General features: G+C 47.8%; 16 protein-coding genes, 1 long non-coding RNA gene, 2 other non-coding genes and 4 pseudogenes across 49 annotated transcripts; 5 read left to right on the plus strand and 18 right to left on the minus strand.

Moving 5' to 3' along the window:
* Positions 1–11,765: 11,765 nt before the first annotated feature.
* Positions 11,766–53,037, plus strand: ZBTB17 (zinc finger and BTB domain containing 17). Of its 10 annotated transcripts, none has more exons than XM_055262499.2 (16): positions 11,766–11,915; positions 14,771–14,857; positions 46,338–46,544; positions 47,710–47,898; positions 48,544–48,684; positions 48,998–49,123; positions 49,685–49,962; positions 50,060–50,202; positions 50,299–50,599; positions 51,002–51,089; positions 51,182–51,298; positions 51,378–51,498; positions 51,704–51,834; positions 52,168–52,377; positions 52,465–52,575; positions 52,654–53,037. In XM_055262499.2, the coding sequence occupies exons 3-16, from the start codon at positions 46,340–46,342 to the stop codon at positions 52,935–52,937; spliced, it is 2,445 nt and encodes an 814-aa protein (XP_055118474.1). In that variant the 5' UTR covers positions 11,766–11,915; positions 14,771–14,857; positions 46,338–46,339; the 3' UTR covers positions 52,938–53,037. The 10 variants fall into 10 exon arrangements, with proteins under 10 accessions (XP_055118474.1, XP_055118477.1, XP_063487883.1 ...); XM_055262502.2 differs by having other exon boundaries at positions 52,486–52,575; XM_063631815.1 differs by having other exon boundaries at positions 11,775–11,915; positions 52,219–52,377; positions 52,486–52,575.
* Positions 18,920–20,462, minus strand: LOC129472120 (uncharacterized protein C16orf52 homolog A-like; annotated as a pseudogene).
* A 1,013-nt stretch (positions 53,038–54,050) lies between the features above and the next one.
* On the minus strand, positions 54,051–146,904 carry SPEN (spen family transcriptional repressor). Of its 3 annotated transcripts, none has more exons than XM_055262496.2 (15): positions 146,419–146,904; positions 123,183–123,503; positions 119,633–120,109; positions 85,909–86,069; positions 84,098–84,298; positions 79,061–79,212; positions 75,696–75,821; positions 75,233–75,346; positions 73,766–73,879; positions 72,368–72,468; positions 58,228–66,403; positions 56,860–57,369; positions 56,501–56,695; positions 55,633–55,791; positions 54,051–55,204 (listed from the first exon to the last, which is right to left on the minus strand). In XM_055262496.2, the coding sequence occupies exons 1-15, from the start codon at positions 146,499–146,501 to the stop codon at positions 55,073–55,075; spliced, it is 11,022 nt and encodes a 3,673-aa protein (XP_055118471.1). In that variant the 5' UTR covers positions 146,502–146,904; the 3' UTR covers positions 54,051–55,072. The 3 variants fall into 3 exon arrangements, with proteins under 3 accessions (XP_055118471.1, XP_063487857.1, XP_055118472.1); XM_063631787.1 differs by having other exon boundaries at positions 85,909–86,066; positions 146,419–146,762; XM_055262497.2 differs by lacking the exon at positions 146,419–146,904 and having other exon boundaries at positions 121,919–123,334.
* Positions 84,402–84,502, minus strand: LOC129472783 (small nucleolar RNA U13). Its single transcript, XR_008654061.1, has one exon. It is a non-coding gene; the product is annotated as a small nucleolar RNA U13 (small nucleolar RNA).
* A 13,096-nt stretch (positions 146,905–160,000) lies between the features above and the next one.
* LOC129472121 (small ribosomal subunit protein uS9-like) lies at positions 160,001–200,494 on the minus strand. Its single transcript, XM_055261549.1, has 4 exons — positions 200,418–200,494; positions 166,625–166,739; positions 166,256–166,573; positions 160,001–160,189 (listed from the first exon to the last, which is right to left on the minus strand). Exons 1-4 carry the CDS (start codon positions 200,492–200,494, stop codon positions 160,001–160,003), a joined length of 699 nt encoding a protein of 232 aa, XP_055117524.1.
* A 499-nt stretch (positions 200,495–200,993) lies between these two features.
* Positions 200,994–201,578, minus strand: LOC129472122 (large ribosomal subunit protein uL11-like; annotated as a pseudogene).
* A 6,803-nt stretch (positions 201,579–208,381) lies between these two features.
* On the minus strand, positions 208,382–235,849 carry FBLIM1 (filamin binding LIM protein 1). Of its 5 annotated transcripts, XM_063631839.1 has the most exons (9): positions 235,415–235,481; positions 229,661–229,715; positions 228,974–229,243; positions 224,807–225,000; positions 223,766–223,868; positions 221,505–221,674; positions 216,972–217,150; positions 214,195–214,312; positions 208,382–209,187 (listed from the first exon to the last, which is right to left on the minus strand). In XM_063631839.1, exons 1-9 carry the CDS (start codon positions 235,415–235,417, stop codon positions 209,074–209,076), a joined length of 1,206 nt encoding a protein of 401 aa, XP_063487909.1. In that variant the 5' UTR covers positions 235,418–235,481; the 3' UTR covers positions 208,382–209,073. The 5 variants fall into 5 exon arrangements, with proteins under 5 accessions (XP_063487909.1, XP_055118180.1, XP_055118178.1 ...); XM_055262205.2 differs by lacking the exons at positions 208,382–209,187; positions 214,195–214,312; positions 235,415–235,481 and adding an exon at positions 235,748–235,849 and having other exon boundaries at positions 216,696–217,150; XM_055262203.2 differs by lacking the exons at positions 208,382–209,187; positions 214,195–214,312; positions 235,415–235,481 and adding an exon at positions 235,774–235,834 and having other exon boundaries at positions 216,696–217,150.
* A 60-nt stretch (positions 235,850–235,909) lies between these two features.
* Positions 235,910–242,593, minus strand: LOC134735644 (uncharacterized). Its single transcript, XR_010118961.1, has 3 exons — positions 242,396–242,593; positions 237,389–237,507; positions 235,910–235,929 (listed from the first exon to the last, which is right to left on the minus strand). It is a non-coding gene; the product is annotated as an uncharacterized lncRNA (long non-coding RNA).
* A 3,969-nt stretch (positions 242,594–246,562) lies between these two features.
* Positions 246,563–252,385, minus strand: TMEM82 (transmembrane protein 82). Of its 2 annotated transcripts, XM_063631853.1 has the most exons (7): positions 251,814–252,385; positions 251,230–251,679; positions 250,967–251,039; positions 250,680–250,854; positions 249,267–249,687; positions 247,486–247,673; positions 246,563–246,998 (listed from the first exon to the last, which is right to left on the minus strand). In XM_063631853.1, exons 2-7 carry the CDS (start codon positions 251,315–251,317, stop codon positions 246,912–246,914), a joined length of 1,032 nt encoding a protein of 343 aa, XP_063487923.1. In that variant the 5' UTR covers positions 251,318–251,679; positions 251,814–252,385; the 3' UTR covers positions 246,563–246,911. The 2 variants fall into 2 exon arrangements, with proteins under 2 accessions (XP_063487923.1, XP_055118184.1); XM_055262209.2 differs by having other exon boundaries at positions 251,230–252,385.
* An 89-nt stretch (positions 252,386–252,474) lies between these two features.
* SLC25A34 (solute carrier family 25 member 34) lies at positions 252,475–259,201 on the minus strand. Of its 6 annotated transcripts, none has more exons than XM_063631855.1 (7): positions 258,840–259,201; positions 256,994–257,043; positions 255,860–255,925; positions 255,609–255,761; positions 255,125–255,259; positions 254,828–254,951; positions 254,516–254,630 (listed from the first exon to the last, which is right to left on the minus strand). In XM_063631855.1, the coding sequence occupies exons 1-7, from the start codon at positions 259,199–259,201 to the stop codon at positions 254,594–254,596; spliced, it is 927 nt and encodes a 308-aa protein (XP_063487925.1). In that variant the 3' UTR covers positions 254,516–254,593. The 6 variants fall into 6 exon arrangements, 5 of the variants coding, with proteins under 5 accessions (XP_063487924.1, XP_063487926.1, XP_063487925.1 ...); XR_010118954.1 differs by having other exon boundaries at positions 254,614–254,630; positions 254,740–254,951; XM_063631854.1 differs by lacking the exon at positions 254,828–254,951 and having other exon boundaries at positions 252,475–254,630.
* On the minus strand, positions 259,189–310,717 carry PLEKHM2 (pleckstrin homology and RUN domain containing M2). Of its 2 annotated transcripts, XM_055262189.1 has the most exons (20): positions 310,431–310,717; positions 277,580–277,686; positions 277,107–277,216; positions 275,926–276,025; positions 275,293–275,380; positions 274,008–274,194; positions 272,557–272,616; positions 268,404–268,632; positions 266,118–266,936; positions 265,804–265,873; positions 265,595–265,685; positions 265,219–265,283; positions 264,762–264,850; positions 264,031–264,163; positions 263,251–263,441; positions 262,716–262,781; positions 261,927–262,086; positions 261,466–261,645; positions 261,267–261,383; positions 259,189–260,158 (listed from the first exon to the last, which is right to left on the minus strand). In XM_055262189.1, exons 1-20 carry the CDS (start codon positions 310,488–310,490, stop codon positions 260,021–260,023), a joined length of 3,060 nt encoding a protein of 1,019 aa, XP_055118164.1. In that variant the 5' UTR covers positions 310,491–310,717; the 3' UTR covers positions 259,189–260,020. The 2 variants fall into 2 exon arrangements, with proteins under 2 accessions (XP_055118164.1, XP_055118165.1); XM_055262190.1 differs by lacking the exon at positions 272,557–272,616.
* Positions 310,718–327,698: 16,981 nt separating this feature from the next.
* Positions 327,699–337,144, minus strand: RSC1A1 (regulator of solute carriers 1). Its single transcript, XM_055262195.2, has one exon. It carries the CDS (start codon positions 337,142–337,144, stop codon positions 335,291–335,293), a length of 1,854 nt encoding a protein of 617 aa, XP_055118170.1. The 3' UTR covers positions 327,699–335,290.
* DDI2 (DNA damage inducible 1 homolog 2) lies at positions 334,980–378,939 on the minus strand. 2 transcript variants are annotated; one of them, XM_055262197.2, is made up of 10 exons: positions 378,518–378,939; positions 369,914–370,043; positions 366,172–366,408; positions 363,215–363,341; positions 358,241–358,368; positions 353,093–353,221; positions 347,049–347,152; positions 345,249–345,438; positions 340,328–340,390; positions 334,980–337,176 (listed from the first exon to the last, which is right to left on the minus strand). In XM_055262197.2, the coding sequence occupies exons 1-9, from the start codon at positions 378,653–378,655 to the stop codon at positions 340,374–340,376; spliced, it is 1,200 nt and encodes a 399-aa protein (XP_055118172.1). In that variant the 5' UTR covers positions 378,656–378,939; the 3' UTR covers positions 334,980–337,176; positions 340,328–340,373. The 2 variants fall into 2 exon arrangements, with proteins under 2 accessions (XP_055118172.1, XP_063487907.1); XM_063631837.1 differs by lacking the exons at positions 334,980–337,176; positions 340,328–340,390 and having other exon boundaries at positions 345,043–345,438.
* A 9,234-nt stretch (positions 378,940–388,173) lies between these two features.
* LOC129472755 (uncharacterized) lies at positions 388,174–388,241 on the plus strand (annotated as a pseudogene).
* Positions 388,242–388,501: 260 nt separating this feature from the next.
* On the plus strand, positions 388,502–388,545 carry LOC129472753 (uncharacterized; annotated as a pseudogene).
* A 2,254-nt stretch (positions 388,546–390,799) lies between these two features.
* On the minus strand, positions 390,800–392,566 carry LOC129472517 (coiled-coil-helix-coiled-coil-helix domain-containing protein 2-like). The gene has a single exon (XM_055262212.2). The coding sequence runs from the start codon at positions 391,725–391,727 to the stop codon at positions 391,347–391,349; it is 381 nt and encodes a 126-aa protein (XP_055118187.1). The 5' UTR covers positions 391,728–392,566; the 3' UTR covers positions 390,800–391,346.
* An 18,508-nt stretch (positions 392,567–411,074) lies between these two features.
* AGMAT (agmatinase (putative)) lies at positions 411,075–424,786 on the plus strand. Its single transcript, XM_055262206.2, has 7 exons — positions 411,075–411,717; positions 413,021–413,223; positions 416,308–416,356; positions 417,396–417,591; positions 418,594–418,773; positions 421,558–421,642; positions 422,682–424,786. Exons 1-7 carry the CDS (start codon positions 411,446–411,448, stop codon positions 422,753–422,755), a joined length of 1,059 nt encoding a protein of 352 aa, XP_055118181.1. The 5' UTR covers positions 411,075–411,445; the 3' UTR covers positions 422,756–424,786.
* Positions 424,655–471,152, minus strand: DNAJC16 (DnaJ heat shock protein family (Hsp40) member C16). Of its 3 annotated transcripts, none has more exons than XM_055262191.2 (15): positions 470,948–471,152; positions 468,658–468,842; positions 463,657–463,723; positions 461,181–461,520; positions 453,419–453,603; positions 451,079–451,183; positions 449,515–449,673; positions 436,363–436,493; positions 433,718–433,901; positions 431,972–432,154; positions 431,724–431,800; positions 430,388–430,468; positions 430,207–430,305; positions 429,124–429,294; positions 424,655–428,619 (listed from the first exon to the last, which is right to left on the minus strand). In XM_055262191.2, the coding sequence occupies exons 2-15, from the start codon at positions 468,822–468,824 to the stop codon at positions 428,220–428,222; spliced, it is 2,349 nt and encodes a 782-aa protein (XP_055118166.1). In that variant the 5' UTR covers positions 468,825–468,842; positions 470,948–471,152; the 3' UTR covers positions 424,655–428,219. The 3 variants fall into 3 exon arrangements, with proteins under 3 accessions (XP_055118166.1, XP_055118167.1, XP_055118168.1); XM_055262192.2 differs by having other exon boundaries at positions 470,879–471,152; XM_055262193.2 differs by lacking the exon at positions 468,658–468,842 and having other exon boundaries at positions 470,948–471,060.
* On the minus strand, positions 455,684–455,823 carry LOC129472774 (small Cajal body-specific RNA 21). Its single transcript, XR_008654056.1, has one exon. It is a non-coding gene; the product is annotated as a small Cajal body-specific RNA 21 (non-coding RNA).
* A 2,377-nt stretch (positions 471,153–473,529) lies between the features above and the next one.
* On the plus strand, positions 473,530–505,745 carry CASP9 (caspase 9). 6 transcript variants are annotated; one of them, XM_063631833.1, is made up of 9 exons: positions 473,530–473,930; positions 479,573–479,873; positions 490,058–490,092; positions 490,891–491,067; positions 491,889–491,978; positions 493,210–493,357; positions 502,590–502,769; positions 504,024–504,133; positions 504,368–505,745. In XM_063631833.1, exons 1-9 carry the CDS (start codon positions 473,799–473,801, stop codon positions 504,482–504,484), a joined length of 1,290 nt encoding a protein of 429 aa, XP_063487903.1. In that variant the 5' UTR covers positions 473,530–473,798; the 3' UTR covers positions 504,485–505,745. The 6 variants fall into 6 exon arrangements, with proteins under 6 accessions (XP_063487903.1, XP_063487905.1, XP_063487906.1 ...); XM_055262198.2 differs by having other exon boundaries at positions 473,559–473,930; positions 504,993–505,745; XM_063631835.1 differs by lacking the exon at positions 502,590–502,769 and having other exon boundaries at positions 473,548–473,930; positions 504,368–504,894.
* An 883-nt stretch (positions 505,746–506,628) lies between these two features.
* On the minus strand, positions 506,629–523,616 carry CELA2B (chymotrypsin like elastase 2B). Its single transcript, XM_055262208.2, has 8 exons — positions 522,757–523,616; positions 522,378–522,466; positions 517,422–517,519; positions 516,225–516,353; positions 515,227–515,363; positions 512,610–512,755; positions 511,215–511,367; positions 506,629–506,729 (listed from the first exon to the last, which is right to left on the minus strand). The coding sequence occupies exons 1-8, from the start codon at positions 523,022–523,024 to the stop codon at positions 506,712–506,714; spliced, it is 1,038 nt and encodes a 345-aa protein (XP_055118183.1). The 5' UTR covers positions 523,025–523,616; the 3' UTR covers positions 506,629–506,711.
* Positions 523,617–527,954: 4,338 nt separating this feature from the next.
* On the minus strand, positions 527,955–546,843 carry CELA2A (chymotrypsin like elastase 2A). Its single transcript, XM_055262210.2, has 8 exons — positions 546,144–546,843; positions 545,777–545,865; positions 538,472–538,569; positions 537,283–537,411; positions 536,624–536,760; positions 534,025–534,170; positions 532,634–532,786; positions 527,955–528,128 (listed from the first exon to the last, which is right to left on the minus strand). The coding sequence occupies exons 1-8, from the start codon at positions 546,337–546,339 to the stop codon at positions 528,111–528,113; spliced, it is 966 nt and encodes a 321-aa protein (XP_055118185.1). The 5' UTR covers positions 546,340–546,843; the 3' UTR covers positions 527,955–528,110.
* A 6,761-nt stretch (positions 546,844–553,604) lies between these two features.
* Positions 553,605–564,616, minus strand: CTRC (chymotrypsin C). The gene is made up of 8 exons (XM_055261629.2): positions 564,442–564,616; positions 562,532–562,623; positions 562,332–562,429; positions 560,358–560,483; positions 559,377–559,513; positions 558,191–558,336; positions 557,195–557,347; positions 553,605–556,314 (listed from the first exon to the last, which is right to left on the minus strand). The coding sequence occupies exons 1-8, from the start codon at positions 564,479–564,481 to the stop codon at positions 556,300–556,302; spliced, it is 807 nt and encodes a 268-aa protein (XP_055117604.1). The 5' UTR covers positions 564,482–564,616; the 3' UTR covers positions 553,605–556,299.
* Positions 564,617–568,037: the final 3,421 nt, after the last annotated feature.

A 568,037-nucleotide genomic window follows, 5' to 3' on the forward strand; every position in this document is an offset into this window, starting at 1 on the left:
CTGTATATATTAATGCTTATTGCATTATTTTTAATAGCAAAAAAAGAAAACAACTGAAGTGTTTATCAGTAGGGAATTTATTAAATTGTGATAGTCATAAGCTAATATTCTATTCAGCTATTAAAAGGAATGATGTAGATTTCTATTTGCTAATATGGAAAGATTTCTTGATACTTTATGAACTACAAAAAGCAGGGTGCACATCAGAATGTATAGTATGATTTATCTGGCAAAGTGAAAGAAATAATAGATAAACTTTATTTGTAAAAACGGATCTCTTGGCTGGGCGCGGTGGTTCACGCCTGTAATCCTAGCACTTTGGGAGGCCGAGGTGGGCAGATCACCTGAGGTCAGGAGTTCCAGACCAGCCTGACCAACATGGAGAAACCCTGACTCCACTAAAAATACAAAACGTTAGCTGGGCTGTGGCAGTGCATGCCTGTGGTCTCAGCTACTCAGGAGGCTGAGGCACAAGAATTGCTTGAACCCAGGGGGCAGAGGTGGCAGTGAGCCGAGATCACGCCACTGCACTCCAGCCTGGGTGGCAGAGTGAGACCCTGTTTCAAAAACGAAACAAAATCAAAACCTTTATATGAATGTTCATTGGAGCGTTATTAATAACAGCAAAAGTGAAAAGAACTCAAATGTTCATCAGCTGAAAAATCAACTGTGGTGTATTCATACATTGGAATATATTTGACAATAAAAAAATGCTGAAGTACTGACACATGCCACAGCGTGAATGAACCTTGAAAATCAAGTGGCTGGGTGCGGTGCCTCACACCTGCAATCCCAGCACTTTGGGAGGCCGAGGCTGATGGATCACTTAAGGTTAGGAGTTCGAGACCAGCCCGGCCGATATGGTGAAATCCATCTCTACTAAAAATAGCCGGGCGTGATGGCATGCACCTGTAATCCCAGCTACTCGGGAGGCTGAGGTAGGAGAATTGCTTGAACCCAGGATGGGGAGGTTGCAGTGAGCTGAGATCGTGCCAGTAGCACTCCTGCCTGGGTGACAGAGCGAGACCCTGTCTCAAAAGAGAAGGGAAGGGAAGAGAGGGGAGGGGAGGGGAGGGGAAGGGAAGGGAGGGGAGGGGAGTCAAGTCACAAAAGACCACATGTTGTATGATTCCATTTATATGAAGTGCCTAGAATAGGCAAATTCATAGAGATAAAGCAGATTAGTGGTTGTCAGGAGCTGAGAGGGGAGGAAGGAATGGGAAATGCCTGTTAATGGGCATGGAGATTCTTCTGGGGATAATGAAACTGTTCTGAAATTAGTGGTGATGGTTGCACAACTCTGAATATACCAAAAACCACTGATCTGTACACTCTACAAGGATGAATTGTACGTATGTGAATTATATCTCAATAAAGTTGTTGTATTTTAAGAAAAGAAATAAGCTCTATCCTGCCTTTCCTCAATGAACTATATTTTCAGGTAACCACGTAACCCTGATTGATGTGGGGAAATTCCTGTTTACAGAAGAATTCCAGCTCATGGATGTGGAAAGAATGATAGAAATGCATTATTTTACAACCCCTAATGAAATCAATGACCAGAGATCTTCAGAAGAAAAACCCATTGCGTGGAAGGTTGATGGGGAAATTCTCAAAGGGAAAGTCAGATTGCTGCCTCGCAGACCCACCAAGGGGGCCCACGATGTGACTTCCTGGAAGCGCTCAGCAAAACCTGTGAAATGCTCCTACCAAAAAAAGTTGGATCTGGGCTGGGCCTGGTGGCTCATGCCTGGAATCCCAGCACTTTGGGAGGACAAAGTTCAAGGACTGCTTGAGCCCAGGAGTTCATGCTCAGCCTGGGCAACATAGCAAGACACTGTCTCTATAAAAAAATTATTAAAAAATTAGCCAGGCACGGTGGTGCATACCTGTAGTTCCAACTACTTGGGAGGCTGAGGCAGGAGGATTGCTTGAGCCCAGGAGTTTGAGGTTGCAGTGAGCCATGATCACACCACCACACTCCAGCCTGGGTGACAGAATGGGATCCTGCCTCTAAAAAATAATAATAACAGTAATAAATTTTAAAAAATTAGACCCAGGCCTGGGTGTGGTGGTTCATGTGCATAATCCCAGCACTTTGGGAGGCCAAGGCAGGTGGATCACTTGAAGTCAGAAGTTCAAGATTAGCCTGGCCAACATGGTGAAGCCCCACCTCTACTAAAAATACAAAAATTAGTCGGACGTGGTGGTGCATGCCTGTAATCCAGCTAGCTACTCAGGAGGCTGGGGCATGAGAATCGCTTGCACTTGGGAGGCGCAGGTTGCAGTGAGAGAAGATTGCACCACTGCACTCCAGCCTGGGTGACAGAGTGAGACTCTGTCTCAAATAAATAATAAAAAGTTAGACCTGAATGTACTCAGGCCTTGAGGACTTATTTACAGAAAAGAGGGAGACAGAGAAGCTAGTTAAATGACAGTATAAGGAAGCAAACAGAGAATTCCAGAATGTGGGAATTCTGTGGGACAACAGTACCTATTTCTGCATCAAGGCAACAAGAGGGAACAAATAAAAAACAAGGAAAGGAATGACTTTGGAATAAAAGTGACTCAAAAGACAATTTTAAAAACACCACCACACAATTGTGACTGTGGTGGGAGGACTTTGTATGGATCCTGATTTGAACAAAGCAATCATAAAAAGACACTTGGAGACAATTAGTAAAATCTGATTATGGCTGAATATTAAATTATTCCAAAGAATAATTCTTCAAGTTGTTAGGCATTGTGGAATTTTTTTACAGTTGCACACTGAAGTATCATTATCATGCACGGTGGAATGACATGATCTGGGATTTGCTTTAAAATACTTCTTCAGGCTGGGCGCAGTGGCTCACGCCTATAATCCCAGCACTTTGGAAGGCCAAAGCGGGTGGATCACCTGAGGTCAAGAGTTTGAGACCAGCCTGGCCAACATGGCAAAACACCATCTCTACTAAAAATACAAAAATTAGCTGGGCTTGGTGGCACATGCCTGTGGTCCCAGGTACTCGGGAGGCTGAGGCAGGCGAATCACTCGAACCTGGGAGGTGGAAATTGTAGTGAGCCGAGACCACGCCACCGCACTCCAGCCTGGGCAACAGAGTGAGACTCCATCTCAAAAAAAAAGAAGAAAGAAAGGAAGAGTATATTAAGAATATGCAGCAAAACTTAACTATTGAATCTGGATGATGGAAATAGAGAAAATGTCTTATTACTTTCACTTTTGTGTAATTTATAACATTTTCAAAATGGACGGGAACTAAAAGGTATATGCCAAGGATTTCTGGGAAGAATTAAGAAAACCATTTCATGACAAGTAAACAGAGGAAGAAAAGCAATATTTATGAATTAATATGCTGCTGTGTTATATAATTTGTGACTTTTAAGATTTGTGCAATCAAGTTGGTAAATTAAATTGTATAAACAGCCATTCGTCTATCAACAGCTCTTCAAGTTAATGTCTACAAGGTTTAACTACACTTTTTCAAGTTTATGTCTACAGGGTGGCCAACTGCTTAAAAAGTTATCCTTATAGGGAAAATGCAGTGTTGCCCACACGTGAATAGTAACTGAGCTTTGGGGGAGCGTTAGAGTAGAAAGTGGATGAGGTTTAGGCTGGAGACTCTGGAGATGGTGAGGGGTGCTGTCTGTCACTTTGGCGTCTGACTGAGGGTGGGGTGGGGCGGGGCAAGAATAGTGGAGGGGAGAAGCTTGGGGCTGAGGGACCTGGTTAGTCATATAACTGAATCAATGGCACCTAATGAGAAACCAGGCAAGTTGTAATCATTCACTCACTCAATCAACACATGTATACTTAACTCCTGTCCTGTCTCAGCCATCAAGTGCAAATTCTTGGATTCCTCTTCTGTATATTCTAAGCAGTTTCTGGCATCTCCACTCAACTTCATTTTATAAAGGATGCTGTTGATCCAGATGTTAATCAACCAGTTGACCTGTTAGAACCATTTCCAGCTGGAACTTTAAAACCCCAAATCTCTGTAATATATTACATTGATAAATTCAGCCAAACGTTATGTTCTTTCCTCTCTGCGCTAGCACCCATATTCCCTAGGCTAAGGGAATATGGGTACTATAGTATGTACTTAGCTAAGGCTTGTTTGTTTGTTCGATTGTTTTATTTTGTTGTAGAAGCCATATCCTCCTTGGTCAGACTCTGTGCCTGTCTCCTGGAGCATCCTGGAATCTGACTTTCATTATAGATCTGGAAACAAACAATGGGCAGTGGAGTGTTCATGAGAATTAGATTCCTCTTGCAAAATAACTTCCCCGGGTGAGGTCATTACACACTCCCCAGAGAAAGCAGAATCAGCCTGGTCAGATGGAAGGAGGGGCTGCTTCTATCAGCAAAGGAATCTCACTGGACTTTGGATATCGGTAGTCAGGGAACACAAAATCATCTGCATCCACACAAACATCCCTATTTCAGTTCCTGAGAGCCACTTTTTCCTGTTCTATGCACCTGGTCAGGCTGTGAATACAGCATACATAACAATTACATTGCAAATCAGCAACCCATGGGATGAACTGTCTTCAATTTTTGGCTACACAAGCCCTGTGGCTATAAGAGATGATACATCTATTGCAGTAGTCAGGAATGACCCCAGGTTATCTGACCCTGCCTTGAGCCAAGAATTTAAACCCCAAATCTTTTCTTATTTGAAGCTCTATGGTGCAATTATAAACAGCCATGACCTTGCTTGCCAGCAGATATCAGCCAAAAGCAGCAGGACTATGGCTACAGCCTCACTTCCTTCTTCCAAATCCCACTAACTGGCAGAATCCATCCATATCTGGGATTCTAATTGCAGCTGAGTCTGGGAAATGCATTTTTTTTTTTTTTTTTGAGACGGGGTTTCATGCTTGTTACCCAGGCTGGAGTGCAATGGCACAATCTTGGCTCACTGCAACCTCCACCTCCTGGGTTCAAGCAATTCTCCTGCCTCAGTCTCCCGAGTAGCTAGGATTACAGGCATGCGCCACCATGCTCAGCTAATTTTTTATTTTTAGTAGAGACAGTGTTTCTCCATGTTAGTCAGGCTGGTCTCAAACTCCCGACCTCAGGTGATCCACCCACCTCGGCCTCCCAAAGTGCTGGGATTACAGGCGTGAGCCACCACGCCCGGTGGAAATACATTTTTTTAGCTTTTTAGATTCTGGAAAGAATGGGTGCTGAGTCCTGACTGATCACATCTAACACAGATAGACCTGGGGATAGATTTGTATGCTTAATATTGGGAAGACAAGAAGGTTCCTAACAGATCTGCTATTATTCTCCCTGTAAAAGAAGAGGTGAAATACAAGTGTTGGTAAGGATGTGGAAAAATTGGAACCTTTGGGTACTGTTGGTGGGAATGCAAAATAGTGCAGCCACTATGAAGAATGGTATATGCAGATTCCTCAAAAAATTAAAAATAGAGCCACCGTAGGATCCAGAAACCCCGCTTCTGGGTCTTTATCTAAAAGAATTGAAATCAGGACCTTGAAGAGATATTCGTGCTCCACTGTTCATTGTAGCATTTATTCACAACAGCCAAAATGTGGAAACAACCCAACCAAGGGTCCATCAACAGACGAATGGTTAAACAAAATACGGTATATACATAAGATAGAATATTATTCAGCCTTTAAAAAAGAAATTCTGCAAAATTTGACCACAGTGATAAACCTTAAGGACATTGTGCTATGTGAAATAAGCCAGTCACAGGAGGACAAATCCAGCATGATTCCACTGTAAGCTAAAAATAAAATCCCAAGTCCCCCACTGACTGAACGGACCTCCTTTTGGCTAAGGGGACCCCAGAAAAACCTTAGAGACTGAGTTCCCAGCTACAACAGGGTGGGAGGTTAGACACGTGATACGGTTTGGCTGTGTCCCCACCCAAATCTCATCTTGAATGGTAGTTTCCATAAACCCCACGTGTTGTGGGAGGGACCCGGTGGGAGGTAATTGAATCATGGGGGTGATGACCCCCATGCTGCTGTTCTCAGGATAGTGAGTGAGAGTAAGTTCTCAGGACATCTGATGTTTTGTTTTGTTTTTGTTTTTGTTTTAGATGGAGACTCACTATTTTTAGTAGAGATGGAGTTTCAGCATGTTGGCCTGGAACTCCTGAGCTCAAGTGATCCACCTGCTTTGGCCTCCCAAATTTCTGGGATTACAGGCATGAGCCACCACGCCCGGCCTTTCTGATGGTTTGATAAGGGGCTTTTCCTCCTTTTGCTCATTCTCCTTCTTGCTGCTGCCATGTGAAGAAGGATGTGTTCGCTTCCCCTTCCACCATGACTGGAAGTTGCCTGAGGCCTCCCCAGTCATGCTGAATTGTGAGTCAACTAAACCTCTTTCCTTTACAGGTTACCCAGTCTTGGGTATGTCTTTATTAGCAGCGTAATAATGGACTAAAACAACACACCTTGATATTAGTGGTTTTTACTTATTTATTTATTTTTTGAGACAGCGTCTCACTCTGTCACCCAGGCTGAAGTGCAGTGCCGCAGTCTTGGCTCACTGCAACCTCTGCCTCCCGGGTTCAAGAGATTCTCCTGCCTCAGCCTCCCGAGTTGCTGGGATTACAGGTGCACGCCACCATGCCCAGCTAATTTTTGTATTTTTAGTAGAGACAGGGTTTCACCATGTTGGCCAGGCTGGTCTCGAACTCCTGACCTCAAGCGATCCATCCGCCTCAACCTCCCAAAGTGCTGGGATTACATGTGTGAGCCACCACGCCCGGCCCTATTTGTGTTTTAGACATAACAACTGATGAGCGTTAAAGTTAAAATAGAGACAATAAGACTGACAGAACAGACTGTGGCAACAAAATCCCAAATTATAGACAGGACCTAAGGCTGTGCCAGGCAAGGGTTAAGCCATGCACTCTTACCTTAAAGAATAAACTATGTTCAATTGCCACAAGGTTTTTCTTTTTCTCTAGCAGCTAAACGAGTACTTGCCTCGAGATAAACAGTATTAAAACAATTATGACTCATTCAGCTCACAGAGGCTGACTGGAACTCCTGTTCCACCAGCCATAACTACAGCTTTGGACAAAGAAGGTGGTTTCGATAACTTTCTCCAGCTAAGAAGACCACCAACCAGGGACCGGTCCTGGCCAGTTTACAGAGGCTGTGCACTTGCATGCTTTTGTGCCCTGAAAAGACCTTTTGACATATAGGGCCTAATTGTAATACATTTATTTAAAATTTTTTTTAGAGACAGGGTCTTGGTTTGTCACCCAGGCTGGAATGCATTGGCACAATCATAGCTCACTGCAGCCTCGAACTCCTGGGCTGAAGTGATCCTCCTTCCTCAGCCTCCCAAGTAGCTGGGATTACAAGTATGCATTACTATGCCTGGCTAAGCTTTTATTTTTAGTAGAGATGAGGGGGAGTCTCACTATGTTGCCCAGGCTTGTCTCCAATTCCCAGTCTCAAGCGATCCTCCTGCCTTGGCCTCCCAAAATGCTGGGATTACAGGCATGAGCCACCACACCTGGCCAGAATACATTTAAATGTTAAGTCCAAGCATTAGTTCAACCTAAAGTAAACATGGGTCATATATTACCACCTATGTAACAAACCTGCACATCCTGCACATGTACTCTTGAACTTAAAATAAAAGTTGAAGAGAAAGAACAAATTCTTTTTTTTTCTTTTTTTTATTATTTAGGTTTTAGGGTACATGTGCACAATGTGCAGGTTTGTTACATATGTATCCATGTGCCATGTTGTTTTGCTGCACCCATTAACTCGTCATTTAGCATTAGGTATATCTCCTAATGCCGTTCCTCCCCCCTCCCCCCACCCCACAACAGTCCCCGGAGTGTGATGTTCCCCTTCCTGTGTCCATGAGTGAGAAAGAACAAATTCTTAAGAGGACAGCTCTCATGTTAAGTTTTCTTACTATGATTTAAAAAAAAAAATTTTTAAGAAATGGGGACGTATGGAAACAAAAAGGGGCCTGCATATCCAAAGCAAAACTAAGCAAAAACAACAAATCTGGAAGCATCACATTACCCAACTTCAAACTATACTACAAGGCTATAGTCACCAAAACAGCATGGTACTGGAATAAAATAGGTACATAGACCAAACGAACAGAATAGAGCACCCAGAAATAAAGCCAAATACTTATATCCAATGGATCTTCAACAAAGCAAACAAAAATATAAAGGGGGGAAAGGACACCCTATTCAGTAAATGGTACTGGGATAATTGGCAAGCCACACGCAGAAGAATGAAACTGGATCCTCATCTCTCACCTTATACAAATATCAACTCAAGATAGATCAAAGACTGAAATCTAAGACCTGAAACCATAAAAATTCTAGAAGACAACATTGGAAAAACTCTTCTGGACATTGGCTTAGGCAGACTTTATGACTAAGAACCCAAAAGCAAATACAACAAAAATGAAAATAAACCAGTTAAACTAAAAAGTTTCTGCACAGCAAAATAAATAATCAGCAAACAGACAACCCACAGAGTGGGAGAAAATTTTCACAAACTATGCATCCAGCAAAGAACTAATACCCAGAATCTACAAGGAACTCAAACAAATCAGCATGACAAAAGCAAATAATCCTATTAAAAAGTCACGTGCTAAGGACATGAATAGACAATTCTTTTTTTTTTTTTTTTTTTTTGAGACAGAGTCTCGCACTGTCACCCAGGCTGGAGTGCAGTGGCACAATCTCAGCTCACTGCAGCCTCAGGCTCAAGCAATTCTCCCTGCCTCAGCCTCTTGAGTAGTTGGGACTACAGGTGCCCGCCACGACGCTGGCTATTTTTTTTTTTTTTTTGTATTTTTTAGTAGAGATGGGGTTTCACCATATTGACCAGGCTGGTCTTGAACTCCTGACCTCAGGCTATCTGCCCACTTCGGCCTCCCAAAGTGCTGGGATTACAGGCGTGAGCCACCGTGCCCGGCCCAACAGTTCTTAAAAGAAGATACACAAATGGCCAACAAATGTGAAAAAATGCTCAATATCACTAATTATCGGGGAAATGCAAATCAAAACCATAAGATACCTACTCCTGCATGAATGGCTACAATCAAAAATAAAAAAATGATAGATGTTGACATGGTTGTGGTGAAAGGGAACACTTTTACACTGCTGGTGGGAATGTAAACTAGCACAACCACTATGGAAAACAGTATGGATGTTCCTTAAAGAACTAAAAGTAAATCTGCCATTAGATCCAGCAATCCCACTAGCGGGTATCTACCCAGAGGAAAATAAGTCATTATCTGAAAAAGACACTTCCACACGCATGTTTGTAGCAGCACAGTTCACAATTGCAAACATATAGAACCATCTCAAATGCCCATCAGTGCACGAGTGGATAAAGAAAATGTGGTATACATATAACATGGAATACTACTCAGCCATAAAAAAGAATGAAATAATGGCATTTGCAGCAACATGGATGGAGCTAGCGACCATTATTCTTTTTTTTTTTTTTTTTTTTTTTTTGAGACGGAGTCTTGCTCTGTCGCCCAGGCTGGAGTGCAGTGGCACAATCTCTGCTCACTGCAAGCTCCGCCTTCCGGGTTCACGCCATTCTCCTGCCTCAGCCTCTCCGAGTAGCTGGGACTACAGGCGCCCGCCACCACGCCCGGCTAATTTTTTTGTATTTTTAGTAGAGACGGGGTTTCACCGTGGTCTCGATCTCCTGACCTCGTGATCCGCCCGCCTCGGCCTCCCAAAGTGCTGGGATTACAAGCGTGAGCCACCGCGCCCGGCCTGCTAGCCACCATTATTCTAAATGAAGTAACTCAGGAATGAAAAACCAAATATCATATGTTCTCACTTTTAAGTGGGAGCTAAGCTATGAGGACGCAAAGGCGTAAGAATGATACAATGGACTTTGGGAACTCAGGGGGAAGAGTGGGAGGGGTGAGGGATAAAAGACTACACCTTGGGTTGGCTGGGCACGGTGGCTCACGCCTGTAATCCCAGCACTTTGGGAGGCCGAGGTGGGCAGATCACGAGGTCAGGAGATCAAGACCATCCTGGCTAACACGGTGAAACCCTGTCTCTACTAAAAATACAAAAAATTAGCCGGGCATGGTGGCGGGCGCCTGTAGTCCCAGCTACTCGTGAGGTTGAGTCAGCAGAATGGTGTGAACCTGGAAGGTGGAACTTGCAGTGAGCCCAGATCGTGCCACTGCACTCCAGCCTGGGCAACAGAGTGAGACTCCATCTCAAAAAAAAAAAAAAAAAAAAAGACTACACCTTGGGTAGAATGTACACTGTTCGGGTGATGGGTCCCCCAAAGTCACAGGAATCATCACTAAAGAACTTATCCATGTAACCAAACACCATGTGTTCCCCATAAACTACTGAAATAAAAATTAAAAATATAGTTAAAAAGAACAGGTGAAGTTAGCCAGTTGTGGGTGCACATGCCCGTAGTCTCAGCTACTGGGGAGGCTGAAATGGGATGCTTAAGCCTAGGGGTTTCAGTCCAGCCAGGCAACATAGCGAGACCCCATCTAAAAAAAAAAAAAAAAAAGAAAGAAAAGGAAGACGGCCAGGCACGGTGGCTCATGCCTGTAATCCCAGCACTTTGGGAGGCCGAGGAGGGTGGATCACGAGGTCAGAAGATCAAGACCATCCTGGCTAACATGGTGAAACCCTGTCTCTACTAAAAATACAAAAAATTAGCCAGGTGTTGTGGCGGGCGCCTGTAGTCCCAGCTACTCTGGAGGCTGAGACAGGAGAATGGTGTGAACCCGGGAGGCGGAGCTTGCAGTGAACCGAGACAGCGCCACTGCGCTCCAGCCTGGGCGACAGAGCGAGACTCTGTCTCCAAAAACAAACAAACAAACAAAAAACAACAACAAAACAAACAAACAAAAGACAAGAGGGGTGAAGTCAACTGCTGGGCTTTTTTGTTTCTCTAGCCATTGTGAAGACAGGAGTGAGTTGCCAGATTGGCATATGTTGCAGTCCCACTGAAGGCTAGTGGACATGAATCTCTAGGGAACAGTCTCGCCACTGCATAATTTCTTCAGCTGTGCTTGGCTGTTTGGGAGCTAACAAAGAGAAAAGGTGCATTTGGATTCACAAAGCGTTGGTATTCTTACCAAATCCATGTGACAAAAAGACAAGGGAGCAAAAGAGCTTAGAGTAGTGGCAAGAGTATTGTTAAAATTATAGATTATGGAAAATAAGCAGGCCTAGAAGTAAACAAAGGAGAAAGCCCTCAGACTGTGAGAAAGTGGAGAAGTGAGTGGCTTAGAGCTACCAAAATGGTAGAAGAGGGACCACAGAGGGGCCGTGCAAGTCTGCAGACACTTTTGTTTTCAGACACCTTTATTCATGTCCAAGATAATCGGGAAAGGGGATAATGTTCGGTTTAGAAGGTAGAAAAACACAATTGGGATCTGCAGCTTTGAAGCCACAAGTAGATTCATATCTCCGGTCCACCACTTACAAGATACGTGACCATGGACATTCATTTACACTTTTTGAGTCTGTTTTCCCTTTTTTAAAATTAGGAGAATAATACTATCTTATAATTGGTGTGAGGATTTGAAGAGATAATGCATGTAAAGCGCTTAACACAGCGCCTGGCACACAGTAAGAGCTGAACACATGATGTTACTGTTACATTTGGAAGAGAAACCAAGGCAGGGGTACAATTAGGACAACTCTCAGCGCAGAAGTACTGCAAGGTGGAACTTTTGGATAGCTAGGCGCATGCGTCTGTCTGTGGGCGCTCGCCTAGAGAGGACGCTGCGCATGCGCCGGAAGTTGCAGCCGGGAAGCCTGCGAGGTCGGTTCCGCCCGACTCTAACATGGCGGCGCCCTTTGTCTGCTCTGGAGTGCTGTTCCCGGTCTTCTCGCGGCCGTGATGCACCTCCCTCTGCGGTGGGGTCCGGGACATGGCAGGTGAGGGTCAACAATCGCCCGGGGCCAGGGAAGTCCTGGGAGCCGGGGCGGAGGCGGCGGAGGATGGGGCGCGGTGGGACGCTGGTGACGGTTGTGTGGGGGAGGGGAGGGAAGTGGAATGGGACGCCTACCGGGGCTGAGGGGACACCGCCGGGCGTGAGATTGTGGGGTGGCGAGGCGGGGGGCGTCGCCGGGCGTGCTGGCGGGGAGTGGGCGGCCAGAGCGACCGCCCGGGCGAGGGGGCGCGTGTCACCTCCCGGGCTGGATGACACCCCAGCTGGTAGCATCTCCGCCCCCGCCGCCCGGCTGTCACCGCCCCTTGACCCTGCGCGCTGTCGAGGGTGGGCGTTCTGCGGCCGCGAGGGAGCGCAGTGCCGGGGCAGCTCCCGTCGGCCGGCCGGGGCGGGAGGGAGCGGGGCTGCCCGGGCCTAGGAGGAGCTGACAGAGAGGAGGCCGACGCTGTCCCTGTATAAAATCATTTCATTCATTCATTCGTCCTACGGACGGTAGTTCAGCACCTGATAGATGCTGAAGCTAGAGCGAGTGATGAGGGCGGACTCGATCCCGGAGTAGCGGTTAGGAGTGTGAACCGTGGAGCCCAGCAGCGGGGTTTGAATCCCCATTCCCTGCTGTGACCTTAGGTACTTTTGGCTCTTTCTCTCTGCCTGGGTTTATTCACCCTTTAAGCAGAGATGATAATAAAATCTGCCTCCTAAGATTGTAATAAAGGGGAAATGAGGTTCCTTGAACACTTATGGGTACAAAGTAAATGCTGTGTGTTTGTTGCTGTTGTTAATTGTATCAGCATCGTCACCCAGAGCTCAGAGACCCATGTGGGAGACATACAGGTAAATCAGCAATTCTGATACTGCTGCGAGGGCAGAAAGCCCTCCTTCCTCCGAAGCACGGAGTAGAGACACATCACTCAGCCTAGGGGGAATCCCGCGAGGCTTCTGTCCCCCAGAAAGCTAAGATCTAAGGGAAGCTCAGCGGAGTGAGGCAGGAAAACGGGTATTCTTAGTTAAAGGTGTAGTTTGTGAGAAAACTCATCTTCGTAGAGAGAGAGAGGAGAGAGAGATCAGGCTAAATAAAGCAGACTGGGCCGGGCGCGGTGGCTCACGCTTGTAATCTCAGCACTTTGGGAGGCCCAGGCGGGCAGATCACTTCAGGTCAGGAGTTCGAGACCAGCCTGGCCAATACGGTGAAACCCCCGTCTCTACTAAAAATACAAAAATTAGCAGGTCGTGCTTGCGCACGCCTGTAGTCCCAGCTGCTCGGGAGGCTGAGGTATGAGAATCGCTTGAACTCCGGAGGCGGAGGTTGCAGTGAGCCGAAATGGCGCCATTGCACTCCAGCCTGGGCCACAGAGTGAGATTCCGTCTCAAAAAGAAAGAAAGAAAGAAAAAAAAGCAGCAGCAAGCTGTGGTCTGGTCTGGTCTGGTCTTAGGGGACGTTGTAAACCTAGTTAAGGACTTTAAACTTTAGGTTAATGGGAAGCCATTTAAGAATCAGATCTGTGGCCAGGTGCGGCGGCTTACTCTGTAATTCTAGCACTTTGGGAGGCCAACGTGGGATGATCATTTGAGCCCAGGAGTTTGAGACAAGCCTGGGCAACATGGCAAGACCCCATCTTTATAAAAAAAGAAAAGAAAGGAAAAAAATAGCTGGGCATGGTGGAGCACACCTCTGGTGGTCCCAGCTTCTTGGAAGGCTGAGGTAGGAGGATTCTTTTATTTCCAGCCTGAAATAAAAGAATCAGGTTTTTTTTTTTTTTTTTTTTTTTTTGAGACTGCGTCTTGCTCTGTCACCCAGGCTGGAGTGCAGTGGCAGCATAATCATAGTTCACTGCAGCCTCGACCTGAACTCAAGTGATCCTTCTGCCTCAGCCTCCCAACTAGCTGGGACTACAGGCATGCACCACAACACCTGGCTAATTTTTTAAATTTTTAGTAGAGATGGGGTCTCACTATGTTGCCCAGACTGGTCTCGAACTCTTGGCCTCAAATGATCCTCCTGCCTTAGCCTCCCAAAGTACTGGGATTATAGGCATGTGCAACTATGCCTGGCCACGAATCATATTTGTGGATTAGGAAAATCACTCTGGTTAAGTGAAGAATGAATAAAGGGAGTGGGCCTGTAGGCCAATTAAGAGCCTGCTAGAATAATCCAAGTGAGATATAAAGGTGTGAGTTAAAGGCAGAGAGTGAGGAGAGATGGTTTTAGAGATAGAATTGACACAATTTGGTGATTAGTTTGATGAGAGTTAGGGGCAGGGAGGAGTCAGGATCACCCCAGTTTTTGGCTGATGGGTGTTGGATGCTGCTCCATGTGATAGGGAGCAGTACGGGGAGCAGATTTGGGGGAGGGCAGATATGTTTAGTTTTGAACATGTTGGAGTTGGATGCCTGTAAAACATTCAAGTGTACCTGTTCAGCGGTGATCTAGTAGTTATCACCATCAAAGGTCACTGAAGTCATGGGAGGGGATGAGCTCACCTAGGGTAAGGTATGCAATGAGAAACAAAGTGTCCAGGATATCCCAGAGCAGTGCCAATGCTGCAATAATGCTTGGATACAAACCTCGTCGTTTTTGCTTCTTAACATTGTATCCTGTCTCTCATTGAGCTGGAGTTCTTGAGAGCAGGGCCTGAGGCTGAGTCTGTGCATCTTTGTGTCCCAGTGTCAGCATGTTGTCTGGCACAGAGCAGGCCATTTATTCAGCACTTTCTTGGGCCGACTCTGTGCTAAGCACTCTGTATTTGTCTATGTTTGATGGATGCATGAAAAGGCAGCTCTGAGGGAACAGGTACCCTTTAGGTTCTCATCAGATTTTCCACTTGTGTGTCATTGATTCAGGTAATGAGCCGGACGAGGGGAGCCAAGCTGGAGTTTACACAGGCAAACTGTCAGAAAAGAGCAGCCTGGGCTATCTGGAAATCTGAGGTAGGTCTGTAATACTCAAGGATGAAACAAATCAGATCAGTTTGTCCTTCTTCTCTAGGTTCAACATGATTCAAATGATTCTTTCCTGATAGCCTTTTCTTCAAAATTATACAGTAATGACAAAGTCCCAGTTACAGTTTGGTTGGGAAATTGTTGATAATACTATTATTGTTTTACCTACAGAGAGAGGCCAGAGTGGATGATCACTGGGCAATGCTCACACCTTTAGTTAGGTGAAATCTACAGTGGCGGAAACAGAAGTTTATTCCTTGCTCCTTAACATTCTGAAAGTACGCAGTCCAGAGCTGGTAGTGCAGCTTGCTGTGTTCTGTGAGATCATCTGGGAGCAGGATTCCTTTGATAATGCGGCTTTTCTTGCTCAAACTTAGGTTTCCATCTCATGATCCAAGCTGGCTGCTGTAGCTCCTGCCATCATGTATGATCTCCCTAGGGCAAAAAGGGACACAGAGCAGCGAGCACACACTCATTCCTTTTAAAGTTCTAATGTTTAAGGAGGCATTTTTGTACAACATGGTTCCCAAACATAAGCCAGTTCCTGCATCTGGTGCACAGCTAAAGAACGGATTGTGACTGTTTCAGTGCTGGAGAAAAAGCTGGCTGAGAGAACCTCCTCTGTCCTCAGTCTGTCTGGATTACTGTCTTGGGGGTTTGATCCCAGCCTGAGGGGAGCTCTGCTGAGTCCCCAAGGCAGGCTGCTCTGGCTTTGGGTAGGTTTACAGGGCTTGGGCCCAGGGAGGCCAGGCTTGTTTATCCATTCATTGTTTCTGTGCCCAACATGTGTCAGGCATTGTGCTGGGTGCTAGGGATGCTGGCACAAGTAAGACTGAATCCCGGGAGCAGGTGCTCCCAGCCATGTGTATCCTCACAATGCAATGCACGAAATACCTTGGAGGGCTGATGGAGGGTGTGTGCACACAGAGGGAGGATGCACTGGCGCTGGAAGGCTTTCCTGAGGAGGCGAAGATGTTGCAAACGGCACATTTTTGACTGACTGAAAAATTCCCCTTGGACAGATAGAGGCAGCTAGGACTCTGGAGTCAGGTGTGAATCTGCCCTCCCATTGAGTGGCTCTGTGTCCTGACAGTCAGTTCCTTCTGAAACTGTGTCCCAAAGAGCTAAAAAAAAAAAAAAAAAACCTAATGACTATTAATTTTCCTAATCACAAGATTGTCTTCTGACACATCAGACAGCAAGCCCTTTTACTCGGTTTCATCGCTGAGCCTCAGTTTCCTCATCTGTAAAATCGGGATGACAGAATTGTTTGGAGAATTACGTGAGGACAGGCAGGTAATTCACAGAATTGCTTGGAGAATTTCGTGAGGTCAGGCAGGTAATTCACAGGGTTTGCTGCATAGTGCAGCACTCCCCAACCTTTTCGTTTTGTTTTTTTTTTTCTGTCAGCAAAATATATATTTTATATATATAGTGTGTGTGTATATATATAGTGTATATATATATAGTGTGTGTATATATATAGTGTATATATATAGTATATATATGTAGTGTATATATATAGTGTATATATGTAGTGTATATATATAGTGTATACACACACACACACAGAGAAGATTTCCCCCACCCACCCACCTACCTACCCAAAACATGTGTCTTAGCGTTTTCATACACAGAGAGTAGGGAATTTCAGAATTTTTTTTTAAATTTTTTTTTTTTTTTTTTGCACACAAAACAATAAACATTTTCTAAAAGTACATACAAACAAAAAGATGTATATCAAACATATTAGGCAGGTTGCACATGGGAAGACGGGGAATAGAAATGGGGGGTGGGAATTAAAGAAAATAAATGAGAGAGGGACTTTGTATGGATCAATGATAATAACTCAATCCTCTATTTGACAAGGAAGGAGAAGGAAGAAGAAGAAAAAGAAAGTGGGATAAAGGATCAGAAAGGGAGGAAAATAGAAAAAATTAGAGTATGACTCCAGGGTAGACCTGTTTTGTTGTCGCTTGGTTGGTTGGTTGGTTTGTCAGTTGTATTTTTCATATGTTTCACCACGTTGGCCAGGCTGGTCTCAAACTCCTAGCCTCAAGTGATCAACCCGCCTCGGCCTCCCAGAGTGCTGGGACTACAGGCGTGAGCCACCACATCCAGCCCCCACATTGCTTCTGGCCTCTGTGGTAGACCTCCCAGACGGGGCAGCCGGGCAGAGGTGCTCCCCACATCCCAGACGGGGCAGCCGGGCAGAGGTGCTCCTCACTTCCCAGACGGGGCGGCCGGGCAGAGACGCCCCTCACTTCCTAGACGGGGTGGCGGCCGGGCAGAGGGGCTCCTCACTTCCCAGACGGGGCGGCCGGGCAGAGGCGCACCTCACATCCCAGAAGGGGCGGCCGGGCAGAGGCGCTCCTCACTTCCCAGACGGGGCGGCCGCGCAGAGGCGCTCCTCACTTCCCAGACGGGGCGGCCGCGCAGAGGCGCTCCTCACTTCCCAGACGGGGCGGCCGGGCAGAGGCGCTCCTCAAATCCCAGACGATGGGCAGCGGGCAGAGGCGCTCCTCACATCCCAGACGACGGGCGGCCGGGCAGAGGCGCTCCTCACTTCCCAGACGATGGGTGGTCGGGCAGAGGCGCTCCTCACTTCCCAGGCGGGGCGGCCGGGCAGAGGCGCTTCTCACATCCCAGACGATGGGCGGCCGGGCAGAGGCGCTCCTCACATCCCAGACGATGGGCGGCCAGGCAGAGACGTTCCTCACTTCCTAGACGGGGTGGCGGCTGGGCAGAGGCGCACCTCACTTCCCAGACGGGGCGGCCGGGCAGAGGAGCTCCTCACAACCCAGACGATGGGCGGCCAGGCAGAGACGCTCCCCACCTCCCAGACGGGGCAGCGGCCGGGCAGAGGCTGCAATCCCAGCACCCTGGGAGGCCAAGGCAGGCGGCTGGGAGGCGGAGGCTGCAGCGAGCCAAGACCACGCCACCTCACTCCAGCCCGGGCAACACCGAGCACCGAGTGAGCGAGACTCCGTCTGCAGTCCCAGCACCTTGGGAGGCCGAGGCGGGCAGACCACTCGAGGTCAGGAGCTGGAGACCAGCCTGGCCGACATGGCAAAACCGCACCTCCAGCCAAAGGAGAAAAACCAGGGAGGGGTGGTGGCGCGCGCCGGCAATCCCAGGCAGCCCGGAGGCCAGGGCAGGAGAATCACGGGAGCCGGACGCAGAGAGTCTGCAGCGAGCCGAGTGTACTCCAGCCTGGGCCACAGAGGGAAGAAAAGAAAGAAAAGAAAGAAAGAAGGAAAGAAGGAAGGAAAGAAAAAGGGAAGGAAGGGAGGAAGGGAAGGAAGGGAGGAATGGAAGGAAGGCAGGCAGGCAGGAAGGCAGGCAGGCAGGAAGGCAGGCTCAGAATTTTTATATACATTTTAGCAAACAAGTTTTGATCTATTGGCTTCTTGGTGCAGTAATGGTGCCAAAGGCTAATACTATTACAACAAAGTTGTGAACACTGATTTCTTAGGAGGTGGGGCCAGCCCCACATGAACTTCTCTTGCATCCCTCTAGTCCACCATCATACATAACTACTTAGACTTTTTTTTTCCCTCTAATGAATCATTAGATATTAAAAATGGAACAACAGAGTCACAAAGGGCCACATGCTTTTCAGTAGAAAGCATTCCCCTTCTCTAGGTTGCTATCACAGTGCAGACCTGACTGCCTGAATATGCTCAGGAGATTTAGTCAGTATTGTCTGTATTTGGTTATGGAAAAGGCTCTCCTGGCCGGGCGCGGTGGCTCACGCCTGTAATCCCAGCACTTTGGGAGGCCGAGGCCGGTGAATCATGAGGTCAGGAGATTGAGACCATCCTGGCTAACATGATGAAACTCCATCTCTACTAAAAATACAAAAATTAGCCGGGCGCAGTGGCAGGCGCCTGTAATCCCAACTACTTGGGAGGCTGAGGCAAGAGAATCACTTGAACCTGGGAAGCGGAGGTTGCAGTGAGCCAAGATCACGCCACTGCGCTCCAGCCTGGGTAACAGAGCGAGACTCCATCTCAAGAGAAAAAAAAAAATTAGGTGGGTGTGGTGGTGCGTGCCTGTAGTCCCAGCTACTCGGGAGGCTGAGGTAGGAGAATCGCTTGAACCCGGGAGGCGGAGGTTGCAGTGAGCTGAGATCACGCCACTGCATTCTAGCTTGGGTGACAGAGTGAGACTCTATCTCAAAAATAAAATAAAAAGGCTCTTCTATTTTTTTTTTCTTCTTTAAGTCCAAAGTGCATAGTGAGAGCAAATCAAAACTTTTTTTTTTTTTTCCTTCTCAGCATCAGTTTCATCTGAGCATCTTCCCATGAGGGCTGCTCAGATGTCTCACCTTTGTCCTCCTCACCCTCCAAAAATAAGTGAGAGTCAAGCAATTTAGACATTTATCAGCCTGGTAAATAAACTTGGCAGCAAATAGAAGTCCTACTATTGTAAAGAAATTGATAAGACAAAAGGTACATATGATGACCCAACTACTGTGTTGTTAATTTATAAGGTTGACCTCTGACTTCATTGATGTAAAATCCTATTGGAAATATGACGGCAACCATACAGAAAAGCATCATCCCAGTGAATGCTATCCATCGAACATATTTTGTAGCTTCTCTTCCCCAGTGGGAAGCCACCGGCAAACCACATGTGACAGTCAACGGGAGGGCAGATTCACACCTGACTCCAGAGTCCTAGCTGCCTCTATCTGGCCAAGGGGAATTTTACAGTCAATGAAATGATTCCCATGATAAAAAACAGCGTGGTGACCCACTCCAGGGGAAGCCGGGGAGGGATGCGCATCCCCTCTCGTCCATGGATTGTTTGACACTGTCCCACGAGGCCCACAGTGAGTGCTCCCACAGACTCCCTGGTGTTGAGCCAGTCTGGGTTGGTGATGCTGGCGATGGCGAAGATATTGGCGGCCAGAAAGAGACATCCTGAGATAATGGTCAATTTATCATCTCCCTGCCCTGCTCCCCCCACCCTCCGAGGCCCAGACAGGCAGTGGCCTCACACCTCCCACCCCATGGGCGGCCTCTGGGACCCAGAGTCCCCACACTACTGCCTCGCGCCCCCTCGGCCCCCATGCGCCTGGGACCACCAGCCGTGGCACAGCCCGCACCCCCAACCTGTTTGGCACCAGGGACCGGTTTTGTAGGAGACAATTTTTCCATAGAAAGGGGGCTGAGGGGTGGGGGTGGGAGGTGGTTTCAGGTTGACTTAAACACATTACATTTACTATGTACTTTATTTCTATTATTATTACATTGTAATATATAATGAAATAATTGTACAACCCACCATCATGTAGAATCAGCGGGAGCCCTGAGCTGCTTTTCCTGCAACTAGACGATCCCATCTGGGGTTGATGGAAGACAGTGACAGATCATCAGGCATTCGATTTTCATGAGAAGCTCACAGCCTAGATCCTTCACATGTGCAGTTCACAATAGGGATTGAGCTCCTGTGAGTATCTAATGCTGCTGCTGATCTGACAGGAAGCAGAGCTCAGGTGGTAATGGTGAGCGATGGGGAGCAGCTGTAAATACAGATTGAAGCTTCACTCACTTGCGTGCTCACTTGCCCGCCGCTCACCTGCCATGCAGCCCATTTCCTAACAGGCCACGGACCAGTAGTGGTTTGTGGCCCACGGGTTGGGGACCCCTGGTATAGTGGACATTTATGAAGTGTTACTTACCTCCTGCTGCAAGGGACAGGCTGGTTGGAAGCTGGAGGCCCGTCAGGTTTGAAGTTGAGGAAGGCCCAAGCCTGTGGGGAAGCCAGGTTGCCATCCTGCCCTGTGGCAGGGGCTATCCAGGTTGTGCATGGAGGGTCAAGGACTACTCTGTGCCCCCACTGTTTCCTGGGAGAGTTCCCCCAAGCTTTCTAATTAAAGTCATCAAACCTTGAATACTCAGAGACCATATCCTGAGAGATCTGGTAAGGGGTGTTTTGAGGATTCTGTCTGCCTGTTTAATTCCTTCAAGTTCAGATGCTTCTGGGAAGCCTTTTCTGAGCCATTCCCAGTTCCCCCAACCCAAGTGAGTTTGGAGCCCCTCCCCTGCGACTTCTTAGCATCCTGTTTTTGATCTCTATTAACACATTTTCACCTCAATTATGATCCGAGGCTTCCTTGCCTGTCTTCCCATGAGACCGCCAGCATCTTGGATGCAGGGACAGGGTCTTATTTATCCTGGTACTGCCACTGTGTAGCTTGTTTCCTGGCACACAGCTGGCACTCAGCAAATGTCAGATGAGTGGATGATCAGTCTTGATTGGCTGAGGAGGAACTGGCATTTGGGGCTGGAGAAAACTCCATGCGATTGAGGGCTGGGCATGCTTCTTGTTTATTGGGCATTTGGCTGTCATATGGGAAATAGACATGGTGAACTCTGACCTTAACTGTGACAGTTTTGGTCAGAAGACGGTTTCTCTCTCTTTTTGTCTTGTTCCACTATAGCAGGGTTTCTCAACCTTGACACTTCTGACATTTGGGGCCAGATAAGTCTTTGTTGTGGGGGGTGGGTTCCTGTAGCGTCTCTGGCCTCTACCCATAGATGCCAGTGGTAACTCTTCTCCAGTGATGACACCCTAGAATGTCTCCAGATATTGCCAAATATCTCCTGGCACAAAATCTCCCCCAGTTAAGAAACCCCTGCAGTATAGGGTACCAATTAGGAACAGGAACTCCTAAGCCAGGCATATGTGGGCTCATGTTTGCTTCTTACAATTACTAGCTGTATGCCCTTGGGCAAGTGCTTGACCTTTCTAACCCTCAGTTTCTTCAGTTGTAAAATGGGGATAATAGTTACCTTGAATATAACTTTATTGGGTGGAATTATTAATAAGGTCATGCATGTAAAGTGCTTAGTTGAGTCCCTGGCTCCATAATTACTGTTATTTGATAGAAGAAGATTCTTGAGGGTCAAAAAAGAAAATATGCAGAGTTTAGGAAGAAAACAACGTTTGCTATGGGAATGCATGCACAAGGTAGAAAAATCAGAAGGTTCTCAAGCATGTACCTGTGGAAAGTAAGTTACCCCCCTCTCCTCCCAGGAATCTTTTTTTTTTTTTTTTTGGTAGAGACAAAATCTCACTTTTGCCCAGGCTGGTCCCAAACTCCTGGGCACAAGCAATCCATCTGCCTCAGCCTTCCAAAGTGCTGGTATTATAGGCTTGAACCACCAAACCCAACCTCATATAACACTTTTTTTTTTTTTTAATTAGGGCCTTGCTCTGTGGCCAAGGCTAGAGAGCAGTGGAGCTGTCATAGCTCACTGCAGCCTCGACCTCCCTGGCTCAAGCGATCTTCCTGACTCAGCCCCCCGAGCAGCTGGGACTACTAGCACATACCACCACACCTAGCTAATTTTTCTGTTTTTTGTAGAGATAGGGTTTCGCCATGTTGCCCAGGCTGGTCTTGAACTCCTGGGCTCAAGTGATCTCCCTACCTGCGCCATCCCAAAGGATTGGGATTACAGATGCGAGCAGGGGTGGTGTCCTGCGGGGTGACCCATTTTTGGGTTTGACATTTGACATCACAGTAGGGAGGGACCTCAATTTTAATGAAAACAAAAAACTCCAAATACATTTTGTGTACATAACATATTGTCCTGGAGATCATAATCTACTTCTTTTGCTGGCCACAGCTTTTTTTTTTAATTAATTTATATATTTTTTTAATTTTTGAGACAGGGTCTCGCTCTTTCGCCCAGGTTGGAGTGCAGTGCTGGGATTATAGCTCACTGCAGCCTCGACCTCCAGGGCTCAAGCGATCCTCCCACCTCAGCCTCCCGTGGCCACAATTTTTAAATGGTTGAAATAATAGAGGTCAGAGAGTAAGTACTGTGGCTCATTGAACCTTGCTGCGTGTGTGTGGAATGCCAGCACAGAGACTCCTTATGGACATCAATAGTTTGACAGTCCCAGGGTGATTAAGGTTGACCTCAGTAATGCAGTCAGCACAGATATGTGTAGAAAACTGGGGCTTAGGCTCTTGGATTCAGACATGCTTATTGTGAATTGAAGAGAGATGGTTCTTAGGGCTGGGCTTCAAAGGAAGGAAGCAAAGGGCATGGTTAGAATTGAGAGTTGTTCACTCATATCTAAACAGCAGTGTGGACAGAGGCTCAGAGGTGGGAATTCCCGCTGCGAGGGGAGAGCGGGCCAGAAAGCAGGCTTGGTGGGTTCATTGTAACATCAAAAATCTACTCAGCTTCTGGTCTTGAAAGGTCTGGCAGTAGAATCTGTTCTCCCCACCCCAGCCGCACCACTTCCTATACTGGAACTTATTAACCTAAGCAGTCACTTTCCTGTCCCGAGTGGCAGGCTCCGCTCGAATTGCGCCAGCCTGCCCCATGGGAAGCTGTGTCACCAGAGCTCAGAGAGCAAAGCACTTCTCATGTCCGTAGTCTCGGGGCCATGTGGGCCCCCCGGGGATTTTCCCCAGTTACTGTGACTCAGTCAGCAGCCCAAATTAATGCTTGGCAACATTATTTAAAGTACGAAAGAACTTGTTTAATTTTGTAAATCGTTTTTGTTAAATGTTGACTCCATACGAAAGAATGTGTTCAGTGTAAAGAATAAGGATACAAGAAACATCTTCCATGTACCGATTTCCCAGTTTCCAAAAAGAACTTACTGTTACCTTTGGAGTCCCCTGTGTCCCCTCCCTGATCTCACCCGGCCCAAGTCATCCCTGAGTTTTGCTTTTATCACTCTTGCTTTTCTTTATAGTTTTACCATGTGTTTGTATTGCTAAACAATGTACCGTTTAATTCTGCAGGTTTTTGAACTTAATATAATCATATTGTTTTCTTCAGTGCCTTGACATTAATCCACGTTGCATAGAGTGGTATTTCATTTTCACAGATGAATAATGTTCCATTGTATGAGAATTTATTTATCCTTTCTATTATTGGTGGACATTTGGGTTGTTTCCAGTATTTTGCTGAGACAAACAGTGCCACTGTTCACATTCCCAGGACATGTATGCACAGCCTCTCCAGGGGCTGCAGCTGGGAGTGGAGTTGAGTCACAGGGTATGTGCGTCTTCAACTTAACCAAATAATGCCAAGTTGTTTCCAAAACTGTTTCCCCAGTTTACCCTTCAACAATTCCGTTTGCCTCATATCCTCTCAACAATGGTATTTTCAGACTTCAACATTTTTACTAATCTGGTGGGCGTACAATGACATCTCATGTGGTTTTGATTTGCATTTTCCTGGTTCTGAGTTGGGCATCTTTTCATTGCTTACTGATCATTCAGATTTCACCTTCTCGGAAACACCAGATTGTCTTGCTCATTTTTCTATTGGGTGGTTTGTAGACATTTTGTTAGTTTTTTGGTTTTTATTTCTTATTTTGGATACTAATTCTTTGTCAGTTATATGTGTTATAACTACCTACTTCCAGTTTGTGGCTTGTCTTTTCAGTGTAGGATTTTGTTTTTTGTTTTTGATGAGCAGAAATTCTTTGTTGTTTTTTTTTTGATACGGAATCTCACTCTGTTGCCCAGGCTGGAGTGCAGTGGCACGATAATCAGCTCACTGCAAACTCCACCTCCCAGGTTCAAGTGATTCTCCTGCCTCAGCCTCCCGAGTAGCTGGGATTACAGATGCGTGCCACCACGCCTGCCTAATTTTTTTTATTTTTAGCAGACGGGGTTTCAGCATCTTGGCCAGGCTGGTCTTGAACTCCTGACCTCATGATCCACCCGTCTCGGCCTCCCAAAGTGCTGGGATTATAGGCGTGAGCCACCGTGCCCGGCCTGTTCTCTGTCTCTTTAAATACCACACTGACTTGTAAAATACATCATTTTAGAAAACTGGTGAACTGATGGCTAGTAAATCCTTGGCCCATTGCTCTTCCATTTTCATTTTATTTTTTTCTGAGACAGGGTCTCGCTCTGTCACCCAGGCTGTAGTGCAGTGGTGCGATTTTGGCTCACTACAGCCTTGACCTCCCAGGCTTAAGCTATCCTTGCGCCTTAGCCTCCCAAGTAGCCGAGACTAGAGGCACATGCCACCACACTTGGCTATTTTTGTCTTTTTTGTAGAGACAGGGTTTCACCATGTAGCCCAAGCTAGTCTTGAATTCCTGGGCTCAAGCAATCCTCCCACCTCAGCCTCCCAAAGTATTGGGATTACAGGCGTGAGCCATCTTGCCTGGCCCCATTGTCATGTTAGATTACATTTGTCAAATGCCATAAAAATTGTTGGTATGTTTTATTAGAATTGCATTGAGTTTATAATACATAAATTTGGGTAGAGTTGACATTTTTATGATGTCGAGTCATCTGATCCATAAATGTGGTATAGCTTTCAATTTAAGTAACTTGTCAAAGTCTAAATTTAGTCAGTGTCTTTATACCTTACTCTCAAACAGTGAGGACCTGAGAACACTTTAATTGCTATCACTTCCTCTTCCACTTTTATTCTGTAGGTGTGCATTTTAGTTCTTTTTAAACTTTTTTTTTTTCTCTAGAGACAGGGTCTTGCTCTGTTGTCCAGGCTGGAGTGCAGTGGCACAATCACAGCTTACTGCAGTCTGGACCTTCTAGGATTATGCAATCCTCCTGCCTCAGCTTCTCGAGTAGCTGGGATCACAGGCACTCGCCACCACACCCTGCTAATTTTTACTTTTTTTTTTTAGTAAAGACAGGGTCTCTTTTGGTAAAGACAGGCTGGTCTTGAACTTTTGGGCTCAAGCAGTCTTCCTGTTTTGGCCTCCCAAAGTGCTAGGATTAGAGGTGTGAGCCACTGTGCCAGTCCTTTTACAACTTTTATGAGCATCATTAGTTCAGCATTTGTTTAGGTTTGCTCACTTATATATATACTACTTTCATTGTTCTTCCTTCCTTCTTGCATTTAATACTTTTCTTTCTGGGATCACTTTCATCTGCCTGAAATAGGTGGTTTTTTTTGTTTTTTTGTTTTTTGAGACGGAGTCTCGCTCTGTCACCCAGGCTGGAGTGCAGTGGTGTGATCTCGGCTCACTGCAACCTCCACCTCCTGGGTTCACGCCATTCTCCTGCCTCAGCCTCCCGAGTAGCTGGGACTACAGGCGCCCGCCACCATGCCCGGCTAATTTTTTTTGTATTTTTAGTAGAGACGGGGTTTCACCGTGTTAGCCAGGATGGTCTCGATCTCCTGACCTCGTGATCCGCCCGCCTCAGCCTCCCAAAGTGCTGGGATTACAGGCTTGAGCCACCGCGCCCGGCCAATATGTGTTTTATAAGGTGTAAATTTGGGCTGTAGTCCTTTTGGGGGACTGCTAATCATTATACATTCTCAGGGAAGATTTTTCCCTCCTCCATTCAGCACCAAGATTTGATATAGGCAGTTTCTGTATTGTCTTCTTTCCACCAAGGTCCAGTGAGACCTCCCTCTGGGGATGGGGTGGAGGGTGGGGCTCAAGCTTGCCCAGTTCTGCAAATGTCTTTTCTTGAAACTTGGTCTCAAAGCTCCACTTGCTCTCTGGATTTCAGCCCTTGTTTAGATATGTTTTGACCTCTCAGTATTACTGACCTATCAGTTCTTTGATACATTTTATTTTATTTTTAACTCCTCTTACTATCATTCCCAATCTTTAATGCATTTTAAAAGATGTCTTACAATTTTTATTCAGCATTTGTGGCTGTCTGTAGTGGGAGAATTGGCCAGGGTACCTTTGCCAGAAATGGAGCTGTTTCATAGTTTAATTTTTTTTTTTTAATTTTTTTTTTTCTGTATTTTGTGTTGTGTTTATTAGGTTTTGCCAACACCATATCAAATACATTTTATAAAATAGAATAAAGAAATATCCACAGATAATTCTGCCAACAGAGCCTCTTTTGATAAAGCAAGGAGCTCCAAAGAAGTACAGGTCCATGTTTCAATTAGATTTAGATTTAATTCTTGCTAAGTCAACTGTCTACATTTTGGGGTGGAAGACAGTCTTTCTTGTATAAGCCATTTATTGAGTTTGCCTGACATATACCAATTCTAAATGATATAGTTATGTGGCTGTGGCGGGGGGATCTTTCTCTGTAGCTCTGATGAAGATTTCTAAATTGATATGGTCAAATAGATTAAGGTCTGTAGGATTGATTTTACCAGCTTGACAGTATTGTATGGGCTTTGGAGTAAGGCTGATGCTTTCAAATCTCAGTCCCAGCTTTTCTGCTTTCTAGCTGTTTGGCTGAACTTGTTAGATAATGACTTTTTTTTTTTTTTAATTATTATTAATTTTTTTTGCATACAAAAACAATAAACATTTTCTAAAAATACATACAAACAAAAAGATGCGTATCAAACATATTGGGAAGGTTGCACATGGGAAGTCGGGGAATAGAAATGGGGGTGGGAGTTAAAATAAATGAGAGAGGGACTTTATATGGATCAGTGATAATAACTCAATCCTCTATTTGACAAAGAAGAGGGAGAAGGAAGAGGAAGAAAAAGAAAGTGGGATAAAGGATCAGAAAGGGAGGAAAATAGAAAAAATTAGAGTATGACTCCAGGGTAGACCTGTTTTGTTGTCATTGAGTTGGTTGGTTGGTTTGTCTGTTGTATTCTTCATGTTTCGCCAAGTTGGCCAGACTGGTCTCGAACTCCTAGCCCGAAGTGATCAACCCGCCTCGCCCCCCAGAGTGCCGGGACCACAGGCGTGAGCCACCACGTCCAGCCCCCATATTGCTTCTGGCCTCCGTGGTAGACCTCCCAGACGGAGCGGCCAGGCAGAGGAGCTCCTCACTTCTACCCAGACACGGGGCGGCCGGGCAGAGGGGCTCCTCACTTCCCAGACGGGGCGGCCAGGCAGAGACGCTCCTCACTTCTTCCCAGACGATAGGTGGCCGGGCAGAGGCGCTCCTCACTTCCCAGACGATGGGTGGTCGGGCAGAGGCGCTCCCCACTTCCCAGACGATGGGTGGCCGGGCAGAGGCGCTCCTCACTTCCCAGACGATGGGTGGCCGGGCAGAGGCGCTCCTCACCTCCCAGACGATGGGTGGCCGGGCAGAGGCACTCCTCACTTCCCAGATGGGGCAGCCGGGCAGAGGCGCTCCTCACTTTCCAGACGATGGGTGGCCGGGCAGAGGTGCTCCTCACCTCCCAGACGATGGGCGGCCGGGCAGAGGCGCTCCTCACCTCCCAGACGATGGGTGGCCGGGCAGAGGCGCTCCTCACCTCCCAGACGGGGCGGCCGGGCAGAGGCGCTCCTCACTTCTTCCCGGACGGGGCGGCCGGGCAGAGGCACTCCTCACTTCTTCCCGACGGGGCGGCCGGGCAGAGGCGCTCCTCACTTCTTCCCGGACGGGGCGGCCGGGCAGAGGCGCTCCTCACTTCTTCCCGGACGGGGCGGCCGGGCAGAGGCGCTCCTCACTTCTTCCCGGACGGGGCGGCCGGGCAGAGGCGCTCCTCACTTCTTCCCGGACGGGGCGGCCGGGCAGAGGCGCTCCTCACTTCCCAGACGGTGGGTGGCCGGGCAGAGGCGCTCCTCACTTCCCAGATGATGGGTGGCTGTGCAGAGGCGCTCCTCACTTCTTCCCGGATGGGGCGCCCGGGCAGAGGCGCTCCTCATTTCTTCCCGGACGGGGCGGCCGGGCAGAGGCGCTCCTCACTTCCCAGACGGGGCGGCCGGGCAGAGGCGCTCCTCACTTCTTCCCGTACGGGGCGGCCGGGCAGAGGCGCTCCTCACTTCTTCCCGGACGGGGCGGCCAGGCAGAGGCGCTCCTCACTTCCTCCTGGACGGGGCGGCTGGGCAGAGGCGCTCCTCACCTCCCAGACGATGGGAGGCCGGGCAGAGGCGCTCCTCACTTCCCAGACGATGGGTGGCCGGGCAGAGGCGCTCCTCACTTCCCAGACGGGGCGGCCGGGCAGAGGCACTCCTCACTTCCCAGATGGGGTGGCCGGGCAGAGGTGCTCCTCACTTCCCAGACGATGGGTGGCCGGGCAGAGGCGCTCCTCACTTCCCAGACGATGGGTGGCCGGGCAGAGGCGCTCCTCACTTCCCAGACGGGGCGGCCGGGCAGAGGCGCTCCTCACTTCCCAGACGGTGGGTGGCCGGGCAGAGGCGCTCCTCACTTCCCAGACGGTGGGTGGCCGGGCAGAGGCGCTCCTCACTTCCCAGACGGTGGGTGGCCGGGCAGAGGCGCTCCTCACTTCCCAGACGGTGGGTGGCCGGGCAGAGGCGCTCCTCACTTCCCAGACGGTGGGTGGCCGGGCAGAGGCGCTCCTCACTTCCCAGACGGGGCGGCCGGGCAGAGGCGCTCCTCACTTCCCAGACGGTGGGTGGCCGGGCAGAGGCGCTCCTCACTTCCCAGACGATGGGTGGCCGGGCAGAGGCGCTCCTCACTTCTTCCCGGATGGGGCGGCCCGGCAGAGGCACTCCTCACTTCTTCCCGGATGGGGCGCCCGGGCAGAGGCGCTCCTCATTTCTTCCCGGACGGGGCGGCCGGGCAGAGGCGCTCCTCACTTCCCAGACGGGGCGGCCGGGCAGAGGCGCTCCTCACTTCTTCCCGGACGGGGCGGCCGGGCAGAGGCGCTCCTCACTTCTTCCCGGACGGGGCGCCCGGGCAGAGGCGCTCCTCACTTCTTCCCGGACGGGGCGGCCGGGCAGAGGCGCTCCTCACTTCTTCCCGGACGGGGCGGCCGGGCAGAGGCGCTCCTCACTTCTTCCCGGACGGGGCGCCCAGGCAGAGGCGCTCCTCATTTCTTCCCGGACGGGGCGGCCGGGCAGAGGCGCTCCTCACTTCCCAGACGGGGCGGCCGGGCAGAGGCGCTCCTCACTTCTTCCCGGACGGGGCGGCCGGGCAGAGGCGCTCCTCACTTCTTCCCGGACGGGGCGCCCGGGCAGAGGCGCTCCTCACTTCTTCCCGGACGGGGCGGTCGGGCAGAGGCGCTCCTCACTTCTTCCCGGACGGGGCGGCCGGGCAGAGGCGCTGCTCACTTCCCAGACGGGGCGGCCGGGCAGAGGCGCTCCTCACTTCCCAGACGGGGCGGCCGGGCAGAGGCGCTCCTCACTTCCCAGACGATGGGTGGCCGGGCAGAGGCGCTCCTCACTTCCCAGACGGGGCGGCCGGGCAGAGGCGCTCCTCACTTCCCAGACGGTGGGTGGCCGGGCAGAGGCGCTCCTCACTTCCCAGACGGTGGGTGGCCGGGCAGAGGCGCTCCTCACTTCCCAGACGGTGGGTGGCCGGGCAGAGGCGCTCCTCACTTCCCAGACGGTGGGTGGCCGGGCAGAGGCGCTCCTCACTTCCCAGACGGTGGGTGGCCGGGCAGAGGCGCTCCTCACTTCCCAGACGGTGGGTGGCCGGGCAGAGGCGCTCCTCACTTCCCAGACGGTGGGTGGCCGGGCAGAGGCGCTCCTCACTTCCCAGACGGGGCGGCCGGGCAGAGGCGCTCCTCACTTCCCAGACGAGGCGGCCAGGCAGAGGTGCTCCTCACCTCCCAGACGGGGCGGCCGGGCAGAGGCGCTCCCCACCTTCCAGATGGGGCGGCGGCCGGGCAGGGGCTGCAATCCCAGCACCCTGGCAGGCCAAGGCAGGCGGTTGGGGGGCAGAGGCTGCCGCGAGGCCAGACCACGCGACCGCCCTCCAGCCCGGGCAACACCGAGCACTGGGTGAGCGAGACTCCGTCTGTAGTCCCAGTACCTCGGGAGGCTGAGGCGGGCAGAGCACTCGGCGTCAGGAACTGGCGACCAGCGTGGCCAAGATGGTGAACGCGTGCCTGCATCCAAAGGAGAAAAGGGAGGCAGCGGTGGCGTGCGCCGGCAGTCCCAGGCAGTCCGCGGTGCGGGCAGCAGCAAGCCGAGTAGATTGTAGCCTGGGCCAGAGAGGGGAAAGAAAAAGAAAGAAAGGAAGAAAGGAAGGAAGGAAGGAAGGAAGGAAGGAAGGAAGGAAGGAAGGAAGGGAGGCAGGGAAGGCTGTTTCATAGTTTTAATTTTGCATTTCATCTGGCAGCAGCAAACACTGAATATATTAATGCTTAGTAATGTTCACTTCTGGATTGTGTGAGTTTTTTAAAATTAATTAATTTATATATATTTTTAGAGATGGGTTCTCACTGTCTTTCCCAGGGTAGTCTCAAACTCCAGGGCTCAAGCAATCTGCCTGCCTTGGCCTCCCAAAGTGTTGGGATTACAAGTGTGAGCCACTGTGCCCAGCCTTGGATTTGTTTTATTTATTTTATTTTTTTTAGAAACAGGGTCTCGCTGTGTTGCTCAGGCTGGAGTGCAGTGGTTACTCATAGGTGCAATCAAAGCTCACTACAGCCTTGAACTCCTGGCCTCAAGTGATCCTCCTGCTTCAGCCTTTTGAGTAGCTGGGACTACAGTCATGTGCCACCGTAGCCAACCACTTCTGGTTTTTTTTTTTTTGAGACGGAGTCTCGCTCTGTCGCCCAGGCTGGAGTGCAGTGGCACAATCTCGGCTCACTGCAAGCTCCGCCTCCCGGGTTCACGCCATTCTCCTGCCTCAGCCTCTCCGAGTAGCTGGGACTACAGGCGCCCGCCACCGCGCCCGGCTAATTTTTTGTATTTTTAGTAGAGACGGGGTTTCACCGTGGTCTCGATCTCCTGACCTCGTGATCCGCCCGCCTCGGCCTCCCAAAGTGCTGGGATTACAAGCGTGAGCCACCGCGCCCGGCCCACTTCTGGGTTTTATACGATGTTTTATAGCAGTCATTAGTATAAGGAAGAGAGATTGTTATATGCCTGTGATGACAGAGAATTTGTCCATTTGGTACAGGCTCAGGATCTGCTGAACCTGGTATTCTGTTTGTCCACAGAAGTTTTGTCCTTTTCTGTAGTGGAAAGGGCACAGTTTTTAAAGTATGATGGATTTGGCCTTGAATGTGGGCAGGGCAGTGCAACCTAGGTCAGCAACAACTTCTTAAACTGTGATTTGCTCATCTGCTCAATGGGGGTGACTGTATTAGTCCCTCCTCCCAGGATCACTGTGAGTACTGGTGAGGTGTCATGAAAGTGTGAAACACTGTGGGTGGGGTGCCACAGCAGCTCTGGCCCTTACTCCCTTCATGGCTGCTGTGGGTTATGGTCTATTTGCAAGGGAAGCAACCAGCCCGTGAGTTTCTCTTGCCAGTAACCTCCTCTGGAGTCTCAGCAGATGGAGCTGTTATTAGCAAGGCTGAGTTTCCTCTCTGCGCACAGGGCACAGTTCCACCCGCAGTCCCTTACCAGGACTCACAATTTTTATTTCATTTTATTTTATTTTTTATTTTATTTGAGATAAGGTCTCGCACTGTCACCCAAGCTGGAGTGGCAGTGCCACAATCTCAGCTCACTGCAGCCTCAACCTCCCAGGCTCAAGTGATCCTTCCACCTCAGCCTCCGGAGTAGCTGGGACCATAGACACCTGCCACCATGCCCAGCTAAATTATTTTGGATTTTTTGTAGAGATGGGATCTCACCATGTTGCCCAGGCTGGTCTCCAACTTCTGAGCTCAGGCAATCCTCTTGCCTCAGTCTCCCAAAGTGCTGAGATTACAGGCATGAGCCACCTCTCCCAGTTTACTGATAAAGCATATATATTAACATCGTAAAATACACTTCTCCACTGGTACCCCCACCCCATATCGTCACTAGCTGTGCCTCCGTCTCCATCCCATTCCCCCCACCTCCCTGGTCTTAATTAGGACCAGGAGCCAGGCCACACTTAGGGGTGGTCTCCAAGTTTCTCTCAGAAGTTCGCACTTCAAAGCGGCTGGAGGGAAACCAGCCAGGGTTGCAAGCCTTCTGTTTCAAGGCTTGGTCTGGGAGCAGCTTTACTGATTCATCGCTGCCGCAGATGGTAGGGATTTGAGGGGCTGGAGGTTAGCAGCGCTGTTTGTTGAAGGGCGAGCCCTGGGCCCCTGAGCCTCTCCTAATCCTAACTGGGCTGCTTCTAAAAACTCTGCTGCAGGACAGCACTTCTGTATCCAGATTGAGAAGCCCAGCAGTTTTTAAAACTCATTGGAAACTAAGACATTGAGTCTCAACCACTGATTATCCAGGCCCAACTTACAGCTTCGGGATCCCCAAAATACTACTCTAAAATATTCTTACTCGTTTAGTTTTTTCCCAGTGAAGTTTTACAGAATCTTAGCTTAATCCTATTTGGAATAGGAAATATAAAATCTGATGTTGGCTTCTGCCATATATATTTCATAGTTGGTGTTTATGTCCTATACAGTTAATGTTCATAGTTGGAAATCTTAAAGATAATACTGTAGGGAAAGTTTTAAGTGGAAAAAAAGTCTGCTAACTGCTAGGTAAATGCCTCATTTTAATTGTCACACTGTATCTGTTATACTTCGAATGCATGGCAGTCTCATTAATGAAATCATTCATTCATTTATTCAACATTTCTTAAATCTTTTTTCTTTTTTTGAGACGGGGTCTCACTCTGTTGCCCAGGCTGGAGTGCAGTGGTGCAATCACTGTGCACTGCAACGTTGACCTTGTGGGCTTAAATGATCCTCCCGCCTCTGCCTCCCAAGTAGCTGGGACCACAGGCATGCACCAGCACGCCTGGCTAATTTTTGTATTTTTGTGTGGAGATGGGGTCTCACTATGTTGCCCAGGCTGGAGCATGTATTACATCTTAACACTACAACGGACCTTGGCAGTTACCTAATCCTAATGAGGATACAAACCCAGAAAAAGTCAGTCACACTTGAAGAGCCTGTGCTACATGGAAGTCCACCTACATCCATTTCCACTTCTTACTTAACCTGCTTTTTTCTTTTGGCTTGAATTCTTGATCTTAAAGAGTATCATGGGCCATCTAGCCCTTCCTTTGTGATTGTCATGTTCTTCTTCCTCAATGAAAGCCTCTTTGCTCCTGCAGTCTTTGTGTCCTTTGTAGAAAGAAGGTGGCGGTTACCATCAAGTATTAAGCATTTATGCCTTTGATTCTGATTCCTGTTGAGTGGAGTAAGCATTGCAGTGTGTGGGGCCTTTTCCTGGTCTTTTTTCAGGTTGAAACTTGATGGGTGCCTGGATTACTGTTGAGATTTTTACATCTGTTTTCAGAAGATAGGACAAGGATGACAGCATTTGGCTTTCTTTTTTCTACATAGCTTTTTCTTTTTTAAAAAATTAAGAACAAGTTCAAGGCAAATGTTTTCTGTAATTTATCAACCTTGCTGGCATGGGTTTATATGTAATGATAGAATGATGATGACCAGCAGTAGCTTTATGAAGAAGAAACTTTTGTCATCATCTCCATTTTACGGAAGAGGAATTGAGGTACAGAGATTCAAGTACTCCTGCCTGGGGCGCTTAACTAGCTTCGGCTGGATTCCGAGGTAGGAGTGTTTTAACTGGGTCCTGGGAGTAGCAAGCCCCCCACAGTTGCGTGTTGAATTGTGTGTGCGTGTGTCCCAGGGAGAAGGACTTCAGTGTTATCGCAGTGTCAGGGGCTTTCTCTGTGTTTGAACACGAGGACACCAGCTGCTGTGCTTGGGGCGTCCCCTCAAGGAATTTCTGCTCATACTGTTTTCCTGAGTGATACATTGATTCTCTGTATACATTACCACAATTTTCCATTTCCCTCATGAGAAATTTTTTCCTTTGAGAAGTTTTCAGTCACTAGGTCTTGTAGAAAATGTCTTAAAGATTTTATGGTAGATAGAAATAAAGGACTTAGGTCTCTGACTTTGCAGGCGTTTATTTTCTTCTTTTCTGTCTTTTTCATTTTTATTTTTTGACAGAGTTTTGCTCTGTTGCCTGTGCTGGAGTGCAGTGGTGTGATCATAGCTTGCTGCAGCCTCAGAACTCCTGGGCTTAAGTGATCCTCCCACCTCAGCCTCCCAGATAGCTGGGACCTCCCTCCTTCCCTCCCTCCCTCCCTCCCTCCCTTCCTTTCCTCCCTCTCCTCCCTCCTTCCCTCTGTCTCCTCCCTCCCTCTCCTCCCTCCTTCCTTCCCTTCCCTCCTCTTTTTCTCTCCATTCTTCTTTAGCTTTCTCAGTTTTAATTTTTTAATAGATAGTGTTTACAAGTGGTGAAACAGCACAGAAAGGATATATAGTGAAAAATCCAGCTCCTTCCCCACTTCCCCTGCTCCCCTGAGGGGCTTCTCAGTACCAGTTTTGTGTATACCCTACAGAAATGTGGACGTTGTTTTTTAAAAATAAGTAAGATGTGTACATTCTTAGCCTGGGCTTATAGTTTTGGACAAATGGTATGGCCCACCTTCCACTGGGAAGGGTCAGATACTAAATTTTAAGAGACTTTGAGCTACTCCAAGAAGAGGTGCTTAAAACTTTCAGAGGATTTAATAGTATTTAGTGGGAAGGCCACTTGTGCAGGCTGCCAGAAAGAATCATGTAAGTGTGTGTTGGATTCTTGGCACCAGCTAAACACTTCTAGGGCCACCTGGGGGTGACATCATCCCATTTTTCCCATCCCAAGGGTCCAGCCCATTGGGACTTCATCTCCCCCTTTCAAGTCCCAGTGTGGCTCCTGACTGCCAAGGTTGTCACTGAGGCCTGGTGTGGTGGTCCCTGCCCAAGTGCCTAGCCCCAGCCTGGCCCTCCAGCTGTGTTTCCCATCACTTTGTCCCCTCCTTCCTCTTGTGTGCTGGGGCATCATCCCCCTTCTCCACCTGGCCCCTCAGCCGTCATTGCTTATGCTGTCCCCTGCCCAAACGTCTTTCTTGCCTTTGTCTGTCTTTAGGTGTGGTCACATCCTCCCAGGCTGGCACTCGGCAGCACCCATTCAGCACTCTTCACACTGTCCTTCTTCTCCAGTGAAGGTCAAGGGTCTGGGGCTCAGACCCAGCCTTATCTCAGGGCCCCTGGCACTTTGCAGTGGACTTTGAAGTAAACGTCCACTCCACCATCCCCTCAGCCCACCAGTTATGGAGATTGGACCCCCGAATCCCTCTATATTGAACTTGAGTTCCCAGGCCTTCTGCCCTGAGTTGCTCCAGAACAAAGGCCTGACGGTGGAAGGCTGCAGCCAGAGAGAAGCAACACCTACCTGTATATTTTTTTTTTTTTTGTCATATTGGACCAGGCTGTGGCTCTGTTAGCTTCTGTCAGCTGCCTTCCCAAGGCTTTGGCCAGCTGCTGTCCTGTTTGACAGGAGCCCTGTGCTCCCCTGGTGCAGGGAGGTCACTTGGGATCATCTGGTTTGTTTTTGTTTTATTAGTTCATCATTTCCCTTTTGTTTTAACTGTGTTTCAGTCACAGAGCTGTGTTAGAGAAGTAATACCTAATTCCACTTTTGCCAATATTTGGGCAACACTTCCTATCTGCTAGTTGTCTCATAGAACACTCGTATTTTATTTATTTTCCTGTTTTACAGGTGAGCAATCTAAAACTCAGAGATGCTTGTCTGAGGTCACTGTGTTAAGTTTGGAGCTGAGATTCTGAGTCCATTGGTTTCTTCTCTTGTTTATCCAATACCTGCTTCCATGGATATCTTGTTCCACCTTGTGGCTTTAATTACCATCTCTACAAGCAGATATCTCAGCTGTAATTGGCCAGGACAGAACTCTGATTCCCCCAACAGAGTCTCCTCCTGCCACTCCTCCTCCTCTCAGGTAGTGGCACCGCCACTAGGCCAGTGTCTCCGGGCACAGATCTTAGTGTCATCCTTGACTCCTTTCCTTCTGTCACAACACACATCTGCTTGATCAGCTAATGGTGTTGGCTCTGCCAAAACATATTGCTAATCTAACCGCTTCTCGCCTATTTTCTACCGCCTTGGTGAGGCCACTGCTGTGTCTTCTCTACTGTAGTAGCCTAACTGGGGCCCCTACTAAGCCTCCTTGCGGTCTGTCTTTGCACTGCAGTCAGAGGGGCCTTTTAGGAACCTCACTCTTCTGCTCTTTTCTGTCACTCTTTGTCACTCCCAAGGCATCCCAGTGCACTTAGAAGAAATCCAAAGTCCACTGTGTCCCTGCGAGCCTGGGCGAGCTCAGCCCCTGCTGCTCTCATTCTCTTGCACACCTCCTCCTCTCCAGACACACCAGCCCCTGTGCCAAGGTCATGCCCGCCTCAGGGCTTTTGCATCTGCTCTTCCTCGTGTCTGTGATGGTCCCTGGGCATACAGTGGCCTGGCTCACTCTTACACCTCATTCAGGTCTTTGCTTAAATGCCACCTCCTCTGAGGTCCCCCTTGCCTCCTTTCTTTTTACCTTTTTTTTTTTGAGATGGAGTCTCTTACTGTCACCCAGGCTGGAGTGCAGTGGCACGATCTCGGCTCACTGCAACCTCCACCTCCCAGGTTCAAGCAATTCTCCTGCCTCAGCCTCTGGAGTAGCTAGGATTACAGACACCCACTACCATGCCCAGCTAATTTTTTATATTTTTAGTAGAGATGGGGTTTCACTATGTCGGCCAAGCTGGTCTTGAACTCCTGACCTCGTGATCCACCCGCCTCAGCCTCCCAAAGTGCTGGGATTACAGGCGTGAGCCACTGTGCCCGGTCGCCTCCTTTCTTAAATAGTAAATAGCCCCTGCCTCTCGATCTGCTCAGCTTGTTTTAGTTTCTCCACAGTGCTTGGTAGCTGCCATTGTTTATTATACCCATTTATTACCTGTCTTCCCCACTCGGTTCGAAGCTCTAACATAGCACCTAGGACGAACACAAGGTAGACTTATTAGACGTTTGTGAAATTCATTATTCTTCTCTCTCTATGCATCTGTTTCCTAATTTATAGGCTGAGCACCCCTAAAGGTCAATGCAATAATTATGAGTAGATAAGCAGCTGTATCACCCCACTGATTTTCTCTATTTTGGGGAAATTTCTCATCCATGTACATAGAATTGTTGCTCAAATGCCTTTGTGATTAATAGAATGGACGTTCATTTTTTCATAGTGGCTTTTTTCTATTATTTTATCAGTTAACAAGCACCAGAAGTACAACTGTCACTTCATAAGGGTCTGGGAAATACTTTGACATTGAGTTAGTCATTCTCAAAAAAGCCAGGGATCTCTGCTCTCAACAGGCCTGTTCCCTACTTGATCTGTAACCACTTGAGAGCAGGGTTCTGGGTAATGTGCTATAAACAGCTGTAAGGAAGAAATAAGAAGTAGCCCCACCTTGCAGTGAGTTTATTAAACTGGTAGGAGAGAGGAGGTGACACACTGTGTCATTAAAGCTGGTGTCAGTGCCGTTGCTTGACACTCGGGAAGTATTTGTGACTAATGGGTGTGTGTGCCTTGGGGAATGATCAGTTATTGCCCAAGTCCCACATGTCGTGATTTTGTCTTTTTGGCAGGAAGGCCCCTTAATTTACTCTGTGTTGAGCTTTACAAGTCCCTGGTGTGCGTACTAGCATAGTGGATTCTAAGCTGGCCTGGGCTGCTGGAATCCTGGACAGCTCTTTTTCAGGGCCTGCCAGCCTTCCCTTTCGTGCATAGTCCTAGAGCAGTGGGGTCCATCAGGGATCAGGCAGGGGGGTGTCTGCCCCCTCAAAAGTGTGACTAAACTTTAGTTGTGGATGTTGATAGGGTCTCCCTCTGTCACCTAGGCTGGAGTGCAGTGGTGCATTCATAGCTCAAGCCCAGCTAATATTCTAATTTTTATTTTGTAGAGATGGGGTCTCACTATGTTGCCCAGGCTGGTGTCAAGTTTTTGGCCTCAAGTGATCCTCCAGCCTTGGCCTCCCAAAGTACTAGGATTACAGGTGTGAGCCATTGCACCTGGCCTAAATCTGAAAGATAGCAGTAGTTGTATAGTTTGAAAAGCAAAGTCAGCATTGTAATTTCGTTTTATATTTAGACATTTTTAAGATTGAAAAAAATCTGTTTTTTAATATTTATTTATTTATTTATTTATTTATTTTGAGATGGTGTCTCACTCAGTCGCCCAGGCTGGAATGCAGTGGCGCGATCTCAGCTCACTGCAACCTCCACCTCCCGGGTTCACGCCATTCTTCTGCCTCAGCCTCCCGAGTAGCTGGGACTACAGGCACCCACCACCACGTCCAGCTAATTTTTTTGTATTTTTATTAGAGACAGGGTTTCACCGTGTTAGCCAGGATGGTCTCGATCTTCTGACCTCGTGATCTGCCTGTCTTGGCCTCCCAAAGTGCTGGGATTACAGGCATGAGCCACCACACCCAGCCTTCTGTTTTTTTATAATACAAACTTCCGAAAATACTACTGAACCTTGGCTGGTGGGACTGTGTAGAGATAGCAGTGATTCTTACGCTCGGAATGGGCACTCTCCAGTGGAAATATCAGAATCGGGTTGTCAGGAGGGGCCAAGATTTATATCTTTATCTAAAGGAGAAAGTGATTTTAAAAGTTTGAGAAATCCAATCTTAATATAAGAAGAGTGTTTGCTGGATGAAGAGGAAAGTGCCAGCAGGGTTGGTTTATTTCATCTTTGCTTCTCTGCCATGCCTTGCACTCAAAGGGATGTGTTGTCAAACTGGGGTGGTTGGTGGGGTTGGGCACGTAGGTTTCATGCTCACAAGCCTGGCCTGGTGTGAACTTCCATTTCCTTGGAAGTTTTCGTTTGTTCGTTGGTTTGTTTGTTTTTGGAGACAGAGTCTCACTCTGTTGCCCAGGCTGGAGTGCAGTGGTGCGATCTTGGCTCACTGTTACCTCCGCCTCCCGGGTTCAAGTGATTCTCCTGCCTCAGCCTCCCGAGTAGCTGGGACTACAGTTGCGCACCACCACACCCAGCTAATTTTTGTCTTTTTAGTAGAAATAGAGTTTGCCACGTTGGCCAGGCTGGCCTCAAACTCCTGACCTCAAGTGATCCGCTGGCCTCGGCCTCCCAAAGTGCTGGGATTATAGGTGTGAGCCACTGCACCTGGCCAGAAGTTTTTTGTTTTTTTGAGACCGAGTCTTGCTCCATCGCCCAGGCTGGAGTGCAGTGGTACAATCACAGCTCACTGCAGCCTCGACCTCCTGAGCTTAATCTGTCCTCCTGTCTCAGCCTCCCGAGCAGCTGGAACAACAAGTGTGTGCCACCACACTCAGGTAATTTTAAAATTTATTTTGTAGAAACAAGGTTTCACCATGTTGCCTAGGCTGGTCTCAGACCTCCCACAGTCCTCCTGCCTCGGCCTGCTAAAGTGCTGGGATTACAGGTGTGAGCCGCTGTGCCTGGCTCCTTTGGAAGTTTATGTTGATCCACCTGTATTTCTAGAAGATCAAGAATGCTGAGCAACTGGAAGCTAAATGGTGATCCTTCTCACCTGCCCTTAGGTTCCTCAAGCACCTGGACACAAGATGGCTCATGTCAAGGCTCAGAGCTGGGCGCAGCTTGTTCTGGGAGCCAGGGACTGTTGTTTGTGAAGATCAGTGTCTCCCTATGGTAGGCCAGTTGCTTCCTGGCTCAATGGCTTCCCTTTGCGGCATTTTGGAAACCCTGCATGTAGTTTAGTGCATACTAATAACCTGGGTAACATTTCATGTTTGACAGGTGCCCATTTGACTCTGAGATGGAGCTGTGCTCTCTGGGCCCACTTAGCGCTCTGGGCATGCACTTCAGCCTTCGCCTGGGAGCACTCTTGGGGTTTAACAGAACAGTTGTTCAATATAAAGTACCTCCTGGCAGAGACAATAGCTCTAGATGTCTTTCCACTCAGTGCCCGTCCCGTCACTTCCTCCCTTTCTTCATGCTAATTGTGCTCTGGGATTTTTCCAGATTGCATTTAGGAGTAGTGGGTTATGATTACACCCTCTTAACAAGGTCAAGTCACCACATAGTTTTCAAACGCACCCAATGTGCCCAGTGTAAAGGGGTGTATAGAAACCATCTGATAAAGTCTTTGGCCTGAAAAAACAAAACTATCATCTGCATCTCTGCTTCCTGGTAACAGTAGTTTGTTGCATGCTCACGATGTCCCAGGCTCTTTACAGGGCCTTGACATGTTACTTAATTTAATCCTGTCACAAAAGAAGTCATACCATTAGCCCCGTTCGCCATTGGAGAAGCTTTGCTGGAGATCACCTGCGGGTGGCTGGTGGAACCCGGATCCAGGTCCTGCTTGGCCTGTCCTGGGAGGCTCTGCTGCTTCCATGGGGCTCAGCCGCCACTGGAATCCCTGCGTCGTGGAGGCAGCAGTGTGGAACGTGGCACCAGAATGGATTTCACGGCCCAGACAGAAACCTGGCTTACTCAGCAGTCTGTGGTGCTTTGGGACTACAAGACAGATGCAATGGGTTGTGCTTTCTGGGGCCAGCCCTTCTGAATCCCACCTGCAGGAGCCTTGGCGGCTCTCTTAGCTCCTCTGACCCTCGCTGCCATGCTGGGCCTCAAGGCAGCCCTGGTGAGCATGGCCGGGAGTATGGTTGGGAGCAACCCAGCCTTGGCCAGCACACTCCATGCCATGACTGGATCAAGTCTGGCAACTGAACCTCACTTTTTTCTTATGAAAGTTTTTGAAAAATGGCTGGGTGCAGTGGCACACACCTGTAATCCCAGCACTTTAGAAGGCCAAGGTAGGCAGATTGCTTGAGCCCAGGAGTTTGAGACCAGCCTGGGCAACATGGTGAAATCCTGCTTCTACAAAAAAAAATAATTTTTTTTAAAAAATTGAAATATGTTTTCATGTAAATGTGTATGAAATATACACATTTAGTTTAAGTAATAAATCCAGGGGGCTCCAAGTAAAGAAAGAGAACTGTTCTAGGATCTCAGAAGTCCCCTGCTTACCCTCCCCCATCCAGAGAGAACCGTCATTCTGCACCTTTGGCTGAATCACTTCCTTTTCTTTACAGTTTTACCATCTGTCTCAGTTATCTCTTGCTGCACAGCACACCACCCCAAAACCCAATGGCATAAGTCATCAGTGAGTCAGTATCTCTTACAGTTTGATGGGTGGACAGGCAGTCACTTGCTCCCCGAGGTGTTGGTTGAGGCCGTGCCTGCAGCAGCGCACAGTTGGGCTGGGAGGTCCAGGAAAGTGTGTCCCTCGCCGCAGAGCATTGGTGCTGTCAGTGGCCTCTCTGCTCTTCTCCATGTGCCCTCTCCCGAGAGCCACTCCATGTGTTTCCCACGCACACGGGAGCCTGGACTTTCCTCCAGCTCGGCGACTGGGTTCCCAGGAGCCAGGGCAGAATCTTCCAGTCTTCTTTTTTTTTTTTTTTTTTTTTTTTTTTTTTTGAGACGGAGTCTTGCTCTATCACCCAGGCTGGAGTGCAGTGGCCCGATCTCGGCTCACTGCAAGCTCCGCCTCCCGGGTTCACGCCATTCTCCTGCCTCAGCCTCTCCGAGTAGCTGGGACTACAGGCGCCCGCCACCACGCCCGGCTAATTTTTTTTGTATTTTTAGTAGAGACGGGGTTTCACTGTGGTCTCGATCTCCTGACCTCGTGATCCACCCGCCTCGGCCTCCCAAAGTGCTGGGATTACAAGCGTGAGCCACCGCGCCCGGCCTTCCAGTCTTCTTTAGGTTTAGGTCTGGAATTGGCACAGTCCCTGCATCCTGATGGTCAGAGTCGTCTCTGGGCCATCCAGATTCCAGCAGGAGGGAAAGAGACACTGTCTCTCTATGGGAGGCGTGGTGGGCCCTGGCAGGAGAGGAATGGCTGGCCATCCTGAGAGGGGCTCTGCATCATCTGCGTCCGTTCTGCCGTGTCGGTTCTGCCGCATCCATTCCGCTGTGTGAGTGTGCCTGTCCGGACTCACGCTGCAGGTGTCTCAGTGCCTCACTTTTTTGTTCCCCAGTGAATTCCTCGTGAGGGAGCCCAGGGCTCTGTGTCCAGCTAAGCTTTTGGTCATCAGGACAGCATCCCAGCTCTGACACCTGAGGTCAGGGAGAAAAACTGAGTGACTAGAGGTGTTGGGAAAAGGTGCCCGATTGCAGCTAAGACTTTGTGAGGGGGGTCAGGTCAGTCTGCATCTAAAATGAGGACTCGGGGCTGCTGGGCTCTGTGGTCTCGTTCTGTTGGCATTTTCTGTGGGTCTAAGGTTTTAGGATCTTCCTTACAAGTCACTTTAACTAGTGCCCGTATTTATCGCCCATCACGCAAGGTGAAGTAAAGACCACGGACCTTGACACTTGTACTTGAGCTATGGGCACCATATTCCAAGGGCGGGGTGGGGCAGGCTGCCTGGTGGGAACAGTATTTCTTCGCCCTCTGTGCCCGCACGTCTGGGGGCGATGGGGAGCAGCTGGCTGTTGATCTGATTACTGTGGTTAACGTCTCCCCAGACAGCACCTCCTAGCACATACTTAGGAGGGGATATGCTCCTAGGACCAACACACCCCTTCGCTCCCAGACCCTTTTCCTGTGTCCCTCCAAGCCTGGCCATCCTGCTGGGTTCCTGTCGCTGAGGAAAAGATAAGAGGGGAACTAGGATACAGGCTGGTGATCCCTCCAGACCAGTTCATGTGGGTTGGAGGTGGGGGACTGCCTAGTTCTAGCTCAGCCCCTCTGAGGGAAGGACCCAGCCGGCCATGCCTCCCATCTCACCACAGTCCTTGAGAGAGGGGCTATTCGAGCTTCCTGGCTGGGGAACAGCCTGGGGGACCCTGAGCTCCACTTGCCCTATGAGGGTGGGGCTTTGGTTATAAAGTCCACAGTGACACAGTTCTGCAGGTGACACCATTTAGCACTTGGTCCGCCCCCTCCTGGCCCCCTCAAGCTGCTCTTGCACCCTTGGGAAGCCAGTCCCTGATTGTACTGGTAAGCGCATTTCAGCTGCTGCTGATCTGTCTGTGGGTACAGGGCCCCTCCCTCCCTCCCTCTCTCCCTCTTTCCCTTCCTTCCTTCCTTCCTTCTTCTCTCCTTTCCTTCCCTTACTTTGCCCATCTTCACTTCTTCCTCCCCGCTTCTTATCATTTCTCCTGTTTTCTTCCCTTTTGGTGCATTTCTCTGTTGGGGCAGCCCTTCAGAGGATTATAGATGCCTCCCTTTCTCCTCCTAACACCCATGTGTGGGAGGAGCCCACTTCTGGGTGGGCATCTTGCATTGGAAAAGTGCAGTAAGCACGGTGGAAAATGTTGCTCATGGGCACACAGCTGCTCTCTTGGCGGGTGGTGGTATGTGGGGGGCTGGACAACCACCCACCCTGTCTTCGGGGCCTTTACTAGTTTATTATCTAGCGAATGTGTCTTATCTAATCTATCTAGCTTATCCATCCATCCATCCATCCAGTCCCAGAACAGCTGTATGGCTGGGCGGGGCTGCACTTGCCAGGAAGCCCCAGGGCACATGGCCACAGGGAGGCTCATCCCAGCCTTGGGCCCAGACAAGGCAGATTGATCCTGTCCCTCCCCTTGGCTAGGAGTCTTCTCACATGACTCTTCCCGGCAGGTCAGATGGTTTTCCTGCTAGAGGGTTCTTTGTACCTCTGGGGGTTCAGCTGATGCTCCCCAGGTTGTTTTAGCACCTGGGTGGCTGAAGTTTCGGGTTGGTTCCTGGGGAAGGTGAGGAAGCCGGGCCCACAGCCTGGAGAGAAGGGTTGGGCCTCACTTGCAAGTTCCAGATGGGCTGCTTCTGAAGCCAGTTGAGGATTTTGCCGTGTGGGCCCTGGTATTCCCCTCTTCTGCACTTGGGGCTCCTGGGTATGTAGGGGGTGACTGGCAATTAAGGCCCAGGGCTTGCCACCCACACACCTGTGTGCTCACGTGACCTTTTCCACAGCCAGGAGAAGACAGCTCTAGGGTTGACGTGGCCTGGGCCCACCTCGCCCCTGCCTTTGGTTCCTTCTGCACCCACCTTGCCCTTCGTGCCCTTCAGGTCTTGATCCACAAGCTGGACATTGGTGCCTCCCCATGTCCAGTGCATAGGAGCAGCGCAGCCACGATTCTCCCTTGCGTTCCTTCAGGTCACAGATGGGAACCTGCTGCTTCCAGGGACTGAGGACAGGAGAGAAAGGCCTCTGTGCTTTGCTCCAGGTGGCTGTGTGCTGCTGCCAGCCACTTGGCTTTGGTGCGGGGCCAGCTGCCCCAGGGCCTTACCTCCTGATTTCGGGGCCGGCCCTGGCTCTCCAATGCTTACACTTAGGGCTCTAGCCACAGCTATTTAGGAATGTCACTGAGAGAGCCGAAGCCGGCGCGGGGATGTGTAGGGGGAGAGAACGGCTGTTTCTGGGTCTCCGGTGGCAGCAGCAACGCTGAACTTGTGGCTCGGAGGCTGATGCACTGTGGCTCATGCCTGTTGCCACTGCCATGCTCCCCGTTATTTGTTGCGTCACTTCCCCCTGCTCAGCAGATACCCCCACTTGTAAAAAGTTTCCAGACATCACGTGGTGGGGGGCCTTGGCGCCCTTCAAGGCCAACCTGTGCTGGTGTGAGGGGCGTGGCTTCCTCCACGACTCATCACAGCCGGATAGCCATGCATGGCCACAGCAGCTTCAGAGCTGTGGCAGTGATTCACCCCCAAGATGCTGATGTCACAGGGGAGTGCCCGAGCCGGGGCAGAGCTGCCGAAACTGGGGGCGGAGAGCCCCAAAGTGTCCCTCTCACCTGCCCAGAAGCAGGGGGGCCAGCCCTGTGCAGACTCAGGCCTCAGAGAAGAGGAGGAGTAGGCAGAGAATTCACTACCCCTTAGCAGATCCTGGGCCAGGGCGTGATAGCCGTGCCCAGTTGAATCTGTCTAATGTGGCCCCAGACAGTGGGTGTTGATTTTTCTCTTCAAACATTCTGAAAAATGGGTTCTTTCTAGGAAAGAAGGCCCGCTTATTTTCCCTAGATGATTGCTGATGTTGACGCCGACTCTGGGTGGTGTTGGGGCGGGAGGGAGAGCTGTTTTAGATAGTTACTTAGTCACGGCTTGTGCGGTTCAAGATTGCTCGGCACCGGGCCATGGAATTTTCCTGAGCATTTTCACTTGTGGGATTTCCAGGCATTAAGTGAGGCACTTGACAGAGAAGTTGTGGCCAGGTCAGCAGCTCTTGGGGTCAGGATCAGAGGTGTTTCTCCTGGGATGGCCACCAGGGCACAGGTTTCTGGAGTCAGAAGACTCCACAACTCTAGGTAGTTCCCATGAGTCGGAAAGAGAGGGAGATCTAGGCTTTGTCGGGAGATGGGGTACGTGCAGAGCCTGAGAGGGGCCGAGTTCTGCAACGCTGGCTGATGAAACACCGTCTTGTCTTCACCTGTCCATGAGAGAATGAGAAAATAGGAAACTTTTCTTAAAGACCAACATGTCCAGTTGAAACATCTGTCCTTTTCTGAGATTGTCATGCATTCTTTTTGTAACAAATGTTAAAGTGACCATGTCTTTTCATTTTTGAAATGATGACACATTTCAGTGTTCTGTGTTGTTCCCTTTTTTGGCTTTTTCATGTTATTATCAGGCTGAATATGGAGGCGGCTGCCTCGTGTTGGTGCCCCAGTGCTTTTTAGTTTGGGCCACTTTTCCTGGCCAGTAAACCCAGGAATATAGGAGCCACCAGTTGGTTGAGTTTGGCTTGCAGGGGGTATCTGGAGTGAACTGCCCTTTTGTGGCAGAAATGCCCTCACTTGTTTTAATTCTGTCTTCTCCATGGTGCTCGCCTGGGAGTTTGGGAGTGACTGTTGAGTGTGTCTGTCGTCTTTTCTCCATGCTAACCCCAATGCCCTTTGGCTTTCTTCAGCCATGGACTTTCCCCAGCATAGCCAGCATGTCTTGGAACAGCTGAACCAGCAGCGGCAGCTGGGGCTTCTCTGTGACTGCACCTTTGTGGTGGACGGTGTTCACTTTAAGGCTCATAAGGCAGTGCTGGCGGCCTGCAGCGAGTACTTCAAGATGCTCTTCGTGGACCAGAAGGACGTGGTGCACCTGGACATCAGTAATGCGGCAGGTACCCCATCAGGGCTGGGGCTGAGCTTGCTGAGGGCCAGAAGCTATGGCTGGCCCTGTGCCATGCTAGGCCCTCCAGGGGCAGCACCTGCAGGCTGTGGGATGCAACAGGCCTCCCACACAGGCTTCAGGCCATGAGCAATTCAGTACTAAGTTCCTCCCACCTTTTGGGGGCCTGTTTGATTGGCAGTGGAGTGGTAAGAGGAGAACGGGCAGGAAGGGCTCATGATGAGCTCTAGGCCACAGTGAACACAGGAAAGGCTTCATTGGGAGGGGCAGAGAGCAGGCAGGCTCTATGCCCTCTGGCCCCTTTCCATGGCAGAGTCAGTCCTGAAGCATCTACCCCAGTGCTAACTAGAAGTGTGGGGAGAGGTGATGGGGAAGGCCTAGGGGCTGGGAGCAGTGTCAGGAAGACCTTGGGGTTGTGGAAGGAACTGGTCCTGGATTCAAACTCCCAACCCAGACTGGCATGACATGCCATGAGAAGGTATTATTCTCCCATTTTATAGATGTGGAAACTGAGATCCAAAGAGGTCAGTGACTGGCCTGGAGGTCAGTCAGATAGAGAGTTGGTAGCAGAGCCCTGATGAAAGTCAGGTTGGAGTGTCCTCCACTGGTGAAGTGTAGTGGCCAAATAGAGGTTGTGGAGGGCAGGTGTTCACACCATCTGTCCTCAATGCGGGGTGGGCATTCACACCTCTGTCCTCATCCAGGGCAGGCATTCACACTCTGTCCTCCATGCAGGGTGGGCATTTATACCCCCATCCTCTGTGCAGGGTGCATATTCACACCTCCTTTTCTCCATGCATGGGCGGCATTCACAGCCCATCCTCCTCCATGCAGGGAGGACAGTCGCACCTTCTGTTCCCTGTGCAGTGTGGGCATTCACACCTCCTGTCCTCTGTGCAGGGTGGGCGTTCACACCTCCTGTTCTCTGTGCAGGGCAGGTATTCAGACCCTCAGCGAGCACTTCTTTTCAAGGGCTGTTGGCAGTGCTGAGATCCCCCAGGTTACCTGCCTCCTCTCCACAGAGGAGATGGGGCAATGCAGGCTTGCCACTCAGCTGTTCCTAAATCCCTGCATCCTGCTGCTGAGTGGAGTGGTGGGGCAGGCTGCCGGTGCCGGATCTTGAGGTGGGTCTGTGACAGCTGTCCTGTCCTTGGCAGGCCTGGGGCAAGTGCTGGAGTTTATGTACACGGCCAAGCTGAGCCTGAGCCCTGAGAACGTGGATGATGTGCTGGCTGTGGCCACCTTCCTCCAAATGCAGGACATCATCACGGCCTGCCATGCCCTCAAGTCACTTGCTGAGCCGGCTACCAGCCCTGGGGGAAATGCGGAGGCCTTGGTCACAGAAGGTAGGTTATTGGCAGCTGCTCCCAAGCAGATGGCCAGAGACCTTGGCTTTTGACGTGGGCTCTGCCTCTGACTTTCTGGGTCTCAGTTTCCTCATCTGGCCCTGCCTCGGTTGTGGGTGCTGGAGAGGGTTAGCCTCAGGTCTGAGGGTGGCCTCTCTGCCTGCCTTTCCCCTACAGAGCACCCGGGAGCCGTGCCTGGTTCAGTGCCTTTGCACATGGGCAGGATTTGCTCCTAAACCCTCCTGCGGGTCTATTCTCCTGAGCCCCTCCTTCCACTTCCCTTAGCTGCTAAGATAAAAGCCCTCAGATGCCCACTATGGGCCAAGTGCCTTGCTGTAGACTTCCAGAGGCCGCGTTCCTCCCTTTCCTAGTGCTGACCTCTGGTCAGCTCCCTTAGTGCACACATGAGGTCTGCATGTCCCACACAAGCAGGAACCATCACTGTTGTATTCCCAGTGTCCAGCCATCAGCCTGGCATGGAGTGGGTGCCCTGTGAATAATTTGGTGAATGAACAAATCAGCAAACCACTACTTAGAGGTACCCTAGGGAGGACGAGGAAGACCTAGCAAGTTCTGGGCCACCTCACACCTCCAAATGGCGGGCACTTGATGGGAAACGGCAGGTCTGCCCTGTTCCATCTCCAGGAGGGGACAAGAGAGCCAGAGAGGAGAAGGTGGCCACTAGCACGCTGAGCAGGCTGGAGCAGAAGGGATGCAGCGCACCCACAGGCCCCAGCAGGGACCTCAAGGAGGAGCGCGGCGGTCAGGCCCAGAGTGCGGCCAGCGGTGAGTCAGATGTGGAGGACCCAGCCGGCTGCCCTGTCACCTCCCAGCAGCCTGGGCACAGGGTAGTGAGGCCTGCCTTGGGGCAGGTAGCATGGGCACCTGTACCTCTCGAGCCTGTGTTACCCAGAATGACCTATTGTGTGTTCCAGGAAGTCTGTTTCAACCAGAGCAGACACAACAGCCTCAGCTAGGGGTGTGCTAGGGCCTCCCCTCCTGGGTCACACGCAGCCACCACCAGCGCGCTGGTCCAGGAGAGGTATCCGACCCCTGGGCAGAGGGTAGCAATCCAGCCTCCGGTGCTTCCCCCACCCAGGTGCAGAGCAGACAGAGAAAGCCGATGCGCCCCGGGAGCCGCCGCCTGTGGAGCTCAAGCCAGACCCCACGAGTGGCATGGCTGCCGCAGAAGCTGAGGCTGCTTTGTCCGAGAGCTCAGAGCAAGGTAGCCCCGCCCAGCCAGGGCCAGGCCCTTCCTGGTGCATCCTCCCAGGGCCCTGCCTCCACTGCGCACTGGGGCCTCCCTCTCCTCCTGCCTCCAGCTAGTCCCACTTGGAGTCACCATGCACTTCAGCTTGGGACACCTTGGTCTTCGCATGTTCTTGAGTCTCAAGGTCGTTCCTTGGCTGACCATGCTAGCCGTGTGTTTGTGAGCACAGGCACGTCCTTCAAAGCCCTGGAGCTTCTGCTGCTTCCCGGCTTTGAGCACCGCGCAGGGGTGCCTTGCCACCCACAGCAATCCTCCAGTGCCTGATGGCCGACAGCGCCCACCCCAGCTGGCTGAGCCCCCTACCTGCATCCCCCAAGCAGCAAATACCCAGTTCACAGGACTCCCGGGGGCTTTCCTTGGCCAGTGCTGGGGCCATTTACTGTCCCTTCCACATGTTGCCGGCGCCCCTCACATGCGCTCAGGCAGAGAGGGCTGCGTGTGGGGCCCAGACCCAGGCCTGGCTGCTAGGCCCCCGCGCCCTCTGAGACGCCTCCATGCTTGCCCTTTTCTCCGCAGAAATGGAGGTGGAGCCCGCCCGGAAAGGGGAAGAGGAGCAAGAGGAGCAAGAGGAGGAGGGCGCAGGGCCAGCTGAGGTCAAGGAGGAGGGTCCCCAGCTGGAGAACGGAGAGGCCCCCGACGAGAACGGAGAGGCCCCCGAGGAGAACGAGAACGAGGAGTCAGCGGGCACAGACTCGGGGCAGGAGCTCGGCGCCGAGGCCCGGGGCCTGCGCTCAGGCACCTACGGCGACCGCACGGAGTCCAAGGCCTACGGCTCCGTCATCCACAAGTGCGAGGTGAGGGAGAGTGTGGCCAGCCATCCCCGCCAGCCTCCCTCCCCTCCAGCCTCCCACCGGCTGCCCCTCACACCCCGCTTCCCCGCTGCACCCGCAGGACTGTGGGAAGGAGTTCACGCACACGGGGAACTTCAAGCGGCACATCCGCATCCACACGGGGGAGAAGCCCTTCTCGTGCCGGGAGTGCAGCAAGGCCTTTTCCGACCCGGCCGCGTGCAAGGCCCATGAGAAGACGCACAGGTACTGCCCCAGGCCAGCCTCCTGCCCCGGCCCCTGCCAGGCCCGGCCTTTCACGCCCCAGCAAGCCCTGCCTCCTGTCGCCTTCTGGCCCTGCAGCCCTCTGAAGCCCTACGGCTGCGAGGAGTGCGGGAAGAGCTACCGCCTCATCAGCCTGCTCAACCTGCACAAGAAGCGGCACTCGGGCGAGGCGCGCTACCGCTGCGAGGACTGCGGCAAGCTCTTCACCACCTCGGGCAACCTCAAGCGCCACCAGCTGGTGCACAGCGGCGAGAAGCCCTACCAGTGCGACTACTGCGGCCGCTCCTTCTCCGACCCCACTTCCAAGATGCGCCACCTGGAGACCCACGACACGGACAAGGAGCACAAGTGCCCACACTGCGACAAGAAGTTCAACCAGGTGTGCGGACCCCTCCCGGAACCAGCTCCTGGGAGCCGCCGGTGGCCGCAGTCGCATGCATGCCACGTGGTGGGGCGGGGGGAGCACAGCCCCGGCCTCCAGGAGCTCATCAGCTTGTTCACCCAGGAAACAGGCCCAGCGAGAGCCACTTCCGCGGGGGAGCTCCCGGCTGCTCTGCGGAGGGCAGGCCCAGTCAGGGCGGGGTTTGGTCCTGAAAAAATGGGGTGGGATGGCTTACCTCTCACCGCTGGGACCTGGGACCTCTCCTGACCCAGGAGAGATGGAGCCCTTCACGGACCCTGGCAAGCCTGAGAGTCGATTGTTCCTTTGTGGGAGGGGCAGGTGAGGGGGCCCGGGGCCGAGCTCTGTGGGGTGGCCCCCCTGACCCCTCCCTGGGCACAGGTAGGGAACCTGAAGGCCCACCTGAAGATCCACATCGCTGACGGGCCCCTCAAGTGCCGAGAGTGTGGGAAGCAGTTCACCACCTCAGGTAGGGCCAGGGCTGCCCTGGCTGCCCTCACACCCCTGCTCCTCGGCCACCAGTGGTGCCCCACGCCAGGTTCGCCCTCGGTCTCGCCACAGGGAACCTGAAGCGGCACCTTCGGATCCACAGCGGGGAGAAGCCCTACGTGTGCATCCACTGCCAGCGACAGTTTGCAGACCCCGGCGCTCTGCAGCGGCACGTCCGCATTCACACAGGTGGGTGGTGAGCGGCCATGCCCAGGGCTGGTAGGGCACGGAGAGGAGCAGGCACCAACACCTTCTGCCCGGTCCGCAGGTGAGAAGCCATGCCAGTGTGTGATGTGCGGTAAGGCCTTCACCCAGGCCAGCTCCCTCATCGCCCACGTGCGCCAGCACACCGGGGAGAAGCCCTACGTCTGCGAGCGCTGCGGCAAGAGGTCCTGCCCCCCTCCCCCACACCTGTTGGCCAGACACCCCACAGTGAGGGGGCTCAAAAGACAAACTGGGGGCTTGGCTGGGGACTGAGCTGACTGCTGCCCACGCCCCAGGCCCTGGTCCCAGGGGCCCTTTTCAGTCTAGAGGGTGAGGCAGGAGGCCCAGGTTGGGGCAGTTCCATGCGAGTCCCTTCCTGTGGCCCCACAGATTCGTCCAGTCCAGCCAGTTGGCCAATCATATTCGCCACCACGACAACATCCGCCCACACAAGTGCAGCGTGTGCAGCAAGGCCTTCGTGAACGTGGGGGACCTGTCTAAGCACATCATCATTCACACTGGTGAGCTGTGGCCCCTGCCATGCCTGTTCCTTCCCAGACCCTGCTGCCAGGTGGGGAGCAGGGGGAAGGAAGGGACCCTCAGACCCCAGCCTCGGATGCTAGCTCTTGCTGCAGGTGGCCTTGAAGGCAGTTCTGTTCAAAAGAGGACCTCATTTTCCTAGAGCTTCCAGAGGTGCCAGTGTCACCAGAGACACCCATGCAGCTCTGGTGGCCGTCCCAGAGCACCTCCTGCTGTAAAAGACAGGGTTGCTGGGCAAACGAGTCATTGAGGGCCTCCCACCCCACCCCTGCAGCCCCTTCCCCCAAAGGCAAGAGAGAACTTTGCTCCCCCAGGAGAGAAGCCTTACCTGTGTGATAAGTGTGGGCGTGGTTTCAACCGGGTAGACAACCTGCGCTCCCACGTGAAGACCGTGCACCAGGGCAAGGCAGGCATCAAGATCCTGGAGCCCGAGGAGGGCAGTGAGGTCAGCGTGGTCACTGTGGATGACATGGTCACGCTGGCCACCGAGGCACTGGCAGCGACAGCCGTCACTCAGCTCACAGGTGCGGGCTGTGGGCAGCAGAGGGAAGTCACAGGCAGCTTGCTGCCAGGGTGGCGATGATGGGGCAGTGCCCGTGCCTTCACCTTAGGCCCTGCGACTCTGCCCGCAGTGGTGCCGGTGGGAGCTGCAGTGACAGCCGATGAGACGGAAGTCCTGAAGGCCGAGATCAGCAAAGCTGTGAAGCAAGTGCAGGAAGAAGGTGAGGGGGGCCACCTGCGTGTGAATGTGGGCGGAGCCCGGGGTCCTTCCCACTCTGACTGCTGCCCCACCTCCACAGACCCCAACACTCACATCCTCTACGCCTGTGACTCCTGTGGGGACAAATTTCTGGATGCCAACAGCTTGGCTCAGCACGTGCGAATCCACACAGCCCAGGCACTGGTCATGTTCCAGACAGACGCGGACTTCTATCAGCAGTATGGGCCAGGTGGCACGTGGCCTGCCGGGCAGGTGCTGCAGGCTGGGGAGCTGGTCTTCCGCCCTCGAGACGGGGCCGAGGGCCAGCCCGCACTGGCAGAGACCTCCCCTACAGCTCCTGAATGTCCGCCGCCTGCCGAGTGAGCTGGTGGCCCTTCTGACTGTTTATTTAAGGATGGATGGCACCCTGGAACCGGGAAGGGTGGCCTGTTCCCTAGAGAGAATAAATTGGATTATTTTCTAATGCTGCCTATAGGTCCCTGTGGGGTGGGTGGGGAGCTGGCAGCTATAACTGATGCCACAGAAAGGCTGTTACCACCCAGGAACCAGCCTTCCTGGGAAAGTCAGCCCGTCCTTGCTGAATGAGAGTACAACGAGAGCCAGGCTGGCTGCTTTGCCCCAAGTTGAGGAGTGGGCAGTACATCTTTTGAACCTTTTGGGAAGGTTCAAAAGATGGCATCTCTGCCACCAGGCTGGGGGCCCAGAGGGACAGGAAGGAGCAGCCAGGGGCTTTGATGGGGAGGTACGGAGCTGGTGGAGCAGCTTTCTCATTCCTGTCAGCAAGGAGTCAGGAGGTACCATCTCGGCTCCCCACAGTTGGCCCCAGCACCTGTGATCCACCGTTCGTTCAGAGGGGGATGCCATCTCACACCAGGACAGGCCCATTTGTAGAAGCCCATTGGTATTGCAAGTGAGACCACCAACTTTATAGTCCCCATGTCCCTGTCCCAGCTCCACAGCTGGTAGAGAATACAGCTGCAGGGGAAGCCTGTCCCCAACTCCCATCCTTCTGTCTGGAGGCAGATAGATAGATACAGGATCAAATGAGCCCCCAAGGGCCCCAGCAGGCCACTGCCTCTGCAGGAGTCAGCCTGCTTCACACTGGGAGAAGGGAAGAGGGGGCAAGAGACAAGAAACCAAAGCTTGCTAAAATGTTTCTGAGATGGCATGGGGTGTGGTTATATTCTCTATCAATCAAAATTGGAAGTGCCTTCCACATTACCTAAGAACCAGTTAGGACTTTGAAGACACCACAAGAGTGAGCAATAGTTACGTTCAGTGTCCATGACCAAAATCTCCTTTGTGCAAGATAAAATTATCCTTGGGGAGGAGGACTGACTAGGAGGCAGAAGGGAAACAGTTCCCATGTACAGACTTGGCATGGGGAGCAAAAGCAGGATGAGGGCTGACTGTTCCCATAAGCCAAGGACCCATGGTTCGTCCTCCCACCCAAGTGACAATGACATTCACACTTGGTGTGTTTTATATTTTTTAATAAAGTTTGTAATCCAATGGACACACAAAACAAAACTGCGCTGAGAAAAACAGTTTCATAAATTAATAAGTGTTAGGAAGTTGGGGGAGAGATCAAGGTAATAGGAAGAGGGGTTAGCCAGTCTTTTTGTACAGGTGCCGTGTGACACTTCCACATCGCGGGAGCAGGACCCGTGCTGTACCGAAGCGCACTTATACAAATGAGTGGGCAATACAAAGTCTGAATATGAAAATAAGATTTCCTCTGAAAACACATTTTTGGCACAGATTAAAAAAAATGTATGTCGGGGATTTGATTTTTTAAGTCAGTATTATATATATTTATATATATTATATATTTATATATACACACATCCCAAGTTCTGCATATCCCACCAAGAGAAAACCTTTCTGTTTGCTCTTCAACTGTAAACTGTACATCCCGGTGAATCAAAGACGGTGGCAGCAGGAGAATTAAGGTGACGCATCCGAATGAGCAAGGGAGATGGGGGTGGACAAAAAAACCCAATGAAATGTTCCTTGACCCCAAGGTCTCAGCAGAAGTTTGAAGTCCTTCCTGCGTTAAGAGTCCGCAATGTGTGTCTACACACACTGAGACATCCAGAGTGTCACAGCCTGTCTTCACTGGGCAAAAGTCCAAGTCACTAATTTAGTGCAAAGGCAGTTCTGTTTTGTTTCTTAAAAACAAACAAAAAATTTTCATTCCACTGCCCTGTTCCTTTTCTCCAAAAAGAGGAGAGAGAAACCCAGCCCCAGGGTGTCTGCGAGTCCATGGGTTGGTAATGTGTCCTTGGGCTAAAGCATCATGTAAACATACAAGGTAGCAGCACCACTCCCAGAGGAAGTCTGTCCAACTGAGCCGGGTGGCAGGACAGCAAAAGGCTGGCCATCTGGCAGTGGAGTCTGTCCCCTTCGGCAGCTTCTTCCTCTGCTTGGCTGGGTTGTCCTTTGTTTTTGCTGCAGAGCCCTGGGAAGATTCACTGAGGTGATAACTACTCAGTGGCTCACACGGAGGCAATGACAATCATGAGGTGGGGAGAGATGTTGGAGATGCTGGCAAGGAGGTCAGGGGCCAGGCGGGACAGGTGACTCTCAGAGAACTCACAGGGCGGGAAGATCTGCAGCACGTAGGCAGGCTGGAGACAGGATAGAGAGCAAAGTAGGACCCTCTGTCTTCACCCCCACAACTCCATTTCCATTGGGTAGCCCTGAAGAGGCCCAATGCTAAGAGCCAGGCCAAATCAGTCCCCAACCAGCAAATGTGTCAGGACTATGTCTACTGGAAGACCTAGCAGGTGTCAGAAAACTATATAAACAGGAACCCCCTGGGGCCCTCTTCCCTATCTTTAAACTCATGGAACACCTGTGTTCTCAGCGGTTCCCTGGGTTCTCTTCAGGATGGGTGATGGCGCCCCGCCCCATGTGCTCTACTGACTTCTGTCCAAAATGCCCCTTTGCCCACCTCTGGGGCCAGATCTAGTGGGCACCAGATGAGTCAGCCCACCTACCCTGACCAGCCCCACCTGTGGGTGTACATGTGAAGGAAGGACACAGGACAACCGACCTGATTGGAGCCAGGGTTGGGAACGTTGATGATCCCTGCCGCCTGCTTGGCCTGCAGGTAAGTGATGAAGGCAGCCTTGAGGGACTCGGTCTGGCTCACGACATCCTCTTGGTCACGGCCACAGGGCAAAGCCAGCAGCAGACAGTAATCTGTCTCCACCTGAGGCAGAGGCCAGCCACCAGTGAGCAGGGGCCTCCTAGTCAAACACCAGCCCACGTCCAACCCACAGTATCAGGTCCACAAAAACCCCCACCTCTGAGATGACTTTAAAGTCTACCCTGATATTTGAATGAAAAAAAAAAAAAAAAAAGCTTTTTTTTCAACCTAAGAAAGCTGATTTAAAAAATAGTAATTTTTAAAAACTGTAAAGCCTTGTTTCTGGGTCTAGAGGTACTTTACATCCCCCCATCAAGTAGAAGCATAGTGGACCCTTCACTGCTCACTTCAAGAATACCGTTACTGGCCAGGCACAGTGGCTCAGGCCTGTAATCCCAGCACTTTGGGAGGCCAAGGCAGCCATATCACTTGAGGTCAGGAGTTCAAGACTGGCCTGGCCAACATGGTAAAACCCCATCTCTACTAAAAATACAAAAAATTAGCTGGGCATGGTAGTGCCATGGTGGTTCATGCCTATAATCCCAGCTACTCAGGAGGCTGAGGCAAGAGAATGACTTGAACGTGGGAGGCAGAGGCTATAATGAACAGAGATCACGCCGCTGCACTTCAGCCCAGGTGACAGAGAGTGTTTCAACAACAAGAATACAGTTAATGCTTCCATGACAGGCCAGGGAGATGGGCTGGCAGGGACTACCTATGTCTTCCCTCCCTGTAGGTGGGGCAGTTGCTCACTTGGGCCTCAGAGTCTTACCGTCATCCTTCGGGCAACCCCTTCCAGCTGCGTTGCCTCCAGCCGCATCCTCTGGGCGATCCTTAGTGGGGGCCCTCCTTCAGAAAGGGGAAGGGACCGATGGGCCAGGACGTTGTTGCCAGAGACGAAGTGGAGCTGCACAGCAGCTGTGTCATTCTTGAGGGCCAGCAGGCCCTGCCACACGATGGGGTACTTCTGCTCACAGGGAAACAAACAGGAAGTGAGCTCATGGCCCCTCGCTGAGCCACGCTGGACACGGCCAGAGGCTGTAGCTTGCGGGTCTTAGCTAGGGAATCTTAGGACATTTGACATGGCATAAAACCTGGGGGCCAGGAAGGGCAGCCCCTGCTCGTGCTTACCTTCAGAAGTTGAACCATATCCACGGGTCTCTGGGAAGTCAGGTGTGGAGAGGAATCTTGTTTGGGGGTTGGCTGGAATTCAGTGTGCGGCAGAACCAGTCCTGGTGGGGTGCTAGGGCCAGAGGTTGTTGGGACAAACAACGGCTGTTTTGGGGCAGTCTGAGCGGGAAGAGGGACTGGGAGGTCAGGCTTCATGGAGACAGACACAGGTGAGGGGAAGGAAGTCGGGCCTGTTTCCACTTGTGCCCTCTGAACCTGGGTGTGAGGCTCAGGCGGCCTGTTTGCAGGTCCAGCTGGGAGGCGTGGCTGCTCTACTCCGGTCTGGGTCCCCTTTGCCTCCTGGGACACTTGAGGCATCTTGCTGCTTGGTGGCTGGCTGGGCTGGCTGAGTTGGGAGGGCGGGCAGGGTGGTGTGGGCTGGGCAGGCTGTGTGGACTGCACAGGCTGGGCTGGCTGTGTGGACTGCACAGGCTGAGGGGGCTGCAGGGGCTCACCTTCAGGAGGAGGGCCCTGGGGTCGGGAAGGAAGGCAAAGGGACAGAGTCAGTCTGTTGTGCACAAGCCCCTGAGCCCAACAAATGACCCAAAGGGCCATAGGGAAAGGGTAAGATGTGGCACCTCCCGTTGAGTCAGGCCCACAGAAGGAGCCTGAATCAACGGAGCTGCTCTCGGGGTTCCAGGTAAGGAGAGATCCCCCATTACCTCCCTCCCCATATGCAGAACTCCCCATGACGTGATCTAATACTTTCATCTCAGAACTAAGAAAGCTCTTTAAACTCATGAAAAGATCAAAATCTTTAGGGACTAGCTGACCAGTTCACTTGTACTCAACCACTATCTTTACCAAAAGGCGGATTTCTTTAAGTAGGGACAGGGTTTCACCATGTTGGCCAAGCTGGTCTTGAACTCCTGACCTCAAGTGATCTGCCAGCCCTGGCCTCCAAACGTGTTGGGATTACAGAAGTGAGCCACTATGCCCGGCCTTTTTTTTTTTTTGAGACTGGGTCTCGCTCTGTCACTGGAGCATAGTGGCATGACCTTGGTTCAATGCAACCTCTGCCTCCAGGGCTCAAGCGATTTTCCCACCTCAGCCTCCCAAGTAGCTGAAACCACAGGTGTGTGCCACCACACCTGGATAATTTTTGTAATTTTTTTTTTATAGAGATGGGGTTTTGCCATGTTGCCCAGGCTGGTCTCGAACTCCCGGGCTTAAGCAGTCTTCCCATCTGGGCCTCCCACAGTGCTGGGATTACAGGCATAAACCACCACACCTGGCCCCTGATTTCCTTAACACACCTTTGCTTAAAAGCCTGCTGAGCCCCAGAAGCACATGCCCAACAGACAGTGGGGAGATACCTGGCTGGCTCACCTGAGCAACTGTCTTGGTCCGGGAAGGCAGGCCAACAGAGGAAGCAGCGGGAAACTGAGTGTGTGTGAGCTGGGCCGGGGGGTGGTAGGTGCGGATGTCGCCGTACCGGTACTCTTGAAACAGCTCCCCGCTGGAGTGCACAATCTGCACCCCATGGGTGACCACCACAGGAGGGGTCAGAGGCAGACCCTGGAGTTGGTTACTGGGGGTAACTGTGAGGATACGAGCCTCACCATGAGGGGCAGGGGTAGGGGCAGGAAGGGGGACAGGGACAGGGACAGGGACGGGGGCAGGGGTGGGGGCAGCTTTGGCATCTGGTGTCTTGGCAGCTTCCTTTCCTGGCTGCTGAGGGGCCTTGCTGGCTGGTGGCACCTTCACCACCCCATCCGCGGCCCTGGGCTGCTCGCTGACTGCTGTCACGTGTGGATGCACCATGATCCTCACATCCCGTGGCACAGTATAGGGGTGCAGTCGGTACTCAGACTGCATGACTAGTACCTCTGACTGCACAGGGGCTGTGGCTCGAGCGATGGGAAGGTGATAATGCACTTCCTCCTCGGGAGGGTGCTGGGAGGCCAGCGCAGGCACACCAGCTGGGGCTGGCTGCGGGGTGCTGGCACGCTGTGGGGCCCTGACCTCTATTTGCTGGGGCTGCAGCGGAGCCCGAGGAGAGTGAAGCGCTTCTGGCCGGATGCTGTAGGTGATACTGGGCAGTGTGGGAGTGTTCATTCTCACCTCGCCCTGGGAGAGGTGGCTCAGGGACACAGTCTGGGTGATGCTGTGGGGTGGCATGATGACAGACTGCTCTGGGTGGATGCTGGAGATGAACTGGGGCACTGGGATGCCTGCAGCCAGCATGACTGTGGCGTTGGTGGAGAGCGCCGTGGATGCAGTACTGCTGGGGTGGCTTGCCCTTGGGAATGAGGATGGCCCGGGTCCACTCGGTCGAGGAGAATGAGCGTCTAGCTTTGCGGCTGCCAAATGGGAGACAGTCCGATCTGCTGGGATGCTGGGCCCCGAGGGGACATGGTTGACTTCTGTAGGCAGTTTGCTGGGCAGAGCAGGAGGGTGGTGGGGCGTGAGCGTGGACCCCAGGTTGGCCGGCTGAAGGACCTTGGTCTCAATTTTAAGGGTGACGGGGTCAGCAAGCTTCTTGTTTGTGGTGACAATGCTTGGGGTGAGTACCAGCTGGTTGTGAACCAGCACAGGGGGTGTGTTGATCCCCTGGGTGAGAACCTTCACCGTGCCTCCCTGGGTGACAGGTGTGGACACCGAGAGGTGAATGGGCTCGGGCTTCTCCAAGGATGGCCTATCGGCCTTCACAGATGAAATCACAGGAGAGGCATTATATGTCTGGGCGGTCAGTACCAACGTGGAATGGGTGGCCACGTTCGCATAGCCTGCAGGAGCTTGAGGGCCTTTGGATGGAGGCTGCGATGCTGTGACAGAATCAGGTTTGACCTGGGACTTGGACACTGACTGCTGAAATTCAATGTCCATTGCACTGGCCGGGGGGATCTGGCTGATCTTCGCACTGATCCGCTGTGGGCCTTCGGTCTTCTGCCCTGAATAACTCAGGAGCACAACCCCTTCAGAAGTGTTCACACGCAGCCCCGCCCCTGAGCCCGTGTCTGCCGGACGATCGTCAATCACAGGCATGGACCCTGGGTGGAATCGGCTGTTTTCATTAGCACTCACTCTTTGTTTGCACTTTGCTGACGGCGCAATCACTGCCCCTGCCATTGTCACCGTGCCTGTTGTGGCCGTCACACCACCAGATGCAGCAGTAACTGCACCCGCTGTGACTGTCACTGCACTTGCTGTGGCATTCACTGCACTCGCGGCGGCATTGACTGTGCCTGGGGCGGCGTTCACTGTGCCCACTGTGGCGTTCACTGGAGTGGTGAGAACATTCACTGGCCCTGTGAGAACATTCACAGGCCCCTTCAGGACGTTCACGGGCCCAGCAGGGGTACTCACCAAACTTTTCAGTGTGGTCACTGAGCCCTTCACGGGGCCTTTCAGGGCATTCACTGGGACCAGGGAGACGTTCACCAGGCCAGTGAGTGCGCTCACCAGACCAGTGAGGGTTTGAGGAGCTGGTTTTGCCAAGGTTATCTTCTGTGAATTTTCCAGGTCAATGCTGACAGGCATCCGGCTAATAACAGAGGTAATTTTGGGAGCAATGACTGGAGCCACCTTTTCCTTGTCAGCAACTACCAGCACCTCCGAGGCTTGTGTCTCAGAGTTGTTTGTCACTGGAGCTGCTGTTTTTTCCTCTAAAGGCTTTTTAGATTCAACTGGAGGGGGCGGGGCCTCATGTAGGCAAGGGGCAGCACTGACAGGCTCTGCAATGGCTGTGGTGACACTTGTGGAAGTGACACCTGTGGCAGACACATACTTGGGGTCCATGAGAATCTTCCTTAGGGTGCTGGAGCTGGTGTCGACATCAGAGGCCTTTGTGTCTGGGGGAAGAGCTGGAGATGGAGTGGACTGAGCCCGTGGCTCTTCCTGCCTTGTGATCCACTCTGTCACCTTAGTAGGGGGGCTCTGGTGTGGAATCCCCCCAGAGGCGACAGGAGGTGAGAGCTTTGCTGCAGTTACAGAAGGCAGTGTGGGTAGGGGGATGCTTGGATCGCTGGGTGGGGTCACCGGGTCACTTTCAATGATGGAATGCACCCTGAACCTGGCTTGAGGCTCCTCATCCACCGGCGCTGGCTGGGGAGGTGGGGGAAGGTCTGGGGGCACAGATGCTTTGGTTGGAGTCCTTTCCTCAACACTGATTTCTTGGGACGAATTCTCTGTGGAGGGAGTCTTGCTTAGGTCAGAAGTACATGACTGAGGAGGAGTGGAATGGGGTTTCTCACTCTGCTTTTCTTCCTGTGGGGCTTCGGGGTGCTGTACTGTTGTCTCCTCATTTGCAGCAGGACTCTCACCTTGAGCTTGGTCGGATTCAGGGACATGGCTCTCTACAGGAGCCACCACTTTCTTGTTTGTGTTCCGTTTGCGGCGTGATCGGGTTGTTTTCTGGCGCCCTTTGTCTTTCCGAACAAGAGTGACTTCCGCTTCTTTAGACCCTTTGGCTTCTGGCACTGATTGTGAGGTTTCACTGCTATTTCCTCTGGCTTCCTTGGTATCTGTTGGGCCTGCTGAGGGGTCAGGAGCATTGACTGGCGGCCTAGAAGATTCTGTAGCAGGCTCAGTTTCCAGGATGCCAGACACAGCCTCATCTGCCTCCATTCCTTCCTCAGAAGGCTGCAGCGCCTGTGCACCTGCGGAGGGTTGCAGATCTGTCTGGGATTCTCCAGGATAAGGTGGAGGTGCTGGGAAGTTTTCTGGCTCCCCAGAAATGTCATTGATGATGGAGCCAATGGCTGCAGCCAGCTCTGTTTCACTTGCTTGGTGTGCAGGCTTGTCCCTGTCCTCTGGGGCAAGGCCCTCTGGTGCATCTGCCTTATAGGCAGCAGAGGCAGAGGCCTCGGCGAGCTTTGCGATGTGTTCCACGGCCTGCTCCAGCTCCATCTGCTTGGCTAACTGGGTGGCTTCTGGGGACGGCCCAGAGGCAGACACGTCTTCTTTCTCTGGTTCCTTGTCTGGATCAATTGGATCACTTTTCAACTGGGATGATAAACCATCCTCCTTTTGGGGACTCTCACTTTTCTCAGGGGAGACTGCCACCACCCCAGCTTCCCTCTCCCCTGCCTGTGCTGCAGCCCCCCTGGGACTGACGGCAGCATCCACATTTTTCAGACTTGCAGATTTGTCCACTGCTAACCTGGAGTTTCGAGATCTTCCTCTCTTTGATTTGGAGTTTTTTTCAGGGGCCGGTTTTTTCTCTACAACTTCAACAGGGGCGGCTTCAGGGGGGTTTTTGTCTGTGCCAGCATCTTTTCTGTCACGTTTCTGTTCACTCCCTGCCTCCTCCTCAGCAGCCTTGCGTTCTGTGGGGCTCTCTTTCACGCCTATTTGGGGGCCCACCTCAGTGGTGGCCTCAGGACGTGTAGCATCCACCTTCGGTTCATTTTTTCCCTTTTTTCCTTGGGGGCCACCACCAGCTGCAGTTTTCTGGGACCGTGGGGACCGCCATCCCTCAGGTGGCTTGAGTGTTTCTGCAGGTTCCTTGGCCTCGTTCTCCTCGTCTTCATCGGCTCGCCGGCGTGTCTTTGGAGGCCTTCCCCTCCGAGGGGTGGTGGGAACCGCCGCGGCCTCCTGAAGCTCTCGCTCCAGTCTCTTTCTGGTCACTCTTGGTTGCTCAACAGGCTCTTTGACAGGAGAGCGGTTTTCGTGGTCACCCATGGTTGCATAGACGCTCCTTACATTCCGGCGCCTTGTTCGGCTGAGAGGCAAGCTTGGTTCGGGATGTTCAAGGTCTGCAGCAGAGTTTTTAGAAGCAGTCCTTGTAATCTTCTCTGCCTCCATCTTCAATTCCAAAAGCTTCTGTGCTTCTCCCCGAGGAGAACTGGACCGCTTGAGCTTTTCCCGGTCTATCCTCTCACTCTTCCTTGTGACGGGCTTCTCCACGATACTCACTGCAGCTGCCTGAACAGCGGTCTTTGAACGCTTGCTTTTGTTTGGCTTTTTATCCTTTGCAGCAACTGGAGGAGCAACCTCTAAATCTTCAGAAGCTGGGGGCTGAGCCTCAGGAGCAGCTTCGGCTTTCTGGTTTGCATCAGGCTCAGCATCTGCAGTGGCGTCTGGCTTTTCGGCCTTTGGCTCATTGGCTTCCTCAGACTTCTGAGCTGGTTTTGAAAGTGGCTGGGTACTGTCAGGCTCTGGATCTACGCTGCTCTCTGCCTGGGAAAACGAGGCCCCAGGAGTTGGAGGCTTGGCATCCAGATAAGGCAGCTGGTCACCTGATGAACCTTCCTCAACATGTGCAGGCATCACGGCAGCTTCTTTATTGGGGTCTGCTCCTGGGGGCAGGTCTACTTGTTCCAGCTGTTCCACAGGGGCAGGAGCAGGTTCAGACACAGGCTTTGCTTCTTCTGAGACAGTGGCTGGCTCCACAGTCTTCTCTTCTGTTACCAAAGGTGCCTCTACCATTTTGTCACCAGTGGTCTTCTCTAGTGCTGATGGGGCTGATTCTAGAGTTACGACTGTTACACTTGGAGGCCCAATGGAAGGTGGAGTTTTTAGTTCTGAATCTTTATTCTCAGGAGCAGATTCTGGGGTCTTGGGATGATTTTCTATATCTTCCTGTTTCTCAACCTCTTTGGGTTTCTGGTCTTTTTCTTTTTCTTTCTGTTGCATCCGTGTGAGCTCCATAAATCTACTATGGAACAGAACTACTGGTTCTTGAATGGAATCAGTTGTGCTGTTTGCTCCCTCAGATGTCTGCTTCCCATAGATCCTACCAGAAATGAAGTCAGAGTCTTCCTCTTTTCTCTCTAGATGCTGCAATCGCTTGGAATCTTGTTCAAAGATTGAGCTGTGTAAAAAACGAGAAGCAAACAATTCCTGCCTCTCTTGCTCTTCTTCTTTATGGTCCTCTTTCTTATCATCCATTTTCCCTTCTGAATCAGTCCTAATTTTCTTCTTTTTCATGTACCAGGATGGAATAGGTCTTGGAGCAGAGTCAACCTTTTCTTTATCTTTGTTGTTTCGAAAATTTGCAAATCGGGAGTCCCAATCAAGAAAAGACCAATTTTCTTCACGAGATGAAGAGAGGGATTTAGCCCTTTCAAGCAAAGCTTTAGTGTCTGGTGTGATTGTCTTATCCAATGCAAAAGAGTAAAATTTGTTCCTTTCTAAAGAACTAGAGAGTCTTTCATCTCGCTCACGTAGCTTGTCTTCTCTGTCCCTCAATAAAAAAGACAATCGAGAACTTTCATATAATGCAGAGGCTCTGGGTGAGTGGGATTTGTGTTCACCATCTTCGTCAGAATCAGAAGGTACCTCACCAGGTTCCAGATCTCGTACAGACCGTTTTCGAAGGCTCTCTCTCTTAATTATGCTGTTTGGGAAACTCACATCAAATCTGCTGGCATCTTGTTTCATCTGAGAGTCCCAACGATTTAGTTCATCTTCAGAATTCAAGACAGATAGTTTTATTTTGGCCATATCTGCCATCTGTTCTCTCCTGCTGGAATCATAAGGATTAAATTTTAACGACTCTTCCCTGACTGTTATGTTAGAATAAGAGAGGACTTTTTCATCTACTTTAGGAGACCCTTTTACTGACATTAGCCTAGGGGAGCCTATGGGATCCTCATCTTCATGGAAGGAACCATGTCGGACACTGGGAGAACAACCAGTCCTTTCAGAATCTTCGCTGATTTGGCGTGAACTTCTGTAATTCCGTTCTCGCTTGGTGCAGACATCAAAATCGACATGATCCATCCTTTTCTTTTTGCTAGGAGGAGAGTCATCAGTGACATCTTGAGGGGGTTTGCCTACCTCGTGAACGAGGCTACGTCTTTCATATTCATCTACATCTTTTTTAGGACTGCCAAACTTCTCAGACTTGGCTATTTCCATTTCCATCTGCTGTTTCCTACGACTCTGCTCCATTTGTTTTCGGTAACTCTGCGTGTGATCGATGTCAATGCCAATTTTTTCTTCAGTATTTACTGAATGTGATTTCTCTTGGCCTGATTTACGTTCAGGTGTTTCATCACGAAGACTGCAATAGTTTTTCCTAACGTCTTCTCTCTCTGGTCCTTGATCATCTAATACCTGCAGCTGTTTGAGCTGTGGTTTTGAGGGAATGGGCTTTTTTGATTGGATTTCTTGATTTTCCACAGATTCACCTGCTGGTTCTCCCAGTCTTGCTTGTAGGTCTGAGCTGAGCCTTGAGCCAGACCCAGCAGAAATACTGGCAAGCTCCTGACAGTCTTTGGGGCTGGCAACAGTATTAAGTCTGTCCAGTTTGATTTTTTTAGATTCTCTTTTAAGAATTTCTTTCCTCACAGGCTTTCTTTCAGCCTCTCCTTCCCTCAGCACAACGACCTCTCTAGAGGACACGTCAGGCTGCTTTTTTGAAAGTACACGAGCATCCTCCATCTCTGGACTGCTTTTCTTGATCTCTGGTTTTTGCTTTTCTGCTTTTAAATTGGAATCTGCAAAGCGCCTTTTCCTTGCTTCCAGCTTCTCCAGATCCACAGCATTTACCCCGTCTGCAGCCTGCTCAGGCTTGAGGTGTTTCCTGGCTTTAAGCCTGCCCTCCTTCTCCACTACTTCAACATGGCTTGAAAGCCCCTTTTCCTTTGGTACTTTCATTCTAACTGATTCCAATTTAGACAAGTCAGATTTTGCAGGCTCCGTCTGAGAGACCTGAAGTTTCTGGTCCAGGGTAGAAGATTTGACAGTGTCATTATCAAGCTTGGCTTTCAACTTTTCCACAGAAGTGTGGTCAATGACCTTTCCCTCTTTCTCTTTCACTCGAGTCAAAACCACGCAAGGCATGAGTTCCAGGCGGTTTTTTGCTATTCCCTCTTTGTCAGCTTTCTCTCTGCTCAGTTTATTACAACTCCTGGGCTTTTCAGGGCTTTGCTCTCGCTCATTTTCTTGGTCCGTTTCTGAAGACTGAGAACTAGGGGAGTGAACCTTTCCTTTGCGTTTTTGCTTGTCAGTTTTGTCCTTTTCCACTTTTTCCTTCCGTATTAAGCGTCTCTCTCTCTCTACTCTCTCCGGATCAAAAGTTCGTTCTTTATCTGTCTTTTCATTTTTTGTATAGCGCTCCAAACGAGATTTGTCAAGTTTCTCATATTTTGGAGGGGAGAGTGAGCTACAGCTTCCACTCCGGTCTGAGGATCGGCTGTAAAGCCTCCTCTCAGAATCACTCGGCAACCTCTCTGCCTGAGAGGGAGACGCTCCAGGACTCTGTGGACGTCGCAAGTGAACAGGACTTTGACTTCGTTCAATTGGCCTCCTCTCATGGTCTCTGTCCCGGTCGGACTCAAATCTGTCACGTTCTCTTTCTCGTTCCCTTTGCCTGTAACTATATTCCCTAATATCTTGTTCATAAGGATCATTCCTGTAATCCCTGTATTCCCGAGGATCATCATAGTATCGTGATTCATAGTAGTCTCCTTGGTAAGTTTCCCATTCTGAATAAAACTCTCTCCCCCGAGCTGGATAGTCCCGCCTGGAATCCTCAGGATAAGTGCCTGGAGTTCGAACGCTCTCATAATATGTACGATCTTGGTTATAGTCATAGGATGCCCTTCGTTCCTCTCTGCCAAAAAATAACAAAGATATTAGTTCTTTTGTTTCCTCATCACTTATGCATGAAATCATACATATGAAATCAGAAATTCCTGCTTCTAAAAAATCTTTGACATTATTTAATCATTTGTGAAATGATTAGTTTGTAGTAGCTATCCACTATAGCTTCAAGTAGCTACTAGGCACTTGAAATCTAGCTAAATTGAGATGTGTAAAATACACACCCAATTTTGTAGACCTAGTTTATAGAAAAACAATTTAGACTGATTACATGTTGAAACAACATTTTAGATATATTAAAGAAAATTAATTTCATTTTGTCTTTTTAATGTGGCTACTAGAAAATTTAAAATTACATATACAGAACTTATATAACTTACATTATGCTCCTATTGGGCAGTGGTGATTCAACCCTTTTTTAATGTTTCTGGTAACTCCGGCGTTGTGACAAAGCAGACACTAGTTAGTGGACAATATCCCCATACTCCTAAGTCTCCCACAAAATTACTATTCTATAAAAAGATATTCTTACCATAACTTGGAAAATAAATCCACTGTTTAGAAAAACAGATAAAAATTTTAACTAAAATCTTGCCATCTATGTGACCTGTATGATGCTGTTAACACTTCTATCTAATTCACAGTTTTTAAAAAATACATTGGAACCTGGTTAAACTCTCTGAACTCAGTCTCCTCACTCATAAAATGATGGTAGCTTTTCCTCATAAAGCTCTTAAAAAGATTAAGATAATACCTGTAAAAACTTTCCTAGCATAATCCTAGGCAGGTACTTGGCCTTAGTAAATGTTGTCACTTTCCCCCAGGCTGCCAACTAACAAACCAGGGATGACTGCAAGCACTGTGAGAGAACTCCTCCAGTTTTAAGGAACTTACCACAGGTTTTCTCCCACAGGCACCTGTCTGGTGCCTTCAAAATAGGATTAAATTTACACACAAGAACATATATTATATGAAATTAAATACACCTGTAACAGAGACCAATTACTTCCTTCACTCATTCATTCTCAGCAATGTTTGTTCTCTCACTTAGATACACCTGGCTCATTCTAGATAACACTGCCATTAGTAGCTCGCTGAAAGAACACTAGAATTTGGCCGGGCACGGTGGCTCATGCCTGTAATCCCAGCACTTTGGGAGGCCGAGGCGGGTGGATCACGAGGTCAGGAGATCGAGACCATCCTGGCTAACATGGTGAAACCCCGTCTCTACTAAAAATAGAAAAAATTAGCCAGGTGTGGTGGCGGGCGCCTGTAGTCCCAGGTACTCGGGAGGCTGAGGAAGGAGAATGGCGTGAACCTGGGAGGTGGAGCTTAAAGTGAGCCAAGATCGTGCTACTGCACTCCAGCCTGGGTGACAGAGCGAGACACCGTCTCAAAAAAAAAAAAGAACACTAGAACATAAGCCCCATAAAGGCACAGGCTTTGTCTTCTTGGCCAAAATTTCTCTAGCTCTTACAACAGCACTTGGCTCATAGCACTCAACTATTTGTTAAAAGAATGAACTTTAGAAAAATATATCAAAGCTGCTACTAAATGATGTTCCAACTCCTTTGAACAGCAAACGAAGCATCTAGACTGAACATTCCAACACTGGAAGCATCAATAACACATTATTTTATATATATGTGTGTGTGTGTGTGTGTGTGTATATATATATATATCCGAGCTGGAGTGCAGTGGCACAATCTTGGCTCACTGCTCTCCACCTCTGGGGTTTAAGTGATCCTCCTACCTCACCACCACGAGTAGCTGGGAATACAGGCATGCGCCACCATGCTTGGCTAATTTTTTTGTATTTTTAGTAGAGACAGGTTTCACTGTGTTGGCCAGGCTGAACTCAAACTCCTGACCTCTGGTGATCTGTCCGCCTCAGTCTCCCAAAGTTCTGGGATTACAGGCATGAGCCACCGTGCCTGGCCTATTATATGTACTTATACTGAACTTTCTCAAAGAAAATATTTTATTGTGTATCTATGATATTTGGTTTAATTGGATTCAAGATGATCCTTCCACAGCTCCATGGGAATCAGATTCCTTGTCTAAATACTGACCAGCCAGCTCATAAATGTTACTAGGCATCGAATTAGGCTAATTTAACTCATTACCACCATAAATACATACTTTGAGGATGTATTTTCCACATGAAGGTGAACACATTATATACCTTCTAATATTATAAAGTGAGTAAGACACCTAGAATGGTCATTAGTTTACTGCCCATATTAATGGTAGGCTTGAGTCATATTTTAAAAACACAGTATCAAGATACCTTTTTAATTAAGCAAACTAAAACTATATCTAAAAATATGGGCTGGGCATGGTAGCTTAGGCTTGTAATCCTAGCACTTTGGGAGGCCTGCTTGAGGCCAGGAGTTCAAGACTGGCAGGATCAACACAGCAAGACCCCATCCCTACAAAAAAAAAAAAAAATTAATAAAAATTTATAAAGTAGTAATATAAAAAAAAAGTTTTGGAAGGCAGAAATATATGTATAAGCATTCATGCTGCAGCACTGTTCAGCTTAACAAATACTTATTTTGCTGGGCCCCATGACAACAAAAGAAATAAGCAGTTCTGCCCTCAAAGAATTCAACAATTTAAGCAGGGACAACACAACTGGCACTTGGACCATGTACGGGGACACTGAGGAACTGCAGAAAGTCAGAGAGAACTCTGTTCACAAAACCACACAGTATCCAAAGTACCATAAGTAGATGTCATCTGAATCACAATGTGACCCTGTAAATTCATCTCGAGAACCACTTTGGTAAAGGGTAGGCTCAATGCACTAGCAGGTAGGAACCCTAGGTTTATCCCCAGCCCAGCCCCTTAGTGGCCTGTGACCTTATTAGCAAAAGTTCCTTCCATAAAAAGCGTTACCTGACAAGAGTATTAGAGGGATCGAATGAAATACTACTTGGAAAATGGGAAAGCCCTGTGCAAATACAGTTGTCATTTGCATTCCTGAGCTTATCACTAGCGTTAAAGCATTTTTTTTCATTCATGCATCAACTACTCAGTGAGATAACTTCCATTCTATGGAAGAGGCAAAGATCCTCAAGGTCTACTGCAAGGAATGCATTCCACAAGCACTGCCAACTGAAACCACACGGGGCAAACCTGGGTCACAGTGAAGTCCCACACCCTCCTGCTTCCTCACGAGGAGATAACCGCCATTTGAGAGGGATAAATAACCATGAGAAAAAACACAGAACAAACCCAAAGCCAGTTAGTTCATCACTAAAAAAAAAACAATGACTTTTGGCCGAGCGCAGTGGCTCACACCTGTAATCCCAGCACTTTGGGAGGCCGAGGCGGGTGGATCACCTGAGGTCGGGAGTTTGAGACCAGCCTGACCAACATGGAGAAACCCCATCTCCACTAAAAATGCAAAATTAGCCAGGCCTGGTGACGCGTGCCTGTAATTCCAGCTACTCTGGAGCCTGAGGCAGGAGAATCGCTTGAACCCGGGAGGCGGAGGTTGCGGTGAGCCGAGATTGCGCCATTGCACTCCAGCCTGGGCAACAAAAGCAAAACTCCGTCTCAAAAAAAAAAAATAGATTTTAAGTAGTAATATACAAAAAGTAACACCCACATTACATTATTCAACCCTCACACAAAACTCCTGTTTTAAAATATTTAATATACACAGAGGATTTTAATGGATTTTCTATGTTTTAGGTGCACGTAGGCCTCCAGGACACTTTCCACTCACATATAGATAAGAATTCCTTGTAAGCATTTACTGTATTAACAATGACTTCAAACTGCTACTTGGGAAGCCAGGATGGAGAATTTTTTTCTCTCTTGACATAAGACACACACATTATCTTGCATGTGGCCACACAATTTTATGCTCACTCTCGCTGTCTTACACTCACACAACTGAGAAAACAGCCTATCAAGCCTGACTTTCTAGCTAAAGGAGTGTTGATCTTTGAAGCTTTGTGATTTGGATTCTGATCTGGTAAGAAACTATCAAAACCTGACAAGTTTGAGCTTTTGAGAATTTGGCCATAGGGAGCATTTTTCATTTAAAAACACCAAGTAGGCCGGGCGCAGTGGCTCACGCCTGTAATCCCAGCACTTTGGGAGGCCAAGGTGGGCGGATCACGAGGTCAGGAGTTCAAGACCAGCGTGACCAATATGGTGAAACCTCATCTCTACTAAAAATACAAAAATTAGCCAGGCATGGTGGCATGCGCCTGTAGTCCCAGCTACTCGGGAAGCTGAGGCAGGAGAATCGCTTGAACCTGGAAGGCAGAGGTTGCAGTGAGCCAAGATCGCATCACTGCACTCTAGCCTGGGCAACAGAGCAAGACTCTATCTCAAAAAAAAAAAAGCACCAAGTATTCAATGACTGTTGTACAATATTCCACTAAGAAATGAATTAATATATACTAATACTTGCTATCACTTAAACAAAAATGAATTGGCAAGAAGAGGCAGTAGAAAGGGAATGCATTCAACAGGGCTTGTGGCAGCACAACACTGACTTGGCTCATCTTGCCATGGAGCCCTTTTCATACCTTGAACTCAACTGTCTAAAGGCGTTTTTCACACAAACCTTTTGTCTAACACGTATGTATAGGGGTGGAGACCTAGTGGGAACATTCCAGGAAACTTAATCAGAGGCATGTCTGGAAAAACAGCTTGATCATATGGACCAAATTTCCATTTTCAAAAGTAATCAGCTATTGAAGAATCTGGTGGCATTATCTTAAGATGTTTTACTATATTTCGGTCTGTTCAGCAGAAAAAACATTAAATGCTACATAACCATGACTGAAAGTATTAACAAGGGGAAATCAGGTTTGCCCTGCACATTGCCAAAGTTACCAGTTTACATATGCTTTGGCTTATTGATTCACTTTGACTATTTAAGAGATTCAACTTTAAAATAAAGCTCTTGATATTCTTTTGGAAGTTTTTATTTTTATTTTTTTTAAGTTAAATGTATGAGCACATACAAGCTGGATGTTGTCATTACTAAATATGTAGCCATTTAAAAGTTTATAATGCACTCTAACATATATTAATACATTTACTTTAAGAAGTAACTGTAAGCAAGATGATTTGTATTTATGATTAATGGTACATAAAGCAGACCAGGTGCGGTGGCTCACACCTGTAATCCCAGCGCTTTGGGAGGCCAAGGCGGGCAGATCGCTTGAGTCCAGGAGTTCAAGACCAGCCTGGACAACATGGAGAAACCCCGTCTTTACAAAAATTACTCCAGCGTGGTGGCAAGTGTCTGTAGTCCCAGCTATTCAAGAAAATGACGTGTGAGGATCACTTGAGCCTACAAGGCAGAGACTGCAGTGAGCCATGATCATGCCACTGTACTCCAGTCTGGGTGACAGAGTGAGATCCTGTCTCAAAAAAAAAAGTACAGGCCAGGCGCGGTGGCTCACGCTTGTAATCCCAGCACTTTGGGAGGCCGAGGCGGGCAGATCACCAGGTCAGGAGATCGAGACCACGGTGAAACCCCGTCTCTACTAAAAATACAAAAAAAATTAGCCGGGCGCGGTGGCGGGCGCCTGTAGTCCCAGCTACTCGGAGAGGCTGAGGCCGGAGAATGGCGTGAACCCGGGAGGCGGAGCTTGCAGTGAGCCGAGATTGCACCACTGCACTCCAGCCTGGGCGACTGAGCGAGACTCCGTCTCAAAAAAAAAAAAAAAGTACATAAAGTTATCACCTGGCAAAACAGTAACTCTTTCAAGCTCTAGGAGCGTTCAGAGAGAAATCCAGACAGGTTGCTCCAAACCCATAGGAATTACCTGGAAACTGGATTCAAAAAAATAAACCTTTGTTTCCATATGAAGTGATAAAAGAGAAGCATTCTCTATTCTAGAAGATGAAAGTAGGGGTAAAAAGTGAAAAATAAAATTTAATGCCATCTTAAGTTTCTGTATTAAAACTCAAGCTACACTGATAAGTTTAAAATACATACCTTCTTTCGGCTAACATTTCATAAAAGTCTCTGATGTCTTGACCAGATTTCTCCATGCAGTGATAAAAAGCCAGCTGACTTTCCCGATTTGCAAAATCCACCTTTAAAAAAAAAAAAGAGAGGTGTTTGATGCAAGTTTCAAATTTTAATGATGGAAGAATGTTATCAAATTTGTAAATTCTTCACAACATAGCCCTTCTGAGAAAATTTCAGGAAAACAGCAATGTATCTCAAGTAAAACAGTCCCAATCATTGAAACTATATTTTATTAACCTGAAATCTCTCAAATTCTGTATAAACCGTGATAAAGGAATGAAATTTATAAAGTTTCAAACCCAATTGTGAAGGAGTGAAAAAAGCAAAATGGAAAACTGAAATGGCAATTAAGTAATCAGATCAACTAAATCCAGCAATCTCTGTTGCCAAAACTACAGTTAGAATATAAAATAAAATATGGATGAACATTTTAAACTTTACTCACAGCTGGGCTTCAAAGTTATTAAAGCATATGATGCCCATCAGCTGTCAATTAGCTTATCGTCTTATTTTTAAAATACTTCTTTCAACCTAACAATCATAGTTATTTCATAGTTATTAAGTGCATAAATTCCTTCAAACTACCATGAATACAAGTTTTTAAATACATACACTAGACATAAAATTATGCTTTCAGTGGCTACCCATCTTCAGGAGAGTAGGAAAGGAAAGAAAGACATATCATTCAGGATGCTGGACTGATACTATGAGGCCCTGGGTGTCAGATACCCATGGGTGACTGTGGTTGAGCCTGCGATGAGAGTGTCTATGTGAGCATCAGCACCCAGACACTGAGAAGCACACTTCTTTGAATGAGAGGATTTTTAGGGAAGGATCTGTGGCTAATGGTTTAAAGATGCTGTGCCCACAAGTAGCTGAGCATAAAATTGTAATACTCCCCCTTAAACACTAATGATACAGCATACGTGTCCTGTAAACCACTCCCCTGGCTGGCAGCCTACAAAATGCTAGTTATTAATGGTGTGAGTTGTTTTTTTGTTTTTGTTTTTGTTTTTGAGATGGAGTCTCACTCTGTCACCCAGGCTGGAGTGCAATGGCATGATCTCGGCACACTGCCACCTCCGCCTCCTGGGTTCAAGCAATTCTCCTGCGTCAGCCTCCCAAGTAGCTGGGATTAACAGGCATGCGCCACCACGCCCAGCTAATTTTTTTTGTATTTTTAGTAGAGACGGGGTTTCACCATGTTCATCAGGCTGGTCTCGAACTCCTGACCTCAGGTGATCCACCTGCCTTAGCCTCCCAAAGTGCTGGGATTACAGGCATGAGCCACCACGCCCAGCCCAAGAGGGTGAGATTTGAATAGGACTTTGTTTTGCTTCTGTTTAAAGTCATTCTGCACACCTTAATTTTATTCCCACCGATTTTCCTCCCTTTGGTCTCTTTTACAGCTGCTTGTGCATATTCAATTTCATTGTAGAGAACCAGGGCCATGCCTTTTAAGCGGTCAAACACCACCTGTAAAACAAACAAACAAACAAACAAACAAAAAACAAGTAAGAGCCTCATCCAGCTTAGTGTCAGTCCCAACAAAATCCACAAGGACACGGATGAGAAAAAATATATTTTTATATATTTTATTCTATTAAAAAAAGTGTGATGCACATTGTAGTGAACACAATAAAATGAAAATGTGCAGGGACTGTTTACAATCATAGACATTATGGGTTGAGATATTATGCCTTTAATTTGTTCTTCTGTATTTTACTTTGTTTTCCACGTTTACTGACCACTATATTGTATTTCAGTAAAGTATTCATCTTGTTTTGGCTCAAAACAAAAAAGCAAAACCAACAACAACAAAAAACACCCTTGAAAGGAAGGAAAAATTAAGAACAAGAAAGAATTTCTGTGAACTTTGGCTACAAGTAGCATAACTGTCTTAAGTCTGTGGATTTTTTTATACAGGCAATCTTTAAGATGTGTATTTCTCTCAACAACAAAAGCTACATTTAAAGTATTGTCTGCCAGGCGCGGTGCCTGTCATCTCAGCACTTCAGGAGGCAGAGAGGCAGGTGGATCACTTGAGGTCAGGAGTTTGAGACCAGCCTGGCCAACATGGCAAAACCCCATCTCTACTAAAAATACAAAACTAGCCAGGCGTGGTGGCACACACCTGTAATCCCAGCTATTCGAGAGGCTGAGGCTACAGAATCGCTTGAACCTGGGAGGCGGAAGTTGCAGTGAGCTGAGATCCCGCTGCTGCACTCCAGGCTGGGTGACAGAGCAAGACTCTGTCTCAATTAAAAATAAATAAATTAATTAAAAAAAAAATAAAGCATTGTCAAGGCTATACAATATACCTACCACAGAGTAAACATAGTTTTAAGGAACCGAAGCTTGACCTTCACACACTGAATTGGGTCTGGAGACCCTTTTCCTGTTGCTTATGGATGTATTACATAAAAATCATTGGTTAGATGAATATTCTGTTGTGTGAACTTCCCCTCATTTAAAAAAGTCTAATTACATATTTAGTGCAAATGTGAATAACTATATAATCAGACTATCTAATTTTAATGTAAGATAAAATTATAAAAATCCCTAAGCAACATTTCTATTTCATTCTATTTATACTATGAGAATAGTTTCAAAATTAATCATCTTGGCTAGTTCAAAACAGTTTTTCAAAATACTAATAACTTAAGGCAACAGATGCAAATGCCCTTATTGATCAAATCTTAGCAAACATAATTTTAATGTGCTAGTTATTAAAGAAATAGGCAATGCTAGCCAATTGAGACTGAAAGGAGAGAATACGAAGACGAGTGAGTCAGATATCTGAACCACACACCAAAACCTCCCGCCTACCTTTACCACAGGCCCATATCGGCAGAAATGTCGTGTTAAATACTGATCTGACACGTTCGAAGAAAGCCCATCTAGCCACACGCAGTTTGTAGGCATGCTCTTTCCAAAACCCAGCTGAATATAAAAGGCAAAATTTCTATTAGTAAAGTTCACAATTACTATTCAACTACAGAATTCTGAGAAAACTGGTTTTCTATAGGAATCTTATCAAATCAACATCTCAAGTGGGAACCATCTGGTTAAAATTAAATAGGAATATATAAAAAAAAAATCCTGCCTGGCTAATCGAGTATTAATCAGATTACAGTATATAATAGGATAGGAATACAAAGAAATATATCACTTTTATGGTTATCTGTCTTACTAGGATCTTAAATAATAAGGCATATGCAAAAAAAACCCTTCAAATCTTAAAAAACAAAGTAAATCATAACAGCACAATAATTTATGCAAATTCATTTACCTTGAGGCGATTATTTCCAAGATATTCCCCATCCATCTTCTTAATAGCTTTACAAACGCTAGCAATATCACAGTATTGCAGAAACGCATACTGAGGAACTCCATTTACTTTCTTAATGTCAATATCCTGAAAAAACCAATGAATACAACTTAGCAATATGCCCAAGAAAATAAATTAGAATGAACCAAGTCCATATAGGGTATTTATTTCTCAAAAAAGTCATGTTCTCAATCATCATTTACTTAAAAAAATTGTACACCTTAATACAATGGTAAGTTACTAGTTTGCTATAAAACATATAGCATTTGTTGCCACAAACCATGAAATCCTTCTCATGTGAAGCTCTCTGCAAAGGAGCAACAGCGTTGCAATTCAAAATTCAAAATTTTAAATCCATAATAACAGCATTAAGAGAAACTTAACGATAATAAAGAAAAGGCAGGCTATTTCATGAAATCCTAAGAAATAATTCCCTTCTGCAATATCTAAAATCGTTATTAGGGGCCAGGCCATTTAAAATATGGTATCTGGCTGGGCACGGTGGCTCACACCTGTAATCCTAGCACTTTGGGAGGCGGAGGCAGGTGGATCACTTGAGATCAGGAGTTTGACACCAGCCTAGCCAACATGGTGAAAACCTGTCTCTACTAAAAATACAAAAATTGTCCCAGCACTTTGGGAGGCCGAGGCAGGCGGATCACGAGGTCAGGAGATCGAGACCACGGTGAAACCCCGTCTCTACTAAAAATACAAAAAAAAATTAGCCGGGCGTGGTGGCGGGCGCCTGTAGTCCTAGCTACTCAGAGAGGCTGAGGCAGGAGAATGGCGTGAACCCGGGAGGCGGAGCTTGCAGTTAGCCGAGATTGCGCCACTGCACTCCAGCCTGGGAGACAGAGCGAGACTCCGTCTCAAAAAAAAAAAGAAAAAAGAAAGAAACAAACAAAAAAGTAAAAATACAAAAATCAGCCAGGCATGGCGGCACGTGCCTGTAATCCCAGTTATTCTGAAGGCTGAGGCAAGAGAATCGCTTGAACCCAGGAGGCAGAGGTTGCAGTAAACCAAGATCGCGCCATTGCGCAGGTGACAAAAGTGAAACTCCGTCTCAAAAATAAATAAATAAAATAAAATATGATATCTGAGATTAATAAATCTTTGTTCTTTAACCTTTAAAATTAAAAGATCGATAAATAAATAAATAAGTAACAGATAACTGTCTAAAGACAAAAGAAGCTGGAGCCCAGATAGGTTACTGAATTCCATACCACCCATCTAGGTAGGCAGTAGAACTGCAATTAGAGTATATGCTACTCCCACAAAACCAAAAGAATTTGACAAATCAGGCCGGGCGCGGTGGCTCACGCTTGTAATCCCAGCACTTCGGGAGGCCGAGGCGGGCGGATCACGAGGTCAGGAGATCGAGACCACGGTGAAACCCCGTCTCTACTAAAAATACAAAAAAACTAGCCGGGCGTGGTGGCGGGCGCCTGTAGTCCCAGCTACTCGGAGAGGCTGAGGCAGGAGAATGGCGTGAACCCGGGAGGCAGAGCTTGCAGTGAGCCGAGATTGCGCCACTGCACTCCAGCCTGGGCGACAGAGCAAGACTCCATCTCAAAAAAAAAAAAAAAAAAAAAAAAAAGAATTTGACAAATCAAAATAATTGAAAATGAGGTCATCCATTTCTCCATCAGCAAGGAAGGACATTGGGGTGGGGCTGACATACCTATCAAGGACACTAACTAACTACCAGGGCTTCCAATGCTTTGATGAAACCTCAGATGTGTGACTTTGTGGCCAAGAATCTGTAATATCATATTGTTGGAGCATTAATTGGGGGTTGTGGTTCTCTATAAGTCTGCTGTAGCTGAACCAAGGAGGCATGTGCAGATTTCTACAGAAGTTACAATTCTATGAAAGATTTTGAGGAGATGAGAAAGGCTGGTATCTTATAAAATGATATATCCCAGCCTGGGCATGGTGGCTCACACATGTAATCCCACCACTTTAGGAAGCCAAGGCAGGCGGATCACCTGAGGTCAGGAGTTCAAGACCAGCCTGGCCAACACGGTGAAACCCTGTCTCTACTAAAAAACACAAAAATTAGCTGGGCCTGGTGGTGGGCGCCTGTAATCCCAGCTACTCAGGAGACTGAGGCAGGAGAATCACTTGAACCCAGGAGGCAGAGGTTGCAGTGAGCCAAGATCGCACCACTGCACTCCAGCCTGGGTGACAAGAGTGAAACTCCATCTAAAAAAATAATAATAGTATATCCAAAGATTACAAAGCTGTGACCAAAATATTTTCATTTTGAAACTGACTCCAATTTTGAGTCATAAAGGAACAGAAAACTTCTTGTACCCCTTAATCTAACAATGACTTGCATAATATAAAAAGTGATTCAAATTAAAACTTCCTAATAGAATTGAACTGCTAGCAGACGACACCCATATTCTAGTAATCCCCAAGGTATTTCTGATGTGCACTGTGATCACAAAACAATCGTACACTAATTTGCTGCTTCTTTTTTTGGAGACAGGGTCTCACTCTATCACCCACGCTGGAGTACAGTGGCATGATCTCGGCTCACCACAGCCTCTGCTTCTTGGACTCAAGTGGTTCTCCAGCCTCAGCCTCCTGAGTAGCTGGGACTACTGGAGCAAGCCGCCAACACCCAGCTAATTTTTGTATTTTTATGGAGACAGGGCTTTGCCATGTTGCCCAGGCTGGTCTTAAACTTCTGAGCTCAAAGTGATCTGCCCACTTCACCCTCCCAAAGTGCTGGGATTATAGGTGTGAGCCACCATGCTCAGCCTGCTGTTTCATTTTTAAAAACATTTTTCTCTTCCAGATTTTATCCACAGGACTAGAGATGGCATTAAAACAGAACCCAATGAACAAAGAAAGATAAAAATGGGTAAGAGCCAGCCTGGGCAACATGGCAAAACACCACCTCTACAAAAAACACAAAAATTAGCTGGGCGTGGTGGGACATGTCTACAGTCCCAGCTACTCAGGAGACTGAGAGATGGGAGGATCACTTGAGCCCAGGAGGTTGAGGCTGCAGTGAGTCGTGATCATGACACTGCACTCCAGGCTCGGAGACAGAGTGATACTCTGTCTCAAAAAAATAAATAAATAAATAAAGATAAAATATATATGTGTAAACAAAGGACATATATTACATTTTTACACACGTATATAGAACCATACCCAATGGGATTCTTTCTGGATTATCTTTTAGCAAGAGCTAAAAGCACACGACAATATTCATTACACCATTAAATATCACCTTTCCAAATATAATCTGTGCTATGCTTTATGTGTTATGACAAAGACCTAAAATTGTTTTCATAGTAAAAGCAACATACCACAATTTCTCCAAAGCGCTGGAAGATGTTGCGAAGGTCATGGTAAGTAGTGGTTTTTTCAAGGTTGCCAATAAAGAGAGTTCTTGTTGCTTTGGGGTGAAATTCATCTATCCTTTCATCCAAGGGGCGAAATTCATTTTCACTTTCCGTTTCTGTAAGTGGAACGGGGGCCAAGTAAAAAGAAAAGAGAGTATTTCAATGCATATTTATATATCATGGAAAAATCTACATTTAAAAAACAAAATGTCTGAAAAAATGGGCTTGAATACTCACATAAACTGAAATATCATAAACACCTTCAGAAATAGCCATCCCTTACTAACTCTAAAGCAAAAACGGAATACAAAGGCTAAAGAAACGTTTCAAAAAAAATTAAGGCTAAAGTAACACTTTGTTTAACCTTTAAAATTAAAAAATAAACTGATTTAAATCTGCTAAATTAGCTGGGAAGGGTGGCTCATGCCTGTAATTCCAGCACTTTAAGATGCCAAGGTGGGAGGATCGCTTGAGCCCCGGAGTTTGAGACTAGCCTGGGCAACATGTTGAAACCCCATCTCTACCAAAAAAAAATACAAAAAATTAGCCAGGTATGGTGGTGCACACCTGTATTCTCAGCTACTCAGGAGGCGGAGGTGGGAGAATAGCATGAGCATGGGAAGTTGAGGCTGCAGTGAACTGTGATCATGCCACTGCATTCCAGCCTGGGTGATGGGAGTGAGAGAACCTGTCTCAAAAATAAAATAGAAAAAACAAAATAGGTATCTTTGCTAAGGTGATCTGTTGTTTTTGGGACAGAGTCTCACTGCCACCCAGACTGGAGTGTACTGGCATGATCATGGCTCACTGGAGCCTCAACCTCCCAGGCTCAAGCAATCCTCCAACCTCAGCCTCCTAAGTAGCTGGGACCACTGGTGCATGCCACCATGCCTAGCTAGCTTCCCCCCACCGCTGTAGAGATAAGGTCTCACTTTGTTGCCCAGGCTGGTCTCTGGGCTCAAGCAATCCTCCTGCCTCAGGCTCCCAAAGTGCTGGGATTACAGGCGTGAGCCACTGCACTTGGCCTGATTTGTTTTAAAAATAATCACTGACACAGAAATAGATTTTAAACCCCAGCAAAAATGGTAATTAATTATTTGAGCCTAATCCTAGTTTCCAAAATTACATAGCAGGCTCTCAATTTGGAATATAAAACTATACTCTGAAATAGACATAAAAACTCAGCTGAAAATAGTCCATCTTGTTTGTTTAATTTCATTTACTTTTCAACACTTTATAAGATATTTAGCATTTCGCACCCTCATACTAACACAATAAATCAACTGTCTAAATACGGAAATTTTAGATATAAGAGTAACTATGAAAACTGATTAAAGCAATATCTTTTAAATATCTTTTGATGTTGCATGGTCCCCAATGACAAACAGAAAGAGGTTAAATGATTGTTATGGCTTCTGGCTTCTTCTTCTTTTTTTTTTTTTTTTTTTCTTTTTTTTTTTTGAGATAGAGTTTCACTCTTGTCGCCCAGGCTGGAGTCCAGTGGAGCAATCTCGGCTCACTGCAACCTCTGCCTCCTGGGTTCAAGCAATTCTCCTGCCTCAGCCTCCCAAGTAGCTGGAATTACAGGTGCCCACCATCACACCCGGCCAAATTTTTGTATTTTTAGTAGAGACGGGATTTCGCCATGTTGGGCAGGCTAGTCTCGAACTCCTGACCTCAGGTGATCCGCCCGCCTCAACCTCCCAAAGTGCTGGGATTACAAGTGTGAGCCATGACGTGTGGCCTCTATTTTTTATGATCAAAAGCCCTGGCTTAATTTCTAATTTATCGTAGCCTTTCTCTGAAGCTCCATTTATAAACTTGGTCTAGGGCAGGAACGCTCAGGGTTTTGTTGATAACAAGTATAGGAAACTACTGTGTGTTCTTTTTTCTTAATGTAAAACAAAGCCATCCAAAAAATTAATATTTAATCAACTTTACTGAACTGAAGCATTTAGGGCCAGCCATTGAACATTACTGATAATGTCAACGACACTGGTATTTTTAAAAACTCAATTTCAGGGACCTTAAGTCAGAATACATCTCACTTCTGAGCCCAGACTGATGGCTCCAATGGTAGCTCAACTAATCTTACCCCTTTTGATCAATCAGACTATGATGTACTTTCACATGAAACTCAGATGGACTCAGAAACTACCCAGGACTCATAATAGCTGTCTCCATATATTCTGCATATCTCAAAGGAATATATCTCATTTTAAGCTCAATTTGGTCTTAATTTAAACGTGCGCAGACATTTAACAATATTTCAAAAAATTCAGAGAGAATATTGAGGTTTGTGCTCCGAAAGGCAGAAACACAAGAGGAAAGCATGATTTGCAACTATTAAAATCTGTAACGACTTCATTCCCACCAAATGGCCTGGTACATTTTCTTTCTTTCTTTCTTTTTTTCTCCCCCTTGGAGATAGGGTCTTGCTCTGTTGCCCAGGCTGGAGTGCAGTGGTGGGATCACAGCTTACTGCAGCCTCAAACTCCTGGGCTTAAGCAATCCTCCCACCTCAGCCTCCCAAGTATCTGGGACTACAGGGCCTGGCTGATTTTTTATTTTTTGTAAAGATGGGGTCTCACTTTGTTGCCCAGGCTCATCTCAAACTCCTGGGCTCAAGCGATCCTCCTGCCGTAGCCTCCCAAAGTGTTTACAGGCATGAGCTTGGTCAGGCATGGTGGCTCATGCCTATAATCCTAGCACTTTGGGAGGCCAAGGTAGGAGGATCGCTTGAGCCCAGGAGGTCGAGGTTTTGGTGAGCTATGATTATGACACTACACTCTAGCCTGGGTGGCAACAGAGTGAGACCCTGTCTCCAATCAATCAATCAAGGTGTGAGCCACCACACTCAGCAGTAAATTTTCAAGATTGGAAATTTAGTTAGCAAAAAAAAAAAAAAAGTTTTCCACGTGTAGTCCACTTAACCTTCACAACCAGTCAAAGTCTTAATGCCTACACACCTTTGGGAAAAAACTTCTTGAACTTGTAATTTCACACTTAGGGGATTGTAATGCAATGTATGGGAAAAGAAATCTTAGAAGCCACCAAGGGGTCTATATGCAAAGTTAGGTTTCTTGGATTTGGATCTTTGAAAATAATCCTTGACCTAAGCAATCAGCTCAGTACATTTCAATATAACATTCATGATTTAACCATCTGACAGCATAATTCCAACCAAGTCTCCATACTCAAAATTCAACTGCTTTCACATATCCTATTTAACTGGTATTTAATGTTGTCCTATCTGGGAAAAGTATTTAGCTTTTCTATACTTGAACCAACCAAACTTCTCAAAATTTTCACTGGCAAGTAGGTAAAGCCTATTTCCTAGGTGCTAAATAACTAGGTTAAAAGCTTTTTACAGTAAAAATCTCAAGCTAGCCCTACCATCTAGAGATAAAAGTTACATACTGAATGCCCCTGGATGAGATCCTCCTTACTTAATAATTATAAATGGCTCGAGAAATGTATATAGATCACACGACATTCTAAATGTTTCTCAAGCCGTTCTGACCTGTTCCAAATGTGTTAAATTTTAAAGAACTCCTGGAGTTGCTCTTAGTTTAGTAAAATTTAGGGCAGTCCATCTCAAACTTGATGGAAGAAGGACTGTGAAGGCTTAACCTATTATCCTTTGAAAAGATAATATTCCTTTGAATTGTTATGTTTCATTGTAACATCACAGAGTGACCATTTTGCAGTGGTCACCCTAACAATTCCGTGCCAGTTTTATTATACAAATAACATATTTGTGCATCTTCATCGGGGAACTACATTTTTTAAAATTATCTAATAAATGAATATTACAAGAATATTCATATTTATCCTATAACAGGCCATGTTTAACCTATAAATTCCACTTAAAGTCTTAAAGTTCAAGTGTCTCAGCTTCATAAGGTGACTATAAATTTTTAATGTTTCTATTGATTCCTTTACACATTTCCTCACAAGTTCTGTTAAATTAGGGGTTCCCAAACTTAAGTGTGTAAACTCTGAATCAGTAAGCTGGGGCAGGGTTAAAGAGCCTGCATTTTTAAACAAGTACTACAGGCAGTCCTGAAACAGGAGAAATGCCAGTGCAAGCCACGTGTGAGAAGATTTCCTGCCTTATAACAGGTTCCACAGGTAGGTTCAAGATAATAAATGTTCCCTGGAAATTCTCAGTGGGTTGCACCCATAACGCTTATTCCTGTTACTCTGTCTTCAAGGTCATGCAAGCTGGAAAAACAGACCCAACTTGTATTGGACATAATAGAAATAAAACTGGTCTAACAAGTCCCCCACATCAATATTAAGTAGTTTGCTTCTTTTTTCTTTTTATTTTATTTACTTATTGAGATGCAGTCTTGCTCTGTTGCCCAGGCTGGAGTAGAATGGTGCAATCTCAGCTCACTACAACCTTGACCTCCCGGGTTCACACGATTCTCCCGCCTCAGCCTCCCAAGTAGCTGGGATTACAGGCGTGCGCCACCAGGCCCAGCTAATTTTTGTATTTCTAGTAGAAACAGGGTTTCACCATGTTGGCCAGGCTGGTCTTGAACTCCTGACCTCAGATGATCCACTCACCTCAGCCTCCCAAAGTGCTGGGATTACAGGCATGAGCCACTGCGCCCAACCAGAAGTAGTTTCCTTTCTAATTCAAGGTAATTCTGTTGTCACACTCCTAGGAGCTACCTCCTAGTTTTGATAAATTCAATCCTTTTGGGAAGGCTGGACTCAATAAGGGTCTACAGTTCTGCCTTTCAGACTCTTAACAGTCAGCAAGTCTCCATTATAGCAACAGAAAAATCTATCCTCCCTAACCAAAACAATGTTTTTTATTAAGTTGAACAATAAATAGAACCATCTTTTAAAACAGAAGACAATGGAAATATGTCAATAAATAAAGCCAGAATAGTGTCCTCATTCAGGATCATATGCTGCCCTCTCATACACTGCAACACAAACAGTGTGTGTGATGTGTAACTTAAACTCAGCTTGCTTGTGTCTTACCTGGACCTATCCACGCTGTTACTTCAATCTGCATGCCAAAGAAAAGTTTTCCTTTTGATGCAGTCAAGGCTTTTTCTTGGTCCTCTTGCTGCCGAAAGAATACCAGACCATACCTCTCTTCTGAAGTTCCATGTATCTGCACTGAGGTTACTTTTCCAAATTTCTTAAATTCATGGAAAAGGCCATCTTTAAGGCTTGTATCTAAATTCCCAAACAAAACCAAGTAATTAATTCTTCTAATTTAATTATAACTAAATAAGCAACCTACTAAATCCTTAGCCTGATTTTCTCATTTTTTTGTTCATGTCAGATAGGTAATATACCAATGTCATAACAAGGTTTAAGAGAGGCACACCTCACACAGTGTGAAAACCCAATCATCATGCTTACGAACCACAAAAGGATCTAGCTTGAGATTTGACTGAAGTTTTATTGTCATTAAAACATTACTTTTTCAAACAAAAAAGCTCTAAAAACACAGTTTGGAGATTATTGTACAATTCTGAAAATAAACTAAGTGTTAGATAATAGTATTGGTTATTTGTTAGGTAAGAATGATACTGTGGTTATCCAGAAAAATGCCCTTATATATTATAGATATATACATAAATATACGTCTGTAAGTAGGTATGAAATAAAACAACATCAAGGATTCACCTTAAAGGTTAAAAAAAAAAAAAAACAGTAGGAAAGCAGGAAGACAGGAAACAGATAAAGCAAAAATGGCAAAATGATGATTTCTGAATCTTGGATATTATATAAGGGGAGTTCATTTTGCTATTCCTTCTACTTTGGGGCATGTTTCATAATAAAAATTTTACATATCTGTTTATAAAGTATTAAAGACTTGAAATGGAAAGGCATCGTCTATCTTTCCAAGGATCATCTCAATGATAAAATTGTGTGAGAAGTGTCATGTAGCATGCTAAACAATTTTAATATCCTTTACAGATAAATCATACCATCTGGGGATCTTGTGTTAATTTGCTTTATTAGAAATATAAAAGGTGTATAGAAAGGCAAGCCAATTTTACTCCCTTGTCCATTTCTAAATTACCAAGTACTCTAAATCAAAAGGTCATCAACATTGGTATCTCAATAACTCTACTCACAAACCTGATACATAAGTTTTTAGGCTATTTTAGTAAATAATTTTTTTTTTTTTTTAGAGACAGAGTCTCGCTCTGTCGCCCAGGCTGTAGTGCAGTGGCCCAATCTCAGCTCACTGCAAACTCCGCCTCCTGGGTTCATGCCATTCTCCTGCCTCAGCCTCCCGAGTAGCTGGGACTACAGAGGCCCGCCACCACGCCTGGCTAATTTTTGTATTTTTAGTAGAAACGGGGTTTCACCATGTTAGCCAGGATGGTCTCGATCTCCTGACCTCGTGATCTGCCCGCCTTGGCCTCCCAAAGTGCTGGGATTACAGGCGAGAGCTACTGCGCCTGGCCCCTATTTTAGTAAATAATTTAAGCAATCACTGAAATACACTTAGCTAAAAAATACTTAATTTGGTCTTTGTTGGCATGACTACTAATACTTTTAACTTGTTTACATGCTCAACATGACTAATGTAGGACTAAAAGTATATTATGGTCAGCTGTCAATTAAAAATATTACCAGTAAAGGAGAGACCACAGAATAGCTTAAGCAGACTTTTCCATTATTCATGGCTTTCCTCATTTAAAACAGTAATATTTTGAAATGGGTTTTCCATTATAATTTTATGCCCAAAGTTATTTCAATGTAATGCAGTATCATACCTCATTCCTCAGTAGTAGCACAGAGGAAAAGATATTCACACAAAATTTTACCTGTTGAGCGTACTGGAAGATTCTGGACCTTGATCCCAAAACTTTTACGGGGCTCATCTTTTTCCAGAGATGAAAGCAGCTGGGAAGTGGGTGCTGGGACTGCTGCAGACTGAACTGATCGAGCTGGAGAATCATCACTTGAACTACTGCTGGAATCACTGCTGCAAAAAGGCAACAACGACAAACTTTAGTGAAAAGACAGAAAATGAGTAGCATTAGAAAACTTCTTAAACTAACGGGTCTAAACTTTCAGACTGGAATTTCTGGAGGCTCTGAATTCTACACCTCTATCTCATACTATACCTTCAGAGGTGGCAGAAGACGATAAACATACAGGAGCACAAAAGTATAATCTTCATTTACCACCACATACCACCAATGCAAGTGGTGCATTCTATTAATAACTTGAACAATTTTTTTCAAATGAAGTAAGACTAGTGAATTCAATTCACTTAGTGTAATAATAATAATAGTGCGTATATGGGTTTGGGATTCTGAGGTCTAGATTCAAATCTTGGATCAGACATATAGCACATGTCCACGGACAAATCACTTAACACCTTTGAAATGGGTTTCCTATCATAATTTTACGCCCAAAGTTACCACATGGAACACAGGACTCTCAGCCAACATAATGAAACTAAATGAAAATAGTATTTCTAAAATTTCATCATACCCAATTTCCCCCAATATCAAATGTATAAAATGAAAATAATGATAATAGTACCTATATCACAGGGTTAAGAATTAAATAAAACAGGTGGGGCACAGTGGTTCACGCCTGTAATCCCAGCACTTTGGGAGGCTGAGGCAGGTGAGGTCAAGAAATTGAGATAATTCTGGCCAACATGGTGAAAACCTGTCTCTACTAAAAATATAAAAATTAGCTGGGCGTGGTGGTGTGCGCCTGCAGTCCCAGCCACTCGGGAGGCTGAGGCAGGAGAATCGCTTGAACCTGGGAGGCAGAGGTTGCAGTGAGGCAAGATCGCACCAATGCACTCCAGCCTGGGTGACAGAGCAAGACTCTGTCTTAGAAAAAAAAAAAAAGAATTAAAGAAAACAACACACAAGTTTAGAGAGTTTGGAATATGACAGGTATCCAATAAATAAAACAGGGCCGGGTGTGGTGGCTCACACCTATCATCTCAGCACTTTGGGAGGCAGAAGTGGCAGGATCGCTGGAAGCCAGGAGTTTGAGACCAGCCTGGGTAACAGAGTCAGGCCTTGTCTTTAAAACAAACAAAACAAACAAATAAATAAATGAAGCAGCACTGCTCAGTTACTATTAGTAGTAGTAGTAGCACTACTACCTCATGGGTAATTTTTAGGAAAACAATACCCAAAATAATTTTCCAGGTAGGTGCAATTTTTAAATTACTGAAGGACTAATGAATAAATATTATGTAAGTTACTAGATAATGTTACTTTAGGCTTTCTTCACTGTGGATAACATGGAAAAGTGAGAGTTAATGAAACTAATCTCTTCAGTTTAATAAAATCCACAAACAGACAGTCAACTGAAAGACAAGAAGGAAATGCTACTTACACAGTCAAATTAAGAAAAAAATATATTTAAATAAGTTTATTATGCCTTACTTCTCTATGCAAGTTCATAGAAAAAAAGTTTATTATGCCTAAGAACTACGTGAGAAACATAAAATTCTCTTTTCAGTACTGGACACGCAAGACTTTTGTGGCTTGCTTTTATGGTATTCTCAAATAGGTTAATAAAAAGTTATTTACAGATTTTGCTATCTTTCTGAAATTTTGCTTCATATTCTCCTCCATGTTATAAAGGCCTCATCTTTCAAGCAAATCATTTTGAGTGGTGAATCCATCTTAAGCACACTAGCTACAGGAAAAGACCCAGGGTAGTTTCTGTCTTTGCACTAGAACTACAGCTCTCATATTGAGGACAATCACTAATCCATCCAGACAAATGAGTCCAAGTCTAGGTTGAAAAAAATTTGCTACAGACCTTTTTTTTTTCCTTTGAGACACAGTCTTGCTCTGTTATCCAGGCTGGAGTGCAGTGGTGCGATCGTGGCTCACTGCAACCTCCACCTCTCGGGTTCAAGTGATTCTCGTGCCTCAACCTCCCGAGTAGCTGGGATTACAGGCATGCACCACCATGCCCAGCTATTTTTTGTATTTTTAGTGGAGACAGGGTTTCACCATGTTGCCCAGGTTGGTCTCAAACTTTTGACCTCAAGTGATCCGCCCACCTCGGCATCCCAATGTGCTGGGAATACAGGCATGAACCAACACATCCAGCCGCTACAGCATTTTTTTTAAAACTAAATAAATTCTATGTTTTCTTATGGAAAACTAAAGCTGTTTCTAGAAAACTAATAATTTACACACCATTTTTAGCTCTCACATGTTAAAGCGATAGATAAAAATTTGGGTGCAGTGGCTTAGTTCCTGTAATCCCACCACTTTGAGGCAGGAGGACTGCTTGAGGCCAGGAGTTCAAAACCAGCCTGGTCAACATAGCAACACCCCATCCCTACAAAAGAAAAATTAAAAAATTAGCTGGGCATGGTGGCACGTACCTGTAATCCCAGCTACTTGGGAGGCTGAGGCAGAGGATCACATGAGCCTAGGAGTCTGAGGTTGCAGTGAGTCATGGTCACACCACTACACTCCCGCCTAGGCAACAGAGTGAGACTCTGTCTCAAAAAAAAAAATAAATAAATAAATAAAGATGAAAACATGCCGGGTGCAGTGGCTCATGACTGTAATCCCAGCACTCTGGGAGGCCAAGGCAGGTGAATCACTTGTGGCCAGGAGTTCGAGGCTAGCCTGGCCAACATGGTGAAACCTCATCTCTACTAGAAATACAAAAATTAGCCGGGCTTGGTGGCACGTGCCTGTAATCCAAGCTACTCTGGAGGCTGAGGCATGAGAATCACTTGAACCAGGGAGGCAGAGGCTGCATTAAACTCTGATCACGCCACTGCACTCCAGCCTGGGCAACAGAGTGAGACTGTCTCAAAAAAAAAAGAAAGAAAGAAAAGAAAAAGAAAGCTTAATAAGGTTATCAGCACTTTCTGATAGTGGTTTGAAATGTAGGAAAATAAACCTCTGTCAGTGCAAACTACTAGGGATAAAGGCCTTGAGATAAAATCATAAGCTGTCATTGTTAGGCCCCTTATGAATGACTTAGGTTTAGCTTTCCCATCTATAAGAAGAAAAAATGTTTGCTGATCATCCAGCAAAAGCAGTGTTACGAGTATTAAGTACATACTATCCTGAATACGATATTGTCATTGACATTAGGGTTTAATGAAATCAATCTTCTGTTTTTAGCACAGAAGGAAAAAGATACTTGTTATACATGTTAAATACTCCAAGTAATATTAATACAAGATTATTCACAAGGCCACCAGATGACAGTATAGAATATGTTATGTGACTTATCGACTTAGTCAATGGCAATAATCATAAAGTAAACATTAAGGAAAATATTTTAATTACAATACTACCAATATTATATACGCCAAATTTCCTTAGCAACAGTGGTTACAGAAGTAAACAATCACGAGCAAAAGCAAAATTTATGGCTACTGAAATCATTAATAAGGGCCGAGCACGGTAGCTCATGCCTGTAATCCCAGCACTTTGGGAGGCTGAGGCAGGCAGATCACGAGGTCAAGAGATCGAGACCATCCTGGCCAACATGGTGAAACCCCATCTCTACTAAAAATACAAAAAAATTGGCTGGGCGTGGTGGTACACGCCTGTAGTCCCAGCTACTCGGGAGGCTGAGGCAGGAAAACTGCTTGAACCCGGGAGGTAGAGGTTGCCATGAGCCAAGATCGCACCACTCCACTCCAGCCTGGGGACAGAGCAAGACTCCATCTCAAAAAAAGAAAAAAGAAATCATTAATACAGCAACAAAAAGTTCTACACAAGTTTGTATTATAAAAATGAAGGCCGGGCACGGTAGCTAACGCCTGTAATCCCAGCACTTTGGGAGGCCAAGGCAGATGGATCACCTGAGGTCAGGAGTTTGAGACCAGCCTGGCCAACATGGTGAAACCCCATCTCTACTAAAAATACAAAAGTTAGCTGGGCATGGTGGCTCATGCCTGTAATCCCAGCTACTCAGGAGGCTGAGGCAGGAGAATCGCTTGAACCCAGGAGGCGGAGGTTGCAGTGAGCCGAGATTGTGCCATTGCACTCCAGCCTGGGCAACAACAGCGAAACTCCATCTCGAAAAATAAATAAAATAAAATAAAAATGGAGACGGCTGGACACGGTGGCTCACACCCATAATCCCAGCACTTTGGGAGGCTGAAGCAGGTAGATCACCTGAGATCAGGAGTTTGAGACCAGCCTGGCCAACATGGTGAAATATCAGCTGTACTAAAAATACAAAATTAGCCAGGTGTGGTGGCATGTGCGTGTAATCCCAGCTACTCCAGAGGCTGAAGCAGGAGAATCACTTGAATCTAAGACGCAGAGGTTGCAGTGAGCCAAGGTTGCGCCATTGCACTCCAGCCTGGGCAATAAGGGCGAAACTCCATCTCAAAAAAAAAAAAAAAGAGAGAGAGACAAAGATAATCAATCAATGGTGATGATGCCTTTAAAATAAAGTACAAAAATAATGGTAGAAATCAGATTTATTATAAACATTTAAACAGATGTATTATAAACATTACCACAGGCCATTATTATAAACATTATTACAGGCACGGTGGCTCATGCCTGTAATCCCAGCACTTTGGCAGGCCGAGGCAGGTGAATCACCTGAGGTCAGAAGTTTGAGACCTCAAAAAAAAAAAAAAAAAAAAAAAAAAAAATTATCACACTCTCTTTGGGTGAATCCCTTGCTAGCACACCAATTCTGAAACAAGATACAGAATTTAACTTTTAGAATCATCTGCTGACTAATGCAAAGTGGCAACTAGAAGGGGAGACTGGTTTTAAAATAAATTATGAAACGATAAAAATGGTACAAGTTTTTAGTTCATTTTTTTTTTTTTTTTTTTTTTGAGATGGACTTTCACTCTTATTACCCAGACTGGAGTGCTGCTCACTGCAACCTCCACCTTCCAGGTTCAAGTGATTCTCCTGCCTCAGCCTCCCAAGTAGTTTGTTGGCCGCCATGCCCGGCTAATTTTGTATTTTTAGTAGAGACAGGGTTTCATCATGTTGGTGAGGCTAGTCTCGAACTCCTGACCTCAAGTAATCCACCCGCCTTGGCCTCCCAAAGTGCTGGGATTACAGGCATGAGCCACCACGCTTGGCCTCGAGTTCACATTTTGATATGCTAACCTACACTGCAATGTACCATGGATTTCAAGATCTTGAATCAAAATGAAGGTCATGAATGTAGGCCCCCAAATACTTTTCAGTCTTACTAAATTGACAGAAGGCCCAAATGCCTGGAATTCTTGTCCATTTTAATTTTTTAAAATTTTTTATGTTCGCAATTTTGTTAGAGCTAAAGAATCACAACAGTTCATCGAAATGCATGATATGGTATTCAGTTGTTTCTTAAAAGCCAAAAATAGTTCATCAGAAGCTAATCTAAGTTGTCTTAAAGAAGTAGTAATAATGGTGTATTGACTACTTGTTTTAAGAAAGTGGAACTTACCCAAGCGCAACAATATTACATGTTCAATATCAATTGAAAGTATCATTCTAAATAAAGAATTGGAAGCTGGGCACAGTGCATAGTCTCAGCTACTCTGGAGGCTGAGGCAAGAGGATCCCTTGAGCTCAGGAGTTTGAGACCAGCATGCACATGACACAGCAAGACCCCAGTCTTTTCAAAAACAACAACAATTTGAGGCCAGGTACAATACTTTGGGAGGCCAAGGCAGGCAGATCACTTGAGCCCAGGAGTTTGAGACCAGCTTGCGCAACAGGACAAAACCCCATCTCTACAAAAAATTAGGCATGGTGGCATGTGCCTGTGGTCCCAGCTACCTAGGAGTCTAAGGTGGGAGGATCATCTAAGCCCAGGTGGTCGAGGCTGTAGTGAGGTGTGATGGTGCCACTGCACTCCAGCCTGGGCTGGAACACAATGTAAAAGAAATCTAGGCCGGGCGCGGTGGCTCAAGCCTGTAATCCCAGCACTTTGGGAGGCCGAGGCGGGCGGATCACGAGGTCAGGAGATCGAGACCATCCTGGCTAACAGGGTGAAACCCTGTCTCTACTAAAAATACAAAAAATTAGCCGGGCGTGTTGGCGGGCGCCTGTAGTCCCAGCTCCTCAGGAGGCTGAGGCAGGAGAATGGCCTGAACCCAGGAGGCGGAGCTTGCAGTGAGCCGAGATCACGCCACTGCACTCCAGCCTGGGCGACACAGCAAGACTCCGTCTCAAAAAAAAAAAAAAAAAAAAAAAAAAAAAAGAAATCTAGTTCCACTTTTCCTAACCACATTTCCAAAGACAATTAAGGACAAATTATTTCTTGTAATTCAGATTATTGAAAAAATGAAGAATCAGATCTGACCAGTATTTCCTTATGAAGAAATATAAGCGTAGGCAACTGGTTACATAACAATCCTTAATAATCAGACAGAATATAGGATGCTAGGATTCTCATAAACCAAATAATGATATCATATCATCAACTAATCCTTTTCCTGCAGCCATTTTACACACAGAACTACATGAGCATTTGACTCTTACCACTGAAAATGCCAAGGCACTGAGTATGCTATTTATAAGATGACTCAGGGCTATATTTGTTAACATACAAGAGTGACATCCAATTACTGACTTCTGTATCCCTGTATTATTTGTAAACATTTACTTATGGCAAATATGCATCTATACTGGTTTTTCTTTTTAAAGCTGCAAGATTTAAAGGCATTTAACCAAATTAAGTTGAGAAACAAAACTCTGGCATAAACCAATACTTTCAGAAAGGAGCAATTAGGGCAATTAGAAAACATTGCAACTAAGATAGTTAGAGGGCCCATTTGTCATAACCAGGTATCTCCCTACCCATCAGGTAGCTAATAATTTTTCTCTCCATATAATCAATATATAATTTGGGGTCAAAAGAAAAGATTTTCAATCAGGTTTGGGTGCCCACTGGTCCTTATCTAATTTCTATTAGAATAATCATCTATTTTATTTTAACTTTTATTTATTTTATTTTTTGTAGAGATGGGGTCTTTGTTGCCCAGGCTGATCTCCAATTCCTGGGCTCAAAGGACCTTCCCACCTCGGCCTCCAAAAGTGCAGATTATAGGCGTGAGCCACCATTCCTGGCCCATAATCTCTTAAACAGAATGCATCACCACAGCAAGTAATAATACTTCCACATTTCATTTTTTTTTTATAAGTCCAAATTGTATCTTTCTAGTGCAGCAGTTACCTAGGCGTAAGAAGACCTGTGAGAACCCAAAATCCTTTTAGGTGATCTGTGAGATCTTCCCTATTTCAACTGTGTATCTGTGTGAGGCCAAATTTTCTTTATATACTTCACCCAAAAAACCTTATAATCACAGTTTGAATACAGAATTGGTTATGAGAATCTAACTATCTTACTAAACCAGACGTTTAAGATTTTCAGGCCGGGCACAGTGGCTCACACCTGTAATCCCAGCACTTTGGAAGGCTGAGGCGGGAATATCACTTGAGCTCTGGAGTTTGAGATCAGCCTGGCCAACATGGTGAAACCCCGACTCTGCTAAAAATACAAAAATTAGCCGGGTGTAGTGGCACATGCCTGTAGTCCCAGCTACTTGGGAGGCTAAGGCATGAGAATCGTTTGAGTCTGGGAGGTGGAGGTTGCAGTGAACCCAAATCATGCCACTGCACTCCAGCCTGGGTGACAGAGTAAGACTGTCTCAAAAAAAAAAAAAAAAAAAAACTAAATAAATAAGTAAAAAATAAAAGGTTTTCAAAAAATAAAACATCATTCTCACTAAAACAAAAATTTTAAAGTTTAAATTTCAATACGGCAAATGTCAATAGATACTATCCACAATAAACGAAAGCCCAATAATTTTAAAATGTAAAGTCTTAAGCCTAGAAAGTTTTAAAAACAGTTCAGCGGCCAGGCGCGGTGGCTCACGCTTGTAATCCCAGCACTTTCGGAGGCCGAGGCGGGCGGATCACGAGGTCAGGAGATCGAGACCACGGTGAAACCCCATCTCTACTAAAAATACAAAAAAATTAGCCGGGCATGGTGGCGGGCGCCTGTAGTCCCAGCTACTCGGAGAGGCTGAGGCAGGAGAATGGCGTGAACCCGGGAGGCGGAGCTTGCAGTGAGCTGAGATTGCGCCACTGCACTCCAGCACTCCGTCTCAAAAAAAAACAAAAAAAAAAACAAAACAAACAAACAAAAAACAAAAACAAAAACAGTTCAGCAGTCCCATGTGACACCATTACCATTTTCAACTCCACCACTTCTGATGTAACCTGAATTTAAGCCTCTTTTGTTGGTGGTTTTTTTTTTTTTTTTTTTGAGATGGAGTCTCACTTTGTCACCCAGGCTGGAGTGCAGTGGCGTGATCTCGGCTCACTGCAACTTCTGATCCCCAGGTTCAAATGATCCTCCCACCTCAGCCTTCTGGGTAGCTGGGACCACAGACCACAGGTATGGACCACCACGCCCAGCTATTTTTTTTTTTTTTTTTTTGCATTTTTAGTACAGACAGGGTCTTGCCATGTTGTCTAGGGTGGTCTCGAACTTCTGAGCTCAAGCAATCTGCTGACCTCGGCCTCCTGGCTCATTACAGGCATGAGCCACCAGCCCAGGCTCTTTTTTCTTTTTCCCCAGAGTCTCACTCTTTCGCTCAGGCTGGAGTACAGCGGCGCAATCTTGGCTCACTGAAACCCCTGCCTCCCAGGTTATAGCAATTCTGCTGCCTCAGCCACCCCGACACCTTTTTTTTTTTAAGGGACGAGGTATTACTATGTTGCCCAGGCTGGCCTCAAACTCCTGGGCTCAAACGTCCTCCTGTCTCAGTCACCCTAGATGAAGCTGGAACTACATGCATACTCAAGCCTCTATTTTTTTTTTACTCCAAAAAATAAAAAGGAAATAATCAACTGAGTGACCTGCCAAGACACTTCATTTTGCCTCTCTTAAGTTGAATTTCCCTAGCGATTAGCAGACCTCATGATCTTTCAAAGTCCCTACTAGTTTTTGCAGGGTTCTACAACATTTTTGTTGTCACAGTGGGGGTGGGGTGGGGTAGGGTTACTGGCATCCGCCAAGTACCCTACAGTGCACAGGACAGTCCCAACAAAGAGTTCTCTGGTCTCAAATGTGAATAGTGCCAAGGCTGAGAAACTCTGGCCTGTATTATTTCTTGGACTGCTTTCCCGTCTTTTGAAAAAACAACATGCTAATTTCAAGCTGCGATCCAAATGCAGGATCCTTAACATTGATTATTCTTCCTCATTATTTATGTATCATTTCATAAAAATCTTTGAATTGTAGGAAAAAAATGTAAACTTCTGAAAATCAAACTTCCTCAAGAAGAAGCTGAGATCTAAAACACTCTGGTGTCACTTGATTTTGGAAAACATGATAAAAAGGTAAAGTATAAACAACTTTTTTACAATATTAACTTCACCATTCAATATCAAGGTCACTACTTTATAGACAAAACCGTTTATAATTTTTAAACAAGTAGTAAGTAAAATATATACAGTATTGCTACTCATACTCTAGTGTAAGGTTTACATCAATGAAAACGATTCCATTCATATTGAAACGGTTTTTATTGCAATAGCTTTCCTTACCGTCAACCTAGGGCCTGAAGGTGGTAGTTTAATATCACAATTAGATTTTTCCTCATCAAAGTACAATGCTCAGAAGAAATTAGAAAAAGGTCTATTTTACACAATAAGGTTAATGGGGTATTTTGTTTTATAATTTTGACATTTTTAATTTCCTTTAAAAAGCACACTACAGGCCAGGGGTGGTGGCTCATGCCTGTAATCCCAGCATTTTGGTAGGCCGAGGAGGGTGGACCGCCTGAGGTCAAGAGTTCAAGACCACCCTGACCAATATGCTGGCACCCAGTCTCTACTAACAATACAAAAATTAGCCAGGCATGGTGGCATGCAGCTGTAGTCCTGGCTACTCAGGAAGCCGAGGCAGGAGAACTGCTTGAACCTGGGAGGCAGAGGTTGCAGTGAGCCGAGATAGCGCCATTACACTCCAGCCTGGGTGACAGTGACACTCTCTCTCAAAATAAATTAAATAAATAAATAAATAAATAAAACAATAGAAACCACACTACAACTCAACAACAAAAAGCAACCTGATGCAAAACTGGTCAAAGACTTCAAAGACATTTCTCCAAAGATATACAAATGGCAAATAAGCACAAGAAAAAATGCGCAACATCTAATAATTAGGGAAATGCAAATCATAACCATGTGAAACTGGGCTCATACTTGTTGTTGACACTACTTGGGAGCCTGAGGCAGAAGGATAGCATGAGCCCAGGAGTTCGAGTTCAGCATAAACAACACAGGATCTTCAAAAAAAAAAAAAAAAAACTCCACCACATGATACATCACTTCACACCCACTAAGATGGCTATTATTAAAAACAAACTGCCGAGCACAGTGGCTTACGCCTGTAATCCTAGCACTTTGGAAGGGCGAGGCAGGCATATCACTTGAGCTCAGGAGTTCAAGACCAGCCTGGCCAACATGGTGAAACTCCGTCTCTACAAAAAATTACCAAAAACGACTAGCCAGGCATGGTGGTATGTGCCTGTAGTCCCAGCTACTTGGCAGGGGTGCTGAGGCAGGAAGATGGCTTGAACCTGGGAAGTCAAGGTTGCAGTGGGCCAAAATCACACCACTACACTGCAGCCTAGGTGACAAAGTGAGACCCTGTCTCAAAAAAACAAGCAAACAAAATAACAAATGCAAGGATGTAAAGAAACTGGAACCCTTGTGCATTACTGATGGGAAAGTAAAATGGTACAGCCATGGGGTTCCCCAAACGCTAACTTACCACATGAACCAGCGATTCCACTATGGTTATATACCCAAGAGAAATGAAGACAGGAACTCAAACAGATATTTGTACACTCACATTCACAGCATGTTCAACACCCAAAAGGTGGAAGCAACCCAAGTGTCCATCAACAGATGAGTGAGTGAACAAAATATGGTATACACATAAAATAGAATATTATTCAGCCTTCTAAAGAAAGGAAATTTTGGCTGGGTGCAGTGGCTCACGCCTGTAACCCCAGCACTTTGGGAAGCCAAGGTGGACGGATCACCTGAGATCAGGAATTCAAGACCAGCGTGGCCAACATGGTAAAACCCCATCTCTACTAAAAACACAAAAAAATTAGCCAGGCGATAGTGGCATGTGCCTGTAATCCCAGCTACTCGGGAGGCTGAGGCAGGAGAATCGCTTGAGCCTGGGGGGGTGGAGGTTGCAGTGAGCCAAGACTGAGCCACTGCACTCTAGCCTGGGCAACAGAGTGAGACCCTGTCGCAAACAAAAAAAAAAGAAAGAAAGAAAATTTTGACAAATGGTACATCATGAATGAACCTTGAAGATATTATGCTAAATGATACACCAGCCATACCCAAAAAATATTGTATGATTCCATTTATAGGAGGTACTTGGAGTAGTCAACTTCATAAAGGCAGAAAGTAGAATGGCGGTTGCCAGGGGCTGGGGGAAAGGGAGAATTGGGAGTTATTGTTTAATGGGTATAGAGTTTCAGTTGAGGAAGATGAAAAAGTTCTGGAGATAGACGGTGGTGATGACTGCAAAATAATATCAGTGTATTTAAGTGCCACTGAGCTGAACATTTAAAAATGGTTAAAATGGTAAATTTTATTTTACACACACACGAACACACACACACACACACGATAAATTAAGAAGTAAAATACAAAGTTAGTGGTCACTCTCTTTGTTCCTCAGAAAAAGATAAGCGATTCCAAACCAGTCAAAGTAAGCTACCTGCTGCTTTTTGTCCACAATGCTCTGCTCAATCAAGGGGTCTCACAACCTGTCTTTCCCAGGTAAACTTCCTCAGAGATGACATCAGGGCAATGAGTCAGACCTAACTGGTGACTGTGCAACTATTACAAACGAAACAGGGAAAGCATTGCAAGACTCGACTGTATAAATCAACAATGAAGCCCTTTAAAGCCAAAGTTATTGAAAAGTGATCTAAACTCTTTAAATTTAGGATATGTATTAAGAAAATGCTGTGTTGATACATTAAAAAGCAAAAATGTGGCCAGGTGCGGTGGCTCAAGCCTGTAATCCCAGCACTTTGGGTCAAAGCAGGTGGATCACCTAAGGTCAGGAGTTTGAGACCATCCTGACCAATATGGTGAAACTCCGTCTCTACTAAAAAATACAAAAATTAGGCTGGGCGCGGTGGCCCACGCCTGTAATCCCAGCACTTTGAGAGGCCGAGGCGGGGGGGATCACATGAGGTTGGAAGTTTGAAGACCAGCCTGACCAACTTGGAGAAACTCTGTCTCTATTAAAAATACAAAATTAACCGGGTGTGGGGGCTGGCGCCTGTAATCCCAGCTACTCGAGATTACAAGCAGGAGAATCGCTTGAACCCAGAAGGCGGAGGTTGCGGTTAGCCGAGACGGCGCCACTGCACTCCAGCCTGGGCAACAAGAGCGAAACTCGGCCGGGCGCAGTGGCTCACGCTTGTAATCCCAGCACTTTGGGAGGCCGAGGCGGGCGGATCACGAGGTCAGAAGATCGAGACCGTGGTGAAACCCCGTCTCTACTAAAAATACAAAAAAATTAGCCGGGCGTGGTGGTGGGCGCCTGTAGTCCCAGCTACTCGGAGAGGCTGAGGCAGGAGAATGGCGTGAACCCAGGAGGCGGAGCTTGCAGTGAGCCGAGATTGCGCCACTGCACTCCAGCCTGGGGGACAGAACAAGACTCCATCTCAAAAAAAAAAAAAAAAAAAAAACAAGAGCGAAACTCCGTCTCAAAAAAAAAAAAATTAGCTGGGCGTGGTGGCGTACGCCTATAGTCCCAGCTACTCTAGGTTGCTGAGACAAGAGAATCGCTTGAACCCAGGAAGTGGAGGTTGCAGTGCGCCGAGATCGAACCACTGCACTCCAGCCTGGGCGACAGAGCGAGACTCCATCTCCAAAAAAAAAAAAAAAAAGTTTTTATTATGTAACCAATATTTTAATTTCAACTTTGATTGGTCTATCAGATTTCTCCGGTCATCAGAAACTACAAAGATTTCTAATGGGAAAAGAGCTGATACGATAATGATTAACTGAATTAGTAGAGTGAAACTGACAAAGGAGGAAAGCTTTCTCTTACTAGACAAAGCTGGAGGTGGAAAGAGAACCATAACCAACCACCAACACTAATTTTTCTTTTCTTTCAAGACAAGGTCTCGCTCTGTCATCTAGGCTGGAGTGCAGAGGTGCAGTCATGGCTCACTGCAGCCTCAACCTCCTGGGCTCAAGCAATCCTCCCACCTCAGCCTCCTAAGTAGCCAGGACCTCAGGCATGCACCACCACACCAGGCTAACACTTAAAATTTCTTGTAGAGACAGGGTCTCACTATGTTGCCCAAGCTAGTAATTTTTCTTCTGACTACAATGACCCTTTATTGCTGATATAAACAACTAATAACATTTCCTAAAGATTACTTAGTACAAAATCTGGATCTCAGAAATTAACTTCTTAAAGCTCTCCTACTATCCATCTAGACTCCACCTCTGAATATTTATAAACATCAAACAAATCTAAACCTTAGGCAGGTACTGGCTCCACTTAAGTAATAAATTAATCAATAGGTAAGATTTAGGCTTAACTAGATTTAGTGTTGATGGTCACTAAAGTGATGGTGAAGGCTGGGCACAGTGGCTCAATCCTGTAATCCCAGCACTTTGGGAGGCTGAGGAAGGTGGATAACCTGAGGTCAGGAGTTCGAGACCAGCCTGACCAATATAGTGAAACCACGTCTCTACAAAAAATACAAAAATTTGCCAAGAGTTGTGGCATGCGCCTGCAGTCCCAGATACGTGGGAGGCTGAGACAGGAGAATTGCTTGAATCTGGGAGGCGGAGATTGCAGTGAGCCAAGATCCCGCCACTGCACTCCAGCCTGGGTGACAGAGTGAGACTGTCTCAAAAAAAAAAAAAAAAAGTGATGGCAAAATCAAACACAATAATTAATCAGTTTTATTATTTCTCATCTATTCTCAAGTCCAATAGTTTACATAAATGAGAGGAAAAAATCATTAAAATGCTGCATTTTATAAAAGTGCCTTATTTTGGCAGAAAATGCTGTTTAAAATTGTGCTTAAATATGCTTTATGTGGTTAGCATGCTCACAAAAGATTAAGTATAGGCCAGGTGTGGTGGCTCACGTCTGTCATCCCAGCACTTTGGGAGGCCAAGACAGCTGGATCGCCTGAGGTCGGGAGTTCGAGACTAGCCTGGCCAACATGGAGAAACCCCAACTCTACTAAAAATATAAAAAAAATTAGCCGGGCACGGTGGCGCATGCCTGTAGTCCCAGCTACTCAGGAGACTGAGCAGGAGAATCGCTTGAACCTGTGAGGCAGCGGTTGTAGTGAGCCAAGATCCTGCCACTGCACTCAGCCCTGGGCAACAGAATGATATTCTGTCTCCAAAAAAAAAAAAAAAAAAGTTAAGTATAAGTAACTATTTGGGATCCAATTACAGCAGTAGTTAATGTTTTAAAGTTTACTACTATCTTTTGGTAGAGTTAAGCAAAAGGATTATGTTAATAGTTCATCAACAGGGTATCTGGCAGATAATTAAAGCTTACCCAAAAATCATGAAGGAATATTATTCACCTTTATAAAGGAATGGAATTATGATACATGTGACAAGATAGATGAGCCTTGAAAATATTATGCTAAGTGAAATAAGCCAGACACAAAAGGACAAATGCTGTGTGGTTCCATGTATATGGGTACCTAGAGTTGTCAAGAATTCATGGGGACAGAAAGCAGAATAGTAGTCAGCAGAGGCTAAGAGAGGAAGGAATGGGAATTATTGTTTAATGATAATGGATAGGGGTGATGGTCACACAATATGAATGTACTTAATGGCACAGAACTATACACTTAAAAATTGTTAAAATGAGGCCAGGCGATTCACACCTATAATCCCAGCATTTTGGGAGGCTGAAGGAGAAGAATGACTTGAGCCCAGGAGTTTGAGACCAGCCTGGGCAACAGAGAGAGACACCATCTCTACAAAAGAAAAAAAAATTAAAAATTAGCTGGGCGTGTTGGTGCACGCCTATGGTCTCAGCTATGTGGGAGGGTAGCTTGAGCCTGTGAGGTTGAGGATGCAGTTAGGGGTGACTGCACCACTGCACTCCAGCCTGGGCAACAGAGAAATACCCTGTCTCAGAAAATAAAACAAACAAAAAATGATTAAAGTGGTAAATATTAGGCCGGGCACAGTGGCTCACACCTGTAATCCCAGCACTTTGGGAGACCAAAGTGGGCAGATCACCTGAGGTCAGGAGCTCAAGATCAGCCTGACCAACATGGAGAGACCCTGTCTCTACTAAAAATACAAAATTAGCCAGGCATGGTGGCACATGCCTATATTCCCAGCTACTCAGGAGGCTGAGGCAGGAGAATCGCTTGAACCCGGGAAGCAGAGGTTGCGGTGAGCTGAGATCGCGCCACTGCACTCCAGCCTGGGCAACAAGAGCGAAACTCTGTCTCCAGAAAAAAAAAAAAAAAAAAAAAAGGTAAATATTATGCTGTGTATATTTTACTACAATTTAAAAAAACTTTTTTGAAGCCTTTAAGCTTTGGCATTAAAAATACAATATGGGCCGGGCGTGGTGGCTTATGCCTGTAATTCAGCATTTGGGAGGCCAAAGCAGGCAGATCAGGAGGTCAGATCGAGCCCAACCTGGCCAACATGGGAAACCCCGTCTCTACTAAAAATACAAAAATTAGCTGGGTGTAGTGGCGCGTGTCTGTAATCCCAGCTATTCTGGAGGCTGAGACACGAGAATCGCTTGAACCCAGGAGGCGGAGGTTGCAGTGAGCCAGGGTCACATCACTGCACTCCAGCCTGGTGACAGAGCGAGACTCCATCTCAAAAAAACAAACAAACAAAAAACAAAAAACCATAATATGGTAGTTTTAGGATCTACTGTCCTAATAATAGTAGCAAAAATGGAAAGAGGCTACATTTTTGTTAATCTATTATTAATAATCATGTGACTTATTTTCGGGTGGGCTTTACTGGACCCTTCATACTCAGAAAACCCTGTACTCAAGTAACTCAAAGCAAAAAGCATCAAACATGCATGCTCCCTGAAAGCAGTAAGCAGATGTAACATGTCTGCCTAAGAACAAGAAATCCTTCCAACGTGGCAGCAGTCTTTATTTAAGAGACAAAAAAGATGAGAAAATTTAAACTGTCAAATACAATGGGATTTTCTCATTCCCTTAATCACACAGTATTTAAAATCTGGTATTTCTTGTATGAAAAAACTAAAATGTTTCAGAAGGCACAGGCCAAGAAAGCACACAGATCAAGTATGTGTGTGTGAGTGTGTGTTTTAATTCCAAGTGGTCACATACAACTGATGTAGCCTTACCAAACCCACAAGCAAATCTGAAGTTTGAGGTTTTTGCCTTTTCTGTCGCCCAGGCTGGAGTGCAATAGTGCAATCTTGGCTCACTGCAACCTCCATTTCCTGGGTTCAAGTGATTCTCAAGATTCAGCCACAAGTAGCTAGGATTACAGGTGCACGCCACCACACCCGACTAATTTTTGTCTTTTTAGTAGAGATGGGGTTTTGCCATGTTGACCAGGCTGATCTCAAACTCCTGGCCTCAAGTGATCCTCAAGCCTTAGCCTCCCCCAAAGTGCTGGGATTACAGGCAGGATCCACTGCAATTGGCTTGCATTTTTTTTTTTTTTTTTTTTTTTTTTTTTGAAGAGACAGGGTCTCGCTCTGTTGCTCAGGCTTGAGCGTACTGGCCTATTTTCAATTTAACTTTGATACTAATTACATCTCCTCTCTATCCAGAATGAAAAAGAAGTTTGCTATTTCCTGCTTCTGAACTCTCCATTAGGGCAGTCCCAATGACAAGGAGTTAGAAAGGCATCTAACCCCCTACCAGAAAGCCTAAGCCATCCACTATTTGGTATACTTTTTTGTTTATTTATAAATGACTACAAATTACTCAGTAAGAAACCTCAGGCTAAAGTTGTTCTGCTTAAATATAATTACTTCTTTGCAGTTTCTTCCAGTGACAGATACAAAGCTACAGTCCAAGATGGCTCCATACACCATGACACAGCATATTCAGGAAGCTAATCTGCCCCTCCCTACCACCACTGAAAATAACATATAAAGAATCACAGAACTCCTCCAGTTTGGGTTATACAAATGATGCCTAGAAGCAACACAGATGTGTATTATTTGTGTCTTCTAATTCTGACAACCGAATTCCAGTCTATTAGCACCAGTATGTAAACAGACATATTTTAAACCTTTATCAAAACTATTAGCCATCACTTAAAAATGATCATCAAAGTGTTTTTGTTGTTTTTTGTTTTGCTTTGTTTTGTTTTGAGACAGAGTTTCACTCTTGTTGCCCAGGCTGGAGTGCAATGGCACAATCTCAGCTCACTGCAACCTCCATTCCCGGGTTCAAACGAGTCTCCTGCCTCAGCCTCCTGAGTAGCTGGGATTACAGGTGCATGCCACCACGTCCAGCTAATTTTGTATTTTTAATAGAGATGGGGTTTCGCCATGCTGACCAGCCTGGTCTTGAACTCCTGACCTCAGGTGATTTGCCTGCCTCGGCCTCCTAAAAGTGCTGGAATTACAGACGTGAGCCACCGTGCCCCGCCAAAAGTTGTTTTTTAAATTTCAAAAATAAATTTACTCTGGTTAAGATTATTTGATTTTCTTCTTGAGAAATTATTTAGGGGCTTTGATATTAACATATTTCTAAGCCTAGAACCTGGACTTTGAAATAAATAAATATTTCGGTTGAGCCGTTCCCTCAGCCACCCTGGAAACAAACATGCATTTTAGCCTGACCAACACTTGAAGTGTTGAAGATGGAATCTGGAAGTAGTTCAGTTTATATTTTAGGCATAACAGTCCCAAGAGGCTTTTCTATTAACCCATCATTTCCAAGAGAATAGAAAGGTTTGGGGAATTTAAAAAAAGAAAAATAAGAAACTCTATTTGTCTTTAAACAAAATGAAAAGCACTAAATTGATACACAAATTATTTCGTGACATTACAGCTTAATAGAGCTTGCTTCTAAAGAGCACTGTCCAGTAGAAATATAAGCCACAAAATTTTAATTTTCAAACAGTCATATTTTAAAAAGTAAAAAGAAGAGCCAGGTGCAGTGGCTCATGCCTGTAATCCCAGCACTCTGGGAGGCCGAGGTGGGCGGATCATGAGGTCAGGAGATCCAGACCACCCTGGCTAACAAGGTGAAACCCCATCTCTACTAAAAATACAAAAAGAAAATTAGCTGGGCGTGGTGGCAGGTGCCTACAGTCCCAGCTACTCGGGAGGCTGAGGCAGGAGAGTGACGTAAACCCAGGAGGCGGAGCTTGCAGTGAGCCGAGATTGCGCCACTGCACTCCAGCCTGGCCACTGCACTCTAGCCTGGGCGACAGAGCAAGACTCCATCTCAAAAAAAAAAAAGGTAAAAAGAAACAGATGTAATTAATGTAGTAATATGCTTTATTTAACCTAATATATTCGAAATATCATTTGAACATGTAGCCAACATAAATAAGCTTTTTTTTTTTAACCAGGTCTCCAGAGCTTGGTGTGTGTATTTTTAAACAGTTCTACTGAGATATATGTGAATTTATCAACATGACACCATGACATTAGTTTTTCTTAATGGTTTTTATATTAGCCCAGGCTCATGCATGTAATCCCAGTGCTTTGGGAGTCCAAGGCACGAGGATCACTTGAGGTCATGAGTCCTAGACCAGCCTGGGCAACATAGCGAGACCCTATCTCTTAAAAACAAAAAAACAAAAAACAAAAAATTTAGCTAAGTGTGGTGGCATGTCTATAGTGTTGGCTACTTAGGAGGCTGAGGTGAGGGGATCCCTTGAGCCCAGGAGTTCAAGGTTGCAGTGAGCCATGATTGCACCATCACTCCAGCCAGGGTGACAGGGCAAGACTGTCTCTTAAAAAAAATTTTTTTTCATAGCAATTATTTCCAAATGTGCTAAACCTCTAAGTGTTAGCTCCTGTAAACGGAATTTCTTTGTTAAAACCCACACACATATATTTCTGGGCTACGCTTAAGCATTACAAAGGCCTACCATTTTCTCCTGAAGGATGATGTGCTGGTTTATTAGGGAGGTTTTGTTTCTAGCTAGGATATCCAGTACTGTAGCCACTAGTCACATGTGGCTATTGAGTACTTGAAATGTGGCTGTTCAGTGCACCAGTACTGATCAATGCTATAACATGGATAAACTGCAAAAACATACTAAGTGAAAGAAGCCAGTCACAAAAGACTGCAATATGGTATGATTTTCCTTCTATTAAATGTCCAGAATAGGTAAATCTATAGAGACAGATTAGTAGTTGCCTTGGGCTGGAGGAGAAAAAGAATGGGGAGTAACTGCTAACGGGTATGACGTTTCTTCTCCGGGGTCATGAAAATGCACTAGTTTCATTATGGTGATAGTTGCAAAATTCTGCAAATGTATTAAAAAGCACTAACTGTCCACTTTTAAATGGGTGAATTTTATAGCGGAAGTTGCAGGGAGCAGAGATTGCACTCCAGCCTGGGAAGCAGAGCAAGACCCAGTCTTAAAAAAAAAAACAAAACCTGAGTCAAAATCTAAAAATGACAACCAGGCCGGGCACAGTGGCTCATGCCTGTAATCCCAGCACTTTGGGAGGTCGGGGTGGGCGGATCGTAAGGTCAAGAATTCGACACCAGCCTGGCCAACATGGTGAAACTCAGTCTCTACTAAGAATACAAAAATTAGCTGGGTATGGTGGTGCGTGCCTGTAATCCCAGCTACTCGGGAGGCTGAGGCAGGAAAATCGCTCGAACCCAGCAGGCAGAGGTTGCAGTGAGCCTAGATCGCATAAAAAATAAAAATAAAAATGTCAACCTGATTTTACTGAACTGTATATAATGTGTTCCCACCTATTTGTAAGAAAATGTTTTACTGCCCTCATCTTAGCATATATTTCTAATCTACATCTCTTCCATACCAAATGAAAGATTTAGAGGATGAGTGAAATTCTTAGAAACGAACTCTACAAAGACATTTTTAAAGCTATTTCACTTACTGTTTTGTCTACCTGGACATAGGAAGTTTATTTACAGTACAAAGCGGATTTGGAAAGATGTTCTATAGGCCGGGCGCGGTGGCTCATGCCTGTAATCCCAGCACTTTGCGAGGCCGAGGCGGGCGGATCACCTGAGGTCGGGAGTTTGAGACCAGCCTGGCCAGCATGGTGAAACCCCATCTCTACTGAAAAATACAAAAATTAGTCAGGCATGGTGGCAGGCACGTGCAATCCCAGCTACTCAGGAAGCTGAGGCAGAAGAATCACTTGAACCCGGGAGACGGACGGAGATTGTAGTGAGCGAAGATCGCGCCATTGCTCTTCAGCCTGGGCAACAGAGTGAGACTCCGTCTCAAATAATGGAAAAAAAAAAAAAAAAAGGTGTTCTATAGAGATACCACAATTTCTAGCACCAGTAAACTCCAGTAGCATATAACTTAATGAATAACTAATAAGTAAGTAAACGACCAGAGAGTGCTCTTTCCATTTTCTCACACAGGAATGGACAGCAAGACTACCCTTTAAAGGCAATTCAGTTTGTACTATAAGACACAGATTGATAGGAGGGTGCTTGCATAAAGAATAAAACCTCAGCTAATTCTGAACTTCAGGAAATGCTAATGTTGGCCAGGAAATGCTAATGTTGGCCAGGAAATGCTAATGTTGGCCAGGAAATGCTAATGTTGGCCAGGCGCAGTGGCTCACGCCCATAATCCCAGCACTTTGGGAGGTCGAGGCGGGCGGATCACTGGAGGTCAGGAGTTCGACACCGGTCTGACCAACATGGTGAAACCCCATCTCTACTAAAAATACAAAAATTAGTTGGGTGTGGTAGCACACCCCTGTAATCCCAGCTACTCAGGAGGCTGAGGCAGGAGAACTGTTTGAACCTGGGAGGCGGAGGTTGCAGTGAGGCAAGATCACGCCATTGCACTCCAGCCTGGGTGATAAAAGCAAAAAACCCCGTCCCCCCAAAAAAAAAAGAAAAGAAAGAAAATGCTAATGTTTATTTTAAAATGAGAATTGCTAAATTTTCCTTAATTTCTGGACATGCATGATTCCTTGTTTGGGGCAAGGTAAATTTGTGCCTTGGCTTCTAAGAATGACCATAGAGAACTTCCAAGTACAAACACCCCAAAAGAGATATAAGAAAAGAACAAGATCACCTAAACTGCAATGAGTAAAGTTTTACCGTAAGTAAAAATGATTGGCCGGGCGCAGTGGTTCATGCCTGTAATCCCAGCACTTTGGGAGGCCGAGGCAAGTGGATCACCTAAGGTCAGGAGTTCAAGACCAACCAATCAACATGGCAAAACCCTGTCTCTACTAAAAATACAAAATTAGCTGGGCATGGTGGCGCATGTTTATAATCTCAGCTACTCTGAAGACTGAGGCAGGAGAATCACTTGAACCCGGGAGGTGGAGGTCGCAGTGAGCCGAGATCGCGCCATTGTACTCCAACCTGGGCACCAAGAGCAAAACACCGTCTCAAAAAAAAAAAAAAAAAAAAAAAAAGAGTTTACATACTTTGGCTGGGTGTGGTAGCTCATGCCTCTAATCCCCGCACTTTGGGAGGCCAAGCTGGGCGGATCACCTGAGGTCAGGAGTTCAAGACCAGCCTGACCAATATGGCGAAACCCCGTCTCTACTAAAAATACAAAAATTAGCCAGGTGTGGTGACGTGCACCTGTAATCCCAGCTACTAGGGAGGCTGAGGCAGGAGAACCACTTGAACCTGGGAGGTGGAGGTTGCAGTGAACCGAGATCATGCTACTGCACTCCCGCCTGGGCAACAGAGCAAGACTCTTGCCTCAAAAAAAAAAAAAAATTAAAAAAAAAAAAAAAAGAGTTTACATACTTTGCTTCCAAGTCAAACAAATACAATTTGACATGGCAGTTTTTATTTTTAAATTTGTTGTTTTCAGGAGGCTGAGGCAAGAGAATCACTTGAACCCAGGAGGTGGAGGTTGCAGTGAGCTGAGACAGCACCACTGCACTCCAGCCTGGGTGACAGAGTGAGACTCCATCTCAAAAAAAAAAGATAAATAAATAAAATAAAACTTGTTATTTAGAACTTTAATCTGCCTAATTACTTATTATTTTTAATTTTGGGGTTTTTATTGAGACGGAGTGTCCCTCGGTTACCCAAGCTGAAGTGCAGTGGCGCAATCTTGGCTCACTGCAACCTCTGCCTCCAGGGCTCAAGCGATTCTCCTGCCTCCGCCTCCTGAGCAGCTGGGATTATAGGTGCCCACCATACCACCACGCCCAGTTAATTTTTTTATTTTTTTCGTAGAGACAGGGTTTCACCATGTTGGCCAGGCTGGTCTTGAACTCCTGACCTCAAGTGATCCACCCGCCTCAGCCTCCCAAAGTGCTGGGATTACAGGTGTGAGCCACCATACCTGGAGGACTTGTTTTTTTTTTTTAAGAGATGAGGTCTTGCTATGTCTCAAACACCAGGCCTCCGGCAATCCTCCCATATCAACTTCCAGAGTAGCTACAGGCACATACCATCACACCAGGCTTGACCTTTTGATTTTTAGCAACATTAAAAATTTTTTTCGGCCAGGTGCAGTGGTTCACGCCTGTAATCCCAGCACTTTGGGAGGCTGAGGCAGGCGGATCACGGGGTCAGGAGATCGAGACCAGGAGATCCAGACCATCCTGGCTAACACGGTGAAACCCTGTCTCTACTAAAAATACAAAAAATTAGCCGGCCGTGGTGGCGGGCGCTTGTGGTCCCAGCTACTCAGGAGGCTGAGGCAGGACAATGGCGTGAACCCGGGAGGCAGAGCTTGCAGTGAGCTGAGATCGTGCCACTGCGCTCCAGCCTGGGTGACAGAGCAAGACTCCATCTCAAAAAAAAAAAAAAAAAAAAAAATCAGGCCAGGCACAGCTCACACCTGTAATCCCAGCACTTTGGGAGGCAAAGGCAAGTGGATAGCTTGAGCCTAGGAGTTCAAGACCAGCCTGGACAACACAGTGAGACCCCATCTCTACAAAAAATACAAAAATTAGCCCAGCATGGTGGTGTGTGCCTGTAATCCCAGCTACTTGGGAGGTTCAGGTGCAATGATAGCTTGAGCCCAGGAAGTCAAGGCTGCAATATGCTGAGATTACCACTGCACTCCAGCCTGGGCAACAGAGCAAGAACCTGTCTCAAAAATCAATCAATCATCCAGAGTAAATTAAAACCCACAAGACATCATGTCATGTCACAACTTTGCCACCAAAACCTATTTTAATTCCTTCCACCTAAAAAACCAAAATAAAAAACCCCAGTACAACCTAATTGGTAAGAATGAGAAGGGGTGAGAGGGGCAGTTCTTTATTTCAAATGGACTAACCTAACTAAATAAGCAACGCTCCTGGGGACTTTGGTAATAAACTCCTTGTCACCAAATGCTGACCATGTTGTGATGTGGCCGAGCACTGGCAGTACAGAACCAGTTTTACAGAAGCCGTAGCTTCTAAAAGGTAGAAGACTAAAAGTTACCATTAAAGCAAGGGTTAATAACAGAAAGATGTATTAAAAATAGAGTTCATACCAGCTTGCAGTCGGGCGTTCACCCTGGCTAGATCTGAAATCCTCCTCTCCAGGAACACTAAGGCACAGCCGTCCTGCCCCTCCCACCACCTGGCCCAGTCACCACGCAGCAGCCGGGTCCCTGCGTCCCGCCCCTGGATTGAGGGCTGTGCAGAAACTCTGGCAAAACAAGGAAGCCTCCGGGAGGTGGCAAGCAGCCAACTCAAACTGGATGGTTCCAGTTCAGGCTGGTTCGAGTCACAAACAACAGTTCCTATTTTCCCCCATAATATTCAGACACAGGGGCTGCCCGGATGAGCGCTTCTCAGCTGCTCCCAGAGCTAAGGCTACCTGGTTCTCATTCCTCTGCAGTCGAGCATCCTAATTAAAAGCAAGGTTCCCACTTCAGCAATATGGGTCAGCCCAGCACTTGTTTCCAAAATGGAATGCCTATTCTGTACAAGACCCTGCAGCTGACAACACCTACACATCTTAAAAAAAAAAAAAACTTTACTAAAATGCTGTATTTGACCAAAAAAGGAAATCCAGAAAGGAAACAGACCTATTTACAGGTATCCATCATGAGAACTATGCCTACCAGAACAATTAAGTAAGTACTCTTACATGTTCCATATTTAGCACAAAAAAGGCTTGGCTGGCTAATATGACCCCCTAAAACAGAAGGTTGTGTGTTGCTTATTGTGCAATAACAAACAATGCAAGCAATACAGCAGCCAAAAAAAATAATGTGTTTCCAAAATGTGGGCTCTTCAGTGACCTCTGCAGTTTGTCTGCCACTGATGGGAAAAAAAAGGTTTTTTTTGGTGTATTTCTCGTCCAAAGCACACACCGCTGAACATTTATTCCATGCTGCTAAACAGTACCAAAATAGCATTAAGCAGGGAACAAGCAAATGCTTATTCTTTTGTAAAGTATTTAAGAGAGCCACTCAAAATGAGGCAAGACCTAATGTTTCTCAAGTATTACAGACACTAATATGCCTGCTGTTCCCTTTTTTTTCCCTAACCCTTCCAAGTAGGTAACTTTTTAAAGAATTTAGATACACGTATTTTAAGGAAAGAGCATACTTAATCATACACAGTCAATAAAACCATTAATTGGCTCTTATAGGAGTCTATCACAAAGAATAATTATAAACGTCAAGACAGAAACTCCACGTACACTTCCTCTTGTATGCTTAAAAAGAAACTTCATGTAACAGTTGGAAAGGTCCAAAGCAATGAATATGTTTTATTCATAACACTAATTTTCAGCGAGAAATTCTCCCTTTTGAAACCTCTGGACGATCTAAAAAAGTAATAATGAAGCAGAACAAACTAATTAAAATCAAAGAATGGGCTGGGCGTGGTGGCTCACGCCTGGGCAACAGAGCGAGACTCCATCTCGAAAAAAAAAAAAAATCACGAAGCTATAAAACAAAATTATATCTACCACTGAATCCAGAAATTATTTGCCTATTCATTATTATAGGTAACTTCTGATAATAAATCAGACAAATTTGTTTCTATGATCATCACCAAAAAATGATCACTAATTATTAATTCGTTTAATACTTTAAAACACTGACTTTTAGGCCAGGCTCAGTGGCTCATGCCTGTAATCCCAGCACTTTGGGAGGCTGAGGCAGGTATTCACTTGAGGCCAGGAATTTGAGACTAGCCTGGTCAACATGGTGAAACCCCATCTTCACTAAAAAATACAAAAATTAGCTGGTGGCACAACCTGTAATCCAGCTACTAGGGAGGCTGAGGCAGGAGAATCACTTGAACCTGGGAGGCAGAGGTTGCAGTGAGTTTAGATTGCACCACTGCACTCCAGCCCGGTGATGAAGACTCTGCCTTTAAAAAAAAAAACAAGAAAGAAAAACAAAAACAAAAGGAAAAGGAAAAGGAAAGGAACTGACTTTTACCTCATATATATTTTAAAACTGCTGCTACGTCTGGCAGTTCCCAGCACATGCCACGTATCGTAACAAACTATACAGCCAGGTAATAAAATTAGCATTCCTTCTCCCAATTAACACCTGAATGCACATACCTGTTTTTAAAAAGAGAGAAATGGAAGGTACACTGTCACTTTGATACATATGATGCCACCATTCTTAATGGTTTTCCTCACCTTTATAGCCTCATCCACATTCTTTCACAAGACTACAAAAATGACAGCATTTTTGAAAAATTTTCTACTTGAATTTGGAAGAAAATAATTTCTCCTAACTAAAATAAGTTAACTGCAAAATCTCCTCAAGAAAAGACAAAAGGATATGTGAGTAAAATTCCCCCTCTAGGAAAGAAACTATAATCTATAATATCTAAATTGTTCATGATTTGCAGATTTGGTCTTTACAGAAAAAAATGCTTATTAGACTACAGACTTTCAGGCTTTTTTAAGTTAAAAGGATCATATTCCTTTTTATAACCTTATATCTGTTGTTAAAATCCAGAATTCATTAAATATTCTAATTACTGTTAATCCATAAAACAAGCTGAGCGCTGTGGCTCATGCCTGTAATCCCAGCACTTTGGGAGGCCGAAGCAGGCAGATCACAAGGTCAGGAGATCGAGACCATCCTGGCTAACATGATGAAACTCCCATCTCTACTAAAAATACAAGAAATTATCTGGGCGGGGTAGCGGGCGCCTGTAGGCCCAGCTACGCGGGAGGCTGAGGCAAGAGAATGGCGTGAACGTGGGAGGCGGAGCTTGCAGTGAGTCGAGATCGCACCACTGCACTCCAGCCTGGGCAATAAAACAAGACTGTCTCAAAAAAAAAAAAAAAAAAAAAAAAGAATCTTAAATTGTCTAACAGGAAAAAAAGTAATAGGGTTACAGACAACTTTTGATATACTTTATTCAGTATATGTAATTTAAAAAAAATATACAGACAGGTTGTGCAAAGAATACCATCAGTAATAAGAAATACTTTCATTTCCCTTTCAATTAAAAAGTAAATTGTTGTAGGCCAGGCACAGTGGCTCACACCTGTAATCCTATTAGCCAAAAAATTAGCCAGATGTGGTGGCGCACGCCTGTAGTCCCAGCTACTTAGGAGGCTGAGGCATGAGAGTTGCTCCACCTGGGAGGTGGAGGTTGCAGTGAGGTGAGATCACACCACTGCACTCTAGCCTAGGCAACAGCACAAGACTCTGTCTCAAAAAAAAGAAAAAAAGTAAATCATTCTAATGCAAAGCTAACACATTGGAGAAGAGACAGACATAAGACTTTCCGTATCTTAACATGGCATAAGAGCTGAGAAGTCTGGTTACTTGAAGTTCTATATGCTTTCCTTGTTACTTTAAATAAACAACACAAAGGCTTTCACATGTCTGCTTCCCCGCCCAGGAACTGTGTATGTGTCTTTCTTTCCCCCATTCCTGTTCCCAAGCTTCTCCCTTATATCTTCTAGCTTATGACAATGCAGAAGAAATTTTAATAATGTAAAAACTATACAATGAAAATGTGAGAAATACACTTTTTAAAAATCAGCTCATTCTAATTTTTAAAATCTATTTAAGAAAAAAGCTTGCTCTAAAATTCCAATTTCTGGTGGGTGCAGTGACCTTGTCACCCATTGCCTCCTTTCCCCTCTCTCTTCTGGGAAGAAGGGAGTTTCCTGCTGAGGAGGGAAGGGAAACTTCATCCTAGCCCCATGACTCAGATTTGGTTGGACCCTGGGGGAACCAAGAGCCCCAGGGGGGCTGTGACCTGTGATGCTGCCAAGCAGAGCCATGAGGGCCTACCAACCTACTCTTCTGCCATCACTCTGAAACTTGAGCATTACCCAACACCTGCCAGCCCTCTAGGCTGTGCCTTTCATCATAGTACAGGTGTGTCCCGTTGTATATGCCCAGTATGCATTAGCTGTCCACACCAATCTAGTTAGTACCTGTGCATTCCTTGGCTCATGGCAAATAAGAATTGTTTTTTTTTTTTTTTTGAAATGGAGTCTTGCTCTGTTGCCCAGGCTGGAGTGCAGTGGTACGACCTTGGCTCACTGCAACCTCCATCTCCCAGGTTCAAGCGATTCTCGCACCTCAGCCACCAGAGTAGCTGGGATTACAGGCGCCCGCCACTACACCTGGCTAATTTTTGTATTTTTAGTAGAGATGGGGTTTCACCATCTTGGCCAGGCTGATTTTGAACTCCTGACCTCATGATCTACCCACCTCAAACTCCCAATGTGCTGGGATTACAGGTGTGAGCCACTGCACCTGGCCTAAAGGAAATTCTTACAACTTGATGGGGGCGAGGGGGATCCAATAATAGGGAACTATAGAAATAAAGTATGTTCAACTTCAATCAAGGGATTTTAAATAAATGCTTCTGTGGAATTTATGCATTTAAAATGTTCTGTTGAAAGGAAATGTGGCTCAATAAACGGCCATGACAGAGAAACAAAAAGACGTCAAGCAGTACATAGCAGCACATGAAGTCATGAAGGCCCAGTTCTCACCCGTTAAATACTGTAAATGGTTTTGCAGAAACAGTAGATGTGTTATTTATAAGGACTTCACAACTAGACTGCCATTAATCCCATGTCTACTCATTTGAAATACCCCACTAGCAATCTGTTCATCAAAACTGTAACTATTAATAAGGATGGAGGGTGATTAATTTCCTCATCAGTCATGGAGACAGAAGACAAACTTGTTTCCATAGGTAAAACCAAGCTATATTTTGTCCACTATATGAGTGCTAACTTTAAACATCTTTAAAGGACTTTTAAGAATGTCACAGTTTCACAAGTTTTAAAGATCACAAGAAATAATGTATTTCTTCCAAAAGGAAAACAACATTCTGAATCTCATAACATCTCAAAATATTACACTTTGAATTCAATATAATTAAAGAGGAAAAGAGAACATCTGATAAAAGGGAATAATGGGTAAACTCTGAACACCAGAGGATTACTATTTCTGTACACTTGCATCAATCACAATTTAAATGACAAAAACTTTCAGCTATCTACATCAATTTTGCTTTATTCTTCATGTTAACTAAGAACTGTATCTAAGTATTTCAACTACTTATTGGACATGTATTCTGAGAAAGGCAATATACGAGGTTCTGTGATATGCATTCAGGCCACTCAGTCTTGTTCTTTCATATCACCAGAAAGTTCATTCTGCTTTTTACACATCAGGATAATCTGATTCTTAATACAATGTCTCTCCCACCTGTTCCAAATTTTCCTTCTCTGAGGTACCAAGAGTAGGAAAAACAGAGATTATGGGTAAGTCACTAGTTGCCTTTCTAAAGCAGAGATCTCAACAAGCTATCTCCTTTCTTAAATCTTTTAATGGCCCTCTCTGCATACAGAAAAAAACCCAAAAGTTGGGCATGGTGGCTCACACCTGTAATCCTAGCACTTGGGAGGCAGAGGAGGGAAGATCGCTTGAAGCCAGGAGCTCGAGACCAGCCTGGACAACAAAGTGAGACTTCATCTCTACGAAAAATTTAAAAATTAGCAAGGTATGAGTGATGTGCACCTATAATCCCAGCTACTCAGGAGACTGAAGCAGGAGGATGGTTTGAGCCCAGGAGCTATGACTGTACCACTGCACTCCAGCAGCCTGGGTAACAGAGCAGGATCCTGTCTCTTTAAAAAAAAAAAAAAAATCATTACCACAGTTAAACCATTCTAAATTATCTGCTATGCTCAAAACATCCTTCCACCTCAGGTTGTTCCTTCTGCCCACAGTGTTCCCTGTCTACCCTAAACCTCCTCTCTTCTTGTTCAAGTCCTGCATCTCCTTCATAGCCTAAACAAATGCTACCTATTAGGTCTTCCCAGCAGTCAAAAGATTTATCTCACTGTTCTTTTTATGTATAGATACAAAAGCTATCATTGGCCGGGCACAGTGGCTCATGCCTGTAATCCCAGCACTTTGGGAAGCTGAGGTGGGTGGATCACTTGAGGTCAGGAGTTCGAGACCAGCCTAGCCAACACAGTGAAACCCGTCTCTACTAAAAAACACAAAAATTAGCCGGGCATGGTGGCAGTGCCTGTAATCCCAGCTCCCAGGAGGCTGAGTCAAGAGAAGAAAATCGCTTGAACTTGATAGGCAGAGGTTGCAGTGAGCCAAGATTGTGCCACTGCACTCCAGCCTGGGCGAGAGTGAGACCCTGTCTTAAAAAAAAAAAAAGCTATAATTACATAAAATTTGTCACATCAGTGAAATTAGAAAGAATAAACAAGTTAATGAATGAGGTTCAAGTAACTCACTAAAAGCAATGTGTAAATACAGGGTTGAAATCTGTTAGCTCTAGAAAATATGACTATATATGAAATGAAACCAATAACCTAAGTAAATGCTCTATAACCTCTCAGAAGGGAAAAAAATGGCGATTTATGAAAAGGAAGAATCTACACAGACATAAGAAAGGGGTAACAGAGCAAGAATCTCTCAGTGATTCTTCCCCAAGCCCACGGTAAGAAGGTGCCTTCAACTAGCAGATTTCAGTATGCCTTACTTCCTTGTCAGGTATGGTCCTACAGTGCAAATCAGAGGGAAAAAAACATACAAGAGCCCAAATCTGGCCTTTTAGGTGGAAATTCCAATTTTTTAAACACTGGCAATAATTTAAATTTAAAACACTATACAAGGTGAATTAAATTTGTCTGCTGGCCAGGCGCGGTGGCTCACGCCTGTAATCCCAGCACTTTGGGAGGTCGAGGCAGGTGGATGGCGAGGTCAGGAGATCGAGACCATCCTGGCTAACACAGTGAAACCCTGTCTCTACTAAAAATACAAAAAATTAGCCAGGCGTGGTAGCGGGCGCCTGTAGTCCCAGCTACTCGGGAGGCTGAGGCAGGAGAATGGCGTGAACCCGGGAGGCGGAGCTTGCAGTGAGCCGAGATCGTGCCACTGCACTCCAGCCTGGGCAACAGAGTGAGACTCTGCCTCAAAAAAAAATTTTGCCTGCTGGTCAGATGTCACCCTCCAAACCTCTAGGTTGTAGCCTTTGGTATATAAATGAATACATCTAGCTACCCTAACTTGATAAAATAATCATCAAAAATCCTCTTTCTCACTAACTTTTTTATTGTAATTTAGTCCCCAGGCAGATTTTCTAAGTGCATCCTACCCTTCTAGCAGTTATCTTTCTGAGTGCAAATATTTAGAAGCATAGAGCTGCTTTTTATTTTTTTTTAATTACATGAGCAGGGATTAAGCTCCATCAAATTCATCAGATCACCTCTGGGTTCAAGCTTCTGAATCTACAGTTCTGAGGGCAGATCCATTATACTCCCATCAAAGTATAATGCTACTCTGAAGGCATCATTCTCCTCTAGCTATCTCAGCTCACTGGAACCTCCGCCTCCTGGGCTCAAGCGATTCTTCTGCCTCAGCCTCCTGAGTAGCTGGAATTACAAGCATCCACCACCACCTCCAGCTAATTTTTGTATTTTTAATAGAGATGGGGTTCCACCATTGACCAGGCTGGTCTCGAACTCCTGACCTCAAGTGATCTACCCACCTCAGCCTCCCAGTGTGCTGGAATTACAGGCGTGAGCCACTTTGCCCAGCCTCAGCACCTTTTCTTTTTCTTTCTTTTTTTTTTTTTTTTTTTTTTTTGAGACAGAGTCTCATCATCTCTGTCACCCAGGCTGGAGTGCAGTGGCTTGCTCACTGCAACCTCCACCTCCTGAATTCAAGCAATTCTCCTGTCTCAGCTTCCTGATTAACTGGGATTACAGGCATGTGCCACCATGCCTGGCTAATTTTTGTATTTTTAGTAGAGACAGGGTTTCACCATGTTGGCCAGGCTGCTCTCGAACTCCTGACCTCAGGTGATCCACCTGCCTCAGCCTCCCAAAGTGCTGGGATTACAGGCGTGAGTGAGCCATTGTGCCCAGCACCTCAACACCTTTTCAATAAGTTTTGATCCAACGGAATGCAGTCGCAGCTTTTTAATGAGGTAGGTTTGTGGAAAATGACTAAAACTTGAGTATTTTAGATAATTCTATACAGAAAAAAAGTGGAACAAGATTTTATAATTAGTTTATAGGGTTCAAATGAATTTCATCAGTCATTTATCTAGACAGCATACCAAATAAAATCAAAAGAAGTTAAGAGTTTTCATCCATGTCACAGGGCTTGAAAGCTGGGCATAGAACATAACTTTCCTGACTTCCTAAACTACGTGCTTGTTTCATTTTAATATGCAAATCTTCCAGAATGTTTGAATTATATCTAGATAGACAGACGGATAAACAAAATGTTTTCATGTATTATTTTGAATAAGAAAATTCAGGAAGCCTAAAAACAGACATTCAACTACATGACCATTTGCTTAAATTAATTTAAAGCAGGCAAAAGAAAAGTAATCTGAGCCTTTTAATCAGGTCAAAGAATTTGACTGTAAATTTTAAATATATACCACCTAAATTGAAAAGTAGGACATGTGGGATTAACAAATTGAATAGCAGCATTTTTTTTAACATATACTAGTTATCAAAGTAAGCATTTTACATTAAGTTTTCATTTTAATTTTCACAATAACTTTATCAAGGTCCTTATTAAAAATGAGAAAGCTTGGCCAGGCGCGGTAACTCACACTGGTAATCCCAACACCCTGGGAGGCCAAGGCAGGTGGATCACCTGAGAGAGGAGTTAGAGACCAGCCTGGCCAACACGGTAAAACCCCGTTTCTACTAAAAATACAAAAATTGGCCTGGCATGGTGGCGGGCGCCTGTAATCTCAGCTACTTGGGCAGCTAAGGCAGAAGACTCACTTGAACCCTGGAGGTGGAGGGTGCAGTGAGCCAAGATCACGCCATTGCACTCCAGCCTAGGTGACAAGAGACAGACTCCATCTCAAAAAAAAAAAAAAAAAGGGAAAGCTGAGACCTGAAGAACATAAATAACTTACCCTAGATTACTTAAAGGATAATCTGTACCACATACCTAGCTCTGTGATTTCAAAATCCATATAACTAGGTTTGAAGCTAAGTTTCTTATTAAGATTACTTTCAACTTACTATTTTCGCTTTTCGAATAAAACTTTTTGGCTGGGCACTCTGGCTCATGCCTGTAATCCCAGCAATTTGGGAGGCTGAGGTGGGCAAATCACTGAGGTCAGGAGTTCAAGAACAGCCTGGCCAACATGGCAAAACCTCATCTTTACTAAATACAAAATTAGCCAGGCGTGGTGGTGCACGTTTGTAATCCCAGCTACTTGGGAGGCTGAGGCAGGAGGACTGCTGGAACCCAGGAGGCAGAGGTTGCCGTGAGCCAAGACTACAACACTGCACTCCAGCCTTGGTGACAGAGTGAGACTCTGTCTTTAAAAAAAAAAAAAAAAAATATTTGTAGAAAAAAATTCTCAACTAGTGAGATCAGTTTACAGAACAGTAAAGTCACAACCTGCATTCAAAGGAAGCTTTTCTACTTGAGTTTATAAATTGGCTACCACCCTGATGTTAAAATTAGCTAAAATTTGTTCGTAAGTTGATTTAGTCATTGATAATAAATGTGTCAACAATATTATATTTCACCAATACATATTTAACCAAACAGCTTTTACAAATCTTCAATCAAAATAATAGAAATAAATTGGTAGTATACACCTACAAAATTAAAAATGTTAAAGAAATACCATATTTTCAGTGTCACAAGATTTGCCTTGCACAGCTAGAGTCACCACCTCCCTTCCTCTTTGATCATTTAATTTTAATACTGTGCATCTGGAGGATGAAACAGTGCTTTGCAAATCATCACTTATCTTCGAGTACTTAGAACAGTTAATTCAATGGCCACATGCCAGTTTCTTTACTGATTACATATATATATGATCCAAGATTACTTTAAAAAATAATACTATGCTGAAACCATTCCCACTGATTGTTGAGAATTTGTTTAAAGCTAGCTCAACTGTTAGAACAAAAGGCTGTTAACCTACCTGTCACTGCTGGTACTACTGCTGCTGCTGATTGAATCACTACTGGAGGATCTACTTCTAGAGCCGCTGCCGCTAGGGGACCTTGTGGGTCTAGACGCTTGGCTAGCCAGTCTCTGAGGAGACTGATTTCTAGACTGGGATGAATGTGGTGACCGACTCCTGCTGTGCTGGTAATTCCGCTCTGGCCTTCTGCCTCGCACCTCCCGGGTAATATCATCCCTGTAGATATCCCTGTGTACCACACTGGGCAGTGTAAACTGCTCGCGAGCCCTAGGTTCATATCGGGGGTCATGAGCATCAAAGCGATTTGGACTTCGACTCCGAGAAGCATAATAGAGCCCATGTTGTAAAGTCCGCTCTCGAGGATCTCTATAGTAATCCTGATCGTAATGTCTTGTCCGATCAAATCCTCCCGTCCCCCGTTCATGGTGTCCATAGGCACTATGTTCATAAGCACGCTCCCTGTTATCTGAAGCCCTGCATTTAGGAGGGGGAAAAATATTTAATCAGAAAGGAGCAAGCAAAACTAAAAGCAAGTCATGCAAACATTCACTTCAGCATTGTCTTTGTCTTTGCAACTGGTCATTTTCTAAACAGCATTAACCTACTTAGTAAGCAAACGCTAACAAGCTTAACATTTTACTTGACTCCAAAAATTATTTTCACAGCTGAGCAATCATTGTTTTCATTGTATATTGGGCTTTCATGACTAGTGTTCTGCAGCTCAGTTGCTCACTTTATTAGAGATTTTCTGACTTGCATACATAAATATACAATCTCCTTTTCATGCTAACGGAACAAGAGGAGACTATTTTAATAATATGAAAGTTTTTACACTTTCATCTGATTAAAGTATATACCAAATTTTATTTACTCACAGATTTCTTTTAGGTCACATTTCCATGCTATGTTTTAACCTAGACATGAAAGCCCTGCTGCAGCACATGTCTCAACAGTAGAAAGGACTTTCAAGAAGTCCAGAAACAATTTTCTAAGTTTAACTTTTTTTCATTAAGTTTTGACTGCTTGGATAGTTGTAAAAAAATTACTAGACTACATAAACTAGACTACATAGACTGCACAGCAGTACCCAATTACATTTAATAATAAAAATAGAATCTCAAAAAAAAACCACTTCAAGTATCAAAATATTGGGTTACCACATGCTACTCTGTGAATTTAAATAAAAATAAAAATTATTTACTCCTGTGCTATCAAATTCCAAATGACTTTAAAAATGCCTCTTCCATGATTCAATTTCTTAATGTATAAACTTAATGGTTGTAGGAAATATGTTCTTTTAGCTTTTAGCTATACTCAAATTGCCTGTGATGAAATTAGGTAACATTAGGAACTATACGATATTCTAAGGTCGCTATTAGCAAAATAGCTTAACTTAATTAAAAAAATCATTTAGTAGGATGTATCTGTCAACCTAAAAAGTACAAAACATGTTGCATGTACAATTACACACATGCAATTATGTGTTAATATTAAAAACTAGTTATAATCCTATAAAGAAATCGTAAGTTCTCTACTTTTGTAGAGAACTAGAACTCAGCTCCTGAGTTCCTAAAAGACCATTTCACTTGAGTTTCTCTTCAACCCATCTGTGGATCTATCTTCTATCAAAAGGGATTAAGGAATCATGAAACATAAAGAATTAGAATCTCTCCAATGAAGGATATCTGGCAAAATCTTGTAACAATTAATACTAGATCCCCAGTACATGCTTAGATTCCAGGTCTCTCCACTAATATTCTTTTTCACCTATCATTTCACTTAGTAGCAACCCCACCTTCCTAGGCTTAGTTTAGCTTTTTTGCTGCTATTGTGAAAAACAGCTGGCATGATAAACATCCTATATCTTTCCTACTTAAATGTATTAAATGAGTTTCTCTTTTATTTACTACAATTCTGAAATTTTTATATTTCAACGTCTAACAAATAAGAGGGTTTGAGACTTAAGAGAAAATGCCATAAGTAATTACTTTAGCACCCTATCAAATGTTAATCAGTGAAAGCCATTATTAATGATTTAACAGAAGCAATAGGCAAAAAAGTTCTAGGACCATTACTGCTACAGCTGCTATTTTATAAATATGCAAAGTTCTCATCCATTAAGAAGATACAGAAGGCAGGCACAAGAGCTAGCAGAGCTGAAATCTAATGGCTATTCTCTGATTCACTATTAGTACTAAATACTTCTAGAGTTAGTGGGGAAAAAAAGAGAGTTTGACTTGGGTTAGGAGAGGGGCTAATATACACAGGTCAGGACATACCAACCTTTTCCAAGTGTGGAAACACGACCTATAATCCCAATTAAATCTAGGGAGAGAATTGTGAACATAACTTCCCCAATTTTGGCCCCTCTTAATGGGGGTAATCCACCTTCTTAATGGGCAAGGGTGTCAAATGATATTTAGATGAACCACAAGAAAAAAAAAATCTTAGTGACCAGACAAAATAATTCCACTGGAAGCAAGTAGTCCCAGACAAACTGTAACTCTCAAACCCCCAGACTTCTTTCTTGAGATAGTAGACAATTAGAAATTTATCCACATTCATAAATATTTCCAGGCCTAAGTATGAATCAGGCAGCTGGCAGAAGAGGAAATATCCTCTACAATTCCAACAGACGAGGAAGGCACAGTTGCTCGCCAATAGTTCACTTTTGTAGCCATCCGGCCCAGTCAATTTTGATTGCTGTATCCACAACTGATCATGACCATGTGTTCAAAGCTAAAGTACCTTTGATTGGACAGCAACTTGCTTAAGAAATGATATAGTAATCCTCTTTCCCTGGGCTAGTGGAACCTTGACAGCAAGACATCCCATATATCCCAGCAATTAGAAAAGAATGGCTATATTCCAGGATTTAGGAAACATCCATCATTTTAATTTTTCCCCATTCCATCAAAGAGTGTAATTCCAACAATACAGAAATCGTGTAGATCCAAAATGGAAAAATCAAGCATTGCCTTCTCTCTTCTTCATCCAAGTACACATTTCCATGTTAAAGTATTGTTTGTAGAATCCAAGTGGTTGAATCATTATGGTCTGTTAGATTTTTTGTGACAATCCAATTTGTTTGTACACTTTATGTAGTGAAAATGGAGAGGCAGATATCAACTTCTAAAAGAATCTGTAGGCTCTAATATTCCAGAAATATTCCATATAGTATGAACACAAATGCCAAATAGCTCCATCAGGTAGAAGGGATATATCCAAGGAAGGACTTAACATTATCCAAGAGAAGGAATAATTAATTCTAGAAGACAGGTAACTCCAAAAATGATGCTTCCATAGGAAATCTTCCATCACATTATATCTCAGGAACAGATATCCATTCAATCAGCTGCAGGAAATATCCTCTACGATTCCATAAGATACCAGCCATTGGGATAGAAATCACTTCCGTTTCCAACCCAAAATAGGAAACATTGAGAATGCCCAAAACTTTAAATCCATCTGGGGCCCCTAAATATGAGTTTCTGTTTCTCACCATATCAAATACAAAATACCTGCCTACAGAAACCTTGGAACTTACCCATCAAGTCTCCGCTCATAACGTCCTTCTCGTGCATGAAGTGACGGTGGGGGACCATAAGCAGGCCCTCCACCACCTCCTCTGAACCCAGAAACCTCTCTACTACGAGATGCTATGGAAACTGTATCATCCAATCCCCGAGCAGCACTCGGGATGGTGCCTGGTTCATTATAATCCGTGCGTAGGTCTCTATCTCCCATTTTGTTGACCGAGTTGTGAGCTTTCTGTGCACTTTTGATGTCCACAAAATCCACAAAGGCAGCCACTCCTCCTTCAGATCCCCTCTTGGGGAGAATTTTGACACTTTCCACACGGCCATATCTGGAAAAAATAAAGTCAATGTTATTGCTGCATATCAATAATTTTCCAAAATGAGTTCTTAGATTTTTTTTTTTTTGACAATTTGCGTTATGTATGTAGGAGGCACGACCTGCAAAATGACTTTTTAAATGGCTCTCTTTTACACTTACATTTCTCTCTCTGGGGAAAATATCTGTAAAAAAAAATCTGTATTACATTATTACATTACTCTCATTTCTTTTTTTTTTTTTTTTTCAGATGGAGTCTCGCTCTGTTGCCCAGGCTGGAGTGCAGTGGCGCAATCTCGGCTGACTGCAAGCTCCACCTCCGGGGTTCATGCCATTCTCCTGCCTCAGCCTCCCGAGTAGCTGGGACTACAGGCACGCGCCACCACGACAGGCTAATTTTTTGTATTTTTGTATTTTTGGTAGAGACGGGGTTTCACCGTGTTAGCCAGGATGGTCTCAATCTCCTGACCTCGTGATCCGCCCACCTCGGCCTCCCAAAGTACTGGGATTACAGGCATGAGCCACTGAGCCTGGCCCATTTCTTAAATATAATATTTACTAAACTCCCCTTCATCTTTCTAGAACCCTTAGCTGAAATGCACTTCTTTTTTTTTTTTTTTACTTTTTTTTTGAGACAGAGTCTCACTGTCACTCAGACTGGAGTGCACTTACTGCAACTTCCGACTCCCAGGTTCAAGTGATTCTCATGTCTGAGCCTCCCAAGAAGCTGGGATTACAAGCATATGCCACCAAACCCAACTAATGTGTTTTGTATTTTTAGTAGAGATGGGGTTTCACCATGTTGCCCAGGCTGGTCTCGAACTATACATTGCTATTTTACAGATTTCATTTTAACTTAATTCATTAAGTGACAATCGTACTGGAAAACTGAAGTACTCAAACACTCCTTACTTAAAGGCAAAAATAAATCCAAATATTTTTGTGTCCATTTGCAAGTGACAGTCTAATTTTTTTAATGTAATCTTTTTGCTACTTTTCTTTCTCCAGGGAGTTATAACTGTTAAACTTTATAATATAGGTATAATTAAAATTATTTATACAGGCTGGGTGCAGTGGCTCACACCTGTAATCCCAGCACTTTGGGAGGCCCAGGCAGATGGATCGCCTCTACTAAAAATCCAAAAAAATTATCTGGGCATGGTGGTACACATCGGTAATCCCAGCTACTCGGGAAGCTGAGGCATGAGAATTACTTGAGCTCAGGAGGTGGAGATTGCAGTGTGCCAAGATCGTGCCACTGCACTCCAGCCTGGGCGACAGAGTGAGACTCGGTCTCAAAAAAGAAAAGAATAGAAAATACATGAGAAAAGTGACTAGGGTTCTAATCCCGATTCAGTTATTAACTATATGGTTTTAAAAGGCACTGTTGAGGCCAGGCGTGGTGGCTCACGCATGTAATCCCAGCACTTTGGGAGGCTGAGGCGGGCAGATCACGAGGTCAGGATTTTGAGACCCAGACTGGCCAACATGGTGAAACCTCGTCTCTACTAAAAATTAAAAAATTAGCCAGGTGTGGTGGCACACACCTGTAATCCCAGCTACTCAGGAGGCTGAGGCAGGAGAACCACTTGAACCCAGGAGGTGGTGAGGATGTAGTGGGCCGAGATCCAGCCTGGGCGACAGTTAGACTCCATCTCAAAAAAGAAAAAAAGGCACTGTTCAGGAGCTTAACACATCCTGGGAACAAAACATAGATCCCTAGCCTCATGACAGTTATTTACAATTTTCAGTTTGTTGGTATGTGAAAAGAAGACCCCTCCCATTCTAAAATTGTTTCCATCAACCGCATACGAAACTCACTCCATAACTTCCAAAGCATCAATTACACAAAGCTTTAAAATCCTTAGTATGTTAAAATCCAAGGAATTCTCTCAATACTCCTCCTTTCTAGAAGTGACTACATTCAACCTTTATTGGCTAGGCTATCAATAGGAACGCAATGATTAATTTTAATCTTAGCTTTTGCAACTGACCTAATAAGCAATAGGAAAGAACTGCCACATACTTCATTCTCACACAAGTCATACTACTATAGAAAACAATTCTCTCTGAGTCATTCTTGAAGCAAGACAACAGAACACCAATGAAAACAACACATTCAAATTTTGCATCTAATCCCTCTTTGCCCAGTTAATTTCTAGAGCTAAAAAATCACATCTGAGTCTTTTTATGATCATTAACATTACTGTTCTATTTCCAGGGAATGAGATCCCATCTTTACTAGCTCTCAAAGTTTTGAAATCCTGCTATGGGAGAAAAAGTTATTATAGAATTGTACATGAGGATGAGTATCAAGCCTTTTGAAGATGCACGCAAATTACATAGCCACCCACCCAACTGAAACCCAATATGTAACTTCCAAAAGATCACATTTTTATCAAACTACCCATGGCTTTGTGTATTGCCTACTTTTCCACCTTTCCATCCCATCACCACCACAGCTGTGCCTTATTCAAAAGCAAATAATCAGCTGGGCACGGTAGCTCACACCTGTAATCCCAGTAATTTGGGAGGCTGAGGCAGGAGCATCAGTGAAAATGGCCATGAGTGACTCATGGCCATGCCACTCACCTCCAGCCTGGGCAATAGAGCAAGACCCTGTCTCATAAATAAATAAATAAATAAATACAGTAGAGACAATAAATGTTTGTGCTGGTTTTTTACATTATAAAAAGATTAAAATCATTCCTCTTTTGAATTCAGTTGAATCATAAATGTATCCATTACAACCACCAAATTATGTGAACTAATGTAGTAACACTAATACTTATATTACCTTTTTGTAACAAAATTTTATAAATGAATTACTAATTTATAATTCAACCCACGTGAGTTTATATTTAGACCAAAAGGGCCGGGCACGGTGCCTCACACCTGTAATCCCAGCACTTTGGGAGGCCGAGGCGGGCAGATGACCAGGTCAGGAGATCGAGATCATCCTGGCCAACATGGTAAAACCCTGTCTCTACTAAAATGCAAAAAATTAGCCAAGCATGGTGGTGCCCGCCTGTAGTCTCAGCCACTGGGGAGGCTGAGGCAGGGGAATCGCTTGAACCTGGGAGGCAGAGATTGCCGTGAGCCGAGATCACGCCACTCCACTCCAGCCTGGGCAACAAGAGCAAAAACTCCATCTCGAAAATAAATAAATAAATAAATAAATTTAATAAAAGCTGTTACTTGTCATCAACATAACTGAAGTAGATATTAAGACTACTCCACTCACAATTACTGATATCCCCAAATTTCAACACACTAAATGTAGCATGTAACTTGAAATCATATACTCAGATTACAAGACTCCCACAATTTGAACATAACCAAGACAGTAAAATTTGTAATATGTCATATACCTCATGTCCGTTAAAATAAATTAAAACCAAAAGTAAAACTTAACAATTATCCAGCAAGTCAATAATAAATCTAAATAGCTAAATGACAATGACAAATTAAAACAGTTAATAGTTTTATTCTGGCTGGGCACGGTGGCTCACACCTGTAATCCCAGCACTTTGGAAGGCCGAGGCAGGCGGATCACGAGGTCAGGAGATCGAGACCTTCCTGGCCAACACGGCGAAACCCCGTCTCTACTAAAAATACAAAAAATTAGCTGGGCGTGGTGGTGGGCGTCTGTAGTCCCAGCTACTTGGGAGGCTGAGGCAGGAGAATGGCGTGAAGCTGGGAGGCAGAGCTTGCTTGCAGTGAGTCGAGATTGCACCACTGCACTCCAGCCTGGGCAACAGAGCGAGACTCCGTCTCAAAAAAAAAAGTTTTATTCTATCTAAAGACATATCAAAATTAGATATAAACCTATGGAAAAGAAGAAAATAATTACACATTATATCTCTGATAGGGAACTCTTAAAACTCAATGAAAAGCACAATCCAATTTTTTAAAATGAGACTGGACACAGTGGCTCAAGTCTGTAATCCCAAAGCTTTGGGAGGCCAGGTGGGAGGATCACTTGAAATCATGAGTTCCAAACCCACCTACACAACACAGCAAGATCTCATCTCTATAAATATATATATATAAATTTTTTTTTTTAATTAGCTGGGGCTGGATGCAGTAGCTCACTCCTGAATCCCAACGCTTTGGGAGACCAAGGGAGGTGGATCATTTTAGCCTGGGAGTTTGAGACCAGCCTGGGCAACATGGCAAAATCCCAACTCTACAAAATATACAAAAAGTAGCTAAGTGTGGTGGCACATGCCTGTAGTCCCAGCTACTCAGGAGGCTGAAGCAGGAGGACTGCTTGAACCCAGGAGGCGGAAGTTGCTGTGGGCTGAGATCACGCCACTGCACACCAGCCTGGGTGGCAGAGCACATATACATATACAGAGAGAGATACATAAATGGCCAATAAACACATGAAAAGATGGTAAATTTAGTCATCATTAGTCATTAGGGAAATCAAAATCAAAGTCACAATTATATACTATTTCATACCCACTAGGGCAGCTAAAAAAAAAAAAAAAAAAGGCAATGACAACTAATAATGAGGATGAAGAGAATTCTGAACCCTCATACATTGCTGGTGAGATAGCCACCCAGCCTGGGTGAAAGAGCAAGACCCTGCCTCAAAAAACAACAACAAATATACAGATATTTACATAGCTGCATTTTTCATAATAGCCAAAAATGAGAAACAATCTAAATGTCCATCAACTGATGAATGGATAAAAAACGTGGCATGAGCTGGGCATGGTGGCTCAGGCCTATAACCCCAGCACTCTGGGAAGCCAAGGTGGGCGGATTGCTTGAGCTCAGGAATTGGAGACCAGCCTGGGAAACATGGTGAAACCCTGTCTCTTAAAAATAAAAATAAAAGCGGGGAGGGCATGCCCATCCAATGGAATATTGTTCAGCAACAAAAAAGAACGAAGTTCTGATATATGCTAAAATATGGATGAACCTTGAGAACATGCATAATGAAAGAAGCCAGTCATATACTGTATGATTCCATAATACACAAAAGGTCCAAAATAGGCAAATCCATGCAAACAAAAAGTAAATTAGAGATTGCTAGGGGCTGAGGACAAAGGAGAATGGAGAGTGACTGCTAATGGATGTGGGGTTTCATTCTGCGGTGATGAAAATATTCTACAATTAGATAGTGATGATGGTTGCACAACTCTGTGAACATATTAAAAATAGCTGAATTGTATACTTTAAATGGGTAAATTTTATGGTTTATGAGTTACAGCTTAATAAAACTGTTATCTTTTAAAAATACAAAAAATACCTGTCCCTGCCCTTCAACACAAAAGATTTTGTATCTCCTTTAGTCACAAGCTTCTATATTACCTCACTATAAATCAACTGTATGCCAAATCTACTATAAATAGGCAACCATGGAAGGCATTTTTCTATTTCAAGCATGCCTAACTAGGAACGTTATATATGATGAGGTGCTGATGACAGTCAAAATCTGCTAGCTTCATTTCATGGTAATACAGAACTCTTTCAAGAAATTTATTATGAAATGATTTATATATATAATGGATATATGAGCTGTTCTTAAATAACTGATGTATTCCGGCCGGGCGCAGTGGCTCACACCTGTAATCCCACCACTTTGGGAGGCCAAGGTGGGTGGATCACAAGGTCAGTAGATCGAGACTATCCTGGCTAACATGGTGAAACCCCGTCTCTATTAAAAATACAAAAAAATTAGTCAGGCATGGTGGCAGGCGCCTGTAGTCCCAGGTACTCGGGAGGCTGAGGCAGGAGAATGGCGTGAACCCAGGAGGCGGAGCTTGCAGTGAGCCGAGATCGCACCACTGCACTCCAGCCTGGGCAACACAGTAAGACTGTGTCTCCAAAAAAAAAACAAACAAACAAAAAAAAACTAATGTATTCCTCCTTTAATCACTCTTTTCAGTAACAAATATTTAGTAACAAATAATTACTAAAGATGGCAAAAGATACTGAGAATCCCTAAAGCCAGCAAAAGAAAGTTAACTACAGAGCCCTAATTTCATTTTTAGAAAAAGCTCATACCCTGAAGTATTTCTCTACCAGGAGGGATGGGAGGAGGGAAGGAAAAAGAGGTGGGCAAGAAGATTTTTCATAGTTTGAAGATATGTATTAGCTCTATGCCAAAAATAATAATAATAATTGAGCTGTCATATAATTTTGGAACTGGCAAGGAACTGGCATGATATAAAATCCCTAAACCATAAAGGAAAAGACTACATAAATCAAACCACATAAAAATTACAACTCCTGAATCACTTGAACTCGGGAGGCTGAGGTTGCAGTGAGCTGAGATCATGCCACTGCACTCCAGCTTGGGCAAGAGTGAGACTCCATCTCAAAAAAAAAAAAAAAAAAAAAAATTACAACTCCTATTTAGCAAGATATAAAGTCAAAAGACAAATGGAGAAAAAAATACTTGCAACACTTGAAAAATAAATTATTTCCTAACTATACAGAGTTATTACAAATCAAGGGAAAGAGATGCCTGAACAAAAAACAGGCAAATGTGGCTGGGAGCGGTGGCTCACACCTGTAATCCCAGCACTTTGGGAGGACAAGATGGGTGCATCACCTGAGGTCAGGAGTTTGAGACCAGCCTGGGGGCAATACGGTGAAACCCAGTCTCTACTAAATTACAAAAAATTTGCCAGGCGTGGCGGTGCATGCCTGTAGTCCCGGCTACTCAGGAGGTTGAGGCAGGAGAATCATCTGAACCCAGGAGGTGGAGGTTGCAGTGAGCTGAAATCCAGACACTGCACTTCAGCCTGGCAACAGACTGAGACACCATCTCAAAAAAGAAAAGAAAAAAAAAAAAAAAACAGGTATATACCTGCATAGGAAGATTTTCTAAAACACACTCACTCACAAATGGTAATTAAAACACACTCTGTGAGTGGTGGCTCACGCCTGTAATCCTAGCACTCTGGGAGGCCGAGGCCAGCAGATCACCTGAGGTCAGGAGTTTGAGACCAGCCTGGGAGCAATATGGTGAAACCCCGTCTCCACTAAAATACAAAATTTAGCCAGGCATGGCAGCATGCGCTTGTAGTCCCAGCTACTCGGGAGGCTGAGGCAGGAGAATTGCTTGAACCTAGGAGGCGGAGGTTGCGGTAAGCTGAGATCTTGCCACTGCACTCCAGCCCAGGTGACAGAGTGAGACTCCAAGTCAAAAAAAAAATTAAAATTAAGATGAAAAACACACTCAAAGCTGCTCAATTTCACTCAAAATCTTAAAAATGGGCAGGAATGATGGCTAACGTCTATAATCCTACCACTTTGAGAAGCCAAAGCGCGAGGATGATTTGAAGTCAGGACATCAAGACCAACCTGGGGAACAAAGCAAGACCCCTCCCCACCTCCCCACTCTACCCCCGTCTCTATTAAAAATAAAAACATTAGCCAGGTGTGTTGGCACTTAGTAGTAGTCCTAGCTACTCGGGAGGTTAAGATGAGAGTTTGAGTCCTAGCTACTCGGGAGGCTGAGACGGGAGCTTGAGCCCAATAGTTCCAGGCTGCAGTGGGCCATGATCACACCACTGAACTCCAGACTCGGTGACAGAGCGAGACATTGTCTCAAAAAAAAAAAAAAAAAAAAAAAAAAAAAACCCACAAACCTAAGTTCACAAACCTAGAAATCCCATTCACAAAAATTTATCATACATGTATAATTGCACTTGTCTGCAAGAGTACAAAATTGCTTATTACAACACTGCTTACAGTATTTAAAAAAAAAAAAAAAAAAAGCAGCCAGGCACGGAGGCTCATGCCTATAATCCCAACACTTTGGGAAGCCAAGGCAGGCAGATCACTTGAGGCCAGGAGTTTGAGAACAGCCTTGCCAACATGGCGAAACCGCCATCTCTACTAAAAGTACAAAAAATTAGCCAGGCGTGGTGGCAAGCGCCTGTAGTCCCAGCTACTTGGGAGGCTGAGACACGAGAATCACTTGAACCCAGGAGGAGGAGGTTGCAGTGAGCCAAGATCGAGCCACTGCACTCCAGCCTGCACAACAGAGTGAGACTCTGTTTCAAAAAAAAAAAGCAACCACTACTCTACTTGCTGTCTTTATGGAGTTGACTACTGTAGCTAGGTACCTCATATATGTATATCATACAGTCCACTTTTCCTTCTTTTGCAACTGGCTTATTTCACTTACGTAGTGTCTTCAAATGTAGCATGTGTCAAAACTTCCTTTCTAAGGCTGAATACTCCACTGTATGAATTCTGTTTATTACACATCTGATAAGTGCATTCTGTTTATCTATTCATTGGTCATCAACATTAGAGATGCATTCACCTTTTGGCTATTGTGAATAGTATTGCTGAAAACATAATCGTTTTTTTACTTGTTTTGTTCTAAGACAAGGGTTTGCTCTGTTGCCCAGGCTGGAGTGCAGTGGTGCAATCATGGCTCACTGCAGCCTCAACCTCCCAGGCTCAAGCCATCCTCCTATCTCAGCCTCCTAAGCAGCTGGGACTACAGACAGGCACCACCACACCCAGCTAATTTTTCCCACAGAGATGAGGTCTCAACATGTTGCCTAGGCTGGTCTCCAATTCCTGGGCTCAAGCAATCCTCTAGTCTCGGTCTCCCGAAGTGCTGGGATTACAGGTATGAGCCACTGCACCCAGCCAGATTACTTTTTTATATTAGAAACTATTTATTGGTTCTAAGTAGAAAGGCTTTAAGAAAATGTTAAGACTGGCCGGGCGCGGTGGCTCACGCTTGTAATCCCAGCACTTTGGGAGGCTGAGGCGGGCGGATCACGAGGTCAGGAGATCGAGACCATGGTGAAACCCCGTCTCTACTAAAAATACAAAAAATTAGCCGGGCGTGGTGGCGGGCGCCTGTAGTCCCAGCTACTCGGAGAGGCTGAGGCAGGAGAATGGCGTGAACCCGGGAGGCGGAGCTTGCAGTGAGCCGAGATAGCGCCACTGCACTCCAGCCTGGGCGACAGAGCAAGACTCCGTCTCAAAAAAAAAAAAAAAAAAGAAAATGTTAAGACCAAGAATAAGCTTAATTCAACCAATAAAACTATAATCCTATCTGTTTACTGAATCCAGGGTGAGTGCCTAGATTCCTGAACATAGAAAACTTGATAATTATAACTCCTGGGAAAAGGCATCTGTTTCCAGTAAAGCTCTGAATGTAGACATTCCTCAGAATTATTGCAGGCTTCATTACCCCAGTAAGGAAAAAAATTATATGTGTCTGTGTGTGTGCATGTGTGCAGTTTTGTTTTGTTTTTTTGAGACAGAGTCACTGTCACCCAGGCTGGAGTCCAATGGCACAATCTTGGCTCACTGCAGCCTCAACCTCCCAGGCTCAAGTGATCTGCCCGCCTAAGCCTTCCAAGTAGCTGGACTATAGGTACATACCACCACGCCCAACTACCTTTTATTCCCCACTGAGAATGGGAAAAGTGCTGGGATTCGGCTGGGAGCAGTGGCTCACACCTGTAATCCTACCACTTTGGGAGGCCAAGGTGGGCGGACCACGAGGTCAGGAGATCGAAACTATCCTGGCTAACACAGTGAAACCCTGTCTCTACTAAAAATACAAAAAATTAGCCAGGCATGGTGGTGGGCACCTGCAGTCCCAGCTACTCAGGAGGCTGAGGCAGGAGAATGGCATGAACCTGGGAGGCAGAGCTTACAGTGAGCCAAGATCGCATCACTGCACTCTAGCCTGGGAGACAGAGCGAGACTCCGTCTCAAAAAAAAACAAAAAGCAGAAAGTGCTGAGATTACAGGCATGAGCTTCACCGAAAAAAATTATTTATGCACATACATACTCACATTATATTTTACTCCAATCTAATGAAAAATTATTTATTAAGTAAAATTAACTTTTAACAAAGGGACAGTGTCCAACTGACAAACCTCTCAAAAGATGTCAAATTATGAGGAGAAAAATTCCGAAGTTTCTGTAATCTTTAGATTCTACTGGTTAGAGCAAATAAAAAGCCTGAATATTTTAGACAATCTTGGAAAAAACTCACAGTGTGCTTCCTCCCCAGAGAACAAGACAGGAGTTTATACTGCAAGAATCAAAAAGTAAAGTGCAGGAATATAAATAATCACGCCTGTAATCCCAGCACTTTGGGAGGCCGAGGCAGGGGGATCACGACGTCAGGAGATCGAGACCATCCTGGCTAACACGGTGAAACCCCGTCTCTACTAAAAATACAAAAAATTAGCCGGGTGTGGTGGTGGGCGCCTGTAGTCCCAGCTACTCAGGAGGCTGAGGCAGGCGAATGGCATGAACCCAGGAGGTGGAGCTTGCAGTGAGCCGAGATCGCGCCACTGCACTCCAGCCTGGGTGACAGAGCGAGACTCCGTCTCAAAAAAAAAAAAAAAAATGTTAACTGATCATTCTTTAAACTTATTAAATACCTGAGCCTCTCCAGTCAACATTTTAATCTTCTGAATTATAGTACCTCTAGAACTAAAAGCTTTCTCCAGAAATAAGAAGTCTTTTTAGCAAGAGTCCTCTTGAAAATTATTTTTAAAACAAATTTTAAATCAATCCAATATACAGGAAATAAAATGCCACAACTCTTTGAGACACAAAGCTGTGATGAAAGTTCCTTTTCTGGCCGGGCGCGGTGGCTCACGCCTGTAATCCCAGCACTTTGGGAGGCCGAGGCGGGCGGATCACGAGGTCAGGAGATCGAGACCATCCTGGCTAACACAGTGAAACCCCGTCTCTACTAAAAATACAAAAAATTAGCCAGGCGAGGTGGTGGGCGCCTGTAGTCCCAGTTACTCGGGAGGCTGAGGCAGGAGAATGGCGTGAACCCTGGGGGGCGGAGCCTGCAGTGAGCCGAGATCGCGCCACTGCACTCCAGCCTGGGTGAAAGAGCGAGACTCCGTCTCAAAAAAAAAAAAAAAAGAAAGTTCCTTTTCTATATCTACTTTTAGAATGACAAAGCAAATTTAGGTTGAAAGACAATGATCTGTGTCAAAAAAAAAAACACTGTGGAAAAGGGTTACTTCATAAGAAAAATAGAGGTAGAAGAGACAAAAAAAGAGAGCATATCTTGTATCTTTATAAAGCATAGATTAGTATGACAGAGTATAACGGAGCACACGGCCATTTTTTAAAAATTAACTGTGGCTCACGTCCATAATCCCAAGTGCATTGCTTGAGTTCAGAAGTTTGAGATCAGCCTGGGCAACATAGTGAAATCCCATCTCTACCAAAAATACAAACATTAGTTGGGCGTGGTAGCGTGCACCTGTAGTCTCAGCTACTCGGGAGGCTGAGATGGGAGGATCACTTGAGCCCAGAAGGTAAAGGCTGCGGTAGTAAGCCATGATCACACCACTGTACTCCAGCCTGGGTGACAGAGCGAGACTGTCTCAAAAAAAAAAAAAAAAAAAGAGGCCGGGCGCAGTGGCTCACGCCTGTAATCCTGCCGCTTTGGGAAGCAGAGGCGGGCAGATAACGGGGTCAGGAGATCGAGACCATCCTGGCTAACACGGTGAAACCCCGTCTCTACTAAAAATACAAAAAATTGGCCGGGCGTGGTGGCAGGCGCTGTGGCGGGCGCCTGTGGTCCCAGCTACTCGGGAGGCTGAGGCAGGAGAATGGCGTGAACCCGGGAGGCAGAGTTTGCAGTGAGCCGAGATCCCACCACTGCACTCCAGCCTGGGCGACAGAGCAATACTCCCTCTCAAAAAAAAAAAAAAGAAAGAAAAGAAAAGAAAAAGAAAAAGAAAACAGAAAAAGAGAATGAACTATAAACAGAGTGCAGTAGCACACACCTGTAATCCTATATAATTGGGAGGTTGAGGTGGAAGTATTGCCTGAAGCCAAAAGTTGGAGACTGCAGTGAGCTATGATCTCACCTGTGTATAGCCACTGCATTGCAGCCTGGGCGACATAGTCAGACCCCATCTCTTAATTAAAAAAAAAAAAAAAAAAAACTAAAAAAGAAAACTGACTGCAATATAATTTAAAACTATTTCAAACTTTAAAAATACTAATTAAGGAGAGATGTTTGATTGAAGAACGTAGCTGTTAGCAGAAGGATTCATTTCAAAGTAACTGATACACCAATGTCACATATAATAACTATACACCATTTCAAAACATTAAGTTTTTTGTTTGTTTTTTGAGACAGGGTTTTTCTCTATTGCCCAGGGTGGAGTGCAGTGGCACAGTATCGGCTCACTGCAGCCTCTGCCTCATGGGCCCAAGCGATCCTCCCACCTCGGCCTCCTGAACAGCTGGGACTACTGGTGCGCGCCACCATGCCCGGCTTTTTTTTTTTTTTTTTTTTAACAGCCTGGGTTTCACCATGTTGCCCAGACTGGTCTGGAACTCCTGAACTCAAGTGATCCACCTGCCTAGGCCTTCCAAAGTGCTGGAATACAGGAGAGAGCCATTGTACCTGGCCAAGCTCTTTTAAAATCCAACTCATTATCCAAATACAGTCATGCATCACTTAAGAACAGGGATACCTTCTGAGAAATGCATCTTTAGGTGATTTCATCATTGTTAAAACAACACAGGGCGTACTTACGCAAACCTCAATGGTAGAGCCTACTATACACCTAGGCTATGCATTGGGTGGTAGTGTTGTATCAATTCTGATTTCCTAACTAGAAGGACTACATGGTGGCAATACAGGAAAGTGTCCTTGTTTCAGGGAGGTACACACTAGAGAATTTAGAGTGGAAGGACATCATGCCATAAAGACAACAGAGGGTAATGGAGCAAGTGTGACAAAATGTTAACTGGTGAATTTGGGAAAACGAGATGTAGGAGTTATAGTCTGATCCTGAACCTTTTTTTTTTTTTTTGCTGGGCCCAATGACTCATGCCTGTAATCCCAGCACTTTGGTAGGACAAGGCAGGAGGATCACTTGAGCCCAGGAGTTCAAGACCAGCCTAGGCAACATAGTGAGACCTTGTTTCTCTTTTTTTTTGAGACGGAGTCTTGCTCTGTCGCCAGGCTGGAGTACAGTGGCACGATCTCGGCTCACTGCAACCTCCAACTACCAGGTTCAAGTGATTCTCCTGCTTCAGCCTCCCAAGTAGCTGGGATTACAGGCATGTGCCACCATACCCAGCTAATTTTTGTATTTTTAGTAGACACAGGATTTCACTATGTTGGCCAGGATGGTCTCGATCTCCTGACCTCGTGATCCACCCACCTCAGCCTCCCAAAGTGCTGGGATTACAGGTGTGAGCCACTGGACCTTGTCTCTATAACAAATTTGTTTAATTAGCTGAACATTATGGCTCATGCCTATAGTCCCAGATACTGACAGGGCTAAGGTAGGAGGATACCTGGAGCCTAGGAAGTCGAGGCTGCAGTGAACCATAATTATGCCATTACACTCCAACCTGGGTAGAAAAAAACAATTTTTTTATGAAAATAAATAAATAAACAGGGGCCAGGCACGGTGGCTCACGCCTGTAATACCAGCACTTTGGGAGGCTGAGGCGGGCAGATCACTTGAGGTCAGGAGTTCAAGACCAGCCTGGCCAACATGGTGAAACCTTGTCTCTACTAAAAATACAAAAACTAGCTGGGTGTGGTAGCACACGCCTGTAATCCCAGCTACTCAGGAGGCTGAAGCACAAGAATCGCTTGAACCTGGGAGGCAGAGGTTGCAGTGAGCTGAGATCACGCCACTGCACTCCAGCCTGGGCAACAGAACAGACTCCGTCTCAAAAAAAAAGGCTGGATGCAGTGGCTCACACCTGTAATCCCAGCACTTTGAGAGGCCGAGGCAGACAGATCACTTGAGCCCAGGAGTTCGAGACCAGCCTGGGCAACAGAGTGAGACCTTGTCTCTACAGAAAATACAAAAGTTAGCCAAGTATGGTGGTATGCGCCTGTAGTCCTAGCTACTTGGAAAGCTAAGATGGGAGGATCTCTTGAGCCCGGGAGGTCCAAGGGACAGTAAGCAGTGATCATACCACTGCACTCCAGCATGGGTGACGAAGTGAGATCCTGTCTCAAGAAAAAAAAAAAAAAAAAAATACAGGAAGGAGAAAAGCAGATAGGCCATAGCTGATAAGGTTGTTGGAGATGAACGATAGGTACTTGGGATTCACTGACTATTGTGTCCACTTTTGTGTATGTTCAAAATTCCTGAGAGAATTTTTAAGATATATAACACGAATTGATCATATAGTAACATATATGCTTCTTTACTAACACACCAAATAAAAGTATCTAGGCCAGGCGCGGTGGCTCGTGACTGTAATCCCAGCACATTGTAAGGTCAAGGCGGGTGGATCACCTAAGATCAGGAGTTCAAGACCAGCCTGGCCAACATGGTGAAACCCCGTCTCTACTAAAAATACAAAAATTAGCTGGGCATGGTGGTGGGCGCCTGTAATTCCAGTTACTCGGGAGACTGAGGCAGGAGAACTGCTTGAACCTGGGAGGCAGAGGTTGCAGTGAGCCGAGATCGTGCCACTGCACTCCAGCCTGGGCGACACAGCAAGACTCTGTCTCAAAAAAAAAAAAAAAAAAAAAAAAAAAAAAAACAGTATCTGGCAGCAGGTCTAACAGCCACTGTAATTTCCAAGTTGTGATGACAATAATGAAGTATTTGCAAAAACTGTAATATAAAATATGAAAATACATATGATTTGTATTGGTGACAAAAATCACAACTACTATTAGTTTTCTCTGTATTATAGTTGAAGGAAATATTAGATCCCAGTAAGAAGTTACTAAAAATAAAGATGTATTTTCCCACCCAAGTTTAGTACTTCCTCCTGAATTCTGATCGACGAGGTCTTCATTAAAGATTCTAACATCGGGCTGGGCACTGTGGCTCACGCCTATAATCCCAGCACTTTGGGAGGCCGAGGCGGGTGGATCACGAGGTCAGGAGATCAAGACCATCCTGGCTAACATAGTGAAACCCCGTCTCTACTAAAAATACAAAAAAATTAGCCAGGCATGGTGGCGGGTGCCTGTAATCCCAGCTACTCGGGAGGCTGATGCAGGAGAATGGTGTGAACCCAGGAGGTGGAGCTTGCAGTGAGCCGAGATCACACCACTGCACTCCAGCCTGGGCAACAGATAGAGACTCCGTCTCAAAAAAAAAAAAAAAGGGTTCTAACATCCTTTTCACATAATAAAGTAATAAATTACTCTTTTATCTTTTAATCCAAGGAGACTTTTAAATAATATTGAATGCAAATGAGCCTTCACTGCAAACAGCATAATTTTTTTTTTTTTTCTCGAGACAGTCTTGCTCTGTCACCCAGGCTGGAGTGCAACGGCATGATCTCAGCTCACTGCACCCTCCACCTCCTGGGTTCAAGCGATTCTCCTGCCTCAGCCTCCCAAGTAGCTGGGATTATACGTGCTTGCCACCATGCCAGGCTAATTTTTTGTATTTTTAGTAGAGATAGGGTTTCACCATGTTGGCCAGGCTCGTCTCGAACTCCTGACCTCGCCTCAGCCTCCCAAAGTGCTGGGATTACAGGCATGAGCCACCATGCCCGGCTGCAAACAGCGTAATTTTAAAAAATTACTGGTTCAGACAAAATACTTCTACTACCTACCAATTTGATTGGTAAAAGACAAATCGCTATATGTTAAATGTAGTTTTGTAAACTGTAAAATGTTTTTGAGTACATAAGCCTCAGTTTTTAAATCAAAGGAAAAATAAATGATGTGTAAAAAAAAAATCACTTTTACTGAAACAATTTTAAGAATCAAAGAAACTATAAGTGTATTATCTGTAAAAGTACATATGTTATGTGTAACATAATGGGAATATAACAATCAAAGTCAATACAATGTATAATTAAAAGAATCTTCATATCATTTGGCAATGTTCCCTAATGACCCAAACAGCATATAATACAAAGACACAAACATGCAACCCTTGCATTTAAGGCTGGACTAAAAATCTAGCACCAGGTACACAGGATAACAAATAGTGTTTCTCGTTTGAATTTTCCCACAAATATTCCTTAATTCTAAGGATTGGAGAGTTCCTTAAACTATATAATACAAATCTTTAAATATGCTAGAGTTCATTTCATTTCTATACTCAAAATGAAATCATAAGTAATCAAATCCAAGAATTCACTAAATTTAAGTTAGGATTTTATAGAGCCATTCCACTATGGTTTTTTTAGATGCTTGTAATCTTCAACTTGGCAGACAGGATACATGTAGGGAGAACAATCTGAATATTGATTTACTTTAAAATTATGTCAAAAAAATCTTTTCACTCACTGCAAAGCATATTTCCACACACTAAAAACCAGCTAGATATCACACAAAAATTACATGGTTTTGGCCGGGCGCGGTGGCTCACGCCTGTAATCCCAGCACTTTGGGAGGCCGAGGTGGGCAGATCACCTGAGGTCAGGAGTTCAAGACCAGCCTCAACATGGAGAAACCCTGTCTCTACTAAAAACACAAAATTAGCTGGGCATGGTGGTGCATGCCTGTAATCCCAGCTACTTGGGAGGCTGAGGCAGGAGAATTGCTTGAACCTGGGAGGCAGAGGTTGCGGTTAGCCGAGATCGCACCATTGCACTCCAGCCTGGGCAACAGGAGCGAAACTCCGTCTCAAAAACAAAACAAAAAAAATGACATGCTTTGTAATAAAATGATTAACATTCTAATTGGTTTCCACAGAGGAGTACACTATTTTCATTCAAAATATGTGTAGCTGTAAGGCAAGTAAAAATAGTAAGTTTAAAGAAAATTTTAAACCAAATAGTAAAGAAGATTATTAATTTAACTACAGATAAACGTACTCTATTTAGTCTCCTTGTTCAGCAGGCTAATATATGTGTTTCAAGGGGCTGAAAAGCACTTATTTCAAATCATCTAATAACACAATTCAGGAGCCCAATTTAATGAATATATACACTCAAGGTATTTTCAGACTACATTATTTACTCTAAATACTGTGGACGGTTAACTACAGCTCAAACTAACACTAAAAATGTTTTAAAAATAAAAGCAAGCAGGCCGGGCATGGTGGCTGGCGCCTGTAATCCCAGCACTTTGGGAGGCAGAGGCAGGCAGATCACTTGAGGTCAGGAGTTCGAGACCAGCCTGGCCAACATGGTGAAACCCCGACTCTAATAAAAATACAAAAATTGGGCCAGGCGCAGTGGCTCATGCTTGTAAGCCCAGCACTTTGGGAGGCCGAGGCGGGCAAATCACAAGATCAGAAGTGAGACCAGCCTGGCCTACATAGTGAAATCCCGTCTCTACTAAAAATACAAAAATTAGCCGGGTGTGGTGGCAAGTGCCTGTAATCCCAGCTACTTGGGAGGCTATGGTGGGAGAATCACTTGAACCAGGAAGGCAGAGGTTGCAGTGAGCTGAGACCATGCCATTGCACTCCAGCCCAGCCTGGGTGACAGAGTGAGACTCCGTCTCAAAAAAAAAAATAAAAAATAAAATACAAAAATTAGCCAGATGTGGTGGCGTGCGCCTGCAATCCCAGCTATTATGGAGGCTGAGGCAGGAGAATCACTTGAACTGGGAGGAGGAGGTTGCAGTGAGCTGAGATCAAGCCACTGCACTCCAGCCTGGGTGACAGAGCGAGACTCCACCTCGAAAAATAAAAATAAAAATAGGCCAGCACGGTGGCTCACACCTGTAATCCCAGCACTCTGGGAGGCTAAGGCAGGTGGGTCACCTGAGGTCAGGAGTTCGAGACTAGCCTGGCCAACATGGTGAAACCCTGTCTCTACTAAAAATACATAAATTAGCCAGGCATGGTGGCACGGGCCTGTAGTCCCAGCTACTCAGGAGGCTGTGGCACAGGAAGTGCTTGAACCCAGGAGGAGGTTGCAGTGAGCCAAGATCCTGCCACTGCACTCTAGCCTGGGCAACAGAGCGAGACTCCATCTCAAAAAAATGAATAAAAATAAAAATAAAAAAGTAATGAAAATAAAAATAAAAGCAAAGGCTAGGCAAGCTGGCTCATGTCTATAATCCCAGCACTCCGGGAGGCCAAGGTGGGAGGATCACTTGAGCCCAGGAGTTCAAGACCAGGGCTAGGCAACATAGGAAGACTTTCCATCTCTACAAAAAATGAGTCAGGTGTGCTGGCACATGCCTGTGGTTCTAGCTACTTTGGAGGCTGAGGTGGGAGGATCGCTTGATCCTGGGAGGTCAAGGCTGCATTGAGCCGTGATCCATCTTGGGTGACTGTCTCAGTCAGTCAGTCAGTCAGTCAGTCAATTAATAAAAGCAAAGAAATATATAGTCTCTAATTAGATATGCTGGTTTTCATGGAATATTTTAAATTTTTTAAAAATTTCAGTAAAATTTCAAACTAGGGGGAAGGGAAACTTGAAAGACTATTTGGAAAAACCTCCTACATAAATTTTCTCAAAGGATTAGTGTTCACAGGATTTAAAATGTCCCATAAATAAAGACTGAAACCTCTTCATAAGCACACCACACAACACAATCCCAGCAATCACAAGTCTACAACAAAGGTAGTTGAAAAAGGTGCCCTCTACACAAGCGAAACACTATCATTCTTCCTGGCAGTGAGCGCTATATTTTCCTCCAATCTGCCAGGGGCGTTCCTTTCGGGAAATAAAATCCATTTTATTATTTTTTGTTATTTTGTATAATAATTCTGTATAATTTTTCTGTATTATTCTGTATTGCTTTATATAATTATTCTGTGTAATTTTTAATGTTTCAAGATAACTCTGAATTTTTTGTTTTATTTTTAAAATGTGCAAAAGCCTATCATGAAAATAGATACTGAAAATCAGAATATTCAAAAGCAGAGGTGGTTTCATAGATGGGATGGGGATGGTATGGGTGATATGGCCATAGACAAGAAGTGGTTTCATAGAAACCTTCTGGTCTCAAATGAAGAAGCGATGTAACAATGACACAGGCTACAGTGAGTCAAATTTGTTTAAGTCTAAAAATATCCCTAGTAGTCAGGACAAGGAAATTCAATTATTTTATATTGTGTCCCAGAGGTAAAGAAATCTGAATATACATAAAATGTAATAACTATTCCATCTATTTAACTCAGGAAAACCACTGTGATCAAACATTTAAAATCAGCAAAAACAAATTACATTTTTAAATGGGTCTCATTCTTTTTTTTTCCCCCCCTGAGACAGAGTCTTGCTCTGTCCCCCAGGCTGGAGTGCAGTGGCACCATCTCAGCTCACTGAAACCTCCGCCTCCTGGGTTCAAGCGATTCCCCTGCCTCAGCCTCCCAAGTAGCTGGGACTACAGGTGCACACCACCACGCCCGGCTAATTTTTTGTATTTTAGTAGACAGGGTTTTACCATGTTCACCAGGCTGTTCTTGAACCCTTGACTTCGTAACCCACCCGCCTCGGCCTCCCAAAGTGCTAGGATTACAGGCGTGAGCCACCGCACTGAGCCTCTTTAACAGTATTTTTACACGAGGGGCTACCTCACTTTACCTCCGCATAATCTTTAACCTAGTCTCTAAAACTGGAGATGGATGGGAAGAACGCAAATTCGCAACTTAAAATCTGAAAACATAAAGATTTTAAATATTTTAAGGGTTTTATTCATTTGCTCATTCTAATTCAAGGAGTCGCCTTTGCACACACCTCTCTCCCTCTCATAACTAAAAGACAGGAACCAATTGTTGTATAACTCCTCCCTTCCCCCTTCAACCCAGCTAACATACAAAGGAAAGGACTTTCTCTATTGTGCCCCTGTAATGAATCTTTGTTAACTAAAACCCGATTCAGAAATAGTTCTCATTTAATTTTTTTAAATCCGCAAACTGAAAACTGTAAAAATAACAACAGATTTATTATATTGCAAGAAAAGAAATGCCAATTTTTGTAAATGTTCTGATTATGTTTTAAGGATTTGGTCTTTCTTTGGCACTGGGGAGGAAAAAGCCAAATCGCCATCCTCCCCTCAATCTACTGTCCATTTAAAAACAAACAAACAAACAAAACAACTAATCAGAAAGTAAATTTAAAAATTTTTTAAATAATTGACTGACCTCTTTTTTGTTAAAATGTCTCTAAGCTGTCCCCAAAGCTGTCTGATTTAATCTTTTTTGTAAAATCCAAACACTTACTACAAAAGCCTAATCACTGTTAAGAGAACATTCATCTTGAAAACGTGTTATATAATGTATTCCCAGTGTACAACTCTTAATCCTGTAAAACAGTTATTAATGTAATCAGCTAGGGAAAAGGGTAACAGTAGGCACTTAAAGTTCAGTTTTAATATAGGTATTGCATGGTTTTTCTCATTCTGATTTCTACAAGACACCAGAAGTGAATACCATTTCATTTCTTGCAGAGCCATCATTCTGGTACAACTACCTTTTTATTCCTTTCACTTAAATTACTCATATTTCATTTTTACTCCTAGAAGCAATCACACATTTTACAAAATATATCCCATAATTAGGATAAAAGGCCTTGAGTTCCTCCAAACAAGGTCCATTTAGCTCCACAGCTGGATCAGCAGGAGCATTTCTTGTACATGCATAAAGATAAACAAGAAACCAGAAATAGACATTACCTGGATTTTGGGGGGTGAGGGGAGGAAGTGTGGAAACTGGCAATTCCAGGGTCAGGGGTGGAGATTTTTCTCTGTATACCTTTCACATGCTTTGAACCCATAAAAATGTACTGTCTATTTAAAGAACTAAATAGATTTGTTTAAAAATGGAAAAAAAACCTTTAAAATAAAAGGATTTCAGGGACACGTGATCTGCTTAGTTTTAAAATAACCTGCTTTTATCAGTAGCATCCGCCTTTACTCTGCAATAGGTAAGATACTCCTCTGAATGCAGTCGTGAGCAAACTGCCAGCTAAGCCGTTTTTCATACAGTAATGTTCCTCCAGACTGCCGCTTTCCAAGGCAGCTCGAATCCTCCGCCCCCTCCTCCCTCCGTGCATTCTGAGATCGGCTCTGCTGATTCCCACATAAAGTGGGTCCTGGCCGCCATTTTAGAAAGTCATTCACACAAGCCAGACCGCAGCACCGTCCACTAAGAATCCTTCCAAAGCTGCCTGGGACGATTTCCTCTTTCTTCTCTCTGCCCCCTCATCTTGCAGAGGGGCCAAACTCCCAGCCATAGGCATGCAATGTCTCTGGAATCTGCATAATGAGAAATGACACGTCTGGGCACATAACACTGAGGAGCGAGCGAATGCTGCAATGCACGTGCTTGCACATCGGTGCATACGAATTTCCCAGGCAGAGACCTACAGAGAAAGTCCACAGGGGATTAAAGTGAGCACATCTAAGTGGTTTTTCCACTCCAATAATCTACACCTAAATGATTTTTCCATCAAAACACTGACGATACTCGGGAAGAAGGCAGGAGGTGGGGGGCGGGTAAGGGGTGGAGCAGCGCCAGGAAGAGAAAGTTCCCATCTGCTTCCCAATCCAGCCCGTGGTCTCCCCTTCATCCTAGGGCACAGAGGTGAATTTTTGCTCCCTGCCTCCCCCCGCCCCCGCCTGGTTTCTCAGGCACGACGTAGTAAACACCGGGAGAGTCCCTGGAAGCGCGCACCTCCCCCCAGCCTGCCGAGGACAGCTCGAGCAGGTTATGAATGGCCCCACGATTCCCGGCTCCTTTTCACACGCGGACACGCGCAGACGCGCGCTCCAGCGGCGAGGGTTTAATGCCCCAGTAACAGCAACCACCAACACAATCAATGATCCTCCATTTAAAAGACAGGAGCTCCGCCGCCGCTGCTTCCATTTCCTTATCCAAGCGGCTCAAAGCAAGCGACGCAATCTATTTTTCCCATGGTGACTCATTAATGAGGACGCTCCATAATTTCCTTCACTCACTACATAGTAAGGGAAATTAAAAGCCAAACTTGAAACCTTCCAGGGTCTTAAATATTGGAATAAGCTGTCATTTTCGAGGACAATCACAGATTTGCTATGGTCTCTCTGAATTTGCACCAAGTCCAAGCCAATCGTCATTTTAATAAGTGTTTTATGCGGAGGCCTATCCGTTACGGTACACAGGCATTTCACAAAGAAAACGCGCTGCATGCTAGTCAATAAGATGTATCAACGACAACATTTATTCCTATAATTCACAAAAATATTCAGGGGAGGGTTTTTTTTTTAAGCTACATCTTCTTATCGTAAAAGGTTTGGAATGTTTTACCGTTTGATTTGGGAATTCAGGGGTGGGGGACACCAGGGTCTTAGGGCGGCCGGGGAGTGCGACCCGAGACTACGGGCGCCGGGGCTGGCAACCTCCTGTCAGAGCCCGCGGTCTCCTCCGCCGGGGACGAAGGAGCCCAAACGGGCGCACCAACTTATTTCACACCACTCTCCACCCAGCCCCGCAAAAACGAGAAATGTTTGCCATTCCCAGTGAGTTTCAAGGGTGCAAATCCTCCGGAGAGGTCCTAGGTGGTCTCTCCGGGTCCGCGAGGAGCCCACAGTACCTACTGCGACTTCTGTTTTCGCACCGCCTTTCCCTTCGCACGGAACCCTCCCGAAGTCAGACATTGCCGAGCGCCGGCAGAGCGGCTCGGAGTGGCGGCGCCGGACCCGGCTGTCGGGCGGGCTCCGGGCCGGGCTGCTTCGGGCCGGGCACTGCGCGCAAGGACGCGACCCCGCCGCCCAGCGCGTCTCCCACCGGCTCCCGGGCTGACGCGAGGGCAGCCTCGGGGCGCCAGCTGCGTGGAGGCCGAGCCTCGGCCACCTCCCTTGTCAGGGACGCGGCCGCCGGGGCCCCGCGGGCTCTTCGAAGGCGGCGCGGCTTGGCCGCCCGCACCGCCGACACCGGAGGCCCTACGCCGCGAAGCGGTCGGCCGAGCGGCTGACGAGGTCCCGCAGCGCCCGTGGGCCCGGGCCGGGGTCCTCCTCACCAGCTCCGCGCTCCGGGAGGGGACGGCAATGGGCCGGGGCGGGAAGCGGCGCCCGAGGAGCGAGCGCGGCCGCGGGCCTCGTGTCACTCACCGTTTGAAATGCTCGATGATCTTCTCTTCCCGCACGTTCTCGGGTAAGTTGCCCACCCAGAGATGCCTGGTTTCCCGGACCATGCTGGGCGGCGTGCCGGCGACCGCCGCTGCTGGCTCCCCCTCGCCGGCTTCGTACGAGACCGTCAGCGCCGGGAGGCGGGTGCCGGGGCGGCGGCGGCGGCGGCTGCGGCGGTGGCGTCGGCAGCGGCGGCGGCTCCTCCGGCTCCCCCCCGTGCAGAGACCATCCCTCTCCCCCAGGTTCTGACTCTCGGGCCTCGCAGCTCCGCTCTGCCGCCACCACACACCCGAAGCCGACCCTCGCGCTCCGGCAGCGCATGCGCCCGGGCAGGGGCGGGCGGGGGAGCGGGAGGAGGGGCGAGCGGGACACGGGCGGCAGCGACTACGACGGAGCTGGCGCTGTGGCAGCCGGACGCTTCCCACCGGAGCGCGCCGCCCGCCTCCCGCCGCCGCACTGCCTCCCCCTCGCCGCGGGCGCGCGCGCGTCCTCCCGCCCGCCAAGGCGGAGAAGCTGATTTCCTCCCAGCCGGCGCGCAGGCGCGCGGGCCGGGCGAAGAGGTGAGGAACTACAGGCGGGGAAGGAACGCTCGCGCGCTCGGCCCCGGTGCGCAGGCGTGCAGCTGCTAGTGGAGTCCCGCTGCCTGGCGGGCTCTCGGTCGGGTTCCCGCGCCGGGCAAGGGGCGGCTGAGGAGGCAGGGGCGGTCTTTAGTCCCTCCAGCGGCAACCCCAGGCCCCGGTCTGGTGGAAGATATGAAGAGAAATGCAGTTGGTTTCCACAGGGCTACGGGTCAAAGCGGCTGCCAAGGCCTGTCCCCTAGAAGCCAGGACCCCTTCGTCCTCCGCTCACCCGGCGGCCAGCGCCTGGCGTTTCCGGGCACTTAGATCCCGGCCTGCTTGGGAAAGCGATCAGAAAAAGGGTGCCTTTCTCACCGCCCTGCTGAACAGTAACTGCTTCAGAAACGCATCCCATCCAAGAGTCACTGGCTTGTAACATAAAGCAACTTTTTTTTTTAAATACGGAGTCTTGCTCTGTTGCCCAGGCTGCTGGAGTGCAGTGGCACAGTCTCTGCTAACTGCAACCTCCGCCTCCCAGGTTCAAGCGATTCTCCTGCCTCAGCCTCCCAAGTAACTGGGATTACAAGCACCCGCAACCACACCTGGCTAACTTTTGTATTTTTATTAGACACAGGGTTTCACCATGTAGGCCAGGCTGGTCTTGCACTCCTGACCTCAAGTGATCTGCCCGCCTCGGCCTCTTAAAGTGTTGGGAGTACAGGCGGGAGTCACTGCACCTGGCCTAAGCAACTTTCTTATATAGGATCTTGGGAAACCGTTTGCAAGATATCCTTGCTGATAGCTATGGTATACAAGGAATAAAACGGAAATGAGACAGGAATCCAATATTGTTCCACTCAGACCGTAATTTAATATTTAAACAGAGAAAGGAATTAGACCTCTGGCCTTTCCAGGCCTAAGAGCTTTTGAAACCTACAGTTGAACTTTCTTTTTTTTTTTCCTTTGAGACGGAGTTTTGCTTTTGTTGCCCAGGCTGGAGTACAATGGCGTGTTCTCGGCTTACTTCAACCTGTCTCCTGGGTTCAAGCGATTCTCCTGCCTCAGCCTCCTGAGTAGCTGGGATTACAGGCATGTGCCACCATGCCCGGCTAATTTTTGTATTTTTAGTAGAGACAGAGGTTCTCTGTGTTGGTCAGGCTGGCCTCGAACTCGCAACCTCAGGTAATCCACCGGCCTCAGCCTCCCAAAGTGCCGGGATTACAGGCTTGAGCCACCACGCCCAGCCTCTTTTTTTTTTTTTTTTGAGACCAGGTTTCGCTCTTGTTAGCCAAGCTGGGGTGCAGTGGCGCTGTCTCAGCTCACTGCAACCTCCGCCTCCCAGGTTCAAGTGATTCTCCTGCGTCAGCCTTCTGAGTAGCTGGAATTACAGGTGCGCACCACCACGCCAGGCTAGCTTTTTGTATTTTTAGTAAAGACGGGGTTTCACCATGTTGGCCAGGCTGGTCTCAAACTCCTGACCTCAGGTGATCCGCCCACCTTGGCCTCCCAAAGTGCTGGGATCACAGGTGTGAGCCACCATGCCCGGCCAGTTGAACTTTTATATTAAAGGCCAATTTACAGAAATTCAAGGAAAACCCATAATATAAAGATAACTATATCGAGAGAAAAATAAAATTATTTATAATAAAAATACACAGAAATACCAGAGGCGTGCTGCTTCAGGTGCAAGCCAGAATTTTTTTTTTTTTTTTTTTTTTGTTTGAGACACAGTCTCGCTCTGTCACCAGGCTGGAGTGAAGTGGTACCATCTCGGCTTACTGCAACCTCCGCCTCCCAGGTTCAAGCGATTCTCCTGTCTCAGCCTCCCGAGTAGCTGGGACTACAGGTGCGAACCACCACGCCCAGGTAATTTTTTTACTTTTAGTAGAGGCGGGGTTTCACCGTGCTGTCCAGGATGGTCTCGATTTCTTGACCTGGTGATCTGCCCACCTCAGCCTTCCAAAATGCTGGTATTACAGGCATGAACCACCAGCCCGGCCAATTTTAAATACTTGGTCTCATGGATTATCTCCTTAAATACAAACCAACTTACAAACGACACTATTTGAATTCGAAAATATTGTCACCATAACCAGTGACACTAATATCTCAGGTCACCTATGCATAACTGAATTGTTTCTTTGTAGTCTCAGCTACTAGAGAGGCCAAGGCAGAAGCATCATCTGAGTCCAGGAGTTCCAACCTATAGTGCACTATGATTGTGCCTGGAAAAGCCCCAGCACTCCAGCCTCAGCAACATAGGAGAAACCCCTCTCTTAAAGAAAAAAAAAAGTAAAATTGGCTATTTACATCTGGCCATTTCTCTGTCACAATTATCACATAAGGAAAGTCAAGCTAGCATCCTACTACCTAAACTCATGAACTATTCAGTACTGTGAATGTGGCTGCAGTTAGTCAACTGTTGAACTGATATGCATTTTTCTATGAAGCATGAATTTGAATACAAGCACCCAAGTTTGAAGCACATTTTAAAATCTGATGTAAAATCTGATACACTCTGAATTAGCTAAAACCTCTTGGGAAAGACCAATGTCACCATAAAGAACACAGTCACCATGAAGAACAGTGTCACCTCAATTGTATTAAAAGGTGCAACTGACAAGAGGATTCAGAAAAGTGTCTCGCAATTAGAGAAATAAAGAGCATGTCTCGCCTTGAATGCAGGCTTCTGTTAAAATCATGATAAAAAAAAAAAAAAAAGCCACCGGGTGCGGTGGCTCATGCCTATAATCCCAGCACTTTGGGAGGCTGAGATGGACGGATCACCTAAGGCCAAGGGATCAAGACCAGCCTGGCCAACATGGTGAAACCTGGCCTCTACTAAAAATACAAAAATTAGCCTGGCATGGTGGTGCTCACCTGTAATCCCAGCTACTCGAGAGGCTGAGGCAGGAGAATCACTTGAACCCGGGAGGCAGAGGTTACAGTGAGCCGAGATCGTGCCACTGCACTCCAGCCTGGGCGATAGAGTGAGACTCAGTCTCAAAAAAAAAAAAAACAAAAAAAAACCCATTTTCATCATTATAGCCAGGTCCTGTAGTCAAATCAAGATACAGTGATTGCATGTCAAGTATGAAGTTTCTTGCTTTTTTTTTTTTTTTGGTTGACTGTTTCTATTGCAAAAGCTCTTAATAACAAAACTGATAAGTACATGCCCTTTGCTCAGCCCCAAATTGTTTTTGATTTTCTCAGTGCTTTTCATTTTTGCTGACAGTGCATCAAAAAAACACCAGAAAAGCTTTTCTCCATTTGTATTCCTGTTACAAAGCTTTACAGGGGCAGAACTTATTTAAAGCATGTATCTTTGTTACGTTTTCAATAGAAAGGCAACCGACTCTGTTATTCTCTGATTTTTTTTATTTAACAATAATTGATGCTCACTGAAAAAGATCAAAAAGTAGGTTGTGATTTATCTATGATAAACTGATGGCGAAGTGAATTTCCTCATTTGATTATTAAAGATAATTCAGAAAGCTGACATTAAAGGCAGAGCCATTTGCAAAGTGGAATTAAAATAGATTTGTTTTTAATCAGGTTTTATTTTCACACTGTGAGGAGCTGCTGTATTTAGCATGCTAGACATGCTCAAAGAGTTCAGTCATGCGTAATGAAAGCTCAGATGGAAAAAGTGTCTGAGCCTCCAACTCAGGCTTTGAATGCTAACCCAGCCAGTAGAGTAGTAAAATAATATCTCCATTTAAACAGGACAGGATAGTTATCAGATTTTCACAAGAATTTGGTTACAAGTCAGGTCCCAAGCTATTAAAATTAAGCTGTTTCAGGAGAAAACATGCACTTAAAATATAAGCATTTTGGCGGGCCTGGTGGCTCACGCCTGTAATCCCAGCACTTTGGGAGACCGATCATAAGGTCAGGAGATCAAGACCATCCTGGCTAACACAATGAAAACCCATCTCTACTAAAAATACAAAAAATTAGCCGGGCATGGTGGTATGCACCTGTAGTCCCAGCTACTCGGGAGGCTGAGACAGGAGAATCGCTTGAACCTGGGAAGCAGAGGTTGCAGTGAGCCCAGATCACGCCACTGCACTCCAGCCTGGGCAACAGAGCGAGACTCTGTCTCAAAAAAAAAGAAAAGAAAAGAAAAGATATATGTATATATGCATTTCTTCTTTTTTTATTTTGAGACAGTCTTGCTCTGCTGCCCAGGCTAGAGTGCAGTGGCACGATCTCAGCTCACTACAATCTCCGCCTTCCAGGTTCAAGAGATTCTTGTGCTTCAGCCTCCTGAGTAGCTGGGACTACAGGTGCCTGCTACCACGCCTGGCTAATTTTTGTGTTTTTGGTAGAGATGGGGTTTCACCATGTTGGCCAGGCTGATCTCGAAACACTGACCTCAAGTGATCCACCTGCCTAGGTCTTCCAAAGTGCTGGGATTGCAAGTGTGAGCCACTGCGCCCAGCCCAAAATATCAAAATAAAATAAAATATATATAAAATATATATAAAATATTAAAAAAAGTATTTCTTCTTTTTTTCTTTTTTCTTGCTCTGTCGCCTAGGCTGGAGTACAATGGTGCCATCTCAGCTCACTGCAACCTCCACCTCCCAGGTTCACACGATCCTCCCACTTCAGACTCCCTAGTAGCTAGGACTAAGGTGCACACCACCACGCCCAGCTAATTTTTGTATTTTTAGTAGACACAGGACTTCACCATGTTGGCCAGGCTGGTCTGGAACTCCTGACCACAGGAGATCCACCTGCGCATTTCTTCTTAAAGGCATCAAAAAATTATATTAACTGGCCAGGCACAGTGACTCGTGTCTGTAATCCCAGCACTTTGGGAGGCCGAGACGGGTGGATCACAAGGTCAGGAGTTCAAGACCAGCTTGGCCAAGATGGTGAAACCCCATCTCTACTAAACATACAAAAAATTAGCCAGGTGTGGTGGCAGGCACTTGTAATCCCAGCTACTCGGGAGACTGAGACAGACAATTGCTTGAACCTGGGAGGCAGAGGTTGCAGTGAGCCAAGATCATGCCAATGCATTCCAGCCTGGACGACAGTGAGACTGCGTCTCAAAAAATAAGTAAATAAAATAATATTAACTAGCTATAAAATGAACAAAGCCCCAACCACATGAGAATTTGACAATACCAACAAACTCTTACTATTAGAACCGAGTTTTTTCCCCAAAATAACAGAAAATAAAACACAGCACCACTGTAATATTATCAAAGGGTGTTTGATCTCGGCAGTGAGCCAAGATCGCGCCATTGCACTCCAGCCTGGGCAACAAGAGCAAAACTCCGTCTCTAAATAAATAAATAATCAGAACTCCAAAAAATTGAAAATATTAGCTAGCTAGTCCTCTAGTTCTTTTTTTTTTTTTTTTTTTTTTTTGAGACAGGGTCTCCCTCTGTTGCTGGAGTATAGTGGTGCAATCTTAGCTCACTGCAACCTCCGCCTCCCAGGCTCAAGCCATCCTCCCACCTAGTAGCAGAGTCTACAGGTGCACACCACCAGGCCCAGTTAATTGTTTTTGGTATTTTTTTGTAGAGGCATCTCCATATTGCCCAGGCTGATCTTGAACTCCCGAACTCAAGGGATCTGCCAGCCTTGGCCTCCCAAAGTGCTGGGGTTATAAGTGTGAACCACTGCACCCAGCCTAGATCCATTCTTTAAGCAAGCTAATACTTCATAACAGAACCAGGCACGGTTGGCTCACACCTATAACCCCAGCACTCTGAGAGGCCGAGACAGGTGGATCACCTGAGGTCAGGAGTTCAAGACTAGCCTGGCCAACATAGTGAAACCCTGTCTCTACTAAAAATACAAAAATTAGCTGGGCATGGTGGCATGCGCCTGTAATCCCAGCTACTCAGGAGTCTGAGGCAGGAGAATCACTTGAACCTGGGAGGAAGAAGTTGCAGTGAGCCAAGATTGAACCTCTGCACTCCAGCCTGGGCAACAGAGTGACTCCGTTTAAAAAAAAAAAAAGACTTCATACAGTACTTTACTGTTCAACCCTCTAAGAAAGCTAAATAATTTATTTCATGTTATTTTTAGTTTTTCAGAAATGAATATACTGGCTGATATATTTTTAAATCAGTTCTTAAGTTTCTACCATTGTTTATTCCTGGAAAGTTGCTAAAAGTAACATTTTTCCCCCATGAGGAAATACTGGCAATATACTTAATACTAAGAATTACTAATACAGTTTACCAATATTTGTGTAATTGAGTTGAAAATAGACTGGAAAGATATTTGCAAATGTTAATCATGGTTAATGCCTATGTGGTAGAATTAGAATTTTTTTAAAGAATTTTATTCCTGGCTGGGAGCAGTGGTGCATGCCTGGATTACCAGCACTTTGGGAGGCTGAGGCCAGTGGATCACCTGAGGTCAGGAGTTTGAGACCAGCCTGGCCAACATGGTGAAACCCCGTCTCTACTAAAAATACAAAAATTAGGGCCGGGCGCAGTGGCTCACGCCTGTAATCCCAACACTTTGGGAGGCGAAGGTGGATAGAACACAAGGTCAAGAGTTTGAGACCAGCCTGGCCAATATGGGGAAACCCCGTCTCTAATAAGAATACAAAAATTAAGGCTGGGCGCAGTGATTCACACCTGTAATCCCAGCTACTCAGGGGGCTGAGGCAGGAGAACTGCGTGAACCCAGGAGGCAGAAGTGGCAGTGAGCCAAGATCGCACCACTGCACTACAGCCTGGGCAACAGAGCAAGACTCTGTCTCCAAAAAAAAAAAAAAAAAAAATTAGCTAGGCATGGTGGCGTGTACCTCTAATCCCAGCTACTTGGGAGGCTTAGGCAGGAGAATCACTTGAACTCGGGAGGCAGAGGTTGCAGTGAGCTGAGGTCATGCCACTGCACTCCAGCCTGGGTCACAGAGCAAGACTCCATCTCAAAAAAAAAAAAAAAAATACACAAGTGCCTGGCGCGGTGGCTCACACCTGTAATCCCAGCACTTTGGGAGGCCGAGACGAGCGGATCACGAGGTCAGGAGACGGAGACCATCCTGGCTAACACGGTGAAACCCCATCTCTACTAATAATACAAAAAATTAGCTGGGCTTGGTGGCAAGTTCCTGTAGTCTCAGCTACTAAGGAGGCGGAGGCAGGAGAATTGCTTGAACCTGGGAGGCGGAGGTTGCTGTGAGCTGAGATCGAGCCACTGCACTCCATCCTGGGCAACAGAGTAAGACTCCATCTCAAAAAAAAAAATAAAAATTAGCTGGGCATGGTGGTGGCCACCTGTGATCACAGCTACTTGGGAGGCTGAGGCAGGAGAATCACTTGAACCTGGGAGGCAGAAGCTGCAGTGAGCCGAGATCGAGCTACTGCACTCCAGCCTGGGCAAAAGAGTAAGATTCTTTTGTCAAAAAAAAAATTTATTCCTCTATATTTTCTAAATTTTTCTTTGGTTAACAGGTATTACTTTTATTATTCTTTGAGATCAGGTTGCTTTGTTTCCCAGGCTGGAGTGCAGTGGTGTGATCACCTTACTGCAGCCTCAACCTCCTGGGCTTAAGCAATCCTCCAGCCTTAGCCTCCTGTGTAGCTGGGACCACAGGCCCACGCCACCACACCCGGCTTTTTTTTTTTTTTTTTGAGACCAAGTCTCACTCTGTCACCCAGGCTGGAGTACAGAGGCGCAGTCTTGGCTTACTGCAATCTCCGCCTCCCGGGTTCAAGGGATTCTCCTGCCTCAGCCTCCTAAGTAGCTGGGACTACAGGCACACACCACCACACCCAGCTAATTTTTGTATTTTTAGTAGAGATGGGGTTTCGCCGTGTTGGCCAGGACAGTCTCAATCTCCTGACCTTGTGATCCACCTGCCTCAGCCTCCCAAAGTGCAGGGATTACAGGTGTGAGCCACTGGGTGCGGCCCCCCTAAGTTTTTGTCTTTTTTAAAAGAGCGTCTGACTCTTTTATGGTCAGACTCTTTTATGGTGTCTGACCATATTGCCCAGGCTGGTCTAAAACTCCTGGTCTCAAGCGATCCTCCAGCCTCAGCCTCCCAAAGTGCTGGGATTATAGAAGTGAGCCACCAAGTCCTGTCAGGTATTGCTTTTATAATCTGAAATAAAAAAGTTATAATAAAATGACTTGGGGCTGGGCGCAGTGGCTTAAGCCTGTAATCCCAGCACTTTGGGAGGCCAAGGTGGGCGGATTACGAGGTCAGGAGATCGAGACCATCCTGGCTAACACGGTGAAACCCCGTCTCTACTAAAAATACAAAAAATTGGCCAGGCATGGTGGCGGGTGCCTGTAGTCCCAGCTACTCGGGAGGCTGAGGCAGGAGAATGGCATGAACCTGGGAGGCAGAGCTTGCAGTAAGCCGAGATCACGCCACTGCACTCCAGCCTGGGGGACAGAGAAAGACTCCGTCTCAAAAAAAAAAAAAAAAAAAAAAAAAATGACGGGCTGCGCTCGGTGGCCCACACCTGTAATCCTAGCACTTTGGGAGGCCAAGGCAGGTGGATCACCTGAAGTAGGGAGTTCAAAACCAGCCTGACCAACATGGAGAAACTCTATCTCTACTAAAAATATAAAATTAGCCAGGCCTAGTGGTGCATGCCTATAATCCGAGCTACTCAGTAGGCTGAGGCAGGAGAATTGCTTGAACTTCGGAGGCGGAGGTTGCAGTGAGCCAAAATCGCACCATTGTACTCTAGCCTAGGCAAGAAGAGCAAAACTGCGTCTCAAAAAGATAAAAAATAAATGACTTTTGGAAGTTAGCATCTGGGTCACTTTAGCTAAGAGTTCCCAGCCGGGCGCGGTGGCTCACGCTTGTAATCCCAGCACTTTGGGAGGCCGAGGCAGGCGGATCATGAGGTCAGGAGATCGAGACCACGGTGAAACCCTGTCTCTGCTAAAAATACAAAAAAATTAGCCAGGCGTGGTGGCGGGCGTCTGTAGTCCCAGCTACTTGGAGAGGCTGAGGCAGGAGAATGGCGTGAACCCGGGAGGCGGAGCTTGCAGTGAGCCGAGATCGCGCCACTGCACTCCAGCCTGGGCGACAGAGCAAGACTCCGTCTCAAAAAAAAAAAAAAAAAAAAAAAAAAAAAAAGAGTTCCCCTGAAATGTTGATAGTCGACTGCATTAAATTAACATATATATTAACAAATCCCACATGAACAAAATGTTATTACTCTCTATGCTAACTCAGAGATTTTATTTAACCTTTTTTTTTCTTTTCGAGAGAGCGTCATTCTATCACTCCCGCTAGAGTACAGGGGTAGGATTGTAGCTCACTGCAACCTCAAACTCCTGGGCTCAAGAGATCCTCCCCCTCCAACCACCGGACTACAGGCGAATGCCATGGTGCCAGGCCCTCATTCAACCTTTTAAGACCCTACTGGTAATCTCCATTATTAAAAAGCTTAACTGTTTCACCATAAGTGATAATCACATTAGCCAAAACACCCAGTTCTAGGAGATTGTAACTTCTATGACATCAAGACACAAGCAGAACGCAAATAACGCAAATCAAGACTTCTTTTTGGCCGGGCGCGGTGGCTCACGCCTGTAATCCCAACACTTTGGGAGGCCGAGGCAGGCGGATCACCAGGTCAGGAGATCAAGACCATCCTGGCTAACACGGTGAAACCCCGTCTCTACTAAAAAAAAATACAAAAAATTAGCCGGGCGAGGTGGCGGGCGCCTGTGGTCCCAGCTACTCGGGAGGCTGAGGGAGGAGAATGGCGTGAACCTGGGAGGCGGAGCTTGCAGTGAGCCGAGATCGCGCCACTGCACGCCAGCCTGGGCGACAGAGGGAGACTCCATCTAAAAAAAAAAAAAAAGACCTCTTTTTTCTTTTTTTTTGAGACGGAGTCTCGCTCTGTCGCCCAGGCTGGCGTGCAGTGGTGCGATCTCTGCTCTCTGCTCACTGCAAGCTCCGCCTCCCGGGTTCACGCCATTCGCCTGCCTCAGCCTCTCCAAGTAGCTGGGACTACAGGCGCCCGCCACCACGCCCGGCTAATTTTTTTTGTATTTTTAGTAGAGACGGCGTTTCACTGTGTTAGCCAGGATGGTCTCGATCTCCTTACCTCGTGATCCGCCCGCCTCGGCCTCCCAAAGTGCTGGGATTACTGGCGTGAGCCACCGCGCCCGGCCCTATAACAGAATTCAAGAGACAGTTAACCTGGTCATTTCCAAGCCTCAAATTATAGCCTTGTCAGAATTCTATTGCTTGCCGGTACTTCAACACCCTCTAGACAAGTTTCATATACTGAGTTCCTAGTAGGACTCTGGCACCAACTCACAGTTCCCACCGGGCAATGAGCTCGCCTTTCGTTAGGGGCCACGGAGCCGCTCCGCCCAGCGCGCTGCTCCCCGGCCCGACCCCGGGCTGGCGCGGTCAGTGGTGCACGCGCACTCGCCCCAAGTCAGCACCTCCCGAGAGCCGTAGGGTCGCCGCGCGGCTCACCTCGCGATTGCGGCGTCCACGCTGGCCTCTAAAAGCCCCCGATGTGCTTTCTTCTCGAAAAAGCTCCCTTTTTAAAGCCTTGAACCTACAGGGACTCGGGGGTGCGTCACAAGACAATACATCTAGGGAGGCGGCTATGCCAGCACGGGCGCGAGGGTCCTTGACCGGGCAGCCTGGCAAGGAGACCGCACAGGCGGGAGGCAGAAGCAAGCCGCCCGGGTTCCCCGAACTTTGCACGCGGGGGAAGTTGATTACACAAGAGGGTTTTTTTTTAGTTTGGCTTTTTGTATTTTGAAGCACCCATAACCCTGGCAATAATTTCCACCACACTCCTAAAGGACAAGAGGGAGGGGAGGCACTGAACGAAGAGGAACTGCGGTCCACTATGGTTACCACCGCCCAGCTCAATTCGGCAGAGGGAGAAGCAGCTGCGGCCTAGGCCATCTTCACCCACGCACCGAGGCCGAACCCAGGGCCCGCCCCGCCGGCCTGAGTGGAGGACTGTGGCGGGCACTAGGAGCCCCACCCCGTCCCAATGAAAATGACACCTTTTAAAACCATTTTAATTTTTTTCAAAAAAAGGCCGGGCGTGGCAGCTCAGACCTGTAATCTTAGCACTTTGGAAGGCCCAGGCGGAAGGATCTCTTGACGTCAGGACTTCCAAAGCAGCTTGGACAACACAGCAAGACCCCGTTCCCAGGCACGGGGGCAAAGCCGGGCACGGTGGCTCACGCCTGTAATCCCAGCACTTTGGGAGGCCGAAGTGGGCGGATCACCTGAGATCCGAGACAAGCCTGACCAACATGGTGAAACTCCATCTCTACTAAACATACAAAAATTACCCGAGCGTATTGGCGGGCGCCTGTAGTCCCAGCTACGTGGGAGGCTGAGGCAGGAGAATCGCTTGAACCCGGGAGGCGAAGGTTGCAGTGAGCCGAGACTGCGCCACTGCACTCCAGCCTGGGTGACGAGAGACTCCCGTCTCAAAAAAAAAAAAAAGACGCCTTTCTTTGGGCTTAGTGAGCAAACATTCCACGCAGTGCCTAATGTAAGCCGGCCCAGGCACCACCCAAGCCTTCGGCCAGGACTGTTTTCCCGTTTCGAGAAGGCTCAACCACACTCCACACGGGATCCAGTCAACAGCCGTTCCAAACATGGCGCGGGCAGGGGTGGAAGACAAGCCAGCGCGCAGCCTCAGCCCCGGGGCACAAAGGGGAGACTAATCTCCAGGAAACTCGGGGTACAGAATCGATAACCCCACAAGAAACTAGTTTCCGCGAGTGGGCCTTGAAGAAAAAGTGGGTCGGGCACCAGCGAGCTGTTCAGACGCACTTCACATCAAAGACTCGGGGACAACACAGCCAGACGAAAACGGCACCGTGCGCAGGCGCGCGGAACCACAACTAGCGCCCTTCGGAACGACCCCTCCCCCTTCCCTCAAAGGCCAAGGAAGTGGCTCCGACGCGCTTGCGCGAGGACAAAATGTTGAGGGGAGGGAGAATCCTTTCCCTTCATTGTCAGAGAGAACCGCCCCCGCACGGCGAGCGCGCGCGCGCGCTCACGCACCACTCTCACACTCCGGCGCGCCCCAGGCTTTCCGCCTGGCGTCTCGCGCATGCTCGGAGAGGGAAGCGGTGGCGAAGTCGGATGCTTTTTGCTGAGTTTCTCAGAGAAGTTTCTGGAAAGACGGAGCCAAAGGGACGCTGGGGGGTGGGGAGCGGGGAGTGCAAGGAAGCAAGCGTTTGAAAGAAAGCGAAAAACCCCCAAGCACACCGCGACACCTCCAACGTTCAAGCCATGGCCCAAGCAGAGCCCAAGGCCACTGAGACCCTCACGCCAGAGAAATAGTACAGGGACCGCGGCAGCCGCTCCTTCCTCTGCCACTGCTCAGCCCCCGAGAGTCCCCAGCATGGGGAGAGGGCAGGGGGTAGCCATGAGAAACCTAGAGCGCTCACTGGACGTTTGCGAGGTGGAAGGAAAGCCGAAACCCGCCCTTTGGAGCCGCCTGCGCGCACGGGCCCCCTCGAATGGGCTCAGTATTGATTATGCGTGGCCGCCAAAGCATTGGTTGGGGGCGTCTTTCACTAATTTTTCCTAGGTTTTCCCTCCTATCGGGCTCTGTGGTCCCTTCACCGCCCGTGTTCACTTTGGTGGCCTGACGCTAACGCTGCGAGTTGGGGAAACCGTAGTAACCCTGGGCCTGAGGGGCGTCCTGGGCGGCGGTGCTCCGTTGCTCTCAGCGGTTGCCCCTTTAAGAAAAAGCCCCCCGAAGAAGGGCCCGTGTGGCTGAGTAAAGGTAGCGTTCGCCCGCACAAAGGCGCCGCATTGTTGGCGGGCTCCGGACGCGGTTGCCGCTGGGCGGGGCGGCGTGAGAAGACCGGGGCGCCTGGGCGGGGAGAACGACATTGGCGCTCGCGGGGCCGGGCAGGGGGAGGGAGTCACGACATTTAGCAGGTGCTTCTCCGCGGCAGAGCGACTGCCATTTTGTGGCGCGGCCGCCGCCATTTCGCGCGGCCGAGGGGCGGGGTGTGGGCGGAGCGGCGGGCGCGCCTGGGCTGTCCCTCGGGGCGGCGGGCTAACGCGGCCCCTTTGTTCTTCCCTTCTCGGCTCGAGGCCCCAGTCTCGACCGCCGATCGCCTCGGAACCGGGCTGTGTCCGAGATGCCACGCGGCGTGTGAACCTTGAAGCGCGGCCGGGGTGTCCGCAAGGCGCCAACTCTCTTCCGCCCTGCAAGCCCTTCGAAAGTGAGATTTCTCACCCCACCCTTGCAGGGTGGAGAGAACACGTTTCAAAAAGAGGATGCCTAGAACTGAGCCGTGGGAAGTGGCTGTCTAAAAGCCTCGTGCTGGTGCCAGTAGCAAACCCGTGCGCGTGCTCGGCTTTGAGCGATCATGGCGCTCTGCAAATAGCTCAACTGCAGAGCGTGCCCCTTAGAGCTCCTGTGCTGCTGGGAGGCCTCACAAAGGTGCCAAAACCCGGTGTCCCCAGCGGTTGGCCTCTTTGAAGAAAAAAAAGAAGGCGGGGTGGGATGTCCTTCATGTGCTGGAAGACGGAGTAGAATGACACGTTGCTTTTCATTGGCTGGCCATTAAGCACGCACTGCGCAACTGTTTTCCAGATACCGGTTTATAGCCCATTATTTATATCGGAGCCATAAACTTGAACAATAGATTGGAATATCTTATTTCTGCCTGTTGAGAACATCTCCCATTTAACTTCTTTTGAAATCTCAGATGAGTATGTAAATAATACATTGACCCAGTAGAATCTATTGTGTGCGTTCCAGCGTCATTTCAAATCCTGAAAGAGCTGTTGTTTTTCTGATTTCAAAAGAAATATTTAAATGTGAGTCTTGGTGTTTTAATGTTAACCTTGTGGTTCGAAATCAACAAAGCCAGGAAATTCAAGAGAACTGCTGCTAAATTTGTCTTCGCCCTTTGCTTTCGTACAAGGTTTCTTTGTTTAATTTTTTTCTCTTTTAAGTTTGTTTTTCTTCACCACAGCGTGAGTACATAAAAGAGCCAGCCCTTTATATTACTATGTATAATTATAGGGAGTTAGTTATTTCAGTAACAGGAGGTAAAGCTCATAATGATAGGATGAAAAGGTAAAAAACATCTGTTGTTGACGGAATCGATCAGGATTTGATGGCTTCCAGATGAAAGAAATATCTGAGAAGAGGCTTTTGGATTCCAAATAATTTAGTTTCATTATGACCAAAAGCACTGCATAGAGCTTTAAATTTTTTTACCGTATCTTTTGACATTAACTGTCCTTTTTTTTTTTTTTTTTTTAAGACAAGGTCTCTGTTTCGTGCAGTGGCGAAATCACAGCTCACTGCAGCCTCGACCTCCCTGGACTCAGGTTATCCTCCCACCTCAGCCTCCTGAATAGCTGAGACAATAGGCGCCAATCACCATGCTGGAGTAATTTTTTTTTTTTTTTTTTTTTTTTTTTTTTGGAGAAGATGTCTTGCTCTGTCACCCAGGCTTGAGTGCAGTGGATCTTGACTCACTGCAACTTCCGCCTCACGAGTTCAAGCAGTTCTCCTGCCTCAGCCTCCGGAGTAGCTGGGACTATAGGCATTCCTCACCACGCCCGGCGAATTTTTGTATTCTTAGTAGAGACGGGGTTTCACCATGTTGGCCAGGATGGTCTCTATCTCCTGACCTAGGGATCCGTCCGCCTCGACCTCCCAAAGTGCTGGGATTACAGGCATAAGCCACCGTGCCTGGCGCTGGGCTAATTTTTTAACCTTTTGTAGAGACTGTTTCACCGTGTTGCCCCGGCTGGTCTTGAGCGTCTAGGCTCAAGAGATCCTCTCAAAGTGTTGAGATTACAGCCGAGAGTCACCGCACCTGGCCTATCCTTGCTTTTGGCGGTGAGAGCTTACAGAATTTTTTTTTTAATGCTGTTTTTTTTTCTTTTTTTGTTTGCACAATGAAAATGAAATAGCGTAAAACTATTAGTTGAAATTTGGAATCTGTTACAGTAGCCTGATAACTCAGGCAAATTATTATGGCTCTAACTAGCTGGGCAGTTTAGATTCGAAGGATTGTCTAGCACTTGAACAGACTAGAAGGGTCTGTTTAAACACTCCTAATTCCTGGGGTTAATTTTTATTTATAAAACACATACTTTAGGCCGGGCACAGCGGCTGACGCCTGTAATCCCAGCACGTTGGGAGGCCAAGGTGGCCGGATCACGAGGTCAGAAGATCGAGCCCATCCTGGCTAACACGGTGAAACCCTGTCTCTACTAAAAAAAAAAAATACAAAAATTAGCCGGGCGTGGGGGCGGGCGCATGTAGTCCCAGCGACTCGGGAGGCTGAGACAGGAGAATGGCGTGAACCCCGGGAGGCGGAGCTTGCAGTGAGCCGAGATCGTACCACTGCACTCCAGCCTGGGCGACAGAGCCCAAAACAAATGCTTTATACCTTTAACCATTACATTTAACACAGAAAGCACATCTTTTTATTCTACAAAAAATGGTGTTGATTTGTATTAAAGAGTAGGTGGTGGCCGGGCGCGGTGGCTCACGCCTGTAATCCCAGCACTTTGGGAGGCTGAGGCAGGCGGATCATCTGAGGTCAGGAGTTCGAGACCAGCCTCGACATGGAGAAACCCCGTCTCTACTAAAAGTACAAAATTAGCCGGGCGTGGTGGTGCATGCCTGTAATCCCAGCTACTCCGGAGCCTGAGGCAGGAGAATTTCTTGAACCTGGGAGGTGGAGGTTGAGGTGAGCCGAGATCGCGCCATTGTTACTCTAGCCTGGGCAAGAAGAGCGAAACTCTGTCTCAAAAAAAAAAAAAAAAAAGAGTGGGTGGTGTTTGCACAGTTAACATCTCCCTTATGACCAATGGCGTACATTTGCAAACAGTTAAATCCAGGGCTAACCTCCTCCCCCATCCTCATATCGACCTTAAGAGTTTTTCCAGCTTCCTAAACCGACAAAACCCAAACACTGTTGGAACTAGTGAACTTTATGCAGAGAACCATGTTCAAATAAACAGATTTTGAATCACCACAATCTCATGATCTGCCCCAGAGGTGAAAAGGCCTTTGTTTATGTGGTCATGGATCTCATTTGTGTTTGTCAAGCTAGACCAGACTAGTGAATTCCAGAATTGCCAATTCATTGTTCATGTAGTTTTTCTTTCTTACTCTAAAACTGAGGTGTCTGAATTAATTTGTACCACATTTGTGTTCCCTAAAAGAGGGTAGATGTTAACCAAAACTTTGATTACACCGAGATTCTTAAGACAGTCAATGCAGTATAGAAATGGTGTGGGCTGGGCTGGGCGCAGTGGCTCAACGCCTGTAATCCCAGCACTTTGGGAGGCCGAGGCAGGCAGATCTCGAGGTCAGGAGATGGAGACCATCCTGGCTAACATGGTGAAACCCCGTCTCTACTAAGAATTCAAAAAAAAAAAATTAGCCGGGCATGGTGGTGGGCGCCTGTAGTCCCAGCTACTCGGGAGGCTAAGGCATGAGAATGGCGTGAACCTGGGAGCCGGAGCTTGCAGTGAGCTGAGATCGCGCCACTGCACTCCAGCCTGGGCGACAGAGCAAGACTCCGTCTAAAAAAAAAAGTAAATGGTGTGGGCTAGGTCCCTTTTGCCCATGCCTTTGGATTTGTTCTTTTTTTTTTTTTTTTTTTTTAATGCATTGTTCAAGGAGAGAACAGCTTCTCAAGGCAAATTCTGGAATAGAAGAGAATTTAAAACAGCAATAACTTTTTCCTAGTAAAGATAAATGAGGTTCTTTAGAGACTTTAGTAATATGGGAAGTCCTTCAAAATATTTTTGGCAGCAGTTAGCACTCCCACATAGTGTAATAATTTTTTCTCCTTTGAGGTAAAACGCTCAGAGTTGGTTATAAAACGCTTCCCTGTACTTCAGAAGTATTGGAGTTCAAGGAACAAATCCTTGCAGCAACAGTATACTTCTTAGAAAAGTAGAAACATGGCCAGGCACGCTGGCTCACGCCTGTAATTCCAGCACTTTGGGAGGCTGAGGCGGGCGGATCATGAAGTCAGGAAATCCAGACCAGTCTGACCAACATGGTGAAACCCCATCTCTGCTAAAAAACATAAAAATTAGTCAGGCGTGCTGGCACGCGCCTATAATCCGGGAGGCTGAGGCAGGAGAATCACTTGAACCAGGGAGGGCAGAGGTTGTAGTGAACCAAGATGATGCCACTGCATTCCAATCTGGGTGACAGAGTGAGACTCCGTCTCAAAAGAAGAAGAAAAATAGAAACACATCTATAAAAGTAAACAATGCTCCTGGGACACCCAACATTTTTTTGTCCTGCCAGAGTACAAAATGGTCATCCCCAAAGCAAAATTCTATCCTGACAAGTGTGCAGATTGTATGAAACCTGTAGATTTATCATGTTGGCATCATGGTATAAGTGGCCTAGTTAGACAATATATCAAAAAGACTGGAAACTCAGGATTTTAATTTACTTGTTTAACAATTTTTGAGCATCAAACAATGTGCCAGAGCCTATCCCAGGTGTTTAGGTACATCACTGAATAAAAACAAAGCAAAGATCCCTGTTCTCATGGAGCTTAACCTGGTGGAGGAGAAGGGAGACAGACAATAAGGAAATTAAATAATAGAAGTGGCAAGTGCTATAGTGAAAATACAGTGAAGGATAATAGAGATGAAGCAAGTCTTGCAATTTTAAATGAGGTGGTTAGGATAGGCCTCAAGAAGGAGATGGTTTTACTTTTATTTGTACTTTTTTAGAGAAAGGGTCTCGCTGTCACCCAGACTGAAATGCAGTGGTGTAATCCTAGTTCACTGCAGCCTCTAACTCTTTGGCTCAAGTGATCTTCCCGCTTCAACTCCCCAAAGTGGTAGGATTACGATTACAACTCCCCAAAATGGTAGGTGTGTGACATGGCGCCCCAACAAAGAGATAATTTATGAATGAAGATTTGCAGAAGCGAAGGGAGCAAATCGTGGATATCTAGGGAAGAGACTGCAGAGGGAATCATAAATGAAAACACCTTCAGGGAGGAGCAAGCTTGACTGGCACATATGAAATAGAGGAAGGAAATCAGTGTGGTTGAAATAGGATGGTCATAGCTGGGCGTGATGGCTCATGCCTGTGATCCCAGCACTTTGGGAGGCAGAGGTGAGAAGATTGCTTGAGGCCAGGAGTTGCAGGTCAACCTGTGCAACATAGCAAGACTGGTCTCTACAACATGTTACAATTACCTGGGCGTGGTGTTGTGCACCTTTAGTCCCAGCTACTTGGGATGCTGAGGCAGGAGGATTGCTTGTGCCTGGGAGTTTGAAGTTACAGTGAGCTATGATTGCACCACTGCACTCCAACCTGGGAACATGGTGAAACCCCGTCTCTACAAAAAATATAAAAGTTATCCAGGCATGGTGGCTTGCACCTGTGGTCCAAACTACTTGTGTGGGAGAATTGCTCAAGCCTGGGAAGTGAGTCGAGGCTGCAGTGAGCCTTGATTGAGCCACTGCACTCCAGCCTGGGTGACAGTGAGACCCTGTCTCAAAAAAAAATAGAATGGTCAAGATGGGGGTATAGGATGAATGTCAAAGAGTCAGAGGAGTGTGTGGGGCAGATCTGTAGAACCTGGTAAACCGTAATAGGTTTTTATGGCTTTTAATGATATGACAGGTTTTAGAAGGATTGCCCAAAGTATTGAAAATAAGAGGCCCTGGGCTGGGCGCGGTGGTTCATACCTGTAATCCCAACACTTTGGGAGGCCGAGGCGGGCGGATCATGAGGTCAGGAGATCGAGACCCTCCTGGCTAACACGGTGAAACCCCGTCTCTACTAAAAATACAAAACCAAAATTAGCCAGGCGTGGTGGAGGGGGCCTGTAGTCCCAGCTACTCTGGAGGCTGAGGCGGGAGACTGGGTGAACCCTGGAGGCGGAGCTTGCAGTGAGCCAAGAATGTGCCATTGCACTCCAGCCTGGGCAACAGAGTGAGAGTCCGTCTCAAAAAAAAAAAAAAGGCCCAGGGTAGAAGCAGGAGCCAAATGAATCGGCCATATCAGTGATCTAAGTGAAGGGGAGGGTGGCTTTAATGACCAAAATATATCCTGGAGATATATATAGAGAGATTTTTTTTTTTCAGATGGAGTCTTGCTCTGTCACCCAGGCTGGAGTGCAGTGGCATGATCTCGGCTCACTGCAGCCTCTGCCTCCCGGGTTCCAGCAATTCTCCTGCTTCAGCCTCCTGGGTAACTGGGATTACAGGCACATGCCACCACACCCGGATAATTTTTGTGTTTTTGTTTTGTTTTTTAACTTTAAAAGCCCTCAAAAACTGTTTATTATACAGGTGAATCTTGATAGTCATGATGGGCTTGTCGGTAGGATTTCTGGTAGCGAGCACGGGCACCAGGACCTCCAAACTTTTTAGACTCGCAGCAACGAGGATCAGCTACCAGCAGGGTCCGGTCGTACTGGATGAGGATGTCTTTGATCTCCTTCTTGGAAGCCTCATCCACATATTTCTGGTAATAGGCCGCCAGGGCTTCGGAGATGGACTGATGGATAGCATAAATCTGGGCCACGAGACCACCACCCTTCACACGGACATGGATGTCCACACTAGCAAATCGCTCCTTGCCGAGAAGCAGAACTGGCTCCAGCAGCTTGTATTGTAGCATGCGCGGCTCAGTCATCTCCAGGGGCCACCCATTCACCTTGATGAGACCATTGCCGTGTTTGCAGTGCGCCACAGCTGTGGCTGTCTTCTTGCGTCCAAAGACCAGCACCGACTGCAGCGGGCCCTTTGGACGGCATGGCTGTGAGTGTGGACTAGAGAGAGTGTGTTTTTTTGTTTTTGTTTTGTTTTTTTGTTTGAGACAGAGTCGCACTCTATTGCCCAGGCTGGACTGCAGTGGCGCGATCTCGGCTCACTGCAACCTCCGCCTCCCAGGTTCGAGCTATTCTCCTGCCCCAGACTCCCAAGTAGCTGGGACTACAGGCGCCCGCCACCACACCAAGCTAATTTTTGTATTTTTAGTAGAGATGGGGTTTCACCATATTGGCCAGGCTGGTCTCGAACTCCTGACCTCACGTGATCTGCCTCTCTCGGCCTCCCAAAATACAGGGATTACAGGCGTGAGCCACCGCGCCTGGCCGTTTTTGTTTGTTTGTTTGAAACAGGGTCTCACTCTGTCGCCGAGACTGGAGTGCAGTAGTGCAATCTCGACTCACCGCAACCTCCGCCTCCCAGGTGCCTCAGCCTCCTGAGTAGCTGGGACAACAGGCGTGTGCTACTACTGCCTGGCTAATTTTTTTTTTTTTTGAGATGGAGTCTCGCTCTTGTCACCCAGCCTGGGCGACATCTTGGCTCACTGCAACCTCCACCTCCCGGGTTCAAGCGATTCTCCTGTCTCAGCCTCCCAAGTAGCTGTGATTACAGGCATGCGCTGCCACGCCTGGCTAATTTTTGTATTTTTTAGTAGAGATGGGGTTTCACCATGTTGGTCAAGCAGGTCTGGAATTCCTGACCTCCCAAAGTGCTGGGATTACAGGTGTGAGCCACTGGGCCCTGGATATATTTTAACAGTAAATCCAAGCAGACTTTCTGGTAGATTGAACCTGGGTTTGATAAAAAGAGGAGGCAAGGATGAGCCAAAACATTTTTTTGAGCTGGGCAACTAAAAGAGTTGTAATGAAGGAGGACTGGATAGAGCAGTTCTGCAGGGGAAGATCAGAAGTTCAGTTTGGGCATGTTCAATTTGAGGTGTTTATTAGATATCAAAGGGAGACGCTGGTGGGCTATTGGATATATGGGTCTTGATTTATGAGGAAGTTCTGGAGATGTATATTTTTATATATGCCCTTTTTGTATATTATGTATATTTGTGTGTGAGAGAGTTATCCTATATATAGGTAGCATTTAAAAGCCTCAAACTGGATGAGATCACCAACATAAATATAGAAGGAAATAGGATCAAGGAAGCCCTGAAGCATTCCACTGTTAAAAGGTCTGAGAAGAAGGTTTGCAAAGCAGGATGAGAAGGAACAACCAGTTAGGTCCAGGAAGTCAAGAAAATGGAGCAGGTGGCCTGGCAGGGTGGCTCACACCTGTAATCCCAGCACTGTGGGAAGCTGAGGCAGGCAGATCACTTGAGGTCAGGAGTTCGAGACCAGCTGGCCAACATGGTGAAACCCTAACTCTACTAAAAAAATACAAAAATTGTCCAGGTGTGATGGCTCATGCCTATAATCCCAGCACTTTTGGAGGCTCAGGCGGGCGGATCACCTGAGGCTGGGAGTTCAAGACCATCCTGACCAACATGGAAAAACCCCTCTCTACTGAAAATGCATAATTAGCTGGTTGTGGTGGCGCATGCCTGTAATCCCAGCTACTCGGGAGGCTGAGGCAGGAGAATCGCTTGAACCCGGGAGGCGGAGGTTGCGGTGAGCTGAGATTGTGCCATTGCACTCCAGCCTGTGCAACAACAGCGAAACTCCGTTTAAAAAAAAAAAAAAAAAATTAGCTGGGCTTGGGCAGGGCTCGGTGGCTAACGCCTGTAATCCCAGCATTTTGGGAGGCCGAGGCGGCTAACGCCTGTAATCCCAGCATTTTGGGAGGCCGAGGCGGGCGGATCACGAGGTCAAGAGTTTGAGATCAGCCTGGCTAACATAGTGAAACCCTGTCTCTAGTAAAAATACAAAAATTAGCCGGTAATGGTGTTGCACAGGAATGGTGGCTTGACAAGCTGAGGCAGGAGAATTGCTTGAACCTGGGAGGCGGAGGTTGCAGTGAGCCAAGATCGCACCACTTCACTCCAGCCTGGATGACAGAGTAAGACTCGGTCTCAAAAAAATAATAATAATAATAAAGTGGAGGGAATGGTCAACTGTGAAATGCTGCTGAGAGATTAAGCTGAGGCATGAAAATTGAGTGTTGAATGAATAAGTGGAAGTCATTGGTGACCTTGACACGAGCTGTCTGGGTGGAGTAGGAGGCAAAAGCTTGATTGGAATGGATTGAAGAAAAAAAAAAAAAAACAGTAAGTATGACCTTTGGAAAAGTCTGACAGTGAGGCTTAAAGGGGAAGATGCCAGAGACTGTGATGTTGGAAAGTACCTTCTGTTTTAGGAAGTTCCTGGGTCAGTGCAGCAAGAGGGAACTCAAAACCTTAGGGCTTCTGGAGGAATTGTTACACTCCCAGGATGTGGTCTCCTTCTACCCTCATATCTGCTCCATGATAACATGAATAATAAATTATTTCTTGGCCGGGAGAACTCCAGCTCAAAAGATCCTGCTGCCTCTGTCTCCCAAAGTACTAGAATTACAGACGTGAGCCACTGTGCCCGGCTATATTTTTCTTTACTATTTTTTTTTTTTTTTGAGACAGAATCATGCTCTGTCACCTAGGCTGGAGTGCAGTGGCCTGATCTCTGCTCACTGCAACCTCTGCCTCCCGGGTTCAAGTGATTCCCCTGCCTCAGCCTCCTGAGTTGCTGGGATTACAGGCATGCGCCACCACACCCGCCTAATTCTTGTATTTTTAATAGAGACGGGGTTTCACCATGTTGTCCAGGCTGGTCTCAAACTCCTGACCTCATGACCCGCCTGCCTTGGCCTCCCAAAGTGCTGGGATTACAGGCGTGAGCCACTGCGCCCAGCCGTAATTTTCTTTTTAAAAGACTTTCTTCCCCCATATTGGACCCTCCTCTAGTTCCACTACATCCCAGTGAACAACAGTGAAATAAAAAAGATTGTCTACGTGCTTAATTTGAAAACATGGGTTGGGCACGGTGGCTCACACCTGTAATCCCAGCATTTGGGAGGCTGAGATGGGTGGATTGCCTGAGGTCAGGAGTTCAAGACCAGCTTGGCCAACCTGGTGAAACCCCATCTCTAATAAAAATACAAATATTAAGGTTGGCCGCGGTGGCTCATGCCTGTAATCCTAGCACTTTGGGAGGCTGAGGCAGGCAGATCACCGGAGGTCTGGAGTTCAAGACCAGCCTGACCAACTTGGAGAAACCCCGTCTCTACTAAAAATACAAAATTAGCTGAGCGTGGTGGCTCATGCCTGTAATCCCAGCTACTCAGGGGGCTAAGGCAGGAAAATCGCTTGAACCCAGGAGGTGGAGGTTGCAGTGAGCTGAGATCGTGCCACTGCACTCCAGCCTGGGTCACAGAGTGAGACTCTGTCTCCAAAAAAAAAAAAAAAAAAAAAGGAAAACAGATATATCACTTTGGGGTCAAGCTCCACCTTCAGAATTTCAGAATTTTTTTTTTTTTGTGACAGAGTCTTGCTCTGTCACCCAGGCTGGAGTGCAGTGGTGCAATCTCGGCTCATTATAGCTGCAGCCTCCCAGGTTCAAGCAGTCTTCTGCCTCAGCCTCCCGAGTAGCTGGGATTACAGGCACGCGCCACCACACCCAGCTAATTTTTTTTTTTTTTTTTTGAGACGGAGTCTAGCTCTGTCACCAGGCTGGAGTGCAGTGGCGTGATCTTGGCCCACTGCCACCTCCACCTCCCAGGTTCAAGTGATTCTCCTGCCTCAGTCTCCTGAGTAGCTGGGATTACCAGCACGTGCCACCGCACCCAGGTAATTTTTGTATTTTTAGTAGAGACAGGGTTTCACCATGTCGGCCAGGATTGTCTCTATCTCCTGACTTCGTGATCCGCCCACCTCAGCCTCCCAAAGTGCTGGGATTATAGGCGTGAGCCACTGCGCCCAGCCTCATTTTTGTGTTTTTTAGTAGAGACGGGGTTTTGCCATGTTGGCCAGGCTGGTCTGGAACTCCTGACCTCAGGTGATCCGCCCGCCTTGGCCTCCTAAAGTGCTTGAATTACTGGCGTGAGCCACTGCGCGCAGCCCACAATTTTTTATTTTTTGATATTTGTCAGTTTGGATGAAGCCTAGCAGTAGTATATGGTTAAGTGTACATTTTCTAATTATTTATGAAATGTTGCTCTCCAGCTTATGTAGAATAAGGTCTTCACCTGTTTTTCCTTTGTCCTAGCACATACTATACTTCTGTCATTTACACTGATTTATACTGGTAGTGGTTGAGGGATTGGATTCAATTTTGGGGCATTGGGAGGCAGATGTTGCAGTGAGCTAAGATCACACCACTGCACTCCAGCCTGGGGGACAGAGTGAGACTCCATCTCCAAAAAAAAAAAAAAACTGGGGGTGGTTGAGGAAAGCTGTCTTCTAAAATGGAATATCAGGATTTCGAGGGATTCTGATATATCCCTTGAATTACCTACTTCGTGGGACCTTTCTCACTCCTCCTAAGAATCACTGATGTTGAACTTAAAATACAGCTGAGGAAAAGATCATTTCTTTTTTTTTTTTGAGACGGAGTCTTGCTCTGTCGCCCAGGCGACAGAGTGCAGTGGCGTGATCTCGGCTCACTGCAACCTCCGCCTCCCGGGTTTACGCCATTCTCCTGCCTCAGCCTCCGGAGTAGCTGGGACTACAGGCGCCCGCCACTAGGCCCGGCTAATTTTTTTGTATTTTTAGTAGAGACGGGGTTTCACCATGTTACCCAGGATAGTCTCGATCTCCTGACCTCGTGATCTACCCACCTCGGCCTTCCAAAGTGCTGGGATTACAGGCGTGAGCCACCACGCCCAGCCCGGAAAAGATCATTTCTTTAACAAACCAGTTGAGATGTATTTCTGATGGTATTAGTGCATTAGTTACATGTAGAGTATATGTCATGGAAATTCTACTTCCTGGAGAGTATTAAATTTTAAGAAAGTTTTGGCCGGGCGCGGTGGTTCACACCTGTAATCCCAGCACTTTGGGAGGCCGAGGTGGGCGGATCACGAGGTCAGGAGATCGAGACCATCCTGTGAATGGTGAAACCCCGTCTCTACTAAAAATACAAAAAATTAGCTGGGCGTGGTGGCGGGCGCCTGTAGTCCCAGCTACTCGGGAAGCTGAGGAGGGAGAATGGCGTGAACCCGAGAGGCGGAGCTTGCAGTGAGCCGAGATCGCACCACTGCACTCCAGACTGGGCGACAGAGTGACTCTGTCTCAGAAAAAAAAAAAAAAAAAGTTAGTTTTGGGGTTTTTTTGAGATGGAATCTTGCTGTGTCGCTCAGTCTGGAGTGCAGTGGCACAATCTCAGCTCACTTCAACCTCTGCCTCCTGGTTTCTTTCCTTTTTTCTTTTTTTTTGAGATGGAGTCTCCCTCTGTCGCCAGGGTGGAGTGCAGTGGCACGATCTTGGTTCACTGCAACCTCCACCTCCCAAGTTCAAGCGATTCTCCTGCCTCAGCCTCCCAAGTAGCTGGGACTACAAGTGCACACCACTACGTCCAGCTAATTTTTGTATTTTTAGTAGAGACAGGGGTTTCACCATGTTGTCCAGGATGGTCTCGATCTCTTGACCTCATGATCCACCTGCCTCGGCCTCCCAAAGTGCTAGGATTACAGGCATGAGCCACCGTGTCCCGTGCCTCCTGGTTTCAAGTGACTCTCCTGCCTCAGTCTCCCGAGTAGCTGGGACTACAGGCACATGCCAGGATGCCTGGCTAATTTTTGTATTTTTAGTAGAGACAGGGTTTTGCCATGTTGGCCCGGCTGGTCTCGAACTCCTGGCCTCAAGTGATCCGCCCACCTCATCCTCCCAAAGTGCTGGGATTACAGGCATGAGTCACTGTTTCTGGCCTTAAGAAAGATTTCTCTCTCCTTTCAAAAGAAGATAAACAAGTTAAGTACAGTATCCATTATATTGGGGACACTGAAACCCTGTTTACAAATATGCTGGATGTTTTCAGTTTTTTTTTTTTTTATTTTCTGAGACAGGGTCTTGCTCTGTCACCCAGCAGTGATGTGATCATGGCTCACTGCAGCTTTTAACTCCTGGGTACAAGGGATCCTCCCCCCTCTGCCTCAGCCTCCCAGGTATCTGGGAATACAAGAGCACGCCACCACCCCCGGCTAATTTTTAAAGTTTTTGTAGAGACAGGGTCTCACTGTGTTGCCCAGTCAGGGAGTAGGGAATTGATGTGGGCTGGAGAGTGGAAAGAATTGACAGGATGATCTGAGCCCTGAAGTAGGAGGGAAGGGCTGCATAAGCAAAGGAACTGGCTTTTGATAGTTCAGCAGTAGAGGACTGGAGGATGGAATGTATGGGGGCAGATGCTGGCAAGCAAATGTGGTTGAGCAAGTCCACGCAAGAAATGCCACAAATTTACCAACAGACAGAGTCAAGATAATTATCTATGCTGGCTGGGCACTGTGGTTCACGCCTGTGATCCCAGCACTTTGGGAGGCCAAGGCAGGTGGATCACCTGAGGTCAGGAATTCAAGACCAGCCTGGCCAACATGGTGAAACCCCATCTCTACTAAAAAAAAAATAAAAATAAAAATAAAAAAATTAGCTGGGTGTGGTGGCGCATGCCTGTAGTCTCAGCTACTCAGGAGGCTGAGGAAGGAGAATTGCTTGAACCTGGGAGGCGGAGGTTGCAGTAAGCCGAGATCATGCCATTGCAGTCCAGTCTTGGCGACAGAGCGAGACTCCGTCTCGAAAAGAAAAAAAAATCTATGCTTCATTTTTCCAAATTAAGATAGGAAAAATGATAGAGTACACCAGTCAAAATGATTGGATTCACTTTCTGTGTTCTTGGGCAAGTTACATAAATATTTTTGGTAGGGTCTTGGTGTGTTTTTTGTCTGAATGGTCATCTTCTAGACTAGTGCCTGGCAAATAGTAGTTGCTCGACAAATATTCATTGAGTTAATTTTAGAAATTTATTAAATCTATTAAGTATATACAACACATCTACCCCACAGGGTTGTTTTGAAGATTAAATCAAATCAGATAATAAATGTAAAAGTGCTTTATAATCTGAGAAATACTATTTAAACTGTTTATGTTAGTATGAGGATAAAGTCCACTGAGTTTTTTACTGTTTTTTTTTTTTTTTGAGACAGAGTCTCGTACTGTCGTCGACACTGGAGTGCAGTGGCGTGATCTCAGCTCACTGCAACCCCCACCTCCTGGATTCAACCGATTCTCCTGCTTCAGCCTCCTAAGTAGCTGGGATTACAGATGCCCCCCACCATGCCCAGCTAATTTTTTGTATTTTTAGTAGAGACGGGATTTCACTATCTTGGCCAGGCTGGTCTCAAACTCCTGACCTCATGATCTGCCCGCCTCGGCCTCCCAAAGTGCTGGGATTACAGGCATGAGCCACCACGCCCGGCTTTTTTTACTTCTTCTTTTTCTTTTCTTTTTTTTTTTTTTTTTGAGACAGTCTCACTCTGTCGCCCAGGCTGGAGTGCAGTGGCGCAATCTTGGCTCACTGCAAGCTCCACCTCCCAGGTTCACACCACTCTCCTGCCTCAGCCTCCCGAGTAGCTGGAACTACAGGCGCCCACCACCACGCCTGGCTAACGTTTTGTATTTTTAGTAGAGACGGGGTTTCACCATGTTAGCCAGGATGTTCTTGATCTCCTGACCTCGTGATCCACCTGCCTCGGCCTCCCAAAGTGCTGGGATTAGAGGCGTGAGCCACCATGCCTGGCTTTTTTACTTCTTAAATGGATTTTTTTTTTTTTTTTTTTTTGAGACGGAGTCTCGCTCTGTTGCCCATGCTGGAGTGCAGTGGCGCAATCTCGGCTCACTGCAAGCTCCGCCTCCTGGGTTCACGCCATTCTCCTGCCTCAGCCTCTCCGAGTAGCTGGGACTACAGGCGCCCGCCACCATGCCCGGCTAATTTTTTTTGTATTTTTAGTAGAGCCGGGGTTTCACCGTGGTCTCGATCTCCTGACCTCGTGATCCTCCTACCTCGGCCTCCCAAAGTGCTGGGATTACAAGCGTAAGCCACCGCGCCCGGCCCTTAAATGTATTTTTTTTAAAGCATAGAAGGATACACCAAGACTCTAATGATTCTGTCAACTGCTTTGAAATTCATGGATGGAGTATAATAATATTTTATTTTATTTTATTTTATTTATTTATTTATTTTTTTTGAGACGGAGTCTCACTCTGTCGCCCAGGCTGGAGTGCAGTGGTGCAATCTCGGCTCACTGCAAGCTCCGCCTCCCGGGTTCACGCCATTCTCCTGCCTCAGCCTCTCCAAATAGCTGGGACTACAGGCGCCCGCCACCACCCCTGGCTAATTTTTTGTATTTTTAGTAGAGATGGGGTTTCATCGTGGTCTCGATCTCCTGACCTCGTGATCCACCCGCCTCGGCCTCCCAAAGTGCTGGGATTACAAGCGTGAGCCACTGCGCCCGGCCTAATAATATTTTACAAAATAGTTTTGCCCTATAAAACCATATAGTATTACAGAACTGTCTGTGTTTTTTGTTTGTTCGTTTGTTTGTTTTTTGAGACAAAGTCTCACTCTGTCACCCAGGCTGGAGCACAGTGACACAATCTCAGTCACTGCAACCTCCACCTCCTGGGTTCAAGTGATTCTCATGCCTCACCCTCCTAAGTAGCTGGGATTACAGGCGTGTGCCACCACACCTGGCTTTTTTTTTTTTTTTTTTTTTTTTTGTATTTTTAATAGAGACAGGGTTTAACCATTTTGGCCAGGCTGGTCTTGAACTCCTGACCTCTGGTGATCTACTCGCCTCGGCCTGCCAAAGTCCTGGGGCTACAGGTGTGAGCCACTGTCCCTGGCCAGAATTAAGTTTTAAATGTATGGATATTTCTGCTAAGGATTTCTTAATTCCTTCCTAACTAATCATACCCCAAGTAAACTGAACTATTCATTTTCATGATAAATCTGTATGGTCTTCCTGAATATTATAGGAGTGATCTGGACCAAAGTTCTAGCTGATAAAAATTTTGTAAAAATCTAATTCAGTGCATTTCCATTTTCTCATGCATTCCAGGGGCTAAAGTAAGTAATATTCTTGATTGCTGAAGTTTGAAGGCAGTTTCCTGTCTGCTGAGGTTTTATTTCTAGAAGCCCTTATCATTGGTCCTGATAGAATATCTGCAAGGAGAAATGAATCAACTCACACCATCATTTTCACATTTTTCTTTTTCTTTTTTTTTTTTTTGAGACGGAGTCTCGCTCTGTCGCCCAGGCTGGAATGCGGTGGCGCAATCTCGGCTCACTGCAAGCTCCGCCTCCCGGGTTCACGCCATTCTCCTGCCTCAGCCTCTCCGAGTAGCTGGGACTACAGGCACTCGCCACTACGCCTGGCTAATTTTTTTTTTTGTATTTTTAGTAGAGACGGGGTTTCACCGTGGTCTCGATCTCCTGACCTTGTGATCCGCCCTCCTCGGCCTCCCAAAGTGCTGGGATTACAAGCGTGAGCCACCGCACCCGGCCCATTTTCACATTTTTCATTACCACTGGAGATTAAGATATTACATAACTAGCCAAGGTCATATAAAGGGATTCAGTGGAACAATTTAGGATTAAATTTAGGAATTATACATTAGGAACTCATTGAGATTCCCATATGTTTAAGTGTTGCAATATGGGGATGTTTAATTATGCTGCTAGCCTAGTTCCTGCTATTAACCCAGCACCAGGCCTTTCAAGATTATTTAGAAAAAATGCTCAGGCCAGGCGTGGTGGCTCACGCTTGTAATCCCAGCACTTTGGGAGGCAGAGGCAGGCGGTTTACCTGAGGTCATAAGTTCAAGACCAGCCTGGCCAACATGGTGAAACCCCGTCTCTACTAAATATATTTTTTAAAAGATTAGCTGTGTTTGGTGGCGGGCACCTGTAATCCCAGCTACTCGGGAGCCTGAGGCAGGAGAATCTCTTGAACCCGGGAGGCAGAGGTTGCAATGAGCCGGGATCACATCATTGCACTCCAGCCTGGGCAATAAGAGCGAAACTTCATCTCAAAAAAAAGAAAAAAAAAAGCTCAGTTCTCAGAAAATCTTAGAAGCCAAGTTCAGACTAAGGAAAGATATTTGCTGAGTAATGTGACTTGGTCCCCTTCCTTATAAAGCCAGAAGTACCATATCTGTTTTTCTAAATAGCCCCACCAGATTTTTCTAGGCATGACTGTGCATCATGAAGCTAACCATTCTGCCTCCGGGGATTTATGCATTCTCAGTGATGTTTCTCTCCACCATCTGATGTGATAGTCTGTACAAGTTTCCTATGGCCCAGTTCTGGGTCACGTTGAAGGATTGTGCCACATAATCTTAACCTACTTTTTCCCCCACTGCCTTGTTCAACAACAATGGTGACACCCACAAAATATATATGCCCTCACAGCAACACCAGTCCATCTTGCACCTGCACAGGACACTTTTTAATCTGAAGGATCTCAAAGCCCTTTGCGTACATTAATTGTACTTCATAAATACCTCATTGCCTGCAAGCCCTACTAGCCCCATTTTATTATTGGACATCCCAGAATAAAGAGATGGAACCTCTAGTCTACTCAGAAAAGGACAAACCTGGGTCACAAGTCTACTTAAAACTGTCCCTTGGGCTCTCTGAGATCTAATTTTCTCCCTCTTCATGTTTCCCCAGTGCTCAGAAAACACTTAAAAGTGTCTCTGGGGGCTGGGCGCGGTGGCTTACAGCTGTAATCCCAGCACTTTCGGGAGGCCGAGGTAGGCAGATCACGAGGTCAGGAGACTGAGATCATCCTGGCCAACCTGGTGAAACTCGTCCCTACTAAAATACAAAAAATTAGCCAGGCGTGGTGGCGTGTGCCTGTAGTTCCAGCTACTTGGGAGGCTGAGGCAGAATTGCTTGAACTTGGGAGGCGGAGGTTGGTTGCAGTGAGCAGAGATCAAGCCACTGCACTCCAGCCTGGCAACAGAGGGAGACTCTGTCTCAAAAAAAAAAAAAAAAAAGTTTCTCCGGGTGGTTCTCTCAAATGCCTGTCTTGCTTTTGCCACTGATGTGGCCTCAGTGCTTTCCAGTCTAGCTAAATGTGGGGATTGTTTGTGCTTGAATTCACCTTTGTTGACAATTTGTCAAAAAAAAAAAAAAAAAGGAAAACCTCTTACATTTACACTGGTGTGAATGCATATATATCATCATCAGAAGCAGTTGAGACACTTTCTAATGCAGTTTTCTTTTTTTCGTTAGGACAGGACGATATATTCACACCATTTTTGGGTCTCAGATAAGAGATTGCATTTTGGAGTCACCTTAACGAGTGCTGCCCTCTCAAGATTACAGCTGCATCTGTGTGCAGCTGCTAGAACCTAGGTTAGACAAGGGTGAGAATGAGCAGAGATGAGGCATATAAAAGGACCAAGTAGTCATTGTCATGAGAAGCTGAGAAACCTTTGTTTATCTGCTTTTATATGGTAATGAAGTGAAAAGAGCACTAATAGGGAGCCAGAGTTATTTCTGCCATTGACTCTCTGTATGATCTTAGGTCAGTCATTTTCTCTGTGCCTCAAATTTCCCATCAATAGAAGGGGAGCTACTGGTCCAGCCCAGAGGCCAGCAAGCTTTTTTATTTTATTTTTTATTATTTATTTATTTTGAGATGGAGTCTCACGTGTTGCCCAGGCTGGAGTGCAATGCAGACATAAAAAACATATATATATAAACAAATGGGAAAAAGTTTTATTCCTGCTTTGGGAGGCTGAGGCCAGTGGCTCACCTGAGGTCAGGAGTTCAAGACCAGCCTAACCAACATGGTGAAACCCTGTCTCTACTAAAAATACAAAAATTAGCCAGGCGTGGGGGCACACGCCTGTAATCCCAGCTGCTCAGGAGGCTGAGGCAGGAGAATCGCTTGAACCTGGGAGGCGGAGGTTGTGGTGAGCCGAGATCACGCCACTGCACTCCAGCCTGGGCAACAGAGTGAGACTCTGTCTTAAAAAAAAAAAAAAGGGCCAGGCGCGGTGGCTCACGCCTGTAATCTCAGCACTTTGGGAGGCCGAGGTGGGCGGATCACAAGGTCAGGAGTTTGAGACCAGTCTGGCCAACATAGTGAAACCCCATCTCTACTAAAAAACCAAAAAATTAGCTGGATGTGGTGATGTGCACCTGTAATCTCAGCTACTCAGGAGGCTGAGGCAGGAGAATCACATGAACCTGGGAGGCGGAGGTTGCAGTAAGCCGAGATCGCACCATTGCACTCCAGCCCGGGTGACAGTGTGAGACTCTATCTCAAAAAAAAAAAAAAAAAAAAAAAAAAAGACCGGGCATAGTGGCTCACACCTTAATCCCAGCACTTTGGGAGGCCGAGGTGGGTGGATCACGAGGTCAAGAGTTCAAGACCAGCCTGGCCAAGATGGTGAAACCCCATCTCTACTAAAAATACAAAAATTAGCCAGGCTTGGTGGCAGGCGCCTATAATCCCAGCTACTCAGGAGGCTGAGGCAGGAGAATCACTTGACCCGGGAGGCGGAGGTAGCAGGGAGCCGAGATTGCGCCACTGCACTCCAGTCTGGGAAACAGAGCAAGACTCTGGCTCCCAAAAATAAAAAAAAAAATTATTCCAATAAAACTTTTTTTTGTGGACACTGATTTTTGAATTTCATACAATTTTACATGTCATAATCAAATTATTCACAATAATCACAACATTATTTTGATTTTTTTTTTTTGAGACCAAGTCACTCTGTTGCCCAGGCTAGAGTGCAGTGGCATGATCTCGGCTCACTGAAACCTCTGCCTCCTGGGTTCAAGCGATTCTCCTGCCTCAGCCTCCCGAATAACTGGGATTACAGGCACACGCCACTATACCTGGGTAATTTTTTTTTTTTTTTTTTTTGAGATGGAGTCTTGCTCTGTCGCCCAGGCTGGAGTGCAGTGGCGCAATCTGGGCTCACTGCAAGCTCCGCCTCCTGGGTTCACGCCATTCTCCTGCCTCAGCCTCCCAAGCAGCTGGGACTACAGGTGCCCGCCACCATACCCGGTTAATTTTTTGTATTTTTTGTAGAGACGGGGTTTCACTGTGTTAGCCAGGATGGTCTTGATCTCCTGACCTTGTGATCCGCCTGCCTTGGCCTCCCAAAGTGCTGGGATTACAGGCGTGTGCCACCGTGCCCGGCCATACCTGGGTAATTTTTGTATTTTTGGTAGAGACGGAGTTTCACCATGTTTGGTCAGGCTGGTCTTGAACTCCTGACCTCAGGTGATCCACCCACTTTGAACTCCCAAAGTGTTGGGATTACAGGCGTGAGCCACTGCGCCGGTCATTTTTTTTTTTTTAGCCTTTTAAAAGATATAAAAGCCATTCTTAGTTCGCAGGCCATAGTAAAACAGTCAGTATACTAGATTTGGCCTAGGCCCAAAGTTTCTGACTTCTGGACTGAATAGTTTCAGGCAGTACTTCTGATATTTCTTTTTTTTTTTTTGAGACAGCGTCTCGCTCTGTTGCCCAGGCTGGAGTGCAGTGGCGCAATCTCAGCTCACTGCAACCTCTGCCTCCCAGATTCAATCGATTCTCCTGCTTCGGCCTCCCGAGTAGCTGGGACTACAGGTGCGGTCACCACACCTGCCTAATTTTTTGTGTTTTTAGTAGAGACGGGATTTCACCATGTTAACCACGATGGTCTTGATCTCCTGACTTCGTGATCCACCCGCCTCACTCTCCCAAAGTGCTGGGATTACTGGTGTGAGCCACTGCGCCCGGCCTACTTAGAATATAATCTTATGCAATTTTATTCTTATTTATTTATTTTTGGAGACAAGATTTTGCTCTGTCACCCAGGCTGGAGTGCAGTGACACCACCATAGCTCATTGCAGCCTTGAACTCATGGCCTCAAGCTATCCTCCTACCTCATCCTCCCGAGGAGGTGTGCCACTCCATGCCTGGCTAATTTTTTTTTTTTTGTAGAGATGGAGTCTCAGGCCAGGTGCAGTGGATCATGCCTGTAAAAAATACAAAAATTAGCTGGCAGGAGTATCGCTTGAACCCAAGAGCAAGAGGTTGCAGTGAGCCAAGAATGTGCCAGTGCACTCCAGCCTGGGCGACAGAGCAAGACCCTATCTCAAAAAAAAAAAAAAAAATTAGCTAGGTGTGGTGGTGTAGTCCCGGCTACTTGGATGGCTGAGTTGGGAGCATCACTTGAGCCCAGGAGGCAAAGTTTGCAGTGAGCTGAGATTGTGCCACTGCACTCCAGCATGGGTGACAGAGCAAGACGCTGTCTCAAAAAAAAAGAAACGAAAATAGGACAAGTTGGGCATAGATTTTGAGTGGAATAGAGTTAAGGCAGAAACAGACTTTTTTCTCCCTTTTTTTTTTTTTTTTTTTTTTGTAAGAGATGGGTTCTCCATCTGTTGCCCAGTATAGAGTGTCACCCAGGCTGGAGTGCAGTGGCACCATCATAGCTCATTGCAGCCTCGAACTGCACTCCAGCTTGGGCAACAGAGTGAGACTCTGTCTCTAAATAAATAAATACATACATACATAAATAAAGGGAAGAGCAGTTGATTGGGAATGAGGAAACTGGATCTTAGCCTAGCTGGCTGCTTACTATACGGCTTGAGTAAGTCATTTCACTTCAGTTTCCACAGGTGCAATATGAAGATGAAAACTATCCTGCACACCTCACAAAACTAAGGTGTATATGTGTGAGTGGGAGCATAATGTGAGACGCCTTTGTCTTCTAAGCCACCTCTAGGCTCACACTGACTAGCAAGCTGTGCTTGTCCCTTTCAGTTGCAATGTTGCTGTCACTGTTACCCTATAATCTCTTTAATTGGCAGTTGCAGACCAAGGGCCCACCCTTCCTTTAATGACAGCTGGCTGAAGCCTTCCAACTTTAGTTGTCCCAAGTCACATTGGCTGTCTTATAAAGCCATATCTGTGGCTGGACGTGGTGGCTCATGCCTGTCATCCCAGCACTTTGGGAGGCTAAGCCAGGCAGATCACCTGAGGTCAGAAGTTCGAGACTAGCCTGACCAACATGGTGAAACCCCATCTCTACTAAAAAAATACAAAAATTAGTCAGGCATGGTGGTGCGTGCCTGTAATCCCAGCTACTCAGGAGGCTGAGGCAGGAGAATCGCTTGAACCCGGGAAGTGGAGGTTGCAGTGAGCCGAGATTGCACCACTGCACTCCAGCCTGGGCAACAGAGCGAGACTCTGTCTCAAAAAAAAAAAGCCATATCTGTTCTCTAGTCAGCTCCAAGGAAGTGCCTAGATGGGAGAAACCCACACATCTCATCTAGTGGAAAAATAGTCACTGTTCCTTGCGGTGGTTATTCAAATACACAATGATTATGCTCGCCTCAGGACTTTACCTATGCTGTTTCCTCTGCCCGTAAGGTCCACACTCAAGTTCTGCACACAGAAGCCTCCTTGATATCACTTGCATCTCATTTCACGTGTTCCTCCCCTCCATTCTTTCCCTTGCCTTATTTTTCTTATTTCTATCTGCATTCTCTTGTTTACCTGTTTTTGTCTGCATCTCCCACTGGGATAAAAGCTCCAGAATATCTGGCAGTAGGCACTCAGTACAATGAATCTCCCCAGCCTCCCCACTCTCAGCTTAGTCACCTCCCAAGAGCATCCCTTTTCCAGCCAGACCACACTGGCTTGCCCCGATGAGTGTTCATGCCTTAGGTATAGCCAGAGCTTCATCTGGATACCCTATAACTACTTCTATCACTATACGACATTTTTTTTTTTTTTTTGAGACAGAGCCTCGCTCTGTCACCCAGGCTGGAGTGCAGTGGCACGATCTCGGCTCACTGCAAGCTGTGCCTCCCAGGTTCACGCCATTCTCCTGCCTCAGCCTCCCAAATAGCTGGCACTACAGGCACCTGCTACCATGCTTGGCTAATTTTTTGTATTTTTAGTAGAGACGGGGTTTCAGCATGTTAGCCAGGATGGTCTCGATCTCCAGATCTCGTGATCTGCCTGCCTCAGCCTCCCAAAGTGCTGGAATTACAGGCATGAGCCACCGGGCCCGGCCTGTTCAGGTTTTATCTCCCCAACTAGATGATACACTTTGAGAGGAACTCTTTTGTATAGAACTTTGGAGTTCGAAGAGATTTTAGTGTTTATCTCATCCAAACTTCTCACCTAATGTCTGAATCCCCTTTATAAATCTCTGACAACTTTTTTTTTTCTTTTGAAATAGGGTCTTGCTATGTCCCCCAGGCTGGAGTGCAGTGACGCACTCTTGGCTCACTGCAACCTCTGCCTCCCTTACTCAAGCAATCCTTTCACCTCAGCCTCCCAAGCAGCTGAGACTACAGGTGCACGCCACCACACTCAGCTAATTTTTGTATTTTTCGTAGAGACAGGGTTTCACCGTGTTGCCCAGGCTGGTCTCAAATTCCCGAGCTCAAGTGATCCACCTGCCTCGGCCTCCCAGAGTGCTGGGATTACAGGTGTCAGCCACCACACCCAGCCTCTGACAACTTCTGATTTCATCTCTTGAAGACCTCTCATTCTGGGGCTCTCCTTACCTAAAGAATAGAGGATCAGTGAAGGAACAGAGGATGCTGAATGCAATGTTGAATTCATGCTACTTCTCCCTTAAGATTGAGTCAGCCCTTGGCTGGGTGTAGGTTGCAGAAGAGGGAGAACACAGAGAACTGAACAACTTTTTGGCTAAAAATGTTGGGGAATGTTTCCAACAAACTTGTGTCCACTGCCACTTATGCCTTGTGATTTAGCTCTTGCCCATTGTTATTTAGGGCAACCAAATTACAAAACTAAAATCTCTCTTTTTTCCTCCTCTTAGGAAAGGCTATGAAGAACATTTGGCAGGAGCATTGCAGCTAACAAAGCCCTTTCCAATACTTCAGCTTGTTAGAACTCTTTGATGTAGGCAGTATTATCCTCACATTAGGGAGGAAACTGAGATTTAAACTAAGTCATTAATGTTGGCAGAGCTAGCACTCAAACCCAGGTCATTTAGCTTCAAAAAGCCTAGTGCTGTGTTTTCACTAAACAGTCACGTGTCTAAAAACCCAACCAGGTGCAGTGGCTCATGACTGTAATCCCAGCACTTTGAGAGGCTGAAATAGGAGGTTCACTTGATCCCAGAAGTTTGAGACCAGCCTGGACAACATAGTGAGATCCCTGTTGCTAAAAAGAAATTTTTTTAAATTAGCCAGGTATGGTGGTATGTGCCTCTAGTCCCAGCTACTTGGGAGGCCGAGGTGGGAGGATCACTTGAGCCATGATTTGGCCACTGCACTCCAGCCTGTGTGACACAGCAAAACCTTGTCTCAAAAAAAAAAAATTAAATTAAAAAAACCTCTGTTTTGCAAACAGTTCCCTCTGTTGTGCAAAGGCCGATTTTGGCCCTGGATAAAGAATCAGGGTCAGCCGGGTGCAGTGGCTCATGTCTATAATCCCAGCACTTTGGGAGGCCGAGGCGGGTGGGTCACTTGAGGTCAGGAATTCCAGACCAGCCTGGACAACATGGCAAAACCCCGTCTTTACTAAAAATACAAAAATTAGCCAGGCATGGTGGTGCATGCCTATAATTCCAGCTACTTGGGAGGCTAAGGTAGGAGAATCGCTTGAATCCGGGAGGCGGAGGTTGCAGTGAGCTGAGATCATGCCACTGCACTCCAGCCTGGGCAACAGAGTGAGACTGTCTCAAAAACAAAACAAAACAAAAGCAGAAAGAAAGAATCAGGGTCAACAAATCAGTATGGATGCAGATTCCTCAGATGTCAGGAATCCCAGGATAAATGGCAGGGGTGAACCAAATACTTCCCATTCTTCCCTCACCACCCTCCTCCATCCAATAAAGAAGTAAATAAATTCCTCAAGTCCCCTCTGCCCCAGTGCGTGGAATGTTTACCTGTGGACCAGGACTGGCCTACATGCCAAACAGGTCTTGCCTCCTGGGCAGCATGTTTGCAGGGGCTCCTTGATGATGATGTTGGCCTCCTCCCGCACCCTCCCACTCCGTGGCTGTCTCACCTGAGAGAGCTTTCTTCCTTTTGCATTAAGTGTGAGTCCTGGTAAATTCAAAAAAGCCTCCAGGTGACATCATTTTAACACCAGTAACAATCACAAATCTGGGTGAACGAGCCTCAGAGTTTTTCTTGAGAGTAGTGTGCGTGCGTGTGTGTGTGTGTGCTTTCCATGGAAAAATAAAATGTATTACACAAACTATCAGTATTAATTACAGAAAGGTGGCCAGGTGCAGTGCCTCACGCCTGTAATCCTGGCACTTTGGGAGGCCAAGGCGGGCAGATTGCCTGAGCTCAGGAGTTTGAGACCAGCCTGGTCAACATGGTGAAACCCTGTATCTACTAAAAATACAAAACATTATTAGCTGGGCATGGTGGCGCATGCCTGTAGTCTCAGGTACTCAGAAGGGTGAGGCACGAGAGTCGCTTGAGCCTGGGAGGTGGAGGTTGCAGTGAGCCGAGAACACACCACTGAACTCCAGCCGGGGTGACAGAGCAAGACTCTGTCTCAAAAAACAAAGTATTAATTACGGAAAGGTAAGCCTGGCCAATAGGTCAGGAAAAGCAGCCCCACTGCAGATCCACACCAGTACAGAAACTTGAGGCACCATACATACGACTTTGCTGACTGGGGGCAAAGGATGAACTAGTAAGCAAACGGTGCTGGGATAATCTGTAATCCTTTTGGAAAGAAATGAACTTGGATCTGATCTTACTACACAGAGAAAAAAAAAAGTCGGCCAGGAGCGGTGGCTCACGCTTGTAATCCCAGCACTTTGGGAGGCCGAGGCGGGCGGATCACGAGGTCAGGAGATCGAGACCACGATGAAACCCCGTCTCTACTAAAAATACAAAAAAATTAGCCGGGCGTGGTGGTGGGCGCCTGTAGTCCCAGCTACTTGGAGAGGCTGAGGCAGGAGAATGGCGTGAACCAGGGAGGCGGAGCTTGCAGTGAGCCGAGATGCGCCACTGCACTCCAGCCTGGGTGACTGAGCAAGACTCCGTCTCAAAAAAAAAAAAAGTCAAGATAGCTGGGTGTGGTGGTTCACGCCTGTAATCTCAGCACTTTGGGAGGCTGAGGCGGGCGGATCACGAGGTCAAGAGATCAAGACCATCCTGGCCAACATGGTGAAACCCCATCTCTGTGGCAGCACGCACCTGTAGTCCTAGCTACTTGGGAAGCTGAGACAGGAGAATCGCTTGAACCTGGGAGGCAGAGGTTGCAGTAAGTCAAGATTGCGCCACTGCACTCCGGCCAGGTGACAGAGCAAGACTCTGTCTCAAAAAAAAAAAAAAAAGGCAAGATATTAAATATGAAAGCAACACTTTATATTTTATTTTATTTTATTTTAAGACAAGGTCTCTCTCTGTCACCCAGACTGGAGTACAGTGACATGATGTCTGCTCACTGTAATCTCCGCCTCCCAGGCTCAAGCTATCCTCCCACATCAGCCTCCCAAGTAGCTGGGACTACAGGGGCCCACCACCACACCTGATTAATTTTTGTATTTTTGGTAGAGACGCGGTTTCACCATGTTGCCCAGCCTGATCTTGAACTTCTGGATTCAAGCGATCCGCCCTCCTCGGCCTCCCAAAGTGCTGGGACTACAGGTGTGAGCCACCTCGCCCAGCTGAAAGTGACACTTCAATACTTTCAGGAAATTATAGGAGATGGTTGTTAAGAGCTCAGGATAAAGAGAAGTTTCTGGCCGGGAGCGGTGGCTTACACCTGTAATCCCAGCACTTTCGGTGGCGGAGCACCTGTGGTCAAGAGTTTGAGACCAGCCTGGCCAACATGGTGAAACCCCATCTCTACTAAAAATACAAAAATTAGCCGGGCGTGGTGGTACATGCCTGTAATCACAGCTCCTTGGGAGGCTGGGGCAGGAGAATCCCTTGACGCCAGGAGGTGGAGGTTGCAATGAGCTGAGATTGTGCCACTGCACTCCAGCCTGGGTGACATAGCAAGACTCTGTCTCAAAAAAAAATTTTTTTTCTTTTTTTAAACAATTTACTTATTCATTTTTAATTTTTTCTGAGATGAAGTCTTGCTGTGTTGCCCAGGCTGGTCTCAAACTCCTGGGCTCTGATGATCCTCCTGCCTTAGCCTCTCATAGTGTTGGGATTACAGGTACAAGCCACAAACAGACAAGAGAAGTTTCTTTTTTTTTTTGAGACAGAGTCTCACTCTGTCACCCAGGCTGGAGTGCAGTGGCGCCTTCTCGGCTCACTGCAACCTCTGCCTCCTGTGTTCAAGCAATTCTTCTGCCTCAGCCTCCCGAGTAGCTGAGACTACAGACGCCCACCGCCTTACCCAGCTAATTTTTGTATTTTTAGTAGAGACAGGGTTTCACCATGTTGGCCAGGCTGGTCTCCAACTCCTGACCTCAGGTGATCCGCCCGCTTCAACCACCCAAAGTGCTGGGATTACACGCACATGAGCTACCGCGCCCAGCTGAAGAGAAGTTTCTTAAGATAAAAGGAAACGCAGGCCAGGCTTCATGGCTCATGCCTGTAATCCCAGCACTTTGGGAGTCTAAGGCAGGAAGATTGCCTGAGCAACATGAAACCCTGTCTCTACCAAAAACACAAAAAATTAGCTGGGTGTGGTGGCATGTGCCTGTGATCCCAGCTACCCAGGAGGATGAGGTGGAAGGATCGATTGAGCAGAAATCTTGCCACTGCACTCCAACCTGGGTGACAGAATGAGACACCGCCTCAATAAATAAATAAATAAGACCATAAAGGAAAAAAATTGATACATTACCTCCATCAAAACAAATCAAAAGCCATATTAAAACAGAGAATCTCAGGCTGGGCACGGTGGCTCACGCCTGTAATCTCAGCACTTTGGGAGTCCAAGGCAGGCGAATCATGAGGTCAGGAGATCGAGACCGTCCTGGCTAACACAGTGAAACCCCGTCTCTACTAAAAATACAAAAAATTAGCCGGGTGTGGTGGCAGGGGCCTGTAGTCCCAGCTACTTGGGAGGCTGAGGCAGGAGAATGGCGTGAACTCAGGAGGCGACGCTTGCAGTGAGCTGAGATCGCGCCACTGCACTCTAGCCTGGGCAACAGAGAGAGACTCCGTCTCAAAACAAAACAAAACAAAAACCATCCTGGCTAACATGGTGAAACTCCGTCTCTACTAAAAAAAAAAAAAAAAAAAAAATTAGCTGGGCATGGTGGCGGATGCCTGTAGTCCCAGCTACTCGGGAGGCTGAGGCAGGAGAATGGCGTGAATCCTGGGAGGCGGAGCTTGCAGTGAGCTGAGATCACGTCACTGCACTCCCGCCTGGGCGACACAGCGAGATTCCATCTCAAAAAAAAAAGAGGCTCTCAACTCTGGCTGCAGGAGCATCACCTGAGGAGCTTTTTAAAATTTTATTTATTTATTTATTTGAGATGGAGTCTTGCTCTGTCACCCAGGCTGGAGTGCAGTGGCGCAATCTCGGCTCACTGCAAGCTCCGCCTCCCAGGTTCACGCTATTCTCCTGCCTCAGCCTCCTGAGTAGCTGGGACTACAGGCACCCGCCACCACGCCCAGCTGATTTTTTGTATTTTTAGTAGAGACGGGGTTTCACTGTGTTAGCCAGGATGGTCTCGATCTCCTGGCCTCGTGATCCACCCACCTCGGCCTCCCAAAGTGCTGGGCTTACAGGCGTGAGCCACCGCGCCTGGCCTTTTTTATTTTTATTTATTTTTTTTGAGATGGAGTTTTGCTCTTGTTGCCCAGGCTGGAGTGTAACGGTGTGATCTTGGCTCACCAAAACCTCCGCCTCCCAGGTTCAAGCGATTCTCCTGCCTCAGCCTCCCAAGTAGCTGGGATTATAGGCATGCACCACCATGCCCGGCTGATTTTGTATTTTTTTTTTTAGTAGAGACGGGGGTTTCTCCATGTTGGTCAGACTGGTCTCGAACTCTTGACCTCAGGTGATCCGCCCACCTCGGCCTCCCAAAGTGCTGGGATTACAGGTGTGAGCTACTGCGCCTGTACCCAACTAACTTCTTGTATTTTTTATAGAGACAGGGTTTCACCATGTTGCCCAGGCTGGTCTTAAACTCCTGATCTCCAGCAATCCACTTATGTTGGCCTCCCAAAGTGCTGGGATTATAGGTGTGAGCCACCACACTAGCATTATGAGCCACCACACTGGCATTATTCTTTAAAAAATATATTATGGGCCGGGCGCGGTGGCTCACGCTTGTAATCCCAGCACTTTGGGAGGCCGAGGCGGGTGGATCACGAGGTCAGGAGATCGAGACCACGGTGAAACCCCGTCTCTACTAAAAATACAAAAAATTAGCCGGGCATGGTGGTGGGCGCCTGTAGTCCCAGCTACTCGGAGAGGCTGAGGCAGGAGAATGGCGTGAACCCGGGAGGCGGAGCTTGCAGTGAGCCGAGATTGCGCCACTGCACTCCAGCCTGGGTGACAGAGCGAGACTCCGTCTCAAAAAAAAAAAAAAAAAAAAAAAAAAAAAATATATATATATATATATATATATATATATATATATTATGACCGGGCACTGTGCATAACAAAACAAAGCAAATGCATGTACATACTAAAAAACGGTAGCTGCTGCCACCTCACCTGGCCCTTTTTAGTTAAGAAAAAAACTTGGCTGGGCGCGGTGGCTCACACCTGTAATTCCAGCACTTTGGGAGGCTGAGGCGGGCAGATCACAAGGTCAAGAGATTGAGACCATCCTGACCAACATGGTGAAACCCCGTCTCTACTAAAAATACAAAAAATTAGCTGGGCGTGGTGGTGTGTGCCTATAGTCCCAGCTACTCGGGAGGCTGAGGCAGGAGAATCGCTTGAAACCACCAGAAGGCGGAGGTTGCAGTGAGCCGAGATCGCGTCACTGCACTCCAGCCTGGGCAACGAGAGCAAAACTCCATCTCAAAAAATAAAAATAAAAAAAACTTTTTCAGTCAGGACCTCACTATGTTCCCCAGGCTGGTCTCGAACTCCTGGCCTCAAGCAGTTCTGCCAAAGAACTAGTGGTGTGAGCCACCACACCTGGCCTCAAACTTTTTTTAAAACAAAAATGGGGCTGGGTGCGGTGACTCATGCCTGTAATCCCAGCAATTTGGGAGGCCAAGGTGGGCAGATCGTTTGAGGTTGGGAGTTTAAGACCAGCCTGGCCAACATGGCAAAACTCCATCTCTACTAAAAATACAAAAATTAGCCAGGCGTGGTGGCACACGCCTGTAATCCTGGCTACTCGGGAGGCTGCGGCGGGAGAATCACTTGAATCTGGGAGGTGGAAGTTGCAGTGAGCCAAGATCACACCACTGCACTCCAGCCTGGGTGACAGAGCAAGACTCCTAAAAAAAAAAACAACAACAAAAAAAAACAAAAAACCTGCATACCATTCTGTCACTTGCTTTTTTACTTACTACCTCAAAATGTTGAGGTTCATTCATCAAACAAATATTTAGTTAGCCCTTAAATGTGTGCTCAGAAGCTAGGGACCCAGCAGTGACCTTGCCTTCAAAGGATTTTCATTGCGGTGGGGGGGACAGACGATAGACAACAAGCAAGTACGAAAGACAAGAGGGAAATGACAGGTGACAGACAGGTTAATAGAGCCCAGGCTCAGTGGCTCACGCCTGTAATCCCAACACTTTGGGAGGCCGAGGCGGGTGGGTCACCTGAGGTCAGGAGTTCAAGATCAGCCTGGCCAATAACCCATTTCTACTAAAAGTACAAAAATTAGCCAGGCATAGTGGCACGTGCCTGTGGTCCCAGCTACTCGGGAGGCTGAGGCAGGAGAATTGATTAGACCCGGGAGGTGGTGAGGTTGCAGTGAGCCAAGATTGAGCCACTGCACTCCAGCCTGGGTGGCAGAGTGATACTTCATCTCAAAAAAAAAAAAAAAAAAAAGTTAATAGGAAGGCAGCCTATATGGTCTGGTGTCGTCTTTTAGCAATTCCATGAAGTACAATGGAGTTTCCAGGTTTTCTCTGTGACAAAGGGATGCTGCTTTGTCACTTTTTTTTTTTCCTTTTGAGGCAGGGTCTTACCCTGTAGCCCAGACTGGAGAGCAGTGATGCGATCACAGCTCACTGCAGCCTCGAACTCTTAGGCTCAGGGGATCCTCCCACCTCCTGAGTAGCTGAGACCACAGGTACACGCCACTGTACCTGGCTAATTTTCGTATTTTTTGTAGAGACAGAGTCTCACTGATGTTGCCCAGGCCGGTCTGGAATTCCTGGGCTCAAATAATCCTCGTGCCTTGGTCACCCAAAATGTTGGGATTACAGGCGTGAGCCACTGTGCCCAGCTGAGCCTTGATATTTAAATAGTGGTCTGGAGACCAGCAGCACTGACATCCCCTTGGAGGTTGTTAGAATTGTAGAATTTCAGGTCCCACCTCAGACCTATTGATTGAGCATTTGCATATTAACAAGATTCACAGGTGATTTGTATGCACATTTCAGTTTGAGAAGGACTGGTTTAGAATGGAAGATAAAAAATGGCAGATAAGGCCGGGCACGGTGGTTCATGCCTGTAATCGTGGCACTTTGGGAGGCCGAGGCGGGAGGATCACAAGGTCCGGAGTTCAAGACCAGCCTGGCCAACATGGAGAAACCCCGTCTCTACCAAAAAAAAAAAAAAATAATAATAATAATACAAAAATTAGCCGGGCACAGTGGTGGGAGCGTGTAATCCCAGCTACTCGGGAGGCTGAGGCAGGAGAATCGCTGGAACCTGGGAGGCAGAGGTTGCAGTGAGCCAAGATTGTGCCAGTGCACTCCAACCTAGGCAACAAGAGCAAGACTCCATCTCAAAAAAAAAAAAAAAAGGCAGATAAAGTGTTAAATACCTTCAGTTCAATTAGGGATTGATAAGAGACAGTGTGACCTAAAACATTCTTCTGGGTTGAATTTGGCCTTGTTGCCTGAACTGTCACCCATTGTGGTGTTTATCCTCTTAGGGAAGAGAACTCCAAAGACCAGGTCATTTCCTTAATTTGCTTCTCTCACCAGGTGTGGGAATCCAGATTGCCTCAAAATCTTGAGCTGTTAAGGCTGGGAAGAGCCTGAGAGGTCATCAGTTCAGCTCAATCCTTAGCTGCTGCCCTGCCCACTTCTGCCCACCCCCATCTCACAGGTGAGGCTCTGGGAAGGGCAGTGGTTTGCTCAAACCACAAATCAGCCCAGGGCTGGCCACAGTTCTGGATCCCAGCCAGTAGTTATCTTTTCTCTAAGTTTTGGTCCATTTTTTTTTATCTTATGGATTCAACCTATCTTTTTAGAAAAATGAATTTTAGAAACATATATGGGTTCATATTAGAAAAGTATCATTGTAGCAGGATGAGCCGCAGACAAGAACCCCTCAGACACCGAGTTGTAGAAGGAAAGGGCCTTATTCAGCTGGGAGCATCGGCGGACTCACGTCTCCAAAAACCAAGCTCCCCAAGTGAGCAATTCCTGTCCCTTTTAAGGGCTTACAACTCTAAGGGGGTCCACGGGAGAGGGTCGTGATCGATTGAGCAAGCAGGGGGTACGTGACTGGGGGCTGCATGCACCGATAATCAGAATGGAAAGGAACAGGACAGGGATTTTCATGATGCTTTTCCATACAGTGTCTGAAATCTATAGATAACACAAGCAGTTAGGTCAGGGGCTGATTTTTACACTTGATCTTAGCCAAAAGGCCGAGAAGCGATAGGGGCTGATTTTTAACTCCAGGCCCAGGGCGCAGCGCTGGGCTATCTGCCTGTGGATTCCATTTATGCCTTTTAGTTTGTACTACTTCTTTCTTTGGAGACAGAAATTGGGCATAAGACAATATGAGGGGTGGTCTCCTCCTTTATCGTGTGCTTACTGTAAAAAAATCAGAGTTGGGCACAGTGGCTCACACCTGTAATCCCAGCACTTTGGGAGGCTGAGGCCGGAGAATCACTTGAGCCCAGGAGTGCAAGACCAGCCTGAGCAACACAGTGAGACCCTGTCTCTACAAAAATAAAAATAAAAAAATCAAAAATTAGCCAGGCAAGATGGTGTGCACCTATGGTCCAGCCTAGTCAAGAGGCTGAGGCTGGAGGATCGCTTGAGCCCAGAAGGTCAAGGCTGCAGTGAGCCATGATCGCACCATTGCACTCCAGCCTGTGTGACAGAACGAGACCCTGTCTCAAAAAAAAAAAAAAAAAAGCTTTAAAAGGGTGAATTTTGTATGTGTGAATTATATCTCAATAAAGCTGTTATTAAAAAAAAAAGAAAAAAGCAGGCCACCAGGCACGGTGGCTCACACCTGTAATCCCAGCACTTTGGGAGGCTGAGGTGGGCAGATCACGTGAGGTCAGGAGTTTGAGACCAACCTGGCCAACATGATGAAACCCCATCTTTACTAAAAATACAAAAATTAGTGGGAATAGTGGTGGGTGACTGTAATCACAGCTACTCGGGAGGCTGAGTCAGAAGAATCGCTTGAGCCTGGGAGACAGAAGTTGCAGTGGGCCAAGATCGCTCCACTGCATTCCAGCCTGGGCAATAGAGTGAGACTCCATCTCAAAAAAAAAAAGCTAGAGAGAAGAAAGTAAAATATCCTGAGTCACCCAACCCCAGACTGCCCACAAGTAGCCACTCATTCATTCCACAAATACTCTCTGAGGGCCTGTTCTGTGCAAGCTATGTGCCAAGGGTTTATACCCTAGGAGCAGTGCCACCCCAGTATCTGTCCCCCGTGACCAGTGACTGCCCCTCCTCTGTAATATCTATTGACTCACCTCTCTGACCTCACCTCATTTCTTTCCTCCAGTGCCCCGGCTCCAGCAGTCCATGGATCCTGCCCCCTTCCCATGTCCCTCAGCCTGCCTGCCCTCCATGTCCTTCCTGCCCAGCCTACAGTTCATGGTCAGGCCCCACCCCCACCCCCTCCTGCGGTCCTGACAAAACCCCAACACTGGTCAGTCCCACTGCTCCACCTCCGCCGCATCTGCACCTGCACTTGGGCAGCTAAATGTCACACCACCTTGCCAGCTGCTTCCCTTTCAACTCATGACACAAAACCCAAGAGGGCCCTTAGTGGATGTAAGGATCATTCACTGTCCCCATGACCCTTGCACCCCTCTTTTCTCCTCTCTATAAAATAAGGGTGATAATATTTCTGTCTCCTGGGGCTGTTGGCAGCATTAGTAGTAGGTCCTTGCTCAGGGGCAGCTACTGGGGTTATTTCCTCTGGTCCTCAGTCCAAGAGTTCCCTGGTGTCTTGGTGTCCGTGGAGTCCCACCCTGCGGTCATTTATTTCGTTCCGCTGGTTGGGCAGGCATGGGCTCTCTGCCAGATCTGATCATCCTCCCAGAGACAGGAGGGAACGGAACGTGGCACCAGGCAGTAAAACGCATGGCTGAGCTCAGCAGGAGGGGGAAGCTTCCAACTTCCTGCAGCAAATGTCCTAGGTGATAGGTCAAGTCTGACCCCGCCAGTGGGGCCAACATGGAAACTTACTAGGGCCTTGAAAAGGTGTGTGTTTGAGTTCAGAGAGAAGTGGAGACAGCTGGCATCCCAGTCTGGACCCACAGGGCAGGGCAGGGAGAGGAGATGGCCCCGCCTCCAGGAATCCAGGCCACACCTCCCTCCAGGGACCTGAGATCAAAGCCGGGAGGACGGAGGAGTGTGAACTTTGCAGCCAGTGACTCACTGCATCCCCCTAGGGCAAGTGCTCTCACCCGTGCAGAATCCTGCCCTCCTTGCCACTGACAGGACCATCTGCACTGGGTCAGCCTATGAGCAACACTGACCTGATTCACCTGCACGCCTTCATTCCCCCACCTTCATCCTCCTCCACGCAGAGGTGATCAGATGTTTGCAGGTGCCTGCCTGTGTTTACAAGTAGGTCTTGGAAGATAAGACAGGCAGTGGGATGGGTGGGAAAGCCCTGTTCTGGCAGTCAGGACACCCAGGGCTTGGCCACTAACCAGCTGTGTGAGCTCGGCCGGTCTCACACCCTCTTTGGGCCCTGGCCACCACCTCTGTGGTGGTGGTTATGGGCAGTTGGACTCGATGGCAAGTTCATCTGCCCTACCGGCTTGGGGTTCTTCCTTCTCACCGTTGCCCCCGTGGGAAAAAGCCCCAACCCCGGCAGAGAGTCTAGGAAGCCTTGCTGCTTTGGTTCCTGCCTGAGGCTGGCCCTCATCCTGCCACTTCCCACATGCTCAGCCACATTCAGCTGTGCCCAGCTCAGAGAGCAAGCACCTTGATAGCTCTCGTCCCAGAGCCTCGCCTGGCTGACCCCTGCACACCCTTTAGGCCCAGCTCTGACATCACTTTCTCCGTGGCCTGCCCTCCTGGACTCCTGGCTGTGCCTCCCCAGCATGGACTGTTCTCTTTTCTCCTTTTTCCATTAAACAGAGCTCTGTGCCAAGGGCAGTGACTGGCAGATGGGAGGGGTCAATGAGTATTTTATTAATGAGTGAATGAATGAATGAACAAATGAATGAATGAAGTGGGATCTCTAGGCACACTGGAGTGGAGCCATTGTTTGCTTTCTGCCCATGGGACTTGATCTGAAGCCATCTCAGGGTGGGCCATTGGGAGTTCTACCCTGCCAAGGAGGGGTTGCTGGTCAGAGGAGTGCTGGAAGGCGGGGGGTGCTGGGGGAAAGGGTGCAGATTTGCAAGGGAGGTTCTGGCTGAGCTCCCTGCATGCCGCAGCCCATCTGAGCAGTCCTGGGAAGCCCCAAGCTGCCAGGCCCATGACTCACAGGCCCCAGAGAACATTCTTAACCCTCCCTGACCCCCCATCTGTCTTCTGATTGGGCCCTCAGGGTAACCCCTCATGGGTTTCTCTCCTGCTTCAGCTAGTCCCTCCCTGTGGTCTGAAGTTTGGGATCCTGCTAACTGTAAAGGACCAGTTCAGGATTCCTGGGTCGTATTGTGTTTTTTGTTTGTTTGTTTGTTTGTTTGTTTGAGACAGAGTTTTGCTCTTGTTGCCCAGGCTGTAGTGCAGTGGCACAATCTCAGCTCACCGCAACCTCCACCTCCCGGGTTCAAGCGATTCTCCTGCCTCAGCTTCCTGAGTAGCTGGGATTACAGGCATGAGCCACCATGCCCGGCTAATTTTGTATTTTTAGTAGAGACGGGGTTTCTCCATGTTGGTCAGGCTGATCTCGAACTCCTGACCTCAGGTGATCCACCCTCCTCAGCCTCCCAAAGTGCTGGGATTACAGGCATGAGCCACCGCTCCTGGCCATAATTTTTTTTTTTTTTTTTTTGAGATGGAGTTTCACTCTTGTTGCACAGGCTGGAGTGCAATGGCACGATCTCGGCTCACCACAATCTCCGCCTCCTGGGTTCAAGCGATTCTCCTGCCTCAGCCTCCCAAGTAGCTGGGATTACAGGCATGCGCCACCACCCTGGCTAATTTTGTATTTTTAGTAGAGATGGGGTTTCTCCATGTTGGTCAGGCTGGTCTTGAACTCCTGACCTCAGGTGATTCCCCTGCCTCGGCCTCCTAAAGTGCTGGGATTACAGGCATGAGCCACCGCGCCCGGCCTAATTTTTTGTGTTTTTAGTAGAGATGGGGTTTCACCATGTTGGCCAGTCTGGTCTCAAACTCCAGACCTCAGGTGATCCACCTGCCTCGGCCTCCCAAAGTGCTGGGATTACAGGCGTGAGCCACCGTGCCTGGCCCGTATTGTGATTTCTTGAGGAATCCTTGGTCTGTTTATGGATTCCTCAGGAATCCATAACCCAGAGAGGGTGTGAGACTGGCCGAGCTCACACAGCTGGTTAGTGGCCAAGCCCTGGGTGTCCTGACTGCCAGAACAGGGCTTTCCCACCCCTCCCACTGCCTGTCTTATCTTCCAAGACCTACTTGTAAACACAGGCAGGCACCTGCAAACATCTGATCACCTCTGCGAGGAGGAGGATGAAGGTGGGAAGGAAAAAAATTACCACTCATACTAGGGGAGGGTCACTCTGATTTTCTGAGACCCCTCACCATCCTCTTCCTACTTCGCACTTGTCTCCCACATGCTATAGAAATTGGGTCAGGTCCCCCACTCCTCTTCTCTGCCTTCTTCTCAGTCAGTGGGCCCCTCCCCCTTGTCCAGACACGACTCCCCTCTCAGCCCAACTTTCCTGTTAGCAGAAGAGTGTGTGATGGCCTCCTCTCACCCCCTTGTTCTTACATCATCAGTGAGAGGCAGGGCATCCAGGAGCTCAGGCTCAAAGGCTTTCCCCTTTATCCCATTAGTTTGTTAGATAAGAAACTTTTGATTTCAAAATAACTTTAGATTTACTGAGGCTGGGCATGGAGGCTCACACCTGTAATCCCAGCACTTTGGGAGGCCGAGGTGGGCGGATCACAAGGTCAGGAGATCAAGACCATCCTGACCAACATGGTGAAATCCCGTCTCTACTAAAATACAAAAAATTAGCCAGGCGTGGTGGTATGTGCCTGTAGTCCCAGCTACCTGGGAGGCTGAGGCAGGGGAATTGCTTGAACCTGGGAGGCAGAGGTTGCAGTGAGCCAAGATCGTGCCACTGCACTCCAGCCTGGTGACAGAGCAAGACTCTGTCTAAAAAAAAAAAACAAACAACAGCCGGGCACGGTGGCTCATGCCTGTAATCCCAGCACTTTGGGAGGCCGAGGCAGGCAGATCATGAGGTCAGGAGATGGAGACCATCCTGGCTAACATGGTGAAACCTCGTCTCTACTAAAAATACAAAACATTAGCCGGGCATCGTGGGGGGCGCCTAAAGTCCCAGCTACTCAGGAGGCTGAGGCAGGAGAATGGCATGAACCCGGGAGTCGGAGCTTACAGTGAGCCGAGATCGCGCCACTGCACTCCAACCTGGGTGACAGAGCGAGACACTGTCTCAGAAAAAAAAAAAAATCTCACGCAACTATGGCTCATTTGTCCAAACTAGGAAACTGACATTGGTACAACGTGACTCACCAAACTCTAGACCTTACTGGGATTTCACCAGATTTTCCACTAATGTCCTTTCTTCCTTTCCAGAATCCATCCCAGGAAACCACATGACATTTGGTCATCTGCCATTGCATTCCTTTACGTGTATGATCAAGGTAATAATTCTCTCTGTTTTGCGGGTGAGGAAAAAAGTAATTCAGTGGCCAAGGGATTGCCCTGTCACATACATCTAGGAGGCTAAGGCAGTGGAATAAAGGGTTTAGGACTTGGCTAATTATAGAGCTGGAATCTATGTGGTGTGACCTTGAGCCTTCGTCTCCCTGTGTGAACGATGGGATCATAGATCATTCCTTCCTTCTAGGCAGCGGTGGGGACTAAATGAGATAATACATATGGGCATATGCATGCCCACGAAATGGTAGTTGCTGCCGTTGTTATTACTGTCAGTATCGTCGTCAACGAGCCTTGATCCCAGGCAGGCTGCCTAACGCCTGAAACCCAGCTTCCTGTTCAGCGTAGTCAATCATCCCACCTCTCCAGCCTCACCCCAAACAAGACAGACAAGAGCTCAGAAAATAAATGTCAGTTTTTGACACCCTTCCTCACCCTCAAAACTTAAAGACATTGTGTCTCAAGGTCAAATAGCTGGCTAGGAGCTTAACCAGAGAGAGAGTCTAGTTTTTTTTTGTTTTTTTTTTGGAGAGATGGGGTCTCACTCTGCTGCCCAGGCTGGAACAGAACTCCTGGGCTCAAGTGATTCTCCTGCCTCGGCTCCCAAAGTGCTGGGATTATAGACATGAGCCACTTCACCCAGCCCGAGAATCTAGGTCTTGCTAAGACTTTGTCCCATCCACTGGGCAGAACCCCTCCCTCTTGTCTTTCTCCTCCCCTCCCCTCCCTTCCCGTTCAGAGACCACTCTGGGGAACAGAGGCCACCGGCCAGCTGCTCTTAATTCCACCTCATGGGATGCCCTGCAAGGGACCCCACTGCCTCCTCTGGCCTAAAGGAGCTGCCATAAACACCTGATGACACCTGATGAAGGAAGTGTTGCAAGGTCACTTTCATTTTCAAAAAAAGGTAAAATCATGACTCCCACACAGATAGAAAATGAATATAACCATTTTATTTAACTCATAAGGGAGCCAGGTGATGTTATAACCAGCCAAAAGGGCAGCTAAGGGCCAGGCGCAGTGGCTCACGCCTGTAATCCTAACACTTTGGGAGGCCGAGGCAGGTGGATTGCCTGAGGTCAGGAGTTCAAGACCAGTCTGGCCAACATGGTGAAACCCCGTCTCTACTAAAAATACAAAAATTAGCTGGGCATCATGGCACATGCCTGTAATCCCAGCTACTTGGGAGGCTGAGGCAGGAGAATCGCTTAAACCGGGGAGGCGGAGTTTGCAGTGAGCCAAGATCATGCCACTGTGCTCTGCTCCAGTCTGGGTGACAGAGCGAGACTCTGTCTCAAAAAAAAAGGGGTGGGGGGACAGCTAAGAACAGTCACATTCATAGGTCAGAAATATTGCAATGAATGTGCAAATGAAAACTGGTTTTTCAACAAGAGAGCGAGGGAGAACCTCTACTAGACAGGGCAATATATCATTTACCTACAATTTACAGAGCTGGAAAGTCACTCAAAGACAATAAAAGGCTAGAATCTGATAACCAGGAAGGGTGTGCTGGGTGTAGATAGTGCATTATTTTCCACTGAATCACATACATTTTTTTCTGTAGAAGGAAGGTTATGAGCAGGGTGTACTCCAGAGTCTCTCTAATCTGATACTCACTCTCTGAGAATTAGTATGAGTCATACAGGATACAAGGACCTTTATGGATGGATTGGGAAAATTATATCTCACTTGCAAGCAAGAGACCTGCAGTCTAAACTCCCCCTCTTAAGATGCAGGTCTTGGCCTGGGGTGGTGGCTCACACATGTAATCCTAGCACTTTGGGAGGCCAAAGCAGGAGGATCACTTGAGCTCAGGAGTTCAAGACCAGCCTGGGCAACATAGAGAGACCTCATCTCTAAAAAAAAAAAAAAAAAAAAAAGATGCAGGTCTTAGCTGGGCATGGTGGCTCACTCCTGTAATCCCAGCACTTGGGAGGCCAAGGCAGGAGGATTGCTTGAGGCCAAGAGTTCCAAGCCAGCCTGAGCAACATGGTAAAACCCTGTCTTTACAAAAAATTTAAAAAATTAGTCAGGTGTGGTGGTGCATGCTTGGGGTCCCAGCTACTTGGGAGGCTGAGGTAGGAGGACTGCTTGAGCCCAGGACATCATCAAAGCTGCAGTGAGCTGTATTTGCACCACTGCCCTCCAGCCTGAGCAACAGAGTGAGACTCTGTCTCAAAAAAAAAAAAAAAAAAGATGCAGAGCTCAAGACATTAAAGATTTTTTCAGTTGGACATTGGCACCTGTGTTACACGATGGGTTCTGAAACATTCTAGAATATGGATTTCTGAAGTATAGTGGAGGACTATAGAGTTTTCACTGGACCTGCTTTGATCCCGTCTCTGCTGCGCAGCCTTGTGCAGTTATACCAGCTCTCTAATGTGCAGCTTCCTCCTCTTTGGCAATGTCAAAATTGCTACTTCATAGATTATTTTGTTACATAAACTGTACATTAAAGTGAGGAGAACATTTTTTGGAAAATGTCCTCAGTCCCTGCAATTCTTCCTTATCAGCTCAGCCTCCTCCCCTCTCCCCATCCCTCCATTCAATTCCCCGTTTCCACCATTTGTCTCTCTAGCAGGGTAGGGAGGGGCTTAGGTTGCCCTGGAGGGGCTGGTCTGTGACCTGTGCTGGGTGAAGTTCACACCTGGGTGTGCCCTCGGGAAAGGGGCCTCTGGGGACAGGGTGACCATCGGAAAGGCTCAGGGCTCCCCAGTGCACCATGCTGTCCTTTGTTCCAGCTCTGATTCTGTGCTTACTGTGTCCAGGTTCCCAGGTATGGAATTGCAGGGTAGCAGCATGGGGACTTCCAGGTGGGCTCCTCCTAGCAGGTGGGGGTTTGAGCCAATGAAGGATTCAGTCTCCTGACATAGGTCTCCCTCCACAAGGGCATGCCTCTAGGATAGAGGCAGCAATTCCACAGCCATATCACTCACTTTCTAGTTTTTTGTTTTGTTTTGTTTTTGAGACACGGTCTCGCTCTGTGGCCCAGGCTGGAGTGCAGTGGCGTGGTGCGATCTCAGCTTACTGCAACCTCTGCATCCCAGGCTCAGGTGAATCTCCCAACTCAGTTTCCCAAGTAGCTGAGACCACAGGTGCTCACCACCACGCCCGCCTGATTTTTCTATTTTTAGTAGAGATGGAGTTTCTCCACGTTGCCCAGGCTGGACACTCTTTCTTTTTCTTTTCTTTTTTTTCCACCGGTTGTCAAGTGACCTTTTATTGAAATATTTTCCATTCTGCTTCTTAACTGGCTGGGCATTCCACAGCACCACTGTTGATGTCATCTATGATTTCATGAGGGTAGCGGCCATCAACATTACAGCCCACCGACTGGGCAGTCCCCAGGATCTCTTTAATGGTTCCAGAGAGTTCCCTGGCTAAAGATCGGTGCCGCATGTGTCAAGCAATGTTGACGATCTCATTAAAAGTGATATTCCCACTGTGTTTAATGTTTTTCTGTTTCTTTCTGTCTCTTAGTGGTTCCCTGAGGGCTTTGATGATCAGGGCAGAGGCAGAAGGCACCACCTCAATCTGGGCCTGTCTGTTCTGAATGGTCAGTTTCACTGTAATCCTCAGGCCCTTCCGGTAACCCGTTGCCTTGGCAATGTTATCACCAACCTTTTTTGGAGACAGACCCAGGGGGCCGATCTTGGGGGCCAGCGCAGAAATGGCACAGACTTCACCTCCAGTGCACCTCAGGTATATGACTTTGATCTCGCTGGGGTCAAACTTACGGCATGGTGGAGGCGGCTGGTGTGGGATGAACCCAGATTCGGGACAACCGAAGAAAGTTGCACCCTGGTCTCCTTCTCTCTCTCTCTCTTTTTTTTTTTTTTTTTTTTTTTTTTTTGGAGACAGAGTCTTTTTCTGAGAGCAAGTCTAGCTCTCTTGCCCAGGCTGGAGTGCAGTGGCATGATCTTGGCTCACTGCAACCTCCGCCTTCCGGGTTCAAGCGATTCTCCTGTCTCAGCCTCCTGAATATCTGGGACTACAGGCACACGCCACCATGCCCGGCTAATTTTTGTATTTTTAGTAGAGACGAGGGTCTCACCATATTGGTCAGGCTGATCTCGAACTCCTGACCCCAGGTGATCCACCGGCCTCTGCCTCCCAAAGTGCTGGGATTACAGGCGTAAGCCACCGTGCCTGGCCCAGGCTGGACACTTTCTAGTTCTGCAATCTGTTCTCTCCTCTCAGCCTCACTGCAACCATGCGTGGTGGGTGGGCCGGAATGACCCTTCCCCTCTTGCAGTTTGGAGAAGTTGAGGACCCGGGTGAGCCCTGAAATCATTCATGCCCGGGCTCCCCGTTCGCCAGCCCATGCTGCCCTCTAGTGGTTGTGTGCGCACCTGCCTTTAAGGAGTCCAGGACAGCCGGGACAACCAGCTCATCTGCAGACAGCAGTGGCCAGCCTTCCCAGGCTGTGCAGGGGACCCTAGGCAGGGACCGTCCTCCTCAGCACCCCTCCAGCACTGCAGGCCTTCACCAGCTCCTCTTCCTGTCTCCAGCATCTGGTTTAGATGCATAGATAGATGTATTATATACGTATATTTTAATTGTGCTAAAATACATGTAAAATTTACCATCGCAACTAACTGTACAGTTTCATGGCATTAAGTACATTCACACTGTGGGGCAACCATCACCACCATACATCTCCAGAACTATTTTTTTTTTTTTTTAAGACAGAGTCTTACACTGTCACCCAGGCTGGAGCACAGTGGTGCGATCTTGGTTCACGACAACCTCTGCCTCCTGGGTTCAAGTGATTCTCCCACGTCAGCCTCCCAAGTAGCTGGGACTACAGGTGCCCGCCACCCCACCTGGCTAGTATTTTATTCTATTTTATTTTTGAGATGGACTCTCGCTCTGTCACCCAGGCTGGAGTGCAGTGGTGCGATCTCAGCTCACTACAAGCTCCGCTTCCTGCGTTCAGACCATTGTCCTGCCTCAGCCTCCCGAGTAGCTGGGACTACAGGCGCCCGCCACCACACCCGGCTAATTTTTTGTATTTTTAGTGGAGACAGGGTTTCACCCTATTAGCCAGGATGGTCTCAATCTCCTGACCTCGTGATCCGCCCGCCTCGGCCTCCCAAAGAGCTGGGATTACAGGTGTGAGCCACCGCGACCGGTCCCCACCTGGCTAATTTTTGTATTTTTAGACAGACAAGGTTTCACCATGTTGGCCAGGCTGGTCTCGAACTCTGGCCAGCTTTTTTTTTTTTTTTGACAGGGTCGGTCTCTGTCACCCAGGCTGGAGTGCGACTTCGACCTCCCAGGCTCAGATGACCCTCTTACCTTAACCACTAGAGTAGCTGGAACTACAGGCGCATGCCACCATGCCTGGCTAGTTTTTTGTAGAGTCAGGGTTTTGCCACGTTGCCCAGGCTGGTCTTGAATTCCTGGGCCCCAGCGATTCGCCTGCCTTGGCCTCCCAAAGTGCTGGGATTACAGATGTGAGCCACTGCACCCAGCCTGGCATCCTTTTTAAGGTTGAAGAATCTTCCATTGTCTGGAGAGACCACATCTTGTCATCCGTTCTTCTGTTCATGGACACTTGGTTCCTTCCCCCTTTTGGCTATTGTGAGTAATGCTGCTATGAACATGGGTGCACAAATATCTCTGAATCTAAAGAATGTATTTTATCTCTGCCAGTGAGTGTACCCAAAGGGAAGGGAAATCATCTTTGCCTGGGGTGTTCTGATTGTGCCTACACACGGCAGGCGCCCTCCAAGTGAGAGCAGAGAAAAGGATGAAAAGAGGAATGAAGGTTGGTTGGGAGGGTGGGGGTGGGGGAGGTGAATACACACTATTGAGTGCTCCCTAGAAGCATCCCCTTATGGAATGATTTTTACACAGGCAGCCCGAAAGGCAGAGAGAGGCATCTCCTAGAATTTCATCCAGGTAACACCCCTCCAAATACACTCAAACAGAAGCATGCTAGGACATGAGGAATTACAAGGCTATACACACACACACACACACATATATACACATATACATACACACATATACACATATACACACACACACACACATATATGTTTTTTTGTTGTTGTTTGTTTTGTTTTTTTTTTTTTTTGAGACAGAGTTTCGCTCTTGTTGCCCAGGCTGGAGTGTAGTGGCGTGATCTTGGCTCACTGCAACCTCTGCCTCCCAGGTTCAAGCGATTCTCCTGTCTCAGCCTCCCGAGTAGCTGGGATTATAGGCATGCGCTACCACACCCGGCTAATTTTGTATTTTTAGTAGAGACAGGGTTTCTCCATGTTGGTCAGGCTGGTCTCAAACTCCCAACCTCAGATGATCCGCCCTCCTCAGCCTCCCAAAGTGCTGGGATTATAGGCGTGAGCCACCGCGTCTGGCCTAAGAAGGTTAAAGTCAAAAGCAACACCACTCAGCAGCTGTCCTGAACATGCATCTCAGGGCCACCCACACAAACGAGAATGTCCCCTGCAGCTGCTGCTGCGTCACCCCCAATCACAGCTGTAGATATAAAGGGACCGAGTCACTGAACCATACAATCACCCCGCTTTCTGACAGCACATCCAGAGCAAACCCACACTTCCTTAAATCTTTCTCCAAATCCGATACCAGCACTAACACCGCTTTTGGAGATGCCCTGGCTTCCCCGCGCTGTGTGGCCTCCCTTGCCACAGCAAGCATAATAAACCCAAATTTGTTGACTGCAGGCGTGTTCCTGGTGGTCTGATTGACAGGCATCAATGTGACCATGGAGGGAGTGACGGCTAGAGAATTTCAGGGTTCACAAGATGAAGCCAGTGACTCATGAGCTAAGCTGAAATCTCTCAGCCTGATACTTCCCTTTCTATCACAGCAACCCTCCATGATAGATTAGAACTGTTCCAACTTGGCTGGGCATGGTGACTCACGCCTGTAATCCCAGCTATTTGGGAAGCCAAGGTGGGAGGATTGCCTGAGCCCAGGAGTTTGAGACCAGCCTGAGCAACATAGTGGGACTCCATCTCTATTTATTTATTTATTTATTTATTTATTTAGAGACGGAGTTTTGCTCTTGTTGCCCAGGCTGGAGTGCAATGGCGCAATCTCCGCTCACTGCAACCTCCCCCTCCCAAGTACAAGGGATTCTCCTGTCCCAGCCTGTCAAGTAGCTCATATTACAGGCATGTGCCACCAGGCCCGGCTAACTTTTTTGTATTTAGTAGAGATGGGGTTTCATCATGTTAGTCAGGCTGGTCACAAACTCCTGACCTCAGGCGATCTACCCACCTCGGCCTCCCAAAGTGCTGGGATTACAGGCATGTGCCACCGTGCCCGGCCTCTATTTTTTTTTTTTTTTTGAGACTGAGTCTCACTCTGTCACCAGGCTGGAATGCTATGGCGCAATCTCGGCTCACTGCAACCTCCGCCTCTCAGGTTTAAGCGATTCTCTTGCCTCAGCCTCCTGAGTACCTGTGGTTACAGGTGCGCACCAACACACCCAGCTAATTTTTTTGTATTTTTAGTAGAGTCGGGGTTTCACCATGTTGGCCAGGATGGTCTTGATCTCTTGACCTCGTGATCTGCCCGCCTTGGCCTCCCAAAGTGTTAAAATTACAGGCATGAGCCACCACACCTGGCCTCTATTTTTATTATATATATATATATATATATTTTTTTTTTTTTTTTTTTTTTTTTTTTTTTGAGACGGAGTCTTACTCTATCACCCAGGCTGGAGTGCAGTGGCGCAATCTCGGCTCACTGCAAGCTCTGCCACCCAGGTTCAGCCGATTCTCCTACCTCAGCCTCCCAAGTAGCTGGGATAACAGGCGCCTGCCACCTCGCCTGGCTAATTTTTGTATTTTTAGTAGAGACAGGGTTTCACCATGTTGACCAGGCTGGTCTTGAACTCCTGACCTCGTGATCCGCCTGCCTCAGCCTCCCAAAGTGCTGGGATTACAGGTGTGAGCCATCGCGCTCAGCCAATAAATAAAATTTGTTTTAATTGCTCCAGATGAGAACATCAAGGCTGAGGGTTACTAACTTGTCCACGCTATTGAGTACAGAGATAGGTCTGAGATCTGGGTGGCCTGTCACCAAGCCAGTGCTCTTTCAGGCCACCAACTCTCTCTGGGCCTGTGCTCACCAAGTGAGCCCAGGGGCCAGTGTGCAAGCTTGAAGAGGGAGAGCAGCCTGGTTCTGTGCAGGGAGCATGCCCTGGGGGTGAGTGGGTTTTTTTATTTTTGAGACGGAGTATCACTCTGTCACCCAGGCTGGAGCGCAGTGGCACAATCATGGCTCACTGCAGCCTCAACCTCCTGGGCTCAGGCGATCCTCTTACCTCAGCCTCCCAGGTAGCTGGGACTACAGGTGCACACCACCGTGCCTGGCTCATTTTTTCATAGAGATGGGGTTTTGCCATGTTGACACAGCTGGTCTCAAACTCCTGAGCTCAAGACATCCACCCATCTCGGCCTCCCAAAGTGCTGGCACTGCACCCAGCCTGACTGTTGATTCTTAATTTTTTGAATCTGTCTATCACCCAGGCTGGAGTGCGGTGTTGTAATGTCAGCTCACTGCAACCTCTGCCTCCCAGGTTCAAGAGATTCTCCTGCCTCAGCCTCCCAAGTAGCTGGGACTAGAGGCATGCACGACCATGCCCAGCAAATGTTTGTATTTTTAGTAGAGGCGGTGTTTCACCATGTTGGCCAGGCTGGTCTCAAACTCCTGGCCTCAAGTGACCTGCCCACCTCAGCTTCCCAAAGTGCTGGGATTACAGGCATTGGCCACCACGCCCGGCATGAGTGCTAATTCTTAAAGCATTTGGCAGCCCTACTGAGGCCCCTGCAGCCAAACCTATCAGTGGTGGCCTATGTCCAGGAGAAGCACACCTGTGAGTTGGCCGGCCCCAGTCTCTGGTGCTGGGCATGAGGCAGGAAATGAGCCCCTCTGTCTGCTGAGCTGAGTGAGCCCCAGCACTCTTCAGACACTCCCGCCACAGCGAGCAGATGCCCAGCAAACATCTTTCCAGGGCTACTACCAAAGGCCAGCATTTACCTGTGTGAGAGCTTACACACAACATGGAAGAGCTTCTAACACTTACGCATTTATTTTCATGTATAAGAAGAAAAATGTAACTAGCATGTGAACATGACTGCATGGATACACGGCTCACCACGAGGCTAAAGTCAGAAGTGAGTGAAAACAAAATAGCATGTTGATTTAAGTGAAATAACAGAACAGGAGGCCTTTGGTTATAACAATTGTGGAGGTGGTCTGTGAACGCAGGAGTTTGGGACTCCCTGCTCTAGGCTCAGGGCGAGACGCTGTGGTCTGGGCTGAAGCCCCTGGGGTTCTACAGAGAAGCCTGCGCAGTGCACGGCCCCTGTGGAATGCTCGTGGGAGCCTATGGGACAGGCTCTCACACGTGGGAGCGTGTGAGACCCCAGGGAGGAAAGCACATTCTGTTTAACTTGTCCATGTCCTACAAAATGTCTTACAAGTGATGAAGCAACAAGGATGACTCTCCTTCAAAGGGAACAAGAATCTTCCAGGTGTGGTCTTGAGGACGCAGGGGTTACAAGACAGGCTGGGCTGCAGGGCCCAAGTGGGACTTGAGGTCATAACCAGGGGACTGAAGGGACACCTGTCCTGGCACCTTACTGGAGAAGTGCTTGTGTTTGGGGGAGACGGGGTGCATGGCCCAAGTCAAGGATGGAGGAATGCTCAGCCCCTGCACCCTGTTCCCAGCATGTACCAGGCTCTCACCCCACGCCTGCTGACTCACCACAGCACCCAGGAGGAGGTGCCAGAAGGCAGGTGGCGGTATGTTGACATCCCGGGGTGTCTGAGGACCACCCTCTCCTCCTGGGCCTGGGCCCTGGCCCCACTTTGGCACCACACATTCCGGAGCGGGGAAGTCCATGGCTGTGCCCCCACTGGGTCCCATTCCTGTACATGTGCGAACCAAGGGGAGGTGTTTGCTATTATGCTCCCCACTAAATCTAAAGAATGTTAGTTCCCATCATTTCAACCTCAACATTTTCAAAAAGCACTTTTTTTTTTGGAGACAGAGTCTCGCTGTGTCTCCCAGGCTGGAGTGCAGTGGGGCCATGTCAGCTCACTGCAACCTCTGCCTCCCGGGTTCAAGCAATTCTCCTGCCTCAGCCTCCCAAGTAGCTGGGGTTATAGGCACGCACCACCACACCCAGGCTAATTTTTGTATTTTTAGTAGAAACGGGGTTTTGCTGTGTTGGCCAGGTTGGTCTCAAACTCCTGACCTTAAGTGATCTGCCTGCCTTGGCCTCCCAAAGTGCTGGGATTACAGGCATGAGCCACCACGTCCGGCCTAAAAGGCACTTTTTTTTTTTCTTTTTGAGACGGAGTTTCCCTCTTGTCACCCAGGCTAGAATGCAATGGTGCAATCTCACTGCAAACTCTGCCTTCCAGATTCAAGCGATTCTCCTGCCTCAGCTTTCCCCAGTAGCTGGGATTACAGGCACCTGCTACCATGCCCAGCTAATTTTTCTATTTTTAGTAGAGACAGGGTTTCTTTTTTTTTTTTTTTTTTTTGGGACGGAGTCTCGCTCTGTCGCCCAGGCTGGAGTGCAGTGGCGCGATCTCGGCTCACTGCAAGCTCCGCCTCCCGGGTTCACGCCATTCTCCTGCCTCAGCCTCTCTGAGTAGCTGGGACTACAGGCACCCGCCACCACGCCCGGCTAATTTTTTTTGTATTTTTAGTAGAGACGGGGTTTCACTGTGGTCTCGATCTCCTGACCTCGTGATCCGCCCGCCTCGGCCTCCCAAAGTGCTGGGATTACAAGCGTGAGCCACTGCGCCCGGCAAGACAGGGTTTCACCATGTTGGCCAGGCTGGTCTTGAACTCCTGACCTCAGGTGATCCACCCACCAAAGTGCTGGGATTACAAGCGTGAGCCACCACGCCCAGCCTCTAAAAAGCACTTTTTAAGAGACCTTGGAGTTTTTCCTCAAACAGCTCAACCCGGCAAGCCAGGCTGGTCCCAGCATCCCTACCAGACAGCTAGTCAATGAGAGGGGTCCAACTTCCCCCAGCTTTTCCCTGGAAGTGGGGCAGGGCCAGCAGGGAATTCTGGGGGTGAAGCTCATGGTCCAGGAGCCTTCTGGCGCCCAGAGGGTAGAGGAGGAGTGGAAGGCCTGGGGGTGCTCAGCCCCACTGTATCCTGGACAGGCTGGGCCGACTTGCAGGCTGGTCCCCGTGGAGGCTCAGAAGGAAAGTGTGCAAGAGCAGGTCACGAAGGGAAACCAAGTCAGGGAAGGGCCCCAGCCGGGGCTAGTGGTCTGTTCACTGCCCAGCGGGCACTCTCAGCAGCACCCCGCAGCACTCCGCTTCACGTGGCATGGCTTGCAGAAGAGACGGTTGTTCAGGGCGTAGCAGCCTTGGTCTGTGGGCTCGACAGACAGGAGGATCCTGCAGTCCTGGGGAGACAAAGACACATGCGGACCCGCCCTGGGCCTGGACGCTGCCTCCACAGGGGAGGGACTCACTTGGCATCTGCCGAATAAACCAACTGCATGAGTGGATGCACTCCCTAAGCGGGAGGAAGGAGGCTGCTCACTGCTGCCCTCCCAACACCAGGGCCAGGTCTCCATAAGGGAAGACGAGACACAGACACACACGGAGGCTTTAATCCACGTGGAGGCGCCGGTGAGGACAGACATTCACCGTCAGGAGAACTAAGGACACCTGGGGAAGTCCCCTGAGGGTTCAGGGAAAGTTGGGGCTAGAAGAGCCTTAATAGTCCCTTTATTATTGTTTAAAATTTGTTTTTATAATTTATTTATTTTGAGACAGTCTTGCTCTGTCGCCCAGGCTGGAGTGCAGTGGTACAATCTCGGCTCACTGCAACCTCTGCTTCCCAGGTTCAAGCGATTCTCCTGCCTCCCAGGTAGCTGCGATTACAGGCGTGTGCCAACACACCCAGCTAATTTTTGTATTTTTAGTAGACAGGGTTTTGCCATGTTGGTCAGGCTGGTCTCAAACCTCTTGACCTCAAGTGATCCACCCACCTTGGCTTCCCATGCTGGGATTACAGGTGTGAGCCACTGCGCCCAGCCTCAATAACCCCTTTAGAACATAAGTTCTGGGCGGGCATGATGGTTCATGCCTATAATCCCAGCACTTTGGGAGGCTGAGGCGGGCGGATCACAAGGTCAGGAGATAAGAGACCATCCTGGCTAACACAGTGAAACCCCGTCTCTACTAAAAATACAAAAAATTAGCTGGGCATGGTGGCGGGTGCCTGTAGTCCCAGCTACGCGGGAGGCTGAGGCAGGAGAATGGCGTGAACCCGGGAGGCAGAGCTTGCAGTGAGCTGAGATCGCGCCACTGCACTCCAGCCTGGGCGACAGAGCAAGACTCCGTGTCAAAAAAAAAAAAAAAAAAAAAGGAACGTAAGTTCTACGAGACAGGAACCCTGTTTACGGCCAAGTCCCCATCCCAGCACAGGCTATGGGTATTTGCTGATGAGTGCCTGAATCTAGTCCAGTCCTTTCATTTCACAGGTGGGATACCAAGGTCCAGGGAGGAGTGGGCCCTGCCCCAGGTCACACAGCTGGTTCTGGAGCTGGGACCAGACTGGGTCTCCAGGCTCTGGCTCCAGGGGCCTTTCTGTGACTCCACGGCCCACACAGCTTCAACACCAGCACAAACATTAATATTTTCTATTTTTCAAATCACCAAAGGATTTCAGAATGAGGAACACGGGACTCGGGGCCCAAACTCTACCAGCGTCACTGTTCTGCCCCAGAAACCTCACCGGGGCACATGCTAGAGAATAACAGAGGAGACAATTTGTGTGCAGATACTTGGTTCTGGGCACCCTTTAGAAGCTGCACTGATCCCACAAAAGAGTCCTTATAGGGGGCTGGGCGCAGTGGCTTACGCCTGTAAGCCCAGCACTTTGGGAGGCTGAGGCGGGCGGATCACGAGGTCAGGAGATCGAGACCATCCTGGCTAACACAGTGAAACCCCGTCTCTACTAAAAATACAAAAAATTAGCTGGGCGTGGTGGCAGGCGCCTGTAGTCCCAGCTACTCGGGAGGCTGAGGCAGGAGAATGGCGCGAACCCGGGAGGCGGAGCTTGCAGTGAGCCGAGATCGTGCCACTGCACTCCAGCCTGGGCGACAGAGCGAGACTCTGTCTCAAAAAAAAAAAAAAATGTGGGGCCCCTTGTTCAGAAATTAAGAATTTTGGCTGGGTGTGGTGGCTCACGCCACCTAGCACTTTGGGAGGCCAAGGTGGGCAGACTTGAGATCAGGAGTTCAACACCAGCCTGGCCAACATGGCAAAACCCCGTCTCTACTAAAAATACAAAAAATTACCCGGGCATGGTGGTGTGAGCCTGTCATTCCAGCTACTCGGGAGGCTGAGGCAAGAGAATTGCTTGAACCTGAGAGGCAGAGGTTGCAGTGAGCCGAGATAGCGCCACTGTACTCCAGCTTGGGTAACAAAGTGAGACTCAGTCTCTAAAATAAAAAAAAAATTAAGAATTTCAGGCTGTGCATAGTGGCTCATGCATGTGATCTCAGCACTTTGGGAGGCCAAGGTGAGAGGATCACTTGAGCCCAGGAGTTCAAGACCAGCCTGGGTAAATTTCTGTAGAGAAGTCATCTCTACAAAAATTTTAAAAATAAGAAAATTAGCTGGGCGTGGTGGTGCACACCTGTACTTCCAGCTACTCAGGATGCTAAGGTGAGAGAACTGCTTGAGCCCAAAAGTTCAAGACTACAATGACCTATGATCACACTACTGCACTCCAGCCTGACTCCAGTCTCTGTCTCTATTAAAAACAAACAAACAAAAATCAAGAATTTAAAGACAGCAATAGCAGAACTTTAAAGCTAGCATAGGACCCTTCTGATAGCCAAGCCACATGTGACGACTCCTGGGCACTTCTTCCTGGGACAACTGCACCAGCTTCTAATCAGCTCGCCCATCTCAACCTGACCTCTCTCTGCAGCCTGAAGTCCAGACTCTCTAGCCTGGCACTGTAGCCCTTTCCTTCTCTCTGGCCTAATCATTAACCATAACCTCAGCCCTCTACACTCCAGTCACATCTACAAACTTCCACTTCTGTCCGGGCACAGTGGCTCACACCTGTAATCCCAGCACTCTGGGAGGCTGAGGCAGGTGGATCACTTGAGGTCAGGAGTTCAAGACCAGCCTGGCCAACGTGGTGAAATCCCATCTCTACTAAATACAAAAATTAGCCAGGTGTGGTGGCACACGCCTGTAGTCCCAGCTGCTCGAGAGGCTGAGGCAGGAGAACCGCATGAACCCAGGAGGTGGAGGTTGCAGTGACCTGAGATCGCACTACTGCACTCCAGCCTGGGTGACAGAGTGAGACGCCATCTCAAAATAAATAAATAAATAAATAAATAAATAAATAAATAAATAAAAATGTAATAAAAACAATTTAAAAGAGACAATTTTTAAATGAAAAAGTAACATTCAAAAGAGTTGATCTAGGCTGGGTGCAGTGGCTCACGCCTGTAATCCCAGAACTTTGGGAGGCCGAGGCAGGCGGATCACCTGAGGTCAGGAGTTCAAGACCAGCCTGGCCAACATGGAGAAGCACCATCTCTACTAAAAATACAAAAATTAGCTGGGCATGGTGGTGGGCACCTGTAATCCCAGCTACTCAGGAGGCTTAGGCAGGGAGAATTGCTTGAACCAGGGAGCTGGAGGTTGCAGTAAGCCAAGATCATGCCACTGCACTCTAGCCTGGGAGACAGAGTGGGACTGTCTCAAAAAAAAAAAAAAAAAAAAAAAAGGCTGGACACAGTGGCTCACGCCTGTAATCCCAGCACTTTGGGAAGCTGAGGTAGGCAGATCACCTGAGGTCAGGAGTTTGAGACCAGCCTGACCAACATGGAGAAACCACGTCTTTACTAAACATACAAAACATTAGCTAGGCGTGGTGGTGCATGCCTGTAATCCCAATTACTCGGGAGGCTGAGGCAGGAGAATCGCTTGAACTCAGGAGGTGGAGGTTGCAGTGAGCTGAGATCACGCCATTGCACTCCAGCCTGGGCAACACGAGTGAAACCCCATCTCAAAAAAAAGAAAAAAAAAAAAAAAAAAGAAAAAGAAGCTTCCACTTCCTCTGATTCTTCAGGCTTGCTCGTGTTACCATGGATTTTTGCAGCTCTTTTCACCTTTCTGGACTTCTTCTCCCTTCTATGAATATCTGGCAAACTCCTACTCATCCTGCAAGGCCCAGTCAAGCATTGCCTCCTACATGAGTGCCTTTGATTCTACCACCCTGGTTAGACCATCACTGCCTTCTTTATCCCAAAGCTGATTTATTTTTTATTTTTATTTATTTATTTTTAAGACGGGGTTTCACCATGTTGTCCAGGCTGGTCTCGAGCTCCTGAGCTCAAGTAATGCACCCATCTCAGCTTCCCAAAGTGCTGGGATTGCAGGTGTGAGCCACTGCACCAGGCCCCCAAAGCTGATTTCTACATTCTCTTGCCCAGCATCTGGAAAAGGCACTGTGGTATGGATCTGTCCAGCATCCTCTTCTCCCTTCCTCCAGTTGTAACAACCCCTCTTTTTTATATGGTTCTGCCTCCCTGGCCCCAGGGGTTATCAATCCTAGCACGCCAGCCAGTGACTGGCCCCGAATGAGCATGTGATCCTAGCTGGGGTGATCAGAGGCCTTCTAGGGACTGTCTGGCTTCCCTGGAGGGGGTGTGCTCTCTCTTTCCCCTAGGGTTTCTAAGCTGGGGAGATGCAAACCTGGGCCACCTATGCCCATGCACTGTGCCCCACCTCCCCACAGAGAAGGCCAGCCCACAGGCAGAGAAAATGAAGCAAACACACAAACAAGGGAGAGCCAATAGATGGAAAGAGGCTGGGCATGGTGCCTCATGCCTGTAATCCCAGCTCTTTAGGAGGCGGAGGTGGGCGGATCACCTGAGGTCAGGAGTTGGAGACCAGCCTGGTCAACCTGGTTAAACCCCATCTCTACTAAAAATACAAAAATTAGCCAGGTGTGGTGGTGCGTGCCTATAATCCCAGCTACTCGGGAGGCTGAGGCAGGAGAATTGCTGAACCCTGGAGGTGGAGGTTGCAGTGAGCTGAGATCCAGCCTGGCAAAAAGAGTAAGACTGTGTCAAAAAAAAAAAAAAAGATGGAGAGAGTCCTGATGCCATCACTCAATACCATCAGTGATCCCAGCACCATGAGCCAACAGATTCCCTTCTCTGGAGAAAGCAACTTGAGTTTGGTTTCTTATTAACGCAAAGAGTTGATAATAGACTATAGTTGTATTTCCAGTATCTTTTGTTTCTCCTACTAGATAGTGAGCAATTTGAGAGCACAGCCCCCACGCTGACCTGCCCCCGTGTCCAAGCAACCCAGCTAAGGGCCTGGCACACAGCAATGGAATGTTATTAAACCACCTGGGCTCCACTCACCTCACACCTGTAGCAATTTTCATGGAAGTTTCTTCCCATGCATTCGATTTTGAAGGCATCTTTCCCATCCCGAGGGATGATGGGATTTTCACAGATGCTGCAGACGGGGGCGAATTTCCTAGAAGCAAAGGAACCCATGCTTGGGAGGCGTTCATGCCACAACCACAGAAATTAATTAGCTGTCAGAACTCGGGCTGGCTGGTGTTCACCTCCTGAGCAATTTCAGTCCCGTTGCTATGGGACTGCACTGGCAGCTATAAGCAGAGATGTCTGTTTCTTCCTGGCAGGAGCAGGTGGAGAGACCTGTGTAAGGAGACCTGGTTTCCCAGCATCACTGGAGATTGTCTGAATTGAGAACTGTGTTCAGTGGGGCTGGGACACATCTCATCTGTCTTTTTTTTTTTTTTGAGATTGAGTTTTTTTGCTCTTGTCACCCAGGCTGGAGCGCAATGATGCAACCTCAGCTCACTGCAACCTCTACCTCCCAGGTTCAAGTGATTCTCCTGCCTCAGCCTCCTGAGTAGCTGGGACTATAGGCAGGCACCACCATGCCCAGCTAATTTTTGCATTTTTAGTAGAGACGGGGGTTTCACCATGTTGGTCAGGCTGGCCTTGAACTCCTGAGCTCGTGATCTGCCCACCTTGGCCTCCCAAAGTGCTGGGATTACAGGCGTGAGCCACCATGCCCAGCCAGTACGTCTTTCTTTCTTAAGAGGCACATCTGTCTCTCCCCTTGAGTGGTGAGCAACTTATGGGCAGGGATTGAGTCCAACAGATATCTGTGTGCCCCCACTGCATCATTCAGCTCCAAGGGCAGACCCCGAGGTCTGGGCTTTCAGAGCAGGGCCCCAAAGTCAGGTCCTTGGGGATGTGCATACTTACCAAGAGCTTCAATACTAACCTGTGGAGAGACTTTGGGTACTTAGCTGCTGTGTGCTTTGGGTGGTAAAACAGAACCCTTAATCGTACCTGCCTGTGACATTGTATGTATTTTTTAGTTTTTTGTTTTGTTTGGGATGGAGTCTAGCTCTGCTGCCCAGGCTGGGGTGCAGTGGTGCGATCTCGGCTCACTGCAACCTCTGCCTTGGCCTCCCAAAGTGCTGGGATTACAGGCGTGAGCCACCGGGCCCAGCCCCATGTGTGTTTTTTACATATGTTTTTGTCTATAGATCCTGCTGGGCTCATAACTCCCATAGCACTTGTTATAACATTGGGCACTTCAGGCCTTAGAAAACAGAATTTCAGGCCGGGCGCGGTGGCTCACGCTTGTAATCCCAGCACTTTGGAAGGCCGAGGCGGGCAGATCACGAGGTCAGGAGATCGAGACCACGGTGAAACCCCGTCTCTACTAAAAATACAAAAAATTAGCCGGGCGTGGTGGCGGGCGCCTGTAGTCCCAGCTACTCGGAGAGGCTGAGGCAGGAGAATGGTGTAAACCCGGGAGGCGGAGCTTGCAGTGAGCCGAGATCGCACCACTGCACTCCAGCCTGGGCGACAGAGCGAGACTCCGATTCAAAAAAAAAAAAAAAAAAAAGAAAACAGAATTTCTCCCTAACCTTTTGCCTGTTCCTTTTTCTCCCCAAGGCAGGAATCTTCTCCCACCTTTCTTGCTGGGAACTGGCCATAAAGAAATTCTCTGGCCTGCCTTATCTGACTATGAGTCATAAGCCCTTCATTCATTCCAGGGAGAATCCTGCCCTCCATCCTAGAGGAAGAAAAGCTGCACAGAGAGACCAAGATGACTGTGGACAGGCCCTGCTGGGTTTCCTTCTCAGTTTATTAGCTTCCACCATACCCTTTTCCTCCAGTTGAATTTCTAGCGGGTGGTCAATCATGCCTATCCAATGACGTCTCCATAGAAGGCCCAAAAGGACAGGGTTCGGGAGCTTTCAGGTGGCTGAACATGCAGGAGTTCTTGGAGGTGGCACACTTGGGGAGGGAGGGCATGGAAGCTCCTTGCCCCTTCCCCTAGACCTCATCCTAGGCATCTCTTCACATGTCTGTCTGTATTGCTGTAATATCCTTTTTTTTTTTTTTTGAGACAGAGTCTCACTCTGTCACCTAGGCTGGAGTGCAGTGGTGCGATCTTGGCTCACTGCAAACTCCACCTCCCGGGTTCAAGCGATTCTTCTGCCTCAGCCTCCCAAGTAGCAGGGACTACAGGCACACACCACCATGCTCAGCTAATTTTTCTATTTTTTGTAGAGACAGGGTTTTACCATATTGGCCAGGCTGGCCTCAAACTCCTGACCTCATAATCTGCCCACCTTGGCCTCCCAAAGGGCTGGGATTACAGGTGTGAGCCACTGTGTCCAGCCCTGTAATATTCTTTTTTTTTTTTTTTTTTTCTTTGAGACAGAGTCTCACTCTGTCACCGAGGCTGGAGTGCAGTGGCACAATCTCGGCCCACTGCAAGCTCTGCCTCCCAGGTTCACGCCATTCTCCTGCCTCAGCCTCCCAAGTAGCTGGGGGACTACAGGCGCCTGCCACCGCGCCCGGCTAATTTTTTTTGTATTTTTAGTAGAGACGGGGTTTCACCGTGTTAGCCAGGATGGTCTCGATCTCCTGACCACATGATCCACCCGTCTCGGCCTCCCAAAGTGCTGGGATTACAGGCGTGAGCCACTGCGCCCAGCCCAGCCCTGTAATATTCTTTATAATAAACCAGAAGACAGGAAACTCTGGCCCAGCACCCAGGACTCAGGCTCAGCTCCTTCATCCTGCTTGGGTCTCGCCCTGTCCCTGCAACCCACCTGGTGCACAAACCCCTCTCGTACCTGTAGAAGTCGTCCAGGCAGTACACCTCGTTCTGGCTGCCCAGGGCAAAGCTCTCATCTCCAATGCACCGGGCGCAGGTCACACACGTGAAGCAGGAGGGGTGGAAGGCCTGGCCCAGGGCCCTGATGATGTGGTGCCAGACCACCTCGCCACACTTGCCGCACCTCTCCAGTGTGTCCTGGGACAGAGGCCACTGCCAGAGCCATCCACGACACACCCACCCCAACCCACGAGGGTCGTCTCTTCTGAGAGGCTGCCCTCAGGGGCCCAGGAACTGGGAAGTACAGAAGAGGCCTGCAGACAACCTGTAACTATCGCCCAAAACCTCCACCATTGCTTTTAACAAATTGAGCTTAGCCTTGCATCCTTGGCTTACAGCAAGGAATACTGCCCTGATGCCCTGATGCTATGGCTGCATTTCTTGTTGTTACTGGGATATGTTTACGGCCAGGGTCCACAGAGCTCATAGGAGAAACCTTGCCTAAACCTCAGGGTCAGGAAAAGGAATTCTCAGGAGAATTGGATGCTTTCATCATACAGACAAGAAGCCTTGAAATTCTTTCCCTTTTCCATTTGGCCACTTGGAAGCTCAGAGCCAAATTCCACATTTCACGTTTAGAAACCATTATAGGGCTTTTTGTTGTTATTTCATTCTTGTTTTGTTTTGGGACAGTCTCACTCTGTTACTGAGGCTGGAGTGCAATGCCCCAATCTCAGCTCACTGCATCCTCTACCTGAGGTTCAAGTGATTCTCCTGCCTCAGCCTCCTGAGTAGCTGGGACTACAGGTGCGCGCCGCCACGCCCGGCTAATTTTTTGTAGACACGGTGTTTCACCATGTTGGCCAGGCTGGTTTCAAACTCCTGACCTCAAGTGATCAACCCACCTTAAGCCTCCCAAAGTGCTGGGATTACAGGCGTGAGCCACCGTGTCTGGCTTCCTCACACATTTTGGGTAGTAACATTCCCTTTGATCTCGTCTCACTTTCTATTTTGATTTTCCTTCTGTTTGGATGTCTTTATTTTACATATCATAGTATTATTGCAGTCTTTAAAAAATTGTTTTATTGTGGGAAGAACACTTAGCATGAGAGCTACTTTTTTTTTTCTGAGATGGAGTTTCGCTCTTGTCACCTAGGCTGAAGGGCAATGGTGCAATCTTGGCTCACCACAACCTTGTTTCCCGGGTTAAAGCAATTCTCCTGCCTCAGCCTCCCAAGTAGCTGGGATTACAGACATGTGCCACCACACCTGGCTAATTTTTTGTATTTTTAGTAGAGACGGGGTTTCTCCATGTTGGTCAGGCTGGTCTCAAACTCCTGACCTCAGGTGATCCGCCTGCCTCGGCCTCCCAAAGTGCTGGGATTACAGGCATGAATCACCGTGCCCAGGCTTTTTCTTTTTTTTTGAGATGGAGTCCTGCTCTGTCGCCCAGACTGGAGTGCAGTGGTTTGATCTTGACTCACTGCAGCCTCTGCCTCCTGGGTTCAAGCAATTCTCCTGCCTCAGCCTCCCAAGTAGCTGGGATTACAGGCATGCACCATCATGCCTGGCTAGTTTTTGTATTTTTAGTAGAGACAGGGTTTTTCCATTTTGGTCAGGCTGGTCTCAAACTCCTAAACTCAGGTGATCTGCCTGCCTTGGCCTGGCATGAGCCACGGCACCTGGCCAGTTAATATAATTTTATATGATGCCTTTAAGAAGAAATGTGCCAGGCAAGGTGGCTTATGCCTGTAATCCCTGGACTTTGGGAGGCCGAGGCAGGCAGATCTCCTGAGGTCAGGAGTTCCAGACAAGCCTGGCCAACATGGTGAACCCCCCGTCTCTACTAAAAATACAAAAAATAGCCGGGTATGGTGGTGGGCACCTGTAATCCCAGCTACTTGAGAGGCTGAGGCGGGAGAATAGCGTGGAATTTTTCAGTGCACCCATGTTATTGTGGTCTATAGGTATATATGCATTCTCTTTAAAAACATATTTTTTTTTTTTTTTTTTTTTTAGACGGAGTCTTGCTCTGTCGCCCAGGCTGGAGTGCAGTGGCGCAATCTCTGCTCACTGCAACCTCTGCCTCCCAGGTTCAAGCGATTCTCCTGCCTCAGTCTCCCGAATAGCTGGGACTACAGGCACGCCCCACCATGCCCAGCTAATTTTTGTATTTTTAGTAGAGACAAGGTTTCACCATGTTGGCCAAGATGGTCTCGATCTCATGACCTCGTGATCCGCCCCCCTCAGCCTCCCAAAGTGCTGGAATTACAGGCGTGAGCCACCGTGCCCAGCCTAAAAACATATTTTAATAAAAAATAACTATTATAAAATATAGATGGAGTGTTGCTATGTTGCCCAGGCTGGTCTCGAACTCCTGACCTCAAGTAATCCTCCCACCTCAGCCTCCCAAAGTGCTGAGATTGCAGGGGGGAGCCACCACGCCTGGCAGGTATACATGCATTCATAGAAGCTGCCTCAAATTCCTTCTGGAATGAGGAGCAATGACAAAGAGATTCCCGAGGCAGGGCAGTGGGCCTCCCTCTAGCCTTTCCACCAGCCTTTCCACCTTTTCTCCTGGACATGCTGTCTCTCCTTCCTGGCTGTGCTCCTGTGCATTTTACCTTGACCCCACCTGGACACATGTGGGGGCATCTCCCACTCCCACCCTACCTCTCATGGGCACGGCCCTTCTCTCCCCAGCACACTGCTCAAGTCTTCCTCCTGGCTGCTTCCAGCTGGACACCCCTCCTCCCCCAGTGTCTCACCCCTGAGGGACACTCCCCCATTATGTTGATGGGGTCACAGGGACACGGCAGGGAGGGCCTGGCTCCTCTCTCCTCCCACAGTGCCTCACTGGTGGTGAGCCTGGGATTGGATTGTTTGGATTCTTCTGGAGAGTCTCAGCTCCAAATACTCTAACCCTTCAATCAGCTGTTTTCAAACTTTTATATGCATGAGAATCACTTGAGACACTGATTCAAAATGCTGATTTCCAGGTGTTCCTCATTCATAAGCACAAAGAGTGGCCTACACATCCCCAGGGGATGTGGCTGTGGGTGGTCACCACACTCAACATGCCACCACAAACCATCCAAGAGTTAGAAGTTCCAGTATGCTGGCATCCCAGCTGGCTCTCCCTAATTGCACTTGGCACGTGGAAGCAACACAGTTTTCCGTGAGATCAAACATTGGAACGCTGTGGCTCTAGGGGAGATAGTGGCAAGACTGATGGCAGGCTCCAGAGGCAGACGGGGGTGGAGTAGAATCCCACCTCCTTGGCCATCTCGTGTGACCTCATGTGGTAGCTAAGAGATGCCCCCAAAGATATCCGGTCCTTATCTCTGGACCCCAAATGTTACCTTGCCCAGCAAAAGAGGCTTTCAGATGGGATAAGCTAAGGATCTTAAGATGGGGGAGATTATCCTGATTATCCAGGTGGGTCCTAAATGCCATCACAAGTGTCCCTGTAACTTGACACAGAGGTGGCAATAGGGCCGCTGAAGTGGGATGCTACAGTGCTGGCTTTGAAGGCAGAGGAAGGAGTCAAGGAGAATGCAGCTTCAGAAACTGCAAAAGGGGCCGGGCGTGGTGGCTCACACCTGTAATCCCAGCACTTTGGGATGCCAAGGGGGTGGATTCCTTGAGGTCAGGAGTGAGAGCAGCCTGGCCGACACGGTGAAACCCCATCTCTACTAAAAATACAAAAATTAGTCGGGCGTGGTGGCAGGCACCTGTAGTCCCCGCTACTCAGGAGGCTGAGACATGGGAATCGCTTCAACCCAGGAGGCAGAGGTCGCAGTGTTCCGAGATTGCATGACTGTACTCCAGCTTGGGTGACAGGACGAGCCTCCATCTCAAAAAAAAAAAAAGAGACTGGGCGCAGTGGCTCATGCCTGTAATCCCAGCACTTTGGGAGGCCAAGGTGGGTGGCTCACAAGGTCAGGAGTTCAAGACCAGCCTGGCCAAAATGGTGAAACCCCATCTCTACCAAAAATACAAAAATTAGCCAAGTGTGGTGTCAGGTGCCTATAATCCCAGCTACTGGGGAGGCTGAGGCAGGAGAATCCCTTGAACCTGGGTGGCAGAGGTTGCAGTGAGCTGAGATCGTGCCACTGCACTCCAGCCTGGGCAAACGAGTGAGACTCCGTTTCCCCGCCCGCGCCCCGCCCCCACAAAAAAAAGAAGAAGAAAAAAAAAAGAAACTGCAAAAGGCAGAGAGGCAGAGATGTGGATTCTCCCTCAAGCCTCCAGACAGCACACCACATTGGTTTTGGCCCAGTGAAGCTGATTTTGGACTTTTGACCTCCAGAACTGGGACAGAATAAACGTGTATTGCTAGAAGCCACCAAGGTTGTCGTGATCTCTTACAGGCAGCCCTAGGAAACTAATCGCCTTCACTGGGCTCCTTCTTTCTGAGCCTCAGTTTCCTCATCTGTGAAAGGGGTCAGTAGTGCCTACTTCCCAGGATTGTGTGGGGAATGAAATGGTGCAACATATTCTAAGTGCTCAGCTCAGTGCCTGGCACCCAGAGGTCTGCTGCAGGGGTTACCTGGTAGCAGGGTTCGCAGAGGGGTCGCCCATCCTTCTGGTAGAAGCTCTGCCCAGCCAGCTGGCGGCGGCAGGTGCGGCACGTGAAGCACTGGGCATGGTACTGCCTCTTCATGGCCTCCACAGCCAGCTCTCGGGGGGACACAGTCTTGTGGCAGAAGGCACAGATGTCTGGGGTAGGGGAGACACAGGCCATCACTAGCCCAGCCTGTGAGGACTGTACCCAGGCACCACCCAGAACATGCTTAGGGTACCCGAGGCTCTGTCTTAAATCTGCAAATTCCTCAAATGACAAATACAGAGGGTCGTGAGGAGCATTAAAAAGGAGTCTGAGTCAGGCATGGTGGCTCACGCCTGTAATGCCAGCACTTTGGGAGGCCAAGGTGAGCGGATCACTTGAGGCCAGGAGTTCAAGACCAGTCTGGCCAACGTGGTGAAACCCCATCACTACTAAAAATACAAAAATTAGCCAGGCATAGTGGCATGCCCCTGTAGTCCCAGCTACTCATGGGGCTGAGGTGGGAGAATTACTTAAACCTAGGAGGCAGAGGTTGTAGTGAGCCGAGACTGTGCCACTGCACTCCAGCCTGGGTAACAGAGCAAGACTCTGTTTCAGGAAAAACAAAACAAAAAAAAAGAGCCGGGCGCGGTGGCTCACACCTGTAATCCCAGCACTTTGGGAGGCCAAGTGGGCGGATCATGAGGTCAAGAGGGCGGATCATGAGGTCAAGAGATTGAGGCCATCTGGCCAACATGGTGAAACCCCATCTCTACTAAAAATACAAAAATTAGCTGGGCGTGGTGGTGGGCGCCTGTAGTCCCAGCGCTCAGGAGGCTGAGGCAGGAGAATCGCTTGAACCCAGGAGGCGGAGGTTGCAATGAGCCGAGATCATGCCACTGCACTCCAGCCTGGTGACAGAGTAAGACTCTCTCTAAAAAAATAAAAATAAAAATAAATAAAATAAGTAAATAAGGAATTCTGGACAGCAATTTGAGGACAAAGGGATTGTTGGCTGCCTTGACCTCCCAAAGTGCTGGGATTACAGTCATGAGCCACCACACCCAGTCAGGAGCCACTGTTTATTTATTTTATTTTATTTTTTTATTTTTTTCAGATGGAAGCTCACTCTGTCACCCAGGCTGGAGAGCAGCAGTGCAATCTCAGCTCAGTGCAACCTCCGCCTCCTGGGTTCAAGCGATTCTCCTGCCTCAGCCTCCCGAGTAGCTGGGATTACAGGCACACATTGCCACGCCCAGCTAATTTTCGTATTTTTAGTAGAGACAGCGTTTCACCAAGTTGGCCAGGCTGATCTCGAACTCATGACCTCAGGTGATCCACCTGCCTCAGCCTCCCAAAATGCTGGGATTATAGGCGTGAGCCACTGCGCCCAACCAGTAGCCACTTTATATTCTGATGTGTGACCAGCTCTGAGATGTACAAAGGAAAGAAAGTGAACAGCAGAAGGGCCTAGTTTGCTACTTATGGAAAAATGGGGGGAGGGAGCAGGTGGGCACATATTTGTATTTGCTCGTATGTGCATAGTGTCTTTGGCAGGATACACAAGAGCTCAACGACAGAGGACGCCCATCTGGAAGGAAACCGGGTGGTAAGGGGATGGGGCAGGTTGCAGGCTTCTCACTGTGTCCTCACTCATGCTGTTTATTGTGCACCGTGTGAGGGCATTAGGTAGTCAGAAAATAAAATAGTGAGAAAAAATTCAAGACATTTTTGCTATCGTAGCAAACTGTGCAGACTAATTTTTTTTTTTTTTGAGACGGAGTTTTGCTCTGTCGCCCAGGCTGGAGTGCAGTGGCACTATCTCGGCTCATGAAAGCTCTGCCTCCCGGGTTCACGCCATTCTCCTGTCTCAGTCTCCCGAGTAGCTGGGACTACAGGCGCCCGCCACCACGCCCGGCTAACTTTTTGTATTTTTAGTAGAGACAGGGTTTCACTGTGATAGCCAGGATGGTCTCGATCTCCTGACCTCGTGATCCGCCCACCTCAGTCTCCCAAAGTGCTGGGATTACAGGCCTGAGCCACCGTGCCCAGCCGCAGACTAACATTTTAAATAGAATTTAGGTATAAAGAGAAAAAGGCTAAAGCAATACAAATTAAATGGATGCCCAACTACAAAGCCCATCATTGTAACGTGAGCTGGGGTGGGGATGGGAAGGGGGGTCCTCACTCTCCTGGTTTCTACCTGGAAGCTCATGCTGGCCCCATGAGATCACCCCAGAGTCCTCCCAGCCCTGTGCACCTACCTGTGGATGCCCCTTTCTCAACAGATTCTGCTGGGGGAGGTGGCAGCTCTTCCTCCACGGGCCTAAGGGGACTGGGCTGGACTGAAGGTCCCTCCGCTGGGGCCTGTGGGGATGCAGACGGGGAGTCATCCAGTGGGACCCCATGCAGCCCTCCCAGCTCTGTTCCTCATGTGGGTGATAACAGGTACAATTAGCCGCATTGTACCGAGAAGGAAACCGAGGCCCAGGGAAGCAAGGGAACTACCTAAGTCTCTCAGCAGGAAGGTCACAGTGGCAGCTGACTGGGGTCCCTCGATCAGCCACTGCTCCTTGTCCTACTTAGAAGGACTCTCCTGCAACCAGGCTTCCCCACAGATGCTGGACTGAAGTGGACTAAGCCCTTGGCCTGTGACGCCCCCCATTTCTACATGGCCTCTGTTAAGGGCCCAGGGTTAAAAAACAGGTTCCTGGCCAGGTGTAGTGGCTCAAACCCGTAATTCCAGCACTTTGGGAGGCCGAGCCGTGTGGATCACGTGAGGTGAGTAGTTTGAGACCAGCCTGACCAACATGGTGAAACCCTGTCTCTATAAAGGTACAATAAATTAGCCAGGCATGGTGCGGGTGCCTGTAATCCCAGCTACTCAGGAGACTGTGGCAGGACAATCACTTGAACCTGGGAGGTGGAGGCTACAGTGAGCCAAGGTCATGCCATTGCACTCCAGCCTGGGTGACAGAGCGAGACTCCATCGCAAAAACAAACAATCAAACAAAAATCCAGGTTTCCTATGCAGCCTAAGGGATTTAGGTCGGACTCAGGGAAACGTCTTCCTCAGAGCTGAAGCGGGTGTCTGCAGCGCGTGAAGCAGGGAGGCAGTGGCAGCCCTCTCCAGAGACCCTGAAACACTTAACCAATTTTCACCTGCCTGAATAGGGACTTCTGAGAGCTTCAAAGAGGGACTGCCCCTGAGCAGAAGAATGCACCGAAGTCCAGGTTTAGAACCCCCAAATGCCCAGACTCCCCGTCCCCCCAACCAAGGAATTGCGGGGGGCAGGGGGCAGTACCTGTGGTGGAGGCAGGGGCGGGGGTGGGGACAGGTGCAGCTGCTCTAAGTCTGCAATGAATGAGGCCCCCGTTGGAGCAGGAGCCTCCTCTTCAGAAGGCAGAAGCACCGGAGGGGGTGGTGGAGGGGGAGGGAGGAGGTCCAGGTCAGGAAGCACGTCCTCACCATCCAGGACTGGAGGAGGGGGTGGGCATCCTGCAATGGGGGAGGAGAGAGGGCTGGTCAGAGCCTCCCAGGTGGACCTGGGAGGGTTTTACTTACCTACATGGCCATACGGAGGGTAGCTGAGGGCTCAGGTCGGGATCACCCTGGCGTGGGTTCCATGTCTAACTCTGCCACTGATTTGCTGTGTGTTCTTAGGCAAGAAAATCTCAGGCCAGGCAGGGTGGCTCGTGCATATAATCTCAGCACTTTGGGAGGCCGAGGTAGGCAGTTCGCTTGAACCCAGAAGTTCAAGTGCAGCCTGGGCAACGTAGTGAGACTTCAATTCTACTAAAAATTTAAAAAATGTAGCCAGGCATGGCAGCACAGGCCTGTAGTCCTAGCTACTTGGGAGGCTGACGTGGGAGGATCACTTAAGCCCAAGAGGCTTAAGCTGCAGTGAGCTTAGATCACATCACCACACTCCAGCCTGGGTGACAGAGCCAGACTCTGTCTCAAAAAAAAAAAAAAGCTGGGCGCAGTGGCTTATGCCTGTAATCCCAGCACTTTGGGGGGCTGAGGCAGGCAGGTCACCTGAGGTTGGAAGTTTGAGACCAGCCTGACCAACATGGAGAAACCCCATCTCTACTAAAAATACAAAATTAGCTGGGCGTGGTGGCGCATGCCTATAATCCCAGCTAATTAGGAGGCTAAGGCAGGATATTCACTTGAACCCGGGAGGCGGAGGTTGCGGTGAGCTGAGATTGTGCCACTGCACTCCAGCCTGGGAAACAAAAGCAAAACTCCATCTAAAAAAAAAAAAAATTAGGCTGGGCACGGTGGCTCACGCCTGTAATCCCAGCACTTTGGGAGGCTGAGGTGGGCGGATCACCTGAGGTCAGGAATTTGAGACCAGCCTGGCAACCACGGTGAAACGCTGTCTCTACTAAAAATACAAAAATTAGCTGGGTGTGGTGGTGGGCGCCTGCAATCCTAGCTACTTGGGAGGCTGAGGCAGGAGAATTGCTTGAACCTGGGGAGCAGAGGTTGCAGTGAGCCGAGATCGCACCACTGCACTCCTGCTTGGGCGACAGAGCGAGACTTCGTCTCAAAATATACATACACACACACACACACACACACACACACACACACAAATTAGCTGGGCTTGGTGGCAAGAGCTTGTGGTCCCAGCTCCTTGGGAGGATCACTTGAGCCAGGGAGATTGAGGCTACAGTGAGCCGTGATCACGCCACTGCACTGCACTGCAGCTTGGGTGACAGAACAAGACCCTGTCTTGGAAAAAAAAAAAAAAAAAGAAATGCAAATTCTCAGGCCCCACGGCAGATCTGCTGAATCAGAGATACTCGGGGTGGGAGCCGGCGGCTGTGCTGGAACAGACCCAGTGACTGTGTTGGTACAGGCCTGGGTGATGCTGCTGCTGACTCAGCGGAAGTGGGAGAAAGAGGCTCCGATGAGCTCACAGAGTCAGGAACCAGGTCTTGGAGAGGCAGTAAGAGTGCTGTGGCCTCTCCCAGTGTCTGCCTCCCGGTGCAGGGCCCATAGGCTGTGATGGGCGGGCAGGAATTCAAGAGAGAAGCAGGGGAACCTGAGGCCACAGGGCAGGTGGGCAGAGAGGGGGTCCCGGACCCGCTCGAGGACGACTCTGAGAGGACAAGTACTAGTCAGACGGCAGATGGCAGCCTTCGGTGTAGACGGCTTCAAGCAGCTGGCAGTATTCCCAGGGCCCGGGGCCAGCCTTTGTGTCCTGCAGTCAGACCAGGCGCATGACCAAGCTGGTCACCTAAAACTTATCTCACTTCAGGGAGACTGAACGCCAAGATCCCCGTGCTCTGCTTGAAGGTATTAAACTGGCAGACAAAACGGAGGGCCAGCCATGCTGACCAGTGACAGGCCAGCCCTTCCCAGGCAAGTTTGATCTTGTTCCCACACTCCCAAGATCCTCTTCCCATAATCCCAATAACCCATGAAAATGTCCCAGAAATTCTGACATCTAGCCTACATTTCCTGGGCTCCCTTGCCCACCCAGAAGGGGCACATCTTTTTGTTTCCCGTTGATGTGTAAATTTTGTCAGGATGACCCTCCTATACAGAGAGGTGGCTGGGAGGAGCCTGTGTTCTTGGGACATGAGATTAGGAAGGAAAGATCAATGTGGGAGCATCCGTCGCAAGGAGGAAGCATGTTCCATGGAAACCCACGTGCACTCAAACCTATGTGGCCCCTTGTCTTGACCCCTTTCTGGCTTCCTGTAATTAGCACTTCCTACTGGTCACTAGGTGATTTCTTTTTTTTCTTTTTTTTTTCTGAGATGGAGTCTCACTCTGTCACCCAGGCTGGAGTGCAGTGGCACGATCCCGGCTCACTGCAACCTCCGCCTCCCAGGTTCAAGCAATTCTCCTGCCTCAGCCTCCCGAGTAGCTGGGATCACAGGCAAGTGCCACCACGCCCAGCTAATTTTTTATTTTTAGTAGAGATGGGGTTTCACTATGTTGGTCAGGCTGGTCTCGAACTCCTGACCTTGTGATCCACCCGCCTCGGCCTCCCAAAGTGCTGGGATTACAGGCGTGAGCCACCGCACCCGGCATCACTAGGCAGTTTCTATAGTGGTGATGGACAGGGCTGCCCCAGCCCTGCTCTAGGACAGCAAGACACCTGACTAGGTACCCGGGAGACTCCAGGGACTCTGCTGCTACCCTGGGCTGGCCTCTGCCCCTTAGCATCTCAGCCGGTACCCTGTCAGCTGATAAGCCACCCCCTGCCCCAGGGCCCTGGGCTGTCACCCTTCCTCATCCTGCCCTGCCCAACGGCTGAGACTTTCCATATGAGACACAGGGAAGAGGACTGGAAGGCTCCCTGTCACCATGGCAACAGGGCCAGTCCGACCAGACCCAAGGGAATGGAATAGTCATTAGTGCTGTGTTCATTTTGTGACTAACGGTCACATCCACACCCAAATTTCCAGTTTCCAGAAGAGGACCCTGAGGCCCAGAGCAAGGAGTGGGCTCGCTCCGCTCACACAGCAAGAGAACAGCAGAGCCCAGGAGAAAACAAACGCGCCTCAAAGACCCTTCACCCACCAAATTCCCTCCTGCCTCAGGGCCTCTGCACCGCCTCTCAGACTTCACCTCCCACTGGCCAGCTCCTGCTGTCATTCAGGTTTCAGCTGAAATGTCACCTCTTCAGAGAAGCCATCCTGAGCACCCTATGAAAAGCTGCCCTTCGGCCAGGCGCGGTGGCTCACACCTGTAATCCCAGCATTTTGGGAGGTTGAGGCGGGCAGATCACCTGAGGTCACGAGTTCAAGACCAGCCTGGACAACATGGCAAAACCCTGTGTCTACTAAAAATACAAAAATTAGCCAGGCGTGGTGGTGCGTGCCTGTAATCTCAGCTACTCAAGAGGCGTGAGGCTGAGGCAGGAGAATAGCTTGAACCTGGGAGGCAGAAGTTGCAGTGAGCTGCAATCGAACCACTGCACTCCAGCCTGGGCAACAGAGTGAGACTCTGTCTCAAAACAAACAGAAAAGCTGCCCCTCCTCACCCCTCCACCATGCTTTACTCTATGAGAGCTATGTGTCTGCCCAACATCAGACATTGTATTTTCATTATGTGTGCTCCCTACACTGGGAATGGAAGCTTCATGCAAGCTCAAAACCTTATCTCTCAGCACTTTCTGTGTGACATGGACAAGGCTAAACATTTTACATGTGTATTAACTCATTTAATCCTCATAACCACACGCCGAGGGAGGTACTATCTTTATCCCTGTTTTACAGATTAGGAAACTGAGGCACGAGAGGTTAAGTGGCCTGCCAACATCACCCACCCAGCTGAGAAATGGAGAAGCCAGGGTTCACACCCAGGCAACTGGGTTCCAGAATCTGCCTGGCACTTAGTAGGCACTCAATAAACAAATGAATGAATGAACGAATGACGCTGGAGCCTGCCCTTTCCTCCTCACCTCTGCCTCTGACCTGGTCTTCCCCAAAGTCCCCTCCGCTCTTACCTCCATTGGAGAGCTGCAGAGGTGCAGCTGGCACTGTGGCTGCAGCCCTGCCAGGGGGTGTCCAGGGGCTGGGCCTCCCCGCCAAGCCAGCCTCGGGTGTCTTCACGGGGGCAGGAGCCTCCCACGGGCAGCCACGCTGAGCCTCACAAACTGCCTGCCTCACTTCCTCTGCCACGGCCACATCGCGGCGCGGGGGTGCCAGGGTGATAAAGACAGACGATGCCACCCTCTTCTCAGGCTTTGAGGCCATGGTTTCAGCTCCTGGTGTGGCTAGGGACGGAGTGGGGTATGGCACAGGATTGCCACCCAGACACACAGATACCCTCCCCCGAGAGGCAGAGAGCCTCCCTCCTCCCAAAAAGACAAGTCAGCCACCCTACCATCTCAACAACTCAGTCCAGCACCCAGCCCAGCCAGAGAAGGGGTGGGGGTGTCCTGCTGGGGAAGACAGGGCCCACCAGGGAACTTGGCCACAGGGGTGAGACCCAAAAGTCCTGACTGCCCCTCCCCCAAACCTGCACACCTAGGGGAGCAAAGGGCAGCCCTCACCAAAGATCACTTTTCCTCGTCTAACACCCGTGAGGAAGGAACAGATGCTTCAGCTCCCAGCCCCAGCAGGGCTGACTTCTCTTCCCAGCCTGGAGTCCCGCCTGCCCACTGAGCCACACCGCAAGTGACCTCCCTCACCTGGTATCAGATTCTCCTGGAAGGGCTGAAGTCCTGGAGGTTCGGGCCAGCTCCGCTTTGGGAGGGAAAGAGAACGGATCAGGATCTGTCAGGGAATCAGGGCTGGGCTCCGGCGGCAGAGTGGGCAGGGCGCAGTGAGAGCTGCCCTCACCAAGAGCTGCTCTGCCCTGAGCACATTATACTCATTAACTCATAAACACTCACAAGTTGGCTGCGGGACGGGCACTATCATCACCCACCTAACACATCAAGAAATCGAGACTCAGAGAGAAGTCACCTGTCCAGGGTCACGCGGTGGTGAGGTGGCATTGGAACCCAGAGCCCCTGCTCTTGGCCACTTTGCTCTGCTCTGCCCTTTCTCAGCCCTGCACACGAGCCAGCACCCTCCTTGCTTGCCTTCTAGTGCCGGAATCTCTCACTCCACCCAGTCTCCAAAACCTGGGTCCTGGTTTAGGCCTGGGCAGTGGGCAGGGGGCAAGGGGAGAGATGGGGAGGCTCCATGGCCTCTGGTCTCACACCTCCTAACCCTGATCTTTCTAGAGCATCAATCTCTTTCTCCTTTACTCAATAACCTTCCATGGGCCGGGCATGGTGGCTCACAGCTGTAATCCCAGCATTTTGGGAGGCCGAGGCAGGGGGGATCGCTTGAGGCCGGGAGTTCGAGACCACCCTGACCAACATGGTAAAACCCCATCTTTACTAAAAATACAAAAATTAGCCATGCGTGGTGGTGGGCACCTGTAATCCCAGCTACTTGGGAGGGTGAGGCAGGAGAATCGCTTGAACCTGGGAAGCTGAGGTTGTGGTGAGCCGAGATTGCACCACTGCCCTCCATTCTGGGCAACAGAGCGAGACTCTGTCTTTTTTTTTTTGAGACGGAATCTTGCTCTGTTGCCCAGGCTGGAGTGCAGTGGCATGATCTTGGCTCACTGCAAGCTCCACTTCCCAGGTTCATGCCATTCTCCTGCCTCAGCCTCCCGAGTAGCTGGGACTACAGGCGCCGGCCACCACGCCTGGAGATCAAGGATGGTCTTGATCTCCTGACCTCATGACCCGTCCACCTCAGCCTCCCAAAGTGCTGAGATTACAGGTGTGAGCCATCGCACCCGGCCGAGACTCTGTCCCAGCACTTTGGGAGGCCGAGGCAGGTGGATCACCTGAGGTCTGGAGTTCGAGACCAGCCTGGCCAACATGGTGAAACCCCATCTCTACTAAAAATACAAAAATTAGCTGGGTGTGCTGGCGGGCGCCTGTAATCCCAGCTACTTGGGAGGCTGAGGCAGGAGAATCACTTGAACCCGTGGGGGTGAAGGTTGCAGTGAGGTGAGATGGCACCATTGCACTCTAGCCTGGGCAACAAGAGCGAAACTCGGTCTAAAAAAAAAAAAAAAAAGTATGGCTCTCCACCACCTCAGGATGAAGTCCAACTGTGGCAGCCTCAGCCTCTTTGAGCCCCTGGACCACTCGCCCTTTCTATGTCCTCTCTCTTGCCTTACAGTGTTTCTCCTACGGTTTTCCTGTCCTGCCCCCACAGGGTGAATTTCAGCATTCTCTTAGAGGCCCAGCTCAAACACCACCTCCTCCACAAGGCCGCCCCTGATTCCTGGCCCTCTCCAGGAGCAGTTTCCTGCTGCCAAGGGTGGATGAAAGCGATGACAGCCCTAGGGCAGGACAGCCTGGCTCACAAGCTCACTATCGATGCGTCTGACCTTCAGACGCATTCTTTGTGTGCCTAAAGGATATCAGAGTGCAGGCATCAAAACCCAGATCTGGCTGCCCGATGGCTCACACCTGTAATCACAGCACTTTGGGAGGTGGGCGATCACTTGAGGTCAGGAGTTCAAGACCATCCTGGCCAACATGGTGAAACACCGTCTCTACTAAAAATACAAAAATTAGGCCAGGCGTGGAGGCTCATGCCTGTAATCTCAGCATTTTGGGAGGGCAAGGTGGTTGGATCACGAGGTAAGGAGTTCAAGACCAGCCTGGCCAAGATGGTGAAACCCTGTCTCTACTAAAAATACAAAAATTAGCTGGGCATGGTGGCAGGCGCCTGTAATCTCAGCTACTCAGGAGGCTGAGGCAGAGAACTCTTTGAACCCAGGAGGCAGAGGTTGCAGTGAGCCGAGATTGCACCACCGCACTCCAGCCTGGGCGACAGAGCAAGACTGCGTCTCAAAAAAAAAAAAAAAAAAAAATTAGCCAGGCATGGTGGCTTGCACCTGTAGTCCCCAGCTACTTAGGAGGCTGAGGCAGGAGAATCGCTTGAATCCTGGGAGGCGAGGTTGCAGTGCCACTGCACTCCAGCCTGGGTGACAGAGTGAAACTCTGTCTCAAAAAAAAAAAAAAAAAAAAGAAAGAAAAGCATAGATCAGAGAGCATGGTGGCACCCTGATACCCTGATGTCAGGAAAAGGACATTATTCCCATCTCTCAGGTAGTTCCTGCTGACAGTAGTCCCTGTGGCCAACGCCGAGGTGGGGCCACGGGTGGGAAAGCTGGGAGTCCAGTGAGCACACCAGTCCTCACCAGGCACCCAATGCCTGTGCCCAGGACTAAAAATGTCTCCTTTTCTATCTCGCTCTTCAGGCTTCCCTCCTTATCTCAAAGTGCACTGGCCACTTTGGGTTCTCAGCGACTGATGGATGATAATAAAAACAATAACACGTGCTCCTAAATTCCTCCTAAGTTGGTTTATGTGTTTGGCTAAAATATATAGCTTAGTCTGATAATAAAATATCTATTCTGAGGAAGAAACCAATATATTAGGAAAGAGCTTCAAAACTTATTTAAAAGTACTTGTCTTTTGCTTCTGGGTTTGGAAATGATGTCTGGAAGTATGTATGCTTAGGCTGGCTGTCACGGGCTTTAGTTTTACACTTTGTTATAAGTTTAAGAATCTATTTTTGTCAACAATGTTCAGAGTGCATGTGAGATTTAAAGAAATACCAAACAACTCGCTGATAAGGCACTTGTCTCGTGCCAGGCCCTGTGCCAGGTGCTATATGTGCCTCAAAACCCACCAGCCTCTCAATCTAGCTGCAAGAAATGCCCATCCTGCCCCCACTTTGCAGATGGACCCTGTGAGGTTCCAAGAGGTTAAGTGACTTTCCCAGGCCATCCATGGCACTCGGAATTCTAATGGAACATCATCCAAAAGTGCGTCCCCAGACACACTTTTCCTTCCTTGGGTGGCACAAAGTTGCCCAAGTTCCCAGGCCTGTTCTCACTCTAGAATGGCCCAATCCAGACCAGAAATCTTGTGGTCGGCATGTTCTGGGCTGGTCCCCAGGGGCTGCTGTGGGCCTTCGGGATGGCCCTCTGCCTCCTCCCACCCAGCCCTGACCCTTCCCACACTCCTCCCGGAAGTCAGATCTGCCTGGCTTCTCGGAAAATGTCCAGCACTGAGGCCAGATGTTCACAGCTGGGCAGCCCCTATACCTCCCAAGCAGTGACTGCAGGGACCTCAGGCCCCAGGGGGTCTAAGCTGGGGAGTTTCAAAGCCCTGTCAATCCCATCAGGAGAGGGAGCCCGGGCTTCCCTCTGGTCCCACTGCCACCGGTTCAGCTGGGAGCAGGCTGCATGTAAGTTCCTGGGGGCTGTCTCCCAGTCAGCCGTGCCCAGGGGACCCTCCGCCCCCACTCTTCCTCCCCCAGAGAGCGAATCACAGTTCCAGTTGGATAAGTGGAGAAAAGTGGGAACAAAGGGAAGGAAAGTCATTTCCTGTCCAAAGGAAGGAAGGAGGCAGGGATCCGGCCAGCCACCCAGACCAGCTAGAGGCTGCAGCCTTGGGGCAGAGGATGTGCAGCTCAGGAGGGTCACCCCCACAGTCCTCCTTCCTACTCCTTATTCCCTACAAAGAAAAAAAAAAAAAAACCTCTGGGGCCACCTTTAAGCTCTGTTCTTTTTTTTTTTTTTTTTTTTTTGAGACAGAATCTTGCTCTGTGGCAGAGGCTGGAGTGCAGTGGTGCAATCTCAGCTCACTGAAACCTCCATCTCTCAGGTTCAAGCGACTGTCCTGCCTCAGCCTTCTGAGTAGCTGGGACCACAGGCGCACGCCACCACCCCTGGCTAATTTTTGTATTTTTGGTAAAGACAGGGTTTCACCATGTTGACCAGGCTGGTGTCAAACTCCTGACCTCATGTGATCCGCCCTCCTCGGCCTCCCAGAGTGCTGGGATTACAGGCGTGAGCCACTACACCCGGCTTAAGCTTTGTTATTTATTTATTTATTTATTTTGAGACAGAGTCTCGTTCTGTGGCCCAGGCTGGAGCGCAGTGGCGCGATCTCGGCTCACTGCAACCTCCGCCTCCCGGGTTCAAGCGATTCTCGTGCCTCAGCCTCCGAGTAGCTGGGATTACAGGCGCCCGCCACCACACCCGGCTAATTTTTGTGTTTTTAGTAGAGACGGGGTTTCACCATGCTGGCCAGGCTGGTCTCCAACTCCTGACCTCAGGTAATCCGCCCGCCTCGGCCTCCCAAAGTGCTGGGATTACAGGCGTGAGCCACCGCGCCCGGCCAGCTTTGTTCTTTAATGACTGGATAAAGCAGTCTACCTTTGGGTCCAGAATTAAACTTAGGCAGAGGTGGCGGGGTGTGCCCCAACCCCTCCCACCTTGCAACTTTGGGGAGGGGTTCCCTCAACCTCTCTCCCACCCCAGGGAAACAGAGAAGGTAGAGAGCTGGGTTCACACGCGGCCCCACTTCTTTCCTGCGGGGTGACCCCGAACAGGTCACCGAAACTCTATGGCCTCGTTTTTTCATAAAGTGAGAATGAGTGTGTCCCTAGGGCGGCTGAGAGGACGTATAAGGAAAGAAGACCCAGGGTCTAGACCCTTGGAAGGTGCAAAGAGAAGGACAGCTGGTTAGGCAGCAACTGAGAGGGAGAAGCAGCCCGGGGGCTGGGCTCGGCTGGGGGGTGCCTCCAGGACCCGGACAGAGCCTACAGCGTCTTTAAGAGCAGAAATCTGGGCGCGGCCCCAGCCTCTCCCCGGGGTCCTCAGGCTTGGGCGGGAGGTGAGGGGTAGGGGCCGACGCCAAGATCATCCCAGGGCACACACCTAGGTATCGCCTATCTCCACACCTTCTCAGCCCCAGACGGGCGCGTCAGGCCCAGAGAGGAACAGCCCCGGGACCCGTTCCTCCCCATGCCTGACTCTGGCTAGGAAAAGGGGCCTGGAGCTCCCCCGGGCTCCGGAAACGCAGGACCCTCCGCAGGCAGCCGAGCAGGGCAGCCGCCGGGGTCACCGCGGGGCGCCACTGGAGCTTTAATTCGATCCATGTGCGGGACTCTGGCCCTTTGTGCGGGAGCTTCCGCCCTGCGCGCCGGGTCCCCGGCTCCTGCTCCCGGGCTGGGACTCGGCCCTCCGCCGGCCTCACTGAGCCCTTGCCCCGGACCTGCGGACTCCCCGACTCCAGGGAGAGAGACCAAGAGACTGGGACGCAAAGGGCATGAGGACCGCACCCCCACCCGCAGGCCCCTCCAGGGGCGCTGCGCCGGGGGTCCCGGCTGGGGACCGAGCAGGCTCCCGCCGAGCGCTGCCCGCGCTGTCACCTGTGTGCACCGGGGACAGGGACGAAGGGACGCGACCCCCACCCACCCGGCCCGCTTACCTGGGCCGCCCGCGCCCCGGCGGCTCCGATCCGACGCCCGAGCCAGCGGAGCCCGTTGCCGCTGGGCCTCCCCTCCCCTCCGCCCGTCCGCCCTCCCCGCCCCCTCGGCTCCCTCCGCCCCGCCGCCCCGCGCCGCTTTACCATAAAAGGTGAGGCTCGGGGGGAGGGGGCGCGGGATTCCCGCCCCGCGGAAGCGGCCCCTACCTGCCCCCCAACCTGCCCGGCAGCGCCCCGCGCCGCCCCCTCCCCCTCCCTTTGTTCCCTGGACCACGCCTCCCCTCCCCCTTGGCACAGGCCCGGGGGTGGGAATGGGGGGGAATGGGGATGGGGGGATGGAGAGTGGGGGTGGGAAGATGGGGAGTCGGGGTGGGGTTCCTTCCCTCCCCGCTGCCCACCCCCTCGCGTCCTTTATGGACAGGGAGTGGTCCCTGCCCTCCCCTTCCCTCGCTCTCCTGGGTTGGCGACCCCACCTACCCTGTCCGGCGGAGGTGAGCGCTTACTTTGGCTCTGGGATCCGCCAGGGTCTTGCGTCAAACTGACCAGGGTTCTGCGGCGGTTCACTAAGCGTGAGACCTGGAGCAGTCACGCCACCTCCTGAGCCTCAGTGTCTTCATCTGTAAAGTGGAGGTAGCCACTGCCTACCTCTCCAGGTTGGCCTGAGGATAAAAGGTGACAGTCACAGCCAGGACTGTGATTAATAGTGGTTAATATATGCTGGGTTGGGGGCTTTTTCCGGGAGTGTCCCTGAGGGTGGGGGTCTCGGAGACCCCCCAGTGGAGCAGGTCACCTTGTTCTGCTCTCCTGAGCCGTAAGCCCTCTGCAGGTGGATCCCGGTGTCCCGGGGGACAGGCCGCTCCAGGAGCTCTGGAAGGCAGGGCCCGGCTGTCTCTGTGGCTAAACTCCTCCCTCCACCTCCAGTGACCCTCCCCCTCCCAGCTGGAGCAGTTAGGAGGGGAGCGGGAGGGGAGGCAGAGCCTGGACTCTGGGGCCCGGGTTGGGGCCGGGATGGACTGCCTGGGTCCCTGGAGGCCTCAGGGACATTGTGGGGAATGGAATCTGGGTCTGATTCAGAGGCAAACAGATTGTTCTTTTGATTAAAACCGCAGTGGCTAAGGCTGGAGGAGCGCTGGACCCAGCGCCATCTGTGGGGCGGCCAGACAGGATCTGGCCCGTCCTACAACCCCTCAGCTACAGTCACCCCTCCAGGGTGGCTCTGGGGCTGTTTCTGAGGGAGGCTGGTTTATAAGGGTTGGAGGAGGCTGCCTCTGCTCTCATCCACTGATCATCGCCCCTCCCATCCCTCTTGTCGCCCCTTTTCCCATTTGATCCTCGCAGCCAAGCTGCAGTAACAGCAGCAGTCCCAGCAGCTGCCATTGATAGGGGCTTTCTAGGTACTGGTACCCATCCTCATCCACATCCTAATCCCACAAGAGCCCTGGGTACCAGGGCTGATGATTCCTGTTCACGGTCAAGGACACTGAGGCCCCGAGAGGCTCAAGGCCACACTAGGGGCAAATGGCAGAGCCGGATTCAAACCAGAGCCACTGTGTCCCTGGGCACACAGCTCTGCTAGGCTCAAGAACAGGTACCACTGCCATCCTTTACAGATTCGGAAGTTGGGGCTTGGAGGTGATGAGAGTTCTGTGCAGCAGGGCGAGGCTGGGACTCAAGGCTGTCTGAGTCCCTGTTCGGCTTATTCCTGGCTTGGCAGTGATATCCCGCCCCTGCCGCCCGAAACTCCAGCTTTGCAGCACCCTTTGGAGGAGACTTCCCCATACCCTCCGCCGGGAGGGAAACAGTGAACGCCAGAGACGGGAAGGACTCAAAGGAGGAAGGTGCAATCTGGGGGTTTTCAGGTGCTTTTAGCTGTAGAACCCCTTTACAAGTGCTTAGTGACCCAGAAGTTTATTTAAGAGATAAAAGTGGAGCTGCCCGCCCTCACCTCCATGACATCCCCTGAACCACCTGTTGCACCCCCAGGTGGGAGAGTGAGGCAACGAAGAGTTGATCTGGGGCCTTGTTCAAGGTCACACTGACTTAGTCTAGGGCCCAGGCTTCCTACATTCGCTCTGGGACAGTCCAAGGGGAATGAGGGGTCCAACAGCCTCTGCTTACCTGCCTCCAGCACCCCAGGCCACCTGTTCCACCGCCACCACTGCTCCCGGATGGAGGGGTTCGTCCTGGCCCGCAGCAGCCCGGGTGTCGATGTCACCGATCGGCAGGTGCCAAACTTCCTGCAATGGAAACCCAGGAAATGCGCTGGACGAGAACACACGCCCTTTGTCTGCCAGCTCAGAGGCTCTGCTGCCCTCTGCCCTCCCTGCCAGGCTCACAACGGCTTTCTTCTCCCTCAGATGGCCCCAGCAGGCAAGGGGCTCAGTCTTCTATTAGGATGGTGGCAGCTGAGACCCTGAGTGGCAGGGAAGGGGTGGAAGAGAGGTTTGAGGGCAAGTCTGCTTGCCAGGGCGGGGGTGGCACCTCCACGGTGGAGAGCTTTGACTGAGCAGACACTGGCCGGGCACCTACTGTGTGCAATGCATGAGTCAAGGAGCCGACGGGATCAAATCAGACATGACCAGTCCTTGTCCCCACAGACCTTACAGGGAGGTTGGGTAGCGCAAACCACAAAGCCAATTAACATAATAATAACCAATAGTAAAAGGTGCTATGAAGGAATGGACAAGGGGTCTGAGACAAAAGGGGGTGGGGTGCGAAAGCCTCTCTGAGGAGGTGAGGGTTAAGCTGAGATGGGGAGGAGCCAGTGTGAGAATAGGGATGAATATTCCCAGGGAAAGGGGGCAGAAGGGAAAACATGGGCTTTAAAGGTCAGACGTCGGCTTGGCAGACAGCCTCAGAAGCCCCTTGGGCCTCCCAGCTCCTTCCTCCATCCTCCATCCTCCACCCTACCTGCTTGGAGTCAGGTCAGTCCAATGCTTATTCCCTGGGCGCTGCTGTGTGTGGGGCCCTGTGCTAGGCTGGGGAGGGGAGGGGAGGGGAGGGGAGGGGGAGAGGAGCAGCATAGAGAAAAGGGAGCTCTCCCATGGTGGCCGGGTCAGATGGGGACACAGATACAGCTGTGAGTAACATCAGTATTTGGGAGTGATTCCAGCTCTGCCATTTGCCAGCCTTGGGCAAATCACTTCTGTCTGGGCCTCAGTTTCCTCTTGCAACCGAAGGGTTGCAAACCCAGGTTTGTCCCTTGTGGCTTCATAGCGAGAATCTGGTGGGGTAAATGTGGGTAAAAATACCTGGTGCTCAGCAGGTGTTCAGAGATGAGTTCTTTTGCTCTCCCTACCACACAAAGGATAGAAGTTTTAGTAAGAGGGACAAAGTTCTGAAGGGAAGGGAAGGACGTGACTTTGTCCTGCAAGAGAATCCAAGGAACATCCATGGCTCCTGATAGCCCAGCACTGCTTTCCTTGATTCTGATAACAGCACTCAGTTTCTGTTTGGGGAACCTCTCTTCCACTCTCAGTGCCTGGGCTTAAGATGGGACTCCTATATCCCCTGGCTCTGCGGATGTATACATGACCCAATCATAGTGGCTGTTAGTTCTAAGATAAGCTCTCTGGGCTTGTTGGCTGGCAGAATACAAGCTTGACACCACTTTCGTCCCCCACTTGGACCACCACAGAGGACAGCAGAGCAAAGAGGTAGAGAAAGAAAGATAACTGATTTCATCACTTAAGCTGCTGGATCCAGCCATGCCTGCAATCCTACTACCAGACCTCCAGAGTCGAGGCATTTTTTCCCTTACTTTTTATTTTTTATTCTTTTGAGACAGTCTTGATCTGTCGCCCAGACTGGAGTACAACTATGGACTCCCTTACTTTTTCTTTTTTCTTTTCTTTTTCTTTTTCTTTTTTTTTTTTTTTTGAGATGGAGTTTTGCTCTGTCACCCAGGCTGGAGTACAGTGGCGCGATCTCGGCTCACTGCAACCTCTGCCTCTCAGGTTCACACCATTCTCCTGCCTCAGCCTCCCCAGCAGCTGGGACTACAGGCGCCTGCCACCACGCCTGGATAATTTTTTTGTATTTTTTTTTAGTAGAGACGGGGTTTCACCGTGTTAGCCAGGATGGTCTTGATCTCCTGACCTTGTGATCCGCCTGCCTTGGCCTCCCAAAGTGCTGGGATTACAGGCGTGAGCCACCGTGCCTGGTCCTTACTTTTTCTTAAACCAGTTAAAATTGTATTTCTGCAGTTATTTGTTGCGCTTTTTCTCCTTGTTCTAAATAAATAGCCATGAGGCTGGGTGCAGTGGCTCATGCCTATAATCACAGCACATTGGGAGGCTGAGGCAGGCGGATCATTTGAGGTCAGGAGTTTGAGACCAGCCTGGCCAACATGGTAAAACCCTGTCTCTACTAAAAATACAAAAATTAGCCAGGCATGGTGGCAGGCGCCTGTAATCCCAGGTACTCAGGAGGCTAAGGCAGGAGAATTGCTTGAACCTGGGAGGCAGAGGTTGCAGTGAGCTGAGATCGCACCACTGCACTCCAGCCTGGGTGATAAGAGCAAAACTCTGTCTCAAAAAAAAAAAAAAAAAAAAAAAAATAGCTCTGCATGGTGGCAGGCGCCTGTAATCCCAGCTACTCGGGAAGCTGAGGCAAGAGAATTGCTTGAACCCGGGAGGCAGAGGTTGCAGTGAGCCGAGATCGTGCCACTACACTCCAGCCTAGACAACAGAGCAAGACTCCGCCAAAAAAGAAAAAAGGAAAAAAAGCCAAGTGGGAATTGACCAGGCCACAGCTAGAGCCACATGGTGTCCACTCTCAGGCTCCAATCCTGTGTCCAACTGCCTCACCAAGGCAGAGCCCAGCTTCCCAAGACCTGGCTGTGACAATATTGTCTGGGTGTTAATCCCACTCTGGTTTAGGGGCCTGAACTGGCTCTGACCAGGCGTGCTGGTTCCCACGGCCAGACCGTCCACTCAGCAAATCAGCACAGGCTCCAGGGTGAGGGGGTGAAGTCTGTGTGGGAGAGGCCAAGGAGGGGCCTGAGGCTCAGCCGATTGAGGGGGCCCCTCCTCGCCCTAGGCCTTGCCAGTCAGGGCCCTTCTGCCCCTTATTTGGGAGGGTCCTTGAGCCAGCCCCAAACCCTCACTGATCCCAGCCCCCTCCTTGAACCCCCATCCCACTGGGACCCTCCACTCCCAGCAGCATCTATCCCAACATCTGCCTTTGCTGATCTATTTCCGCACCCTCAAGCCCTGAGCCTCCTCCTCACTAAAGCACAATATGGCCTGGAACCTGCCATTGCCCCTGTGGGTCTCCCCCTCTTCTCTCTTAGCCAGAGGTGGGCTTATTGTGAAGTTAATAAAACTTAGGCTCATGGCTTCACTTCCATGGCCCCTGTGAAGGCTGGGAGTTGCTGGGAGCTACAAAGTGTTCTAGACAAGGAGGGAAGCTGGTTTCACTCAGGAAGCATGTCCATGAAGAACGCCTAGCAAACTGTCCAGGGAGACATCAGAAGAAGGACCCAAATCTCCAAGTCTCCAGTCATTTGTTGTGCTTTTTCTCCTTGTTCTAAATAATCACTTTTGGCCAGGCACAGTGGCTCAGGCCTGTAATCCCAGCATTTTGGGAGGCTGAGGCAGGCAGATCACCTGACATCAGGAGTTCGAGACCAGCCTGGCCAACATGGTGAAACCCTGTCTCTACTAAAAATACAAAAATTATCCGGTTGTGGTGGTGTGTGCCTGTAATCCCAGCTACTCAGTAGGCTGAGGCAGGATAATCGCTTGAACTCAGGAGGCGGAGGTTGCAGTGAGCTGAGATCGTGCCATTGCACTCCAGCCTGGACAACATAGTGAGACTGTGTTCTCCCCTCCACCCAAAAAAATAGTCACTTTCATACGAATTCTGTATTATTTTTCCTAAAGGGAGTCCCTAAAATTGGATCTGCCTTGCTCTTTTTATTTTTTATTATTTTATTTTTTGAGACGGAGTGTCGCTCTGTCGCCCAGGCTGGAGTGCAGTGGCGCCATCTTGGCTCACTGCAAGCTACGCCTCCCAGGTTCACGCCATTCTCCTGCCTCAGCCTCCCGAGTAGCTGGGACTACAGGCGCCCACCACCACACCCAGCTAATTTTTTGTATTTTTTTTTTTTTGAGACGGAGTCTTGCTCTGTTGCCCAGGCTGGAGTGCAGTGGCACAATCTCAGCTCACTGCAACCTCCACCTCCCGGGTTCACATCATTCTCCTGCCTCAGCCTCCTGAGTAGCTGGGACTACAGGTGCCCACCACCACTCCCAGCTAATTTTTTGTATTTTTAGTAGAGACGGGGTTTCACCATGTTAGCCAGGATGGTCTTGAACTCCTGACCTTGTGATCCACCTGCCTCGGCCTCCCAAAGTGTAATTTTTTTTATTATTTGTAGAGATGAGGTCTCACTATGTTGCCCAGACTGGCTTCGAACTCCTGGGCTTACGAAATCCTCCTGTCTCGGCCTCCCAAAGTGTTGGGATTACAGGTGTGAGCCATTACACCTGGCCCATATGCCTCACTCTTATTCTTTTTTTTGAGACGGAGTCTCGCTCTGTTGCCCAGGCTGGAGTGCAGTGGCATGACCTCAGCTCACTGCAAGCTCCGCCTCCCGGGTTCACGCCATTCTCCTGCCTCAGCCTCCTGAGTAGCTGGGACTACAGGTGTCTGCCACCGCGCCTGGCTAATTTTTTTGTATTTTTAGTAGAGACGGGGTTTCACCGTGTTAGCCAGGATGGTCTCGATCTCCTGACCTCATGATCCGCCCGTCTCGGCCTCCCAAAGTACTGGGATTACAGGCATGAGCCACCGCGCCTGGCCTTCCTCACTCTTATTCTTTACAATCCCCTCTTCTCACAGTAGCCAGAACACCTCACTAAAGCAGCATCTAACGCCCTTCTGTGCACAGCCCTCTGTGGCTCCCCGCTGCTCTCCGGGATAATGCCAAGCCCCTCACCCTGGCCCTGTGTGATCCCGCCCCAACCCACCCCTGAGACAGCATCTCCCACCACTGCACCCCTCACCCCCTCTGCTGCAGCGGCGCTGACCCCTCCCCAGTCCCTCAGTCCACTCCAGAGCCTTGAAACCCACCTGGGCTTCAATACCACCCCCTTGGCCTGGGAACGCCTGTCTTCTCACCTGGGTTATTCCAAATGCTTCCAAACTATTCTGAAAACAGCCACGAGAGGACTTCTCTCAAGGTGTACGTCAGCTTCCGTCATGTCCTTGTGCAAAACCCTCCGCTGGCTCCCCTCAGGGCAACGCAGTCCATAGCCTCACCCAGGGCTCCAGGCCCCGCCCTCCACCCTGTCTACCACCTTCCTTTTTTTTTTTTTTTTTTTTTTGAGACGGAGTCTCGCTCTGTCGCCCAGGCGGGAGTGCAGTGGCGCAATCTCGGCTCACTGCAAGCTCCGCCTCCCGGGTTCACGCCATTCTCCTGCTTCAGCCTCTCCTTGTAGCTGGGACTACAGGCGCCCGCCACCACGCCCGGGTAATTTTCCTTTTTTTTTTTTTTTGAGATGGAGTCTGGCTCTGTCACCCAGGCTGGAGTGCAGTGGTGCGATCTGGGCTCACTGCAACGTCTGCCTCCCGTATTCAAGCAATTCTCTGCCTCAGCCTCCTGGGTTCAAGCAATTCTCTGCCTCAGCCTCCAGAGTAGCTGGGATTGGGCACTCACCACCACGCCTGGCTAATTTTTGTATCTTTAGTAGAGACGGGGTTTCACCATCTTGGCCAGGCTGGTCTTGAATTCCTGACCTCCTGATCCGCCCACCTCAGCCTCCCAAAGTGCTGGGATTACAGGCGTGTGCCACTGTGCCCTGCTCTACCACCTTCCTAAATGCCCCGGCCTGTTCCTGCCACAAGGCCCTTGCTGAGCTGTCTTCTTGCCCTGGGAAGTTCTTCCTTCCGCTGTTTGCTTGGTTGCCCCCTCACTCTGTTCAGGTCTCTGCTCCAATGCCCCCTCTGTGGACGGCAGCTTCTGAGATGCCCCCAGGATCCCCACCTCCTGGGATCCATGCCCTCCCCTCGGGTGGGTGGGACCTGGGGACCTCTCCTCAATGACAGATTGTGGCCAAAACAATAGGATGTCACTTTGAGCATTAAGTCACAAAGCATGGTCTCGCTTGTACTCCACCCCTCTCCCTGGTCGGCTATGAGGAAAGCCAGCTGCCACGTTGTAGGGCTGCCCTGCAGGAGGCTGATATGGCAAGGAAGAAGGGAGGCCCTGGGTCTTAAGACGACACCACGGCCTCGGTGACACCTTGACAGCAGCCTTGAGACACAGGACCCGGCTCAGCAGCACCCAGATCCCTGACCCACAGAAAGAGCAAGATGATCAATGTCTGTTGTTTTAAACTCTTCAAGTTTGGTGGGTAATTTGTGACACAGCTGTAGATAACAAATACACCTTCTCTCACTCCTGCCCCCGGTCACTCTGTCCCCTGAGCCAGCTTTACTTTTCTTTGTTTGTTTGTTTGTTTGTTTTGAGAGAGAGTCTCACTCTGTTGCCTGGGCTGGAGTGCAGTGGGACAGTCTCGACTCACTACAACCTCTGCCTCCCGGGTTCAAGCGATTCTCCTGCCTCAGCCTCCCGAGTAGCTGGGATTACAGGCATGTGCCACCATGCCCGGCTAATTTTGTATTTTTAGTAGACACGGGGCTTCTCCATGTTGGTCAGGCTGGTCTCCAACTCCTGATCTCAGGTGATCTGCCCGCCTCGGCCTCCCAAAGTGCTGGGATTACAGGCGTGAGCCACTGCGCCCGGCCTCCGGCTTTACTTTTCTTTGCAGCATTTTGTGGAGGGGAACCTCCCTTACTCCTCAGCATCCCCAGTGCCAGCCTAATGCCTGGCTCCACGCAGGTACTCAGTGATGACTTACTGAATGAATGAATGGGTGAAGAAATGCAAGTCCTCAGAAAGAAAATGCCAGAGCTCAGAAAAGCCAGAAGTAGGGGGTTAAGGACGGGGAGGCCAGCTTACCCCAATCCCAGCTGCCCCAGGGGTCACTACCCACTTTACGCAGGGCCTGGGGACACTGGTCCCCCACCTCTTCAGCACGATGTTGCCCTGACCCTAGAACCTTGGTCCTGGTGGCCAGGCCCCAGGGGTCAGGCTCTTAGGGTCCCCTTGGGGAACTGGTCCCAGCCTCATGCTTTGCCCAGACCATACAATGTGGATTGTCCTATGCCTGCTGGACTTCAGGCCTGTTTTTCTCCATTTGGTGTGGAGATTTGCTAAATGCCTCATTTAGAGTGAGCTCATTTTATGCCCTTGTCAGTCTTTTCACGAAAATATTTCGATAAGAAAAGAATGCTCTTCCAGCCCACGTGTCCTGATTTTCGTTTGGAAAACAATCCCTGTGCCCATAAAAAGGAAAGGACTGCTGAGTCCAGTCCCCTCCTGGCCCTGTCCCTAATGGGGCCCAGGCTGTGCCAGGGATCCAGAGGCTGAAGCACTGCAACAAGAACACTGGCCCCCGCTCGGAACCCAGAGCCCAGTCTGGGTCCGGCAAGGGGCTGGCCCTGTGCCCACCTAACTGAGCCATTTCCTCCCAGACTGGGGCACATTTCCTGTCCGGAGGGAACAGAGCACATTCCCAGGCGGGGTGGACTGGGTCCTGCATTGGGGGAGGGGATTCCGTAGGCATTTTCCCAACCCCAGTGACCATGCCCTGGGATGAGAGGCCTGTCCTGGTGGTAGGGTTAGGAGCACGGTTCAAAGGGTGCTGCTGGAGCTATCCAATGGGTGGCCATTCTTGGAATGAGCTGAAACCACCCGGCCCTGCCTTGGGTGCAGCCTGCTCTGTATCCCAGGTGTGCTGAGCGTAGAGCGAGAAGGATCCTTGGGCCACCCCTGCCTGCTCCCAAGCAGCAGTCTTCGGGTGAGTGTGGTGCCTTTGTCGAGAGGGAGGGACCCTCAGAGCCTGGAATCCTCAAGGTGCCCTCTCCAGGCCTCCCCTCCTCCCTAATGCCTTCCTGGCCACCCCCATGCCTCTCAAACCCCCTCCAGAAAGACCACTGGCCGGGAGGCTCCTTTGCCCTGTGGGGCTTCTGCTAGGAAAGGGCCCTGAGTTGCAGCCCTGGATCCCCATGGAACCAAAGGGCCCTGGGGGCTGGGGCTGGGCTCCCTTGCACCGAGGTGGCTGGCACCACATTCCAGAGCCTGTCGGTAATGGACGTGCCGCATTTCTCATCTCTGTTAGTTTCCCTGGCCCCAGATTTTCAACAAGAAGAGGGTAGCAGGGAGCATTCAAAGCACTTGAGCTCTGGGGGCCAGGCCACCTGGATTCAAATCCTAGCTTTGCTACTTAATGCCTGTGCGCCCTTGAGCAAGTCACTTAACTTCTCTGAGCCTCAGTTTCTGACTCTGTAAAAAGGGATAACAGTGCCTGCCTCTTGGGGCTGATGTCAAAATGAAATGAAACAGTGAAAGTACCCAGCACATGGCAGGCACCCAGCATGCAGTGGTAATTCTTCTGCCAGGTTCAGAGAGGGGCAGTGACTTGTCTAAGGTCACACAGAGGGTAGGCAGAGGAGCTGATACCCAACCCTTTGAGGCCAAAGGCCCTTCCTGCGCTGGGCCCTGAATGGGCTGAGATGGGAAGGATGCTCATGGCCTTCAGGAAGTCAGGGTTGGGGCTGGGACCACAGAGCACCCAGCAGAGGCCTGGTCAGCATTGTGCATCCTTCAGCTCTTTCCCAGCCTGGGATGGGACAGGACATGGCCACTATCCACCCAAGACTACAGGTGGGTGCCAGACCAAGTGTCCATCCCCCCGTCCCCTCACCTCCTCAGCCACCTCGGTACTATGGTACTACATGCCCCCCTCCCCCCCACCACTCTACCCAGAATGGTTTTTCTCTGTCTGCAAGGAGCCACGTCCCCTAGGGGACCCAGCCCAGGCCAGCCTGAGGCACATATCCCAGGACCTGCCAGAAGAGCTGTGTGGCCTCAGAAAAGCCTCTTTCCCTCTCTCTGTGTTTGTGATTATTCTTTGTTGTTGTTTTGTTTCTGAGACAGAGTCTTGCTCTGTCACCCAAGCTGGAGTGCAGTGGCATGAATCTTGGTCCACTGCAACCTCCGCCTCCCAGGTTCAAGCAGTTCTCCTGCCTCAGCCTCCTCAGTAGCTAGGATTACAGGCATGAGCCACCATGCCCAGCTAATTTTTGTATTTTTAGTAGAGGCAGGCTGGTCTTGAACTCCTGACCTTAGGTGATCCGCCCACCTTAGCCTCCTAAAATATTGGGATTACAGGCGTGAGCCACCATGCCTGGCCTCTGTGTGTTCGTGATTCTAAGCACAGGTTGAGAAAGTCATCGTCTTTATTGTTCATGGAGAAGGGAAGGGAGATCAGTAAAGGGGGAGCCCTCCTGAGGATGCACCCCCACCCCTGCCCAGGAAGGCAGGTCTGAGAGGCTGCATCATTGCCCACCCCAAGAAAAAGAGGGTTCAACCAGGGTCCCCAGGTGTCCCCTCTCCAGAGGCTCCCATCCCCAAATCCTGCCTTCCCTTCTCGGGGCTCCCAGGGCCTGCGCTGAGCTCCGGGCAGGCGGCCAGCTCTGCCACTCTGCCTCCAGGCATCACCCTGGGGTCAAGGCCTCGCAGGTCAGGCTGGTGGGCTTGAGACAGACTCCAGATCCTCCCTGAGGCAGGTCAGGAGGGGGCCGAACTCTGGGGCTGGGGTGCCGAGGGCAGGGGCTGGCTTGGTGTTGACACTGGTGGCCTCTGGGATGGAAAATCCTGAGGAAAAGCATTGAGAATGACACCACCCATTCACCCATCTCCCTGGGGGCCTCGGGCCTCCAGTGACCTGGGCACTTCCTCCCCCTTGGGCCTCTGGGTTGTTGCTGGAGAGGGCTGTGGACAGGGTGGGGGGTGCTAGTGACCTGGAGAACAGCCCTGGCCTGGTGACAGAGGGTGGGAGAGGTGATTCCAGCTCCCTCTGCCCCTGACCCCCAAGAGAAGTCACCCTGGCTCTGTCTTTTTTTTTTGGAGACGGAGTCTCACTCTGTTGCCCAGACTGGAGTGCAGTGGCACGATCTTGGCTCACTGCAACATCTACCTCCTGGGTTCAAGTGATTCTCAGGCCTCAGCCTCCTGAGTATTTGGATTACAGGTGTGAGCGACTGTGCCCAGCTGGCTCTTCTTGAACTTGAGCCTCTTGAGGCTCCTGGGCTGTTTGAAGCAGGGTTCGTTGTCTGGGGGACATGTGGGATGGGGTGCCCACCTGTATCTGGCAGAGGTCAAGCAGGGTGCGGACGCCCACCAGACACCAGAGCTCGCCCAGCAGGGAGACGAGGATGCCCAGCAGGTCCAGCCAGCGACCCACGGTCAGCAGCAGCATGAAGAGGCCGCCCATGCGTACCAGCACTGTCTGCACCTGGCTCTGCAGGCCGGGGTGCTGCCGCTGCTCCTCTGTGGGATGCGGGTGCCTGTCACCGTCCGACCCCACACCCCGGACTGGACCTCCCAGCTCCCTGACCCACCCTCCACAGGATGAGCCTTCCCCTCCCGTGCAGCCCTCCTCCCATCACATCCTCCTGGTCCCCACCCCTGCTCTGAGTATCTGCAGGGCACCAGGTGCTCTGTCTCCAGGACTCACTGCCCAGCCCACAAGCCTCCAACTGGTCCAGGCCAGAGCCCTACAGCCTCGCAGTCTCGCAGTGGCAGGAGTCGGTCTGACTCCTTTCTTTGCCGCACACCCGTCTCTAGTCCCTCAGTTAGCCCTGGCAACTCCTTCTGCCAAGCACATTCCCAGCCGAACACCTCTCGCCACCCCCATGGACCCACCTGGGCCCAACCACCTTCCTCTTTCCAAGGAGCCTCCTTGACGGGCTCCCGGCTTCTGTTCTTTTTTTTTTTGAGACAGAGTCTTACTCTGTCGCCCAGGCTGGAGTGCAGTGGCACGATCTCAGGTGGATCTCCTGACCTCAAGTGATCCACCTGCCTCGGCCTCCGAAAGTGCTGGGTTTACAGGCATAAGCCACTATGCCCGGCCAAGACCTCTTTCTTTCTCTCTCTCTTTCTCTCTCTCTCTTTCTCTTTCTTTCTCTTTCTCTTTCTCTCTTTCTTTCCAGAATCTCTCTCTGTTGCCCAGGCTGGAGTGCAGTGGTTTGATCCTGGCTCACTGCAACCTCCACCTCCTGGGTTCAAGCGATTCTTGTACCTCAGCCTCCTGAGTAGCTGGATTACAGGCACAGACCACCACACTGGGCTAATTTTGTATTTTTACTACAGGTAGGGTTTCACCATGTTGGTTAGGCTGGTCTTGAACCCCTGACCTCAAGTGATTTGCCCATCTCAGCCTCTCAAAGTGCAGGGATTACAAGCGTGAGCCACTGTGCCTGGCTAACCCTTTCTCTACAAAAAAATAAAATTAGCCTGGCATAGTGGTGTGTGTCTGTAATCCCCACAACTTGGGAGGCTGAAGTGGGAGAATCACTTGAGCCCAGAAGGCCAAGGCTGCAGTGAGCCATGTCATGCCACTGCACTGTGGCCTGGGCCACCAAGCAAAACCCTGTCTCAAAAAACAGAAAAGCAAAACAAAACAAAAACACAAACAAACTTGGACAGTAGCCTCTCATCAGACTTCTCTGCCTGGCTGATGAGGGCTCTCCAACAGGCCCCTTCGAACCTGGCCGGCCTCACCCCTTCCCCGTGCCCTTGGGGTGACAGCCACACTAGACTCCTGTGGCTTGTTTGGTGCTGCCATGCCCTCTCTCCCCTCTGGGCATTGGCACATGCAGTTCTCTCTGTCCAAGATTCCCTTCCCTGCCTCGCTTCTCTTAGAGATCTCCTGCTCACCCTTCAAGGCCCAATCTAAAGGCTACCCCCTCAGGGTGCCCACCACATGCTGCTTCTCTGCACTGCCCCCACCACACTGCCTCTGTCCTGACCAGGCTCTCTGGGATGGCAAGAGTGAGGGCTGATGGCTGTCGGCCTCCCCGGAGCCTGGCCCAGACGGAGGGATGTGCGTGGATGGAATGGAGCGGGCCCCATAGCGCTCACCCTGCATGTAGATGACCAGCAGCGTGTAGCAGATGGTGAGCGGTGTCCAGAACCGCATGGCCTCCGAGGTGGTCAGGAAGTCCTGGTTGATGAGGACCACAGCTGCCAGGTCACCCACGGCAAAGGCCACGGCCAGGGCGCGGCCCAGCAGCTGGGGGAGGCCATGTGCACCGGCCAGCAGGCCCAGGCACACCCCACAGTAGAGCTGGCTGCTGTGCAGCTCGTAGAGGCGGCAGACGTGGCGGTGGAGGCGCCGGGCACCGAGGCCCAGCAGCGTGGCCAGCCCGAGGCTCAGCAGCAGGTTCAGCGTGCGGTGAGGGGCGCCCTCCTGCAGGAAGCTCAGGCCACAGGTCAGCCCGCAGCCCAGCGAGTACTGGCACAGCAGGTAGAGCTGCAGCCTCTCGGTGGCGCCCTGGGAGCCCTGCGGGGCGTGCAGAAGAGGGTCTGAGATGTGGGGGCTGCCTCACCACAGGTGCTGCCGGCCACAGGAGGCCGGAGCCTGAAGGGACCTTGGGGATGGTTCCCGAAGGGGCCACATCGGCTTCAGTTGAAGCCCTAGGGGATCATCTCTCTCACCTTAATTTTAATCATGTGTGGTTTTTTTTTCTTCTTTTCTTTTTTCTTTTTTTTTTGAGACAGAGTTGCTCTGTTGCCCAGGCTGGAGTGCAGTGGCTCGATCTCCACTCACTGCAACCTCTGCCTCCTGGGTTCAAGCGATTCTCCTGTCTCAGCCTCCCAAGTAGCTGGGATTACAGGCACCCGCCACCACGCCCAGCTAATTTTTATTTATTTTATTTATTTATTATTATTATTATTTTTAGAGATGGGGTTTCTCCATGTTGGCCAGGCTGGTCTCGAAATCCTAACCTCAGGTGATCCGCCTGCCTCGGCCTCCCAAAGTGCTGAGATTACAGGCGTGAGCCACCGCGCCCATCCTTTAATCACGTCTTAGTACTTGGAGCCCATCTGTTAGCTGAAGGGTGGTGGTTCAAGTCTCAGAGCCCTGGGTCCAAAGCCTGACTCTACCTGTTGACCATAGACAAGCCACATACTCTCTGAGCCTTAGTTTCCCCATCTGTGAAATGGGGAATCAGTGCAAACCTTTACCCCTGTGGCTGTGAGGATTACATGATGCACCCAGCGCACTTGGCGCAGGGCCTGGCACTTTGGGGAGCCGGATCTACAGAAGCTGTCGCTCTTGTCTTCCTGGGACTGGGACTGTATCCACTGTGAGTGTGGCCGCTTCAGCAACCAAACCCGAGGGTGCAACCTGCAGCCTCTGTTCTCAGTCTTACAGAAAATATGGCAAAGAGGCTGGGATGCTGGACCTGGGCCCTGCTGCCCACGTTCCGGGGGTGAGTCCCAGCCCTGGGCTAGGGAGTGATCCACCCACTGCCTTCCTGGAGGCCTCACCTTGCCCAGGGACAGCAGCGTGGACACGGCCCGGAGGGAGAACTCGAGCACCACTAGGGCAGCCACCCGGGACCCCACGACCGTCAGAAACAGGGCCAGCCCTGCCAGGTGCACCATTTCCAGCGAGGCCCACTGGGCCCGAAGCCGCTCCTTCTCGGGCCGCCGCTGCGGGTCACTGTGGGGACAGAATGGGTGTGGGCAGGGGTGCAGAATTGCCACCCTCGACCCCCGGTGGGGGTCCCCGTGCCCCCAGCCACATTCCCTGGGGGGATGAGGTGGGCACTCACTTGGCACAGCCCACGAAGAAGTAAACTTTCAGGAGGCTGTTCAGGACCAAGACTCCAAGGGCCCCGATCAGGCCTGAGGGGGCAGGAGGGAGGCAGCGAGGCAGCGTGCAGGGGTGTTAGGAGGGCAGGCTTTGTTGGTAGGGTCAGAGGAGGGGGTGGCCAAGGGGCGGGGGTGGCGGGAGACCAAGTGGGTGGGGTCCACCCTGCACTGCAAAGAGCTGGAAGGGGGTGGGGCCAAGGCAGGAATGGGACGAGGTGCTCACCTTGCAGGAGGGAGTCGAGGAGGCTAGAGCCCCACTCGAGGGAGGGGAGGCCGGGGAGCCAGGAGGGGAGGGATGGAAGAGAGAACATGGCAGCCCCGGAGGGAGCCCCAGCCTCTGGCCAGGTCTGTGCAGGGACAGACCAACGTCACTGGGCAAAGGTGTCAGTGGAGGGAAGGAGAGAGGCTGGGAGGGTCAAAGGCCCAGGGGAGGGGAGGGGAGGGGAGGAGAGCCAGGGGTGTTAACCCTTTGAGGCCCAGAAGCTCGGCAAGGTCCCAGCTCCAGGCACAGGGGGCTCCTGGAGCCAGCTGCTGCCCAGGCTCCCCATTTGGGCAGTGTAGGGTGAAGGGACGGGTGTCTCTGGGCTGGTCTCTGGTCTCTGTCCATGCTGAAGTCTGGCGTCCACTTTACTTGAAATCTTCCTTGAGGGAGGCCGGGCGCAGTGGCTCACACCTGTAATCCCAGCACTTTGGGAGGCCGAGGCGGGCGGATCACAAGGTCAGGAGTTCAAGACCAGCCTGACCAATATGGTGAAACCCTGTTTCTATTAAAAATACAAAAAATTAGCCGGGCATAGTGGCAGGCACCTGTAATCCCAGCTACTCGGGAGGCTAAGGCAGGAGAATGGCTTGAATCCAGGAGGCAGAGGTTGCAGTGAGCCGAGATCACGCCATTGCACTCCAGCCTGGGCAACAGAGCAAGATTCTGTCTCAAAAAAAAAAAAAAAAAAGAGAAATCTTCCTTGAGGGCTTGGACCACCCAATGCCCCCTCAAAGTCCCAGACTCCATCTGTCCTGCCCAGCCTTAGGTGTGAGTCCTGTCCTCTTGCAGCCTGAAGTGTGGGCTCTGACCCTTCAGCCCAGGGTCTGAGAGTAGGGACTCTATCCCCCCATAGCCAGAGATCAGCTCTGCCTTCTCAGCCTGAGGTCTGGGGCTCTCTTCCCCCATAGCCAGAGGTCAGCTCTGCCTGCTTTTTGTAAGGTCTGGTTCCAGCTCCGGCTCTGACTCGGTGTGGAATCTCCTACAGCCCCAGCCTGCCTGAGCCTTCTCCCCCCACAGGCCGGGGCCGCCCTTCCTGATGCTCCTCCCTGGGTCCACTAGGTGGCAGGCCTCGCCTGGGTCCAGCAGGGCGGGGCTGAACAGGTGGACCACGGCTCCCATCCTGCTTTCACAAACAGAAAGGGCAGAGGGAGTAGAAGGTGGGGGTCAGGGATGGGGGAGACTGAGATTGGCCACAGAGGGGGGTCGTTGAAGTAAACAAAATATAAAACTTTATTGGTTTGGAGTGTGCAGTAGCAGGTGTTCCTGGGAGCAGCCCTTACAGACTTGGGGTGTGGCTGGGAGGGCAGGTGGGGCTGCTCGGCAGCAGTCCTGCCCCTGCCAGGGAGTTGGTGTCCATCTCTGCAGTGCGAAGGTCGGTGCAGTGTTGAGAGCACACCCACAGGGAGTGGTGCTCAGTCTAGAGAAAGGGCCCAGGGTCTGCTGCTGGCCCTGCCACATCGCTTCCCTTTCCCGGGCCTCAGTCCCCTCATCTGAAGAATGGGCACCCGGAGCTTCTTTCAGGCTTGTCAGGATATGTGCAAATGCCCACAGGGCGGGCAGCTGGGAGGCCCTCCGTGAGAGCCCTTAGATGATGTTGGCTGAGGCCAGGCGCAGTGGCTCACGCCTGTAATCCCAGCACTTCGGGAGGCCGAGGCGGGTGGCAAGGTCAGGAGTTCGAGACCAGCCTGGCCAACACAGTGAAAGCCTGTCTCTACTAAAAATACAAAATTAGCTGGGCATGGTGGTGCATGCCTATAGTTCCAGCAACTCGGGAGGCTGAGGCAGGAGAATCACTTGAACCTGGGAGGTGGAGGTTGTGGTGAGCCGAGATTGCACCACCGCACTCCAGCCTGGGCAACAAAGTGAAACTCCATCTCAAAAAAAAAAAAAAAAAAAAGATGATGTTGGCTGAACTGTGGCCCCTGCAGATGTGCAAGTTGAAGTCCTACCCCCTAGTAGCTCAGGATGTGACTGTATATGGAGATAGGCTCTTGACAGAGATAATTAAGTTAAAATTGGGCCAAGTGAGGTGGCTCATGCCTGTAATCCCAGCACTTTGGGAGGCTGAGGCCAGTGGATCACTTGAGGTCAGGAGTTCGAGAACAGTCTGGCCAACATGGCGAAACCCCATCTCTACTAAAGATACAAAAATTAGCCCGGTGTGGTGGCAGGCGCCTGTAGTCTCAGCTACTCAGGAGGCTGGGGCAGGAGAATCGCTTGAACCTAGGAGGCCAAGGTTGCAGTGAACCGAGATCATGCCACTGCACTCCAGCGTGGGTGACAGAGCGAGACTTCATCTCAAAAAAAAAAAAAAATTAAAGTGGGGTCATGAGGGTGGGCCCTAAGCCAACATGATTTGTGTCCTTATAAGAGGAGGAGATCAGGACCCAGACGCACATCGAGGACCACCATGTGCAGACACAGAGAGAAGGCAGCATCTGCAAGCCATGGACAGAGGTCTCAGAAGAAACCAGCCCGCTGACACCTCGGTCTCCAGCATCCAGCCTCCAGAACTGTGAGAAAATACATTTCTATTGTCTAAGTCTCCCAGTCTGTAGTTCTTTGCTACAGCTTCCCCAGCAAATAAGGCAGGTGACGATGCCACAGCCTCCTGGTGCACCCCAGCCTTTGCCATGGCACAGTGACCCCTACGGGCAGTCCGGGCCCATGGGCCTGTCACAGTCACGCACTTGTCAAGCACATAGGTCTGGGGTGAGCTCCAGTCCTGGCTCTGCCACTTCAAAATTGTGTGGCTGTGGTCAAAGCCCATCGCCACTCTCAGCCTTGGCTTTCTAATGGTAAAAGAGGTAAAAGTGCCTGCCTCGTGCTGCTGTCTGAGGCCTAAGTGAGCCGATGTATGTAAGTTACTGGGCCTATGCTGTGTGCGTGCCCACAGTGGTTGCTATAACTGAGTAAGGCTCTGGGATGTGGTGACCCAGTACACAGTACAGAGAAGGAAGAGAACTGTCTGGAAGACAGAATGGGTGGTAACTTGAAGTGGATGCTCTGGCCCTGGGTGTGCCAAGGGGCTGGATGGACCAGAGCTGTCCACACTCTCCCGGGGCCTCTGGCAGGGCCTGGGCCCATGGCCTGCCCTGGGACAGCCAGTTGTCCTGGAGCAGGCCCTCACTTCTGGCCAAGTGCCGGCTGTGTCAGGACGTCGGGGTGAGGGCCGCCATCTAGGTGCCCTGGTGCTGGGCCCGCCCAGCCAGTTTCCGAAGCTCGTCCCAGAAGAGCATGCTGAGGATGGTGTGAGGGCCCAGGCGCAGGTAGGCGGGGCCCAGGCCCTTGTAGAGTGCCAGGGGGCCCTCCTGCCGCCAGATCTTTACCATGCAGTCGGTGAGTCCCCCATAGAGCTGGCCCTGGGGAAAGACATGGGGTGAGTGTTACTACAGGGGCCATGAGGCCCTGGCTGGCACCACATCTTGGCACACAGGTCAATTTCACCCCCACACACCCTATGGACAGCACCTTTGTATTGGGCACATCTGTGAGGCTGCAGTGCCATGGGAAGGCTGTGGGATCAGGCCTGGATTCCAGTTCTGGCTCCTCCACTTACCAGCTGGGGGAACTCATGCAAGTCACTTGATCTGTCTGAGCCTGTTTCCTCATCAGGAAGATGAATGTGATCATAAGGATGGAATAAAATCCAGATGTGAAAGTGCTTAGCCTGTGCCTGGGACCTGGGGGCTCAGCAAACAAGCCCAGTTAATGTGTTTGCATGCATGGCCTGTGTCTGCGTGTCTCTGGCTGTGCGTGTGTGTGTGTGTGTGTGTGTGTGTGTGTGTGTGTGTGTGTGTGTTGTGGGGGATGCTCCCAGCTCCCCACGTCCTCCCCTAGACCCGCCCCTGCTCACCCTGCCAACTCTGTCCACCGGCTGATTGTATAGTCGCGTGCTGACCACATCGAAGGGGGTCATGACGACAACCACGGCTATGCTGCTGATCATGCCCCCAGCCAGGGCCACCAGCCAGCTGTCCTCCGGGAGCCACTGTGGGGATGGCACAGGTGCTGACCCCTGCAACTGCCCTCTACCCACCCACGTGGTGCCCTCCCGGCCTCCTACCACACAGGGGCTAAAAGGGCTGCAGAAAGGGGAGCAGATGAGGCCCCTCCAGCCATCCCCCAGCCCTGCCACCCTGAGTTCCTTCTCAGCTTTGGGGTTCACTGCTGATCCCCCACTCCTGCTGGTACCAAGGGCCGGAGTCACGACTCTGAGGGCAGAGGCAGGGCCCCATCTGTTGCCACCCCCCAGTCTTCCCCATGTGGAAGGAGGCAGGTGGCCCCCACTCAGTCCCGTGTGTCTCTGTGAGTAGGCACAGGTGTCCCCAGCTCCTCACCTGTTGCTTCTGCACCCAGGCCTTGGCAGAGGCGAAGGTGGCCAGCTGGGCAGCTGAGCCCACCATGACTCGGGGCACAGCCCCACCAACGCCCTGCCACAGCCCCAACAGCCCTTGCTGCCGCCAGATGGTCTCCAAGGCACCCAGGACAGTCTGTGGGGAGAGGGCACGGGGTCACTGGCCACCCCTGCCCAGGCTAGGAGCATGCCCAATCCATGCCTCCAGGGAGATCGGAGAGTGGCAGGCCTCACCTGGTGATTGTGCTGGTGTCCCACGGCCATCGCGGCCACTGTCTGGGCTTGCAGCTGCGTTTTGATCTATGGGAGCAGAGAGGACACGGGGTGTGGGGATGGAGCCTGGGAGAGCCAGGATGAGCTGTGTGTGTTGAGGGCACCCCCGCCCCCGTGCCCCTGAAACTCAGAGCTCCATGGTCCCGAGCCTGAAGCTTAGGGGTCAAGTGAAATAGGGTTGAGGTGCAGCTCTGGAGTTGGCCTGGGTTTTGCATCTCAGTGTGACTTGGAGCAAGTTACTTAACCTTCTCCTGGCCTCAATTCTGTCACGGTTGGAAAGCTGTTCTGAGGATTACGTGAGATAGTGACTCTCCAGCACCAGCCAAGGACAAGGCGAGCCTTTGCTCAAAGGTAGCTTCTTTCTTTCTTTCTTTTTTTTTTTTTTTTTGAGACAGAGTCTTGCTCTGTCGCCCAGGCTGAAGTGCAGTGGTATGATCTCGGCTCACTGCAACCTCTGCCAACCGGGCTCAAGCGATTCTCCTGCCTCAGCCTCCCTGGTAGCTGGGATTACAGGCATGCATCACCACGCCCAGCTAATTTTTGTACTTTTTAGTAGAGACAGGGTTTCACCATGTTGACCATGCTGGTCTCAAACTCCTGACCTCAGGTGAGCTGCCTGCCTCGGCCTCCCAAAGTGTTGGGATTACAGGCGTGAGCCACCGCACCCAGCCAAGGGTAGCTTTTTTCAAAACATTTTTTTATTTTTTATTTGTTTTGGGCAGCCCTGAGGCGCCCCTGCAGAGTGCACACGAGGAGGAGGCCCTCAAGGGTAGCTTTTATTCTTACCGTACACGAGGCCACTCGGGAAGAGAAGTAACCAAGCCAGGATTTGAGCCAGCACATCTGCCACCCTCTGCCCCCTCCCCTGGCTCAGGACCAGTGGGGCAGGGTCCCCAGGGGAGCATGGATCAGAGCAAGGCCCTGGTGCCCTGGGCCAAGGGGCAGATTCCAGGCCTGGGCTAGGATGTTCCAGGGAGCAGCCCTACCCAGGCTGCCCCACCCCACCCAGGTCCACTGAGCCCAGCCTTTGGAGGCTGCAGGGCCCCTACGGGAGCTGGGTCCTGGGATGGTGGAGGATGGAAACAAGCCACTCACCAGGTAAGCAGGGCTCCCCACGAAGGCTCCCAGTGCCCCTGCCACGGCTCCTGCAACCACAGTGCCACCTGGTTGCTGCGCGAGGCCAGCCTGGCACGCCAGGCTGTAGCAGTAGAAACGAACGCTGTTCATGAGGCCTTGGTACAGAAGGCCGGCAGCCAGCCCCTTCTGCAGGCCCCACAGCCCGTCTGCTCGGGCCACAGCAGCGACAGAGGCTATGAAGCCCCGGTAGGGCCGTGGGTAGGTGCCCTGGGCCTGCAGCTCCCCCTGCAGCTGCAGCCGCGTCTTCACCACCTCCAGGGGGTTGGTGAAGACACAGGCCAGGCAGCAGGCAGAAGCACCCAGCACCAGGTCCACTACTGGGGGCACCGTCTCCATGGCCTCAGGGCCAGTGGCCTTCTGTGCCCGGGTCAGGGCACAGGCCCTGTGGTGGTGGCGTTTAGGCTGTCTGTAACCTCGCAGGGCTACGGGGCTGGGGTTTGCAGGGGCCCGAGGCCATGTCTAGAGGGTGAGGGTCCTGGTCTGACAGGCCTGTGGCTGCCTGGAGTCCCTGGTCTATCTCAGCAGTCCACCTGCTCTGCTCAGCTGTTCCAGCGGTCTGCCGGAGCCTGGGACACGCCTCTGCCAGCTGTGACCAATCCCAGCTGCCTCTGTGCCCACACCTGCCAGCCGAGGGCGGGCCTGGACCCTGGGATCTGGGGGAAAGGTCACTTGGGACTGGAGGGAGAGCGTGGATAGGGAGAAGGTGCCAACCAGCCCAGGCACCTCCTCCTGGCCTCCCTCTGTCCCTGGGTGAAGGGCTGGCACCCCTGCCTTGCCTCTGGCTTAGACTGTCCAGCTTTGGCCGAGCCCTGGGCAGGGGGCAAGTGACTGGGAGGTCCCTGGCATGGGGCACACAGCCAACTCTGCCCCTGCCCCACCCTGCCCCAATGTGCCCCTGGTGACTGACTTCCCCTTTCCAGGACTCAGTCTGCCAGTCTGGCTCCCACCGTCTATAGGCCCATGCTCAGCAGGGTCAGAAGTAGAGAAGGGCTCTCCAGCCCTGGGGAGCTGATTGGAATCCCAGGTGTGGCTCTTATGTGCGACCCCTGGGCAAGTCACTTCCTCTCAGAGCTTCAGTTTCTCTCATTTGTAAAATAGAGATACTGACATCCACTCCAGAAGGTTCTGTGGAGGACTGGCAATGAGAAGAGTGTGCCTAGGTCAGTGCTGCACCCAATAAAGGCACCCGCATCGCCTGCTCGCCCCCACCCCCACTGCCTCTGGCTCCTATGCCCCCCTCGCTGCTCCCAGGACTTCAGGGCGCCTGGGTGAGTAGGACTTGAAGAGTGACCTTGGTAGGTAATGACTTGCTGCCAAGCCTGCCCTCCTGCTGGGGGAGCTCCTCCTGGGCTGGGCAGGAGGCTCTGCTGCTCCCTGCGGGAATGGCCAGGCAGCCAGTGGGGCACAAAGAGGCCCTGGGATGCCCTTTGTGCCTGCTGAGAAGAGAACGCCACCTGGGCCAGCTGTCAGGTGTGTCTGCTCAGGCTGGGGCCAGTACCAACATGCCCACCTTGACCTCTGCCCCCAGACAGCTCTCTCCTGCCAGGCCACCCTCAATCACCCAAGGCCCAGTCCAAACTAGAGGCAGAACCACCCGGGTTGGAGTGGTTCGCACATAAGAGCCACACCCACCTCCCAGGGCCCACCCCTTCCCTCCCAGGCCCTTGAGGCAGCAATGCTGAGTGGCTTGAGGGCCTCAGGCTTCCGGCCTGGCAGGCTTGTCACCCTCTGGCCTGCTGAGGAGGGGACGGCGCAGCAAGAGGCAGCGAGGACAGCTTGGATTCTCTTGGGTTTGGGCACTCACCCCCGGGGCTGTGGAGGCAGGAGTACCCTGCCCCGGGGTGGGCTGCAGATGGTGGGCGGCAGTGCAGATGTGCCCCAGGGCTTGAGCTGGTGGCTGCGCCTCCCCTGGCCGCTGTAGCAAACAGGAACAGGACGGAGGGCAAAGGTCAGGCCAAGAAACTCCCAGGGCCTGAGGGTCTGCAGACAGTGAGTCCACCGGGCAGCTGTGGCTGATCTGGTTCTGCATGTCCCGTGTGTCCCTTGTGTCAGGCGCAGGGCAGCTGATGGAGGAAGGTTTGCAGAAAAGGGCCCAAGGGATCTGGAGACCTCCCTTCCCCTACCCTGCTCAAAAAGGGCCAGTGACAAGCCTCGGCAATATAACATGTCTATTTTATTTTAAAAAACAAAACCCAGACCACCTGACCCCTTCCCCAGGAGGCTCTTGACGAAACTCTAAGGAAGGGCCCGGCTCCAGCCAAGCAGGGGACGGTCAGAAGATGTCAACATGGATGCCAGGCTGGTGGGCTCTGCCCTTCTCCAAGCCCCCCATCCATCCCCTTTGCTTCTCAGTGCTACAGGCACTGCTGGGTTGAGGGGAGAGGCAGGGCAGGACTGTGGGCATGCAGAGCCTCCTGGCAGCCAGGGAGGGCTGCCTGCCCCCTGCATCTGGCGAGGCAGGCAGCTGTGTGCACGGTGATGGAGCTAGGAGGAGGAAGCATGCGCAGACACCCCGTGTTCCCGCTTCCCCACGTGGCCAGGAGAGTGTTCAAATACGAAGAAGGATGGCTGGGCACTCAGGGCCCCAGCTCCCAACCCAGGAGAGGAAGAGGGGGCTCCCGCCCTCCTGGTTCTTTTGTTCTTCCTTAGATGGATGGTGCTCTCAGTGCCACTCGGCAGAGATTCTGCAGACTGAGGAGGAGGCCCGGGAGGAGGGCGTGCATCCGCGGAGCCCACGGGGCTCGGACCCTCTGCCCCCAGCGACCTCCATTCGCTACCTGTCGGGCAGGATGCCCAGGGGTGCCGGGCACCTGATCTGGATCCCTGGAGTGAAGGGACCCTGTCTTAAGCCACACTCGGTGGTTCTGCCGCCCAGGGCAGGGGTGGGCTATAGGCTCCCGACAGCATGACAACAGCCGTGACAGTGTGCCTGCCGGCTGGCGTGCCTTCCTTTCCTGCCCACCAGGGACGCCAACCAGCTCTGCCTCAGCACCAGGGGTCTCGGGAGGCTCGGCCGCGGCAGAGACTGTCGCTCCGCTGCCAGGCACTGTGGATGAGGCTCAAGGCATCCTCAAATTTCTTCTTGTGGGAGGCTTCTTGGATCGCCATGTGGGGGAGGTCCACCTGTGTTGGGGGCGTGCAGAGAACAGATGAAGGCCACTGAGGGCCACAGGAGTCTGCAGGGCTTGTGGGCACCAGGCCTGCCTCTGCCTTGGCCACGGAGCCCCTGTCAGGCCCTCCCCATCTCTCCCTGGGAACAGCTTCCACGCTGTAGTTTCTCCCGCTCTTCCAGAGGCTTGAGCTAAGGATGGGGTGGTGCCCCCTGAGCCCCCTCTTTCCTGGGAAGGCCCCAGCTCTCAGGATGGCCCAGCGAGGCCGGCGCTGCACTCTGTTTGGCTCTGCAGGGAGGTGGTCTGTCCTGAGCTGTTCTCTGGACTAGCTCTCTGCAGGCTAGTCCAGGCTTCCACGGGGCTAGAGCGTAGCATGTGCTCAAAACCCGCTTGTGCAGGGCTCTCATGAGCGCGCTCCCACACTGGCGCTAAGCCTGGAGGGACAGGAAGAGGGTACTGCCAATCTTGTGCTCCCCCCATCTGAGCACAGCTGGAGGTCCACCACAATTCGTGCTGTCTGATTGGAACTGAGGTCAGGAATTAAGCTTCTTGGGTTCTGTTTTCAGCTTTGGCCTCAGACTCACTGGGAGTCAGGGTTTTGTCCCTTTGGTTCTAAGTTTTTGTGCCTGTCAGGTGTGTCTGCTCAGTCTGGGGCCGGCACCAACAGGCCCACCTTGGCCTCTGCCCCCAGATAGCTCTCTCCTGCCAGGCCACCCTCAATCACCCAAGGCCCAGTCCAAACCAGAGGCAGAACCACCCAGGCTGGAGTCCCACACCCACCTCCCGGGGCCCACCCCTTCCCTCCCAGGTCCTTGAGGCAGCAATGCTGAGTGGCTTGAGGGCCTCAGGCTCCCCAGCCTGGCAGGCTTGTCACCCTCTGGCCAGCCAAAGAGGGGACGGCGCAGCAAGAGGCTGCAAGGACAGTGAAGACTCTCCTGGGTTTGTTTCAAGAGCAGCAGACACTCACCCCCGGGGCTGAGGCAGCAGCGCCCTGGTACATGGCTGTGCCCAGGACCCTAGAGGCAGGGCCAGGTCCTGGGAGCAGCCAGGGTTCCTCTCCCTGGGGATGGCTCCCCCTCCACAGGGTCCCTGGCTAATGGGTTTCCTGGGCAGCTGGGTACCTGATAGATGGTTTTCCACCCAGAGTTCAGTGCAGACAGCAATCGGTCCAGTTCAGAAGTGCAGCTCAGGTAGATGACCCAGGGCGGGAGGAGCTGCTGGCTGTCCTGGGAGAACTCCTAGGGAGAGCCAGGCCCCCGGGTGAGCAGCCAGAGCTTTCCTTCTGCAGGCCTTGCAGCCCCGCCCCCACCCCCAGCTCACCAAGATGCAGTACTCCTTGCCCGGCTCTGTGGAGATGGCGCTGATGTCGCCCAGCTTGGCTGTGCCCAAAGAGCGAAAGAAGCTGGTCTGGCAATCCTCGTGGCACGTGAAGAGGCGGTCATCGGTGAGGACCAGGCAGCAGGGGATGCAGGGGCTGGGAGCTACACCCTGGGGGATGACCTGGCAGGGGGGCAGGGGAGAGGCAGGCTGGGGCCTCCAGGGCTGGTCTGCACCAGAACTCCCCAGTCGAGGGGAAGAGCCAGCCCTTCTGCTCTCCCTCCAGGGATCGGGAGCAAAGGCGGGGATGATGCCCCTGAGCTCCAGGGTCCATTCCTGGGCTGCCCCCTGAAGGTCTGTCTTGGCCCTCAGGTTGCTCTGTGACTATGGGTTTAGGGATGGGACCCTGGGGGTCTGAATGGGTCAGGCAAGCCAGGTGAGCGGTGGGGGCAGGCGAAGCTCACCCCTTTGGACACAGCCTGGCAGAGGTGCTGCATCCACTCGGCCATCTCGGCCTCGCTCTCGGCACTCAGCTCCAGGCAGGGCCGGTCGGAGAGAATGACCTGGAAGGCGTGGGGCCGATCCGTGGTGTTGGCTCTCCGGCAGCCACCGCACTGCTCCCCCCTGGGCCAGAGGAGAGGGTGAAACGGGAGCGAAGAGGCGAGGGCAGCACGAGGCGGCAGCCCCCAGGGTTGGTGCGGGGTGTTCGGCATAGGGTCTGCCCCACCGTCCTGGGGGCTGAAGGATACCAGAGGGTTCTCCAGGCCCCTCCAGCTCCCAGGAGAGGTCTGGGAGCCCCACCCACCACCTTTCTGTGTAATGCCTTTCATCTTCAGAATGCCCAAGATCCTCTAGATACCCAAGCATGGCCAGGTGGGGTTGGGAATCAGCTGTCCCTCTGGCCCTCTGAGAATCGGCCACATTCATTCATGTGTGCTTCCTCTTGAGGGCCCGCTGTTCCTTCCAAATTCCCGAATGTCCATTTCCCATCAGGCCGGGAGCTTCTGGGGAAGGGCCTGCCTTCCCCATCAGACTGGACCTGTTCTAAGCCAGGAGCTCCTTGCTGCCTCCCTCCTCCCCTCCTGTGGGCTCCTTGCAGCCCTCAGACCGTGGAAGCCCCAGGCCACCTGTCAGGGCCGCTGGATGGGGTGGGGCTGAGGGCGAGGCTGAACTGCCAACAGGGCAGCCATCTCGAACCAGGGAGACGGCAGCTCTGGGCCCCAGGATACACCCGCTTCTTCCAGGACACTTACCCCATGTTCACCGAGAGCAGAGGGATGACATCGGTGCGGTCCGGGTACTGGTAGAGGATCCCGTTGCTGCAGGGGCACAACACAGGGCGAGTGAGGCCCGTCCCAGGAACTGGGGCCAGGCGGAACCCAGGTCCCAGGGTGCCCCTCCCGCGCACATGCTGTGGCCATGAACCTGAGGCAAAGGACACCAGGGGCTGTCATCTACGGAAGGGAGGGTGAACAAAGGCCTGGCGGCCCAGCAGGGAACGTGGCCACCTCAGCAGACCTGGGGCACAGCTCAAGGTTCATCGGGGGACCAAGCCCGCGTCCTCCCCTGAGGTACTCAGGGATTCTTGGGGCCCCAAAGATGACTGGCTCCACAGAGAAGCTCTAACAGCCTGAGCTAAGTCAACTCCAAGCTCTTGTAGGGAAGGGAAGCATCCTCTCCTCAGGCTGCTCCCTTAGTGACCTGCTGCAGAGAGATCCCTGCTGGGAACCTGACAGCCCAGCCACCCCAGGGCCCAAGCCCCAGGCCCGGAGCTGCCAGGGCTCCCACCTGAGCACCACGAAGCACGTCTTCCAGTGTTCCTTGCCCAGGTAGGAGGTGCCCGCCTTGTAGTGCAGCATGCCTTCTTTGGTGATGGTGCCCTCGGGGGGTGAGCAGTGGCAGGGCGTGGGGCCCAGGGACTCGTCTGTGGGGTCCTCCCAGTGCACAAGGCCATAGAAGCGCACGGTGACAGCAGATGCCTGATGCGGGGGCGGGCACGGGGGACAAAGCAAGTAAGGCCTGGACCAGGCAGGTGGCTGAGCCTGGACTGGGCCTTTTTTTTTTTTCTTTTTGAGACGGAGTCTTGCTCTGTCGCCCAGGCTGGAGTGCAGTGGTGTGATCTCCACTCACCGCAACCTCCGCTTCCCAGGTTCAAGCAATTCTCCTGCCTCAGCCTCCCAAGTAGCTGGGATTACAGGCGCCTGCCACCACGCCCGGCTAATTTTTGTATTTTTAGTAGAGACGGGGTTTTGCCATGTTGGCGAGGCTGGTCTCCAACTCCTGACCTCAGGTGATCCACCTGCCTCGGCCTCCCAAAGTGCTGAGATTACAGGCGTGAGCCACTGTGCCCTACCAAGCAATGGTGTTTTAACCTCAGGACACACCCCAAGTAGGAAGGTGGACAAGATCTTCCTCCCTTCCAGGGTGGGAAAGCCCCGCCCTGCCCCGCCCAGGTAGGCGATTGCGAAATGGCAAAGACATCTATGTGCATCCCTTAACGCTCACGCCAAGGCGGCTGCTGCTCTGCTATCTCAGGGGCTGCACTCAGCTTCCTCCTCAGGTTCTTACCTCACACTTCGATTCTTGGGCCACAAATTTGGCCAGTGCCAGCTTCTCCATGGTGGCGTCCGTCAGGATGCTGGGGTAGGGAGGTTCTCGACAGCCTTTGATCATGGCTGACTTCAAAGAAGCCAAAAAGAACCTGCACAGGGAGTGAGGTTTGTGGTTAGAGGCCTGGGAACAGGGCCTCAACTGGACAGGGCTTAGTATTGAGCGCTCCTGGCCTGGAGGGGTCACAGGGAGAGGGACTTGACTAGACCCAGTGACCAAGGCGGCAGGTGTGGCAATGACGAGGTCCAAGGTCATCAAATGACAACTGGAACAGGCCTGATCGTTCTCAATGGCCAAGGGGCCTTGGATTTTGACAGTGAGGGAAGACAGACAAAGAGGGTGGGCAGGACTTGAACGGTTGGGACCTTGAGCCAGGACAAGGACGCAAGCATTCAAGGGCATGCCTGGCCCAGCAGCATGGCTCTCTACCTGCCTTCCTGTCGGACAACTCATGCCAGCACCCCCAAGAGTTGCCAGGGGCTGAGGTCACCTGGGCTGACCACATGAGTCCTGTGATTGTCGTCTACTTGCCTGCCTCTCTGAGCAGATGCAGGCTCTAGAGGGAATGCATCTGGTTTCCCCTCCTGGATCTCCCACTTCCCACCCCCACCCCCCACCCCCAGGCCACCCACACCTATGGGCAGCTGCGGACTCTCCAATCCTTCCAGAGGGGCGGGGTTGCCACTCACTCAGCCAGCGCCACATCAGCCGTGTCCAGCAGAAACTGCTTCCTGCGGTTGGTGCACACCAGCTTCACCGTCTGCTGGTCAAGGCCAACCTGCCAGAAACCACAGCCTGACATGCACTCGGGGCTTAGCTGCTGCCTGGTGGAGGAGGCAGCGTGGCCAGGCTGAGCGCTTGCTGGGGAGGAATAAGCACACCCCGGGTCACCACCAAGTAAAGCCCCAGAGGCCAGGGGCTGGCATGAGTGAGGGAGGGACGGTCAGAAGTCTAGCAGGGGAAGAGGCGACCTCAAGCTTGGTTCTTACCCCTAGCATCTTGTACAGAAGCCTCTCTGAGAGTTAAGTTGGTGCCCAACCCCGGGAGGTGAGTAAGGGGCCGTGCCTCACCCTGCAGCTCTATGGGTAAGTGGCTTGAGAAGCCCTGTACCTACAGCAGGCGCGCAACTGCAGAGCCTGGACTCACCGACACATAGTCAAGTTCGTTGTAAGAAACGGCCTCTTCCACCAGGTATGGCTTCTCTGTGGCCCCTGAGAGAGGAGACCCCAAGTCCTATTATCCCCACAGGCCTCTTTTCCCTCCCCCTGCCCCATTTTCTTAGACATAGCCCCCTCTCTTAGGGGGCCTCTCCTTGCCCTGCAATAGGAGAATGGCGTGGAGTGCTCACAGAGGGAGCCCCCGGCTCACGTCTCAGGGCTGCTGGCAACACCTTCCTTGGTATGCCTTTCCATCACTGCGTGCCAGGCAGCCGGGAGGCACTCAGAGGGCAAGGGGACTGGGGAAAAGGGGCTGAGAGTCAGCCTCGTCCACAACCCGCTGTCTGCCTGGGGGCGGCGGGCACCTTTCCGGAGCAGGTAGACATAGCAGTCTGTGAGCAGCACGTACAGCAGCTGCAGGTTGCCCTCCATGTGCCCGGTGCTCATCCGGATCATCTGGGGGCCGAAGCAGACAAGGGTCAGGCAGGTGGCTCCTGCCGCTCCAGCGGGGGCAGTGGCCCATCCCGCCTCGCCCTTGGCGTCTCTTGCTCACTCCTGAGTTCCTAGGACTTACTTTGAACAGCTGCTCTTCATTTTCTCTGAACACATGGATCATTAGCAGGAGCAGGTGATTGTTGTCTACTCTGTGAGGGCCAAGTCAGGAGGGCGAGGTGTCAGGCGGGCAGGGGTGAGAGAGGCCACACCCCACCCCAGAGCCAGCGGGTAGTGCCTCCACCTCCCACTAGGAGCCAGAGTTAGGGAGGGAGGCTCACACCCCTTTTCACTCAGGCTAGGTCTTCCTAGTACTTAATTTATCTGGAGGTCAGAGGCGTAGTGTCCCCAGCTTCAAGGGCTGGGAGAGTCCCGTGCCAGCCGCAGTCTTGTTACCTGAACTCCGAGGAATGGACCATCTCCGAAGGGCTCCCCTGTCCCTCATCCACCCCAGAATCCTCAGCGCTACTCAGACACGGGCTGGGCTGGTCTCGCTTGAGCTGGCAGAGAACCTCCTGGGTCCTAGGCTCTGGCTCAGACACAGGCCCCTCCCTGACCAGGGACAGCTGGGCCTCCAGCTCCTGAGCCTCCCTCGTGGTATCCTCTAGGGGCCGAGGCGTCTGTCCCTCTCCTCCTCCTCCCTCTTCTTCTTCGCCAGCAGCCTCAGGGCTACTAGGAACATGCAGCGGTTGGCCAAGCCCTGCAGGGTCATGGTGGCCGCCACCTGATGTAACAGTGCTTGGACTCTCGACGGTAAAGCGGTAGAAGTCCATTGGGGCTGAAAGCCCCTCACTAAAGTCGCAAAGCGGCGGCCTCTCCGGGGCATCCCCGGGACAGCCGGTCCGAAAGGACTGATCTGGGGGCTCAGCACGGGAGCACCAGGTGCTGGGGTCCAGCTGCCCGTTGAGCTGCTCGATAACCTTGCTCAGGGGCTGCCCCAAGCGCTCCATGGAGGTGTCCTTCATCTCGGGGATCAGCAGGCCCGGCTCGGAGCGCTCGCTGCTCTCCGTGGTGCTGCTCGGCCCCTCTCCCTCCTCCTGGGGGGAGGCAAGTGTGGTGTCTGGCGAGTCCCGCCCAAGGCTTGGGCTGCCGTTGCGGCTGTCACCGTCCCCCTGCTTGGCACATTTCTTCTGGCTGCAGGCGGGGTGGAGTGGACTTGCCTCCTCATCTGATCTGCTCTTTTTCTTCTTGCCAATTTTCTTCTTCTTGGTGACCCTGGGACAGTAATGATGGGGAGAGAATTAATACCTGAGTAGTCCATTGCTGAGGAAAACCAGGCTCGGTCACGGTGGCAATGCTGGCCATGTAACCTCTGAGGGTACAGCTAGCGCATCAGTGGTCCTAGGCAGTGCTGGGTGGGGGCACTGGGTCAGAGGACAACAGTGGCTCAGGCCCCGAGGTACCCCCTTTGCTGGCAGACGCAGGGTGGGGGTAGCATGGGCTGGGCACAGATGGCTGCAGCCAGAGGAACCCCAGAGTGGGTCCTCTGAATTCCTCCTAATGGAACAGCTGAGCTAGCTGCACTCTAGGAAAGAAAAACAGGCCATGGCTGGTCAGGCAATGCCCCCTCCACTCAGCCCCGCTTAGGATGTGGATCCTGAGCTGACCTCACTTCCCTTAGGCATCATCATGGAGGAATCACCCAGAAAGTACTCAGCGCTTTCTGGGCTCACACTCCGGGTCCCACTCTGGTTCCAGGTTGGCTGGAGCGGGCTTAGCTAAGGGACCCCAGGTCTGAGCATGATGCTGCTGTGGACTGGAACCAGCCCATGGGGTGGCCTCCCGGCTCCAGTCACTGGGGAGCAATCCCCCACCTCAGGCCAGCAAGCCTGGGCAGTCTGACACGCACACAGGGCTTTTCCTCTTAGTCAGTGTGAAGTTTCAAGAGGGGGTCGGGGAGGTCAGGGAGCCGGGGAGGCTCTGGTTGACAGTCCCTGCTGGCCACCCACCACGTCCTTCCTTTCCATGTCCTGCCCATATGACAAAGATACTTTTCTTTCAATGAATCTCAGAAATTGTATCTTAACTTCCAAGAACTCCCTTGGGAAGAAGTCCAGCCTGAAGGTGCTTTCTGATCTTAGGCAGACCCAGCAAATGCCCTGGCAGCCTGGACATGGCCCCAGACACCAGCCACGGTCGCTGCCTGTACCACCTGCTTCCAAGGACTTGAGCCCTACAATGGAGTGAATGTGTGTGTCCCCTCCCAATTCCTGTGTTGAAATCCTAACTCCCGATGCGATGGTATTGGGGGTGGGAGGTGATGAGGTCCTGAGGGTGGGATCCTCAGGAATGAGATCAGCGCCCTCATAAAAGGGACCCTAGAGAGCTCTCTCTCTGCTCCCTGCCATGACACAGCGAGAATAGGGCCATCTGTGAATCCCTCATCAGAGTCTGGCCATGCCAGCACCCTGACCTCGGACTGTAGGCTCCAGAGCTGTGAGAAAGAATGTCTGTTGTGGAAGCCGCCTGTCTGTGGTGCTTTGTTCCAGCAGCCGAGCTGACTAGGACAGGCCTCCACTTCCTCTTGCTCAAAGAACGTCCTAGAGGTGGGAAGGGTTTCCAGGAAGGCATGCAACTGCCCTCAGGGGGTGTCCCGGTCTGCCCTGGATGAACAGCTGATGCTGGGAGTGGACAGGTTGGACCCCAGGACCTCAGCTCCTTTCTGGGCCCCTCCCTGCTGACCTGATGACCTCGAGCTCCGTGCAGGCATCCGGCGGGTCCAGAGCCTGGGCCTCCTCCTTCTCCTGAGAGGTGGTGTGCACAGGGGTGGTGTCAGAGGAGGACACAGTCTCTGCCGGCTCCTCGTTGAAGGGGTTCTGGCGCTGGGTGGGGCTCCTGGTAGGGGCCTTGCTGCTGGTCAGGTCGGAGGCTGTGGAGCGGGGACCGCTCACCGTGTCTGTGAGGTCTCCATCTGGGAGGACAAGGAAGCAGGAGACACCCTGTCAGGCACCCCCTGGGGTCCCCGACCCCCAGAGCATGCGTTAGCCCAGGAGGGAGGCAAACTGGCCAATTCCTCCCAGGGAAACCTAACCAGCGTGGCCCTATTTCGAGTAGAAGCCACAACCTAACGGGACATGGGATTTTGTACTTTAGGAGCAACTTGGAGGGACCATCTCCACCAACCCTGGGGGCCCTCCAGAGCTCACAACAATTTGGCTGAGTTTGTGTTAAGGGCCCCGCAGTGAAGCAGCCTCCAGGCTCAAGCTCCAGGCTTAAGTCCCATAGGGATGGTGACTTCGAGGCCTCCATGGGTGGCTGGGAGCCCTAGAGAGGAGCCAGGCTGCATGCCTCTTAAGTTACCCTCAGAGCCTTCCTGCTAGGACGCTACAGGGGTACCCAGCAGCCCCGTTAGCCCCATACCCCACTTGTAGGGCTGAGAGGTGCCCAAAGTCCTCTGAAGGGTCCCTTGCAGAGGTAAAAGGAACACAAAGGGAGAATAATAGAGGAAGACAGCAGAGAAAGTGAGGGGTGCAGAGTGGGGGCAGAGGCTGGGAGGACAGGATGGGAGCCCAAGGGGTGGGAACCATGGGGCAGAGGGAAATGCCCAGAGCACAGAGTAGAGACAAGATGACAGAGCAGGGCAATGAGAACAAGGTGCGAAGGGGCAAAGACAGGGGTCCGAGAGGCCGTCCCTCAGGCTGCTTCTCCCCAGCACCCCTGACCCTACATACTCCTCGGGGGTAGGACCAGGAGCCCCTGCAAGGGTGGTGCTGAGAACTCCATTTCTTTTTTTTTTTCTCTTTTTTTTTTTTTTTGAGACGGAGTCTCCCTCTGTCTCCAGGCTGGAGTGCAGTGGCGTGAGCCCGGTTCACTGCAACCTCCGACTCCCGGGTTCAAGTGATTCTCCTGCTTTAGCTTCCCAAGTAGCTAGGATTACAGGCATGCGCCACCATGCCCAGCTAATTTTTGTATTTTTAGTAGAGCTGGGGTTTCACCATGTTGGCCAGGATGGTCTCGATCTCCTGACCTCATGATCTGCCCACCTTGGCCTCCCAAAGTGCTGGATTACAGGCGTGAGCCACCGCGCCCGGCCGAGAACTCCATTTCATTCAAGCGTCAGCTCACTGACTGGTCCTTTCTGAGTCATACCCTGACACGGCCCCCGAGAGGGGAGCTGGCTTAGACATCCCGCCCCACCCAGCCATCTGCCCCTGGTTACTGGAACAGGGCAGGAGAGGGAGCATGGGCAGGTGAAGCACACAGCCCATATGGCCAGTGGCAGATGGGAGCTACCCAAGCAGAGAGCTGAGGCCCAGCTGGTGAAACCGCCTAGGTGAGGGTCAATGGCAAGGGCCATGGCTGGTCATGCTCTATTTGCTGGCCAATGCTCATCTTGCTGGCCACTGTCTGCCCGGAAGAAAAGAGGCAAACATGCACCCCACAGCCCCACTGGGGGCCCAACCAGCTGTCAATTTAGTGCCTCTTGGAAGCCACAGGGCAGCTGTCTGCTGATGCAGCACACCGTCCTTTATTTTTTTTTGAGACAGGGTCTCGCTCTGTCGCTCAGAGTGGAACGCAGTGGCGCAATCACAGCTCACTGTAGCCTGGACCTCCTGGGTTCAAGTGATCCTCCTGCCCTGCCTCAGCCCACAGAGTAGCTGGGACTATAGGCATGCACCACCACGCCTGGCTAATTTTTATATTTTTAGTAGAGACGGGGTCCCCCTGTGTTGCCCAGGCTGGTCTCAAACTCCTGGGCTCAGGCGATCCTCCAGCCTGAGCCTCTCAAAGTGCTGGGATTACAGGTGTGAGCCTGGCTCTTTTTTTTTTTTTTTTTTAAAGTCTGCTGTCTTTTAATATAAGGACAAAAGAGGAGGCTAAAGGCAATGAGTAGCTCTGCCAGAAAAGATCAGCAACATCGGGGACTTTTTCCAGATTTCCTGGGATCCCAGAGCCTGAGTTCTGAGATACAGAAAACATGTCTCTCGGTCCCAAAGCAGGCTCCTGCCAAGCCCATGTGTTCTTGCTCCTGCCCCTGTGATTCTCCTCAGCACGCGCAGTTGCACCCAAGAGGAGCCCTGTGAGGTGAGTGGGCAGATCATGAGATGTGGTGGGTGTCAAGGCCCGGATGCCCACCAGTTCTGTAAATAAGCCAAAGACCAGGGGAAGGCCACCCGAGGCTCAGAGTTTGGAGCTGCCCCAAGTCCTGCCTTCCTCCAGGTCCAAGGAGAAGACAGAGCCTCCCCGGGTGAGCTGCCAGAGTGAGCTCAGGAATCCTGCTCCAGGAACTCCAGAAATCTCACCCCGCCCTGAGGCAAGCAGTGCAACTGGGCTGTTAGTTCTCAGGCCGCAGGGAGCTCTGAAAGGCTGTAGAGGAAGGTCAGGCCCTGCTTGTCAAGTGACTGCAACAGGCGTGTCAGGAGGGGGGTTAGTTGTTAGAATCAGAGGGAAAAAAAAACAATATCCAGCATGTGTGCTGCAAGAAGAGAGGCTGAGAGGGTATATGATGTTATGATGGAATTCTGGAATCCAAGCTAATTTAACTCAAACAGGGGACCCTTCAATGCTACTCTTGGCCAAGTGTCATAGTTTATTTTTCCCAATGCCACGTCTTATTTCCCACAGAGTTAAGGTACTTCATATTCACATTGTTTGGGAATGGATCACCTGTCACCCATTACTGAGCGTTCACGTCTCTAATAATGCAGGGAGAGCCACCTCCCCTCATCCTCAGGGTGCAGCAGTTCTCACCTCCCCTGTTCAGAGGCCAGGTTCCCTCACCTCCCCTGTTCCAGCCTGGAAGTGGCCCAGAGGGTAGGAGCCTCTTTAATAACAGGGATTTGGACCAGGTGCAGTGGCTCATGCCTGTAATCCCAGCACTTTGAGAGGATGAGGTGGGTGGATCACCTGAGGTCAGGAGTTCGAGACCAGCCTGGCCAACATGGCAAAACCCCGTCTCTACTAAAAATACAAAAATTAGCTAGGTGTGGTGGCACACACCTGTAATCCCAGCTACTTGGGAGGCTGAGGCAGGAGAATCGCTTGAACCCGGGAGGTGGTTACAGTAAGCCAAGATCACACCACTGCACTCCAGCCTGAGCAACAGGGCGAGACTCTGTCTCAAAAAGTAAAATAAAATAACATAAAGTAAAATAACAGGGATCTGCTATGGCCTCAGATTTAAGGGGGAAGCATTCACCTTATTGGCAACATAGCCTTTGCTTTGAGTAATCGTGGCAACGTGGGAATAGCTTTGTGAATTTATGAAGTGGAATTTCAGGCAGAAAAATGCCCAGGCACTGCTACTGCCCAGCAGACAGGGTGGGAGGGCTGGCAGATTTCCTTTTAATCTGCTTTAAAGCTTCAAAGAGATTCTGTCTGTAGGAAGTTTCAGCTGTACCTGGGCAGTTCCCTCACTTGGACCTCAACCACTCCAAAACACCCAAGAGGAAGCCATTAGGAACAGACTGAAAGAATCAAGCTCTTTCTCTTCGATGCTCATCTGACCCGAAGGAGCTTACAACTCGCATGTTTAAAGGCATGGTTTTCCAGAACAAGTCTTGGTTCACTGGGTCAGGCCCTACACACCGCGAGAGCATCAGCTCGCTCTGGAATCAGGAAGGGTGATCCTGTATCTCCCGAAATGCAGCCACTTAGTGACTCCAAAAGGCCACTGCGCAAAGGCAGGAGCCCTGCATTGGGAGAAAGGATTTGCCTATGGCTAGAGGTTGAGTTTTCCCACTGCAGAATTCCATCTATTAGAACACCAAACTTGGCTTTATTATGATTATGGACATTATTATAAATAATAAGGAGCTGATTTGATACATGCAGCAAGCTTGGCATGGAAACATTGCAAAACAGGAAAAGAGGGTAACAGCGGACTCTGGCCCACCTTCCCAGTCTGTGCTGGGTACAGACGGCACTGCTGGAAACACATCTCCAAAATCATAATCTACAAAAACGAGGGACAAAACTGAAGATTAGAAACACAGGCAGTGGAAGGACGACTGGAGGGAGGGGAGGGGAAATGGGGTGGGAGACATGGGGAGGAAATAGGAGAGGAAAACTTCAACTTTCTACATTGTATCCAACAACCTTGGGGAAACTTACTAGGGCCCTGACTGCCTCTTAGCTCAGGCGCTGGCCCAGGAGCCTCCAACCAGCTGGAAAGACCTGTCAGGGTGACCCCTTTCCACACCCAGAAGCTGGTTCTGGCAGAGAGAAGCCTGGCTGCCTGTGCCTAGCTTTGTTTTCTACCTCTTGCGTGCCTTCCCTCCGTACCCTAGCAGGGCAAGGAGACGCTGCCCTGGCAGCTGCAGTTGCACAATCTCCAAATTGCTGAGGGGACACCACCATCCATGGATCCTTCCTTGCCCTGGCTCTTCCGGCAAGGCCCACCCCTCCGACTCCTCTAAGGTGGCCCATGGGCCCAACCTAAGGAGACTGAACCGCCGTCTTCAGCTTGCACGGTCAGCAATGCAGGTCTTGCTAACAGCAAGTTTGAGAGGGACCTCCCTTCCTGGGACATATAACCCGTGGTACAGCAGAAATAAAGAAAGGGGAAGGTCAAGGTCTCAATGCTGAGGCAATTCTAGGGTGCCCCAGGGCTGAACTGGGGCTGAGATCCCCTTCCCTGGAGGTGACGTGGTGGGGTGAAGTAAATGGTCTCTGGTCTCCCACAGGAGATAAAGAGGGGAAAATGGCCAGTTTTATCCATGAACACCGGGGCCTAAGGTTTGAAAGAAACCAGGCTGTTCCAGTAAATCACTGGGTCAAGTCAACAAAATGACCTGCAGCTTCTTCCGCGGTCCCTGATGCAAAGGGTGCGACCATCCCAAACACATCAGCGAGCGCAGGAGGAACTCAGAGAAATCGGACGGACACACAGGACACAGTGGCAAGGCTTCCCTGTGCTTCAGACCTGCCTGGTTCTCTCTTCTTCTAGGGGTTGCTTAACCTCTTTCTGCAAAGAATGTGGGGTCAGACAAGCTCCCCAGAACAGGCAACACTCAACCCTGTGACAAGATTTCCAGGTCCCACTGCTAAACCTTCCTTGCTTAGAAAACTGCCACAGGCATGTGACTAGAACCTTCTGGAAAAGGGTCTAACCTTAAAAATATATATATATATATATAATTTCAGCTTTTTGTGCCCAGAATCCACTTTTTAGCCACCACAGGGACTCTGAGGAGATGAAGATCTGGGAAATGGCCAGCCCTGTTTAATTGCAAATTTCAGCCCCCAGACCAAAACTAGCCAAGAAAGACATCACCCAGCCAGGCTTAAGCAGCTCAAGTCTGTTTCACCACAGGGTCTTAGCCTTTCTGCCCTGGGGCCACTCACCCTCACTAGACGGGGCAATCGCACTGTCATCCCACTCCAGGTTGGTGGAGGTGACGGAGTTGAAGGAGTTGAGGGACAGACTGTCTGAGCCGTGGACCGAGCTGGGAAGGCGGTCTTCAAAGTCCAGCAGGTACTGAGGTTTGTAGTAGTCGGGCATGTAGGGGGCCAGGTCTAGGTAAGGGGCATCCTGAGGAGAGAGTAGAGGAGGCCCGTTTGGTGGGAGGCCTCGTGTAGCGGCCTTCTGCAGACAGCAGGATCCAGGCCTGGGAGACACAGATGTGCCCTTTGGGAAATCAATGGCTTAAAGTAGTAAATTCAAAGAAAAGCTGCTAAGAAGAGCAATGTGAATAGTGTCGGCTTTTAAAGCTGTGGACTTCAGGCTGATGGAAGACAGAGCTGTCAGAACTCAGCTACACCCTTTGATGTCCCCGCTTTCTCTCTCTCTCTTTTTTTTTTTGAGACAGAGTCTCACTCTGTTGCCCCGGCTGGAGTGCAATGACGTGATCTCGGCTCACTGCAACTTCCACCTCCCGGGTTCAAGTGATTCTCCTGCCTCAGCCTCCCAAGTAGCTGGGATTATAGGCACCCACCACCACACCCTGCTAACTTTTGTATTTTTTTTTAGTAGAGACGAGGTTTCGCCATGTTGGCCAGGCTGGTCTCGAACTCCTGACCTCAGGTGATCCACCCACCTCAGCCTCCCAAAGTGCTGGGATTATAGGCGTGAGCCACTGCGCCTGGCCCAAGGAAGGTCATTTGATTAGGACGGGGCAGCTGCATCCATTTTGAGCCCAGTCCAAGAGGTGCCTGGGAGCCTCTTTGGCTCCATGTGGGCCAGCATCTCGTTTGTATAGGGTGTGATGGGGAAAGAAGCTTGAGAACTTGAAGAGGGTGGCTGAAGGCTCGTCATGGAGCTGATGACACTTTTCAGAACCCCAGAAGCACCAGGCTGAATCTGCCTTGTCCTTCTAACTCTTCACATCCTAAACATGAAGGCCAGTTCTTCTGGGCTAAGATACTCCAGGCAATGTGGCTTTTCTCCAAGTTGGATAGGGAGATAGGAAAAAGTCACCTGAACCAGGAATTCTTGCCATCACTTCTCTTCTCACTCAATTCGACGGACCGTGAAACCTTTCCCTCGCCCGAAAAAACAAGCTTTGCTCAAGCCCAGTCATACTCAACAAGCTCCCTCAACAAGACCTGAGAAATGAAGCCACCGCCCACCCTGCCCCCACCCTGCCCCCTCCTCTGCTTCCCACAAGCAGCGAGAGCCCTGGTGTCTCACCAGATCCAGCTCGAAACGAATGAACTCTAGCCCGGACACCAAGGTCAGGAAGAGCGTCAGGTGATCGTGGCTGCAGACCAGGGCATTCCTGCAAGACACGAGAAGCCACGATGGTGCCTCTGGGTTTGTTTACCAGCCTGGCCTAACCTTACCAACATGCCAGCTGTGTTGAAATTTGACACGTGATGTCCCCCACCTTGGACAGCACCCAGATTGATATAGCTGTTGCCCACCACCCTCTCAGCGATCTCCTACTGGGTCAGCAGCCACACTGCACTGTCCTGCCAGTGTCTTCAGAGATGGACGAGCACAAGGCTTGTCCGGCTCTCAGCAGCTGCTGTACACACTCTGTTCCTGCAGCAACCCCAGCAAAGGCTGAGCCAAAGCTTGGGCACTGGTCAGGTCTGAAGCCTGGGAGGAGGACCAGGGAGCAGCAGAGACCCAGACTGTACCCAGGAGCCCAGATGGGCCATGGGTGCTCCCGGTGAAGGCCACCCAGCTACCAGCAAGGTTCTAATGGCTCTCTGGCATCACTGATATGGCACACTGTGCTGTCTGCATGACAAGAGCCTTTGGGAGGTGGCTGAAGGGGAGCTCTGAAGCTAGAGGAGACTGACCATCCCAGACACTCACTTGACGTAGTACTTATGCAGCAGACCCAGGTTCTCCTGGAACAACCGCAGGTAGCTCTCCAAGGAATTCTCGTTGAGGGCTAGGTACAGCCAGGCACGGCCTGCAAACAAAGGCAGGAGTAACCGGCAGGAAGGCCTGTCAGATTGCTGGCTTTTATTTGCCAAGCAAGGGCAGAAAGGAAAGAAAGAGCAGGTAAGGGGACCAGGCACTTCAGCGGCCTTTGCACTTGGTGGGGTACCATAACCCCTGAGTGCTTTATTTGCCTAGTCAGACCTCAGCATGTAGCTGGCCAGGAAATTCTGATAAAGAGGGCAGACTGCACACTTCAGATAGGTCAAGAAACGCCAGGACCCTGCACTGATCCTGTAGGCTAACAGTGATCCCAGCTCAGGGAGAGAAACCAGACTCCATAGCACGTGCTCAGGCTGGGATTCCATAGGAATCCAGCTCTCGCTGGCAGCTCGCCCTCCTTCTCCCCATCACTGCTGCACCAAAAAACCATCATATGCAGGGAGAAAAGAGGCCTCATGGAGGGGGCTGGCATTTTATAAATTTATTATTTATTACTATTATTTTATTTTATTTTTTGCCACAGAGACTGTCACCCAGGCTGGAGTACAGTGGTGTGACCATAGCTCACTACAGCCTTAAATTCCTGGGCTCAAGGGATCTTCCTGCCTTACCCTCCCAAAGTGTTGGGATTATAGGCATGAGCCACTGTGCCCAGCCATTTTCCTAAATCTTTACAGATGGGGTCTCACTCTTTCTTCCAGGATGGAGTGTAATGCTGTGGTCACGCCTCACTGCAGCCTCAAACTCCTGGGCTCAAGCTATCCTCCCACCTCAGCCCCTGAGTAGCTGGGACTATAGATGTGTACCAAGACATCCACCTAATATTTAAATTTTTGTAGAGATGGGGTCTCACTGTGTTGCCCAGGCTGGTCTAAACTCCTGGCCTCAAGCCATCCTCCCTCCTCAGCCTCCCAAAATGCTGGGATTACAGGTGTGAGCCACCATGCCTGGCCTGGTGCTGGCATTTTAACACCCCACTGCTACTGGACACCACCAGGTAATTTGCCTCCCAGGGCTGACCCTGGGGGTAAACCTGGGACAGAGCCCCAAGCTACCCACAGAGAAGGTGGAGCTGGTCCCTTCCCCAGCGTCTCCTTTTGACTACTCACTGCGCCCCAGGTTGGTGGCCACATGCTGCAGCACCTCGATCTGCTTGATGGCCTCTCTCCGAGTGAAATGCACCACGAGCACCCAGTAGCCAGAGGAGAGGTCTTGCAGTCTGAGAAAACAGGACAGGAGCTGCTGTGACCTGCATGGGGCCACGCTGGGAAGCTGCAATTGGCTGGTCCAGCAGTGAGAGCAAGGCAGGAAGTGATGGATCCCCAGCAGGTCTCCCAGGCACCCAGCACACCTTCACACCATCATGTCATTTGTGGCGAATCCTCCCTCCATCATTTATGTCTGCCTAGAGATGATTTACTGGGGTAACTACAGAGGGACTGTGGCCCACTTGAGTGGGACAAATGCCTTTCTGCCAAGGGGAGGGAAGAAAGAAAAGGCAGAGAAGCTAAGGGTTTCTCTGTGGAGGCTACTCATGGCCTGGGTTGTGCTCCGTGGTCTCTGGAAACTTCCTCCACCTTACCCGTACAGCAGGGCGTGGTCCAGGTGCTCACACAGACGCTGCAGGACCTTGTCATGGTTCCGGATGGCAGGGGTCTCATCCTCACATGCAGCAAAATAGCTCTGCAACTGAAAGAAAAGAAAAAGAACCCCTCCAAATCAGAAATGGATTAAGAGGAGGGCCACAAAAGTTCTGGAATCAAGAAGGTAGCTAAAAAAAACCAGTCAAATAGTGTATCTACAATGACCAACAGAGACGTCTACCTCAAACCATCCTGTCCCAGCTGCTGCTCTGGCACTGGAGGTTCCAGCAGGCAACGGCTGTATCTTTACAGCCCAGTCCCCAAGAGGCACCCAGTCAGCAGTCCGCACAATGACAACTTGAGGCTGGAGGGATCCATAGTCCATGCATAGGTCTCAAGTGGTGGCAAGCTTCAGGCCAGGGCCACAGCATGGCACAACTTCAGGGGCACTATGTATAGTGCTGTCTAGATCAATGCCACACAAACCCAGAGTGGGGGCATTGATACAGAGAGCACTAGACGTATTTTCCTCCCATTGTCAATAGACCTTTAAACTTTGCTTATGTTATTTTTTTGCCCTATTGAGAAATTTTTAATTTTTAGGCAGTCAAATCTGTCCATCTTTTCCTTTATAGTTTCCCATTTTTCCCAGTCATATATTAGAAAAGTATCTTTTTTTCTTTTCTTTTTGGTTGTTGTTTGTTTTATTGAGACAAAGTCTTGTTCTGTTGCCCAGGCTGGACTGCAGTGGCATGATCTCGGCTCACTGCAGCCTCCGCCTAATGGGTTCAAGTGATTCTCCTGCCTCAGCCTCCCAAGTAGCTGGGATTACAGGTGCCCACCACCACGCCCACCTAATTTTTTATCTTTAGTAGAGAAGAGGTTTCGCCATGTTGGCCAGGCTGGTCTCAAGCTCCTGACCTCAGGTGATCCACCCACTTGGGCCTCCCAAAGTGCTGGGATTACAGGCGTGAGCCACTGTGCTCGGCCTGTTTGTTTTGAGACAGGGTCTCACTCTGTCACGCAGGCTGGAGTGCAGTGGTGTGATCACAGCTTGCTGCAGCCTCAATCTCCTGAGTTCAAACAATCCTCCTTCATATCACAGTGGCCCCACTTGGAGCTACCCTCTGCATACACTAAGGGCTGATGGACTGGGGCACCTGCCCCACCAGCCTTCTTGCCAGCCTTCTTGACATGGAATACTAGAATTGCCTGCAATGCTGGATATGGATCTAGGTGCATGCAAGGCTCATGTTAAGCCCTACACCAAGAAGGACACCACTATTCCTGGACTGGGCTGATAAAAGGAGATTTGGACAGTAGGTGAGATGAACTGCAGCACAGTGCAAACCCCACCAGGCTGATGAAGGCAAGGGCAGCTCCATCAGCCTACTTAAGGACAAGAAAGCCCAGATATTGGGCTGAGTTCACTGCAACCGCAGTTACAGAGACAGGGCCCCTTTCAAGCACAGCTCTAGGAGAAAAGTCTCCCAAGTTCACGTTAGCCATATCCTGTTCTGCTACCACCCTTCCAATGGCCAGAAGGGAGTAGAACACAAGAAAAGAGCACAGATGCCTGATCCTGACCTCAGGTTTAAGCTCTTGGGACAAACGTATTCTCAAGTGTGTTCTGGAAGCAGTGGTAGAGATGGCCACAGCAGGCAAGATGCATCAACCACACCAACAAGCATGTGCTCCTGGAGAGAGGCCAACAATTCAGCTCCCACAACAAAAATAGCCTCTCTTCTCTGCAGCCCGGAACAAGCCTGGCAGGCCTGTCAGCCAGGACAAACCTCAGTCCTGCAGGGTCTTCCCTTCCCTTCCTCCCAGAGGCAGGCAAATCAGAGCACCAGAAGGAAAGATTTCTAGAGCTGAAAGAAAGAGCAATAAGCCTGCAAAAACTGCATAATCCTTCTCAGCAACAGCTGGAAACATTATTGCACACTTCAGTATTAAGTACCACCACACTGGGGTAGAGGTTTTTTTTTTTTTTTAATTTCAAAATCTGAGTAAATCTGAGATCAGAGAGCCTACAGACAGATGTTAGAGCTGGAAGCATCCTTAGAGATCTAGTGCAATGTTCTCATTAAACAACCAAAACAGGGCCGGGTGTGGTGGCTCACACCTGTTAATCCTAGCACTTTGGGAAGCCGAGGCGGGTAGATCACGAGGTCAGGATTTCAAGACCAGCCTGGCCAAGATGGTGAAACCTCGTTCTCTACTAAAATACAAAAATTAGCTGGGTGCGGTGGCAGGCATCTGTAATCCCAGCTACTCAGGAGGCTGAGGAAGGAGAATTGCTTGAACTCGGGAAGCAGAGGTTGCAGTGAGCCAAGATCGTGCCACTGCACTCCAGCCTAGGCAGCAGAGTGAGACTCTGTCTCCAAAAACAAAAACAAAACAAAGAAAAACAAAAAAAAACAAAACAGGGCTGGGCACAGTGGCTCACGCCTGTAATCCCAGCACTTTGGGAGGCCGAGGTGGGCAGATCACGAGGTCAGGAGATCGAGACCATCCTGGCTAACATGGTAAAACCCCGTCTCTACTAAACAAAATACAAAAAATTAGCCGGGTGTGGTGGCGGGCGCGGTGGTGGGTGCCTGTAGTCCCAGCTATTCGGGAGGCTGAGGCAGGAGAATGGCATGAACCCGGGAGGCGGAGCTTGCAGTGAGCCGAGATCGCGCCACTGCACTCCAGCCTGGGCAACAGAGCGAGACTCCGTCTCAAAAAAAAAAAAAAACAAAAAACCAGAATATTATTAATTCTCTTGAATTATAATTCCCACATGGAAAAGAATGTGTATATGTGTGTATTTACAGAGACGAGGTTAAGTCCCTCAATATGGTTTTTAGTTAAGTGATGGACCCAGGGCTGGAACTCAGACTCCTTTCTCAGCTAAGATACCTTTAAAGAAAAATTATTCTGAAAGCATTTGCTCATTGTAAAAATGGAAGCAACACAGAGGTGTGTATAAAGAATAAAGGCCCCTTTGCTCCCATTTACTATCGCCAACAGCTTGGTGCACACGTATCCCCCCAACTCTTTTCCTGTATACACAGACCTAAGAAAAAAAGAAAAAAAAAAAAAGAAAGAAAAAAGAAAAAAAGGAATGCCAGGAGTGGTGGCTCATGCCTGTAATCTCAACACTTTGAGAGGCCCCAGGCAGGAGGATCGCTTGAGGCCAGGAGTTTGAGACCAGCCTCAGCAACACAGCGAAATGCCGTGTCTACAAAAAAAAAAAAAAAAAAAAAATTAAAAATTAGCCGGGCATGGTGGCTCACGCCTATAATCCCAGCACTTTGGGAGGCCAAGGCGGGCAAATGAGTTGAGGTCAGGAGTTTGAGACCAGCCTGGCTAACATGGTGAAACCCCGTCTCTACTAAAAATACAAAAATGAGCTGGGTGTGGTGGCACATTCTTGTAATCCCAGCTACTTGGGAGGCTGAGGCAGGAGAATCGCTTGACCCCAGGAGGTGGAGGTTGCAGTGAGCTGAGATTGCACCACTGCACTCCAGCTGGGGTGAAAAATAAAAATAAAAATAAATTAGCTGGGCGTGGTGGCATGCACCTATAGTCTCACCTACTTGGGAGGCTGGGGCAGGGGTCGGGGGAGGTACCCCTTGAGCCCAGGAGTTCAAGGTTGCAGTGAGCTGTAATGGCACCACTGCACTCCAGCCTGGAATAAGAACTTGTCTCAGAAAAAAAAAAAAAAGGAAAATAAGATCATGCTATGTTCGTTCTGAAACTTGCTTTGCCTTTAAGGTATACCCATGTATATTTCCATATCATTATGATGCACCATACTTCAATATGGATATCATATCCAGTTCCTGGACATTGCACATAATATTGCAGTGACCATTGTGCGGTCCTGTGTGGATGCTTCTGTATGGTGAGTGCTTGCAAGGGGAACTGCTGAGCCAAGGGACAAACACATTTACAATCTGCCTGGGTCCTGCCACCTGCCCGTCTAGAATGTCTGACTGATTTACACTCCCACCATGCTGGCCAACACTGGATATAATTAGTCTAATTTTTTCCAGTCCATTTGGTGAAAAATAGTACCTGTTTTAAGTTGTACTTCTCTGATTAAAAGCGCAGTGGAGGCCGGGCGCAGTGGCTCACGCTTGTAATCCCAGCACTTTGGGAGGCCGAGGCGGGCGGATCACGAGGTCAGGAGATCGAGACCACGGTGAAACCCCGTCTCTACTAAAAATACAAAAAATTAGCTGGGCGTGGTGGCGGGCACCTGTAGTCCCAGCTACTCAGAGAGGCTGAGGCAGGAGAATGGCGTGAACCTGGGAGGCGGAGCTTGCAGTGAGCAGAGATTGCGCCACTGCATTCCAGCCTGGGGGACAGAGCGAGACTCCGTCTCAAAAAAAAAAAAAAAGCGCAGTGGAACATCCTTATTAGCCACGTGTTTCTCTTCTTCTAGGAACTAAGTATTCACAGCCTTTGCCCAATCTTCCACTGGCTGCTTGTGTTTTTGTTGTTATTTGTTGCAGCTTTTTTTTTTTTTTTGAAACGGAGTCTTGCTCTTGTTGCCCAGGCTGGAGTGCAGTGGCGCGATCTCGACTCACTGCAACCTCTGCCTCCCAGGTTCAAGCGATTCTCCTGCCTCAGCCTCCTGAGTAGCTGGGATTACAGGCATGCGTCACCATACCCGGCTAATTTTGTATTTTTAGTAGAGTCAGGGTTTCTCCATGTTGGTCAGGCTGGTCTTGAACTCCCAACCTCAGATGATCTGCCTGCCTCAGCCTCCCAAAATGTTGGGATTACAGGCATGAGCCACCGCGCCCAGCCATATTGCAGCTCTTTAAGGATTTAACATAATGTGTTGTTATATATTATTTTTCCCCCATTATCAATTGACCTTTAAACTTTGCTTGTCATTTTTTTGCCCTATTGATGCAAAAAAGATTTTGATGCAGTCAAATCTGCCAGTCTTTTCCTTTATAGTTTCCCATTTTTCCCAGTATAAGATTACAAAAGTGCCTTTTTTCTTTCTTTTTTTTTTTTTTTTTTTTGAGATGGAGTCTCACTCTGTTGCCCAGGCTGGAGTGCACTGGCACAATCTTGGCTCACTGTAACCTGCGTCTCCCAGGTTCAGGTGATTCTCCTGCCTCAGCCTCCCAAGTAGCTGGGATCACAGGCACCTTTGACCACGCCTGGCTAATTTTTGTATTTTTTAGTAGAGATGGGGCTTTGCCATGTTGGCCAGGCTCGTCTCGAACTCTTGAGCTCAAGAGATCTGCCCACCTCAGCCTCCCAAAGTGTGGGGATTATAGGTATGAGCCACCACGGTTGGCCACTAAAGTGCCTTTTTTCTTTTATAGTTTTAGGATAATTTGGTTTTGGTTTTTATGTTTAGATCTTTTTTGTTTTTTCACTGCTGGTTTTTGGTCCCCTTACGTTTTTATTTATTTTATTTCTATTTTTGATAGAGACAGGGTCTCCCTATGTTGCCCAGGTGGGTCTCGAACTCCTGGGCTCAAGGGACCCTCCTGCCTTGGCCTCCCAAAATGCTAGGATTACAGGGGTGAGCCATCACACCCGGCCAGGTTCCCTTATGTTTAGATCTTTATATATGGCATGAGGTAAGGATCCAGCTTTATATATGGCATGAGGTAAGGATCTAGTTTCACCATGTTGGCCAGGCTGGTCTCAAACTCCTGACCTTAGGTGATCTGCTTGCCTTGGCCTCCCAGTGTTGGGATTACAGGCGTGAGCCACGGAACCCAGCCCTCGTATTTATTAATGTTAATTAATGGTCCAGCTCTTCCTAATCCTCTCACATCAGCCTGCTGGGTAGCTGGAACTACAAATGCATGCCACTATGCCTGGCTGATTTGTGATGTAATATGCCCCTTTTAAAACTACTTGTTGTTGGCCTATTATATATTCCTGTGCTAGTCCTCCATTTAAAATTTTCACTTTATTCAGCATTTTGGTATGGGCAGAACAAGTCCACCCCAGCCCCCCCAACATTCTTTTTCAAAACTGTTTTGGGCCGGGCGCGGTGGCTCACGCTTGTAATCCCAGCACTTTGGGAGGCCGAGGCGGGCGGATCACGAGGTCAGGAGATCGAGACCACAGTGAAACCCCGTCTCTACTAAAAATACAAAAAATTAGCCAGGCGTGGTGGCGGGCGCCTGTAGTCCCAGCTACTTGGAGAGGCTGAGGCAGGAGAATGGCGTGAACCTGGGTGGCGGAGCTTGCAGTGAGCCGAGACTGCGCCACTGCACTCCAGCCTGGGCGACAGAGCGAGACTCCGTCTCAAAAAAAAAAAAAAAAAAAAAAAACTGTTTTGGTTGCTGGGTGCAGTGGCTTACGCCTGTAATCCCAGCACTTTGGGAGGCCAAAGCAGGCAGATCACCTGAGGTCAGGAGTTTGAGACCAGCCTGGCCGACATGGTAAAACTCTGTCTGTACTAAAAAAAAATACAAAAATTAGCCGGGCATGGTGGCCCATGCCTGTAATCCCAGCTACTTGGGAGGCTGAGGCAGGAATATTGCTTGAACTCAGGAGGTGGAGGTTGCAATGAGCCGAGATCATGCCACTGCACTCCCACCTGGGCAGCCAAGTAAGACTCTATTTCAAACAACAACAACAACAACAAAACTGTTTTGGCTGTTCTAGTACATTATTTTAATCAAATTTCACTACAATTTTCTTCTGGATTTGTACTAGAATTTTTTTTTTTTTGAGACAGAGTCTCGCTCTATTGCCCAGGCTGGAGTGCAGTGGTGCAATCTCGGCTCACTGCAAGCTCCGCCTCCTGGGTTCACACCATTCTCCTGCCTCAGCCTCCCGAGTAGCTGGGACTACAGGCGCCCGCCACCATGCCCAGCTAATTTTTTGTATTTTTTTTAGTGGAGATGGGGTTTCACCGTGTTAGCCAGGATGGTCTAGATCTCCCGACCTCGTGATCTGCCCGTCTCAGCCTCCCAAAGTGCTGGGATTACAGGCGTGAGCCACCACGCCTGGCTTGTACTAGAATTATGCTGAATCCAGAGATCATTTGGAGGAGGAAATAATATTGCAATATTGAGTCTTCCTATCCAAGAACAGGGAGTCTTTTCCCCATTTATTCAGGTCTTCTTTTATATCCTTTGGTAATTTTTATAGCTTTCTTTAGATATGTCCTGCACATTTATTTCAAGGTGGCTTGCATATCTACACATGGTATATGAGTTAGGAAGCAATCTGTGCCTTGAAACAATTTCTGCAAAAAGTACAGTACAAAGAGTGTATATGCCACGGTGGTGGAGAGAGAAGGCTCAGTAGGCAGGAAACCCAGGTCCAAAGTGTGGCTCTGCGACTACAGAGGTGGGCACCTTTGGCAAATTACTTAACTCTCTAACCCTCATTTTTTCTCATCTGCAAAATGGGTTATAAAACGACTATTTAGACCTCAGCTGTCCAATACAGTAGCCACTAGCCACATGTGGCTATTTAAAGACTTTGGGAGCTGGGCAGCAAAGCACATAAAGGTAAACAAACAGCAGTGGCACTCTCTTAGCTGTAATGAGGCCGCAGCTGGTAACCACCTCCCTCCCGCTCCAGTAAGATCAGAAGGCTCTGAAAGAACAGGAGTGGAAGGAAAGCAAACATCAAACAAATGAGGACCCCAGAACAGAATTAATGGGGTGAGTATAACAAATATAACCCAGCCTGGAAGCACAATCGCCATCTTTTATGCCAAATTACTCTTTGGTTGCACTCAATACCTGCTGGTAGAGCTAATACCCACTACAATTAGGGCCATGATTTATTGAGTGCACACTCTGTGCATCAGGACGGTGGCAGAGCTGTTAAGAGTGTGGATTCTGGAGTCGGACAACTTGGTTTGAATGCTGACTCTGCTACTCATTCACTGTGTGACCTTGGGCAAGTTACCTAACCTCTCGAAACTCGTTTTCCTTGTCTGTAAAATGGGCTTAGTAATAGGACCCTCCCTATAGGTTGCCATGAGGGTTCATAATGCTTACACTATGTTTATCAAGTACACGATACATCATAAGCACTTAACAAATGTTAGCAGCTATGATGATGATGACACACTTTTCAAACGTAATTTAATCACCACCGCAACCCCGTAAGTAGGTCACAGAGCTAGTAAGGGGCAGAGACAGATTTTAAACCCAGGTCTTTTCATCAAACCTGGGTTGGAGGTCCCTGAATGAATAATGTATGTAAAATGTTAGACTCTAGCCAGGCATGGTGGTTCACGAGTATAATTCCAGCTCTTTGGGAGGCCAATGAAGGAGGATCATTAGAGGCCAGGAGTTTGAGACCAGCCTGGGCAATATAGCAAGACACCATCTCTATTTTTAAAAACTTTTTTGTAAAGTTAGACTCTATTTAAATCCCCTCCTAATATGTTTTAGGGGAACCCAAGAAAGAAAAATGCCGTTCTGGGCTAGGCGCGGTGGCTCACGCCTGTAATCCCAGCACTTTGGGAGGCCGAGGCAGGTGGATCACGAGGTCAAGAGATCGAGACCATTCTGGCCAACATGGTGAAACCCCGTCTCTACTAAAAATACAAAAATTAGCCAGGCGTGGTGGTGTCCACCTGTAGTCCCAGCTACTTGGGAGGCTGAGGCAGAAGAATTGCTTGAACCCGGGAGGTGGAGGTTGCAGTGAGCTAAGATCGTGCCACTGCACTCCAGCCTGGCGACAGAGCGAGACTCCGTTAAAAAAAAAAAGAAAAAGAAAAATGCAGTTCCCTCTCTTTTAAATCATGAGAACTGCCCAGGTGCAGTGGCTCACGCTGGTAATCCCAGCACTTTGGGAGGCCGAGGCAGGTGGATCACTTGAGGTCAGGAGTTCAAGACCAGCCTGGCCAACACAGCGAAACCCCATCTCTACTAAAAATACAAAAATTAGCTGGGAATAATGGTGGGTGCCTGTAATCCCAGCTACTCGGGAGGCTGAGGCAGGAGAATCACTTGAACCCAGGGGGTGGAGGTCACAGTGACCTGAGATCACGTCACTGCACTCCAGCCTGGGCGACAAGAGCGAGACTCCGTCTCAAAAAAATATAAATATAAATATAAACTATGAGAACTAAAAGCCCATGGTAGACATGAGCTCAGAGTCTTCTCCAGTTCTGCTTCTTGGAAGACAGACCAAGGAGAGTGGCCAGGGTAGCTTCTCTACCAACAGCCCTTGCTGGTATGCTCTCTGTCCTTTGGCCCCACACTGGCATCTCCCGAGTGAGGATGTATCTTGTTCAGTTTTTTAAAAAAGCTGCAGCTGCTCCAGGAGGGGCTTTCCCCGCTTCTGGGAAGAAGTTCATCCTGCTGATCAGACTGCCAAGTGGTTCCAAGTGTTTCCTTTCTGTTCATGTGGATTTTGGGGAAAGGCAGAAAATCTCAGAATTCGTGGGAGTCTAGGGCAGGGTGGCTAGGGGACCACCTCCAAGTTTTGTGTGTAAGCTTTTATTGGAACACAGCCACTCCCATCAGCTCATGTGTCACCTGTGGCTGCTTTTGTGCTATGACAGCAAGTGGAGCAGTGTTTTTAGAAACAGGTCTCACTTTGTTGTCCAGGCTGGAGTGCAGTAGTGCAATCACAGCTCACTGCAGCCTCAACCTACAGGGCTCAGGTGATCCTCCCAGCTCAGCCTCCCAAGTAGCTGAGACTACAGGTATGTACCACCACACCTGGCTAATTTTTTTTTTTTTTTTTTTTGGTATTTTTTTGTAGAGATGGAGTTCTGCTATTTTGTTTAGGCTGGTCTTAAACTCCTGAGCTCAAGTGATCTTCCTGCCTCAGCCTCTCAAATTCTAGGGATTACAGGTATGAGCCATGGTGCCCAGTCCAAAGCCTACACTTTATGCACTCTCTTTTTTTTTTTTTTTTTTTTTTGAGATAGAGTCTGGTCTCAGAGACTGCATGGCCTGTACAGCCTGAACTATTTAGCACCTGGCTCTTTACAGAAGAAGCATGCTGGCCCTCGGTCTGGAGCCTGGAGCAGAGGTGGCAAGGAATGCACAATTGTGATAGGCTCGGCTGAGGAGCTGCCTCTTGCTCAAAGCTCAGTTCAGCAGTGGCCAGAAGGGGAGGCTCAAGCCGTGAAGGGTCACATATTTCAACACACAGTTACTGAGCACCTGCTATGTACATATCAGACACGGTAGCAGAGATAAATTAGTGCAAATATATAATATGGCATCAGGGAGTAGTAAGTGCTATAAAAAAAAAATGAAGCAGGATGTGGAAATATGTTATAAATCCAGAGCCACCGGAGGGAAAAAAATAAATACAGAAGCCGGGCACAGTGGCTCACGCCTGTAATGCCAGCACTTTGGGAGGCTGAGGCAGGTGGATCACCTGAGGTTAGGTGTTTGAGACCAGCCTGACCAACGTGGTGAAACCCTATCTCTATTAAAAATACAGAAAATTAGCCAGGCATGGTGGCGCACACCTGTAATCCCAGCTACTTGGGAGGCTGAGGCAGGAGAATTGCTTGAACCTGGGAGGCAGAGGTTGCAGTGAGCTAAGATCGTGCCACTGCACTCCAGCCTGGGCAACAGGAGCGAAATTCCATCTCAAAAAATAATACAAACAAACAAACAAGGAGCCAAGAAGATCTCCCTGAGGAAATGGCTATTGTGGCATCCAGGGGGAAAGTATTCCAGTTAGAGGAACAGCAGGGGCAACAGTGAGGAGCCTGGTGTGGCTGGAGCTCAGGGAGTGAGGGGGTGAGCAGCATGAGATGAGGTCAAGAAGGCAGCTGAGGGCCGGATCATGCACAGTCACACAGGCTGTACGAGGGGCTTTGTGTTTCATTACCAGTTTGATGGGAAGCTGTTGGCAGGTTGAGAACAAGGAAGTACATAACCCGACATCACTGTTACAAAGCTGCTATAGCTTCTTGCTTGTTTTTTGAGACAGGGTCTTGCTCTGTCACCCAGGCTGGAGTGCAATGGCGCGATCTTGGCTCACTGCAGCCTCTGCCTCAATTGATCCTCCCACTTCAGCCTCCCGAGTAGCTAGGACTGCAGGCGTGCGACACCACAGCAGGCTAGTTTTTCTACTTTTTGTAAAGATGTGGTTGCATCATGTTGCCCAGATCGGTCTTGAACTCCTGGGTCAAGCAATCCACCCACCTCAGCCTCCCAAAGTGCTGGGATTACAGGCGTGAGCCACCATATCCAGCCTTGCCACAGCTTCTGTATGGTGAGTAGACAGACTGTGAAAGGCCAGGGTGGAGGCAGAGCCTGGTTAGGAGGCTAGCAGCCCCGCTGATGGGAAAGTGGGGGCTGGGAGCTGGCTACAGTGTGGAGGACAGGAGAAGGGGTCAGATACAGATCTGAAGGCAGAGCCCCAGGGATTTAGCGATGGATTAAATGTGGGGCATGAGGGAAAGGGAGGAGCCAGCAACAGTTCTGAGGTGTGCTCTGGGCAGGTGAACGGCAGCCATTTCTGGATCGGGTGGAGTTCAGCTCTGGCATAAGTTCAGAACACCTATCCGATATCTATGTGGAGGCCGAGCACAGTGACTCACGCCTGTAATCCCAGCACTTTGGGACGCCGAGGTGGGTGGATCGTCTGAGCTCAGGAGTTCCAGACCAGCCTAGGCAACATGGCAAAACCCTATCTCCAGCAAAAATACAAAAAATTAGTCGGACGTGATGGCATGATACACCTGTAGTCCCAGCTACTCGGGAGGCTGAAGTGGGAGAATCACTTGAGTCTGGGAGGTAGAGGTTGCAGTGGGCCAAGATTGCACCACTGCACTCCATCCTAGGTGACAGAGTGAGACCCCATCTCAAAAAAAAAAAAAAAAAAAAAAAAAAAGATATCTATGTGGAGACATCAAGGACACAGCTGTGGAAATGGATCTCAAGTTCAAGGGGAGGTGGGCGCCGCCAGCCACTGAAAGCCGTGAGTGTGCAGCAGGAGGAGCGTCTGAGTACTGAGCCGCCAGGGCTGCGTTAGACCAGGGGTCCTCACCCACGCAGCCCAATAATGCCCAGGCCCCTTTCCAGACCAATGACATCAGAAACTCTGGAGTCAGGGCACAGGAAGCAGCACTGTAACACTCCAGGTAATCCTGATGCCTGGCCCGGGCTGAGGATCACTGTCTTAGACCACGAAGGCACAGCCAGCGAGGTGGGCAGAAAACATGGGCAGTGTGTGCTCCAGAAGCCGAGTGAGGAAAGTTTCCCAAGGGCAGGTGTGGTCAGTCGCCAGGGTCATGGCAGCAGGGGCCTAAAAGGGAGGTGCTGGGACCGTGAGGAAAGCACATGGGCGCAGGGGCAGGGGCAGCAGCCTGATGGGCGCTCATCACGGAGGGCAGGAGCTTGCGTGGATCCCACATCAGCAAATGAGGCATTTAAACATGACAGTGATGAGGCAGCTGGAACGCGAAACAACAAATATTTGATGATATTGAGGAAAAGTTATCGTGAATTTTTTGTAACATTGGGTCATGTGAGAAAAGAATCCTCATTTTTTAACAATACGTACTGAAACATTTATGGATGTCTGGAAATCTGTTTCAAAATAATAGAGGGCTGGTGGTACAGACAGGTGATGATACGAGCTGAACATGGGGCTTCAGTATGCCATTCTGCCTATTTTGGGTCAGAAGAGGGGGTGAGGGAAGTGGAAGAAGCGAGAGGAAGAGGAAGAAAGGAAGGAAGGGAAGGAGGGATGGAGGGACAGAGGGCGTGGGGGAGGAAGAGACAGTAAATACAGAAAATCCCTTTGGCCAGTTTTGCCAAAAGAGTGGCAGGAAAACCAGGGTAAAGAAAGAAAGTCCTTGCCCAGGAAAGACAGGATGGGCCCCCTCCGGCCACAAAGGAGAGTCCACAAGCAGGTGGGCCAGTATGCTCCATGGTGGGAGGATGAAAAAGTTGTCATCAGAAGAAAATTCAAAAGTAAGCAAGGTCGGCTGAGAATGAAGAGAGAGATTCAGATTTAAGATAATTTTTTTGAAGACGGTGGTTCCCTAAGGTCCATGGACTCCAAGGCCTCTGTCTCAAAGGCATGTTCCCAGACCATGCTCTAGACCTGCTCAGCCGCTCTCCTGTCCCTGCTGCTGATTTTTCAGTTGTGCTCAGGCACCAGGGCCGGGAAGAGCTGGCTTAGCTCATCCAGACTCTCCCAAAGCCAGGAGCACAGGGCTCCCAGGCGCTCTGGGAAGGCTGGGTGTCACAAGACTGCTTCGGGGAAGTGTGGGTGGTACACTCCAACAAGCCAATAAATGCCTGACTCAGAGAATTTTAATCAGGGTGAGCCCCACTCTCTGCTCTGAGCTGCCACAGCCCGGCCTTCTCTGTCCCGTCTCTCTCTGATCTTCATACACCCACAAAACAATTTCTAGTACCATGGTTGATACGAAGAAATCCTTCCAGATTGGTCTCTAATAATTAACTCAAAGGTGGCTGTGAAAGATGATAAACAGCCAAATGAACATAAGACAATAAGACAGTTCCAAGTGACGTCCTTCCTTTCTCCAAAAAGAGGCTGCAACCCTGCCCAGCCCAAAAGAGGGGTGATCTGGATTCTAACTCTGCTGTCAACTCGCAGGCTATACTAGGGGAGCAGGGGTCACACTTCCCTATTTACAGAGCAGGATAAAAACCTCTGCTCCAACAACATCAGGAGATGCTGGACAGATGGCTGTAAGCGTGCCTATTTAACTGCCTGGCCACTGTGGGGCTCCACCGCTGCGCCTGCCCCATCCCTGCTCAGCCACCGCAGACACAGACCTAAGGATACCTAAGAAACCTTGCCCGGCCTGGTGGGTATGACTCTCCTGTGATGCCCAGGGAGAAGGCCACCAGGTAACAGCAGCCTCCCTGTGGGCTCCATGGAGACCAAACGTTATTTACACAACAGAGTGTTTGGAAGAGCCTCAGCAGGACAGGTACAGGAGGTAGAAATCCAAAAGCAGAACAGACCCCACCTGAGGGCTGGGCTCTGTGGCTCACGCCTGTAATTCCAGCACTTTGGGAGGCTGAGTCAGCAGGAGTATTGCTTGAAGCCAGGAGTTTGAGACCAGCTGGGCAACATAGCAAGACCCTGTCTCTAGCAACTTTTTTTTTTTTTAAAGTTAGCTGGGCGTGGTGGCACATGCCTGTAGTCCCAGCTACTTAGAAGGCTAAGGCAGGAGGATCGCTTGAGCCCAGGAGCTGGAGGCTGCAATGTGCCATGATCACACCTCTGTATTCCAGCCTGGGCAATAGAGTGAGACCCTGCCTCGAAAAAAAAAAAAAAAAAAGGCTGGGTACGGTGGCTTATGCCTGTAATCCCAGCACTTTGGGAGGCCAAGGCGGAGAGATCACTTGAGGTCAGGAGTTCGAGACCAGCCTGACCAATATGATGAAACCCCATCTCTACTAAAAATACAAAAATTAGCTGGGCATGGTGGTGCACATGCCTGTAATCTCAGCTACTCGGGAGGCTGAGGCAAAAGAACTGCTTGAACCTGGGAGGCAGAGGTTACAGTGAGCTGAGATTGTGCCACTGCACTCCAGCCTGGGCGACAGAGCAAGGCTACATCTCAAAAACAAAAACAAAAAACAAACCCTACCTGAAGAATGGGTGGATTACACCTCCAATCACCTCTTTTGAGGATTACATCCACGATGGCCACAGCTAAATAAGCTCATCTCAACCTCCAAGCCAGACTGCGCTGCAGGCGCCCTCTCGGCCCACTGAGTCCTGGAGGCTGCCCCTCACGTGGTGATGCTGTAGGTGCAAGGTGGGTGAGGATGCGTCCCATGGAAAGTGACATGCCACTGTCCACCTTTCGTCTGGGATTCTACTCACAGCATGGTCACTGGTTGGGCAAACTGCCCCTCTGATCTCACAGACATTCCTCCCTTACAAGGCAGATCCCCAGGGGAAAGGTGGAGCTCAAGCTACCTGCTGTCATTTACCTTTGGGGGACCCGTCCGTATCAGTGACAGCTGGAGAAGGGCCATGTGGTTGCAACTACTGAATGTCCTTTCAGGGAGGCCACCATAATGACTGCCCCACCGAGCTTGCATCAGCAGTTTGCTCCAGCTTCAGGCGCAGCCTCTTGTGAATGTAAGGGAAGGGCCAGTGCTCGCCATCCATTCCCTCAGAAAGACACAGGGAGCAGAAAATAAACAAGTGAGGCAGGCAGGCTGGGGTCTTTTTTTTTTTTTTTTTTGAGACGGAGTCTCGCTGTGTCTCCCAGGCTGGAGTGCAGTGGCGCGATCTCGGCTTACTGCAAGCTCCGCCTCCCAGGTTCACGCCATTCTCCTGCCTCAGCCTCCCGAGCAGCTGGGACTACAGGCGCCCGCCACCATGTCCAGCTAATTTTTTTGTATTTTTAGCAGAGACAGGGTTTCACCGTGTTAGCCAGGATGGTCATGATCTCCTGACCTCGTGATCCACCCGTCTTGGCCTCCCAAAGTGTTGGGATCACAGGCGTGAGCCACCACGCCCGGCCAGCTGGGGTATTTTAAGTCTTAGCCAAGCTTCCTAAGACTAATAACACCTTTTTTTTTCTTTTTTCTTTTTTTGAGATGGAGTTGTGCTCTTGTTGCCCAGGCTGGAATGCAATGGCACGATCTCGGCTCACTGCAACCTCTGCCTCCCAGGTTCAGCCGATTCTCCTGCCTCAGCCTCCCGAGTCGTTGGGATTACAGGCACCTGCCACCATGCCCAGCTAATTTTTTGTATTTTTAGTAGAGATGGGGTTTCACCATATTGGTCAGGCTGGTTTCGAACTCCTGACCTCAGGTGATCCACCTACCTTGGCCTCCCCAAGTGCTGGGATCACAGGCGTGAGCCACCGCACCCAGCTAATAACATACCCCCCGCCTTTTTTTTTTTTGAGACAGAGTTTCGCTCTTGTTGCCCAGGCTGGATTGCAATGGCATGATCTCGGTTCACTGCAACCTCCGCCTCCTGGGTTCGAGTGATTCTCCTGCCTCAGCCTCCTGAGTAGCTGGGATTACAGGCGTGAGCCACCGCGCCCAGCCAATAACATACCCCCTCCACCTTTTTTTTTTTGAGACAGAGTTTTGCTTTTGTTGCCCAGGCTGGATTGCAATGGCATGATCTCGGTTCACTGCAACCTCCGTCTCCTGGGTTTGAGTGATTCTCCTGCCTCAGCCTCCTGAGTAGCTGAGATTACAGGCGCCCGCCACCAACATGGCTAATTGTTTTGTATTTTTAGTAGAGACAGGTTTTCACCATCTTGGCCAGGATGGTCTTGAACTCCTGACCTCATGACCCGCCTGCCTCGGCCTCCCAAAGTGCTGGGTTTACAGGCGTGAGCCACTGCGCCCAGCTAATAACACCCCATTTTCATGTGATCCAAGGAATAAATCACCACTGCCAGCAGCACTTCTGTAGAGACTCTCCCCTGCGATCTAAGACAAGGCTGCGTGCTGGCCAGGGCTGAGGAATTTCATTATTGAAGAGCAGAAGAGCCCTTAGAAACCATTTGGTTAGGAAGCAGAGTTTCCTGGGGCCTCCCATTCAGTAAGAATGTCCTGCCCTGAGCAGAAGGGTGTGCAAAGGGAGTTGGAGTTAAGGAGAGGGAGAGGGAGAAGTTATCAGTGAATGAAACTGACTACTGAATGTAATGAAAATCAGAAAAATAATCACTTAGCCACAACCCTCATTTTATAGGCAGGGAGACCGGCGCCCAGGGAGACAGGGGCGCTTCCTGCACACCCTAGCTTTGGCCAGTGTCCTACCACTGTACTGCAGAGTCTTGGCCAGGTGTGCTCATGCACAGGGGTAGCTACTTCTGGAGCTCCTTCTGCTTCATCCTACCTGGAGATAAAGCAGTCAGGACATCAGCTGCTACCACCCCAGAAGTGCTCATCCCAGCCTGGGTGACAGAGCAAGACCCTGTCTCTAAAAATAAAATTAAAAAAAAAAAAAAAAAACTGAGGAGGGCAGAGCAGCAGGGGCCATCAGCCATCCCCAGGGCTTCAGCGATGGGGCTCTGCAGGATTTAGGGGACCACGTCAGGAATGTCCCAGTTGCTTCCCTCCTAGACAACATGAGATGTCAACAGAGGCTTCAGCTGCTGGGTGTCTGCCGCTTCACCAGCCCCAGGGAACCGCAATGCTTCTGATGTACACTGCTAATTTTATTTTTGTTGTTTTTTTTTTTTGAGATGGCGGCTCACTATGCTGCCCAAGCTGGAGTGCAGTGGCTCATCACAGGGACCATCATAGTGCACTACAGTCTCGAACTCCTGGGCTCAAGCAATCCTTCCACTTCAGCCTTCCATGTAGCTGGGACTATAGGTGCACACCACCATGCCCAGCCTACTCTCCTAGATTAATATATTTATGTAATATAATAATAGAGTTGGGGTCTCACTATATTGCCCAGGCTGGTCTTGAACTCCTGGGCTCAAGAGATCCTCCCACCTCATCATCATACCCGGCCCACTCTCCTATTTATTTATTTTAATAATAGAGATGTGGTAAAGACACATGCACATGTATGTTTATTGTGGCACTATTCACAATAGCAAAGACTTGGAACCAACACAAATGTCCATCAATGACAGACTGGATTAAGAAAATGTGGCACATATACACCATGGAATACTATGCAGCCATAAAAAAGGATGAGTTCATGTCCTTTGTAGGGACATGGATGCAGCTGGAAACCATCATTCTGAGCAAACTATCACAAGGACAGAAAACCAAACACTGCATGTTCTCATTCATAGGTGGGAATTGAACAATGAGAACACTTGGACACAGGGCGGGAACATCACACACTGGGGCCCGTCGTGGGGTGGGGGGCAGGGGGAGGCATAGCATTAGGAGAAATACCTAATGTAAATGACGAGTTAATGGGTGCAGCAAACCAACATGGCATATGTACACCTATGTAACAAACCTGCACGTTGTGCACATGTACCCTAGAAATTAAAGTATAAAATAATAATAATAACAATAAAATAATAGAGATGGGGTCTCACTATATTGCCCAGGCTGGTCTCAAACTCCTCGGCTCAAGTGATCCTCCTGCCTTGGCCTCCTAAAATCCTGGGATTACAGGCATGAGCCACTGCATCAAGCCTACTCTCCTAATTTTAAAATCCTTCACCTGAGGTTCCACTGCACCATAGCCTGGAAAATATTTCATTCTCAATGGCAATCGAATTATAGTGAATTCTAGAGCAAGAGAGCCCAGAAATCACCCCTGCGTAAGAATCAATCAGAGATCTTGCAATTCAAAAACAATGAGGCTAGTTGCTCTATATGAAAAATGTTGGCCAGGCACAACGGCTCACACCTATAATCCTAGCACTCTGGGAGGCTGAGGTGGACGGATCACCTGAGGTCAGGAGTTCGAGACCAGCCTGGCCAACATGGTGAAACCCCGTCTCTACTAAATACACAAAAAATTAGCCAGGTGTGGTGGTGCACACCTGTAATCCCAGCTACTTTGGAGGCTGAGACAGGAGAATCACTTGAACCTAGGAGGCAGAGGTTACAGTGAGCCAAGATTGCACCATTGCACTCCAGCCTGGGCATCAGAGCAAGACTATGTCAAAAAAAAGAAAGAAGAAAGAAAGAGAAGAAAGAAAGTAAAGAAAGTAAAGAAAAAAAGAAAGAAAGAAAGAAAAAGAAAGAGAAAAATGCTGTTGGCTGGGAGTGGTGGCTCACACCTATAATTCCAGCACTGTGGGAGCCCAAGGCAGGAAGTCCGCTTGAGACCAGCAGTTCAAGACCAGTTAGGGCAACATAGCAAGACCCCTGTCCCTACAAAATACTAAAAAATTAGCCAGGCCTGGTGGCACGCACCTATAGTCCCAACTACTTGGGATGATGAGGCGGGAGGATTGCTTTAGCCCAGGAGCTTGAGGCTGCAGGGAGTTATGGTTGTGTACTGCAGCCAGGGTGACAGAGCAAGACCCAGTCTCTAAAAATAAAAAATAAAAATAATATTAAAAAGAAAAATGCTGTCCTTCAGCAATGTCTTAGAAGGGCAGTCAATGTCCCTAGCCAGGGAGGGCGCGTGCCCAGACTGGGTGGCATCCTGGGTCTGGTAAAGTCCCCCAACACGTAGAGCTGTCATAAAGGGTTTATCCACCATGGGACTGCATCAATCTTTAAGCAAGTTTGGTGAAATCAATGCTTCTTAACCATTCATTTGCCACTAAATACAGCAGCCAATTGCACAGGTTTCTTTGCCCACCTCCGAAATTACTGTTCATTAGTCCTTCTGCTGGAGAGTTGATAGGCTCTCTGCTTTACTGGCAGCTCTACTGAAAGATATGCAGGGGGTGACCAGCCTGGGCAACATGGCAAGACCCTGTCTCTACTAAATGTACAAAAAAAAAATTAGCTGGGCATGGTGGCATACACCTGTAGTCCCAGCTACTTGGTAGGCAGAGGCTGCGGTGAGCTGTGATTGCACCACTGCATCCCAGTCTGGGTGACAGAGTGAGACCCTGTCTCAAGAGAAAGAAAGACATGCAGGGGGAAAACTGGAAAAAAGCAGGTACTTGAATTATCTGTGTATTTCATTTTTCTGTGGATTTCATTTTTCTGTGCTTTCTTTGTGGTGTAGGAAAAATGACAGCTGAAAGTGACTAGCCTACTTGGGCACAGATCTCTAGCATAATTGACAGAACATGGTTTCCAAAAGCAGCTAAATGCTTCCTCTTCCTGGAAGGGGAGTGTGCAAGCCTCAAGGTACTATGATTCCTCTGGCTCAGAACTCAGCACAGGGATTGACTTCTTACGGAGGGACTGAGGACTCCTCTTAAGGTAGGGAGAAAACTGCTAAGAGGTTCTGCCAAGGGGCCCCTCAGCGAACACCAGAGACCTAGAAGCCAGCGAATGGCCTGAAAAACAGAGTGCACACAATTCTACTCCATTCTTCTACTGCTGGGACGGAAGCAGGAGCTGGCAGAGACTCTAAGCTCAGTTTTCTGAGCTCTCCACACTCAGTGTTGTGTGTGGCACTGGCGGAGGAGAAGGGAGTTTTTCAAAGCCTCATTTTAACCAGGCTTTCAAAGCACAGAAGCTTCAGCTGGCGTGTTCATCTTTCACTTCCCTTTTCCTTTCCTGTGCCCACAACACCACCTCTTGAGTGCCTCCCCCACCCAGACAACCCAAGTATGGCCAAGGGAAATGCTCACCCAGTCACTGTCTAAATCACAATGTTAGGCTGGGGGATCCTGGGGGGACCCCTGCTGCCATTCCAAGGCCCGTGCAATACAGTCAGATATTCTACAGGCTGAAAACGTAAATACAAGGCTAGAAAGCATGATGGACCTTCATGGATTACAAATCCATAATGGACAGTAAAGGACATTAGGGAGGAGTTGGGGTATATACCTATCCCACTGCAATTTGTTTGATGTCTGTCTCCTCTTCCAGAATGTCTGCCCCACGGGGGAAGGAGCTTGGTAGGATTTGCTCACTGTTGATTCCTAATGACTAGAAGAGTGCTCAGCACATAATACTCACTCAACAAATATTTGTGCCCAGGCGCGGTGGCTCCTGCCTGTAATCCCAACACTTCGGGAGGCCGAGGTGGGCGGATCACCTGAGGTCAGGAGTTTGAGACCAGCCTGACCAATATGATGAAACCCTGTCTCTACTAAAAATACAAAAATTAGCCAGGCGTGGTGGCGGGCACCTATAATCTCAGCTACTCGGGAGGCTGAGACAGGAGAATTACTTGAACCCGGGAGACGGAGGTTGCAGTGAGCCAAGATTGTGCCACTGCACTCCAAGCCTGGGCAACAAGAGCAAAACTCCATCTCAAAACAAACCAAAACAAAACAATAAAAACAAATATTTGTTAGATAGTTTTATGGAGTACTGGCCCCCAGACTGACCCATGAGGATGTGTTATCTGTTACTTCAAGACCAACACCATGGAGAAGGGAAAGGGTCAGAGAAATGGAAAGAGCAAGAGCCAGAAAGTGGTTCAAATCCCAGCCCTGCTCCTTGTGAGCTTAATAACCTCTGGCGGTTTACTTCTCTAAACTCCATTCCCTCATGTGTTAAACAGGCATCAGGCGGGTGCAGTGGTTCACGCCTGTAATCCCAGCATTTTGGGAAGCCAAGGTGGAGAATGGCTTGAGCCCAGGAGTTTCAGAGCAGTCTAGGCAACATGGCGAAACTCCATCTCTACAATAAAAAAATAGAAAAAATTAGTTGGACATGGCGGTGCACACCTGTAGTACCAGCTATTCAGGAGGGCCGAGGTAGGAGGATTACTTGATCCTGGGAGGTCGAGGCTGCAGTGAGCCGAGATCACATCACTGCACTCCACCCTGGGTGACAGAGCGAGACCCTATCTCAAAAAACAAACCCCAAGGCCGGGTGCGGTGGCTCACACCTGTCATCCCAGCACTTTGGGAGGCCGAGGCGGGCAGATCACCTCAGTTGGAGACCACCCTGGCCAACATGGTGAAACCCCATCACTACTAAAAATACAAAAATTAACCAGGCGTGGTGATGGGCATCTGTAATCCCAGCTGCTCGGGAGGCTGAGGCAGGAGAATCGTTTGAACCTAGGAGGCAGAGGTTGCACTGAGCTGAGATGGCGCCACTGCACTCCAGCCTGGTGACAGAGCGAAACTCTGTCCAAGAAAACCCCAAAAAACCCAAAATGCCCCAACATCATGGGCCACTGACCCAGGAAACACATGTAAACATGCCAACTGTAGGGCCTGGCATGTAACAGGTGCCGAATAAACTAAATGTTAAGGATTCCTGTGGTTTTATTACCCCCCTTCCTCTCAACATGTTCAGGACTCTCATGCCTCAGCAGTCTATGAACACCAAAAACGACTTGGAGCAAAAGTGTGAACAATGAAGGCTGATTACCCTCAAAAATTAAGTTTGGAGATTTTTGTGTATTTCAAGCATGTATCAGTTCCTTTCTTATACTAGCATAATATTGAGTTTCTCAGAATCTGTTAGTTCCAACTGTTAAATACAGTTATCTGGGGAGGAAGGGAATTATAAGAAACTAATACCTTCTTCCTTATGTATTTGTGCAATGTTTGTAGACACTTACAGGCAAAGGAGGAAAAGATAAATTACAAGTACACAGCATGAGGCCAGGTGCGGTGGCTTATGCCTGTAAGCCCAGGACTTTGGGAGGCTAAGGCAGGTGGATCACTTGAGGTCAGGAGTTCAAGCCAGCCTGGCCAATATGATGAAACCCCGTCTCTACTAAAAATACAAAAACTAGCCCAACGTGGTGGTGCCTGCCTGTAATCCCAGCTACTTGGGAGGCTGAGGCAGGAGAATCACTTGAACCCGGGAGGTGAAGGTTGCAGTGAGCAGAGATCACGCCACTGCCCTCCAGCCTGGGCAACAGAGTGAGACTCTGTCTCAAAAAACAAAAAACGAAACATAAAACAAAACAAAACAAAACAAAATACACAGCATGGAGGAGAATATCTGTGTAGAGGGCCACCTGCTTCACTGGCAAGAGGTCAGGAGAAGCTCTCAGGACCCTGGATGGTTTCAATAACTGATAGATCAATGGCCTAAACTTTAATCTCCAGAGGAAAGGACTCTCCCAGAAATCATCCTTATTCACCTGCCTCAGTTCTAGGACATTTGCACCTAGAATGAGCAACACCAAGGAGGATAGGGCTGGAAAGGAGACTTCACCCAAACCAGCCGGCCCTGCTGCCTGGTTTAGACTCTCAAGGAGGAGAGCTCGGGGCCCAGAGTTGCTCATTCTCTATTGCATGGCAGTTCCCAGATCCCAGGCTGAGAAACCTGTTTTTTTGTTTGTTTTTTGTGTTTTTTTTTGAGATGGAGTCTTGCTCTGTCGCTCAGGCTAGAGTGCAGTGGCGCGATCTTGGCTCACTGCAACTTCCACCTCCTGGGTTCAAGCGATTCTCCTGCCTCAGCCTCCTGAGATGAGATTACATGCATGCGCCACCATGCCCAGTTAATTTTTGTATTTTTAGTAGAGACGGGGTTTCACCATGTTGGTCAAGCTGGTCTCGAACTCCTGACCTTGTGATCTGCCCGCCTGGGTCTCCCAAAGTGCTGGGATTACAGGCATGAGCCACCACACCCGGCCAAGAAACCTGTTTTATCAGCAGAGGTGGCAACCCAGAGAGCTTTCTGTCATGAGAAAAGCTCTATTCCTTCCCTCGGACAGAAAGGCACTGCCAGCTCCAGCAGCAACACACTCCTGCCGTGGTGGTGAATCCTGATGCCTGAGATGGGCACTGGAGACTCCTGAGGTAGGAATGACCCAGCCAGGAGCCCCACAATCCCTGCAAAATGCCAACCTTCTTCTCCCCACAACTGTCACGAACTGAACACCAGCTCTTGCCTTTCCACATTAAGGCTTGTGTGGACCACTCTGCCTCTTACTCAACATTTCCAGACCTAACATTTGTTAGGTTAGATTCTTAACATAGGTTGAAAATCAGCTGGCAGCAGATTTTTAGTTTTGCTGGGAATTTCTTTTCACACTGGGCTCCAGCTGGATGAGTTCTGAGGGAGACCCACAGGAATCACCACTGCTCCATCTGAAGCTCCAGAGTGTTAGCCATGATGGCAGAATGACCACAGACAGTCAGCCCCGTCTGAACAGCCTGTTGCTGCCAGATGGCTACCCGTTTCTGTTAAACCCCAGTGAGTTTCTGCCTGGCCTCAAATCATCACACAGGGCCTTTCAATCTGGATAGGCCTAAGCCATAGCCAAACCATGGAGAGAGTGAGCCCAGGGTGTTCTGTGATGGGATGGAAAGGACCACACAGTGTCACAAGGTTTCCAACAGAAACCTGACGTCAGAGCAGCATTTCGTAAAAGGAGAACCATATCTTAAAAGCGAACGGGCATGGGTCCAGGTGAGGTGGCTCATGCCTGTAATTCCAGCACTTTGAGAGGCCAAGGCAGGTGGCAGGCGGATCACTTGAGGCCAGGAGTTCAAGACCAGCCTGGCCAACACGGTGAAACCCCATCTCTACTAAAAATACAAAAATTAGCCAGGTGTGGTGGCGGGCACCTGTAATCCCAGCTACACAGGAGGCTGAGGCAGGAGAATAGCTTGAACCCAGAAGGTGGAGGTGGCAGTGAGCTGAGATCGCGCCACTGCCCTCCAGCCTGGGCAATGGAGAGAGACTTTGTCTCAAAAAAAAAAAAAAGGCTGGGCGTGGTGGCTCATGCTTGTAATCCCAGCACTTTGGGAGGCCGAGGCGGGCAGATCATGAGGTCAGGAGATCAAGGCCATCCTGGCTAACATGGTGAAACCCCGTCTCTACTAAAAAATACAAAAAATTAGTCGGGCATGGTGGCGGGCGCCTGGAGTCCCAGCTACTCGGGCGGCTGAGGCAGGAGAATGGCGTGAACCCGGGAGGCGGAGCTTACAGTGAGCCAAGATTGTGCCACTGCACTCCAGCCTGGGTGACAGAGCGAGACTCCGTCTCAGAAAAACAAAAAAAAGTATGGCTAGACACAGTGGCTCACACCTGTAATCCCAGCACTTTGGAAGGCCGAGGCAGGTGGATCACTTGAGGTCAGGAGTTTGAGACCAGCCTGACCAACATGGTGAAACCCCATCTCTACTAAAAATACAAAATTAGCTGGGCATGGTGGTGCACGCCTTTAATCCCAGCTACTTGGGAGGCTGAGGCAGGAGAATCGCTTGAACCGGGGAGAAGGAGGTTGCAGTGAGCCGAGATCCGTGCCACTGTGCTCCAGCCTGAGCAACAAGAGCAAAACTCCATTAAAAAAAGAAAAAGTGAACGGGGCATGGACACAGTGGCTTGCACCTGTAACCCCACACTTTGGGAGGCTGGGGCGAGAGGAAGGCTTGAGGCCAGGAGTTCAAGACCAGCCTTAGCAACACAGGGAGACCCAGTCTCTACAAAAAAAACAAAAAACGAAAAAAGTGAATGGGCAGCGCTCAGAAAAAGCAGTTATCACTTCTCCACTAGTATCTACTCCTGAGCCTGGGTGGAGTTACTCATGGGGTCAGGATCCCTCTGTGCACAACATGGTTTCCGGGTTAGGGACCTTCAGGTCCCTCCCCGCCCTCACCAGACAGTCTTTACTCTGGGAGAGAGGAAAGAAGAAGGGAAATAGCTACTGAGAATTTAGGAAGCGGAGGAAGAGGAGCAGGGAGAAGACACACTGACCCTTAACATTTCAGTTTGTAACGTGTGTGTAGATACTATTTTATGTAAATCTTTGTCCTGGTGACTCAGGTCCTTAGGGATTTTGAGAACATTTAAAACTCTTATGAGTTTTTCTGTAAAGCCACAGAGAAACAAAACTATTGATCTAAACCAAATAGTCAATACAATTTTTACATCTATCTACCTACCAGTCCCTCTCCAGGAATGAGCTACCCCAGCTAATTTTTTTTTCCCCCCGAGACAGGGTGTCACTCTGTCACCCAGGCTGGAGTGTAATGGCATGATCCTGGCTCACTGCAGCCTCGAACTTCTGGGCTCAAGTGACCCTCCTGCCTTAGCCTCCTGAGTAGCTGGGACTATAGGCATGTGCCACCATGTCCACCTAATTTTTTATTTTTATTTTTGTAGACACAGGGTCTCATTATGTTGCACAGGCTGGTCTTGAATTCCTGGACGCAAGTGATCCTCCCACCTCAGCCCCCCACAGTGCTGGGATTATAGTCGTGAGCCACTATGCCCACCGCCTCCCCTCCCCATCCCCAGCTAATTTTCATGTACTTGCAGATCTAACCCATCTCAGGAGTAGAAAAATGAGAAAAAGTTCACCATGCAAGGCAGCCTTTTCAACTGCACAGACAGGCTGGGCTGAACAACAGCTGTGGCTCATTCACCAGCACCAGTAAATCCCGATCCCAACTGGGGACTGGGAGACTCCTGCTCAAGGCAGTGTGCCTGGCAGGAAATAGAACTTCACTCAGAGCCGACGCCGGTGGGGCACTGTCTGCCCAAACCAAAGTGGGTGGGAGACTGAGGCAAGAGAAGCTTGTCAGGACCCAGGAACTGAGCAATGGTTACCCTATTACAATTCATTTATCCCCTTTAAAGGGTGGGAGAACAGGGGCAATTACTTTTCGTTTTATATACTTCTGAGATATTTGTGTGTTTTTAAAAAACAACTACTTATTTTCTTAGAATAATTTTACAGCTAAGTGCAGTGGTTCATGCCTGTAATCCTAGCACTTACACAGGCCGAGGTGGGAGGATCACCTGAGCTCAGAAGTTCGAGACCAGCCTGGGCAACATAGTGAGACCTTGTCTCCACACTGAAAAATTAAAAATTAGCTGGATGTGGTGGCATACGTCTGTAGTCCCAGCTACTCAGGTGGCTGAGGCGGGAGAATCACTTGATCCCAGGAGTTGAAGGCTACAGTGAGCCATGATGGTGCCACTGTACTCCAGCCGGGCCACAGAGTGAAACCCTGTCTCAAACACACACACAAAAATAATCATTTTTCATTCTCTTATCCTACTCGGTGTCCCTTGCAGGATGCAGTGTCATTGCCTTAGGGAATCTTCCCTGACCATCTCCAAAGCAAACTTCCCTGCCAATTCTTTATCACATTGCTTTAATGCCTTCATAATGCTTACCATGATCTGAAATCATCTCTGTATGTCTATGAATTTATCACCCTTCTTCTTCTAGAATGTCAGCTCCATGAGGGCAGATACTCATCTGCCTGTTCATAAGAACCTTCCTAGGGCCTGTGATGGTGAGGTCCTAGGGAAGGTGCTCACTAAATAGTTTTGAATAACTGAATACACATGATGGGATTTAAAAGTGTCCACATTCACTCTGCAAGCCCAATATAATGTGCAAAAACACGGCTACAATAGAGATTTGGTTAACTATAGGACTGGTTGCACCAACTTCTCTGGAAGTAATCCCTGGCCTACCTTGGCAAGGACTTTTTCATATGAACACATGCTTCATATGTGAACTACTGCCTGTGAGCTAAATCCAGCCTGCTACCTATTTTTGTAAATAAAGTTTTATTGGAACAAAGCCACACTTATACACATTTGGTTGCTTTTGAGCAGAACTGAGCAGTTTCAACAAAGACTGTATGGCCCGAAAATATTTACCATGTGGCCTTTTAAGAAAAAGTTAGAGCTTGAAGAAATAGAGCAGTGCAGTATAAGACTCTCACTGAAGCCAGAGGCAGTGGCTCACGATGTACTTTGGGAGGCCAAGGTGGGTGTATTACTGGAAACCAGGAGTTCGAGACCAGCCTGGCCAACATGGTGAAACCCTGTCTCTACTAAAAATATAAAAATTAGCAGGGCATGGTGGTCTGTGCCTGTAAGCCCAGCTACTTGGAGGTCGAGGCATGAGAATTGCTTGAACCCAGGAGGAGGGTGTTGCAGTGAGCCAAGATCACGCCACTGCACTCCACACTCCAGTCTGGGTGACAGAGCAAGATTGTCTCAAAAAAAAAAAAAAAAAAAAAACCTCGGCTAGGTGCGGTGGCTCACGCCTATAATCCCAGCACTTTGGGAGGTCGAAGCGGGCAGATCACCTGAGGTAGGGAGTTTGAGGCCAGCCTGGCCAACATGGCGAAATCCCGTCTCTACTAAAAATACAAAATTAGCCGAGTGTAGTGGCTCATGCCTGTAATCCTAGCTACTCGGGAGGCTGAGGCTCGAGAATCACTTGAACTTGGGAGGCAGAGGTTGCAGTGAGCTGAGATCGTGCCACTGCACTCCAGCCTGGGCAACAAGAGCGAAATTCCGTCTCAAAAAAACAAAAAACAAAAAACACCACCACTCAGTGAAGACTGCACAAGGGTGAACTGCAGAGTCCACAGAGACGCTTGCAAGTAGTAATGGTGGCTTTTATTTAGGCCTCACTGTAAGCAAGGTATTGTGCTAAGTGCTGTAAGTGTGTTCTCTCATATGATTATCATTATAGCATTAGTAGTAGGTTCTCACTGCTGATGCGAACAGTGGTCCAGTCATCTGCCAGGATTGAGATGGTCAGTTACAAACCCAGGCCCAAGTCTGCATACCTCTGAAGCCTGCGTTTGTGTCCGCTAGGCTACATGGCTTCCACAGAAAGCACTTTCTAGCCGCATCTTGCAGAACCCTTGGCAATCTTAAGACAGGTCCGTCTTAAGACAGGTCATGCCTGTCCTCGGAAGACCATCTGGAGGGCCCCACTTCCTTGGGGATGCCTAGGCTGTTTCTTCTATCTTGAATGCCTGCTTCTTCTCTTTCTCTGAACTCTACCAGTATTTCTTTTTTTCTTTTCTTTTCTTTTTTTTTTTTGAGATGGGGTTTCGCTCTTGTTGCCCAGGCTGGAATGCAATGGTGCGATCTCAGCTCACCGCAACCTCTGCCTCCCGGGTTTAAGTGATTCTCCTCCCTCAGCCTCCTGAGTAGCTGGGATTACAGGTATGCGCCACCATGCCTAGCTAATTTTGTATTTTTAATAGAGATGGGGTTTCTCCATGTTGGTCAGGCTAGTCTGGAACTCCTGACCTCAGGTGATCCGCCCACCTCGGCCTCCCAAAGTGCTGGGATTACAGGCATGAGCCACCGCACCTGGCCAGGAGGTTGCTTCTTATGGCATATAGTCTTTGCTCATTCTGCAGGCATATGCAGCAGACACACCTGCTCCTCAAAAACAGAACTTGGGAAAATCACTGCCTGCCTTCCCTCCCCTGGAGAAGATGTTATTTAGTAGAATCACATGCTGATTCAAAAATGCCAAAGCTGTCGTTGACTTGGACATTTCTCTTTTAACAAATCGGCAACCACAGGCTTTATTGGCAGCATCTGGGATGTTTCTGCTACTAACTCCCTTGTGAGAATTGAATATGGAATTGAATTTGCTTCCTATTATCATTTCCTTTTTTTTTTTTTTTTTTTTGAGACAGAGTCTCCCTCTGTCACCCACGCTGGAGTGCAGTGGCACAATCTCAGTTCACCGCAACCTCCACCTCCCAAGATGAAGTGCTTCTCTGCCTCAGCCTCCCAAGTAGCTGGGACTTACAGGCATGCGCCACTACACCCAGCTAATTTCTGTATTTTTAGTAGAGATGAGGTTTCACCATGTTGGCCAGGCTGGTCTCGAACTTCTGGCCTCAAGTTATCCATCCACCTTGGCCTCCCAAAGTGCTGGGATTACAGGCGTGAGCCACCATGCCCGGCCTATTGTTACCGTTTTCATTTAATCATGTTAATTATTAAACTCTCCAGTTCTCTCTAACCCTCAGGAATTCTGTGTCCATATCAGAACACAGGTTGCTTTGGATTCAGATGGATTAACAGCTATTCACCTGTCTGGTGTTATAATGGGTATTCACCATCACAAAATCTAAGTGTGAAAATAGCTGAACTCAACAATACTCCTTGGGGATAGTGGTTGCTTTGAGGGTGTAGTTTCTGGGAGCGGGAAAGAGGGGGCCTTCTGGGATAATGATCATGTTCTGTTTCTTGGTCAGGGTGCTGGATATGCGGGTGTTTTCACTTTGTGAGAACTCATTAAACTGTTCGCTTAATGGAATGCAGTGGCCCGATCTCGGCTCACTGCAAGCTCAGCCTCACGGGTCACACCATTCTCCTGCCTCAGCCTCCTGAGTAGCTGGGACTACAGGCGCCCACCACCACGCCCAGCTAATTTTTTGTATTTTTAGTAGAGACGGGGTTTCACCATGTTAACCAGGATGGTCTCAATCTCCTGACCTCGTGATCCGCCCTCCTCGGCCTCCCAAAGTGCTGGGATTACAGGCGTGAGCCACCGCACCCGGCATCTAATTTTGTATTTTTAGTGGAGATGGGGTTTCACCATGTTGGCCAGGCTGGTCTTGAACTCCTGACCTCAACTGATCTGCCTGCCTTGGCCTCCCGAAGTGCTGGGATTACAGGCGCTCAGGACCTGTGCACTTTTCTGTAGACATGCTTCATTTTCATAAAAAGTTCTAAAACACTCTTTGCAAATATAGAAATATACAATGGATCTTTCCTTGCAGAAATACGCATCTCATTTTCTTCATGTAAAGTCCTTATAAAATGACCAGTAAGACCATTTACTGGTGGTAGGATGCAAGAAAAAAGGCAAAGCAACTCTCAAGGTGCTATATAACACATTTAGGTGAGATTGGCATTCAAGGACAAATCTGACCCCAAGACTGCTGTCCTCAATGTCTACTGCTGTAGCCAAACTAACAGGTTCCTAGTAAAGCAGACACTCTGATTCAGAAAACCAAATGTAATTTATGATGCAAGAATCATATCGCAGTTGTCTCAAACAAACACACAGAGGAAGTGGCTACCAAGAACAAACGGTGTTGTAGAACGACCTTGAGCCATCTTCAAGCCTTGTAAAATTAAGGAATGGGCTCTTCCACAAAGAAAAAATCTACCAGTTAAGAGTGGGTCAGGATCCATTGGTAAACACTCTACATATGTTTATTAAAACTTCACCACGCCTGTAATCCCAGCACTTTGGGAGGCCGAGGCAGGCAGATCACTTGAGGTCAGGAGTTCAAGACCAGCCTGGTCAACACAGTGAAACCCCATCTCCACTAAAAATACAAAAATTAGACACCGGGCGCGGTGGCTCATGCCTATAATCCCAGCACTTTGGGAGGCCGAAGCGGGCGGATCACAAGGTCAGGAGATTGAGACCATCCTGGTTAACATGGTGAAACCCCGTCTCTACTAAAAATACAAAAAATTAGCCGGACGTGGCAGTGGGTGCCTGTAGTTCCAGCCACTCAGGAGGCTGAGGCAGGAGAATGGTGTGAACCCGTGAGGCTGAGCTTGCAGTGAGCCGAGATCGGGCCACTGCATTCCAGCCTGGGCGACAGAGTGAAACTCCGTCTCAAAAAAAAAAAAAAAAAAAAAATATATATATATATATATATATATTAGCTGGATGTGGTGGTGCACGCCTGTAATCCCAGCTACTCGGGAGGCCAAGGCAGGAGAATGGCTTGAACCTGGGAGGTGGAGGTTGCAGTGAGCTGAGATCACGCCACTGCCTTCTAGCCCAGGCAACTGAGCAAGAATCTGTCTCAAAAACTAACAACAACAACAAAAAACACTTCACAACAACCCTAATTTTATACCTGCTTTATAGATGAAGAAACTGGGGCATGGAGAGGTTAACAAGCCTGACCAAAGTTACAGGGTTATTAATTTGGCAGGGTGGGGGTTCAATCAGGCAGCTGGACTCCAGAACCCATGCTCCTAAGGATGATGCTGGCCATGACTTTGGTTTTGATACACCGAGGGATGGGTTTGCAGTTTCTAGTGTGTGACATTTTCTGGGGTGCATTCCAGCTCAATAAAGTGTCCTTGTCCAAACACCTACAATTATATGCATCTTAATAAACACACCGAACTCTCATAAGTGACAGCCTGATTTACAGAGTGAATCTCTGCCTTCAAAAGACTCATGCTTATATATGTGACAGGGTGCCCCATGTCTACCGCCTCTCCATCACGGACTTTCTCCATTCATTTGTTTGAAATCCAAAGACAAATGCCGGGCCTACCTGAAGCCACAATCAGCCCTGATTAGATTAGAAAGGTCACCTGCGTTCCTTTCGCTTGCATTAGGAAAGATATACTGCTTCTCAACAAAGTATTTGCTCATCCTGCCCTCCTTGAGTAAGCAAAAACCATACCGAGCTTTTACGTAGCAAAGCTCAGTAAAACTACGTAAAACTCTGGTTGGATCTCTGCAATGTTACTTTAGTTGTGCTTTTAGAGGAACGTTTTCAGTAAGGGCAATTCAAGAATCTATTTTCTTTTTAAGTCACATTTATCTTTATGAAAGGTAAAATAGCTTGCCTGTGTTGCTTTTGAGGAATCTAAGTGGGAAAACAGACAATTATTTAAATATGATGGTTGATCTAATTAATTCTATTCATTTTGCTTCTTCAAGTAAAATAAGCTGCTGAGTCCCTCGCCCAAGCCATTTTCTTTTTCTTTTTTCTTTTTTCAGTTTCTGAGACTATCTGGTGAGCCAGGAATTCAAATTACACACACAGAGAGAGAAAGGCGGAGAGAGAGAGAAATCCATTCTGATTTGGCCATTTAGGTTTTCAGTGAATATGGATTCTTTTAAAATTATTATTATTATTTTATTTTTACATCCAGCCCAAAAATGTCAGAATATGGATTTTACCTTCTAGCACTGGACCCTTTTGCGGACATGCCAACTTCATCACAAATACATGCCCTTGACAGGTATGTACTCATTTCTACCTGGAATTGGGACAGTGATGTTTACTGCGGCAAGCCCCATAGCAAGGTGTCTGTGGTGTCACCCGGTTCCCCGGATCAGCATCTAAAATGCAATCCCCATGTACTTCAGGTTCTTATAATCAAAGCCCCTAGTGAACCTCTTCAAAGCTACCATCCTTGAGCAAGATTATTCAGGGGACTTCCCAGGAGCAGAGGCAATGTCGCCGGGACCCAGGCCCGGGGAAAATGAAGTTGCTTATCACTGGCCTCCACCCTGACTGCCAGACCCTGGGCAACGCCAGCCTGGCGGGGGGACCCGGGGATGCAGCGGATTCCGCAGGAGGCTGCATGGGGCTCCTTCAGGAGCTCCCGGGGGCGCCGCTGCCCCAGTGGGGGACCGGAGGGTCGCTGACCTCTCTCCGGGAGGGCAGGGCCCAGGGCCAGGTTTGGGGAAGCTCCGAGGATGCTGACCTCAACTTTGTTCTTTAAAAATAGCTCCGAGGCCGCGGCGCTCACGTGAGCGGCGCCGCTTCCCCTCTACCGGCCCGGGGCTCCCGGCCGCTCGTCGCACCCCGGGTCGCGGAGGGGAAGGGCGGGGGGCCCGAGTCCCGGCGGCAGGAGGGTCGCCGGCCCGGGCAAGCGCCGCCGGAGGGCGTGGGGGGCGCGGCGAGGAAGGGGCCACGGCCGGGAGGGAGGCCGCGCTCACCTTCTTCACCGACAGCGAGATGTTCTCCAGGATCCGGTCCTTCACCTCCCCCGGCTCCATGGCGCTGCCACCGTCGCCGCCGCCGCCGCCGCCGCCCCGCCGCCGCTTCCCGCGCCGGGGGCCGGGGGCCGCCGCCAACCGCTGCCGCCGGCCGTACGGGGGCTCCGTCGTGCCGGCCGCGGGGCCCGGCGCCCGCCGCCCGGCCCTCGCCTCGCCCGGGCCCTCGCTCCACCGCGGCCCGGCGGCTCCGGAGCGCGGCCGGCGGGGAAGGAGGCCGCGGGCTGTGCGCCGCGGCGGCGGCGGCGGCGGCGGCAGGAACTGATGTCAGGCGGGGCGGCGCCAGGGCCCGCCTGCGCCTGGAGACTCCGGGGACCTGGAGACCCGCACAGACCCTTGGCCGCGGCCCTCCCCAGAGACCCCGAGACCCGCCCCCAGCCCTCCTCAAGCCACAGACTCTCCCCAGGACCCCAGAGACACCCTCAGACCCCAGGGACTCCGGAGACCCCGACCCCGTCTGCCCGGGACACCAGCGCTCCTCAGAGACCCTCCCTAAGCCCTCCTCAGCCCACAGATTCCTTCAGGGACCTCAGAGACACCCTCAGACCCCAGGGACTCCGGAGACCCCGACCCCGTCTGCCCGGGACACCAGTCCTCCTCAGAGACCCTGGAGACCCTCCCCCTCAGCCCTCCTCAGGCCATAGAACCCCCCCTGGGACTTGAGAGACACCCTCAGACTCCAGGGACTCCAGAGACCCCAACCCCACCTGCTGGGGACCCCCACAGATCCTGGGCCCCCAGCCCTCCTCAGAGACCCCCACAGACCCTGAGGCACTGGCCCTCCTCAGAGACCCCCAGACCCTTCCCACAGCCTTCCTCAGCCCACAGGATCCGCCCTCAAAACCTCAGAGACTCCCACAGGCCCCCAAGGACTCTGGAGACTCCGACCCCACAGGCCAGAGAACCCCGCAGACCCTGAGACCCCGGCCCTCCTCAGAGACTCCAGAGACACCCACAGACCCTGGGCCCCCTCCCGCCGGCCCTCTTTAGTCCACAGACCCCTCCTTTGAGACCCCAGTGCACCCCACTAACTCTGGCCAGGGACCCCGAGACCCTCTCAGCCCACAAGCCCCACTTATCTTCCTCCCCTTCCTTAGCCCAGCCATCAACTCAATGCGCAGACCCAGGCCCCCTGGCTTTGGCAGCCTGGAGGACCCAGCACCCCCACCGGGTCAGCCTAGACTCCAGCCACCAGCCCTAGACCCTCCCTGGCCCCCCTGGCCCTACCCAGCCTCTCCCCTCCTCAGTGCCTCACCCTCAAGGCCCAGTCCTACATTTGAGGTCCCGGGTGCTCCTCCCCACCCCCAAAACACACCCTCCTCACCTTCAGCCCCAACGCCCCGTTCCCACTCCTTATCCTTATCCCTCTTCTTCAGCCCCACCTATCCCGAGGGCCTCAACTCCCTCAGCCCCTGAAACCCACCATAACAACTCTGTTCCCACACACCCTCCTCAAATCCACCATCTCATAAAGCCCCTGCACTTAGAGGTCTCAGTCTCCTACCTGGCTCTCTTCCCTCTTTAGGTTCCCAAATAAATATATCCTGACACATCGATTAGTCCCTCCTTTTTATTCTCAGACACCCCAATTCTCAACTCTGGTTCCCTGGTCTTCCCTCTTCTCTGCTCAGGCCACCCCATCCCTGAAGTCCCCTTAGCATCTGAAATACTGATTAATTGCTTATCTCAGGCTGGGCGCGGTGGCTCACGCTTGTAATCCCAGCACTTTGGGAGGCCGAGGCGGGCGGATCACGAGGTCAGGAGATCGAGACCATGGTGAAACCCCGTCTCTACTAAAAATACAAAAAATTAGCCGGGCGTGGTGGCGGGCGCCTGTAGTCCCAGCTACTCGGAGAGGCTGAGGCAGGAGAATGGCGTGAACCTGGGAGGCGGAGCTTGCAGTGAGCCGAGATTGTGCCACTGCATTCCAGCCTGGGCGACAGAGCGAGACTCCGTCTCAAAAAAAAAAAAAAAAAAAAAAAAAATTGCTTATCTCAGAGGGACCCCACAAGCCTCCAAAGGTCGCTCCCCAGCCCCTTAGTTTCCCAAGGAGAGACCCAAAATAGTGGTACTTTGCTTTTTTTCGTTTTGTTTTGTTTTGTTTTGTTTTGTTTTGTTGAGACAGAGCCTTGCTCTGTTCCCCAAGCTGGAATGCAGTGGTGCGATCTCTGCTCACTGCAACCTCCGCTTCCCGGCTTTAAGCGATTCTCCTGCCTCAGCCTCCTGAGTAGCTGGGACTACAGGCGCACGTGCCACCACACCCAGCTAATTTTTTTTTTTTTTTTTTTGAGGCGGAGTCTCGTTCTGTCGCCCAGGGCGGAGTGCGGTGGCACAATTTCGGCTCACTGCAACTTCCTCCTCCCAGGTTCAAGTGATTCTCCTGTCTCAGCCTCCCCAGTAGCTGAGATTACAGGCACCTGCCACCACGCCCGGCCAATTTTTTGTATTTTTAGTAGAGATGGGGTTTTGCCATGTTGGCCAGGCTGGTCTTGAACTCCTGACCTCAGGTGATCTGCCCGCCTTGGCCTTAAATTATTTTTTAAAGACAGGGTCTCACTCTGTCACCCAGGCTGGAGTGCAGTGGTGGGTGTGATCATAGCTCACTGTAGCTTGAACTCTCTGGCGGATCCTCCCACGTCAGCCTCCCCGGTAGCTGAGACTACAGGTGTGTGCCACCATGCCCAGCGAATTTTATTTTTTGTAGAGACAAGGCCTCGCTCTGTTACCCAGGCTGGTCTTGAACTCCTGAGCTCAGGCCATCCTCTTACCTCAGCCTCCCAAAGGGCTGGTATTACGGACATGAGCTATCATGTCCAGCCCAGGGCGTTTTCTTGTTTGTACTGAGTTCAGGAAAGTAAGAGATAACAGCTTCTTTGGAGTTGTTACCTACCTCTCTGCTTCAGAGAGCAGAATAAAAACAGATGAGGGTTGAGACTCCAGTCACTGGATAGGTAGAGAAAAGGTTGAGGACAGAGGACACATTACTTTGAATGAGGAAATAAATAGCCAGGTATCTATGAGTAGAAATAGCCTCCTACGGCGGAGCTTGCAGTGAGCCGAGATTGCGCCACTGCACTCCAGCCTGGGCGACAGAGCGAGACTCCGTCTAAAAAAAAAAAAAAAAGAAATAGCCTCCTACTTACCAAAGGTGTTTGTGGAGTCAGAGTCAGCTGGAGTGAATGACTAGTCTAATCACGCACTTCCTTCCCACTCCATCCTGGCTAGGGTGCGTACAGGCCCCAACCTGCTGGACGCAGCTCTGGTTCATGAAAATGCAGTCCCCCAAAGTTGACCCAACAAGCTTTGGGATTCTTCTCTGCTGCTCAATAGCAGGCCATCTTCTGCTGAGCACTGTGTTCTGCTGGGCACCTCCTCCCTAGGAATGGCTAATCATGGCTTGGGCACATGGTGCACTCAGTGGGTATTTTTATTCCTTGGCTGTATGCCTGGGGTGTCCACTTGGTCTGTGACGTAAGAAGGTGGTGGCATTTCTGCCATATTGTTTTCATCTGCATGCATTGGGAGATGGTCACATTCAGCATTTTACAACATTCAGAGGAATGTAAGGTCTCACCGTCTACCAGATTCCTAAGGTTTGCATAGGTATGTGAGCTGGTAGAACAGACATTGTTATCTAACAAGACTTCTTGCAGGAAAGAGAGGCCAAATGTGCATTCATATGCAGCTAATTGCTCCTTGTCCAGAGTTCAAATATGGAATCCATTCTGCGTGTCAAACACAGGGCGAGCTGGGCATGGTGGTACGCATCTATAGCCTCAGCTGCTTCGGAGGCTGAAGAGGGAGGATCTCTTGAGCTCACGTGGCTGCACTCCAGCCTGGGTGACAGAGCGAGCCTTCATCTCTTAAAAAACCCCAAAAAGCAAACCAAAAAAAAAAAAAAAAGGCGACTGAAAAACACAAGATACTTATTTATCTTGTTATTGGGAGTCACTTAAGCCGGAAATTGAAACTCATTCATTTATTGCACAAGACTTTTCTGATCACATGAGAAGTGCATGGGACTCTGAGTCAAAAGGCAACAAGAATCAAAAGCCTCAACTGAATCATGCTAGGGCCTCAGGCAAGTCCCTTTGCCTTAATTTCCAAATCAGTGACCCAGGAAAAATGATTCTATTCTTATTTTTTGTTGTTGTTGTTTTTTGAGACAGAGTTTTACTCTGTCACCCAGGCTGGAGTGCAGTGGCTCGATCTCGGCTCACTGCAACCTCCGCTCCCCTCGGGTTCAAGCGATTCTCCTGCCTCAGTCTCCCAAGTAGCTGGTATTACAGGTTCATGCCACTGCACCTGGCTAATTTTTGTATTTTTAGTAGAGATGGGGTTTCACCATCTTGGCCAGGCTGGTCTCGAGCTCTTGACCTCATGATCCACCTGCCTCGGCCTCCTAAAGTGCTGGGATTACAGGCGTGAGCCACCGCGCCCAGCCTGTTGTTTTTTGAGACAGAGTTTCGCTCTGTCACCCAAGCTGGAGTGCAGTGGCGTGTTCTCAGCTGACTGCAGCCTCCGCCTACTGTCATAGCATTTAGAATACAGTCCATACTCTTTTCTTTGGCTTCCAAGGCTGATCTGATCCAGCCTCCCTCCGTGACTCATCTCCTAACTCTCCACTGGTGTGTGCCAGCCCCACCAACCTTAGTTTCTCAAGCATGCTGGTCTGTTCGCATCCGAGGGCCTCTAGCTATTCACCCAAATCTGCTGTCTCTGGCTGCGTGCGATGGCTCACGCCTGTAATCCCAGCACTTTGGGAGCCCAAGGTGGGATGATCACTTGAGCCCAGGAGTTCAAGACCAGCCTGGGCAACAAAGTGAGACCCCCATCTCTACAAAAAATCCAAAAATTAGCCAGGCATGGTGATGTGTTCCTGTGATCCCAGCTACATGGGAAGTTGAGGCTGCAGTGAGCCATGTTTGCACCACTGCACTCCAACCTAGGCAACAGAGCAAGACCCTGTCTCAAAACAAAAGCCAAACAACAAAAAAACAAAATCTATCTCTTTACACAGTAATAGAGTTGTAGCCAGGCAGAGTGCTACACTACATTTCCCAGCCTCCTTTGCAACAGGCACAGCTATATGATCAAATCCTCTCAAATAGAACATGAACAGAAATGTGATCCATTCCTAGGCTGGGATTCTACGCAAATTTCCTCTTCCATGCTGTTTCTTCTTCTACAAGTGGGATGAAGCCAAGGGGATGTCAGACGTATAAAATATAGACACCCTAGTTCCCTGAATCACTGCATGGAAGAGAGCTGTCCATCAACCTAGAACAGCTGCCTTGAGCTGTAGCATAGAAAGGGCTATGCTACAGTTTCTTTTTTTCTGATTAATTTTCTGATTAATTTCTTTTTTCTGATTAATTTTTAACTTAATTAAAATGCAGATAAAGTTTTTAGCTGGCCATGGAAGTTAAAGCACCAAAGAGACTGGGTGCAGTGGCTCACACTTGTAATCCCAGCACTTTGGGATGCCGAGGTGGGTGGATTGCCTGAGGTCAGGAGTTCAAGACCCCAGCCTGGGTGACAAAAAATAAAAAAGATAGAACTAAGGACAAATGTAAGGTTGCTTCTCTTTACGCCTGATGATACAGTTTAGATATTTGTTTCAAATCTCATGTCAAAATGTAATCCTTAGGCCAGGCACGGTGGCTCATTCCTATAATCCCGGCACTTTGGGAGGCCAAGGCAAGCAGATCACTTGAGGTCAGGAGTTCGAGACCAGCCTGGCCAACATGGTGAAACCTCATCTCTACTAACAATACAAAAATTAGCCGGGTGTGGTGGTGCACGTGCCTTAATCCCAGCTACACCGGAGGCTAAGGCAGCAGAATCGCTTGAACCCAGGAGGCAGAGGTTGCAGTGAGCTGAGATCGCGCCACTACATTCCAGCCTGGGCGCAGAGTGAGATCTGTCTCAAAAAAGAAAAAGAAAAAAAAAAAAGAATCCTCAGTGTTGGAGGTGGGGCCTGATGGGAGGTGACTGGATCATGGGGATGGAGTTCTCATGAATGGTTGAGCACCATCCTCTTGGTGCTGTCCTCAAAACAGTGAGTGAATTCTTGCAAGATGTAGTCATGTAAAAGTATGTGGCACCTCCCCACCACTCTCTCTCTCTTGCTCTTGCTTTTGTCATGTGATATGCCTGCTCCTGCTTCTCCTTCTGCCATGAGTAAAAGCTCCCTGAGGCCTCCCCAGAAGCTAAGCAATGTTGACCCATGCTTGTGCAGCCTGCAGAATCATGAGCCAATTAAACTGCTTTTCGTTATAAATTACACAGTCTCACTGAGCACGGTGGCTCACACCTGTAATCCTAGCACTTTGGGAGGCCAAGGCAGGTGGATCACTTGAGGTCAGGCATTCGAGACCAGCATGGCCAACATGGTAAAACCCTGTATCTACTAAAAATACAAAAATTAGACAGGCGTGGTCGTGCATGCCTGTAGTCCCAGCTACTTGGGAGGCTGAGGCAGGAGAATCGCTTGAACTCGGGAGGTGGAGGTTGCAGTGAGCCAAGATCACACCACTGCACTCCAGCCTGGGTGACAGAGCAAGACTCCATCTTAAAAAAAAAAAATAAATTACCAAGTCTCAGTTATTTATTTATAGCAATGAAAGAATGGCCTAATACACCTGATTTGAGCCTTTCCATTCTAGGAAGATAATGGGTGAGGTACTAGAGGTACTATGATCAAAGTCTGTACAACTATTAGCAGGGAGATACTGTTTGCCAATGTCTCAAATTAGTCTTATATGTGGGTATAATAAAAAGTACTATTTCACTGGGGCCAGGTGCAGTGGCTCACACTCATAATCCCAGTACTTTGGGAGGCTGAGGCAGGAACATTGCTTGAGGTCAGGAGTTCAAGTCCACCCTGGGCAACATAGTAAGATCTTGTCTCTAAGAAATTTTTAAAAATTAGCTGGGTGTGCCAGTATGCACCTCTAGTCCTAGCTACTTAGGAGGCTGCTGTGAGAGGATGGCTTGAGCTGAGGAGTTTCAGGGTTACAGTGAGCTATGATTGTGCCACTATACTCCAGCACTCCAACCTGGGCGATAGAGTGAGATGCTATCTAAAAAAAAAAAAAACCTACCTCACACAGAAGTCTGCAAGCATACTAACCCTGAATGTCATCTGCCTTAAATCTACATTAAACTCAGCATCAGCGGTCACTGGGGCTAGAATCTCTCAACTGGCCTCACTGACCTGTCTCGGTTTCAGGCACACTTCTGCCACTAGCTATGTCACCCCACTTATGGCAGCCTCTCAGGGCCTTTGAAGTCAGGAAACTGAGGCAGCAAAATGGTGTTACTGGATTTGTTCTTTCAAAACATATCTGAGTGGTGTAAGAGTTGAAGAAAGAAGAAAGAAACATGAGAAGTGGCTTAACAGTCAAACATGGGCTTATTCTGGAGTATAAACCTGAGAGAAGCTTATGGTCAACTTAGGTCAGGAGCCTTTTCTCTTACAGACTATGAGTATTTAAGAGTTCAGGGCGGGAGAGCTTATCACAGGCTCGGAATGTTTCTGTGTCTCTTTGTCTTGCTTACCTGAGAGGGACAGTTGTGTGTCTGTTCCCACACATCTTCCTGCAGCTGCAGGCATCCCACCACCCCGAGTCTGCTTTTAGCTTCCTTATCTTAGTGCACCTAGAGGGAAAGGAATGCGCTTATTAGGGCCCGCTGTTTTACTGGGGCTCATTGTGTGAGTGTGAAGTTGGGTGGTTACCCGAGACTTTCTCCCTCCTTCTGTGCCTGAGCTGTCTTATCTGTGTTTACTGTCTGCTCTTTCTGGCTGCTTGTCGTTAGAAGAGAAGTGATTTCCTTAAGGTGCATGAGGTTTGAAAGGGAGCTGGAACTTAAAATGGTGGTGTTTGTCCAAGACGACGGTGCTCCTGCTCTGTCAAGTGGCTCCTCTGCACTAGGCACAATTCTAGACACTGAGGGTATGGCATTGAGGACAGACATCAGTCCCTACCCTCATGGAGCTTACATTCTAATAGCAGAGAAAGAAAATAAACAATATACATAAGTGAAACACAGAGTATTTTAGGTAGTGGTCAATGCAAAGGAGAAAAATGTAGAAGGGAAGTAATGTGGGGTGGGGAAGAGCAGCTACAATTTTAAACAAAGTAGGCCTCACTAAGGTGATATCACTAAGGTGTTATACTGTCACCTAGTATCACTTTGGCGAGGTCTTCTCTGGCTACTTTACCTAAGTAAGTTATCAAATATTTATCAATTACACCTGTAATCCCCACACTTTGGGAGGTGTGGACCTGTAGTTCCAGCTCCTCAGCAGGCTGAGGTGGGAGGATCGCTTGAGTCCAGGAGTTTGAGGCTGCAGGGAGCCGGGATCACACAGTACTTCAGCCTGGGTGACAGAGCGAGACCTTGTATAAAGGTCTAATTTATATTTATATTTACCAAATTTATATTTACCTGATTTATATTTACCAAATATTTTATTTGAGTAAAGACTTGAAAGAAGTGAGAGAGAAAGCCAGGAAGGTCTCTGGGGAAACAGCATTCCAGGCTAAGAAAATAGCAAGTGCCGGGCCGGGCGCGGTGGCTCACGCTTGTAATCCCAGCACTTTGGGAGGCCGAGGCGGGCGGATCACAAGGTCAGGAGATCGAGACCACGGTGAAACCCCGTCTCTACTAAAAAATACAAAAAATTAGCCGGGCGTGGTGGCGGGCGCCTGTAGTCCCAGCTACTCGGAGAGGCTGAGGCAGGAGAATGGCGTGAACCCGGGACGCGGAGCTTGCAGTGAGCCGAGATTGTGCCACTGCACTCCAGCCTGGGCGACAGAGCAAGACTCTGTCTCAAAAAAAAAAAAAAAAAAAAAAAAAAGAAAATAGCAAGTGCCAAGGCCCTGACGTGGGAGCAGGCATGGGGTACTCAAGGCCAATGAGGTCAGGGTGGCTCAGAGCTGAAGGATGGGAAAGCAGGAAGTGAAGGAGAGAGAGCCACTGGGGCCTTGGAGGCCTTATAAGGACTTCAGCTTTTACTTTGAGTGAGATAGGAACCCACTGAAGGGTTTGGAGGAGAGGCCTGATCTGATCCAACACAATTATACTGGCTGTTGTGCTAAGAGCAGACATGGCAGGTAGGTAGGCAAGAAGGCAAGTGGGTAGATAGGTAGGTAGGTAGGCAGATTGGTATGTAGGTAGGTAGGCAGGCAGGCAGATAGGTAGGTAGGAAGACAGGCAGGCAGGCAGATAGACAGGTAGGCGGGTAGGTAGGCAGGCAGGCAGACAGATAGGTATGTAGACAGGTAGGTATGTAGATAGGCATGTAGGTAGGCAGGTAGGCAGGTAGGCAGGTAGGCAGGCAGGCAGGTAGATATATATGTAGATAGGTAGGTATGTAGATAGGCATGTAGCTATGGAGGAAGGTAAGTAGGCAGACTGGTAGGTAGGTAGATAGGCAGGCAGGTAGGCAGGCAGGTAGGCAGGCAGGTAGGCAGGCAGGCAGGCAGGTAGGTAGGTAGGCAAGCAGGAAGTGAAGGAGAGAGAGCCACAGGGGCCTTGGAGGCCTTATAAGGACTTCAGCTTTTGTTTTGAGTGAGATAGGAACCCACTGAAGGGTTTGGAGGAGAGGCCTGATCTGATTCAACACAATTATGCTGGCTGTTATGCTAACAGTGGACAAGACAGGTAGGCAGGAAGGCAGGTAGGTAGGTAGGTAGTTAAGTAGGCAGGCAGGCAGGTAGGCAGGCAGGCAGATAGGTATGTAGGCAGGTAGGTCGGTATATAGGTAGGCATATAGGTAGGTAGGCAGGCAGGTAGGTATGTAGGTAGGTAAGTAGGCAGGCAGATAGGTATGTAGGTAGGTAAGTAGGCAGGCAGATAGGTATGTAGGTAGGTAAGTAGGCAGGCAGATAGGTATGCAGGTAGGTAGGCAGGCAGGCAGGTAGGGAGGCAGACAGGCAGAGGAGGGAGGCAGGTAGGAAGTCAGGTAGACAAGGGCAGGAGCAGGGAGACCTGTTGCAATAATCCAGGCAGAAGAAATGGTGCCTGGGACCAGGGTTCTAAAAATGATCAGATATCGAATATATTTTGAAGTACAGTTGATAGGATTCTGGAATGGTTGGATACAGGTAGGGTGTGAAGAGAGGGGTCAAAGTTTTATTTATTTATTTATTTATTTTGAGATGGAGTTTCGCTCTTTTTGCCCAAGCTGGAGTGCAATGGCATGATCTTGGTTCACTGCAACCTCCGCCTCCCGGGTTCAAGCGATTCTCCTGCCTCAGCCTCCCGAGTACCTGGGATTACAGGTGCCTGCCACCACGCCTGGGTCATTTTTTGTATTTTTAGTAGAAACAGGGTTTCACCATGTTAGCCAGGCTGATCTCAAACTCCTGACCACAGGTGACCCACCTGCCTCGGCCTCCCAAAGTGCTGGGATTACAGGAGTGAGCCTCCGCGCCCGGCCAGCGTCAAGGTTTTAAAGCAAGCAACTGGACGGATGAAGCAGCCAGTTACTTCTCAGGGGAAGACTGTGAGTGGAGCAGGTTGGGGGTGATGAAATATTTCCGGCTCAGGGCACTTCACTTTCACACATCTGGGGTCAAACAGGGAAAATGCTGGCTTTTGGTAACGTTCTAGAAGGAACCAAGCCACACTGGTTCCATAGATAAGGCTTGGTAGTTGGTTAATCCCATTAGAACACTAACAGCTCTAAACAAGGAAGCAGCGTCTCGTGACAATTTGGCGTTTTTATATAAGCTGGCAATATGTTCTGCTTGCTACATATTTTGAGAGATTTAGAATGATGTTCTTTTCTTGAACATTTATTCTATTCCCTTGTATTTTTACTTTTAAATGTATGGAAGAACTTCAAAAAGTTTGTGGGAAAGTATATAATATAAAAACTATATGCATGGCTTTCAATGTTCTTTTGCACCAAAATACTAACTTGTCATAACATGTTCAAACACAATCTAGATTGAGGAACTAAGGATAAGTCATCAATTTGAAAAAAGCCCCTGGCCAGGCGCGGTGGCTCATGCCTGTAATCCCAGCACTTTGGGAGGCTGAGGGGGGCAGATCACAAGGTCAGGAGATCGAGACCATGCTGGTTAACATGGTGAAACCCTGTCTCTACTAAAAATACAAAAAATTAGTGGGCATGGTGGCACACACCTGTAGTCCTAGCTACTCAGGAGGCTGAAGCAGAATTGCTTGAACCCGGGAGGTGGAGGTTGTAGTGAGCTGAGATCGCGCCACTGCACTCCATCTCAAAAAAAAAAAAAAAAAGAATAAAAAGAGAAAAGCCCCTAAAGGAGCAACGTGAATTCTGCTAAAACTGAAGCAAGAACAAACATCAAACGTCTGGTAAGCTTGGGTGGAAGAAAGGTGAAATCACTGATGCTTTACGAAAAGTGTATGGGGTCAATGCCCCAAAGAAATCAGCAGTTTACAAATGGATAATTCATTTTAAGAAGGGACAAGGTCAGGCATGGTGGCTCACACCTCTAACCCCAGCACTTTGGGAGGCTGAGGCAGGAGGATTGTTTGAGCAGCCTGGGCAACATAGTGAGACCCTGTCCCAAGGAAAAATTAAAAATAAATTAGCCGGGTCCGGGCGCAGTGGTTTACGCCTGTAATCCCACTTTGGGAGGCTGGGGCAGGTGGATCACCTGAGGTCAGGAGTTCAAGACCAGCCTGATAAACATGGAGAAACTCCGTCTCTACTAAAAATACAAAATTAGCCGGATGTGGTGGCACAAGCCTATAATTCCTGCTACTCAGGAAGCTGAGGCAGGAGAATCGCTGGAACCCAAGAGGTGGAGGTTGTGGTGAGCCGAGATCACGCCATTGCACTCCAGCCCAGGCAACAAGAGCGAAACTCCGTCTCAAAAAAAAAAAAAAATTATCCAGGTGTGGTGGTGCATACCTGTAGTTGTAGCTACTGGGGAGGCGAAGTGGGAGGATTACTTGAGCTTAGGAGGTCGAGACTTCAGTGAGCCATGATTGCACTGCTGCACTCCAGCCTGGGTGACAGAGCGAGGCTGTCTCAAAACAACCAAAACAACGGCCAACACAATGTGGAAGGAGAAGCCTGCAGCAGCAGACCATTCACAGCAATCTGTGAGAAAAAATTCATCTTGTTTGTGCCCTAACTGAAGAGGACTGACGATTAGTAGCAGAAACAACAGCCAACACCACAGACATCCCAATTGGTTCAGCTTATGGAATTCTGATGAAAAAATTAAAGCCGAGCAAACTTTCCACTTGCTAGTGGCAAAACAGTTGAGCCCAGGTCAGCTGCAGACAACAGCAGAGCTTTCAAGGGAAATTTTAAACAAGTGGGATCAAGATCCTGAAGCAGGAGTTTGAGACCAGCCTGGGCAACATGGCAAAATGTTGTCTCTACTAAAAACACAAAAAATTAGGCCAGGCATGGTGGCTCACGCCTGTAATCCCAGCACTTTCGGAGGCCAGGGCAGGTGGATCATCTGAGGTCAGGAGTTTGAGACCAGCCGGACCAACATGGTAAAACTCTGTCTCTACTAAAAATACAAAAAATTAGCTGGGTAGGGTGGGCGCCTGTAATCCCAGTTACTCAGGAGGCTGAGGCAGGAGAATCGCCTGAACTCGGGAGGCAGAGGTGGCAGTGAGTCGAGATCGTGCCATTGCACTTCAGCCTGGGCAAGAAGAGCGAAACTCTGTCTCGAAAAAAAAAAAAGAAAATTAGCCAGGCATGGTGGTGCGCACCTGTAGTCCCAGCTACTCGGGAAGCTGAAGCATGAGAATCACTTGAACCTGGGATGTGCAGGTTGCAGTGAGCCAAGATTGCACCACTGCACTACAGCAACAAGGTGAGGCTCTGTCTCAAAAAAAAAAAAAAAAAAAAAAAAAAAAAAAAAAAAAAAAAATCCAGAAGCATTTATTTGGAGTTTTTTGTTGTTGTTGTTGTTGTTGTTGTTGTTTTTGAGACAGAGTCTCGCTCTGTCACACAGGCTAGAGTGCAATGGCGTAGTCTCGGCTCACTGCAACCTCCACCTCCCGGGTTCAAGTGATTCTCCTGCCTTAGCCTCCCCAGTAGCTGGGATTACAGGCGCCTGCCACACTGCCTGGCTAATTTTTGTATTTTTAGTAGAGACGGGGGTTTCACTATGTTGGCCAGGTTAGTCTCAAGCTCCTGACCTTGTGATCCGCCCACCTCGGCCTTTCAAAGTGCTAGGATTACAGACATAAGCCACCGTGTCCAGCCAATTTTTGTATTTTTAGTAGAGACAAGGTTTCACCATGTTGGCCAGGCTGTTCTCGAACTCCTGACCTCAGGTGATCTCCTTGCCTCGGCCTCCCAAAGTTCTGGGATTACAGGTGTGAGCCACCATGCCCGGCCTTTTTTTCTGTTTTTGTGAGAGAGGGTATCTCTCTGTCACCCAGGCTGAGTGCAGTGGTACCATCATAGCTCACTGCAGCCTTGAACCCCTGGGCTGAAGTGATCAGATCCTCCTGCCTCAGCCTTCCCAAAGTGCTGAGATTACAGGTGTGAGCAACTGTGCCCGGCCCCACTTCTCTTTTCTTAGATTTTTCCTCCCCCAAGCTGTAGACACAGACTTCTGCCATAAAACCCCGAATACATTTACTCACTTGATACTTTTAGTCTTTTTAAAAATAAAGATGCAGCAAATTCCCCTTTCTCTGTGCCAAGGACCACTAATTCTTTCCACTAATAACTAATGTCTCACAATTCCTACTATAATTGGACTGTCAATAAGAGCTCTGTGAAGTACTAGAAATCTCATTTCAAATGGAACTGAATATCAAAAGATTGAGATCTGAACGACAGAATAATTATTTCTTACCTCCAACTAGTAATAGCCTTTGTTCTCATAATTCTTTTTAGACAGGTGAGAAGAGTAGCAGAACAAGGTGAGATTTGTCTAAGCTACTTCTTGTTTAAACTACCTTGTCTGTGTACATAGAAATCCTCTCAAATAAAGGCCCCATGGCACAAATCTATACACAAAGTAATGACTCTACACTGGTTAACACCCTAGGGTATCTCTAAGAGTCTGAAAATGGTTTTTAATCACTTAAAGCACGACACATCATTTAGAAAGCTTTAGGATAGGCTGGGTGTGGTGGCTCATGCCTGTAATACCAGCACTTTGGGAGGCTGAGGCGGGTGGATCACGAGGTCAGGAGTTCGAGACCAGTCTGGCCAATATGGTGAAACCTTGTCTCTACTAAAAATACAAAAATTAGTTGGGTGTGGTGGCGTGTGCCTGTAGTCCTAGCTGCTTGGGAGGCTGAGGCAGGAGAATCGCCTGAACCCGGGAGACTGAGGTTGCAGTGAGCCAAGATCGCATCACTGCACTCCAGCCTGGGTGACAGAGCAAGATTCCGTCTCAAAAAAAAAAAAAAAAAAAAAAAAAAAAATTTCCTTCTAGATCCCAGATAAGAGCTAAGTTTGAAACAGGCTTTGAATACCAAGGCCTAGTAAGACTCAGCCCTGCAGCAAAAATAATCTATTCGGGTTTTCCCATTCAAATATACTTCAGATGAACTCAAGGCAGGTGTCACTGAGAATGAACTAGAAGTGAGAAGCAAAATTAATCAGACTTGAAAACTGTGTAGAGGCAAGAATTGCTAGTGTGGTTACTGGCATGCAGAAATGGCTGCAAGTGAATAATCAGAAGTCTACCAAGTAAATTGTTTTCCCAAATTAACCACACACTCAGGTTTTAAAAGCCACTGACACTTTTCCAAGGCTTTAGACAACCCTCGGGTCCCCAGACTTGCACCAAGCAGTAAGCTAGCTAAGAAGGCCATGCCAACTCCCAAGAGCAGACTCAATGCCTACTCAGATGGGGCTATGGACAATGGACAAGGGAGTTCCCTCCAAACTAGGCAATCATAATTTTTTTTTTTTTTTTTTTGAGAAGGAGTCTCGCTCTTTCACCCAGGCCAGACTGCAGTGGCGTGATCTCGGCTCACTGCAGGCTCCGCCCCCTAGGGTTGACGCCATTCTCCTGCCTCAGCCTCCCGCGTAGCTGGGACTACAGGCGCCCGCCACCTCGCCTGGCTAATTTTCTTTTTTTTTTTTGAGACGGAGTCTTGCTCTGTCCCCCAGGCTGGAGTGCAGTGGCGCAATCTTGGCTCACTGCAAGCTCTGCCTCCCGGGTTCACGCCATTCTCCTGCCTCAGCCTCCTGAGTAGCTGGGACTACAGGCGCCCGCCAACACGCCCGGCTAATTTTTTGTATTTTTAGTAGAGACGGGGTTTCACCGTGTTAGCCAGGATGGTCTCGATCTCCTGACCTCGTGATCCGCCCGCCTCGGCCTCCCAAAGTGCTGGGATTACAGGTTTGAGCCACCGCGCCCGGCCTCGCCTGGCTAATTTTCTGTATTTTTAATAGAGACGGGGTTTCACTGTGTTAGCCAGGATGGTCTCGATCTCCTGACCTCGTGATCCACCCACCTTGGCCTCCCAAAGTGCTGGGATTACAGGTGTGAGCCATCACGCTCGGCCCAGAATTTTTAATAAACTCCTTCACAATGTCTGTTCAGCACGATTTTTTTTGTTTTTGAGACGGAGTCTCACTCTGTCACCAGGCTGGAGTGCAGTGGCACAATCTCAGCTCACTGCAACCCCCGACTCCCGGGTTCAAGCAATTCTCCTGCCTCGGCCTCCTGAGTAGCTGGAATTACAGGCACTCCCCACCACGCCCAGCTAGTTTTTGTATTTTTAGTAGAGATGAGATTTTGCCATGTTGGCCAGGATGGTCTTGATCTCCTGACCTCATGATACGTCCATCTCAGCCTCCCAGTGCTGGGATTATAGGCGTGAGCCACCGCACCCAGCCTGTTCAGCATGATTTTCTAATTGTTGGGGCCAATGACAGCTCCATTTCCCGTTTCCTTTTCCAATTGAGATCTGCTACTACAGTTATTCTATCCCAGCTCTATCACTGTGTATGGGTTAGAAAGATAACATCTCCAAGTTCAGAGTTTGCCAGACCTTAAGGGGCCACAATCAAGACCTGAAAGACATGGCATCAGGGGACTCTGGACGTTGAGGTCAATGGATTGCCTGGGTGGGATTTGGGGCCATCTCCTTTGGTGAAAAGGTATGTGTTGTCTCCGTGTAAGTCAACATTGGAGGACTGCTTAGCCAACCAACTAGCTGTACCCCTCATCTGCCTGAACATCTATTTCACAGCCCCCTTGCTTCTAGCATGGTCATGTGACTGAGTTCCAGCCAGTGGATGTGGGCAGAGAAGTCATGCACACCACTTCCAGGCCTGGTACATAACACCCCTTTCCCTGGTGTGCCAGCTGGATGCTGACGTCCAAGGCAATCTTGGAACCCACATGTTGAAAAAGGCAGAATCCTGGTAGCCTGGAACCTACATGGGGCAAAGCCCTTCCCCCACATCAGTCTGTTAGACAAAGCACTTGACTTCCGGAAATTCCATGTAGCATCCTCAAATCCCTTGAATGACATAATGAATACCAGCTCACATCTCATGAGCACTTACTTTGTGCCAGGTATTCTAAGCACTTCATATGATTAACTCATTTAAGCCCCATAATCTCTCTGATGGTCCCCATTTAACAGGTGAGGAAACTCAAGCACCAGGAAGGTTAGGTAACTTACCCAGTCATATAAACCAGTAAGTGGCAAAGCTCAAACCCAACCAGCCTAGCTCTAGTCTAGTCTTGGCCACCATACTCCACTGCTATTATTATAATTGAGACAGGGTTTTGCCGTTGCCCAGGCTGGAGTGCGGTGGCATCTCAGCTCACTGCAACCTCCGCTTCCTGGACTCAAACAATCCTCTCACCTCAGCCTCCTGAGTAGTGGGGACCACAGGTGCATGCCACCACGCTCAGCTTTTTCATTTTTAGTAGAGATGGAGTTTCGCCATGGTGGCCAGGCTGGTCTTGAAGTGATCCGCCCATCTCGGCCTCCCAAAGTGCTGGAAATACAGGTGTGAGCCATTGTGCCTGGCCCAAAATGCACATCTTTTACATCAGCAGGGAGCTGTCCTCCCACAGTACTAATCTGGAAGTTAATGGCTTTGAGAGGCCCACTTCTTCTGGGGTTCAGGTACACGCCATAAATTACAATGTCTAGGTATAAGCTATTTAAAGGGGTAGGGAGACAGAGACAAGGACACCATCTTGTCCAATTGAAGTAACCACCTCAATTTAAAAGAAATTGATCAAACAGAAGTCTTATGATAAAAACTTTATTGTCTTAAATATCAAATGTTTTACACACCACTTTTTCTTCAGAAAGTTCCTATTAAAAAAAATAAAATAAAGTGTTTTGATTATTTAGGGCTGACTTACATTTCAGTATGTGACAAAAATTCAAACCCAAATGCATCTAGCTCACTCAGTTTCAGACAGGTCCTATGTTCAGCCCCTAAACGAATGGCACAATGCCACCAATTTTGGGATTCCTGAGTTTGGTTCCCTTAAGTTCTCAGAGTTTTCCCAACTCTCAAAACCAAAGCATCATGGGAGTAACAGGGCCACCGGCAAGACTTTTTGCCAGTCAGCCTAGTTCTTCTTTTAAGATGCGGTAGCCTCAAAGCTTAAAGTCAGAAAATCTTGCAATACAAGAGTAACTGCAAGAACATATAAAGAAGGAAAAGAAAGGATGGGGTTTCTATTTGCTAAGATTTGCCAAACATGGCTACAAAACTGGTAAACAAACCTTTCTTGAGTGCAAAGTCCATTAGCCCAACTTGCCACGAAGATGAGATTTGGAATAAAAATGAACAAATCAATTTTTGTTGCAGATTCAAAGCGAAAAAATAAAATTCAATCAATATATCGAATTTCTCTGAGTTTATCACTAGAACTATTTCAAAAGGATGATCAGGGGATAGAATGGAAATCTAGTCATTCAAATGGAAAGGTCTTGGATGGGTGGCAAAAACTCAGCTGTGAAGATTCAGGAAAGGAAAAATAAGTCTGGTCAGCATCAGGTAATCCCAGACAGAAGGAATCAGGAAATCAATCAGCCTGCCTCTGGAAGGAAATACAGGTCTACCATTTTTAGGCCACAGACACATTCATTCAGGGTTGTGTGTAAAACCAACTCTTGTAAACAAAATAACTTCCCATCAGAAATGCATGTTCCTAGGAAAAAAAATACTGCAGCATGCCCCCTGCCCCAAATTAGCTAATGAAAACCTTCTTACAGAACATAAAGAAACCTAGTTCTGTATAAATTATCATAGTTTTGTATTTCATGCCCCCACGACCCCAATCTTCCACAGTTGGCTTAACGTTTTTAGGTAAAAGAAACATTCTCTAACCCCCATGCCCTTGAACCATTTTCTTGGCAGATTTCATTCCAGAAGATAGTGCCCTAAAACTTGTCAGCTGCATCCTTTCACATTCTACAGCCTCCAGAGGGTCTAGATTACCAATCATCAATACATAACTGATAAACGTAAACCTCAGAAGTCACTAGTAGGTACGATCCAGAAATTCTACCTGTATGCTTCAGGATTACAACATATATGTGGCATTTAAAATAACAGGTTAAAAAATGTCCCTTTGATTAAGCTGTCCGGTAGACAGGCCTGGTAGAGCCTCAAATACTCCTGTCAATCCTGTCCACCAATCCCAGCCATCACTGGTTACATGTTCTGCTCTAGATTCCCGTTTTCACAAGTTGCACCCAGCTGCTTTAAAATAGCACATCCTGCAGAACCCTCTGCTAAGTCGTGCTAGCCCAGATGGTCAGTATTCCGGAGCAGCCGTGCTCACAAAGGGATGCGAGGAGGATGCTGCAGCACACTCCATGTTTCTACCCTGCATGTGAGGTGGTCTGATGGATTGACTGTCACTGGTGCATTTTTAGGGTCATCTTCCATTTATTTGTTGCACTTCTTTCCTGGCCATCCCCTCTCCTCCAGCATTGTAAATGGATTTCTCAATAACTGATCTCCTCAGGCATTTATACATGTTACATTTTTTTGTTGGTTTGCCTGACACCATTTTTTTAAAAATTGATTTTTTTTTTTTTTTGAGACGGTGTCTCGCTCTTGCCCAGGCTGGAGTACAGTGGCGTCATCTCAGCTCACTGCAACCTCCACCTCCCGGGTTCAAGCAATTCTTCTGCCTCAGTTTCCCGAGTAGCTGGGACTACAGGCATGTGCCACCATGCCCTGCGAATTTTTTATTTTTAGTAGAGGTAAGGTTTCACCGTATTGGCCAGGCTGGTCTCGAACTCCTGACCTTGTATCCACCCACCTTGGCCTCCCAAAGTGATTACAGGTGTGAGCCACTGCACCTGGCCTAAAAAAACAGATTTTTAAAGAGCTGTTTTAGGCCCACAGCATCTGATTCCATTGTAAGCCTGATTTGCCCAGTCTGCTCTGAAGCGGAACCAATTAACTCTAATATGACTTTTAAAATAAATGCATGCTAACAGGCAAAAACAGATGTTGCTTTTGAAGCTAAAATTTGTTTCATGTTTCCCTTTTAGACTGAAAGCTTCAGGAGGGCAGGACTCCAATCTGTTTTAGTTACCCCTGAATCCCCAGAGGTCACCTGTGCCTGGCACATAGGCACTCAATATTTGATGAATGAATCAAAGTAGCAAGGAATTCTTGTTCAAAGACTCATGTTGCATAGCCTTCAAGAGTACCAATTTCCTTCCAAATATGTAAGATTTTCTTGAACTTTTCTCTCCCTTAACCAGCACAACACTGATAGTACAAAAAAGAACATAAACATCTAAAAACTGTTTTTGGTGATGCAAAAATCCCTATTATAATCCTAGCACTAAAGAAATCTAATGGTCTGATGCAGGATGTGAATCAACTCAGCCAAGGTGAGCCTGAGGACCACTCTGTGTGCCCTCCATCTCCAGGAGAGCTATTTTCAAACTTTCCCCTAATACTCCTCCCATTCCCTACCAAAATTTGATGCCTCTGCTATTCAGAGAAACTAAGGCACAAAAGAAAATCAAGCACATCGAAGGTTCACTCCTAAGTTCATTCAGTGAACTCCTAGTAACACCTACTGAGGAATCACTAAGGTATAAAACTTGAACCATGATTTTACATTTCCAGTTCTCAAGGACAGGCTTTGAATTTACTTTGTTGTTAAGAGGAATAGAATCCTAGAAAAAAAAAGCTATTTTTATTTTCTCTACCTCCTAACACAAAAGGTAACATTCATCTTCTAGGAAGGGAAACTCTTGATAACTCTGTGTCTTTCTAGGTCAGCCACAGACTACACTAAGTTACCAAATCCAAAGGGGAAATTTGGCTTTTTGGTGAGTATTTGTGCTAGAGAACAGTAGAATGCATAATCTGGTCAGCTTCTCTTGGGACACACTGCCAGTGATAACAGGTTTGAAATATGCAGCAGTTCAATCATCCTGCTCACCCTCACCACAGGTGGCAAACAGGTAGGAAAAGGCCATTGCAACGCCCTGCAGCTTTTCTGGCCAATGATTTGCAAGGCTATTTGCTATATATATATATATATATTTATATATGTGGTGGGATAAAAGCCACCATAAGTGAAGAGTACGTCTGTAGATATAAAAATCGCTTGCTTTTAAATCTATATAAAATTAACTATATTTGTCAATCACCATATGTATATGCTAGCTTACACATATATATATAGACATGAGCTTAAAAGTTAACCTAAATTTTTATGGCTTTCACCAGAGACAGAACGCTGTAGTAAGACAACCAGCAGATTCCACATTAACTGGTTATCATAAAATCAGTGACACAAAGCCTCATATTCCATTTCTATGTACCTCTTGCTAGAGACATGCTTTGGGAAAAAACACATAGGGTTGTGTCTCCCTTTAGTACATATGAAGACAGGGAGCTCTAGAAGATATGGGCTGCAAGGCAGAAGAGTTTTAACACATGCACTCACCATCTCTCCAGCTTCCTTTGCCAAGCAACTGGTTATCTTTTTTTTTTTTTTTTTTTTTGAGACGGAGTTTCGCTCTTGTTGCTCAGGCTGGAGTGCAATGGCGTGATCTCTGCTCACCGCAACCTCCGCCTCCCAGGTTTAAGTGATTCTCCTGCCTCAGCCTCCCGAGTAGCTGGAATTACAGGCATGCGCCACCACACCCGGCTAATTTTTGTATTTTTAGTAGAGACAGAGTTTCATTCACCATGTTGGCCAGGCCTGTCTCAAACTCCTGCCCTCAGGTGATCCACCCGCCTTGGCTTCCCAAAGTGCTGGGATTACAGGCGTGAGCCACCATGCCCAGCTGCAACTGGTTATCTTTATGTGTTAATAGCTGAAGCCCAAACTGTGGGATGAAGGCTATTGGCTGTCTGGAGCCCTGAACAGGTATGAGTGGAAATAATTCTTTTTTTTTTTTTCAGACGGAGTCTTGCTCTGTCACCCAGGCTGGAGTGCAGTGGCGCGATCTCGGCTCACTGCAAGCTCCGCCTCCCGGGTTCACGCCATTCTCCTGGCTCAGCCTCCCGAGTAGCTGGGACTACAGGCGCCCGCCAACATGCCCGGCTAATTTTTTGTATTTTTAGTAGAGACGGGGTTTCACCGTGTTAGCCAGGATGGCCTCGATATCCTGACCTCGTGATCCGCCCGCCTCGGCCTCCCGAAGTGCTGGGATTACAGGCTTGAGCCACCACGCCCGGCCGGAAATAATTCTTAACAGCATTAATGAGCAAAATCTATAACCTGTGTAAAGCTGCTGTCTGGTTACCAAGCACATCTTTCTGCTCAGGAACCAACTTCAGGGAAATGGCACAAATTACACAGGAAAATCTTCTCTCTGGTGAAGAAACAGAGACCACCCTTGTAGTTAAGTGCTGACCACAGAACTGCCCACTACTGGTTATGGTAAAGGAGCTGTCCAGTAAAGGTGCCCATTACTGGTTATTACTGTTGGCAACCAGAATTCACAAGGATTTGATGGTATTCTTAGAAGCTAACCCACAATTTCTGCATTTCTGGAGCTCTTAATTGAATAAAAGCTGACAATGAAGGTTCATTATTGTAATGCTCCTTAATATACCCTTTGCATTCTAGAGCTGCTACATTTAAGTCATCCAAAATATTAATAGTGTCAATAGCTTTTTTTTTTTTTTGGTGAGACAGAGTCTCGCTCTGCTGCCCACGCTGGAGTGCAGTGGCGCGATCTAGGCTCACTGCAACCCGCATCTCCCGGGTTCAAGCAACTCTCCCGCCTGAGTCTCCCAAGTAGCTGGGATTACAGGCGTGTGCCACCATGCCTAGCTAATTTTTTGTATTTTTAGTAGAGATGAGGCTTCACCGTGTTGGCCAAACAGCTTAATTTTTATAAAAATGATGGGCAAGAAGATTTTAAAAATCAAAAGCAATTATATATTGGGCTTTATGTAGTCCCAGCTACTCAGAAAGATGATTGAGCCCTAGAGTTTGAGTCCAGCCTGGGCAACACTGCAAGACCCCATCTCAAAAATAAAATGATGGAAGGGACAAGGATATTTGGCAAGTGGGTTAAGCTCATTCAAAGTATTCCTAACAGGAATTCATGTACAACTATAGATCTATTCCTAAAAATAAATATACATATACATACACAAAAAGCTATCCTAATGAAATCTTTTCCCTACTGATATTATATATTCCACCTGGAACTGTTTCCCAAATCTTCACACTGAATTGTGTGCGAAGGTTCATTCTGCTTACACGGAAGGCCCTTTAGGAGGGAGTCTATTATCATCAGTAAGTTCCCCCACCCTTCCCACCCCGTGGTTCCAAAGATTTATACGCTTAGAATACATTCCCAAACCACCACCCATAAAGCAAATACAGGGTCCTATTGCATTGCTACTAGATTTTGCATCAATCATAGCACCAACTATTTAATTACAATCACAGCTTTAAGTCAGTTGACAGAAATCCTATGAGCAGTTTCCTAGTGCATTGTACATCTTTGGTGTAGGGCAGGTGAAAGGGTCTACAATGTGCAGCTGTCTGAAAGAACATCTTAAAGACAACCTGGCTGACCTATTGTTCTTAGCGCCCTCTGAAAAGCAGTAAACTACAACTCCTTCTGTCAACCATTTCCTAACTACATAAAGGATCATGATGAATCTACGTGACACGCCATCCCGTCACTAAAGTCTTACAACATACATACAAACATCATAGCAAAAGGAAAGAAAGAAGTTGGATGGGGTAGAAAAAAATGTCTCTAAGTGCCCCTAAATTAAAATTTCAAAAACTCCTGAGATATGAGTCTCCATTTTGATTGTGCTCAATGACTTAAAATTTGATGAAACGAACAAGCTTACAAAGAGTCAGACTTCAGACAAAATCATTTAACACTAAGTTGAGAAATCACTCTTTCGAAGCTTCTGTTTCGAACATGTTACAAACTATAATCTAGAATCAGAAATTATGAATCTCAAAATTCTTTTCAATAAAACCAAGATTTCAGATTCCTGCTAGGTACCCAAAAGAGCAGTCTGCCAGGAAAGAATTATCTAAAACCTATCCAGTAGGATTATTGCACAGTGGGGCCCACAGGACAATGATTTCCAAGGGCTAGTCCTTATATAAAAAAAGGCCACAATAAATACATCTATATATTATGCCCCACTCTAACTTGACATGGTAAACACAAATAAGATGAATTTTGCTTAAAAAAGAAACTCCTGAGGAAAGAAAAGGATGGAAAACTCTACCAAGGCCACTTAAGTCAGAAACTGTAATTACTATTTCCACTGCCACAAAGGACACTCTCCAAATAGACTGACTGTTCCAAGCACCAAGATTAACCAGTGACAGGTTATCACACTTAGTATTTCACTCAGATCACAGCTCACACTGAGTGTTTGAAGAACTTCCTGGCAGAAGAGTCTAGAAAGGAAATAAGCTGCTGGCAATCAATCCATTCCTGAACTTAAGTCCATCATTAGTCATTAAGGGTTGAGGTGTTATCAGTGAGATGCTAGCAAACCCAAACTCTGGCAAATTCCAGTGTTTAGGCCATTATTTTTCCCTCACAGTTCTTGACATCTGCAAATGGAATTATGGTTGTTCTGTTCTTTTAAAAATCTGGGTAGCACCATGTTTCACTCACATTGTAACTCCCCAACAATATCCCATCCAATGTAATAAGGATTCATGGCAATCCATGCAGCAGCCTGCAATGCACAAAGTAGCCCAAGATTTAAACCCTCCTGCTCGCCCTATTAAGATGTCAAATCCTAAGCACACAAATAAAAACATACCACTCTACGATAAGATATTCAATTATTCTCCAATTTCCTGTTATAATTAATGAATCATGATACACAGAGCACTGGGTAGAATTCCAAACACCAAACTATGTGGTCAAAAGTTTCTAAATTGACAACAGAGCCAGCAAGCCATACCTTGCCATCAGCACAGACTCACAGTCACAGTGTGGAGAGTTCATCTGTTTTTAGCTGGATGGGTAGTGGGATTTGTCATGGCTTCTGCTTTTCAAAGCATTTACTCTCATTCTAAAACAGTATGCTATACACAAAACCATCCATTTTATTCCAGGATACATCTTAATGAGAATAAAAAGCTTTTGTATGCACATACTGCCAATACATTAAAAAAGGCCTAAATTTTAACAAGTAGGATAGACAAATTCATGAGACAAGAGATCATAAATTACTTTGGCCGAAAAAAATCTTTAAAAAAAATCTGGCTCAACATTCTGCTTACAGGTTTCTATATATACTGTATATGTGGTGAGTGTGTATGTGTGCATGTATAGAGACAGAGCTTTCTTTTGTTTAAAGGGAATGGAGAACGGTCTAGCCCACTTTCCCATAGTCATGTAGGAACTATGATGTTTTTTGCGAGCAAAACAAGAAGTGCAAGGTCTGCATTCCCACCAACTCGATGCAAAGCTCCAAGAGCTTCCTGCAAAGTAAAGCCAGCACGGATAATCCGGTCAATATCTGCGGCAGGAAAAATCAATGGTGGAAGAATGGCAGGACTTGATGATGGATGGCTGGTAGGTGGTTCATATTCAAGTAACGGCCTCGAAGCTTCAGGACAGACATTTTCTCTGGTTCCAGGCCTGTCTGTTACTGAATTCTGTATGCCCTGACCTAAGTCTTTAACCAATATGAAATTGGATGACAAAGACTTAGTTTGCTCAGAAGTCTGATTGAGTGCATCCTCCTCACCTGCTAAAAGTTTGGGTGAAATTTCTACACCTAAGGTGCAGTGTAACTGATTAGATGTTTTAGCTGAGGTTACAGTGACAGAACTGTTCCTGTTTATGGATTCCCTAGATTTGGGGACACCTTCCTTATCGGTTGACAGGCCATCACCTAGACTCCTGAAGTTTACATTTTCTACAGCTTCTATTCCAGTGTCAGATGAAGTACCTGTTAATTTTTCTGTCTCCACTGATACAGATATGGCCTGATGAAAGGAGACTTGTGGACACTGTTCATTCTGGGTAAGATGCTCATTTTGGGTCCATCTTTCAGAAAGGTCTTTAATACTGGTTTGGCCCTCAGCTATGGTTTCTGATTGACAGATTACTTCTTCAGATGTATTTTCTGAAGCTGGTTTACTGCTAACAACCAAAAGTTCATGAAGTTCTTTCAAGGCTGCCGTTATAGATGGGCAAGATTCTTCTGCTGACTCCACAGAGGGCTGACAATTGCCACAGAGACTTGGAGAGGAGTAATGGCCATATTCTTTATTTGTTCCAGATATTTCAACATTAGTTTCTGGGGGCTGTAAATCCTGAGTGGAAATGGAATCATTCAAAATTTCAGAAGAAGGGTTACATTTTGATGTTTCTACTTCCATCAAGGGATTATCTAAAGTGAGATCCAATGCACCAATGTTCTTGACATTGGCATTCTGCCTGCCTGTTGAATTAAGCACAGTAACTAGGGACTGTTCAGCTATATCTATTTCCATAAGTGTTTCTGAATTTGAGCAGCCACTGCATCCTGAAGGTGGAATACTTTTCTTCGTACTTGGAAGATCCACATTCTGTGGGAGCCCATTTCCTTTCATCGTAGCTTCCAAATCAACAATTTTGTGTTGATTCTGTTGCCTTTCTTCACAAAGCTCAAGGTCCCCTATGTTACAAAGATATTCTTGGTCATGTGAAGCTTTTTGTTGTGCAACCTCATACTGTTCATTCCCTGGTTCTTCGTGCTGCTGAGGGTCACTCACTTGACTCAGGTTCTGATTTTCTGGATGCCAATCCTTTTCACCTATAAACATCTGTGGTTCATGCATCCTAGTAGATGTGACAGATAAACTAGCTTCCTGTCTTGTAAGGAGATGAAATTTGAGGCCCTGGGTGCTTCTTTCAGCAGATTTCTCCAGATTACCTGCAACAGTTGTTTCTTCGGATGAATCCTGCATAGGCATAGCTGGACTCTGGTCTATTGGAGCATGTTCTGCTGAGGAAGCATGATCAGAAAGATCTTGTAAAGAGAGATGTTCTTTCTTTTCAGAGTTTATCTGGAATTCAGCTGAAGCCTTCAAAGCCTTCACAGCTTTAGGTTCAATGCGATCTGAGTCACTGGGCTTGATAGGGCAGACTGAAGCAGAGACAGAGCGAGCAAGACTCATAGGATTACCAACATCAGGACTCTGTCCTGAAGAATGGGCTGGATGGTTAAACCCATCTGAAGTTGGTAATGATGACATTCCCAGTGAGGTAGATTCTTTACCGCTTTTCTCTATATGGAACACAGGGGAAAGGAAAAAGATTAATTAGCAGGTAACTAATGCCACTAAATTACCAGAGGATACAAATCTAAACAGCGTAGAATAAAATAAGGTCCTCAAACTCGGGTTTCTCTTATACAAATAGAAATGATTTTAAAATTACTTTCTCATTGTGGTAGACATTCACAGCATCAGAATAAGAGGTAGACATGTTTTTAATAAAATCTGCATACTGTAATTCAATGTGATTAAGTACCATTAACATGCATTCACATAATGGCGGGGTTAGTGCTCAGGAATGAAGGACATTTATGTTTCTTTATTCCCTAGTCTAGTCTACAACTCTAGAATAGTTTCTCCAAGTGTATTTTTTTCACCACTCGCCCTAAAACCACCAGGGATGCTTGTGAAGTATGCAGACTCTAGGGTACCATACTTGAGAGTAAATCCAGGAATGTGCATTTTCAATAAGCTCCTTGGGTGATTAAGGATATTACAAATCTTGAGAATCTTTGCACCAGAATGATTCTCATGCTAAATGCACTTTTCTTGTTTCAAATGTGAACACTGAGGTTACAAATAAGAAGTCTAAAACCAGGTATACCTGGACAGAGAGGGAATTATAAAGAGAAATAAGAAATAACATAATGCTTGGGGACAGAGAAGCAAATGTTCTATTTTATTTTTAGCTTTCCAAAAATCATGGTAAAACTGGGTGAGCATCTGACTCAGAGAACAAAAGTAAACTAATGATCAGCAGATTAAATCACAATCATCATCCGACCAAATAATACAACTTTAAACTTAAAAGGCTTATAAGTTTTTATCACATTAATAGTGTGCAACTAAGCTAAGAATACTTAAGTATTTTAAAGAAAGGGGAATGTGGAGGGAGATGGTTCATTAATAGTTTTTCAACTGGCAATGACTATTTAGATTCATTGCTACATTAGACCACCCAAACAAGAGGGCAGCCTAAAACACTAGCTCAGTGTAAGCATCATAATGATATCATTAAACATAATTTCCAGCTCTTCCTTTGCCACTGATCCAGTTTAAAATTGACCTCTACGCATGTAAGTGTAAGATTTTTTTTTTTTTTTTTTAAGACTGAGTTTCGCTCTTGTTGCCCAGGCAGGAGTGCAATGGGCGCCATCTCAGCTCACCGCAACCTCCGCCTCCCGGGGTCAAGCGATTCTCCTGCCTCAGAGTAGCTGGGATTACATGCATGCGCCACATGCCCGACTAATTTTGTATTTTTAGTAGAGACAAGGTTTCTCCACGTTGGTCAGGGTGGTCTCAAACTCCTGACCTCAGGTAATCTGCCCGCCTCAGCCTCCCAAAATGCTGGGATTACAGGCAAGAGCTACCACGCCCGACCGTTGTAAGATCTTTAATTAAAAATCAAAAAGGGCTGGGCGCAGTGGCTCATGCCTGTAATCCCAGCACTTTGGGAGGCCGAGGCAGGTGGATCACCTGAGGTCAGGAGTTCAAGACCAGCCTGGCCAACATGGTGAAACTTCATCTCTACTAAAAATACAAAAATTAGCCAGGCATGGTGGTGGGTGCCTGTAATCCCAGCTACTAGGGAGGCTGAAGTGGGAGAATCGCTTCAACTCAGGAGGGAGAGGTTGCAGTGAGCCGAGACTGCACCACTGCACTCCAGCCTGGGTGACAGATTGAAACTCGGTCAAAATAAAAAAAATAATAATAATACATAAAAATCAAAAGGCCAGTAACAAAAATGACTTCAAAATACAATCTATTATTAGGACAGATGCAACTCAAACGCTCAGTACTAAATGTTAACATCCAACAAGGGGGCTTGATCTTAAAAAGAAGCAAAGCAGTTATATTCAAATGGCTTTAAATCATTCTAATAAACTACTGGTTAACAGCATGAGAAGACAAAGCATTGTTTCAGGAAGCTATTGACTTCCCATGAAACAACCTTACCTTACTTATACTTTAGGAGTAAAAAGGAAAACTGCACTTATCTCAGTTTAGGCTATACCCATTAGAGTCTAGAAACACAGTTATTAGTTTTTTTATTTTCATACCACCAGATGTCTAACAGTTATTAGTTTTATTTAAAACTAAGGCTGACTCTGGAAGAGGTTGAATTTTGAACTAATGTTAACAGAAACAATGCATTCTAGTGAAATATCCATGTAAGCAACATATGGTATTTGTGTGTTAGTTATAAAACAACTGAGGTCAAGGTGAACACACCCTCAATGAATTTTGTACTAAAAAAGTAGCATATAGTCTTCCTGTAGCTGAGAAGGTCAGTTTCACTAGCCTAAGTCCTAAACGTAGGGGAGGACTAGGTCAGTTTACAGAATGACAGGAGAAGAGGATGTGGACAGTGGATATTAAGAATAATTAAACTATACCTGCTTTTAACCTATCCTTACAAGGAAAAGAAAAAGGAAAGAAAGAAGAGAAACTAAATGCTATGTATCTAATTCCAACCAGCCTGCAAACTCCTACAAAGTCTTACGATGCTGGCTTAAAAGATCATCTTTCCTCCTCTTAGTAAGTCAGCCAGTGTACTCGAGCTGATGTTTACCATATTTACATCAGAGGAAATGGAAGCAGAATGCTTCCTGAAAATCTGTCAGGCCAGGGACAGAAGGAAAAGCAAAGCCTTAGCTCCTGTTGTTCACACAGTCACCCTTGACAAGTCCCCTGGCCTAAGTTTCCATTTCTTCTTCAACAAAATTAAAATTTCTAACCCTCTATAACTCCAGGTAGTCGTATGCAGTAATGTAAAAGAATAGCTTTCAGTTTTTTCGGAGGAAAGGCACTTACGAAACCCATGAAAGCACAGTTATCTCCAACAACAAAGTGTTGTGAGGCCAATATTCTTGATGTGATATTTATAGTAGCCAAGATGGGGTAGATATAATAGACACTGTTTTTACTGGGATTTTCTCCCTGTTGGGTGGTTCTAATAACGAATACATTTTTAAACAGGAATTTATGTTACATATCCATGTATGCATGCCAAAATACAAATGCATATAGGCTAGTTGTAACCAGATTGAACAAGGTGAAATGGTGAATGACAAATGCTAACTTCCCAAACTGCTGCAGATACAGACTTTCAGATCACAGATGACAACTGGATGGAAGGCTTAACACGGTGTCTATAAATACCTGGTCTGGGGCCCACTCCAGCTGCAGTACACACACACTACATGCATCATGGCTTCTGACGCTCTGTGTGAATTAGGAAACAGACAAGCAAACTTGGGTTAACAATGCAAACCACACAGCATGCAGGGTTATAGTCTCCATTCTTTTGCCATCTTTAAAATCAGGAACTGGTAGATTCCAAGTTGGGGGATGTTTCTGTAGTGTGGACATCCAAAATATCTGTTGGTTGCTTCCATTCTCTCACAATACACACAGCAATCTGTTAATTTCAACAGATTTTTAATAGATCTTGTAAAGAAATTAATTTTACGTTTCTACACACAGAGAATTCATGGGCAAATGGGAGACAGGTGAAGAAAGTAGATCCACCTGATCAAATTAGGTGATAAAAAATCTTCTTATGGAGTAAAGGTGAGCGCACATATCTAACAGTGCCTTTCCAAGTTTCTTTCTCAGCTGAGATTCAATTTTAGAGGAAAACAAACCACCTAATTAAATTCTATCCTAGCTTATCTTATCTTTTCATCAGTTTTTAAATAATACATCAAGCTGAGCACAGTGACTCTGGCCTGCAGTCCCAACACTTTGGGAGGTCCAGGAGGGAGGATCACTTCAGGTTAGGAGTTCCAAATCAGCTGGGGCAACATATTAAGACCCCATCCCTACTATCAAAAACATGGTTTTTTTTTTTTTTAACATTTTAATATAGAGTTTATATAGAGTATGAAGTATTTAAAAAATAAGCTCTTTTCTTTTGTTTTTTTGAGACAGTGTCTCACTGTTGCCTAGGCTGGAGTGCAGTGGTGCAACCACAACTCACTGTAGCCTTGACCTCCCTAGGATCAGGTGATCTTTCCACCTCATCCTCCCGAGTAGATGGACCACAGGCGCATGCCACCATGCCTGGCTAATTTTTTTTCTTTTTTTTTTTTTTTTGAGAAGGAGTCTCACTCTGTCGCCCAGGGTGGAGTGCAGTGGCACAATCTTGGTTCACTGCAACCTCTGTTTCCCGGGTTCAAGCAATTCTCCTGCCTCAGCCTCCCGAGTAGCTGGGACTACAGGCGCCCACAACCATGCCTGGCTAATTTTTGTATTTTTAGTAGAGATGAGGTTTCACCATGTTGGCCAGGCTGGTCTCAAATTTCTGACCTCAGGTGATCCACCCGCCTCGGCCTCCCAAAGTGTTGGGATTACAGGCGTGAGTCACTGCGCCCAGCCATGGTTTTTTTTTTTTAGAGACAGTGTTTTGCCATGCTTCCCAGGCTGGTCTCAAGTCCATAGGTTCAAGTGATCTCCCCACCTTGGCCTCCCAAAGCGTTGGGACTACAGGCGTGAGCCACCATGCTTGGCCAGAAAGAAGTTGTTAACAAAACACTTTCACCTACTATGTCCAGAGTATTTATTCGGATATTAGGAAGCCGACGTTCTAAATAAAAAGGGCCTGATATGTAGAATTATTTCATTACTTAAACATTACAAAAATTAGCACAAGCTATACTACCAGCAACAAAAGGTTATTTAGGTAAAAAGCCATTTCCTTTTAATTCTTTAAAGTTGGTACATCCCCTTCACTAAGTCTGGAAACATGTGTATCTGTTTTAATCTTCCAAACTTTTATTAAAATAAGGTAATTACCAAGAAAGGATAACTGTTATTAGTAGGTTAGGAAACACTGCTATTATCAGCTAATGTTTCTTAAATAATGGCATCAAGACTGTGGAGGTCAAAAGGAAAAAAAAAAAAAAGACATTTCATAAAATGATAATATACCCTCATATTAACACACAGCATCACAACTAAGATGATAAATTACACCCCAAATGCAAAACCTTGTAAGGAGCTATGTCAAACTTATTCAAGCTTATCTTGCAGATTAAAACTATTAAGTTGGTCTCTGGTTGGTTGTTCAAAATTCCCCCCTTCCTACAAAATACTTAAGTTACAACCAATACTTATAACCAATGTACTTAATATAAAAACTTGAGCCAAAAGGTGATGGGAGTCAATTCTGTTTTTTTTTTTTTTGGACACAGGGCCTCACTCTGTCACCCAGGCTGGAGTGCAGTGGCAACGATGATGGCTCACAGCAGCCTTGACTACCTGGGCTTAGGTGATCCTCCCATCTCAGCCTCTCAAGCAGCTGAGACTACAGGCGCGCCACCATGGCTGGCTAATTTTTTTTTTCTTGTAGAAACAGAGACTCACTATGTTGCCCAGGCTGGTTTCAAACTCCCAGGCTCAAGTGGTCCTCCTGCCTCGGCCTACCAAAGTGCTGGGATCACAGGCATAAGCCACCACGCCCCGACTCAAACTGCACTTTATACATAAAACTAAGCCAAAAGGTGATGGAGTTGATTCTGAACAAAGTCAACCTAGAAAACTCCATCTGCCACCCACACCCATTCTAAAGCTCAATGACAGACATCTGAATGTTCTCCAGTAAAACAGTGGCAAAAGCTGCCTGGTTGTTTTTAAAACTCTTACCACTTTCGTCTTTAGGATAAAGCTATTCCCTGAACTTGCAACTCTAATATTTTACTGTACTAGAAAAAGCAACGTGTGATACTAGTTATACTGATGAATAATTCCAGCACAAGACTGTAAAATAACCCAAACTCAAAAGTAAATTCTATTCAGCTTCTAGAAAGTACATCCCAGAATCACCATTCTATAATAAATGGGGGATTTCAGCAAAACTGTGTTACCCCATTTTACCTAGAAAACTTAGCTCCGTCATTACATTTAAACAAGCTAAATAACTGAGACTTAGAAAAAAGTATTAGGTAGCATGATTTCAATATATACAGTGCTAATATGGCCTGATGACAATACTGTAATCTCAGACCATAACACTGCATTTTCAGTAATGTTCAATTATGCTGGTCAGGCATGGTGGCTCGCTCCTATAATCCTGTTATTTTGAGAGGCTGAGGCGGGTGGATTGCTTGAGCCCAGGAGTTCAAGACCAGCCTGGGCAACATGGCAAAATCTCATCTCTACAAAAAATGCAGAAATTAGCTGGACATGGTGGCAGGCACCTGTAGTCATAGCTAGTCAGGAAGGGGAGATGGGAGGATCAGCCTGGGTGACAGAGTGAGACCTTGTCTCAAAAAAAAAAAATTTTTTTAAATTAAGTAAATAAAAATTTATACTTCTTTTTGTTGGTTCTTCTGTCTTTGGTGAAGTTAGGGCTGCTTACACACAGTAGCAATGATACCTTTCAAAACAAACCAGGCCTAAGAGGCGTGGTGGCTCATGCCTGTAATATTTTGGGAGGCAGAGGTGAGAGGATCTGCTTGAGCCTGTGAGACTGAGGCTGAGGCTGTAGTGAGCCATGGCTGTGCCACTGCACTCTAGCCTGGGCAACAGAGCAAGACCCTGTCTATATAAATAAAATAAATAAAATAAAACAGTTCTAAGAAAAGGAAAGAAATGGGGAAATACTGTTGGACTCAAAAGTTAGTATCTGCTTACTGTCAAAATTTTCTTTAGGAAAATCACAAAAACAAAAACATACAAAAAAAACTTCCTAAAAAAATTTAGGAAGCTTCTAAAATGTGTCTAAGCAAAATAACCCCAATCTATCTTAAACACAGCAATGGACTGAGCTGTTCTTAATCTGTTGAAATACGAAAATACAGAATGTTTCTTTTTTATGAGATAGTGTCTCACTCTGTTGCCCAGGCTGGAGTGCAGTGGTGCCATCTCAGCTCACTGCAACCTCAGCATCCCAAGTTCAAGCGATTCTCCTGCCACAGCCTCCCAAGTAGCTGGGGTTATGGGGGTGTGCCACTGTGCCCTGCTAATTTTTATTTTTTACTTTTATTGCTATTTTTTTTGAGATGGAGTCTCGCTCTGTCACCCAGGCTAGAATGCAGTAGCACAATCTCAGCTCACTGCAAGCTCCGCCCCCTGGGTTTATGTCATTCTCCTGCCTCAGCCTCCTGAGTGGCTGGGAATACAGGTGCCCACCACTACACCCAGCTAATTTTTTGTATATTTAGTAGAGATGGGGTTTCACCGTGTTAGCCAGGATGGTCTTGATCTCCTGACCTCGTGATGCACCTGCCTTGGCCTCCCAAAGTGCTGGGATTACAGACGTGAGCCACTGCGCCTGGCCAATTTTTATACTTTTAGTAGAGATGGAGTTTCACCATGGCCAGGCTGGTCTCAAACTCCTGACCTCAGGGGATCCGCCCACCAGAGCCTCCCAAAGTGCTGGGATTAACAGGCGTGAGCCACTATGCTGGGCCAGAATACAGACATTTTCATTATTGTATTAAGAGATGGGTTTGGCTATGGTAGCTCACACCTGTAATCCCAGCACTTTGGGAGGGCCAAGGCAGGAGGATTGCTTGAGCCCAGGAGTTGGAGATAGGCCTGGACAACACAGCAAGACCCTATCTCTGCTAAAAATAAAAAAATTAGCCAGGTGTAGTCCCAGCTGCTCAGGAGCTGGGACTCCTTTGGGACTACATCCCAAAGTGCTGGGATTACAGGTGTGAGCTACCATAGCCAAACCCATCTCTTAATACAATAATGAAAAAGTCTGTATTCTGGCCCAGCGTAGTGGCTCACGCCTGTTAATCCCAGCACTTTGGGAGGCTCTCGTGGGCGGATCCCCTGAGGTCAGGAGTTTGAGACCAGCCTGGCCACGGATTGCTTGAGCCCAGAAGTCGAGGGGTGCAGTGAACTACAATCATGTCACACTGCACTCCAACCTGGGTGACAGAGTGAGACAACGTCTCCAAAAAAAAAGGAAGATCAAAGGAGGAGGTTAAGAAGACAAATAATGAACACATCTACTACTGGACCATGAGACTGATTAAAAACTGGAAAGGTTCCTACCCCTTCTGAAGCCCACACTCCCCTGGCTTACCCATCAATAACAAGTATTGAAGAGTTCGGCCATTCCAAATACCTGCATCCTCTGCTGATTTTTGAAGGGCTTCTGCTAATTCTTGGTCTGCAATCTCCTCTGGCCGTACATCCTCTCTTCCAGCCCCATATGCCAACCGGGCGCACTCTGGTAGCTCTCCTTCAGGAAGAAAGGTGGTCTGGGAGCCTGTGGTGCCGATCACGAGTACATTTTTCTTCAGGTCAATGGAACACTTAGAAGAAAGAAACCAAAGAATAATAGCAGATAAAACACCATGCAGAAAAATTATGATCCTTTAATTTAAAACTCCAATCACAAATAGCTAGGCACGGTGGCTCATGCCTGTAATCCCAGCACTTTGGGAGGCTGAGGAGGGCAGATCACCTGAGGTCAGGAGTTTCAGACCAGCTTGGCCAACACGGTGAAACCCCATCTCTACTAAAAATACAAAAATTAGCCAGGCGTGGTGGCACATGCCTGTAATCCCAGCTACTTGGGAGGCTGAGGCAGGAGAATCGCTTGTACCTGGGAGGCGGAGGTTGCAGTGAGCCAAGATCGTGCCACACAAGGCAATCTCCACAGTATTCTTTACTCCATGCTAATGCTAACTTCCTTTTTTGTGTATTTTATAACTACTTAATAGACAGTTGTGCACATATATGATTTACAGCTATGAAGTTGGAGACTGCTGGTCTATACCATGACTAAAAAAATAAGGAAAGGCAGTGACAAGGTTTTATTGATACACACATTCATTTGTTCTATTTAGAATGCTGTCTTATTATCAATATGATGCATCTACTTTTACAGAAATCTTTTAAAATAGTGACATAAAAATATTGATTAGCTATATTTTCAATTGTTTTTAACTCGATTTTGTTTTTTGAGATGTGGTTTTGCTCTGTTACCCAGGCTGAAGTGTAGTGGCACAATCTTGACTCATTGCAGCCTGGTCTCAAGGGATCCTCTTGCCTCAGCCTCACGAGTAGCTAATGTACCACCATGCCTAGCTAATTTTTGTATTTTTTATAGAGACAGGGTCTCACTAAGTCACCCAGACTGGTCTCAAACTCATTCTGGCCTCAAGCAATCCTCCCTCCTTGGCCTCCCAAAATGCTGGAATTACAGGCATGCACCACTGTACCTGGCAGGTTGACTATCGATACAAAACCCTACTGTGAAAAATGTGAAGTTACAAAGGTTGACTGGATACAAAACCCTACTGTGAAAAATGTGAAGTACCCAGTGGGGTCTACAGCCATACCACCCTGAACATGCCTAATCTCGTCTAAATACCCAGTGGACTAACTGCTTCTTCAATGACAGCAGTATATCTTAAATTATTGTGCTTTAGAGTAGAAAGATCAACACAAATTATCAACACAAATTAATGTATTAATTATGCACCCTGTACTAAATAAACACTTTCACTCCCAACATATACCTTCCTTAACCTTGAAGGTCTTCTTCCCAAGTACTGTTTGATCAGCATCAGAGAATGCTAAAGACTTACTTGACTCACACTTTTTAGTCAGGTCATCAAAAAACTACTCAGGATCTAACCAGAATCTGAAAATTATACAAGGGAACCAAACTGTCCTTTACAATCTCAAAACATTTGGCAAGATTTAACAGATTCACAGAGAGATTTCACAAAAACAGATTCTATCTATATTGACACATCAGTCCAATCTTTGTATAGCAACATAATTTAAGGACATTTCCAGGTTTGAAAAGTCGTATTTCTTAGTTTTCCAGTATATGTAACCAATAAAAATAATGTGATAATAACCATATTACAAAAAGCAGATGCAAAAAAAAGTAAGTGAAGCTCTTAATTACCTGGTGCCGTTTAAGCATGTCCAGTCCCAGAAGCATGTCCATGGGCTGTTCCTCAAGTATAGAGAAGGAACATGGCAAAAAATCTCCTTCAATCTGAACCTGAGCTAAAAAGCACAGGAAGAGAAAAGGTTATTGTTACGTACTTCAAAAGAGAGATGGAGTTTCGCTCTTGTTGCCCAGGCTGGAGTGCAATGGCACAATCCTGGCTCATGGCAACCTCTGCCTCCTGGCAACCTCTACCTCCCAGGTTTAAGTGATTCTCTTGCCTCAGCCTTCCAAGTAGCTGGGATTACAGGCATGTGCCACCACGCCTGGCTAATTTTGGTATTTTTAGTACAGATGGGGTTTCGCCATGTTGGTTAGGCTGGTCTCAAACTCTCAGCTTCAGGTTATCTGCCTACCTCGGCCTCCCAAAGTGCGGAGATTACAGGCATGAGCCACCGTGTCCAGCCGAAAAGTTCTTTTCATTATTATTTTTTGAGACAGAGTCTTGCTCTGTTGCCCAGGCTGGAGTGCAGTGGCGTGATCTTGGCTCACTGCAACCTCTGCCTCCTGTGTTCTCTGATTCTCTGCCTAAACCTTCCAAGTAGATGGGATTACAAATGGGCGCCACCACGTCCAGCTAATTTTTACATTTTTAGTAGAGACAGGGTTTCACCATGTTAGCCAGGCTGGTCTTGAACTCCTGACCTCACGTGATCCACGCACCTTGGCCTCCCAACGTGCTGGGATTACAGGAGTGAGCCACCACACCCAGCAGATGACCTATTTTTAAAGAACTCCTTCCTTACACAAGATATTGTGTATTTTCTTCTAAAATCTTTAATTTTCCTTTCCACATCTAGGTTTTAGGGTTTTTTTTTTTTTGAGACAGGGTCTGCTATGTTGCCCAGGCTGGTCTCAAACTCCTAGGCTCAAGCAATCCTCCCTCCCCTGCACCTAGGTGTTTACTGTGAATTCGCTTTTGTGTGGTGTGGGTAGGGTCTGATTTCTAATTCATTTCTCCCCATGGATACCTCTTATCTCAGCAACATTTCCTAAAATTTCCCCACTGCTCTGTAAGACTTCCTCTCATTGATCAAGGTTCACATAATCATGGGTTTGTTTCTACTCATATCTTCTAGATAGTCCTTTGATATCTAGAAGGCAATGTTGTTCTAGAGTATTTTGCCCATTCTCACAATATAGGGCCCATGCCGAATTTAAAATGAGGACATCCAGTCTCACAAAAAAACTACCAGGATTTTGATGGCATCTCAATGGTTCTGTGGATGAATGTGGGAGAACTGCCATCCCCAACATACTGAATCTTCTAATCCATGGTAAAGCTTTCCTTTTATTTAGGTTTCCCCTATTGCTATAAGGGTTTTTTCATGCTGATCATAGCCACGGTTGTAAAATCCACAAGGATGGCCACAGAGCTTGGTACTTATTTTGTCTCCTCCTATTATCTTCTCACTTAAAGCCATCAAAAATCTGACAACTCAGCCCCTGAAGGAACTAGTTTATGGTATTCCTGCAAAACTCTCAGTCCTACTGTGTTTAGGAAAGTATAAGGTAGTTGAACTATCTTTATCCTACACAAATCAGTAAGAGAAACACAAAGACCCTAATAAACAGACATACATATTTCAAAAGAAAGGAAGAGCAAATGTGTAGAAAAACTATCATTTGCAATGAAAGAAAAGTAACCTACAATAAGAAACCACTCTTTTATTTGTAAAAAAAAAAAAATTTTTTTTGAGAAAAGAGTATTGCTATATTGCCCAGGCTGAAGTACACTGGCATGATCTCGGCTCACTGCAACCTTTGCCTCCCGGGTTCAAGTGATCCTCTCACCTCAGCCTCCTGAGTAGCTGGGACTACAGACGTATGGTCATGACAACCGGCTAATTTTCTGTAGTTTTAGTAGAGATGTGGTTTCGCTATGGCCCCTAGGCTGGTCTCAAACTCCTGAGCTCAAGTAATCTGCCCACCTTGGCCTCTCGAAGTGCTGGGATTTCAGGCATGAGCCACCACACCCACCTTATTTGTAAATTTAAGAGGGAAAACTAATATTGCTTAACAGTATAGGACACTAAGATGAATATTCATTCAGTGGTGGATAAACCGGATTGGTACAGGTTAGCAACATATCAAGAGTCCTAAAGCATCCGTAACTTTGATTCAGTAGTTTCACTTATAGGAATCTTGACTGGGGGGAAAAAAATCAAAATGTGCAGAAAACTATACCGCCACGTTCTAATAGGAAACATCACCAGCCAGGCGCAGCAGCTCACGCCTGTAATCCCAGCACTTTGGGAGGCTGAGGCAGGCGAATCACTTTGAGCTCAGGAGTTCGAGACCAGCCTGGGCAACATGGTGAAACCCTGTCTCTACTAAAAATCCAAAAATTACCCAGGTGTGGTAGCAGATGCCTGTAATCCCAGCTATTCGGGAGGCTGAGGCAGGAGAATCGCTTGAACCTGGGAGGCACAGGTTGCAGTGAGCCAAGATTACGCCACTGCACTCCAGCGTGGGCAAAAGAGCGAGACTCTGTCTCAAAAAAAAAAAAAAAGAAAAGAAAAAAGAAAAAGAAAAAAAGAAACAACCCAAAAGCCAATCCTTAAACCTGCAACAGAATGCTATACATTTATTCATTTATTTAAATAATTCTTTTGAAATTTATGGGGACACTGGGAAAATGTAGTTTCACTTTTTCTTAGAGCAGAATATAAAAATTTAAACATGAAATAATCACCTTTTGTAAGATAAAAAAGTGCACAGAAAAAAGACCAGAAGGAGATATGCCCAAATGATACTGGTGGTTGATTCTCACTACAGGAATTTAAGGGATGTTTTTTTCCTTCATCTCACATTTCTATACTTTTGAAGTTCTCTATAGTAAGCATCTATTAAACGGATAATGAAAGAAGAAAACAAAAACAATTCTGATTAGACATGAAGGACTGAACACATGCATTTATCTACATTTACTCCTAAAACATTACAAAAAAGGTTTTTGGGTTTTGTCTAAGGCACACACTTTTTTTTTTTTTTTTTTTTTTTTGAGATGGAGTTTCACTCTTGTTGCCCAGGCTGGAGTGAAATGGCACAATCTCGGCTTACTGCAACCTCTGCCTCCCAGGTTCAAGCGATTCTCCTGCCTCAGCCTCCCGAATAGCTGGGATTACAGGCACCCGCCACCACACCGGGCTAATTTTGGTATTTTTAGTAGAGACAGGGTTTCACCATGTTGGCCAGGCTGGTCTCGAACTCCTGACCTCAGGTGATCTGCCCACCTTGGCCTTCAAAGGTGCCGGGATTACAGGCGTGAGCCACCGTGCCCAGCCCTAAGGCATACATTTTTAAGGCCAAATATAATAGTAGAGACCACAGGAACAAAATTTTAGAGCTAAAAAGCAGAATGACAGTGAGGAAAACTGAGCAGCAACCCAAATGACATTACAGAACTCCTATGGGGCATAGGAACTGGTCATAAATACCTCTGCACATAGGAGGAGAGATGGGCCCAAAGCAGCAAGGCTGGCGGGAAGGCTGCAGAGGCACAGTTAGCCCTTGGGGTGTCCCTCCTGCACTCTGCTAGGCCAGGAGACCCTTCACCCCAGTAGCAGACTAGAGGCTTATTTTCTGGAGAGGGTGAAACAGAGGCACTCTTAACAGAGGTGAGCATGGAGGGAGACAGGGACAGAACAAGTATCTAACTGAAAACCAGGGGGAATAAATAAAATCCAACTGAGATGCCAGCCTTTTTCTCCCTCCCAACTTTCAGATCCACCCTACAGTGAAGGCCACAAGGGCCATGGCTGCCTACCCAGGTCATTTACCAAACAAGCCTTTTGGTGGCCCACTTTTTTTTTTTTTTTTGAGACGAGGTCTCATTGTCATCCAAGCTGGAGTACAGTAGTATGAACACGGCTTACTGCAGCCTCTATCTCCCTGGCTCAAGCAATCCTCCTGTCTTAGCCTCTCGAGTAGCTAGGACGATCGGCACTTGCCACCACACCCGACTATTTAAAAAACATTTTTGTAGAGACGAGTTCTCCCTATGTTGCCCAGGCTGGTCTCAAACTCCTGGCCTCAAGCCATCGTCCCACATGAGCCTCCTAAAGCACGGGATTATAGGTGCGAGCCATCGCGGCCAGCCAGTGGCCCACTCTTCAATGTGAGCTGATGCCAAGGATCGCAAGACATTTATGAAAACCATCTAAAGTAAAATACAAACAAATACAAAATCCAACACAAAGGTTGGAAGACAAAGTTGAAGAAATCCCACAGAAAAACAGAAGAGAAGAAAACTAGAGGACAAGTCCAGGATAGATTATCCTACCTGAATAACAGACATTCCAGAGGGGAGAAAATCGTCGTCAAAATAATTCAGAGAAAGTCCCCAGAACGGAGGGATGTGAGCGTCTAGACTGCACAGGTTACCAAGTACCTAGTACAGTATATGAGAAGAGATCCACACCCAAGCATGCATTGTGAAAATTCAAAACACTGAGGTCAAAGGGAAGATCTACAAGCTTCAAAGAAGAAAAAGAAGGCTGGGCACGGTGGCTCACGCCATGATCCCAGCACTCTGGGACGCCTCGTGGGTGGATCACCTGAGGCCAGGAATTTGAGAGAGATCATCCTGGCCAATATGGCGAAACCCTGTCTCTACTAAGAATAGAAAAATTAGCTAGGTGTGGTGGTGAACGCCTGTGATCCCAGCTACTCAGGGAGGCTGAGTCAGGAGAACCTCTTGAACCCGGGAGGCGGAGGTTGCAGTGAGCTGAGATGGTGCCACTGCACTCCAGCCTGGGCGACAGAACAAAGACTGTTTCAAAAAAACAGAAAAGAGGCCAGGCGCGGTGGTTCACGCCTGTAATCCCAGCACTTTGGGAGGCTGAGGTGGGTGGAGATCACGAGGTCAGGAGATCAAGACCATCCTGGCCAACACGGTGAAACCCTGTCTCTACTAAAAATACAAAAAATTAGCCAGGCGCGGTGGCGGACGCCTGTAGTCCCAGCTACGTGGGAGGCTGAGGCAGGAGAATGGCGTGAACCCAGGAGGTGGAGCTTGCAGTGAGCCGAGATTGCGCCACTGCACTCCAGCCTGGGCGACAGAGCGAGACTCCGTCTCAAAAGAAAGCTTTCACATAAAGGATGAAGAATAGGAACAGAATCCAGCCTCGCTACAGCAACACTGACAGTGAAAAGGTTAAGGGGTAATGCCTCAAAATTGTGAAGGAAAATGATTTCCAACCTAAGCAGACCAGTAGAATGTAGGGAAAAAAGACATGTCTGATACTTAGTCTCAATTTACTCCCATGCACCTCTTCTAAGAAAGTTACTGGATGATGCACTCCAATAAACTGAGGAGCAGATAAAAAAGAGAAAGACAAGGGATTCATGTAATCCAACACAAGACAGAAGAGAAAGGAATCTGCAGGACTCGGTCAAGTTAAATTCCAAAACAGCAGCTCTGAAGCAGGCCTGAGACTGTCAGTCCAGGCTCAAGAAGTGTCTTTGATAGGATGAAATGTACAGGCTATTGGATGTGCTTGAAAGGAGATTTACATAATTAGGAAATGTCTGGGATGAATACTACGCAAGAAACCAAGTAAGGAAAACAGGACAATTATTAATTCTAAGAGAAAATAACACTAGCCATGAATGAAAAGCAATCACATTCAATTAGATGGCTCAGCTCTCAAACACAGTCATATGAGTAAATAGCAAAATAAACATGTTATTTAGAAATATGGAGGTAAGTATCAAAATAAATCAGCTAAAATGACGGAAAGGGATCATCTTTTCAGGAAATAGAAACGTAGAGGAGACTACTTTTTTGTAACCAGCAGAAACACATAACTTTGACAGAACACAGGATTTAAAACTTCTAGAAATTAGGCTTGCTGGCTCAGACATACCCACACAAAAGAAATTTAAAACAACAACAAAATAAGAACAACAAAAGACCCTCTAAAAACTTGAAAATTGACTACCCTACCTACAAACAGCCTATAGAAAGATAGCAAGCCCCAGTGCCTTTTGCTCACCTAGATGTACCCTTCCAATAATCTTCTGGGTGCCCACTCCTTTGGCAATCCCTGCCCACCGACGGTCCACCAGTCTCATTATATTACACCTTTCTGCACAAGCTTGGCTCATAATAGTCATCTGGGCACCTGGAGGAGTAAAGAAACATCAGACAATAAAAACAAAATCCACTTTGTGAGAAGACTCAAAATACAGCGCTAAATAATAACAAAGCAAAAACCAAGTACACCCCAAGGCTTTTGTCTCTATAAAATCATTTCTACCTAGCAAGTTTCCTGCCCTGCCTAATTCAACTTTCAGTTCTACTCTGTAATCTGAAACACGATGCAAAATTTGACATTGAGGGAAGAATATTCTGTAGCGATGCAATAATTAAATGACATTTTAAAACTTTACCAGTAGAAAGCAGTGATGTCCTGTGTCTACAGATGGCAATGCTAAATTAGTAGTACTTTGCACTTTTTACCAAGTATCTCTAAGCCGTCGCCTCCTGGCTTCAAACGATTCTCCTGTGTCAGCCTCCTGAGTACCTGGGATTAACAGGCTTGCGCCATCATGTCCAGCTAATTTTTTGTTGCTGTTGTTGTTGAGACAGAGTCTCGCTCTGTCGCCCAGGCTGGAGTGTAGTGGCGCAGTGTCGGCTCACTGAAAGCTCCGCCTTCTGGGTTCACACCATTCTCCTGCCTCAGCCTCCCAAGTAGCTGCGACTACAGTCGCCTGCCACCACATCCAGCTAATTTTTTGTATTTTTAGTAGAGATGGGGTTTCACCATGTTAGCCAGGATGGTCTCGATCTCCTGACTTCGTGATCCACCTGCCTCAGCCTCCCAAAGTGCTGGGATTACAGGCGTGAGCCACTGCGCCCGGCACGTCCAGCTAATTTTTGTATTTTTAGTAGAGATGGGGTTTTACCACATTGGCCAGGCTGGTCTGGAACTCCTCACCTCAAGTGATCCGCCCGCCTCAGCTTCCCAAAGTGTTGGGATTACAGGTGTGAGCCACAGTGTCTGGCCCTATCAAGTTGTTTTTATATCAAATTTCGGGCTGGGTGTAGTGGCTCATGCCTGTAATCATACTTTAGGAGGCCAAGACGGGAGGATCACCTGAGCCAAGGAGTGGGAAACCAGCTTGGGCAACATAGTAATATCCCATCTCACTATGTAAGCAAGTAAGTACATTATTTACTACTTTATCTGCTCAAAAAGTAAAATTAAAAACCCCACACTGGGACATTATATTCTACTACTAATAAATCATACAGTCTTCCAAAATTTAGAAGTGGACTCCCATACTCTGCTCCAACAATTAGACTCTCTTCGCTTTAAATATGAGGGCACTTAGGTTATTTTCTCTCCCAGAAACATGTACTTGGCGGGTTGGCCTGTGTAGAAGACAGTTGCTTCTGTAATCTTTACACTCCTAACTTCTCCCTGAAACTCTAGTTCTACATTCTTGTGCACTGGACATTTCTGTCAAAGCCAACAGGCTTATAAAACTCTTTCTCCCCAAATAATTCCCACTTTGGATTTCTCTGTCTTTGCCAATGAGATTATTTTCTCGCAGCCATAAAACCAGGGCATTGTTCACTTTTGAATCCTCCTAGTCTTCTTTCTTTTCTCAAACCTGTAAATAAGGTCTATGCAATTTCTGCTATTCCTGATGCCCTTTTTTCTTCTTTTTTTTTTTTGCCCAGGCTGGAGTGCAATGGCGCAATCTCGGCTTACTGCAAGCTCCACCTCCTGGGTTCAAGTGATTCTCCTGCCTCAGCCTCCCAAGTAGCTGGGATTACAGGCAAGTACCACCATGCCCGGCTATTTTTTGTATTTTTAGTAGAGATGGGGCTTCACCACCTTGGCCAGGCTGGTCTTGAACTTCTGACCTCAGGTGATCCACCCGCCTTGGCCTCCCAAAGTGCTGGGATTATAGGTTTGAGCCACGGCGCCTGTCCTGATGCCTTTCTTCTTACCACAGTGATCAGCCTGGCTTACACTGCCATTCCCTTGCAAGAGGACAATTGTTCTGGCTTCCAAACCACTCCGTGGATGTGTAATTTAAAGCAAGGATATTGCTGTGACCCTTAGGGGTACAGAATTTTCCAGATCTGTGTCTACCTTTGTTTTCCTAAAATATCACTTTTTTTTTTGGAAACACAGTCTTGCTCTGTTGCCTAGGCTACAGTGCAGTGGTGTGATCTCAGCCCACTGCAATCTCTGCCTCCCGGGTTCAGGTGATTCTCCTGCCTTAGCCTCCTAAGTAGTTGGGATTACAGCGTGCCACCATTATGCCCGGCTGATTTTGTATTTTTAGTAGACATGGGGTTTCACCATGTTGGCCAGGCTGGTCTTGAACTCCTGACCTCAAGTGATCTACCCGCCTCAGCCTCCCAAAATGCTGGGATTACAGGTTTGAGCCACTGTACTGGGCCAATATCACCGTTTTCAAATCACTTACTTCTTCATCTGCTTAAAAGTCCTCAATGGTTTCCACTCCTTATGAGATTAGTTTCAAACCACCATCACCACAGCTTCAGATCCCACCCCATCCTGGCTCCACCATTTCTTTCCAGCCTTACATTCTAACTACTCTAAACCCTCTGCTTCAGCAGGAGGAGTATGTCCCCTTTGCCATTCACTCACTTTGACCCTCCTGTAAAATGCTCCCTCCCCTGCTTTTTTTTCTGAATTCCACCGATGCTTCAAGATCCAGCTCAAGACCCACTTCCTCCCTGACTGCCCTTTTGCAATGACCTCGCCTCTCACTCAATTCCAACACTTCCTGCTCATATTACTCACAGGTATCCTACACTTTATAAGCAATAAAAGTTCTTGGCATTTGAGAAAGGTTAGATTCAAAAAGGCCCAGAAATAATGAAGGAAAAGGGAATTTGGAAAGGCAATTCTCTCTTTTCTTCCTCCTTAACTTTAATTTATTTACTAAAGTAAGCAACCCAGGATGAGAAGGGCCCCTTTCACTGCTCTCCTGCATTTTCCAAAGCCTCAGCTCAAATGCTGTCTTTTGGAAAGACCCTCCTGAGCACGTCGGTCAGAGTGAGAATGTGGTCTCTATAGCCATCCAACATTCACCTGATTTTTGCACAGTGGTTGAGATTTCTGGCATCCAGGGGACCTGGGGCTGAATCCAAAGCCCACCACTCACGAACTCTGTATACCTGGAAGCGTGACTTGATCCCTCTAAGATTCCTTATGTGTAAAAGACAGAGTAGAGAATGTGACCTCTCTATATCTAAGTTTCCTTATGGATAAAACAGGAATTATAGTAGAACAAAGTACATAGAGATGTTCTGAGGATGAAATAAAATTGAGTAAGATGATTATATTAAGCACCTAGCATGGTGCTTGGCACACAATAAGGAATCAATACACACTGAGTATTCTATTAGCGTCTCCTATGTATTTGTCTCTCACTCACACAGGGGACCTCTGAGGCTCCAGTCACTAAGTCTTATCACCAAGCACACAGCACAAGGCCCTATACACAACAGATATTTTTTAAACTGAATAATCAGCAAATTTACTTCTCCCAGGAATGTCTGTATCTCAAGATACAAAAGGGTCCTTTTTTTTTTTCCCCAAAGGTAGGGTCTCACTCACCCAGGCTGGGGCACAGTGGCACGATCACAGCTCACTGCAGCCCTGACCTCTGCCGTCACCACAGGCTCAGGAGATCCTCCCATCTCAGCCTCCCCAGTAGCTGGGACTACAGGTACGCACCACCACACCCGGCTAATTTTTGTATTTTTTGTAGAGGCGAGATTTCCCCATGTTGCCTAGGCTGGTCTCAAAACTCCTGGGCTCAAGCAATTCTCCCAAAATGCTGGAATTACAGGCATGAGCCACTACACCCAGTCTCAAGGTACAAACCCTTAATGAGAGTTGAGGTCAGTTCCCGATCAGCCTGCACAACACAGGGGAACCCTGTCTCTACAAAAAGTTAAAAAATCAGCCAGGTATGGTTGCACATGCCTGTAGTTCCAGCTACTTGAGAGGCTGAGGCTGGAAGACACTAGAGCCCAGGAGCTGGAGGCTGAAGTGAGCTGACTGCACCACCGCACTCTAGCCTGGGTGACAGAGACCCTCTCTTTAAAAAATGAGAGAGAGAGCGCTGAAACCCAGCATGTGCTTAGGAATGTGTAGATGAACAAATGAAAGAAAATACTTTTTTTCTTTTTATATAGAAATACACAGCGAAGGGGGAAAATATTATTTGAGCAAGGAATTTTTCTACTCTAGGAACTCACCTATCTTACAGCCTTGAGTGAGACACCCAGAATTAAGATGTATGAGACCACTCAGTCATACACCCACAAAATGCTGCATGGTGTAGTCTTACTAAAAAGCAAACAGTTATTACTGACAGAAAAGGTGCCAGCTAGTATGTGAATTAACTGAACCCTCACGCAGAAGAATCCCTGTCTCCTTACCTGGTTGTTAAGTTCTTTAAGGGTAAGAACCATACCCAGATAGCCTTACATTCCTCCCAAACCTTGGCAAAGTGTTGGTGCACAGGCCAGGCTGAAATGTGTTTGACCTATACCCTACACAGCTCCTTTTATAGCTCCTTCTTCTAAACCTATGTATTCCCAGTTTTTTACAGAAATATCCAAGAAATTCAGGATGCTAGATAAGGGGAGGTAGGAAGATAAAGGAGACACCACAAAATACAAAACTGGTTAAGAAATGATTAAAGAAAGAAACCTAATACCAACAGAATGCCTGGCAAGTGAAACAGTAGGTCCCAGGCTGGTGAGTTAGCAGCCTAAAGAACTACAGCCATCTGGGCTGGGTGCAGTGGATCACTTGAGGTCAGGAGTTCAAGACCAGCCTGACCAACATGGTGAAATCCCATCTCTGCTAAAAATGTAAAAATTAGCTGGGCGTGGTGGTAGGCACCTGTAATCCCAGCTACTCGGTAGGCTGAGGCTGGAGAATCGCTTGAACCCAGGAGACAGAGGTTGCAGTGAGCCAAGATCACGCCACTGCACTTCAGCCTGGGTGACAGAGCAAGACTCTCAAAAAAAAAAAAAAAAAAAGTGGAGCCATCTGAACGGATGCTTGAGCCTCCCCTTCTCCCGTGTCAGGTTAAGGATGTTGGAGGGGAGACCAAGAAATAAAAGACAGAGACGTCACCTGAGTCAACAAAGGCTTTCACAGGATGTCCATTCACTTTGCAGTTAATATAAAGCATCACTACTTGGCCAAAACTTTCCGGAGCCTCTTCCATAGCTATTGTCATGTTTTCCTCAATGTTCTGTTGCCTGTAACAGAACAAGACCAGGGACACTGAAAGCATTAATTCCATGGAGAGAAATCAGTTTCAAAGTCACAATATTAAAAAACAGATTTGTACATATCTTTTGCCCCAAGCACAGCAGCCGAGTCATAGAAAAATTGGTGCTATATGGGGCAAGAGATCATTTCCTAAGAGGGAGTAAGATAAATAGCTGGCAGAAAATCTAAAGGCATAAAAATTACCCTATGTAAAACACTGAGCTGCCTCTATATGCTCAGAAATAAGAAACTGGAGAGCAAGGGTTACAACCCCATTTTTCTGGCAGAATGTTAGAATTTCGGGAATGTTCCAATTTTAACTGAGGGTTTTCTGGGTATCTGAATACATTTCCTAAGCCTAGAACATTACAAAAAGTTCACAAACAGAAAACACAAATATTTCAACTTCTTGTGCTGCACCTGCTGCTTCATCTCCAGGACTGGGTTTTCTAATGTGTACACTGAGGATAATTGTTACCTAGGTTGCCAAGAGGTACAAAGCATCTAGTATACAGTGCTCATATAACGGCTTATGCCACAAAAAATTGCATCCATCGCTTAAAACTACATGTATTTCATAGTTCATTTGATCCATGAAATAATTTGTTTAAAAATTCAACATGCTGGCTGTGCACGGTGGCTCATGCCTGTAATCCCAACACTTTGGGAGGCCAAGGCAGGTGGATCACCAGAGGTCAGGAGTTCAAGACCAGTCTGGCCAACATGGTGAAACCCTATCTCTACTAAAAATACAAAAACCAGCCGGGCATGGTGGCATGCACCTGTAATCCCAGCTACTCAGGAGGCTGAGGCAGTAGAATTGCTTGAACCCGGGAGGTGGAGGTTGCAGTGAGCCGAGATCGCACCACTACACTCCAGCCTGGGTGACAGAGCGAGCCACCAAAAAAAAAAAAAAAAAAAAAAAAAAATCAACATGCCAGGTGCAGTGGCTCACACCTGTAGTCCCAGCACTTTGGAAGGCCAAAGTAGATGGATCCCTTGAGCTCAGGAGTTTGAGCTCAGGAGTTTCAGAGCAGCCTGGGCAACATGGTGAAACCCCATCTCTCCCCACCAAAAGGAAGGAAAAGAAAACAAAAAAATCAACACAACTCTAATTCTTACATGAGAAAAGCAACAAAAGGGAGTTCTTGCTTACTCCAACATCTCATGTTTATTCCCAATTTTTTTCTACTCCCTTAAAACAGCATGAATCAATCTCCTTTCAAAAACATTATCAAATACTACTAACATTAATGGAAACTAGGTCAGTGGCTGGGCAACTTACCTGAAGACTGAGACACTAACAAAACAGGTTTTAAGATTCAGGATAACCTACACTGTAAATCCAGGGTTGGTAAATCATAGCCTGCTGTTTAGGCAAAAAAAGTTTTATGGAAACACAGTGATATAGTGCATTTACATATTGTCCTATTGTCTATGGCTGCTTTCACATGGCAGTGGCGGAGTTGAACACGAGCAACACAGATTGTATGGTCTGCAAAGACTAAAATATTTACTATCTGCCCATTTATATAAAGTCCACTAAGGCCACGCACAATGGCTCATGCCTATAATCCCAGCACTTTGGGAGGGCAAGGCAGGAGGAACACTTGAGGCCAGGAGTTTGACACCAGCCTGGGCAACACAGTGAGACCCTATCACTGTAATTAGCTGGGCGTGGTAGCACAAGCCTGTAGTCCCAGCTATTCAGAAGACTGAGTCAAGAGATCGCTTGGGCCTGGGAGGATGAGGCTGCAGTGAGCTAGGATGGCACCACTGCACTCCAGCCTGGATGACAGAGCAAGACACTGTCTTTTTTTTTTTTTTTTGCCATTTTATGGTGCTGACCCTGTCTCTTCAACAAACAAACAAACAAACAAACAAACAAAAAATAAACCTCAGGCCAAGTGTGGTGGCTCACACCTATAATCCAAGCACTCTGGGAGCTGGACAGATCACTTGAGCCCAGGACTTCAAGACACGACTGGGCAACACGGTGAACCTCGTCTCTACAAAATACAAAAAAAATTAGCCAGGTGTGGTGGTGTGCCTATAGACCCAGCTACTTGGGAGGCTGATGGGGGAGGATCACCTGAGCCCAAGAAGTTGAGGCTATGAGCCATGATCGTGCCACTACACTCCAGCCTAAACGTCGGAGGCCCTGTCTCAAAACAAATAAAAAAAAACTCTGCTGACTCCTGCTCTAACTACAGTTTCTGTCCTTTAATAATAATAATCTAGCTCAAGTGAACTGATGGCTTTATCAGTCATTTTGCAACAAAATTTAAACTCAGAAAGTCAAAGGCACCTTCCTTTAGGCAAATATGAAAGCTATCGAACCTTGGTGTTCACATACCCTGTGTAATCACTGGTGTAGCAAGCCAAATGAAACTTTAATAGACATTTTATATAATTACACAGGTTTTATGCTATTGCACATTATTAAACATAGAAATAACCTAAAATTAATTGTATACTTCATCATGCATGGACTCCAACCCAAATGAGTTTCAACAAAAAATCCTCTGCAATAACAACAGCTACTTTGGCTTTTCTGGGGTCCATATGTAGAGAGTCTCTTCACAGGTACAAGGTTTTCACCTTTCAAAGAATAGATGCAGCCAGGCGGCAGTGGCTCACACCTATAATCCCAGCACTTTGGGAGGACGAGAAGGGCGGATCACCTGAGGTCAGGAGTTTGAGACCAGCCTGGCCAAGATGGTGAAACCCTGTCTTTACTAAAAATACCAAAATAGCCGGGCGTGGTGGCGCATGCCTGTAATCCCAGCTACTCAGGAGGCTGAGGCAGCAGAATCGCTTGAACCTGGGAGGCGGAGGCTGCAATGAGCGGAGATCGCACCACGGCACTCAGGCCTGGGCGACAGAGCAAGACTCCAGTCTTGGGGGTCCTGGGGTGGGGAAGAGAATAGATGTGTCACCCTATTTCCTTCACTCAAGCCCTAGAAAGAAACATGAGCCATATGGACATTCTCTATTTCACTTCTATTCTTCTTATTTTTTTGAGACGGAGTTTCATAATGACTTAGGGCTGTCAATTAATTCTAGTGTACAATTATATTTCTTTTTTTCTCCTGAGATGGGGGTCTCATTCTCTTGCCCATGTCGGAATGCAGTGGTACGATCATAGCTTACTGCAGCCTCCAACTACTCGGCTCGAGTGATCTTCCTGCCTCAGCCTCCTGAGTAGCTGGGACTGCAGGTGCATGCCACTACACCTGGCTAATTTATTTTATTTTTTGTAAAGACAGAGTCTCACTTTACTGCCCAGGCTGGTCTCAACCTCCTGGCTTCAAGCAAAGTGTTAGGATTACAGGCATGAGCCACCATGACTAGCCTGTATTTCTGATTTCAAATGTAGTAAGAAGAGTAAGAGGCAGAACATGGTGCTCACACTTGTAATCCCAGCACTTTGAGAGGCTGAGGTAGGAGATCAATTGAGGTCAGGAGTTTGAGACTAGCCCGGCCAACATGGCGAAATGCTGTCTCAAAAAAAAAAAAAAAAAGAAAAGAAAAAAATTAAAAAGAAAAAAGAAGAAGAAGAAAGGGCTAAGTGCAGTGGCTCATGCCTATAATCCTAGCACTTTGGGAGGCCGAGGAGCATGGATTGCGTGAGCTCAGGAGTTCAAGACCAGCCTGGGCAACATGGTGAAATCCTGTCTCTACAAAAAATGAAAAAATTAGCTGGGCGTGGTGGCAGATGCATGTATTCCCAGCTATTCGGGAGGCTAAGGTGAGAACACCTCAGTCTCGGGGAGGTCCAGGCTGTAATGAGCTGTGATTGTGCCACTGTACTCCAGCCTGGGTGACAGAGTGAGACCTTGTCTCAAAAAAAAAAAAAGATAAAAAGAATAAGAAGTTTAAAAAAGCATTTGATTTCTAAGTTGATAGATAGTATAATACAATGACCAAGTTAGGCTTCATTTAAGTAACCAAAATGATGACATGGTCCCTAAAAGGCTAAGTAGTCTAAGCGTAGTCCAAGTATCACTGCTGTTATCTTTCTCTTAGTTATATTAAGTTCTTCACAATTAGCAACAAAAACTGACTTGAGGCAGGAAAAGCAGCTGTCCTGTTTTTCAGAGAATGACTGAACAGAATCTTGCTTGTGACTATCAGTGTGACTGAGGCTGGAACAGCGTCACTGTCCTTGCTTGAGCTGCATGCCCGACAATTCTGATTCATCAGATTTGGGAGAAGAGCCCAAGCATCTGCATTTTTAAAAGCTTCTCATGGGATTTTACTATAGCCCCAGGTGAGAACCACTGCATTACAGAAACTGAGAGCTGGAAACATGTCCAGCATTCAGTTTATCCACTGAGGCCAGTACAAGAAATGCAGCAAGAAAACAGACCTAGGACTACCAACGTTCCATCGGTGCAGAGCCCTCTCTAATCCAATCATGTTTAAGCCCTGGATTTATTCAGGACTTATACAATATGTCTAAAGAGAGAGAGTCAAATCAGCCCATGTAATATGCAACCAGCCTTGCTGTCTCACCAGATGGTGGATTCCGCTCAGTCTGGGGGTCATTTATCTAGAGCTGTGTTATGATGCTCTGTCTGCTAGTCAGGGAGTCTTCCTTAAAATTTTAGAACAGAAAGTTATTAAACTAAGCACCAATATCTTTGTCATGTCAAATCGAAATGCGTAGAAAATGAAAGAGGAGAGACTAACCTAAAAGACTGAGGTTACTATCTCAACTGCAAAACAGAGAAGCTACCTCCAAGCAGATGCCCCACTAATGTCAGATAACCTGCAGTTTGGGAAATCTGGAGTCTCTAAGTCTTGTTCTTTAGATGAACAGGTCATTACCTTATATCTTCTTCTATCTTTGCCTGAGCTTCAAGGTCAAAGGGATCAGCAGAAAACAGACGAATCCTTTCTTGCTCTCTCCGGGCTCGGTCCTGCTGCTGCTCCACCAGGACTCTAGAAAATTTCTCTACAAAAATAAGGGAGAAAAATCTTAAATACCACTATATTTTCAACCTTTATCAGTACTTTTCCACACCAAACAATTTCTCAAACTACAACTGTAAGAGATGCAGAGAGGATGCCTAAAGCTTATTTGAAATGAGCAATTACATTTACTTTCTATTCTCCTAGTCAAGGCTATTTCATCATTTAAATTCAGTGTAAAGAAAGTATTTGTGGCTGGGTGTGGTAGCTCATGCCTATAATCTCGACACTTTGGGAGGCTGAGGTGGGAGGACCGTTTGAGCCTAGGAGTTTGCGACCAGCCTGGGCAACAAAGCAAGACCTTGTCTCTACAAAAAATATAAAAATTAGTCGGGCATGGTGGTGCGTGCCTGTAGTCCCGGCTATTGTCGGATGGGGATTCAAGGGTGGGGGGATGGCTTGAGCCCAGGAGGTCGAGGCTGCAGTGCGCTGTGATGGCACCACACACTCCAGCCTGGGTGACATGGTGAGACCCTGTTTTTTTAAAAAAAAAAAAAAAAGAAAAAGAAAAAAGTATTTGCAAAAATCTTTTATAAGAAGTTATCTATCATATTGTTTCTACTCAGAGGTAACAACTTTCCAATTTAAAACGGTGGGGAGTGACCATGTGGCAGATGAATGTCCCCACTCCTCCCCTCATTGTTCTCGTTATCCTATTACCTAGAAACAATACAGCATTACATAATCTCCTTTTCCTCTTCTAGTTTCATTGCCTTTATAACATGCCCTGCCTTAAGCCAGATAAATTAAGTATAAACTATTTTTAGTCTACCTATATTTTGTGTGTGTTCTGATGAATTAATAGGCAGGAAAATTAGTAGAGAAAACACTGCTTGCTGTAAGATGTATGTTACAACAAGAGCCTATTTTGCAATTTCTTTTTTTTTTGAGATGGAGTTTCACTCTTGTTGCCCAGGCTGGGGTGCAATGTCATGATCTCGGCTCGCTACAACCTCCACCTCCCGGGTTCAAGTGATTCTCCTGCCTCAGCCTCCCAAGTAGCTGGGATTACAGGTGCCTGCCACCACACCCAGCTATTTTTTGTATTTTTATTAGAGATGGGGTTTCACCATGTTGGCCAGGCTGGTCTTGAACTCCTGACCTCAGGTGATCCACACGCCCGGCCTATTTTGCAATTTCTTAAATGGTGGTACATTTAAGTGTGCAAACTTAAATGCCCCATCATCACCGTCTTTGGTGGTTAGATATGCTGATATAAGAGATTAAAAGATATTATCACAATGGTTATCTGAACTACTAATGCACACAATACAGATGGATCTAAAAAGCATTGAGTGAAAAGCCTAACATGAGCTGGGAGTGGTGGCTCACGCCTGTAATCTCAGTACTTTGGGAGGCCAAGACGGGTGGGTCACAAGGTCAGGAGTTTGAGACCAGATCTCTACTAATAAGACAAAAATTAGCCGGGTGTGGTGGTGCATGCCTGTAGTCCCAGCTACTTGGGACACTGAGGCGGGAGAATCACTTGAATCCGGGAGGCGAAGGTTGCAGTGAGCAGAGATCGCGCCACTGCACTCCAGCCTGGGAGACAGAGTGAGACTCCATCTCAGGAAAAAAAAAAAAAACAAAGCCTAACACGAGAGAGCAGACACTCTATTATTCCATATACATGAAGCTTACAAACAGGGGAAACTAAACCGTAGATTATCAAAACAGTAGTAACCTATAAGGAGAGGAGACTGACTAGAAAGGAACACAGTGGAACTTTCTGGAGTGAGAGAAATGTCCTGTGTCTTGACTGGCGTTACAGGAGTTTGTCAAAACTCAAGGAATTGTATATTTAAAATCTGAGTACTTTGCTGTAAGGTAGATTGCCAATTTAAAGACAGTCAATTGAGGAATGAGTCATTAAGTGTCTGTTATGTTTTTAGACTTAACCCAATTTAACTCATAAACGCAAGAGTAAAATAAGAGTAATTTATAGAGAAAACTCGATTCATAAAGATGGCTAAAAGTTGGCTGGGTGTGACCGCTCATGCCTGTAATCCCAGCACTTTGGGAGGCCAAGGCAGGCAGACTGCTTGAGCCCAAGAATTTGAAAGCAGCCTGGACAACATGGCAAAACTCCATCTCTATAAAATACAAAAAATAACTTGGAGTGGACTGAGGTTAAGGTGATTCAATTTTGCCATACAGGGCACTGAACCTTCCTGGCATCAGCTGGCTTGTTGGTGATCACTTTAATTGAAGATCTAACTAAACAGGTTAAAATATCAGTACTGGCATGGTGGCTCACACCTGTAATCCCAGCACTTTGGGAGGCTGAGGTGGCCGGATCATGAGGTCAGGAGATCAAGACCATCCTGGCTAACATGGTTAAACCCCATCTCTACTAAAAATACAAAAAATTAGCCAGGCGTGGCAGCGTGCGCCTGTAGTCCCAGCTACTTGGGAGGCTGAGGCAAGAGAATAGCATGAACCTGGGAGGCAGAGCTGGCAGTGAGCCAAGATTGTGCCACTACACTCCAGCCTGGGTGAAAGAGCAAGACTCCGTCTCAAAAAAAAAAAAAAAAAAAAAAATCAGTACCTAGGTTATGTGCTGCCAAAAACAATGAGGAAAACAAAAAGTAAACCGAGGGGGGTGGCCTAGATGGATTTCACTCCTAAAACTCTACTGCTGTTTCCAATTAACTCAGCCTTTGACTTTAGTACTAATTTACCTCTCACAGAGAAAAAACTGGTATGTTCAATAAATCATGAGACACAGTGTTGCTTGAGTCTCTTCACATTTGCTATGACACAGCTTCTTCACCTCAGGCCAGCCTAACAGCCTTCCAAATTTATAAGCTTACCAAGGTCTCCACTGAGCAGAGCTTCTGCCAGGGGTGGATTGCGTTCCTTCAGCAAGGACAGCTCATGCGGGTTGGCCAGCAACATATCTCGGAGCAAGGCTGGATTGTCCAAGCCCTGAGGAGATGAAGTTATTTCTCCAGGAGATGAGTGGGACTGCTGTGTTCCTGGTGGCTGGCGCTGCCGGGGACTTGATGTGCCAGGCACAGCTATACTACTGAAATCTATTCGGGGTAAGTCTGTTGGGGAAAATCAATTCAGTTTACTCAAATTACTCTACAAAAACAAGCACTTGAAGGAAACAGCAGAACACTTGCTCATACATGGTACGTGACAGCAGCAAAGGTAACTGTAGACTTCACCCTTGTTCTTTCTCATGCTGACTCTGAATATAAAGACTGCAGGCTGAGAGTGAATCGATAGAAGAAAAATAGGGGGAAGGTGATAGTAGTAACCTCAAATTTTTAGCTTATAAAATATCTCACAATAGACATCAGGTTTTTAATTTACGTTTTTAAATAATTAAAGCGGCCAGGCGCGGTGGCTCACACCTGTAATCCCAGCACTTTGGGAGGTCAAGGTGGCTGGATCACCTGAGGTCAGAAGTTCAAGACCAGCCTGGTCAACATGGTGAAACTCCGTCTCTACTAAATATACAAAAATTAGCCAGGTGTGGTGGCAGTCGCCTGTAATCCCAGCTACTCGGGAGGCTGAGGCAGGAGAATCACCTGAACCCGGGAGGTGGAGGTTGCAGTGAGCCGAGATGGCGCCATTGCACTCCAGCCCAGGCAAGAGCGAAACTTCGTCTCAAAAAAAAAAAAAAAAAATTTAAGCTAGTTTCAATAAATATAATTGCATAAGTCTGGATGTTGTTCTTGAGAAAAATCCTACTCTGGTCTGACATATGGTTCAAACAGCCTTGGCGCTTGGATCAAAGAATTTTTTTTTTTTTTTTGAGACGCAGTCTTGCCTTGTTGCCCAGGCTGGAGTGCAATGGCACGATCTTGCCTCACTGCAACCTCTGCCTCCTGGGTTCAAGTGTTTCTCCTGCCTCGGCCTCCCGAGTAGCTGGGATTACAGGCGTCTGCCACTACGCCCAGCTAATTTTTTGTATTTTTAGTAGAGATGGGATTTCACCATGTTGGCCAGGCTGGTCTCGAAATCCTGACCTCAGGTGATCCACCCACCTCAGCCTCCCAAAGTGCTAGGATTATAAGTGTGAGCCACCACGCCTGGCCGGATCAAAGGATATTATATATGTCAAGTGAGCAGCATAAATATTAGATGCTAAATTTTGCAAGTCAGTGCTAAACGTATTGGCTCTGGGAAGTTCTTAATAGTTCTCTGAATTTATACTTTAATCTGTGCATTTCTGCTAACTCTTCTCATGCCCTTGGGGAGCTAAACAGTGTCATCATTTTATAGAAAAGAAAGAAGAAAAGGGACTTGCATAGGTTCTCAGTGCTGAGTACACCAAAAACTACCACAGTTTAGAAGCTACAACTCCCAGGTTCTATATGCCAGGCTGAACTGACCTTACTAAAATGAAAGGAAGATAAAAGGGAATTTTAATCCTTACACAACGGACTCACATATTGTATGACCCCATTTATATGAAATGTCCCAAACAGGCAAATACATAGAGACAGAAAGTAGACTTGTAGTTGTCTAGGCTGCAGAGCCTAGGGGGAAATGGGAAATGACTATAAGTGGGTATAGGATTTCTTTTTAAGGTAATGAAAATATGCTAAAATGGACTGTGGTGATGGTTACACAACCCATGAATATAGTAAAAAAAATCATTTAAATGCATGAATTGTATCTCAATAAAACTGTTATTTAAAAAAGAAAAACGAAAAAGAGAAAAGTAAACAAGGAGAGCCAGAATGAGGGGCTAGGCCTGAGTCAATCGACATTCCTTCAACTCCAAAAAATATATTTGATGGTCAAACTTGTCTGAACAACTGAATACTTTTCTTAAAGATAATTGTGTTTAATGTTATAAATGACAGTACACTAAGCAATTCCACAGTGATCAGAATTATAGCACAATCCTTGCACTATTAAGGATTTTATATAAACTAAAAAATCAAAAAACAAACAAACTTGTCTCAAGTCTGGGACTATCCTGAAGCCTTTTTGGACCTCAGATAGAAAAAGGGAATGCTTAAACTCATGATGTAACATTTCTACCCTTTATCAGGGGTTCAACTAGCCACTTTCTTCAACTCCCAACCAAGGAAATGGTGAAGTGAAGAGGATGATCTCTGTGACGTAGTTAATCTATACCAGCCAGAAAAACATATATGGGTGGGCCCTCTTTGCAGGTCAAGAAATGTTATCTCCACTCCTGTTATACATTATCTTGAGAGTCCATTCACTTCAGAATAATTCTCAAAAACATGTTTACTTAATAGACCAGATCACTCCCGCCCCAACCTGTTGGCTCTCTTGTCCATAAGCAACAATACAGAAGAAAAAAAAAAAAAAAAAAAGAAGTAAATTCCGAAATTAACAATCTCATCAAATCAACCAAAGGAAGATGTGGTTTTTACTGACTGTCATAGTTGTCATAGTTGTTTAAATACGTTTAACTTCTTTCTAAAGTTTAACTGTGGCCCCAAGGGACTGATGTCTTCCAGATCTGGTGGAGCTGGTCCTTGATAGTCTCAGTAAGCTCCAGTTTCAGGCTGAATGGAAACACTGTGGCTAAAACTGCAGTCAGTCTGTCATCACCCAGACTCTGCCAGCATCTGTCACCATAAACTTTAAAACTGGTGACCTACAGGCTAAACACTATTTAAGAAAATCTATCTGAATATGGCAGCGAATGGAAAAAAAACCACGCATTTCACCAAGCTGTTTCACATTAAGACCTTATAAACATTTTGTGGATCATGAACCACTTCAAGTATCTGAACAAAGCTATGACCCTCTCTCTATCCAGTGCACACACATGTTCACATCCACACAATTCTGCCTATTATTTCAGTGACATAGAACCTACTAAATCCCAACGCACAGATTTCAGACTATAAACATCTATTATAAAAGGAGCATCAAAGATAGATAAACGTTTCTTTGTATGTGATTAACACAGCTAGTAGGAAAGAACCACAACTTGGTGGTCAAGCTGCTTAATGTTTATCAAGTTCAGCATAATGGAAAAAGCATCAAATTTTAATTCCTGTGCCCTCACTTAATAGCTATGTAACTTTAAAGACACCATTTAAAATCCGAGCTTATAATTATAAATTATTATGCAAATTATTATGTAAATCCCCCCACAATCAAGTTATGAGATCATGTGAAATGCAGCTCCAAGTGCCTAGCTGGCTATAAAATGCTCCAGAAAAGCTGGCCACTGAAGGACAGACACAAAGTAGCAAAATCATAGGCTTATGTATTCTTTCAAGTCCTTCCCAAGGATAAAGATTATTGTATAATTATCGCTGATAACAGAAGCTAATATTTATTGAGGGCTTGCTATGTGCTAAGATTTTACATGCATTAGCCTCACGTCAGCTTTAGGAGTTGGGGTTAATTATGGCATCTATCTTACAGAAGAGGAAACCAATTTAGAGACGTTAAAATACTTGTTCAAAGTTATACAGCAGGGAAAAGGCAGAGTCAGGATCTGTATTCTGTAGTCTGAATCCAAAGGGAATCCAAAACTCTGAGGCGCTATGCTCTGCTACCTGCTGATGGTTGTGCTGGGGGATGCTCAACCACCAGATGTCTTACTTGGGAACTGCACTGGAGGTCGAGGGTCTGCATTCTCCTTCTGTCGTAAAATCACAACATCCCCATCTTTCAAGCCATAAGAAGCCAATGATCTGTGGTTGTCTGTGAGAGGTCTTTCAGCATAGACGATCTACAACAAGAAAAGATATACAACAGTATAAAGCACTGAGAAGTAACACAGCGCAAAGCAGAAGGACCAGTTTTCCCCTGAATCAGATGTCACATTCCTTTCAAACCCTCCAGTGGATTCCCACCACATCCAGAACAAAACCCACAGTCCTTCCCGTCACCTACCAGGACCAAACAATGTGGCCCCTGGCTCCCCTTCTGACTTGGCCTTTCACTATGACTGCTGTTCCTCAAACAACAGGGATCAACTTCCCCTTCAGGGCTGTTTCTCTTGTTTTCTCTACCTGAGGAATGTTCTTTTTCCACTCATTTTTTTCCTTTTATGTCTCTGATCAAACATTACTCTTTAGAGTTCTTCCCTAATATGTTATTTGAAATGTACTTTCAACTAACACAATATATATTTACTTATTGTCCTTCTGCCCCATTAAATGTAAACTACTTGAGGACAAAGACTTTGTTTCATTCACGAGATCATAAATGCTTAGAACAGGGCCTGTTATATAACTGATGCTCAAATATTTGTTGAACTAAAGAATGAGTGAATTTATGGAAATGGATATAATTTTAGATTTAATTTGTAGCAGGGAGGAAAAGGGAATGATTTATTCTGGGTATGCTAACTAACTACAGTACTATTAAATAAAGTGTGCACTTTGAAATAATCTTGTACACTGGCAAAAGGGTCCCAAATATCATCCTTCCCGCACTGCAATCTTCCTTCTCTTCTACCACTCTCAAAGTTTTATCACTCTGGGCCGGGCACGCTGGCTCATGCCTGTAATCCCAGCACTTTGGGAGGCCAAGGCGGGTGGATCACGAGGTCAGGGGTTCGAGACCAGACTGGCCAACATGGTGAAACTCCGTCTCTACTAAAAATACAAAAATTAGCCCAGTGTGGTGGCACGTGCCTGTAATCCCAGCTACTCCAGATGCTGAGGCAGGAGAATTGCTTAAACCCAGGAGGCGAAGGTTGCAGGGCTGAGATCGCACCACTGCACTCTAGCCTGGGCAAGCAAGATTCCATCTTGGTGGGGTGGCGGGAGCGGGGAGACTGGAAAATAAAGTGAAACTAAGAAAATAACAACTAAATACAAGTGGAAAAAAGAATTAGGAATGTACTACTAATAAAAATATTTTATGATGTGTAATCAAACTGAAGAAAACCTGAGAGCACAAATAGATGAAATAATGCGTTGCAGATAGAAAGAACAAAGGTACACTATAATTTTATCATGAAAAAACATAAAATCTACCCTGCATTATTATATACTCCAGAAAGGCATTCAGAATAAACTCAGGCTTTGAAAGGTTTTCCTCCTAATGATTTGCTTTTCACCAGGCCACATGCGAACTGAGGAACATGAGTTCTATCCTTGCCAGTAACTCCCTGCGAGGGGCATGACACTCAGCGGGTCCAGGCCTCACCCTTCCCATGTGTCAAGCAAGCAGGTGGGCTAGATCATCATTACAGCTGTCCCTTCCAGTTCTCTCTGCTAACATTATCATTCTATGTTTCCTTACAGCTTTCATAGTAAGGTTACCTGAAATAAAAACTGAAAACACAGCATTCAAACTGGAAAAAAAGTGATTATGCCATATCTGCTCTCAGAATTTACAGACATGAGGAACAGAAAAGGAAAATGAGTTCCTACCAAAATCAAATTCTTCTGAATATGAGCAAATTTGTAGGCCCAATTATACAAGTTTTATGCATGACTTGAAAAAAAATACTATTAAGTTCTTAATGCTCAACTTGCCGAGTTAAAACACATTTCGGATCTGGTATGATGGCTCACGCCTGTAATCCTAGCACTTGGGGAGGCTGAGATGGGAGCATCGCTTAACCCATTTAGGAAAGAGGTTGCAAATTTTTTTTGTGTGAAAAAATCATACCTTGGCAATGACCTTGAGTGGTAGGATATAACTCCCACAAGCTTAGCGTTCCATTGGAACGCTAAGCACAAATGGGTTAAGCCCTGGAGTTTGAGACCAGCCTGGGCAACATAGTGAGACCGCATATCTAAAAAAAAAAAAATTTTAAATAGCCAGCCATGGTAGCATGTGACTGTAGCCTCAGCTACTTAGGAGTCTGAGGCAGGAGGATTGCTTGAGCCCAGGAGGTCCAGGCTGTAGTGAGCTGCAGATGCACCACTGCACTCCAGCCTGGGGCAACAGAGTAAGACCCTGTCTCTTAAAAAACAAAAACAAACAAAAAAAGAACCACATTTCAACAGACTGCAACTGTCACTCCCATCATCCCATTCACACACCCTTATTTAAACACAAATTTCACAGTAAAAGTACATCAGCATCAACACAGATTTTCGGCAAAACAACTGAGAGTCATATTATAACTTGTGAGACTGCTTGGAAAAAATACATAAGCCAGAAGTGATGAGCGTCACAGGTTGAGGTGTGCAACAAGAAAAAAGAGGCATGCCAAGAGAAATGGCAGGTAGGCAGGCTCTTACAGCATAGCATCAACACTGTGAAGCCACTGTCAACAACCTACTCTTTAATTTTCCAGTTTCAGAAATTCAACTATCAGTATATTTCGAGATACATGAACAGTCTCCTGGGAGCAGAGGCACATTTTAACGGTATTTTTTTTTTTTTTTTGAGACGGAGTCTCGCTCTGTCGCCCAGGCTGGGGTGCAGTGGTGGGATCTCAGCTCACTGCAAGCTCCGCCTCCTGGGTTCACGCCATTCTCCTGCCTCAGCCTCCTGAGTAGCTGGGACTACAGGCACCTGCCACCACGCCCGGCTAATTTTTTTTTTTTTTTTTGTATTTTTTGTAGAGACGGGGTTTCGCCATGTTAGCCAGGATGGTCTCGATCTCCTAACCTTGTGATCTGCCCGCCTTGGCCTCCCAAAGTGCTGGGATTACAAACGTGAGTCACTGCGCCCGGCCACTAACTGTATTTATAAGAGAAAATTTATTTATTTACAAGGAGGAATCAAACTCAGGAGAATCAAAATGATCCTATGCAGGCTGGGTGCCGTGGCTCACGCCTATAATTCCAAAACTTTGGGAGGATGAGGTAGGAAGATCATTTGAGGCCAGGAATACAAAGCCAGCCTGGGCAATACAGCAAGACCCCATCTCTAAAATAATAATAATAATAATAATTAGCCGGGCATGGTAGCATATGCCTGTAGTCTTTATTTGGGAGACTGAAGCAGGAGGATCACCTGAGCCCAGGAGTTCGAGGTTGCAGTGAGTTACGATTGTACCACTGCAGTCCGGCCTGGGCAAAGAAATAAAAAAAAAGAAAACTGCAATGGGAACTGTCTGATTTCAAAGCCCATTACTCGAGTAGTATCATACACAGCTTTCCCAAACATTACCCCAAAGTGGCCTGGTGAATTAGCTGTGTGATTTTAACAAGTACTACTAAGCCATCCATTGCCACTAAGAGACTCTATCCACCAGGAGGATCAAAATACTGTCCACTGCTCAACGCATCCCCATGCCCTGCACATGAAGAAACACCAACTGCCCGCTCTGACTCCCACTTCACAGATGCCATACTTCACTCCATCACTGCTTAGTTGCCACAATATTTCCTCAGCAGACAATATCATTTTTTAAAGGAAGGCAGCATGATCTAACAATAAAAATGTAAAATCTAGATAACCACCACATTGAGCATGTCTATGAAATATGAAATGTTGCTTCAGTGCCAATTTCCTGGAAACACTAGACTGAAGAACCTGGGTGAGGAGCACGTGTTCCTCACACTGACGAAGCAGCAGCTGTGCTCCATTTTAGTCTAAGGACATAAATGAGATCAACTAAAGCTTAGCTAAAATTGTAATTGCCACAGAGAACTGATTTCTTTTTGTTTAAATAGGCTTGAGTCCAAGAAAGACAATTATTTTGCAGCAAAAGTCTCAAAATAAATCCATGTGATCGTCCAACCGAACATTCAGTATCTGTTAGACATAGCTTCAAATCTCTACCAATCAAAACAAAAGGTGATCCGTTGCCGGCATTCTCGATCCTTCCACCATTCATGTTACCCAACTCAACAGCTACAAAGCCCAGAATTCAAGTTTTGCCAGTTATAAGAACATACAACAAGAAAATGTATACAGCTATGAGTCTTAATCAGCAAAACTGGCACAACTGCTGGTACTTACTCCAGAGGAGGCACCCCAGAGACTGAATTATAATCTTAATCAACATTTAACAATAGACTAATTAATAAAACTCCAGAACTTTCAAGCATGAGGTCAGGTGTTTTCTGGTCTCTGAATGAGAGCCTTCTATTAATAAAAAGCTTAACAATAAATTTCTAGCATTACAGAACATAAACTGGTAGACCAGGTGCAGTGGCTCACACCTGTAATCCCAACACTCTGGGAGGCAGAGGCGGGAGAACTGCTTGAGGTTAGGAGTTCAAGCCTAGCACTGGCAAAACCTTGTCTCAAAAAAAAAAAAAAAAAAAAGTCGCAGCTACTTGGGAGGATCCCTTGACCCCAACACGTTGAGGATACAGTGAGCTGTGATTGCAACACTGTGTTCCAGCCTGGGCAAGAGCGAGATCCCATCTCTAAAACATAAACAATAAAGATAAAATAAGGACCATAAACCGGCCACAAAACACTTGGAATTACATCTGAATGGCTTCATAATAGTATTACCATTAATCAAATACCCAATATCTACCAAGTTATCTACATATACTACCCCATGTAATAGCCAATTTGACTTGTATAATCTAAATTTACTAAAAAACTTTCAAAGACTTTATGCCTTTGATCTGGCAACTGCATATCTAAGAATTCATCCTGAGAAAACAGAAATGGAGGCTACAGTCTTAAGTATATGGATGTTCATGGCATGTTACTTATAACTGCTTCCAATTTTCCCCAATATCATGCTCAACAAAAGGGAGATTGCTAAATAAATTACAACACATCTATATGATGGTATATTATGCAGCCTTTAAAATTATCAATTTGGGGCCGGGTGCGGTGGGTCACGCCTGTAATCCTAACACTTTGGGAGGCCAAGGCAGGCGGATCATTTGAGGTCAGGAGTTTGAGACCAGCCTAGCCAACATAGTGAAACCCCCATCTCTAAAGAAAATAAAAAAATTGGTCAGATGTGGTAGCGTACACTTGTAGTCCCAGCTACTTAAGAGGCTGAGGTGGGAGGATCACTTGAGCCCAGGAGGTTGAGGCTACAGTGACCTGTGAGCGCACTACTGCCTAGGTGACAGAGCAAGACCCTGTCTCAAAAAAACAAACACACAGAAGATAAAACAGTGGTTTACAAACCACAAATCATGCCGTGTGCATTTCCAAGATCATACAATTACTGCTATTATTTGCCTTTCATTTGAGGGTCCTTGTATGTTGTGCCTACTTTTTCCATATGCCACCTACAGAGGTAAATTATCATGATGTTTCAAAAATATGAAGACATTAATTTAAAGTGAAGCTAAGTTTTGATAACTGTTTGAAGTTCACCCAGGCAAGTCTGCATCAAAGCATCAAACAGAGCCATGACTGGCTTCCAAGCCCACACTCCTATTAAGGGACGGAACATGCCCAGCTTTAATCACATGTACAAGTAGAGATGGCTTGTTCTAAATTTGTTATCACTGCATTATAACTACTATAATCAGACTAGAGCTGTTAAAAATTAACACCTTTTCCAACTATATGCTTATGCGCAATTGACACTCAGGTGAAAGACTGAATTCTAAACCAGTGATCACCAATGTAGACAATTCTTTAAGGGTGGAGGAAGAAACTGAAAATATTAGAATTTTCATTTCCATTTATTTTAGTTCGTCCTTCCTTAAGTTCCATTTTGTGTGTGTACAATGTTACTTTATAGATAATGTATTACATATGAATATAATGCACATTATGTGTGTTATATGCACATGTGGCCATATATAATGCATACAACGTATCAGTTCATGTATATAATGTATTATATACATAACAGGAGCATAATCTGAAACATTTTACTGATAGGGATACATGAATGAAAGTTTGGACACCAGTGGTGTTGACACATAGTGGCAGGAAAAAATAGCCAGGAACATAAAAATATATATATTTCCTTGAAGAAATGGAGTCAGAAATGAGAGGTGAAGGAATGGGAATGCAGAAGGTAAACAAGAGGAGGAGTTCAACAGTCTAGCAAAGGAAGGGAAGATGAGTAATATGACAGAACCCTGGGAGGTAATGGGGGGGACACTCAAGTAAGTAAACATGATATATTTATAGGTAAAAACTATAATGATGTTTACTATTATGATTTGATGAAAGGAAATGACTCAAGTGTCTAGGGTGGATCCTGTTCCTGCCTGATGGGCAAGCAAGTGAAAGACAACCGACCACCAGACACCTTAAAATAGATACTGTGTTGTCAGGTTACAATGGAGCCAACAGAACAGACTGGAAAAACAGGAGCTGTTTATGGCTATCTAATACAGGCTTAACACCAGTTGGTGCCCAAGTTTCTATATGCTAATTTGGCTTGAGAAGGAAGTAAATGCCGAAACATTGACGTAATGAACAAGAAATAATTTGGAGTTAGCCTATGTTCAACTACTAAGGTATTCCTAACTTTCCCAACTGGCAGAGGGCAATGTCTGGCTGACCACACAATAAATCGTCTTTTGTGATGGCTGTAACAAGAAATTTAAGTCAATTAAAGGGGGTGTCAGGTATCCCTCTGACTTAAATTTCTTGTTTCAGCCATCACAAAAAGTGTAGGAATGGAAACAACCTCAACCTCTGTCTTTTCCCAAGCCCGAACAACAAAACCAATTTACATTTTAATTTCTTATTTTCCCCACCAGCCGGTGATCATAACCAGGGTAATAAAACAGCTAGAGGAAAAAACAATTGAAAAAGCCACTATCAGGCCGGGCGCGGTGGCTCACGCCTGTAATCCCAGCACTTTGGGAGGCCGAGGCGAGCAGATCACTTGAGATCAGGAGTTTGAAATCAGCCTGGCCAACATGGTGAAACCCCGTCTCTACTAAAAAAAAAATACAAAAATTAGCCGGGCGTGGTGGCGTGCGCCCGTAGTCCCAGCTACTCAGGAGGTTGAGGCAGGAGAATCGCTTGAACCAGGGAGGCTGGGGTTGCAGTGAGCCGAGATCCGTCTCAAAAACAAAAACAAAAAAAGAAAAACAAAAATTGAAGAGTTGATTTTCTCTATTTAAATAGTCCTTTCCTAGTTCTCCACATGAGGCATTCACTGACAGAACTGGTTCCTGAGCTTTTGTGGATTAACTTTTTAAATTCTTTCTGAACAGCTTTATGCCAAGGTTCTAAAGTTCACATTGTGTAAAGGAATCAAACTTCTGAACAAAGTATTGACACGTGTTTACCCTAAGACAGCAGAACAAGCTGTAGTTGGGCAATCGTTTTGTAAACTATTTCATAACTGCAGTAGAAAATCAAGATTTACTTGATGAAGCCTTGGGAGACCTCTATAATTTTCTTAATGTTTAGACTATTTCCTCCAGGCTAAATTTATTAAGTCATGATCTAAGTGTTTTAGTGTAAAGTTTACAGCGTTACTGTCACCAATTCTGTTTGATAAAGACTAGGGGCAGCCCCAAAGCATTTTGAGAATTACTTTGCTTAGTTAAAATATGAGAGGCTGAACTTCTTTCCAGCAAGCTGAGTAGGGAAATGAAACCACCAAACAGCACTGATACTAGGCCGTTTCCAAGCAAATATCCTTTTAAAGCATTGAGCTTTGAACTGACCCAAACTCTGAACTGTAACCTGAAAGAAAAAGGGCCTTCTGGCTTAACTACCAGGGTAGAACCGAAAGAAACAAACAGCTTGAGTTGAACCGATAGGTACTGTTTTTCAAAAGAATTTAACCAGAAACGCATGTGGTGGGTAAAGAGCATTTCCAAAGACCCCAAAATGAGGTAGTGCAAGTCTTAAACTTTTTCTTTCACCGGAAGTGCAAATCTGTGCATTTAAAGGTAAACTGCGTATATTTAAGCAGAAACCCTCTCCAAAAAAAAAAAAAAAAAAAGCAGAGGAACATCTATCTACCACAGTGATCCAAACTGGTATTTCTGGTTTGCAGGATGTATGAATCCTAGCAAACCCAGGGCTGCTTTTGAGGTCCACAACGATATCCTACACTCGGGATTAGAAAGAGGAAAGGGCCAAAGAGCCAAAAGTGGGGAGGGTTAGCGCTGCTCAACAGTCCACGCGCCCCTCACGCTGCAGTGGGTGCGTCTGCGGTCAGGTTCTCCGCTCCCTCTCCTCGTACCCCACCCCACGCTCGAGGTGTGTGAGGGCAGCTACCGATGCCAGCTCCCCAGCTCCTTTCCGGATGCGGGGGTGACCTGAGAATGGCTATCCCTGCTCCCCCCAGCCCCCAATTCTTCACCAGTAGCAAAGGGAGGGAGTGGGGCCCCGAGGCGGGGAGGGCTTAGCTCCGGGGCAGGCCCGGCTCGCTGCCCGGCGTACCTGGCTCTCGGCTGCGGGGATGCCAGACTCGAGCTCGCACAGCGCGCGGAAGTTGTGCAGCTCGAAGTCGGCGTCGACCTGGAGGGAAAAGGTCACCTCGGAGAGGTCCCTCCGCACACAGTACACGGTGAGCAGCATGGCCCGGGCCCGACCCAGCTCGGCTCGGCCCGGCCTGGGCGCGGGGCGCAGGGGAAGAGGCGGCGGCGTGGCCTGGCTGGTGCTGCGGGAGGACGGCGCGGGCTGCTCGCTCGCTCGCTCCCTCCCTCACACAAGCTCAGTGAGTCACTCCCTCCCGCCCTCACTAGCAAGCACGGCCGCCGCCACCCGCCTGCAAGTCCGTCTGCCTGCCGGCCTGCCTCCCACGGCTGCCGCCAAGCGCACCGGCCGCCCGGCGCCCCGCCCCGCCGCAACGCGGCTGCCGTAAAGCCCGCCTCGCCTTCCCCGCCTTCGCAACGCAGCGGGGGGCGGGGCCGGGAAGGGGAGGAGGAAGCCAGGAGAGGATAGGAGGGGGAGGAGTGGGAAGGGGGCGTGGAAGAGGAGAGGGAGGAAGGGCGAGAAAAGGGGAGGGAAGGAAAGGAACGCGGAGAAGGAAATCTCTGCTGACTGGTTGACTTAATGACAGAGGTCTGTGGAGGAGTCCCCAGTCTTATTTATTCACCGAACAGGCACTGATTAAGCGCCTACCGTGTGTCGGGCGCTGGCGATGCAGAAATGAATAAAAAGATAAATCCTTCTCCGTAACTCTCGATCTAGTACAGGAGTTAGTAATAAAACATATTTTTCGAGGTAGAAATTGAGGCTCCGAGAGAGTAATTCACTTCCTGTCTTAGTGATTTAGGATTGAAACCAAAATCATTACCCTCCCTAGTCTATAGAAGTCAGTTGGCTGTGGCCCACGCCTACCTCCCCAGCCCCTTCTCCCGAGCTCTTCCCACATTCTCTGCCCTCCCAGCCACATAGCTCAGTTTCTCCAAGGCTCCATTCCCGTCTTGTAAATAATTTTCTCTCTACTTGGACTGTGTCTGTTTCCTAGCCCTAGCAACTCCTACCACCTAGCGCAGTGCCTTTTTGGGCACAGCTTAGAATCTACTCAATAAATATTTGCTACTTTAATGGCCTGTTTTTAAGGCACATAGCTGATGAGTGGTAGAGGCCCAGCACTAACGTGCGGATGAGTAAGAAAACCAAAACTGAAAGGTGAACTTGTAATGGATGCCAGATTAGCATCTTTCCATTTACTCCCACTCCCTCCTCCATGGTAGGGAGCCCTTTTCCATTTTAACAGGAGAGAAGGAGCAAATAAGATGGCTGTGGGTGCAGGTAAGTAGGTAGTAAGTAGGCTGTTGGTGGCAGGAAAGGGAGAATTAGCAGTTGAAGGCTTTTACAAAGAGAAATTAGAGGAGCCGGGCGCGGTGGCTCACGCCTGTAATCCCAGCACTTTGGGAGGCCGAGGCGGGCAGATCACAAGGTCAGGAGTTCGAGATCAGCCTGGCCAATATGGTGAAACCCCGTCTCTACTAAAAATACAAAAATTAGCCGGGCATGGTGGCGGACACCTATAGTCCAAGCTACTCGGGAGGCTGAGGCAGGAGGATCGCTTGAACCCGGGAAGTGGAGGTTGTAGTGAGCCGAGATTAGGCCACTGCACTCTGGCCTGGGAGACAGAGCGAGACTCTGTCTCAAAAAAAAAAAAAAAAGAGAGAAAGTAGAGGCACAGGGGAGTGAGAATGCTTATATCCCCTACAAGCAACAGAAAGCTTGACTATCAGTAGCTTAACAAACAAGGGTTTATTTTCTCACAGGAGAGAAGGCCTGGAGGTAGCAACAGCATTGGTTGAGTGGCTCACTGAAATCAGGGCCAATGCTTCTGTAATTGTTTTGACCTTTTCCTGAGGGTTGCAATATATGGCTGGCTGCCTCCACTCCATGCATTATTTTCCTATTCAAGGAAAAAGCTTGCCCAGAAGTCCCTGTGCACATTTTTGCTTACATCTCACTGGACAGAATTGTGTCACATAGATGCGAGAGAGGCTAGGAACGCAAGTATTTAGCTTTGCCTAAAGGACATAAATAGGGAAAAGGGGGGCTGGGAATGGGTATTAGGAAAGACATACACAGTGCCTTCTACAGTGAATGTTTGAAATAACCATTGCAAATTGAAGCAAGTTTAGCTGGGAAATGTTCTAGGATTGCCCAGTGGTGGTATCAAGGAATCAGTTGAGGCTGGAATCATTGATTAATTGTTGTATTTGGTCTAGTGGTGCTCAGGTTCCCAGGTCTGGCAGATTTTGTTCTCCAAAGATGACCATGACAGTGCCTCCCATCCTATATGCTCTTCCTACAACGTGATTGTGACAACCCTCCCATTAAGAAGTGGGGTGAATGTCCCTCCCTTTAAATCATGGCTCGGCAGACTAACTCTGGCATAAGTGACATTATGTGATTTCCTTTTTTTTTTTTTTTTTCAAGACAGGGTCTGGCTCTGTCACCCAGGCTGGAGTGCAGTGGCACAATCATGGCTCACTGCAGCCTCAACCTCTAGGGCTCAAGTGATCCCTCCAGCTCAACCTCCCCAGCAGCTGGAACTACAGGTGTGCACCACCACACGCAGCTAATTTCTTTTTAGTAGAGATGAGATCTTGCTATGTTGCCCAGGCTTGATTTCCTTTTTATTACAATTTTACATTATTTTTAATTTAAAAAAATAGGGATGAGTCCTTGCTATGTTGACCAGGCTAATCTCCAAATCCTGGCCTCAAGTGATCCTCCCACCTTGGCCTCCCGAAGTGCTAGGATTACAGATGTGAGCCATCACACCCAGCCACTTTGTGTGATGTTCAAGGCTAGGTCTCGCCTGTGTCCACCTGGAGCCAGCAGTTCTCACCCAGCATCCAGCAATATATGCCAGACACCAATGGAGGGGACAGAGCAATGGTGGACAGGCTTAGGCTGGGGCTGCTGCTTCTGGCACTGCTCCTACTCATGCAGATTTATTCAAATCAAACTATTGTAACGTTTTCAAGTAACTCCTCCCAGGGTACCTTGTCTGCCCCAAACCCAGCTAATGCCACCAACAAGGCAGTTGGCTGTGCCCTGCAGTCAACTGCCAGTCTCCTCATGGTCTTGCTTTCTCTTCTATATTTCTACTGTTAAGAAACATCTATACTTCCATGTCTTCTAAACCCATTCCAAATGGCATCTAGGAGTCCAATGTGGCAAGAAAAAAAGCGGGTCTTCATCAAATCTATTAATTTCACACCTTCTTTTACTGATACAGAAAAGGCTGAGAACCTGGCCAGATGCGGTGGCTCATGCCTGTAATCCCAATACATTGAGAGGTCGAGGCAGGTGGGTCACCTGAGGTCAGGAGTTCGAGACCAGCCTGGCCAACATGGTGAAACCCCGTCTCTACTAAAAATACAGAAAAATTACCCAGATGTGATGGCGGATGCCTGTAATCCCAGCTACTTGGGAGGCTGAGGCAGGAGAACTGGTTGAACCTGGGAGGCAGAGGTTGCAGTGAGCCGAGATTGTGCCATTGCACTCCAGCTTGGGCAACAAGAGCAAAACTCTGTCTCAAAAAAAAAAAAAAAAAAAAGGCCAGGCGCGGTGGCTCATGTCTGTAATCCCAGCACTTTGGGAGGCCGAGGCAGGTGGATCACAGGGTTGGGAGTTCAAGACCAGCCTGACCAACATGGTGAAACCCTGTCTCTACTAAAAATACAAAAATTAGCCAGACGTGGTGGCGTGTGCCTGTAATCTCAGCTACTCAGGAGGCTGAGGCAGGAGAATGGCTTGAACACGGGAGGCAGAGGGTGCAGTGAGCCGAGATTGCGCCATTGCACTACAGCCTGGGCAACAGAGTGAGACTCCATCTCAAAAAAAAAAAAAAAAAAAGAAAGAAAGAAAAGGTTGAGAACCCCACATTTAATTGCTTTGAAGAACACGTGAAGGGTTTGACTAGATGATGAATGCCAATATTAAATCTGCTTAAATGTCATGTACAAGATGAAGAGAGGCAACATCCAAAATTGAAGACATTATTTCTTGAGTGTGGCTTAAGAAATGCAGACACTTAAAACTACCTTGAAAATAAGAATAGTAGATCCTGAGACAAAACTTGGGTAATAAAAAATAATAATAATAATAAAGAATAGATTTTATCTTGTCTAGAAATAAAGATGTAATGTGGAGTGGAGACTCAGTTTTCGTTTGGTTCATTAAGTCTATACGGCAGTAAAACCAGTAAAATAAAAGATTTCCATTGGCGGGGTGGAGGTGGCTCATACCTGTAATCCCAGCACTTTGGGAGGCCACAGCAGGAGGATCAATTGAGCCCAGGAGTTCGAAACCACCCTGGGCAACAGGCTGAGACCCCATCTCTACAAAAAAAAAATTAATTTTAATTTTATTTATTTATTTATTTATTTATTTATTTATTTATTTATTGAGATAGAGTCTCGTTCTGTTGCCCAGGCTGGAGTGCACTGGCGCGAGCTCAGCTCACTGCAACCTCCACTCCCCTGGCTCGTGATTCTCCTGCCTCAGCCTCCCAAGTTGCTGGGATTACAGGCCTGCACCACCATGCCCCGCTAATTTTTATTTTTTGTTTTTCTTTTCTGAGACGCAGTCTCACTCTGCCATCCAAGCTGGAGTGCAGTGGTGAGATCTCAGCTCACTGCAATCTCCCAGGTTCAAGTGATTCTTGTACCTCAGCCTCCCGAGTAGCTGGGATTATAGGCACCCACCACCATACCTGGCTAATTTTTGTATTTTTAGTGGAGACAGGGTTTCACCATGTAGGCCAGATGGGTCGCAAACTCCTGACCTCAGGTGATCTACCCACTGGGCCTCCCAAAGTGCTGGGATTACGGGCATGAGCCACTGCACCTGGCCATAATCTCCTTTTTTTTTTTTTTTTTTTTTTTGAGACAGCATTTCACTCTTGTCCCCCAGGCTGGAGTGCAATGGCACGATCTCAGCTCACTGCAATCTCCACCTCCCAGGTTCAAGCCATTCTCTTTCTTCAGCCTCTTGAGTAGCTGGGACTACAGGAGCATGCCACCATGCCCAGCTAATTTTTGTATTTTTAGTAGAGACGGGGTTTCACCATGTTGGCCAGGCTAGTCTCAAACTCCTGACCTCAGGCAATCCAACTGTCTCGTCCTCCCAAAGTGCTGGGATTACAGGTGTGAGCCACCATGCCTGGCCCAAAAATTTAAAAAAAGAGATGGGCATGGTGTCACACACTTGTGGTCGCAGCTACTCAAGAGAATGAGGTGGGATGATCACTTTAGCCCTGGAGGTCAAGGCTGCAGTAAGCCATTATCATGGCACTCCAGCCTGGGTGACAGAGCAAGATTCTGCCTTAAAGTTTAAAAAAGCTTCCATCGGCTGGGTGCAGTGGCTCACACCTGTAATCCCAGCACTTTGGGAGGCCAAGGTGGGTGGATCACAAGGTCAGGAGTTCAAGACCAGCCTGGCCAAGATGGTGAAACCCCATCTCTACTAAAAATACAAAAAATTAGCTGGGCACAGTTGCAGGTGTCTGTAATTCCAGCTACTCGGGAGGCTGAGGCAGGAGAATCGCGTGAACTTGGAGGGCGGAGGTTGCAGTGAGCTGAGACCACACCACTGCACTCCAGCCTGGAAGACAGAGTGAGACTCCTTCTCAAAAAAAAAAAAAAAAAAAAAGCTTCCATCATTCTATGAATCCTCAATGTATTGTTTCAGCAGTACTAATTTAATGCCAATATATTAAGTTTTACATTGTTAGGCTATCACTGTTCTTTTGGTAACTGAATTCTTTTTCCTCTGAGGATTCGGATTTGACATTGCATTTGACCTTTTATGTAATTGACGTGTGCCAGGGCAATGATAGACTGCAATCTACCCCCAAGTCCAAGCATCATCAATAATTCTTGTTTATCCTTAGAGAGTCAAATGGTAGGCATTTGATTTCACCTATTTTTGTTCAACAAGGACACCAGATTCATTAAGGGGCTGGGTATGGTGGCTCACCCCTGTAATCCCACCACTTTGGGAGGCTGAGGCGGGTGGATCACTTGAGGTCAGGAGTTCGAGACCAGCCTGACCAACAAGATGAAACCCTGTCTCTACTAAAAATACAAAAATTAGCTGGGCATGGTGGTGCGCCTGTAATCCCAGCTACTCGGAGGCTGAGATATGAGAATTGCTTGAACTTTAGAGCCAGAGGTTGCAGTGAGCCGAGATCACGCTACTGCTGTCCAGCCTGGGAGACATAGTGAGACTCCATCTCAAAAAACAAAAAAAGATCTGTTTTGAAGGTAAAATTATAAACCTTGAAATTAAAAGGGCAAAAATGTAAAGGAGCCAAAAACTGTATATCAAGTATTTGGAAAGTAAAGACTGAAAGTTAACTTGCATTAAAGTTACAAAAACTTTTATACTCTTTTTTCTTTTTTTTTTTTGAGACGGAGTTTCACTCTTGTTGCCCAGGCTGGAGTGCAATGGTGCGATCTTGGCTCACCACAACCTCCCCTCCCAGGTTCAAGCGATTCTCCTGCCTCAGCCTCCTGAGTAGCTGGGATTACAAGCATGCACCACCACGCTCAGCTAATTTTGTATTTTTAGTAGAGATGGAGTTTCTCCGTGTTGGTCAGGCTGGTCTTAAACTCCTGACCTCAGGTGATCCGCCCGCCTCAGCCTCCCAAAGTGCTGGGATTACAGGCCTGAGCCACCGTGCCCACGCTATACTCTTTTTCTGTAAATGCTTTTTGCAAACAACAACTATGGATCAGAATAGCTGCATTTAAAACACATTTTGGGGCTTTTTGTTTTTTTTTTTTGAGACAGAGTCTTACTCTGTCACCCAGGCTGGAGTACAATGGTGCGATCTTGGCTCACTGCAACCTCCGCCTCCCAGGTTCAAGTGATTCTCCTGCCTCAGCCTCCCGAGTAGCTGGGATTACAGGTGCACAACACCACACCCCGCTAATTTTTGTATTTTTTGTAGAGACAGCATTTCACCATGTTGGCCAGGATGGTCTTGAACTCCTGACCTCGTGATCTGCCCACCTTAGCCTCCCAAAGTGCTGGGATTACAGGCATGAGCCACCGCACCCGGCTGGGGCCTTTTTTTTAAAGAGACATGGTCTCACCCTGTTACCCAGGCTAGAGTTCACTGCGGCCTCAACCTCCTGGACTAAAGCAATCCTCCTGCCTCAGCCTCCCAAGTAGCTGGCACTACATGCATGTGCCACCATTCCCAGCGAATTTTTATCTTTTTGTAGAAATAGGGGTCTTTCTATGTTCCCAAGCTGTTCTTGAACTCCTAGGCTCAAGCAATCCTCTTACCTCATCTCCTAACGTGCTGGGATTACAGACATGAGCCATCATGCCCTGTTTGAAACACATTTTGTTATGTCAATATTTTTAGATAGTTAGAACCTGGTCCTAAACCGTAAAATAGGCTTGATTCTGTAATAAAAATTTTTACAACTGTCTTGACACACAGAAACCTTTTTAAAAATAGACACTTCCTGAAGTCCTTTGTTCACAAGGTCACACACTGATGCTTAGGTGTTCCAGCATCTAATATGGCCACAGTAGTCTTTTTTTTCCCATCTTTAGAAACGTACACGGGAACAGCAGATGGAACAGATCTGAACCCACTCCACTGTGTGTGTGAATGAACACTCCCTTTTGTTCCATGCCGAAATGCTGTACATATATTTTGGATTGTATATTTGTGTGTGTATGCTTTGATTCATAGTAACTTGTTATGAAATTGATTTGTATTGAATACAAACTGCAAATAAAAAATCAATGGCTGAAAAAAAAGTCAATACAGCTTCTCCGTGATTCTCTTGGAACGCTTGCTCTTGGAACCCAGCAGCCATGCTGTGAGGAAGCCCAAACTACACCACACGGTGAGACCACACAGAGAATATACATGTGGTTGTTCCAGAAAGCTGCTCAGCTGAGGGGAAAGCTGATTAGTGGGAAAACCCACCAAGCACAGAAGTGAAGACACTTTCAGATGACTTCAACCCCCAGATGTTGAATCATCTCCAACTTATGAGTCTTTCCAGATGAGGCTTCAGACATCATGGAGCCATCTCCACTGTACTCCCTTTGAATTTCTGACCTACAGAAACTATAAGCATAATAAAATAAAAATACAAAGTAAAACCAAAATGAGATACCACTTTATGCTCACTAGGATGGCTATAATAAAAAAGACAGAGTTGGGCGTGGTGGCTCATACCTGTAATCCCAGCACCTTGGGAGGCCAAGGCAGGCAAATCACTTGAAGCCAGGAGTTCAAGAGCAGTCTGGCCAACACAGTGAAACCCCATCTCTACTAAAAATATAAAAATTAGGCTGGGTGCAGTGGCTCACGCCTGTAATCCCAGCACTTTGGGAGGCCGAGGCGGGTGGATCCCGAGGTCAGGAGTTCGAGACCAGCCTGACTAACATGGTGAAACCCCGTCTCTACTAAAAACATAAAAATTAGCTGGGCATGGTGGTGTGTGCCTGTAATCCCAGCTACTTGGGAGGCTGAGGCAGGAGAATCACTTGAACCCAAGAGGTGGATGTTGCAGTGAGCCGAGATCGTGCCATTACACTCCAGCCTGGGCGACAGAGCGAGACTCCATCTCAAAAAAAATGAAAATAAAAAAATAAAAATTAGCCAGCTGTAGTGACATGCGCCTATAACTCCAGCTATTCTGGAGGCTGAGGCAGGATAATCGCTTGAACCCTGGAGGTGGAGGTTGCAGCATGCCGAGAATGTGCCACTGCACTCCAGCCTGGGGGACAGAGGGAGACTCTGTCCAAAAAGATACTCAAAAAAAAAAAAAAAAAAAAAGGCAGATGATAACAAGTGGTGATGAGGATGTGGAGAAATAGGAACCCCTAATAGACTGCTGGCAGGAATGTAAAATAGTGCAGCCACTTTGGAAAAAAGTTTGGCAGTTCCTCAAAAAGTTAGACATACAGGATAGGCACAGTGGCACATGCCTATAATCCCAGCACTGTGAGACTGAGGTGGGAGGATCACTTGAGCCCAGGAGTTGGAACCAGCCTGGTTAACATTGTGGGACCCCACTTCTTAAAAAAAAAAAAAAAAAAGGTGGGGGGGCCAGGCGCAGTGGCTCACGCCTGTAATATCAGCACTTTGGGAGGCTGAGGCAGGTGGATCTCTTGAGGTCAGGAGTTCAAGACCACCCTGGCAAACATGGTGAAACCCTGTTTCTACTAAAAATACAAAAATTAGCTGGGTGTTGTGGCACACACCTGTAGTCCCAGCTACTTGGGAGGCTGAGGCAGGAGAATTGCTTGAACCTGGGAGGTGGAGTTTGCAGTGAGCCGAGCTTGCACCACTGTACTCCAGCCTGGGCAACAGAGCAAGACCCGTCTTAAAAAACAGATAAACAAGCAAACAAACTTAGACAAAGAGTTACCAAATGATCCAGAAATTCTACCCCAAAAAATATTCCCAAGAAAAACAAAAATATACATCCACACAAAAACTTGTACACAAATGTTCATAGCAGCATTAGTCGTAATAGCCAAAAAGTAGAAACAAGTATCCATCAACTGATGAATGGATAAATAAATGTGGTATATCCATATAAAAGAATATTATTTGGCAACTGAAAAAGAAGTATTAGTGCTACAGTTCTTTTAGAATTTGTCTAGCAGGGCCGGGCGCAGTGGCTCATGCCTGTAATCCCAGCACTTTGGGAGGCCGAGGCGGGTTGATCACGAGGTCAGGAGTTCAAGACCACCCTGGCCGAAATGGTGAAACCCCATCTCCACTAAAAATACAAAAAAATTAGCCGGGTGCAGTGGCAGGTGCCTGTAATCCCAACTACTTGGGAGGCTGAGGCAGGAGAATCACTTGAACTCGGTAGGCAGAGGTTGCAGTAAGCCAAGATCGTGCCACTGCACTTCAGCCTGGGTGACAGAGTGAGACTCCATCTCAAAAAAAAAAAAAGAATTTGTCTAGCAGGTTTTCTGGTCTTCACTGGAAAGCCCCTTTAAAAAAATTAAAATAAGAAGTATTGATATATACTACAACGTAGATTAACCATGAAAATGTTATGCTAAGTTAAAGGAACCAGTAACAAGAGATATACACTGTATGAGTCCAATTATATGAAATATCCAGAAAAGGCAATCCATAAGAGACAAAGTTTATTTTATTTATTTATTTTTGAGGAAAAAAAATAAAACCTGCCACCACACCCAGGTATTTTTTTTTTTTTTTTTTTTTTTTTTTGCGATGAAGGCTTGCTCTTTTGCCCAGGCTGGAGTGCAGTGGCGCGATCTCGGCTCACTGCAAGCTCTGCCTCCCAGGTTCACGCCATTCTCCTGCCTCAGCCTCCCGAGTAGCTGGGACTACAGGCACCTGCCACCGCACCCAACTAATTTTTTGTATTTTTAGTAGAGAAGGGGTTTCACCATGTTGGCCAGGTTGGTCTCGAACTCCTGACCTCAGGTGATCCACCTGCTTCGGCCTCCCAAAGTGCTGGGATTACAGGTGTGAGCCACCGCACCTGGCAGACAAAGTTTATTAGTGGTTGCCTAGGGCTTGTGGAGAATCGGGATGGCAGTATGGGAAGTGACTGCTAATGGGTATAGAATATATTTTTAGAGTGATGAAAATGTTCTAAAATTGATTTGTGGTGTTTGTTATACACACCTGTGAATATACCAAAAACCACTGAATTGTACATTTTATTTATTTTTTGAGATGGAGTCTCGCTCTGTTGCCCAGGCTAGAGTGCAGTGGCGCGATCTCAGCTCACTGCAACCTCTGCCTTCTGGGTTCAAGTGATTCTCCTGCTTCAGCCTCCCTAGTAGCTGGGATTACAGGCATGTGCCACCATGCCCGGCTACTTTTGTATTTTTTAGTAGAGAGAGGGTTTCTCCATGTTGGTTCGGCTGGTCTTGAACTCCCGACCCCAGGTGATCCACCCATCTTGGCCTCCCAAAGTGCTGGGTTTACAGGTGTGAGCTACCACACCCAGCTGAATTGTACATTTTAAATGGGTGATTTTGTGATATGTGATTTAATCTCAATAAAGTTGTTAAAAATTAGTTTTGAAAAGTTCACACTGGCTGCTGAGTGGAGAATGGGTTGTACTGGGCAAAAGGAGAAACACAAAAATGTTTATGGGGCTAGAAAGGTGGCGGCAAAAGAGAGACAAGCAGGTGGATTAGAGAGATACTTTGAAAAGTCAACAGGCATTGCCAATGGGTTGGACCTGGAGAATGAGGGAGAGGGAGGAATGACTTCTGAGTTGAGGGAAAGTAAACCCAAGAAATGATACACGATCAATAAATCCCAGTATCCAAGATGTACTACTCTGTGTTGTACTAGGATTCAGATCCAAGATTCAACTCCTTGGAATGGGTTAGGGTTGGATTTAGGATATTTTACAACACCCTCCCACCTACATCCAACAAGCTTATGTGGCAGACCCGCCTGCTCACAGTTCTGCTCACTGAACTCTCCCCACCACCCCCTGCCTCTCTTAAGACAATCACTTCTGTAGCAGAGTTCCCACAGCTCTTTGCCCCTCAGCTGCTTTCCTCTTGGGCCTCACCCCTTTTGGACTCTGCTCAGTAGCCTCTTGAGATCTGGCTCAGAGTGTGGACTCCTACTTTTCTCATCACTCTATGAGACACAATTTGAACCTCCATTACTTGTGACCATAAATGGCTAGAGATATTTCCAGTCCTTAATTTTAAGTCAGGATGGGGTGGAGTGGAGGTTGAGAGCAGGGAGAGCTCAGAACCCAGAATCCTGCTCTAGACCAGCAGTGCTACCAAGAATAGGTCCCATTTATTGATCAACGCTGTGTGTCACGCACCTTCCAAATGATTGCTAACATTTCCTGAATGTTGACTTTGTGCCGGACACTCTTCTAAGCAGTTTATGTGTATTGAGTCACTTAATTCTCACAGAAATCCTAGGAGGTATTATCTCCATTTTACAGATGAAACTGAAGGATAGAGGAGGGACAGTCTCTCGCCTAAGGATACACAAGCAGTACATGACAGCACAAGGAATTCAAAGCAGGTAATCTGACTCAAGCTCAGTCCTCACTACCAGTTTATATTGCCACATGTAAGACCTCATTTCATCCTTCTAGAAGTCCTCAGAGATAGGAACTGTTAGTAATAATTCCCATTTCATGGATAAAGAAACTGAGGCATGGGGATTTTAATTAATGTACCTGAGTTCACATAGCTAGTAAATGGCAGACTCTCCAAATTGGAAGACAGTTGTGGAGTGAAAACATTTATTATTTGTTTACTTTTTTGAGACGGAGTCTCATTCTGTTGCCCAGGCTGGAGTGCAGTGGCACAATCTCGGCTCACTGCAACCTCTGCCTCCCAGGTTCAAGTGATTCTCCTGCCTCGGACTCCCTAGTAGCTGGGATTACAGGCATGCACCACCATGCCTGGCTAATTTTTTTTTTGGAAGAAAATGACTTTATTCTAATTAACTCACAAAGAATAAAATCATAACAGCTAGTTTAAGGAGGCCACACAAACATTTGCCCAGTCCCAGATTCTACAGAGTAGGAACACCCCCGCTTCCATTTCAATTCTGAAGCAAGAAAGCTAGGAAATGACAGGAGAAGTTTAACTGATGGTTACACTTTATACCCTTACTATCAATTCTATTTTTATACTAAATTAACTTAGTTATGAGAGCTGATTTTCCATCTCTCCAGGTTGAACTTCTTGATTAGGCCAATCCGTTTGCAAGTTGGCACTGTTTCAGCACCTCATTGAAACCCTCACAGAGCTTGATGTCACCCTGGTTCTAGGCACACTCCAGAAACTGTTTGATCCTATAGAAGCAAGGCTGCTGCTGCTGCTGTGCCGGCTGGGTTCCCTGAGGCTCCTGGTAAGTGATGCCAGGCCTTGCAGGCTCAGCATTACTTCCTCCACTGAAGCCCCCAGTAATGGCATGACCCAGTGTGTGCCCCACAGCAGAGCCCACAGCCACGCCAGCTGCAGTGGTTGCCATCTGGGCCATCAGACCTGGCTGCCGGGGCGCAGCAGCAGAAGAGCCAACTGCAGATGGGGGTGCCGCTGCTGGTAGCTGAGCGACTGGTGCTGGCCTGGGTGCAGCTCTCATCTGAGGGGCCAGGCTGGCCGGAGGGGCCATGCGGGAGGTGTGGCTTCGGCTTCCACGCGGCATCCTAGGTACGCGACGGCTCGGCCTCCGGACATGTGACAACCAGCGAAGAGCTAAGCGACTTCTTCTGCCTGGCTAATTTTTGTATCTTGAATAGAGACGGGTTTCACCGTGTTGGCCAGGCTGGTCTCGAACTCCTGACCTTCAGGCGATCCACCTGGCTCAGCCTTTCAAAGTCCTGGGATTGCAGGCATGAGCCACCACGCCGAAAATATTTATTTCTAACCTTTAGAGCACAAACTCTCTGCCTATACTAATTACATGGGGAGTCACCTTGCTGTGCTCCAAAACGCTCACTTTCATCACTACATGGTCATCACCAGCAAAGTTTCGTTTCGTTTCGTTTCTTTTGAGTGCCGTGATCTCGGCTCACTGCAACCTCCGCCTCCTGGGTTCAAGCGATTGTCCTGCCTCAGCCTCCAGAGTAGCTGGGATTACAGACGCGCGCCACCACACCCGGCTAATTTTTGTACTTTCAGTAGAGATGGGGTTTCGCCATGTTGGCCAAGCTGGTCTCGAACTCTTGACCTCAAGTGATCCCAAAGCGCTGAGATTACAGGCATGAGCGACCACGCGCCTGACCATCACCCATTATTTGTCAGGAAATTTCTGGCCAGCCTAACATTTGCAGGTGTTGACGTAACTAAAAGCTTCTGTCTTACTTTGAGGAAATGCTCTTCTTGCACAACTGAATTAGCCTCATTGTCACAATTCTGCACCGTTTCACTGCTTCACCATAGCCAGCCCAGACAAGTCTCAAGCGCCGGTTTCCTCTCTTTGGTCGCACCAGCCAAAGCCAGGACTTTGTAAAAGGATAGGGCGGAAGCCCCAGGAATGCTTCGCCCGCGCACCCAGCGCCACAACCGCCTTCGCGGAAAGCTCTGCCAAAGGGCGGTTGCGCCGCATCACGTGCCTGCGGCGTAATCTCCCACTGGGCAGCGGCGCTGGCTCACGTGACACGTGCAGGCCAATGCCTGGCGTCCGCACGTTTGGCTCCTGGTTGCTAGGCGACGCCAACCCGATTCTGGTTGCTGGAGTTTATCTTCCCGAGGTTGCTGTGCGAGTTTCGGACTCGGCTCAAGCGCTTGGATCTCTCCAGCACCTGCGAGGGCTTCTCCTGGCTGCCGCTTTCGTTCTGGCGAATGTTCGTGGTGGCAGCCACCCTTCAAGGCTTGCACGAGGGCGTCCCGGCATCCGCGATCAAGCGGGCCCTGCTGCTTTTGGGGCTGACCCTGCGGCTGGGGTGCTGCGGCGTCGCTCTGGCGATGCCCGGTCCACTCACGGACTCCCTGCTTTGGCCTGCTCAGCTCAGGAGAACCCGGCCCGACTCCATTTCGGGCAGTGGTGGACAGGGAAACTAGTGCCTGCCTGTAGTGGTCCCAGGCATGGAGCTTCCTGCAGCTAGCTACCTTGTGGCTTAGTTCAGGTTTTGTTGCTTTGACCACCGATGAGAAATGTGCAGTAGGGACTCTAGGAGTCTGCTTACCCGAAATGGTTTCTGTCTTGAATAGTTGTTGAGTGAAAGGTAACGTGTTTCGATTAAATGTGTGTGTGTGTGTGTGTGTGTATTCCCAGAAGTGAAAAGACTTAAACATTCTTTTTTTTTTTTTTTTTTTTAAATGGAGTCTCGCTCTGTCGCCCAGGTTGGAGTGCAGTGGCGCGATCTCGGCTCACTGCAACCTCCGCCTCCCGGGTTCTCTGCCTCAGTCTCCCAGTAGCTGGGATTACAGGCGCACACTACCGCGCCTAGCTAATTTTTTTTTTTTTTTTTTAGTAGAGACGGGGGTTTCACCATCTTGGCCAGGCTGGTCTTGAACTCCTGACCTCGTGATCCACCCGCCTTGGCCTCCCAAAGTGCTGGAATTACAGGTGTGAGCCACTGCGCCTGGCCTAGGATTTTCAATCTAGAAACGGTCGTGGAGTGTCTGGGACTTGTATGTAGCTCGCTGTTTATTAGAGGGTTTGGTATTTCACGTGTATTTTATTTATATTTGGATTGGATTTTACTTACTTTTCTAATCAGCTTGTGAACTAAAGTGAACAAACAGGTTTCAGTGCCCTTTGTTTTCAGACATAAGGAAACATGACCGGAGAAATTACAATCATGCATTGTTTAACAGAGATATGAGAAATGCATCTTAGGTGACTCTATCATTGGAATATCATAGAGTTTGTTTGTTTTGTTTTGTTTTTGAGACAGGGTCTTGCTGTGTCGCTCAGGCTGCAGTGCAGTGGTGCCATCACAGCTCGCTGCAACCTCGATCTGCTGTGATCCTTCTGCCTCAGCCTCCTGAGTAGCTGGGACTGCAGGCCGGCATCACCATGCCAGGCTAATTTTTTAAAATTAAATTATATATTTTTGTATATTTTAATTTTCTTTTTACAGAGAAAGGGTCTTGCTATGTTTCCCAGGCTGGTCTCGAACTCCTGGTCTCAAGCAATCCACCTTTCTCAGCCCCCCAAAGTGCTGGGATTACAGGCGTGAGCTACCATGTCTGGACCACAGTCGGCTAATTTTAAATTTTTTTGTATAGACAGGGTTTCTCCCTCTGTTGCCCAGTCTGGTCTCCAACTCCTGGGCTCAAGCCGTCTTCCTGCCTTGGCCTTCTAAAGTGTTGGAATTACAGGCATGAGCCACTGAGCCATGCCCATAGAGTGTACTTACGCAAACCTAGATAGTATAGCCTACTACACACCTAGGCTATATGATACAGCCTACTGCTCCTAGGCTACAAATCTCTACAGCATGTTATTGTACTGTATACTGTAGGCAGTTTTAACACAATGGTTGGTATTTTTGTATCTAAACATAGAAAAGGTACAATAAAAATGGTACAATAAAAATACAGTATTGTAATCTGATGGGACCACTGTCTTATATGCAGTCTGTTGTTGACTAAAAATTGTGTGACATGTGGCTGTATTTGCTCAACGTATTGCATGGAGAGGGCCAGTGCTTCTCAAATGTGTGTAGTAACCGCTTAGGAATCTTTTTTTTTTTTTTTTTAAAGATGGAGTCTCACTCTTTTGCCCATGCTGGAGTGCAGTGGTGCGATCTTGGCTCACTGCAACCTCTGCCACCCGGCTTCAAACAATTCTCCTGCCTCAGCCTCCTGAGCAGCTGGGATTTCAGGCGCACACCACCACGCCCAGCTAATTTTTGTATTTTTAGTAGAGACGGGGTTTCACCATCTTGGCCAGGCTGGTCTTGAACTCCTGGCCTCGTGATCCACCCCTCGGCCTCCCAGAGTTCTGGGATTACAGGCGTGAGCCACCGCACCTGGCCAGGAATCTTGTTAAACTGTGTATTCTGATTCCTTAGGTCTGGAGCAGGTCCTGAGAATTTCTGCAGTTCTGACAAGCTCCCAGGTGTAGATGATTCTGCTGGTGTGATGCATGCCTCAAATAGCAGTAGCCCTAAGTGACATGGTTAATAGCACAATTGCCTCCTTTCCATATCTGATTCTTATGCCCAAACAACAATTTCTTAATATTTATGAAATTTCAGTTACATATGAAGAGAGTCATAGGATGGAAATGACAAATAGCGTTGTCAAGATAGAATTTTTATTAAGGATTCATTTTGCTTATTTTATTACTTGACAATCTGAGAATTCACAATATTGGAAATAATGGGCTTAAAAATATCAAGCTGGTTGGGTGTGGTAACTCGCGCCTATAATCCCAGCACTTGGGAGGCCGAGGCGGGTGGATCACCTGAGGTCATGAGTTTGAGACCAGCCTGGCCAACATGGTGAAACCCCAACTCTACTAAAAATACAAAAATTAGCGGGGCATGGTGGTGGGCACCTGTAATCCCAACTGTTCGGGAGGCTGAGGCAGGAGAATTGCTTGAACCCACGAGGCGGAGTTTGCAGTGAGCCAAGATGGCACCACTGCACTCCAGCCTGGGCGACAAGAGCAAAACTCCATCTCAAAAAAAAAAAAGTATCCGGCCGGACGTGGTAGCTCACGCCTGTAATCCCAGCACTTTGGGTGGTCAAGGCAGGTGGATCACGAGGTCAGGAGTTCAAGAACAGCCTGGCCAAGATGGTGAAACCCCATCTCTGATAAAAATGACAAAAATTAGCTGGGCACAGTGGCAGGCACCTGTAATCCTAGCTACTCGGGAGTCTGAAGCAGGAGAATTGCTTGAACCCCAGAGGTGGAGGTTGCAGTGAGCGGAGATCATGCCACTGCACTCCAGCCTGGGCGACAGAGCGAGACTCCGTCTCAAAAAAAAAAAAAAAAGATTTGTTAGGCAGGACCAGAGCAATGCCAACTCTAGGGCTAATTATTCCCCTGAGGCAAGACCTTCATAAATACTCCTTCCAATGCCCCATACATTACGAGTTTTTCCAATCTGGATCATAGGAGTAGGCACTATTCCTTCTAATCCAGGGGTCCCAGTCTCCAGGCCGCGGAATAGTACCAGTTGGTGGTCTGTTAGGAGCCGGGCCGCACAGCAGGAGGTAAGTGGCAGGCGAGCGAGCATTACTGCCTGACTTCTGTCTCCGGTCATATCAGCTGCAGCATTCGATTCTCATAGCAGCACAAACCCTATTGTGAACTGTGCACGTGAGGGATCTAGGTTGCCCACTCCTTATGAGAATGTAACGAACGTCTGATGAACTGAGGTGGAAGAGTTTCATCCCGAAATTCCAAAAAGGTTAGGAACTGCTGTAGTAATCCTTTTACGTGGTTCTTTCCCCAGCCTTGTGTAGTTTTCTTACATATGTATCCTGAGTACTCTGCTGAATGCTAGAGGCGGGGACCTTTGACAGATCTCTGGGGTTCTGTCTGAACAACTCCCTTTCTCTGGTACTCTGTCCTTTCCATCTGGCTACCTTGGTCTCCCTGGCCTCAGCTCTGTCTCCTCAGCTCCGGGATTCCACCAGGCTCTTCTTCACTTTGCTCTTCTTGCAGTAGAGCCCGGAAACTCTCAAGGTAGTAAGCTGGAGCAATAATAGGGCTCACCTCACTTGTACTTTTTTTTTTTCTGAGACAGAGTCTGGCACTGTTGCCCAGGCTGGAGTGCAGTGGCGCCATCTCGGCTCACTGCCACCTCCACCTCCAGGGTTCAAGCGATTCTTCTGCCTCAGCCTCCTGAGTAGCTGGGACTACAGGCGTGCACCACCACACATGGGTAATTTTTGTATTTTCAGTAGAGACGGGGTTTCTCCATCTTGGCCAGACTGGTCTCGGACTCCTGTCCTCGTGATCTGCCAGCCTCGGCCTCCAGAAGTGCTGGGATTACAGGCGTGATCCACTGTGCCCAGCCATTTGTTGTACTTTTTTCAGGGATTTCTGTCCTTTGTTGCCTGATATCCAGTGTCTTGAAGATCATTTCTTACATTTGGGGATCTGTATTTTGGTCGTTTAGGTAGGAAAGTAAATATAGCCCCTGTTTATCTTCAGTTCTGAAAGTGGAAGTCCGTATATCACACCTACCTGGCACACTTTTACTGCCCCAAACCATTGAATATGGAAACTGTTTTAAGTGAGGTTGTATACTATTGAACTCATATCCAATTAGGATATGATGTCTTGATATCCCTAACAGACTTAACCAATGCCTGGCACTTGGCTGACATTCACTAAAAGCTGGAGAGCATGAATAAACTATTTTTAGGAGACAACTGTTGATCAGCTTATTGTGTTTTCTTCCAACATTTGTTGATGGGCTTTTGCAATTTTCTTTTTGCCTGCCAGCAGCAAAAGGAAGCCAGGCAAAATGGACATTTCTGGGACTTGTTACTTATGATTGTAATTATCCACAAAAATGCACACTTTAAAAAGCTTTGATAGGCATGAAAGAACTTTTGGGGGTGATAGAAATGTTCTAAAACTGAGTTGTGATGGTTGCACAAGGGTACTAAAAATCATTAACTTGTACACTTAAAAATGGGTGAATTTTGTGGTATGTAAATTACACCTAAAAAAAAGCTTTTATAAAAAGCTGAACTGAAAGAGTTCCAGGCATTTTAAGGTGAAAAAAGGACACATTGCCAACCAATTTGTACAGGAGAAACCTGTACTTTTTCCAAAGTCTCATATGAATTAAAGCACAACCTTGAGGCCAGGTGCCTGTAATCCCCACACTTTTTTCCCAGCACTTTTGGATGCTGAGGTGGGCAGATCACTTGAGGCCAGGAGTTCGAGACCAGCCTGGCCAACATGGCAAAACCCCTTCTCTACTAAAAATACAAAAATTAGCTGGGTGTGGTGGTGGGCACCTGTAATCCCAATTACTCAGAAGGCTGAAGCAGGAGAATTGCTTGAATCCAGGAGGCGGAGGTTGCAGTGAGCCAAGATTGCACCACTGCCCTCCAGGCAGGGCAACAGAGCAAGACTCCATCTCAAACAAAACAAAACAAAACAAAACAAAAAACAACCTTGAGCAGGAGTAGGAGCAGACTATGGTCAACTTATACTTTGTACAATACATATGTATTAGGTGTAATCAGGAAAATATTAAAGATTTTAAAAGAAAGACTAGCACTGAGAAAAATCAAAGGGCAGTTCCAAGAGAAAAAGGGCTTATTTGATCGAAAGGGAAGATTCCATTTCCTTCTCCACTGGCTCCTAATGTGGTGGTGGTGGGGCGTGGGGGTTCACACCAAAAAATTCTACAATTCTCTGCAGACCTTAGGAGGGTGTCTGTCAGTCTCTTGCTATAATGGAATACCTGAGACTGGGTAATTTATCAAAAAATGAAGTTAAGGGCTTGGCGCGGTGGCTCATGCCTATAGTCCCAGCACTTTGGGAGGCTAAGGCAGGTGGATCACCTGACATCAGGAGTTTGAGACCAGCCTGGCCAACATGGTGAAACCCCATCTCTACTAAAAATACAAAAAAATTAGCTGGGTGTGGTGGTGGGCACCTGTAATCCCAGCTATTCGGGAGGCTGAGGCAGGAGAATTGCCTGAACCCGGAGGCGGAGGTTGCAGTGAGCTGAGATCGTGCCACTGCACTCCAGCCTTGGGACAGAGTGAGACTCCATCTCAAAAAACAAGCAAACAAACAAAACAAACAACAACAAAATGAAGTTAAGTTGGCTGACAATTCTGCTGGCTGGAAGATGGAGAATCTGGTGAAAGCTTCAGGCTGCTTCCACTCATGGCAAAAGATGAAATGGAGCCAGGGTGTGCAGAGATCACGAAGCAAGAGAGAGAGAGAGACAGGGGAGGCACCAGGCAATTTTTAGCAACCAGCTCTTGTGGGACGGAAAAGTGTGAGAACTCACTGACCCCTTCCCCGCAACAAGGTATTGGTTATTCATGAGGGATCTACCCCCATGACCCACACACCTGCCATTAGGGGATAAACACTCAACATGAGATTTGTAGGGAATAAACATCCAAACTTTAGCAGTGTCCTACGATTTATCTCAATCCTGACACTATCTACCTGGAAATAGCACCAGATTCCACAGGTTACAGGCTTAGTCCCTTAAGACCGCCCCCACTTCAGACACCGGGTGCCAGTCCCAGGTTGTCACCTGTACTTCTTGCAGACTCGCTATAAATTAGAAGTTCCCACCATTCCCTCCTCTCTGGGTTTGATCATCTGCTAGGACAGCTCACAGAACTCAGAACGATCTACTAACCAGATTGCCATTTATTATGAAAGAATATAACATAGGAACAGCCAGTGGAAGAGCTGCGTAGGGCAAGGAACATGGGAAGGGATCTGGAGCTTCCAAGCCCTCCTCAGGCACACCACCCTCCCCGCACCTCCGTATGTTCACCAACCTGGAAGCTTGTTGAACCCCATTCTATCGGGATTTGATGAAGGTTGCATTACGTAAACATGATTAATGAAATGATTGATCATTGAGGTTTTTTTTTTTAGAGACCAAGTCTCTAAAAAAAAAGAAGAAGAAAAAAGAGAACAAATACTTTATCAAACCATTTGTGTTATGCTATAGGAAATGTATCATACATGCTTTATTTGTACGAGATGTCTATATCTGCACTTCAAGCATGAATTCTTATCTTCCAAAAGTGCTTAATAACGTTTTTCTGGTTTTAATTGCCTAGCACAAGTTGGCTTATATTTGGATTTGTCTAAACAGCATTTTTCCACGTCCTTGAGCTTTGTGCACTTTAGAACCTTGGTTTTAAGCTACAGTCCTGTTAATCACCAATTATCAAGTATTCATTCTTACTAATAACTTGAGGCAGATCTATGTACCCAGAGCATATAGTTCATAATTAATAATCAGCTCTTGCATTTGTCTAATGCTTCCTTCCTCTCTAAGGACCAGGTTGATGGTGAACATCATCACTGGAAAGTCAGGAAAGGTTATAGTCCCTACTTGGCAGAGGAAGAAGGACTACTCAGAAGCAGCTGACCTCCTTGGGCAAAGAGAAAAGCCATCTAAAAGAATGCGTAGGTGACTGGCTGGGGCTTGAAAGAAATCTGAATATTTTCTTCAATAAAAAATTAAATGAGGGCCAGGCGCGGTGGTTCATGCCTGCAATCCCAGCGCTTTGGGAGGCCAAGGAGGGCGGATCACAAGGTCAGCGGTTCGAGACCAACCTGACCAACATGTGAAACCCTGTCTCTACTAAAAATACAAAAATTAGCTGGGCATGGTCATGGGTGCCTGTAATCCCAGCTACGCAGGAGGCTGAGGCAGGAGAATCGTTTGAACCTGGGAGGCGGAGGTTGCAGTGAGCCGAGATTGTGCCACTGCACTCCAGCCTGAGTGACAGAGTGAGACTCCGTCTCAAAAAAAAAAAAATTAAATGGTACAAAGATGACATTATGATACTCATTGTATAATAAAACTGTTGAGATTTCAGGATGAAATTACATTGACTAAATTTTTTTCCAGGTGATTTAGGAGGTGACATAAACTGTGTCACCTGACTGAATAATTGAAGGAGAACTGTGTCCATTTCCTGAATTCTCTTTTTTCCTTTGTTAGATGATCAAGTAGAAGTTTTCTGTGCCCTCTCCTGGCTTGATTCTGAAACTGCATAACATTCAGCCTCACTGGGTGGGTCTCTGAGATAAATTCATGCTCTCCCCTTCCCCTCTCCTGCCCATAGGAGGCTTATTTTATTTTATTTTATTTTGTATTTTATTTTATTTTATTATTTTTTGAGACAGAGCCTCACTCTGTTGCCCAGGCTGGAGTGCAGTGGCACCATCTCAGCTCACTGCAACCTCTGCCTCCCTGGTTTAAGCCATTCTTGTGCCTCAGCCTCTCCAGTAGCTGGGATTACAGGCACGTACCACCACGCCCAGCTAATTTTTTTTTTTTTTTTTTCAGGTAGAGACGGGTTTCGCTATGTTGACCAGGATGGTCTCAAACTCCTGGCCTCAAGAGATCTGCCTGCTCCCAAAGTGCTGGGATTACAGGTGCGCACCACCCCGCTGGGCTAATTTTTCTATTTTTAGTAGAGATGGGGGTTTCACCATGTTGGCCAGACTGGTCTCGAACTCCTGACCTTAAATGATCCACCTGCCTTGGCCTCTCAAAGTGCTGGGATTACATGTGTGAGCCACTGTGCCTGGCTTTTTTTTTTTTTTTTTTTGAGAGGGAGTCTCACCCTGTCACCCAGCTAGAGTGCAGTGGCGAAATGTTGGCTCACTGCAACCTCCACCTCCTAGGTTCAAGCAATTCTCCTGCCTCAGCCCCCCAAATAGCTGGGATTACAAGCATGCACCAGCACACCCAGCTATTTTTTTGTATTTTTAGTAGAGACAGGGTTTCACTGTGTTGGCCAGGCTAGTCTCAAACTCCTGACCTCAAAGGATTGGCCCAACTCGGCCTCCCAAAGTGCTGGGATTACAGGCTTGAGCCACCGTGCCCAGCTGGTAAGTGTGTAACTTTATAGGCAAAGTGAATAGAATACTGGGGATTTTGACAAGCTTTAATGTCACAAAGATTTTTTTTTTTTTTTTGAGTTACAGTCTCAATCTGTTGGCCAGGCTGGAGTGCAGTGGTGTGACCTCAGCTTGCTGCAACCTCCACCTCCCAGGTTAAAGCAATTCTCCTGCCTCAGCCTCCCGAGTAGCTGGGATTACAGGTGCCTACCGCCATGCCCAGCTAATTTTTGTATTTTTAGTAGAGACAGTGTTTCACCATGTTGGCCAGGCTGGTCTCGAGCTCCTGACCTCAAGTGATCCACCCGCGTCAGCCCTCGAAAGTGCTCAGACTACGGGCGTGAGCCACCGTGCCAGGCCACAAAGATTCTTTGCTTGGCCAAACTTTAGCACCCCACCTGGCTTTTTGGCTATAAATTCCCACTTGCCATGCCGTTGTAAACCAAATAGTGTCTGAGACAGGTCTTAGACAAGTTTATTTTGCCAAGGTTGAGGATGTGTCTGGGAAAGATACAAGCTACAGTGATATCTGTGGCCTGCACTCCTTCCCAAGAGGATTTTGAGAACTTCAGTATTTAAACGGGAAAATCGGGCAGGAGGGGAAAGAGGAACAGTCAATTGTTCATAAAATTATTCAGAAAATCCATATTGTGGCCAGGCACGGTGGCTCACGCCTGTAATCCCAGCACTTTGGGAGGCTGAGACGGGCGGATCACCAGGTCAGGAGATAGAGACCATCCTGGCTAACACGATGAAACCCCATCTCTACTAAAAATACAAAAAATTAGCTGGGCGTGGTGGCGGGCGCCTGTAGTCCCAGCTACTCGGGAGGCTGAGGGAGGAGAATGGCGTGAACCCGGGAGGCGGAGCTTGCAGTGAGCTGAGACCGTGCCACTGCACTCCAGCCTGGGCGACCGAGGGATTCTCCACCTCAAAAAAAAAAAAAAAAAAACCAGAAAATCCACATTTTACATTAAATAACCTAAACATAGAGTAGAGGAAGAAGTCAAATATGCGTTTGTCTCCAGGTTGGGGGGGTGGGGGTCGGGGGAATGATCCCCAGTCTTATCTTTGTCCCTTACTTGTGAAAATAAGCTGTTAATTTACATTGTCAGGATGAGGGAGGTCACCTGGGGAGATATGTGGCCTCTGTCTTGCAGCTACCTGTTTAGGAACAAAAAAAAGTGCAATGTTTTACATACTCAGTTCCCAAGCTTAACTTTTCCCTTTGGCATAGTGAGTCTGGGGTCCCAGGATTTTCTTTTCCTTTCACACTATATTGGGTTGAGAGTCCAGTCACTCTCCTCAACTACAAGATTCCATTGCAGTGGTCACTATACCTATCTCAAGGGTCCTGAATAGTTTTCCTTACCATGCTTTAACAAGGATCATTAGATACTTTTTTCTCTCTCTTTTTTTTTTTTGTCAGGGTCTCGATTTGTTGTTCAGGCTGCAGTGCAGTGGTGCAAACACAGCTCACTGCAGTCTCCACCTCCCGGGATCCAGCAATCCTCCTACCTCAGCCTCCTGAGTAGCTGGACTATAGGTGTGAGCCAATGTGCCCAGCTAATTAAAAAAAAAAAAAATTTTTTTTTTTTAGAGACAGGGTCTCACTATGTTGCCCAGGCTAATTTTTTTCTTTTTCTTTTTTTGTTTTGTTTTCTTTTTTTTTTTTTTGAGACAGAGTCTTACCCTGTCACCCAGGCTGGAGCACAGTGGCGCTATCTCAGCTCACTGCAACTTCTGCCTCCTGGATCCAAGCAATTCTCCTGCCTCAGCCTCCTGAGTAGCTGGGAATAATTACGGGCACACGCCACCACACCTGGCTAATTTTTATATTTTTAGTAGAGACGGAGTTTCTCCATGTTGGCCAGGCTGGTCTCCAACTCCTGACCTCAGATGATCCGCCTACCTCGGCCTCCCGAAGTGCTGGGATTACAGGCGTGAGCCACTGTGCTCGGCCAGCTAATTTTTTTCTTTGACAGATGAAAGTATTCTGAACATGCTAAACAATATATTTTTACTTAGGGCTAGGGGACAAAGAAGGTGAAGATGAGTGTTGAGGATGTAGCAAGGTGAGTGAGTGTCACAGAAAGCCCTGAGCCAGGCAACCTGGGGAGGCTGGAGTTGCTGCAGGGTCATTTCTGAGCTTCCACAAGCACAGACAAGTTCAGCGTTGACTCATTCTGCAGAGCCCTTACCTCACTATTCAGCAGGCCAAATGGAATCAATCCATGCAGATGGCTGAAATGCACACGGTGTTTTCCCCACACTCAGGCTGTCAGTTTTGTTGACTGGGATACTCATGACCCCAGAGCTGCTTTTCACAGTTCTAGAAGATCTGTTCAATCATTCAGTCACTCACAAAACATTTATTCCTTGCGTTTTACAAGGTACTGCCCTTGGAGGACACCCAAAAGGTTGAAGTAGATATTGGAAATTATAGTTTACTAGACAGGTACTTCCCAACCTTCTTCCTGTCATGGCATACATAGAAAATGATACAATTTGTATCTCTCACTGAAGTTAACTGGGGGGAGTTTGGATCCCTATTCAGAGTTGGTAAAACAATTTGATATTTTCTACCTATTGTATAATTATGATTTGGAAAAAAATCAAATTATTAGGGAAAGCATTAAATATTGAGCTAATATAATACAAAAATTAATACAAATAAATACAAATAAATAATAAATACAAAAATTAGCTGGGCATGGTGGTGCATGCTTATAGTCCCAGCTACTCAGGAGGCTGAGGCAGGAGAATCACCTTAACTCGGGAGGCGGAGGTAGAAGGGAGCCAAGATCACGCCACTGACCTCCAGCCTGGGCGACAGAGTAGGACTGTCTCAAAAAAAAAAAAAGAGATGGCGTCTCACGTCTTGCTATGTTGACCAGGCTGGTCTTGCACTCCTGGGCTCAAACAGGTCCTCCCTCCTTGGTCTCCTAAAGTGCTGGGATTATAGTCGTGAGTCTCTGCACCTGGCCGTTTTAGCTTTTCTGTGAAGGTAGCTGTTTAATATTAGGTTTTGTTTTGTTTTGTTTTTTTGAGACGAAGTCTTGCTCTGTCACCCAGGCTGTAGTGTCGTGGCGCGATGTCAGCTCACTGCAACTTCTGCTTCCCGAGTTCAAGTGATTCTCCTGCCTCAGCCTCCCGAGTAGCTGGGATTACAGGTGCGTGCCACTGCACCTGGCTAATTTTTTTTTTTTTTTTTTGAGACGGAGTTTTACTCTTGTTGCCCAGGCTGCAGTGCAATGGCGCAATCTCAGCTCACCGCAACCTCCGCCTCCCAGGTTCAAGCAATTCTCCTGCCTCAGCCTCCCAAGTAGCTGTGATTACAGGCATGTGCCACCATGCCCGGCTAATTTTGTATTTTTAGTAGAGACGGGGTTGCTCCATGTTGGTCAGGCTGGTCTTGAACTCCCAACCTCAGGTGATCCGCCCACCTCGGCCTCCCAAAGTGCTGGGATTACAGGCATGAGCCACCGTGCTCGGCCAATTTTTTGTATTTTTAGTAGAGACGGGGTTTCACCATGTTGGCCAGGCTGGCCTTGAACTCCTAACCTCAGGTAATCTGCCCGCGTCGGCCTACCAAAGTGCTAGGATTATAGGCGTGAGCCACCGTGCCCGGACCAATATCAAGTTTTATGCTTGATATTTGCATATTTGCTACATGCAATAATAATCAGAACTTTAAAAGAATGATCTCTTCAAATTCTTGATAGCCTTGAGCTCAAGGAGGTAATACAAATCCTAAAATAAATGTTAAATTCAAAAATTTACAAAAGTTGAAATTGGCCGGGCGTGGTGGCTCATGCTTGTAATCCTAGCACTTTGGGAGGCCGAGGCAGGTGGATCACGAGGTCAGGAGATCGAGACCACGGTGAAACCCCGTCTCTACTAAAAATACAAAAAATTAGCCGGGCGTGGTGGCGGGCGCCTGTAGTCCCAGCTACTCGGAGAGGCTGAGGCAGGAGAATGGCGTGAACCCGGGAGCCAAGATTGCGCCACTGCACTCCAGCCTGGGCGACAGAGCGAGACTCCATATCAAAAAAAAAAAAAGTTGAAATTGTCTTTTCTTTCATTAACAAATGTACAATTGAAATTTCTTGTGATAACATGAATGGATTTTTATCTTTTATTTTTTATTTTTACTTTTTTGAGACAGAGTCTCGCTCTGTCATCCAGTCTGGAGTGCAGTGGTGCGATCTCGTCTCACTACAACCTCTGCCTCCTGGGTTCAAGTGATTCTCCTGCCTCATCCTTCTGAGTAGGTGGGATTACAGGCATGCACCACCATGCCCGGCTAATTTTTGTATTTTTAGTAAAGACAACGTTTCACCATGTTGGTAAGCTTGGTCTCAAACTCCTGACCTCGTGATCCGCCCGCCTTGGCCTCCCAAAGTGCTGAGATTACAGGTGTGAGCCACCGCACCAGCCAGATTTTCATTTATTTATTTTTATTTTTATTTTTTTTTGAATCAGAGTCTCGCTTTGTCGTCCAGGCTGGAGTGCAATGGCGCAATCTTGGCTCACTGCAACCTCCGCCTCCCGGGTTCAAACAATTCTTCTGCCTCAGCCTCCTGAGTAGCTGGGATTACAGGTGCCTGCCACCATGCCTGGCTAATTTTTGTATTTTTAGTAGAGATGGGGTTTCACCATACTGGCCAGGCTAGTCTCTTGGCCAGGCTGGTCTCGAACTCCTGACCTCGTGATCCACCTGCCTTGGGCCTCCCAAAGTGCTGGGATTACAGGCGTGAGCCACCACGCCCGGCCCAGGTCCGGATTTTTATTTATTTATTTAGAGACAGAGTTTCACTCTGTTGCCCAGGTTGGAGTGCAGTGGTGCGATCATGGCTCACTGCAGCATTTATCTACCTCCTGGGCTCAAGCAATCCTCCCACCTCAGTCTCCTGAGTAGCTAGGACAAGAGGCATGCACCACCATGCCCAGCTAACTTTTTTTTAGATTTTTTCGTAGAGATAAGGTCTCACTATGTTGCCCAGGCTGGTCTCAAACTCCTGGTCTCAAGCAATCCTGCCATGTTGGCCTCCCAAAGTGCTAGGATTATAGGCATGAGCCACCACACCCAGCTAAACACATTTTTCTTTTTTTGAGACAGGGTTTCACTCTGTCACCCAGCTGGAGTACAGTGGCACTATCTCGGCTCACTGCAACCTCTGCCTTCCGGGTTCAAGTGATTCTCATGCCTCAACCTCCTGAGTAGCTGGGACTACAGGCGTCCGCCACCATGCCTGGGTAATTTTTGCATTTTTAGTAGAGATGGGGTTTTACCATGTTGGCCAGGCTGGTCTTGAACTCCTGACCTCAAGTGATCTGCCACTCTCGGCCTCCCAGAGTACTGGGATTACAGGTGTAAGCCACCACACCCAGCTGAAAGCATTTGATAGATTCTAATTCTGTAGTTTGGGATGAGGTCCAGGAATCCAAATTTTAACAGACACTCTCAGGAAATTGATGTAAATGTTTCTCACAAACAATACTATGAAACCACTGACTGAAGCTAGCAGTTCTCAGATGTTTTTGCTTTTTTAAATCTCAAGACTCCTTTACACTATTACAATTATTGAGGCCAGGTGTGGTGGCTCACACCTGTAATCCTAGCACTTTGGGGGGAGTCCACGGTGGGAGGATCCCTTGAGGAGTTCAAGACCAGCCTGGACAACATAGTGAGACCCTCATAATTACAAAAAAATTTTTTAAAAATATTAGCCAGTTGAGGTGGCATGAGCCTGTGGTCCAGCTACTCAGGAGGCTGAGGTGGGAGGATCAATTGAGTCCTAGGATTCAAGGCTGCAGTGAGCCACGATGGTGCCACTGCACTGCAGCCTGGGAGACAGAGCCAGACCCTGTCTCTAAAAAAAGTAAAAAAAAAAAACTATTGAGGATCTCAGAAAGCTTTTGTTATGTGGGATGTGTCTGTTGATATATACAGGGTTATAAATTAAAACAGGCACACACACAACAAAGAAAAAAAGGCTGGGTGCAGTGGCTCATACTTGTATTGCCAACACTTTGAGAAGCTGAGGTAGCAGTATTGCTTGCATCCAGGAGTTTGAGACCAGCCTGGGAAACGTAGTGAGACCCACCATCTCTTTTTAGTTTGTTTTTTTGAGACAGGGTCTCACTTTGTCTCCCAGGCTGGAATGAAGTGGTGCGATCACAGCTCACTGCAGCTTTACCTCCTTGGGCTCAGGTGATCCTCCCATCTCAGCCGTCTGAGTAGCTGGTGAGAGGTGAAGCCAGCAGGGCTTCTGGGTCGGGTGGGGACTTGGAGAAATTTTCTGTCTAGCTAAAGGATTGTAAACGCACAATCAGCACTCTGTGTCTAGCTAAAGGTTTGTAAACGCACCAATCAGAACTCTGTGTCTAGCTAATCAGGTGGGGACTTGGAGAACTTTTGTGTCTAGCTAAAGGATTGTAAATGCACCAAACAGCACTGTGTCTAGCTAAACGTTTGTAAACGCACCAAACAGCACTCTGTCAAAATGGACCAATCAGCAATGTGTAAAACGAACCAATTAGCTCTCTGTAAAATGGACCAATCAGCAGGATGTGGGTGGGGCCAGATAAGGAAATAAAAGCAGGCCACCCAAGCGATTAGCGTTAACCCTGTCAGGCACTCTTTCGTGCTGTGAAAGCCTTGTTCTAAGCCTTGTTCTTTCGCTGTTTGGGTCTGTGCTGCTTTCATGAGCTGTGACACTGTGAAGTTCTGCAGCTTCGCTTCTGAAGCCAGCGAGACCACGAACCCACTGGGAGGGACGAACAACTCTGGACGTGCCACCTTTCTGAACTGTAACACTCACCACAAAGGTCTGCAGCTTCACTCCTGAGGCCAGTGAGACCACGAACCCACCCTGATGAAGGAAGGAATAACTCCATATATGCTGCCTTTAAGAGCTTTAATACCGTGAAGGTCTGCAGGCTTCACTCCTGAAGTCAGCGAGACCACGAACCTACCAGGAGGAAGAAACTCCGGACACATCTGAACATCTGGAGGAACAAACTCCGGACACACCATTTTTAAGAACTGTAACACTCACTGTGAGGGTCCGTGGCTTCATTTCTTGCAGTCAGCGAGGCCAAGAACCCACCAATTCGATACACTAGGACTACAGGCATGCACCACCACTCTTGGCTAACTTTTGTATTATTTGTAGAGACAGGATTTCCCCATGTTGCCTAGGCTGGTCTCAAACTCCTGGACTCAAGCCATCTGCCTGCCTTGGTCTCCCAAAGTGCTAGGATTACGGGCATGAGCCACCGCACCTAGTGAGACCCTATTTCTACAAAAAATACAAAAATTAGCTGGATATGGTGGTGTGCTCCTGTAGTCCTAGCTACTTGGGAGGCTGAGGCAGAAGGATTGCTTAAGCCCAGGAGGTGGAGGCTGCAGTGAGCTATGACTGTACCACTGCACCACAGCCTTCATCACAGAGCGAGACTTCTATTTCCCTTAAAAAAAAAAATTCAAGGCGGGGCGCGGTGGCCCACGCCTGTAATCTCAGCACTTTGGGAGGCCGAGGCGGGTGGATCACGAGGTCAGGAGATCGAGACCACGGTGAAACCCCGTCTCTACTAAAAATACAAAAAATTAGCCGGGCGCGGTGTCGGGCGCCTGTAGTCCCAGCTACTCCGGAGGCTGAGGCAGGAGAATGGCGTGAACCCGGGAGGCGGAGCTTGCAGTGAGCCGAGATTGCGCCACTGCACTCCAGCCTGGGCGACAGAGTGAGACTCCGTCTCAAAAAAAAAAAAAAAATTCAGGGTCTTTTGAGGGTGAGCTTCTACTGAACATTGGACATGTGGAGCTGAGGGCCGGGGTGGAGCACTCCAGGCAGACAGAAAAGCATGAACAAAGGAAAGGAGGCAAGAAAGTGGGGCTGAGGCAGCTGACCATGGGCTGGAAGAACAAGCCCGTGGAGCTGCAGAAGGGAAAACACAGGAAGGATTGGCTCTAGGAAGCATTACTGGGCAGGCATATGTATGGTGATACTAGTGAGAGTGAGATCAGCTGGAAAGCTGGCTGTGGGAAGGCCTGAACCAGAGTAGCAGCAGAGGAAATGAGCAGAAGGCTTGGGTGCAGGAAACCATCAGGACTTCTTAAATTTGGGGGCATAGAGCAGGATCAAAGACAGGGAGGCGGAAAGTCGCTGGCTGAACTTGCAGCCCACCCCAAGTGCTGTCAAGCATCCAGGTCAGGGTTAGAAATTGGTCGCCTGGAGCTCAGGGCTGGGATTTGGGCTTGTGGTTGACCTGCCTATGGGTGAAAATCATCACCTCCGTATTAAAAGGGATTGCCAGCTGAGAAGGAGCCACCACAGTGGAAGGAGACCAGGGGAGTCCCAGTCAAGAGGCCACCTGAGGAACATTTCAAGGAGAGATGGTGCTCAGCAGTAGTGGATGATGGGGAGACCTCACTGGAATGCCTGGCACATAGCAGACACTCAGTAAATATTTGTGAACTGAATGAAAGAAAAACCAGGAGTAAGAACATGATACATTCAGGACAAGCAACATGAAAGAAATAGTTGAATTTGGGAGTCAAGAGAATAACTGAGACCCTTTAAGTGGCATAAGGGAGAAAAAAAGGAAAGCATAACTGAGAGATTGTTGCATTTGTTCCAGAAAATGGCTGGGACCTGCTCTAAGGCCAACACTGAGCACTGATAATTGGCCATTAGGAAACTCTGTCCCGACCCACTCCGGAGTGGAGGCTGGAATGGTATGGGGTTTAATGTGCAACCTTTGTGTGTTTTTTTGTCGTTGTTGTTGTTGGAGACAGAGTCTTGCTCTGTTGCCCAGGCTGGAGTGCAGTGGCGCAATCTTGGCTCACTGCAAACTCCGCCCTCCTGGATTCACGCCATTCTCCTGCCTCAGCCTCCCGAGTAGCTGGGACTACAGGCACCCGCCACCATGCCCGGCTAAATTTTTGTACTTTTAGTAGAGACGGGGTTTCACCGTGTTAGCCAGGATGGTCTTGATCTCCTGACCTCGTGATCCGCCCGCCTCGGCCTCCCAAAGTGCTGGGATTACAGGTGTGAGCCACCGTGCCCAGCCTCTAAGTCCTTTTTTAACAAGATTATTTAAAAAGACTTTACTGGCCAGGCGCAATGGCTCATACTTGTAGTCCCAACTACTCGGGAGGCTGAGGTGAGAGGATCGCCTGAGCCCAGCAGTTTGAGGCTGCAGTGAGCTATGACTGTGCCACTGCACTCCTGCCTTAGAAACAGAGCAAGACCCTGTCTCAAAATAACTAGCTAGCTAGCTGAGTAGCTAACTAACTTTACTGCTTCTTGAGACTCCTATCCCTGGACATTTAAAAATACATTAATTTTTTTAAAAAAATGCATTTCCTATTTTTCTGGCTTAGAGAAAGATCATTTTCCTTCATATCTTTCTGGCTTTAAAAATATTACTCTGGGGTGGCTGCTGTGGCTCATACCTGTAATCCCAGCACTTTGGGAGGCCAAGGTGGGAGGATCACTTGAGTCCAGAAGTTCGAGACCAGTCTGGGCAACACAGTGAGACCGTCTCTATAAAAACAAAATTACTCTGAATGGGAGAAGAGGCTGCTGAAGGCCACAGTGGGGAGCAGGGCGCAGACACCTCTGGCACAGTGCCGGCCAGTGGGCACCCCCAGCCTGACTCTTTGCCAGAGGCTGAAGTCCAGAGGGGTTGAGGGGAGAGCACCGCAGGTCCCTAGGGCCCCTCCCCCGCCTTGATTCCAGGGCGCCCCTGACCTTTGAGCCAGCTCGGGTTCCGGCTCTGGCGCGTGCACACTCGCCTCGCCGTTCGGGACCAGCCAGATCGCGGCGGCCTCGCGGGCGGTCTGGTGGGTGAGGTCGGGGCCGCGCGCTGCAATGCTGAGGCTGCTGGCGTCCGGCTGCGCCCGGGGCTCGGGGCCCGGCGTGGGCGCGCGTCCTGCCGCAGGGCTCTGCCACCCGGGGCGCCGCCAGAGCCGCCAGGCTTCCGACGCGCCCCGGAACCAGCCCCCCAGCCCCGAGTTCGTGGCCCGGCCGGTGGGCGTCTGCTCCATGATGCGCCTGCCGGTGCAGACCTCCCCCGAGGGGCTGGACGCTGCCTTCATCGGAGTGCCCCTGGATACTGGGACTTCCAACCGGCCTGGGGCAAGGTAAGGCCTGAAGGACGGGGGCCGGGGACACGTGGAGGGACTGCTTGCTGGCTGTCGGGCATGGAAAGCACCGGGACAGGCGCCCCTGCTAGCCCCGGGTCGAGTTGGAAGCTGGTGGCCGGCTCCAAAATGCCCCTTGTGGTTTGAGATGGTTGATTTCCCTGGACCCTCAACAAGCAACCCCCAGAGCTCAACATGGGCGTGGCCTCCCACATCTTTAGTGTCATCATTGGTCAAGAAGGGATTTTGGCCGGCCCAGTGGCTCATGCCTGTAATCCCAGCACTTTGGGAGGCTGAGGTGGGCGGATCACGAGGTCAGGAGTTTGAGACCATCCTGTCCAACATGGTGAAACCCTGTCTCTACAAAGGTACAGAAAAAAAAAAAAAAAAAAAAGCCGGGCATGATGGCGCGGGCCTGTAATCCCAGCTACTCGGGAGGCTGAGGCAGGAGAATCGCTTGAACCTGGGAGGCGGAGGTTGCAGTGAGCTAAGATTGCGCCACTGCACTCCAGCCTGGGCAACAGAGTGAGACTCCGTCTCAAAAAAAGAAAAAAGAAGGGATTCTGGAGACTGAACCTTCTCTGTGTCCCCATCCTGGGGCCTTGCGGGGATGGCTGCTATGGATTCCTCTCCTCTCCTCTCCCCAGCTTACAGTGGCAGGTGACATTGCATTTGAGAGCAGAAACTGGCTGCCCCTTCCCCAAATCTGTGGATGTCACCTGACTCAAGAAATGCTCAAATGAAGGCAATTTTCCTAGGATCAAGTCGGAGGAAGCAAAATTCATCTTCCTAATTATTGAACATCAGCAATTTCTGATTCAGCTCAGCAACACTATATCTGACTGTACTGATCTGAATTATGAAAGTCAGCACTTATTAAATGTCTCCTAAGTGCAAGGTGCTTTGCATAGATTACCTCATTTAATTTTTACTATAGTGCAAGGTAAATATTTTACAAATTAGGAAACCGAGACTCAGGTAGATCATGAAATTGGCTAATGCCATTTAGTACACTTATTTAGTCTCTTCGATATATAGCCCAGATCAGTGATTCTCAAGTGGGGCGGTTTTGCACTCAGGGGACATTTGGCAATATCTGGAGGCGTTTTTGGTTGTTACACCTTGGAGGAAGGGTGCTACTGGCACCTAGTGAGTACAGGCCAGGGATGCTGCTAAACATTCCATTATGCAACACCGCAACATGGAATCATCTGGTCCCAAATTGCTGAGGCTGAGAAGCCCTGGCCTAAGCAAAGCCTGAAATCTCTGCAGATGGCTGACAGGACGATTCTTCCTTCTGCAGATTCGGACCTCGCCGCATCCGGGAAGAATCAGTGATGCTTCGGACAGGCAATCCTAGCACGGGGGCCCTCCCCTTCCAGTCCCTCATGGTTGCAGACCTAGGCGATGTGAATGTCAATCTTTACAACCTTCAGGACAGCTGCCGGCGAATTCAAGAGGCCTATGAGAAAATTGTAGCAGCTGGCTGTATTCCTCTGACCTTGGGTAATGTCAGTCTGCAAGAGCCAGAGTAGTTCCCTGCACTCAGGGTTTATTTATCAGGGGCTTGAGTACAGCTACTTCTCCCCTGCAAGCCACTGCAAATGTGCAGACAGTAGGAAAGAGAGCATTGTAATTCATTTATTTTAATCCTTAGGGAGAGAATATTTCACGTGTGTGTGTGTGTGTGTGTGTGTGTGTGTGTGTGACAGTCTCACTCTGTTACCCAGACTGGAGTGCAGTGGTGCAATCTCAGCACATTGCAACCTCCACTTCCTGGGTTCAAGTGATTCTCCTGCCTCAGCCTCCCAAGTAGCTGGTATTGTAGGCGCCCACGACCATACCTGGCTAATTTTTGTATTTTTGGTAGAGTCAGGGTTTCGCCATGTTGGCCAGGCTGGTCTTGAACTCCTGACCTCAAGTGATCCGCCCACCTAGGCCTCCCAAAGTGCTGGGATTACAGGCGTGAGCCACCGTGCCCAGCCAAGATGATATTTCTAATGACTTTATTTGCGAGGAGAACTGCAAAGAGGGTGTTTTTTTCCTGCTCAGGTTCTACATCAACCTATAGGGCAGCTTTCCCCTTATCCTCACTCCTGGCCCACTCTCATTTTTTCTCTTGTTCACAAATACTTAAAATGACAGGGATCTTTTCCTAAATATCCAAATTCATTTTTGCTAAATTAGAGAGCCTAGCCTGCACGGCATAGTGAGAGGGGTATGGTTTCCGGATGGCATCGTTGGAAGTCTCAGCTGCACTTCTCCCTAGCAACGTTGCTGTATACCCTGCTTGATGCTTCACGCCCTCACCTGTAAGATGGGAATGATCACAATAACACCTACTTCACTGCATGGTGTGAGGGGCATATAATGAAAGTGCACATGAAATGCCCAGCATCAAGCATGGCATATCTTTTTTTTTTCTTTTTTTGAGACAGAATTTCACTCTTGTTGCCCAGGCTGGAGTGCAATGGCACGATCTCGGCTCACTGCAACCTCCGCCTCCCAGGTTCAAGCAGTTCTCCTGTCTCAGCCTCCCGAATAGCTGGGATTATAGGCGCCTGCCATCATGCCCAGCTAATTTTTGTATTTTTAGTAGAGATGGGGTTTCATCATATTGGTCAGGCTGGTCTCGAACTCCTGACCTCAGGTGATATGCCCGCCTCGGCCTTCCAAAGTGTTGGGATTACAGGCGTGAGCCATTGCGCCCGACCTATGCATGGCATATCTTAAGCTTCAATAAATGTTAGCTATTATTATTATCAGAAAGAATACTTTCCTAGGTCTGTGCTGTCCAGTAGGGTAGCCACTAGCCACATGTAGCTACTTAAATTCTTTTTTTTTTTGAGACAGAGTTTTGCTCTTGTTGCCCAGCTTGGCTCACGGCAACCTCCGCCTCCCGGGTTCAAGCGATTCTCCTGCCTCAGCCTCCTGAATATCTGGGATTACAGGCACGTGCCACCACGCCCAGCTAATTTGTTGTATTTTTAGTAGAAATAGGGTTTCAACATGTTGGCAAGGCTGGTCTCAAACTCCTGACCTCAGATGATCCACCGCCTCAGCCTCCCAAAATACTGGGATTACAGGTGTGAGCCACCACGCCCGGCCTAAATTCAAATTAATTAAAATAAAATATTCAGTTTCTTAGTCATATTAGCTACATGTATGTCACATGTGTGTCACATGTGGATAGTGGCTACCATATAGGCCAGTGCAGATAGAACAGTCTCATCATCATAGAAGGTTCTATTGAACAGAGCTATTCTAGGCTTTTCCTAGAATACTCTGAAAAGGTAATTCCTAGAGTAGCTCTTGTCTAATTTCCTCTTTTATTTATTTATTTTTGAGACACGGTCTCACTCTGTCACCCAGGCTGGAGTGCAGTGGTGCCGTCATGGCTCGCTGCAACCTTGCCCTCCCTGGGCTCAGGTGATCCTTCCACTCCAGCCTCCTGAGTAGCTGGGTCTACAGGCGTTTGCCACCATGCCCAGCTAATTTTTGTATTTTTTGCAAAGATGGGGTCTTAATGTACTACCCAGGTGGACCTTGAATTCCTGGCCTCAGGCGATCTGCTTGTCTTGGCCTCCCAAGGTGTGAGCCACTGCGCCTGGTCTATTTTTATTTTTATTTTTTAGAGATATGGTCTTGCTATGTTGCCCAGGCTGGTCTCAAACTTCTAGGCTCAAGCTATTTATTTATTTATTTTATTTTATTTTATTTTATTTTATTTTATTTTGTTTTATTTTTTGAGACGGAGTTTCACCCTTGTTGCCTAGGCTGGAGTGCAGTGGCGCGATCTCGGCTCACCGCAACCTCTGCCTCCTGGGTTCAAGTGATTCTCCTGCCTCAGCCTCCAGAGTAGCCGGGATTACAGGCATGCGCTATCATGCCCGGCTAATTTTGTATTTTCAGTAGAGATGGGGTTTCTCCATGTTGGTCAGGCTGGTCTTGAACTCCCAACATCAGGTGACCTGCCCGCCTCAGCCTCCCAAAGTGCTGGGATTACAGGCATGAGCCACTGTGCCTGGCAAGCTGTTCATTTTTTTGAGATAGTGTCTTACTCTGTCGCCCAGGCTGGAGTGCAGTGGCACGATCACAGCTTACTGCAGCCTTGACCTCCCAGGCTCATTAAGCATCCTGCCATTCGATAAGATCTTACTGTAGCTGTGGTTATAGCTCCCCAGTCTGAAAGGGTGAAAACTGGGTTAAGATTATTCAGCTGGTCATGGTGGCTCACGCCTGTAATCCCAGCACTTTGGGAGGCCAAGGCGAGTGGATCACTTGAGGTCAGGAGTTTGAGACCAGCCTGACCAACATGGTGAAACTCCGTCTCTACTAAAAATACAAAATTAGCCAAGTATGGTGGTGCACACCTATAATCCCAGCTACTCAGGAGGCTGAGGCAGGAGAATCGCTTGAACCTGGGAGGCAGAGGTTGCAGTGAGCTGAGATTGTGCCATTGAACTCCAGCCTGGTCAACAGAACAAAACTACATCTCAAAAAAAAAAAAAAAGAGAGAGAGAGAGAGAGAGATTATTCTATGTAATCCTCCAATTCACTTTCCAGACGTTTTCTTCTTCCTCTTTGCAGGTGGAGATCACACAATCACATATCCCATATTGCAAGCGATGGCAAAAAAGTAAGTCCCAAATGGCTTGGGCCCAGCAAGATTTCAAAAGCCAGAAGCTAGGGAATGAGTTATTTGCTGTTCGGTGGCATTAGGTGACTGCTGCTGGCTCAGGTTATGAGCTGCTTCTGGGGATCAAAATTAAGGTTGAGCTCCAGGTGTCTCTGTCAGTCACCAGCTAGAAGCCAAGACAATTTATTATTAACACTTCTGGCCACCCTCCCTTACCCTAGATCTGCCCTGGTATGTGTGCTCAGCATTTTCAACTTGCTTCTGTTTTTGGAAGATGAGCCTCTAGTGAAATACACAACCTCAGTTAACTTCAGTTTCTGTTTTGCTTCAATGGCCAAAAACAAACACTGACGGGCACCATGGTGGAGCTTGCTGAGAGGCCCTTGTTTCCTCCTGAAAGGGCACCTTTCCCAGTCAAAAGACTGATTTGCCAGTAGTGGAAGTCTACCCGGGATTGGCCGACTTTGGCTAATTTAGTTTGAGAAAGAGACAGAAGGACCAGGGTGGAGGGTGGCAGCTCCAGAATGTGTCTATGGAAGCACATGTGGGTGGCATTCTGGTTGGAGGTGGGAGGGTGCAGGTCTTTGCTCAAAGCTGCATTTATTCCTCACGGATTTGGATCAGATGTTTATTTTGGGTGGCTGGCAGGGGTTGATGGAGGTTATGGAGAGAGCTGGATTGAAGCTTCCTCTTCCTTGGTTGGGGAAAGGGCATGTCTTGGTTTAGTTAAGTCTTCAGCCAAGCTTTCCTGTGCCACCACCCTTGATTCTCATCCTGTCTCTAAATGAAGCAAATTCTGGGTGATAGGTGTGGGTGGCAGCCAAAACATGTCTATTTCCTGCCTGACTTCCGTGAGTTTATTGTTCCTCTGAGATGCTAAGTGATCTCAAGAAGACAGGAACCAGTTGCAAGGCAGCAAACGGATGCCAGGTCTCCCCTTTTTGGCTGTGAATTGTCACCAAGTTTTGGTGGCCTGAAGGGTGGCTGTGCTAGGGCCCCACAGGGAGGGTTGGCCTCTGAACTGCCCTGTTGTTGTCAGGCATGGCCCAGTGGGGCTGCTGCATGTGGATGCGCACACGGACACAGCTGACAAGGCCCTAGGAGAGAAGCTCTACCACGGGGCGCCCTTCCGTCGGTGTGTGGATGAGGGTCTCCTGGACTGTAAGTGTGTGGTGCAGATTGGCATCCGGGGCTCCTCCACGACCTTGGATCCCTACAGATACAACCGGAGCCAGGTGACAGACTGAATGCCCCCCACCCTTGCCCCTCAAAATGCCTTCCTCTCCGTTGCCTCACCAGTGGCAACCAGGGATTCAGCAGGGGCTTTACTAATCAAGTCTGAAAGCAGGGATAAAAGGCTGAGTTTGCATCATCGGGGCATATGGAGCACAGGAGTGAGGAGGTTGGTTTATGGGCCACGGGAAGTCTATTGCTGCGGTGGGGAGACAAGCAGAAATCGACCAACCCCTCGGACGGTGATGGCTTAGAAGAGGGGAGGAGGCTGGGCGCGGTGACTCACACCTGTAATCCCAGCAATTTGGGAGGCTAAGGTGGGCGGATCACCTGAGGTCAGGAGTTCGAGACCAGCCTGGCCAACATGGCGAAACCCCGTCTCTACTAAAAATACAAAAATTAGCCAGGTGTGGTGGTGCATGCCTGCATTGCCAGCTACTCGGGAGACTGAGGCAGGAGAATTGCTTGAACGTGGGAGGTGGAGGTTGCAGTGAGCCGAGATCGCGCCACTGCACTCTAGCCTGGGTGACAAAGTGAGACTCCGTCTCAAAAAAAAAAAAAAAAAAAAGGGGGGGGGAAGGAGGTCCGGACCCAAGATGAGTTGCCACCTTCTTAGTTGTGGTCCTCATACCCTCTAGGCAGAATGGCTCTCAGACAGACATGTATGACAAGACCCCAATGGGAAAGACCCAAATCTCTTGCTTTTAGAGTTGCCAAGGCCAGTCTTCTGGACAGAGCAATTCAAAAGGTGCTAGCGTGAGCTGCTGTTTCCCACTCTTGCTTCAGCAAAGCTTCTCTCTGATTCCAACTCCATCAGTCAGCTTTGACCCTGCTTCCTTACCACTCATTGTCCCTCCCTTCCTCACCTGTAAAATAGGATAGTTCCCTCTTCATGGAGATGGAGGGTCAAGTGTGATGTGCACACAGAGCTGAGCATGGGGCTGGCAAACAGGAAATGCCCTGTAAATGCTGCCAGGCAGAAACCTCAGTCCCTGTCTCCGCAGGGCTTCCGGGTAGTCCTGGCTGAAGACTGCTGGATGAAGTCGCTGGTTCCTCTGATGGGGGAAGTCAGGCAGCAGATGCGAGGCAAACCCATTTATATCAGCTTTGATATTGACGCTCTGGATCCCGCCTATGCGCCAGGGACAGGGACACCTGAAATTGCTGGTCTTACTCCTAGTCAGGTAAGGAGATTCCACCAGTGAAGATCCTGGGGGTAGAGACACTTAACACCCATTTTCCTGGGACTTGAAGCGAATCATTAGGAATCAGGATAGGATTTTTGTTTGTTTGAGACAGAGTCTCACTCTGTCGCCCAGGCTGGAGTGCAGCGGTGTGATCTCGGCTCACTGCAACCTCCGCCTCCCAGGTTCAAGCGATTCTCCTGCCTCAGCCTCCTGAGTAGCTGAGATTACAGGCACACGCCACTATGCCTGGCTAATTTTTGTATTTTTAGTAGAGATGGGGTTTCACCATGTTGGTGAGGCTGGTCTCGAACTCCTGACCTCGTGATCCACTCACCTCGGCCTCCCAAAGTGCTGGGATTACAGATGTCAGCCGCTGCACCTGGCTGCCAAGGTAGGATTTTAAGAGCAGAGCACCTAGGCCTTTTCTGTTCTCTGGGCTGAGAATAAGTTTGAATACCTTCTTACTGAAGGGTGATTGATTTTGGCAAGGGCCTTCATTTCCTATCTAGGATATAATAGTTCCTTATTTTATCCTTTATTTCCTCTTCCTGCCTTCAGTTCATCTGTCATGAAAACAACAGTTCATGAGAACAACATTATAGTATCCTCTCTTAAGAACACTAAACTTGGCCGGGCACAGTGGCTCACGCCTGTAATCCCAGCACTTTGGGAGGCCGAGGCGGGTGGACCACGAGGTCAGGAGATCGAGACCATCTTGGCTAACACAGTGAAACCCCGTCTCTACTAAAAATACAAAAAAATTAGCCGGGGCAGTGGCGGGTGCCTGTAATCCCAGCTGCTCAGGAGGCTGAGGCAGGAGAATGGCATGAACACACGAGGCAGAGCTTGCAGTGAGCCGAGATAGAGCCACTGTAGTCCGGCCTGGGCGAAAGAGCGGGACTCTGTCTCAAAAAAAAGAATGCTAAACTTGGCCAGGTGTCATCGCTCACGCCTGGAATCCCAGCACTTTGGGAGGCCAAGGCGGGTGGATCACAAGGTCAGGAGTTCAAGACCAGCCTGGCCAAGATGGTGAAACCCTGTCTCTACTAAAAGTACAAAAATTAGCCGGGCGCGGTGGCAGGCGTCTGTAATCCCAGCTACTTGGGAGGCTGAGGCAGGAGAATTGCTTGAACCCTGGAGGTGGAGGTTGCAGTGAGCCGAGATCATGCCACTGCACTCCAGCCTGGGCAACAGAGCAAGACTCCACCTCAAAAAAAACCCAACCAACCAACCAACCAACCAAAAACACTAAACTTGGCTGGGCGCGGTGGCTCACACCAGTAATCCCAGCACTTTGGGAGGCCAAGGCACCAGGCAGATGGTTCACCTGAGGTCAGCAGTTTGAGACCAGCCTAACATGGAGAAACCCCATCTCTACTAAAAATACGAAATTAGCTGGGCATGGTGGCACATGCCTGTAATCCCAGCTACTCGGGAGGCTGACGCAGGGGAATCACTTGAACCCGGGAGGCTGAGGTTGCAGTGAGCCGAGATCGTGACATTGCACTCCAGTCTGGGCAACAAGAGCGAAACTCCATCTCAAAACAAAAACACTAAACTTATCTTTTTAGGGTTAAATTTAAATAAAAGTGCATACAACGGGCCAGGCGCAGTGGCTCAGGCAGTAACCTCAGCACTTTGGGAGGCCAGGATGGATGGATCGTTTGAGCCCAGCCTGGGCAACATAGTGAGATCCCGTCTTTACTAAAAATAAAAATTAGTCTGGTGTGCTAGTGTGCACCTGTAGTCCCAGCTACTGGTGAGGCTGGGGCAGGAGGATCAACTGAGCCTGGCAGGTCAAGCCTTCAGTGAGCTGTGATCATACCACTGCACTACAGCCTAGGTGACAGAGACCCTGTCTCAAAAATAAATAAATAAATAAATAAATAAAAGTGCATTCGGTGGCAGAATTACCTGCCAAGGTAAGCTCAAGAGTTTTAGAAACACCCAAATAAAGCTCCAATAATGTGTGCTGGGAGTAAATGCACAGGGGCAGAATGGTTATGACTAGAATCTCCCTGAGGGCAGGACCTATGTATTGTTCCCTACCTTGTCCTTGGAGCCTAGGACAGTGCCTGATACATACAAATAGTAGGCACTCAAAGACATTTGAGAGTAAATGAATGAAGACTGCTTAAACCTAATCAAGTACCTTACATCCTCTAAGATCTTAAAGGAGGGTGGCCATAACTCTCTCTTGAAATGGCCGTAACCATCCTCTCTTCTCATGAGGGATTTCTGAAACACATTCCTCATCCCTCTGCTTAGCAACCTTCTGGGCTTTTCACCTGCAGGATGGGAACCCTTTCAGACAAGGTCACTCTCTTCCCATCAGTCTCCCTCACTTATTCTGTCTTCTGGCCACATCTCACTACCTCAACTTTTCCCATCTTGGTGTCTTTGCCTGTGTTTTTCCCTCTGCCTGGCCTATCCCTTGAACTGGGTATTTCCACCTTGGGGAAGCCTTACCCACCTCTCCAGGTTGTTACCTGTGCTGTTACCATTCTGGGCTTGCTTTTCTTGAAGCCCTTGGTGCATGACATCGAAACGACTGGTTTCCTTGTCTCCATCACCACACCATGCAGCCCCAAGGAGCAGGGACTGTGTACGCATTATCTGTGTCCCTGGGAGGCCTGCCAGTGTGCCTGGCAGTCAATAAATGTTCATGGAGGGAAAGCCAATTCCAAGTCAAAGGGTGGCATGTGCTGGGAAATGCTCTACTGGGTGCTTTTCATTGTAAATGATTACCACTGTGGACAAATTAGTCTTGATGTTGAACAGGCTCTGGAGATCATCAGGGGTTGTCAAGGCCTGAACGTGGTGGGCTGTGATCTTGTCGAAGTTTCACCACCGTATGATCTTTCTGGTGAGTAAGCAAGGAGACTGTGATCTATGGGCAGCTGGTAGCTTAAATTACATGAAGCTAGTTAATAAGTCGAAAATGGGGCCAGGCGTGGTGGCTCAAGCCTGTAATCCCAGCACTTTGGGAGGCCGAGGTGGGCAGATCACCTGAGGTCAGGAGTTCAAGACCAATCTGGTCAACATGGCGAAACCCCATCTCTCTAAAGATACAAAAATTAGCCAGGTGTGGTGGCACACACCTGTAATCCCAGGTACCCAGGAGGCTGAGGCAGGAGAATCACTTAGAACCTAGGAGGCGGAGGTTGCAGTGAGCTGAGATTGCGCCACTGCACTCCAGCCTGGGTGACAGAGCGAGACTCCATCTCAAAAAAAAAAAAAAAAAAAAAGGATGAGTCCCTTATATGACTTGCGGGAGCAGCTGAGCATGTCCAATGGTGAAGAAAACACACCTATTACTGCACACCTTACAAACATGAGCTCATTAACCCTAACAAAACCCCTAGGAGGTAGTTAAGTATCATTAGCTTGCCCACCAATCAGCAGAAGAGAAAGAAACCAGCCTGCAGTCTAGTGACAGGGTGGCCCAATCCCCCTCTCCTTTGATGTTTCATTGCAAAGTGAATTCTGAAGCATAAATAATATATGTTAATATTTATCAAGTAGGAACTTAGCTGGTTAAGATCTTCAAAGCAGATGCCATCCCAATAATTTTAATGTAGACAAGCTTATGGAGTTAGGCCTATTGACCTCAGAGGGTAGATAATAAATACAGTACACATCATTGTTATAGGTTCTTCTTTGGGAAATATCTGTTCTCAGAGCAAACAAAGAACTTTCTGAATTTAAAAATATGACTCCCAAATGATGCTTGATGGAGGCAGAGAGCCTGGGCAAGCGTGTTCACAGCTGGCGGGCACCCTAGAGGGGTGCACAAGACAGGGCTCTGGAAAAGGAGGCACAAGGGGAAGAAAGCTGAGGAGTCCCAAGGCTTGGCTCAGGGGGTGGTCTGCAGGGTATTCATGTCAGGTTTTACTTTTTCGTAGGGAACACAGCCCTGCTGGCGGCTAACCTGCTGTTTGAGATGCTGTGTGCTCTCCCCAAAGTGACAACCGTCTGAGTCTTGTGCTCTTCAAGACAAAACAGATTGCGTTGCTGACAAGTTCTCAAGAAGAACTTATGAGTAAGCAGTCTGAGAACTAAAGAGTTTATGCCAAGAAAACTTTCTGCTGCAAGTATCATTGCTGGCTGTGAAGTTGGGATAGTCAGAATTCTCACCCAAACAGCAACATTTCTAAGGAACTTGGATTAATTGGAAAAAAAAAAAAAAGGAGTACTTGTACTGCTTTGATTTTTTTTCCTTTGATGAAAGATGGAGGATAAAGGGGAAGTGAGGAGAATTTCTTTCAAGATTATCTAAACATTAGAAACATGACATTTAAAAAAACTATGAAATAATACTGTATAAGCATTCCATATTTCTATATCTTCCTTTTAAACCTGTATTTTTTTTTCGAGATGGAGTTTTGCTCTTGTCACCCAGGCTGGAGTGCAATGGCATGATCTTGGTTCATTTCAACCTCTGCCTCCCAAGTTCAAGCGATTCTCCTGCCTCAGCCTCCTGACTAGCTGGGATTACAGGTGCCCGCCACCACGCCTGGCTAATTTTTGTATTTTTAGTAGAGACAGGGTTTCACCACATTGGCCAGACTGGTCTTGAACTCCTGACCTAAGGTGATTCGCCCGCCTCAGCCTCCTAAAGTGCTGGGATTACAGGCATGAGCCACCACGCTCAGCCGCTTTTTAAAGTTTTGATGATCTGCTTCCTAGAATATTGAGTATCTTCCTTTAAAATACAGCTCCTCCTCGGATGCTGCAGTGAGCTGAGATCACACCACTGCACTCCAGCCTGGGTGCCAGAGCAAGACTCCATCTCAAAAAAAGAAAAAAAAAATACAGCTCCTCCTATGAGGTGCTTAGGGATGCATCTTGGTTTTAGGACCACTGTGAACGTAAGTAGAAAGTATAAAATAACACGGAGAGCCTAATGAAGAAACTTCTTGCTCAGAGGCCTAGAAGGATACACAAAATGTCTTCTAAACTAGAAAACCTAAGGCTGGACATGGTGGCTCACGCCTGTAATCCCAGCACTTTGGGGGGCCGAGGCGGGCGGATCACTTGAGGTCAGGAGTTCGAGACCAGCCTGGCCAACATGGTGAAAACCCATCTCTACTGAAAATATAGAAATTAGCTGGGCGTGGTGGTGAGTGCCTATAGTCCCAGCTACTCAGGAAGCTGAGACAGGGGAATTGCTTGAACCTGGGAGGTGGAAGTTGCAGTGAGCTGAGGTCATGCCACTGCACTCCAGCCTGGGTGACAGAGTGAGACTCCGTCTCTAAAAAAAAAAACAAAAAAAACAAACCAGGCTGGACCGGGTAGCTCATGCCTGTAATCCCAGGCCTAGGCAGGTGGATCATCTCAGGTCAGGAGTTCAAGACCAGCCTGGCCAACATGGTGAAACCCTGTCTCTACTAAAAAAAAAAAACAAAAAAACCCAGAAAACAAAACAAAACTGGAAAACATCAGCTGGGCTTTTTTTTTTTTTTTTCTGAGACAGAGTCTCGCTGTGTCCCCCAGGCTAGAGTGCAGTGGCCCGATCTTAGCCCACTGCAATCTCCGCCTCCTGGGTTCAAGCAATTCTGCTGCCTCAGCCTCCTGAGTAGCTAGAATTAGTCATGCGTCACCACGCCCAGCTAATTTTTCTATTTTTAGTAGAGACGGGGTTTCACCATGTTGGCCAGGCTGGCAGCTGGGCTCTTAATGTTACTTATCGTAACTCACTTCCTGTAAGACTCAATCTACTCTTCAAGTTGATGTACCCTCTATGACTGTAATTCCTGAAATCTGCAGTTAAGCTGTGGTGATCTTAAGTGTGTGTTGAGTTCCATGCAAATTCAATTCTGTTGATAATGTGTCCATAATCAAATCATCATCTTACAATGCAAGGGCTACCCCATAATTATCACACATTAAAATAGTTTATTTCTTTTTCCATTCTGTAATCTTAAAATAACATCAGCTTCAGTGCCTGTTCACAATACAAAAAAAGTCAAAAAACAAAAACAACACCCAAAACATAAAAAAGAAACAATTTGCCAAATAAGTTATTTGTTCCTAAGAGTATCAAAAGTGCAAAATATTCACCTTCTTTTCACATCTCTCCCAAGTATAATCATCCTCCTTGACAAACTGAACAGACAGATTCAGCAGCTGCCACAGTGCACTTGTTTTTAGGGGACAATGTCAGACAGGTGGATGTGAACTACAGTTCATCTGTAAAGATGTTTGGCATCAGCTTTTAAAGAATTCTAGTTAATAAAACAGGTCTGAGTATGTGCTTCCAATCTCTATTCCCAAACAAAGGAAATCACTAAAAAAACAGATCACACTTCTTTTTATAACAGAAAAATATTTATGTAATGATGGCAGCTGCAAATTGATTGGGATGTTAATAAATAAAAGGGAACAAGTATCAACAAGTTGCAAATGAGGAAGAAACCAACCTACCTGAAAACTACAACCAAATTCTCATGGCTAATAAGTGATGGCAGTGAGACCATGGCCCCTAATGGAAGTTAGGGCAGCCTCACCCACTGAAATGTTTAGTTGGAGCTGATAGCCTCAGTGTTAGATAAAAATTGTGCAACCAACACCTGAGCAATAAATTTTTTTTTTTTTTAAATTGGCATGTATTCTGCAAAGGCTTGTTTTAGGCCAGTTTTACCCCATCTGCTAAATGCGATGCATAGTCTGTATCAACCAGAAGAACCCATCTCTAAAAACATCAATGTTGATAGTCAAAGACCACTGTGTTAGAACCAAAATCGGGTCTTGTATGATTACATACCTCAGACACAGCAATGGTGGCACAGGCTGAACATGACAATGGCTCATACGTTTGACACAAAAGTAAATTCATGGATGCATTCAGGAGGAATGCCTTGCATGGACAAGGGTAAAGTTCAAATTAAAATAAAAGCTCCCTAATATTCTCATAGGGCACCAGCTCTAAACCGGTCTGTAGAAGACTTTTTGGGGCTAAAACATCTGCCAGAAACATTGCCAATCCCATCACTACTTTCGTTTCCTAGTGCAAATGGAAGGTGCAGCTGTTTGAAGGTGCTTTTTAAAAGATCAAAAGATGACTTGAAGAGATAAAAATTTTTTAAAATGAACAAATCTGGCATGGTGGCTCATATTGATAATCCCAGCACTTTGGGAGGCCAAGGTGGAAGGACTGCTTGAGGCCAGGAGTTTGGGACCAGCCTGGGCAACATAGCAAGACCTCGTCTCCATTAAAAAAATATATAAATAAATATACTTGGAGAGTTTTTGGTTTTCAGAAATTAAAGTCAGGAATTTCATTAGTACAGAAATTAAAAATAAAAACCTACTACCAAACCAAAAGACTACTCATATAAGCAATCTGGCCATAAAAGAGCCAGAAAGTAATTTTGAGGACTGATGTATCAAGGAGCCAAATGAATTCCTTGACCATTTCTAGTTGGACCAGGTGCCATGAGATACAGCATTCAGAGGAAGTGTCCATTTTTAGAGGATCATATGGAAGAATGAAGCCTGGCAGTGATTTCTTTATTTTTTAATAAAGCTATGATTCCATGAAAACTATAGGAATTCCTGGCCTTAAATAATTTATTAGTTACCAATGTAGCTCAAGATTTAAATTATTCAGGATCCAAGTGGCTTAGTTTAAAGCATTATGATTAAAGAAATAGTAACTTAGCTGGGCGTAGTGGCTCATGCCTGTAATCCCAGCACTTTGGGAGGCTGAGGCAGGCGGATCACCTGAGGTCAGGAGTTCGTGACCAGCCTGATCAACATGGAGAAACCCTGTCTCTACTAAAAATACACAATTAGCCGGGCTAATTACATGGTGGCACATACCTGTAATCCCAGCTACTCAGGAGGCTGAGGCAGGAGAATTGCTTGAACCTGGGATGTGGAGGTTGTGGTGAACCAAGATTGCACCATTTCACTCCAGCCTGAGCAACAAGAGTGAAACTCTGTCTCAAAAAAAATAAAAAAATAAAAAACAACAACAAAAACAAACAAACAAAAAACTAACTTAGTAAATGTCCCATCACTGATTTTCACCCTTCAGAAAGCCACCAAAGGCACCTTGCTTTGACATTTGAACGGACCACTCTTTGAAGCTGTCCAAACTCAAACTCAGAACCATTGGTCATTCTACCCTGAAAAATAAAAGGTATGCTCTCTAACTGGCTGGTATGAGCCAGCCTGGGGTCCACTATACCTGGAGCTCAGCATGCTCAGGTGCTGATGGCCAGTCTGACCCCAATACTGGTGAAGCAGCTCTAAGTTAAGAGTGAAAACAATGAAGATGAGACATCAAAATATAGGCCAGAAGTGGAAAGTAAGCCTTTTGCAAAATGGGAGTCTAGAACAAGTCTTGGCTCACTTCCTGAAAAAGATGACTTGAAGAGACAGCACTTTTAGGCTAACAGTGTTCAAAATACAATTGTTGAGAAATTTTAAGTTCCTTGATACAAAGACATGTTTGGTATTTTACTAAAGAGACACTATTGAAGAGGTTCCTTGAGCCTGACTCATAGCAGGTGGGAATCATTTCTCTTCAGTTTAACATCTACTGGCTTTATAGCAGCTTATCTCTACGTTCAGAGAACAAGATTACAAGTTATGGCTCCTAATATCCATACCCTAAAATCGATAGAGGCAGAAAGGCATCTGAAAACATACATGTCAACGGCTCAAAGTCATCACAGTACTTCTCGCTGTGTAGACCCCTCCCCTGGCTACCAGCAGCGCTGGAGCGGCGGATAGGATGCTCACAGCGTGTCTCAAGGCTGCATCACTTCAGCCACTGCTCAGCCTCCCTTTCCTTTTCTTGAGAACTCACATGCAGAACTCCCATTTATTCCTTTCCTTTTCAAACTGTGGCCAACAAACTGTTGTTGGGGGATACCCCCAAAATATACGTTTAGCCACTTACTCCCAGAACAACCAGTAAATGTGAGATTGCTTGGAAAGGGGCCTTTTTCCAGATGTAGGGCTAGAAGCTGCTGTGGGTTGTTCAGGGTTAGGAGCATGCGCCATGGCAGCAGCACAGCAGGGCCGGGATTGGGGAAGGGGCCAATGACCCGGCCTGCACGACAGGCTCATGAGGGTCCGCCAGACGCCGCTTGCAGGGTGGAGCCCTGTGCTTCTCCAAGACACAGGACAGGAGGGTGCGGTGAGCATGGGACAGGGACAAGAAAGGAAGAGGGGATGAGCAGTCTATTTTCAATGGTGTGGCATTCAGTGGGGAAAAATAAAACCCAGAGGAAAAGATTTTGATCTAGGGGATTCAAACTGGTGGTGTTTTTCATTCCTAGGTTAGAACAGGACAAAGGAAAGATTCTTCTAGCCATGGTTCTAGAAGAGCAATCTAAAATCTATACTCTGTTCATTGTGGTAGTTTGAGTCCTGAAAATACCTGTTAAAAAGTCTGAATTTCAGAGTTCAAATCTCTTTTGAAAATCCTCTCAGTCTAGTTCAGGCCATGATGGGATATAAAACCTCTGTAAGGAGCCCTCCAGCAGGCGTTCCATCCATAAAGAAAGCTTGCTCAACTTTCCTTTGATGGGCCTGGATCCAAGGCCACAGGAAGGTTTCCCTCGAGATTCACCCAGGTAGAGGGAAGAGTCAACATCACTGCACGACCCTATGGCTTCCTCCTCTTCGACTGTTTTTTGGGGCTTGAAGAGGCAGAAGTATTTCTTGTGGCCATTCAGAGCCAGTACATAACCAGTGTAGTCACGCTCCATGAAATGCTTATCATATTGGTTTGGGATCGGAGCTGCATCTTGAGCAAATTCTAATAAGTATTCTAGCCATTCTCTGTGTTTATCTAGACTCAGGAAGGAGAAGTGTAGGCAGCTGCTCCTGTAGGAAGAAGAGAATGAGGACTCAGGGCATTTCCTGACACATTTAATTGCTGAAAAAATAAATACCCCAGTGAGACTTAAAATAATAGGAAAACGCTTTGTGTTGGATGGGGCCTGAACACAGAGAAAAAGAAGGCTTTCTGTGGGAGCCAGTGACTCTCCAGCAGCTGCGACACTTCAATCACCCATTCCCCCATCCCTTGCTCGGTGGAACGTACATTGCTCTTCTGGAAAATACACAAGGGCTAGAGAACAGTAACTGAAAGGGCTCAGGGAATAGCATTGAGTTCAAGCTTTTCTGTTCAGAACCAACAGAACAAGGAGTGAAGTGGGAAAAGAGGTCCCTGTCGCAATGGCTCAGATGTCTGGATTGGAAAGGTCACAGCTAGCATCTTGCTGCATAGATAAAGCCCCGCAAGACCAAAGAGAAAAGCGTGCAATTTCAGTGTGCCTGCCTCTCTCTCACACACACATACATACACGCATACACACACACGCTTACCCAGTAAATGTGTAGACCTCCAAAGCAAATTTCTGTAGTAGGCTGGTCTTGGTAGAATTCGACAGGATGAGGACCACATTCATGTGGCCTGGCCTCAGACGTACCAAGTTACTGGTGTATGTTACATCTGTGAGTTCAGTTACCTCCACAAAGCCTTTTTTAGGAATCTTGCTGTGGAGAAATATTGAGGAGTTAAGATGCTGTCAGGATAGGGAAAAGCCATTACTTTGAAAAGAAACAGCTGAAAGAAAATGCTACATTCTAACCAGACTAGGTGTATTATTCACTATTCTTGAGTCTAACACATTGGTAGGATGGTGATGGCCTGACTTGGTAATCCCTGACCTACAACAGCCTTTCTGTGCTGCTTTTCTTTTTCTGAGACAGGGTCTTGCTCTGTTGTCCAGGCTTGAGTGCAGCGACATGATCGTGGCTCACTGCAGCCTTGACCTCCTGGGCTCAAGTGATCCTCCTACCTCAGCCTCCCAAGTAGCTGGGACTACAGGTGCCTGCCACCACATCCAGCTAATTTTATAAATTTTTTGTAGAGACAGGGTCTTGCCATGTTGCCTAAGCTAGTTTCGAACCCTGGACTCAAGCAATCCTCCCACCTCGGCCTCCTAAAAGTGTTGGGATTACAGGCGTGAGCCACTGTGCCCAGCTGGATGCTGCTTTTCAGGTGCAGAAGTTGCTCTAGGACAGAATGAAGAAGACAACAATCGTTCAGTCTGTATTCTTTGTCTCAGAGACCCTGGACTCTTGCTGCTAGGTGTGTGTGTGCACAAGACTGGTCATGTTCATTGACACTTACAGGGATAAACCATGTCCTGCTTCTGGCTCACCTACCACTTGCCTGATAGGCTGCTTTCCTTCTGCCTTCATTATGAAATCTAAGGCATCTAAACACCTAGAGGGTCTTAGTAAACACAAGTCACAGTGACTTTTCCCTGTATCCACAGTTTACATGGGAGGAGATGCATGAGAGTTCTTCTCTACACTCTATGTTCCAATGCTGTGTTATCAGATGACAGGATCTGGGGGGCAGGTGCTGGGGAGGTGAGTCTGGTATTTTGTTAGAGAAACCTGCTGTTTTCTCTGGTGAAGCTTGGCTCAGTCTTCCCAGTCTTCTCTTGGGCTTCCTCTTTATCTGGAGGGCTTGACTCTCGCTCATCATTCGAGTCGCTAAAGTAAGAAAAAAGGAGTTTTACAAAAAAAGTGTAAACACCAACCATCGTGGTGCACCGAGAAGCCACAGGACATTTACCTGAAAGCCTGAACGATGACAGTGCCGAAGAGGATGAAGAGGGCAGAGAAGATCAGGGAGAGCAGGGGCATCATTTCCCGCCTAAAACCAAATTAACAAAGTATTAGCTCAAGTTAAAGTTTCTTCTCTCCAGCTAAAAAAAATAAAATAAAAATCCCACACCAAAAACTCTTCACACCAATAAACGCTTACTAATTTCAGGCAAACAGAGCTTTTCTTGGCGGGTGGAGGTGGTGGAGGGGAAGGTAGAGATTGCTCAGTGTTCTAATTCACAGACAGCTTATTCTAAAAGTTTGATTTTGTATCTCAGTATAATAGGCTATGCTCAATAAGTTCTGCATGAGGAAACAATAAAAGGGATAATAAAGGATTTAAGGTGTAAACGTGGAAGAATTTTCTGATATTGTGGAATTATTTCCTCAACTTTACTGATTTTTTTCTGGCCAGAAAAATTCAGATGTAGCCCAGAGGGGTGGAGTAGGGAGATAAAATTGATCTTTCAAGATTTCATCTAGGACTGGTGTTCTAAAATTTTATGCACCTACCAACACCCATCAAAGGCTGTCATTTGTCAGGTGCTGTGTTGGGTGCCAGGAATCACAAACATGAATGAGATGTGGTTCTGTCCTTCAGGGGCTCATGGTCTCATCAGTAGGTGGGAGTGGGTATCCCTCTTGAGGTTAATTCACTCATTCCTTTTACATCTATATACTGGACTCCATGTGTGTCAGGCCCTGTGCTGGGCACCAGAGGTTCCCTGATGAAGAGACAGTCCCAGGCTCTGCTGCCCAGAATGGCAGCCATGGGTGATCCTTTCCCAGCCAGTGGGAAAGGGTCAGTCAGCCAATATAAAAAAAAGGGAAGTGGCCAGGCACAGTGGCACACACCTGTAATCCCAGCACTTTGGGAAGCTGAGGTGGGCGGATCACCTGAGGTCAGGAGTTTGAGACCAGCCTGACCAACATGGTGAAATCCTATCTCTACTAAAAATACAAAAATTAGCCAGGCATGGTGGCAGGTGCCTGCAATCCCAGCTACTCAGGAGGCTGAGGCAGAAGAATTGCTTGAACCCAGGAGGCGGAGCTTGCAGTGAGCCCCAGATTGAGCCTGGGGGACAAGAACGAGACTTCATCTCAAAAAAAAAAAAGTAAAAAATAAAAAAAGGGAAGTTACCGCAAGAAAGAAAAAGGGGAAGGAATAGAAAATGTGTAAACATTCTTCCACTTGCCCCATCAAGTGTACCTTGAAATTTAATAATGATGAACTCTTTTCAAAAGAAAAACAGTGATATCAGTATTAACAGAGAAAAAGAAATTCAGCCTGGCAATATCCCTACCAGTTGTTGTGAAAAATGCTATCCCAGCAGTCTGAGATGTAGTCAGAAGCAGAGTAGAACCATCGAAGGGGAAAAACCTATGTAGAGAGAAAATGGATGATGGTCAGGACTAAACCCGGAAGGCAGAGTCCCTCTACCCTGCAACACAGTGCTGCTCCTGGACCTCTGCTCTGAGCAGAAATCCACCACCAGCACTGTGTACTCACAAGCCCTCCTGGTGTCCCACCCTTCCCAGCCCCGATGCTCACAGGGGCAAGTTCATCGGTCAGGTCGGGAAGCACTGCTTCAGAGGACAGAAGAGCTGGATCTTTACGCAGCTGGTCGAGATAGCCCAAGAGGATAAATTTGTCACTCTCACTCCCAGCCCAAGGGTCTTCCAGGGTTTTATACACCACCCTTCCTGCTGTGTTGCGCCTTTCTAAAATAGACACCTGGAAAAAAAGTAAAGAAAAAACATCAGAAGTTTCAAAAGCATGGTTAAGTTACAGTTGTTTGCTTTCTTTTTTTTTTTTTTGATGGAGTCTTGCTCTGTTGCCTAGACTGGAGTGCAGTGGTGTGATCTCGGCTCACTGTAAGCTCCGCCTCCTGGGTTCACACCATTCTCCTGGCTCAGCCTTCCCGAGCAGCTGGGACAACAGGCACCTGCCACCACGCCTGGCTAATTTTTTGTATTTTTTTTTTTTTTTTTAAGTAGAGATGGGGTTTCACCATGCTAGCCAGGATGGTCTTGATCTCCTGACCTCGTGATCTGCCTGCCTCAGCCTCCCAAAGTGCTGGGATTACAGCTGTGAGCCACCACACTTGGCCCAGTTGTTTGTTTATTGAGACAGAGTTTCGCTCTTGTCTCCCAGGCTGGAGTGCAATGGCGCGATCTTGGCTCACTGCAACCTCCACCTCCCAGGTTCAAGCAATTCTCGTGCCTCAGCCTCCTGAGTAGCTGGGACTAAAGACAGGTGTGCACCACACCAGCTAATTATTGTATTTTTAGTAGAGATGAGGTTTCACCATGTTGATTAGGCTGGTCTCAAACTCCTAGCCTCAAGCGATCCACCCGCCTAGGCCTCCCAAAGTGCTGGGATTACAGGTGTGAGCCATCGCGCTCGGCCCAAGAAATAACTTTTATGGTGACTTTCCTAAGCTTTTGTTAAAAGTTAAAGCTCTTTTTTCTCAATAGACTTTGCTCTATAATCTTTGACTTAATATTAATGGAAACCTTTGTTTTTTAGAGAGATTTTCCATAATTGCAAAAATGATGAAAAGTCAGAGGAGAATTTCTTGTTTCTGTAGGGAGTGATGACAATGGAGGAGAAAGGCAGGAGAGATCAACCAGGATAAAGTTAAAGAGGCAGAGGGAGGCAGAAATTTCCATAGCACATTACCAGTGGCCTAAGAATTTGTAAACTCTAGGATCTAGGATGCTGCAAGACCAGACTTGCCTTAGTAAAAAACTGGAGAAAAGGACTTATGACCTTTAACGTTTACTGATAGAAAACATGGTTTCTGTGGGGGCCTGAGGCTGACATCCAGAATGTAGGCTTTAGGCCAGGAGCAGTGGCTCATGCCTGTAATCCCAGCACTTTGGGAGGCGGGAGGATTGCTTGAGCTCAGGACTTTGAGGCCAACCTGGGCAACATGTCGAAACCCTATCTCTACAAAAAAATACAAAGAATTAGCCAGGCGTGGTTGTGTGTGCCTGTGGTCCCAGCTATGTGGGAGGCTGAGGTGGGAGGATCACTTGAGCCTGGGAGGTCGAGGCTGTAATGAGCTGAGATCATGTCACTGCACTCCCAGCCTGGGAGACAGAGTGAGACCGTCTCAAAAGAAAAAAAAAAAAATCAAGAAAAAGGAAAAACAAAAGAGTAGGCTTTGAAAATAGGCTTCAGAGTTTCAGATTTCCTAGAATCTGTATTCAACACTCTCAAGGAAGAAGGAAACAGAATCAAGTGCCACATGCTTGTGAAGAGCCTGGGATGAGGAGAGACTCTGTGGCTCACCGCTGATTTCCCTTGAAACGCCTCACTGTCTGGCAGTAAGGTGTCGGCAAACTCCTGCTGCCGATTGCTGTAGACATGCACAAATCTCACTGTGTCTTGTGTGTTTGCCAGGGCAAAGGACAGGAAAGCCTCAAAGGGTTTGCTCAACTTGGTAGTCTCAGCAGTCAATAAAACCACACAGTACCTGCACAACAAAAACACAAAGCTTTATAACCAATCCCTGATGGCAGGGCCAGCACCTATAATGGCAAGTGAAGGTGAAGAAGACGAGGAGCTCATCTTACGGAAGTGAATACACTGTGCCCAATGAAAGCTGACATTTCTACTAAGGGAGGATTTCCAAGTCATTAACAAACTGTTTCTCTTCCCAATCTGTGATGCTTTTCCCAAACCAAACTTCTTTACCACATTTATGAATTTTAAAATTTTATATATATGAAATTATATATAGTTTTGTTTATATTGCTCAGGCTGGTCTTGAACTCCTGGCCTCAGACAATCCTCCTACCTCAGGCTTCCAAAGTGTTGGGATTACTGGCATGAGCCATTGTGCCTGCCAGGAATTTAAGGGGTTGGTCACTGAATCTCTGATGCAGCAGGGCTTTTTATTTTATTTTTTGAGATGGAGTCTTGCTCTGTCGCCCACGCTGGAGTGTAGTGGTGTGATCTCGGCTCACTGTAAGCTCCGCCTCCTGAGTTCAAACCATTCTCCTGCCTCAGCCTCCCAAGTAGCTGGGATTATAGGCGTGCACCACCTCACCCAACTAGTTTTTGTATTTTTAGTAGAGATGGGTTTTCACCATGTTGGCCAGGCTGGTCTCGAACTCCTGACCTCAAGTGATCCGCCTGCCTTGGCCCCCCAGAGTGCTGGGATTATAGGTGTGAGCCACCGTTCCTGGCCGGCAGGGCCTTTTAGAAACTATTTGTCCTAGTTCTTCCAGTATAGGGAGGGCTGGTCAAATCTTTCTCAGGCCAGAGGCCACTGAGCCTCATTCTGAAGGGCTTCCTTTGCAAGGTTCCAATGGAAAGTTTAGCTATTCATTCTCCCAAAAATATTTACTGAGCACTTAGTATATGTCAAGTAATATAGACAATATTATTGCCCTCATGGAGCTTATATTCCAGTGGGGAAGATAGAAAACAGGTATATCATGACAGATATGAACAAGTGTTATATATTAAAAAAAAAAAGATGAAAAGGGGACAGAGAGAGGCCAGAGTGGGTGGAAGTCACGCTCCATCAGACAGGTTGGTCAGGGAAGTGCCAACTGAAAAGGTGACATTGTTATGAGAGGAAATGGGGTCAGAGCATCCCAGATAGAGAGAACTACAAGTGCAAAGACCCCAGGATGGAGAGTGACTGGATCTGATGTGCATTTTCAAACATCATTGGCTGACGTGTGGACACCTGCCTGGAGGGTACAAGAGTGGAATGGAGCAGAGAGACTAGTTAGACGGCTGCCAGGGCGGGTCTCGCTGGGAGACGATGGTGGCTTGTTCCAGGGTAGCAGGGGGTAAAAAAAGTGAGAAGTGTGTGGATTTGGGATATTTTTTGAAGGCTGTGTAAACAACAATCCTTACAGTCCAGGATATTCTTTTTTTATATTTAAGTCATTTTTTTCTTCGCTCTTAAGGCTATAAAGGAATCTGAAAAGCCTAGAAACATAGGGAAATTGTTTTATATTTTCAAGTAACATGATTGATATGTTTTCCTTCCATATCCAGATACCTTTTACAGATGAAACAGCCCTAAATTTAAAGCTACTGATTCATTCACCTGAGAAGGTGTAATGAATATATTCCCTGAATTTCTAGACTTTTTAGATACTTTGTATAATAACTCTTCATACTTTATTGAATACATGTAACTTAGCCTTCCCGATTCCCACCAATCCATTTCCTCAATACTCTATACTTCCCTACTGTTTAATCGTTATCCTTGCTCCTTCCCAAGACCTCCAAAGACTCACCCTGTGTGGAATGCTTTAGTAGGGATAGTCACTCTTCCATATTCTGTGCTTCTGTAAAGTGACCCAGTCTCTCCCAGACGCCTGGCTAAACTGTGCTCATCCTTCAGGTCTCAGCTGAAATGTTACATCTTAGGGCAATCTTCTCTAACCACTAGGACAGGCTGGCACATCTGACAATTTGGTGCTAAAGTGCCCTGGACTAATACATCATAATAGTATGATTACCATCACAGTCACTCATCAGTGTTTTGTTTTTTTTTTCTTTTTTGAGACAGAGTTTCACTCTTGTTGCCCAGGCTGGAGTGCAATGGTGCGATCTCGGCTCACTGCAACCTCTGCCTCCCAGGTTCAAGTGATTCTCCTGCCTCAGCCTCCCGAATAGCTGGGATTACAGGCATGTGCCACCACGCCCGGCTAATTTTGTATTTTTAGTAGAGATGGGGTTTCTCCATGTTGGTCAGGCTGGTCTCGAACTCCCGATCTCAGGTGATCTGCCCTCCTCAGCCTCCCAAAGTGCTGGGATTACAGGCGTGAGCCACCACGCCTGGCCCAGTATTTGTTAAATGAAGAATAAGTTCTCAATGTTACAGGGCAGATGCCTAGTCATCCTATAGTAAAATGAATCATGATCCTTCTATTGTAATAACAAGCAGAGGCAAAGACTTAAGTCCTTACTTCCTCTGTCGATGTGACCGTTTCACAGGGCAGAGTTCATGGAACAACTTCTGGCTGGTGAGCCTGGCTGCCAATAGATATTTGTTTTGGGTGATGAAGTCGTCAATGATTTGCTTCTTCATACCTCGGGCCTAGAGAAAAACCAAGAATCAGCTAGATTTTATGCAGTGTTCTCAATGCAAATAGATGGGCTTTCTTTACTTACCAGCTTAATAAAAATGCAGCTGACCCTGGCTAAAGTAATATAACCAAACAAGACAGACCTGTCTGAGCGAATAAACATGTGGTGATCTATTTCAGCAATGCAGGGCTGAAAGCAATGATGCAGCTATTTCAGGTCAAAGGGAAAATCAAGTACACTTTCCGCTGGAGAATTTTTATTCACTGTTTTATGCTGACAAATTTAAAAAGTCAGTCATGGCTAGACGCAGTGGCTCATGTCTGAAATCCTAGAACTTTGGGAGGCTGAGGTGGATAGATCACGAGGTCAGGAGTTTGAGACCAGCCTGGCCAACACAGTGAAACCCCGTCTCTACTAAAAATACAGAAATTAGCCAGGCATGGTGGTGTGTGTCTGTAGTCCCAGCTACTTGGAAAGCTGAGGCAAGAGAATCGGTTGAATCCGGGAGACGGAGGTTGCAGTGAGCCGAGATCACGCCACTGCACTCTGGCCTGGGTGACAGAGCGAGACTCCATCTCAAAAACAAAACAAAACAAAACAAAAACAAAAAACAAAACAAAAACCCAAAACGAAAAGTCAATCATTTTGAATTTTAGGCAAAATTATATCCATTCAGGATTTGTAGCAAACTGGGCAATTAAAAATAAATCCCAAAGCAACAATGTTGCAAAGTATAAACGGCAGGCTACAAAACTGTATGACCATTTTATTGCTAACTTTCACACATTTCAAAGGATTGAAATCATTGACAGCCAGTATTCTGACCACAAGGTAATTAACCTAGAATTCCACATAAAATGCAAACCAGAAATGTAAACATTTCCCTTTATGTTTGGAAATTAAGAAACACGGCCAGTTATGGAGGCTCATTCCTATAACCCAAATGCTTTGGGAGGCCAAGGCAAGAGGATCCCTTGAACCCAAGAGTTAGAGACCAGCCTGTGCAACATGGAGAGATCCCATCTCTACAAAAAATTAAAAACAAACAAACAAAAGGCCAGGCACAGTGGCTCACTCCTATAATCCCAGAACTTTGGGAGGCTGAAGCAGGAGGATTGCTTGAGCTTAGGAGATCGAGACCAGCCTGGGCAACATAATGAGATCTTGTCTCTACTAAAAATAAAAAAAAATTAGCCAGGCATGGTGGTGCATGCCTGCAATCCCAGCTACCTGGGAGGTGGAGGTGGGAGGATTGCTTGAGCCCAAGACTTAAGAGACTGCAGTGAGCTAGGATCACACCATTGGACTCTAGCCTGTGTGATAGACTGAGACCCTGTCTCAAGAAAAAAAAAAAAAAAAAAAGGCTGGGCATGGTGGCTCATGCCTGTAATCCTAGCACTTTGGGAAGCCAAGGCAGGTGGATCACTTGAGGTCAGGAGTTCAAGACCAGCCTGTGCAACATAGTGAAACCCTATCTCTACTAAAAGTACAAAAATTAGCCAGCCGTGGCCTTAGTACCAGCTACTCGGGAGGCTGAGGCAGGAGGACTACTTGAGCCCGGGAGAGCACACCAGCCTAGGCCATGGGAGTGAAACCCTGTCTCAAAAAAGACAAAAAAGGAAAAAAAAGTTGTTAGCTGGGCATGGTGGCATGTGACTGTAGTCCCAGCTACTTGGGAGGTTGAAGGGTGAGGATCACTTGAGCATAGGAGGCCAAGGCTGCAGTGAGCCATGATGACATCACTACACTCCAGCCTGGGTGACAGAGCAAGACTGACTAAAAAAAAAAAGCAAAACAAGAACGCCTATCAGATATTAGAAAATATTTTGAACTTTAATGACTGATGAAAAATACTATTTATAAGAACTCTGAGATACATATAAAGTAGTACTTGAAGGGGAAATTTACAATTACCATAATAGAAAAGAAGTTAATGAAATAAACATCTCTGTCAAGAAGTCAAAAGAAGCAAAAATATAAAAGTAGAAAGGAAATAATACAGATAAAAATAGAAATTAATGAAACAAGAAATGAATATATTAATATAAGAAGAAGAATTAACAAAGACAAAACTGGTTCTTTGAAAAAGCTAATACAATTGACAAGCCTCTGGTAAAACCAACCATGAAAACAAAAGAGAAGGCATAAAATAATCATTCTCAAAGATGACAAGAAGGAATCACTACCTACGATGCAGAAGTTAAAACAGAAAACCTAAATAATCAGTAGTCAAAAATCTTTCCTTAAAGCGAAACCCAAAAACCCAAGCTCAAGGCCCAGATGGCATTACAGATGCTTTCAATCAAACTTTCAGGGAAGACAATCTCACATAAAATCTTTCTGAGAAAAGAAAAAGCAACACATAGGTGTCACGAAAAGGAAAGTTAGAAGTCAATCTCATTTCTGAACATGAATGTCAAAGTCCTAAGCAAAATGTTAGCAAATGGAATCCAGCAATATATTGAAAGCATAATAGAAATCATAATCTTGTTGGATTTATTTCATGAATGCAAGTTAGGTTTAACATTAGAGAATGAATTAATATGAGTTAGCATAATATAGAAGATTAAAGAAGAAAAATCAGAATAATCTAATGGATGTAGAAAAAGTATTTGATAAAAATCCTACCAATTGTGGTTAGAACTTTTAGTCAACAAGGAGTAGAAGGACCTTCTTTAACCTGATAAAGGGTCTCCACGTTTTAAAAGCCTTCTGCACCAGCCGGGCGCAGTGGCTCACGCCTGTAATCCCAGCACTTTGGGAGGCCGAGGCGGGTGGATCACGAGGTCAGGAGATCGAGACCATCCTGGCTAACACGGTGAAACCCCGTCTCTACTAAAAATACAAAAAATTAGCCGGGCGAGGTGGCGGGCGCCTGTAGTCCCAGCTACTCAGGAGGCTGAGGCAGGAGAATGGCCTGGACCCCAGGGGGCGGAGTCTGCAGTGAGCCGAGATCACGCCACTGCACTCCAGCCTGGGCGACAGCAAGACTCCATCTCAAAAAAAAAAAAAAAAAAAAAAGCCTTCTGCAAACACACTTATTGGGGAAATGCTGAAAGCCTTCCCTCTCTTTGAAATCAAGAACAAGGACAGCCCCAGATTACTATACTTCTATTCCACATCATGTCAGCTGTCAGGAGTAATGTCAGAAAAAGAAATAAAATGAGGGTTGGAAAAAAAAAGAAGTAAAATTGTCATTAATCTCAGATGATATGATTATATAGTTAGCCAAACTAAAAGATGGTACAGATAAATTATTTAAGTTAATAGAAGAGTTTAGCAAGGTTGCTGGATGATAAAAAGTTTATATTTCAAAATCAGGGCTGGGCGCGGTGGCTCACGCCTGTAATCCCAGCACTGTGGGAGGCCAAGGCGGGCAGATCACCTGAGACCAGCCTGGCCAACATGGTGAAACCCCTCCTCGACTAAAAAAATACAAAAATTAGCGGGGCATTGTGGTGGATACCTGTAATCCCAGCTACTCAGGAGGCTGAGAGGCAGGAGAATTACTTGAACCCAGGAGGTGGAGGTTGCAGTGAGCCGAGATCGGGCCATTGCACTCCAGCCTGGGTGACAGAGCAAGACTCCGTCTTAAAACAAAACAAAACAAAACAAAAGAAAAGAAAAGAAAAGAAAACAAAACCCAACAATAATTGTATTACTTATACCAGCAAACAGAAAAAAAACAATAAAAAGATACTGTCTTCATTCTTTTTTCTAAATTAAAAAAAAAAAAAAAAAAAAGGACAAAGTCTCACTATGTTGCCCAGGCTGGTCTTGAACTCCTGAGCTCAAGTAGTCCTCCCACCTCAGCCTCCAAAAGTGCTAGGGTGGGCCACTGCACCCGGCTCCCTTTACATTCATTTTTTTTTTTGAGATGGAGTTTTGCTCTTGTTGCCCAGGCTGAAGTGCAATGGCACGATCGTGGCTCATCACAGCCTCCGCCTCCCGGGTTCAAGTGATTCTCCTGCCTCAGCCTCCCGAGTAGCTGGGATTACAGGCATGCACCACCACACCCAGCTAATTTTGTATTTTTAGTAGAGACGGGGTTTCTCCATGTTGGTCAGGCTGGTCTTGAACTCCTGACCTCAAACTCCTGATCCACCCCACTTGGCCTCCCAAAGTGCTAGGATTACAGGCATGAGCCACCACACGTGGCCTTCTGGCCTTACCTTTTTTTTTTTTTTGAGACGGAGTCTCACTCTGTCGCCCAGGCTGGAGTGCAGTGGCGTGATCTCGGCTCACTGCAAACTCTGCCTCCTGGGTTCAAGCAATTCTCCGCTTCAGCCTTCCAAGGAGCTGGGATTACAGGCATCTACCACCACGCCCAGCTAATTTTTGTATTTTAAGTAGAGACGGGGTTTCACCATGTTGGCCAGGCTGGTCTCGAACTCCTGACCTCAGGTGATCCACCTGCCTCAGCCTCCCAAAGTGCTGGGATTACAGGCATGAGCCACCGCACTCGGCCTCTTTTTTTTTTTTTGAGATGGAGTCTTGCTCTATAGCCAGACTGGAGTGCAGTGGCACAATCTTGGCTCACTGCAACCTCTGCCTCCCAAGTTCAAGCAGTTCTCCTGTCTCAGCCTCCAGAGTAGCTGGGACTACAGGAGCATGCTGCCACACCCGGCTAATTTTTCTTTTTTTTTTGTATTTTAGTAGAGACAGGGTTTCACCACATTGCCCAGGCTGATCTCGAACTCCTGGTCTCAGGCAATCCACCCGCCTTGGCCTCCAAAAGTATGAGGATTACAGGCGTGAGCCACCGCATCTGGCCTACATTCTTTTTAACAAAAATTTTTTCTGCAGCATAAACTATCAAAAAAAAAAAAAAGCTTTTTGATAGGATAAAAAATAGGAGGCACCTAGAAATAAGTTGAAAAAAAGTTCTTTCCAGAGAAAATTATAAAATTTATGAAGACATATTACAGAAGACCTAAACAAATGAAACAGATACATCATGTTCAAAGGTTGGAAGGCCCAATTTTCTAAGGACAGAATCACTTTAAGACATATTTCCCCTATATCAAGATCATGAAGGTATTCTTCTTAGAGCTTCTAAAAGCTGTATAGCTTTGCCTTTTATACTATCTCTATTCTCCCCAAACCGACTTAAGAATCAGTATTAACCCAATACGACACCAGTAGGTTTTTTGGGTTTGTTTGTTTTGATGGAAGTTGACAGAATTTAAAATGTATACAAAAAGTACAAAAGACCAATATATACAAAAAGTACAAAAGACCAATAGCTATAATGCTTTTGAAGGAAAAAAAACCTTTCCCCAAATCTAAAAAACAAAGCGAGGAGATTTGTTCTATCAGATATCAAGACTATTTCCAAATGATTTTAAATACTTACATATAAAAGGCAAAGCTATACAGCTTTTAGAAGCTCTATGAGAAGAATACCTTCATGATTTTTGATGTAGGGGAAGTATGTCTTAAATAGAAACAAGGAAGAACCAATCACAAAGGAAAATATTGATATGAGTGAATATACTAAAAGAACTTATGTTCATCAAAAAGACATCAAATACAAGAATATATTCACGGCATCATTATTCAAATAACCGAAAACTGGAAAAACTCTGTCAATGACAGAATGGACTAGACAAACACACCATAGTCTATTCCTATCATGCAATTTTCTTTCTTTTTTTTTTTTTGAGACAGGGTCTTGCTCTGTTGCTCAGGTTGTAGTGCAGTGGCACGAACACAGCTCACTGCAGCCTTGACCTCCCGGGCTGAAGCAATTCTCCTGCCTCAGCCCCCCAAGTAGCTGGGACTTCAGGTGTGTACCACCATGCCCAGCTAGTTTTGTATTTTTTTGTAGAGACAAGGTTTTGCCATGTTGCCCAGGCTAGTCTTGACCTCCTGGGCTCAAATGATCTGCCTGTCTCAACCACCCAGAGTGCTGGCATTATAGGTGTGTGCCACTGTGCCTGGCCATGCAATTTTCAACAACAAGAATGAATATTAAACTCCAAATAATGACATGTATGAATCTCAAAAACATAAGCTGAGAGAAACCAGATACAAGATATATACACTATATTACTCCATTTGGATAAAATTCAAAAATGCAAAGATGAATCTATGCTGTTAGAAAACAGGATAGTGCTGACCTTTGGGAAGGAGGTAAATAGGTAGGGGGAGGGAGTGGCCTTCTGGACTGATGACAATATTTTGTTTCTTGATCAAGTGAAGCTCACATGGATGTGTTCATTGTGTGAGAATTCACTGAGCTTCACACCTCTGACTCGTGCATCTTTCTGCATGTGTATTATATGTCAATAAATAATTTTAAAATGTGGGTATCATAAAAATAATAAAAAGGCCGGGCGCGGTGGCTCACGCTTGTAATCCCAGCACTTTGGGAGGCCGAGGCGGGCAGATCACGAGGTCAGGAGATCAAGACCACGGTGAAACCCCGTCTCTACTAAAAATACAAAAAAATTAGCCGGGCGTGGTGGTGGGCGCCTGTAGTCCCAGCTACTCGGAGAGGCTGAGGCAGGAGAATGGCGTGAACCTGGGAGGCGGAGCTTGCGGTGAGCCGCGATCGCACCACTGCATCCCAGCCTGGGTGACAGAGCGAGACTCCATCTCAAAAAAAAAAAAAAAAAAAAAATATAATAATAATAATAAAAAGACGGCCAGGCGCGGTGACTCACGTCTGTAATCCCAGCACTTTGGGAGGCCGAGACGGGTGGATCATCTGAGGTCAGGAGTTCGAGACCAGCCTGGCCAACATGGTGAAACCCCATCTCTACCAAAAATACAAAAATTAGCTGGGCGTGGTGGAGTGTGCCTGTATCCCAGCTATTCAGGAGGCTAAGGCAGGAGAATCACTTGAACCCGGGAGGCGGAGGTTGCAGTGAGCTGAAATCACACCACTGCACTCTAGCCCGGGCAACGAGTGAAACTCCATCTCAAAAAAACAAAACTAAACAAAACAAAACACAAAAGACAAGCCACAGAATGGGTGAAGATATTTGCCACAGAGATAAACAAAAGACTATGAGAAAAAAACAGGAAAAAAAGAGATGAACATATAAATAACCCCTACAAAATCAATTACAGAAAGGCAGATAATCTAATTAAAAAATGGGTAAAAGACGTAATAGACAGGCTGGGCGCTGTGGCTCACACCCGTAATCCCAGCACTTTGGGAAGACGAGGTGGGCGGATCATCTGAGGTCAGGCGCTCGAGACCAGCCTGGCCAACATGGTGAAACCCTGTCTCTATTAAAAATACAAAAAAATGGCCGGGCGCGGTGGCTCACGCTTGTAATCCCAGCACTTTGGGAGGCCGAGGCGGGCGGATCACGAGGTCAGGAGATCGAGACCAAGGTGAAACCCCGTCTCTACTAAAAAAAATACAAAAAATTAGCCGGGCGTGGTGGCGGACGCCTGTAGTCCCAGCTACTGGGAGAGGCTGAGGCAGGAGAATGGCGTGAACCCGGGAGGCGGAGCTTGCAGTGAGCCGAGATCGCGCCACTACACTCCAGCCTGGGTGAAAGAGCGAGACTCCGTCTCAAAAAAAAAAAAAAAAAAAATACAAAAAAATTAGCCAGGTGTGGTGGCTTGTGCCTGTAGTCCCAGCTACTCCGAAGGCTGAGGCACAAGAATCACTTGAACCCAGGAGACGGAGGTTGCAGTGAGTCGAGATCTCACCACTGCACTCCAGCCTTAGAGACAGAGCAAGATTCTGTCTCCAAAGAAAAAAAAAAAAAAAAGACACATAACGGGTAGGCATATCATAATGGGGGCATCCAAAAGGCTCATATACAAATGAGAAGATGACTTCCTGTTCACAAGAATTAAAAAAGAAAAATTAAAAACAAAAAAATTAAAATTAAAAAAAAGAAGAAATCTGTGTTCCTTGCACTTATAATGGATCTTTTACTCAGGTATTATTTCATACTACCCTGCACTGGTCATCTGAATGCAGGTTATGTGAATATTGGTCCACTGATCTTCCAAACAATAACTTTTTGTGTTTTTTTTTGAGATAAAGTCCCACTCTGTCACCCAGGCTGGAGTGCAGTGGCGCAATCTTGGCTCACTGCAACCCCTGCCTCCCAGGTTCAAGTGATTCTCCTGCCTCAGCCTCCCGAATAGCTGGGACTACAGGTGCATGCCACCACACCGGCTAATTTTTGTATGTTTTTAGTAGAGACAGGGTTTCACCATATTGGCCAGGCTGGTCTCGAACTCCTGACCTCATGATCCACCTGCCTCGGCCTCCCAAAGTACTGGGATTACAGGTGTGAGTCACCGCGCTTGGCCAACATATTTTATTATACTTATTAAAAAAAGAACAGGCTGGGTGTAGTGGCTCACGCCTGTAATCCCAGCACTTTGGGAGACCCAGGCAGGAGGACCACTTGAGGCCAGGAGTTCAAGACCACCTAGTCAACAAAGTGAGACCCTCTCTCTCAAAAAAAAAAAAAAAAAAATTTTTTTTTGAGATAGAGTCTCATTCTCACCCAGGCTGGAGTACAGTGAAATGATCTTGGCTCACTGCAACCTTTGCCTCCTGGGTTCAAGTGAATCTCCTGTCTCAGCCTCCCGGGTAGCTGGGATTACAGGTGCGTGCCACCACACCCGGCTTTTTTGTATTTTTAGTAGAGACGGGGTTTTACCATGTTGGCCAGGCTGGTCTTGAACTCCTGAATTCAGATGATACACCTGCCTCAGTAAAAAAAATTTTTTTTTAAATTAGCCAGTGATGCATGCCTGTAGTCCCAGCTGCTTGGGAGACTGAGGCAGAAGGATCATTTGAGCCCAGGAAATCGGAGCTGCAGTGAGCCGAGGTTGTGCCACTGCACTCCAGCCTGAGTGACAGAGTGAGATCTTCTAAAAAACAAAAACAAAAGCAAAAACAACAAAAAAAAAACGCATCAGTTTGATGAACCAATCTCATCAGAAAATTTTGAGAAGCTGTCATGATGGCCAATACAAATTTTTCAAAATTCTAATGTTCTTGGAAGCCTGAATTTTATCACTGGCAATAAATACCACCAGTTGTTTGTTTTAAAGTGCCATATCACTTCATCTGTTTTAGAGAAAATGTCTGCCAAATTCCTGAGTCTAAATGACCATAGTTGTCTGTCATTCTTCCAAGTAAAAATGATGTTCCATTAAGAAAAGTGGCAAGGTAAGCACTTGTCCTTAGGACATTTGTACTTTGTTGTGCAGCAGGACGGCTTTATGCACACTTCCCGTGTCGTCATACAGAATATTAGATCTATCAAAAAGACATGCACTCAAGGGTTAAGGTTTAATAAAATTAACACTTCTTACTGCTTCATCAAAGATATAAGGTGAGGCCAGGCACAGAGGCTCACGCCTGTAATCCCACCACTTTGGGAGACTGAGGTGGGCGGATCACCTGAGGTCAGGAATTCAAGAACAGCCTGGCCAACATGGTGAAACCCCATCTCTACTAAAAATACAAAAATTAGCCGGGCATGGTGGCAGGTGCCTGTAATCCCAGCAACTCGGGAGGCTGAGGCAGAAGAATTGCCTGAACCCAGGAGGCGGAGGTTGCAGTGAGCCGAGATCGTGCCATTGCACTTCAGTCTGGGCGACAGAGTGAGATTCTGTCTCAAAAAACAAAAGAAAACAAAATACATGAAGTGAATCTAGTGGTTTGTTTTTGCTGCGAGTGATTGGGGGTGAAGCACACAATGATGGTAGGTGGCCTGGTGCCCTGCCTGGATTCACGCACTGGCGCTGGCAGCTTCACCCACTATTGCTTTGGGACTATCAGTGCAAATGTCAACACAGTGAAAAAGGCAAATCGTGTCTTGATATGATCTCACAGACTTCCTCTTGAAAGATCTTTGAGAATCCCTAGGAGTCTATCAACCACATTGTAAAAACTGCTGTCCTAGAGAACTCTGTACTTAGGTAATGATATTCATTGCAACACTATTCCTCGAAGCCCCCAATGTCCACCAACAGAAGAATGATTCAATAAATTATAATGGCCATAAATACCATATAGCAATGACAACAAATTACCTAGAGCAACAGGAAACCACTGGTGCTACTAGTGATCATTAAGCCACCTGCTGTTGTGAAAACTGAGTTTGTTAAGCATACACTTGATATCCACAAAGAGCAAGCTGGTAAAGCAGCCATTCTACCAGTAATTTTGTAAATGTATTTGATTTACAATTTTCCCCAGTGGGATAAATAAATATAATTCTCAGAACTATAAACAGTTCCGAAAAACCAATTTAGGAAATCCTCATCCATTTACCCTGGATTGAGATTATCTTCTCTTTTCTATTTGGACACTGGTATTTGTTTTCTTCCTGACTTGCAGCACCTTCTCGTCTCCATCAGGCACCCCCTTGTCTTCTGTGCCGGTGGCTGTTCTGAGTTTTGTCCTTGGCCTCCTTCTGGCCTTACTTTACATACAGCAGTTATCCCTTAACTGCAGAGGATACATTCCAAGACCCCCAGTGGGTGCCTGAAACCACATAGTACTGAACTCCATACATACTATTTTTTTTCCGGTACACATACCTATGATAAAGTTTATCAATTAGGCACAGCAAGAGATTAACAATAATAATATTAAAATAGAACAATTCTAACAATATACTGTAATAAAGTGATGTGAACATGATCCCCCTCACTCAAAACATCTTTTTTTTGAGATGGAGTCTTGCTCTGTCGCCCAGGCTGGGGTGCAGTGGCGTGATCTCAGCTCACTGCAAGCTCCGCCTCCCGGGTTCACGCCATTCTCCTGCCCCAGCCTTCCGAGTAGCTGGGACTACAGGTGCCCCCCACCACGCCTGGCTAATTTTTTGTATTTTTAGTAGAGATGGGGTTTCACCATGTTAGCCAGGATGGTCTCAATCTCCTGACCTCGTGATCCGCCCGCCTCAGCCTCCCAAAGTGCTGGGATTACAGGTGTGAGCCACCACATCCCGCTTCAAAACATCTTATTGCACTGTAGTCGCCTATGTTTTGGACCTGGTTGACTGTGGGTAACTGAAACCTCAGAAATTGAAAAAGGGGTAAGGGGGGTGGATCAGGGGAGACTACAGTATTAGGCCGGGAAGATCTTACCCTACTCAAGACTTCAACCACTAACCATTTACTGGTGATCCACCAGTTTCTATCCCTAGCCTGTATGCCTTTCTTAAGATCTCGATTCCTATATCCAACTGTAAAAAGGACTTCTCCCCTTCTGTTTCCTACAGGCAGCTCTAATTCAGTATGTCCACAGCCAAAGTTCTCATCTTCCTAAACCTGCTCTTCTTTCTTTACGGTCCACTTTCCCATCTGGTTTCCATGGTTTCAGGTACCCTTCTTCTGTGTTCACAGGACAACTCAGCTGCCATTAGAGTGGATGGTTAGGTCCCTCTCCTCCTGACTGAGATGCTTGAGGGCAAAGACTAACTCTGGATGTCAGAGCTGGCTTTGTGTTTGCTACACAGCAGGCAGGCAATGAAATGTTTATCGAATGAATGAAACAAAGAATTTTATAAAACTTCTTTCTAGCCTTCCTTAGGACAGTCAAAATGTCCTTGTAAATAAAATATGTTCATTATAGGGATTTTGGAAAACACAAAGATTAAAATGATATATAATTTTACCATTGAGAGATGATTACTACTAATGCTTTCCAGTATTTTTTTTTTTCTTTTTTTCACTTCTTTTGAGAACATTGGTACCAATATTTCCAGTTCTTCCTATGCATACACAGGTATTCATGCTATAAAATTGAGATCAGTGTTTAAATTGCATGAACAATTTTGCATCCTGGTTGCTTTTTAACATTATGCAATGAAAATTATCCCTATCACGAAGTATTCTTGAAATTGACACTTTAAATGGCTCTATAATATTCCTTTTATGGGCTGTACTAATAATAATCCTAGTTATCCTATTGTTGGATACTTACACTTCCCCCCGAGTTTTCACTATTATGAAAATTGCTTAACATCTTTAGATGTTAAGTCTTTGTTTGAGTTCCTATTCCGTTAGATTCCTGAAAGATGGTCTCACTTCCCTTAGGTCTTTGTTTAAGCCCTCAATGAGGCCCTTCTAGGCCATTCTGCCTTAAAACGGCAACCTTTCTCCCCTAATACTCCACATTCCTCTTTCCTGCTCTTTCTCCTCAACACTGATCACTATATAACAAATGATAACAGACTATATTATATTGTTGGTCTGTCTTTCCCAGTAGGACACAGGACAGGGAATTCTGCTGATCTTATTCAGTGCTGTACCCCCGCACCCAGAACAGTGTTTGGCACACAATACTCAGGTTTACTCATGAATTTAGGCGATTAATACAATATTACCAAATTCCTTTTCTGAAAGCCTACTTCCTCTAGCAAGATAGTACTTGTTTCTCTACACCCTCAACAGTACTATTTTAACTTAGAAAATCTTTGACAGTTGCATGGGTGAAAAAAGGTTAATGTTCTCTGATTACTTGTGAGATTTAATTTTTAAAAATGTTTATTATTAGTCTTCTCAGAATTTTGTGATTTTCTTGATTAAAAGCTCTTTAGAAATTAAAAATATCAATATTTTAATATTTGTTATAAATATTTCCCCAGTTTTTTAACTTTTAAAGTATTTACATAAAAACATAAAACTTAGAGTCAAGTTATTAAGATTTTCCAAGATTTTTCCCCAATGCTTTTTAACCCTTTCCCACCTTAAGATCAGATAAATATTCATCTGTACATTCTCTCAGTTTGTGGCTTCTTCTTGTTCCTTTTTATTACTGTTTTACATTTAACTTTTAACTTTTAAACAATCGAAAAAGATTGTTGGTTTTCCAACAGGAGCCCTTTAAAGGTGTTAAAATTTTTAAACATTTTAAATAAAAAATTTTAAAGCAAATGGTACCAAGTTAGATAAAAAAATTCATTAAAAAATTTTGTGCATCTGAAGGAAGATCCTTTCCTTCAGCCACTTTGTTCAATTTTGCTGTTTATTTACATAAAATCTTGGGATAAAATGTGAAGAAAATCTTAACCAAGGTGACCCTCACGTACCTGGATAACATCGGCAGGCTTGTTTATATGTTCTTTAAAGACCAAGAGGGTAGGGGCGTAGATATTGATGTTGTACCGCCTCGTCATCTCTTCCGTCCCTCTCAAACCCACATATACATATCCAAATGATAAATAATCTTTGTATGCAAAGGCAGTCAACTGTTAGGGCATAATAGAGAGGAAGAAAATAAAACTACAGCAAAGATGTAAATGACAAATCAAGTAGGGCTTTTTCACATCACTGAGCAGAGAGACGCATGCCAGCTTACACAGCTCCACTAGGTCTTCCATATCCTTGTATACTTCCATTCTATGGTGTTCCATGTGCAAAAACTGTACCAACAAAGTAAATACAAACAACTCTCTTCTTTTTCATAGTTAAAGCAAAATAATGATCTTCTTGAAATCTGCACTGGTCAGGAGGCACAGGTTTGGGGATTACCTGTACCGTAATTAGGTAAGATGGCAGTGACCATGCCACTGACAACACCTTCCTCTCCATCTCATGTCACAGTGACATGAGAAGTAGTGGGGAGTGTAGGTAGGGTGGGAGTGTAATGGGGGAATCATTCAGAGGGCAGGTCTGAAGTCAACGGGAATTGCGCTCACCATGCTGTAGTGAGAACGGGTTATATGACCGCTCTAAGCCTCAGTATCTTGGTCTATGGAAACAGGGATAGTGGCTGGGTGTGGTGGCTCACGCCTTTAATCCCAGCACTTTGGGAGGCCGAGGTGGGCAGATCACTTGAGGTCAGGAGTTCAAGACCAGCCTGGCCAACATGGTGAAACCCCATCTCTACTAAAACACAAAAATTGGCCGAGCATGGTGGTGTGCCTGTAGTCCCAGCTACTCTGGAGGCAGAGGTGAAAGAATTGCTTGAACCCGGTAGGCAGAGGTTGCAGTGAGTCTAGATCATGCCACTGCACCCCAGCATGGGCAACAGAGTGAGACTTGGTCTACAAAAAAAAAAAAAAAAAAAAAAAAAGGCCCATCGCAGTCATCACAGTGGCTCACACCTATAATCCCAGCACTTTGGGAGGCTGAGGCGGGCGGGTCACAAGGTCAGGAGTTCGAGAGCAGCCTGGCCAACATGGTGAAACCCTGTCTCTACTAAAAATACAAAAATTAGCTGGGCATGGTGGTGTGCACATGTAGTCCCAGCTACTTGGGAGGCTGAGGCAGAAGAATCGCTTGAACCTGGGAGGTGGAGGCTGCAGTGAGCCAAGGAGATCACGCCACTGCACTCCAGCCTGGGCGACAGAGCGAAACTCTGTCTCAAAAAAAAAAAAAAAAGAAAGAAACAGGGATAGTATCTCCATCACTGGGTTCTTCTGAGTATTACATGATATGTGCATAGAAAGCACTAACACAGTAACTGGCATTAATCAGTACTCAATGTATGATTGTTATGTAAAATTTCTGGTCTTCAAACATTTCTCATGGAAGAAACTGTTTCTTAAAAAAAGACAAATAGGCTATAAGTTCCAACTCAGAGATTACTTTCTGCTAAAAAAGAAAAGAGAAGAAAAGGTAAAGAAACCATTATCCCAGCATAGAAAGTACCTTGTATAACAGTGGCACAACGGGCGTTTGGTCAAACAGAAGGACATGAGGCTTATTCTCTTGCTGCCAGCCAGAGAGGAATCTGACATAATTTTTATTAGTAACCTAAAATTGAAAATAGAATGTTAGTCTCAATACTTAATTCTTAACAATTGTATTTACTCCAGTCAGGAGAAAATAAACAAATCAAGTAAGTATAAAAGATTGCAAAAAATAAAAATGCAGACAACTAATCTTTTTGTCTTCATTTGGCAAAAGCTATTAAAAGAATGGCGATATTGATTTCATATTTTCATTGAACTCTTACAGATTGAAATCACAATCCTGTCTGAAACAATTACTGACCATATTACAAAAATTGAGCTTCCAGAATTGGTTCTTGCTTAATTACAGAGTATACTTCTTAACATACTAGCCAGCAGAAAATAATGCACAACTGCCCCTTTCAGTATCTATCTATCTATCTATCTATCTATCTATCTATCTATCTATCTATCTATCATCTATCTATCTATCTACCTACCTACCTACCTATCTATCTATCATCTATCTATCATGCCTCAGTCTCCCATCTATCTATCACGCCTCAGTCTCCCATCTTGCCCCTCACTCTTTTTTCTGAGACAGGGTCTTGCTTTGTTGCCCAGGCTAGAGTGCAGTAGCATGATCATGGCTCATTGCACCCTCAACCTCCCAAACCTCCCAGGATCAAGTGATCGTCCCACCTCAGCCTCCTGAATAGCTGGGGCTACAGGCACATGGCACCATGCCTGGCTAATGTTTGCATTTTTTGTAGAGATTGGGTCTCAGTATGTTGCCCAGGCTGGTCTTGAACTTATGGACTCAAGTGATGCTACACCTCAGCCTCCTAAAGTGCTGGGATTACAGGTGTGAGCCACTACTCTAGGCCAGTTTGCTCTTTTTAAATGGCGTAAATAAAAATAAGCTGGTCCACCCCCTCTATACATTATATAATTTCATTTCTTGTTATCTGAATTGTTACTTTCCCCCATTGATATCTTAAAATGTTCCTACTGAGAGAAATTAAAAACATGAATAAATTATCTAGCTAGAAATTTTTCATAGTCGTCAAAGTTTATCTTTCCATACTGCATCTAGAATGATTTATATAAAACTCAAATTCGATCATTTCACTCCTCTGCTCAAACCCCTACAATGGCTCCATCACCCGCGGGCCAAGGCCCAAGTTCCTTAAAGGAGCATGAAGGTGCTCTGAGGCTCTCATAGGGAGATTCCTAATAACCTCTCTAACCCTCTCCTCTGCTGCTCACCAATGACAACTTCTTACAGAGCAGGCTATTTCATGTCTCCAGATTTCTGCCTGCCTGCAACCCAACCTGGTCCAAGGGTCACTTCTGCCAGGAAGCCTTTCCCAACTCATTAGGATGGGCTCCAACATACTGGAAATAATCACTCACTTGGGAGCTGCTTGAAATGGCTACATTAATCTATGCCAGGCACAGAATAGATACTTTATATAAATGTTTGAGGATCTATCAGGACAATCTATCATCATTTTAGGAGCCTACAATAGTCTCTGACCTTTTAAGTTAACTCGAACAAATATTTCTTCTATAGATAATGATCCCAGCAGGACAGTCTAGGAATAGCACTAGAAATATGATGAAAATTTTTTTATGTTCACTTTCCCTGTATTCTTAAGAGAATTAATTATTTAAAGCAAAATGAGTCTTTTCCTAGTTACTTTGATCCCTAAATTAAGATACTGAAAAAATATATTAGGTGCTTAAATATGGAAATAATAGACCAATGTGAACTTTATCTGGCTTCTCTATTTCAACCTTTTCTTTGTGAAATTCGTTCATATTATTGTCACTGTAAGTTTCTGAAGTTTCAAAAATAGTATTTGCTTTCATGGAATCTGGCATTTTTCGTAGATACGATCGTTAAAACATATAACCAAATATAATTATATTTGAATAAAGACAAATATCTTCACAGGAACAAATTTATGAGCCAGAAAGAAATCCCTAATTATTTCTAACATGTGATTTAATTTTTTTGTTTAGAAAATAGGCAGTGTCATTTTAGGCTCAGATTCCTATGACAGTGTAAGATCTGCAAGATAGTTATTAATAGGAATTAATTCTTTCAGTCTCTGTACTTCATGTTTCAATTTTTAGTCTCCTACAGACTTCACTTACATGATTTAGTTTGAATAATTAATTAATATGTGGCTTGCCTTCCTCACAATGAAACTCAGGCTTGAGAGGACTACAGAAAATGTTCTGTGCAATCAACAGTCCTAGGTACCTCTTAAACTACTTTTCAGCCACGTTTTCCTTGACAGATACTTACTTTCTCCACCAAGTTCCCTGGAAGAAGACTTTCTACAAATTGTCTCAGGTTTTCACGGACAACTGCATTGTGGAAGAAGGAGATTTTCCCGTTAATGATTCCTAGGATAGAGGGCGTGCTGTGTGCCCCTAGGTGATGGGCCAGGCGCCTCTCATACCCAGCATGGACCACGCCAATTCCTACACCTGAAAAGAATGGAAGATCCAAGTGAAGCCTTTTTATGTCTCCATGGCAGCTGGAAAAAGTGCTAAGTAATTTTCTGGTGTGAAATTGAAATCCCGACCTCATAGATGTCGTCTTTCCTAACAGACTGTCTAGCATTCTTTCACTGCTGGAATTCTAGATTGGTTCAGTTTTTCTGCAGAGCAATCTGGCAATATGTAAGAAGAGCTACGTGTGTGTGTGTGTGTGTGTGTGTTGTGTGTGTATGCATATACATAAAACGAAATGGGGTCATCTGATACTTATTTCACTTAATACTTGAACAACTTTTCTTGTTCTTTCATCCAACCATATATTTGGAGGGCCACTTAGTCTGCTAACACTGGAGACACATTGAATATTAAAGGCCGGTAAGTGTACATTTTCTTTTGGATGTCTACTAGACTTCTCAAGCTTTACATTTCCAAAAACGAACCCCTAATCTCCTCCCACAGACCTGTCCTACCTACGCCTTTGCCATTTCAGTTGATGACAGCTCCATCCTTCCAGTTACTCAGGACAAAAACCGTGAGAGTCATCTTTGGCTTCTCTTATCTGTTGCACCCCACATCCAATCTGTCGGCAAGTCTTGTTGGTTTTCTCTTTAGAAAATGTCTGGAATTCAACTGTTTTTCATCACTTTCATTATATGCCCCGCTCTGAATCATCATTATCTCTCCTGCCTATGTTGCTGCAATAATATCCTAAATGCTCTCCCCCTATTTCTCCCTGTCTCCTGACAGTCTGTTCTTAACATAGCAGCCAGGCTGCTCCTTCTAAAACATGAAAATGGATCACATCACTCCTCTGCCCAAACCCCGCAAAGACCCATTTCAGTTGAAATAAAATGCACAATCCTCACAGAGGCCAACAAGACCCTTTGTGTTTGGCCCCTGGTTCCCCATGTCCTCTTCTTCCACTCCTCCCTCAGGCTGCCCCAGTCCCCAGCGTCCTTGCTGTGCTGTGAAGACAGTGGATGCTCCTGCCCCAGGGCCTTGGTGCTGGCTGTTCTTTCAGCCTGAAGTGTGCATCTCCCTGACTTCTGCGTAGCTGACTTCTTTACCAACTTCAAGTCCTGAATGCGGCCTACCTTGACACCATATTTAAAATAGTACTCCCCATATACAACCTGCTCACTTTAACTTTTTCCGCAGTGTTTACCACCTTCTAAGGTACCACCCATTTTCCTTCTGTCAATTGTTTATTGTCTGTCTCTCCTTCTAGAATGTAAGCCTCATGAAGGTAGGGATCCCTTTGTAGTCCACTGATGTATCCCTAACACCAGACCAGAGCCTGGCACATAGTAGGAGCTCACTGAAACTGGGCCATCTATCTATTTAATTCATTTATTGTTGCACATTGAAGTTGTGAGAGAGGAAAAACAAAACTGTTTTTCCTACTCACACTCAACACAATGCTTTCCCTGATACTCATTGTTTAAGAGATGGCATCTCACTGTGTTGCCCAGGCTGGTCTCAAACTCCTGGGCTCAAGTGATTTTCCTGCCTCAGCCACCTGAGTAGCTGGGATTCCAGGCACATGCCACTATGCCCAACTCAATGCTTCCCTTCTGACACCACACGCTGTGGGGGTGGGGGTTCCCCGTAAATCCTCCAGCAGACACCAATTGGGTATCAACTCAGTTCTGACACTATCTACCCAGAGACAGCATCAGGTCCTGCAGGTGAAGGGTTCAGTCCCGTAAGACTGCTCCCACTTCAGACGCTAGAAGTCCCAGGTTGTGTCCTGTACTTCTAACCAACTGGCTATAAATCAAAGCGTCCCATGACCCTCCTTGGGTTCAACTAACTTGCTCGAGCTGCTCACAGAACTCAGGGGAACATTCCTTATGGTTACTCATTAGGTATAGGGATATCACAAAGGAGACAGATGATCAGCCAGAAAGAAGAGAGGTACATAGTAAGGTATATGGAAGGGTGGGAGCATCCTGCCCTCCCAGGGCTTGCCACCCTCCAGGCACCTCCATGTGTTCAGCCACTTGGGAACTCTCAAACCCAGTAGTTCAGGGATGAAATATATATATATGTTCATTTTTTTGCCAGTAAATGTGAGGCTAGGACACCCCAGGCGAGGCTCCTTACTCAAACGCCTCTCCCGTAGGGGAGGATGCCTGGGCCCTCTACTGTAGGCTCAGCTGAGGGGAGGTGGTGAAGACTGAGCCCACCCCCCAGGAAACCGAGCCAGAGTTCAGGGATTTTTATGAAGGCTTCATCATGCAGGAGTGATCAATCATTAACTCAATCTCCAGCCCCTCTCCTCCTCTCTCCTCTTTCTGGAGGATGAGGGTGAAACTTTCAAACTTCTAATCACGGTTTGTTTTTTCTGGTGACCAGCTCCCACACAGGGGCCCACTAAGAGTCACCTCAGTAGAACAAAAGATGCTCCTATCCTGCAGGAAATTCTAAGGATTAGGAGCTCCGTGTCAGGAATCAGAGTCAAAGATCAAATACGAGAGCAAAAGATTATCTTAGCACCCCTATTCATCAGGCAATCTCAAGGGTTTTAGGAGATCTGTGCCAGGAACTGGGAACAAACACCAAAATATACATATATTTCTTATTATAAAGCACAATATTAAAAGTTGCTTTTAGCCTAATTCTTAACATTATAAGGAATGCTGACAGGCATCCTTGTATATCTTTGTACATACATCTTTGTGCTCTTGTGTGCTTATTTTCTAATTAGTAAATTCCTAAAATGAAATTGCTGAGTAAATGGCAGGGATCCCAAACTTAACGTTTTAAAACTGCTGAGCAGGCTAAACTAAGCTCTCTGTAGGCTACCTGACTGTGACTGTTGCAGTCTCTCAAGGGCAGGAAAGGAGGAGCCTTAGGAATTGTATAGTCCGTTCCCCTCATTTTACAGATACAGAGAGAGGTTCAGAGAGGTAAAGTGACTTTTCCCAGGTTGCAGAGCTGACAAAATTGCAGAACAAGAATCCAAATTGGATTCTTGGCTCTTCTCTAGAGGCAAGTACAGCATACTATATCACACTGCAGTCATTATAAATAACGATGGAACAATGTCAATAAATGGAAGCGCACAGAGAATTATATGAGCAGAAGAAAGAAAAAGAATAAAGCAGGCACATACATTGGGAGATTTGGTCATTCGTAAAGACAGAAGAGACATCACCTAGGGAGGTCAAGTGGCTACAAGACAAAGGCCCAAGGGAGGGATTATCACTTCTTGAGTGCCCTCTTTACCACGCCTAGAGCTTTATATACATTATACTTTTCATACTCACAATCACTCTGCAAGGTAAGTATTGCTATCTTTATGGCCGAGGAAACTGAAGCTGGGGGAGGGTGAGGCATCATGGTTTGTGTGCAGTGGAACCAGGATCTGAATCTAGTTCCAGCTGACCACAAAGCCTGGACTTCTTACTGCCTCCAATGACCACTTCTGCCCCAGGTTCTGAACATTAGAGGGATCAATTTCTCAGAGACTGACTCACCCTAAATGACCTTACCAGGATTGCTATATAGATTGAATGCCAATTTATGAACTGATCCTGGGAAATATGCCTTTCTAGTAACTGTGCCATTCAGTATACCTTCTACCAGACCAAGCACACACAGAAACCTGAATTAGAAACTGAAAAGTTGGCTGGGCATGGTGGTTCATGTCTGTAATACCAGTGCTTTGGGAGGCTGAGGCGGGAGGATTACTTGTGACCAGGAATTTAAGACCAGTCTTCACCATCTCTTTCCTATCTCCTGGAGTTTAAGACCAATCTTCACCATCTCTATTTTACCTATAAGAAAACTGAGACATGGAGAGGTGAAGTTTCAGGGTGACAGAGCTGGCAAGTGATGGTGATGGGATCTGAACCCAGGAAGTCTAGCTCTGGGATCTGTGACGATTAACGTGATGAGTCTAAAAAAAAAGTTAGCTGGGCATGGCGGTATGTGCCTCTAGTCCTAGCTACTTGGGAGGCTGTGGTTGGAGGAATAGAATAAAGAATGATAAATATTTGGTGTTTTAAATTTGTGGTTTTTTTCTTTTCTTTTTTTTTTTTTTTGAGACGGAGTCTCATTCTGTCGCCCAGGCCAGACTGCAGTGGCGCAATCTCGGCTCACTGCAACCTCTGCCTCCCTGGTTCAAGCAATTCTCCTGTCTCAGCCTCCCCAGTAGCTGGGATTACGGGCACACAGCACCACGCCCAGTTAATTTTTGTATTTTTAGTAGAGACAGGGTTTCACCACATTGGTCAGGCTGGTCTTGAACTCCTGACCTCAGGTGATCCACCCGCCTCGGCCTCCCAAAGTGCTGGGATTACAGGTGTGAGCCAACATGCCTGGCCACTTGATTTTATTTTATTTTATTTTTTTGAGACAGAGTTTTGCTCTGTTGCCCAGGCTGGAGTGCAGTGACTCGATCTTGGCTCACTGCAACCTCCACCTCCTGGGTTCAGGCAATTCTCCTGCCTCAGCCTCCCAAGTAGCTGAGATTACAGGCATGCGCCACCACACCTGGCTAATTTTTGTATTTTCAGCACAGACGGGATTTCACCATGTTGGCCAGGCTGGTCTCGAACTCCTGACCTCAAGTGATCTGCGCACCTCAGACTATCGAAGTGCTGTGATTACAGGCATGAGCCACCATGCTTGGCCAATTTGTGGTATTTTTCTTCCTGAAAAGATATTTAAAGACAGGTACAATGGCATGCACCTCTAATCTCAGCTACTTGGGAGGCTGAGGCAGCAGGACTGCTTAAGCCCACGAGGTTGAGGTTGCAGTGAGCCATGATTGTGCCATTACACCCTGGCCTGGGCAATAGAATGACGTCTCTTAAAAGAAAAAAAAAAAAAAGCCAGGCGCGGTGGCTCACACCTGTAATCCCAGCACTTTGGGAGGCCGAGGTGGGCGGATCATAAGGTCAGGAGATCGAGACCATCCTGGCTAACACGGTGAAACCCCGTCTGTACTAAAAATACAAAAAAATTAGCCGGGTGTGGTGGCAGGTGCCTGTAGTCCCAGCTACTAGGGAGGCTGAGGCAGGAGAATGGTGTGAACCTGGAAGGCGGAGCTTGCAGTGAGCAGAGATCATGCCACTGCACTCCAGCCTGGGCGACAAGAGCGAGACTCTGCCTCAAAAAAAAAAAAAAAAAATAGCAAAGCATATGTGACTTATTTCAGAAACATTATTTGATGTTTATAAAAACTGATGCTTCTGGCTAATTTGCATACCTGGGGAATTAAAAATACTATACTGAGGCTGTGAGAGGGTCTTCCGTGCACTAGTAAACATCTGTCATACCCATAATTTGAGATGCCAAACAGCTCTCTCTAAGCAATCCTAAATACATATCACATCCTTTAGGGAAGTTCTCTTTCCCCCTCAGCTGCACATACACATTTATTTTCTCTCCACCTTTGAATAGGCCTTAGGGGATGGCACAGAGCCAACTGGAAGAACACACCACTCAAATGTGGCTAAATACAAACCTGCTGGTACACTAACCACGAGATGCAAAATAACGTGAAATGAAACAAAAGAACACAGAGCTAAAGCAGAAAAATGTGTATTTTCACCAGTATTTAGGATGACCTTTTTTCTAGACAGTATGAGACTCTTATATACTTAGAAATCCTTGAAAGACAGGAATTAGTCTTTTTTTTGTTTGTTTTTTTGAGACGGTGTTTCTCTCACTGTCCAGGCTGGAATGCAATGGTGTGATCTTGGCTCACTGCAACCTCCAACTCCAGGGTTCAAGTGATTCTCCTGCCTCAGCCTCCCAAGTAGCTGAGATTATAGGCACGTGCCACCACGTCCAGCTAATTTCGTATTTTTACTAGAGACAGAGTTTCAGCATTTTGGCCAGGCTGGTCTCGGACTACTGACCTCAGGTGATCCATCCGCCTTGGCCTCCCAAAGTGCTGGGATTACAGGCATGAGCCACTGCGCCTGGACAGGAATTAGTCTTTCTTTTTTTTTTTCTTTTTATTTTTTTTCTTGAGACAGAGTCTCACTCCGTCACCCAGGCTGAAGTGCAGTGGCATGATCTCAGCTCACTGCAACCTCTGCCTCCCGGGTTCAAGCAATTCTCCTGCCTCAGCCTCTGGAGTAGCTGGGACTACAGGCACCCGCCACCACTCCTGGCTGATTTTTGTATTTTTAGTACAGATGGGGTTTCACCATGTTGGCCAGGCTGGTTTCGAACTCCTGACCTCGTGATCCACCTGCCTCGGCCTCCCAAAGTGTTGGGATTACAGGCATGAGCCACCGTGCCCAGCAGTCTCTCTTTTTAAACAGGAAGTCATGGTGAATAAATTGCCAAACCCAGGTAATCACTGCCTGATCATCCAAATTGGGTTTCCCTAAAATGATATTTGATTTCAAGATGCTCAACCTCCGGGCCACGCTGGTAGCTCTGCCTGCACCTTCCAGCAAGCACTAAATGTGCTGAGATGATTGAGGTATGTTTCTTATTTGAGTTTCCTGGGCACAAGGACCATGATTTACTTATTTCTGAAGCAGTACAGGGCAGTGTTTAAGACGATCAGACTCCTGGGTCCAACTCAATACTGATGCTTACGGGTAGTGTAATAATGAATTAGTTCCTTAACCTTCAATGCCTTAGTTCCCTCACCTGTAAAATAGGGATAATAATAGTCTCTCCTTCATTGAGTTGCTTTGGGGACAAAAATAATGCACAGAAAGCACTTACCACAATGCAAGGGAACTGAAATGTTCAACAAAAATTATTATTATTATATATCTTTTAGTGTCTAATACAGTAATTGGAACATGAAAGTTGACTGAGGAAAAAGTTTCAAATAAAGGTATCTGTTTCATGGGCAAGGAGTTAGAAAATACAGAAGGAATTTCTTGTCATCTTTGTCTACTCCTTCAGCAAAACACTATTCTGTGCTTGCAAATGTGAGGTTGGTGTTAATTCTCTATGTATATATTTTCTCTTCAACCAAATGGGGAGCTCAAGGTCAGGGATGGTGCTAATTCTGGGCCCTCTTCCACAGCATACTTCTCTTTAAACACTGGATGCTTTTATACACTAGTTTTTACCAGTATGTGACTGAAGGTTCCTTAGCTGACTTCCAACCCCCTTCAAGGCTCAGCTCACAATAAGTAAAAAAATCGGTGCTTCAGAGTCACAGAGTTGAAGAAAGCAGACTAATACATTTAAGAAAGATTTTCAAAAAGGGTTTATAGAATAGGCGATTTAAAAAATTTGCTTTGGGGCCAGGCGTGGTGGCTCCCGCCTGTCAACCCAGCACTTTGGGAGGCCAAGGCAGGCAGATCACTTGAGGTCAGGAGTTCGAAGCCGGCCTGGCCAACGTGGCGAAACCCTGTCTCTACTAAAAATACAAAAATTAGCTGGGCGTGATGGTGGGTGCCTGTAATCCCAACTACTCGGGAAGTTGAGGCAGGAGAATCACTTGAACCTGGGAGGTAGAGGTTGCAGTGAGCCGAGGTCACACCACTGTACTCCAGCCTAGGCAATGAGCAAGACTCCACCTTGAAAAAAAAAAAGTCATCTATATAAATATCTTTCAATGAATAAAAGTATCTTACCCAATTCTTCCAGTTCTTGAACAACTTCTTTCCACACAGGCTCGATATGAATGCAGCTAAAGCACCAATCAGAGGTGATCTTGATGAGGTAGGGTTTCTTGAAGCTATCCGGAACCACTTCATTCACGTAATGTGAAAAGTGCAATAAATACTTTTCGTCAATTGAGTCCCGCCGTTCAGAATTAAAAGGGAAGTGAAAAAAGGATTCATCAAAATAAAAATTTTCATGGAAATGGCGGAAGCGATACTCTCGCTGCTGTTGCTGCTTCTGGTAGCCCTGGTTCTCTCCAGCGTCTCCATATTGATCATAATTTGATCTCTTTTCTTCATTTGAAAGAATCTATAAAGGAAGGAAAAAAAATCTAAACAACAACAAGTTTCATCCAAAACACTTTTTTGTAAGCAGCTTGAAAGACATAGGAAGAAAATAAATGTAGCCAGGCACGGTGGCTCACACCTGTAATCCCAGTACTTTGGGAGGCTGAGGCGGGTGGATCACTTGAGGTCAGGAGTTCGAGATCAGCCTGACCAACATGGAGAAACCCCGTCTCCACTAAAAATACAAAAAATCAGCTGGGAGTGGTGGCGCATGCCTGTAAACCCAGCTACTCAGGAGGCTGAGGTAGGAGAATTGCTTGAACCCAGGAGGCAGAGGTTGAGGTGAGCCGAGATGGTGCCACTGCACTCCAGCCTAGGCAACAAGAGCGAAACTCCGTCTCAAAAAAAAAGGAAAAGAAAAGAAAAGAAATGCAAAAATGATGACACGATTATGTGAGGCCAAGGTTTGGAGGATCCCTTGAAGCCAGGAGTTCAAGACCAGCCTGGACCACATAGCAAGACTTCGCTACAAAAAGAAAAAAAAAAAATCAGCCAGGCCTGGTGGTGCGTGCCTATAGTCCTAGCTACTTGGGAGGGTGAGGTGGGTGGGAGATTGCTTGAGCCCAGGAGTTCAAGGCTGCAGTGAGCTGTGATTGCATCACTGTACTCCAGCCTGGGTGACAGAGACAGACTGTCTCTTAAGAAAAAAGAAAAAAGATTAGACGTAATTAGATATTCTTTTTATTTTTGAGATAGGGTCTCACTCTGTCACCCAGGCTGGAGTGAAGTGGCGTGATCACAGCTCACTGCAGCCTCCATCTCTCAGGGTCAACTTTCCATCTCAGCCTCCTGAGTAGCTAGGACCATCAGCACATGCCACCAGGCCTGGCTAATTTTTGTATTTTTCACCATGTTGTCTAGGCTGGTCCTGAATTCCTGAGCTTAAGCGATCTGCATGCCTCAGCCTCCCCAAGTGCTGGGATTACAGGGCGTGAACAGCCACCGGGTCCAGTCAATTAGATATTCTAAATGCGGTCATTCAAAAGAATGAGAAACTCTTCTTCATTAGAGAAACATTAAAGAACATTCAAGACTAAAATATTTCAGTTTAGGTACTCACGCTCATCTTGGCATTAAAGATTTCAAACTACCACAACATTAAACGCTTCAGCAAAACAAATAAAACATAACATAATGTTGATCACCAGGGCTCAATGACAAGAAAATTGACCTGGTCATACCTGGTGAGTTGGACTAATTCAAACCAAGATAAGAAAAGCTATGAACACCAAATAGCTATAGGCTAGCGCCTTGTCTGTTAGTTGACTTTGTTTTACAAAATAACTTTGAAGTCTAAAATTCAGGAATCTGTTTTAGAATGATGATGTGTTATTCTATGAGCTAAGCACTGTCTGCTGAAGGACATTCCCTACACCAATCAGAAAGCCACTGAATTCTCTTTGATGCATATTCCAGACCAATCTACTTAAGCTGACATATTGGAAAATTATTGAAAATCTTGTGTTTAAATATATTTGTTACCTTGCGCCACTTTAATAAATATAGGCGATTTGGTATGTGATTCTTTAATGCAAATTTCTAAGAAAGCAATAGAGACACATACAGACATACTCAAGGTAATTCTACAATTCTAGTTAAAGCCTTTAAAATAGTCCAGTTTTTCCAAGAGCTGAAGTGTTCAGGCACTTGTTTCAATATACTGGATGTGGCCAAATATGTTCTATCATTTCTATCATCTGTACCCAGGCTGGAGTACAGTGCCTCGATCCCTGCTCACTGCAGCCTCCGCCTCCTGGGTTCAAGTGATTCTCCTGCCTCAGCCTCCTGAGTAGCTGGGATTACAGGCATGTGCCACCATGCCTGGCTAATTTTTTTTTGTATTTTTAGTAAAGACAGGGTTTCAGCATGTTGGTCAGGCTGGTCTCGAACTCCTGACCTCGTGATCCACCCACCTCGGCCTCCCAAAGTGCTGGGATTACAGGCGTGAGCCACCGCATCCAGCCTGTTCTATTATAATCTAGAAACTGCGTCAAGGGCATGGAGAACATGACCTTTCTGAGAACTTTACAAAATTCATCACCTCCTAAGGCATATTTTATAAGAGCTAATGGATGCATCACAAAGCTGGACACGATACCTCGTAAGCCTTACTGATTTGAATGAACTTGTCTTCTGCTCCAGGATCTTTGTTTTTGTCAGGATGCCTGAAACACAAATGGGCAGGCAGTGAGAACAGATTTAACTTTTAATGCACAGTCATTTAATGTCCTTGTCCACAGAGTTCACTACAGAGGCAAATGGAGGGCTATTTTGTTAGGAAAGTTTCTTAAAATAAATGATAGAGGCAATCAGTTGCTTTACATGACTATAATCAATGAAACTCCGAAACAGGCGATTTTTTCCCAAAGCACTCCAGCGGGGCACGTTTTCAAAGCACCATATAATACTGCAGCATTTCACAGAGGAAGGTGGGAAATGGTGCATGTCTGTACACTGCTCCCAAACACTGCTAAAGCTGGCTGAAGGCTAAATCATTTATCCATAAGAACCCATGTCTTCTCCTAGGATGGCAACATTCCATCCCAATGCTAGAATGATATCGGGATGCTAGAATGCTATTGTTTCTTCTGATAACACAGGTAGACACGAGAAATAGGTTTTAGGATAGACTAAATTCATTTAGTAACAATCAGGTTTCAAACTGCACTTGTGTCTGACTTTCAAAGTAGAACATTTTTCATTATTATTACGATTGCCTTTTACCTGGGTAAAGATTTCAAGGCCACTTTTTTTTTTTTTTTTTTTTTTTTTTTTTTGAGACAGTGTCTCACTCTGTTGCCCAGACTGGAATGCAGTGGTACAATCTTGGCTCACTGCAACCTCTGCCTCCCAGGCTCAAGCGATTCTCCTGCCTCAGCCTCCCGAGTAGCTGGGATTACAGGCCTGCGCCACTACCACCCAGCTAATTTTTGTATTTTTAATAGAGATGGGGTTTCACCATGTTGGCTGGGCTGGTCTCAAACTCCTGACCTCAAATGATCCACCCGTCCCGGCCTCAATGCCACATGTTTAACATTTTTTGCCATGTTGTCCAGGCTGGTCTCAAACTCCTGGACTCATGCCATCCTCCTGTCTTGGCCTCCCAAAGTGCTGGGATTACAGGTGTGAGCTACCACACCCGGCCAGCTTTGGAGATTTTAAAGTTCTGGAAAGTAAGGGCTAGGTTTACTTCCTTGAAAGCCCCTAAGACCTAAATCAGTGTTTTATACAGACCGATTTTTCAATGTTCACTTTTAGAGACTTTGTATGATAGTATTCTTTACATAATCACTTTTGGTAACTTCTAGTAAATTTCCTCTGACATAGGTTCTGGAAAGAAAAAACAATTCACTGGGAAGCAAACGACTATTAAGGACACACCAAGCACATTGGAATAAAAAAAAAAATCTACAACTTAATGGATTTATTCTAGCAGGAATGTGTTTGAATGAATTATACCACATATTCTGATTTCTCTACAAATAAGGAAACTCCAAATTGTTGACTGTTGAGTTTAAAAATCATTCCTTCCTTAACCATTTAATCCTTGCTATAAGTATTAGTGGGGGAAAAAAATCTCAGCTAGTCATAATGAAAACAGCATGACTTAAGGAAACGAGATGGAGACTCCAAAGCATTTCTGGATAACAAAAAAAAAAACCAAAAAAACCAACAAAACCAACCAACCAACCAAACCATCACGCTGACGACTGAGTGGATCAAAAATTATGCAATCATACAAATGAAGATTTAACATATAGAACTTTGTAGAAGAAGGGTAGGAAGTGGCTTTTTAGGAGAATGAACCAGAGAGAGTCTTGAGGGCAGCTAGGTTAGAAAACACAGATCCTGAAACAGAGGAGGGCAAGGCTGAAGAACAGGGAGGAAACCACAGCACTTTCAGCTGTATTCATACGGAATACTTTCCTAATTGTGGGAAGACACCACAAGATTGAAAACATAAAAAAAAAAAATTCAGCCATAGGAAAGTATTGTCCAATGCTATTTTCAGTTAATATGAAATTATTTCAGGAACTGCAATATAATACACAATCTTTAAAATTCAAAGTAGAGGAAATATTGTATGTAGGATCTACTGGGTCTCTAGTTACCTCTTAAAGGAATAAAAACAAAGATAAAGAAGGTAATACAGCAAAGAATTAGACAAAATAATTTACTGTTTGGTTTACTGCATAACCATGTCACACCAATCTGCCATTCTTTGGGTGGGAGGAGTTATTTCTTTTGCTAATGTGGATAACAAACAAAAAGTACCTACGATAAAACTTAATTATTGGGAGAGAAACATAGTTTTCCTAAGGGAAAAAGTAACGTCAAATGGTTTCACCAAGCAAAGGAAAATTCTTAAGCAGTCTAAGAAACACTTAGTAAAATGTATCAGAGGAAGGCTCCAGATCCAATTCAACAAGTAACCACTTCCCCCTGCTATAGCTCATTCTGAAAAGTCAAACTGGGAAACACTGCTATTTTCAGTGTATATCAAGCCATTAGTAAGCAAAACTTAAACTATTCCAAGTGACAAAGCATTGTCATAGCCAAAACCGCAGAAAATAATAGTAGAGCAAAATTAAAAACGTAAAGTAAAATTTTAGACTTTTACTGGATGACACACTCAATACATTTCTGTGGTGATGAATTATTCCTAGAGAGAATCTAATTAAAAAAGAGAAGAATATGACTCATTTAATTAATACCATAACACCCTTTTCAGCTCTGGAAGACAAAAAAGTCAAAGCTATACATTTTAATAGGTCCCACATACTCAAGCTGTCATTTGTGTTCTTAAAATATTGTCAAAGGCTATGCCCTGTCCAAAAGAATGTTGTTACCTTATGAATTAGCTGCAGATTTATATATTTTGCTTTAAACATAAAGAGGCAAGAGTCTGAAATGATGTAGAACATAACCTTGGTATAAAGAGTCCCTGGAAGGAGGTCATGTATAATTAGAGATTGTTTTTTTGGCATCCAATTCTGGATTTCTCATGGAATATGGTCTAAAATATTTGTTTAAAAAATATATTTTCAATCATCTTTACCTTTATTTCAACCAGTTTAATGCTAAAATACACCTGTTCACTGAAGCAGAACAGTGTCAGGCACCATCATGCATGCAGTCCGCATCACGCATCACCTCAATGTGGCAGTTTTGCTTCTGGATACCTTCCTACTCACATTCAGCTCCTCCCCAGCCAACCACTACTAGCACACTCACCCTTACTCATGCCTAGATGTGTAAATGATTAAAAAACAATAAAGCAATGGACTATTGATGCAGAGTATCAAACTAGGGAACCCAGAAGTACCACAGATTTACCAACTCTAAGCCTCCATCTTCTCATCTATAAAACAGAGACACTGGCCGAGCATGGTGGCTCACGTCTGTAATCCCAGCACTTTGGGAGGCCAAGATGGACGGATCACTTGAGGTCAGGAGTTTGAGACCAGCCTGGCCAATATGGCTAAACCCCATCTCTACTAGAAATACAACAATTAGCTGGGTGTGGTGGTGCACGCCTTTAGTCCCAGCTACTTGGGAGGCTGAGTCAGGAGAATCTCTTGAACCCAGGAAGCACAGGTTACAGTGAGGCAAGATCGTGCTACTGCATTCCAGCCTGCGCGACATAATGAGACTCCGTCTCAAAAAAAAAAAGAGACACTGATATCCTCCTTCACAGGCTCATTATAAGGTTTAAACGAGATAAAAAGCATAGAACCAGGAGGTTAGCATGTAGTAGGTGCTCAGTGATGGTACCTGTCTCAAACTTTCTTCCATTCCTCATGGTTGGTACAGCCAGCTTGGAGTCATCTGTATCCTTTCCTCCTTCTGCTGCTCCCCCTCCATCTATATAATCCAACACTTCTGCTTCTTTGGCAGGGCCAAGGCATTGGTGGAAGAAACTGATTACATCTGTCCAAAGTTTTAGATTTATTGCTACCCTGCTAATTGCTATCCTGATAACTACAGGCAAAATTACAATTTTCTGTAAGATTTTTTTTTTGAGATGAGTCTCACTCTGTTGCCCAGGCTGGAGTGCAGTGGCGTGATTATAGCTCACTGCAGCCTCGAACTTCTGGACTTTTTTTTTTTTCATAGAGATGGGGTGTCACTATGTTGCCCAGGCTGGTCTCAAACTCCTGGGCTCAAACGATCCTCCCACCTCAGCCTCCCAAAGTGCCGGGATTACAAACATAAGCCACCATGCCAGGCCAATTTTTTTTTTTAAAGTAATATATAGTCAGCCCTCTATATCTGTTGGTTTCACATCCATGGATTCCACCAACCAAAATATAATATTTTCTATTTTGAAATATTCAAAAATATTTTTTAAAAACTGCATCTGTACTGAACATGTACAGACTTTTTTCTTGTCATTATTCCTTAAACAATAACAGTATAACAACCATTTGCACAGCAGTTACATTGTATTAGGTATTATAAGTAAGCTAGAGATGACTTAAAGTATATGAGAGGATGTGCATAGATTATATGCAAATACTATGCTATTTTATATAGGGACTTGAGCATCCAATGACTTTGGTATCCCTGGGGATCCTGGAACCAAGCCCTCATGGATATCAAGAAACAACTATCCTTGGTTTCTGAATTTTTTTTTTTTTTGGAGGCAAAAGACTATTACTCTTAACTTTTTTTCAAAGTGTAGAAATTAATAATTTAGAGAATAGGGTTGTATAGTGTTCCTGTTCAGCAATTACACTCATAAAGTTACTTTATGAATAATGTATCATGGGAAGGGTAGCATATCCATTATTGACTATATAGACATTTTTTTAAAATTAAAGCTTCTTACTTTAACATTAAATATGCTAACAGTATCTAAGGCAATTCTTTAAGCCAAAGTATTCCTAAAAGGGAGTTTCAGAGTAAACATAGGCTTTGGATCTTATCACTAACAATTATAGAACATGAACATCAGCTCTCCTGTGTAAAATATTTTAGACAGATATATATATTGAACATAGAAACAGAGACAAATAAAAGCTAGTCATAATTAATACTTCATCCCTGCTAAGACTGTTTAGCTTATGTTAAACCTCTATTTCTTTGTTTCACCTACCATTCCCGGGCGAGCTTCTTATAAGCCTTTTTAATATCAGCCTGACTGGCTGTTCGGCTGACCCCTAGGACTCTGTATGGGTCAAAATCCAACGCAGACAGAATTTGCAGGATCAGAACCAGAACTATCAAGAACTGCCAGGAAATGCTCAACTTTCTCACTTCCATTTCTCTTCCTTTCCAGAGCTGAAATGATTGAAGAGGCAATGAGTTTCAGTGGCAGAAACCTGGACAGTCTTGCTTTTTAGGTAAAGGTATAAGATATACAGATGAAAAACAAAACCAACAAAAGGTATTTTGCAGGAAAAGTGTCAAGCTGTTGAACTATATCTTAAAATAAAAATCTCGCTACTACTTTTGAATATCACAAATGAGAACCATTACAGATGAAAAGATGAGTAATAAGAATAGCAACTCTCCAGAATACTTGGACTAGAAAAGCTTTAGAAATGAATGAAAATGAACGGGATGCAGAAATAATACATAAATGAGAGAAAACCTAAATAGGATAATCAGGGCGACTACCTCTCAAATACGTGATTTCATTTATTCTGATAAGAATAAAGAAAATAAATGGTTTAAGAATACTTCACTGAGTACATGTTAAACAAACTCATGAAACTGTAAGATTTACCGTGTACGAAACTACAAAATGAGATAGTTGTGGCATTCTCGGGCATTAAATAAGTAAAAACATGGACGTGAAACACTCTCAAAAAACTGTGTAGTTAAGACGCGATATGCCTCAATTCTATTCTTTCTCACCACACCCATTCAAACAAGAAAATGAGAAGCTGCTCTTTAATCATTAGCAATATGGTTTTTTTTTTTTTTTTTTTGAGATGGAGTTTCACTCTTATTGCCCAGGCTGGAGTGCAATGATGGGATCTCAGCTCACTGCAACCTCCGCCTCCCAGGTTCAAGCAATTCTCCTGTCTCAGCCTCCCAAGTAGCTGGGATTACAGGCATGCGCCACCCCGCCTAGCTAATTTTTTTGTATTTTTAGTAGAGACGGGGTTTCACCATGTTGGCCAGGCTGGTTGTGAACTCCTGACCTCAGGTGATCTACCCGCCTTGGCCACCCAAAGTGTTGGGATTACAGGCGTGAGCCGTCGTGCCGGCCAATATGATCATTATTAATGGAAACCTCAGATGAGAAAAAGTGGCAAGAAAAAATTTGGTTTTACATGTGAAGAAGAATTAATGGCGAAGACCAAATAGCAGGCATGGTCTTTAAAAGTTTCAAGCTCCATCTCTGGTGAGTACAGTGACTTAATTCATTGTGAATTTTGGAAATAATCCTGGCTGGTTAATGAACAGGGTAATGCTGGAATTGTAGATATTTATACTCCACAATTATGATCGCTGTTATACCCTACAATGTTTTTTTCAAGGAACACATTTATTTTGATTTCTCATAAGCTAATACAATTTTAAGGTTCAAGTGTCTACTGTGACACCTTACTGAAAAGGGGCAAAGCTGTAACAGTGGTGGATTTCCGTAAGTGCAAGTTTAATGCCGCCTGGGAGTCCTCACAAAATTGACTAATCTGATGATCAACGTTTAAAATTGCATACGTGCTGAATAAAATCCTAAAACAAACCAGTTTCTTCTTTGTTAAGGCAACCTGCTATATCCTACAAAACACGTGAAGGCGATGTAGCTACTGGTTAAGCATATGGGTTGAAGACTGGGATCTATTCTCCACTACTTTATTACCTTGGGCAAATTATTTAAACTTACTAAGCATCAACGTCCTTATTCATAAAATGGGAATGAATACTACTACCTTGAAGAATCATCATGTGGGGACTAAATGCATGTAAAGGGTTTACTGAGCCCAGAGTCAATAGTCAATAAATAGTCGTTAGTGCTATTATTTCTACCATGCAGTACGATCGCTGCCTTATTTAACTGTGTCAGTTCCTTCCAGGTAGAGGGTCGAAGTGGCGGCGGTCTGGGAAGACGGCGCCGACCTCGGAGCAGCAAACACCTGCCCAACAGGTAGGCTGCCAGCTCTCTGGGCAGCATCTCCAGGACCAGGAAGAGGCTCCCAGAGACAAGCTCCAGGTCTAAGCCCCGCCTCGCGCTCCCGCCGGAGGTCGCAACCCTGCAGGAGACAGCCCCCTCCCCCGCCGCCCTCCGAAAGCCCAGGGCCCGGCCCTGTTGGCTCCCGGCTCCCCCCGGGGCCAGCAGTGACTGAAAATGAGAAGGAACTGACGGGAAATCCCTGAGTCGGCCTGGCCCCGCCGCGTCCGCGGTTCCGCGCGTCACGCCGGGAAGGAGTTACCGGGAAAGTACACCGGCCCAACCGGCTGCAGCGTCCGTGCTCCAGTTAGTTCGCCGGGCCGGGAGCTTCCCGTCCACACCAGCGCTCGCCTGGGCCTGGGGAGGGGAAAGAGGCGGGGAAAGCCCGAGGGGAGTCACGTGACACTTAAAGGTCTATCTCACTGAAGACGAGGACCGAACAGGTCGAGGGCGCCTACTGGGCGAATCTATTTTGACCCTTGCCACTCGCCGTCTACGCGTGGACCTGGGGAGGTTGCTATAGGAACGAGGCGCGCTCTTTGGTTGCAGCCAAAAGGTTGATCGTGACCAAAGAGGCCAAAACGTGCCTCCTAGCGAGGCGAGGTCGCTATGCATGATGGGATGCCAGAAGGACCTCCTCGATCCAGGAAGGTGTTTCCGCTCCTACCGGGAGATGGCCCTCGTCTAGCAACAGTTGCTAGGATGGGGACGCACTCTCTGGTCCCTATTCTCTTTAACCCTATTCATAGAATCTTAGAGCGTCAGATTGGAAGTGACCTTAGGGATTCTTTAACTCTCCAACTCCTCCAATATTGATAGGGAGACTGAGGTCCAGAGAGGGGCAGAGATTTGCCCAAGGCCTAGAATCTAGCATTCCTTTTATTTTTGTTTACTTATCTTTTTTTTTTTTGAGAGAATCCAGGACTTTTAATCCCATTTACCGAAAACCGAGCTCCACCCAAGAATATACCAGTCTCTGCCTTAAGCACGGGGAAAGGGCGGTGGGGACGGGGATAGGGATAAGGCACAGGTGAGTGAGGGAAACTTTCTTTGAGCCAATGAGATAGATCCCTTGGGGATATAAAGAGCTTTCATATCTCCCTGCCCTGTTTTTATTTTTTTCTCTTTGCATTTATGACTATCTAACATAGTATGTCTTATTTATTTATATAGTTTATCACCTGATCCTTCCACTGGAATGTAAACTCTAAAAGCAGGGATTTTGTTTTGTTCACCTCCATGTTCTCAGTGTTTGACTACAGGCTCAATAAATATTCGTAGAATAAGTGAACGAATGGGGCTGAGGTTTTGCTGCTCAAGAGATTATATTCTAAGGTGGACTTTTGGATTCTTAAGAGTGTGGCTTACAGAGTCAGGTTCGGGTTTCAATCCTGCCTGCCTCGGCCACTTACTACCCATGTGACCTTAAACATTCGTTTCCCTGAACCCTAGGGTCTACATCCGTAAAACCGGCGGGGGGGAGTGGGAATACTTTCCTGGCAGGACTGTAGTTAAGGATAAATGAAATAAGCATGAAAAGTGGCTAGCACGATGCCTGGGACTTAGCAAATGCTCAGTAAACACAAACGATTATTTTTGAAATGTGAAAATGAACCGTTCAAAACGATGGAAGTTTAGAGGACTAGATTTCTGCCAGTTTTTTTTCCTGTGTGGGAGGTGTTAGGGTGGGAGGCAGGGAAGAGGGAATGGAAGACTGTGTAAGGTGGGCTTGGTTGGATCAGACACTCGAGTTTGGAGCAGTCAACTGCGATCTGGGCACAAGGGCGGTGAGGGGGGCTTATGGTTTTACTTGGGGTGGAGGAGGGGGCTAAGGGGAAGCCATGCCCCGGAGGAGGTTGAATGGGGCGGGACAGACCATGGCTCCACTCATGGTTTCCCTCTTGCTGGAAGTGTGACGACTCCCTCCGGATCTCTGTAAAAGCGGGGCCGTAGTGAATTCTGACGAGGGGCCCGCGGTGGACCGGGAACTGGTGCCACAATTGCAAAAGGGCACCTGCGCCCGGAGGAGGGCGGTGACGCGGGGGCGGGGGTGGGCCCTGGGGGCGGGGGTGGGCCCTGGGGGCGGGGCGAGGCGCGGAGTGCCGCCTTGGGGCGGGGCGGTGACAGGAGGATGGATCTTGGGGATGAGGATTGACTTTGGGGGCGGGGCGAGGGTGCGAGCTGGAGTCTGAGGCGGGGCGGTGACGCAAGGACGATTCTGAGGGTGGAACGAAGGGAGGGGATTGGCTCTTGGAGGCGGGGCGGTGGTACGAGGCTCGGCCTTGGGGGCGGGGCGGTGGCGCAAGATTGACCTTGGGGGCGGGGTGGGGGCGTGGGTTGAGTCCTGGGGGCCGGGCGGTGGCGCGGAATGGATTCTGGGGTCGGGGCGAGGCGCTGAGGTGCGTCCTGAGGGCGGGGCGATGACGCAAGAGCGAATCCTGGGGGCGGGGCGAAGTCTTCTAGATGCGTCCCGGGGACTAGGCGGTGACGCCGGGGCAGGTTCTGGGGACAGGCGGTGACCCCAGAATTGACCCTGGGGACAGGGCGAGGCGCGGAGGCGTCCTGAAGGCGAGGCGGTGACGCAAGAGCGAATCCTTGAGGCGGGGCGAGGCCTTGGAGCTGCGTCCTGGGGGCGGGACGGTGACTCGGGGGCGGGGCGGTGACGTGAGGTCGGTTCGGGGATGCGGGGCGGGTTCTGGGGCGGGGACGCAGTGGTGGATTCTGGGGCGAGGCGGTGACGCGGGGCGGGTTCTGAGGCGGGGCGGGTTCTGAGGCGGGGCGGTGATGCGGGGCGGGTTCTGGGGCGGGGCGGGTTCTGGGGCGGGTTCTGGGGCGGGGCGGTGACGCGGGGCGGGTTCTGGGGCGGGCCGGTGATGGGAGGCTCGGTCCTGGGGGCGGGGCGAGGCGCAGAGGTGCGTCCTGACGGCGGGGCGGTGACGCAAGAGCGACTCCTGGGGGCGGGGCGAGGCCTTGGAGATGCGTCCTGAGGCGGTGGAGCGAAGACTGACCCGGGGCAGTGACGCGAGGGCGGGGGCGGGTCCTGGGGACTGGGGCTGACGGTCGAGGCCCGGAAGCGGACTGAGGCGGCCTGGAGTCTTAGTTGACTACTCGCCATGGACGAAGCGGACCGGCGGCTCCTGCGGCGGTGCCGGCTGCGGCTGGTGGAGGAGCTGCAGGTGGATCAGCTCTGGGACGCCCTGCTGAGCCGCGAGCTGTTCAAGCCCCACATGATCGAGGACATCCAGGTGCGCCCCTCGCCCCCGGCCCCTTGTCCCCGCGCTGCACGGCCGGGTCCCCACGCCCCTCGAGGAGGCATTGTGCGGGAGCCTAGCTTTCCCTGTGGCTTCGAACCCCTCAGCGGAGCCAAAGAATCCCAAACATCTCTTAGTCGGCTGTTTGCTAAAGCGATTCCATGCCATACTCAGTCAGCTTACACTGTTAGTACTTGTGTTTCTTGTGTAAAGGAAAAATGTGAGACACATCTTGAAAACTTTGAATAAGAAACGATTCATGAATTGGAGAACATCAGACTGAAAGGTTTAGTGTTGCAGTGACAAAACGTCAGAGGCAAGTATTGGGAAAATGTGGAAGCAAAATAAAGAAATTATTTGATTGATTTGCAGTTACAAAATTGCCTTTTTTTTTTAAAGGTCTGTTGACTGCTTATGCTTGCTTATGATTGGAGTTAAGTTTTATTTCTCTCTAACATAAGCATTTATCAGATATGAACCAAGTTAAATTTTGCTTATGTTTGCAGTTTAAGCAAGATTTAGGTCACTTAGGATACCTGATTGGTTTTGTCTGCTCAGGAATTCTTCGTGGTTGGTCTTCATTTTAATTTACTTTAATACTTGCGAGGAAGGAGGCGTGTGCGTTTTTACTTTTCTAGCATAGAGGTGTCGGGAACCCACTTTGGCATCAGACCGCCTGGCAGCGTGTTCTTGGGCCAGTCACTTACCCTCTTTGAGCCACAGTTTCTGGGCTGTGAAATGGGGATAAGAATAATACTGTCATAAGGACTAAATGAAATAACGGATGTGAAACAGTGTAGTGCCAGGCACAGAGCGAGGGCTCAGCGTGCCCTGCCCTCTTTGGCCAGCCCCTTCTGTGTTCAGTTTATGTTTTGTTAAGAGGTTTTGGAAATGAGGGGACCTGATGCAGAATGGAGAATAATAAAGTCAAACATTTGAGGTTTTGTTTAAAAGCACTTTCCCATCTTTGTCTCATTTGACCCTCATCACAGGCCTGTGAGGATGCAGGAGATATTTCCTGCCAGTAGGTGCAGTAGGTGTGAGTGGCTGGCTGGATATCCCTGGCCAGTGCCCTGGCCCAGGGAAAGGGTCGTTAAATAATTATCATATGAGTAATTATTCATTAATAATAAAATAAGTTTTGTGACTTCTGTGTGGCCCCTACTGGGGAACAGAAATGGTTTGAGGCCACAGTCCTTGCCTTCAGGAGTGTTCACGGGGATCAGAAGCTCAAATAACCATGGAGGCCCAATGGATGGGCATCATAGTGGATAGCCTTTGTACTGCCCTCCGTCTGCAGCTGAGTATGGCCATATCAACAAATGGCCCAGTATTGCCACATCTTACACTTATTTTGAGGCAGGGTCTCACTCTTGCCCAGCCTGGAGTGCAGGGATGAGATCATGGCTCACTGCGACCTTGACCTCCTGGGCTTAAATGGTCTTCCTGCCTCAGCCTTTAGAGCAGCTGGGACTTTAGGCACATGCCACCATGCCTGGCTAATTAAAAAAAAATTTTTTGTACAGATAGGAGTCTTGCTATGTTGCCCAGATGAGTCTCAAACTCTTGGCCTCAAGTGATTCTCCTGCCTCAGTGTTGGGATTACAGGTGCGAGCCACTGTACCCGGCCCAGCTTTCACATTTTAAAAAAGAAGCTGGAAATCTTGATTCCTCTGTCAAATTCCCTGGCTTAAAATGTTAGCGACAAATTCAGAAATTTTTGAAGAACCTTGTGGGAACCACAGGTTGCCATTTTGCCATTCAGTATGGCTGAAAAACAGGCAGGTTTTGGAACCAGTTGGATCTGGGCTCTCATCCTGGCCTTGTTACATATTAGCAAGTTGTAAAAAACCACAACCAGGCCGGGCGCGGTGGCTCACGCTTGTAATCCCAGCACTTTGGGAGGCCGAGGCGGGTGGATCACGAGGTCAGGAGATCGAGACCACAGTGAAACCCCGTCTCTACTAAAAATACAAAAAATTAGCCGGGCATGGTGGCGGGCGCCTGTAGTCCCAGCTACTCGGAGAGGCTGAGGCAGGAGAATGGCGTGAACCCAGGAGGCGGAGCTTGCAGTGAGCAGAGATCGCGCCACTGCACTCCAGCCTGGGTGACAGAGCGAGACTCCGTCTCAAAAAAAAAAAAAAAAACCACAACCAATGAACCAAACAAACAGAAAAGCCCTTTCTATGACTCAGTTTCCCTGAAATTTTTTTACCCTAAAAAGTTGGGAAATTATAATTTAACTCTATAAAGTTATTGAGGGAGAAAAAGATGAAACAATGCATTTAACACAGTGTTGACCTCCTGGAGTGTTCAGCAAATGTGGAGAGAAACCTAAACACCACTATCTATTTGCATGTAGCCAACTGTTCTGCTAGTGAGACTTACCTTCTCAGTGGCACTACAGGTCTGTGCTGTTCCCAACAGCCATTAGCCACATGTGGTTAAAGGTAAATTTGAAGTAATTAAAATTAAATAAAGCTAAAAATTAGTAGGGTCCAGCCCTACAGGGCCTGTGGGTTTTTCTCCTCGTGTGCAGAGATGAGAGATCGTAGAAATAAAGACACAGGAGAAAGAGACAGAAGAAAAGACAGCTGGGCCCGGGGTACCACTACCACCTAGACGCGGAGACAGGGTAGTGGCCCCGAATGCCTGGCTGCTCTGTTATTGGATACAAGGCAAGGGGGCAGGGTAAGGAGGGTGAATCTTCTAAGTGATTGAGAAGGTAAAGCAAGTCACGTGATCATTGGACAGGGGGCCCTTCCCTTTTAGGTAGCCGAAGCAGAGAGAGAAGGCAGCATACGTCAGCGTTTTCTTCTATGCACTTATAAGAAAGATCAAAGACTTTAAGACTTCGCTATTTCGTCTACCGCTGTCTACGAACTTCAAAGAGGAACCAGGAGTACAGGAGGAACATGAAAGTGGGCAAGGAGCGTGACCATTGAAGCACAGCACCATAGGGAGGGGTTTAGGCCTCCGGATGACTGTGGGCAGGCCTGGATAATATCCAGCCTTCCACAAGAAGCTGGTGGAGCGGAGTGTTCCCTGACTCCTCCAAGGAAAGGAGACTCCCTTTCTTTTTTTTTGAGATGGAGTCCCACTTTGTCGCCCAGGCTGGAGTGCAATGGCGCAATCTCAGCTCACTGCAACCTCCGCCTTCCGGGTTCAAGCTGTTCTCCTGCCTCGCTCCTTACAGGTGCGCACTACCACGCCCGGCTAATTTTTTTGTATTTTTAGTAGAGACGGGGTTTCACCGTGTTGGTCAGGCTGGTCTCGAACTCCTAACCTCGTGATCCACCTGCCTTGGCCTCCAAAAGTGCTGGGATTACAGGCGTGAGCCACCGTGCCCGGCAGGAGACTCCGTTTCGCGGTCTGCTAAGTAATGGGTGTCTTCCCAGACACTGGCATTACCACTTGACCAAGGAGCCCTCAAGCGGCCCTTATGCGGGCCTGACAGAGGGCTCACCTCTTGCCTTCTAGGTCACTTCTCACAATGTCCCTTTAGCACCTGACCTTATACCCGCCGGTTATTCCTAAGTTATATTAGCAATGCAACAAGGAGTAGTATTAAAAGCTAATGATTAATAATGTTTATAATAATGATTGATAATTGTCCATGATCATCTCTATATCTAATTTGTATTATGACTATTCTTATTCTAACTACTTTCTTTATTATACTGAAACAGTTTGTGGCTTCAGGCTCTTGCTTCAGCACCTAGGTAATCTTTCGCCCACAAAAATTCAGTTCCTCGGTTGTACTACCCAAGTGTTTAGTGGTCATGTGACATATGGTTACCAAATAGGACAGTGCAGACCAAGAATATTTCCATCATCACGGAAGGTTCTCATAGACAGTGCTGCTGTAGGATAGTTGAGGACATGGTGCTATCTTATCCCTGTGGATCCTGAGAACCTGTCCAGTGCTGGGTATCTGAGGACAGGTGGCAGATAACCAGAATCTTCCTTCTTAGTGACTGACCCCACCATCCTGACACCTCTCAATTTTGTTTTTTTGAGACAGGGTCTTGCTCTGTCGCCCAGGCTGAAGTGCAGTGGTGCTATCACAGCTCACTGCAGCCTTACCTCCTGGGCTCAAGCCATCCTCCTAGGAGCCTCAGCCTCCTGAGTAGCTGGGACTACAGGTGCATGACACCATACCTGGCTATTTTTTTGTTATTTTTTGTAGAGACAGGGTCTCACTGCGTTGCCCAGGCTGGTCTCGAACTCCTGGGCTCAAGCTATCCTCCCACTTCAGCCTCCCAAAGTGCTGGAATTGCAAGCATGAACCACTGTGCCTGGCCTGCCTGTCAACCTTGACCCTTGTTCTGTCTTCACAGTCCCCCCAGTCAGTGCCTATGTCCTGTGGACCCTCCCTCTTTGTATCTCTGCTTTGTCCTTTCACTTCTCTCTATTCTAGCTGCACCATCTTTGCTGCCTCCTGATCTGGCTATGGCTCATTCCTTTCCATTTTTCACCCTGACCCCTGGATGACTTTTTGAAAGGCCATATCTGTCTCTGTCACTCCATTCTTAAAACTCTTTGGTGGCCAGGCATGGTAGCTTATGCCTGTAATCCTAGCACTTTGAGAGGCTGAGGTTGGTGGATCGCTTGAGGTCAGGAGTTTGAGACCAGCCTGGGCAACATGGTGAAACCCTGTCTTGACCAAAAAATACAAACATTAGCCAGACATGGTGGCGGGTGCCTGTAGTCCCAGCTACCTGGGAGGCTGATGTGGGAGAATCACTTGTACCCGAAAGGTGGAGGTTGCAGTGAGCTGAGATGGTGCCACTGCATTCCAGCCTGGGTGACAGAGCAAGACTCCTTCTCAAAAAACAAACAAACAAAAAAACAACCAATGGCTGGCCACGGTGGCTCATGCCTATAATCCCAGCACTTTGGGAGGCCAAGGCTGGAGGATCACTTGAGGTCAGTTCAAGACCAGCCTGGGCAACATGGTGAAACCGTCTCTACTAAAAATAAAAAAAAAATTAGCCAGGCATGGTGGTGCGTGCCTGTAATCCCCACTACTCTGGAGGCTGAGGCAGGATAATCGCTTGAACCTCGGAGTTGGAGGTTGCAGTGAGCTGAGATTGCACCAGTACACTCTAGCCTGGGTGACAGAGTGAGACTCCGTCTCAAGAAAAAAACAAACAAACAAAACCAAAAAACTCTTTGGTGGCACCTGACAGGTCTCAGGATGCATTTCTTGGCCTGGCCACACAAAGGCCTTGTTCCTTGCCACTGTCTACCTCCCACCTCATAAGACTCTGAATTCACAATTCACTTCCTGATACCCTCAGCCCCATGTGCCTTCCCTCTGGGCACTTGTCTCTTGCTGTGTCATTGCTGATTTGTCTGATTGCATTCCCCATTAGAAATTTGCTCCTTAAGGACTGAGACTGTCCATGGCATCATTTTCAGCACTTAGCATAGTGCTGGGCATCTTTTGCCCTGCAAAATAATCAACAGATCAGCTAAGGGTGGTAAGTGACACACACTCAGTGCACCTGCAGCGCCATCGCTGCCCACGTGCCTGATTGTTTAGACTTACAATAGCTGGGAAATGGGGAGACACGGTGAGAGCTATATAAAAGTACATGGATAATTAGTATCCTGCCTTTCTTTCCAAACAGCGGGCAGGCTCTGGATCTCGGCGGGATCAGGCCAGGCAGCTGATCATAGATCTAGAGACTCGAGGGAGTCAGGCTCTTCCTTTGTTCATCTCCTGCTTAGAGGACACAGGCCAGGACATGCTGGCTTCGTTTCTGCGAACTAACAGGCAAGCAGCAAAGTTGTCGAAGCCAACCCTAGAAAACCTTACCCCAGTGGTGCTCAGACCAGAGGTTGTCAGACCAGAGATTCGCAAACCAGAGGTTCTCAGACTGGAAACACCCAGACCAGTGGACATTGGTTCTGGAGGATTCGGTGATGTCAGTAAGTAGCAAGAGGGTGATTGGTGGGTGGGCATGACACATAGTCATTTGGGACTCACTATGAGTACAGCTGGGTGGGCTGAGATTCAGAATTTAATTTTAGCATTGTCTTTCTGAATGTTCATAGGGATGGCAAAATTCTGGGAGGTTTTCAGGAGGTTGAATCTTGGCAGCCCCTCCTCTGAAAAGCATGTGTTGAGGTCTGTTTTGGATGTCCCGGGTTTTTTGTTTTTGTTTTTGTTTTTTTTTCCCGCCTTTGAGATAGCAGGCCCCAGGTTTTGATCAATGTTTCCAGAGCCATCTATTGTTTTGGATTTGCCTTTCGGTCTGGATGGGTAGCCTGGACTACCTCATGTCTGGGTGCAGGAGAAAGGCCTTAGTTGTATCTGCCCCATACAAACAGACTTCTGCAAAGTATTTACCCTTACCTTCTTCCTTTATAGCAACCCTGCAAGGCAGGTATCATTAGACCCATCCTTGTTGATGGAGAAACTGACTGACGCTCACGGAAATTAAACACTTTGCCAAAGGTCACACGGCTACATCCAATACAATGCATAAATCCCAAGAGTAAGCTGGGTGATTTTTACCTATGCGTACCCACAGGTAACTAACACCCATATCATCAAGATGAAAACATCCCGGGGTCCTGTAAGACTGTCCTGTCTCTTTCCATCTCTTCCCACTTCCCCTTTCCTAAGGTAATCACCGTTCTCATCTCTATCGCCAGAGATCCCTTTTGCTTGTCCTTGAACTTCAATATAAATCCTATATAGTCTTATATACTCTTGAGCCTGGCTTCTTTCATTCATTATTATATCTGTGAAATTCATTCATATCGTTGTGCATATCAGTACATTCTTTTTAATTTCTAGATGGTATTCTGAATAATCCACAATTTATTTAACCATTTTCCTACTGATGGACATGTGGGTTGTTTTCAGTTGGGGCTTTGTTCCCATGGCAGCGTGTGGAGCTCTAGCACTTCCTGTTTCATGGGTGCCTGGTGGACCATTGCATGGTATCAAAGTTAATAATCCTAATAGTAGTGGTGAACATTATTGAGTACTTGCTATTTGCCAGGCACTGTTCGGAGTGCTTACATAAATGATCTAATTTAATCTCTCCATCTCTCATGTAAGGCAGGTGCTTTGCCATTAGACAAAGTGAGCCACAGATTGGGAGATGACTTGTGCCAAATCACACAGCTAGTGAGGAGTGGAGACAGGGCTGCAGCCCAGGCTTACCTGTTCTGTCCGCTCTGCAGGGTAGCCCCACATGTGCTTTGCGGGACACACCTCATTGATCCGACTCATGCTGATGGACATTGTGTTGTTTCTGCAGTGAGCCTTGCATGTGCGTCTAGTTCTGACTGTAGGATGTTTCTAGAAATGGAATTGTGTGTTAAAGCGTACTTGTTCCTGTCTGATAGATGCTACCAACTTATACTTCAAAAATATGTCATTTTAGCCAGGTGTGGTGGTGTGAGCCTTTAGGACAAGCTACTTGGGAGGCTGAGGCAGGAGGACTACATGAGCCTAGGAATTCACAGCTAGCCTGGGCAACTTAGTGAGATCCTGTCTCTAAGAAAAAAGAAATTGAAAAATTCTGTCTTTTTTTTTTTTAATTGAGACAAGGTCTTCTGTGGCCCAGGCTGGAGTGCAGTGGCGTGATGACGGCTCACTGCATCCTTGAACTCCCGGGCTCAAGCAGTCCTCTCCCTCAGCCTCCCAGGTAGCTGTGTGCACCACCAGGCCTGGCTAATTTTTTTGTACTTTTTGTAGAGACGGGGTCTCACCATGTGGCCCAGGCTGGTCTTGATCTCCTGGGCTCAAGCAGTCCTCCCACCTCGGCCTCCTGGATAGCTGTGCATGTTATCACCCCTGGCCAATTTTTTTTTTTTTTTTAAGAGGGATTCTCGCTTTGTCACCCAGGCTGGAGTGCAGTGGCGCAATCTTGGCTCACTGCAGCCTCCACCTCCCGGGTTCAAGCAGTTATCCTGCCTCAGCCTCCCGAGTAGCTGGGACTACAGGCACCCGTCACCACGCCTGGCTGATTTTTGTATTTTTAGTAGAGACAGGGTTTCACCATGTTGCCAAGGCTGGTCTTGAACTCCTGGCCTCAAGTGATCCGCCTGCCTTGGCCTCCCAAAGTGCTGGGATTACAGGCGTGAGCCACCACTCCCAGCCCATGCCTGGCCAATTTTAAAATTTTTTGTAGAGGTGGGGTCTCACCATGTTGCCCAGGCTGCCCTCAAACTCCTGGGCTCCAGTAATCTGCCCACTTCGGCCTCCCAAAGTGCTGGAATTACAGGTGTGAGCCACTGCGCCCGACCCAAATTGTGTCATTTTATAATCTCACCAATTGCGAGTGAAGGTGACCACCTCCCCACATTCTTGCCAACAGTGAGTATTGACATTTTTTCCTGTGTGATGGGTAAAAAGTGCTGTTTTCTTTCAACAAAAATTCAACAAAACTCATTCATATTGTTGTGCATATCAGTAGTTCATTCTTTTTAATTTCTAGATGGCAGCAGTTCCTGTTCTGAATAATCTACAATTTATTTAACCATCTTCCTATTGATGGACATGTGGGTTGTTTTCAGCTGGGGCTTTGTTCCTATGGCAGCGTGTGGAGCTCTAGCACTTCCCATTTTATGGGTGCCTGGTGGACCATTGCATGGTATCAGAGTTAATATTCATAATAGTAACAGTGAACATTATTGAGTACTTGCTGCATAAGTGTGATTTTTGGGCAATCCACTAAAGCAGGAAAACAGACAAACATGATGAGGGTATGAAGCTAAGGAAGAAGACTGGTTCTGGAATTGGCCACGTGCATTACTATCCTGTAAAGGAGGCAGGCAGAATACAAAGCTCATCTGTTGTTATTTGGTTCTGGGAAATGTCAACGTGAGTCATTTAGGACCAACAGTCAGAATTTGAAACTTCCTATTTTTTTGGAAGGTGTTTTATTTCCTGTTTGTTGTGAATATTTATTCCTAGTAGGAGCTTAATTCTGAAGGGTAAATAACAACAACAATAGTAAGATCACTTAATTTTTTTTACTTTATTATTATTATTTTTTGAGATAGTGTCTTACTCTGTCATCCAGGGTGGAGTGCGGTGGTGTGATCTCGGCTCACTGCAACCTCTGCCTCCCAGGTTCAAGCAATTCTCTCACCTCAGCCTCCCGGGTAGCTGAGACTACAGGCACACCACCATGCCTGGCTAGTTTTTGTATTTTTTGATAGAGACAGGGTTTCCCCATGTTGGCCAGGCTGGTCTTGAACTCCTGATCTCAAGTGATACACCCGCCTCAGCCTCCCAAAGTGCTGGGATTATAGGTATGAGCCAGCATGGCTGGCCCAAGGTCACTTTAAATAATGCGAATATCACTTTGTAGTATACACAGTGTTTTTTCAGGTCATCAAAACCACCCTGTGCTGTGGTAGACAGGGCAAGCCCGTCTGTCATTATAAGCTGCTTACAGAGGAGGAAGCTGGGCTCTGAGAGCAACAGTCACAAAGTGAGTTTCAGTGCAGAGCTAGGACTTGGGCCTAGGTCTTCTGGCTTAATAGAGCGACTGCCCCATTTTCCATGAGCTGCTGAGAGATGTCCTTTTTAGGTGCTGGGCCTTAGACTCCTGAGTACTGCATGGGAATGCTTCCCAAGGTAGGTTTCATGGTGACCCACAAAGGAGGAGCTGTGTATTCATATGTATGGGAAGGTCTGGCTGAGCAAGAATAGGGCCAGCAGCAGAGCCTTTAATAAGTGAATACAGGAAAGGATGCTGTAGGTCAGTGTTTCACACTGGGAACGATTTTTCCCTGACCTCCAAGGGACATTTGACAATGTCTAGAGACAAATCTGGTTGTTATAGCTGAGGGTGGGTGGGTGCTACTGGCATCTAGTGGGTAGACAGAGATGCTGCCAAAACCCAACAGTGTACAGAGTAGCTGTGCACAATAAAGAAGAATCTGGCCCAAAGGGTTAGTGTGGTGGGGCTGAGTACACACACCGCACTCATACATATTCATTGAGCATGAGTGTCAATGAATAATAATGTGGACACATCAGTTTTATTGAGTTGTCAAGTGTGTCGGGTATTGTTCTATGTGCCTCACATGTATTAATCGTTTGAGGTGTCGTCACAATCCTATGAGGTTGGTAGTTGCTCCTATTATCCTGTAACACAGATGGGGAAATCAGAGGCCCAGAGACTCTGAGCTCCTTGCCCATTGTGACACAGGTGCTAAGTGTTGGAGTTGGGATTTGAACCCAAGTACCTTGGACTCACTCCATCACTGTCTCGTGAAGAACAAATGGCTCATTCTCTTTCTTGTCCCTATATTTGTGCCGTTACTCATTAGCTCACGCAAATGTTTACTAAGTACCTGTTGGGTTCTAGGTGTTGAGGATGCAGCTTCGAACAAGGATGCCCAGTCCTTGCCTTCAGGTGGAGAGGGGCAGATACTCAATTCATGTCCGCATAATTTGGTCTTTATTCACGGCTGTGGGTAGTGCTATGAAGCTGAACACGGTGCTTTAGAGGTGCATCATCAGGGGACCCACCAGAGAGAGTGGCTTTGTCTTTGTATATTCAGAGGAAAATGGCTTTTCCTTCAGAATGGAAGGAACTTTCTTAGTTTCAGATGTGATGCCTTGTGTGTAACTGCTTGTTCCAGCCAGGGCCTCCTGCCTGGGAGGGCTGGGAGAACTGTTGGTGGCTGTGTTCTCATGATTCTCCAGAGAAACAGAACCAATAGGGGGTGTGTGTATGTGTATAAAACAGCATCTTTTGTTCAATGCTGCATCCCCAACACCTAGAACTCAACAGGTACTTAGTAAACATTTGCATGACCTAATGAGTAATGGCACAAATACAGAGACAAGAAAGAGAATGAGCCGTTTGTTTTTTCTTTTTTTTTTTTTTTTTTGAGACGGAGTCTTGCTCTGTTGCCCAGGCTGGAGTGCAGTGGCGCGATCTCGGCTCACTGCAAGCTCTGCCTCCTGGGTTCATGCCATTCTCCCGCCTCAGCCTCCCGAGTATCTGGGACTACAGGCACCTGCCACCATGCCCAGCTAATTTTTTTTGTGTTTTTTTTTGTAGAGACGGGGTTTCACCGCGTTAACCAGTATGGTCTCGATCTCCTGACCTCGTGATCCGTCCGCCTCGGCCTCCCAAAGTGGTGGGATTACAGGTGTGAGCCGCCGCACCTGGCCAAGCCATTTGTCCTTTATGAGGCAGTGATGGAGTGAGTCTGAGGTACTTGGGTTCAAAGCCCATCTCCAACACTTAGCCGCCGTGTCACAGTGGACAAGTAGTTGAGTCTCTGGGCCTCTGTTTTATATATATACATATACACACATACACATATAGATATATATAGAAAGATACATGCATTTTTATGTGTGTATATATATATATCTATATATATATATCTTTATCTAAAAACATATTTATTACAAGGAATTGGCTCATGCAATTATGGAGGCTGAGAAGTTCCAAGATCTGCCATCTGCAAGTTGGAGACCAGGCAAGCTGGTGGTGTAGTTCCACTCTGAGTCTGAAGGCCTGAGATCCAGGAGCACCAATGGTAGAAGTCCCATTCCAAAGGCAGGAGAAGACTGATGTCCCAGCTCAAGCAGTGAGACAGAGAGAGATCAAATTCTCCCGTTCTCCACTGTTTCATTCTATTCAGGCCCTTGACAGATTGGACGCAGCCCACCCTCCTGGGGAGGGCCATCTGCTTTACTCTGTCCACCTATTCAAATCCCATTCTCATCCCCAAAACACTCTCACAGGCACACCGAGAAATACTGTTATATTTAACCAAATATCTGGGTACCCTGTGATCTAGTCAGGTTGACCTGTGAACTCAACCATCAGTGGCTTTCTCTGGTCATGCCTTACCTGGGTTGGAACTTTCTTGAAAGTAGAAGTTGGCTTTTCAGCCCTATCTGACTTCCTGGTCCCTTTGCTCTGGGGCTGGTGGCTGTGCTCACCTCCCATTACAACTCAGGGTCTCTGAGCCCCCAATTCCCCTCTGGCAAATGGGGATGTGTGCCAGTACTTCTGTGCTGAAGGGCCTGCTCTGAGGAGTAAGCGAGGCAGTGTGTGGAGGGACTTCACATGGGGCCTCCTATTGAGTGAGCCTTGGGTCTCGTTGGTCAGCTCTGCTTCCTTCTGTGATTTCTAAATTGCCAAGGGCTGGGGAGGGCCAGTCCTAGGGCATCTTCCCTTCTGTAGGGTCCCCCAGTTCCCCTCTTTCTTTCTGTATCCTGATTGAAAATCACAGAGTGCTTTGACCACCCTGTGATCCAGCCAGCTGCAGGTTTTTCCCAGCATACCGGAGCCCAAACCTGGGCCTTAAACATTCTCAGGCATAGATAAAGATATGTAGGTAGGCCAGGCACGGTGGCTCACGCCTGTGATCCCAGCACTTGGGGAGGCCAAGACAGATGGATCACTTGAGGCCAGTAGTTCGAGACCAGCCTGGCCAACATGATGAAACCCTGTCTCTACTAAGAATGCAAAAATTAGCTGGGCGCGGTGGTGTGTGCTTGTAATCCCAGCTACTTGGGAGGCTGAGGCAGGAGAATTGTTTGAACCTGGGAGGCAGAGGTTTCAGTGAGCCAATATTGTGCCATTGTACTTCAGCCTGGGTGACAGAGCGGGACTCTGAAAAAAAAAAAAAATTAGCTAGATGTGGTGGTGTAGTCCCAGCTACTCGGATAGCCTAGATGGGAGGGTAACTTGAGCCCAGCAGGCAAAGTTTGCAGCGAGCTGAGATTGCACCACTGCACTCCAGCCTGGACAACAGAATGAGACTCCATCTCCAAAAAAAAAAAAGGTATCTAGGTTATCACCCAAAACACTGAAAGAAACTGGCCCTGGCCCTGAGCCAAATTCCTTAAACCCTCGTATAAACTCCTTACCCTGACCCTTTCACTATGGACCAAACCTAGGTAGACACCTGTTTTTTTTTGTTGCTGCCCCCTCTCAAGGATTGCTTTGGCCAGATCGCCCTGGCATTTATTGCTTCTTTCTTTGGAAACCCAACTGGCCCCATCTTAGGACAGTTTGGGGCACTCCCTTGTGGGAACTCTTCTGCTGCCACTTCTGGGGTGATTCCAGCATAGGCTCGGAGGGACGAAACCCATTCCTTCCCTTGGGTGGCAGAGAGGATGTGCTCGCCCTCTTCTGTTTGTGCTGGAGACCTGGGCACATGCCCAGTGACTCAGGCTGGAAGACTGATCCTTTTGCACACACTTAGCCATGTGTGTTTATTGTCCCCATGGGAGTGGTCATTTCGGGAGAAACTGGTCTCATGCACCTTGTATCTGACCATGTCACCCAACTTGAGGGGCCCTGAACGTGCCATGCTCTTGCAGCCTCCCTGCCTTTGCTCATGCCGGGGCCTCTGCCAGGAGTGTCTCCTCTCCCTCTTTCTTTGGGCACCCCTTGGTTGATTTGCTCCCTCCATGGGCCCCTGTAGCCCTTGGCCTCTTGAGAGCAGTCATTTTGCTTTATCAATAGATATTTCTAATTTGGGGAATGAATGAATTCCTCAGAAGTGGATAGTGGTTATATTTTTGGGGTGCAGTGGAATTTTTGAAATGAGCAAATGTTCTCAGAATTAAGTCTGTGGATGAACAGGCATTTTCAGGGTAGGTAAAACCATTTCTAACTTTAAAAATGGGATGTGAATGGGATGTGAGTGCTTTTCTGCTGTGGCCTTTAAGCTGGCAGAATAGTTCAGACCTGCTGTAAGCAAGGAATGGCACTGTTATTGGAGCAGGAGTATGGGCTCCACTGCAACTTGGAGGTGGCCACTGTATTCTCCTTGTTTAAAAAAGAAAAAATGTAGGCTGGGTGTGGTGGCTCACGCCTGTAATCCCAGCACTTTGGGAGGGCGAGGCAGGTGGATCACCTGAGGTCAGGAGTTCGAGACCAGCCTGGCTAGCATGGTGAAACCCCGTCTCTACTAAAAATACAAAAATTAGCCAAGCGTGGTGCGGGTGCCTGTACTCCCAGCTACTTGGGAGGCTGAATGAAGCAGGAGAATCGCTTGAACCCAGGAGGCAGAAGTTGCAGTGAGCCAAGATCACACCACTGCACTCCAGCCTGGGCTACAGAGTGAGACTCTGTCTCCAAAAAAAAGAAAAAACATCTCATAACCTTTTAGGCTGGTGGCCAGTCAACTTCTTGCTAACGGAAATGAAAACTCTTTTGACATTGATGGAAAATAATCATTTTTATTCATTTATTCATTCTGCAAGTATTTCCTGAGGACCTGCTGTGCGCGGGGCCCCTATGGACTCTGCAGACAGTGAGCATCCGCTCTCCTGAGCTTCCCTCACCTCTTTCTGCTCTGGAATTTCTTCTCAATGAGACCACACCATTTCTATACTCTCTGGTGTCTGGCTTTTTTTTTTTTTTCTTTTGAGATGGAGTTTTGTTCTTGTTGCCCAGGCTGGAGTACAGTGGCGTGATCTCGACTCACTGCAACCTCTGCCTCCCAGGTTCAAGCGATTCTCCTGCCTCAGCCTCCCGAGTAGCTGGGATTACAGGTGCCTGCCCCCTTGCCTGGCTAATTTTTTTTTTTGTATTTATTTATTTATTTATTTATTTATTGTATTTTTAGTAGAGACAGGGTTTCACCACGTTGGCCAGGCTGGTCTCGAACTCCTGACTTCAGGTGATCTGCCCGCCTTGGCCTTCCAAAGTGCCAGGATTATAGGCGTGAACCACCGCACCTGGCCTTACGTAGCACATTTTCAAGGCTATCCTGCGTTGCATGTATCAGTGAATCGGCGTCATTCATCTGAGGTAAATACCCAAGATTCATTGTCTTCACAGCCACGGAAGACTAGGACACGGACATACAGTGAGGTTCAGAGTGGAAGTATAATAGGTGAAAGAAAGAGAAGAGCTCTCTCTGCTGCAGAGAGAGGGGTCCCAGAGAAATGGGTTGCTGCTTCTGCAATGAAATGCAAGGGGTTTTACAGATGAGCCTGAGGAGATGGTGTCTGATTTACATAGGACACAAAGATTGGTCAGACCAGGTGTTTCATTTGCATAGGATGCATAAAACTGGTTAGGGCTAGGTGTGCCATTTGCATATGGTGTGAAAAGCTGGCCATCACCACTCCAATCTTGTATTATGCAGATGGGTTCTCTACCTGGCCAGTGCCATGTTGCCTACTTCTTTACTGTACTTGTGGTGACAAAAGGGAAGATAGAGCCTCCTTGTTGAATATACCTGGCCCCCTGGTAGCCCTTTTCTATTGGCACACCTGCTGGCATTCACTCATGTGAGCTTCCAGCTTGCTTATCTATGTCTGCAGCTTGATTTTTCAGGCTGCTCTTTGTTAGAAAAGAAATGATTTGAGGCTGGGTGCAGGGGCTCACGCCTGTAATCTCAACACTTTGGGAGGCTGAGGTGGGTGGATCAACTGAGGTCAGGAGTTTGAGACCAGACTGGCCAACATGGTGAAACCCCGTCTCTACTAAAAATACAAAAAAATTACCCGGGCATGGTGGTGGGTGCCTGTAATTCCAGCTACTTGGGAGGCTGAGACAGGAGAATTGCTTGAATCTGGGAGGTGGAGTTTGCAGTGAGCCAAGATTGCGCCATTGCACTCCTGCCTGGGCGACAAGAGTGAAACTCCGTCTTAAAAAAAAAAATAAGAAACGATTTGGGGGTTTTGTTAAAAGGGAAATTCTGCCAAGGACTGTTTTACCCTCACTATCTGCCTAAATAATTTCTTTCTGTCTCCTGTATCATCAGTAGCTCATTCCTTTTTAGGCTGTATAATGTTCTCTTGTGTGGCTGTATCACAATTTGTATATCTACCAAACTGTTGTTGGATTGGTTGTTTCCATGTTGGGGCATGATGAATAAGGCCTCAGGGAACATTTTGGCCAAGTCTTTTGTGCCCGTTTGCACTCCTTGCTCTTTGATATATACCTGAGAGCGGACTTGCTGTCAGAGGGTAGGTGTGTGTTTAACTTTGTTAGAAACCTCTAAACAGATCTCCAAGGTGGCTCTCCCACCAGCAGAGCCTGAGGGTCTGAGTTCTTGCTGCTCTGTTCTTGGGGGGCTGTCCTCACAGAGCCCCTTACCCCTCCTCTGCTATACCCCAACATTCATGTTTGTCTCTTTCTCTGCCTCTTCAGGTGCTCTTGAGAGTTTGAGGGGAAATGCAGATTTGGTGAGTCTCCATGAAATTTGGGGCCAGTAGCTCGGGCTCTGGGCCCTTCCCTCTCTACCCCTCAGGTCCTTCCCTGCAGGTGTGTCAGGAGCCCAGGGAACCCAACCCTAAGCAGGGCAGTGGGGTCTGGTCCCAGCCTCCCTGACTCCGGCCCAGCACCTGCTGGGGCAGGTTGTTCAACCCTGCGCTTCCTCATCTGCAAAGCTGGTGGCAGAAGCAGGGCAGACCTGACAAGGGGCGGGCATCGGGATCCAGACCAAGTCGCCACTCTCTCATTCATAAGTATTTATTGTGTGGCTCCCTGCTCTGTGCTGGGGCCACCTGGGAAGGAGCCATCAGTCATTTAGGGGAGAGAGAAGTTAGACAAATGAGTATATAAATAGAAATAGTGATAAGTACCATCAACAAAAGAACAGGCTGCCTTGAGAGAGAATTACAAGCAGACTGAGCCTGGGGAGGGAGCAGCCTTGGGTGCCTCCAGGTGGCCTGGGCATGGTTCTGCTGACAGAGTTCTCAGGTACACCCCTAGCCTAGGTGACCCGTGAGGTCCTTTGAGATGAATGCTCATGGCTATTGGATTTCCAGGTTACCAGCTCCCTTCCCTTAATACCAAGATAGGGGGGTACCTTCTAGTGCTAGTCTTTCCTGCAGTTGCTTCTCTTTTGCCCTGGAATGCCAGGTGGAGACCCTGCTACTCCTTGTGCAGGAGGGCAGACCCCGTTTTCTTCCTACCTCTCCAGACTGTCCCCTGGGGAGCGCGGGGAGAGCCCAGGTTTACGTGGGTCCCTGTGCTGGCAGGCTTACATCCTGAGCATGGAGCCCTGTGGCCACTGCCTCATTATCAACAATGTGAACTTCTGTCATGAGTCCGGGCTCCGCACCCGCACTGGCTCCAACATTGACTGTGAGAAGTTGCGGCGCCGCTTCTCCTCGCTGCATTTCATGGTGAAGGTGAAGGGCGACCTGACTGCCAAGGTACACTCACTATCTGTGGAGGGAGACAGGCTGGGGGGCAGCGGGTGGGGAAGTATCTTTCGAGGGACTCCAAAAGCCAGCTGACTCCCCAGGCAAGTCCTTACATCTGGAGGACCATGGGAGGTAGGACAGCCCAGCGGCTACAGGTTCAAGTTCAGACGCAGAAGTCTGGGTTTGAGGACTGGCTGTCTCGGCCACCTGCTGTGTGACCTCCTGTGCCTCAGTTTCCTTGTCTGGAAAGCAGGAATAGTACCTGCCTCCTTGGGTTGTTTTGGGGGTTAGATGAACAATGCCCAAGCATAGCACCTTCTCCCTGAAAACGGTGGCTATTACGACTGCTGGGACTGTCAGCACTTCGGTACTGGCCCTGGGAAGCCGAGAAAGTGCTCTGCCCAGGCCTTTGGGCTGGGCGCTTTGTTGTTGTTTTATTTTTTTGGGGGGGCGGAGGCACAGAGTCCCACTTTGTCATCCAGGCTGGAGTGCAGTGGCACGATCTTGGCTCACTGCAACCTCCACCTCCCAGGTTCAAGCAATTCTCCTGCCTCAGCCTCCTGAGTAGCTGGGATTACAGGTGCGTGCCACTACACCTGGCTAAATTTTTTTTTGTATTTTTAGTAGAGACGGGGGTTTCACCACGTTGGCCAGGCTGGTCTCGAACTCCTGACCTCAAATGGTCCGCCTGCCTTGGCCTCCCAAAGTGCTGGGATTACAGGCATGAACCACCATGCCTGGCCAGGCTGGGCCCTTTTATTGTCAGGAAGGGCCCAGTCTGCATCCAGACCTATCGGTGCTTCTGGCTCACCTGCAGCCCTTTCTTGTAGGAAATGGTGCTGGCTTTGCTGGAACTGGCGCGGCAGGATCACGGTGCTCTGGACTGCTGCGTGGTGGTCATTCTCTCTCACGGCTGTCAGGTAGGAAGCCTCCCTCTCCTCCTTAGGCAGGCATTGGGTAAAGGCCGTGCCAAGAGGCTGTGCAGGGGCCATGTCCCTTCCTGTGTCCAAAACACCCTTGGCTTTGTGGAAAAGGGCTGTGGGGCCCTGCCCACCTCCCGTTGTTTTCTTGGGAGCCATGTGGTCCTCTGAGGAGTTGGCTGCACTGTCCTGGGCAGGTCGGTGTTCCTGGGAGAAGCCCTCTGGGAGAGGGAGGGCAGAGACCAGGTCTGCTCACGAAGCTCCTGCCCCCAGAGTTTGTTCAGAGGCAGGTACAGCACACATGTTGTCTCAGCTCCTGTCTCTGTCCTGTGAGGCATTGCCCCAGGCCCCTTGCTGCTGGTGGGACTCAGGACACCAGGCCCACTGGGGGCTTGGCCCCTTATGTATTTGTCATTGTGATTAAGCCCTTACCCCTTCCTGGGCCTCAGTTTCCTCATCTTTTAAGTTGAGGAGTTGGACAGATCACAGTTACAAGCTGGGGCCTGGAGTCCCCCTGTGGGCTGCATGGTGTTTTGAAAACTGGCAAATTTCACATAAAAATCAGGATTTCTAGTTTCTCTTGACAAACTGCAAAGGTCTGGCCTGACGAGGCCAGCATCCTCAGCCAGTAAAACTCCAGCCTGTGGCTGGGCAGGGCTTTCCCTTTGGTCCTTTCCCTCATAATGTGGTCCCTAGAGCTCGTGAGGAATGTGGACTCCCAGGCCCTACCCTGGACCTCTCCATTCCGAGTCCACCCAGCAACAAGGTTTCTAGGTGATTTCCATGCACTTGAGGTCTGAGCTGAACTGATTTAAAGCAGCCACTCTCAGCGTGGAGCTGCCTCAGTCAGAGGGGCCTGGAGGACCAGACTGCTGATTAGGAGGTCTGGGTGGAGCCCAGGAATCGCATTTTTTACAAGTTCCCAAGCGATATTGATGCCGCTGCTGCAGGGGCCAAACTTTGAGAACCACTGGTCTAGAGGCCGCAGCCAGCACTCTCCAGGCACACTGGCCCCTAGAGGCACATGAGTTTGACATGCGACCCCTTGCTGTCAAGGTATCTTTCCAGATGCTGACCAGGGTCTTTCCAGAACCAACGTGCTCTGTCTCAATCAGCCTCGTGCCCCTGGCTTTGACCTTCCGAATCCTTGGCTCCCACAAAACCTCTGAACAGGCTGTTGGATTCCTACTCCAACTTCTTGGTTTTGTAACCAGGGTTCTTGGTCTTCTAGGCCAGCCACCTGCAGTTCCCAGGGGCTGTCTACGGCACAGATGGATGCCCTGTGTCGGTCGAGAAGATTGTGAACATCTTCAATGGGACCAGCTGCCCCAGCCTGGGAGGGAAGCCCAAGCTCTTTTTTATCCAGGCTTGTGGTGGGGGTAAGCAGCATCTCGGCCTCCCTCTGGGTGGGTCTGGTGGGGAGGGAGCCACCACCTGCTTCTTTCTCCAGCCTGCCCCTCACAGGGCCCATGAGGTCTCTCCAGGCAGTCAGAGGGTACCACACATGGTCCCTTTTTGGCAGCACCTCTGCCTGGCTGGAGCAGGCCTCACTCTGTCTACTTTGTAGAGGTCAGAGTCTTCTGTTTCATGGCACAGTGGCATCATGGGCTCGAGTAACTTTGGCAGCTTCAATTCCAAAGACTTGGCAAAAAGAAAGCAGAAAAGAGAGGAGAAACCTCTTTTTATTTTTCTTGTCACCATTCCCCTGACCTCCATCAACTAGACCCCGTTTCCACTATCCCAGAGAAAGGGTGGCCACAGCTAAACTGCATGGAGAAACCAAAGAATTTAAATATTGGAATTTTCAAAAGCATAGTCGTGGGGGTTCGAGGAACATTTAAAGATGACTTGGGCTGGGCTCAGTGTCTCATACCCAACATTTTGGGAGGCCGAGGCAGGAGGATTGCTTGAGCCAGGAGTTTGAGTCCAGCCTGGGCAACACAGCGAGATCCTGTCTCTATTTTTGTTTTGTTTTTTAAACGATTACTTGGATTCTTTGTAGTTTTGCTGTATGCTCTGATTTTAAACTTAACTCCTATTACAGTGTTACCTGATTTTCTTATAAAAAAGGAGAGAAGAGAGACAAACATGGGGTTCCTAGTTTGTGGGTCATGACAGGAATATCAGGGAGCACTAGAAATTCTGTCCCAGGGAGTCCCCTCTCCCCTAGGCTCTCCATGGACTGGGACATTCAGAAATTATATCAGTTCCTTGCCTCCAGCCTGATCTGCCAGAGAAGTGAGCACTGTTATACCATAGCACTGTCCAGCTTGTCCAGCTGTGACATGGGCACCTGTTGTATATTTCTCCTGTGCACATCCAACTGCCCCATCCCTATTCCATGTTGGCAGAGTTGGGTGGAGGCTACCTAGGAGAGCAGCCTCTGGTCACATCATTCATCCAGTAAGTGTTTATTGAGCCCCAGCTGTATATACCAGGCTGTGTGTTAGGTGCTGGGGATAGGGGAAAAACAGAGTTTCAGTCTCCTGGAATTTATAATTTGACATGAACTGTATTAAGTCACTGTCATGACCCATGCCCATGACATGACCACAAGTGATTGAGAACACTTGATTAACCCTGATAGGCTACTGACCTATCTATCACACGACCCTGGGCCAGTTCATCTCTAGACAGCTCAGAAAATGGGGAAAATAACAGAACCCACTCCCAAGCTCAGGTGATCCTCCCACCTCAGCCTCCTGAGTAGCTGGGGCTACAGGTGCACACTACCACACCCAGCTAATTTTTCTATATTTTTTTTTGTAGAGACAGGGTTTTGCCATGTTGCCCAGGCTGGTCTTGAACTCCTGGCTTCAAGCAATCTGCCCACTTTGGCCTCCCAAAGTGCTGGGATTACAAGCGTGAGCCACTGTGCCTGGGCAACTTTAATAATATTTAATGCACTAATTGGTGTGTATACAGTGACTGGTTCATTTTAATAACCGAAAACCTAGACTACCCCCCACTCCCACCCCGGAGGACCCAGTGTCACATAAGAGTCCCCCACCCGGCTCTCGCCAGCACAGTTCCCTCAGGACAACAGTAACAGGAAGCGAGGAAGGCTGCCACTCTCGGGGCTGTAGAAACCCTGCTCTGCCTCACCTCCTGTCTTATCCACAGTGTGTGGTCCAGCAGTGCTCTTCCTTTGGAGCCTGCGGTCCCTCTTTCTCCTATGAATCAAATGAAAGACAAAAAAGGGCAAGGGAATTAGGAATGCAGGCTGAGCGGGCATACCTGTTTTCTGGACAGTTAGCAGGTCTTGGGCTCCTCCCATGCCCCATCCAGTCTCAGTCTCAACACCAGGGAAGGCATTTGTCACGTGAATATCTGCTGTCACTCTTAGGACTCGGTAGCAGGGCTTCCAAGGCCTTTGGTAACCTGGCCCCTGCCACTTCACCTCCCCCAGCCTGTCATGCTCCGAGTCCCCAGCATGGCCCAGCCATCGCAGGATGTCCAGGCTCTTGCTTGCTCTTCTACCTGCTCCCCTGGCTAACTCTTTCTTTAAAATTCATTTTTACTTATTTTGTTTTAGAGATGGGGGTCTCACTATATTGCCCAGGTTAGTCTTGAACTGTTGGGCTCAAGTGATACTCCCACCTCCGCCTCCCAAAGTGCTGGGATAACAGGCATGAGCCACCGTGCCTGGCACCTGGCTGACTCTTAATCATCCATCCTGCTGGTTACAATTTATTGTCACTTCCCTAAACACTCCCTTTCTTGGCCAAAGTCAGGGTTAGCTGGCCTTTGTGCTTCTGCAGCCTCTGTCCCTCCCCTACCATAGCACTGTCTCATTGTATTGAGATGGGCTTATCCCCTGGTCAGCTCTGAGGGGAGGGCCAGGCCTACCCTGCAGCCAGGCCCCCAGCCTGGCACAGAGCCCACAGTCTGGTTGCATCTCATGTGGATTCTAATTTGAATTTAAAGGAGAACCATATAAAAGCATCTGTGGTGGTTCACGCCTGTAATCCCAACAGTTTGGGAGGCCGAGGTGGGAGGATCTCTTGAGACGAGGAGTTTGAGACCAGTCTCTATAACAAATTTTAAAACATTAGCCAGGCGTGGTGGTGTGTGCCTATGGTCCCAGCTACTTGGAATGTTTAGGCAGGAAGATGGCTTGAGCCCTGGAGGTCGAGACTACAGTGAGCCATGTTTGCACTATTGCACTCCGGCCTGGGTGTCAGAGCCAGTCTGTCACCTGTCTCTAAAAAAATAAAAAATAAAAAAAAAACTATGAGCCAAATTTGGCATAATGTAGATTTCCATCATTAAAACAAAACTCACAGAAAACAGCAAGCTTTCAAAGCCAGCATGCAGTGATTAAGATATCCCTTTGGAGTCGGGTCCTTGCTTTGCCTCCGCAGGCTGCGTGACCTGGTGCTTAACGCTGTTACCACATGGTGGCGCCACATCAGCTGAGAGCAGAAATAGGTCCCCGTTCTTCACTAGTGCCTGGCGAAGTGTCTGTTTACATGCATCAGAACACCTGTCCTGGGTTTTGAGGACTCTTCTATTGCTATTTTGTAACTCACTATTGTAATAATTTTAAAACCATTTTTAAATAATAATTTTAAAACCTTCCAACATGTCATCCACCCCTTCATTAGGAGGTAACAGCACCAGGGCTGAAAAATGTGCCTTAAAGTCGATAACTTTGGTGTGCAACGTCAGCGTAATAGGCAACCAAGTGGCTGCCTCTCTGAGGCTGAGCCGTCAATTTTGGGGTGACCCCTCTGGGATTTGAGAGATCGGGCTGAGAAGGCAGAAAGCAATGACAATATGCTGCAGTGGTTGTGGATTTTCTGTGCGGAGGGAATATCTCCTCCTCCTACTGTATATTTATTCTTGTGGGGAATGAGTCCTGCCTTAAGGGGAGTTTTGCATTAATGAGGCTCTCTAAGAACCGAGGCTCTCTAAGAACCAAGCCATGCATACAATGCAGAACACCCTAGGCAAGGCCTTCACATCAGATTTGTGGGCTGAGGCTGAAACGGGAACGGAGCTGCCTTAGCACCCTGCCTGACCCACTCTTTCTTTTCCCCCACACCCCCTGCTCTGATCTGTTGTCTCTTCTCAGCCTCTCTGCTCACCCTGTCTCTTCTGGCCATTCTTACGGCATCCCCCGCTTAGGTGTCCCCCTGCCCCCGCAGGCTGCCAGGCAGTCACATTCATGCCTCAGGCCTCCTTGCTGTGCTGCTTCATGTCATTCCCAGACACCTGGGGCAGATTCCGGAATCTCTACCAAGAAAACAACCAAAAGCGATGAACCATGAAATCTAGAGAAAAATATGGCATCACAGATCAAAGAGGCCCCCCTTTGGAGGCTGGGGGCCTCCGTGAGAAGCAGCAGGATAGTTAAGAGGCAAACAAGCATGGGGCAGAATTCCGCGCCCCTCACATCAGCTGGGAGAATACCAATGACCAATCGTTTCTGAGCTTTAGCTGTGTGGGGTAAGAGGTCAATAGATTTTGGTGTTACTATTATGGGGTTGCCAGAACCACCTCTGTCGCTGCCAGATGGGCCCCCAGCTCCTCTGGGTAAACCGTGACTTCCCTCAGTCACATACATCCAGCCATGCAAACCTGTCTGCGTTGCAGCCACAGCCCTTGCTGTGTCTCTCACCAGGACTGTTCTCCCTGATGGCGTCAGGGCCCGGATCACAGTCACATTCTCCAGGAGTGTTTTCGCAGGGGACCCTCTGGACCACTCCTACTCCAACTTCAGCCTATTTTTTTAAAAAAATTCTCTTTTTTTTTTCTGCAGTATATATACATAGTTACATATATATATTTTAACCAAAGCTCTTGTTAGATGCCTTCTTTCCTGAGTAGCCCTCTGTGCTCCGCCTTATCTCACCCACCATGAGCCCTACTGCAGAAGACCTCATCCCGGAAGACCTCCCTCAGTGTCTCCACTTCAGTGGCTCTGTAGCTGAGCCATGTGGGGCACACGTCCTGCCAGGACCTGTCGGTTTTCCAAGCTTGGCACTGCCTTTGGGGAGTCTAGATTTTAAAATGGAAAAAACAAAAAATATGGCAACCTAAAAAAAAAAATCATTCAGAATGTTATAAGCTAATACAGCCATCTCATTTTTGCATCTTCCTTTTGGATTCCATCCCACGAGCACAGTCTGCTTTTCTCAGCTAACATTATCCCTTAAGCAGTTCCCCAGATCTCCATGGCCTTCATCATCACTAGCTCAAATGGCTTTATAATGGGCCATTTTCATGACATGCACTAATTTACTAAACCATTTTCCTAATGTCGGCCATTTGGGTGATACCTAATTTTTGGCTCACACAACCACAGGTGTCTTTATACAGAAAGCTTTTGACTGCATTTATTTTCTTAGGAAATTACTGGATTCGAAGGTGTAAACATATCCATGGATTTCATTACCCATGACTTGGTGTCTATTTGGTACTTTTCTGATGGCTTCTTTGGTTCTAGAAAAGGATTTGCCACAGTGCAGGAAGTACAAATGATAACACTAGGACAAAATAGGGAACACAAGGAGAGAAGAAAAGTAAAAGTTTGGATTCCAAAAATACATCCTAGGATGTCATGCAGCTTTCTACAGTTCTCTAATGTACAAGTGAATTAAAAATTTAAGGTATACAATGACTGATTTTAGAGATAAAATCACTTTGCAGATGTAAAGAAACATGGAAAAATCCCAGCCATTGGTAATAGTAGACTCAAAAATGAGGTAGGTCAAAGTCCCAGTCAGCCTCTGTCTGGGGGGAAACCCCTTAATTTTTCTGAGTCTCAGTTGCCTAATTACATTAAATGGAATAGTGATAGCTACTTGCTAGAGGTGGCCTGCGCATTTTTTACGCTTTCCAGCCACCATTGGAAATAAGATCACTGGCCAGGGGCGGTGGCTCACGCCTTTCATCCCAGCACTTTGGGGGGCCGAGGCGGGCAGATCACAAGGTCGGGAGATCAAGACCATCCTGGCTAACACGGTGAAACCCCATCTCTACAACAAATTAGCCAGGTGTGGTGGCACATGCCTGTAGTCCCAGCTACTTGGGAGGCTGAGACAGGAGAATTGCTTGAACCCAGGAGGCGAAGCTTGCAGTGAGCCATCGCGCCACTGCACTCCACCCTGGATGACAGAGCAAGACTCTGTCTCAAAAAAAAAAAAAAAGATCACTTTCAAGATCCATGGAATCTGGTGTTCTATAGTTCTATATCTGGTATTTGCAAGACAGAAGTCAGGAATAGGGACCCCAGACACATTTCTTCCCTTGGTTGTCTTAAAGGGGATACTGTGACCTTGACAGCCTGAGTAAAGGGTTTGAGTGAGTGCCTGTGATATAGTGGACAGTTTCCTCAACTATATTTCTAAGAAAAGACAAGTTTTATATGGCTTTTTAAAAATTGTGGCAAAATACATATAACATAAAATTTACTATCTTAACCATTTTTTTGGGATGATTGCTTGAGCTTAGGAGTTTGAGGCTGGAGTGAGCTAAGATCATGCCACTTCAATCTGGGCAACAGAGCAAAAGTGTGTCTCTTAAAAAAAAAAAATGCCTGTAATCCCAGCACTTTGGGAGGCCAAGGCAGACAGATTGCTTGAGCCAGGAGTTTGAGACCAGCCTGGGCAACATGGCAAGATCCTGTCTCTACAAAAAATACAAAAATTAACTGGGTGTGGTGGCACCTGTAGTCCCAGCTACTTGAGAGGCTGAGGTGGGGGGATCACTTGAGCCTGGGAGGTCAAGGCTGCAGTGAGCTGTGGTTGCACCACTGCACTCCAGCCTGGGTGACAGAATGAGACTCTCTCAAAAAACAAAAACAAAAACAAAAAACAATCCCCCAGGACAAAACAAAACAAAACAAAACACCACTGCCCTCTCCCCACTGAATGGTCCTGCCACCCTTTTCAAAATTCATTTGACCATGCATGTGAGGGTACATGTCTAGGCTCTAGTCAATGACACTGACCTATGTCTGTCTTTATGCCAGTACCATACTGTTTTGATTACTGTAGCTTTGTAGTAAGTTTTGAAATCAGAAAGTGTGAGTCCTCCAATTTTGCTCTTTTTCCAGATTGTTTTGTCTATTTGGGGTCCCTTGAGATTCTCGTGTGGATTTTAGGATAGATTTTATTTCTGCAAAAAACATCATTGGGATTTTGATAGGGATTGCATTTAATCTATAGATTGCTTTGGGTAGTATTGAGATCTTTAAGTTTTCTAATCCACGAACATAGGATATATTTCCATTTATTTATATCCTTTTTTTTTTTTTTTTGAGACAGAGTCTGGCTCTGTTATCAGACTGGAGGGCTATGGCGCCGTCTTGGCTCACTGCAACCTTTGACTCCCTGGTTCAAGCAATTCTCCTGCCTCAGCCTCCTGAGTAGCTGGGATTACAGGCACTCGCCACCATGCCCAGCTAAGTTTTGTATTTTTAGTAGAGACGGGGTTTCACCATGTTGGCCAGGATGGTCTCAATCTCCTGACCTAGTAATCCACCAGCCTCAGTCTCCCAAAGTGCTGGGATTACAGGCATGAGCCACTGTGCCTGGCCTATATCTTGTTCTTTCTTTCTTTTACTGTCTTTCTTCTTTCTTTCTCTTTTTCTTTCTTCCTTTTTCTTTTCTTTTCTTTTTTCTTTCTTTTCTTTTTTCCTTTCCTTTCCTTTCCTTTCCTTTCCTTTCCTTTCCTTTCCTTTCCTTTCCTTCCCTTTCCCTTTCCCTTTCCCTTTCCCTTTCCTTTCTTTTTCTTTTCTTTTTTTTTTTTGATGGAGTCCTGCTCTGTTGCGCAGGCTGGAGTGCAGTGGCATGATCTTGACTCACTGCAACCTCCGCCTCCCGGATTCAAGCGATTTTCCTGCTTCAGCCTCCCACGTAGCTGGGATTACAGGTGCCCACCACCACGCCTGGGTAATTTTTGTATTTTTTAGTAGAGATGGCGTTTTACCATGTTGGCCAGGCGTGTTTCAAACTCCTGACCTCAGGTGATCTGCCCGCCTTCACCTCCCAAAGTGCTGGGATTACAGGGGTGAGCCACTGTGCCCAGCTCTTTTTCTTTTTTGAGACTGGGTCTTGCTTTGTCACCCAGGCTGAAGTGCAGTGGCGCGATCACGGCACACTGCATCCTCAACTGCTTGGACTCAAGTGGTTCTCCCACCTCAGCCTCACGAGTAGCTGGGACCACAGGCATGTGCCACCACACCTGGCTAAATTTTTTATTATGTGTAGAGATGAGGTTTTGCTGGTCTGGAACTCCTGGGCTCAAGGGATCCACCTGCCTCAGCCTCCCAAAGTGTTGAGATTACAGGCGTGAGCCATGGCGTCCAGCCTTCTTTAATTTCTTTCAGCAATGTTTTGTAGTTTTCATTTTACAAGTCTTTCATCTTGGTTAAGTTAATTTCTAACCATTTTATTATTTTTGATGCTATTGTCAATGGAACCATTTTTGTAATTTCTTTTTCTGATTGTTCATTGTTAGTGTATAGAAATGGAAGTATTTTTTGTGGTTGGCTTCGTATCCTGCTAATATGCTAATTTTATTTGTTCTAATAGTGTTTAATCTTTAGGGTTTTCTGCATATAAAATCATACCATCTGTGAGTAGAGATAATTTTACTCCTTCTTTCCAATTTGAATGTCTTTTCTTTTTCTTGCCTCCTTGCTCTATTAACTTCTAGTAATGTGTTGAATAGAAGTGGCAAAAGCAGGAATTCTTGCCTTCTTCCTGATCTTATAGAAAAAGGTTTCAGTCTTTCACCATTGAGTATAATGTTTGCTGTGGGTTTTTCATATATGGCTTTTATTATGTTGAGGTAGTTTCCTTCTATTCTGAGTTTGTTGACTGTTTTTATCATGAAAGCTTGTTGAATTTTGTCATGTGCTTTTTTCTGCATCAATTGAGATGATGATGTAAGGTTTTTTTCATTCTCTTATGAACCCCAAAAATCTGAGACAGGTCTCAGTCAATTTAAGAAGTTTCTTTTGCCAAAGTTAAGGACGCGTGCCCAGGAGACAGGTCTATGCCTTTCTCCGAACATGAATTTTAGGGTTCCAAATTTAAAGGGGAAAGGGCGGGATATTGAGAAGTACACAGTTTTCATGTAAGAGCAGGGTAGGGAAAAAATAGTCATTCATGCCTTTGTCTGGCTCAGTGAATTTGCATTTTTACGTTAAGGTAACATAGGGCAGGGGAAAATGCAGGGAACCTGCATTTTTACATAAGATAACAAAGACAAATGGGGCAGGGGAATAATCAGATACGCATTTGTGCCAGGTGGGCAGAGGGGTGATGCCTCTGTAAAGATAAGCTATCCATTTACATTGCCATGAGCTCCAAGACAACTATCTTGGAGCTCACCAGGAATTTCCTTGTGGGCAAAATATGAAAGAGGTGTGTAGCTGTTCATCTTGTAGCCATCTTATTTACGAACCAAAACAGGGAGGCAGGTTTGTGTGACCCAGTTCCCAGCTTGACTTTTCCGTTTGGCTTAATGAGTTTGGGGTCCCAAGATTTATTTTCCTTTCACACTGTTAATGTAGTATATTACACCGACTTTCATATGTTGAACCATCCTTGTCTGTGTATTTCAATGACAAGGGGTGTTTGTTTCTGCTTCCTGCAGAGCAGAAAGACCATGGGTTTGAGGTGGCCTCCACTTCCCCTGAAGATGAGTCCCCTGGCAGTAACCCCGAGCCAGACGCCATCCCGTTCCAGGAAGGTTTGAGGACCTTCGACCAGCTGGACGCCATATCTAGTTTGCCCACACCCAGTGACATCTTTGTGTCCTACTCTACTTTCCCAGGTCAGCACATCAGAAGGGCTCGTCCTCACAGCCAGTGGGTCTTCCCGTCTGCCCTAGAGGCAGCTGTGTGGTGAGAGAAAAGACCAGGGTATGAGTCCTGGTTCTGTCTTTTGCCCCTCTGTGACCCTGAGCAAGTTACTTCTCTTCTCTGAGCTTCGGCTCAGGCTGAGCGGGCAAGGATGCGCACAGCAAGGAGGCCTGCACCCTTGGGTTCCTGTGCCTCACTTGCCTCTCCTCTGCCTGACCCTGCCTCTGCCTTCGCATCTTTAGCAGGGGAATAGGAATCGTGCCTCAGGGGTTGCCATGGGGATTAAACAAGGTGGCTGGCACGTCACTGAGCACAGTGCGTGGCACATAGTAGGTGCAGCAAGCAGTAGTTTCCTTCCTTTTTTTTTTTTTTTAGTTAGAGTCTCGCTCTGTCGCCCAGGCTGGAGTGCAGTGGCACGATCTTGGCTCACTGAAAGCTCTGCCTCCCAGGTTCACGCCATTCTCCTGCCTCAGCCTCCTGAGTAGCTGGGACTACAAGCACCTGCCACCACGCCTGGCTAATTTTTTGTATTTTTAGTAGAGATGGGGTTTCACCGTGTTAGCCAGGATGGTCTCGATCTCCTGACCTCGTGATCCACCTGCCTCGGCCTCCCAAAGTGCTGGGATTACAGGCGTGAGCCACCGCGCCAGGCCTTTTTTTTTGAGATGGAGTCTTGCCCTGTCGCCCAGGCTGGAGTGCAGTGGCGCGATCTCAGCTCACTGCAACCTCCACCTCCCGGGTTGAAGTAATTCTCCTGCCTCAGCCTCCTAAGTAGCTGGGATTACAGGCATGCGCCACCACACCCAGCTAATTTTTGTATTTTTAGTAGACACGGGGTTTCACCATGTTGGCCAGGCTGGTCAGGAACTCCTGACCTCAAGTGATTTGCCCACCTCGGCCTTCCAAAATGCTGGGATTGCAGGTGTGAGCCCCTGTGCCCAGCAGTTTCCTTCCTTTCTTATGCCTTGGATGAGTCACTTGACTTTTCCAAGGCTTGGTTTCCTTGCCGAGAAAACGGGAATCATAGCCAGAATCAGGAGATGGTCATGAGGGTGAAATAAGATCATGATGAGGGCAGAGCCTCAGGGGCCAGGCTGCTCCTGCTGGATGTATGCATGAGTCAAGGTCTGGAGGGCGCCCGAGCCTGCGTGCATGGCCAGGATGGCGGGGGGCGGGGCCGGTGGGGGGTGGCTCTCCAGCAGTGTTCAGCCCTCCTCCCTCCAAAGGTTTTGTTTCTTGGAGGGACCCCAAGAGTGGCTCCTGGTATGTTGAGACCCTGGACGACATCTTTGAGCAGTGGGCTCGCTCTGAAGACCTGCAGTCCCTCCTGCTCAGGGTGAGTGCTGCCTTCCTCTGCAGAGGAGAGGGGAGGCTGCTGGGGGGCGGCGTGTCCTCCTGGGGCTGGGGATTTGGGGGTGAGCAGGGCAGGCCCAAACCAAGGGTAAAAGGTAGTAGACTCCTGCCTCTGAGCCTTGGAGTCGGCACTTTTGTGTCTCTTTATGAGAGGCATTCCTGCCTGTGGTGACGTTTGCCCTTTATTCAAAGAGTTGCCTTCCCTGTCTCCTTCAAGGTCCCCAGGTTGACACCTCCCGCTCCTCCACTGATGGAGCTGGTCCTCAGTGCCAGCGCAGGATGGCTCTGTCCAGACCCTGAAGGCGGGTCATGGGCCCCTCCCTGTACCCTGTGAGGATCCTGCAGTCTTCTACTCTTGACCCTCAAGAATTGTGAACCCCTCCTTGTACATCGCCTTCTCAGGAGGCCCCAGTGAGGAAACAGATAGGGAAGGGTGGCCTGATAGGCCCAGTCCTACTCCATGGAAACCTGACTCAGAGCAGTTGCTTCCTCTGAGGGTCCCATAGCCTTGTGGCTGCCTTGGGGAGGCAGGACGTGTGGGCCCCTGCTGCTCTGCTCAGGTATTCATGCCATGAGAAGGGGCTGCGGGGCTGGGGCCACTCCTTACTCCTTGCAAATATTTCAGTCTGATTTGAACTTTATAAATTTGGAAATTTTGAATTTTGAGTTTTTTAAAGGTGAAGTTGAGGTGCGTGTTCTTTAAGCCCTCCTGCTGAAAGAGGCTGCAGTTTGAGCTGTTTTTAAGGTGCGAGTTGAGTGGACATTCCCTCCAGCCCCTCTTGAATTCTTCCTTCAGTCCAGAGAACTGAACTCACAGAGCTCTCCATGGTCATGTCTTATAGGTCGCTAATGCTGTTTCGGTGAAAGGGATTTATAAACAGATGCCTGGTTGCTTTAACTTCCTCCGGAAGAAACTTTTCTTTAAAACGTCCTAAGGCCAGGGCCCCTCACCCTGCCTTATCTTGCACTCCAAAGCCTTCCTGTCCCAGGCCTGAAAATGGCTGAGGCCTGGACTTTCCTGCAACTCAAGGACTTTGCAGCTGGCACAGGGTCTGCTCTTTTTCTGCCAGTGACAGACAGGCTCTTAGCAGCTTCCAGATTGGCGACAAGTGCTGAACAGTGGAGGAAGAGGGACAGATGAATGCCGTGGATTGCACGTGGCCTCTTGAGCAGTGGCTGGTCCGGGGCTAGTGACTTGTGTCCCGTGATCCCTGTGTTCTCTCTAGAGCAGGGATTAACCTCTGCACTACTGACATGTGGGGCCAGGTCACCCTTTGCTGTGAGGCTGTCCTGTGCATTGTGGGATGTTCAGCACTGTCCCTCACCTCAATGCCAGTAACACGTCTTCCTGAGTGGTGCCAAACAAAAATGTTCTCAGGTGTTGCCAAATATGTCCTGGGGTATGAAACTTTCCTCGCCTGACAACCACTGGTCTGTAGGGATTTTTGGCTACACACAAACCAGTATCATAGATCAGCAAGCTGGGGCCTACTAGAGTCTGAACAGCTGTAATCTGTGAGTTCTAAGTGAAGTTTTAAAAATTGTTAATTTTTCCTATATTGCATTAATCTTAAAAAATAAATCTGAGGCAAATATGGACTCTCTTTTGCGTATTTCTTCCCTCATTTTGCTCCAACTCTTTCTTCTTCCTTACAAAAGAGACTTTTGCTTTTTTCAAAACATTTCCCCGTGTTTTTCTGGGATCTTGCTATGTTGCCCAGGCTGGTCTCCAACTCCTGGGCTCAAGAGACCCTCCCAAGTAGCTCTAACTACAGGCGTGTACCACTGCACCCAGCCCCATTTATTCATGTCTTATTTCACTTGATCCTTATCCCATCCCAGGAAGGCAACAAGGGTGAGAACCCTGTGCTCAGGGAGGTTAGGTCTCTTGTCCAAGGGAACACAATTATCCAGAGAAGAGACCTGGCCAGAACCTGGGTCCTCTGAGTCCCAGCCGTGCCTCCCATGTGCCTTGCTTGCCAAAGCACCCCCGGACTGCAGTGTGAATATGCTGTGCAATAGTGACACGTTGGGCTTCCCCACAAGGCTCCACCCTGAGGTCTGTTAAGCTGTCCTTATGCCAGCCTATTTCTTGTTTTTTGGGCTTTTTTTTTTTGGAGATAGGGTCTCATTCTGTCGCCTAGGCTGGAGTGCAGTGACGCGATCTTGGCTTATTGCAGTCTCGACTTCCTGGGCTCAAGAGATCCTCCCACCTCAGCCTCCTGAGTAGCTCGGACTACAGGTGTGCACCTCCCTCCCAGTTAATTTTTGTATTTTTAGTAGAGACAGGGTTATGCCATGTTACTCAGTCTGGTCTTGAACTCCTGGACTCAAGTGATTGGCTTGCCTTAGCCTCCCAAAGTGCAGGGGTTACAGGCTTGAGCCATTGTGCCTGACCTATTTCTGGTTTTTAGGGCCCTGGATGTCAGGATGGATTTCTAAATAAGTAATAATAATAATACCCTCATCAAGATGTGATTTGCATAGTTGTCACTTTATATAATATTATTTTCCTTCTGTGGCCTTTCCAAGTCTGAGACAGTCCCAAGGACTTCTTTTGGTTAGTTATTTGCAATCACCTGCAGGACACACACACGAGAAAATCATCAGGTTCACGTAACCACAGAGCTGTGTGTGGCAGTTTCCTGTCTTTGTCCTCCTGGGCTAAGCTACTCAAGTGAGTCACTGGCAGCCCACGCTACAGTAGCTCCTGCCTGAGGAGTTCAGATGATGTTTCGGAGAAAAAGATGCAATCACAGCTTTTCATTGACCTGTTAGGGTCTTCCTGTAAAGGGAGTCTTAGCCAGGAGTCCTGTGTGGGCTTCAGGGTACGGGGCCTTTGAAGTCCCTGGAAATTATTTTTTTTTTTTTATTTTTATTTTTTGAGACGGAGTCTCTCTGTCACCCAGGCTGGAGTGCAGTGGCGCGATCTCGGCTCACTGCAAGCTCCGCCTCCCAGGTTCACGCCATTCTCCTGCCTCAGCCTCCTGAGTAGTTGGGACTACAGGCGCCCACCACCACGCCCGGCTAATTTTTGTATTTTTAGTAGAGACGGGGTTTCACCGTGTTAGCCAGGATGGTCTCAATCTCCTGACCTCGTGATCCGCCCGCCTCGGCCTCCCAAAGTGCTGGGATTACAGGCGTGAGCCACCGCGCCCGGCCCTGAAGTCCCTAGAAATTATATTCCAAATGTGTGGATGGCATATTTTTAGATTTCATTTGTTTCTCAAAACTGCTGTTTGCAAGGCAGTTATGCACTGTGGTTGGGGCTATAACTGTTTCCAGAGGCTATTGATCAGTACCTGTTAAACTTTTTTTTTTTTTTTTTTGAGACAGTCTTGCTCTGTTGCCCAGGCTGGAGTACAGTGGCATGATCTAGGCTCACTGCAACCTCTGCCTCCCAGGTTCAAGCGATTCTTCTGCCTCAGCCTCCCGAGTAGCTGATATTACAGGTGTGCACTACCACACCTGGCTGATTTTTTTGCATTTTTAATAGAGACGGGGTTTCACCATGTTGGCCAGGCTGGTCTCAAACTGCTGACCTCAAGTGATCTACCCGCCTCAGCTTCCCAAAGTGCTGGGATTATAGGCGTGAGCCACCACGCCTGGCCTGTTAAACGTTTTGATATGCCAACTTCATGATCCAGTGCTGTAAACTGCAGGAGATCCAGCTGCTACAGCACAAACACTCAGACCAGTGTGCAAGAATTCTGTCCAAGGATGTTCATTGCACAGTGTAAGTAAGAGTGAAAAATAGGAAACACGAAAGCTTCATTCATTACACTCAAACTATGGAATACTATTTAGCTATTCAAAAGAATGACGTGTATGTACTAACATGTAAAATGTGATAAGGTGTTAAGTGAAAAACAGCTGCAGAACAGCATGAAGACTCAGGTCCTAGTTTTTGCTTAGAAGATAGTGTCTGTGTGTGTGTGTGTATAGATAGATAGCTAGATAGATAGATAGACAGATAGATAGATATGCACATAAAGTTGAGAAGTCCACACACCAAGCTTTTAACAATGATTGGTGGGGCGCAGTGGCTCACGCTTGTAATCCCAGCACATTGGGAGGCCGAGGTGGGCAGATGACCTGAGGTCAGGAGTTCGAGACCAGCCTGGCCAACATGGTGAAACCCCATCTCTACTAAAAATACAAAAATTAGTTGGGCATGGTGGTGCACGCCTGTAATCCCAGCTAGTTAGGAGGCTGAGGCCGGAGAATTGCTTGAAACCAGGAGGCAGAGGTTGTAGTGAGCTGAGATCAAGCCACTGTACTCCAGCCTGGGCAACAGAGCGAGACTCTGTTTGAAAAAAAAAAAAAAAAAAACAATGAGTACCTCTGGAGAGTGGAATTGGAGATGTAAAATGCGGGAGGACTTCTACTTTTTTACTTGATACACTCCTGTATTCTTTTAATATTTTTACAAAGAGTATGTATTACCTTCTGGAAAAAGAATAAAAGCTAAGGATTGCTGAAGGTTCACGTGTGACTGTCATTCAGTGGACATTTGTTGAAAGGGTGAATGCCCCAGGCCACTTGTCTCCTCTGCCTCTCTGCTTTTTTGCTTGTACTTCCTGACCTTGGCTTGTCACCTGTCTAGGTTTATCCAGGCAGGTGCTCTCAGGCACCCCCAGGGCTCTAGTCGTATGTGACTCCAGGCTGCACACACTGTATCCCTGGGTTGGGGCCACTGCAAGGTTTCACTAGCCCCTCCGCCGCTGCCAGGGGCAGCCCCCACCCGAGGACAGCTGGTTGCTTGGCTCTCCCCCTTCTGAAACCTGTTACCAGGCATCTGTGCCTGTCCCGACTGCTCTTCCATGAACACAGGGCCTCTGCCCAGCTGCCTCGCGAGGCGTGCTGCCCTGTGGATCCCTGCTGCCATCTGGCCATGCTTTGGGATCTGGCCTGCTCTGTTGTGCTTGTATCTGTGGCTGGGAACAGCTGACGCTGGGACAACAGATCAGGACAATTGCCCCTGCCCCTGTTTCAGGTCCCCAGGGTGCTGCCAGGACCAGCTGCACGGGGACTCTCAGAGCAGCTGGGGCTGGAAAATGGTCTTAGGATTTGGCTGGGAAAGGCCCCTAAGCAGCCTTTTGTCCGGTCAGTCTCAGGCCAGGCTCCTTTGACATGTGCGTGGTGCCTCCAAAGGTGGACTCAGATGGGTTTTTCCCAATTTAGATATTAAAAAAACCAATTAATGATTAATGGCTACTGTCTTTTTGATTTTCCATTTTTCTCCAACAAACTTTTTTGGAATTTCTGCCTGTGACCACTTGTTGGCAAAAGGATGCCAGCGGACAGACAAATGAACAAGGAGCTGGCAAGAATCAATGGGAACACTTGGAAGCAGCCACCTGCTTATTTTGACAGTTTAGTTTTCTCCTCTGACCACGTCCTTATGGCTGCAGTTTCATATTTGGTTTTATAAGTGTCAGTTTAATTCAATTTAACATTTCTCTGCAAATTAAACTTAGTGAAGTCAGATGCCAGCTTTCCCCTTCTTTGGGGGCTCTGCCACAAATACCATAACTCCCTCTTGCTCTAGTGCCTAAAATGTGGAGGAGTCCTGGTCTAGTTCAAGTCCCATTTTACAGAAGAGCAAACTGAGGTGGTCCCTCATTGGCACAAAGTATCCGCCTCTTCCCCCCAGCTTCTATTACCAGGCATGGTGTCTCCTCTGCCCTCTCCTGGGCACCCCTTTCTTGTGACGGGGTTTCTTCTGGCTGCTTTCACCTACCTCTGCGTGTATCCGGGGCTGCTCCTTAATATTGATGCCAACTATTATTATAATTATTTTCAGAGACAGGGTCTTGCCATGTCGCTCAGGCTGAAGTGTAGTGGTGCGACCTTGGCTTACTGTAGGCTCCATCTCTTGGGCCCAAGCGATACTTCCACCTCAGCCTCCCAAGTAGCTGAGACTACAGGCATGCACCACCATGCCTAATTAAAAAAAAAATCCTGGCCGGGCGCGGTGGCTCACGCCTGTAATCTCAGCACTTCGGGAGGCCGAGGTGGGCGGATCACAAGGTCAGGAGATCGAGACCATCCTGGCTAACATGGTGAAACCCCACCTCTACTAAAAATACAAAAAATTAGTCAGGCATGGTGGCGGGCGCCTGTAGTCCCAGCAACACGGGAGGCTGAGGCAGGAGAATGGCGTGAACCCGGGAGGCGGAGCTTGCAGTGAGCCGAGATTGTGCCACTGCACTCCAGCCTGGGTGACAGAGCAAGACTCCGTCTCAAAAAAAAAAAAAAAAAAAAAAAAAAACTTTGTAAAGACAGAGTCTCACTATGTTGCCCAGGCTGCTCTTGAACTCCTGGGCTCAAGCAGTCCTCCTTCCTTGGCCTCCCAAAGTGCTGCAATTACAGGTATGAGCCATGGCACCTGGCCTATTATTTTTAATAAATAATTTTAATGCTTATTGTTATAAAAAATGTGTGTTCATTGTTAAAAAGAATTTGAGCTAGTGTGGAAGCTCAGAGGAGACAGCTCTCTGAGTTTACATTTAAAGACAGGGGGACCAACTCGGCTTTAGTTGCCTGGGATGGTCCCAGTGTAAAACGGAAGTCCCGCATCCTGGAAAACCTCTCAGTCCTGGGCAAATTGGGATGGTTGGTCACCGTACAGAATAGCTGTATGACCCTTGAGGGGGACTAATTTCCAATAATTAATGCTATGGGGGTCTCAAAGTATCAGGTTTTGGGTTTTGCAGATATATACCTGTTTATAGCACCGGATGGTGGAGTCTGGGCCACACACAGATACACAAAAATAAAATAATTCCTATGGAACTCACTCTTAACATGCCTGAGGAGTGTCCGACCTCTTTGGACAAGGCCACATTCTCATGTTCCTTTTCACTCAGCTTTACCCACACAGAAATTTTGGGGACCCATGGGGGACTCAGCAGTTGCCAAGGTCTGCAGCCTCCTCCAAGGGGTTCCCATCTAGCTCTCAAGAGGAAGGAGGGGGTTCTCAGTTGCTAGGTGGGCATGGCACTCCCGAGGCCGGGTGAGCAGGGCAGTGCCCTGGGGCTCAGGGCTGCTCCTGTTCTTACCGAATTGATCCAGTCGTTGTAGTTGGAAACCCGTGTGAAGATGGAGGGCTTGTAGTAGTAGTTGCAGCCAAGGACCGACGTGAGGCTGCCGATGCCATGCACTTCCCACCGGCCATCAGATGCCTGGCAGTTTAGTGGCCCGCCGGAGTCTCCCTGAGGAAGGCCAGAGTTACAGGGAGGTAAAGGGAGAGGAAGGGGCTGCCCACTGGAACCATTGTTCTCAATGCATTTCTATTGTTCTGCTGCAGGTCACTGTCCTCTGAAGCCAGCCCTTGTGGTCATAGCTCAAGGTGGTACCATAATTCCAGCAAGAGCCAACACTTATTCTTCCTTAGAGCTGAGCTAAGTATGTTCTATGCTTCATCTCATTAATCCTCACAAAATCCTATGAGGTAAATATTCGTAGTATCCCCAGGCCACTGAAGAGGAGAAACTGGAGTGTTGAGAGGTTGGGACTTGCCCAAGGTTGCACAGGCAGTTTGTAAAGGAGCTGAGGCCACATGCCAGACTTCAGCTGCCAGGCTCTTCCCCACTGGATCCGTCTTCCCATGGGTGGGGTGGTCTATGTGGGCAGAGTGTGTAGGGCACAGTGTGATCTGAAGGGCGTGTGGATCTCCTTCCTACTCCATCCCCACTTCACTGCTAAGTCCAACACAGAGCAATTCCTGGTGGTGAAGACACTGTCTCCAGGAAGGTTTCCGTGGCAGCTACCTGGAGGGGACACACTGCGCCACTGATGAGAGTAATTCAACAGAAAAACCAGAAGTCATCTTAGAAAGGCCTTAAGCCAGGGAATGCTTTCCTTTGGTTCCCTTCCAGCATAGAGGAAAGGATACAGAATGACAGTCATGAGAGACCTTGATGAGACCCGGGAAGGACTTCCCAGCAGTGAGATGGGTGGACACTACAAGGAGAATCTCAAAACATCTCAAAACAAGAACAAACAAGAACAAGCTCAGGTTTCTTTTTGAGTTTTGCTCTGTCACCCAGGCTGGAGTGCAGTGGCACCATCTCAGCTCACTGCAACCGCCGCCTTCTGGGTTCAAGTGATTCTCCTGCCTCAGCCTCCCAAGTAGCTGTGACTACAGGCACCCACCACCATGCCTAGCTAATTTTTATTTTTAGTAGAGACAGGGTTTCACCATGTTGGCCAGGCTGGTCTTGAACTGCTAACCTCAAGTGATCCACCCACTTTGGCCTCCCAAAGTGCTGGGATTACAGGCATCAGCCACTATGCCTGGCCAAAGGTCAGGTTCTGATATATCTGATACCATTTCCGGGTGCTTCTGCCAGGAGGTGGGAGGATGGACCTATTGAGGGATGGTTTTCCATAGCCTTTGCCCATCCCCAGCCACATTTTGTCATGGAGCGGGGCCCTTGATTTTTGGTACTCACGTTGCAGGTGCATATCACGCCATCACCCCCAGCACAGATCATATTGGTCTTCACGGTGCTGCCCCACCAGCCAGAGCTGGAGCAGGTGGCATAGTCCACAACCAGCAACCGGCCCTGCTGCAGGTCATCAGGGAGAGCCCTGTTGGCTGAATGAGACCAGAGAGAAGGCATTAGGGACGCAGGGACTCCTGAGAAAAAGGAAGTGGTGGACCCCATGTTTGTCTATACTGTGTCCTCACATTTGATTGGTTAGTGTGCTGGCCACTGGTGATTGGTTCAGCAGTGAACACCTAACTCAAGCTAAGCCAATGAGCTCCCTCCCCTGAGATTTTGAGATGGGGACTAAGATTCCGGTTCCAGAGGATGCAAATCTTGGAAGCTGTTGTCAATGGCTGACATTTTCTTCTACGTGCAGAAGAATGAAGTAGACCCACAAAGAACGAAATTTCTAAGTGAGTGTTTCCTGAGTTTCTCACAGGCTTCCAGCCCCTGATTCTAGTCTGTTCCTGATGCCTGGCTATATCTCTGCCCTTGGGTTGAAACTTTTAAATCCTTATAACAATTTCCCTTTTTTTGCTGAGCTAGCTCCATGGCTTTGTCACTTATCTGAAATAAGAAAGTGAGCCTCCTGGCAGTTAGAGCCCCCTCCTAGGGAAAAATATGCTGATGTGGTGAAGGGAGGGCTTTCACAACGGCCCCCAATGACACAGCCACCATCACCTCCATTACTGTTACCACAGCTATGAGTGGCAAGGATGAGATTAACATAATTTTTCACTTGCTACTGAAGCCAAGGGAAGTTAAGTGTCAGCCAGGCATGGTAGCTCACCCTGTAATCCCAGCAGTTTAGGAGGCCGAGGCAGGTGGATCACTTGAGGTCAGGAGTTCGAGACCAGCCTGCCCAACATGGTGAAACCTCATCTCTAGTAAAATATAGAAATTAGCTGGGCATGGTGGCACATGCCTGTAATCCCAGCTATTCAGGAGGCTGAGGCAGGAGAATCGGTTGAATCTGTGGGAGGCAGAGGTTGCAGTGAGCAGAGATTGCGCCACTGCACTCCAGCCTGGGTGACAGAGCAAGACTCTGTCTCAAAAACAAAAAAAAAAATTAAGCTTTTTGCTTAAGACCATTCTAATTAATAAGTAATTAACACTTGTATAACATTTTGCAACGTGTGATGCATTTCCACCTTTCACCTCCTTTTAGTCTTCACCGACAGTGTTTCCATTGTACAGATGAGGAAACTGAGGTTCGGAAGTGGCTTGCCCAAGGTTTCACCGTGACTGAGAGAGCTGAGCCTAAAAGAGGAGCATCTGGATGCCTCCCTGCTCTCACTGTCTCAGATGAAATGCACCTGCCCCAGGGTTGTCTGGGAAAACAAACAGGTGGTTGTGCTTGTATCTTAATAAGCATGAAATGCCTCTTCCACCACCGCTCACCGCAGGATTTGATGTGTCCTTGTGTTTACAGATAAGCCAGTCAAGAGGGCAATGGGAATTTATTAGAGGGTAGGTATGTGGATGTATCCCTGGAAAAACATGTCATTGTACTTATGGGTTTATGTCATTAGGAAAAAATGTCATAATGTGATTAACACTCATAATCTCATTATGGTCATAAGGTCATTATCACTCATCCCTTCCTAGAATCTTCCAAACCTCTGGTGATTTCACAAGGGAAGGGTGGGAACTCTGTTCCTCTTGGTGGCTACTGTCATTGGATCTCTGACCCTTGGAGTCTATGTCAAAGGAGACCCACCCTCAGCCAGGTTCTCAGTAGCAAGACCAAATGGCACAGGGGACAGCTTTTGCTATGGGGCACGGAGGGTCTGATGAGGGCTCCAGGGGCCTTTGTGGAGCTCCAGAGACCTCAGGTCACAGAGGAAATGCTGTTCTGAACTCTAGCCTTGGGCCACACAGAAGATGTCACATGATCTCTGTAACTTTCTTTCCATCATAGGGACAGTGACAACAACTAACACACAGCACCTACCACATGCCAGGCTTCCTGTGGATTATCTCCTTTAATCCTCTTGACAACTCTGTGATGTAGGTGCTATTATTATGCCTTTTTTTTTTTTTGGAGATGGAGTCTTGCTCTGTCCCCCTGGCTGGAGTGCAGTAGCGTGCAATCTTGGCTCACTGCAACCTCCGCCTCCTAGGTTGAAAGGATTCTCATGCCTCAGGCTCCCAAGTAGCTCGGACTACAGGCGCACAACACCACACTTGGTGAGTTTTTTATATTTTTAGTTGAGACACGGTTTCACCATGTTGGCCAGGCTGCTCTCAAACTCATGACCTCAAGTGATCCGCTTGTCTCGGCCTCCCAAAGTGCTGGGATTACAGGCATGAGCCACCGCGCCCAGCCAGTTATTTGCATTTTATATATGAGAAAAGTGCTGCATGGAAAGACCTAGTAATGTGTCCAAGGTGTCACAGTCATTAAGTGGGAGAGCTGACATTTGAACCCAGGCAGACATCAGCCTATGCCATCCTGTCTCTCCAAGGCAGCCACATGCCCAGGATAACATGTGAGGTGAGAGGCCCTGGCCAGACAGGGGTGACATCAATCAACTCCCTTCCCTCCCAGGCCTGGGGGCTCCTGGCTCCCACTTACTCTGTAGCCTTCCCCAGCCCGTGACATAGCAGGGGTAGTTGTTGGGTAGAATGGTGCCGGCAGGAGGGAGGCAGGCCAGCTGGATCTTGTCGGTGAGGGAGACGGGGTTAGCCAGTTGGAGCAGGGCAATGTCGTTCCTGGGTGAGTGCAGAGGCAGAGCATGAGGACAGGGTTGACTTTTCCTGCCCTGTGGGGCTTTGGAGGGCGCTGGGAGCTTGTCATCTTCCCTGTACGTTACCCCAGGTTGCTCTGACTGGCAGGGCCCACAGGGCATGTTTGAAAATGCAGAGGGTCGGCCAGTTGCGGTGGCTCACACCTGTAATGCCAGCATTTTGGGAGGCCGAGGCAGGTGGATCATGAGGTCAGGAGATCGAGACCATCCTGGCTAACACAGTGAAACCCAGTCTCTACTAAAAATACAAAAGATTAGCCGGGCCTGGTGGTGGTGGGCGCTTGTAGTCCCAGCTACTCCGGAGGCTGAGGCAGGAGAATGGTGTGAACCCGGGAGGCAGAGCTTGCAGTGAGCCAAGATTGTGCTACTGCACTACAGCCTGGGTGACAGAGCGAGACTCCGCCTCACAAAAAAAAGAAAAAGAAAAAGAAAAAAAAAGAAAAAAGAAAATGCAGAGGGCCTTGTTGAAAGGGGGAAGGCAGAAGAGATTGTGTCCTACTCCGGGACAGTCACAGGGTTGATGGCACTGTCTCTGTGTCCCCAGGACTTGGCATGAAGTAGATACACGCTCAGCAGACAGGGGCCCTGCAGGCTTAACTGGCAGCAAACCCAGATCACTCTGGCAGTCTTTGCTTCACCTTCCCCAGGTCACATCCCCACCCCAGACATCTTTGGAGCTGGTTCCACATCTAAGAGGCCAGAGCTCCTTTCTCTTCCCTATAGAAAAAGCAGAGGGGGTGTGGTGGGGTTGAGACCTTTGCCCCTGTGAGACCCCCATCTGTTCCCTGACAACCTCACCCCCAAGTGAACCCAGACAGAAACGAACCCTTTGGAGACTTGGTCAGAGTTCCAGTCCTTGTGCACCACAGTCTTAGAGACACTGACGGCCAGCGAGCCGGACTCCGCAGTGTAGAGGTTGTGCTGGCCCAGCCCCACGCGGTAGGTCCTGGAGGAGCTGGGAGAAAGGGGGCCCAGGGAGAGGGTCACCTCCAGAGGCCTGGCTTTGGATAATGCTGGGGATAGACCCAAGTAACTGGCTGCTGCGTGAGCCACTAGTTGGGACTTGGGGATCTTTCCTCCCCGGGACAGTCAGTTACTTATAATAGAGCCTAAAGTATATAACGTAAGAACTATGATCATATAATAATTGTTACTATACTAACTATAAACTACAATTTAAAATAAATGTTGTAATAGCACAAACTCTATAGTATTATGGAGGAATGAGATGAACACAGAGAAAACAGGTGTCATTTGCCCTCAAGGAAATTTTCGACCTTTCATTTTCAGATGGGGAAACTGAGGCCCAGAGAGGAGTAACTGGCCCAGAGTCCCACTGTTAGTGAGAAACCAGAACTAGAAGCCAGGACTCCTGACCGTAGGCCTCTATTAGTATCCCCATCACCTTCTAGAGCTTATTATAAATTAGATGGGAGAAGGGATCGCTCCTGGTAGGGAGTCACACCGACCCAGCAGAAACTCCGGTGAGTTCCAGCTGTGATGAGCAGAGGTCACGGACAATGAAGAGGATAAGTGAACAACCTTGCAGAACCCTGTGGGCCTTTATAATTTGTCTGCAATTCAGAATTAGCTTTCACTGAGCACTTACTAAGTGCCAGGCACTTTAGCAAATCAATTGCTGAGTCCACACTAAATTCTGTTACTCCATTTTCTGCAGGTGATGGTATTGAAGCTTTGAGAAGTCAGTTAAGTTGTTCAAGGGAACCCAATTCCAGATACTGAGGCCACATGTAGTTTCCCCAAGAGGGCAGAGATTGGGCCTTCCCCTCCTCTTCATCCTCCCTCAGTGCCTGCCTGGCACAGACACTCCATCCATGCCATGAAATGACCCATGGGTGGGCCAACACACTGAACCATTGATTGACTGCAGCTTGTGTCTCGGCCAGGCTAGTGGTTATTTGCAAGGCTGCTTTATGTAGCGTGGTTCAGGCCATTTGAACCCCCAGCTCAGAAATGAGCACCGGCTGGTGAGCAGGCCAAGCGCCCAGGGAATGGCAGTTACCTGATGCAGTGGGCAGCTGTCAGGACCCAGTTGTTGGCTATCAGGGACCCTCCGCAGGTGTGGTACCACTGGCCGTTGGAGCTGTACTGCAGGGAGACCTGGGGAGAAGCACAGGAGCTCTGTGGCTATAGCTGGGTTTGAAAGAGCAGGGCCTCCCTGCACTCCAGTTTCCCAAGAACAGGGCTGGGACAAGGGTAAGGGGGAGTGAGGCACTCACCTCAGGTGCACAACTTAAGGGGGCACCCAAAACCTCAGCCATGAAGATAAAAAACATTTTAATGCAATCTATAGTAAGAGAAAATCAGGCCAGGCATGGTGGTTCATGCCTGTAATTGAAACACTTTGGGAGGCCAAGGCAGGAGGATGGGTTGAGCCCAGGAGTTTGAGAACAGCCTGGGCAACGTGGTGAAACCCTGTCTGATATGGTTTGGCTGTGTCCCCACCCAAATCTCATCCTGAATTGTAGTTCCCATAATCCCCATAGGTCGGGGGAGGGACCTGGTGGGAGGTAATTGAATCATGAGGGTGCTTACCCCCATGCTGTTTTCATCATAGTGAGTGAGTTCTCACGAGATCTGATGGTTTTATACTGGGCCTTTCCCCCTTTTGCTCAGCACTTCTCCCTGCTTGCCACCACGTGAAGAAGGATGTGTTTCCTTCCACTTCTGCCATGATTGTAAGTTTCCTGAGGCCTCCCCAGCCATGCTGAGCTGTGAGTCAATTAAACCTCTTTCCTTTATAAATTACCCAGTCTCAGGTATGTCTTTATTAGCAGTGTGAGAACGGATTAATACACCGTGTCTACAGAAAAACACCCCAAAATTAGCCACTGGGTGTGGTGGTGCATGCCTGTAGTCCCAGCTACTCAGGAGGCTGAGATGGGAGGATTGCTTGATCCTGGGAAGTCTAGCTTGCAGTGAGCTGTGATTGCACTGTGCTCAGCCTGGGTGACAGAGTGAGGCCGTCTCCACAGGGGACGTCCTGTCAGCTCTACCTTGAGAATTTGTGGAGTGGTTGCTACCCCTTGGTCACTACCTCAGCTGCGTGTCCCAATCATCCTCTCTTCTCAGTGATCACTCTAGTCTCCCATCTCTTCTCCCCATTCCCACCCACATTTTCTCAACACAGCAGCCAGAATGATCCTTTTTGAATGGAAGTCACATGACTTCTCTTCTCTGCTCAGACTGTCCAGTGGCTCCCCCTTTACAGTTTGCAAAACTTAAAACTGTCTGATGACCTACTAGGCCCTCTGTGGCTTCTCTGACCCCATAGGCTCCCACTCTTCTCTCCTCCAGCCACACTGACTTCCATGAAGTTCTGCAAATACACCAAACCCGCTTCTGCCTCAGGGCCTTTGCACTGGCTCTTCCTCCTCCCTGGAATATTCTTGCAAATATCAGTGTAGCTCTTTCCTTCACTTCCTGTCGGTCTCTGCTCAAGGTTACCTTCTCCACGAGGCCTTCTGTGACCACGCTATCCCAAACAGTGTGCACACACATACATGCACGCTCATGTACATATGCACACACAGACACACTCGTTTCTTTCCCCTTGCTCTGCTTTACTCTTCATAGTATCTTTCATTTTCTGGCGTGTTATTAGTTTACCCATTCAGTTGTTTATTGTCCCTTCCACTTTATTTTATTTTATTTTTTGAGATGGTGTCTCCCTCTGTTGCCCAGGCTGGAGTGCAGTGGCACGATCTTGGCTCATTGCAACTTCTGCCTCCCAGGTTCAAGCCATTCTCCTGCCTCAGCCTCCCCACTAGCTGGGATTACGGTCCCTGCCACCATGCCCTGCTGGTTTTTGTACTTTTAATAGAGACAAAGTTCCACCATGTTGGCCAGGCTGGTCTCCAACTCCTGACCTCAGGTGATCCACCTGCCTCAGCCTCCCAAAGTGTTGGGATTACATGCGTGAGCCACTGTGCCTGGCCACGTCCTTGTTTTTAATCAGCCACTGGGCATTTCTCGTTTTTGTGACATTAAGGGGCCTTAGATGAACTGGCTTTTAAAAAGATGTTTAAAATTGGACCAAGTGAAAAAAGACACATAAAAGTATCTACTCCCCCACCCCAATTTAAAAATGTGCTGAAACCATCCTACAGATGTGAAATTTCTTTTTTTTTTTTTTGAGACGGAGTCTCGCTCTGTCGCCCAGGCTGGAGTGCAGTGGCGCAATCTCGGCTCACTGCAAGCTCCAACCTCCGCCTTTCAGGTTCAAGCAATTCTCCTGCCTCAGCCTCTCCAAGTAGCTGGGACTACAGGTGCCCGCCACCATGCCCAGCTAATTTTTTGTATTTTTTAGTTGAGACGGGGTTTCACCGTGGTCTCGATCTTCTGACCTCGTGATCCACCCGCCTCGGCCTCCCAAAGTGCTGGGATTACAAGCGTGAGCCACCGCGCCCGGCCGGATGTGAAATTTCATCCACATAATACGTATTATTTGTGGCCAGCAAAGTGTAGCTAAAAGAACAAGCACTGAAGCAGATTTGAATCTTCATTCCCCCCCAGGCTAACTCAGTGCCTTTGGGCAATTCTGTAACCTTTTCAAATCCCAATTACCTTCTCTGGAAACGGGGAACATAAGCCACTGTGCAGGGCTCTCAGGGTGATTAATACTGTAATTACAATAGCTGGCTGGGCGGGATGGCTCACACCTGTAATCCCAGCACTTTGGGAGGCCGAGGCAGATGGATCACCTGAGGTCAGGAGTTTGAGACCAGCCTGGCCAACATGGTGAAACCCCGTCTCTACTAAAATACAAAAAAATTTGCCGGTGTGGTGGCACACATCTCTAATTCCAGGTACTCAGGAGGCTGAGGCAGGAGAATTGCTTGAACCTGAATGGCGGAGGTTGCAGTTAGCCGAGACTGTGCCACTACACTCCAGCCTGGGTGACAGAGTAAGACTCTGCCTCCAAAAAAAAAAAAAAAAAATTGCATTAAAATATTATTCCTGTTGGCTGGGTGTGGTGGTTCACACCTGTAATCCCAGCACTTTGGGAGGCCGAGGCAGGCGGATCACCTGAGGTCGGGAGTTAGAGACCAGTCTAACATGGAGAAACCCTGTCTCTACTAAAAATACAAAATTAGCCGGGTGTGGTGGCGCATACCTGTAATCCCAGCTACTCCAGAGGCTGAGGCAGGAGAATCGCTTGAACCTGGGAGGCAGAAGTTGCAGTGAGCCAAGATTGTGCCATTGCACTCCAGCCTGGGCAACAAGAGTGAAACTCTAACAACAACAACAACAACAACAACAAAATATATATATATGCCTCAGCCTCCCAAGTAGCTGGGATTACAGGTGCCCACAATCATGCCTGGCTAATTTTTGTATTTTTAGTAGAGGCAGAGTTTCACCATGTTGGCCAGGCTGGTCTTGAACCGCTGACCTCAAGTGATTCACCCACCTCGGCCTCCCAAAGTGCTGGGATTATAGGCCTGAGCCACCATGCCTGGCTTATCATGGACAGTCTCTTAATCAAGGAGCAGATGAATGAACGCTGGCCTCTGTAAACACAGTGCCTGCTGCATGGGTCACTCTGAATGCTCAAGGCTAGTGGGCTGCTAGTTGCTCCTCCTACTTAAATTAGAAACTCATCCTGATTCAGCTGGGTTTGCTCCTAAAGCAGTTTATATCAATTATGTTTGCAATAATGAAATTTGATTAAATATGTAACCAATGAAATATGAGTTCAGAAAGACAGTTGTGAAACAAAGTTAAATGCTTGGAAGAGACTGAATACCATGATTCCTAAAAAATTGCTCTTGAATTAGTGTCTGTGAGAAAATGGAAAGATTGGGGGGAAAAGTCGTAAAAGTCGGGATGGGCTCATAACTCAGATTGCTTTATGAACGTCTCAAAGTTATTGTTCTGCTTTAAAGAAATGGACTTGTAGATGAGATATTATGGGGTGTGGTTTATATGAAAAAGACAGTTAAGAACTCAAAAATTTGTTTACATAGTCTAAAATAAAATTGTTTACATAGTCTAAAATAAAATGTTTGCAGCATATATGATTTAAAATAATTTCTTTATAACCAACTTTTCATTTACTCAGTCCCAATTACATCAGATAAATGAGATTTTACTATATTTGTTTGCGTCAATGTAAGCTTTACACGTTTCTTTTGAAATTCCCACCATTAACGCGTCTTAGTAATTTGTGCCTGTGCCCCACTCGGCAGTTTAGTCTTAATATCACTATTATATCAACTTAAGAAACATTTATTTTCCTTGGTAACATTGATTTGCCTGTAGTTAAAGATTAATCTGCATGAATAGCACTGATTGGTTCCTTAAAGCAAGGAATATTTGCATAGGTAGTCTTGAATGGTTCATAGGATAATGGTACATTTGAAAGCAAGCCTCTGATTGGTTAACAGAGTAAGACTATAGTTTGTAAATTTGTTTATGGGCAGTGGGGAGGGGACAGCTCCTTACTGCAGCTGGAGGAGGTACCTCTCCCTCCACTCCCAAGGTTGCCAAGGCCACAGAAATGTATTTTTTTTTTTTTTTGAGATGGAGTCTCTCTTTGTTATTCAGGCTGGAGTGCAGTGGTGTGATCTCAGCTCACTACAACTTCTGCTTCTCAGGTTCAAGTCTTTCTCCTGCCTCAGCCTCCCGAGTTGCTGGGATTACAGGCATGCGCCACTGCACTTGGCTTATTTTTTACTATTAGTAGAGATGGGGTTTCACCATGTTGGCCAGGCTGGGCCCAAACTTCTGACTTCAGGTAACCCACCCACCACGACCTCCCAAAGTGCTGAGATAACAGGCATGAGCCACTGCGCCCAGCCGGAAATATATCTTGTTGGTGAAGTTGCCTGTGCTGCTCTCTGAGTCCCATCAATCCTAACTTTGCCAGCACTATAGACTCCATGGTGGAAGGGCAAAGGCGGGATGTAAAGGGAGTGGGGCAGGGACGGGGGGAAGTACAGTGTGGTCGACTCACCTGCCAGGGCCAGCTGTTGGGCCTTGCTTCTTCACCTCCAAGCATCCTAGACATATCAGGCGGGTAACTGGAGACCCCACAACTGAGGGCTGTGAAAAGAGAAAGGGTCTTGAGTCCAGGAAGCAGCGACCCACACAATGTAAACTATACATGCTGCATTCTGAACCCCCAAATAGAAAACCCTTGTTCTAGAAGGATCCCAAGAGGTCATAAAATCCTGCTCTTTGCTCTAATTCTTTGAAACTCCATTCCACTTTTCTTATGATTATAGGTCTGAATGCAGTAGGGGTTGGGTGGGGGCGAGAGGGGAGGACAGGAAGATCCCATTCTCAGCCCCACAGGGGATGGGAAACCAGTGGCTCTGGGTGACAGGGCTTACCTCCAGCCACCAAAGCGGACAGCAGCAGGGTCCTAATCATGGTGTGTCCGTGGGAGTTCTGTAAGCGTGGCCCTGGATAAGGCCCTGGTTTTATGAGCGAACTTATCAGTGAGAGATACGCTAGGAGCATGCAAGATGGGGATTTTCTCAAAGCCCAGTGGAAAAAAGAGCTTGTGTCCAAATATTTTTTTTTCCATTTTCTCCCAACTGTCACCCTAGAAATACTTTGAAAAGATGCCAAGGGTAGATATTGGAATATGGGTTCCATCTGTTTTAAAGAGATTATGTTGTGTGTTAGGGAAGGAAGAAAAATACTAATTGTTGGTCCTTGGAGTTGTGTTTTCTTTTCTTTTTTTTTTTTTTTTTCCCTCCCTGGGTAAGACTGAGGAGAGCAGTTGTGTTTTCTTTCTTTCTTTTTTTTTTTTTTTCTTTCTGAGATAGAGTCTTGCTCTGTCACCCAGGCTGTGCAGTGGTGCTATCTTGGCTCACTGCAACCTCTGTCTCCTGGGTTACAAGTAATTCCCCTGCCTCAGCCTCCCTAGTAGCTGGGATTACAGGTGTGTGCCACCATTCCTGCCTAATTTTTGTATTTTTTAGTAGAGACAGGGTTTCACCATGTTGGCCAGGCTGGTCTCAATCTCCTGACCTTAAGTGATCTGCTGGCCTCAGCCTTCCAAAGTGCTGGGATTACAGACTGAGCCACTGCGCCCGGCCAGGAGTTGTGCTTTCAATGAAAAGATTAAGGTGGCCTGCTGAACCCACAGCGTTCTAAGGCAGTATTTCTCAGTGGGGCTGGTTCAGCCCATCAGGAGACATTTGACAACATCTGGAGACATTTTTGTTTGTCATGGCTGGGGTTGATGTATATTGGCATCCAGTGGACAGACAGCAGAGATGCTGCTAAACACCCAACAAGGCACTGGGCAATAGGACTTGCCCTGCCCCAAATGTCAATGGTGCTGTGTCCGGAATTGGTGGGTTCTTGGTCTCACTGACTTCAAGAATGAAGCCACGGCCTCGTGGTGAGTGTTATAGCTCTTAAGGTGACGCGTCTGGAGTTTGTTCCTTCTGATGTTCGGATGTGTTCAGTTTCTTCCTTCTGGTGGGTTCGTGGTCTCGCTGGCTCAGGGGTGAAGCTGCAGACCTTTGCGGTGAGTGTTACAGCTCATAAAAGCAGTGTGGACCCAAAGAGTGAGCAGTAGCAAGATTTATTGCAAAGAGCGAAAGAACAAAGCTTCCACAGTGTGGAAGGGGACCTGAGCAGGTTGCCACTGCTGGCTCGGGCAGCCTGCTTTTATTCTCTTATCTGGCCCCACCCACATCCTGCTAATTGGTAGAGCCCAGTGGTCTGTTTTGACAGGGTGCTGATTGGTGCGTTTACAATCCCTGAGCTAGACATAAAGCTTCTCCACGTCCCCATCAGATCAGTTAGATACAGAGTATAGACATAAAGGTTTTCCAAGGCCCCACCAGAGCAGCTAGATACAGAGTGTCGATTGGTGCACTCACAAACCCTGAGCTAGACACAGGGTGCTGATTGGTGTGTTTACAAACCTTGAGCTAGATACAGAGTGCCGATTGGTGTATTTACAATCCTTGAGCTAGACATAAAGGTTCTCCAAGGCCCCACCAGAGCAGCTAGATACAGAGTGTCGATTGGTGCACTCACAAACCTCGAGCTAGACACAGGGTGCTGATTGGTGTGCCTACAAACCTTGAGCTAGATACAGAGTGCCAATTGGTGCATTCACAGACCCTGAGCTAGACACAGGGTGCTGATTGGTGTATTTACAATCCTTGAGCTAGACATAAAGGTTCTCCACATCTCCACCAGACCCAGGAGCCCAGCTGGCTTCACCCAGTGGATCCTGCACCGGGGCTGCAGGTGGAGCTGCCTGCCAGTCCTGCGCCGTGCGTCTGCACTCCTCAGCCCTTGGGTGGTTGATGGGACTGGGTGCCATGGAGCTCAGCCCTTGGGTGGTTGATGGGACTGGGTGCCGTGGAGCAGGGGGTGGCGCTCGTCGGGGAGGCCTGGGCCGCACAGGAGCCCGTGGAGGGGGTGGGAGGCTCAGGCATGGTGGGCTGCAGGTCCAGAGCCATGCCCTGAGGGAAGGCAGCTAAGGTCCCATGAGAAATCAAGCGCAGTGCCGGTGGGCTGGCACTGCTGGGGGACCCAGTACACCCTCCGCAGCTGCTGGCCCGGGTGCTAAGTCCCTCATTGCCCGGGGCCGGCAGGGCCGGCGGGCTGCTCCAAGTGCAGGGCCCGCCAAGCCCACGCCCAGCCAGAACTCCAGCTGGCCCGCAAGCGCTGCGCGCAGCCCCGGTTCCCACTTGCACCTCTCCCTCCACACCTCCCTGCAAGCTGAGCGAGCCGGCTCCCGCCTTGGCCAGCCCAGAAAGGGGCTCCCACAGTGCAGCGGTGGGCTGAAGGGCTCCTCAAGTGCCGCCAAAGTGGAAGCCCAGGCAGAGGAGGCGCCGAGAGTGAGCGAGGGCTGTGAGGACTGCCAGGACGCTGTCACCTCTCAATGCGGGTGGACCACCTGAAGCCAGGAGTTCAAGACCAGCCTGACCAATATGGTGAAACCCCGTCTCTACTAAAAATACAAAAATTAGTCGGGTGTGGTGCTGCATGCCTGTACTCCCAGCTACTCAGGAGGCTGAGGCAGGATAACCTCTCAAACCTTGGAGGTGGAGGTTGCAGTGAGCTGAGATCGCACCACTGCACTCCAGTCTGGACAGCAGAGCAAGACTCCGTCTGGAAAAAAAAAAAAAAAAAAAAGGACCAGCCTGGACAATATGGTGAGACCACCTGTCATTACAAAATTTCTTTTAAAAAGTTAGCCAGGTGCAGTGGCACACATACGTGGCTCCAGCTACTCTGGAGGCTAGGCTGAGGCAGAGGGTCACTTGAGCCTGGGTGGCAATGGCTGCAGTAAGCTGCAATTGATTCTTCTGCCTCAGCCTCCTGAGTAGCTGGGACTACAGGTGGCGGCCACCACGCCTGGCTTATTTTTGTATTTTATTAGAGACGAGGTTTCACCATATTGGCCAGGCTGGTCTCAAACTCCTCACCTCGTGTTTGTCTGCCTCTGCCTCCCAAAGTGCTGGGATTACAGGCATGAGCCACCACGCCCAGCCGAGTTCAAATCTTTGATCCATCAATTTTGAGTGTGGTGGTCTGAACAAGCCACTTATCTTCTGGGCCTTAGTTTCCTAGATAACCATCCAGGCCTGGATTGCAGGATTGTTGTATGGGTAAGAAAATGGGTGGGAAAGAATTCTGTAATCTCCCTAGGATGGTGCAAAGGTGAGAAAGATTGGGTGGGGACAGAATCCCATGGGACTGGATGTCAGAAGACGTGGGTTCCAGTCCCAACTCCATCCCATACTCCCTGTAACAGTTTGGACTCACTTATGGTCTGTATCAGTCACTACAGCAACCAACTATTTCTTAAGTCTCATATTTTATCTTAAAGGTTCATGTGAATTTGGCGTTCTGCTCTGTATCTTTGTTTGTTTTAATATAAAAATAAAGTGTCCTGTATGAGGCCACTGAAAAAATACCTGCTGTGAATTTGCTGTGTGACCTTTGGCCAGTGCCACAGGCTTTCTGGCCCAGGGTGCCTATCTACAAACAGGGAGAGGAACAGATGCTCGGTCTGTTCCATCACGTTGCTGTCAGGATTTTTTTTTTTTTTTTGAGACAGAATCTTGCTCTGTCACCCAAGCTGGAATGCAGCAGCGCCATCTCGGCTCACAGTAACCTCCATCAGGAGGTTCAAGCGATTCTCCTGCCTTTGCCTCCCGAGTAGCTGGGATTACAGGTGCCCGCCACCACACCTGGCTAATTTTGTATTATTTAGTAGCGTCAGGGTTGTACCATGTTGGTCAGGCTGGTCTGGAACTCCTGACCTCAGGTGATCCACCTGCCTTGGCCTCCCAAAGTGCTGGGATTACAGGGGTGAGCCACTGTACCCGGCCACTGTCAGGATTGGAAAGTGACACAAAACTTCACTCAGTTGTGCTTAAGCCAAAAGGCCATTCGTTGGGCCACAAAATGGCAAAGTCCAGGAGCAGAGCTGGATTCAGCGCCCTGGTGATGGTCCCTGGACTTGGCTTTTCTTCATCTTTTGCTTCTGCCTCTGCTTTGAGGTCTCATCTCAGGCTGCGTTAAGTGGCCTGTGGCTGCTCCGGGTTCTCCCTTCCTTGAGGACGAGATCACGGCAGCATCTCTGGTCCAGAGTTCCTCAACTGCAGCAGTGTTGACATTTTGGGCGGGATGATTCTTTGTTTTGAGGGCTGTGTCTATGTCTTGTGCTTTGCAGGAGTTTGACAGCATCCCTGGCCCCAGGCTGCTAGATGCCAGTCCCTACCCCTCCCTACACAGTTGCCGCAACTAAAAATGTCTCCACACATTGGCAGATGTATGCTGGGGAGCAAAATCACCCCGTCTCCTCCTTCCCCTCTCGTTTTGCTTTGTAGCCTCACATCCCCTCATCCTCACACCAGTGCAGTGAATGAGTGACAGCCCTCTGGTAGCTCCCGGCACAAGTCGTGCAACCTCTCTGATTGGACCTGTCTCAGGTCACATGCCCATCCCTCAGCCAATCGCTGTGGTGGGGAAGGGGATGCAATGTGTTGATTGGCCAGGCCTGGCTCCAGCCTTGATCCTGGGCCATGAGGTTTCCGCAGAACCTCCGGGATCCCATGGGGCAGCGCCTGCACAGAAATCCAGGCTTCTGTGCTGGGAGGGGAGGAAAGACAGGCAGAGGAGGCAGAGTGCAGGAAGCCGCTACAGCCCACTTCCTTCGCTGGAGCTTAATGCTCCATTTATATGTTGTTTGACAATGATGTCAGGTGTCAGGTTCTAAAGTGGGCTGTGTCCTTGAGGTCTCAGTAGGGCAGGGTAACGCAGATGCGAAATTCTTTTTTTTTTGAGACAGGGTCTCACTCTGTCGCCCAGACTGGAGTGCGACGAAGTGATCTTGGCTCATTGCAGTCTTTACCTCCTGGGCTCAAGTGATCCTCCCACCTCAGCCTCCTGAGTAGCTGGGACTACAGGTGTGTACCACCTCGCCCATTTAATTTTTGTATTTTTAGTAGAGACAGGGTTATGCCATGTTACTCAGGCTGGTCTTGAATTCCTGGACTCGAGCGATCTGCCTGCCTTGGCCTCCCAAAGTGCTAAGTGCTGGGATAACAGGGTTGTGCCACTGTGCCCACAGCCCTGGATGTTAGGATGGATTGCTAATAAATCTCTCATCAAGATGTGATTTGCATAGTTGTCACTTTATTATATTATTTTCCTTCTGTGACATTTCCAAGTCTGAAACAGTCCTGGGGACTTCTTTTGGTTAGTTATTTGCAATCACCTGCAGGACACACAAGAAAATCGTCAAGTTCACCTAACTGCAGAGCTGTGCATGGCAGTTTCCTGTCTCTGTCCTGGGCTAAGCTACTCATGTGAGTTACAGGCAGCCCACACTACAGTAGCTCCTGCCTGAGGAGTTCTGATGACGTTTCGGAAAAAAAGATGTGATCAAGCTTTTCATTGACCTGTTAGGGTCTTCGTGTAAAGGGGGTCTTAGCCAGGAGTCCTGTGTGGGCTTCAGGGTAGGGGGCCTTTTAACCCCTAAAAATTATATTCCAAATGTGTGGATGGCATATTTTTAGATTTCATTTGTTTCTCAAATCAAAACTGCTGTTTGCAAGGCAGTTATGCACTGTAGTTGGGGCTATAACTGTTTCCAGAGGCTGTTGATCAGTGTCTGTTAAACGTTTTTTTTTTTTTTTTTTTTGAGACAGTCTTACTCTGTTGTCCAGGCTGGAATGCAGTAGGGCAATCTGGGCTCACTGCAACCTCCACCACGCAGGTTCAAGTGATCCTCGTGCATCAGCCTCCCTGGTAGCTGAGATTATAGTCATGCACCACCATGGGTGCTGCCACAAATACCATAACTCCCTCTTGCTCTAGTGCCTAAAAATGTGGAGGAGTCCTGGTCTAGTTCAAGTCCCATTTTACAGTTTACTAATTTTTTGCATTTTTAGTAGCGATGAGGTTTCACCATGTTGGCCAGGCTGGTCTCAAACTGCTGACCTCAAGTGATCTACTCGCCTCAGCTTCCCAAAGTGCTCAGATTACAGGCATGAGCCACCATGCCCAGCCTGTTAAACATTTTGATATGCCAACTTCATGATCCAGTGCTGTAAACGGCAGGAGATCCAGCTGCTACAGCACAAACACTCAGACCAGTGTGCAAGAATTATGTCCAAGGATGTTCATTGCACAGTGTAAGTAAGAGTGAAAAATAGGAAACACGAAAGCTTCATTCATTACACTCAAACCATGGAATACTATTTAGCTGTTCAAAAGAATGACATGTATGTACTAACATGTAAAATGTGATAAGGTGTTAAGTGAAAAACAGCTGCAGAACAGCATGAAGACTCAGGTCCTAGTTTTTGCTTAGAAGATAGTGTCTATCTATGTAAATATATAGCTATATATGCACATAAAGTTGAGACCACACACCAAGCTGTTAACAATGACAACTTGGCCAGGCACAGTGGCTCATGCCTGTAATCCCAGCAATTTTGGAGGCCAAGGCGGGCAGATCACCTGAGGTCAGGAGTTCGAGACCAGCCTGGCCAACATGGTGAAACCCCATCTCTACTAAAAATACAAAAATTAGTTGGGCGTGGTGGTGTGTGCCTGTAATCCCAGCTACTCAGGAGGCTGAGGCAGAAGAATCGCTTGAACCCGGGAGGCGGAGATTGCAGTGAGCCAAGATCAAGCCACTGCACTTCAGCCTGGTGACAGAGCGAGACGCTGTTTCAAAAAACAAAAACAAAAACAATGATTACCTCTGGAGAGTGGAATTAGAGATGTAAAATGAGGGGGGACTTCTACTTTTTTACCTGATACTCTTATATTCTTTTAATATTTTTACAAAGAGTATGTATTACCTTCTGGAAAAAGAATAAAAGCTAAGGATTGCTGAAGGTTCACGTGTGACTGTCATTCAGTGGACATTTGTTGAAAGGGTGAATGCCCCGGGCCACTGGTCTCCTCTTCTTCTCTGCTCTTTTGCTTGTACTTCCTGACCTTGGCTTGTCACCCCCAGGGCTCTAGTGGTACATGACTCCAGGCTGCACACAGTGTGTCCTTGGGTTGGGGCCACTGCAAGGTTTCACTAGCCCCTCCACTGCTGCCAGGGGCAGCCCCCACCCAAGGAAAGCTGGTTGCTTGGCTCTCCCCCTTCTGAAACCCGTTACCGGGCATCTGTGCCTGTCCCGACTGCTCTTCCATGAACACAGGGCCTTTGCCCAGCTGCCTCGCGAGGCGTGCTGCCCTGTGGATCCCTACTGCCATCTGGCCATGCTTTGGGATGTGGCCTGTTCTGTTGTGCTTGTATCTGTGGCTGGGAACAGCTGACGCTGGGACAACAGATAGGGACAATTGCCCCTGCCCCTGTTTCAGGTCCCCAGGGTGCTGCCAGGACCAGCTGCACGGTGACTCCCACAGCAGCTGGGGCTGGAAAACAGTCTTAGGATTTGGCTGGAAAAGGCCCCTAAGCAGCCTTTTGTCCGGTCAGTCTCAGGCCAGGCTCCTCTGACGTGCGTGGCACCTCCAAAGGTGGACTCAGATGGGTTTTTCCCAATTTAGATATAAAAAAGCACCAATTAATGATTAATGGCTACTGTCTTTTTGATTTTCCATTTTTCTCCAACAAACGTTTTTGGAATTTCTGCCTGTGACCACTTGTTGGCAAAAGGATGCCAGCGGACAGACAAATGAACAAGGAGCTGGCAAGAATCAGTGGGAACACTTGGAAGCAGCCACCTGCTTATTTTGACAGTTTAGTTTTCCTGTGATCACGTGCTCATGGCTGCAGCTTCATATTTGGTTTTATAAGTGTCAGTTTAGTTCAATTTAACACTTCTCTGCAAATTAAACTTAGTGAAGTCAGATGCCAGTTTTCCCCTTCTTTGGGGGCTCTGCCACAAATACCATAACTCCCTCTTGCTCTAGTGCCTAAAAATGTGGAGGAGTCCTGGTCTAGTTCAAGTCCCATTTTACAGAAGAGCAAACTGAGGTGGTCCCTCATTGGCATAGAGTGTCCGACTCTTCCCTCCCAGCATCCAGTACCAGACATGGTGGCTCCTCTAACCTCTCCCGGGCACCCCTTTCCTTTTTGTGTGTGTGTGGTTTTTTTTCTTTTTGAAATGGTGTCTCACTCTGTTGCCCACGCTGGAGTGCAGTGGCGTGAACTTGGGTTACTGCAACCTCCACCTCACAGGTTCAAGTGATTCCCCTGCCTCAGCCTCCTGAGTAGCTGGGATTACAAGCATGTATCACCACACCCAGCTTATTTTTGTATTTTTAGTAGAGACGGGGTTTCCCCATGTTCACCAGGCTGTTCTCGAACCCCTGACCTCTGGTGATCTGCCCATCTTGATCTCCCAAAGTGCTGGAATTACAGGCGTGAGCCACCAGGCATCTCTTTCTTGTGACGGGGTTTCCTGTTCTGGCTGCTTTCACCTACTGCTGCATGTATCCATGGCTGCTCCTTAATATTAATGCCAGTTATTACTATTATTATTTTTGGAGACAGGGTCTTGCTATGTCGCCCAGGCTTAAGTGCATTGGTGCAACTTTGGCTCACTGTAGCGTTGGCCTCCTGGGCCCAAGTGATCCTTCCACCCAAGCCTCCCAAGTAGCTGAGACTACAGGCATGTACCACCATGTCTGAGTAATTAAAATTTTTTTTTTTTGTAAAGACAGAGTCTTGCTATCTTGCCCAGGCTGGTCTTGAACTCCTGGGCTCAAGAAATCCTCCCTCCTTGGCCTCCCAAAGTGCTGCGATTACAGGCATGAGCCATGGCACCTGGCCTATTATTTTTAATAAATAATTTTAATGCTCATTGTTATAAACAAATGTGTGTTCATTGTTAAAAACAAATTGAGTTATTGTGGAAGCTGAAAAGAGACACCTCTCTGAGTTTACTTTTACAAGACAGGGAGACCAACTTAGCTTTATTTTCCTGGGATGGTCCCAGTGTAAAACAGGAAGTCCCGCATCCTGGAAAACCTCTCAGTCCTGGGCAAACCGGGATGGTTTGTCACCTTACAGAATAGCTGGAGGACCCCTGAGGGGGACTAATTTCCAATAACTAATGCTATGGGGATATCAGGTTTTGGGCTTTGCAGATAAATATACCTGTTTATAGCACTGGATGGTGGAGTCTGGGCCTACACACAGATAAACAAAAATAAAATCACCATGTCTATGGAACTCACTCTTTTTTTTTTTTTTTTTTTTAGATGGAGTTTCACTCTTCTTGTTGAGGCTGGAGTGCAGTGGTGCAATCTCGGCTCACTGCAACCTCCATCTCCCCGGTTCAAGGGAGTCTCCTGCCTCAGCCTCCTGAGTAGCTGGGATTACAGGAGTGCGCTACCACATCTGGCTAATTTTTTTGGATTATTTTTTAGTAGAGATGGGGTTTTGCCATGTTGGTCAGGCTGGTTTTGAACTTCTGACCTCGTGATCTGCCCGCCTCAGCCTCCCAAAATGCTGGGATTACAGGCATGAGCCACCGCGCCCAGCGTAACTCACTCTTCATATGCCTGAGGAGTTTCCAACCTCTTTGGACAAGGCCAGCCTCTATGTTCCTTTTCACTCAGCTTTACCCACACAGAAATTTTGGGGATCCATGGGGGGCTCAGCAGTTGCCCAGGTCTGCAGCCTCCTCCACGGGGTTCCCATCTAGCTCTCAAGAGGAAGGAGGGGGTTCTCAGTTGCCAGGTGGGCATGGCACTCCTGAGGCCGGGTGAGCAGGGCAGTGCCCTGGGGCTCAGGGCTGGTCCGGTTCTTACCGAATTGATCCAGTCGTTGTAGTTGGAGACCCGTGTGAAGACGGAGGGCTTGTGGTAGTAGTTGCAGCCGAGGCTAGACCCGAAGCTGACGATGCCATGCACCTCCCACCGGCCGTCAGATGCCTGGCAGTTCAGCGGCCCGCCGGAGTCTCCCTGAGGAAGGCCAGAGTTACAGGGAGGTAAAGGGAGAGGAAGGGGCTGCCCATTGGAACCATTGTTCTCAATGCATTTCTATTGTTCTGCTGCAGGTCACTGTCCTCTGAAGCTGGCCCTTGTGGTCATAGCTCAAGGTGGTACCATAATTCCAACAAGAGCCAACACTTATTCTTCCTGTGTGGCCAGAGCTGAGCTAAGCATGTTCTATGCCGCATCTCATTAATCCTCACAAAATCCTATGAGGTAAATATTCGTAGTATTCCCCAGGCCACTGCAGAGGAGAAACTGGAGTGTTGAGAGGTTGGGACTTGCCCAAGGTTGCACAGGCAGTTTGTAAAGGAGCTGAGGCCACATGCCAGACTTCAGCTGCCAGGCTCTTCCCCACTGGATCTGTCTTCCCGCGGGTGGGGTGGTCTATGTGGGCAGAGTGTGTAGGGCACAGTGTGATCTGAAGGGCATGTGGATCTCCTTCCTACTCCATCCCCACTTCACTGCCAAGTCCAACACAGAGCAATTCCTGGTGGTTAAGACACTGTCTCCAGGAAGGTTTCCGTGGCAGCTACCTGGAGGGGACACACTGCGTCGCTGATGAGAGTAATTCAACAGAAAAACCAGAAGTCATCTTAGAAAGGCCTTAAGCCAGGGAATACTTTCCTTTGGTTCCCTTCCAGCATGAGGAAAGGATACGGAATGAGTCACAAGAGACCTTGATGAGACCCAGGGAAGGACTTCCCAGCAGTGAGATGGGTGGACACTACAAGGAGAATCTCAAAACATCTCAAAACAAGAACAAAAAAGAATGAAGATCAAGTTTTTTTTTTTTTTGAGTTTTGCTCTGTCACCCAGGCTGGATTGCAGTGGTGTGATCTCAGCTCACTGCAACCTCCGCCTCATGGCTTCAAGTGATTCTCCTGCCTCAGCCTCCCGAGTAGCTGTGAGTACAGGCACCCTCCACCATGCCCGGCTAATTTTTGTATTTTTAGTACAGACAAGGTTTCACCATGTTGGCCAGGCTGGTCTCGAACTGCTGACCTCAAGTGGCCTCCCGCCTTGGCCTCTCAAAGTGCTGGGATTACAGGCGTGAGCCACCGCGCCTGGCCAAGGTATATCTGGAACATATTTTTGGGAGCTTCTGCCAGGAAGTGGGAGGATGTACCTATGGAGGGATGGACCTCTATAACCTTATCCCCAGCCACATTTTGTCATGGAGCGGGGCCCCTGATTTTGGTACTCACGTTGCAGCTGGAGATCACGCCATCACCCCCAGCACAGATCATACTGGTTTTCACGGTGCTGCCCCACCAGCCAGAGCTGGAGCAGGTGGCATAGTCCACAACCAGCAACCGGCCCTGCTGCAGGACATCAGGAAGAGCCCCGTTGGCTGAATGAGATCAGAGAGAAGCCATTAGGGATGCAGGGACTCTTGAGAAAAAGGAAGTGGTAGACACCTTTTAGGTTTCCCCTGTTACTGTCTTCCATCCATTGCAACACGCGAACAGCCACGTTTGTCTATACTGTGTACTCACGGTTGATTGGTCCACACCTGACTCGAGCTAAGCCAATGAGCTCCCTCCCCTGGGATTCTGAGATGGGATCTGAGAGATTCCAGTTTCAGAGGACATAAATCTGGGAAGCTGTTGGCAATGACTGACATTTTGTTTTATGTGGAGAATGAAGTAGACTCACAAAGAAAAGAAATTCTAAGGGACTTTTTCCTGTGTTTCTTACAGGTTTCCTGCCCCTGATTCTAGCCTGTTCCTGATGCCTGGCTATATCTCTGCCCTTGGGTTGAAACTTTTAAATCCTTATAACAATTTCCCTTTTTTTGCTGAGCTAGCTCCATGGCTTTCTGTCACTTATCTGAAATAAGAAAGTGAGCCTCCTGGCAGTTAGAGCCCCCTCCTTGAGAAAAATATGCTGGTGTGGTGAAGGGAGGGCTTTCACAATGCCCCCAGTGACACAGCCACCATCACCTCCATTACTGTTACCACAGCTATGAGTGGCAAGGATGAGAATAACATAATTCTTCACTTCTGATTGAAGCCTAGGGAAGTTAAGCGTCGGCCAGGTGCAGTGGCTCACCCTCTAATCCCAGCACTTAGGGAGGCCAAGGTGGGCAGATCACTTGAGGTCAGGAGTTCGAGACCAGCCTGGCCAACATGGTGAAACCCTCTCTCTACTAAAAATACAAAAATTAGCCCGGCGTGGTGGCACTCGCCTATGATCCCAGCTACTTGGGAGGCTGAGGCAGGAGAATCGCTTGAGCTCGGGAGGCAGAGGTTGCAGTGAGCAGAGATTGCACCACTGCACTCCAGCCAGGGCAACAGAGCAAGACTCTGTCTCAAAAAAAAAAAAAAGAAAAAAAGGAAGTTAAGCATCTGGCTTAAGACCACGAATAAGTAATTAACACTTGTATAACATTTTGCAACGTGTGATGCATTTCCACCTTTCACCTCCTTATAGTCTTCACCGACAGCGTTTCCATTGTACAGATGAGGAGACGGAGGTTTGGAAGTGGCTTGCCCAAGGTTTCACCGTGACTGACAGAGCTGGGCCTAAAACCCAAGCATTTGGATGCCTCCCTGCTCTCACTGTCTCAGATGAAATGCACCTGCCCCAGGGTTGGCTGGGGAAACAAACAGGTGGTTGTGCTTGTATCTTAATAAGCATGAAATGCCTCTTCCACCACCGCTCACCGCAGGATTTGATGTGTCCTTGTGTTTACAGATAAGCCAGTCAAGAGGGCAATGGGAATTTTTTGAGGGTAGGTATGTGGATGTACCCCCGGAAAAATGTGTCATTATACTTATGGGTTTATGTCATTAGGAAAAAAAAGTCATAATATCATTATCACTCATAATGTCATTATGGACATAAGGTCATTATCACTCATCCCTTCCTAGAATCTTCCAAACCTCTGGTGATTTCACAAGGGAAGGGTGGGAACTCTGTTCCTCTTGGTGGCTACTGTCATTGGATCTCTGACCCTTGGAGTCTATGTCAAAGGAGACCCACCCTCAGCCAGGTTCTCAGTAGCAAGACCAAATGGCACAGGGGACAGCTTTTGCTATGGGGCACGGAGGGTCTGATGAGGGCTCCAGGGGCCTCAGGACACAGAGGAAAATGCTGTTCTGAACTCTAGCCTTGGGCCACACAGAAGATGTCACATGGTCTCTGTAACCTTCTTTCCATCATAGGGACGGTGACAACAACTAACACACAGCACCTACCAGGCTTCCTATGGATTATCTCCTTTAATTCTCTTGACAACTCTGTGATGTAGGTGCTATTATTATGCCTTTTTTATTTTTTTGAGATGGAGTCTCGCTCTGTCCCCCAGGCTGGAGTGCAGTAGCGAAATCTTGGTTCACTGCAACCTCCATCTCCCGGGTTCAAGCGATTCTCGTGCCTCCTCAGGAGCTGGGACTACAGGCACACACCACCACCTCTTGCTATTGTTTTTTTCTTATATTTTTAGTAGAGACGGGGTTTCTCCATGTTGGTCACGCTGGTCTCCTGACGTCAAGTGATCCGCCCGCCAGGCCTCCCAAAGTGCTGGGATTACAGGTATGAGCCACCGCGCCTAGCCAATTATTTGCATTTTACAGATGAAAAAAGCGCTGCATGGAAAGACCTAGTAATGTGCCCAAGGTGTCACAGTCATTAAGTGGGAGAGCTGACATTTGAACCCAGGCAGACATCAGCCTATGCCATCCTGTCTCTCTGAGGAGGCCACACACCCTGGGATGACAGGTGAGAGGCCCTGGCCAGACAGGGGTGACATCAATCACCTCCCTTCCCTCCCAGGCCTGGGGGCTCCTGGCTCCCACTTACTCTGCAGCCTTCCCCAGCCCGTGACGTAGCAGGGGTAGTTGTTGGGTAGAATGGTGCCGGCAGGAGGGAGGCAGGCCAGCTGGATCTTGTCGGTGAGGGAGACGGGGTTAGCCAGTTGGAGCAGGGCAATGTCGTTCCTGGGTGAGTGTGGAGGCAGAGCATGAGGACAGGGTTGACTTTTTTTGCCCTGTGGGGCTTTGGAGGGCTCGGAGACCTTGTCATCATTCCCTGTATGTTACCCCAGGTTGCTCTGACTGGCAGGGCCCCAGGGCATGTTTGAAAATGCAGAGGGCCTTGTTGAAAGGGGGAAGGCAGGAGAGATTGTGTCCTACTCCAGGGACAGTCACGGGGTTGACAGCACTGTCACTGTGTCCCCAGGACTTGGCATGAAGTGATACACGCTCAGCAGACAGGGGCCCTGCAGGCTTAACTGGCAGCAAACCCAGGTCACTCTGGCAGTCTTTGCTTCTCCCTCCCCAGGCCACATCCCCACCCCAGACATCTTTGGAGCTGGTTCCACATCTAAGAGGCCAGAGCTCCTTCCCCCTCCCTATAGAGGAAGCAGAGGGCGTGTGGTGCAGTTGAGACCCTTGTCTCTGTGAGACCCCCATCTGTTCCCTGACAACCTCACCCCCAAGTGAACCCAGACAGAAACGAACCCTTTGGAGACTTGGTTGGAGTTCCAGTCCTTGTGCACCACAGTCTTAGAGACACTGACGGTCAGCGAGCCGGACTCCGCAGTGTAGAGGTTGTGCTTGCCCAGCCCCACGCGGTAGGTCCTGGAGGAGCTGGGAGAAAGGGGGCCCAGGGAGAGGGTCACCTCCAGAGGCCTGGCTTTGGATAATGCTGGGGATAGACCCAAGTAACTGGCTGCTGCGTGAGCCACTAGTTGGGACTTGGGGATCTTTCCTCCCCTGGGACAGTCAGTTACTTATAATAGAGCCTAAAGTATATAACGTAAGAACTATGATCATATAATAATTGTTACTATACTAACTATAAACTGCAATATAAAATAAAAGTTATAATAACACAAACTCTATAGTATTATGGAGGAATGAGATGAACACAGAGAAAACAGGAGTCATTTGCTCTCAAGGAAATTTTTCCCACCTTTCATTTTCAGATGGGGAAACTGAGGCCTAGAGAGGAGTAACTGAAGATTCCCACTGTTAGTGAGAAACCAGAACTAGAAGCCAGGACTCCTGACCGTAGGCCTCTATTATTTTCCCCAATACCTCCTAGAGCTTATTATAAATTGGATGGGAGAAGGGATCACTCCCGGTAGGGAGTCACACCGACCCAGCAGAAACTCCGGTGAGTTCCAGCTGTGATGAGCAGAGGTCACGGACAATGAAGAGGATAAGTGAATAACGTTGCAGAACCTTGTGGGTTCTTTATAATTCGTCTATAATTCAGAATTAGCTTTCACTGAGCACTTACTAAGTGCCAGGCACTTTGGTAAATCAACTCACTGAATTCACACTAACTTCTGTTATTGCGTTTTTCTGCAGGTGATGGTATTGAAGCTTTGAGAAGTCAATGAAGTTGTGCAAGGGAACCCACTTCCAGATCCAGAGGCCACATGTAGTTTCCCAAAGAGGGCAGAGATTAGGCCTTCCCCTTCTCCTCATCCTCCCTCAGTACCTTGCACAGGACACTCCATCCATGCCATGTTCTGACATTGATGGGCTAACACACTGAACCATTGATTGACTGCAGCTTGTGTCTCAGCCAGGCTAGTGGTTATTTGCAAGGCTGCTTTATATAGCGTGGTTCAGGCCATTTGAGCCCGCAGCTCAGAAATGAGCACCGGCTGGTGAGCAGGCCAAGCACCCAGGTAACTACCTGATGCAGTGGGCAGCCGTCAGGACCCAGTTGTTGGCTATTAGGGACCCTCCGCAGGTGTGGTACCACTTGCCATTGGAGCTGTATTGCAGGGAGACCTGGGGAGAAACACAGGAGCTCTGTGACTGTGGCTGAAAAAGCAGGGCCTCCCTGCACTCCAGTTTCCCAAGAACGGGGCTGGGACAAGGGTAAGGGGGAATGAGGCACTCGCCTCAGGTGCACAACTTAAGGGAGCACCCAAAACCTCAGCCATCAAGATAAAATACATTTTAATGCAATCTACATTAAAAACAATCAGGCCAGGCATGGTGGCTCATGCTTGTAATCACAACACTTTGGGAGGCCAAGGAAGGAGGATCACTTGAGCCCAGGAGTTTGAGACCAGCCTGGGCAACATGGTGAAACCTCATGTGATAAGGTTTGGCTGTGTCCTCACCCAAATCTCATCTTGAATTGTAGTTCCCATAATCCCCACGTGTGGTGGGAGGGACCTGGTGGGAGGTAATTGAATCATGAGGGTGGTTACCTCCATGCTGTTTTCACGATAGTGAGTGAGTTCTCACGAGATCTGATGGTTTTATAATGGGCCTTTCCCCCTTTTGCTCAGCACTTCCTGCTGCTACCGCTGTGTGAACAAGGATGTGTTTCCTTCCCCTTCTGCCATGATTGTAAGTTTCCTGAGGCCTCCCCAGCCACGCTGAGCTGTGAGTCATTTAAACCTCTTTCCTTTATAAATTACCCAGTCTCAGGTATGTCTTTATTAGCAGTGCGAGGCAGGACTAATACATTGTTTCTACAACAAAAATAGCCCAAAATTAGCTGCTGGGTGTGGCGGTGCATGCCTATAGTCCCAGCTACTCAGAAGACTGAGGTTGGAGTATTGCTTGAACCCAGGAGTTTGTGAACCAGCCTGGGCACCATAGCGAGAACTTGACCCTACCAAAAAATTTTTAAAATAAAATTAACTGGGAGTGGTGGTGCATACCTGTAGTCTCAGCTACTCAGGAGGCTGAGGTGGGAGGATTGCTTGATCTCAGAAAGTCTAGTTTGCAGTGAGCTGTGATTGCACTGTGCTCAGCCTAGGTGACACAGCAAGGGCCTGTCTCCGCTCTGCCCCCCTTCCCCCCATCAAAAAGCAACAACAAAATCAACGCAAAAAATCTGTGATAAAAAATAAAAAACAGGTAGACTATTAAAAAATAACTGTTCTGCCAGGTGTGGTTCCTCATGCCTGTAATTCTAGCACTTTGCGAGGCCAAGGCAGGTGAATCCACCTGAGGTCAGGAATTTGAGGCCAGCCTGGCCAACATGGTGAAATCCCGTCTCTACTAAAAATACAAAAATTAGCCGGGTGTGATGGCAGGTGTCTGTAATCCCAGCTACTCAGGAGGCTGAGGCAGGAGAATCACTTGAACCTGGGAGGCAGATGTTGCAGTGAGCCGAGATCGTGCTATTGCACTCCAGCCTGGGTGACGAGAGTGAGACTCCGACACAAAATCAAAAACAAAAAACCCCCAGAAAACCTTGTTCTGAACGTCTTTCTGCAACTGGATTGGTTGGGATCTTCCCCTCCTTGGGAGCTCTTTCCTTAGCTCCCTCCATTTTAGTATGTCCAAAACAAAACTCCTGAATTATCCCAAACGTGGTCTTTCCCCAGGGTCCTCTGTCACAGTCAATGGCAACTCCGCTGCTGCTCGGGCCGCAAACCTTGTTGTCATCCTTGGCTCCTCTCTTTCCCTCTGATCCCTCATTCAAGTCCATCAGCAAATCCCATCAATCCCATCAGCTCTAGCTCGGGAATTTGTGGAGTGGTTGCTACCCCTTGGTCACTACCTCAGCTGCGTGTCCCAATCATCCTCTCTTCTCGATGATCACTCTAGTCTCCCATCTCTTCTCCCCATTCCCACCCACATTTTCTCAACACAGCAGCCAGAATGATCCTTTTTGAATGGAAGTCAGATGACTTCTCTTCTCTGCTCAGACTCTCCAGTGGCTCCCCCTTTACAGTTTATAAAACCTAAAACTGTCTGATGACCTACTAGGCCCTCTGTGGCCTCTCTGACCCCATAGGCTCCCACTCTCCTCTCCTCCAGCCACACTGACTTCCATGCAGTTCCGCAAATACACCAAACCCACTTCTGCCTCAGGGCCTTTGCACTGGCTCTTCCTCCTCCCTGGAATATTCTTGCAAATATCAGTGTAGCTCTTTCCTTCACTTCCTGTCGGTCTCTGCTCAAGGTTACCTTCTCCATGAGGCCTTCTATGACCACGCTATCCCAAACAGTGTGCACACACACATACATGCACGCTCATGTACATATGCACACACACACACACTCGTCTCCTTCCTCTTGCTCTGCCTTACTCTTCATCATAGTATCTTGCATTTCCTGGCATGTTATGAGTTTACCCATTCAGTTGTTTATTGTCTCACTCCTCTACTTTATTTTATTTTTATTTTTTGAGATGGAGTCTGGCTTTGTCACTCAGGTTGGAGTGCAGTGGCACCATCTCGGCTCACTGCAACCTCTGTCTCCTGGGTTCAAGCGATTCTCCTGCCTAAGCCACCAGAGTAGCTGGGATTACAAGTGCTTGCCACCACACCTGGCTAATTTACTTGTATTTTTAGTAGAGATGGGGTTTTGCCATGTTAGCTAGGCTGATCTCCAATTCCTAACCTCAGGTGATCCTCCCAGCATGGCCTCCGAAAGTACTGGGATTACAGGTGTGAGCCACCGTGCCTGGCCACTCCTCCACTTTAATAAAGCCTTCATGAATTTTTTTCCCCCGCTGCTATGTGCCAGGTGCCTAGAACAGTGCCTGGTACGTACTGGGTCTTTAACAAATGCTTACTGATTGAACAAGTGAGTGAATAAGCAAATGAGTAGAATGAAAGAGATCACTAGGGGCGGGTAATCTTGTCTCCTGCTGGTCTAGTTTCTCCCTGAAGACCAAATCCACTCACAGGACCATGAGACTGCATAAGCGGACCTTGCTCCCCTGCCCCCTGGCTCCTCACTTTTTTTTTTTTTCCAGGAGAAAAAATGGTTTCTAGGCAGGGCACAGTGGCTCACGCCTATAATCCCAGCTACTCAGGGGGCTGAGGCAGGAGAATCACTTGAACCCAGGAGGCAGAGGTTGCAGTGAGCTGAGATGGGGCCACCGCACTCCAGCCTGGGTGACAGAGTGAGACTGTGTCAAAAAAAAAAAAAAAAAAAAGGTTTCTGTTTAGGTTGACAGTTTAACAGGTGTGGGGTAGAACTTTAAGGTGGTGGGGGCCAGGCACAGTGGCTCACGCCTGTAATCCCAGCACTTTGTGAGGCTCAGGAGGGCGGATCACGAGGTCAGGAGGTCGAGACCATACTGGCTAACACGGTGAAACCCCGTCTCTATTAAAAATACAAAAAGTTAGCCAGGCGTGGTGGCGGGCGCCTGTAGTCCCAGCTACTCGGGAGGCTGAGGCAGGAGAATGGCATGAACCCGGGAGGCGGAGCTTGCAGTGAGCCGAGATCGCGCCACTGCACTCCAGCCTGGGTGACAGAGTGAGACTCTGTCTCAAATAAAAAAAAAAAAAAAAATTAAAGGTGGTGACATTTGACACTGTTTTAGTCTCTAATGAAGCTGTTCCATGCCCTTCCCGTTCCTTCATTCCTCCTCTCCTTTCAATTCCCTGCCATGGCCAAGCAGAGGGGAGGGAGGTGACAGTAGGGTATGGACTGCTCTGATTGGGCTTCCTATAACTGTGGGGAACGATGATCTGTTTGTTGGCAGATGCCTGCTTTTCTCTGAACGTTCTTGTTTTTAATTAGCCATTCGGCATTTCTTGTTTGTGTGACATTAAGAGGTCTTAGATGAACTGGCTTTAAAAAAGACGTTTAAAATTAGAAAAAGTGAAAAAAGATACTTAAAAGGATGTGCCCCCCAATTTAAAAATGTGCTGAAACCATCCTACAGATGTGAAATTTAGTCCACGTAATACGTATTATTTGTGGCCAGCAAAGTGTAGCTAAAGAGGTAACACTGAACCAAATTTGAATCCTCATTCCCCCTAGGCTAACTCAGTGCCTTTGGGCAATTCTGTAACCTTTTCGAATCCCAGTTGCCTTCTCTGGAAATGGGGAACATAAGCCACTATGCAGGGCTCTCAGATTAATTAATACTGTAATTACAATAGCTGGCTGGGCGGGATGGCTCACGCCTGTAATCCCAGTACTTTGGGAGGCTGAGGCAGGTGGATCAGGAGTTTGAGACCAGCCTGGCCAACATGATGAAACCCTGTCTCTACTAAAAATACAAAAAATTAGCCGGGCGTGGTGGTGTGCACCTATAATCTTAGGTATGCAGGAGGCTGAGGCAGGAGAATTAATTGCTTGAACCCAGGAAGTGGAGGTTGCAGTTAGCCAAGATTGTGCCACAGAATGAGACTCTGTTTCCAGGAGAAAAAACAAAATTGCATTAAAATATTGTTCGTTTTGGTTAGCGAGGTGTGTGTGTGTGTGTGTGTGTGTGTGTGTGTGTGATGGCTAGCTATGTTGCCCATGCTGGTCTCAAATTCTTGGGCTCAAGTGGTCCTCCTGCCTCAGCCTCTTGAATAGCTGGGATTAAAGGTGTGTGCCACTGCGCCTGGCTGGTTGCTGAGTTTTGTGCTACCCCCTTACATTTTGCCTCCAGAGTGAATGTCTTACTTGTCTCATCTGAGTTCCCACCCAGCTAGATGTGCCTGTTACCTCAGTAAAAACATTTCCCCAGGGAAACAGAAGCACAAAGCATAGGGACTCTGGGACTCTTCACAGACTAACATTCACTGGTTCTCAAGGCAAGAATACCTTTGTGCAACAGGGTGAGGAAGTATTTTTGTAGGCAGCAATGGTTAGTTCTCAGCACAAATGCACCCGGTGCTATGGGGCCCTGTAGCGGAGGGACTGTGGCCCTTCTTCCAAATTCTCAGGGAAAAAATACTGTGAGACTGTGAGAAAAGCAGAACTGGCAAAAGCACACAAAGCCAAGTATATAAATTGTGAGGCTGGGTTGAGAGGCTCATGCCTGTAATCCCAGCACTTTGGGAGGCTGAGGCAGGAGGACCACTTGAGCCCAGGAGTTCAAGACCAGCCTGGACAACATAGTGAGACCCCATCTCTAAAAAAAAAAAAAAAGTAACCGGGTGTGGTGGAATGCACCTGTGGTCTCAGCTGGTAGGGAGGCTGAGGTGGGGGGATCGCTTGAGCCTAGGAGTTCGAGGCCGCAGTGAGCCATGTTTCACCAGCCACTGTACTCCAGCCTGGGTGACAGAATGTGACATTGTCTCAAAAAAAAAAATTACTATAGCTGAGCACTGTGGTGGGTGCCTGTAATCCCAGCACTTTGGGAGGCTGAGGCAGGTGGATAGCTGGAGCCCAGGAGGTGGAGGCTGCAGTGAGCTATGATTGTGCCACTGCACTCCAGCCTGGGTGACAGAGCAAGACTCTGTCTCAAAAAAAAGAAAAAAATGTGAAATATCTGCCATCATTCTATCATTCACAGTTTTTTGTTTTGTTTTGTTTTTTTGACAGAGTCTCACTCTATCACCCAGACTGGAGTGCAGAGGTGCGATCTTGGCTCACCACAACCTCTGCCTCCAGAGTTCAAGGGATTCTTGTGCCTCAGCCTCCCAAGTAGCTAGGACTACAGGTGCCCACCACCATGCCTGGCTAATTTTTGAATTTTTAGTAGAGGAAGAGTTTCGCCATGTTGGCCAGGCTGGTCTCAAACTCCTGACCTCAGATGATCCACCTGCCTTAGCCTGCCAAAGTGCTGGGATTATAGGAATGAGCCACCATGCCTGGCCTATCATTGACAGTCTCTTAATCAAGGAGCAGATGAATGAATACTAGCCTCTCTAAACACAGTGACTGCTGCATGGGTCACTCTGAATGCTCAAGGCTAGTGGGCTGCTAGTTGCTCCTCCTACTTAAGTTAGAAACTCATCCTGATTCAGCTGGGTTTGCTCCCAAAGCAGTTTATATCAATTATGCTTGCAATAATGAAATTTGATTAAACATGTAACCAATGAAATATGAGTTCAGAAAGAGTCGTTATTTACATGGAAACAAAGTTAAATGCTTGGAAGAGACTGGATTACTGTGACTCTTAAAAAATTGCTCTTGAATTAGTGTCTGTGAGAAAATGGAAAGATTGGGGGAAAAGTCGTAAAAGTCGGGATGGGCTCATAACTCAGATTGCTTTGTGAATGTCTCAAAGTTTCTGCTCTGCTTAAAGAAATGGACTTGTAGATGAGATATTATGGGGTGTGGTTTATATGAAAAAGGCAGTTAAGAACTCAAGAAATTGTTTACATAGTCTAAGATAAAATGTTTACAACATATATGTGTGATTTAAAATAATTTCTTCATAACCAACTTTTCAATTACTCAGTCCCAATTACATCAGATAAATGAGATTTTACTATATTTGTTTACGTCAATGTAAACTGTATACATTTATCTTAAAATCCCACCATTAACACGTCTGAGTAATTTGCACCTGTGCCCCACTTGGCAGTTTAGTCTTGATACCACTATGATTTTATCAACTTAAGAAAACGCTTTTTTCATTGGTAACATTGATTTGCCAGTAGTTAAAGATTAATCTGCACAAATAGCACTGATTGGTTCATTAAAGCAAGGAATGTTTGCATAGGTAGTCTTGAATGGTTCCTAGACTAATGGTACATTTGTAAACAAGCCTCTGATTGGTTAATAGAGTAATACTATATTTGCTGCCTATGGGCAGTGGGGAGGGGGCAGCTCCTTACTGCAGCTGGAGGAGGCACCTCTCCCTCCACTCCCAAGGTTGGCCAAGGCCACAGAAATGTATCTTTTTTTTTTTCTTTTTGAGACAGAGTCTTGCTTTATTGCCCAGCCTGCAGTACAGTGGTGCAATTTCAGCTCACTGCAACCTCTGCCTCCTGGGTTCAAGCGATCCTCCTGCCTCAGCCTCCCGAGTTGCTGGGATTACAGGCGTGTGCCGCCACACCTGGCTAATTGTGTATTATTAGTAGAGGTGGGTTTCACCATGTTGGCCAGGCTGGTCTCAAACTCCTGACTTCAGGTGATCTGCCCACCACGGCCTCCCACAGTGCTGGGATAACAGGCATGAGCCACTGCGCCCATCTGGAAATGTATCTTATTGGTGAAGTTGCCTGTGCTGCTCTCTGAATACCATCAATCCTAACTTATCCAGCACAGTAGACCCCATGGTGGAAGGGCAAAGGGGGGCTGTAAAGGGAGTGGGGCAGGGACAGGGAGAAGTACAGTGTGGTCGACTCACCTGCCAGGGCCAGCTGTTGGGCCTCGCTTCTTCACCTCCAACCACCCTAGTCACATAAGGCGGGTAAGTGGGGTCCCCACAACTGAGGGCTGTGGAAAGAGAGAGTCATGAGTGCAGGAAGCAGAGACCCACACAATGTAAACTATACATGCTGCATTCTGAACCCCCAAATAGAAAACCCTTGTTCCAGGAGGTCATAGAATCCTGCTCTTTGCTCCAATTCTTTGAAACTCCATTTTGGTTTTCTTATGATTATAGGTCTGAATGCAGTAGGGGTTGGGTGGGGGCGAGAGGGGAGGACAGGAAGATCCCATTCCCAGCCCCACCAGGGGATGGGAAACCAGTGGCTCTGGGTGACAGGGCTTACCTCCAGCCACCAAAGCGGACAGCAGCAGGATCCTAATCATGGTGTGTCCGTGGGAGTTCTGTAAGCGTGGCCCTGGATAAGGCCCTGGTTTTATGAGTGAACTTATCAGTGAGAGATACGCTAGGAGCATGCAAGATGGGGATTTTCTCAAAGCCCAGTGGAAAAAAGAGCTTGTGTCCAAATATTTTTTTCCCATTTCCTCCTAACTGTCACCCTAGAAATACTTTGAAAAAGATGCCAAGGGTAGATATTGGAATATGGGTTCCATCTGTTTTGAAGAGATTATGTTTTGTGTCAGAGAAGGAAGAAAAATACTAATTGTTGGTCCTTGGAGTTGTGTTTTCTTTCTTTTTTTTTTCCTCCCTGGGTAAGACTGAGGAGAGGAGTTATGTTTTCTTTCTTTCTTTTTTTCTTTCCGAGATGGAGTCTTGCTCTGTCACCCAGGCTGGAGTGAAGTGGCGTGATCTCAGCTCACTGTAACCTCCGCCTCCTGGGTTCAAGCAATTCCTCTGCCTCAGCCTCCCTAGTAGTTGGGATTACAGGCATGTGCCACCATTGCTGGCTAATTTTTGTATTTTTTAGTAGAGACGGGGGTCTCATCATGTTGGCCAGGCTGGTCTCAAACTCCTGATCTCAAGTGATCTGCTGGCCTCAGCCTCCCAAAGTGCTGGGATTACAGGCTGAGCCACCGCGCCCGACAGGAGTTGTGTTTTCAACGAAAAGATTAAGGTGGCATGCTGAACACACAGCGTTCTAAGGCAGTATTTCTCAATGGGGCTGGTTCAGCCCATCAGGAGACCTTTGACAACATCTGGAGACATTTTTGGTTGTCATGGCTGAGGTTGATGTATACTGGCATCCACTGGGCGGAGAGCAGAGATGCTGCTAAACATCTGACAATGCACTGGGCAATAGGACTTGCCCTGCCTCAAATGTCAATGGTGCTCAGGCTGAGAAAGCCTGTTCTAGGCCATACCAGGGGTTGCAGTGTGACTTTGGCTGAGTCATGTAAATCTCTAGACCCATCTGTGAAACAGGGAGAGAAACCTGTGCCCAGTATGTTTCACAACATCGTGGTAAGGATTTGTATAATGCGGGGAAGGTGCGCACGTAGCAGAAGGCAAGGCCGACATGCACAATTAGGATCTGGCCGCTCTAACGATGGGGGGAAGCAGAACGCTGGCAGAGGAGGGCTTCATCTGGTGGATGAAAATGCACTTTGTGGCCAGGCACGGTGGCTCACTCCTATAATCCCAGAACTTTGGGAGGCTGATGCGGGTGGACCACCTGAAGCCAGGAGTTCAAGACCAGCCTGGCCAACATGGTGAAACCCCGTCTCTACTAAAAATACAAAAATTAGTCGGGTGTGGTGCTGCATGCATGTAGTCCCAGCTACTCAGGAGGCTGAGGCAGGAGAATCTCTCAAAACTTGGAGGTGGAGGTTGCAGTGAGCTGAGCTTGTACTACTGCACTCTAGTCTGGGCAACAGAGCAAGACTCTGTCTCAAAAACAAACAAACAAAAAAAACCAACTCAAGACCCTTCCTTAAGACTTGAGTTTAAGTGTTTTTTTTTTTTTTTTTTTTTTTTTTTGAGATGGAGTCTGGCTCTGTCACTCAGGCTGTGGTGTAGTGGCTCGATCTCGGCTCACTGCAACCTCTGCCTCCCAAGTTCAAGCGATTCTTCTGCCTCAGCCTCCCGAGTAGCTGGGACTACAGGCACCGGCCACCACGCCCGACTAATTTTTGTATTTTTAGTAGATACGGGGTTTCACCATATTGGCCAGGCTGGTCTCGAACTCCTCACCTCGTGTTCATCTGCCTCTGCCTCCCAAAGTGCTGGGATTACAGGCATGAGCCACCACGCCCAGCCGAGTTCAAATCTTTGATCCATCAATTTTGAGTGTGGTGGTCTGGACAAGCCACTTATCTTCTGGGCCTTAGTTTCCTAGATAACCATCCAGGCCTGGATTGCAGGATTGTTGTATGGGTAAGAAAATGGGTGGGAAAGAATTCTGTAATCTCCCTAGGATGGTGCAAAGGTGAGAAAGATTGGGTGGGGACAGAATCCCATGGGACCGGATGTCAGAAGATGTAGGTTCCAGTCCCAACTCCATCCCATACTCCCTGTAACAGTTTGGACTCATTTATGGTCTGTATCAGTCACTACAGCAACCAACTATTTCTTAAGTCTCATATTTTATCTTAAAGGTTCATGTGAATTTGACATTCTGCTCTGTATCTTTGTTTGTTTTAATATAAAAATAAAGTTTGTCCTGTATGAGGCCACTGAACAAACACCTGCTGTGAATTTGCTGTGTGACCTTGGGCCAGTGCCACAGGCTTTCTGGCCCACGGTGCCTATCTACAAACAGGGAGAGGAACAGATGCTCGGTCTGTTCCATCACATTGCTGTCAGGATTTTTTTTGTTTTTTTTTTTGAGATGGAGTCTTGCTCTGTCACCCAAGCTGTGAGCATCTCGGCTCACAGCAACCTCCATCAGGAGGTTCGAGTGATTCTCCTGCCTTTGCCTCCTGAGTTCCTGGGATTACAGGTACCCACCACCATGCCTGGCTAATTTTTTGTAATTTTAGTAGAGACGGGGTCTCATCATGTTAGCTAGGCTGGTCTCGAACTCCTGACCTCAGGTGATCCACTTGCTTCAGCCTCCCAAAGTGCTGAGATTACATGCGTAAGCCACCGGTCCTGGCCAGATGCGAAATTCTCACGGGGTTTGTGACTCATTCAGAACAACTACTCTGAGGAGCCACGTGGCTTAGGGGCTAGGGGCCTGGGCTTAAGACCCCAGTGCCTCTGTGTAGTGAGTCTGTGGTTTGGCTCCTCTCTACGGAATGTGGCCTGGGCCAGCAGCATCAGCACAGCTCAGTCGCTGGTTAGAAACGCAGAATTTCCCATCTTCGGTGTCTGTGGTTTAATAGGGTCCCCAGATGATTTTGTTCCTCTGCATATTAACATTTGAGAGGCACTGGGCTGGGGTACGTTTCACTCTCTATTCCTTGAGTTTCTCACCTATCAAAGAGAAACAATAACAATACCATTTGTGTCTTAGGGTTGTTAGAATCAAACAACAGTTTATTCACTGAAAGCACTCAGAATAGTAACTGTGCTATAAACATTTACTCTTAATTCCTTAGACCTGCGGGCCTCAGATATTAGAACAGCACAGAATTCTTGAAACCTTTTCATCAAAGAATCCAAGCAGTTTAGCGGCTGGCAAACTTTCTGTGTAAAGGGCCAGATACTAAATATTTCAGACTTGCAGACCATATGGTCTCTGTCACAACTAGTCAACTCGGCCGTTGCAGTGCAAAAGCAGCCATATGGGCATAGCCGTGTTCCAATAAAACTTTATTTACAAAACAGATTTGGTTTGCAGGCTCTAGTTTGCAGTAAAGTGATGATCTGGGGTCTAGCACACAGCACTAACAATAGCAAAATGTCTTGGAAGTCTCGTTCTTCATCTGAAAGCTTAATTTGAATTTTGCAGCTTCGTAATATAGCTGGGTTCATTTCAATATAAAGTTTTTTCTTCCCTCCTGATCTTCACAGAAAATGGATGCTATGGGAAGATGCTGCCTGTTTATTCTCTGCCTTCACGTGGTCCCCTGGCCCACTGCCATGAGGACCTTTGTAGACTCAACCTGTGTCTCAACTTGATAGGACTCAGTTTCTGGGAAGTGGACCCCCAAGGATATGCCAGAGGCCTCAGGCCTGAGGCCTGTGAGGAATGAGGCTTCTCTCTTAAGGAATAAAAAGAGAGAGGGAAGGCTGGGTGCAGTGGCTCACGCCTTTAAATCCCAGCACTTTGGGAGACTGAGGCGGGTGGATGACCTGAGGTCAGAAGTTCGAGACCAGCCTGGCCAACTTGATGAAACCCCATCTCTACTAAAAAAATAAAAAATTAACCAGGCGTGGTAATGGGCGTCTGTAATCCCAGCTATTCGGGAGGCTGAGGCAGGAGAATCGCTTGAACCAGGGAGGTGGAGGTTGCAGTGAGCCGAGATTGTGCCACTGCACTCCAGTCTGGGCAACAAGAGTGAAGCTCCATTTCAAAAAAAAAAAAAAAAGATAGCGGGAAGATTTGAGTCCAGGGAGTGAGGTCAGTAGTAGTAATGGCCCCCTCCGCCCCATTCACAAGCCGCTGTCATTTCATTGGCTCCCCAGTAAGGAGACAGGGCAGGTGTCCATTTCACAGATGGGGAAAACTGAGGCCCAGGGAGGTTAAGTGACTCAGCCACTGACTGCCTGTCAGTGGTGAGTTCAGAGCCCCAGCCCAGTGAGTGCCCTCCCTCTGCCCTGCCCTAGTTTATGCTTCTCATTTGAGTCAGAGAGAATGTGGATGTGGTGGCTGACAAAGATGGCCCTGACTCTTCATCCTCTCTGCATCCATGCCCTTTGCCATGCAGTGCCCTCCTAGGATGTGGGTGAGACATGCAGAGCCAGGCTGCCCAGTCTGACCCACACTGGATCAGCCAACCCTGGCTGACCTCTAAACATATGAGTGAGTCCAGCCCAAATTAGCAGGGCTGCCTGACACCCCCCACTGTCCCCAGATGTGTCAGCAATAAGTGCTCATCACTGCATGCCACTAGGAGTTTGGGGTTGGTTGTTAGGCAGCATTATCACACCTCTGGTAGCTGATACAGTGGCTGAAAGTCTTTTGTGAGCATCTGGGAGCAATAATTCTCCTCTGAAGCCTCTGTCTCTCGGGGCTTATTGCTGGTTTTATTGAGGCTTCTCGGCACCCCCACAGCCTACACCTCCCTGGTCACTAGAGGAGGTCAGCGTGCAAGGGCATCCTTAGACTTTAGGATTCATGGCAGAACAACAAGTTGTTAGTTGCACAGGCTCTGGAGTTAGACTACCTGGGTTTAAATTATGGTGCCCCATTACTAGCTGTGTGATCTGGGCTGAGGTTTGAAATCTCTCTGAGCCTCAGTTTCCTCATCTGTAAAGAGGGATAATAATCAGGGTTGCCATGAGGATGAAATGAGATCATATATATGAAGCCTTGGGCGGAGCCTAACACAAATTAGCAAGTGCTCAATACATGCTAGCCATGCAATGGCTATTAGGCACCCAATGGCACACTAGTGGATCAGTGGCTCGTGGGGCTCTCAGCAGCCCCTTACAGGCCTCCCAGCCCCCAGACAGAAGGTGGAGGTGGGAGGGTCAGTACCTAAGTTTCCAGTTTCCCTCCCTTCCTGCCACCAGTCTGTGACCTCTTGGACAAAGTCCACAAATCCCTACTGTCACCCAAGCCAGATCCCAGGGAGTCCTTCCTGACCCCTCCTTCTCCCTCCCCACTACACCCACCACAGCGCACTTTGGATTTTGCCTTCTAACATGGGAGGAAGGATCGTGAATTTGGTTCCTATTGCTGTTGTAACAAATTGTCACAAGCTTAGTGGCTAAAAACACACACATTTATTATCTTGTAATTCTGGAGGTCAGAAGTCCACAGTTTGTCTCACTGGGCTAAAGTCCAGGTATGGGCAGGACTGTTTCCTTCTGGAGGTCTAGAGAAGAATCCATTTCCTGGCCTTTACCAGCTTCCAGAGGCCGCCTGTATTCCTTGGTTCATGGCCCCTTCCTCTATCTTCAGAGCCAGCAGCGTAGCATCTTCAAATCTCTCTCTGACCCTGACCCTCTTGTTTCCCTCTTCTAAGGACCCTTATTGATTACACAGAGCCCACCCAGATAATCCAAGATGGTCACTCCGTGGCAAGATCCTTAATTTAATCATATCTGAAAAATCTCTTTTGCTAAGTAAGGTAACATGTTCACAGGTTCTGGGGATTGGGGTATACACATCTTTTGCAGGGAGAATTATTCTATTTACCATACATAGGCACTGATTCTTGGGGATAATAGTGGATCTTGTCCCCAAAGCTGAGAATTTTACATTCTTTTTTTTTTTTTTTTTGGAGACAGAGTTTCGCTCTTTCGCCCACCCAGGCTGGCGTGAAGTGGCACGATCTTGGCTCACTGCAACTTCCACCCCCTAGGTCCAAGTGATTCTCCTGCCTTAGCCTCCCGAGTAGCTGGGATTATATGTGCCTGCCACCACGCCTGGCAAATTTTTTGTACTTTTAGTAGAGATAGGGTTTTGACATGTTGGCCAGGCTGGTCTCGAACTCTTGACCTCAGGTGATCCACCCCCACCTTGTCCTCCCAAAGTGCTAGGATTACAGGTGTGAGCCACTGCGCCTGGCCAAATTTTACAGTCTTGTTGAACAAACTGAACCGTGGGTTGTGTTTCACCATGTATTAGCTAACAAATAGTAATTTTTGTTGTTGTTGTTTCTTGTTTTCTGAGACAGGGTCTCACTCTGTTGACCAGGCTGGGGTGCAGTGGCACAATCTTGACCTGCTGGGCTCAAGTGATCCTCCTGTCTCAGTCTCCCAAGTAGCTGCCACCACAGGTACATGCCACCACGCCTGGCTAATTTTTGTATTTTTTTATAGAGACAGGGTCTTGCTATGTTGCCCAGGCTGGTCTTGAACTCCTGGGCTCAAGCACTCCTTCTGCCTCAGCCTTCCAAGTAGCTGGGACTACAGGTGTATGCTACCATGCCTGGCTCCTGACAAATAATAGTTTTGATAATTAATCAGATTCCTGGAAGTTTATGTAGATGTGGGGCTGGAGGCCTGCTGCTCAACATTACAATTGTGCCTCTTAAGTAATTACTGAAACCTCCCTTTTCCCCTTTTCGTTACCACCTCCATCCGGGCTGCATTATTTCTGGCCTAGACTGCTGCAGCAGCCTCCTTACTGGCCTCTCTGTCTCCACTCTTGCCTGCTCCAAATCACCCTCCCCACAGCTGTCTGATGGACACTTTAGTGTACACATCGGACCACAGTGGCCACTTCTCTATCTAAAAGCCCTCTACAGCTCCCACTGCCCTCAGCATGAAGTCCCAGCAACCCCTACCACTGCACAAGGCCTTCCGTAAGGGCGTTTGCTTCCTCTCCAGCCTTGTCGCTTGCCCCTCCCTGCCAGGGTGACCAGCCAACTTGGTTTGCCTGGGACTGTTCTGGTTTTAGCATTGAAACTCCCGTGTCTTGGAAAACTCAATTCAGGCAAACCAGGACAATTGGTCACTCTGCCGTTGCCCCTGACTTTACGCTCTGGCAACACTGGAGTTCTCTTCCAAGCAGTCGCTATAGCTTTGCTCTTGCTGTTCCCTCGGCTGGAAAGTGACCCCTTCTGTTTCCTAGTGAATTGATTAGCAAGTAACTGAAAACCTTCTTCAGTGGCTAAAACAAATGCAGGTGTATTTTTTTTTCACATAGCCAGACAGTCAGAGGCTGGCATTGGATTTACAGCTTGGTGAGGTCTAAGCTGACATCTCTGTAATTCTCTTGGCCACAAGATGGCTGCCTCAGCTCCAGTCATCACACCCATATTCAAGGCAGGAAGAAGGGGAAGGGGCAGCATCAGCTATGTCAGATCCTTCTTATCAGGAAAGATTTGTTTTTTTTTTCTGTTTTTTGTTTTTTTTTTCCAAAGGATGTTTTACATCTCAGGGCAGAAGAGCATGGTAGACAAGAGCACAGGCCCTGGAGTCAGATCACTAAAGTCTGGATTCCAGCTCCACCACCTTCTAGTTAAACATTGGGAAGTCACTAACCCTCTCTGGCCTCAGTTTTCTCATCTGTAAAATGGGCATGATATTAATAGTAACCTACCTCATGGGGTTGATTTTGGGAATTGAGATAATGTAAAACCTACAGGATAGTGCTTGGCACATAATAAGAGCCCAATAAATGTTAGATATTATTTAACATTTCTTATGTAACATTGTAATATTAATTCACATTGAAATTAGCTCCTTAACTACAAGGGATCTGAGGACAGCAAGCATTTAGCATTTGTAACCCCCAATATAAAGACATACGCAAAAGAAGATAGCTGGGAATGAGGCTGGGCATGGTGGCTCACGCCTGTAATCCCAGTACTTTGGGAGGCCAAGGCGGGCAGATCACTTGAGGTCAGGAGTTTGAGACCAGCCTGGACAACATGGTGAAACCCCATCTCTACTAAAAAATTACAAAAAAATTAGCTGGGGCCGGGCGTGGTGGCTCACGCCTGTAATGCCAGCACTTTGGGAGGCCGAGGCAGGTGGGTCACAAGGTCAGGAGATCGAGACCATCCTGGCTAACACGGTGAAATCCCGTCTCTACTGAAAATACAAAAAAAAAAAAAACGTAGCCAGGTATGGTGGCAGGTGCCTGTAGTCCCAGCTACTCGGGAGGCTGAGGCAGGAGAATGGCATGAACCTGGGAGGCGGAGCTTGCAGTGAGCGAGATCACACCTCTGCACTATAGCCCGGGCAACAGAGAGAGACTCTGTCTGAAAAAAAAAAAAAAAAAAAAAAAAAATTAGCTGGGCATGGTGGTGCATGCCTGTAATCCCAGCTACTTGGGAGGCTGCAGGAGAATCGCTTGAACCTGGGAGGTGGAGGTTGCAGTGAGCTGAGATCGTGCCACTGCACTCCAGCCTAGGCATCAGAGCAAGACTCTATCTCAAAAAAAAAAAAAAAAAAAGAAGAAGAAGAAGAAGAGGATAGGTGGGAATGAAGTTTAGGTTAAGCAAACTTAAGAAGGACTACGTTCTGTACTTGGGTACCTTCTAGTCAAATTTTAAGACCAAGCTTGGGCATCACCTCCAGGAAGCCATCCTGGATTCCTCCCACCAACTGACACTGGTTTAAGTGTCCTGTTTCTATGCTTCTGGTCTGTATTTCTGTTTTCAAATGTATACCAGGGAATTTAATGATCTATTTACTAGTCTGTCTCCTGCACAGCTGGGGTCCCCCCATCCTGGATTCCCAGGTCTGGGTGGTGCTGGGCTCCCTGTAGCCCCCACTACTTGTTGAGCAAGTCAAGTCTTTCCTGAAACTTGCCTTGGCATCATGGGGGTGTGGGAGCCACATCATGGTCCCCACTCCCAGGGGGCAAAGTCTGGTGGAGAAAAGGGACAACTCTTGGGCCAGTCTGAGGTAGTTGCAGCCGAGGGCTCTCCAGCGAGGGGTCCAGAGGCTGGGATTGGGGCACCCCCACAGAACAGGACATTCCCAGGAGCATGCCAGGCCAGAGGCCCCTATCACCAGGGTCTGATCTGCCTGGCCTGTCCCTCCCTGGACACTGGGTCTCTCTCATCTCTGGCCGCCCCTGTCATCAGGGTCCGATCCCGCTGGCATGTCCCTCCCTGGACACTGGGTCCGTCTCATCTCTGGCTCCTCTTGGCCTCTTGTCAGCCTCAGGAGAATTCTATTCTCCTGGATCAGGCATTGTCAGCTGTCCCAACTCCTTCCTCTCTCTGGGCCTCAGTTTCCCCACCTGTCTAATGCAATGAAAGCATATCCAGCTCTGATCACTGTGATTCTGTGTGGAAACCATTGCCTTCTTCAAACGTATGTCTCCTGAGGATGATGCTGGGGTCTCTTCCTCTTCCTGTACCCTCACCATGCCCAGCACAGGACTGGACACAGGGGCTGGCTCACTAAACACTCCTCAGAGAGCCCCTGCCAACAGCAGCTGTGGGGTCTGTGCTGCGGGGTGGGGGTGGGGGGTCCCTGCTAGGGAGCCCCTTCCCCAGGAGTGGTTGTCCCTGAGCTTTGGCCATCCTCCTGTGGCCTGGTCTCTCTGGCCTGGGGGACACTGCTCTTGGGGAGACCCTGTCTTCCACCTGCTGCTGGGGGGCTATGAGGACCTGCCAGGCCCCTCGGTGGAGGTAGGATCGGAGAAGCAAGTGATTTCATCAGGGTCTCACCTGTTTGCAGTTTGTGAGATGGATTGGGGAAGGTTTCTGATGTGTCCTTAATTCCCATCCCCTCCGGGTTCACACAGGACTCCCCGGGCTCTCCACCCCAGCCCCCTGCCTCCCATTAATGCCCCAGGAGGCTCCTTCCTTGGCCCTCTCTCTGGGCCTCCGTTTCCCCACCTGTCTAATGCAGGGTGGGGGAAACTGGCTGAGTAGGGTCTCTCTTTGGCTCCATAGTGTGGAAAGGGGCAGCACCAGAGAGCTGGGAAGCAACAGAGGCCGCACAAATCAAGGATCCAGGCGGCCCCAGGAGAAGGAAGTTTATTGCTGTTGCAGAGACTCGCTGCCGCCGCTCCCAGCAACAAATCACAGCTGCGTTTTCTGGAGGAGCAGAGAACAGTGTGAGAGACTCGGGGCTGTGCCACCTCCTGGGGTGGCACAGGGCTTTGCCCGGAGGGTGGGTCCATGGGGACACGGCAAGCAGCCCCCGGCCTTCACTTGCCAGCCTTGTCCCTGTCCAAGGGGTCTGAGGCCCTCAGCATTTCAGGCCACTGTGCAAATGGGTCTTGGAACACACTCTGTCCCCAGTGGGGAAGCCCCCAGCCCAGGGTGACCCTCTGTTCCCCTACTCTCAAGATGATAAATGGCCATCCACACCATCCCTCTCCTCTGCTGGGCCATAGCCTCAGGGGGTCAGTTTTTGGGGGCAACTGGTGTGGGGCCTGGATGGGGACATAAGTGCTTGATGAAGGCAGTGGATGGATGGATGGAGGAGTTGATGACTGTTTCCTTATTGGCACCCAACTCAAGGCCTGCTACTGGAAGCACTCAATCAATATTTCTTGAATGAGAGAGTGAATGTGTGAAGAAGTGCATGAATGAATCACTGAATGAGCAAATGAATGAGTGAATAAATGGATGAATGAGTGAATAAATTCATGAATGAATGAGTGAATAAATTCATGAATGAATGAGTGAATAAATTCATGAATGAATGAATGAATGAGTGAATGAATGAATGAATGAGTGAATGAATAAGTGAATGAATGAATGAATGAATGCATGAATGAGTGAATAAATGCATGAATGAATGAATACATGAATGAATGAATGAATAAGTGAATAAATGAATGAATAAATGCATGATGAGTGAATAAATGAACGAATGAATAAATGCATGAATGAGTGAATGAATGAGGGGATGGGTGAGTGAGGGGGAGGGGCTGACAGGTGCAGGGACAGCTGTGGAGGCGGCACCCACCTCGTTGATCCAGTCGATGTAGGCGGACACCCGGGTGTAGACTACCGGCTTCTTGCGGGTGTTGCAGCCCTGTGAGGAGCCAAAGCTGACGATGCCAAACACCTCCCAGGAACCGTTCTCCAACTGGCAGTTCAGTGGGCCGCCGGAGTCCCCCTGCACCAGACCGGGAGGGCATCAGCCACCAGGCCCCCCAAGAGGCAGGCTTGGGAAGCAGGGCTGGGTTGGGGTGGGGGATGTGGGTTGGCTTCTCAGCCTTAGTTAGTAGACAGTTTTGGCCTCAGCCTGCCCATGGTGAGGGAGGCAGAGGAAGTGTGGTTTGGGGCTGCCTTGGCCGTATTCTGGGAGGCCCTGGGGTGTCAGACTAGCTCTTGGTTTGCTGTGTGATCTTGGGATGAGGTTAATCCTCTCCATGCCTCAGTTTCCCTAGCTGTTCAGGTCTCCTTATCTAAGACTCTGTGAGCTACTCAGAGCAGTGAGGATGCTGACGCTGTGCTAGAGGTCTGGGAAGGTGAGGAAGGAGGGTGAGAATAGGGAGAGGGTTGTGTGTTTGAAAACAGAACATTCCCTGATTGTCTTAGATGTTTTATGGTTCTGGTCTCCCTGGACTGGTGGACCAAACGGCATGGAGGAACATGTGTAGAGACTTCAGTGAAGCCTTTTCTGTGTCCTTTAAACTCATTTAGTCCTAACCCTGTGAAGTGGTTACTGTGACTCCATTTTACAGATGGAAAAACTGAGGTCAGAGGTTCAACGGCCTTCCCAAGGTTACGCAGTTCATAAATGGTGGGACTGGGGCTTGAACTCAGATACTCATGCTCAATGCTCATGCTCTCACCACAGTGATGGGGGGTGATGGGCTTACCCTGAGCCTGCTGGGCCCAGCCAGGGCTCTCTCAGTCTTGTCCCAGGAGAAGGGTTTGGTCCATCGCACCCCCCTTTGCCCACGTCCACTTGGCCACTTGGAGTAGGGACAAGGTGCAGAACCTAGACACTCACATTGCAGGCTGAGATGACTCCATCGCCCCCAGCGCACACCATGGTTTTCTTTACCCTGAAGCCCCACCAGTCAATCCTGGAGCACGTGGCGTGATCCACCACAGGCTGCAGGCCCTGCTGCAGCTCATCAGCAATGGGGCCATTGGCTAGGGAGAGAGTGAGCAGTGACCAGGGAGGCAGCCAGGAAGCCCAGTCCAGCCCCTCCCCAGGCCTTCAGGGAGCAGAGGCCTGGGACAGGACCCAGGGGAGCGCCGGCTGAGACACTGTGCGGACCACACACCTGCCCTTCATCAAGAGGCAAGCCAAGGTCCCAGAGGGTCGGGAGCAGGTTGCCAGCAGAAGGAAGCTACAGCGTTGAGTTGAGTTGTCTTTAAATTGGATTCTGGGGGTTTAATTGTCAATCATTTCTTGTGGGTCTCTGTCTTTGCTGTCACCCATTAAAAAGCCTTTCTCACCCCCAAGATTTTCTATTTCTCATTCCTTTTTTTTTTTGATACAAGGTCTCTGTTGCTCAGGCTCGAGTGCAGTGGCAAGATCATAGCTCACTGCAGCCTGTTTGAGGCTCAAGTGATCCTCTCGCCTCAGCCTCCTGAGTAGTTTGGGACTATAGGTACACACCACCATATACAGCTATTTGAAATTTTTTTTTTGTAGAGGCACGGTCTCACTATGTTGCACAGGCTGGTCTTGAACTCCTGGCCTCAGGTGATCTTTCCTCCTCAGCTTCCTAAAATGTTGGGATTATAGGTGTGAGCCGCCACACCTGGCTTCTCCCCCAGGATTTTCTAAATAGTGATCTGCATTTTCTTCTAAGTCTCCCATAGTTTCATGATTTGCATTTAACTTTTAATTCAGCTGGGACCTATTTGGGCATATGGTATACCATAGATGTCATCCCCAACCCCTAATGGTTTATTTTAGTTTATTTATGCGACACTTACTATGTGCCAAGTGCTGTTCTGAGCACTTGACAAATTCTAATTCATCTAAACCTACCACATCTCTCAGAGACCCTTGTTAGAGTGTCTGTCACATGGTATGTGCTTAGTAAATATTAGCTGTTATTGTTACAAAGTTTACAAAGACGTGAAAACGTGAAGGCAAAAAGGGAAAGTGGTGGGCAAATGTGGGTGGCATGCTGCTTCCTTCAGGAAGGCTCTCGGGATTTGCCAGGGACGATACTCACTCCAGAGGCGGCCCCAGCCAGTGACATAGCAGGGGTAGTCCTTGGGGAGCAGGGAGTCCTTCTCTGGCAGGCAGGCCACCTGGATGGTGTCACTCAGCTCCACGTGCTCTGCAAGCTTGATGAGGGCAATGTCGTTGCTGGAATCCAAAGTGGAGAGGGTGAGTGGGCAGGAGGGCCCTGGCCCCACAAGCCCAGGCTAAGGGCTCGGGCTGTGAGTTGGCAGTTAGGCCCAGGGTGCTCAGGGGTCCTTCACAAGCATCCTGACTGCCAGCTTCTTCTTGGCCTTTGGGGATATCAGGACAAACGATTCACCGTCTTACATGGTCACCCGCACTGTTGACATAGCTTCTTCTCACGAGTCATCACCTCGGGAAAGGGTTAACAGAGGGAGGTGAGGGTGGAAGTGTTCGAAGCCACTGCTCGCTGTGCGTCCACTGAAACAGAGGCTACAGCAAGCTGAGAACTCCAATGCCAAAAGATGGCACTTGCAGGTGCCAGTTTTAATATTTTCATGTTACAAGAACAAAAGCTGGCCGGCCCAGTCAGATCTGTTTTGATTCCTAGTTCTGCCACAAAGTGGGCTGTGTGGCCTGGGACACAGTTCTTACCTCTCTGAGCCTTGGTTCTTTGTCCAGGGCTGTTGTGAGGATTACATAACGGATGGCATATAAAGTGTCTATTGCAATGTGGGCATACAGTAGGCATTCGATAAAGGTGAGCGCTGGCCCAGCCTCTGGAGAGACACTGTGCGGGGCCTTCCTTGTGGACCTTCCTGGGAGTCTTGACCAACGAGGGGGATATGAGGGGGTATTTGTCTCCTCTTAGCATTTTGCCATTTTGTGTAAGACAGTCGTTCGCTGGCTTTCCAGGGTGAGGATGGGGTGTCAGGTATGGGGTGCGACAGGCTCTGCGGCTCCGTCTTGGGGACGCCTCTTTCCACACTGCCTCCAGCGGCTGTGGGATGGGCAGTCTGTCACTCACCGCAACAGAAGGGTGTTCCATTTCTCATGGACGTGGATGGTGTCCACACCCACAAACAGGGATCCTTCTTCGTCTTCCACCTCCAGGTTGTTCTTTCCCACGGCCACACGGTAGGTCCGGGTGTTGCTGGGCAGAGGAAGGGGACCAGGTCAGCGTGGTCCCCTGGTCCTGGTCCTGCCAGCCAGTGGGATAGAGAGGGAGCTCGGGGCTTTAGTGGGGACTCATTTTGGGGAAAGAGAGTGTCCCCATCGTCCTTTCCCAGGGTGAGGGGAAAGGCCTGGGACTTGGGGTCAAGGGACTTGGGTTCATGTTGTGACTTTGCTGCTCCTGGATGTGTAGCCTTGTGCCTCAGTTCCCTCATCTGTAAGGGGGAGGCAATGCTGGAACTTACTCCCAGGGCGGCTGTGAGAATAAACTCATCTAAGCTTCCACCGCTCTTGCCTGCACAGTTGCGGCATCCATCTAACTATCTCTCTCACTTGTACGCTGGCCTACTCCTGTCTATTCTGAACCCAGCAGTGTGGGTTTAAAAATATCTCTGGCCAGGTGCGTTGGCTCATGCCTGTAATCCCAGCACTTTGGGAAGCTGAGATGGGAGGATTGCTTGAGGCCAGGAGTTTGAGACCAGCCTGGGCCACATGGCAAATCCCCATCTCTACAAAAAATAGAAAAATTATGGTGAGGTTTGGGCTTCTAAGTTAACAAACAAACAAACAAACAAAAAAACAAGAAGAAAAATTAGCTGGAAGTGTGTGGTGGCGTGTGCTTATAGACCCAGCTACTCAGGAGGCTGAGGTGGGAGGATCGCTTGAGCTCAGGAGGTCAAGGCTACAGTGAGCCATGATGGCGCCACTAAATGAGACTCTGTCTCTACCAAAAAAAAAAAAAAGGATATATGAAATATGTAAAATGAAACATGTTGCAATATATATTTTTTATAAAATATATTTAAAATATTTTAAGGAATATATAAAAATATGTCAGCCCACAACTCTCCTTTGCTCAGAAACCCATCCAATAGCTGCATCTTACTCAGGGTCAAAGCCAAGGTCCTGACACTGGCCTGCACTCATTTCCTCTCTAGCTCACCTCCCGCTCTCCTCTAGCACACGCTGCCCCCGCCACACTGGCTTCCGCGTTATTCTCAACCATACCGACAGGTCTCTTCTCCAAGGCTGTTCCCTCCACCTGGAACACCCTTCTCCTAGATCCATGATTTCCTCCCTCACTTCCTTCAGGCCTTTGCCCAGATAACCCCCTTTTAGCTCTCTGAAATGTCCCAAATATTTGCCAAATATCCCCCTTTCAGCTCTTCTCCTGGCCATCCCTTTTAAAACGGAACCCCTCATTCTGTTTGTCTTCTTCTGACCTTATTTTTATTTTTTATTTTTTTGAGACAGAGTCTCACTCTGTTGCCCAGGCTGGAGTGCAGTGGCGCCATCTCGGTTCACTGCAACCTCTGCCTCCCGGGTTCAAGCAATTCTCCTACCTCAGCCTCCCGAGTAGCTGGGATTACAGGTGCTGCCACCACGCCTGGCTAATTTTTGTATTTTCAGTAGAGACGGGGTTTCACTATGTTGGCCAGGCTGGTCTCGAACTCCTGACCTCAGGTGATTCGCCTGCGTCGGCCTCCCAGAGTGCTATGATTACAGGCGTGAGCCACTGCTCCTGGCCAATACCTTATTATTATTATTATTTTAAATCACCCGAGATGTTATATATTTGTTTGTCTGCTGCTCTGCCTTCCACAAAAATATAAGCTTCCCGAGAGCACAGACTTTGTCTTCACTGCTGGTTGCACATAATAGATGCACAATAAATACTTGACTGAATAAATGCACAACCGAGTTACTGGGTATGAGTAGCTTATGTAGCCCAGTGCCTGGAGTGTGGAGAAGCTGCTCAGTAAAAGCAGAGTATCAGGCTCCCACCCCCGGGGTGATGGCCAGGTCTCAGCGTATCATCCCTGCACACCTGATGCAGTGGGCGGCGGTGAGGACGAAGTTGCTGGCAATCAAGGTCCCGCCGCACGTATGCCACCACGTGTCATTCTTGAGGTACTGGAGGGAGATCTGCAGGAGGGTGGGGAGGGCTGTGTGTCAGCCTGCGGGTCCCTGGGAACCTCACCCCACCACCCTCTCTATCTCTACCTCCCAAGCCCCACACAGGCTTACCTGCCAGGGCCAGCTGTGGGGCCGGGCATTCTCTCCTCCCACCACGCGGGTGGATAGGTTGGGCGGGAAGCTGGGCACCCCGCAGCTGGAGGCTGGGGAGACAGGAGGCCGGGAGAGCCGGTGAGTGGGGCTGGTAGCCCACGGGGAAAGGGGTGGGAGGGTGGGCAGGTGGAAGAAGCACAGATTTGGGGCTGGGCAGACACGAGGTTGATATTTTACTGTGTCACGGGGGGAAGGCACCCAGGTCTCTAGGCCTTGTTTTCCCTTTCTGTGAAATGTGAGGGATCACACTAACCCAGTGAGTTTGTCCCGAGAACTGAATTAGACAACACGTAGAAAAGAAAGCATCTGGCCGGGCGCGGTGGCTCACACCTGTAATCCCAGCACTTTGGGAGGCCAAGGCGGGTGGATCACTTGAGATCAGGAGTTTGAGACCAGCCTGGCCAACATGGCAAAACCCTGTCTCTACTAAAAATACAAAAATTAGCCAGGCGTGGTGGCGCATGCCTGTAATCCCAGCTACTCGGGAGGCTGAGGCAGGAGAATCGCTTGAGCCAGGGAGATGGAGGTTGCAGTGAGCCGAGATCGTGCCATTGCACTCCATCCTGGGTGACAAGAGCAAAACTCCATCTCAAAAACAAAACAAACAAACAGAAAACAAACAAAAAAAAACTGTGGCTGGCATGTGTGCGAGTGCCTGGTACACCTGTGTTCTTCTGTCCCTTTTTAGGCCCCTGCGTCATGGTGTGTGCGTGTGAGAGAGCATTAAATCCACTGTTATAGCTGGGCAGCTGTGTGGAGTGGTCAAGAACACGTGCTGTTCTGCAAGACAGACGTGGACTCAAATTCTGCCTCTTCCACTAACCTGCCATGTCATGTCAGGCAAGATACTAAGTCGCACTGAACCTCGATGTCCTCATCTGTAAAATAGGGCTATTAATAGACCCTACCTCTTTTTCTTTCTTTCTTTTTTTTTTTTTTGAGATGGAGTTTCACTCTTGTTGCCCAGTCTGGAGTTCGATAGCGGAATCTCAGCTCACTGCAAACTCCTCCTCCTGGGTTCAAGCGATTCTCCTGCCTCAGCCTCCAGAGTAGCTGGGATTACAGGCGCCCACCACCACGCCTGGCTAATTTTTGTATTTTTAGTAGAAACGGGGTTTCACTGTGTTGGCCAGGCTGGTCTTGAACTCCTGATCTCAAGTGATCCACCCACCTCGGCCTCCTAAAGTGCTGGGATTACAGGCGTGAGTCACCATGCCTGGCAATAGACCCTACATTTTAAGGTTGTTTTGAGGATCGAATTGGCTCCTACATGTAAGGGGCCTAGCACAGCGTCTGGCACATAGTAAACACACAGGAAACAGGAGCTGCTATTGTTACTGTCGTTGTTGTTGTTAGCTGGAAGGACTCTTCATTAAGTGCTCTCCTTTGCCAAAAAAGCCAGTGAGATTTAGAGAGGTGAAATGACTTTTCCAGGTCCTGCAGAGAAGAAGTGGCATTTAAGCCAAGTCCCTGGGCTCCTAATCTGGGAAAACGCCACCAAAATGATGGAATGGAGAATCCTCAAGGGAGAGAGAATGCTGGGAAAGGCAGGCCCTGATGGTCCCTGGGGTGAACCCAGGATGAGGCATCTCGTGTCCCTCCCTCTTGCGTGGTGCTTTCCACACCTCATTTCTAACTGGGGACAGGTCAGATCATCTTCCCTGTTTTGCAGATGTGGAAACAGAGTTGGCAGGCAGGCTGTGGCTTCTCTGACACACAGCTGGTTGGTAGCATCTGAACCCACAGGGGACCCCAAAGTGTCTTACCTGGAGAGCAGAGGGCCCCCACTCCCCATCCCGTCCTTGCCCTGGAGGCCAGCCCGAGCTCACAGCCTGCTAGCTGCAGCCCCACCCCACCCCACCGCTTACCACAGGCCAAGAGCGCAGCGAGGACAGTGATACCCAACATGGTTAGGTGCTCAGGACTGGCTGACCGGCGGGATGGGCTGGGGCACACTTATAGGCAGGAGCAGGTGAGTGTACCTGGTCAAGGCCAAACCGCCCCTTGGAGAGAAACCTGCTCTGATAAGGCCCTTTCCCTGACCTTGGGTGGTTACTGTTTAATTTGGGCAGGAGACAGGGCTTTCTTAGAAGTATGGATTTTCCAAATATCCTGAAACAAAATTCTGAGTCGCAGTGCTTTTTGGCATCCCCCACCCCACTCTGACATGTGTGTTCATTCTCTCTCCCTACCTTATACTATTTATTTATTTATTTATTTGGAGATGGAGTCTTGCTCTGTTGCCCAGGCTGAAGTGCAGTGGCACAGTCTCAGCTCACTGCAAACTCCACCTCCCGGGCTCAAACGATTCTTGTGCCTTAGCCCCCTGTGTAGCTGGGACTACAGGCGCCTGCCACCATGCCAGGCTAAACTTTTGTATTTTATTTATTTTTTTTGAGACAGGATCTTGCTCTGTCACCCAGGCTGGAGTCTCAGCTCACTACAACCTCCGCCTCCCGAGTTCAAGCGATTCTCCTGTCTCAGCCTCCCAAGTAGCTGGGACTACAGATGTGTGCCACCATTTTTTTTTTTTTTGTATTTTAGTAGAGACAGGGTTTCACCATGTTGCCTAGGGTGGTCTTGAACCCTGAGCTTAGGCAATCTGCCTACCTCAGCCTCTCAAAGTGCTAGGATTACAGGCGTGATTACAGGCCGCTAACATTCTTTTTAGTTATTTATTGGGCACCTACTGTGTGTCAGGCATTGCGCTCAATTCTTTTTGCATTATCTCACTTAATTCTTCCAACAACATGAAATAGACACTATTATCTGCTCTGAGATGAGATGCAAAAGGACCAGGCACAGTGGCGCATGCCTGTAGTCCCAGCTACTCCTGAGGCCAAGGCAGGAGGATCGCTTGAGCCCAGGAGTTCGAGGCTGCAGTGAGCCATGATCGTGCCACACTGCATTCCAGCACAGGTGACAGAACAAGACCTTGTCTCTAAAAAAAATAAAATAAAAGTGAGGAAGCTGAGACTCAGCAGGTAAGTGACCGTCTAGGGTCGCACAGCTCGGCAGCAGCAGAGTCAGACTTTGAAGCCGGAGCTTCTAACACCAGCCTGGGGCTTCAAGCTGTGGAGACGCACTGCTCCTTCTCTGCCTTTCTAGTGCTGTTAGATCACTTCCTGGCTCTCTTTCTGTCTCATCTTTCTAATTGCCTGGGCTTGATGCACTCCTGCACCTGCCTCCAGGGCTGTGGTTGGAGGTGGAGGCTCAGCAGGCTCTGGAAGGTGCTTAGTTGGCCAGATTCCTTCCTGGAGTCAGTTTAGTTGTAGGTCCTCAGTTTCCCCATCTCTAAAATGGGCAAAAGGACGAGATGGACTTTCAGGCTCCTTTCAGTTCTACAATTCTGTGACTTGAATGTCAAGGTCAGTGGCAGATCTGAGGGCCCAAAGCACTGAGTGACAGAAGTTCTATCAGAGCCTCCGGCATTCAGGGTTGGCCATCCCTTGGAACATGTGGTTTGATCCATTTGCCCCAAGGCCTGGCCTCAGCCTGGTTGGTTAGATTCTGTCTTCCTTTTCCCTTCTACTCATACCGAGCTCCCCTTGAAGGTCATTTTCTGAGCTGGGCCTATTGGCCATCTTAGGAATTCTTTCCTGATATAAAAATTCAGAGTGCTATGTACCCCACCATTCATAGTGGTGATCTGGGGGTGAAGGAGGATTCTAACTTACACTTTTTTTTTTTTTTTTTTTTTTTTTTTTTTTTTTTTTTTTTTTTTTGAGAGTCTCGCTCTGTGGCCCAGGCTGGAGTGCAGTGGTGTGATCTCAGCTCACTGCAACCTCCACCCCTGGGTTCAAGCAATTCTGCTTCCTCAGCCTCCCGAGTGGCTGGGATTATAGATGCCCACCACCATGCCCGGCCAATTTTTGTATTTTTAGTAGAGACCGGATTTCACCATGTTGGCCAGGCTGGTCTCAAACTCCTGACCTCAAGTGATGCACTCACCTAGGCCTCCCAAAGTGCTGGGATTACAGGTGTGAGCCACTGTGCCTGGCCTCTAACTTACACATTTTTATGCAGCTTAAATTCTTTTTTAAAACAAGCATATGTTACTCTGGTAGTATAAAAATCAATAGGTTTAATTTTTTAAGAAAGATACACAGACAGGGAGTGGGAATGTGCACTGGGGGCTTTGTTCAGCTGTGGTGACATCAAGGCCTCAGTCCTGGGGTGTCTGGGGACTTCAGCCTGTGGGGAATTTTCTGTTTCATTTTGGAGGTTGGTTGTGCGTGATACAGGGATACAGGTTTATCGGTGGCTACTGGCCAGTCTGCTTCAGACCCAGGGCTCTTGGTTGCCAAGCCTTGCAAAGGGTCCTTGTAGCCTGGAGACTGGGAACATAAGCAGAGATATGGCTTGAGCTAGGTGATAGGTCTTGGAAATTAGCAGGGTCTGAAGGTGGGAGGCAAGACACCTTGTTTCCATCTCAGTCAGTGTCGGAATGGATGACCCAGACCCTGAGCAACCTCTTTGAGCCTCAGTTTCTCTCATGTCCCTTGATCAACCTGGGAAAATGAAGTAACTGGGCTTCTCCTCGTAGGAGCTCATCAATTTATACTCAGAGATACAGCAACTTCTTAGCATGTATCTCAGTCATATATACATGCCCATGGATTCACAAGTATATGCGGACAGGCGATGCACACACATGCACATACACGTGCACACACATATGCACACACATGCACACACGTGCACACACACACATGCACACACACACACACACTCCTCCACGTCCACAAATATGCACACACCAATGATATAATACATATAAAGCATTTGGTTATGTGTAGAGCCAAGCAGAGCCATGTGCCACGCATTCAAACATGTACACAAACATAGAAATAGCCAAATGGAGTGATGATGAGGTCCCAGGTGAAGAGAGTTATTGTTAGCTTTTTGAAGCTTCACAGAGAAACTGACCTTTTTTGGAGGGAGGTTGCTGGCTGCTCAGCTATAGGGAAACTTGCTTGTTTTGAGACATCTAGAGGGAGGGACCTTTTATGTAAGGTAGCACCAAACAATTGTCCCTGGAGAAAACTGAGGTCGCCCTTAATCTGTTTCAGATGCTGAAGACAGGCTGTTGAGTGCTTTGCTTAGGGTTGAACTAAACCCACCACTATTGCTTCGTAGCTCTATGGCCTTATACTTGTGACTCAACCTCTCTGTGCTTTCTCGTTTATAAAGTGAGAGTGAAAACGGTACCTCTGGCCGGGCACGGTGGCTCAAGCCTGTAATCCCAGCACTTTGGGAGGCTGAGGCGGGCAGATCACCTGAGCTCAGGAGTTCAAGACCAGCCTGGCCAACATGGTGAAACCCTGTCTGTACAAAAATACAAAAATTAGCCGGGCATGATGGTGGGTGCCTGTAATCCCCGCTACTCGGGAGGCTGAGGCAGGAGAATTGCCTGAACCCGGGAGGCGGAGGTTGCAGTGCACTCCAGCCTGGGTGACTGAGT

Source organism: Symphalangus syndactylus, chromosome 22 (assembly GCF_028878055.3).
Source record: "Symphalangus syndactylus isolate Jambi chromosome 22, NHGRI_mSymSyn1-v2.1_pri, whole genome shotgun sequence".
Lineage (NCBI taxonomy): Eukaryota > Metazoa > Chordata > Mammalia > Primates > Hylobatidae > Symphalangus > Symphalangus syndactylus.

Coding starts and splice junctions, on each gene's coding strand:
- ZBTB17 (XM_063631813.1), top strand. CDS start 46,340: ATGGACTTTCCCCAGCATAGCCAGCATGTCTTGGAACAGCTGAACCAG. Junction 46,545..47,709: donor GGACATCAGTAATGCGGCAG/GTACCCCATCAG, acceptor TGTCCTTGGCAG/GCCTGGGGCAAGTGCTGGAG. Junction 52,378..52,485: donor AGCCGTCACTCAGCTCACAG/GTGCGGGCTGTG, acceptor CTCTGCCCGCAG/TGGTGCCGGTGGGAGCTGCA.
- SPEN (XM_055262496.2), bottom strand. CDS start 146,501: ATGGTCCGGGAAACCAGGCATCTCTGGGTGGGCAACTTACCCGAGAAC. Junction 123,504..146,418: donor ATCATCGAGCATTTCAAACG/GTGAGTGACACG, acceptor TATTTTTTCCAG/ATATGGCCGTGTGGAAAGTG. Junction 56,696..56,859: donor ATATGGTTCAACTTCTGAAG/GTAAGCACGAGC, acceptor CCCTGTGAGCAG/AAGTACCCCATCGTGTGGCA.
- LOC129472121 (XM_055261549.1), bottom strand. CDS start 200,494: ATGGTGCACTGGGGAGCCCTGAGCCTTTCCGATGGTCACCCTGTCCCC. Junction 166,574..166,624: donor ACGGCAATGGTCTCATCAAG/GTGAATGGGTGG, acceptor CTACAATACAAG/CTGCTGGAGCCAGTTCTGCT. Junction 160,190..166,255: donor ATGACTATCAAGATTCACCT/GTATAATAAACA, acceptor CCACCCTGCAAG/GGTGGGGTGAGAAATCTCAC.
- FBLIM1 (XM_063631838.1), bottom strand. Junction 229,244..229,660: donor CCAGGAGAATCTGATACCAG/GTGAGGGAGGTC, acceptor CTCCGTCCCTAG/CCACACCAGGAGCTGAAACC. Junction 225,001..228,973: donor TCTGCAGCTCTCCAATGGAG/GTAAGAGCGGAG, acceptor CCCCCATTGCAG/GATGCCCACCCCCTCCTCCA.
- TMEM82 (XM_063631853.1), bottom strand. CDS start 251,317: ATGTTCTCTCTTCCATCCCTCCCCTCCTGGCTCCCCGGCCTCCCCTCC. Junction 251,040..251,229: donor CCTCGACTCCCTCCTGCAAG/GTGAGCACCTCG, acceptor CTGCCCCCTCAG/GCCTGATCGGGGCCCTTGGA. Junction 247,674..249,266: donor GCTGGTCATCTACATGCAGG/GTGAGCGCTATG, acceptor CGCATCCCACAG/AGGAGCAGCGGCAGCACCCC.
- SLC25A34 (XM_063631854.1), bottom strand. CDS start 259,201: ATGTTATATTGCCGAGGCTTGTCACTGGCCCTTTTTGAGCAGGGTAGG. Junction 257,044..258,839: donor CTGCCTCCACAGCCCCGGGG/GTGAGTGCCCAA, acceptor CTGTGGTTGCAG/GAGCCGTGGCAGGGGCACTG. Junction 255,260..255,608: donor CCTGGGTGCAGAAGCAACAG/GTGAGGAGCTGG, acceptor CCATCCCCACAG/TGGCTCCCGGAGGACAGCTG.
- PLEKHM2 (XM_055262189.1), bottom strand. CDS start 310,490: ATGGAGCCGGGGGAGGTGAAGGACCGGATCCTGGAGAACATCTCGCTG. Junction 274,195..275,292: donor TTCGTTTCGAGCTGGATCTG/GTGAGACACCAG, acceptor CTCTCTCCTCAG/GATGCCCCTTACCTAGACCT. Junction 262,087..262,715: donor CTGCTCTCGGTGAACATGGG/GTAAGTGTCCTG, acceptor CCTCTGGCCCAG/GGGGGAGCAGTGCGGTGGCT.
- RSC1A1 (XM_055262195.2), bottom strand. CDS start 337,144: ATGTCATCATTACCAACTTCAGATGGGTTTAACCATCCAGCCCATTCT.
- DDI2 (XM_063631837.1), bottom strand. CDS start 378,655: ATGCTGCTCACCGTGTACTGTGTGCGGAGGGACCTCTCCGAGGTGACC. Junction 366,409..369,913: donor ACCTCCAGTGCAGTTCCCAA/GTAAGACATCTG, acceptor TTTCCCCAACAG/ACTTACCCCGAATAGATTTC. Junction 358,369..363,214: donor AAGATAGAAGAAGATATAAG/GTAATGACCTGT, acceptor GTTCTGTTACAG/GCAACAGAACATTGAGGAAA.
- LOC129472517 (XM_055262212.2), bottom strand. CDS start 391,727: ATGCCGCGTGGAAGCCGAAGCCACACCTCCCGCATGGCCCCTCCGGCC.
- AGMAT (XM_055262206.2), top strand. CDS start 411,446: ATGCTGAGGCTGCTGGCGTCCGGCTGCGCCCGGGGCTCGGGGCCCGGC. Junction 413,224..416,307: donor CTGTATTCCTCTGACCTTGG/GTAATGTCAGTC, acceptor TCCTCTTTGCAG/GTGGAGATCACACAATCACA. Junction 416,357..417,395: donor TTGCAAGCGATGGCAAAAAA/GTAAGTCCCAAA, acceptor TGTTGTTGTCAG/GCATGGCCCAGTGGGGCTGC.
- DNAJC16 (XM_055262191.2), bottom strand. CDS start 468,824: ATGGAAGTGAGAAAGTTGAGCATTTCCTGGCAGTTCTTGATAGTTCTG. Junction 436,494..449,514: donor AGCCTGCCGATGTTATCCAG/GTACGTGAGGGT, acceptor GTTTTTCTCTAG/GCCCGAGGTATGAAGAAGCA. Junction 430,469..431,723: donor AGCATTTTTCACAACAACTG/GTAGGGATATTG, acceptor ATTTGGTTTTAG/GCGGGAAATGATGCCCCTGC.
- CASP9 (XM_063631833.1), top strand. CDS start 473,799: ATGGACGAAGCGGACCGGCGGCTCCTGCGGCGGTGCCGGCTGCGGCTG. Junction 491,979..493,209: donor TTCTCTCTCACGGCTGTCAG/GTAGGAAGCCTC, acceptor TTGGTCTTCTAG/GCCAGCCACCTGCAGTTCCC. Junction 493,358..502,589: donor TATCCAGGCTTGTGGTGGGG/GTAAGCAGCATC, acceptor TGCTTCCTGCAG/AGCAGAAAGACCATGGGTTT.
- CELA2B (XM_055262208.2), bottom strand. CDS start 523,024: ATGGAACCCATATTCCAATATCTACCCTTGGCATCTTTTCAAAGTATT. Junction 517,520..522,377: donor CCAACAGCTGGCCCTGGCAG/GTGAGTCGACCA, acceptor GCTTCTCCCCAG/GTCTCCCTGCAGTACAGCTC. Junction 512,756..515,226: donor GGGCTGGGGAAGGCTACAGA/GTAAGTGGGAGC, acceptor GGTCTCATTCAG/CCAACAGGGCTCTCCCTGAT.
- CELA2A (XM_055262210.2), bottom strand. CDS start 546,339: ATGGGAAAAAAATATTTGGACACAAGCTCTTTTTTCCACTGGGCTTTG. Junction 545,866..546,143: donor GTCCGCTTTGGTGGCTGGAG/GTAAGCCCTGTC, acceptor CTCTTTCCACAG/CCCTCAGTTGTGGGGACCCC. Junction 537,412..538,471: donor ACGGCTGCCCACTGCATCAG/GTAGTTACCTGG, acceptor CCTTTCTCCCAG/CTCCTCCAGGACCTACCGCG.
- CTRC (XM_055261629.2), bottom strand. CDS start 564,481: ATGTTGGGTATCACTGTCCTCGCTGCGCTCTTGGCCTGTG. Junction 562,430..562,531: donor CCCACAGCTGGCCCTGGCAG/GTAAGCCTGTGT, acceptor ACCCTCCTGCAG/ATCTCCCTCCAGTACCTCAA. Junction 559,514..560,357: donor TGGAACACCCTTCTGTTGCG/GTGAGTGACAGA, acceptor TTTGGATTCCAG/CAACGACATTGCCCTCATCA.